Raw genomic sequence first — 576716 nt, 5'->3', positions numbered from 1 at the left:
TGGAATTAGAAGGGAAGAGTTCAGCAACATATTTTTAAGAAACACCGCAACACTATAAAAATAGTGTATTAACACCATTTTTCAGGAACTAAAAAATAAAAGGAAGATATAAAAGTGAAAACTATATTCACCAGAAAAATGTTACCTACACATTCATCCATTCTGAAGCACCAGAGGTAGGATAGAGAATATTTCTGTGAGAGCCATGGATACTCAGAAAGAAAAAAAAAATCAATCAAAGCTCCCAGAGGAAACAGTGACTTTATTTTTATTGTATTTTAGGGTGAGAGAAAGATTAAATGTCATCTGCTTTAAAAATTAACAAAAGGGAGCACAAAAATACTATCAACACAAGATTTTATATTTTATTTACAATAAAACTATCTCTCTCTTGAATCTGCAATGAATACAGAAAATAAGCTAAGTGAATTCAGGCCTTGCTGACTGCACAGCCCATGGACTCTCCAATCTACCAGACTGCCTGTTACAGAATCAAAAGAATGTCCCTCCTTAGAATACAGCCCCTGAAAAGGAAGAAGTAAAATAAAGATTTCCAGCAGAATATTATGCTCCAGTCAGTGAACTTTCTGCTTCCCCTAACACACCATGCTCTGTAAATATGGTGTGATGAACTGAATTTTCCCAAGGCCACAACAGTATCTGTAGGACTTCTATGGGTCAATCAGAAGAAGCCATCAACGGGCATCTGAGCAGTTAGGTTGAGCGTCCAACTCTTGATTTCATCTCAGGTCATGATCCCAGAGTCATGGGATTGAGCCCCATGTTGGGCTCCATCCTGAGCAAGGAGCCTGCTTGTAATTCTCTTTCTCCCTCTGTCCCTCTCTCCCATTCATTCATTCATTCATTCATTCTCTCTCTCTCTCAAATAAAAAAATAAATAATAATAAAATAATAAAAATTAAAAAACAAAAAAGAAGACATTTAAAAAAAAAAAGCTGCACTGCAGTCTCTCCCGTGGGTCTTTGGAATCCTCACTCCCTGGATGTCCCCTTTTTGGACGCTCTCTTAGGAGCCCAGGCACCATTCTGTGAGAGGCCAAAGCCACATGGGGAAGCCACATGTAGGCCCTCTTGTCAACAGTCCTTCTGAGTCCAATCACTGAGTCATCCCAGACACAATAGAAGAAGCCTCCAGATGATTCCAGCCCTGGCTCTCAAGCTAAATGAGTCTTCCTGGAGGAAAACCCAGACACTGCAGGAACAAAAATATTCCCTCCCCATGATGTTCTATCCCCATTTCTGACCAACAGATTCTGTGACCATAAAAAAAAAGAAAGAAAGAAAAAAAGAGACTTTTGTTTTGCACCACTTATTTTGGCAGTTTGCTATGTGGCAAAAGATAACCAAAATGTATGCACTGGGTAGATACTGTACCCTCTTCACTGCCTAGCTGCCTCCTACTCCTGTTTTTAGGTCTTATTTCCCCCTACCATTTTCTCTAGGAAACATCCCACTATTCCCTCACCTACCTATACAGAGAACATGTCACACCGTATCTTAAGTACCTGTTCATCAGTTGGCCTCTCCCGTTACCCTGGGGTTCTCGGAGGGTTGAATGGTATTTGCCTACTACTATTTTCCCAGAGTCTAGTATAGTGTATGATACCAAATAGCTATGCCTGGATCGATACGTGGCTCCCGCTCTACAACCAGGGCACTGAAGAGGGCACATAGCAGTCATACAATTATGCTAAGAGAGCTAAGTGAGCTGCAAAGACTACATATTTAAGAGCCTGATCCTTCTTTCCATACCTGGGAAGATGTTAGGATATATTTTTCAAAACTCAAGAAGGATAGAAATAATAGGCCACATATAGCACTACTAATATAAAATAAATATGATTAACATGCTAATGGCATTAATGGGAAAAAGCAGACAACATGCAAGAACTGATGAGTAATATAAGCAGAGAGATGGACATTGTAATCAAGAGCCAAAAGGAAATGCTAGAAATCAAAACCACTATACATGAAATGAAAAATGTCTTTAATGGGTTCATCAGTAGAGTGGACACAACCAAGCAAAGAATTAGTAGGCTTGAAGATTTGTCAAAAGAAACTTCCAAAACCGAAATGCAGAGGGGGAAAAAAAAGACTAGAAAAATGGGGCAGAATATTCAAGAGCTGAGGGCCAGTTATATTACACTTTGGATATAGTAACAGCATCCGCATCCATCACCTGTACTTGTCAAGAAGTTAATCACAGATGATCAATCCAATACTTATAAGCATATTCACCCATGTAAAAGGCCTATATTATTACACATATGCACAGAAATCTGAGATGTTGATAAAAACCTCAGTATTTTGAGTAATAAAAATAGCATGTCTGGCATATATACTTCCACGAGGAAAAACATTTTCTGAGGATGGTTTTGTAATTTATAATTACAAATTTTATTTCAGTTATCACTAAACTGGTGTCACTTTAGGAGAATGAACTTGAGGTGGATTTTCAATGGATAATATACTTAAGAGAGCTCAGGGAGTCTTCTAGAATGGTATCATCCAACAGAAATATAACATGAGTCACATGTGCTTATAAGTTTTATAGTAACTTCATTACAAATCTTGTAAAAAGAAACTAAATGTGAAACTGTATTTTACTTAATACAATATATCAAAAATATTACCATGGTTAAAAATTATCAATATCAAAAAATATTAGAAATATTTTACATTTTTCCTTCCATACTCAGCTTCAAAATCCCATGTCTCAACTGCTCAATAGCTACATGTAGCTAGAGTTACCATCATGGGTAGCATACTTACAGGACCTTAAATATAAATTATGGTTTCCAGACCAGAAATACCAGAATAACCTGGGAACTTTTTTAACATTCAGACTCTTGGGTCTTACCCAGACTTACTGAGTCAGAATCTGCATTTTAACAGGATCCACCCCAGGTGATTCATGAACATTGTAACTTGAGAAGTGCTGGTTTAATATGAATGGGCCTTCAGGAGAAATTAGAGAAAAACAGAAGAGCGACAGAATAGTGCAAATTTAATGTGCTCTAATATGCTCCCAGGTGATGTTGATGCTGCCGGTCCTTTGGCCACATTTTTAACAGCAAAGCCCTATAGGGTTTAGTCCAGAAGTATCCAATGAGTACTTTCTATTTTCCCAGCATTATGTCAAATAAAAATGCACTACATTCAATCTAGTCCCAGAGCAACTTATGTCTACTTGGAAAGACAAGACCATTGCAGATGAAAACACTAGAAAGCAATAAAAGGCAGTATTAGTAAAACAACAAAATACTGAATCAGACAACGAATGCTATGAGATATCAGGGATATGAACAGTTTGAGTATGGGTCTAAGTTATGAGACCATGAAGCATCTCTAGTTACCAAGGAGGAGTTTAAGCTGGGCTGTGAAGGCTGAATAGCTGCCTTTAAAGTAAAGCTAATGGGGGGAAACGAGGAGTCTGGATTCTGCTTACTCTATGCAATGATTCTTGATTATTCACTGTTTTTTTTTTTTTTTACGTGACCTCTAAGTTTTTTGACCATACACGCTTATCAGGAAAAACATTAACACACACCCTAAGATGATGTCTATTTATTTATATAAACTATGTACATATACTAAGCCAATCAATAAATTAAATATTTATAAAAATTAATTTCCTTATCTTTTAGAATAAAAGTATACATACACATTCCAGTATCATCTCGCTTTTAACAGATTTGGAAGCCACTGGTCTAAGCTAGCATTTTTGTTTTCAGTGTGATTCAATAAGCAGAGTGGGGGGAAAAATGCCAGGAGACTGCGGGGTCATCCCAACTGGACCTTGGAGTGGTAGGTCTCACCAGTAGAAAAAGTTCAGCCCATCACAAGAGGGTTAGCTGTAACAGAGTGGGGCAGGCCTCAGTGGAGATTTGGTAAGTGCTCTTACTCTGACAAACCCTTTCATTATTCTTCAGGTCACAGCCTAAATGTTCCTCAAAGAGGCCTTCTCAGACCTCACAATGTAACTGATGGTCTGTTGCTGAACTCATTCAGCCCATCATGTTCTCTTCCTACAGAATATTCCTTATAACTTGTAACTCTTAGTTTATTTGGGGGACTATGCCTTTCACAGCTGTCTTCCCTCACTGTAAGTTCTGTGAGGGCAGGCATTTCTTCATCACGATGAGCAATGAGCCCTGGGTCTGACACAGCAGGTGCTCAATGTATTTTTGGAGATGGAAAGACAAAGGAAATTAAATATGGCCATTGTGGTCCTTTTAGGTCATCCATATGCTAAAATCTTCTATTATGTGAAGATACCGCTCTTCTGTCTCTAAGCACAAGAGTCAGAAATGACTGGACCTTGTCCACTGGAGCTCAGATGGGGACTACTTTACCACACTGCTGTATGGACTGCAAGGGTGATAGGACACACAATGCAAAAATTCCTCACATTTTTATCTCCATTTTGGTCCATTCTTAATCATGACCCTTTTCAGTAATGTTTTTCCAGTATGTCAGGAAGATATATATTATTTGGGCCTGTGATCCATATTGGGCTTAATGGGGAAATGTCAGAAACTGTCAAAATCACAACTCTTGGCTGAGGTTGAGGGAGTCCAATCAAGCAACATACGGTCAACAGCAGAGGATACGTTCTCTACTTGCTCTGGGTTTTTATCTGGTTATTTATAAAATTGATGCAGTTGTCCATAGGTTATTTGATTCAGTTTAAGCAGTGCATATGAGCTGAAATTTCTATTTGCTGTTTGTGTAAAAACAAAACATGTCCTGATTTTAAAAACTGATTGTATCTGACATGAACAAGATGCCAACAGCCAAGATCTGCAGTCACTACTACACTCAACATTTGATTATATTCTTTTCCATCCACATCTTTCAATACTGTATACACTTGCCTTTGATGTCATTATTTAACCACTCTTACTCAATATTACAGTCAGGTTGGTTTGCTTAGCTCACTTTAGGGAGCACTATCTCACCTGTGCTACTTAAGCACAAGTTTGCATCTTGTGGCCATGTGACTGTGTGTTTTAATAAATGCATTTAGTATAGCCTCATTTTGATGGGGAAGTTTCATAAATATGCAATAATTGATCCTGGCCCAGCTGTCTTTCATCAATTTCATTATTTTCTTCAATAGATTCTATGCATGTATCATTTTGTCATTTCTCAATTGAGAGAGTGCTCACAAGTTGCCAGAAGCAGCAAAAGTTCCCATTTATAGAATACCTTTTCACCGTATTGATATTTTTCATCTTTCATAATCTTTCTGGAAGATGTTTCTGAGGGATTTCTCAGAAGATGGATGCATCAGTTTCTGTGACTGATGACAGTCCGACTTCACAAGTAGCCTTTTTGAGAAGTTACTAAGACTTGACACATTAACATCTCATAAATATACTATGTTCCAATTCTAAAACATGGATTTCCTTTCCACCATCCAGAGACTGAGCAATGCCCGTGCTCCTTTGTGGTCATGCCTAAGAAAGGTAAAGGGGAGCCACTTTTGCACAGACAAAACCTCATGCTTTTTATGTAGATACTTTATGTACATACCCCACTTCTCTCTTGCAGCCTCCAAGAAAACATGTAAGACCTTTGATAGTGGAGAAAAATCTTTAAACCTCTCTCTTATGTCTAATAATTTCATTATTCTTACTGGAACGATGTACCAGCCAGTAAAGACAGCTTGTGGAACTCGGCTCATGGGTAAATGTTCAGTCTCATGCTGTTTTAACAACATTGGCTCCATCATCAGTGCAAATAGCAACAGTGGAAAGAATCTGAGGAGTGAGATATTTATTTGGAATTTCAGCTGCGATTATGTTTTCCCAGGCACTGCAGTGAAGGTGCACTTTCTGGGAGATGAGGCAGCTGCACAGTGCTACCGAGTCCCCTGGGAGGGCTTGCTCAATATTTGCTGCTAATGATTATGATGTAAGTCCATGAGGCAGCCGTCAGTTAACAAACCCCGTGAGTCTAAATCAGCCCTGATTTAACTTGCCCTTCAAGTAAAGGTTAAGACATGGAGAAACTCAAAATACACATTTTGTAGAAGAAATACACTGCAGGTTTTGAATGAATGCACAAGCCAAATGTACCCTTTTTAAAGGAGGGTATTCTATTTTTCCACTATTTCTTTCCAACTACGTTTTCTCTCTCTGAGCAAAAAATCTCTCCCCCCGCCCTTTCCTCCCTCTCTCTCCACACACACACACACACACACACACACACACACACACACACCTTAGTATAATCATACACAAATAAGGAAATTCCAGAGTATAATGCAACAGTCATCATCACAAAAGAGATAGTATATGTAATATTTCCTGAAGTTGGGCTCACAAATTTCCAACATTTTCAAGATGGGTTAGTGCTTCTTCTATGAATCACTTGCCCTTCTTTTCCTCTTTTCCTATTTATTGTACCACTGGTTTACTCACTACAGAAGACCTCACATTATGAACACTGTCTTCTAGGGCTAGACTTACAAATGTCTCAACCCTAGTTGCACATTAGAATCACCTGGGGAGCTATTAAAATTCACCATGCCCAGATTGCACCCTAAGCTGATGAAATAAGAACCTGGGAGTTATGGGACCCAAGGTCAGGATTGCCAGAGCTCCTGCAGTGACTCCACTAGGTAGCCAAGGGTGAAAAACGATGATCTATACAAACAAATGGTTTCATCAGTTAATACACAGTTCTGAGTTAAAAATCTAAACTCCAGGGGAGGGGCCAAGATGGTGGAGTAGCATGGAACTTCTTTTGTGTCTCTCATTCCTGAAATGAGTTTGATCAACACTGAACCATCTTGCACACCTGGAAAACTGATTTGAGGATTAACACAACAATCTGCACAACTTGAACAACAGAACTCGACAGGTATGTGGCATGCAGAGGTGAACTGGGGGAGAGAGTGGCCACAGAGGGCAGGGAGCTGTTTTTGCTGTGGAGCAAGGACAGAGATGGGGTAGGGGGAAGTACAGGAAAAGCACACCCCCCCAACTGAAAGCAGCTGGAGAGAAAGATAAAGAGTGGACTGAACAAAAAATGGAGAAAGGAGAAAGAGACTGCAAGGACTGAACAAAAAAGGGAGAAAGAATAATGGAGAGGGTTTAAATTTGATTAAGACTCTATAAACAGGGGAGCACAGAGTCTGAAACCCCACAGTTCCATACCTGGAAGAGCTCTGGTGGGAAGGGAGAATCCCCAGGAGCAGATATCAAGGTCTGAGGGGTCCTTAGGCCACATGGGGAGAGGCAGTTTCCCTGCTGGGAGGAGGCTATGTGGCCTCCCGACAGGCAAAGGTCCTAGCAGACCCCAGAGAACAACCACATTCGCTGGTGCAGGAACAAGTATGTTAAGGGTGAAGCCTGGTGCCAGATGTGTGTTGTGATTTACCATAATCCCTGAAACGCTGCTGCACATGATCACACGAACTTTCTCTGGGGCAGGCTGACACCCCACCACAGTCTCCGGGCATCCTCAGCAGCATGGTCTCCCAAATATTCCTGGGGGCGGACCAGCTCCAGGCCATCGCTCACAAAACCCTCCCCCAGAGTATCTGAACGGATCAAAGCTCCTTAGAAGTAAAGAGTTTGGAAAAACAGCCCCATCAGAGATAAAACTCAGTAGGGAGGTACCCCCTGGCAGGCTGATGTCTTGGTCACAGAGAGTATAGAAGCGGGGAGTGGATGGAAGCCAGAGACAAAGGAGGGGTGCTTGAATGCCCATGGGTGACAACACAGAGTTCTGATACTAGACACACGGTAGCTGGGAGATGCCATGTTAACCCATCCCGTGCATCCGCATACACGCCTCCATGCACAACAATCCACCACAGTAAACAAAGCAGTGCCATCTAGTGGAGAACAGAGCCGCTACACCAAGCCCCGCCCAACTGGGCCAACTCACTCTAGAGGAATACAAGTCTCTCCACCTGTTTAGTTTACAGACTATAAAGTGCTTCATACTTTGACTTTTAGGGGAAACTGGATGTAATTTCACTTGTATTTCATTCTATTCACTGGTCCATCTATTCAATTTTTTTCTTATTCTTGAATACAGAAAGAGAAAATTTTTTTTTTATTTTCCATTTTTATAAAAAAGATCTTTCTTCAATTTTTCTACTATATTTTATACACTTTTGGAAATTTTTTTAAAATATTAATTTACTTTCATTTCATTTTATGCTATTTTATTGTATTCATTTTTTAATTTTCAAACGTTTTCCTTTTTTTGTTTTGTTTTCTTCTCATTCTCTTTTTTCTCTATTCTATCAAGCTTCTTTCAACAAGCAGACCAAAACATAACTAAAAGCTAGCATCCTTTATTTCATTTTTTGTGTTGTTTTTTAATTTTTTAACTTTTATTTTATTTTATTTTATTAATTCTTTTTCTTCCTTCAAAATGATGAAAGGAAGGAATTCACCCCAAAAGAAAAAAACAGGAAGAAATGGCATCCAGGGACTTAACACAGACACAAGCAAGATGTCTTAACCAGAATTTAGAATCACAATAATAAGAGTACTAGCTGGGGTTGAAAAAAAAGCATAGAATCCCTTTCTACAGGTAAAAGAAATAAAATCCAGTCAGGGCAAAATTAAAAATGTTACAACTGAGCTGCAATCTCAAATGGATGCCACAGCAGCAAGAATGGATAAAGCAGAGCAGTGAATCAGCAATACAGAGGACAAACATCTAGAGAATAATGCGGCAGAAAAAACATGGAGACTAAGGCAAAAGAGCATGATATAAGAAATAGAGAATGCAGTGACTCACTAAAAAGGAATAATACACAAATCATAGGAGTCCCAGAAGATGAAGAGAGAGACAAACAGGTAGAAGAGTTATGTCAGCATATCAGAGCAGAAAACTTTCCTAACCTCGGGAAAGACACAGACATCAAAATCCAAGAAGCACAGAGAACTTCCCAGAGATTCCCAGAGAATCCCAGTAGATTCAACAAAAACCGACCATCAACAAGGCATATCACAGTCAAATTCACAAAACACTCGGGCAAGGAAAGAATATGAAAGAACCAAGGGAAAAAAGTCCTGAACCTACAAGGAAAGACAGATCAGGTTCACAGCAGACCTATCCACAGAAACTTGGCAGGCCAGAAAGGAGTGGCAGGATATATTCAATGTGCTGAATCAGAAAAACATGCAGCCAAGAATTCTTTCTCCAGCAAGACTGTCATTCAAAATAGAAGGAGAGATCAAAAGTGTCCCAGGCAAACAAAAACTAAAGGAGTTTGTGACCACTAAACCAGCCCTGGAAGAAATTTTAAGGGGGACTCTTTGAGGGGAGAAAAGAAGAAACAAAACAAAACAAAACAAGAACAAAAGCAACAAAGACTAGAAAGGACCAGAGAACATCACCAGAAACTCCAACTCTACAGGCAATGCAATGGCAACAAATTCATACTTTTCAGTACTCACTCTAAATGTCAATGGACTCAATGCTCCAATCAAAAGACATAGGATAACAGAATGGATAAGAAAACAAGATCCATATATATGCTGTTTACAAGAGACCCATTGAAGAACTAAAGATACCTTGAGAATGAAATTAGGGGATAGAGAACCACCTATCATGCTAATGGTCGCCAAAAGAAAGCCAGAGAAGCCAAACTTATACCAGAAAATCTGGTTTTTAAAATAGAGACTGTAACAAGAGATGAAGAAAGGCATTATATCATAATCAAGGGGTCTCTCCACCAAGAAGATCTAACAATTGTAAATATTTATGCCTCAAACATGGTAACACCCAAATATATAAATCAATTAATCACAAACATACATAAATTCATTGATAATAATACCATAATAGTAGGGGCCTTCAACACCCCACTTATAGCAATGGACAGATCATCTCAACAGAAAATCAACAAGGAAACAATGGCTTTGAATGACACACTGGACCAGATAGACTTAACAGATATATTCAGAACATTTCATCCTAAAGCAGAATATACATTCTTCTCTAGTACACATGGAACATTCTCCAGAATAGACCACATACTGGGACACAAATAAGCCCTCAATATGTACAAAAAGATCAAGATCATACTGTGCATATTTTCAGGTCACAACGCCATGAAACTCAAAGTCAACCACAAGAAAAAATTTGGAAAGACAACAAATACTTGGAGACTAAAGAACATCCTACTAAAGAACGAATTAACTAACCAAGAAGTTAAAGAGGAAATTAAAAATTACATGGAAGCCAATGAAAATGATAACACCAAAGCCCAAAACCTCTGGGATGCAGCAAAGGCGGTCATAAGAGGGAAGTATATAGCAATTCAAGCCTTCTTAAAGAAGGAAGAAAGGTCTCAGATACACAACCTAACCTTACACTTTAAAGAACTGGAAAAACAACAGCAAATAAAACCCCAAACCAGCAGAAGATAGGAAATAATAAAGATTAAAGAAGAAATCAATGCAATTGAAACCAAAAAAACAATAGAAGAGATGAATGAAACCAAGAGCTGGTGCTTTGAAAGAATATAATTGATAAGCCCCTAGCCAGTTTGATCAAAAAGGAAAGGATCCAAATAAATAAAATCAAGAATGAAAGAAGAGAGATCACAATCAACACTGCAGAAATACAAACAATAATAAGAGAATATTATGAGCAATTATATGCCAATAAAATGGGCAATCTGGAAGAAATGGACAAATTTCTAGAAACATATGCACTACCAAAACTGAAACAGAAAGAAATAGAAAATCTGAACAGACCCACAACCAGTAAAGAAATCAAATTAGTAATAAAAAAATCTCCCAACAAACTAGAGTCCAGGGCCAGATGACTTTCCAGGGGACTTCTACCAAACATTTAAAGAATTAGCACCTATTCTTTTGAACCTGTTGCAAAAAATAGAAATGAAAGGAAATCTTCCAACCTCTTTCAATGAAGCCAGCATTTCCTTGATTCCAAAACCAGACAAAGATCCCACTAAAAAGAAGAACTACAGACCAATTTTCTTGATGAACATGGATGCAAAAATCTTCAACAAGAAACTAGCAAATTGGATCCAACAATACATTAAAATAATTATTCACCATGATCAAGTGGGATTTGTACCTGGCATGCATGGCTGGTTCAATATCCACAGAACAATCAATGTGATGCATCACATCAATAAAAGAAAGGACAAGAACCACATGATCCTCTAAGTAGATGAAGACAAAGCAACTGACAAAATATAGCATTCTTTCTTGACAAAAATCCTCAAGAATGTTGGGACAGAAGTATCATACCTCAAGATCATAAAAACCATATATGAAAGACCCACAGCTAGGCACCTGGGTGGCTCAGTTGGTTAAGTGTCTGACTTCAGCCCAGGTCATGATCTCATAGTGAGTTCAAGACCCACATCAGGCTCTGTGCTGAAAGCTCAGAGCCTGGAGCATGCCTTGGATTCTGTGTCTTCCTCCCTCTGCCCCTATCCTGCCCATGCTCTCTCAGTCTCTCAAAAATAAATAAACGTTAAAAAAATTTAAAAAAAAGACCCACTGCTAATATCATCCTCAATGGGGAAAAACTAAGAGCTTTCCCCCACGGTCAGGAACACAAGAGGAATGTCCACTTTCACCACTGCTATTCAATATACTATTGGAAGTCCTAGCCTCAGCAGACAACACAAAGAAATAAAAGGCATCCAAATCAGCAAAGAGGAAGTCAAACATTCACTCTCCTCAGACATGATACTCTGTATGGAAAACCCATCATCAAAAAACTGCTAGAACTGATCCATGAATTCATCGAAGTCTCAGGATATAAAATCAATGCACATAAATCAGTTGCATTCCTATACATCAATAATGAAGCAACAGAAAGACAAATCAAGGAACCGATCCCATTTACAATTGCACCAAAAACCATAAAATACCTAGGAATAAACATAACCAAAGAGGTGAAAAATCTATACAATGAAAACTATAAAAAGCTTATGAAAGAAATGGAAGAAGACACAAAAAATGGAAAAATATTCCATGCTCCTGGATTGCAAGAACAAACATTGTTAACAAGTCACTACTACCCAAAGCAATATACATATTCAATGCAATCCCTATCAAAGTAATACCAGCATTCTTCACAAAGCTAGAACAAACAATCCTAAAATTTGTATGGAACCGGAAAAGACCCCGAATAGCCAAAGCAATCCTGAAAAAGAAAACCAAAGCTGGAGGCATCATAATCCAAGACTTCAAGATGTATTATAAAGCAGTAATCATCAAGACAGTATGGTACTGGCTCAAAAACAGACACTCAGATCAATGGAACAGAAGAGAGAACCCGGAAATGAACCCAAAAACATACAGCCAACTAATCTTTGACAAAGCAGGAGAGACTATCCAGAGGAATAAAGACAGTCCCTTCAGCAAGTAGTGCTGGAAAAACTGGACAGCGACATGCAGAAAAATTAACCTGAACCACTTTCTTACACCATACATAAAAATAAACTCAAAAGGGATGAAAGACCTAAACGTAAGACAGGAAGCCATCAAAATCCTCAAGAAGAAATCAGGCAAAAACCTCTGACCTTGGCTGCAGCAACTTCTTACTCAACCCATCTCCAGAGGCAAGGGAAACAAAAGCAAAAATGAATTATTGGGACCTCATCAAAATAAAAATCTTCTGCACAGAAAAGGAAACAATCAGCAAAAGTAAAAGGCAACCAATGGAATGGGAGTAGATATTTGCAAATGACATATCAAATAAAGGGTTAGTATCCAAAATCTATAAAGAACTTATTAAACTTAACACCAAAAAACAAATCATCCAGTGAAGAAATGGGAAAAGACATGAATAAACACTTCGCCAAAGAAGACATCCAGATGGCCAACCAACACATGAAAAAATGCTCAACATCACATCATCAGAGAAATACAAATCCAAACCACAATGAGATAGCACATCACACCTGTCAGAATGGCTAAAATGAACAACTCAGGAAACAATAGATGTTGGTGAGGATGCAGGAAAATGGGAACACTCTTGCACTGCTGGTGGGAATGCAAACTGGTACAGCCGCTCTGGAAAACAGTATGGAGGTTCCTCAAGAAATTAAAAATAGAACTACCCTATCACCCAGCAATTGCACTACTAGGTATTTATCCAAGGTGTGCTGTTTCAAAGGGGAACATGCACCCCCAACGTTTATAGCAGCAATATTAACAATAGCCCAAGTATGGAAAGATCCTAAATGTCCATCAACGGATGAAGAGATAAAGAAGTGGTGTGTATGTGTGTATGTATGTATGTATGTATGTGTGTATGTGTGTATGTATGTATGTATGTATGTGTGTACAGTGACACACACACACACATACAATGGAGTATTACGTGGCAATCAAAAACAATGAAATCTTGCCATGTGCAATGTGGATGGAACTAGGGGGTATTATACTAAGCAAAATTAGAGAAAGACAAATATACAACTTCACTCATATGAGGAAATTAATATACAAAACAGACGAATATAGGGAAGGAAAGCAAAAGTAATAAAAACAAGGAGGAGGACAAACCTAAGAGATTATTAAATAAAGAGAAGAAACAGGGTTGCTGGAGGGGTTGTGGGTGGGGGGAGGGGCTAAATCGGTAAGGGGCATTAGAGAGGACACTTGTTGGGATGTGCACTGGGTGTTATACATAGGGGATGAATCCCTGGAAACTACTCCTGAAATCATCATAGCAGTATATGCTAACGAACTTGGATGTAAATTTAAAAATAAAAAATAAACAAAAATCTAAGCTCTATAAAGCCATTAGGCAATTGACAATCATATAACCTGGAAAGATTTCACTAAGCAAAACTTAGTGAGGATGGAAAGAAATAGGACATGTTAATGTGACAGGCTTAGCAATTACTGCCTTCTCTGAGTAGCTCTTGAAGACAGTGTGTCATAGGCTTCCTGAGCTCTAATTCTGTCTCTCCATGTCCTAGTAGCTGCAAGACCTTAAGCATGTTACCTATGGTCTCAGAGCCTCAGGTTCCTCTTCCGTGAAATGGTGTTGGGACTACCAAAATCTACTTCATATCATGAAAATTAAGTGGACCAAGACAGCATCAGCAAACATCTTCTGAAAGTGGCCTAGAATTTTGTTTCTATAGCTCATAGAGTTGCTGTGCAAACACTCAGCTCTGCCGATGCAGCATAAAAAGGAGGCATACACATTAGGTAAATGAATGGGCAGAGCTGTGTTCCAACAATACATTATTCACAAAAATAGGTAATGGGCCAAATTTGGCCCGCAGGCTGTAGTTTGCCAGTGCCTGGACTAACACGTGCTATGTGGCTGGTAAGGAGGATGCTATTTTTGTTGTCGTTATTAGGAAGTATGGAATATAGGCCATCTCCCCAAGATCTCCACGTTTTACCATCCTCGCTCAGCTCCATCCAGGCCTCCTTTCTAGCTGACCAGACTCAAGCTGGTAGAATAGAGCCTCAACAGCTGCAGTTTCTAGAAAGGGAGAAGGCGGCAGGTCTCCTCTGTTTAGAAAGGTTTTCTCTTCTTATAGTCATCACGGTCACAGAGCCGAGAAAAAGGAAAACGAGGGTCAGAGAGCAAGGCCAGCACTTTACAGGAGCTCTCAGAGCAAACACCACAGACACCAAAGCCATTAAGGAAACTGTGAATTAAACCATGAGTCATAGGAGCTGCCGAAATCCCAGAGATGCAATAAATCATTCCTGTCAACTGTTCAGCACGAGTAATAAAAAAAAAAAATCAATCCACTTAGCTGGAAATGAATTTGAAAATCGTGCTTTAAACAGTAGTAATGCGTGAGCAAAATAAAGAGAGAAACAGTTCTGCTATTTCATTTTTCAAGGAAGGACAAAGGAGAAGGATACCAGGGGGTTAATTTCTTTTACATCAAGAGAGAAGGAATCAATGAAGAATGGCTGTGTGAGTCAGCAGTTAGAAGCAAAGCTGAATGTGGTGGTTCACTCCTTCCTGAGGATATTAAACTCGTCTTTTTTTTTTTCAGGCTGTATTTCACAGTCCAGATCCTTCCCAAGGCCTAAGCTCTTCCTTGGATACTTTCAACAAGTCCTTTATTAACTAATCGCTTTGTAATTGCCTCTGATGTGTCAGGCTTGTGCCCAGCACTGAGAATGCAGTGCCCAGGGAGCCTCTGTTCTTGCCTCTAAGGCCTCTCTTGCCCCTCTTTCAATTTGCTAATTCTGGTGCCCACATTCCTAACTTTTCCCCCAGCAAAAGTCCTAAGAACCAAATCCTATCTATTTTCTCACATGGCTTCAAAGACCCATGTCATTACTGGGTGTCATAGATTTCTTTGCTCATGTACTTTCATCTTTGACTTTTGCTTGCTTCGTGTAGCTGTTAAAGACACAGTGTGGGGGTGTCTTTCTCATTAAATCTTTTCTCACAAAACTCCTGGGTGTTTTCAGCATTTAAGAAGAAACTGAAAGCTATGGGGCTTGTTTAAATGTGTACAAAGGCTTGTGGGGAAAGGGAAAGGAAATGAGAACAACTTGTCAGAATTTAACCATAGTTACCACTTGCAAAGTCATAAAAATAAGGTGGGGACAGTTAAATGCCTGGACTGCATTGAAGGTCTTATTCAGGAGGGCATCTGTAGTAGGTACAAGGCACAGTGGTGTCCCCCCACGCCCACCCCCACAAAAGATGTCCATGTCCTAATGCCTGGAACCTGTGAATATGTTACTCTGCCATGTAATGACTACATGGCAAAAGAGATTTTGCAGGTGTGATGAAGTTCAAGGACCTAGATGGAACATTATCCTGGATCATCTGGGTGGGCCAATGTAATCACAACGATCCTCATAAAGCAAAGAGGAAGGCAGGAGAGTCAGAAAGAAAAAGATTTGAAGATGCAACACTACAGGCTTTGAAGATGGAAAGAGTAGCCATGAGGCGAGGAGAGCAGCCAGCCTCTAGAAGCTGAAAAAGGCACCGAGCACACTTTGTGGCAGAGCCCTCAGCAAGCAATGCAGCCCTGCCGACTCATTTCAGACTTCTAGTCGCCAGAACTGACAAATAATAAATTCGTGTTTAAGCCACTAAGATGGTGTGAATTGTTTACATCAGTGATCGGGAACTAATAGAGCACACCTGTACATGTACGTTGCTAACAGATGCGGGAAAGGGGGGGGGCGGTACCCATTAATGCAAGTGTGCTAATTTGCCACCCTAGTTGATTTGCTTATAGTCATGATAAGCAAAGCAGTTTATTTTTTTCATCCTCTGCATCTCTGTTCTAAATAAAATAAGACCATCACAGTGGTTTGTTGGGAATTTGAGGTTATTTTATGAGCACAGCATGTTTCTTATATCAGATTATTTGTTGCACTAATGATTGAAAAACAGGAAAATACAAAATAGCACATGGGGAGCTGGAGAAAATGTTCTCTAAGAGGAACAACTATGTATTTGTGGGTATGTGTGGGCATGAACGAAACTATTTTCTAGCCCATGAGAGCTTCAGGACTCATGGAAACACAGCAATAAATAATTTTAAAATAGTTTTATCTTAAAAATCAAGTGGCCCTGATTTACAAAGAATAAAATATATTGTGTTCACATATTCTCAGTTTTAGTGCATAGTCCTTTTTATATCTCCATTTAAAAGACCTTCATTTATGAATAAATCAGTGTTCCAAAATAGGGACATTTCACAGTAACATTTCTAATTGCTCAAGTAATCAGGGTCTCAGTGGGTTGCAGAACAGGATTCTGGTTCTGATCACTCTGAGCTCTCAGAACTGCGAGGTTATTATTTATCCTTAACCCTTCATAGACCCCTTCCCATGGCTAGGACACTGCTCCAAGCACTTCATAAATATTAACTTGTTTGATCCCCAAGAGCAACCTTTTGAGGTGAACGCTTATCATCCCCACTTTACAAACTAGGAGACTGACGCACAGAGAGGCTAACTTGCCCAAGGTTCTAGAGAATTTTAGCCTCCTGGAAATTACCATAAAGGGGACTTAAGGACTGTCAGCCAACTCCCAGGATACCCCAATAGCTCTCCAGCAGGAAGGCAAGGAACTGGCCCTGAAGAAGGGAGAGCAGAAGTCATGTGGATGATGACGTGACAAAGCTCTGACACATGCACAGCCATGGTGGTGCAGTCCCAGAGCCAATCGGTAGAAGGTGCTTGACAGAGGAAAACTACTGGGACAAACGAACTGTTGGTGGTTAAAAAAAAAAATCATCGTTTAGAATTTATATTATGTTCCTCGGACTGAAGAATCTTCCCACTAGAAGGGAAAATCTCCTTTCTCTTGGGGCTAAATTAGCTCAAGTTATCTTTGAGCTGAACACAAGTGTAGGCCATGGTGAGAGCAAAAGACCTCAGCACAGGCCAGATCACAAGTGGAAACTAGAGTGATCACCAAAGAGAAGGAGAAAGGATGTTGCTAAGAGAACATATCATCAAAGTTCTCATCACAAGCAACAAAACCAGTTTGTAACTATGTGTGGTGATAGAGGTTAGCTTATTGTGGTCATCACCTTGTAGTATATACACATAGTGAGTTATGTTGTAAGCTGTCAACTTATACAATATTGTATAATTGTATATATCTTCCTAAAACTTTGGAAGTTTTAGGAGACCCTCTTACATCTTCCTAAAACTGGGGAAGGGGGAAAGTTTTCTGGTCCAGTTTGATCCCCATGACATCATAAACACAAGTGCATCACATGGGTCCAGGGGAAAAATAAACCATGACAATTAACCTCAAAGCCAGCAGTCTTTCAATGGTTTTTTAATTCTAGAATAGTAAAAACATTAAAGTATTTCACCATTTTTAAAGTTGAAGCGTAATTATTTCCATGTAATATAGTAAGTCAAAGTGGCTCATAATAGCTTATAACCAATCACCATAACAAATGTGTTTTTCTCACTGGCATGTCAGTTACAGGCAATTAGGTCTTTTAAACTGCTTGTGATGCTAAAATTTCATCTTTGTTTGTCTCTAAGTATTTTAATATTCCATGCTCACCTCCATCATCGTTTAAAAAAGTGATTTTTTTCCTACTAAAGTTTTGTCCCCCATCACCTCAAAAAAGCAAACTAGAACCCAGAAAGTTTCATCAATCAGAACTCTGAATTAGAGTTCCACAAACTATGAATAAGAAACAAACATACTGAAAATTGAAACAAGGAAACATTTGGTTTATTTAAGAATAAGTACCCAAACATATGTGTCTAAATTTCCTGAGTTTTCAAGTCTTGGCCCAAAATATCTTGGGGAAAGCAGATATACCCAAGAGGTTTCTTGGCATACATATTTCTGAGTTGTAAATACTAGGAGAATAACATTCCTCTAAATAATTTTGGTATATTCGGTGTTAAGAACAACATTTCGAACGGAATCTGACTCCATCAAAAGTTAGTGTTCAACTATAATTTTAATCAAATTATATAACAACTACTAATTTTGACAGCTTGTTTATTTATATTTATTCTGACACAAAGTAGAAGAGAGACATGGGGGTGGTGTCTCATGGGCATTAGAATACTAGGAAGCCTGGTGGGGATGCAGGCACCCTGACAACCTGCGGCAGGGCTGTGACCCGGAAGACAGCCTGCAGCAGAAAGCAAAGACTCTGCTAGGCCATGCCACAGAAGACCACAGATTCATGTGTGTGCATACAGCGGTCTTTCCGCGGGTCCCACTTACTAGAGCAGAGCTGATAAAATGGTCTCTTTTGCGACTTCTTCCCCTACGGCCACTGTCCATAAACTTATAAAATCACTGAATTTAACAGCTCAAGTCACATTACTCTTTGGGTAAGAAACTAGCAGACAAGGCATGAATTTTGTGGGTGACATAAAACCCGGCCCCACCCATGCAGAGGACAGAAAGTCTTGACTTTGAAGAGATCACTGGACAAAAGGGAGATGTCTGCAGAAAGCTGTTTACTGAGGCAGTGTTTATAAGAAACAAAAAATGCAAGCAAAATACCCATAAAAGAGGGAACTGTTTACGCATAGTGCACCCGTACAATGGACTACTGGGTGGTCATTAAAAGCCACGCTATGGATCTGTATTTGTTGTGAAACAGTATCCGTGAAATAGAGATGAATGAGAGGGAGCAATCGTAAAATCACATGCACAGGGTGGTCCTATTTAAGTAAAATTGAACACATATAATGCATTTCTATATATGTGCAAAGAGACCTCACAGGATCCAAAATGGTAACTCTGGTTACCTGAGGATGTAATTCCCAGTGATCATTACTTCCCTATTTTCACGTCTACAATGAGCATGTAAGCTTTCTATAAAAATAATAAAGCTGGAGTACTATAGTTTCAACAAACCAAGCAGATCAATATGGATGTATTTTAAAAAGACAGTGCCAAGAATTAAAGAAACTGAATAAAATATACAAGAAAATAGCAAATATATAAAATAAAAATAGAGGGATATAATACAAGATATTTTACAAGAGCATACTTGAATAACAAGATACGTATGAACCATTTTTCAACAATTAGTTGCCCCTGGTGGGGTGCAGGGGAGAAGGGAATGAGGGAGTGGAATGGGGGAAAATGAATAAACTGATAAATGAACTGCCTAAATCAGTGATAATAACTTACCCTGTACTATTACTCAATCCCCTATTACCGAGGTCCCCAAAATGTAAACAAAAATGTTAAAACATGAAACATTTCAATATATAAACATTCACCTACATAAAAATTGATACTTTATTAGCTATTTTCCAAGAAACTAAGGTATATCGATTTTAGAACCATTTAGACCTGCAGACAAATGGTCTTGGACATAAAACTTAACCTCACTAAGGTTTTGTGTATCTATAAAATAGATTTGTTTATCTGAAAAATAAGGAAAATAGTACTTATCTTTCTGAGGTGTTAAGATTTGTGGTAATGTTCTCAAAAATAATCATTACGATTCACATTTCAGCTCTGGCATTTAAAGAACTTAGAACTCAAGGGGCGCCTGGGTGGCTAAGTTGGTTAAGCGGCTGACCTCAGCTCAGGTCATGATCTCGCAGTTTGTGATTTTAAGCCCCGCGTTGGGCTGTGTGCTGACAGCTCAGAGCCTGGAACCTGCTTCGGATTCTGTGTCTCCCTCTCTCTCTGCCCCTTCCCTGCTCATGCTCTGTCTCTCTCTATCTCTCAAAAATGAATAAATGTTAAAAAAATTTTTTTTTAATAAATAAAGAGCTTAGAACTCTCATCCTTACAACAAGAAAAGGCTGGACAAACTAAAAACCAGTAAGTTGTCTGAGGCTGATCAGAGAAGCAAGTTTTCAAAGAAAATCACCACTCTGAAACCTGGAGAGACAGGCAAATCGAGAGTCATGGCCACAACCTGCTTATCTGAAACAGAAGCCACTGGAGCCATAAACCAGTTGGAACATCTAGATATTGTTCAAGTGTGGACTAGGCCAAGATTGACAAACTCCTGAAAACTACCATCTTAGGAGGGTCTCCATATTTTCATGGGATTTATCTCCAGAGTCCCCACTGGGTTCTCATGGTCAAGAGCCCAGAACGATCCCCTTACAACCCAAGTAGGGAGAGCAGTAGAGCAATCTTGGTAAACCATGTCCAGAGTCTTCGCCATAATAGAGGCCTAGTCTTCGGAAGCAAAAATTTTACCAGAGCCTTGTCCCAGAGATCATCTCACTAGAGAACCATCTAACATTCCTACCTCACCTAATTGGGAGAGGGGAAAGCAATACAAGAAGAAATATATGTGATGATCACAGGTCAGAGTCCCATCCACTAGAAGACCAGATTTAAGTGAAGATTATAGAATGCTTCACCTCCTCCACACCTCAGCACCCCACCAGCAGGACTCCAGTAGACTAGCAGATTACAGCTCAAAGACCTGAAAGACACAGATCCTTGCTGAGGAGGAGTCCTTAGGGAAGTTCAAAGTCAAAAGGAGAGACAAAACCCAAGACACCAGAGGAATCTGAAGCCTCTGATGCCTAGAGCTACAACAAACATAAAACAAAGCCCAACTCCTAGACTGATGAACACAAACCCTCACACTTAGACGCGTTTTTACCTTAGTTCCTATTACCCAACACAACAAATCTAACTTTTGAATTAAAAAAATACAAGCCATGCCAGAAAGCAAGAAAAACAGTCTGAAGAGACAAAATAAGCATCAGAACCAGATCAGGTGTGACACAAATGTTGGACTTACACAGCAGGGTACTTAGAATAACTCTAATGATGGTAAGAACTCTAAAGAAAAGAATAGACAACATGCAAGAAGAGAAGACTAATAGATTTGGAAAGAGAATGGGAAATGCTGAAAATCAAAACCACTGCAACAGAAATGAAGAAGTCCTTCAATGGACTCAGGAGCAGACTCAGTATCACTGGGGTATCTGTGAGCTTGAAGAGAAGTCATTACAAATTTCCCAAATTGAAATGCAAAGAGAAAATTGAAAAAAAAAACAGAATAAAACATCCAAGAAACGGGGATGATTTCCAAAGATAAAACATGTGTATAATTAGAATACCAAAAGGAAAAGAGAACAGAAGAAATTTTTGAAATAATAATGGCTGAGAACTATCTAAAATTAATGGTAACAACAAACCACATCCAAGGAACTCAGAGAATGCCAAGCAAGATAAATACCAAATATATGCATATATTTGGTATAAATACCAAAACGTGTGCACGTGCGCACACGCGCACACGCGCACACACACACCACTAGGCATATAATATTCCAACTGCAGAAACCCAAAGACAAAGAGAAAATCCACAAAGAATCCTAAGAATAAAAAAACATTTACCTATAGAAGAACAAAAATATAAACTATATCTGACTTATCAGAAACCATGCTAAGAAGAGGATAAAGTGAAATATTTAAATAGTTGAGAGAAAACAAACACCAACCTGGTATCGCTATCAAGCAAAATTATCCTTCAAATATGAAGGACAAATAAAGTCTTTCTTGATAGCAAGATAATTCATCACTAGCAGACCTCTACTGCAAGAACAGTTACATAATTTTCCTTTTGCCTAAAGAAAATCTTTTAAGTTAGAAGCTTATCTCTACATAAAGAAATGGAGAGAGTATCAGCAAAGAAATAAGTGAAGCAAAAGGAAAATATTTTATTTTTCTTTTACTTCATTGATCTATAACCTAACTGTTCAAAGTAATAGTAATAACGTATTGTGTCATTATACCATATGGACAAACAATGTCCTAAGGGACAGGATGGAGGAACTGGGAGTGCACTGTCATCAGGTACTCACATTACACAGGAAATGCAATAGTGTTATTTAAAGTTGGACATGTATTAGTCTAAAATGTACATTTTAGGGGCGCCTGGGTGGCGCAATCGGTTAAGCGTCTGACTTCAGCCAGGTCACGATCTCGCAGTCCGGGAGTTCGAGCCCCGCATCAGGCTCTGGGCTGATGACTCAGAGCCTGGAGCCTGTTTCCGATTCTGTGTCTCCCTCTCTCTCTGCCCCTCCCCCGTTCATGCTCTGTCTCTCTCTGTCGCAAAAATAAATAAACGTTGAATAAAATAAAATAAAATAAAATGTACATTGTAAACTTTAGCACAACCAAGGCAAAGCTTTTTTAAACAAGTATAATTGCTACACTAAAAGAAGAGAAAAGGTTGTATGTATAACATAAAACACTCAACTAAAACCAGAGAAAGCGAGGGCGCCTGGGTGGCTCAGTCGGATAAACATCTGACTTCCACTCAGGTCATGATCTCACAGTTTGTGAGCTCAAGCCTCACTTTGGGTGAGCTCAAGCCCCACTTCTCTCTCTCTCTCCCTTTCTCTCTGCCCCTGGCTCACTTGCACCCTTTCTCAAAACAAACAAACAAACAAAAACAGAGAAGGCAGAAAAAGAAGCCTCTGGTAATAAGCAAAAAAGTTATAAATGTAGTTGATACAAACCCACATGTACTAATAACTACTTTAAATATGAATGATCTCAACACAGCCATTAAAAGAAAGCAATTGTCATACTGCCCACCAAACAAGACCCAATTATATATTGTCTACAAGAAAACTACTAAAGAGGGGCACCTGGGTGGCTCAGTTGGTTCAGTGTCTGACTTCAGCTCAGGTCATGATCTCACGGTTCATGGGTTCAAGCCCCACATCGGGCTCTGTGATGACAGCTCAGAGCCTGAAGCCTGCTTCAGATTCTGTGTCTCCCTCTCTCTCTGTCTCTCTCACTTTCACTGTCTCTGTATCTCAAAAATGAATATTAAAAAAAAAAACACTGGGGCGCCTGGGTGGCGCAGTCGGTTAAGCGTCCGACTTCAGCCAGGTCACGATCTCGCGGTCCGTGAGTTCGAGCCCCGCGTCAGGCTCTCGGCTGATGGCTCAGAGCCTGGAGCCTGTTTCCGATTCTGTGTCTCCCTCTCTATCTGCCCCTCCCCCGTTCATGCTCTGTCTCTCTCTGTCCCAAAAATAAATAAACGTTGAAAAAAAAAATTAAAAAAAAAAAAACACTAATGAAAAAAAGACTCTTGATAGGTTTCAAGTAAAGGGATAGAGAAAGATATGCTACTGCTCATCAAAAAAACAGTTCACTGGAGTAGCTTTATTAATTTCAGACCAAGCAGATTTTAGAACAAGGAAAAATATCAGAGATAAAAAGAGGCACTACATACTAATAAAGGCATCAATCCCCTAAGAAGATATAACATTTCTAAACATGTATGTACCCAAAAATAAAACATCAAAATCCAGGAGGCAAAAATGATGGAACTGAAAGAATAAAATGAGAAATCCACTACTATAGCTGGGGACTCCAGCCCCACCTACCCCAATAATTGCCAGATCAAGCAGGCAGGAAATCAGTTGACCTGAATAGTACTGTCCATCAACATAATCTAATTCACATCTGTGGAAAACTCCATCCAACAGCAGAACACACTTTCTTCTCAAGTTTGCATGCAATGTTCACCAAGGTAAACCACGTTCTGGGCCACAAAATATACCCTACCAAATTTAAAAGAAAACTCACACAAAGTATGTTCTCAGACCACAGTGAAATTAAACTAGAAATATGTGACTGAGGGGCACCTGGGTGGCACAGTCGGTTAAGCGTCTGACTTCAGCCAGGTCACGATCTCGCGGTCCGTGAGTTCGAGCCCCGCGTCAGGCTCTGGGCTGATGACTCAGAGCCTGGAGCCTGTTTCCGATTCTGTGTCTCCCTCTCTCTCTGCCCCTCCCCCGTTCATGCTCTGTCTCTCTCTGTCCCAAAAATAAATAAACGTTGAAAAAAAAATTTTTTTTTTAAAAAGAAATATGTGACTGAAATACACCTGGAAAAATCCCCACATATTTACAACCAAGTTCTAAATACTATGTAAGTTACAGTAGAATTTCAAGAGAAATTTCAAAATATTTTGAACTAAATAAAAATGCAAATACAACTTAGGAAAATTTATGAGATGGGGGCGCCTGGGTGGCGCAGTCGGTTAAGCGTCCGACTTCAGCCAGGTCACGATCTCGCGGTCCGTGAGTTCAAGCCCCGCGTCAGGCTCTGGGCTGATGACTCAGAGCCTGGAGCCTGTTTCCGATTCTGTGTCTCCCTCTCTCTCTGCCCCTCCCCCGTTCATGCTCTGTCTCTCTCTGTCCCAAAAATAAATAAACGTTGAAAAAAAAAATTAAAAAAAAAATTTATGAGATGTAGCAAAATCAATGTTTAGAAGGAAATTTATAGCATTTAATGCATGTATCAGAAAAGAGATTTAAAAAATCATTACCTAAACTCCTAACTTAGGAAACTAGAGAAGTAAGAACAATTTAAGCTTACAGCAGAAGAATAGAAACTAGAGCAGAAATCAATGAAACAGAAAACAAGAATAGAAAAAAAAACAATAAAACCAAAAATTGATTTTTTGTCTTAGAAAAAAAAAAGTGAGCAAGATTGATAAACTCCTAGCCAAGCTAACCAAGAAAAAAGAAAGAAGACACAACTTACCCATATTGGGAATGAAAGGGAGGTCATCTCTACTATTCCATGGACATAAAAGGATAATATAGTAATACTGTGAACAACTCGATGTCCACAAGTCTGATGATTTAGAGGAAATGGACCAATTCCTTGAGACATACAAACTACCAAAACCCATTCGAGGAGAAGTAGATATAGGGCTATTGAAATTATTAAAGAAAGTGAATAACTAAAATAACCTTGCAAAAAAGAAATCACCAGGTTCAAATTATGTCACTGGTAAATTCTACCCAACACTTAAGGAAGAAGTGTTATCCATACTTCCCAATCTCTCCCAGAAGGCAGAGGGAACACTTCTTCATTCTATGAGGTCATCATTTTCCTAATACCAAAACAAGATGACAAAACAAAAAAGAAAACCGCAGACCAGTATCTCTCATGAACATACATGTGAAAATCCTCAAGAAAATATTGGAAAATCCAAAAAAAACTATCCACTTCAATCAAATGGGATTTATTCCAGGTGTGCAAGGCTGGTTCAATATTCAAAAAAATCAATCAATGTAATCCACCACGTGGGCCTAGAGCACCTCTTGGGAAAACAAAAACGAAAACTCCTGATCAAGATGGAGGTATGTGAAAGGGATGCAAGAGCCAACGAAAAGATGTGGAACAATCTGAACAACAAAACAAAGTTGTATTAGATTATAACCTGCAGTGTAATACACAGAGCTACGAATCTACACTGATAAAAACAAATGAGTGAATAAATGGGGAATAATAAAGAAATCTCCCAAGAAGAAAAGTTCTAACTGATTTATGTAGATACTCTGCCCTTAAGGAAGTGGAGCATAAATTCATGTTTTAAGTATGTGTTATGCCTAGTGATTTTCTTCCCAAGAGGACAGTGTGGAAAGGGAGTGGGGAAAAAAAGAGTAATGACAGTGGAGAAACCTGACAAACGCTACCTCAGCCAGGTGATCAAGGCCAACATCAACAGTAGGAAGTCACATTCATAGTATGGACCCACAATACAATGTGATGAGAATGGCACTTCACCTCTGTAATCTTCCTTCCAAAAAAACAGATTCTCCAATATAATCATGAGGAAAACATCACACAAACACCCAATGAGGGACATTCTCCAAAAATCTGACCGGTAAACCTCAAAACTGCCAAGGTCATCAAAAATAAAGGAAGTCTGACAAACTGTGACAACCTAGAGGTGCCTAAGGAGACATGAAGACTAAATGCAATGTAGTATCCTGGAAAGGATCTCAGAACAGAAAATGGACATTAGGGAAAAACTGAGGAAATTTGAATAAATTACAGAGTTTAGTTTACAATCATCTATCAATACTGGTTTATTAATTGACAAATGTACCATATTATTAATGTAAGAGGTCAGTGGGTGACACTGGACACGAGGTATGTGAGAGCTCTCTGTACTATCTTTGCAGTAATTCTGTAAATCTAAAACTGCTCTAAAATAGAAACTTTACCTTTAAAATGATCATTAGTAGGTTAAAATTAATAAAGCGTGCCAAAATATTTTTCAGGGTAATCGACACAGGCAGTAGGATATCTCCTCATCTCCCAGTATAATGTCCAGGTCACAAATACATTTGTCCAACTGAGCAATTTGTCCATCAGCCACACATCAATAGGCGACAACTGGCAAAGCAGCGTCTATTTCTAAGAGAGTAAGTCAACTTGTAGACACCCCAGACTAGCTGCATCACCACACCTTCACACCCACGTGCTGAAGATGTAGTCACTAGATTGACAGATGATCCAATGAGCATTATCTGGCTTTGAAAAATTGACCAAGAAAAAAGGCAAAACCTGACTATTTTGTTCTACCTTTGAATTGTACTGCTTGGGGCCAGCCACTTTCCAACCCAGGTTCAGTTAGCACCGTTCTTCCTTTCCTCTCCATGGCGGATCCTTAGAGGCTGTGTAATGGTTAAAAGGCAGGCCCAAGTCAGGAAGAGAGAGGAGAAGCTTCAGGAGAGGGAAAATCCAGGAACTGAAGCCAAACCTCTAAATAATTGACTTGCTATAGAGGCTCCATTGTCTTTCTCTTATCTTCTTCTGACTTTTAAGTGAGAATCCTATTCTTCATCACAAATTTCTTTCAGTCTTGCCTTATGGCTTTATAGATGACTGGCACTTCTAAATTGTGAGAATGGTTTACCTTTCTGGCTGAACAGTCTCAAAAATCATTTTATTAGGGAAGAAAACAGGGCTAACAGCTCAGTGAATTCTCTCTTGGCAGCACGTCTTTTTATTTCAGAATTTCATCGTGACTTGTTTCCCTTGTCCCTCTGCCACCATCTAGTCTAACATCCTAACAACAGGCTATAACTTGTAATTTGGATTTTCAAAGCTGTATTTTTCAGACATGTTCTTTCTGTCCAAATTCAAGACACTATTTCAATGTCAGATGGAGGGACAATGAGAGAAAACATGTGCATGTACACACACATGCTTACACATGCACGCGCGCGCACACACACACACACATCCGACCTTCAGGTCAAAGCTTTGCCTGAATTTCTAGCTCCAATATTTTCTGGTTTGTGCTTTCCTCTGTTTCTGAGCATCTAGCTTCCTGGGTTATAAAGGAAGTTTGGGGGCTTAGTTATATTTATTATTCAGTGACCTTAAATAGAATTCCAACCATTATATTTTCGAATCAATACTGAACATTCTGCTTCCTAAAATACAGAGATCTTTGCAAATAAAAGCATTCTGACCTTCAAGAACATTTAATTTAAGCACACAAGCATCTTGTATTATTGCTGGAGTCTTTATATTCTCAACTTTATTCATGCGTTCTGCGCTCCATGCCAATCACGATTAAGTTAGTGAAACTTACTGTGCTCAGTGTCTTCCAATATGAGGCAGAATTGTTTACATCTCTCTATCCAGGTGCTTCTTCCTACAAACATTCCCACGTCTTAAATAGAAATACTGTTTACCAATACCTCCAAGGGAAATTTCATCTATCTTTTTAGTTGTTGAAATTTTAGAACTCTAAGTGATTAAAAATTAATTAGCCCAACACTTCATTTTATATGAACATAATCTTTAATTTGTAAGAACACTATAGTAGCCTTATTACCAAATACATGCTATAGTATAAAGTATCTTACATTTTAGGTTAGTGCCTCTGCTAAAAAAATTAGATACAGGAGGCAAAAGAGTTGACAAGATTCCTACTAAGCATGAACTTATACTCTTTTTAATGTATGAGTATTATGTGCCAACACATGGCAATTAGCAAAGTAAACAACTGTGCCATTATAGTAATTAAACTCCTTAAGTTAGCTGTTCTTTTAAGTTTATTTATTTTGAGAGAGAGAGAGAGAGAGAGAGAGAGAGAGAGAGAGAGATTGAGTGGGGGAGGGGCAGAGAAAGGGGGAAAGAGAGAATCCCAAGAAGGCTCCACAATGTCAACAGAGAGCCAGATGTGGGGCTTGAACTCATCAAGTGTGAGATCCTGACCTGAGCTGAAATCAAGAGTCAGATGTTTAACCAACTGCGCCACCTACACACCCCTTATGTTAGCTGTTCTACTATCAAGTTTTACCTTGATTTTCAATGGGTGTTAGTGATTAGAATGCAAAACTATTCGACTGTCACCAATACACTTCAATTTATACCCCTCAAGTTTCACACACCATACAGTTTCCGTATACACCTGAATATATGTACATATTTTTATCTTACCTTGATCCAAAGAAGACTTCGAGCCATTTACAAGAATTCCTGTAATGTAGCAAAATAAGAACCCATCAAAGACAAGAAAAATATGAGCCAAAGGACACACATCATCACTAATAGTCACTACTAGGAAGCCACAAATAAGGTTGGGACACAGTAGCATTTACGTCAAAGATAAACCAACAATTTGGGTCTAAGTTTGCCAACTACCAATAGGAAAATGGATGCAATTTCAAGTTTCACAGAATCTACAAGGAAAAAATAAGCCAGTTGCTCAAGGAAAGCACTACTGCTGAGACCAGAGAACGAAGTATCTCCCAATTCTGTCTCAGAAATGTTACAGTTTAATTGTTTAATTGTGGTGATAAAAATATTTTTATGAGTGCAAAAGTGCAAAATTTCCGAGGGATAAGATTTTTTTTTTAATTATACTACATGCTAGGATTCTATTAGGTTGCCTATATTAATCAATTTGGGTACTCAGTTCTCTGAATTATCAACTGATACATTTTAGATTCTCTAGCAATGGTATCTGACCAAGGGTGGTATGGCTTTAAAAGTATGGGAGGGTGGGGGGCCTGGGTGGCTCAGTCGGTTAACAGACTGATGACTGATGTCAGCTCAGGTCATGATCTCACGTCTCCTGAGTTCGAGCCCCACATCGGGCTCTGTGCAGATAGCTCAGAGCCTGGAGCCTGTGTCTCCCTCTCTTTCTGCCCCTGCCCCACTCACATTCTGTTTGTCTGTCTGTCTCTCTCAAAAATAAATATTTTTAAAAATATTTAAATAAAAAAAATTTTGTTAAAAACTATGGGAGGGCAATTGTTAGCTGTTATAATGATGGGAGGTGGGCACTGCTGGCATTTAGTGAGCAAGGTCTGGGATTTTAGCATACTATGATGCATAGGAAAATATAAAGAATCCTAATGTACCAAATGACAATTGCAGCCTCATTGGGAATTACTGAGAGAAATGGATGGATTGTATATCTTTCAAATAATCCTTCTACTGATTTCATTTCTCTCAGACAAGCTATTAAAAGGTATCACATGGCAATGAACTTAAAATGTGGGACGCCTGGCTGGCTCATTCAGTAGAGCATGCAACTCTTCACCTCAGGGTCATAAGTTCAAGCCCCACATTGCATGTGGAACCTACTTTAAAAAAAAGTTAAAAAATTATACTCCATGGCAAGCACTCAAAACACGTTTTTTGGGCTATTAACCCTGACCATGGCATGAGGCTTAACTTAAATAACAGATTTCCTATGGAAGGCAATTTATCTGTAAAGAAAATAAGACAATAAAAACAAAACAAAATTAAGATTTATCTTTCCTCCTACTCTAGCCACAACTCAATAGCTAAGAATAGCCATCATGTTGTCTGTCCATAATATATACATATTGCATAGATAATTCCATATGTACATGTGGTTGATACATGAATAATAATAGTTCGTTCCAATTCCTGGGTAAACCTACAACCTTTTTTTTTTTCATGCATGGGTTTCTTCATTATTTTGACACCACAACCTGGTGTAATGACTCTGACCTAACCCTTCAAACCATCCAGGGCTTTGTTCATAAAATGTCCCTTCATTTCTAAGTCCTCCACATGAGAGTACTCTCATTATTTCTAATTTTAGTAGTAGTAGTAGTATTACTGGCTATTAAAACTGATATTTACTACCATTCTCCAAACATTTCATCTTCAATCTTGCATCTCTATCACACAATAGGATATTATTTTGATGAATAAACCACTATGTTGTTCATCCTAAGAATTTTTGTTACCTAATTATCACTCCCCACCCACATCCAGTAAAAACGTACCATCGACACTGAGGCTTTGGGGAGATGTGACACAGCCAAAGGCACACAACACAGTCAGATTTTTGGTTTTGAAACGCATGACAGAGACATTGTCTTGGAATCCAAAGTGTATGATAAGCAAGAGCTAGGAATTTTGGAAATCAATAGACCAATGTTGAAGAACCAAGATATAAAGTTTATGTCTTAATCATAAGAGAATGGAAGAAAGGCAAGACTATTCATTCCAATGGCAAGACAAGGGTTTCCCAGGCAAAGGAGAGAGAGCAAGAGAAAGACATTGCCCAGGAATAAGGTTGGTTGGAAGAGAAGAGGGGACTAGACTTCAGGTACCACAAAGGAAGGTGCTGAGCCAGGAATATCATGGCCTGTGCTCAAGTCAGAATATTGCCAGAACGAGGCAGCTATAAGGAAGCTCAGCTGGCCCCAAAACAATCTAACAAAGCACAGGGAAATCCCTCACTTCACTCCTGAACAAAGGAGCTACAATTATCCAGCTTGTCACCAAGCAGCAAGGGTCTCCCATTAATAGCAGCCTGTCCATCATCAATTGACAGCCTAGTAAGAATGACATAATGCCTGTATCACAAGAATTTTAGTTTGGACCCATCCATGTGGACAACTGTTGCATTAAGAGCTTGGTTTAATTATAAGACCTTCCTAACAGAGAGCAGGGCTTTGGGCAACCAGAGGGAAAACATCAATGATATGGGGATGAGAACCCATAACACTTTGTGTTTTCATGAAATTATACAAATCCAGCCTGAGATCAGTATGTCAAGCCTCACGTGACAACATCCCACAGCTTTTCTGCTGCTATCTATGCTCTACAAAACTTGTCTGAGTACATATTACCTTAATGTCAGTGAGTACAAGACCAGAATATCTGAACATCTTTAAAAATACAGTTTAAGACATACAAATGGAGTTGTTCTGTTGAAGTAGGGCCTGGGGCTTCAGAGCCCTTGCTATATGGCCTCTCTCTTACCACTTGCACCATCCACCACCAGCTCAGGTAGTGAGGATGATCCTTGCCATCCTTCTAGAAAAACAATTTGCAAAGTACTCCAGAATTTTCTTGTAAGGATTTGATCTGGTTTATTAACATGCAATGATGATGCTTTCTACATATAAGAAATATAAACATTTCTGACTGCATCGGAATCACCTGCGAAGTATTTGTGTTTGTATTTATTGTCCCTACTTTGGAGACTGTGACCCATAGATCTGATATGGCCCAGAAATCCCTGTTTTCACAAGCTTCCCAGGTGACATAGACACTCAGGCACGTTTTCAACCCATTGAAATGAAGTTCACAAGCGGTGCTGTTAAAATCTTTCAAAGCCTCCAAATGGTACCAACACTTCATTAACCTACTCTAGGATGGGTTGGCTTAATGCTTCATCAGACAAATTCCCCCCAAGTGACTACTTAGCCTTTTTGTGACTTATTTGGAAGCCAAGTTTTCCATTACTCAAGTAGCAGACGTGATTTCATGTCATCCCCCACCTGTATTTTCAAAGTGACTTTATGATGTGTTTATGTTATTTTTCATTTTATTCTGTAGGCCAGATTCATGTATTTTACACTGAAATAAAAGGCTTTTTGCTATATAAATCCCTATATAATCAGTGTTCCCTGCACTTCTGTTAGAGTGACTATGAGTGCAAAAGTTTGTAAATGAAATAATGCTGATGAGCTTTTCTGAAGGTTCTCTTTAATATATATATTTTTTCAAAGAGGTTATGGTTTGAAGCAGGCTTTGAAGTAAATGAGCCCATTAATCAGGCACTAAAACGCTGCTACAGCAGTTTAAAACTATATCAATGAAAGTGTATTCTGGAAACCTTTTGCCAAAACTGTCCAGCTTGACTGATTGTTTTGATTTTACATAGATCTTTTGTTCCCATAGTGCTGCTATGTTCCTGAATATGGGCAATATTTAACATTTATGTGGCAGAAGTGGGAAAAATAACACATCCACAAACACCCAGTCATTATATGAATGGGTCATATGGTAAACCAAGCATTCCACAATGAGAGGATATATGCATTTTGTCTGCAAAGACCTCAGCCACAATAGCAAAGCAAGTGAGTATCATCTTTGGCCCCTGCTTTTGGTTCTCGTATCACCCCACCAAACTTTTCCTGCCCCGTGGCTCACGACTACCCATCCCAACGGAGCCAATCTCCTGAGCACAGCAACTTCACCTTCTAGAAGCTTTGTCTAACCACCTTACCAAAGATAGCAAACCCCTGCTGTAGCACTGTAGCACTGTCTACACCGGACAACCGGTTCTATTTTCCTCCTAGTGGTTATCACCTTTTGTTTATTGTTGGTCTCCTCCAATGGAATGGAAAATTAGAGAGCAGGACCCTGTCTGTCTTGTCCTCACATTATAGCCAGAGCCAAGGTCAGCACATCATAGGCATTCAAGAAATATTTGTTGGACTTAATAGAAGCCGCCCAATGTGCTGAAAATCGATTTGCCAGACATCTGGTTCTCCAAATGGCCAAACAGAACTTGATCTGCTGCTTGAAATTTTGATGAAAAAAATTCTGAAAATGCTAAAAGAGGAGTAAAAGAGAAAATGGCACTCCAGAGATCCAAAAGAATTCACTATCTACTGGAAAAAAATCCCACTTGAACTTCTGAAATGTATAACAAAGGAAATCACAATTTTCTGATTATCAGATGTATTTGCAGTAATATCAAACCACCGTATCAGTCTTCATTTGCAACAAGTTGCATATTCCTTAAAATCCTATGAAGAAAAACTGACAACCAGTCAAATAAAACTTCACAGAATTCTCTCAAAGTTGTTAAGTCCATCCCATTTATTGTTAAATGCAGTGAGCTTTTGATTCAATAGGAGGAAGTATGTTTTTTTGGTAAATTGGGCTAATTGGTCACTTGAAAAATATTGCTACTCAACAAATCAACTATTCGGGCTATTCAATTTAGTTACTTAGCTACAATCTTACTTTCAACCTTGAACTTTGTTCTTCCTACCTCACAGATGAACCCGAGGTCCCCTCTCTCGTCCAAGGATAACTAGGCAACAAGTGACAGGGCCTGCCTTCATATTCCAGTCTTTCAAAATCTGGAGTCTGAGCCTTGGACACTAAATTGTACTGCCTACCAAGAACACCCTCAGCAGTCTAGAATTTATTATATAAGGTTTTGACATCTCTAGAATGCTTCTGTAAGTTCTAGATATGTACTAACTTGTGATGTGTAGAAGGCAGGAATTTGAATCAAGAATGCTGAGTGAGCAGGAAAAGCAGGCTGACCAAGTATCTGACTGCTTACAAGGTTATTATTGTCTGTTCAAGACTGCTCAAGCAGGAACTCCCATGAGAAGTCTGAACTTTACTGAGAAAAGTACATGCTACAGATGAAAGGTATTTACAGATCTGGGATAGGTGAAAATCTCACCATGTATGTTCAGTATCTAGTGAAAGTCAACTTCAAGGTCCTCATGGATGGAAATAGAATATGCTTTGTAATGGTGACCTTGGGTATACATGAATTTTCCACACTGGCTCATACTGGCCTCTATTTTTCTTAGCAGTATGGTAAACAAGGCCATTAGCTACAATAATGAGGAGAGTGCTGTGTCCCGCATGAGAGGACTCTGAGACAGTCAAACATTATTCCTCCACATTTGTCACATACTAGACATTTATTTCCACCAAGCTTTTAAAATATTCAAGTATCTCCTGGGATTCTTAATCTTCCTAGAGGTTATTTTTGTGTTCTGGCTTTTTAAAAATATATATTATATATACCAATTCCATTTTCTCTCATTTCATAAATTGAAACAGGAGCCCCAAATCTTTAAATGATTTTCTCAAGGTCACTTAGTTTGTCACTGTTTGAGTTATGGATGTGAAACCCTCTTAATTTTCCCAGGCCATAGTTGTCTGAAAAATGCTCAAACCACTGATAATATAGACAATGGAATGATTTTTCCTCTGAATGAAATCTTATGTAACCTCACTATGTGTAACTGATCAACACTGCCTTTTATTCATGTAAGATTATAAAATTCTTTGATGAGCATTATGTGCAGCCTATACTTACGACATCAATCAAAAAGAAAAAGGAGATTTTTGAAAATTTTTGAAATTGGGGATTATGGGTGCCAACAAATAAGTCTCAGCAGCCAAGTTTTTTTTCATTGTATTACACAGCACTGAGAAAATCCTGACTCACTTGGAAAAGTAATTGCAAGTAACGGTTTTTAATAACTCCCCTTGCAGCTTCAGAATGCTCTTGAATCCAGTGTTGCTCTCAAACCAAACTCTTGAAAAGGCTTTAAAAAAAACCATGCTTGGAACATAGTTTGGGAACTGCTACAATTAAACTGTGCTCTTTTTTCATCTTTTATGCCTTCCTGCCAATTACTTCATTCGGTTCAATACAAGAAGTCATCATCGACAAACTAAATGTTGATGGAGGATGTTTCTAAGAAAAGAAAGAAAGGGAGAGAAGGAGTCTGGTGGAGGATGGAAAAGAGGAAAGGGAAAGCAAAAAGAGTTTAGTTTCTGCTCTCATGCAATGGATTGAAAATTAATTCAGCAAGTAGGCAGTTTGCCAAATGTCCAATTAATCAAATTAACTGATTTATAAAAAATATGTTTCTTCTGACTCTATGGTTCAGAGCCTTTTTTATTGACTGTCATGCTTTTAACAGCCTTTTGAAGACTTTTACTAAATTTGATTTGAGTAGTTTTCATTTTGCCTTCAAAGCAGCATTTTAAGCCAAGTGCACTGGACTTTGCTCGGTCAACCTACAACTTGACAACAGGGAGGGAGGCCTCAAGCCTGCAAAAATCCCTCCTGGGCTGCCCACCTCAGAGAAGGGTTGCTAATGGGCAGCGTGAAAGGAGAGTGCATAAAGGGCAGGTGGAAAATGAGGAGAGGCACAGAACATAAGAAGCATGAGGACTGAGTGCCAGAGCGAGTGAAGAACAAAAGGGAGAGGAGTGCCTGGTGGCTCAATCAGTTGAGCGTCTACTCTTGATTTTGGCTCAGGTTGTGATCCCAAGGTCATGGAATCAAGCCCCATGTCAGGCTCCATGCTCAGAGTGGAGCCTGCTTAGGATTCTCTCTGCCCTTCTGCCCCTCTGCCCCACTTGTGCACTCTCTCTCTCTCGCTCATTTAAAAAATAAATAAACATTTTTTTAAAAGAACAAAAAAGAACAAAAGGGAGAGACACAGAAAAGTCAAAAACAAGGAGGGTAGGCAGAATTCAAAGGCCCCAGAACCCAGGCAACTCCTGGCTCTTCATTGCCATCCTTGCCAATTCCTCCAGTATGAATGGATGTAAAGTTACTAGCAAATCAGGTTTGGGAACCAGGTAAATTTGCTTACTATGTGTAACTGATGAGCGTTTCTAAAATTCTTAGAGTGGGGTGCCTGGTTGGTTCAATCGGTTAAGTGTCCGACTTCAGCTCAGGTCATGAGCTCACGGCCTTTGAGTTTGAGGCCCACGTCAGGCTCTGTGCTGACTGCTCAGAGCCTGGAGCCTGCTTCACATTCTGTGTCTCCCTGTCTCTCTGCCCCTCCCCTGCTCATGCTCTGTCTCTGTCTCAAAAATAAATAACATTAAAAAGAAATTAAAATTCTTAGAGAAAAGTAAATGTATCATCAAATCCCAAAACACAAAGTATACACAACAGGAAATGAGCAAATTAGGCCTGTAATGAGACAGCAACTTTTGCAACAATTCAACTCAAGTCAGACCTTGGACTCAAACCCAGAACTTCTGATCCTTAAGACTAGGGTCTTCCTAGTGTTTTTTTTTTTAAATATTTATATGAGAGAGGGGGGGGGAGGGGGAGGGGGAGGGGGAGGGGGAGGGGGAGGGAGAGGGAGAGGGAGAGGGAGAGGGAGAGGGAGAGGGAGAGGGAGAGGGAGAGGGAGAGGGAGAGAGAGAGAGAGAGAGAGAGAGAACGAGAGCAGGGGAGGGGCAGAGAGAAAGGGAGAGAGAGAAAGAAGGCCAAGCAGGCTCTGCACTTTAAGTGCAGAGCCCGACGCAGGACTCAGTCTCACAAATTTGTGAGATCATGACCTGAGCAGATATCAAGAGTCAGAAGCTTAGCCAACTGCACTACCCAGCCACCCCTCCTATTTTATATAGGCTTTTAAGGTGAATATTGCCTGTCTGGACATTTACCTTCATTTGCTTTTAGAGATTTCTCCCCAAAATAATACCGAAGTAAAGTAGAACAAAATTAGTCACCCAAGTTAATTGTTATTCCTAAGTGACTAAATAAATAGGCTGGAGCTTAAACCAGTCCAAAAGACATTACCTTTTATAAAACTGAAGTCTTTCTTATAGATAAATTTAGTCATCAAGTTTTTGGACACTTTTGTTGAAACATGCCTAATTTTTAGAGGTTTAGTGGTGGTTATGCCTTTTCCTATTCTTTGAAGATTTCCTGCAAATGAGACATGCAGCCATTTTCTAAAAATGATAAATTGGCCTGTTCAAAGTAGCTCAGAATCCTATTCCTCATGTCTGTTTCTCCTCTCACACTGTATCACTTCCTGGAAGTATTAATAGTTGCATTTCATTTTCCTATATAAATATTTAAGGACTGTAATTCTGCCCAGTTGACACTGCAGTGCCTATGCACGGCGATGTTTCATTATCTGCTCCTCGTATCAACATAATCTTGTCAAACTTTGTTTCCAATAAATAGGGCAGGTTGTATTTGGAATATTTTAATAACCGAGCACACTCATATTGCTTTCAATCACGGCCTGCTTACAAATCCCCAGCTAAGAGGTGCAGTTACATGGAACAATAACCCGTAAGCAGTGTGCCAATATATTTTCATTAGTCAATGACACCCAGCTGCAGAGAGAAATTAGGCAGTGTCCTTTAAAACTCATCGTTCCCTTGTGGCAGAACCACAGCAGGCCGGATTGGCTTCACCAAACCTTCCTGCCATTGTTCAGCAAACACTCCAGCTGGGTTGTGCTCATCATAAACCTTAAGTCTGCAATTTTTCAATTCCGTATTAGGCTCAGATTCCAAGCCTATTGTTCTGACGTTATTGGGAAAGCAGACAAGGAGAATGTCATGGAGTAGCTATTGTTTAAAGCACTTCTTCTCACCCTATTATAATGGGTCATTTGGAAAAATAATTCATCTATGGAAACTTTGGAAACAATGATTTGTTCTGGATTTTTCCCTATTCTTTTAATTCTTTAACAAGACTCCAACAGGGAAGTCATTCTGCAGACTTTTCAGATCAAAGTAGCCCGAGTGGGGAGGCTGGAAAAGCAACACACAGTTCAGATGGAAGCAAATCCTTAATTTCAGCCTTTGGTTTACCACCAGTTTATCTTTTGCCCTTTCATCAATCATCTTAAAAGCCAAGACATTGAAACCAGGTTTTTCCACAGAACCCAGGTTGCCATATGGATTGGTAGAAATGCAGCATTCCGGTTGTCACGTCTTTTTTGTTTGTTTGTTTACCTTTCAGCACCCTATTCATGGCCTCTTCCTACCCTCTACCTACCCCTCATATTTGCACCAAGGGAAGGAGACAGTGATGGCTAAAATTGTACCCCCATGGATGCTACCATGTAGAATGTAAACTCCATGCAAATGGCAAGCCTAGCTTCCAAGGACAGAGGCTATTCTTAGGCAAGGTTTTTAGTGACTACATACAGGCTTCAAACCAGCCACAAATAATTCCCCAAACTTTCTGAGGATTTCTCTGGGATGATGAGGTCAGTACTTGCTGCTGGGTTCACAGCTTCTCTGGCAGTGTTTTCTCAGCCCCAACTGCACATGAGAACATCCGATTTTTTCCCAATACTGATGCCTGGGTCTCTCCTCCAGAAATTCTGATCTAATTGCTCTGGGGTGAAATTTTAATGCTCCCCAGATGACTTTAATGACTGGCCAAGGTTGAGAAACACTGCTCAGAGGCATTTGTGAAAATGGGAACTAAACACAGCAAAGTCCTATTCCCTTAATTACTTATCTATTTTTAGACAATACTTTGACCAACTGTACAGGACTCAGAATTCTCAGCCAAGAAATGAGAAAATGGGCTGCACTCCTGTCCAGGGTTCACATCACCCTGAAGTCTCACCACTGAGGTATTTTCCAGCCTGGGTCACACCAGGTCGATCAAACTCAAATAGCTACAAGGACTGTGAAAATGATGTGGGCAATGTGCAGGGGGTGAAAAACAGCACAGAATAGTGACAGTCAATTCCAGCCAGTTGCTGCCCTGCAAGAATGCCAGCCCCATGCAGCCAAAGATCTCAAGTTTTTTTTAGAGAAAAGACAAGTCCAAATTTCAATGTGAGATCTCTCAATTTGAGAACACTGACTCACATTTGAAAATATTTAATGGGGATACGGGCACCCGCCTGGCTCAGTCTGAAGAGCATGTGCCTCTTGATTTTGGGTTTGTCAGTTTGAGCTCCACATTGGGTGTGGAGATTACAAGAAAAAAAAAGAAATAAAAAAAATAAAAACAATTCTTAAAAAATATTCAGGGGGCATAAACAAAACACACCAATATTGGCCTTGGGTCCTGGCCAGTGGGTACATAGTTTACAAATCTGTAAGGCAAAACACAGATGAACAGGTCTATCCTATTCTGTCTGAATATCATTAATAGAAGCATAAGAAGTTAGATAAGTACAGCTAAAAAACCTAAAAGAAATCATCCAGTTCAATCTAGTCATTTAAAAAAACATATATGGAGGGGAAAAGTAAAGAAACTTGAGCCTTACGAGGTAATGTGAACTTACTCACGAATCCACCAACAATTGCCTGGATTCCAGCTCTTGGACCAGGGTCTGTGTTGACATCAAACTGAACCAGGCTTTAGTCTTAACTGAGGACATTTATACACTGAAATGGCAAAAGTCACAGTTTAGAAAACCATAGCAATGACAAGTAAACTGAAGAGCCCATATAATTTGTGTGGTGGGACTTAAATGCCCATAATATTCAAAAAATATTAGAGGAGATACTTTCAGACAGGGGTTCATGCTGCGTGTAGAGGAAAAACCCACCCCGATACATAAAAAGTATTGAACTCCTGCTGTGAACCACATGTTGGGCAAAGAGCTGTGGGTGAAAACAGACATGGGTCCACGAGTTTACAGTCCAAAGGAAAAAAAACTAATCAGATTTGTCTCACTCTGCTTAAAATCCTTCAATGGCTTTTCCGAGCCTTAGCATAAATCCAACTAAATAAAAATTTACTGAGATAAGTTAGGTAAACAGAGAGATAAAGAGAATGGGGGGGCACAATTGTGGTTACAGATGTTCCTCACTTAATGAAAGAGATATTCTCTCCTGAAATGTTTACTTTATGAGCAAACTATGGATTCCACTGAACCACACAAAATTAGCAACATTTTGCCATTTATTAAGTAAAAAAAAATAGTAATGTCCTGTGATTCAACCTAATACATAGAAGCCTAGCTTGTCAGTCATTATCATTTAGTCCTCTCTGGAGAATTCTTCACTGTTACCCCTTCTCCTCCTCATTCAGTGGTCACTGCTCTTCCAGTTCCTTTCCTGGCCCTTCTCTCCCATGACTCTCACTGTTGATTTCCCAAGACCTAGTTTCCACTTATCCTCCCTAAGCATTTGCTTATAGTTTACTTAAAACTATTTCTAGACAATGCCCAAAGTTACATCTCTAACCAAAACGTCCTTTCTAACCGCTAGTCTTATACATCACACGTTAACTCAGTATTTCAACTTGGAGAGCCAGGCATCCCAACTCTATCGTGTTCCAGATGAAGACCTTGGTCTTCTCTGAAATCTGCCCCTTGTTTCTTCTCCCTTGCAGTAAATGCTACTTCTAGCCACCAAGTTGGAGTTATCCTCAACACCTCCCATACTTGGACCAAGTCATGACAGTTCTCAATATGGGATACTTCTCAACCATATTGGCTTCATTCCGTCTCTAATGTGTCCACCACAACGGAGACACTTCTGGCTGGAAAGCTTTAACAGCTCCCGCATAGCTCCCCTCCCATGTTTCGGCATGATTCTCCACATTACAAAATGTACTGACTGAGGAATGAATGAATGAATGAATGAGAGGATGCAACAAATAGTTGAGGGCCTAGTGTGAGCCACACAGTGTGGTATGTACTGGAAATGTAATACTGGAACATAAATACTGATGACACTTAGATGAAACAAATACAAGATGATGAAATGAAATGGATTCAAGTCACTCAATTTCTGTCAGATTGAAATCTTAGAAAGGAGCTTTCAAACACTGGATCTGAAGTCAAAAGCTTTGAGCGCATGTCCTGGGTCTGTGAAAGTCTGTCATGAGTTGTGTCATTGGTAAAGTAAGGGGTGAACTGCATTATCACCAGGGCTCCACATTAAAGATTATCTGCTGCAAGCTTCTGTCTTACTGATGAGACAACCAAGGCCCAGAATAGTTCGATTCATTTACAAAAGTACAATAAATAGCTCTTCGGCTGGGTAAACCCTTTCTCTAACACTATATGGACACTACTGGCCTTTGGAACTGGGTGGGTTGTTTGGGACTGAGGGGACAAAGACAAGCATATTTAGCCAAGATAGGAATTTAAAATGTATGCGCCTGGGTGGCTGAGTCGGTTAAGCATCTGACTTCAGCTCAGGTTCCATGAGTTCAAGCCCCACATCAGGCTCTGTGCTGTCAGCGTGGAGTCTGCTTCGGGTCCTCTGTCTCCCTCTGTCGGCCCTTCCCTGGCTCACGTGTGGGCACATGCACGCTCTCTCTCAGAAGTAAACATTAAAAAATAATAAAATTGATAGGTAGGCAGAAAATAAAAGTGAAGAACCTAGGATGCTGAGTTATACCAAGTTTTAAAAGATGTTTTATAAAGATGTGAACATTTTGTTCAGCAAAGGGACGCATGGTTTATAAAATCATTTCCCTGATTTATTAATTCTGAACCTTCCAATGTCGCAGTACTTTCATTACGAAACTGGTTCAGTAAACTAAAGAAGGAACAAAAGTGTCCATCTCCCCAGGAGACAGTAAAGCAGGTGCTGCATGTCGGTCCTAGACAATCTCCTGACATGAATACCTCCGACCAAACAATGTGTTCTAATTCAAATCAAGCTTATTAAACTTAAATAACAGAGGAATATACCTTAGGGGGAAAAATAGCTCGTGGAGATTGCTAAGATTCAGAGTAAATGAGCCACTTCCCTAGAGACCTTGAAAATTAAAGTTTGCAAGTCTGGACAAGAGGGACAATATGGCAAGTGGCTCAGTGGACATGTTCATTTAATTTCTGGGCTAAGAGTGGGAGTATTGCCCAGGTGCCTCAGAAGGTAGTAACGAAGAGAGCCAAATTTTTTTTTAACAACACTGTGTGGCACTTTCACCATAACTACACATGGAGCTAGTTAGTGAAAAAAATTAAAAGCAATGAAGTCAACAACAGAAGCTGTAGAAAACATTCATTTACATAGTTTAATTGGCATCAACTTATGAAAATTTTAATTTCATCCTTTTTCATAATTAAGCTATGTAGAATCCATCAGAGAACATAAATATGAGCCACCTTATTCAGCACACAAGGGATAAAACTGAACAGAAATATTTTAAAAAGAAATCTGAGTGAAGATGAAGGTTTAACTGTTATAAAGTCTTATCTAAAGTATATTTGAAATCTAAATGAGATAGCTGATAACAGTTCTTCCATCTTTGAAAAAATCATGAAGAACACAAAAGTATCTTTGAGGGAAATAACGAACCTGGATACAAAAGAGTCATTTTTTAAAAAGCTTTTAAAATTCAATTTCTCTCACCTACCATGTTCGCTTGTCTTTTTGAAGTCCATCTATAGCTCTCTGGTCTTCCCATGCCCAATCTAATTCCCACCACTTAAAAATAAGGAAAAGCCCCAACTTCATTCAATTTGAAGTTCAGGATTTTTTTTAATTTTCAAGTTACCAAAACTCAAGAAAATAATAATAATGCCAAAGCTGGTGAAAGTGCAGGGAAGCCAAACTCCTGTGCATTATTGGAAAGAACGGTAGAAATGTGGTCACACATCCAAAAGCTTAAAGGAATGCGTAATTCTTCCATTTAGTTGTCCCATTTCTTGGAATTTATGCAATGAGATACCAGAAAATGAGAGAAAACAACTCTTTGTTCATAAAGATGTTTACTTCCATGTTATTTTCAAAGAAAAATGGAAATTATTGGTATGTCCAACATTAGGGGAGTTGAAGTTATGGTATATCAACACTTGCCATTTTTTTTTCAACGTTTATTTATTTTTGGGACAGAGAGAGACAGAGCATGAACGGGGGAGGGGCAGAGAGAGAGGGAGACACAGAATCGGAAACAGGCTCCAGGCTCTGAGCCATCAGCCCAGAGCCTGACGCGGGGCTCGAACTCACAGACCGCGAGATCGTGACCTGGCTGAAGTCGGACGCTTAACCGACTGCGCCACCAGGCGCCCCTCAACACTTGCCATTTTAATAATTTCTTCTCCCTATCCCTTTTAGGCTTTAAAAATTTCACATGCTGTATTACATCTGTAATGCTATTTATATTTTACGATGCTGCGTTTGTTTTTTGTTGCTGAATTGTTTTACCTTTTGTCTCTTCAGCAAAGTCTTGGTTCTGGTTGATAGTGAAGAAAATTTTGTAAAGCAACCCAAGTTAACAATGGAACTATGACTGTGGATACTGTCACCAAAGGCAAGGGAAGGGAGACTTTTTTTTTTTTTGAGAAAATTGACCAGTGTCCTTTGAAGACTGGGGTGTCTCAAAGACTGCTGAGCTCTTAACCAGAACTGTCAAGTGCTATTTCTAATGTCAGAAGAAAGAGGTTCTTGTATTTATCACATACTACCAAGAAGTAGTAGAGAATTAGAGCAGCGTTGAACTTAGAGTGTTTCAAAAGAAAAAAAATCCTTAGGTATACCAAGCTGAGTGAACAAACAGGTGCTATAGACACAGGAACATGGATAGATTTGTGAAAGCACCTTAAGAATGCTTCAGACTGCCAGGCCAGTTAGAGACAGACATTCCAGCCAGGGGAAATCATCATATTCAAAGGCACAGAGGTGTGAAAAGGCACGGTGCTTGGTTGTGCTAGAGGGTAAAGGGAAAATGGAAAATGAGAGATGAGGCATGAAAGAGGGTAAGGAGCAGATCACGGAAGGTCTTTTGTGCCACGTTGAGGAGCTAGAGATGAAGAGCCACCAGTGATTTTTCAGTCACAAGAGAGACAAGATCAGATGTGCTACTTAGAAATCTATCAGTGAGGGGCACCTGGGTGGCTCAGTCACTTAAGCATCCGACTCTTGATTTCGGCTCCGGTCATGATCTCATGGTTCGTGGGACTGAGCCCCACATTGCGATCTACACTAACAACTGGGAGCCTGCCTTAAGATTCTCTCTCTCTCTCTCTCTCTCTCTCTCTCTCTCTGCTTCTCCCCCACTTGTGCTCTCTTTCTCTCTCAAAATAAATAAACATTTAAAAAGAAATAAATCTATCAGGGAGGAGAAAAGTAAAACTGGAAGCAGAGAAACCAGATAAAGGTTGTTTGAATAGTCCTTGAAAGATATGGTAAGGCTTATTGTAGATCAGATGCATTTTCAGGGCTAGAATATACATAAAGCTAGATTCAGAAGAAGATTTAGTGTGCAAAATCCAGTGGGTAATAAAACCAAGAAAAAAATACACATTCGTGTTTCTAACCAAAAAGGACCAGGAATTAAAGAGCAATGGCCATGGCAATAAGAAATTTGTTAGCATTTGAAAACATGAAACCTTCCTCCATTTGTCTACTGTGGTGCTTAAAACATTTGTCCCTCAATTCTTTGATCCTTCTTCAGAAAGATGGAGTCTTGGTTCCCCACTCCACGAATTTGGCCAGTCTTGCCAACTCTAACAAATAAAATGCAGCAGAGATATCTGAGATTAGAACAAAAAAGGCAATACAGCTTCTATCTCTTTCCCCAGGGATGCGCTCTCTTGAAATCCAGCCACCACACTGCAAGGAAGGCCCGGCTATGTGGAGAGACCACCGTTCCAGTCATGTGTTCTAACTATAGCTCAGCTGAGGTCCCATTGGACAACAAGCTTTAACCTTAAAACATGTGAGTGAAGAAGCCTGTGAGTTGACTCCAACCTCATCTACTACAAATGGATAAAAAACCCCAAACCAGAACTTCTCAGCTGATCTGTCAGCCCCAGAACCATGAAATGTAAGATAAAATATAATAAAATGATTTAAGCCACAAATTTTGGGGTTTATCTGTCATGTATCAGGAGAAAACCAGGATATATCCCCTATATGTTTCTTTTAAAATTTTAAAGGCCCCTGGACCTGTCTTTAGGGACAGGATAGAATGTAGGGAATTGGGCAGTTCTGAACCTCTCCTTATTAACTAAAAATCTCGAAGGCACAGAATGTCAATAGGAGCTTCCAAAAGATCTTAACACTAGAAAAGCTAAGACCTTAGTAATAGAAAGACACAAAGAACTTGCTTATCAATTTTCAAGTAACGCAAAGGAAGTAGGAATAACTAACGCCTTAGAGACTAACTTAGAATTCAATAGCAACCTGATCTTGGTTTAACAGAACAGATAATATGGTAGAAAATACTCCTGGTACAGACTACTTAAAAGGGCTGGCAAATAAAATATATACCTATAGGATTAGTTGCATTATATTCTTTTTTTAAAAATGTGAAATTTATTGTCAAATTGGTTTCCATACAACACCCAGTGTTCATCCCAACAGGTGCCCTCCTCAATGCCCATCACCCCCCCTCCCCTCCCTCCCACTCCCTATCAACCTTCAGTTTATTCTCAGTTTTTAAGAGTCTCTTATGGTTTGCCTCCTTTCCTCTCTGTTTGTAACTTTTTTCCCCTTCCCCTCCCCCACGGTCTTCTGTTAAGTTTCTCAGGATCCACATAAGAGTGAAAACATACGGTATCTGTCTTTCTCTGTATGACTTATTTCACTTTTGTTGCTACAAAAGGCCAGATTTCATTCTTTCTCATTGCCACGTAGTATTCCACTGTGTATATTAACCACAATTTCTTTATCCATTCGTCAGTTGATGGACATTTAGGCTCTTTCCATAATTTGGCTATTGTTGAAAGTGCTGCTATAAACACTGGGGTACAAGTGCCCCTATGCATCAGCACTCCTGTATCCCTTGGGTAAATTCCTAGCAGTGCTATTGAAAATAGATGTACCCTATGACCCAGCAGTTGCATTATATTCTGATAGAGGGTACCTAAATAGGTTGCTAGCTGCATGTATTCAGGGGATGGATGAATGAGCTGGCAAAAAAAGTGAACCAAGCCTTCAGGGGCCAAAAAGAAGCAAAAGGACGAATCTAAAGAGGACAAAATGCTAATGCCAGCAGCTGCCCTGAGGTTGTCTGCAGTCTGGGCTGCTTAGAGGTGTGGGTTTTACAGGAACAAAGATCGGGCCCAAGTAGAGAGCAGAGTTGGATAGGAGATTCCTTTAAAAGGCCTAGTCCCTCAGGAGCTGTACTCATTATCGAAAGGGGGGGGGGGGAATCCAGCTTACAGAGAATTGCGGTGAGGTCATGTGCCCTTCTTACTCTTTTCTTTGGTGCTGGGCATGGCAGGGTCTCTTCTGAGAACCTGGAAGTGTAAGCTAGTACTCAAGCAAAATTGGGTCTCGAAATCACCCAACTGCTAAGAACTGCGGGTGCCTGCAGGGTCTTATGTCCTTGGAGCAGCTCTCTACCTTCTTACCACAGCCCTCAAGGGAGGGGACCGCCCTCTCCGACCTAGCCTCCGAGCTCAGTCCAGAGAAAGACCCACAAGCCTGGATCATGTTAGAAATTGGTTCTTTCTCCATTTTTTCTGTTCCCCCGTCCGTGGTCCAGGGAGGTTTTTCTCTTGTCCAAATACAATCCTACACTTCCACAGCCTTTATTTCTCCTCCTTTGTCTCTCCACAGAAGGGGACCCCTGCCCTCCATGCCTGCGCCGCCAGTTTTCTCTCTCCCAGGTCGCAATCACGCACCTATGGCCCACCAAGTTGTCCCTGTGGGTCCCTGGAGATGTTTCTCTCACTCTGTAGCCTGGATTCCTGGAATTCAAGCCTTCTGGCCTCAATACTGCTGTGTTTGAAAGACAAGGAAACTTCGGGTCCCCCTACTTCTCTGCCATGTTGACTCCTCCCTCTGAATGAAATTTTTAAATGCAGAATTAAAATACAACTTTGTCATTTTAAGTCTCAAAGAACAAAAGCAATGCAAATGGTTTTTGGCCAATATTCTTGAGTTTTAAAGTAACTTTTTCAAAATTTGTATGCTTTCTTTATACATACATACAATATATATATATATTATCCATCAGAATCCCATAGGAAACTTTCTTTTAAATGTTTCATTTTGAGAGAGAGAGAGAGAGAGTGAGAGAGAGAGAGAGAGAGAGAGGGAAACAAGTGGGGGAGGGGTAGAGAGAGAGAGAGGGAAACACAGAATCTGAAGCAGGCTCCAGGCTGCAAGCTGTCAGCACAGAGCCCGACGCAGGGCTTGAACTCATGAACCGTGAGATCATGACCTGAGCCGAAGTTGAACGCCTAAACCCACTGAGCCACCCAGGCACCCCAAAAACTTTCTGACAATAAACTTTGAAGTGTGACAACCACAAGAGCAAGACAATTTCTCATGGAGAAGAACAGTCTTACCTGGAGAACTAAACATCAGTTGAAAAGGTTCTGGAGACTGAGTCGGATGCCTTTACATAAAGCAAAAAGAAAGCATTCTGTATATATAACTCCTTCTATCTGCCTTTCACCCAAACTCCTATTTTGCTTTGTTTTCTGGCAACGCTATCTCCTGCTTTGCCTTTTTGAAATTTGCCCCTTGTAAGAGAGTAGATTGACGTTAGCACGGTGGGTGGGGCCCATGCTTGTTTGCATATTAGAATCCCCTGGAGAGGTTTTGCAACGTCAATGATCAGGCCAGAGGTCAGGCCAATTAAATTAGAATCCACAGAAGTGGGAACCAGACATGAGTATTCATTTTTAAAGTTCTCCAAGTGATTCCAGTGTTCAGACAATGTTGAGAACTACTCTATTAGCAAACACCAGTAGTTCCCAAACTTTAGGCTGCATCAGAATCACCTAGCAGCTTTCTTAAAGAGATTGCTGGGCTCCACCTGCAGAAGTTTCTGACTCCGAAGGTCTGGAGTAGGGCTGAGAATTTGCATTTCTAACAAGTTTGCGTGCGATACTGATGACCACAGTGCGAGAACCACGGGAGTGTCCCAATGTGTGTACTTTCGTCCATTTGGTTCTCAAATAGGGAGGCTTTAGGATAAAAACTGAGCTGCTTGGCGATGTTTTCGTTGTGAGGTGGATTGCCACACATACATCAAGTCAATTAATAAAAAATGGTTCCTTTCCTTGAGTTTCCATCCCCTACTTTTAAATAGGGTAAAATACTTCTTAATATTCCAGGCAGTCTCAGCCTAGAGCTCACTTATAACATATTATTATTATAGCCAAAGGAGATCCAGAAGCCTTTCCAAGGTTCCAACCACCCTGATAGAAACAGATTAGGAAAAAAAACAAGTCAAATCCACAACCCACATCACCACCTTTTTAGGGGGAAGAAAAAAAAAAATATATATATATATATTCACTTTCTTTTTATAATATTTATAACGAAAAGCACAAAACCAAGTTTTTTAAAAGTTAATCTTGCCATTGTCAGTCAAGCCAGGACTCTGGGGTTGGAGCTGGACAAATCTACAATACTCCCAGGAAAATCTCCTTCTCTGCCCGTCTCCCAGAGTATTTGGGAATGCCGTCTAAGGGAAAACTCAAGGTGCATCTGCTTTTCCCATCTGTCTCAAAGCTTGAGAGTCTTTTAGTGTTTTGGAGGTTTCATTGTTGAAGAACAGTGGGAACAAAAAAATTAAGTTACTCCTACTAAATTTGTACATTCAATCTCAGCAACCTGGCCACATCCTTGAATCTATCTTCTTAAGCATCTCTGGCCTCAAGTTTCAGGTTCATGCAATTTCCCCCGTTTTGACAATCTGCAGGCTGTTTCAATATCAAACCCAATGATTAGAGTGCCAAGACCATTATTTTCTTTAAATTCAAAGGGAAGACTTCCCTTTTTTTTTCACCTTTAAAGTTAGCATTTGCTGCCACATTCTCGGTGTCTTCATTGCCTTTCACAGTCTTCTTTCAAGTTGGGAGTGAGAAGCTAATGAAATTCAGGAAGAACAACACAAATGCAATCTCATCCCTGAGGAAAAATGCAGTTCTTCATTTTGCGTAAGATTGAAAACCTCAACCCAGTTTCCTTGAAAATGTGCTTCCAGACCATCTTCATCATCACCCTCATTATATTGTGGATAAAATGAGAAAATATGTGTGAATTACCTGAAAGAGCTCAGAGCGCTGCACAAGTAGAAGGGTTGTGGTTATTACTTTACCCAGACACAAGCTGCTGCTCAGGCATGGGATTCTCTTCCACAGTGATCCGAGGGTTGGCAAGTCTGGTCCGAGAGCAGCAACTAGTAACTGACCTGGCCCTTGCTTTGATACTACATAGAATTGAGGGGAGCCATTTGGAGACTTAAAACTAAGTACTGTTGCATGGTCTTTAGGCTGTCAAACCAGAACTGATGGGATGTTGATCTCATATCCACCTGGGCTGAGCAAGGGGAATTTTTTAACTTAAGGCCTAATCCTAGCTGGCCTCACATTATAATAAACTTCCAAGGCAGGGGGGATCTAATTCAATGCTTTTAATTTACACGTGGGCCAAAGAAATCTAGAGTGTAAATTAACTTTCCCAGGGTTTCACAATGACCCAGGACCTAGCAGGAACTCTGTAACAGTCCTGAGGCAGCTTCATATGTAGAATCACCCTGTGTTTAGCTAAAATATACTGATCACAGGCCCAATGATTAGATTGATTCTTTTAACACAATATTTATGGACGTACATAGGAAGCTGGTCTGCACATTGAAGATTTTGTTGACATATCTTTTGAAAAACAGTCTACAAAGTATTTCCATCTGTAGTAAAGTAGTCCTCATACCCATTAATAATTCACAACTCAGCTCAGCAAATGGAGCAGAGAATAAACCTGATCATTAGTGGAAACTAGTACTGTCAGCACTAATAAAGGTAATTAACATCAAAGTCTAAGTTTTTCGCTTATCGAGTAATTTGCAAAGGATAAGTTTATGAGGAAATTAACCAGCCATCCCATAATTCTGTACTTTCGTTCCATTGTTTTAAACATCTTAATTGCCAGGAAAACTTAACCACGCGCAATGAAAAAAAGAGGTTAGGAACTCAGGGAGTATGGTTCATGATTTTCCACAGCTTACTTTTTTCATTATAATACATTTTCCATTTTTAATTAAATGAATAAAATAGCTGTGTTGCCTGTGAGATTATATACAATTGCCAAATAAAGCTGCAGACATCTCTCTCCTTAATGTGCTTAGAGAAGACTATGCTGCCTTTTAAATAGACACATTTTCTTCACTTATCTTGTTTTGAATTTGTACAGGCTTATAAAATCACAACAGATGTTTCCTATGGGTACTGGGTACCAAATAAATTATACATCAGTTTCCCGTTGGTTTTCTTTCTGAGCAATCATCAAATTCTTTTGAGCTCAAAATTGGGTAAGACAAAATCAACTCTATTTTCTATCTTCTCTATACTCCTAGAATGAAGGCCAATCCAATGACAGTAACCTGGGCATTCATAATTTAAAAAAAAATTAAGGAAAAAACTGACTACATGCCCATTTCCCATTGCATCAAATCTTCGACACTGATACACCAATACCCCAACAAGCATTTACTTTGTAATTAGCACTACGAAGGCTAGAGAATAATGATGTATGGTCTCTAAATTCAGGAGACTACCACTGAAAGTAACCAAGTTAAACACAAGAGAAATGTATTAAAAGGAACAGTGGAGTTCCTCTCGGGAGTAAGGAAAACAATTCCAAGAGGTAGGGAATTAGTTATAAACAAGATGACCACTCAAGTTTCCTTAAGTCCTATGAATGAGATTTTATCCAACTAACCGCTGTGGGAATTTGAAATATCAGACAAAAAAAATACCAATTTTCCACAGTGATACATGAGCTACAAGAGAGGTTTTGAAAGAGGTTCTGCTATGCCCATGCATCATTAAAATCTTCTGGTATAACGATCACACTTGGATAGAAGGAAGTGAGAAGGAGCCAAAAGTGAAGCCAAAAATGACTCTTCAGGAGGTCTGCTAATGATGATGCAAAGAAAGGAGTCTCAGGAACGACTGGTTGGTGTGAGCTTTACCACAGGGGTGGTTTCCCAGTGACAGTGAAAGTGCGATGGCAAGGCCACCTCTAGGTCCTGGGCCTCAGAGTAGTTATAATGAACAGCACCTGCATAGCTGTAGTTTCAAGGAGGAGAAAGGGTGACTGTGTAAGGAATTTCAAGGAGGAGAAAGGGAGAAAGGGTGATTGAGGGAAAGTAGGGGATGCATCTTGGTGAGTGAGAAGCAGAGTTTCTGGAGATACAACTACGAGGCTACCAAATGCCCCTCCTCTGCAATTAGTAACTACCCAAGCCTAGAAATGTGTTTCCCAATTTATAAACAGGTGAGGTTATTCCACAAACACAAGCTGAGAGTTGAAAACTTGCCTCAAATATGTCTTTATTAATTCTAGAGGCTTCAGTGTTTACCATGTAGACCATATCTCCAAAATTGTTCACATCTTAGCCCAAGGAACACATACCCTTATTACTTTTCCACTTCACTGTTTGGGCGGATCCCCTCCCCAAATCTTAAGAGCCATCATCATTGTCATTCATTACTAAAAAGATGGTGATGATGTGAGAGCCTAGAAATCATCATTGTCGGCCTGACCCAGGTTTTGTAGGCATGGCTACAGCCTGTCTCTATCACTTGTGAAATTACTTGTCACTACTCAGTGCAATGTGTAAATTGTGGCAGCTGCACTTGGAGCAAAGACTCTCTTGCTGCTCATCATGAAAATTGTTTGTTCTGAAGCGTGTTCTGCAAGGCAGGTCTTTTCTAAAAGTGGCCCATTATTTCTTGAATTTTAACCATTTTGTTCTAACTTGTCAAAGGAGTAATAGGCCAAGTGTGGGTGTGTACAGAGATGACGACAACCCGGCCCCCTTCCCGTGTCCTTCCGTGCCCTCTCTAGCTCATGAACTGAGCTAACGGCCCAGATGGAAGCTTCTCCTAGGTTCCGACACATACCCAGGTTTGGGATCTACTGGCCCAGACATAATAGCTGAGCTTCTGTGCTGCCACTGGGGTTTCCTTGACCATCAACCATACCTGAGATATTACATCTTTCCCACCAAGCCCAACCCAGGACAATAGGTAAGCACACCTGTAACCTGATCCACAGCTTCCCCGCCATCACTCTAATTCTCCTAGTGATCCAGTCTGCTTCAGTTGCCTGCCTTAGGTCACCCTCGCAACATCTGCCAGTCGAGAGCAGAAGACCCAGGCCAGGGAAAATACAGCATCTGCACCTGAGAGTGAATGCCTTCTTAAATGGTGCAGCCTGAGCACCTCCCTTGCTTTACCCTAGCCCTGGCCCTGAGAAAACCCATCCTGATCTACAGCCCATTTGGCAGGACCTGGACATCCTGTGTATTGTTAGTGGTTGCTGTGTAACCACCTCCCAAATTCAGTGGCTTAATATACCAACTGTTCGTTTATGATTGTGGAGATTGGCAGCTTTGGCGGGGCTCAGTTGGCCAGTTCTTCTGGTCTCAGCTGGGCTCCCTAACGGAACCTTGCTCAGCTGTAGGCGAGCCCTAGCTCTACTTAAGGGGGTGGCTGGCTATTACTAGACTGCCTGCAAATGGCTCCACTAAGTCTCTCATCCTCCAACCAAGGCTCCCATGGGAGGGAAGTAAGGCTCCTAGATAGACACAACAGAAGTGTACAAAACATTTTGATGCCTAGGCTCAGAGATAATACACAGTTGTTTCTGCTGCATTCTACTGACCAAACAGAATTATGAGGCCAGAACAGATTAAAGTGTGAAAAATTAGGTTTACCTCTTGAAGAAAAGAGCTCCAGAGTCACGTTACAGAAGGCCTAGATACAAAAATTGCAGCCATTTTAGTCATCGCTGACCAGGCCTCTTCCCCAGGACTAGCCCCTGTTTCAAACTCTCAGCCCAATGAGTAATTGTTCCACTGCACGTGGACAGATATCTAATCAATTGGATAACAGCCAACCATTTGCCAAGTTTTCAACCACCATCTGGATTCTCAAATACCATTGAATTCATTGACATCAAAACGTTTAGAAGCCAGACTGGGATTATAACATTCCTTTGTTCTTAGACTGCTATAACCTCTACAAGAGGCCAACCTTCACATCGATTTCAGTTCTACCCTCCCTGCCCCAACCCTGTCCTGCTTTCTCTTTTTCATGGAACATCTCCTTTCTCTGAAGGACCCTGGTACCAAGAAAACCACAAAGCCTTACACCCCAGTCTGCCTGAATGACAACAGCTGTGAACATTTCTTATTATCAAAATCAGTGGTTCTCAGACAATAGTCTCTTCGATGAATGATGCTGGGACAACTGGGAATCTACATGCAAAAGGTGAAGTTGGACTCCTATGTCATATAAAAAAAAACCAACTCAAAATGGACCAAAGGCCTAAATGTAAGAGCTAAAACTATACAACTCTCAGAAGAAAACTTAGGGTTAAATCTTCGTGACCTTTTTCCTGGGATCCAAGCCTGAGCCTCAAGATGACTCGTGTGTCTGCTTTCTCTTTTGTCTTTTTACCATCACAATGAGAATAACAAACCTAGTTTGACCCACTGATGCCAATAGGAAGGTGAGAGACACATAGAGCAAAATCAAATTGCCCAAGCTAGACCCAGCCTAGGTTAGCCAGTCTGTAGTCAACCCCCACAACTGGGAGCCAAATACTCGCTTTTCCTTTGCTGATATTTTCTGGTTGGTTATTATACAGCATCACTGTGGCCATAGTTAACTGATAAACCACCCCAGACCCATCTCACCAGAGTTAACTGTTGTATGGCCAACAGTACCTTCAGATATGCCAGGCTGGGGAGAGCCCTTGCAGTCAGCTTCTTCAAGCTAAGTGTCCTGCTGATTTTCAGGTAAAGCCATATGTGAGCTCCATCCTAGAATCCATGGATGCCCAAGAAGGAAGACAAACATTCCTCCTTGCCAGCTGATTAAGTACACGATGCTGCTAACTGCATCATATTCAAAACCTCATGACTCCTAACACGTTCCACAGAAGCAGCAGATGTCATCTTGACAGGATTTCTTTGTTTTCTCAATAGATGCTACAAGAGCTGCCCATGCTCTCTAGAGCAGGCAATTTATCAAGAGATCAAGATTATTCACTGTGTTTCATTAATACATTTTATGCAGTCATACTGATTTCAAACAAAGGTGTCTTCTATCTAATTGTTTTTGCCTCTGATCTGACGGGAGCATTATTTTAGAACAATTGTATCAATCCAAAAGTTATCTTGAGTATAAAATGTAAAGAGACCACACAAAGTGCTTCTACCTATAATGAAGTGTCAAAAACTTCCTAAATCTGACACTTCGAAATTGAAAATAACGTTTTACCTTCCCCCCCCCGTAATATCGTTTTTCTTTTTAAACAGGAAGACATTAGATGCCACAGAATTCTCAGAAGAATTGAGTAAAATCAGCTGCAAATCAGCCCAATCTTTTTAAGCAGGCAAGTGGCATGTTCATACGTTACCAGTATGACCATCTCTGAATTGCCTTCACCCTTCCATTTCTACCAACAAAAGCCCCTCCCTCTTTGTGAAAGCACTTTCATTTTGTGAAACCTTCACTGTGAACCACTGAATGCCACAAATAGAGGTATAGGTTGGTGGAAAGTCTCAAAGACAAGTTTGAATCATGAACATTATTGCAGTCAATAGAATGAACCTCCCAGGCTTCCATCTACTGGGGGCCTGGCCGGCAGCTGCTGCACTCTGAAAGCCATTGCTGCAGATATGTGGGGCCACATCTCTAACGGGCTGCTCCCAGCCAATGACTGAGCCTGGCAGGGGTAGCAAATGAGGTAGGCTGACTCCTAGGAGACAGGGAATACTTCAGATGGCCAATGTGGGCTGGAGGACACTCTGACATCTTTGCCAAACCTTTACTTGACTGCACCTCAGTCTAGGACATGTCTACCCAACCTCCTGCTCTCTGCTTCACTCTGGGTCACACATGCTGTGGTCTGATGGCTCTCCTAGCCCTGCTTAGCGCCCTCCCCATTTTCTGTCACAGGAGTGTGTCTTCATAAAAGCCTTGTACATTTAACTCTGTCTTGACATCTTCTTCTTATAGGACTGGAGACCAACATATACATATGCCTGTCCTATCTTTCAGGCCAACTGCTCAGAGGAGAATGGTCTCTCTGCTCTGAAGAAAAACTACTCTCAAGCAAACCCAATGAATTTTCTGGCCTGCCTGTGTTTATTATAATTGTTCCTTATAATTGACTATAACAATAAAAGAACCTGTCTCCTGGTCATTATTATAATAATCAAGATAGATACATACATATAGTCATCCCATTTACTTACCGTATTTATTTTTTTTTAATTTTTTAATTTATTTTTGAGACAGAGAGAGACAGAGAATGAGCAGGGGAGGGGCAGAGAGAGAGGGAGACACAGAATCCAAAGATGGCTCCAGGCTCTGAGCTGTCAGCACAGAGCCTGACATGTGGCTCGAACTCACAGACTGTGAGATCATGACCTGAACTGAAGTCAGACACTCAACCGACTGAGCCACCCAGGCGCCCCTACTTACCGTGTTTAAACAAGACCTAAGGGGGCGACTGGGTGGCGCAGTCGGTTAAGCGTCCGACTTCAGCCAGGTCACGATCTCGCGGCCCGTGAGTTCGAGCCCCGCGTCAGGCTCTGGGTTGATGGCTCGGAGCCTGGAGCCTGTTTCCCATTCTGTGTCTCCCTCTCTCTGCCCCTCCCCCGTTCATGCTCTGTCTCTCTCTGTCCCAAAAATAAATAAACGAAAAAAAAATTAAAAAAAAAATAAATAAACAAGACCTAAGACTCACTAAGTAGGATTAAATAACTTCTTTACTTCAATGTCTCTTTGGTACAGACTATTTCCTGGAGGATGGGTCCTTCAGCTGGTGGAAATGAGTGGGTGAGGGCAATTCAAGGGTAAATATCTGAATAGGTTGGTAACACTCAGTCATGCCACACCCCAAGTTCAAAACTTTATACTCTCCTCACTTCCAGACCACAAAGTCCAAATTCTGACATGAGAACCAATGTCCTTCATAACTGGTCCCAATTTACCTTCCTAGTCCCTCCCTCATCTCCTGTCACTTTCCAATGCTATCCCAAATAATTAAAATGACATTTGAGGAGTGAGAGCTCCTTCTCTGCTCGATCAAAGTAGTGATGAGATGTAGGGGGGCAGAGGGAGGATAGCATTGATTAGCTGGAAAGGATAAGGAAAGTAGAGTTAGGATCTGAATATGGCCCAACATCTCTGTATTCTCACTCTGCCTTTTTCATTAAGGCAGCTGATCATTTCAACAGTTTTTTTTTTCCTGACAAAAATAAAAGTTTCCCTGGCTATTGGTCTCCATGTTGACAAATACCCGTTCTGCAAATCATCTTTACTTAGCAACTCACAGTGCAGCATTTTTATCACAGTCCATAGGAGAGTGACTAAAATATGCTAATACTGATTTACCTAAGCAAGTTCAGGAACACTAAATGAAAACTCTTGGTGGGGCCTTATCTGGGACCCTGTCCTAGCCCTAAAACCTTATCTGGGATGACATGTGCAAGCCTATCAGGATTTGGTCTACATAAGACTCTTACTTCTCTGTTGGAATGAAATATTCCATGGCTCCCCATTTTCTGATGTCATCACTATCTCTATCCTAAATTTTCAAAGCCATGTTCTTTTTTCTTAATTTTTAAATGTTTATTTATTTTTGAGAGAGAGAGCGAGAGAGAGAGAGAGAGCGCGCATGAGCACGGGAGGGACAGAGAGAGAAGGAGACACAGAATCTGAAGCAGGCTCCAGGCTCTGAGCTGTCAGCAGGGCTGACAGCCCTGCTGTCCTAGGGCTCGAACCCAGGAACCTTGACATCATGACCTGAGCAGAAGTCTGACGCTTAACCGACTGAGCCACCCAGGTGCCCCTCAAAGCCATGTTCTATTCTGTGCCTCAGTGATAGACTCTTCCTGGCTCTTGTCCAGTTGGTCCTGATTCCTCCCTGGTTCTTGGTCTGTACTATATTTGCCACTCGATCTGTGATTGTTCACCCCTCAGTGTCTAGCACACAGGGTACCATGGCTCCATTCCACTCACAGGGCCCCAGATCAGGGTGTGAAATAGACAAGAACTAGGCAAGACTGGAAGGAGATTGGAACAAAGGATGTGGTATTACTCCTGGGCCATTTTTCAGCACCATCTCATTCCTTCCACAGAACATTATTTAGCAAACCAAGAGTATCTCCTGCATCTGTAAGTCTCAAACTCCAGCCAGGTCATCTGTGAATGAAGCCTCAACAGAGAGTGTGGGCCTAGAAAGATCAAAGATAAAAACAGATTTTAGAGAAGTGTTTCTTCACTAGAGCCTTTACTCAAGAATTATATTTCCCCAGAAGGCAGTCCATTGAAAAAAACGGTTCCATAAATCATTAAGAGGGGCTGTATAAAAGAAACTTTATTTCCATAATCAAATAAGTCTGGAAAACTATGGCTGAAACAAGGTTAATAATTTTCTTCACTACAGGACTTCTCAGGGCTTTTATTGCACTTATAGGAATTATGATCAGCAAGACGTAAATACAGCATAAAGCGGTTCTCAAACTTATTTGGCCATGGAAGCCATGTTTTGTTTTGTTTTGTTTTGTTTTGTTTTGTTTTGTTTTTTTCAGTGCAGACCCACTGATGTCTTGTATAGCCTAGTTTTTAGAGGACCAAGGTTTGGGAAACAATAATGAAAAATAATATCTCTCAGTCACAGATTACATAGGGGAGTAAAAATGATGAAAGATCCTTTCTGAAAAGCCTGTTCCTCCCCTACCCAAAGTGACCCATGCATTCCTTACCCCACATGGGAAATTGTTATTACTCTGGGTTTCCATGCTTTGGCAATTCAGTTTGGCTAGACTGACCTTGAGAAAGTTACAAACGCATCTCAGGCATGGTACCTTCATTTATGACAACTGGCCATAAAGATATATCTTCCCACTCTAGTTCCCAAAGCTATAAGAATTAATGGAGCCTTTCGTAAGGAGCTATGTGAATTCCTTGGAGAAAGTCTCTATGTAAATACAAGGTCTTGTCATCTTAAATGCTGTGGATTTATGCCCTGGACTACATAGTGACAGCCATGCAAGAGAGAGTGCTCCATTATTTTTCAAAGCCACAGAAGTCTGACCAACACATTAGCCTTTCAGCCATCTTCATTTATAAATACTACCCTCCCAAACACATGAAATTCATATTTCTTCCTCTGTGAACTGATAAGATGTGACAGCAATGTACCCATGAAAGCCAAAACTCTTTAGTATGTGTTAGTATTTCTAAGGGATAGAAAAGGGAAAGACTTGCAATGTGGGATGCATGTATATTATAACACTTTCACAATAGAGGGAAGGGCCAACAAGGATAGGATGAATTGAGTTCTTCATTATTTATGTAAATTGACCTTTGAGATCTAATGCTTAAGTGTTTAATCACAGGAAAGGAAAATTGAAGTGAGATTTCAAATTAACTTGGCATAAAGATATATTAAGTACATCAATGAGTAAAAAATGCTTTGGTGATGTGCAAGTGTGGTATTTGAAACACTGGTTCAAATCGACTCAGATAATTTTTACTGCAGACCAGTTGTGTTTTTTAAAAATAGCAGCAATAAAGATAGAAAACACATGATGTTGACTGACGAATGTAAACTTGGCCAATGTTATGTTGGTCGTAGGTGATCACGAGCTAAATAGACACGGAATGTCTGGCTCGGAGAAAACAGCTGGTTACATTCACGTTACAATTTTTCCGGGACTCTTGTGCTTTGTACCTAATTTATTCTTGTGTCTTACCCGCCCCAGGGGATTCTTTGTTAGAGCTGAGTTCCTTTTCGATTTAAATGTATCCTTCCCATCTTGAGATCTGCCATCTCTATCACCACAATCTTTCCTCTCTGCCCAAAAGGCTTTTTATCTCCTAACCTATAATTTTCCTTTTGCTCCCACTATGTCTCAAGAAAAGTTTCTCAATCCTTAGGAGATAAAATGGCAAGTGAGAAGTTTTTTAAAAAGCTCTCACTGTCCCTTCAATTTTTCTTAGAAACACCCACCCAGTTTAGACTCCACAGAGCTCTGGGACTCTGCCTTGTCACTTCTATAAGTACCCAAAGTATTGATCTTAATCTAAAATTCCAAATTGCCCCTTCAGAAGAAATGGCAGCTTAAAGCATTCATTCTATTGCTCTTGATTCTCTGAAATTCCCCCATTAAATAGTTGCATAATCTACAAGAACTGTGATATGATGCAGGTGGACATGAATGGTGCTTAGGAAAATGTTAAATTTAATAAATTTCCTGCTGCCATTCACTAACCAAAATTAGCTATTTTACGTGGCAAAAAAAAAAATCCTCTTGTGTTGTCACTTGATTCAGTGACTGATGTAGAAACGTCCCATCTATTGCTCTAGGAAATTAAGCCTAGTCCTTTCATTATTTTAATATCAATTCCTTATGTAGACATGTAGACATAGAGATCTTCTCAATAACTGGGATGAGACAAGAGTTCCATAAGATCTATAAAAGCCACTGGCCTTCCCAAAGTACACAGAAAGAAAAAAATCTGCTTTAATGTTTCATTAATGTTTTGGATTTCCTACCATCTTTTGTGATAGTCATTCATTCATTCATTCATTCAATAAATATCTATTGAACATCTACTAGGTACTGCTGCTGGCACCATGCTGACCATGGCTTGCAGTATGGACAGCCAAACCATACAGAATGAATCAGGGATTATAAGGTCCTGACTGTTGTCCCCAAATAGTGCCCTAAGCAGTTTTACTTGTTAGAATATATAGAGCCATACAAGTAGGCTGTATACACACACACACACACACACACACACACACTCAGGCACATACAAATTTGAATTTGAATTACCTTAGAGCAAGGTATGCACTCCCTAGTTTAGCCACAGACCCTATTCTTTCTACTGTACCATATCTAACAAGATTAGGCTATTTATGTAATCTCTTTTCCCCATAAACATTCAAATACACAACCTGTAGTTCATTAACAATGGCAAAGTGGTGTGATACTAGCAGAGCAGATGCAGAGGCAGAGCTCTCTGGGAACATCCAGAAGGAAGCCAGTCACTTGGCACAAAAAAATCAAAGGAGACCACTGAAAGAAAGTGATGTGTTTATCCCCATTATCAATCTATACACCATGTTTCTGTGCAGTGAAACTCTATTTATTCCAAAATAGTATATATATATTGTTTTGACCTTAATTTCCGAGTGAAACTTATGCTATCTCTTTAAACTTTCACATCAGAGTTCTATTACTGACTCCCACTTGTCATATAGGGACTTAAAAGGAGAATTGCTCCCATGCTTATAATGAAAAAACAACCAACTTCAAACCTATGACCTTTTTTTGACCCTGTCAGAGAGGTGAAGTCACAGAACAAGCAAATGTCAGTGGTAAAAATGCAGGGCAACCAGAGCTTTCATACATGGCTGGTGGGAGTGCAAAATGGTAGAGCCACTTTGGAAGATGGCTTGACAGCTTCTAAGAAAGTTACACATATACCTACCAAATGTAATAGCGGTCACACCCCTAGATATCTACCTGAGAAAGATGACAACTTCTGTTCACACAAAAACCTGTACCAGGATGTTTATAGCAGCTTTATGCACAGTCACCAAAATGTGAAATAACTCAGATGAGCTTCAACTGGTGAATGGATAAACGAACTGCGGTATGTTTATACACTGGAATACTACTACAATAAAAAGGAATGAACTATTGATCCACACAGCAACATGGATTAATCTTAAATGCATTTTGCTAAGTGAAAGAAGCCAGAGCCCAAAGGCTACAAGTTGCACGATTCCACTTATATGATATTCCGGAAAAGACAAAACTACAGAAATGGAAAACAGAGTCATGGTTGCCGGGAGTTGAGAGGTGGAGGAGAGGTGACTTTAAAGGGGCAGTCAAAAGGAAATTTTTGGAGTGACAGGACTGTTTCTTAGGGGACCTTGGTGGTAGATACACGACTCTATGCATTTGTTAAAACCCATGGAACTATATGCTACAAAGAGTGAATTTTACTATATGTGACTTAAAAAAAAACTTCATCTAAGATGGGGGAGGTGGGGAGACACAATGCAGACAATGACAAACCAAACTGTCTCACGGATGAATCACATCATAGGTGCTAAGGGAAAAAAGAAGAGCTGACCTAAATCACTTGGGAAAACATTGTTTTGACTGGATACAGCAACACCAAAGGCAAAAGTAGCAGAATACAAACACTATACTCTAATTGGTCAGTTTGTTACTCACAGGGTTCTGAGTGAGCAGTTCTGAAGCCATGTGTATTCTGGAGTGAAGTAAATAAATTTTAGATAATAAGAGCCCATTCTCACTGTGAGAACAAGAAATTACAAATAAACACAGAGAAGGACTAGAATCAATCTTGTGGTTTTATTGAGACTGGAGTCAGAAAGATCAATATGGACTCATGATTTTTTGAAAATATTTATATACAGATAAATAGAACTAGAAATAAACACAGATGGGTGTATATGTATGACACCCAGTAGCAATGGTTGCATCTAAGCACCTAAATCTTGGTTTCTAAATACCATTCTCCAATAAAAGGAACCAGGACTCGTTGAATAACTGACTGATTCCAGGACTTTGGCAAGGAAAATACAAGATGAACGTGGGGCATGTTTTGGTGCCAGAAAGTAAAGAAGTGCTCAAAAATAATTACAAATAAGAAAAGGGTGAGAGCATGTTGAAAGTGCATAGGAGCCAACCTGAAAGAGCTCCTAATGGCCAGAGTTGGACCACTTGAGAAACAAAATAAATAGGGATAGTATTAGAATATAAACCGAAGGATGTATAAACATCCATGAGTCCATGCTGATATAAATAACTAATTGGATAAATAAAGGGGAGATAGTAATTCAGGGGAGAAGGGACAGCTCTCCTATAGAGAAGAATTCTAATTATGTAAAACAGAAGGAATGAGGAAAATAGAAAATAACCATTAGAACACCACAGTAGTCACTGCTACAGCCAAGACCCATCAATGGATGCTAACATTTGTTTGTAAAAGTTTGAGTAGAAACAAGATATATGCTTAGTCTCAAAGGATCTCTCCAAAATATTTAGTAATTACAAAGAGGAAAATAGTAAACTCATAGTCAAGAATACCATAGAAACCACTTGGCAGATTAGCCAAATGTTCAAGATTAACATCACCAGTAATACCTAGGAACATCATGTACCCTCTCATATGATGTACTGTAAAGGGCACATCACTTTTGTGTTATTCTTCCCAAGAATGCATAACTCTAATGTAATCATGAGAAAACATCAGGCAAACCCAAACTGGAGGACCTCTACAAAATGACTGACCAGTACTCTTCAAAAGTATCAAGGTCATGAAAGACAACTAAGCACTGTGAAATGTCGCAGATTGGAGAAGACTGAGGAGACACAACTAAACGCAGCATTGAATCATGGGTTATATCTTGGAAGAGAAAAAGGATATTAGGGGGGGAAATTGGTGAAATCCAAATTATTTCTGTAGTTTAGTTAATAATATTGTGCCAAGGCTAACTTCTTAGTTTTTATCCCTGAGTGAAGGGTATTTGGGAACTCTGCACTAATTTTACAATTTGTCTGTAAGCCTATAATTATTTCAAAACACAGTTAAAAACAACAATAGAAAAAATCAGAGGTGTGATTCTTAAGCTTCTGTGACTATCTTTTCCAACAATAGCCCCACTTGCTCTTCTAGACCTTTGCCACTCTCCTGTTACGAGGTGCAGTCTTTCCCCCCTCCCCTAAAACCTGGGCAGGACTTGTGACAACTTCAGTGAATAGAAGAGGCACTTCATGGGGCACCTGTGTGGCTCACTTGGTTAAGCATCCAACTTTGGCTCAGGTCATGATCGCGTGGTTCATGTGTTCAAACCCCATGTCGGGCTCTGTGATGACTGCTCAGAGCCTGGAGTCTGTTTCAGATTCCGTGTCTCCCTCTCTCTCTCTGCCCCTTGCCTGCTCTCTCTCTCTCTCTCTCTCGCTCTCTCAAAAGTAAATAAGCATTAAAAAATTATAAAAATAAAAAGACTAGGCACTTCCTGACTTCTTTATCTGAGTAATAAAAGGTGACGCAACTTCTACCTGTCTCTCTCTCCCTTGGAAATAAGGCACAATTTTGTGAGGAAGCGCGACCATATGAAGACTTCACATGGAGATGTGTCAACCAAAAGCCCCAGCTAATAGCTAACCCAACAGCCGGACCCATGAGTACACCTCCAGATAATTCTAGCCCACAGCCTTCAAGCCGTCTCATCAGTCACTGAGTGGAGCAGTAATAGGTATCCCACTGGACACTGCCCAAACTGCAGATGCGTGAGCATAATTGTTGTTATTACTGTTTTAAGCTACTACGGCTTAGGGTGATTCCCTAGACAGCAAAAGATAACTGGAAGAGCTGCCCTAAACTGATATGAGTAATTGCTACTGGAAGATACTGGATTATATTGACTCCATCCCTTAAAACAAAGCTTGACTTACAGTGGTAAAAAGAGAACTCAAAAGTGGTATGAGTTCGATAGGTTTCTGTGGGGGGTTTTTTCTGCCATTTTGTTTCTACAGTGATTTATTTTCCAACACAGTATTCCTTTCTGAAGGAGATCAACATGACATAGTTATTAGGGTATATCTCTTTTCTAACTTTCTACTTTAATTCCAGTTAGTTAACGCACCATGTTATATAAGTTTCAGGTGTACAATATAGTGATTCAACACTTCCATACATCACTATTGGGATATACCTTAAGGGTATATTAGGCTTGTATTTTGCTAGGCCTCATTTGAAGCACATCCATATTAATGTCTACCTGTTCACTTTTAGAACTAAGTCATCCTATTTGTCAGTGAATAAGAAGCAATGTGATTAGTGTCCCCATTTCTCCCTTCTGTGCTCTGTACTTACCCTTTAAGTTTAAACCTATAATCTGGTTGATATAGATTCTTGCCTTCTAAACAGAGATGGAACCACACAAATAACTATCCTTTAGTTGAAGAGGGATGTTTTAATGGTCTTTAATTGGATTTTGCTTAAATTTGTCAACTTGCACACTAAAACTCATGCTTTAAGTAGAAAAGCAAGTCACATCAACTTATCAGAATATGCTGATATCAAAGATACTAAATAACAGGTCAATAATCATCTTAGGAATATTAAGAACCTCTTTTACTTATATAAACTCCTAACTCTTAATTTTCATAATCAAGCTAAATTACTACCTTGATCTTAAAGAAACTGCAAAATAAATTGTACCATCATTGAGATACTAACATAGAGAAATAAAGCAGGGAATTATCAATGCTTATTTTTCTTCTTGATATAATTAAGGAACAGACTAATATTCTAGAAATGTACATTACAAAATTATTTTGTTCTTATCTATTAGATTAAAGTGAAGCATGTTTCAACATAACCTCTTTGAAGTCACTGTTACCATCTGAGCTCATGTCAATCCCTGCTTCTTTCTACTTTGAAAGCAAGGGAAACATCATCAAAAGACACTGAGTTTTCAGTCAGAAACATCTGAGTTTGAATCCTGGTTCTCTGTCAACCTCCTGGTTATGTCAGTGGTTCTCAAACTTTTAACATGCATCAAAATCACCTGAAGGGCTTGCTAAACCACAAATTATTAGGGCCCAGCCCAAAGGTTTCTGATTGACTAGGTGCAGGACTGGACCTGAAATTTGTATTTCTTTTAAGTTTTCAAATGATGCTGAGTTGTACACGTTTGAGCAAATTACTCCTTGTTTTGAGCCTGAGATTGTATGGCTGAAGAAACTGGGAAGTTTCTACCTACACTATAAATATTCATTTCCTTTTCCCTGTATCACTCAACACCCATGAAACAGGTTTAAGAGCCCTTTCACAATTCTGAAACCCAAGCATTTCAGAACACAGAACTTCTGGGTTTTTTTCTCTTAAATTTGGTTCAAATTCATTTGACAACAAAGGTATTCTATTAACAATCTTCATTTCTTACATACTGTTTTATTTTCAGATATTTCATTATATGTATAATTTAGTTATTGGGTGCTGTGACCCTACGCCACTAGAGTTGTATTCTATAGGCTACGACCATAGTACCTTTCTAGAAAGAGGGACAATGTCTGAATTGTGAAGTCCTGGCTCTGAAAGTTTTGGATAAGGAAGTGGGGATCTGTGTTTAGCACTTCAACATATTTATATATTTTCCTTGACTTATTTGACTTCTCATCTTTCTCAACCTGATTATAAACCCCTCAAGAGCAGAATTTTGCCTTATGTGGCCACACCCACATCACCTAGTATAAATGAATGTGAAGTATATGCTAAATAAATAACACTGGTTTGAATTTCTTGACCCTAGTAAGATTCAACTAAAAGAGTGACATGATTCCATAGTGCGAGATTAGGGAAAGAAAGACAAATCAAAAACATTACAAGACTCTCAAAATTGCAATTCTGACTATAATCCCCATAATCTCAAATGACTCTAATAAGAAGAAAATGTAACAATGACATTCCTGCTCCTCTTTGTACTTGTCACACATTATATCTGAAACTGGACCTCATTTCCTCTCACTTTATTAAGATCCTGTGACCTACTTCCATATTTCTATCTGACCTCTCTTTTCTGGTGACTCCTTTCTGTAAGCTTTTATGTACGCTCAAACCTTTTTGTGTCTTAAAAAGTTAAAGAGCCTTTTCAGTAAATAATGTGAGAATAATTGGACATCCATAGAAAAAAAACAAAAAACATAAACCTCTACCTAAACCTCACACCCCATACAAAAAATTAACTCAAAATGGGTCATGGATTTAATTGTAAAACATAAAACTATGAAACATTTGGAAAGTTCATAGGATAAAATCTTTGGGCCCTAAGGCCAGGTGAAGAGGTTTTAGCACTGACACCAAAAGCACGATCCATCAAAAGAAAAAGTGATAAATTGGATGTCACTGAAATTAAAATTTTTTGCTGTGTGAAAAACATTGTGAAAAGGATGAAAAGACAAGCTACAGACTAAGGTAAAATATTTGCAAGCCTTATTCCCGTAATTGGGGCCAGAAACTATAACACAAAAAGAACTCTTAAAACTCAACAGTAAAAAAAAAAAAAAATCTAACTAGAGAATGGGCAAAAGACTTAAATAAAATTTCACCAGAAAGGATATATAAATGGCAACTAATCACATGAAAAGGTCATTAGTCTTTAAGGGAATGAAAATTAAAACCACAGTGACATATTATTACATGCCTATCAGAATGGCTAAAACAAAAATTAGTGAAAGCACCAAATGCTGGTGAAGATATGGAGAAGCTGAATCATTCATACAATGATGATGGGAATGTAAAACGGTATAGTCACTCTGGAAAACAGTTTGGCAGTTTCTTAGAAAACTGAACTTTATTTGTCAGAGGGAAAAACTGGAAAAAATCTAGATTCCCTTTAGTAGGTGAATGATTAGACAAACTGTGGTACATCCACACCATGGAATATTCAGCAATAAAAAGGAAGGGACTATCAATACACAGAATAACTTGGGTGAATCTCCAGGGAACTTTCCTGGGTGGAAATGCCAATCCCAAAGTGTTATATACTTTACAATTCCATTTATATAACATTTTTTAAATGATGAAATTATAGAAATGGGGAACAGATTAGTGGTTGCTGGGGGTCAAGTTCCGGGTGGCAGAAAGGTGAATGCAGTTATAAAACAGCAACATGAGGGATCCTTGTGATGATGGAAATGCTCTGTATTTTGACTATGGTGGTAGGTACACAAACCTACATGTGTGACAAAATTGTACAGAACTAAACATAAACAAGTACAAGTAAAACTGGAAAAATTTGAATAAGCTCAGTGGATTGCGTCAGTGTCACTATCTTGGTTGTGATAATATAGTATTGCAGATGTTACCATTGAGAGGAAAATGGGCAAAAGGCAAATGTATCTCCCTGCCTTATTTCTTACAATTACATGTGAATCTACAATTATCCCAAAATAAAGTTTAATTTTTAAAAAATGAAAAAAAAGATAAAATCCCTCAACCCCACCTGATTCTGTTTCTACCAACCTATATCTCTTCCTTTTATCAGCAAAATTTCTTTAAGAATGGTTCAGACTCTGCTTTTACTTCATGACCTTCCAATCACCACTCAACTAATTCAGTGTGTCTTTGAACCCCAATACTCAACTGAGATGGCTAGTGCCAAGCTGATCGACCATTTCCTGGTCACTAATTCTAGGGCACACTTCTCAATACTTATTCTGACTGACCTGTAGCAGCATTTGACTTGGTTAAATGCCTCTGCTCCTTCTAGGTCTCTCACCTTGCCTTCCATGATACCCTAGTCTTCTGCTTTTCCTCTTACCTCTCTCATAACTCCTTCTGAGATCCTTTTGCACATTTTTCTTCTTTCTTAAATGTTAATTACCTTCATGTTCTTTCTGCCCCAAACCCTCTTTCCTTCTCCCTTTACTCATTCTCACTGATCGTCATCTGTATGCCAATAAATCCCAAGTCTAAATCTCCAGGCCAAATCTTTGGAGCCATTATTATAACTTTGGAGCTATTATTATAACTGCCTGCTACTGTTCTTCCAGAATTCATTCAAATCAACACGTCCAAAACTGAACTGTGACCACTCTTTCACTAACCATTGATATCTGCTCCTTTTCCTATCTTCCCTTTTGAGGTTACCCAAGCCCAAATCCTAGAAGTTATCATCACCTAGTCCGGTGGTTCTCGGCTGAAGGTGATTTTTTTCCTCTGCCCCAAAGGACATTTGGCAATGTCTGGAGGCATTTTTGGTTCTCAGAACTTGGGGATGGGGAACTACATGTTATTGGCATCTCATGGGCAGAGGTCGGGGATGCTGCTAAACATCTTACAATGCACAGGACAGGTCCCCACAGTAAAAATGGCCCAGCCAAGTGTGCTATGTCAACAGTGCCAAGGTTGAAAAAGACAGAAGTAATCCCTCCCCCTGATCACCCATGTCCAATAATTGCCCATCTCTTGAATCCTAAACATCTCTTTAATCCATCCAGTGATCTCCAGTCCTATTACCATCACTCCAGGGCTGGCCACCATCATTTCTTACCAAGATTACTAATAGTCTCCTACCTCACCCCCCTACCCATTCTCAGTCTTATCCATTCTCCTCCCTGTTATCAAAATGAGCCTTTGAAAATTCTCATCTAATCTTATCTCTCCCACAGATAAAATCTTTCAGGGTCTTCCCACTGTATTGCTCTTAGAATAAAGCCCAGACGTGGACAATTTTCAAAGGAAATGCAAATGGCAAGTACATATACAAAAGAGTTCAGTTTTTCTAGAAATCAACAATGTGCAAATTTGAGTAAGATTTTTTTTCCCAAACAAATCTGGGGTAAATTTGGAAAAACAAGTGACTTTTTATACTGATGATGAAAAAATAAATTGACACAAACTTTTTCTAGGAAATAGTTTGGAAATATATGTCGAGAGCTTTGACTAAGGTCATACCCTCCTACCCAGTAATACAATTTCTGCAAATTTATTCTAACAAAATAATGAGGGATATATTAAAAGATGTATCTAGAACAAAGTCTACTGCTGTATCATTTATAATTTACAAACTAGTGGAAATAGGTAATTAATAATATAAGAATAAATAAACCATACATGTATATGTATACATGCACACTGACACACATACACATACATATATATATATATATATATGTATATACACACACCATGGAATACCATGCATATATTTAAAAGCATCTTCCCAAAGAATATTCATTGATAGGAAAATGCTCTAAGATGATTTTAAGTGAGTAGATTATATTATAACATTTTATACAGTATAACCCCAATGCAATATATATGCATTAAAACATTATAAGGACATGCACTAATAAGTAAAATAAGTCAGGCAGAGAAAGGCAAATACCATATGATTTCACTTATTTGTCAAATCTAAAAACAAAACAAAAACAAAAACAAAAACGAATAAACAAATAAAAAGCAGAAATAGACCCATAAATATAGAGAACACACTGATGGTTGCTGGGGGGGTGGGCAAAATGGGTGAAGGAGAATGGGACGTAGAGGCTTCCAGTTGTGGAATGACTAAGTCATAGGGATAAAAAGTACATCATAGACAATATAGTCAATGGTATTGTAATAGTGCCGTATGGTGACAGACGGTAGCTATACTTGTGGTGAGCACAGTATAATTTATAGACTTGTTGAATCACTATGTTATACACCTGAACCTAATGTAGTATTGTGTGTAAACTATAGTCCAATTTTAAAAAAAGAACATGCACTAAAATGTTAATAGTGTTTATTTTGGAGTAGTAATAATTATAATTTTCTTTTCTATTCTTTCCTGTATTGTCCAATTATGACAACAGGCCAATGTAATGTGTGAAATATAAACTGCTAAAATTATTGCTGTATGAACTACGTGCAAATGCACACATATATGTGTTCAAGGGATAAAGAGAAGACGAAAGAGAGAGAAAGCATATAATTCACAGAGGAACAAAGGTGTTGTGTCTTGAGGTGTAATATCCATGCAAAGGTGACAGATTTCATTTGTGATCCAGGAAACAAAAGTGAGGTTGGCAAGCAGGATAAGGACAGTCAACAAGGTCCACTGACAGAGGTTCACAAAGATGCTGCAAGGGCCCGAGCTCTCATCTAGAAGGCAAGCTTTTAAGAAAACTGGATACCAGACACCTGGATCATCAGTGGACCAGGACGGCAAGCTTGTCCATCCAGGTTTGCCTCATTGGTCGGTACATATGTAAGGATTTTTACACCCCATGCTAGTCAAGGTCACCCCCCTTTTAACAATCCCTCTAATCCTGCACCCCTACACCAAGAAAAGTCCCCTTGAATCTGAGAGCCCAAATAAAGGAAAAAGCAATATTTTTCACATGCAGGAACAGTGGCACAAACTAATTAACATTCTCATCAGAGCTGGTCCATTCGGTTTCACATGCCGGTGCTTAAGCTGTTCCACAGGACCTTCCCTCCAGATATGTGAAGTGCATCAGTGGGTTTTCAAATTACCACTTATTGAAATGTGAAACTCTTCTTTTTCTTAATTTTTTCCCAGTAGTATCTATTGACCTTCACAGCTGGATAATACACATGTGCTTGCCAGGACAAAAAAAAAAAAAAAACTAGAGAGTGGAGCCATGAAAAGAGAGTGAGAGAGAGACATGGAGAAAAGGGGGCTGGGAGAAGAAGGACATACAGAAAAGATTAGGATTTTCTATAAGAAATTGCCAGTATTCTCATTGCTTAATGTACAAAAATGGTAATTTCATATGGTTCATGTTTTTATAAGAAAAGAAAAAAAAAGAAAGAAACAAAGAGGGAAAAGAAAGGCATTATGCATAAGAGTGGCCTGCATGTATATGGGTCCTACATCTCCACAATGCTAATTCTGATCATTCACTTTTGGAGATTAAAAACAAAAAATAAGCGGCCATTGTGTACCAGGTCACGATTGAGAGACCCACATGAATGGAAGGAAGGCCTTAAAAAGAACCACATCAAAATGAATGGCTAGCAGGTCAAATGCTAGACCCATGGCTTCTGGTTGCCATTCTCCTTTTAGGTTGTTGACTTGATAGACTGTTGATTGCCTGCTTTCTTGGAGACTGTGCTAAAATCAGTCACTGAGACAGGGAGCATTCATTCTTAGTGCAAAAGGCCTGAGTCTCCCCTGTGGGATGAGTCAGAGTGCCCAGGTGCCCACAGACTGAGAAAAGCACACACTTCCGTCTCTGTTTATTTCTTGCTTTCACGGGTGAAGCTAGACTGCTTTCTGATTTTGTCACTTGACAACGTGGCTTTTGCCAGTGTCAGGTCTCTCCCCTCAGGGAGAGGGAAAAGAGAAAGGGAAGTGACGGTAACTTCTTTTCTGCCTTCTTCCTCCAAATGCATATTTTTGGACACTCCACTTTGTTAGTTACAAACTGTATCCCTTCCAGGACCTCAGCATGAGGAACACAGTGTCATCACCAGGGAGAATAAACTGGCCAGTGGTTCTCACCTCCGGCTGATTATTGCACTTACCTGGAATAGAGCTAAGTTGGATGCTCATCTTTTTTCAGACTCCTATAGCTCATGACTTTTCTCCTTACATGCATGTTCACTTGGGGAAATTTTATGTAAAAAGGAGATAGTAACTGGAGCCTTATTTCTCCATCCATTTATCCATCCATCCACTTACTATTTGCACATCTAGTATTGCTTGAGAGTCTACCAGGCCAGGCAGGCACTGTTGTCAATGCTGAGGCTACAGCAGTGAATGGACAATCAAGACCCCGCTCTCATAGAAGTTACACTTTGCTGGGGGTGGTGCACACAGAAAAACCAAACAGCTACTCTAGATATAACATGCCAGGTGGGGATAAGTGACACAGGGAGAGGTGAAGCAGGGAAAGGAGAAAAGGGAGCATTGTAGGCAGAAGTTAGAAAGCCATTTTTGAGCGGATGGTCAATGATGGCCTCTGTGAAGATGAGACATTTGGGCAGAGAGCTGAAGGAAGCAAGGGAACAGGGCTAGCCAAGTGGTTACCTCGGGGGGAGGAGCCCACATGGCCATGGAACAGCAAGTGCAAAGGCCGCGGGGTAAAGATGCCCATGAAAATCAGAGACTAAGTACCTGTCTAGCGGACCTGACTGTCCTCAAAACTTTGACATTTGTTTTATGGGCTTCTGGGGAGTTTGTAAAGCTTACTTGGTTACTGCAATTCTATTCACTCCTTTTCTCCCTACCTGAATATAAAAAACAATCAACTAAGGTCAAATAACTATGCAGTTTGTTTGCACAAAAGAGAGGAAGTTGTGCTTTACATCTATTTCCAAAAGGAAAGCAGAATATGGCCCATGGCTGGGGAAGCACTGTGCTTCTTGGGGAATGGAGTAGCAAGCAAGATAATGTAGATTTTACTTTGGGAATGACTAAGGGTTTAGGAAAGAGGAAAAGGAGAGCTGAGTCCAAAGCTTGGTCCAAAAAACACAGGTGGATAAACAGAGACAGTAACCAGGACATGTGGCTAGTTCCACAGATGGAGGGTCAGCATCCCTGGAAGATTATTCACACTTGGGTGAGAATCAAAACCCAGTGGAGATACTATTAAAATGAGGGGGGTGCTCAAGGCCTGTGAACTGTCTTCATTAAAACATACAGACACTTGTCCAAGGTGGATCAATGAGCAGGCACCGTGGAGGTCCTTGGAGAGCTAGATAAAAAGCAGGCATCAAGAAAAGGGCTCTCATTAAGAGGTCTCCTATGAGGGGATGCCAAAAGGTGCCAGGAGAGCTGAAGAAAGCTAGTTCTAGCCCTTTGAAAACTCAAAACAGGAGCAAAGCCTGACCTCTCCCTGGTACGTTATCCATGTTTGCAGATATGGCCTTTACATCTTCAAAGCCCCAAGCAAACTCTGTCACCTTATGGCCCGGAGATGTCACCAAAAAGAGCCATGATTTTGTTTGTTTTCTTTTTTTAGTAGCAGATTCTCTCTGAGATTCACACATTGTCCAAAGGCTTCTGACTTTCTGGGACTGTTTGAGCAAAAAAAAAAAAAAAAAAAAAAAAAAAAAAGCCTAACTATTCAAATGTCTGGGTCAGTGGCTCTTAAGCTTACATCTACAGAAAGATGCCCTGGGAGTTTGATAAAATGTCAGCGTTGGGCCCCACCCTGCAGAGCTGGTAAGTTAGGTCTAGGAGAGGGGCCCCAGAATATGCATGTGTACACACATCCAATGCCATTCTGAGGCTAGGAGATCAAAGGACTTTGCTTGGAAAACCGTTGGCCTACCCCTTTCTCTTCTACCAAAATATCCTTTTCCTCACTGATAAAATGTGGTTGTTTGGGGAGAGGTGAGAAAGAGAAACAAGACATGGAAATTTCCCAAAGTGCCCTCAAATTGTCTCTGATTTTGACTCCTGATTGCAGAAAGTTTGTGTTTATGCTCTTCTCCATTCCCACATTCAGACACTTCTTGACCCAGTACATAGCAGGCTACATGGCATTAAGATAAGGAGACATGACCAGTCTGCCTACCCAAAGTTGCTGTTCCTAACGACCTGCCTAGGGATGCATTTCCTTCATCAAGTCATGGCACTCCCCCTAAGAGGACAGGAAGGTGCATCGGCCATACCTTGTAGCTGGCACTCTGCAGAGAGCAGCAGACAGTGCAATCCAGAAAAAAAAAAAATTGGGAAGCACATTGCTGTCCCTACTTTAATGAGATGAATAAATCTGGTTCCTGTCCTTACCTAGGCAGTTAACTTGTATTTCTTTTATTTGACCAAGGGAAGCGAGTAGAAGGAGAAGAAAGTTGGGCATTGGGACCCCTTTCACAGCCTCCTGAGTAACTGTGAGACCTCAGCGAAGTCACCTCTCTTCCTTTCCTCTGAAGAATTAGAAGGTGGTTTGAAAAACTTCTGAAGGCCCTTCCTGCTCCCAGTAGCCAAGACTCCATGAACCAAAGAGGGGTCATGGATAGTTTTCACCATGGAGATTAAAACGAAGCATGCCCTGGGGTGCCTGGGTGGCTCAGTCAGTTAGGCATGGGCTTCGGCTCATGTCATGATCTCATGGTTCATGAGTTTGAGCCCCACATGGGGCTGTCTGCTGTCAGCATAGAGCCCACTTCAGATCCTCTGTCCCCTTCTCTCTCTCTGCCCCTCCTCTCTCTCTCTCTCTCTCTCTCTCTCTCTCAAAAATAAATAAACATTAAAAAAAAAAACAAGAATGCCATTCTCTCCAGGCAGTGGGGAAACATGGTAATTGGGGTCATGGGACACGAATAACAAGATTAGGGTGTGAGGACCTATAGTATCAGGAGATAGGCCAGAGAAAGAAGGGAGAAGAATGAGCAGACCAAGGTTTTTCAACCTCAGCACTGTGGACATTCTGGCCCCAATAATTCTTTGTTGTGGGCTGTCCTGTGCACCTTAGGGTATTTAGCAGCATCCCTGGCCTCTATCCACTAGATGCCAGTAGTATCCCTCCTCTCCCACCCCCATTGTGACAATTAAAACTGTCTCCAAGGCATTCTCGAATGTCCCCTTGACAGCAAAATTGCCCCTGGATGACAACCACTAGTTTAAATGAAACTGAACATTATGGCTTTCTCCAGCTTTATCCTCTTAATAATTATTCCACACACTCAGGATTTTCACCACTGTACCCTAAAACTATCATTGCCTGGGTATTTGTCTTGTCAACAATATAAATCTGAAAGGTAAAGACCACCCCCTCCCAGTTCCAGCCTGTAGCATATTAAGATATATATATAAATAAAGGGAAATGCCAGGGCGTGAAGGGGCAAAACCCACCGAAGGAATAGAAATGGAGGATAAGAAAAGGCAGAAGACAGGGCAGAACTTGGGATTACTGAGAGTCAGTCTGAGTTGAAGGAATGATGGACCCTTGAGGGTGAAGAGAGAGACCAAGGGTGAGAGGGAAAGAAATTGGAACCTACAAAAGAATGAGGAAACTTGCAAAGCTAGAGACTGGCCATAAGGTTGTGTGTGTGTGTGTGTGTGTATGTGTGTGTGTGTGCATGTGCGTGTGTGTTAAGCAGGTTTCTCAGGGAGGAGGCAGAGAAGTCTATAGGAACGCAGAGTCACCATATTCTGGGGGGAAAGAGACTGGACGGAAACAAGAACTAATACCTGGACACAGGAGTGAAGAGAACCGGGGGCTGGAACCAGAGGAAAGGAAAGCATGGGCAGGGGTGAACCCGGAGCACAGAACAGCAGCAGGCAGTGCTGGCTATGGAAACGGAGACGGCACAGCCACTCAGCCACCGCCATGCCCACTGACCCCTCAGGTAATGTCCACTGACCATACGCTGAGAGTCTACTAAGTGCCAGGCAGCGTGTTAGCCACTGGAGGTATGAAGTAGCCTTGGCCCTGCCCTTGAGAAGGTTAAGTCTATCTGGTCAAGATCATGAAAGGTAAAACAGTCCATGATTGCCCCTCTGGGAGGAAACGCTCTGAGACTCTCAGTTCATGTTCCTCAGAGGATGAAACAGCATAATCGGGAAAGAAAAGCAGCTCCCAGCACACTCCTACCACCTTCAGTTGGCTTGAAAACAGCAATAGGGATAAAAGTCTCATATAAGGTTCCAGAAAACCTCCAGCCACCCCTCCCCTAGAAGAATGAAGCTCTGATTTACAGCACTGATTTTCAGGGAGACCCTCTTACTGTCAAGTCAGCTGAATTTCTGTGAATTTTAGATGCCCAAGGGTTGGGTTGCTGTTTTGAATCAGTTCCTCTTGCCAAGGGATATAAGAAAGGGCTCCCAAAGGAAGCCTGCAAAACCAGCTCATTACTGTGCAATCCATTCCTCCGCCACCTCGCAGAAGATTCAGGCGGAAAAGCTTTGTTGCCACCGTCTGATAACAGAGGTGGTGGCCTGCATACTAACCAGAAAGTCGCAGAGAAGGAAATGTTTTTTGAGAAAATGTGTCTCTTCTTCAGGTAGGAAAACAACAAGACAAAAAAAACAAACAGGTCTCCATTCACAAATCTTAAGGGGGCAAAACTGCCAGTGTCTTGGGAAGCACTGGGAAGGTTAGGTCTGGGGAATCTGGTTTTGCATGCTCACATAACAGTGCAGTTGATTTGCTCAAATGAGCACAAACAAAGGAATAAATTTGTTTGAAAGGGCAGGCTTCATTATACCCTAATTAATGTAAATCTCGCCCACAGAGAGGAACCAAAATAAATGGCTATCACAATTAAAGTTTAGGGGTTTTGTTTTGTTTGGGGGGGGGTGTGCATTTCGGGAGTGCCTAAAAAGGATTCAGATTTGATGAAGTTTCAAAAATGGGTTTTTGAAGAATGGGTTTTGAATGGGTTTACAATTTTTCAGAAGAACGAGCTACCTAAAACAGTCGGTGGTTGCCCCTAATCCAGGTGGGCAGAATCCTTAATCTCCCAGAAAGGAATATACCATGTCCCCACAAGGGGATATTGGAAAACAAAGAGACCAGTGGTAAGTACCAGAGCTCCTACAAATGTTAAAGCAAAAGGCCTAAAACAGTGAGGGGGAAGAAAATGAAGTCATTAAGGCACTGTCATTTGAAATAATCAGACCAGCAGAGCTGAAAGACCAAAGCTGAATTTAGAGCTCACCAGGCAAGGGGAAATCATATCATGCCAAAGTGAGTTCAGTGAGTCTCCCCAAGACTCCCCAAGAAGAAGGACTGGATAGGGTCGAGAGAGGGATTTTTGTCAAATAAGACAGGAGTCTGAAAGGCCTTATTTGATTGGTTAAGAGGGTGATTATAAACTCTCTTTGGGGACTGGCCATTGCCTGCTTTATGTCAGAAGAGCCCAGGCAGTCTTCTCCAAGTGGTCTAAGGTGTGTCTGATTTAGGGTCATGCAGCAGTCACCCAAATAATAAAATCCCAAGCAATGGCTAGAAATTTCCAAGTTGTACTTTTCAAGTTGCCTCATGATCAAACACAGAGCGTCAGTAAGGCAAGTTCCGTGAATACATACAGTTTGTTGACTGACAGAGCAATTAATGCCACGCTTGCTTCCATCTGTGACATAACCACGCTGCCTGGTGGGGGAGCCAAACGTGCACAGATCTCAGATGAGGAAGAATCAGCAAGTGCAGAAGCCCAAGAACTGAACTTGAGCCTGGTGTGTGTGTGTCAAACAGCAAGAAGGCCAGTGTGGCTAGATCAACATGAGGGAGGAGGAGACAGTCCAGATCAGCCCAGGACATGGTAGGTGGGGCAGAGACCTGTGCTCCAAATGTGATGGAATCCACTGAAGAATTTTGAGCAGGGAAGTGACACGACCTGATTTACAATTTTTAAAAGGTAACCCTGTCTGATGTGTGAAGAACATTCTCTAGGCAGGTAAAAGTGGAAGCAGAAAACCCAGCGTGGAGGCTTATTATGGCAGTCAAGGAAATGATGGGGGCTCAGACTAGGGGGGAATAAGGCATAGGGATCATATCTGTGGTCTGTTTGGAAGGTGGAGCTGATAAGATCTGATGAGGGATACAAGACAGAAAGAAAGAAGGAAATTAACATAATTTCTGGATTTCAAACTTGGACATGTTAAGTTGGAGGTGCTGATGAGGCATTCAAGTGTGTATGTGTGTGTGGAGAGACAGAGACAGAGAGAGACAGCGACAGCTGGACACATGAATTTGGAGCATGAATGGAAGATAGAGGTATAGCTTGAGATTATTAGTATACAGATGTTACATAAAGTCATGGGACTGGCTGAAGCCATTTAGAAGGTAAGCAGGTGAAGGGAGCAGGGGGCAGGAGAGGGGAGGAAAAGAGAAGAGGACAGGAAAAAGCAGAGGCCTGAGCCACCACAATACGTAGAGATCACCCTGTGGTGGCTTGTTTACACGGAAAATCTTTCAGCATATTTCTAGGTTGTTGGTAGAGTGGAGAGAACGTATTACACACAAGGAAAGGGGAATAAGTGAAGGAACAAATTGCTCAGGTAGTTGAGAGGGGATGGAGGTACACAAGGGGAAGAGGCTGACCCTAGAGAGGCATGGGAACAGACTCTCAGTGGTGACAGGAGGGACAGAACTGTGAGGTCACAGGTGCCTACAAACACGTTGGCTGAGTTAGTGGTGGTAGGATGAGGCAGTCTGTTTCTGGAGACTTCTATTTTCTCAATGAATTAAGAAACAAGGTCACTGAGAAGCACATTTGAGAGGGAGCAGTACTGCAGTTTCTGAGGACAGAGGAGTAGATCTGAGGGAGTTGTCTCAAAGACTGGGAGAGCAACGTGACCAGGGAAATACCACAGGGTGGAGTGAGGTGAGAACTACAGTCATCAATCTGAAGTGAGGCGGGTAGCAGGGCTGTGTGTTTTTCCCCAGGGACGTTCAGCACCTCAGAGGTAAAATGGGCAGAGATCTGAGTTTGCCCTGGGTCAGGAGGATCAAGTAACTTAGAAGACAGAGGTCTGAGTAGATCTTGGATGTCAAAGTTGCAGGAGAGTAATCACCACGGTAGTTGTGGAGGGGGAGAGGGGGGTGGGAGAGAGCTGCAGGCTAAAATCCTCATCACAGGAGGAAAGGTGACTGGGAGGTCAGCAGATGCAACAAAAGATCAGCAGTGGAATCAAAGGCCAGTAAGATGGTGGCAGGTGCTCCAAAGGGGCTTTAGTTTTGGAGGTGGGGGAGGAGCAAGAAAGCCACAATCCCAGCAGACCCAGAAATAAGATGGGTGAGGGAGGGGAGCTGCAGGCAAAGAAGTCTGATCAGTGGTTCTCAACTGGGGCCGTTTGCTCCACACCCGAACCCCTGATGGATATTGAGCCAAGTCTGGAGACATTTTTGGTTGTCACAACCAGGGGCAGGGGGAGTGCTAATGGCTTCTAGTGAGAGGTCAGAGCTCCTAAACATCCCACAGGGCACAGGACAGCCCCACGACAAAGAATGTTCTGGCCCAAAGTGTCAATAGTGCAGAGGCTGTGACATTGAGTTAGATCAAGAAAGTAAAGGGAAGGGGGTTCTGCAGCAGGCAAAGTGGAAAGGCTTGAGGAGTGAAGCAGCCTTGGGAACTTAGGTGGAAGTAGGAGATAAACAAAGACTTAAGGAGAAAAGGGCTGGGTAGTCAGAGGGACCAGGAAAGACTGGCTACTCAGTGGTGACTGGGGGGTGTCCAGAACCATGGGTTTGGTTCGGAGGAGGAGAAAGAAAAGCTGTTCTATGTACATCCTTCTTTGGAAAGTTGTGGATGGAGGTGAGAAGGGCAGGCCAGAGGTGGAGGGAGTGGGTCCCGGTGTACTGGCCAAGGGCTTCTCTTCTGTCCTGCTGGCAGTCCCCTGGCAACCCAGGAACAGGCGCTCTTAACAGGAGCTTAACCTAAATTTCAAATCTAATCCATGAAAGGAAGACAGAGATTTATTGTACAGTATCAAGATAGATGTCTATAAATGGGCAAAAACTCAGTCATAAAATCCTGTATTAAAATGTCACATTTTGAAAATGATGGCAACTGAATATGTGTGGTGTGATGAAAAAATTTGTAAAGTGTTACTGTGCCAGATGAATGTCCTTAAATGTGTCATTTACATTTTGACAGTTTCAAATGCTCCCTTTTTATTCCCTCCTTTGTGCTAGGACACTGCAAATTCAGGGGAACTTGTGGCTCTTGATGTTGAAAGACAGCCCTTTCTATTTCCATGGAGTCACCAAGTTGAAGAACAAGCGACAGATTTCCTAGAATGTTTTTTTCCCAAAACGGATGAATGATTTCACAGAGATTTTTTTTTAATAAAAATAATGTTAATGAAAAACCACTCTGTGCCAAGAATTGTGACCCAAAGGAATACATTACAGCATTGCCAACTATTTCATTACAGTCCATGTTTAATTCTCTTGAGACAAATCAAAAGGCCTAACAGTTTAAGATGATTATTCCAATTCAGTTGTAATGGTTTAAACTTCACAAGGATTTTACAACTTGCCCATGAAGGCCATTTCGCATTTTAAGATGCACCACTTCAAATTAAAAATCCATCCATGGGGCGCCTGGGTGGCGCAGTCGGTTAAGCGTCCGACTTCAGCCAGGTCACGATCTCGCGGTCCGTGAGTTCGAGCCCCACGTCGGGCTCTGGGCTGATGGCTCAGAGCCTGGAGCCTGTATCCGATTCTGTGTCTCCCTCTCTCTCTGCCCCTCCCCCGTTCATGCTCTGTCTCTCTCTGTCCCGAAAATAAATAAACGTTGAAAAAAAAATTAAAAAAAAATCCATCCATAATTTAAACCATTGGAAAGGATTTCAACATCAGGTAGTCAAGAGCCAAAACACCGTTGACAGCCCTAGATTATTTTATCTCCAGTACCAACGTATTAAATCGCACATCGTAAATCCAGATTGCCCAGAGATATCTTCATGATGAGCAAATGACCAAATGGTATTACTATAGCTGTCTGCCTGTCTGAAAACTGCATCCTGGTGATTTTTAAGCAGTCCTCTCAGCTTCCTTCTGTCCCACCTTGTCAGCACCTAGTTAGCCTTGGTCTCAAGGGGAACTGAGTTGTACCATGTGGATAGATCCACACAAATTCAGCAATACTACTGTGAAAACATCCTACCACTGATAATGAATGGAAGGGAGACAGTTGAAATCTCACTTTAAAATATCATTTAAGTGTCAGTAAGTGGTTTGGCTCTGTGTGAATGACAGTGGATCTGTAAAAAACTGTTTCTGAATAAGTCTATTATGGAGGTTGTTCATAAATTCTGGTGTAAGGTAACCTCTTGCTAGGACTGCCCCCCAAAACAGTATCGGCTGTAAGTGAAGTCGTATCCAATGCCACTGCTTCCACCCAGTACGTAAATCCAGATGGAAAGAGATGGAGGTAGGCGAGTTAAAAGAAATAAAGCCATTTATTCCTTTAGAGAGGGAAAAAGGAAAGGGTGTGGGAGGGAATGAGAAAATCACTTTCTCCATCTACCACACCTCACTTAAGATTTGTTTCCCTTCCATTCTATTTTTCTACCCTGTGCAAACAGAAACAAGAAGGACTGAAGGGGCAGGGGGGTGGCAGGGAGAGGGAGACAGAGGGGAGGGGGGAGCAGAGAGAGAGGGAGGTGCAGGAGAAAGGAAGGGATCCAGAGAGGAGATGCTGTGTCATTCTCTCCCCTCCCGCCCCCGCAGGGCTCTTTCCCTAGCAGCCTATGAAGACTGAGGCCGAGAGACAGAGAGAGAGACAGAGAGACAGACAGAGAGAGAGAGAGAGAGAGAGAGAGAAGCGTCCTGTTGTGAATGAAGAAGCTAAGAGGACTTTAAATCAAAGCAAAGTCACAGAGCAATAAAGGCAGGAGGAGCTCGGTGAGTTCAGCACCACAGTAAGCAGATAAGAAAAAGGAGCCAAAGGTTTCCCTTTCTAACGATACTGAAGTTAAGGGAGAGGAAGAAAGAGCATTATCCTAGTTATCACAAGGTGAACAAAGAAAATTTTAACTTTGGCTGGCTAACTTCACAAGCTGCAATCAGTTTTTTAAATGTTGTACCTTTTAAAATAGAGGTTTAATAAAGAGATGTGCATTTCATAATTATAGTGTAGAAAATGCGGTTATTCATTTGCGGGGGGCGGGGCGCAGGTTTAGCCATAAATCACTATCTGAGCTTCAGGAAAACTGTTGTCCCAGCCACATGGAAACTTGAAGGAGGCATTGACACTCACTTGGCACTCAAATGTAAATATTCGTTGAAAGGATCAATAAATGAATTACTAAAAGGTAAAGTGAGTCATATTAAAAAGCTTAAGAGTTTATTTGGACAAAAATCCATTCAAATAAGGCAGCATCTAACCTAGCAGAGAGAAAGGATCTCTGAGGAGCTGTATAAAAGAAAAGGCCTTTATAGGCAGAAGAGAGTCAAAAGAAGGAAATTATACTAGGTAAAAAACCAGGCTGATTTTTGCAAAGTCACTTTCCTTTAGGGGATGGCAGGACACTATCGGGCAGATTACCTAACTAGTGCTGACCAGGCGACTTCTGATTCACTGGTTTGAGATTCCATTTCTGGGAAAGATGAAATTGTAATTAAGTTAAAATCTCAGTTGGATGATGTAGTGCTTAGCATAAGCAACTCCATTTTGGGCCTGCTGTCTTGTTTTCAACAAAATGAATGGATGTGTGCAGAAATGAATGAATGAATATGAGCAAGCTAGTCACAGAATCCCTAAATTCTCAAGGAAAGTGCATTAAGACTGAGAAAGCAAACTGGTGAAGAGAAAACAAAAGTTAAAAACTAACAGAAAATGCCTCCTCCTGTGGTCAAGAGCATCACTCAGCTTTTAATGACAGAGTTTGTGCATATTTTTATTGAACTAAACACAGGCAGTTGACAGCTGAATTCGCCATGTTTTCCCCTCACCACTTTGTTTCCTCAGAAATCTGCTAAGCAAGAATTAAATGCCCAAATGTATGCAGTGTGGAATTTCCAATGTTAAACGACAATGAACAACCTCTGTGGCACAGTATGATAGACATTTCCTCCCAGGAAAGCTTTCCAGGAGGTAAAACTTGCATCCCATTTGGGGTGCTTAAGATGGAGTGATTTGCCCTCCATTAAACATGTTGTGCAGTTAATCCTCTCAAAAGTGTGTTCGTGAGCCAACCGAAGAGCTCTGCGCGTTAAGAGATTTGGTCAATGGCCGTGCTTTAACGACCATTAGATCACCAGGCAGCGCAGTTCTGTTACCTGCAGTTTCCCACCAACCCCCACCTGAAAGGCCCTGCTTTCATTACGTAGGCACTGGAAGATGGGCTGGGGAGTCAAGCCAAGAGGAGAGAGAGTGAATCAGAAGTACATCAGAGTCTTAAAAATTGGCAAGCCCACTTTCTAAGTAGAAACGTCCCTCAGCAGAGGCCATCTGTCTCATATTCCATGTTGAATCTTTTACCTCTTCTTTTAAGCGACAAAATATGGCACAGCAGGAACTTGCTACCCAAAGGACATGTCTTCAAGAGTAAGTTAATGGCTCTATCTAAAAAGCACTGAAAGTGTTGGCTATGACTCTGGGGAGCAAGCAGGCTTGGCCTTACCATACTCTTCCAGCCTGACCTAGCACTGCCCTCACCACATGGATGCCCCCCCCCCACTCTGCTATAAAATATTCAGGCTCATCTCGGTCTCCTCTGACATCATTTTGTATGTTTTTTTAGTTTTGGTCAAAAAGTCAAAGATCTTGAGTCAAGTGGCTTCTGGATTTGAACCCAACCCTCTCACTTTCTGGCAATGTAATTTTGGAAGAAATAACTTGAGCCTCTCTATGGCTCAGTTTCTTCATCTGCAAAATGGGATAAGACTAGTACCTCTTTCATGGGGTTGTTGTGAGACATGGGATAATGCATGTAAAATGTTTAGCAGAGAGGAGGACACTCACTGGGTGTTCACCATTACTAACAGCAGCTATCTATTATTATAATTATAGCTGTTGTATGGGGTTGTCAAACCTTAGACATAGTGGAGGTTATAAGAGCATTAAAAATAATGACTTCCCATTAAAATCCACTGTTATTATGGTTTGCTTTGGTTTTTAGCACTCATCCTCCAGGTCCCACCACTATAAATTGTTACTGAATTGATCTGGGTGGGACCTGGGAATTAGGATGCTTTATAAGGGGCGCCTGGGTGGCTCAGTCAGTTAAGTGTCTGACTCTTGATTTCAGCTCAGATCATGATCTCACAGTTCATGAGCTCGAGCCCTGCATTGGGCTCTGCACTGGAAGTATAGAGCCTGCTTGGGATACTCTCTCTCCTCTCTCTCTGCCCCTTCCCCACTTTCATGTGCACACACTCTCTCTCCCTCCCCCTCAAAATAAGTAAACTTAAAAAAAAAGGATGCTTTTTAAGCTTTCCCAGTGATCCCAATGTGTAGCCAGAGTTTAAAATGGCTGATGTACCATAATCCCCCTCTTGACTGAGGTTCGAAAAACTCAACTGACCTCCTCAAGGTCACATGGCTATTTGGTATTGTCAAAGAGAAAACAGAGCTGGACAGTAATTAAAGGAGTAAAAACAGATTTTTATTCAGGACTACTGCTGTAGGGGAAAGAGACCTCAGTAGAGAGCCAGGCTCAGCTCTGAATACAGCATGGGTCAGTGGAAATTTATAGTCAGGGAGCAGGGTGGGAGTTACTGGAGACAAAATTACTTAGAGGAAACATCAGAGGTAAGGAGGGTTTGGGCTCAACCAACCTAACAGGATTCTGTGAAGACAGGCCAGGGTGATCAGGCATCGCCTGGGGGATAGTGGGGGATGACAAACCTGATGAGATATCAAGGGGGATCAGATTATGGAAGATGGGGCACTCTTGCTAAACTGACTTAGCAGGGCTTTTGCTAATAGTGGATTTTACAAGGAAGTGCCCAGATGGGCCCAGGAGAAGATTTAGGAGCCTGCCTAAAGTTCGGCCAAGCAAAAAAATCTTTGTCAGCATGTCTAAGCCTCAACCCCAATTTCGGTATTCCTGCCCCTTGTTAATAACCCTAAAGTGTTTCCTCAGTAAAGTTCTACCTGACAAGACTTTACTTATCTTCTAAAGTGTGTATTTTTCACATACAAGGAGGCTTTAGAAGAGAAGACAAATGCCCAGTCCTTCGTTGGTAGGTAGCCCCTAAGGGGAAGCACAGTCCTTGGTCTAGAGAATCTAAGAGTTTAGGGATCTAGAACCCAAAGAGAATTTGGGGGCTCTGGCCAGTGAAGCACAGGTGCTTTGGCTGTTTCCACCAAAGGCATGTGTGACCAGGGACAGTTCTGCTGTGGGCTTCCCTACCTGTTGGTCACCGCACAGAGTTAGGGAACGGACAGGAAACAGAGCCTGTTTGATAGGCTGTGGCTATGCCTAGTTTTCTTTCTCTTCATTATGGATTACAGAGGTCTATGTAAGAAATCTACAACTTGAAACAGTAGAAATTCAGTTACACAGCAGCCTCACCCCAGCTCAGGCCCAATCTGGCCTCCAGGTCCTGACTATGCTGCCCTACTCTCCACAATGCTCTCTCTTCTCCTCCTTTCTCTCTCTGCAAAGTTCTAACCATTAACTGAGGTCTGCCTTTGTCTGAACTAGCTCCACCTTCAAACATCTCTCTTCACACAGAGTTGATATCACACAGTCAATATTGAATCTGATGTAGAAGCTCAATTATGAGCTCCTAAGGCCAAGGAATTGGAGGAACATTGTTCTGTATCTAATACGACACTAGAATATAGCTGAGCATATATCAGATTCTTGATAAACAACTCTGGTTTGGTTTATTTGAGGCCTATTACTTCTTACATGGGTGGTCATGGGTAGGACAGTGAAGGAAAAAACATTATGGATAAGCTAGGGCTAAAAAACTGAATAAGCAGATAAACATAAGAATATCCTGAGGAGGAACTAACATAACAAGGAGGAAGCAAACATGTAAAGAATCAAAACCTCTACTCCAGAGAGTGAAAGTGGGCCTCCTAGAGACAAGCATGGAATGGAAGATGATTCTTTAAAAGCCTTGTTCTCAATTCCACAGAAAATTTACAAGGAGACTAGAAAAAATGCTTTCTTTTCTTTTAAATCTGGAGGGAAAGTTTGTGCACCTTCCATAATAGTCTGGATTATTGTTCAGCAAATATTCTTTCTGCTCCTGTCCTCACTGTGGTATAAGCAAGGCCTTAAATGTGCCTGTGTAATTAGACTTGGCTCTCTCCTCCAAAATTTATTCACGAGAAAACCACGGTAGACAGTGTTCCTTCAGTCTGGGGATCCATAAAATGATACACTGAGCATACCTGAACCCAGCCTAAAACTTGGAGCCAAGTCCAGCCAACCTGAAGGTTGAAGAACAGCCACACAGCCTGAACCACTTAAACCACAATCAACTTACATATAGACCTGTGAAGAGGAGAGTACATACTTGTTATAAGCCACTGAGTTTGGGGGATGTTTGTTATGCAGCATTACTGTGGCAGCAGCTGGTTAATACAGCTTACACAGTCTGAAGGGAAACATTAGGTTGAATGTATTGAAAAGTAATAACCGGGATAAATTCATTATCTGAGTCTCACACACCTGGTTTTATAGCTTGTGTGACTCATGGCCCTCTAAGTTTGATCCAGCTAGAAACAAAAGGACTATGAGAGAGAAAATATTCCCCTGCTCACACAAGCATCTTCTGTAATAGTGGCTCCAGAAATTCCACATAAAAGGACTTTTGGAGACAGAGATGCAATAAGCTGGAGAGGGTGGGAGCAGATGCAGAGTGCTTAAATCTCTATTTGCATAACACTTAATTGAGAAATGTCAACTGCCCTCCAAGTCAAAGATGGGAAGCGGCCATGGACTATTAGGAGGGAGATCTGAGAAAGTCCTTATGCTATCTTTTGGTTTCATGTTTTTCCCTCCATATAAACCCATGGAGGGAGGGAAGGTAAGCATTCAGAGGTTTGAACAAGACTCGTCTGATCCTAGAACAAGGTGTTAAACAAATAATATTCTATTTTGGGGTTTGAAAAAAGCTGAGGGTGCCTGAGTGGCTCAGTCGATTAAGTGTCCGACTTCGGCTCAGGCCATAATCTCACAGTTCATGAGTTTGAGCCCTGCATCGAGCTCTGTGCTGACAGCTCAGAGCCTTCTTGGGATTCTTTCTCTCTCTGACTCGCTCTGCCTCTTCTCTACATACACTCTCAATCTCTCAAAATAAATAAGTAAACTTAAAAAAAAAAGAAAAGAAAAAAGCTAAAATTCATAGGCACAGCAAGAGGGAAAGAAAAAGAGAAGGTAAAGATAATAAGTTCAAGAATTCAGGACCTTAACATCTCTGCTCAATAATATGCCACGGTCTCTTTCAATACACACACATAAACACACACATACACACACACATACATACGTATTTTTTCAAAAATACACTCATGTGACTGAACATTTGTATATGTACATATATTTACATATATGTTAATATATTTGCATATATGTATAGAGTGAAAACTCTCCTTTCCCACTGTCTCACCTAGGTCTAGTTCCCTACCCCTCTAAAACCCCCAAGTAATTACTTTTGTTAATTTCTCAAGTGTATTTCTGGAATTTCTTTAGGCAAAGAGAAATACAACATTATAATTTTCACATTTTTAACACAAAAGAAAGCATACTATACCCATTGCTCTATACTTTTTTTTTAACTTCTTAATATATCCTGGAGACCTTTCCATTTTGGGATACAGAGAATTTCCTCACTCATTCTTTTCTTTTATAGCCACATAATATTCTATTCCTTGATTGTTACTGTTACAAGTTCTAATAAGACTGTGCTATTGCTTGAATTATTTCAAGTTTTATATTTCTTACAGATAAATGGTTTATCACTACATTTATTATAAATGGGATAATAATTATTCAAACTGAAAATGTGGTAATTGCAGGATGAGTTTTACAGTGTCTGAAAACAATCTCTGAGATGTCGGGAAAGTTAATAAAAAGTTTTTAAAGAATCTCCAAGATTTCTTGGCAGAAAATAGGAATTTGGAGTAAGAAACTTCTCTGGAAGAACCATCATTACAGAACAGAAAAGTGGATCCATGTTAACGAAATACTGACAAGTTGAACAGAAAAGTGGACCCATGTTAACGAAATACTGATAAGTTGAGAGCTAAGAGATCTTGTCCTTAGGTGTTCATGTTTTAAATCTTCACCTGGGGGCAAACTAAACTTTGCAAAATAAAGTCCTGCCTTTTGTTTTCTATTAGAATTCTGGGAATTGAACTACTGTTTCCACTTGTCTTTGGGGGCCATGTTTTCTCTTGTTTCTATTCTCTCCCAGGGCACCATATGGGTTTCAATTTAATAGCTGTTCAAACTTTCACTGTTATAAAATCAAATTCTTTGCTTTTCAAATACCTGGAGTTTTAAAAATCTTGGGGCGCCTGGGTGGCTCAGTCAGTTAAGTGTCCGACTTCAGCTCAGGTCAAGATATCACGGTTCATGGGTTCAACCCCACATCGGGCTCTGTGCAGCCTGGAGCCTGCTTCAGATTCTATGTCTCCCTTTCTCTCTGTCCCTTCCCTGCTCGCACTGTCTCTCTCTCTCAATCTCTCTCTCCCTCTCTCTCAATCTCTCTCAAAAAAAAAAAACCATTAAAAAATTTAAAAAATCTTCTATAGGGGCACTTGGGTGGCTCAGTCAGTTGAGAATCTGACTTTGGCTCAGGTTACCATCTCATGATTCGTGAGTTTGAGCCCCACATCTGGCTCACTGCTGTCAGTGCAGAGCCTGCTTCAGATCCTCTGTCCCCCTCTCTCTGGCCCTCCCCAACTTGCAGTCTTGCAAAAAATAAAAACAAAAACTTATATAGAGGTCTTCTTCCTTCTTCTGACTAAATCCTAAGCTTAATTTGGTCCTAAATAAATTATATGCATCATGATAGGTGTTTTAGTTATCAACTGCTGCATAACAAACTTCCCCAAAACGTAGTGGCTCAATACAAAACTTTTATTTTCCTCATGACTTTTTAGGAATTCAGGAAAGGCTTGGGAGGGCAGTTCATCTCTGATCCACATGATATCTATAAGAGAGGAGGGCTGGAGGCTCCCTTCCAAGACCTCTTTAGTCACATGTCTGGAGCTTCATGGTATCTGTCTGTCTGTCTCTCTCTTTTCACATATATTCCCCCAAGGCTTCCCATGTGGCCTGTGCTTCTCACAGCATGGCAGTCTAGGGGTTGACCAGACTTCTTATTTGGCAGCTCAAGGCTCTAAGGATGTTCCAAGGGACAGGATGTGGAACTTGCCAGTCTCATCTACCCTAAGCCCAGAAACTACCACAGAATCATTTCCATGGTACTCTTTTGGTCAAATCAGTCACAGAGTATGTCTATATTCAAGGAAAGGGGACATAGAGCTCACCTCTTGACAGAAAAAACATCAAATAATTTGTAAACATATTTAACCTGTCATAGTTGGGTTAACTATGGCATTCCATTTCCTAAAAATTTGCCACCTTTTAAAGTTTCACTCAGGAATAAAAAATCTTCCAAATACTGTATGATCTCATTTATCTATGGAATCTAAAAATTTCCAGGTCACAGAAGCAGAGATCGGAATGGCACTTGCCAGGGGCTCAGGGATAGGGGAAACAGGGAGATGTTGCTTAAAGGCTACACACTTCTTGTTATTAGATAAGTAAGGTCTGGAGATGTAATGTACAGCATGGTGGCTATAATTAACAATATTGTATTGGATACTTGAAATTTGTCAAGAAAGTAGATCTTAAGTGTTCTCCCACACACACACACACACACACACACACACACACACAGTAACTATATGAGGTGATGGATGTGTTAATTAGCTCGATTGTGGTAATTATTTAACAATGTACAGGTATATCAAATTAGCACACTGTACACCTTAATTATATGCAATTGTCAACTATAAAAAGAGAATATATTACAAATTAAATTTTTTTTAATTTTTAAAGGAAATTAATTCTTCATCACACTCCTTTGAATTGGGAGATAATTTTGTTAATTTGTATCTCTATACACTAAAAAAAAGTACAAACCAGCATAGTCTTGCAAAGGATGAAGCAGATCTGCCCCTGTCACATGACAATGTCCTCCCCTTGGGCGTCTCAAAATAAAATCCTCATATAACATTCCAACAGCTCAGACAGGGGAAAAATTATAACCATTTGGAATATGAAGCAGTATGACATGTGAACTCATCTTAAGAAGTTATGAAACCCAAATGGTAGTTGTCTAGTTCTACTTCTACTGGGATAGTATGACAGTGTGCTTAGAAACACGGGTTCCGGAGGTGGACCACCTGAGTATGAGTTCAAGCTCTGTCATTTTCTTCATGTGTGACTTTAGGAAGGCTAGAAAGCTTCTCCATGCCCAGTGTCCTATCTATAAATGTGTGTGTGTGCATATATATGCAATAGGGATATGATGGGAATTTAAACAGAAAGATAGTGCGTGTAAAAATCTTAGCGTGTGGCATATTTTAAGGGTTTCATTTAGTTGAAGCTAAGGTCAGGAAAAAGGGAAACCACAAGTCCCCTATCCTCCCCTTATCCCATAGAGAAACAGGCTGAGACTTGGATGTTCTGCTGGTCATGTAGCATAGGTTTGCGTCCCCCTCAAGCAATCTTCTCAAGTGGGGATGAATTGCCCCTCAGGGTCATTTAGCAGAGTCTGGAGACAGTTTCGACTGTTAACACCATCAGGGTACATTTAGTGGGTAGACACCAGAGATGCTGCCAAACATCCCACAATGGACAGGTCATCCCCCAAAAAGAAAACATACTTGGGTCCATAATGTCATTAGTGCTGAGGCTGAGAAACCCTGTGCCAGAGGGACTCTCCCAATATGATCATCACTCTACAAGTAGGTTCAGAATTTCAACAGATCTGCTCTGCTACCCTTGCATTCTGCAGCAGGATGGGCTTTGCTTTGGGGGATAATATCAGAAGGTGACAAAATGCCCAAGATAAGGCTCTCATGCAATGGCTTGCACACGGCTGGTTTATTTTGTAATGGGGTCCCTAGGAACAGAAACAGGGGCACAGGGAAGAGTGGAATGGGAAGGATGGAAAGTCAATCTAAGGGCACATTATTAAGCTGTCACCACTGTGAACAGCTGGAGCTTCAATGTTTCTGGAGATCGCCTGGGGAGCCATGTAGAATGCATTTCAGAATTGACTGCCCTAGGGACGAATATCTATCTATTGACTGCCATTCCCTAGCGGTCAAGGATTTCTTATGGGGGTTAACTTCTTTCAGGTTTGTACGGACCCTCAGAACACAGAGGCTGCAGGGAAGCCTGGGGTCAGCTCGTTAGTGTAGTTAAGGTGTTATCAGGCTCCCTCTGCATATAGCTGGTTGCTACCACAGGATATATATGGGCCAAGAGGATATGAGGCTGGGCACAAGATATGTCCGCTACACTCAGTTTAGTGATTTATTTTGCTGTCGGGGGCGGGGGGGGGGGGACATATGTTAAACCCTCCCTACTGCCCACCCTTCAGCTTTACAGGAACAATCAAGCCTCTGGCTATTTTTCTAGACAAGGGTGAGGTGCTAGCCTGGAGGGAGCCTGATTTCCTTTTCCAGTAATGTTCCATTTCTATCTATACTGATTTTTTTTCCCCCAAACTGCTCCTAGGTGGTATGCTTAGAATGACCCAGCTGCCCAGAGAGCATCCTGGGGGAAGGCCTTTCTCTCCATCCTCTGTCCTCAAGGGGAAGGGCTTTCAGACTCTTGAGGGAAGAAGGTGGGCTGCTTCGGCCCCCTGATATCATCCTTTGACACCCAGGATTCTGCTCTCACAGTGGATCTACCACTCTAGGATTTCCAAATGACCAGCTGTTCCCAGCCCTAGTGATCTTGAGATGAACAATAAAGCCACTGGACCATTGGCCATTCCTAGGCTGAGTGACCTGGGCTGCCTTCTCAAGGGCTGTGGGGACTCAGGATCACCATGGTCATCCAGCAGCCTTCCGTCGTCCCAAACGACCCTGTTCCCCAGCCCTCTAGATACCTTGTCTGTACGCCCAGGGGGATACCCTCTACTTCCAGAATGGCCCACTGAATCCCTTCCTCCTGGACACCAGAAATTCTTCACCTGACGTTCCAGGTGGGTCTATTTGTGGTTATTGCCTCTGGTGTTAAAAGACTCAGAACAGAGGCACCTGGGTGGCTCAGTTGGAGAGGCACCCAGAGCAAGGGCATGGGTTTGCATTCCAGGAAAAAGACTCTGGCCCTTTCACACTCAATCTTAGGGCAAATATAAGGGAAAGTGGCCATGTCAGAAAAGCCACAAGCACACTCCTTGGCACCAAGCTGTCTAGATTTGGATCTCAGCTGTTTGCAGAAGTTGCCTAGGAACACCAACAGGCAGGAATCTAGAGGCCCTACAGGCCTATAGTCCGGGGAGCGCGGACTATAGAAGCCACAGCCACTTTTGTCCAGATATGAGAGCTACTAGTTCCACAGACAGCTAAGTCTGGGAACAGCCACTGTCTCTGGAAGGAATGAGGCAGACTGGGCTGAATCAAAAATTACATTTAAAGAGCGCCTGGGGGGGCGCCTGGGTGGCGCAGTCGGTTAAGCGTCCGACTTCAGCCAGGTCACGATCTCGCGGTCCGTGAGTTCGAGCCCCGCGTCAGGCTCTGGGCTGATGGCTCAGAGCCTAGAGCCTATTTCCGATTCTGTGTCTCCCTCTCTCTCTGCCCCTCCCCCGTTCATGCTCTGTCTCTCTCTGTCCCAAAAATAAATAAACGTTGAAAATATTTCTAAAAAAATAAATAAATAAAAAATAAAGAGCGCCTGGGTGACTCGGTCCGTTGAGTGTCCTACTTCAGTTCAGATCATGATCTCGCAGTTCATGGGTTCAAGCCCCGCGTCGGGCTCTGTGCTGACAGCTCAGAGCCTAGAACCTGCTTCGGATTCTGTGTCTCCCTCTATCTCTGCCCCTCCTCTGCCCGCGCTCTGTCTCTATCTCTCAAAAATAAATACTTTTTAAAAACTTTTTAACAAAAAATTTAATAATGTCACATTCTGTCAGCAATCTGTCTCTCTCCCCCCCATTTCTGAAAAATGTAGTGGCTGATTTCATATATTATATGGCCTGTTTCCATATTTATGCAAATCATATAACTAAGAAACAGATAAGTTGGCTTTTTATTTGGTTGCCACTTAGTTACCTTCATTATTTAGGGACTGTTAAAGCCCATTTGCTTATTAATACATGAGACAACATGATCAGATCTATCTTTTAGAAAATAATTTTACGAGCGAGGACCAAGAAAGGATTAGCAAGTAAATGTTAGGTGCCCAGATACTGCCACTGGGAGGAAGAAGAGCCCCAGCCCAGCCAGGTCACTGACCATGCCACGAGAGCAAGCCAGCTGGGTCACTGTTGTACAATCCAGCTGCTTGCATCCCAGAACCTGTGCAAAATACAAATGCCTTAGCAATGTCCCTGTGAACTATCTCAGCTAGCAGTTCTAACTGTATTGCTAGCAATGCCCTCACATGCATGTGCACCATTAGTTTCTCCTCCTTACAACATTTTCCTTGCTCTGCATATATACACCAACTAGAAACGTCAGCTAAGCTGATTACACAAAGGAATGTGACTCTAAGTAGACAGATTGCCCAAGCAACTAGCCATGTGACCATCCAATCCGTTGAAAAATAACAAAAATCCAAAATAAATAGATTCACCATCGCTGCACTAAAATTCCAAAGCAGTAGATGTACTTGATTGCTAAAATATGACCTAGAAGAGTCGGAAGGGGCTAATGTGGACTTTTAATATCAGGCTGGGAAACAGTGGAGTTATAGTGACAAGCAAAACATTGCCTCTGTCCAGATTGTCTCTCTAGCTACTACTGTGTCCCTTAATTTTCTGCCCAGATGACAGCATGCCCCCTAATGTTGCTTTGCCACTTTCATTCTTCCCTATCAGCTACAGCAATCTCCACCCAAAAGAAAGTAAAAATGAGTGCGTGGTAAGGAAAACACAAACAAAGCTTCATCGGTCCAGACATGTGCCATCATCAGCTCTGACAGCAGCCTTAGCAAAGGAGCAGTGAATGTTTTCCTTCAGTTCTTTAAAAAGAGAGAGAAAAAGAAAGATAAAATTAGAATGCATATTGGGGAAATTTCCTCAAATAAAGGAGGTGGTAAAAAAATAGGGCCCCTGTGTTTGAACACAATTGATTTCCAGTGTGCTCATAACACAGACAAAATAAACAGGAGGAAGTGCAAGCAAACAAAACCGCAAATGTCATTTGGTCCTGAGGGGTGCAGCGCCCGAACAGCACAGGGAGAGAACCAGTAATCGCATTCTCCTCAGCCTGTGGTTAACAAATCAGACAGCAGCACAGGGCTCTCTAGGTAGAGCGGTGGTCTAAAAATAACCACCTCGCCTCCTTATGTAACCCGGAGGCAATCTCATTCAGTTCCTAAATTTAGAGCCCTCGGCAAAGGCCAGTCTGATGGGGAGGTGGCTGGTGGTGCCAGTTAGCAGAATGACTCACAGAGCTCAGCTAATAACAATTACATTTATCTCTCTCTGGAATAATATAGGAAGGGATACAGGTACGGGAAGCATGTTTAAGAGCCGCAAATAAGATAAATAAGCTCTGTTACTGCAATCAGGGAGGGAGAGGATGACTCAAATTACCTTGTAATAGAAACAAAAATCATATTATGTTTATCTGGTAGTCTTAGGAGGAGGATTTCTGAGAGCATCCACTTGAAGTCAGGGCTTGGAGACTGTTTACATGTGGGGGTCAGCAACCAGGTGTGTGGTGACAATTTCTCAAGCAAAAACAAGATTTATTGACTTTGAAGTTTTCCATTAAATAGACACATGCTCTCCTTCTCTGACCTTCTTCATTGTTCATCTCCTTTTATCAGTTCTAACAGCAAGTTTACAAAGAGAACTACACATGTGCGCACGCACACACACACACACACACACACACACACACACACACATTACAAAAGCATTTCTTCCTCTTAATATACTAGGATGGTTAAGTAGTAAAATCAGCTTTGTTTCTCATCTCTCATCACACTTTATTATCTTCTCTGGTAAACCTTCCATTTATCTGCATGCACACCACCAGAAAATTCTAATGGCCAGAACTATCTTGCAGTGATGTTCCACAATAATAAAAGCTCACAATGGTGGCTGGAGTGTTAGAATATTCTGAAGTATCTTTTGAATTATGATAGACATTTTTTTCTGGTTCGAAGGAAATACACTAAGATTCTTTGAGAAGTGTTTATCTGTAGATGAATGACAGGAATTTTCCATGGGCTTCAGGGACTCAAAATCTGGGTTTGAGTCCAGGCCCGTGGGCTATTCACTTTGGGAGAATTCATTTAAACTTTTCCAAGCCTCAAAAATCCTCACCTGTAAAATGGGGCTAATAATAATATCTTAGTAAAGTGCTGTAAGCATCAAATGCTCTCCATAAAATTATTCAGGTTTGATTCTTACGCTCTAAGGTTAGGTAGGAATATAAAATTTATCAGCATAACACTTTCAATAACTATTCTAGAGAAATATAAATGTATTGTACTTAAGTTATGCATTTTAACAGTAACAAAATTGGAAACATATCCACAATGGAAAAAAAACAGTTATCAGATTCATAACTTACAATTTTATGTACACATCCATTCCCAAAGCTAATTATTTATTCAAATATGTGCATCTTCCCTAAGTACAGTCTGTAGGGAAATGAGATGCTGGAAAAGAAGGCAACATGATAGTAACAGCTAACACTTAGACTGTCCTTACATTACACCAAACGCTTGTTCTGTACTGTTCGAAGTACTTTTAAGTATCAACCCATTTAATCCTCCTAACAACTCTCTGAGTGGGCACTATGATTGTCTCCGTTTACAGAGCAGGAAACTGAGGCACCAAGAGGTTAACAAAGCACTTTTTCAAGGTATCTCCCCATCAGAGCAGCAGCTGAGGGACTCAAACTCAGAGGGTGCCCCCCTCAAATCTGGGAGTTAACCACTACACCGCACTTCCTGGACCCAGAATCTTCTTCTCCCTACAGTGAGGATGCAGCTTGCTGACCCTGAGTTTGATTTGGGATCTAGCCTTCCAGGTGCTTGTGAGAATTTCCTTTTAATGGTATACTTGCACTGCCTGTGGAAGTTCTTCTGGAAGGCTCGCATTAGCCAATTATGCAACACGTGGCCACAGCACAAAATGAAGCTCTCCTAGGCCAGCCAGACGAAGCCTTGTCTGAGAATCAAAACTATCTAAAGATGCTCTGCTGCGTTCCCTGTGGCTGCTCTCCTTTCTGCACCTGCAGCCCGCTGCTTCCAGGGAGGATTCCCATCCTTGACTACACAAGTCAGGAATTCACCGTGTGGGGTGTGGATTCGCAGTGTGGTGAGTGGAGGCCTTCCAACCATTCCAGAGCTGATGAGCTCATCACAGCAAAGTTGGCCTGCATTCTGCAAGAGTGTTTCTGCCTCCATGACATCTAAAATTCACCAGGAAGCGACAGTGTGATGACAGTGCTAAAAACACGAGATAACAAAACCAATCTGGGGACCCAGTTCTCATCCCTGTCACTAACTAGAGGCTGCAACTTGATTCAATCATTTAATCTCAGAGTTCCTGTGTCACTGTCCGTAAACCATGCTCACTGGGGAAGATGAACTCTGAAGCCTTTTATGTAAAATTCCATCAATCTAAAGATAGATTTGACTTAAAGCAACATAAGAGTAGAAATATACACATAAGAAAAATTATCCATAGATGATTGTAATGGACTTTCTGGTTGAGTCTGAGGGGACCGTTCACCTCTAGGACCACAGCCTCTTGGAGTTTCTTGCCCAAGAGAAACCTCAAAAAAAGGCTTGGACCCTGCAGATGAATAGGACCCTCAAACCTAAGCAGAAAGTCCATTACGATCATTTCCTACTTTCAGGTGGGTCCACCAACGCAACAAAGAACATCAGCAAAGTGTTAGCTGGCCCCAGCATACAGTACTCTGTCAACTATCCCCTCTAAAGTTCTAGTCAGAGCCACAGAAGCCACCCATTGAGCGAGCCAGACATGGAGAATTTGGAGAGCGGTAACACTTGAGAGACAAATGCAATGGAGACGTAACTTCAGAAGCACCAAAGACATTGCTCTGGTCCCTAAATTCACAAGAAATAATTTATGAGGGAAGTACAAACACACACACACACACACACACACACACACACACACACACACACACACACACACCCCACAGAATATAGTCTCAATTCTCTTGTCTGTAATTACCTAACTAATTCAATCACACAGAAAATGGGAAATTACAAGGCGAAAAAAACCTCTGGGCAACTGAAATAGATGGTGCCACGTTCACGTGCAAAGCTCATACACTTGACTCATAGAGAAAAGCCTCAGCTCCTCACTCAGATTTATGTGTGCTAACTTTACATGCTGTTCTGACAAACTCAGTTACTTGATTGCCATATTTAAAAAAAAAAAAGAAGAATTGCTCTAAGTTTGAAGAGGAGATTAGTAAAAACAAACACACTGACTAGGGTAATAGGGAGGGTAAAGACACAGCAACTTAAAAAGGGAAACCCAAGTAGTATTCAGTAATGGCAGCCCATTTAAAGTAATCAAAACCCCTTGATTGCATCAGTAGGGCCTCAAGACTCAGCACAACTGTTGCTACTCATGATGATACTAAATCATCCAAAACATTTAGGACATGTTCAGAATTTTCAAGTGAAGGAATCAGAAAAGATAGAAATACATTATTACACATCTTTATCAAACAATTAAATGTTGACATACATATAAATTTCTTTAACTGGACCATATTATTTCCTTATAATGTCAGTGTATTTATTGGTGATTATTTTTTTTAATTTGAGTGAGAGAGAGAGTGGGGGAGAGGGGCAGACAGGAAAGAGAGAGAATCCCAAGTAGGCTGCATACTCAACCTGGAGCCCGATGTGGGGCGCAATCCCATGACCCTGCGATCATGACCTCAGCTGAAGTCAAGAGTCGGACGCTTAACTGACTGAGCCACCCAGGACCCCTACTGGTGATTATCTTGAACAATCTTTGCAATACAGCACACTAAGAACTCGAAGCAATGGCATGTGCATGAAGACAGTTGGAGAAAACACAGAAATAGTGTTTAGGATTTGCCCTCCAGGTGAGGTTAAAGGAAAGGCTGAATGTGATGAAGAATATCACAGACGATGAGACAGGAGAGGGAAGAGCATCTACAATAGGAGACAAATTAGCACATTAGATACAAACACCCTGAAGTAATGATAACATTATCCAAGCTCCAAAATCCTTTTTTTAAAAATGTTTTTAGAGAGCACATGTGAGAGGGAGAGCGGCAGAAAGAGAGGAAGAGAGAGAGTCCCCAGCAGGTTCCACACTGTCAGCTCAAACTCCTAATAAAAATCCTTATCATATGGGAAAAGATGCTATCTCTGAAATTTAAACCCCTGGACCTGTTTGCTTATGGAGTTTTGAGACTGAAGCACTTATACCTAGGTTTTAAAGCGATGTTCAAAGTCTCTGGAAGACAACAATCTTCCAGTTCCATGTGATTTCAGTGTGAAAAAATCCCACGTGGGGGGCTTGCTGCTGTACCAGCACCTTTAAAGGTATGTGAGCAAATGGAACAGCCCGAAGAGTTTTGGGGTGTAGAACTTGGCTGAGTGAATCTTTTTACTTTACACTTCAAGCTGGATGTGAAGCACTAAGCAATATGGTGCTTGTTTTGTGCCACCAGGGCCAGGAAGCTCAACAAATCCTAATATATATACACATTTAGCTGAGTCCACAGTATAAATGCTCTTTATTTCCTCCTAGAGGCGCAGAATATTGATTTGACTGTTATCCCTGGGCAGAGAGACAGAATTAAGATTTCATCTATTTTTCTTTGTACAGAAATCCTTTCCATCCAATGGGGCATGGAGGAATGACCTATACAAACAGGAACTGGTATGTTTATCTTTCTTTCTCAGCTATTTGTATTTTCCCATGTATGTGTGTGTATATACCACAGCTTCCCCCATGACTACACTGAACTGAGAGAGGGGGAATAAGGTGATGGCAAATCCCCTTACAGAAATCCCTACTGTCAAACAGCATCTCTTACTGAGTCATTTACTCCTCTAACTGCCTGGAAAATGGCCTCTTCCAGTGAACTAAATGGCATCTCAAGTTGCTTGAGAAATCTAATGCACCTCCTTCTACCAGGCAATCTGTTCTATTTTCATATGTAGCATTAGTCCTATTATCCTTAATTCCACACCCACACAGGCTGTTACCAAGGCAACAACATCCTCAGATCACGACTGGTCAAGCCAAAGATTCCATCCATCTTTGTGAATCAAATGGGTGGCTAATCTGATCAAATATACCAAAATTAACTTCCAAGCAGTTACAAAAGGAAATTCATAGAAATGGCTAGAATCTCAGAGGTCAAAAGGAAGGTTGATGTGTATAGGGAGGTGTTAGGCAATTGTCAAGGCATAAGGAGAAGGTTTCCACAGAACAGCTTAATCTCCCCAATTATAGTAACAACTGAGAAGATACCAGGGCTTTGGGGGATTACTTTTCTGCTCCTTAGAGGAAAATGTATGATATTGTATCAGTTGAGGATCTCCCAGAAGCAGACCCTGAGTCAAAGATTTGGGTTCGAGTCTTTTACTTGGGAGGGGATCCTAAGCGGACAGAAAAGGGAAAAAAGCCAACAATGCATTAATGATCTGGTTATTGCTGTAGGCAGTTGGGGCTGTCAAAGAACAAAAAAAAAATTCACCCAAGTAAATATGAAGATCTAATTGACTTTACTAAGGGATTCATGAATCGGGAAGCATCCCATCTAGCAAGGAGAGAGATGATCTGAGGAGTGGTGCAAACTGGGAGGTTTTTCTAAGCAGGAGTATGGGACAAGGAAGTAATTAGCAAAAAGAAAAGAAAGGATTGTTTCAGGCCAGGCCATCTTCATTTTGTGGGGAAGGGAACCAGCAGGATTTTTACAGAGCAGAAGACCTCACTGATCAGGAAATTTTAGGTTGATTGTGAAAAAGTCACATTCCTGGGAGAGGTGGAAACTAATTACACCTTGGTTTGCTACTGTGGGAGTAAATGACTCCATTTTGGGCTTGCTGTTTCTTTTTGTACAGGACACAGTCCCATTGGAGACCCTCTAGAAAGAGTCTGGAACACAACAACACAACTCAGAATTGCCTGACAGCAAGGAAGATGAGGTATTTATCCACCTGCCCGCCGGGCCTTCTTGCTTCAAGTTGCTTCCATTCACAAACTCAGTCATTTTGCTAACTTCTCTGTGCTTCATTTTACTCCTATGTAAAATGTGGATAATACGGACACCTACCCTGGGATTGCTGTAGGAGTTCAATGAGATGATCTTTATAATATGGGTATATAATGCCTACCACACCCTAAGCGCTCACTGAATGGGAGCTTGCAGGGAGAGGGAGGCTGGAGTGGGTTTGTAGACTGAGGGCATGGAAGCAGTGGAAAGTGAGATATTTAATGATAAAGTTGGGAAACAACATCCTAGAGACAGAGAAAGAGAATGGAATTGGGAATTCTGTTGGAAATTCTGATAATGATTTATACTGTTGTATTATAATTAGTTGTTTACAGGTCTAGGTTACCCATTAGACCAAGTCCTCCATGAACCCATACTTGTTGAGCTCAACCTATGTGTCAGGCCTTGCTATAGGCACTAAAGTAGTGAATTAAACAAAGTGCTGCCCTCATAGGGCTTATAATAGGGTGGGGGGACATGGGCATAAAGACGTAAAGAAATAAATAAAAGGAAAGTACTCATGAAAGCAGAAAAAAAGAAAATTAGGATGATGTGGAAACAAAGGCAAAAGAAAAACTTAAATTTCCTTACAACTTCCAGCCCACTGACAGGCAGAGTGACCTTCCTCTAGAAACTCAACTGCCTTGATGTTGTTGATACTTTGCTAAGGGCACAAGGCAATCCTAGATTAACATTATCCCAACGTCCAGGATCCTGTAAGTCTACTTTAACATATAAAAATTCCTTTGGAAACTTCTTTTATCTCCACCCCCCAAGATACAGGTTGATAATCATCCTCCAAGCATATGGCCCCCTGATATTCATCTAAAGGGTCTCATGACTGAGTTTTTACTGAACAGTAGTAAGTGACCTTTACCTAACAGCAGCTAGCCCCTCAAGGTTCTAGAAACCTTGTTTCCAAAATACCTTAGAGATTTACACTCTCCCTAATCCCCTCCAGACCTGAAGGTATATAATCAGTCACTCCTCACAACTCCAGTGCAGCTCGTTTTGCCCACAGGTCCTATCCCCATGCTTTAATAAAACCTTCTTTTTGCATCAAGGATGTCTCAAGCGTTCTTGGCTGTCATCTTCGGACCCCAACACTCCAAACCACATCAAAGACACCAGGGTGGAGGGTAAGGATGATCAGTGAAAGCTTTCATGACAAACTGACATTTGAGTGATGTAGGCAGGCAAGGTCTAAGGACCGGGAGAGGGGGTATCACAGGACTAGGTAAGAGCATCCTTGGCTTCACGCAGGATGGAAATTAAACATGAGCCAACAGGAAGTGAAAGCAGAATAGACTGAAGATATAGAGAGAGATACAGACAGAGCATCTGAGAGACTCAAAAAAAGAAAGAGCATGAGTCTCATTTTCACCTGGGGCCAGGGGTTTTTATTGGTGATTGTGGTCTGGTATAGTGTCCTCCTAGGCATCCAGGAACTGGTCAGAACAAGGACAGGGTCCAAGTGTCCTCCCTAAGTCACTCATCCCGATGTGAGACTGATCTGGCTGCAACATCTGTCGCCCCAGTGATTGCCAGGGTTGATTCGGTTGATCTGGCTGGTTAGGCGGGTGTCCCCTTCCTCCTTCACCACTCCATATGTGTCCCTCCCAAAGCTGCATGCTCAGTCAAAGAGGATGACCTTCCCAGATAGAGGAAGACCATTCTTTGGTCAAGGGTATACAAGTACCTGTGTTCCCATGCTAGAACCTCCAAACAAACTCTCAAGGTCCATAAGTCACTCCTTCCCTGAAGTCAGGGGTCTTGACATCAAGATATTTGGAGCCCGCGGTCTTGGAGACCTCCAGTCACTCCTTAGATGTTACCTATTGTGCTGGAAGTCTCCAAAGATATCATTATCATTTTGTCCCTTACAAGGAGGACATATGTTGTTTGCATTACAAGGCATGTGTAGAGTGGGGTGGGGGTGCAGGTCCTAGTAAGAATAGAAGCCAGGAAAGGAGCAAAAGAAAGAAAAAGGCTGTTTTCTTTCATGGGGTCCCTTCAGTTTCCCTGTCTCCTGAGCAGAGCCCTAATCAAAGTGGAGGAAGGGGTCATGTGGGTATCCTGAAAAGAACATTCCAGGCAGATGGGATAGCAAAAATAAAAGCCTCAAGGCAGTGGAGCATTGCTGAAGGGTATGAGGAAGATTGTGGCAGCCAGTGGGGTGGCCACTGGGCTGGAGTGGAGAAAGCAAGGCGGGAGATGTCTGAGCTTATAAGGTCAAAGATGTGGCAGATGCATGAGGTCAGGTAAGGTAGAGGGTCTCAAACTCTAATGTACAACATAATCACATGGGATGCTTTGAAAAATTCCAAATTCCAGGCCATCAGCATAAACAAGTGTAATCAGAACTAGGGGTGGGACCCAGGCATCAGATCCCCAGGAGATGGGTGTGTAGCAAAATAGAAAAACCACTGATCTAGGTCTTTAAAGGCAGTTTTAAGAATTCTGGCTTTTACTCTGAGAAGGGAAGCTGTTGAGGGTTTTCAGCAGAGAAGGGACATGATTTGTAAATTTTGAAAGGCTCACCTTGGCTCATGCATGTAGAACAGAGATAGGAGTGACAAAGCTAAACGAGTTAGGAGACAAAACACTATCGTATTGACTTTCTGTATCCCCAGTGCCTAGGACAACTGTAGACATAAAATTAATATACCAAAGACATTTCCTCTACCTGAAACCTCTTTCTCTAGATATGTGTATGCTTTATCACATAGTTCCTTCATAGAGCTGCCAAATAAAATTCAAGATGTCTGGTTAAATTTTAATTGTGGATAAACAATGAATAATTTGCAGTATATCGTGAGACACACTTATACTAAAAAAAATCAGTTGCTTATCAGATATTCAAATTTAACTAGACACCCTATATTTTTATTTGCTAAATCTGGCGGCCCTACCTTTAGGACTTACTCAATGGAGGCTTTCCCTGACTTGCAAACATAAAAATGAAGCACTCTCCCTCCAGGATTCTCTAGATCTTTTGCCCGACTTTATTTATTTTCAAGCTCTGATAACTATCTGCCATCATACACATTGATTTCTTTCTCGCTTGTCTCGGCCACTAGACTGTGTGCTACAAGGGAGCAGGAATTCTGTTATCTCCACTGTGGTATCCACAGAACCTGGAACAGTGTCTGGCATATACTAGATACTCAACAGATGCTCATGGAAGGAAAGAGAAAGGTTTGGAGAAAGGAAGAGAAGGAGCAAGCATGGGAGGGAGGGGGAAATGAATACATGTGGGAGAAAGGAAGAAAAGAGCGGGTGATACTATGGATAAGTTTTCTGGAGGAGAAAAGGGAGTTTAAAAAGCTCAATTCTGGATTTTTTTTCTCCCTCAGAGCACAGAAGTTGAGGATATCTGCTAAAAGTAGGGAAGGCAGAGCTGAGCAGAAAATTCAATAAGAGAAACAAATGTTTGGAAAGTCACAGTGGGGAATCACATAAATAAGAGAAAGGATAAGAACCATAGGATCATTTCAATAGAAGAAGAAAAAGCATCTGACAAAGTACAACTTCCATTTGTGATAAAAAAAAAACCTCAACAAAGGGAGTTTAGAGGGAACATACCTTAACATAAATAAAGGCCATATATGAAAAACCCACAGCTAACATCATCCTCAATGAGGAAAAACTGACAGCCTTTCCTCTAAGGTCAGGAAGAAGACAAGGATGTCCACTCACCATTTTTATTTGACATGGTACTGGAAGTCCTAGCCACAGCAATCAGAAAACAAAAAGAAATAAAAGGCATCCAAATAAGTAAGGAAGAAGCAAAATCTCCCTATTTGCAGATGACATGATACTCTACTTAGAAAACACGAAAAATTCCACCAAAAAACTGCTAAAACCGCAGAACCTGGGTGACTCAGTTGGTTAAGGATCCCACTCTTGGTTTCAGCTCAGGTCATGATCTCACGGTTCATGAGACCAAGCCCTGCATGGGGCTCTGTGCTGACACCTGTGAGCCTGCTTGGAATTCTCTCTCTCCTTCTCGCTCTCTTCCCCTCCCCCACTCACTCACATGCTCTCTCTCAAAATAAATAAGTAAACGTAAAAAAACTGCTATAACTGATGAAAAAATTCAGCAAGGTCGCAGGCTACAAAATCAATGTATAGAAATCTGTTGCATTTCTATACACTAATAATGAAGCAGCAGAAAGAGAAATTAAGAAAACAATCCCATTTGCAATTGCACCAAAAATAATTGGATACTTGGAATAAACTTAACTGAAGAGGTGAAAGACCTGTACTCTAAAAACTATAAAACACTTGGCACAAGAACAGACACTCAGATCAATGGAACAGAGTAAAGAACCCAGAAATGGACCCAGCAAGGTATGGCCAACTAATCTTTGACAAAGCAGGAAAAAATATCCAATGGAATAAAGACAGTCTCTTCAGCAAGTGGTGCTGGGAACACGGGACAGCAACATGCAGAAGAATGAATCTGGACCACTTTCTTACACCACACACAAAAATAAACTCGAAATGGATGAAAGACCTCAATGTACAGCAGGAAGCCATCAAAATCCTCGAGGAGAAAACAGGCAAAAACCTCTTTGATCTTGCCCGCAGCAAGTTCTTAATCAACACGTCTCTGGAGGCAAGGGAAATGAAAGCAAAAATGAACTACTGGGACCTCATCAAAATAAAAAGCTTCTGCACAGCGAAGGAAACCATCAGCAAAACTAAAAGGCAACTGACGGAATGGGAGAAGATATTTGCAAATGACATATCAGATAAAGGGTTAGTATCCAAAATCTACAAAGAACTTCTCAAACTCAACACCCAAAAAACAAATAATCCAGTGAAGAAATGGGCGAAAGACATGAATAGACACTTCTCCAAGGAAGACATCCAGATGGCCAACCGACACATGAAAAAATGCTCAACATCACTCATCATCAGGGAAATACAAATCAAAACCACAATGAGATACCACCTCCCACCTGTCAGAATGGCTAACATGAACAACTCAGGCAACAACAGATGTTGGTGAGGATGCGGAGAAAGAGGATCTCTGTTGCACTGTTGGTGGCAATGCAAGCTGGTGCAGCCACCCTGGAAAACAGTATGGAGGTTCCTCAAAAAACTAAAAATAGAACTACCCTATGACCCAGCAATTGCACTACTAGGCATTTATCCACGGGATACAGGTGTGCTGTTTCCAAGGGACACATGCACCCCCATGTTTACAGCAGCACTATCCACAATAGCCAAAGTATGGAAAGAGCCCAGATGTCTATCGATGGATGAATGGATAAAGAAGATGTGGTATATATATACAATGGAGTATTACTCGGCAATCAAAAAGAATGAAATCTTGCCATTTGCGACTATGTGGATGGAACTGGAGGGTATTATGGTAAGTGAAATTAGCCAGAGAAAGACAAAAATCATATGATTTCACTCATATGAGGACTTTAAGAGACAAAACAGATGAACCTAAGGGAAGGGAAACAAAAATAATATAAAAACAGTGAGGGGGACAAAACAGAAGAGACTCATAAATATGGAGAACAAACTGAGGATTACTGGAAGGGTTGTGGGAGGGGGGATGGGATAAATGGGTAAGGGGCATTAAGGAATCTACTCCTGAAATCACTGTTGCACTATATGCTAACTAGTTTGGATGTCAATTTTTTAAAAATTCAAAATAAAATTTAAAAAAATTGAAGAAACTGGAAAAAATATTATTTCTTTTTTAATAAACTAAGAAGACAAAAAATAAAAAAATAAAAATAAATAAAAACTATAAAACACTGATGAAAGAAATTGAAGGTGACAGAAATAAATGGAAAGACATTCCATGCTTGTGGATTAGAAGAACATATATTGGTAACATGTCTATACTACCCAAAGCAATCTACACATTTAATGCAATCCCAACAAAAATATCACCAGCATTTTTCACAGAGCTAGAACAAGCAATCCTAAAATTGGTATGGAACCACAAAAGACCCCAAATAAGCAAAGCAATCTTGCAAAATAAAAAGCAAAGCTGGAAGCATCACCATTCCAGACTTCAAGCTATATTACGAAGCTGGAGTAACCAAAACAGTACGGTAGTGGCACAAAAACAGACACATAGATCAATGGAACTGAATAGAACACCCAGAAATAAATCCACAATTATAGGGTCAGTTAATCTTTGACAAAGCAGGAAAGAATACCCAATGGAAAAAGGACAGTGTCTTCAACTAATGGTGTTGGGAAACTGGACAGCAACATTCAAAATAATGAACCTGGGCCACTTTCTTACAACATACACAAAAATAAACTCAAAATGGATGAAAGACCTAAATGTGTGATTTGAAACCATAAAATCCTTGAGAACATAGGCAGTAACCTCTTTGACATCAGGCATACCAAGTTCTTTCTAGATATGTCTCCAGAGGCAAGGGAAACAAAAGCAAAAATAAACTATTTGGACTACATCAAGATCAAAAGCTACTCAACACCCAAAAAACAATAATCTAGTGAAAAAAATGAGCAAAAGACATGAACAGACATTTCACCAAAGACATACAAATGGCCAACAGACACATGAAAAGATGTTCAACATCACTTACCATCAGGGAAATGCAAATCAAAAGTATAATGAGACATCACCTCACACCTGTCAGAATGGCTAAAATCAACAACACAAGCAACAACAGTTGTTGTGAGGATGTGTAGAAAAATGAACACTCACACACTATTGGTGGGAATGCAAACTGGTGCAGCCACTGTGGAAAATAGTATGGAGGTTCCTCAAAAAAGTTAAAAATAGAACTATCTTATGACCCAGCAATTACACTACTGGGTATTTACACAAAGAATACAAGAACACTATTTCAAATGTATATATGCACCCTAATGTTTATAACAGTGTTAATTACAGAAGCCAAAATATGAGGGCAGCCCAAATATCGATTGATAGTTGAATGGATAAAGAAGATGTGGTATACATATACAATGGAATATTATTCAGCCATTAAAAAAAGAACTAAATCTTGCCATTTGCAACAACACAGGTGGAGCTCCAGAGTATAATGGTAAGTAAAATAAGTCAGTCTGAGAAAGACAAAATGCCATATGATGTCACTCACATATGGAATTTAAGAAACAAAACAGATGAGCAAAGGGGGAAAAAGAGAGTGAGAGACAAATCAAGAAACAGACTCTACTAACTCTCAAGAACAAACTGATGGTTACAAGAGGGGAAGTGGGGGTATGGATGGATGAAATAGGTGATGGGGATTCAGGAGTGTATTTCTCATGATGAGCACCGGGTAATATATGGAAGTGATAAATCACTAAATTGTACACCTGAAACTAATATAACAGTATATGTTAACCAACTGGAATTTAAATAAAAACTTTAGGGGCACCTGGGTGGCTCAGTCAGTTGAGCGTCTGACTTTGGCTCAGGTCATGATCTCATGGTTCATGAGTTTGGGCCTTGCATTGGGCTCTGTGGTGACAGCTCAGAGCTTGGAGCCTGCTTCAGATTCTGTGTCTCCTTCTCTCACTGTGCCTCCCCCTCCCATTCTTTCTCTTTCTCTCTTTCTCTAATAAAATAAAATAAAATAAAATAAACACTAAAAATTTTTTTAAATAAAAACTTTTTTAAAAAGTTACAGTGGGGAAATGAGGAAGTGCGTACACAGCAGAAAACGTACAGAATTTATTCGAGTTAGGAGGCCCTACCAGTGGTTGACAAGCATAATTTGTAATGAGGCTCATCTAGGTAGGTTTGCAATTCCCTCCAATGGGGCTCAGAGGCTTAGGATTAGGAATAAAAACCCCATAAAGCAGTTTGGGCAAAGGGCTGAGCTTTGAGACAACCGAATGATTTAAGAATCCAGAAAATTCATTCATGACATAAAATAACCTAAGATTCAGGCCAGGTTAGGAAATGAGATAGAGGATCTTGGGGGAACTTACTAGACTTATACCTGAGGAAGGGACTGAAAACACAACCTTGGTGTAGGGATATGTAAAGTTAGGATATTGGAGTCAGAAAGAGTTTGAGAGTGTAAATCACTGAAAGAGATAAAGTGGTACCAAAAAGATTACTTGTCCAGTAGCCTCTGAAGCTGGACTATTGGAGTTTGAATCCCAACCATACCACTTATTAACTGTGTAATTTTGAACAAGTTATTTAATATGTCTGTGCCTCAGTTCTGTCATCTATAAAATGGGGCTGACAGTCATACTTACCTCATAAATTATGTCATGGTAATTGAATTAATACATATAAAGTACTTAGAATAGTCCATAGTAGGTAGTTAGTAAGTGTTAGCTATGATAACTATGGGTGTGGGTTTTTACCATTTTAACAGAGATGAAAGTGATTGTAAGACAGGAGGCCCACAGTGAGACGAATAGATCAGATGTGCCAAATCAGTTTCATCTTCAAAAAACTGCAAAAATAACCCCAAGAAAAAACTAAAGGAAAGAAAAAGTAGAAATAAAACAGACATATGGACAACAAATTTCAAAACATCATAAGTGAACTGATCAATTCAAGACTTAGTTCTTTGAATAAGAAGTATTGGTGAGGATGTGGAGAAGAGAGAATCCTTGTGCACTGTTGGTGGGGATGTAAACCGGTGCGAACACTGTGGAAAACACTGGGGAGGTTCCTCAAAAAATTAAAAATAGAACTAACATATGATCCAGCAATATCACTTTTGGGGTATATGTATGAAGGAAATGAAATGAGCATTTCACAGAATCTGTATCCCAAGTTCATTGCAGCATTATTCACAATAGCCAAGACATGGAAACAACCTAAGCATCCACTTAAAGATGAACAGATTTAAAAATGATACACACACACACACACAGAGAGAGAGAGAGAGAGAGAGAGAAATCCAAAGAAGGAAATGTGTCTTTTGTGACAACAGGGATAAACCTTGAGGGCACTATGCTAAGTGAACTAAGTCAGACGAAGACAAAGACTACATGATTTCACTTACAGAGTCTAAAAAAGCTGAATTCATAGAAATAGAGAGTAGACTTATGGTTGCCAGGAGGTCATGGAGGAATGGGGAGATATTGGACAAAGGGTACAAATCCAGTTACAAGATGAATAGGTTCTGGGGATCAGATGTACAGCAAGCTGATTATCATTAACAATACTGTCTTATACATATGAAAGCTACTGAGAGTAGATCTTAAATGTTCCCACCAAAAAAGCCCACAAAAGAGGTAATTATGTGAGGTGATGGATGTTTTAACTAACCTTATTGTGGCAAACATTTCACAATGTATGTGTATATCAAATCATGCTGTACACCCTAAACTTACACAGTGTTATATATCAACAATATCTCAAGAATGGAAAAAAGATTTGGTTCTTAGGAAAATAAGCATATCTATTTTTTAAAAGTAAAAGAAAATTAAAAGTAATGCAGGGCATAAAGACCAAGATATTCATATTTTCATCATTACAAACACAGATAAGCCATTAAAAGCTGGGATATTACCTTTTCTTCTTTGTATCTGTTGTGTATTACACTAGTGTTTCATCAAACATTTATTGGATAAATGAGTAAATGAATGAGTAAATGGAAGGGACATTTACATTCCTTAACCTTGCTTTTTTAGAAATTTGAATGGTCTTTCAGGTACAACAGAACAATTGACAGCAGATCAAATTTTTGTCAAGAAACACTAGAAAAAACAATTTTTTTCACAAGAGGAAGAAATGAGAGCAAAGAGAGAGAGAGAGAGATCAGAGGGAAAGAAGAAGGAAGGAGAGAAAGTCTGTTTGGAAGCATCAGGGAGCTGCTAAAGCAAACAAAAGCTAAGAGGGGGGGATTTATCCAAAGGACACAAAAATGCTGATTCGAAGGGGCACACGTACCCCAATATCTGTAACAGTGCTATCAACAACAGCCAAGTTATCAGAAAAGCCCTAATGTCCATCAACTGACGAATGGATAAGGAAGATGTGGTATATATATACGATAGAAAATTGCTCGGCGATGAAAAAGAATGAAATCTTGCCATTTGCAACAATGTGGATGGAACTAGAGAGTATTGTACTAAGGTAAATAAGTCAGTCAGAGAAGGATATATATCATATGATTTCACTCATAGGTGGAATTTAAGAAACGAAACAGATAAACATAGGGGAAGGGAAGGAAAAATAAGAAAAACAGAGAGGGAGGCAAACTGTAGGAGACTCTTAAATACAGAGAACAAACTGAAGATTGATGGGGGATGGGTTAAATGGGTGATGGGCATTAAGGAGGGCACTTTTCGGGATGAGCACTCTTATATATGTAAGAGAATCACTGGATTCTACTTCTGAAGCCAAGGCTACATTGTACATTAACTAACTTGAGAATAATAAATAAAATAAATATTTAAAAAGTTGGGGGAGAAGTGGCAGAGAAGTGACCTGTATTCTGCACATGCTTTTTCCTGAGGGCACCAAGTGATTCTAGCCATGAAGCAATAGGCTGAGAATATAGGCTTTTCCCAGAGAGATGATGCTACTAAGAGGCAGGGAAACAATCAGAGCTTTGATGGCCTAGGATTCTAGTGAAAGGAAGGAGCAGAGATCTGAGTCTTGCACTGGACCAGTTTTCCCCTCAAAACATTTGCTGAATTCTGAAGCTGCACAAGACAGGAGGCAGGATGCTAAGCAGAAGGCCTCTAAAGAGCAGACAGTTGTACTTAGCAGTTTTTCCATGCTGAGGAGACAGGGAGCTTGGGCTCAAGCTCAGTAGAGGAGCCTCCCAGAATCCCTTAGGCTCTCACTTGGAACCTTTTGAGGGCAATACCCCAGCAGCATGAAGCAAATAATTGGTAGACAGACACTTGGGAAAATTCAACTGAACCTTGAATCTGTTTCCCTGATTAAACTGAGGAAACAGCTCCCTCCATCCTTCTAGAAGAGGAGAATATGAAACCTCTCTCAAGAAAAATGGCATCATCCAGCCCCTCTAAAACTGTTTATATATGATGTCTGATATTTAATCAAATAACTACCAGAAGCAAAGATGCCCAAAACCAAGAACAAAACGGATATTATTCATAGACCCCCCCAGATGATCCAGATTTTAGAAGTAGCCAGAATTTTAAAATGCCTAAGATCAATATCTTCAATAAAAAAGAGTAGAAAATAGAGAATAAATGAAAAGATGGGAAATATCATCAGAGAAATAGTATCTGTAAAAAAGGATCAAATAGAATTCTAGAACTGAAAAATACAACATTTGAAATTAAGAACTAAACAGTTATGTTTAGCAAGAGGTAAGACATAATAAAAAATATGACTCCTAAATCAAAAGACAATAAAAAATATATATACAGACCGAATCACAGAGAGAAGAATGGGGGAAAAGCAAAATATCTAAAACACAGTTGCAGAGAAAAGGAAAGGTACTATGTGGCAGAAATGATATGTGGAAAGATAGCAGTGTGAAGATTTTGTCAGGAGATGAAAAGCACCAACCCATAAATTCAAGAACTTAGTATACTCCAGGCAAGATGAACGCAAAGAAAACTAAAGCTAGGCATCGAATAGTAAAACTTGTAAACATCAAAAATTAAGAGAGAACTTTAAAAGCAGCCGTAAAAAGATACATGAAGGAAAAAGTAAAACAATAAGATCTAAGGTTGGCTTCTCTGGAGAAGTGCTAGAACCCAGAAGGCAATGGAAATGACAACTTGAAACTGCTGAAAGCAAATAACTGCCAACCTTGAATTCTATATGCGGTAAAATACTCCTCAAAAATGTTAAATGAAATAAACATGCCTTCCGGCAAAAATGGAGAGAGTTCATCACCAGCAGGCCTGTAATACAAAAACTAAAAACGGTTTTTCAGGAAGGAAGAAAATAATCTCAGAGGGAAACAGGGAAATACAGGAAGGAATGAGGAACAAAAATATGGTAAACATAAAGTAAATCTAAATGAGTGCTGGATATATAAAATATTTTTCAAAAATGTCTTGTGTTTAAAGTCTACATATAATTAAATTGCAGGACAACATCACAAAGGCAGAAAGGGAAGAAATAAAGTTCAACTCTACTAAGATCTAGCATTGTCAGGGAAGTAAGAAAGTAAAAGCTTATATTAAAATAATAAATTAAGGAAGCATGCTATAGTCTCTAGGGTAACCATTAAATGAATAGTAAAAAGATATGCAACTAACAAGTTAACCGAAGGGGGACAATGACTAAAAATAAAATACTCATTATCCAAAGAAAGGTAAGAAAGGAGAGAAAAAAGAACACAAAACAGGTCGATTAGAAAACACATAGTAATATGGAAGAATATAAACTCAAATATATCAGTAATTACATTAAATGTAATTTGTCTTAGTGGATTAAAAAATCAAATCCCAAGGATATAATGCCTATAAGAGAAACATCTTGAAGGTAAAAATACAAAAATGTTGAAATAAAATTATGTGAAAAAGAGAACATTGGGATGGGTGGGAGACTCAGTCATTTAAGCATCTGACTCTTGATTTTGGCTCAGGTCATGATCTCACAGTTTGTGAATTCGAGCCCCGAGTTGGACTCTGCGCTGACACTGTGGAGCCTGCTTGGGATTCTCTCTCTCTCTCTCTCTCTCTCTCTCTCTCTCTCCCTCCCTCCCTCCCTCTCTCCTCTCCTCTCTCCTCTCCTCTCTCCTCTCTCTCTCTTTCTCAAAATAAATAAACTACAAAAAAGATAATATCATGCAAACAGTAACCAAGAGAAAGTTTGTATGACTATGCTAATATCAGAGAAAGTCCTATAGAGAACAAACTAATGGTTACCAGAGGGGAGGTTGGTGAGGGGATGAAAAAGGTGTTGGGGGTCATCATGATGAACACTGAGCAATGCACAGAAGTGTTGAGCCACTATATTGTACACCTGAAACTAATATAACAGTGTATGTTAATTATACTGGAATTAAACTTTTAAATAAATTATAACCTAAAAACAAAAGAAACAAAAAGTCAATTTTAAGGCAAAAAATAACATTTGAGATTAAGAAAGGTATTTTGTAACAATAAAGTGGTCAGTATACCAAGAAGATATTACAAGTGAATAACTATAAATTTAAAAATTTTTTTCTAATGTTTATTTATTTTTGAGAGGGGGGCGGGGCAGAAAGACAGGGAGACACAGAATCTGAAGCAGGCTCCAGGCTCCAAGCTGTCAGCACAGAGCCCGACGCGGGGTTCGAACTCACAGACTATGAGATCATGACCTGAGCTGAAGTCAGACGCTTAACTGACTGAGCCACCCAGATGCCCCAAGTCAACGGCTATAAAAACCCAATAAAACAGCTTAAAATGTGTAAAGGGGTGCCTGGGTGGCTCAGTCGGTTAAGTGTCTGACTTCGGCTCAGGTCATGATCTCGCAGTTTGTATTCTGTGTCTCCCTCACTCTCTGCCCCTCCCCTGCTCACACTCTGTCTCACTCTGTCTCTCAAAAATAAATAAATATAATTAAAAATTTTTTTAAACAAAATGTGGAAAGTAAGAACTGACCAAACAAAAGTAGATAGACTCATAGTCACATTAAGAGGTTTAAATTTAATCAGCCATTTACGTAGTATAAAAATTAGACTTTCAAAAGTAGTATTTTACTTTATTTTTTATGTATTTTATTTTTTAATGTTTATTTCTGAGAGAGAGAGTGTGTGTGTGTGCAAGTTGGGGAGGGGCAGAGAAAGCAGGGGACAGAGGCTCCAAAGCAGGCTCTGTGCTGACAGAGCCCCACGTGGAGCTCAAACTCATGAAACGTGAGATATGACTTGAGCCAAAGTTGGACACTTAACTGACTGAGCCACTCCAGCACCCCAGTAATATTGTACTTTAAAGCATTTTCCCAATCTATTCTTTTTCTTTTACTCCACTTATGTATCACTCATACTCTGTCCTTTTTAATAGTTGTATGTCAAATGCTACAATTTTAACCTGAAAAATTAAATAATATAAATATATTTAAGTGTCAGGGTAAACACAGAAAAAAAATGATGCAATCAAATCAAATGGTAGAGTGGGATAAGAAAGAAGGGTAGTAATTTTATCATTTCTCAAAATAAAAGACCAGTACTTACTAAAAAAAAAAAAAAATAGAGAAAGCATTATATGGAGTTATAATTATAAGACCCATCACCATATCAAATATATGAATACTTTTAATTATCAGATTAGACTCACAAAAAAAAAACAAGAAACAAGACTAGCCAAACAAAAATGGGCATTTTTAAGATATAAAACCGAGCAACTATAATAAACAAACAAACAAAAGACGAGTGGACTTCTGCTTCTGCTAATGACAGATTAGGTAACTGTGATGTACTTACTCTCCCACTAAGAACCACTGGAAAAGCATGATAAAATATATATTTTTTCATGTGCCTGAAGGCCTCACAATGTTAACAGAATACAGAAGTATGACCTGGACGAGATCCAGGGGAGAATGGATACCCTGAGATACGAATCCTCTCTTTAGAGTCTCTACTCCTCAAAGTACTGCATAATCCTGGAACGGACAGCTGAAAGGCTGAGAGATAATTCAGTCAACATGGTGGAGCTAAAGGAACAGACACTGGGGTCTGGGAGTCACCAAGAAAGCCAGGGGTGGGGAACTCTGGTCAACCTTCCTCACTTTGGATCCGCTCTCCAAAGATCTGCACCCTGAAATTACCATGAACTCAAAGTACACAGATGAACCCATGAGCTGCAGGCCATCTGCTAATCCTCCCAGTCCCTGAAATTGGACAGAGGTGATCAAGAATGCTAGTGCCTCTGGGCATCCGGCAGAAGCAAATGGGAATCCTCTCTGGAAGAAAAGAGCATCATCTGGGGCCGCAAATTATTTCTACGAACAATTTTTCAAATATAATGTCCAACGTGCAAACAAAAGCAGACAGGCTGGAGACATGACGAGCTGAATTAAGACCAGCAGGGGAAAAAAAAAAAAAGGAAATAGAACAACAAGGGAGGATACTGGAGTTACCAGACAAATGCTTTAAAATAAATGTGCTCACCGAATTCAAAGAGGTAAAAAGCAATTTTGAGAACTGCAGCAGGGAAATGGAAACTATACAAAACAATCAAAGTCCTCCTAGCACCAAAAATCTACGTGTCAAGTGAAAATCTTAAAATCTACAACAGAAGTGGATATTTTTTGTAGCATTAGCATGTGAAATTATAGATTCATTTATTTAACAGACATATACCGAGCTAGTTTTCTGTATAAGCCATGATTAGATACTGAGAGAGATGGGCAGATAAAGCACTGATACTCTGCTATCAAGGACTTTATAGCTGATGGCCATATTTACCTCACATATTATTCCTAAAAAAAAAAAAAAAAAAAAAAAAAGCACTGATTGGTGATGCCCTGAGGTTCTCTCTAGGTTGTTTTTTAAAGGCGAAGAAAAAGGAATATGTTTTGATGTTCAAATGGCCCAATCCTAAATCTGTTCTGTAGGGACGTTGCTAAAGATGAATAAATGGGAAGCCACCATTACTGTGTGATGTGTACAACGGTTGGTCACCTGAATCTAAAACGTCAAGACAGGAGCCACAGTCATTCACACCCTGGAGCACAATGGCTCCAGTCTATGTATTACTATCACAGACAACTCCAGGTCAGCACCATTCTTCAGCTCACATAAGAAGCACAAGAAACTTGGTCCCATCTATATTTGAAACTGTATTGATTTGGGGGCTGTTGAAAGCAATGTATTTCTTTTCAATTTCTTTAAAACAGAAATCTGCCAGGGCCTCCTGGAGAAAATAACCTATTCTCATTGCTGAGAGGACGCTTGAATTAAAGCATAACTTACTTAACTTCCATGATAAATATCTCTCATAGCAACTATGGCCTTGAAAAGTTTCCATTTGGAGCTTAGGAGGGAACAAAGTTATTTCTTAGAAGCATGAACTCCTCTGAGGCAGATTCGTGAAGAAAGGGGATGAAAGCTGGTCTGTTAAAAGAAAACATACTCTATGAATCCCCTTTATTAAAGGACTGTAGGAATGTGGAATATCAATGTCCTCTTATTTCCCTCTCCCAACCTATGTTCTTATATAGCAGGTGGTCCAAGGGGATGACTCAGGTAACCTTGCCCAGGTGGTCAGGCAGGTGTTTTGTGTGTGATTAGAGATGCATCACACTTCCTGAGTGAACCCATAACCACAGCTCCAAAATTCGGTAATTATACTCATCTGGGTGATCATTGTTCTAATAACACATGCAAAGTTAGGCCAAAAAGTTATCCAAGATGAGGACAAAACAAGGTATTCTCCTAAAATAAAAGACATATGAGGCAAAGAATTTGGGGCTCTGTGCCTAGACTGGGCCATGTGATTTTCTCTCAACTTCTCTTCCTTTAGTTAAACAGTCACAGTTCTTGCTATCTCCAACTCACTTAAACTGAAGATCTTGTTCTGGCCAACTTCAGTGACTAAGGATGCTGTTTGCCAGCTCTTCACATTTTCATGTAAGGTGGTGGTGACTAGAAATGTTAGGTGGCTCATACCTAGTACACACTGTCCTCCTTAACTATATCTCAGGGGAGCCTTCAATTCAGGATTTATAAAGATTTAAAAAATTAAGTATTGAAGGGTGTCTGGGTGGCTCAATTGGTTAAGCGTCTGACTCTTGATTTTGGCTCAGGTCATGATCTCAGTTTGTGGGATCAAGCCCCGTGCTGGGGTCTGAGGATACCCTGCTTGGGATTCTCTCTCTCTTTCTCTCTCTCTCCCTCTCTCTCTCTCTCTATGTCTCTCCCTCTCCCTATTTGCCACTCCTGCTCTCTCTCTCTCCCTCTCCCTCTCTGCTACTCCTCCTGCTCACACACACTCTCTCTCAAAATAAATACACTTAAAAAAATTAAGTACTGAATTCATAGTAGAGGATAAACTCAGCTTGATTAATAGTTAATTTAATCATATTCTAAAAACAAAGCAACTATAGATAGAGGGCATGCATAGTCACAGAAAGGTTCAAAACAATTCTGATTTAACTACCAATCCTTTCTCACTAGGAAGTGCATAAAAGTGTTGATTAAGGGTAATTAACCATAGCAAGCCTCTTCCAGTTGCAGTTCATTTTCTCTCTTATGTTACTGGTACATTGTCCACAAATACATTCCTGTACTGCCCAGCGCTGGTCCAAACTGGTCCATGTTGGACTGGGCCTGCCTTTATATCAGAGGTGATTCATACTGCATTCAAAAAGTATTCTCAGTTTCCAAATGGTAGCTTATCAAAGTTCAATATTTCAAATTCACAGCCTTCATCAAATGCATTTCTTCTGCTCCATTTCCATCATTATTTTCTAGTGCACAGATCTGTACGAATGACAGACATGAAGGTTATAACTATCCTGCAGTATAAATGGGTTCTATAATACATTCTGCCAAATATCTACAAGGTAAAAGCCTCCTACAATGTGTCTGCTGGAGTTCCAAACACCTTTCCATCTTCAGGCAGGAAATGAAAACATTATCATTTAAAGGTTGCCTGCAAGAGTTTCCCCATTACTCAGAACACTCTTCTTTTTAAAATTTTTTTAATGTTTATTTATTTTTAAGAGAGAGAGGGAACATGAGCGGGGGAGGGGCAGAGAGAGAGGGAGACACAGAATCCGAAGCAGGCTCCAGGCTCTGAGCTGTCAGCACAGAGGCTAATGCAGGGCTCTAACCCAAGAACTGCAAGATCATGACCTGAGATGAAGTTGGATGCTTAACCGACTGACACCTAGGTGCCCCCCCTTTTTTTTAAGTTGATTTATTTATGTTGAGAGAGAGAGGGAGAGAGAGAGAGAATGAGAACAAGTGGGGGGGGGCAGAGGAAGAGGGAGAGAGAGAATCACAAGCCGGCTCTGCACTGTCACACTGTCAGCGGAAAGCCTGATGTGGGGCTTGAGCACATGAACTATGAGATCATGAACTGAGCCGAAATCAAGAGTCGGAAGCTTAACCGACTGAGCCACCCAGGCAGCCCCAGAACACTCTTATCTGTAATGTTGTTCTTTGTTTCCCCCTCTCAGATAGCTCCCTGGAGGAAGCGGCTAAAGTGAAGGGCTGTTAAGATATAGGTGTTTAAAAGTTTTGTGTCTCCTACACTTCTTTATTTAAGTAACTGAAGAGGTAAACACTTCTCTTTGGAAACTGGGGACCCAAGCTTCCCATATGGATGAGACTCTGGAAGCCAGGGTTGGGTGCAAAAGTAAGATAGGGATCACTTTCAACTGGGAAGCATGGAACTGGAGCTGACGACATATTCCTGGGTGAGGTGGATCGGAGAACACACAGACAATTCAAGAGAGCCACTGGACCCATGCCAGACAGAGAAGGGAAAACTAACCCAGTGACAAGGCAGCCACTGACCACAATGCTTCAGATGTTTGGTTCAGAAGACAGATAAGACACAGACGTGGACAAAAACCTGGGTCTCTTGAATACAAGGAACTCTTTTAAAAACACTTCTGGTCTTTGCTGTCAATGAAAAGGGATACCAAGAATAAAAAACTTGGTAAGTTTGATGTAAAACCAGGCTCTTGAGAAAAATTTTAAAAAGCATTCACCTGCTCCTTCTCCAAAGATATATTATTTAATAACACATTACTTCTTTTTTAAATATTTAAAGCATATTTGTTCTGGTTTAATATACAGGCATACTTATTTTTATAGATCTCATGGTCTCTAGTTGCCACCTGGGACATTTTTTTGGGTAACTTTGAGTGAAGCTCAGATTTTACATTCACAACTATAAATCCTTGGGGTGGGGGTCCTTCTTAATAAAATTTTCTAAATCAACACAAAAGTTTCAAACCATTTTCTTCACAAGAATTTACAATGTGAAAAGGGAATCCTAGATCTATCCAAAGAGCTCACCCATTAAGGTAAAAGGCAATATCAATTTTATTTATGTCCCTCAAAGTCAAAAATAAATGTCATGGTAAGTAGAATAATGCCTCTACACCCAAAAGGACACAGATCCTTAAATGGAAAACAGGGAGGCAGAAGATCAGGACCAGAAAGATGGCATCGTGAGAAAGATTCAGCCAGCCATTGCTATCTTTGAAGATGGATGAAGAGATCACAAGTTGAGGAATGCAAGAAGCTTCTAGAATCTAGAAAAAGTGAGGGAATGGATTCTCCCTTACAACTTCCAGAAGGAACTCAGACCTGCCAACACTGATTTTAGCCAAGTGAGACCCACTTCAGACTTGTGACCTCCAAAGCTGTAAGATAATACATTTTCTTGTCGTAAGCCACTAAATCTGTTAATTCCTTACAGCAGCAAGTTAATACAAGTGTTGAAATGCTTTGGGGCATTTTTGACTTCCTCGCTTCTACCAGCCTCTAAAAAAAAGTGGGCATGGAGGACAGTATTTGTGCAATATTCGTGCCTCGTCTTCCAAATAATTCTCATGTTTCTTAGCATGCCAATATGGCTGACCAATCTTCCCCTATCATCAAATATTAAATGATTGCCCCCAACACAATTACTGCATTCCACCTCCAGAGTTCTTGATTGGTGGTAGGGTCAGGGGGAGGCCTAAGAATGCATTTCTAACAAACTCCCAGGTGAAACTGATCCTGCTGGTTAAGGGACCACACTTTGAGAGCCACTAGTCTAGTGGAATAGAAAGGCATTTAAACAAACAATTAAAATATAGTGTGATAACTGGCATGATGTAAACATACAAATGGTACAGTGATCACAGTGCAGAGGCATCAAAATTATGCATTTGGTTGCAGCAAGTTTTGGAAAGAAGTGCTGTTTCTACTGACACTTGAAAAGTGTACTAAAAACAAAAGAAAGAGAGAAATGGGAAAAAACACAAGGAAAGGAATATCTGGAGGAGGAAAACCTGTATGAAAAGAGATACAAAGAAGGAAACAGGTATTTTTTTTAGGAGGACACTGAAAATATATGACTAAAGAAAAGGATGATCATGGGCAAGTGGTGAGAAACGAGGCCAGAGAGGGAGAGGGAGAGACAGGCCTGGTATAGGGGCCTTTCTGTGGTCAGCAAAGGAATCTGACGTTATCCCAAATGCTAGAGCTGTGCGTCAATGTCTGTAAACAGACTCACACATTACAGGGCTTACTTGGCAGCCTTGGTGGAGGAGTGAGGCTGGTGTTGAGAGCAGAAGCCAGGGAAGAGTTAAGGGGGTCTCTCCCAGCAGTCCGCAGGGAAGCAGTGAACGCCTGCACTGCGGTGAGGGTGGAGCCTACAGAGCCTGGTTACCAATTAAATATGGGCAGTGAGGGATGAGTGTGCAGGACTAAAGAATGACCACCAGGGTTCTGGCTGGTGCATCTGGCTGCTACATGACGTTGGCTCTTGGTTTCCCCAAGAGAGGAAACGCTAGGGGAGCAATCCACCAGCTGCGAGGTGATGATGGAGTAATGCATTCATGGGGGTTGAGGGGCCTGGATTGGAGCCAAGGGCAGCGGGCCACATGACGATTGTGTACAACTATGAACTGCTAGTACACCAAAGCACAAAATGAAATTTAATGTTCAAATCAAATAAAAATGTTTACTTATAGACTTTTAAAAATAACAAATGTGGTTTTATTGTCACCAGATACTTTTCATAGAACAGTGTGCCATCTCCTACTCCCTGGCTTAATGTGTGGCCAGCCTCTTTGAGAGTCAATGACACCAGCAAAGAAGACAGAAGATAGGAAAGGATGTACTAGTGATTCATTTGTGATAAAATACACTGAATGGTAATTATGCTGACTGAGGTAGGTGCTGTTTCTCAGAGCACTTGTTTTGGAGGCTACTACTTGGCTCTAATCCCCTGTAAATACACACAGGCTGTGGATATGTTCTATCTTTGCCCTAAAGAAGCAACCAGGTATACTGATTGCAATGAAACATAGGCAAAGTGTGGGGTAAATTATTGTTTTCAATTTTAAGTGACCATATAGATATTGCATTAAGAACCTAAATAATTTATGTATATTGAGCCCTAAACAAAACACAGCAAATGCTCTTCTATGTTAAAAGACAAACCATGCAGTTTTAAAGATAAGAATTAAAAGTTTGATGGCTCCGTCGGTTAACCGTCTGACTCTTGATTTTGGCTCAGATCATGATCTCACGGTCACTGCTTGGGATTCGTTCTCTCCCTCTCCCTCTGCACTGCCCCCACTCACACTCTTTCTCTCTCTCTCAAAAAAAAAAGGTTAAATAATTATTAATAAAAGGCAAAGATTGTAGAAAAGGTCCATACTGGAAAGTTGGAAACTTTTTTACCAAGTGTCATATATACATATAGAAATATATACAAAAAAATCACCTATAGAATTACAGATTATTTTAATTTTATTTACCTTTTCCTAATATTGCATAGTTAATAATAAGCATGTTTTGCTTTTATAAATGAAAACACAACAATTATTTTAAAGCTATTTTCCCTAATAAAAGATAAAAGTATTGTGAATTGTATTTTTAAGTATATTCTAAACTGAAAACCTAAGATTATGCAATATCTGTCCCTAAAACAGATGTTTGCCCAACTGCTCCTCGCTGTTAAAATGCAGCCAAGTGGTATCCAAAGTGATGCCATTCTTGGTGACAGACATCTGGGCTTACACAGAGCTGAGGGGCTAATAGCTTACTCAGATGTAATTGAAACATTAACAGAAAGAGGTGGGAAGGCTGGAACTAAGCAGAGAAAAGAAAGTTTGGAGACATCAGCTTAGAAATCTATTTCAGATTATTGAGAACCATGAAAAGATGAGATTAAAAGGAAGGTTGTCCTTCAAGGTAGCCATGCTAACTTGAGCCTCCTTAGATGCAAAGATAAAGAATATGTACCATACTGGCCATAGCTCAATATTCTCCTGAATGCAGATCTGTCAATCATAAAGCATAGATATAAATCTTTAAGGTAAGAATAGGCTTCCATAGACAGCTTGGCTATTGCACAAACGGTTCCCAGAAACTTAGGAGATCCCAAGATACCAATTCAGAAGAGAAAATCTGGAACGAGGGTTTATGCTGATAAGCTTAAGACTTTACATACAGTCGTAAGTAATTTGATCACCAAGACTCTAGGAAACACCAGGCCTATATGTAATGTCTGCTTAAGCTAAATCCTCCACAGTTTGTTCAAGGTTATTGTGTAGTTTATTGAAGGTTAATAATCATTTGTATAACTTGGATATTAATGAGAAAACTGAAAAATTAGTATGTGAAGGGGACAAAACCTGAAGAAAATATTTAGTGTATTAAACCATTCCAAAGATGAATGCTTTCCACGTCCTAACATCAAGTATTTGTAATTCATGTTTTAAAAATACCTTACATTAGGGGCAGCTGGGTGCTCAGTTGGTTAAGTGACCCACTTTGGCTCAGGTCATGATCTCATGGTTCATGAGTTTGAGCTCCGGATCAGGCTGTGTGCTGACAGTGCAGAGCCTGCTTGGAATTTCTCTCTCTCTCTCTCTCTCTCTCTCTCTCTCTCTCTCTCTCTCTCTCTCTCTCTCTCTCCCCCACCCCTCACCTCATGCTTGTGCTCTCTCTCTCTCTCTCAAAATAAATAAACTTAAATTTTTTAATTAAAAAAATAAATATAAAGACTTTAGAGCAAATTTTAATTGTAAAACTGAAAAGTGTGTAATTAATTCTCTGATGAAAGAGGGAAAGTGAGGGCAAAAATGACGCATATCAGTTAGCTATTGCTGTGTAACACACCATCCCAAAACTCAGTGACTTAAAACACTAAGCATTTCTATTATTGCTCATAAAACTACAGGTAGTCTGGGTGGTTCTTCTGGTCTCAGATGAGCTCCTGCATAGGTGTGCAGTCTGGTGTGAGCTGGGTTGGTAGCTCTGCTAATTGTGGCTGGGCACTCACATGTTTTGAGTTTGGCTGACTTTAGGCTTGTCTAAGACGGCTTTGGATGAGAAAAAAATGAGCTCTCCTCAATGTGTTCTCTCACCTACCACCAAGGTAGACCAGATTTGTTCTAATGGTGGTAGGGCTCTGAGAGACAGTAGAAGGACACGAGGCCACCAGACTCAGAACTGGAACACTGACACTTCCACAACATTCTTTTGGCCAAAGCAAATCACGAGACTAGCCCGTGTTCAAGGGGGTGAGAAAATAGACTCTACTTCTTCGTAAGGGGAATGGTGAAGGCACACTGAAGGGGTGTAGATTTAGGAAGGAGTGAAGAATTGAAGCCAATGTGGCCATCAGTCTATCACATGCATAGACCAAATAGAATGTCCAAATCAACTATTAAGGGAAAAGTTAAACCACAGTGAGTGATGGCCAATGAAGCAAGCAGTCAAAAGAGCTCTGTACGCCCACTTTGTACCAAGCAAATATGAATTTTATCTGTATCACGTTTTTACCTAGGTCTGATCTTGAAAGATGCTTAAAACATAACTGAGTTCTCCATATTGGAAATGAAATATATCTATTGACTATTTTGTCAAAGAAAAAGGGTATTATTTTATTTAGCATCATGTTATTGGAACTGTAATGAGGTGTGCCAAATTCTGACACCTTGCAGAATGATTTCAGATAATAAAACTGTGCCAAGAAAATTCCAATGCCTGATACATTTTTTTTCTGAATTATCCATTTAATCACCTACTTCTTCCCCTTCCTTAGTTTTCGTACACCCAATCTAAGCAGATTGCATTTCCCATGTGGGGTTCCTGAGACACGTGAAAATCAAGAATAGTTGGATCCAGAGTAATAATAAAGAGTATTTTTAACCAACACTATGTCATGGGCACTAATTGATCAGAACATAGCCCAGCACTGCATTTTGCTATGCTGTGAGTCCAACCACCACCTCCACACTTAGAAGAAGGGATGAAAGATGCCTCCCCTTTCTTCTCCCAGGAGAGGGTCACTTTGATGAGACCACTGAAAGAGCTAAATATGTGTTCTTGGAGCATTAGCGACACTCTGGACTGATGTCTGAGAAATCTAAGTTGAAGTAGACAAGCTAATTTCTCTGACAACTGAGTAAGAGGGAGCTGGCAACTCTGGGAATGGCGGACACAGCCAGAGTTTACTGGGGAAAAGTGAGTATGTTTCTTGTGGGCCAGATAGTGCCACTCACTAAAGGCAGCCACTATGGAGGTGATCTTGGGCCCCAGTACCAGAGAGCCACCTGGAGGGATAAACACAGCTGAAAGCTGTAGGTATTGCCAGATTCTCAGAGGCCAAAGAAGAAAGAAATAAAGAACTAACTAGAAGAGAGATAGATACATTCATCTTCCTCAAGGGAACTACCAGGAGAGGTCTGGAGCAATGGAAGCAATTCAACCACAAAATCAACCACAAAAATGCCCAGAAAAGACAGAATCAATTCTTAAAACCTGTGGTCAGGCCCAGAAAACACTAACTCAGTTTCCTATAGTATCAGTCAAGTAAGACCTTTCCTAGTCTCTCGCCTATCCTCCTCTGATCCCTTGCACTTGAACTCTGGAGGGCAAAGATGTCCACTTAAGGAAGCAGAGGAGAAAAAATTTTAAAAAAGACAAATGCAGGCAAGACAGGAAGTTGACCACAACGTTCTCCCCTAATTGCTAGTTTTCCACTAGCCTCAGCTGGAAAAGTGGAAAAGGCCTCACCCTTAAATCAATTCCAAAGTTTGACCATCACATTTGACTGGACATTTTTATTACTAATCTGAAGGCTTTCTATCATCTAAGAGTGTAGAGATAGTCTGAGATGGCCCCATCTTTCACTGGAGGCAGAATAAAATATAATAAAAAAAAAAAAAGAAGAAGAAACAGCAGGAAACAAAAATTGTTCCGTAACTACTTATCAATCTTCATCGGTCTTTGATGGATGAGTACAAAGACCCCACTCTCTTAGAAATGACATTCTCATGGAACAAACAAATAAGAAAGCAATTAGTTATATAATAACAAGTAGTTCTAGTGCCTGGAAGAATAAAGTAGCGTTAGGAGATACAGAGGGATGGTGGGAGGTGGTGCTGTTTTGCACAAAGTAGCAAGGAAGGCATGTGAACCGACCTGAAGTGACTGAATTTATTAGGCAGCTGCTCTCAAGTCACCTTGAACACTTACTAAACGAACATTACTAAACCCATCCACCCTGCGAACCTACTGAATCAGAATCTTGTGGGAATAAGGCAAAGGCCGCTATTTTCAGCTGACTCTCCAAGAGGCTCTCTCATGCTGTCAGCATCAGGAATCACCGCCCTATATTACACAGTGGCTATTTTATGAGCACCCACAAAAGAACTTTTGCTCAGCATCAGATTTATGTTCTCTGTGAAACGTGCATGTTTTTATCCTGGTTCTTTGCTTTAACCACATTTCATCCATTGTTAATGACGTGCAGGATTTTCTGGTTCCAATATTTTTGGTTCCAAATTTAACTTGGGCTTAACTTTACTATGTATTCTACCTTCATTTTCTCTTTCCCTGATTTTTTAGATACTCAATTTTTCAGTATTTATGCATCCATTTTGTTCTTTTTAAGAATTAAATTGCTACCTAAGCAGTTTTCAGAATAATGTAATGCACTATACGAACACTTCATTCAAACTTATGTCCATTATAGCTTCAAAGCCTTCTCTAACATAAGGCAGAATTCACATTATTGTTTTCCTTTAAGGAAAGAAACATTGGGGTACCTGGCTGGCTCAGTGGAGCATGTGACTCTTGATCTCAGGGTCATGAGTTCAAGCCTCACGTTGGGCATACAGCCTACTTAAAAAAAAAAAAAAACTGGGGGGCGGGGGATGTGCACCTGGGTAGCTCAGTCAGTTGTGCATCTGACTCTTGATTTTAGTTCAGATGATGATCTCACAGTTCGTGAGTTCGAGCCCCACATCAGGCTCTGCACTGACAGCACAGAGCCTGCTTAGGATTCTCTTGCTCTCTTGCTCTCTGCCCCTCCTCTGCTTGTGTGCTCACTCATACTCTCTCTCTCTCTCTCTCTCTCTCTCTCTCTCTCTCTCAAAATAAATAAACAAACTTGAAAAAAATTATGAAAATATTATTTAAATTTTAAAATTAACAAATTAAAAAGAAACACTAACAGTAATTTTCTTATCCTTCTACCCACCACAGACATTCTAAAAATAACTGGATGAGTTCACACCTAATGCCATTTAAAAATTGTGTCTGCTCTAACACATTCATCTGATCTATTCTGCTGCATAACATGTATTTCCTAAACCTAACTGAAAATAAATCATTTAAAAAAATTTTTTTTTTCAACGTTTATTTATTTTTGGGACAGAGAGAGACAGAGCATGAACGGGGGAGGGGCAGAGAGAGAGGGAGACACAGAATCGGAAACAGGCTCCAGGCTCCGAGCCATCAGCCCAGAGCCTGACGCGGGGCTCGAACTCACAGACCGCGAGATCGTGACCTGGCTGAAGTCGGACGCTTAACCGACTGCGCCACCCAGGCGCCCCTAAATCATTTTTTAAAAGTCAACCTCTTCTAGGATGTGAAATTTTGTCATGATACTGATGTTTCATCCAATACATCACCTAAGTGGTTTCATATCACATTCAACCCTAGTGAATTACGATAAAAGCGGGAAAGCTCTTCACTGGTAGTTAAGAAGGATTTAAGTGAATTTGGCTATTTTCTGATTACAAGAAACAAAGAATGGGATTGTATCTGAACAGTACCGTTTTGACAGTTCTGGAACTCAGGCAAAAAAAGGGAAGCATGTTTGTAGCAGTCTAAGCACCTACAATAATATGATAGAAGCATTTACCACCACCATTTCACACTATTGCACTCTGTGCTTCTAATAACAAGGTTTTCTCACTAGAAATATTGCATTAACACTGGACTCTCAAATTGCTAGGTGTGAAACATCACTGTAGAAAAAAGTCTATTAGTTATTTTAGGCTAGTCAAGGTTAAAATGGCCATTTATATGATTTCTTACTTGAGCTCTAAGCTCAGATATGTGTTTGCATCTGATCAGCCAAAATAAGAATTTGCTTTGCCTATATCCAACAGAATAAAATGATAAATTAGCAATCAGTTTATCCTTTGCCAGAAAGAAATATGTTCTAAACCTATATAGTATAAACTATCTAATAAATTATATTCAAATACTGCACATTGCATGTTTATATTCTATACCACTTAAGGGAGGAAAACCCACAAATGTTTATTCAAATGATATATAATAATATCTTAAAAATGTCAATGCATACATATGAATTCTATATGAAGGGTAAGTGTTTACCTTGGTAGGAACTTAACACGTCCCTGTGATGCAAAAAAAAATGACTTGAAAGTGAAATTCATGCAACTTAGTTATGACTTTTTTCCAGTACAAAGTCAGCTGGCAGTCTTCCCTGTTTATTTCACGCTATAATGTTCCAAAGTTTAGAATTCCTTACCAAGAAAAGAAACAGGAAAGAATTAATAGGGGGGTTTTAAGCTCAAGTTAAAAGAAAACACTTATTCCATAATAAAGTCAAGCAAATATGAGTTTGTGACTCTAAGAATACCTATCAATACATTATTCAAATTCCTCCATGGCTCTTAAATTGTCAAAACCCAATAAACAAACAAACAAACAAAAAAACATACAAAAAGGCCCAAACTCTCCCATGAAATAGAGAATTATAATAAAATCTATTCATTCCTAAATATTTAGTTAAGAGTGGCACACACTTCACCTAAATAACACCACTTAAATAGTGCTATAAGGGTGCCTGGATGGCTCAGTCAGTTATGTATCTGATTCTTGATTTTCGCTCAGGTCATGATCTCACGGTTTGTGAGTTTGAGCCCCGTGTTGGGCTCTGCACTGATAGCGGAGAGCCTGCTTGGGATAGTCTGTCTCCCCCTCTCTCTCTGCCCTTCCCTGGCACTCCCTCTTTCTCAAAATAAATAAATAAGCATTTTTTTTAAATAGCAAAATAAAGAGTGCTATAATATAATGTTACTTAAGAGTAATAAGCGTGATGCATTGCGTGATTCCGACCATTCTGAGAAAAAGTATTAACAAGTAACAGCATCCCCACCAGCTTGGAGCCTACAGAGTCAATTACTTTGGCCATATCTTTCCAAATGATTTAGTAATGCCTTTTAACATTGCAAACATAAATCTATCATAGTACTGCAATTCCAATGTATTTTGGTGCTTCTGGGGCTGCCTATAAATGAAAAGGCATCCATGTGAAATGCCTTATATTATACCCCAAAATTTCAGTGCCTAAAATGTGAAATAATTCTCTACCATTTAGCAGTCTGTCTTATATATATTCTAAGATTTGTACTTATAGGGATTTTACTGCTCTTTGGGAAATTAGTGGTAAAACATGGTTTTAAAAATAAAACAGTATGCAACTGTGCTTAAATTCACATAACTATAGCATTTTAAAAACTGTATTGAAGTTCAATCCTTTTACACAGGTTAACAAAATATATCACAAAAAAAATCTAAACAAAAACAGTACTTTTAGAAGGAGAACAATGCAAATTTATTTCAGGAACTCTTGTTACAAAAGATCACCTCTGGGTCGATTTATAACACTAAGGGAATAAAGTTGTTAAAATACAGCTATGCTCAACTGAGTCATTTATCCATACCACAACATAGGACTTGAAATAAATCCTAAAGTCAAGGTTTAAAACCATTTTTAGAGACAAGATCCTAGGTGTCTTGTTTTGGTTTGTTTTTTGGTGAGCTCTATGCCCAGTGTGGGGCTTGAATTTAGGACCCCAAGATCAAGAGTCACACGCTCTACCCACTGAGCCAGCTAGGTGCCCCCTAACTGTATTTTTAAGAGGTAATTTTTCCTTCCCAAAACAAAGTTTGATTTTAAGGTTAACTGTAAGGTTTTTTTTTTTTTTATCACGTCTTGCGTTGAAAATACTATTATCATTGTTAATGTGATCTATGTCTTTTTGTCTGATCTGAATGATGTGATCCAGGAAATGGGGTTAGGGAAGGTGGACCTTGCATGGATCAAGGAGGTAAAAATCCCTATGATATAGCCCATACACCAGGATTTGTCCCATCTGGTTGTGTAAATGGAGGGCTCAGAGTGTCTTGTTCTTCAGTGAACTGGGGTAAAGAGTTAGGATTATTATGGTTAAAAGGGAATTCAGTTACAGGTGGGCCACTGTTTCAGAAAGAGGAGATCCTGGAAGAGGAGAATTCATGTAAGGTAGGACCTGAGCAACAATATATCCAGGGGAAGAAGTTAACGGTGATAGATCAGAAGTCATGAGTGGGGGTGGCATTTGACTACAAACCAAGTGAGGAGTACCGGAATCCTGGACAGAATAGGACACTGGCTGGCATAGTGCTGGAGATGGGGGTGGGGCGATTGCTCTGTAGGCGTCATCTGATAAGGGTGCCATTCCACTGGTTGACTTTGATATTCAGGATGATGATAAGTAGGTGCTGAGGCTCAGTGATGGTTCTTTAGCACAAGAATTTAAGCCATCCTTAATAGGGACAATTATTAAATTGCTGTGTTCTCTTATTCAAATACTAACTTTAAAAAAATGCTTATTTAGAGAGACAGAGTGAATGAGCATAGAGGAAAGACAGAGAAAAAGGGAGAGAGAATCCCAAGCAGGCTCTGTGCTATCAGTACAGAGCCCGATGTGGGGCTTGAATTCACGAGCCAGTGAGATCATGATCTGAGCCAAAGTCAGATGCTTAACCGACTGAGCCATCCAGGCGCCCCAGAAATTCTAACATTTTCTTGGTGGACTGAAGGAAGTAGAGGTGGCTACAACTCTGTGGAAGGAGCACGAAGATTGTCCTGTGGCTGATAATCGTGCTTGTGGGGCCCAAGCTGCACAGGAGGTGGTGACATCATGGTGTGCTGTTATGATGGAATATGGCTGTATGGTCCTTGTCTGGCAGCATCTCATAGATTTCAGTGGTTGGTGAAACAATACAACGATGAACTTTTTCAAGTGGAGCTAAGCTTTTTTTTTTCTTTGTTTCCTTTTTTAGCTTTCCTATGGTGGTGGTTGATAGGAGTTTGTAAGTCTTTTCAGACAAATATGTTTTCTGGCATTCTTGGCCAGTGCTACACATGAAGAAAGAACCTCGTATATGGTCCCCAACGAACAGCACAGGAATACTACAGCCTGGATGCATCTTATCTTCATTTTTCATATAAATTAGCTGTTATAGCAAAAAGCATATTTACGTGGAATCATTCACCTATAGATTTTAAGAGGCAAATCACATTTGTTACTGAAATGAACTGATGAATCCTCCTTTTCACCTATGATGTTCATCTTAGAGTCCTGCCAAAGGCATTTGGGAATTTTTTTCTTTACTCCCAACAGCTGCCCTCCTTTACAGTCACAGCATCCTTCTTTGTTATATTCAAATTCTTCACCAACAGGCAGCCCATTCTTAGTCCTTGGAATTTGAGACACAAATTTGGCTTTGCTCATGTGCTTGGAAATGAGCTTTAAAGGAATTTGTCTGTGAACATCAAGGCCACCTGCTGATCCAGAACTCTCAATGCCTGGTAACCCATTATCAGTGTCAGCAGACTCCATGTTCAGCTCAAATTGTACCTGGAAGTGGAAGTCAAGAGCCCAGGAGGTGGAAGTGAAATCACATCCCTCCTCCACACCACGCAGCTTCAACCTCCAGGGTCTTCCTTCTTCTCTCCCCTGCCCTATCTCACCACTCTGGTGAAGGATTCAGGCATAGTTTGGACAGGGGCAGAAAGAGCTTTAGTTGAGTTGTTGAGGTTGCTAAGCCTATTCTTCAGGAGCCACAAGAGAAAGTGGACTTTAACTATGGGAAAAGACTTATGGGAATGGGGAGGGGGGCACAGTAGTAACCCAAAGAATACGCTTCTGGTAGACCCCATAGACTGTTGCCATCTGGACTGCCTTATTTATTTTTATCCTAATGCATTTTTGTAAACTGCCTTAAATCCCTTGATGGTGTCTATGTGTGTGTATATACATATACACATGCACACTTTTAATATTTTGTCAAGACACAATGAATTTAAAATCATCTTTGTCTGGAGGAAGGGAGCACTGTATTTATCTTATCAAGGAGGCGTTGTGTAGAAATAGTCAACACGGTCATTTCACATGCTAGACATTTCCCGTTCTTGCCTAAAAAATTATTATGCGTGGGGTGGCTGGGTGGCTCAGTAGATTAAGCATCCGACTTTCGGCTCAGGTTGTGATCTCAAGGTTCGAGAGTTCGAGCCCCTCATGGAGCTCTGCACTGACAGCATGGAGCCTGCTTGGGATCCTATCTCTCTCCCTCTCTCTGTCTCTCCCCTGCTCACACTCTCTCTCTCTCGAAATAAATAAATAAATAACTTCATAAAGATGATTGTGAGTATGTAGGCCAGATTTCCACAGGTCTCACCTTCCTGCAGGTATAATCTGGATGACAAAATGAATAACAAACCATTTACTTGGCTCCACCTCTACCCATAAATGTGGCTCCTCTACAGCTCAGGGAGTCTCTCCTGAATGTGCAAACATTCAGACTTTTGGCTTTGCCAGCTATCAAGTCTCCCCCCAAAAAACACCAAAAACAACCCAATAGTGATCAAAGTTTTTTTAGACTTACTGCAGTATTGGAGAACACTACCTTAACAGAGTCTAAATAGTGTCTCCAAAGGAGGATAGCAGGGTGTGATATTAGGGACTGGGCTGGGTAGTTACAAGATGAACTGGGCAGATTTTATAATATGACAGCAATAGATTAGTAAGCACAGGGAGGTGTGAACATTGAAGCAACTACTTATAAGAACTATGCTATTCTTGTTGAGTAAACTATTTTAGTTGGCTCATAGTTTTAACTTCCAGGAGAAAGCACCTCCTGGAACAAATAGCTAAATTAGCTTATTCTCAGAATTGTTTAACATAGGAACAGAAAACTAGCCCCAGTCCCATCATTGTTTAACATAGGGACAGGTTTTTACACTGGTTTCAGTACTCAGCCACCATTTTGCTTTTCTCTGGCTCTGGTTTGCTGGGGTGTTGATTCTTGGCTACACCAATGGTGAAAACATAACAATGCCCAGATAGCCACCAAAGGAACCAGTGCCCACCAATGCCTAAAGTCACTGCTTCCCTGGCAAAGAAACAATACTCACTGAATGCGCTGCTAAGTCCAAGAAGATAAATGGACTTCCTTGCCCTCTTTTCTTTCGCTCTATTATGTGGGCTACCAAGCACTTCAGACCTACTCTCCCTGAAGTTTTAAAGAGATTATTCAGAAACCATCATTTTTACTTGGTCTTAATTACTGTCCCCCCCCCACCCCCAGGCAAGGACTCAGACTGTAAAAGCAAGCTCATGTTAGCTGGTTTAAATTGGAATATACGGTGCCACTTGCCCCTCACACTTTCCCCTAAATCTTGAACTTTTTCAGTGTTCCAGCAATGATATCCTCTCTTAGGATTCATTCACTCCCGGGAGGCAATGTCATCCTTCATGCCAATAACTTCCTTATGGGCCTACCTCATGGAATCTCCAAACACATCTAACTTGCCTAAGCACGAAGATGAATGCATGTTATTCTACCAAACCAGGCCTGCTGTTACCTGTTGATTTAAATTTTAGATAAATTGAGGGGTGCCTGGGTGGTTCAGTCAGTTAAGTGTCCTGCTCTTAATTTTAGCTCAGGTTATGATCTCACAGTTTGTGGGTTCCAGCCCCATGTTGGGCTCTATACTCACAGCATGGAGCCTGCTTGGGATTCTCTCTCTCTTTCTGCCCCTCCCCTGCTCATGCTCTCTCTCTTTCAAAAAAAATAAACTTGTAAAAAATGCAAAAAAATTTTTTAGATAATTTGAAATTTTTTGGTTTAAAACGATGTATTTTTTAATGAGTCAAAGTATGGATGTTCTGCCCCTATTATAAACAGTGAACCAGAATTCTGAGCAAAAACTAAAACTTACAGCATTAAGACATATGCACACACACGTTCCTGTTTTATACGTATAATTACTTGCTTGCCAGCTCTTTATGAGGATTCAGGTTTTTTTTTAATTTTTTAGTGATGTGCACATAATTCAAATATCGTGGCTAAAAAAAGAAAAAATTCTGTCAAACATAAATTCCATAACTTATTTTCTCTTCTTTCTTGGAACCAATGTTTCTCCGTCTAAACGGAGACATTTCTCATATGACAGAATTTTGTCCTCACACACAACCCTGAATGAAAAAAAAAAAAACCAGCCCTCTTTCCTACTTGGCTAAATTTGCTTTTGTTGTTCATTAGGTCGACCTCAAATTATTTTAGAAATAAATTCTAACTTCAGGGACGTCTGGGTGGCTAAGTCTGTTAAGCATCCAACTTTGGCTGAGGTCGTGATATTGCGGTTCCTTGGTTTGAGCCCCGCATTGGGCTCTGTGCTGACAGCTGACAGCCTGGAACCTCCTTCTGATTCTCCCTCTCTCTCTGTCCGTCCTTTGCTTGCACTCTCTCTCCCTCCCTCTCTCTCTCAAAATAAGTAAGTAAATAAATGTTAAAAAAAAAAAAGGAAGAAACTCTAAGTTAAGCCCTTGAGTCATGAAAGCATGCTTTACCAGAGACAGGCCATGTTAACTTCTGGTCTAGACACTCCACACCCAGAGCTGTTCTGGTTTGGCACTTCCAACAGCTCTGCTTTGAGTGTTTGCTTGTTTATAGCTGAGAAACCTGACCTGAAAGGCCTTAATAAATATTATTTGGTGAAACTGTTGATAAGATAAAGGGTATTGAGCTTCAACTTACGCCCATCAGATTTAAGAAGCTATCTTGCTGCACTTGAAAAGGTACCTTTACAAACTGATCCTTATTTAGTGCCTTTAAACAAAAAGTTAAATGGGCTTCCATTCAGCAGCCTCCTTTAGGGCATAGAGACTCTGTCTTCAATCTCTTTAAAGTTGCTAGACTCACATTCGATTGACAAAAGAGAAATTCAGTGTCTGTGAGCCTATAATGGTGATTGGATATAAAAAGGTTTTGGGTTTGGAGATTTAAAAGAAATTGGACCTTTTAAAATTGTCTTGATTCATGGAGGCCTCTTAGAATTCAGCTGCCTCAAAAGAAATCTAAATGAGGTTGACAATGAAGAATTATGGACTGTGCAACGAAAGACTATCAATGCACACAATTAATGCTAGGAAACAGGTTGAGACATCTCTGTGTAAGCCACATGCCATCTGGCCCAAAAGCCGTCATTCTACCAGAGTGACACCAAAGGTCGACAGGAGCAGGAGCCGTATGTCCCGCTGCCAGGCTCCTGGATTTTATTTTCGTTTAAGGGAATCTGATCTGTCATTCCTGTGGCTCCTGTGGGCTTTAAATTCACATAATCAACATATCACTGCCAGAGACTTAGTAACAGCTGAGGCAGTTTAAAGGTGAGTGGAGAATAATTGTGCTCCCAAGCCAGATGCCGTCAGTTCTGCAAAGAAATAAAAAGTCCATCTCAGGTTCCAAAAAGGCAAATTGCCCTATGTGCAAAAGACCTCAGCTCCCTCCCAAATGTGCTAGTAGCTATCTTTCACATGCTGGAGGGGAGAGAGGGGGCTGGCCCTCTGCAAAAGTTTAGAGCAGTGGTTCTCAAAATGTGGTCCACAGACCTCTAGGGAGGTCCAGGGTCCTTTCTGAGGGGCCATGAGGTCAAAACTATTTCCATAATACTAAGATGTTATTTGCCTCTTTTACCATTTGACATTGGCGATGACGGTGCAAAAAGCAATGGTGGATAAAATTGCGGGCATCTTAGCATGAAGCAAGGCAATGCCACCAAACTGTACTAGTAATCACTGTAGTTTTTACTGTCACTCGGTAAAAAAGGAAAGGCCAGTTTCACTTGAGCATCCTTGATTAAGTTCTAAAAATTATTAATTTTATTAAATCTCAATTCTTGAGCACGTCTTTTTCATATTTTGTGCAACAAAATGGAAAGCACATATGACGCACTTCTGTGTGCGCAAGTATAATGGCGCCCCAAGGAAACGTATTCAGGCCATCATATGAGTTAGAAGGTGAAATACCTGGGGTTTTTGTGGAACACTGTTTTCACCTGAAAAAACAATTGGCAAACTATGGCTATTCCAACTTGGGTATTTGGTAGATGTTCTCTCAAAAATGAACAAAGTTAGCCTATAACTTCAAGAAAAACAACTGATCATTTGTTGCCAATTATAAAATTCAATCTTTTGCAAATTTTTCAATGCTTATTTTTGAGAGAGAGAGAGAGAGAGATAGAGCAAGCCAGAGTGGGGGAGAGGCAGAGAGACAGGGAGATAAAGAATCCAAAGCAGGCTCCAGACTCTGTGCTGTCAGCATACAGCCCGACACGGGGCTCAAACTCACGGACCGCAAGATCATGACCTGAGCAGAAGTCAGACGCTCAACCGACTGAGCCACCCAGGTGCTCCCAAATTCAACTGTTCAAATGAAAACTAGAATTTTTTAAATCCTTTAACTGCCACCATGATCCTGACAGCTTCCCAGCACTAAAGACTTACCTGATGAGATCAATGGTGATTAATACTGAACTTAATTTTTTGAAGTTGTATAGTGAAATGTGTCAAAATTTGAAGCTCTGCATAACTCAGTGAACCAATATTTTCCAAATGACCAATGGCTGATGTTCCAAAATCATGCCTGATTAAAAAACCCATTTAAAAATCAAAACAGTAGCAGATTTCAATGTAATATAGTATGAAAATGCATTGATATATTTCAGATTCCTTATTGCAACTAACCCTTAAGAAATTAACACTTGTTCTGGAGTTTCATTTTAATTTCAAAGAATAATATCCACAATTAACTGAAAGGCTATTCTAATATTCCTCCCCTCTCCAACACTGTATCTGTATGAGCCTGGATTTTCTTCCTGTATTTCACCAAACCAAATATCACAAAAGACTGAATGCAGAAGGAGGTATGAAAATCCAGCTGTCCATTAAAGAGATTTGCAAAAATTTAAAACAATGCCACTCTCGTTGTTAACGTTTTTTCTTTGGAAAAATATATTTTTCATAAAAATGTGCTATTTATGTTTATGTGTAATGGTTTATTATTTTAAAATGAAATCATAAATGAGCATTTTAAAGTTTCTCCATAGATACAAAAGCTGTTTATGGTCCTCAGTAATATTGAAGAGAATCCTAAGAGTAAAACATTTGAGAACTGCTCTTGGCGATCTGTCATGCCTTCTCACCCACCCTTTCTGAGACATGGCCTTCCCTCCCCACATTCACTGCCCTAACTTCTGTCCCCTCTGAACCAAACTGCACGAAGGCCTCCAGAATGTCTCCGTCTTCAAAATTAGCTTATAGAAACATGGGAAAAGTAAAGAAACATAGAGATAACTTACATGCCAAGCACGCTATCATGCACCTAATATATGGCATGTACTTAACCCTCACAACAGCCCTAAGAGATGACAGTAATAATGATATGTCTCAATAATGGGGCAGCAGGACACAGGGGGAGCCACCATTATTTCAAGGGTCAGCAAAATCACAAGCTCACTAAGAATGATCTGTAGACCAAGTACACAAAAACACCATCTTACAAATATCACGCTATCAACTTTCAAATACATGTAGGCATTGCATACTTAAATGAAACTTCATTGTAAAGCATTCTCAAACTCATAAAAGCGTCTGGGAGTTAAGGTGTTTTTTGTTTTTGTTTTTGTTTTTAATTTCAATCAGTGAATCATGACACACATGCAGGAGATAAAAATTGTTGAAAATGAACAGGAAAACAAAGAGGTCCTCATCTTTGAAAAACATTGACAATAACCTCACTGGAGCTTTGTAATCACACTGAATGTGCAGCAAATTCAGTACCTTCAGGACAATGCTGAACTATTTAGAGCAGTGTCCTTATCACTAAAGGCCTACTTTTTGCCATCAAAATATTTAAAACTCTAGACAAGGAATGTAATACACAGATAGTAAAGCCAACACCCCAGTACAGTATAGCACAGCATTGGATGAAGGGGGGTAAATAACAAAAATTCGACCAAATAAATTTAAAAAATCTAAATGGCTTTACCAATTGATAAATGAATCTTGCAGCATCCCATCTAGCAAGCAGGGGGAGCTCCAAAGGGCTACAGAAAAGGAAAGGTTTTTAAAGGTAGAGAGGGAGTGGGGGAAAAAAATTATTAGCAAAGCATCCATGGTTTTAGGCAAGTCTCCCTCAAGGGGAAATGAAGGGGTGTCTGTCAGTAAAGTTCCTAGTGCTGACCAGGAAATTCCCATGCTGACTGGTTAAAGGTTACATTCCTGGGGAGTTCAATCTACAGTTAGGTTAGGTATTAAGGCTGGCTTTACGGCCATGGGGCCTTAACTTAAGTAATGCCATGTGGGGCCTCTGGTTTTCTTTTTCACTAGAGTAATGGGCAAAAAAAAAAAAAAATTCTAGCCAAGAGGATCTTGGATGGACTAAGACTGGACCTGCATCTTTAAAGATAGAATTTAAATGGGCTGAGAGGAATGTAACTGGCCTTCCAAGTCAAGGGAACAGAATGGACAAAGACAGATGTGGAGAGTCCATGTGTTCAAGGGCAAGATGCTCAACTCAATAGAGAACTCATATAAGGAAGCAGTGGGAAAGGTAGTTTGGGAAAACTGGGAGAGGAACCAGAGAGTCTTATTAGGAAGCAAGTTACAGTTCAGGACGGAGATTGTTCAAGTCAGAGTGGGGAAACAGAAGGCAAAAAGAATGAGCACGAGGGAGACACTGAAAGGTCACAGTTTGGGGACTAATTTAATGAGAGCAGGCAATGGAGAGAAGGGAGAGAAAGGACTTGAAGTTTTCAAGTCCGAAGACTACCACATGGTCCAATTAGGGAGGAAACATTTAGCCAGAAGCACATATGCTTACTCAACATCCTTCTACGTTTGGTCCTGGTCCACCAAGGGGTCTGAGGCCTACTTTTAGTGACATGGAAGAATTCTGTCTTAGTCTGAAAAGGTAATGAGAATAGTATCCTGAACTCACTACTGATCAATTCATCAGCTATTTGGGAGATGCCTGCTCATCCCCAGGCCACGACAGTAAGAGGAATTGATTTTAAAGGCTGTAGCTGCACACTCATTACCCAGGCCCACGTCCAGGCTGCTGCTGCCTTCACTAAGCAATTCTGCTGGATTCTCTCTCGACTTCTGGACCATCAAGACCCTTGGACTTGGCTTTTTTTTTTTTTTTTTTGAGGATGATACCTGAGATTGGGGGCCTTGGTTTTTGTACTGACATCTTGGCTTTCTGGCCAATGACTCAATTGTACTTGGCTTTACTCCACAGCTATGCATAAGGGGCAGCTGCCTCAACTGCCTCTGCTGCTTTCCCAGACCCTGCCGAACCTTACATTTCCCCCATCGATTGGAGAGCAGGATCGGCTGGGGTTTTCACACAGCAATAGGTCCAGTTCTGAAAAGTGTCTGGCAAGAGTTAAAAGGAAGAGGATCATAGAAATGACAAGGAGAATGACAAGGAACGAGCCCAGGATGAGCCTTTTCAGTCTGGAGAAGGGGAAGGAAGGTGGCATGATGAAGAGATAATCGCCTTCAGGTACAGAAAGGGCTCTGCTGGAGAGAGGAAGCCTGGCTGTCCTCCCATCTGGCCAAGGACAGACCAAGGTCTTAGTTACAGCATGAGGGATTTACAGAAGGTAAAAGAATTTCTCAGACAAACGCGGAAATGGGTTTCAGAGGGGTTTTGTGTAATCGCCTTCGCAGGAGATGGCTAAGAACAGCATAGCTCCTCTGGCAGCTGGAAGGTGGACAAGCAGAAGGTGAACTTGGGCCTTTTCTTATTGTCCCTTTCATAACCCGCCCCCCTTCTTTTACTGTCAGAATAGAAATTTCCACACTCCATTCAGGGCCCCATGGAAAAGCTCTGAAACTTTCTCAAGAGCAAAGGCTCTTGGACAATTCCTGATGTTTTTAGAATAAAATCAGCTAGTAAAGCTGTCGCCCCAGTGGTCACCAGAGCACCACAGTGGTGCTAATTCCAAGAGCGATAGTGGCAATTTCTGACTAAACGATATCCTAGGCACAGCAAAAATTGTTTCTTTAACTGAAGGACTGCATGGCTGGGTTTTAATTAGAATGGATTAATACAGTGTTCCCATGTATAAAAACCAAAATTGAAAGGAGGGAAGTGCAATGAGGTAATTAAAGTAAGGAAAATAGCATCCAGATCCTACCCCACCCAAACATCACCATTAGAAAGAGAGGTAAAAGTAAATTCAGATTTATGTTACTCTTTCTATACCTAGATAATCTCTGCATCTAAAATCTCAAGGGTATCACCTACTTGTATAAGTTGTTAGTGTGTGTGTATATGTGTGTATGTATGTGTATTTATATATGTGTGTATATTTATTCATACCTTTTTTGCTCCTAATCATACTAACACATGCGTGGATTGTTTTTACAATAGTACACGACAGTGTACGTAGATACCACAAGTTTTCTATTTCCAGAACAGCATTATCAGAGGGCTTCTCAGGAAAATTACCTTTTCCCCCCTGAAGTGACTCATTTGGCCAAACCAAGAAGTTTGCACGCTAGTGCAGATGACTTCCAGGATCCTCCGCTGAAAACACACAAAATGTGTCTCTGAGAGTTCATTCCAAGAAGCAAAGGGAAGTAGTTGATAAGCTTTCTCTTATTTATCACAGCAGTGTCCTCTGACTTATGCAACTGTAGAGAGGGATTAAGGGGGAAAAGAAAGACAGGAAGAAGGCTAGATGTGTTTCACAATTTATCAAATTAAAGGTTCTACCATATTTTTTTACTAAAAAAATAAAGCGCCATGGCCACATGTAGGTTCCAAGCCCATCTATTACCTAATCCAGTCAGAAGAATTCTGTCTCCTCAATAGCTCTCATACCTGCCCCCACCTCTCCATCCCGTGCCACCAGTGTGTCCTATCTCCTACGGGTTACTACAGTGGTCTCTTAACTGGTGCCCCAGGTTTCAGTCCTCTCCCTCTCCAACTGTTCTCCACACCATCACCAGCTTCCTCTTCATTAAACAGAAATTAGGGGTGCCTGGGTGATTCAGTCGGTTGAGCGTCCGACTTCGGCTCAGGTCATGATCTCACAGTTCGTGAGTTTGAGCCCCGCGTCGGGCTCTGTGCAGACAGCTCGGAGCCTGGAGCCTGCTTCGGATCCTGTGTCTCCCTCTCTCTCTCTCTCTCTCTCTGCCCCTCCCCAGCTTGCACTCTGTCTCTCCCTCTCTCAAGGATAAATAAACATTAAAAAAAATTTTTTAAACAAAAACAGAACAGAAATCCAATTGTGTCACTGGTCTGATTTAAATTGTTAAGTGGCTTTGAAATGCCTATCAGATCAAGTCCCAACTCAGCAGCATAACCCTCCAAGGCCCTTCTCCATTTGGCCTCTGCCAAGCTATTTTGTTTATCACTAACCCTTCCTTGGCCACTCTTCAAGCTCCAGCTTTAGCAAGCCATTTCCAGCCCCTCCCAATGGGTTCTATTCTTCCGCACATCTTCATGCTTTCCAGCAGCCTGGCCTTTCTGCCTGGAACTCTCTGTTCTTTGCTTGCTATCTCCAATGGGTGCTACAAAAAAATCAAGTACAGTTTTATCTCTTGCAAGAAGGATTCCCAGAAAGACCCCATACTTGGTCTAGTGGCTTACCTGTGTTCCTATAGCAAATGCACAGTTACCCAAGAATAACAACAAAGCAAGAGCTCAAAAACCGGGCAAAGATTTTTGAAGGAGTTTGATATTTTTTCCCTCAAAAAACATAAAAGTAGTTATCGTGGGGAAAAACTCAGAACTTGTGTGGACTTTCCTGTATTTTATTTATGTTTTTAAATTTTATAGTGAAATATTCACATATAAAAGTACACAAATCATTAACATAAATAGCATCCAGATAAAGAAACCTAATATTACCAGTACCTCAAAAGCCTCCCTTCTGGGAACTTCTAGTCACTAACCCTCAAAGGGCAACCATTCCCTTGACTTCTAATAGCACAGACTAGTTTTACATACTTCTATGTTTCATATAAATGGAATCATGAAGTATGCTTTCTTTTGTGTTTGGTTTCTTTTGTTCAATATTATGTTTCTGATAAATACTTGATAAATATTTGTTGTTTGTTTATTCTTGTTATTGGACACTAATATTTTTTTAAGAGTTGAAAAATAACTTTATGTTCAAAAGAAAGTCAGTGTTTTGTCCATATTATCAATTTAGACTAACGGGTCATTTCAGTATTTTCTTTTTTTTTTTTTTTTGATTTAACTTTTTTTTATTATTTTTAAAAATTTACATCCAAATTAGTATATAGTGAAACAATGATTTCAGTAGATTCCTTAATGCCCCTTACCCATTTAGCCCATCCCCCTTCCCACAACCCCTCCAGCAACCCTCAGTTTGTTCTCCATATTTATGAGTCTCTTTTGTTTTGTCCCCCTCGCTGTTTTTATTTTTGTTTCCCTTCCCTTATGTTCATCTGTTTTGTCTCTTAAAGTCCTCATATGAGTGAAATCATATGATTTTTGTCTTTCTCTCACTAATTTCACTCAGCATAAGACCCTCCAGTTCCATCCATGTAGTTGCAAATGGCAAGATTTCATTCTTTTTGATGGCCGAGTAACACTCCACTGTATATATATATATATATATATATACACCACATCTTCTTTATCCTTTCATCCATCGATGGACATTTGGGCTCTTTCCATACTTTGGCTATTGTTGATAATGCTGTTATAAACATGGGGGTGCATGGTTAGTGGACACTAACATTCGATTATTTACTTCCTATACTGTTGATGGGCATCTGGATAGCTTCCAGTTTGGGATTATTACAAATACTTCTATGAACATTTTTCTACATGCCTTTTGGTGAACATATGTGTGCATTTCTATTGCATATACATTAGGTTGAGCAGTATGAAACTGCCAATATTTGACCATTTTCCACCTACTAAGATGGCAACTTAATACGTAGAGGTGGAGTGGCTGAGTCACAGGATATATGTCTATTTAGCCTTAGAAGATTTTGCCTAATAGTTTCCCAAAGTGGCCATGTCAATTTATAATCATACCAGCAGTATATGAGAGTTCTGCCTGTCTAAATCCTTGTTATTTTAGCCATCCTACAGAGAGGACTATATAAATGAATCACAATGTGGTTTTAATTTGCATTTCCTTAATGACTAGTGAAGTTAAGCACCTTTTCATATATCTGTTAACAATTTGGATATCCTCCTTCATGAACAAGTTCACATCATCCACACAATTTCCTATTGAGTTGTCTGCCTTACTCATTTCTTATTATTATTTTGATTTCACAGCTGAGGGCATTATAATTATTTCACTGCTTAGCTCTATAAATAGTTTTATCCCGTCCGGTTCCCAAAGAACTCTATGTTCACCTCTATTCTATGATATACTACGCTGTTGAAATTGTTATTTGCCTATCTACTTTTCCTTGTGAATTAAGTAATTTTTTAAATTGTTAAATAATCGGGAGATAAAACTCTTATTCATCATTTTATTCCCAGCTCTAGAATAGTATCTAGCAATTGGTTCAATAAATATTTATTCAGCTAACTAATATGCATTTAACATTGTATTCTTCCTAAATTTGTGTTAACTTTTTTTATATTCCTTTGTATAAAGTTCATCCCAGCAAGGCAAACTGTATGAGGTACAATATTCTGCCTGTCTCCACTACTACTTAAATAAACAACTACAAATAATAAGCAATAAAACCTCATATAATTGAAAAGAAAAAATCAAGATCTTAATAGCCTAATGGGCAAAGGGTATTGGGTAATTGACATGTGGGTAATTTACATCAAGGGAAGTAAAAACCAAGAAGCTAATTAGTAAAATTAACCATTCACACTTTTATAAATTTGATAGATGTAAAATATTAGTATAGTTGAAATTAATAATACCTAGAGCTGATCACATTTTACTAAATGGGGCACCTTCTTATATTATTCTTCTTTATGCTTGATAATAATTATAGTTGTTGGCTTACCCATCTACCTCCTCCAATATACCAGAATTTTCTTATGGGCAGGACCCATTTCTGATCCAGTTCTGTTGTAAAATGGTGTATGTACCTTCATACACACAACCTTGTTAGCAAGCAATTTGATCAAGCAAATTCACTCTTAAGTATTAGTTCTAAGGAAAAATCAAGAAGAAAGAAAAAAAACTACACATTATTTATCCCTATAGTATTTACAATAGTTAAAAATGAAATCAATAATACATTTCTAACAATAAAGAAATGACTGAATAAAATATGCCACAGGAACTCTAAATATTATGCTGCCATTAAAATGGAAGATTATGAAGCACCATGGATGTATGCCAATACTATTCAATGAAAAATCACGCATAATCATTATGCTCTGACTAGAATTATACCATATAATTATGCATGGATCCAGGGAGCAACATGGAAAAAGACCCATAAAAAGAAATCATTGGAAATTTTAAGGTACCAAAATTATGAAGGATTTTTTTTTGCTTAAATTTTGTTATTAATGGTGTGGTCACTGCTTCCCCGGCAACTCTCCTGGACATGGCCACCACGCTGCCTCCCGGATGACTGTAACAGCCTCCTAACGGTCTTCCTCCTTCTTCCCTTGTTCATGGACAGTCCATTCTCGACACAGCCAGAAGGACCCTGGAAGTTACGACTCAGATCTTGTCACTTTTCTGCTTAAAAGCCTCCATTGGCTTCCCATCTTGCACAGAGTGAAAACAAGACTTCCTACAATGGCCCACATGATCATCACCAATCTGAACGCCAGTTTTTATTCTGGCATCATCCTGTTCTACACTTTTCCTCTCCTCCCTCTGCTCCAGCCACACTAAACCTCTTTCTTCTTCCTCAACATCTAAGGGATGCTCCTGCCTGCATAGCGGTAAGTTTTATTTTATGCAGAAGCTAATCCTACTTTCTCATATTTAATAAAACAAGCAACATGAACATTGAGTATTTTCTATTTCTCCTAAAAACGTGTAACTTAGTCTCCAGAGAATTCATTTGAGACGAAAGGAATGTATCTCTATCCACCTTCCAAAGTTGCCTAGGAATATGTCTAGGAGAAAGCTAGAGTGCGTTTGTCACAAATGCTCCAGAGAAAATTTTTACTTGTCAATAAGAGCAAGAAAGAAAGAAAGGAAAAGGAGGGGGCAGGGGTGGAGAGGGGGAGGGGGGAAAAGGAAGGGAAGGAAACTGGCAAGTGCAGTTAGATCCAGGGTGGTGTAAGCTCGGTGAGGTGATGGAAGGTAAGGTGAGGGGCCCTAATTGTGGTAAGGTCACATGAAAGACATTTCAGGAAAAGCAGTAAAGGCCCTGAAACTGAGAAGGTAGGAGAAAGCTTAGAAAAGTTGAGAAATGGAAAGAAGACCAGTGTAACTAGGGATAAAGCAACAGAGACAATGGAGAAATGGAGAGCCAGGTCATGCAGGGCCTTTAGGTCAGCACGAGTTGTTTGCATTCTATTGTAAATGCTATGCAGAGATCAATGGAGAGTTTTACAACATAGGAACAACAATGCTGTTATGATAGTATTGTTTGTGAAGTCTGTGGTTAAGGTCACCAAAGCCCTGAATTAATCACAATGCAATATGACAGCGAGGACTGTGCCTCACGTGTGGTTGGTAATACTCAAATGATAGTTTGTCTTTCTTATTCTACAGCAAATATTATTTTGTATGTACCACCAATGCACCTGGGTGACAGAGCACCTTCATTATAGCTAGTACTTGTAGAGTAGTTTTTTAATTTTTTTTTCAATGTTTATTTATTTTGGGGACAGAGAGAGACAGAGCATGAACGGGGGAGGGGCAGAGAGAGAGGGAGACACAGAATCAGAAACAGGCTCCAGGCTCTGAGCCATCAGCCCAGAGCCGGACGCGGGGCTCGAACTCACGGACCGCAAGATCGTGACCTGGCTGAAGTCGGACGCTGAACCGACTGCGCCACCCAGGCGCCCCTGTAGAGTAGTTTTAATATGCTCAATGCTTTAAAGTGATTTTGATTCAATGCTTACAATAAAAGCGAGGCACTCAGCTTTCGGTTCCTAAAGAACCATTTATGCTTAACAAGGCTCTTGATTGATTTCTTCCCAACAAGCTATGTGCATTAACTCCAACTGGTCTGCACTGAGCCTGTATGTGTGTGCAAATGAGAGTTGAAATGTGAATCTCCAGGGACTGAGCTTGGCCCTCATTGATAAGTTAAAAATTTCCTCTGGAGCATTTGTGACAATGTACTAGATGTACTCCTAGACGTACTCCTAGGCAACTTTGGAAGGTGGACAGAGATACATTCCTTTCATCTCAAATGAATTCTCCATAGACTAAGTCATACGTCTTTAGGAGAAATGGAAAATATCCAATGTTCATGATGCTTGTTTTATTAAAATAACTATGAGAAAATAGGATTGGCTTCCACATAAAACAAAACCTCCCAATATTTAGCAGTTCAAAGGAAGTTTTAGACTCTTTAGTTATCAATATTTCTGGGTAAAGGCAATAATTCAGCATAGAACTCCATATATAGCAACATTTCTTCCAAAATAAATTTTTGTTATATTTTCCTATTAGAAAACAAAATGTAGACTTCCAGTTACTCGGGTATCAATCTACCCTTCCTCTGACAAAAAGGACCCTAAAAATATAAAAAACGTATAAGCCCACATGGGCAAAAAAAAAAAAAAGACCCTCTACTAAAAGCAACCTAAGGAAGCCTATTGAATACCACAGGCCTCAAGCCTTGGAAACCCCAAATAACAGCAAATGTCAGTATCCATGATAGTGTCAAAAACAGGGTGAAAGTCTGTAGCTGAAGTCACACGCCCTCAACTACCCACAGTCAGGGTCACAAAGGTTTTGTTCTCTGGAGATAGCGACCAGTGGACATTCTGGTTTTGTAAGACTGAACAGACAGGGCCCAGGCAGTCACAGGACTGAACACAGGTCAATTTAGGGGAAGTCTACCAACTGAAATGAGGGGATATCTCAGCCCAGAAATCCAGGGCTTCAGGTCATCAAAGCTAGATGTCTGCCTAAGGGAGTACTTGGGGATAAAATTGGATTCAAATCTGGCCTTGCTGCTTGCTAGCTGAATACAATCATGACTAAGTCATTAACTTCTCAGTTCCCTTACCTATAAAATGGGGATAGTAGGTATCGGAATGATTGCAATGATCAGTAAATAAAAATAAATAGGGGTGTGTGCGTGGCTCAGTCAGTTAAGTGTCCGACTCTTGGTTTCAGCTCAGGGCACAATCTCACAGTTTGTGGGTTTGAGCCCCACATAGGGCTCCATACTGACAGCTTGGAGCCTGCTTGGGATTCTTTCTCTCTCCATCTCTTTCTGTCCCTCCCCCACTAGCCCTCGGTCTCTCTCAAAATAAATAAACAAAAAAAATTTTTTTAAAGACAATGAAGATAAATAAAGCATTTAGTGCATGCCTGGCACATGGTACATGCTCAGTGAATGGCAGCTAGCATTATCAGTGAAGAGCAGATTGTAGAGAGCTTTCTGGAGGACTCCAGATGGAACTACTGTCAAGTACAAATACCCGTAAAGTGACTCCTTCCTTCATGTTATTTTCTAACAGATGACTCTGGAACATAATCTGCATTCTTCAGTACGTCACAAGACAAAATCATGTTTGTGAACACTGTTCCATATGCCCGGACAGCATCAGAGAATGCACCTGGAAGTCAGATAAAACTGACTGCATTCCTGGCTCCTCTAATTGCTAATGTGGTCTTGGTGAGTAATGCAAGTATTCCTCACCTGTGAAGTAGAAACAGTAACAAGTCTTCGCAAGAGGGTCATGAGGATTGGCTGTGATGCACCTCAGACGCTACCAGAGTGCCTAGGAGAGGGTGAGTCTCAAGAAATAGAAGCCATTTTCATCACAATCGTTATGAGGCCAAAAAAAAAAAATCACTTATAAATGTCAGTTGAAAATCTGGTCAATTTTAGGGGCACCTGGGTGGCTCAGTCGGTTAAGCATCCAACTTCAGCTCAGGTCATGATCTCACGGTTCATGGGTTCGAGCCCCACATTGGGCTCCGTGCTGACAGCTTGGAGCCTGGAACCTGTTTCGAAATCTGTGTCTCCCTCTCTCTCTGCCCCTCCACCACTCACATTCTGTCTGTGAAAAATAAACAAACATTTTAAAAAATCTGGTCAATTGTAAAATAAATTTGCTCTGGGCTTATTTTTCATTCATCAATGTCAAAGGGGTGGGAGGGCTGTGTGACAATAACCAAGCTACTGATACCACTGACTTCTAAATCAATTTGGAAATTGACAGCATATGCCTAAATGGTAAACTACACGTGTGTTCTTGCATAGTACATCTGCAGACATTTCAGCCCAACTGCCAGCATAAATGATACTTAATATTTTAGGTAGCTTTTACACCGGGGATTTAAACTTAATCGTTTAGTTCTTCTTCCTCCATAAAATGGAGTCTCAAGCCAGAATTAATTCAGACAGTACTTCTGTGGCTTGTACCTGGACGCTCATCTTTGTTTCTTGGACTCAGAGCATCAATTTATCTTTCAAGTGGAGAAAACAAAAACAAGAATATGATGAGTAATTTCTTATCTCATAATGGAGAAGTTAAAAACAATTTTCATATCAATTCTCTAAAAATACTAAAAGATATAGCACAATATTTCATAGGATATTTTATTTACTGTCTCAATGAGACATATTTTAAAAGGTTAGAACATATTGTATATGTACGGCATAGCCACAGAACCTTATATTCAGTTATCTGCCTAATTGAGGCAATTAACAAAACAAAATACACATTCAAATGAAACATGTATCTAAACCATTTAGAAATCATTAAAATTATAGATCAGGTTCTCTTTCACTGATCACAAATTATGGTAATGCTTTTGTGGTACTCATTTCCGAGCTCACTTTGGTGTGTTTATTAAAGCCCAGTATTGTCAGATCACAGGGAGTACCTCCTTTTCATGTGGCTATCTCCAATTCTAAAGGGGATTAAATTATCCAATTAAGCTGTTAATTAAAAAGACTCCTACAGAATAAACTGCAGGCTACCAATGGCATTTTAAAATTGTCATTGTGTTTGCCCCAAAGCACTTTCCCCAAATTCAGAAGACCTCAAAGTTACTGTCCCATATTTCACTTTAGAAGATGTGGCTGGGATTGACAGCTGATAGCCAAACCCACTTCCTCTCCTTTCTGGACACGCAGCTAGACTATATGTCCCAGACTCCCCTGCAGTTAGGTTTGCCACATGACTGAGCTCTAGCCAATGGAATATGAGCAGAAGTGACACAGATAATTTCTGAACCAGACCAAACCTTCCAGTCAATATCTTCCATGGCCTCTTCTCCTCCACCAGCTTCTTGTAAGATCAACATGCATTCAATCATGGTGAAAATGGCTGAATCGCAACATGGAAGGAACCCAAGTCCCTAAATCACCAACTGGAAGAGAGAGGTTCAATGACCATCAACACCTATTCTGTATGAAACGAAAACAGGAAATCAACTTAAATTGGCTTAAGCTATTAAGATAATCTGTTTCAACAGCAAGTGTGATCTTAATTAGAAAAAGAACTGGGGGCACCTGGGTGGCTCAATTGGTGGAGGGTCCGACTTCGGCTCAGGTCATGATCTCGCAGTTCGTGGGTTCGAGCCCCGCATCAGACTCCGTGCTGACTGCTTGCTCAGAGCCTGGAACCTGCTTCAGATTCTGTGTCTCCTTCTCTGTGTGCCCCTCCCCCGCTCACGCTTTGTCTCACTCTGTTTCTCAAAAATAAATAAATGTAAAAAAATTTTTTTTTTTAAGAAAAAGAACTGAACTTGAGGGACACGCAAATAACTTAAACCTAATTGGTAACATTTGCCTCCCTCAAGTTTTGATCAGGTCCACTTATATATCTAACAAATGAATCACACTCAATACTTGTTAGGGATCTTATAAAATCTATCATACAGACCATAGCACAAAAAATTCTAGACTCTTTGCCTCCATTCCCCTAAAGCCTCTCCTTCCTGTCCATGCTCCAGAGATAACTCATAAACTGTCACTTCTATGCATCTTTCCTTCCGCCACTACCCTATACACAAGAATTCTTATTTGGAGGGTCAGCTCAGAAACTAGTGTAAACTCTCTAAAAGGGGCACTAACAGGCCATGCTCAGCCACTTATTACCCACCAGCTCTGTATCCTGTCTGCTCTCTCCTGTACATAGTCCCTATGGCACACCTACTACAAACCAGTACTTTTCTTAGAACCTATCGGTGCCAGAAAGATGATTAAAATTATCAACAGGGGGCTCTATTTGCACTGCCAACATAACCTCAAATATGCACCGATAGAGAAGTTAGTCTGAATTCTATGATATGCCTCTGGATTTGTCTCGACTCAGGAAAAGCAGACAGGCTTGCATTGTCCAAAGGCCGCCAGGGGCTATAAAATCCCAGGCATTGCCAGTTCTCTGGCGTGCACGGGGCGAAGAGGCTCCAGTAGCATGAGGGTAGTTATCGTGGAGAGCTACAGCCACTTAGAAAAAAAGCAGACTGAAGGTGACGTTAGGGTGCCCAGGAAAAGGCAGCTGCTGGGATTTGGGCAGAGAGAGCACGGACAGCATCCACCAGAGGAGAGTTGAGCAATTCCTTCTCTGTGCACCAAACCAGAACCTAATGTCCTTGAATATCACCACACTTGTCACAAAGCAGGGTGATTCTAACAGTGTACACACCTGTCTCCCATGTAAGACCAGACTGTTCAGCGAGGCCAGGGACAGCATATCATCTGCCCAAATACAGCTAGTTGTGTGATGTAAACAAAACCGGTGTTCACTTATGGTGTGTTGAATGAGTGACAGGTGACAGCACATACAGACTCTGGTCTGATGGCATCATCACTTTAGTAAGATCGGCCCTATCATGGTTGATCATTCCCTCAGAAGCCTCTCCTTTCCTCAATGGAAATATTATTGCATAAGCAATAAACCACATCTGCTGGCTTATACTCTAAAAGAAAATACAACGATCACCTCGTAAATCTCTCAGTGTCTACAAAGTTACTGCATTCAAATCCCACTTTCCTAGACCAAGAAACGTAGTCTACTAGAGCACTTTGCATACTTCTGGGGCAAATAGTATTGTCTAAAACACAACTGAGTATGTTAACAGATACAATAGATTATAAGTTTTTTAAAAAAATAGAGGAAACAGAAAATCTTCAACTTTTTATTGTCCTTAAAATGATCGTTCACATTGTTTTACAAGTCAGAGAAGAAAATACAATGACCATTTAGATATAAAATGCATAATCCAAGAATACCTTCCTTCAAACCAGCGGGGGCACTGCCACTGGTGAGGAAAATGTTGCTGCATGAAACAATCATGTATTCTTCATTAGCTTAATAGGCAATTGAAACATTATGTTAGAAATATCAAGGAAGAAGCCCCATCAAATGCTAAGCGACTGCACAAATACTGAGAGAATAAATGTATTTAGAAATGGGGTCATCTAAGGGATGAAGGTTAATGCAGAGGTCAGCTGCCCAAAGAACAAAGACTCTGCCTTTCCCGATCCTGGGATACTTGACAAGCAATTTCAAACCTCTCTCCACTTCTCTGGCACGAGCATAACCTGTGCAGCAAGCCGGCATTCCTCGTTGCTTCTTAGCGATGCTCCAGGGCTAAATAAGATAAAATTTATGTGCTATGCTTTAAGCTCCATTGAGGAAAGGCACTGAATAAACTTCAGGATAATTTACGAATCCGAGCTTGCATTAGTCATGTCCAAGTCTGTCTCATAAAAGGAAAAAATGGAAATAGGAGGCCAATGCTGTATGGTTGGTGAAAAGCTCAACAAACTTTAGGCAATGGTGATAAGCTCAAATAATACCACTTTATTTATACAAAATCCTCGACTATTCCGGGAGAATTTCCCAAAACTCCTTCCAACACGCAGACAATAGTTCACTGGTAGAACATCTGGTATATGAATCAGGAAAGTCTGTTATGGCAGTCCTAGTATGTGATCCAATATCTAATTTCCTTTTAATTTACCATAATTATTTTTGTAAAACTTGATGGCTCGGCTCCAATGGATATGCTTAGCAAGGATTGCCCAAATCCTGTCTTCTCTTCCTAATCACATTCTGAGGCCAACTTCTCCCTACTTTTTTTTTTTTTTTACCTTTCTTTCCAGTTGGGTTTTCCCTTCTTCCCTCTAGCACTTAATCAGTGTCTGCTTCCTTTAGCAACCTGTATTGAAGAGAAGTAACAAGAGTATAATCGAAAATTTAAACTTGAGCATGTATGTGGAAATCCAATCCTACGAGAAAACTGTTGTAGCTTGTAGCGATGACTTGGTACTCCTGCTTTGGGTTTATCTTGTTTTAATAATGGCTCTCGTATCTACAACTTTCAGTATAACTGAGTTACAGCACATAAAGTTAATCAGGACAAAGTAGCCACATCATTTAGAAACTATAGGGCCCAAACCGATCACTAACTAGTCTTCTTCAACTGACAACTGACTGCATGATTCCCACCTCCAAAGTCATAATTCTAGTCACTTTCTCTGACCTGCAGGAATGTGTTTATTGGGAGTTTAAAAAGAGAAATCTAGAAGGAAAATGCTATTCATACCAGCATAACAAACCTCGGTGGCTTCTAAATGTCCAAGGAGGGGGATAAAACAAGGAGTATCTTGTATGTCTAAAGCAAATCAGAATGGCTCCTCCAGAGAAAACGCCTGTACACTTCCAGCACCCCTAACCTAACAGCACTTGTTTTTAAAAATAAGTCACATTAAGGTCACATTAAGCCTTGGTTAAGAGGAGGAAAAAGCAGCTGCCCTTCCAAAGTTTATTCATTTAGAGAGGAACAAATCAAGGGGAAAATCACTGTCCTCTGACTAACAACACAGGTAATTGTTTTCCTCATGGTGGTGCCCCTGCATTTTTGTCCCTTTGGAAGTTCCCATGTTTACAAAAGGACATGGCACACACGTACATTTAAAATTAAAAAAAAAAGAAGGAAAACAAATCACAGGGATGCAAAATGGTCTCCCACGGTTAGTCTGAGTTTGTCATTCTCTTCTGAGATTTTTCCTTGTGGCCTACTTAACACCAAACCACATACACAATGAATAATGTAAAGGGAGGATGGCTATTTTAAGAAACTGGAAATGCCAGGTAACCATTGTAAGGCCATTAAGATTTTCCCCTACACACGCTAAAAAGACATGGAGGGGTTCACCCGAAAGGATAAAGTTCTGAGGCTCAAAAACCCAGCACTGCTCTTCCTTACAGACTCTTTAGAAGACTTGGACAGAAAAAATTATCTTCCTTTGGACATGTGAGGAATTTTTAAATCAATCAATAGAGTTTAAAATGTCTCCAATCAAGAAATTTTTCAAAACGCTTTTTTCAAAGAGAGGTCATGTTAACTGAGCCAAAAGAGAAGTGGTATCTGGTCGCCTGCACTAAAGGGGGAATGGAAGCCATACATTCTTACTGGAGAATTAGAAAATCATTTTCTCAGTGCCTGCTCATTTCAGAAACAGAAGAATGCACATACATGAGGGTAACAAGATAAACAGGAATTGGACTGAAGAAGTGCCCAGCACACAGACATAATCACTGAGGTTTGGGCAGAATAGATCCAATTTTGGAGATTTCATCTCCTAGTGACTAGGAGTTTTGACTTCTTCTGGGCCTTAAAAACACATCCATTTTTCTTTTTTCTATTTGAGAAACTGAAATCCTTTCTCAAGTAGCCTTTTCGCCAGCTCTGTTCATGCCGAGTTGAACAGGGCAATCAGCTACATCAGACAGAAGCTGTGAGAGGCATTTGCAACCCAACAGACCTCAAAGATGAAGGCAAAAATTTCATCAAAAATTGTAAAATGAAGCTCCAACATATTTCTAACCTAACTACCATAGTTAATAAATGCTATGAATGCTAATACATAAAATCTAGTACTGCATTCTACAGAGCAGTAAGACCGACCAGGTATCCAGGATCATGTCCTCATCATGGGTTACAAAATGCATAGACTGAATTTCTTTTCTGGATACATTCTACTTAGGCTCTCTGCAAACCTGTAGATTAAAATAGTGTGTACCACTTAGCTGTTTACACTAAAATGGACAAAAGCAACAATTCAGCAGGTAATATTTTAACAAAAGTAGCCTAGGGATTTATTTTATTTTATTTTTTGGTTTGGTTTTCTAAAGAAACATACTTGGTTCACTTCTTCTATTCCCTTTTTTTAAACCCTACAATTTGAATACTGTTCACATCCAAGCAACACCCAAATAATGAAGATGCATTAAAAATAGGAGTCTTCAGGGGAACAGAGGCCGAAAGCGGTGGCGATGAGTGTTCGGTGTGGCCCCTCCTGGCGCTATACGGCTCCCAGGATGGCCTACACCAGTGGCCTGGCTACCAGAGTCGGCAGGAGTCCACGCCTCTGTTCATCGTGGAATTGGATGGACAGTTAAAGGCTTTCTGGAATTCTTCAAAGTTGCTAATTGCACCATTGACCCTGGAAAAGATATGTCACACAGTCCATGTTATTCACTTCTTCCATATCAGTAGGTTCTGGATACAACTGCAGCAGCCATACTGCTCTCAGAGATATTGCATTCATCTCAGCTGTTTATGGGAGAGACAAATGAAGCCCCAAATGGAGAAGTAAAATTCCAAAGAAATTAACAGAGCTGAGGCTAGAACCAGCACCTCCTGAATGCCAGGCACATGCTCTTACGAATCTTCCCAATACCCTCAAATTTCTATAAACTGTAGGGTTTGCAATTCCTATAAATTGTATATACATACAACTGTATAGCCCTATAAATTTATAGACTCCTAGAAATTTAAGGATGTACCAGAAATACTTAGCTTTTCTATTTTTTCCCACTTTTTATGGAAGGTATAACTGATACAAAGTAAAATGTAAAGCTTATCAATTTTGTTCACGTATATATACCCATGTTACTACCACCCAGAGTATTTCCAGCACCTAGAAGGCTCCACTGTGTGCCCTACAAGTAGAACCTCCAAGGAAAAACTACTAGTCTGACCTCTATCACCACAGATTCATTTTGCTTGTTTTTGAACTTCATATGAATGGAATCACACAATATGCACTCTTTTGTTCCTGACTTCTTTCACTCAATATTATGTCTGCAAGATTCATCCATGTTCTTACTATCTATAAACTATCTTTAAAGACTTCATTCAATCTACAAAAAATGCTTTCCTTAATTCCTATTATGTTTGAAGGTTCATATTTACCTAGAATCTGGTCGAGGTAACAAACTAATGAATGGTGTCTACCTGTTATTGATGAGTAATGTCTTACTGAAGTTAGTTCCAAAATCTGGTGTTCTTGCAAGTTCTCTGACTGCAGTAAAGACTGTGGATTCCTACTCAGCACTTTCATTTTAACTGCCTTACCGCAGAGGTATTTCCATTGTGTGATTTCTGCTATACTCAAAATCTATAGTTACCGCAGACATCACTAACAAGCCAGCAAAAACTGCCCCCTCATCTATTTCTTACTCAACTTCATGGTCAAAGGGTTGACTAGAGACTCAGCTTTCTCAGTTATTAACTATTTCTTCCCTAATGACTTTGTTACCTATGGGCATTTGAATGAATATATTGGCCTGTATCCAAACTTCTTGTTTTAGCTGGGATGTATGGGTAGGAATGCATATTTCATAGTGTGATTCACCCTGGGCAAATGTTAAAAAGAGAATTTAGCTGATAATTAGTAAGTATACTCTGCAAATTATCAGCTAAAATCCAACGTTACCAGCAACTAGTTACTAAAAGGAAATTAGTTTCTACAATCTTATCTGTTAAGTAATTAATCTACTGTGTGGCTTCCTTTGTACCATTCGCCAGTGGGAGAATATTTTAGTCCATTAGAGAGTGTCAGCATTTTTGACAGTTTAGCCCAGTGGGGGAGAATTTCTAATACAGTGATTAGATTTTTATGCTACTGGGTAATTTATAGTCAATTCCTGAAACATTTCTAAAGCAAACTTTTAGGAATAAGATTTTTAAATACAGGAGAAATTTTAGGCAATTTTCCTGCACTGTGCTGATGGAGTCACTTAAACATCAAGCAAAGATATCCAGATATATGACATGTTCTAGGCAAAGACTCAATAAAAATTATTATGGTTTCTTGGATTTCCCATTATAATTCTCTGACCCCAACTACAGAAAAGCTCCCTCAAACTGTGCAAGAAACCTAGCACAGGGTAAGTATACTAACTTTAATTTTATTTTTTCTTATTATTTTTTGTACATTCTGACAAGTAAGATTGTAATTCATAATCCTCTTCCCTTCACGTGAAGTAATTGTTTTCAAAAAATGATTCAAACTAAAAGCCAAAATGTAGAGCTTTGACTTTAGATATGAATTCTAATAGCTAAATACCACCATACATCCTCTTTTGTGTTCAGAGCTATTAAGAAAGTGGGCATTCATTCATGTCTGCCGGTTGACTGCATGAAAGAACAAGAGGCATTACATAGGATATCCTAGGACACAAAATAAACCAGAGCTCTACGTGTTTTAAGGCACATAAACTCTCATCCTTGCCTAAGGAGAAAGACATTTTCTGGCCCAGACAAAAAAAAGTAGGGGGCTGGATAAGTCAAATATTCCAGTTTACTGAGCACCCATGGTGCTTTTGGCACCCGTGGATTGGTACCTTTCAAAACCTGGAAGATAACAAATGGGAATTAATACTAAAGCTATGAATTGGATTCTAAATTATCTTTGGAGTCTTGTACTATCTCACAGATCTCGATACAGCACTAGACTAGAGGTATGAGTAAATGCCTACTACAGAAATTTTTTTTGAAAGTATTCTGACTAAACTAGCTTCCTATTAATGAAAGAAAAGATGCTCGGTTCTGTTTGGCCAGATATTCCTGTCTGCAAAATGGAGATATCGCTGTTCACAATAAGGGCTTTTGTTCAGATCTCCTATGTGGTACAGCACTGGGATGGCTGAGTTGGGGAGGAGGTGGGAGACGCACAGTTAAAAATTAGGACCACTGATTTGCCCATTTACCTAAACTGAGGGGGACTGTGAGCACCAATTTGGACTTGTTCTCGGGCAGCTTCTGGTCTGTAGGAATTGCACCTCACCTAAAAGAGAAGAGAATCCCAGTAATTATGTTTCCATTCTGATTACACATTGCCTACCACCTTAACTGCTCCAAATTATACTGAAGAGTAATTTTAGACTCAGTGGATGACAAACAGTTTTAGTAGATCAGATAAAACCTTCATCAAGAGTAACATCCATTATTCTAATCCCCAGAGTAGAAGGTTTGATTCTTGTGCATAACTCCACAACTTGAGTAAATTAGGAAGGTTTCTAGACAAATCTCTTTAATGTTTATTTATCTTTTTTTTTGATAGAGCACAAGCAGGAGTGGGACAGAGAGAGGGGGGACAGAGGATCCGAAGCGGGCTCCATGCTGATAGCAGCGCGCCCGATGGGGGCTCGAACTCACGAACTGCGAGATCATGACCTGAGCCGAAATCAAGAGTCAGACACTTAACCAACTGAGCCACTCAGGCGCCCCTCTAGACAAATTTCTTAAATCAAGAGAATAGTGTATAAGCCTAGAAATCAACCAATGTATTAACTCAAATAATATAATGCTTGGAATAGCCCTTATCAAATTCCACCATACTCATTCGAACAGGAAAAAAAAATCAATCAATCATTCCTTATTGAGTATGGTCATGAGAAGTTAGTATTTTGCACCCTAAGTGCGTTGCTTGCCTTACCCCTAGTCAGGGCCTCAGATAGGAGGATATTTCTCCATGGACTTTGAAGTTAGGCAAAGCTAATGTGACTTGCTCTGACCAACCACATGCAAGCAGAGGTGACAGATGTCACATCCTTGTGGAAGCTTTAAAAACCCAGTGCAAGTTTTTAAGAGTCTTAAGAATAATTTAAGATGCTGCATTAAGATCCAGTGGACATTTCCTCATCTCTCTTTCCTACCCCGATGCTGAACATGTGAGCATGTGTTGAGATAAAGATTCCAAAACCCTGGTCCTTGAGTAATAACTAGGAGCAGAGTCCCACTTTGAACCCCCACTTTCACATGGGACGTGGAGCAGGAACACAAAAGAAAGTGTCTTTGTACTGTTTGTTCCTGCACCATAACCTACTTAATCCTGACTTGAAGTTTGTCTGGAAACATGATATAGCCTTGAAGTATGAAAAGAACTAGGAGACATGAAATGATGCAGGGAATTCTAAGTGCGGGAGAAAATGGAAGCAAAGACATATTTGAGAGAAAAGAAAAAGCGAGACATTGAGCAGGGATAATGTGTGGTGGATAACGGGCAGCAGTGGGAGGCCAGCAGGGAGAGAGGATGGTGCCGGATTTCTGAAGTCTTGAGCAACAGGCCAAGGGTTTAAACTGTATTTAAACACTGTGAGCAGGAAAATGACAAAATCATATTTGTAAAAGAATTATCTGGCAGGGGTGCATAGCAGGAGGAGGAAATTAGAGACTAGTTCCAAGAGTATTTATGGGCCTCAGGAAGGTTCCCAATGAGTGGCCACTAAGTAAGTAGAAACAGGAATGAAGAAAAGTAGAAAGATAAAGAGAATGTCTAAGAAAAGAATTAACAGGTCACAGAAAGTACAAGGATACAGGAAGCAGGAAAGGTGATACGATGCTATTGCTTTTGATGAAGATAAACCATCTGAACATGACTGTGAAGATGCTTTTGTAATGTGATTCCTTAATTTCCTCAGAAGTTAGTTGAGATGAAGTTGTTTCTGGCATTCTCTATTACCTCATTTTTTCTTGTTCTGTTTCTTCTTATATTCTTACATTATTATACAGCATTGTTATACTATTGTCTTTGCTTCATAAATCATTTAAGAGGCTTCTGAAAACACATTACGGTTGTTACTGTTTTCCAAGTATCTTCTCAGGAGGGAAAATAACTTTACTCCCTATAAGCAGACTTATTCCAATGTGCAAAGGCTGAAAATCTCCTCCTTCTGTCAGTAGGAATACCTCCAAGATAGTAACATAAAGTAGCTTTCCATTTTTCCCTAAATCTCTTTAGTTTAAAATAAATCAGGGGCGCCTGGGTGGCGCAGTCGGTTGGGCATCCAACTTCAGCCAGGTCACGATCTCGCGGTCCGTGAGTTCGAGCCCCACGTCAGGCTCTGGGCTGATGGCTCAGAGCCTGGAGCCTGTTTCCGATTCTGTGTCTCCCTCTCTCTCTGCCCCTCCCCCGTTCATGCCCTGTCTCTCTCTGTCCCCCAAAAAATAAATAAACGTTGAAAAAAAATTTTTTAAATAAATCAGATATGCTTTGGAATTTTATTTGAAGACATCTCAAAATTATGAAGATAATATTGCTACCAGTTGGTTTGCCTTACATCCAAAAAGATATTGTGGACTAGGATGTAACTAAGATGGACTTTAAGTAAGTAAGAACCAATGGACACTGTACTGTGTCCTCGAGATCAAAGGTCAGCAAACTTTTTTCTGTAAAAGGGCAGACATTAAATGGTTTAGGCCTTGGAGACCATAAGGTCTCTGCTTCAACTACTCAGTTTGGCCACAGTAACACAAAACCAGCCACCCACAACACATAAAGGAAAGAGCATGGCTGTTTTCTAATAAAACAGTTTTTACAAAAATGGACAGCAGGCCATAACTGGCCCATGGGTCCAAATTTGCCAACCCCTGCTCTAGAAATCTCTAACTACATTGTGTGTGCTTATTTGAGATATCTGACCCAGCACTGACCCCAAAGAAGTCTCTTTAATGGAACTGCTACTTAGTCTTACCTTTTATAAACAATTCACCTAAAAATGTCAAGCATCTTCAACATACCCAGCATCTTTGCTGGGTGCTATGGAGATACATAAGAAATGTAAGGACCCAGGGGTGCCTGGGTGGCTCAGTCGCTTAAGTGTCTGACTTTGGCTCAGGTCATGATCTCCAGTTCGTGGGTTCAAGCCCTGCGTCAGGCTCTGTGCTGACAGCCTGGAGCCTGCTTTGGATTCTGTGTCTCCCTCTCTGCCCCTGCCCCACTCATGCTCTGTCTCTCTCTCAAAAAAAGGTTTTTTTTCAAAGAAATATAAGGATCCAGAAGATTAGCTATGGATATAAAACTAAAAGTCTTCAACAGTTTGAGAACAATTAAGGACTCAACTGCATAGTAATGAAGGGAATGTAATGTAAAGGAGTTGGAGATTCAAAAAAGAGAGAGAGAGAGTACTGGAGTCCTAGGGAAGTCTGTGGAAAATTTGGAGGAGGTGGAACTCGACGTGGATCCTGAACAATAAAGATGAGACTGAATAATCTCAGGGGGAGGAGTATGAAGAGGGTCACATCATAGAAGGAAAATCAAAAGCAAAGCCACACAGTCAGTAATTGGCATAACAGTGTGGGTTGGAAGTGAGGACACCTGCCTGGCTAAGGGTGAGTCTAGGAGAGTTGCAGGAACTCAGAACTGGTTGGGTACAGTTGAGTAAGACTGAACAGAACTATGAAAGCCAGCTGGACGTGTTTGGCTTTGATTTGGCAGGCACTTGGGAGCCACTGCAGTTCCTTCAGCAGGTCTGTAATGAAATCAAAGTAGTATTCCAGGGTCATGTAAGACAGACAGTGGTGGAAAGATGCCAAAGTTGGAAAAACATGCCATAACGCTGTTGGGATAATCCAGAGTCGAAGAGATCAAGGCTTACTCTACAGATGTTGAGACAGGCTAATAGGGAAAAAGAGGTTCAATCTGAAGAGGAGTTAAAACGATGAAACATCCAGCTTTGGGGACCCATGTCATAAAAACGAGGATAGACAAATCAAGTAAGACCAAAGAATCTACATTTTCTAACCAGGAAGACCCAGAGACTTGGGGTGTATTGACAGCAATGGGAAAACTAAAAAGGAAAGTCATTTTAGTGACTCCAGTTTTACCAATGTCATGTCGATAAATGATTACTTAGTGTTGTCATGTCAGCTTTAAGAAACAAAAGATCCTGTGGGCACCTAGGTGGCTTAGTCAGTTGAGCATCTGACTTTGGCTCAGTTCATGATCTCACGGTTCGTGAATTCAAGCCCCACATCAGGTTTGTGGCTGTCACAGTGCAAAGCCCACTTTAGATCATCTGCCTCCCTCTCTCTCTGCCCCTCCCCAACTCTCTGTCTTAAAAATAAATTAGCATTAAAAAAAGAAATAAAAGATCCCAGAAAGGTGAGAATCCTTTAGCCAGAGTCAGCCAAAGAAGCTGAGAAAATCAAAAAGGAAGAAAAGCCATAGAAGGAAAATCAAAGCAGCTGTGGAATGAATCAGCTTACTGAGGAGCCAATGCAAAGAGTGAAGAAAAGAAGGTTGTGCTGTTAACAACTTTGGTCTAGTTTTGAGCATACAGATCTACATTGCCCACTGTGAAGCCATGCATCAGAACCTTCATCAACCCATCTCTTCTTTGAAAATGAGGCCTACACACTTGTGACATAAGCTTCTATTGTTGTTTTCAGCTCTAGCAGCCTCCACGTACTCTTCTGACTCTTGCGACCAAGGGAACACAGCCTTGTGGGTCCCCCACAGGTTGAGAGAGGTGGGATACTGTCAGCCCATGAGGCAAAGGAACAGGAGAAACAGAGCAGAGGGCAGGGCCATGAAAGCCAATCACCAGAAAAGGTTATAGGAAGTAGTGCATACTTTAAGAAGTCAGGATATATTAAAGAAATGATAAGTGGTTACCACAGGGCTGGTAACCCACTTGATAAACAATACCAAAATACCCTGACTCAATCAGTTGATTAATTATGTCCCCCAGAATATTAAGAAGATGAAATTTGTCCCGGAAATAAGCAGCAAGATAAAATTTCAGCTCAAATCAAAGTTATGCCATTCAACTTTCGTTCCAAACCTTTCACCATGGGAGCAAGCCAAAGTCTCACATTTCACCTCTGATGCCCCTTCCTTGGCCTACTCACATGAGCATAGCTAAGGAAGAAGAGCTGGTTGTTGGTGAATGTGATGCCTGGTAGTAGAGGCTCCTCAAGTCCCTGCCTCTTGTCATTTATCCATTTCCGGTAAGCCTGGAGAGAGAAGTAGAATGGATGATCCTCTGCAATGGTGGCTCTTCTCTTGTTTCATCCAGTGCAGAGATACTCAATATATCCTCCACCATGTGCAAAATGCATCCTGTAAAGTTTTCCTTTAACAACACCAACCTCTGGAAATGCAAATCAATGTCGTATTGCTTAACAGTGAGGCAGGTTCACCTGCTAAAAGACCTGATACTCAACAGATACAGAGAAGCTGGGCCAAAGCATTCACACGTTAAATACCTCCCCCCCCCCAACAAAAAGCTATTCTTTCTCTAACACAATGGCAAGGACTTTGGAAATAAATGTTGGGGTCAACATATTGGGGCCAAATTTTTATTTTTCCAAGTAAAAGGGAAAACTATCATCTGCAATCACCATCACTTTATAAAATATATTTTAATTAGAATACAGGAAGGATGTAACCTGAGAATAACAGCCTGGTCTTTACATTAAATGCATTTACCTTTATGAAAATCTTTCCACATCATCCTTAATGTTTCTTATTTAAGCAAAGACCAGTGGATGATGAAAACCTTACTATGGACTGTTACTGGCCAACTATATGAGAACCACTAGCCTCTGGCCATCATTTAGAAGCTTGGTATTTTAAGAGAAAATTGCAAGATGGGCTATAGAGACCGGGTACTCAAGGAAAACTCATATGAACAAAGCCCTGAGGAGATTTCTGGAACATGCTTTGATATTATTATGAACGCATTTGCTGAAAACCATCCTTTAAATACATGATTCTTCACAACAAATATTATTCTTTAGGGTGACTCTATATCCCATAAAGAAAGAAAAAAAGAAATGCAGCTCTATCCATATAATAGAGTATGACAGAGTCAATGTGGAAATATAATTCTATTTACAGAAATTACAGAAATCTAACTCCTCAAGAATATGTCTGGAGTGTAAATTGAGGTGCACCCACATGGCGTTCCATAGTTTCATTTTAAAAATCACAGCAAATATGTTGCAGTGCATACCCTAAAAGCTTCCCGCAGACCTCCATTATCAGCAATATTTTCTCCCAGGGTCCTCTTCCCCTTCACCTAACAAAAAGAAAAAAAAAGAGTGTTTCACAGCCAACTATCATTCAGCAGAAGGCATAAATACGATAGCAAGAAAAAGTGCCATATTTTCCAGAGAAAATTACATTCAATAAATCATAGGGTAGTCATAATATATTGTGAGATGGCAAACGAACTCCAGCAAGGTGCTCCTGAATACACTAATTTCTATTTATTATGCTACGCATTTCTTTCTCCCCCACCTCCATATCTTACCAATTTAGCCAGCTCCAATAAAATGTTAACAATACTCTGAGTGACTCGGGTTTAATGGAGAAAAAGTTGAAATGTCAATACACAAATGACTTTCTTTGATTCATATAATTTGAGTCTTTTCCGTGTGCTTCTGTTTCCAAAAATTTACCATCCACAAAGGAACAAAACTTCAAAACCAACCATCACCATTTTCCCTTCAGCAACTTCCATGAAAAATTAAAAGGAGGGTAGTTCTCATGGGGGACAAAAATCAAACAGAAGTAGCACATTCCACAAGGTCAAGGTTTGCAATATGTATGATAAGCAGCCAAGCACGGGGAAGAAATTCCTCCAAACATTTGAAGATTGTTTCTTAAATCCCTAAATAGGCTAAGATAAAAAAACATTCCAAACCAATACAGCCCACAAGCCAGAATCTAATCTGCCGCTCATTTTTGTACAGGCTGTGAGGTAAAACTGGATTTTACATTTCTCAGTGCATAGGGGAAAAAAATCCAAAGAAGGGGAATATTTTGTGGCATATGAAAATTAGATGAAATTCAAATTCAGTGTCCTTCATTCAGGTTTTATGGGAACACAGCCATGCCCATCTGTGTCCATAAGGTCTGGGGCACTCCCCTTGCTACAATGGCCTAGTTAAGTAGTTGCAAAAGAGACCTATGGCCCACAAAACCTAAATCACTTACTGCCTGGCCCTCTGCAGACCAAGGTTGTCAATCCCTGCCTAAGAGGCAGAATAATGCCCCCTCTCCCCTACCAAAGACGTCTATGTCCTAAATTCCTGGAGCCTGTGAAAATGTTATCTTTTGTGGCAAAAGGAAATTGTAAAATATGATTAAGTAAAGGATCTGGAGAATTAGCCTGCATTATCCAGGTGGGTCTAATGTAACTACAAGGGTCCATATGGATAGAGGAAACGGGAGGAGTGATGCAATGTGAGATGTGACCAGCTACTTCTGGTTTAGAAGAAAGGCACCATGAGTGAAGGAATGTGGCCAGCCTCTAAAAGCAAGACACACCAAGGAAACAGACTCTCCCCCAGAGCAGCTATAAAGGAAAACAGCTCTGGGGCGCCTGGGTGGCGCAGTCGGTTAAGCGTCCGACTTCAGCCAGGTCACGATCTCGCGGTCTGTGAGTTCGAGCCCCGTGTCAGGCTCTGGGCTGATGGCTCAGAGCCTGGAGCCTGTTTCCGATTCTGTGTCTCCCTCTCTCTCTGCCCCTCCCCCGTTCATGCTCTGTCTCTCTCTGTCCCAAAAATAAAAATAAACGTTCAAAAAAAAAATTAAAAAAAAAAAGAAAGGAAAATAGCTCTGTGTCACCCTGATTTCAGCTCACAGAGACCTGAGCGGGACATCAAGGACTGCAAAATAGTGTTTGTGTCGTTTCAAGCCATTAAGTTTGTGGTGATGTGTGATAGCAGCAACAGGAAATGAATACACCCTGCTCTAAACTTTAAAGCCATGGGTCCTACCCATTCTTTACTTTTCGGCTAGCCCAAGCACCCAGGTATCAAGCAATACCAATGGATAAAAACCAATCTTCGGAGAGCATTAATTTCCGTAATCACCCAGGACTCTCCTAGCTTCAGTCCTCTAAGTTCCCACTCTGGCTTCACATATATTCTTCTTTGACAACAATCTTATAAATTAAGTGCTGTTACCACCATCCTTGTTTAACAAATAAGGAAAGAACAGAATGTGTAGCAGATGCCTACAGATGTCGTTGTTGCAGATGTCGTTGGTGTCACACTAGATCCCCTTTTCCATCAGGACTGTACACCCATTCCTACAACTGCTACCAGCTCAGAAAGATTAAGCTTAGCTTAGGGGACTCACCACACCTGAAGATTCCTGGGAGGGGATACCCCAACTCTCAGTAACTGACTGATGAGCAGTTAGAACTGCCTAGCCCTCTAGCCCCTGGCTGAACAATTCCTATGGTGTGATTCATGCTCCAGAACCTGGATCAGGCTGAGGCTAAACTCATGAAACCAACAGATTTTCCTTACCCTCGTACAGGTCTCTCCTGAAAATACTTCCTAAATAAATCCCTTACCTAAGAAACCCCTTCTTGGGCTTTGTTTCTGGAGCACCTAACCTAAAACAGAGTGATTAAATCAACTGCCCACATTTCACGGGGATTCAAACCCAAAAAGTCTGTGTCTAGAGTTTTTGCCTCCTAACATGCTACCTTCTCAAATCTCAACTGCTCTTGACTCCAGTGCATCTGCTTATACCCACTCATGCCCATATTTAATTTCCTTCGTTGTTTCTCTAAGCTTTATCAAAATTGGAGGTTTGAGGAGTGGCCTCACCCCTCTGGCTCCTCCCCCTCACTCTAGACCACCTCCTTAGACCATATGGCACTAGGTTTGCCTCTCACCAGCTGGGAATAGTCTGCTTCTGTGGCACTCCCCTGGAGCACTCCCCAGTTCACTGCAATGGACTCAGGCATGGAAGACCAGCATCCATAAATGGAGCCAGAAAATAAACTGTGGCCCTTTATACTCACAAAGGAAGCCACCCCTCTCCTCTGGGATAGAGATTGAAGCTGTTTTCTGACAGTTGAGCGGATTTTTCCAGGGCAGGCATCCCCTTTCTATCGTCCTTGTGACAAAGGTACACATTTGCCAGAATTCAGTTTCAGTGTCTGACATTTTAGCCCAAAAGGATGCTGTGGAATAGTCTCCCTCCCAACACACTAGCTAGGAATAAAATGAGCTTAGAATGTGAGAACCACAGCATGATATGGTGAAAAGAATGTGGATCTCAGACTCACTCTAATCTAGACTCTACTGTGGTTTTTCATCTCTTTGAGCCTCAGTTTTCTTATATGTAAAATAAGCTAGCAATATGTACACCTCTCAGGACCAGTATGAGGATTACATTTGTTTTGGCTGGTTGAAAAGTCTACCACCATGCCTGCATATAACAATCATCACGAAATATACATTCCCTTCCTCTAAGAAAACTGTTCTTCTATTGGTTTTTGTTGTTGTTGTTGTTGTTGTTGTTGTTGTTTTCAGTCCCACAAACTTTGGCTTTGTTTTTCTGTAGGATGGGGCACCTATGAGTATGTGACAAAGTATTAGTAATAGTAACAACAATTTACTGAGCACTTACTGCACGTCAGCCATCATGCTGGTGCTTTACATAACGGCAGGCATTTAATTCTTACAACAAATGAATGAGTTCAGGAACAGTGACCCATTTCACAGATGAAGACACTGAGAATAAGGAACATTAAGCAACTTTACCAAGTTCAAAAAACTTGTAACTGGTTGAATCAAGATTTGAACCTGTAGCTGACTCTAGAACCCCTCCCTCCCCTACACTTTTCTTGAAGCAACATATATTGTAGATGGATTTTCACAATGTGATAACTCCTGAATTGAATACTGATAAACAGAAGCACCCATTTTATATTTTCTCATGACAGAGTTGTAGATATTAAAATACACCCACACACATACACACCCACACACCCACACACCCACACACACACACACACACACACAGAAGTGGCTTTCCAGAACAATGATGAAAGAGCTACAGAAACTATTCAAGAATACAGCCTCTGGTTTCTCTGCCTGGATAAAGAGCAGTGTTCCTTGTGCTGAATATGGTTGAAGAAGTAGAGGACCAATCAGTTCTGTGTGGTCTCTTGTTCCTGTTTAGGTGTTGTACCCTTAACTATACGAATTAGGGGCATACAGGGTGCACATGTGTGTTTTAGAGTGAGGGCTTCCTGCAGATCCATACCCTACCAACAATTCTTCACTATTGGCCTCTTACGGTCAAATACAATGTGAGAAATCTGTTTCTCATAATTATGAAAGCAGGGGTAGAAAACGCAATAAAAAAAACTACAAAGAAAAATTCATATAGGGAGCAGAAATGAAAACCTGATCAAACCAGCAAAATAAGGAAAAGGAAAAAGAATTAAAAATAATATACAGGAGATAAACTACAAAGAGAAAACTATAAAACTCTGTTTGAAAATGTAAAATAAGAACCAGACAGAAAGACATACCATGTTCTTGAACAAGAAGACTGTATAATAAACATGTCAATTCCATACAGTAACTGTGATTTAACTTAGAATCCCAATGGGATTTTCTTTGGGGCACAGAGTAACCTGTGGGTAACATGATCTTGGACCAACTACAGAAGTATATTTGCCTGAGAATGGGCAACCACGTAAAAGAAGAACAGTGAGGGAGAGTTTATATTGACACATACCAGAACAATCCTTATAACAATGGTAATAAGGGCTTGGTAAAGAAATCAACAAATAGACCAGCAGAGTAGAACACATAATCCCAAAATTGATGTCAATATATATAAGATTCTAAAATTTGACAAATAATCAATTCATTGAGAAAAAAAAGTCTTTTAATCAGTGATGGTGGATCAATGGACTATCAGAAGAAAAGTAATCACTCATATTAAATTCCATAAAAAAATAAGTTTTACATGCATCAAGATTTAAATGTAAAATAACACAACAACAAAAATTTTCCCCAAAAGCTGGGAAACTATATATATGACATACAGTGGAAATACAGAAACTATTTTTTAAGAGAAATAGGTATCTTTGGCTATATAGAAATGTTTCATTTTTGTAGGTCAAAGATGCCATATATAAAATCCAATGGATGAGTAATATACTTGGGGGAAAACACTGTAATGTCGATGATAAAATTTTAACATCTGTAATATTTTTTAAAAGTTCTCATATATTGACAAGAAAATAACTGAATAGAGAAATGCTCTTTCGTATATCACTGGTGAGAATATGAAATAACATAAGTTGTTGGTGACAGTAGGAACCTATTTTATATGGACAAAAAGAACATGAACCTAATGACAGTGTTTATTACACCAGCATTTACTGTGGGGAAAGAATTGGAGACAAAGCATAACCTCTCTCAACCAGAGGTTAGTTGAGTACGTTAGACACACTCACAATGTGGACTTCTGGACAGTCACTGAAAACCATGAACTAAAGGGGTGCGTGTATGCATGTCTGTCTCTACATGAGCATGGGAAACAGTGTACCAGGGTGATTAAGATGTATTACAGGTAGGCAAGCTAAGAGTGATGACAGGGAAAGGGGAAGGGGACGGACATGAAGACAAGAAAGGAGCAGAATCTGACGCACACAAGCAGCATGTATAAAGTCGCATTCTTGTCTTCATGGAAATTTATGTATGTATACCTAAGAAAAAAAGCAGCATTTTAAAAGTACGTTTCTTTTGTTCAAACGTCTGTAATTAACATCTCTTAACCAATTAAGAGTCATTTAATTCAAATTAGTGAGATTTCAACGAATTAAACTAAAGTAGTAGTTTGGAAGGAAAATGTTTTAAATGATATGGAATATAGATTTATAAGAGTTGTACTGTTTGTGTTTGCAACAAGACTTTCTATATTTGTCTGAATCTAGGAAAACAAACTAATGTTTAGGCCTGTAATTCTCAAACTCAAGCTTGAATCAGAGTCAGCAGAGGATTTGTGAAAAGACAGCCAGCCAGACTGACTATCAGCATTCCATTCCCTCCAGGATTCTGGGTCAATAGGTCTGTCATAAGACTCAAGAATTTGCATTTCTAACAAGTTCCAAGGAGAGGCTGAGGCTGTTGTTTTGGAAACCACACACCAAGAACCAATGGGCTAAAGGAAGCTAATGTCCAAAAGAGAAAAAATGAGATGCTCCACAAGATGCTCCTTCACCACAGTTGTACTTACATTTAAGCCAGCTTTCCGCCAATAATAGTTGCTATATTGGTTAACCATGCACTTTGTTTTTTCTTTAAACTTTTCTTCTGAGTCAGTAGACCACCAAGGATCCAGGTTTCCATTTTTATCATATTTTCTACCTAGCAGAAAGGAAAATTAAAAGATATTTGTACTACCTGTGTTCTCCTCTAGGATTTTTATGGTTTCACATCTCACATTTAGGTCTTTAATCCATTCTGACGTTATTTCTGTGTATGGTGTAAGCAAGTGGTCCAGTTTTATTTTTGTTTTCCCTGCACATAGATGCCCAGATTTCCCAAAACCATTTGTCGAAAAGATTGCCTTTTTCCCCACTGGATATTCTTTCCTGCTTTGTCAAAGATTAACTGACTATATAATTGTGGGTTCATTTCTGGGGTCTCTATTGTGTTCCATTGATCTATGTGTCTATTTTTGTGCCAGTACCATACTGTTTTGATGGCTACAGCTTTGTAATATAACTTCGGAAGTCTGGAATTATGATGCTTCCCGCTTAGCTTTTCTTGTTCAAAACTGCTTTGGCTATTCAGAGTCTTTTGTGATTCCATACAAGTTTTAGGATTGTTTGTTCTAGCTCTGTGAAAAAATGCTGTTGGTATTTTCACAGGGATTACATCATTTTCCCAAAGAAGACAGACATCCAGATGGCCAAAAGACGCATGAAAAGATAACTCCACATAGTTCCACATAACTTATCATCAGTGAAATGCACACCAAAACTATAATGAGATCATCTCACACTTGTCATAATGGCTAAAATCAACAAGACAGGAGACAACAGGTATTGGCAAGGATGTAGAGAAAGGGGAACCCTCTTAGACTGTTGGTGGGAATGGAAACTGGTGCAGTCAGTGGAAAACAGTATGGAAGTTCCTCACAAAGTTAAAAATAGAACTATCTTATGATTCAACAATTGCACTACTAGGTATCTACCCAAAGAATACAAAAATACTAATTCAAAGGGCCACATGCACCCGAATGTTTACAGCAGCATTATCTACAATAGCCAAATTATGGAAACAGCCCAATTGTCCACTGATGGATGAATGGCTGAAGACAGACAGACAGACAGATAAAGATATAGACACAATACACATACACACAGTGGAATCTTATTCGGCCATAAAAAAAAGAATGAAATCTTGCCATTTGCAATGACATGGATAGAGCTAGAGATTATAATGCTAAGTGAAATAAGTCAGCCAGAGAAAGACAAATACTTGTCTGTGGAATTTAAGAAACAAAGCAAACGATCATAAGGAAATAAAAGAGAGAGAGAAGCAAACACCAAGACGAATCTTAACTACAGAGAACAAACTGATGGTTGCCAGAGGGGAGATAGGTGGGGCAGGGGTGAAATAGGTGATAGGGATTAAGAAGGGCACTTGTCTTGATGAGCACCTGGTGATGTACACCTGAAACTATACTATAATGTATGTTAACTAACTGGAATTTAAATAAAAAGAAAAAACGATATTTGTACTATTTATGGAAACTAATTTCTCCATTTCCCCTTTCCCTCAATTCAATAGGCCTTGAGAAAGCAGTCCCAGTAGCACGGAGCACTCCTGGGAGCAGCTCCTACCTTCTCTCCAGTGTCACAGGTTAATTGTAGAAAGGGGGGAAGGAGAAAGAGGAAGTTCTTCCTAAGTAAAAAGAACATTTTAAAAATAAGATTCATCAACTTATGGTATGCACATTCTGAACCAATCTTGAATTCTTTGTTTTCATCTGATGTGACCCAAACTGTTCTCTGGATTATGAAACAAAATGGCTTCATTCAGAAAGTCCATGAAGGGAGATGGAGCACCAGAACCAGTGAAATTCCAAACAGTCCATGGGAACAGTCTAATGAGTCATTCACACTGGGAGACCGTAGCCCCTGACTCAACCCTGTAGGAATGTGTTTCCTCCAAGTTGCTAGGAGCCAAGACACACATAAAACCTCTGTTATGAATCATTCCACAGCCATCAGTGTGCATTGAAGGCCCATCTGCCCTGCTTGGACAAGGAAGGTTGCTCTAAAAAGAGAACTTGGAACAAGAATGGAAATCTCCAAAACATAATGGAAAAAAAGATCAGTTATACATGCTTTTTTGCCATAGGCTCACTCTTCATTTTCTCTACACCCTTCAAAAGAAGTCTGAGTGTATCTAGACTGTCTTCATACTCAAGATTACTATTGGTTTGAATTTAATTATGCAAAGAACTCTTCAGTGGGCTTACAAGAAAGTCCTAGAAGCAAAGGTGTTAATTGGAATAATCCAAGGCTCTTCAGCAGGAGTGGATGCCATTACCACCAACCCCTGGAAGGGCACGGAGTCGTTGTCTTCCACACACTATCCAACCAATCATTAAACAGTTACAGGGCATGTAGTTAACTATGTGACTCTCTGTTCTAAGTACTGGTTACAGACTGAAATTGGCATCATTAGATTATGTCCTTGGAGAATGACTTCAGAAGGCCTCCAAAAGATTCACAGCGAGAACTGTACTTAAATTTCCCAGGAAGAAAGGCCCAGAACCAAGAGATCACTTCTGGGTTATGTTTCTTAGCTAAGACACTCCTCTTAGATAAACCAATCATGGAAAGACAGAAAGTGTAGCTCCAGAAATTGAGAGGAGCACAAGGTAGCTATATTTTAACAGGGAGGGGAGAGGCCAGGGGAACCAAAACCCTAGATGATTCAGGAAGGGTTGGTGGGAGCACAGGAAGAATTGCCCAGAAGGAGAACCAGGCTTTCCGGTCAGCATCCAGGAAAGGATGGTGGAGACACCATAGACATGGAAGAAAAAGGTCCTTTCTATACAATGTTGCCTTGTGCCAGTTGGCTCCTTGCATCTGCCTGTCACTGTGCAGATGTGGATACGATTATCATTTGCTACTAATTCATAAATTTCAGAGGTTTCATGTGGCTTTCCAATAATGCTCAAAGGTAAAGGAGAAAGGAGTGCCAATTACAAATGATGACAACCTACAAGGGGCAATAATTTCTTTAGTTTATGCATATTCTGCTCTTGTGCTTAAATCTCATCAGGATACACAGCATATTCTATATTTTGCATTATTAGGAAAGCATAGCCTTTTTAAAAAAATCTAAAGATATGCCAGCATAGAGAAAAACACAGCTTAAGCATTGCATAATCCTTGAAATCGTATAAAGGAATCAGGCAGCCAAGCTCTGGAGTCCTAACTGGCTGAATCCTAACTTGGCAGCATGTATAATCATCTTCAGAGCAGAGCTCACACCTCCAGGGAGAGCATCTCAAGATGGTGAATAAAAAAGTGACAGAGGGGAGAGGCTATGAAGCAATTCCTGTAACTATCATGGCAGCTACAGCAATCCTGATCTAAATGCAAAGATAATTTCAGTGAAATTACAAGGTCTTTTTTTTTTCATGCTATTCCATCACCAACGGGAACAATTATTTATTTATGGCAAGCTATCACAGCAAGGCATGGGGGAAATTTTTCAATCAGCACTCACACTGCTTTGGATAATCTTCAATCTATGGTGATGACACTATGCAAAGATAATAGCAACAATTAACATCTGTATCATCAACATTATCATAAAAGCAGCCGCTTATACAATGAATCAGTACTTACCATTATTATCAAATCCATGTGTAAATTCATGTCCAACAATTACTCCTATAGCTCCATAACTCAGAGATCTATGGTATAAATATATAATTTGGAGAAAATTAGAAGCATGAACCTCAGAGCATAATCGTTTGATTTTTTTTTTTTAATTTTTTTTTCAACGTTTATTTATTTTTGGGACAGAGAGAGACAGAGCATGAATGGGGGAGGGGCAGAGAGAGAGAGGGAGACACAGAATCGGAAACAGGCTCCAGGCTCTGAGCCATCAGCCCAGAGCCTGATGCAGGGCTCGAACTCCCGGACCGCGAGATCGTGACCTGGCTGTAGTCGGAGGCCCAACCGACTGCGCCACCCCGGCGCCCCTCGTTTGATTTTTCTTAATGAAAAGCCAAGATAATCTGTTTTCTAGTAACTGCAACTTATAACCACACCCTCAAAATTGTAAAAAAAAAAAAAAAAAAGAAAAAATCTAAACACACCCTTCTCATTGAAATGGACAAAGAAAATCAATTGTAATACTGCCACAATGACCATGTATGAAATTAGGGATGCAAAAGAGATGGCTTCTAAAGTCCCTTCTAGCCCTAAGGTTTCTATGATTCTGTATTGGCTCTAGCCACTTTATATTTATAAACATGAAAAGCAGCAGCAGGGTTTGAGAAGACCCTGTCTGTAAACATACCATTTATTTTTTATCTGAGAACTGTTGAAAAATCACTATAGAGTTAGAAGTTAAATTGTTTCCCAAATGCAATCATAAAAAAGGAACAGAGCAGAGATTGAAAGAGATCACTGCTTTCAAAGGTAGTCACATTCCCTTGCTTCTGTGAAAGACAAGCTTATGAGTGAATGGCAAAGATCATGAAGACTTAACCAGATTTGGAAATTGCAGAATCATAAGCCAACAGTTGTTGTTTCGTGGTGCTGTTAGGTAGCAGTAGAGAACTGAAACAATATATTAATGATATATGAAGAAATCCATAAGGAGGCTTCTGGATGTGTGTGTGTGTGTGTGTGTGTGTGTGTGTACACACATGCCCTCCCCTCCCCTCCCCTCCCCTCCCCTCCCTCCAGGATTCTGGGTCAACAGGTCTGTCATAAGACTCAAAAATTTGCATTTCTAACAAGTTCTAAGGAGAGGCTGAGGTGCGTGCGCATGTGCGTGTGTGTGTGTGTGTGTGTGTGTGTGTGTGTGTCTGGGACCTCTCTCAACTCTAAGTTTCATGAAGGCCAAACCCTTATCAGTTTGATCCACTACTCAATTCTCTGTACCTAGTATACAGTAAAAAAGTAACAATCATTTAATCGGTTAATTAACTTTACCATTTCATGCAAGTGATAGGTCTACAGGTAATTTAGTTATTTACCACGTGGATGAGGATTAAAGACAACTTAAAATCCTTGTTACGAGAATTCTTTCTGAGATTTGCAATTATGCTGGAAATATTTTGCAGTTGCCTCCTGACATGCAACATCAAAGTCATCCAGCAAATGGAAAGGACCCGTAAGTGGAAAGAATGAGAATATTTGAAGCAACATGTTATTACAGGACATTATGATCCTTAACATGTTAATTGTTTGTCTCAACTATAACCAAAGAAGTGCTTTAAGATTTCATTTTTCCCCTTGGTGGCAATTCTTTCCTTTGTTATTTCTTTCCTGCAAGGTAATTTGCATTTGAACAAAAACGCTTCCTACTGTTTTTACATCATTGCAAACCTTCATTAAAGAAGTAAGAGTAAAATTATGCATTTCAATCATGGAGCTATCATGGCAGTGTGGGACAAACTTGTAATTTTACATTGTGCTAGTTTCTGCAGCAGTAGCTGTCACTATGCAGGCCTGTGACATTTCGTTTTTTCATACCTCTCAGCCCTGACAACAGGACTCAGTCCTCTACCACCCTTGGTCAATGCTGTTGACCAGAGGAATTTCAGCGATGAACAATGGAAGCTTACAGGAACTGCTCTACAATAAACGTCCCTTAAGAAGGGCTGCTCCAAAGAGCTTCCTCTTTGCAAGGGGTAATAGAGAACTCAGAAAATGACTGAATTATTCCAAGTTCCAATACTCAGTCACATAATCGTGATCCTTTGGACAGGAGACAAGAAAAGGTAATTCTCTATGACTGAGCCTTACAATGATCATATTTCATAATGCTCAGTTCACATCTTCCATTTTATCAACGGCCATAATTATCAACGGCCATATGACATAATTAGCATGTCATAAAAATAAATAAGTAAACTCACATGCTTTTTGAAATGTGACTGGCTGGCCAGAAACAAGAAGACTGCTGCAGAGAAAACTCCAGCCTTCCAAAAATGAAATGGCAAAGATGACAATTTTTGCACCTACTCAGTTGCTCTTCTGTTCTTACTGCCCCATGGGTTTAACACATGCACTGGATTTTGCTGTCAAGAAGAGGACAGCCAGACTTCTGTCCGGAGCAACCATGATCTCATGCTGTCAACAAGGAAGGGCCACTTTGCCTGAATCAGAGGCAAGGGCCTACCTAGTCCACAGTCCCATTCCAAAAGTCACAGGACTTCTCTTTGGGCATTTCCAATAAGCAGGGGCTCATGAGGGGGACCGTTCCCTCAGGAGGTTCTAAATAAAACAGCTCTCCTTAACACTGAACTGGAATCTTTCCTACAGCTGCTATCTATTGGTCTAGTAGAGTCTCTAGCTGAATACCCTCTGTCCCCCTGAGTACAGCAAGTTGTCTACCACCTTCACTCTCCTTCAGTAATGTAAAGACACTTACAAGGTTCCCCCTCCAGTGTCCTCAAGTTCTTTCAATTGCTTTTCTTTAGTCAGGGATTCTAGATGAGCATTTCCCAAAACATAGGGAAAGGGGGAGTGTAGGAACCGCTGGATTAAACACATTTCAATAGGTTTCCTTCTTGTGGAACTTCTTTGAAATTTTTATGCTGCTGAGTATTGTAATTCTCCAAAACAAAAGGGAGGATGACCGACCTCTATTACTGCATTGTGGAACACACACTTTGGGATGTTGTCTTGGGCTACTGATAGTCCTGATTCATTCCTCTAAAAACACTTTAGCTTGTTGATATCCCCATAATTAGAGCCAACATTCAGGCAAGGACTAAGCTGACCAGTGTGAACACAAAGGATGCCCATTGGCTGAATCTGGAGGCTATCCATCCAAAACAGATGTATGGAAAGCCATCTCAGTGGACTGCGATTCCCATGTCTCCAGCATCTCGATCTTTCCAATGCCAAATACCCAAAAGATGCTTAATAATTACTCACGGAGCAGATATAGTAATACAGGGTGGAAGGCTTCAGTGAGGACATAGATTCTTTAGGATAAAAAATACAAATCTCTCTCCCATCCAAATACCAAATATGGCTCAGCATAAGGTTGAGCTAACAGACACTAATATTATTTCCCAGGTTCCTAAGAGTTTGACTTTTATATCAGAAAACCATGCTCACAGACCCAATAAACAAATTCACTTCATCAGTAACTTCAAAACCTAACCAGATGATTTCCAAGTCTCCAGGTACCTAACAATAATAAGAGAAGTGCACTCAAATTGCTAATGATAAGCAGAATCAAAGAATTTGAGCACATTTTTAGTTTGAAGAGAATTTAGACAATATTTAGCCTAGATATTTATTTTTATAGAAATATCTGCAAATTTTTAATCTTAATAATAGGGAAAATTGATTCCAAATATCTAAACACCAATAAAAACTATGCAGCTGAGGACTGGGATGATATTAATGGACTTGGCTAATACAAACCAAGAATTTTCATTTATCCTAACGCAGTGCTTCCCTACAGTAGTCTTTATTGAAGCCTGCTCCTGTCTCCTCACCACTCGCCAGTTTTGAGCACACAATCCAAAAGCTTCCAACTGCCAACACCTGAAACTACTTGCCTAAGGACTTTTTCTGGCTACTAGGGCCCTCTGGGCCTAGACTGGGCAATGCCAGAGAGTTATTACAGCTGTTGGCAGCCCTCAAATCAGTGAGGGAAGGGGAGTTGATAAATGCCCCAGCTCCCTTGCCCCTGCAGTAGGATTACACTGAAGCAAGTTCTACAGGTCCTTGCCAGGGCTGAGCCCCAGCTGGTCACAGTGGTAACTGGCTTTGTAACACATGTGTGGTAGGTAGAACAATGGCCCCCAAAAGAAGTCCACAGGCTAACCCCCAGAAGTCATGAATATGTTATTATGTAGCAAAGGGGAATTAAGGTTGCTAATCAGCTGAGTGAAAAATATGTAGAGTGTCCTAGATTATGTGGGAGCAGCCAATATAATCACAAGGGTCCTTCAAAGTAGAGGAGAAGGCAGAAGAGGAGAGTCTGAAGGAGATGTGAATATGAATCAACGGTCACAGAAATGCAACTGTGCTAGTTTGGAAGACAGAGGAAGGGGCCATGAGCCAAGGAATGTGGGCTGACTCTAAAAGCTAGAAAAGGCAAGAAAAAAGATTCTTCTCTAGAGCTTCCAGAAAGGAATACAGCCCTGCCAACACCTGTTGTTTAGCCCAGTGAGACCGGGGTTGGACTTCTGACCTACAGAACTATAAGCCAGTAAGTTTGGGAAAAATATGGCAGCCACAGTAAACTCCTAAAACATTCATTATTGGCTTCCTTCCCACCCTGTCTCACTTCTCCACACCTCCGCCACTGTTTCCTGGTGTCACCTCCCATAACAACTCCTTGAACTCAAATCCTTGTCACAGGACCTGCTTTTGAGGAAGCACAAATCAAAACATTGCTACCATATTTCTCTTATTTTTATATGTATGTGATCCCCTATGTTTTTAACCTACAAATAATATTTAAATTGTCATTTATTCAAACCAAGACAGAAAACACTAAATGTCTACAATCAAGACTAAATTTTCTGTGTATTAAACCACCAGAACAAAGAAAGGCACATAATAAAAGTGGTAATATTACCAACAATGAATATTATCAGACTTCTCACTATATGTAAATTGTGAATTACCATCTGTTGATCTTAATGACCTTCAATATCTCTAACTTCAGAGAGTATCAGTTTTTGGCCTATTGTATAACTACCAAGGTTTTATTTTTAAAGACAAATTTGATAATCTTTACTTGTTCAAAAACTTCAATATTTTCTATTGCTCATTAATGATGGCTCCTTACCTGGCACTTAGAGCTTTCCAATATAAAACATCAACCTTCTTTTGTAGATGCCCTTTCCACTATTTCCCTTTGTATACTAATTGGACCAACCAAACAAAATCTTTGCTTTCTATAGGTACTTTTCTTTTCTCACATTATTTCTTCCATTTCTTCCATGGTTTTAGACCCATCACCATCAACTCAAATCCCAACAATCCTTTGAGGTCCACATATTTGTCCTATAAGTCAATGCATGAGTGAATAAATGCACAAAGGTTAAAGTCCCCTGTGTGGACTCTGCCTTTGCTGTCCAGTCACACACCCTGGTAAAAAGAATCAGGAAAAAAAATTCCAAAAGTGAGGAAAGTATGACTGACCCACACCAGGTTCCATGCTCTCCTATTGCTGAACAACCACTGGCATTGGTTTTTGTTTTTGTGACTTTATATTCTACCCTCAGCCAAAGCAGCATGTTCCTCCTTACTTGTCAATAACTGTTTTTTTCATTAATTTACCTACCGAGGATATTCTGTTCCCCAAAAAAAAGGCTTCTGCAGCTCTCCTGCTGGAAATCCTGGGAGAAAGACAGACAAAATTTTAAGAGATATAGAGATTGATTTGACGATGAGTACTTGGTTCAAGCTTCAGCCTGGAAGTCTCAAAGGCCCATCTGAAAAGTACTCCTCATGAAGCTGGGAGCACTCAAGAGATTCACTGTTTCTAAAATGATATGAATTCAACAGAGTTTGAAACAAGTGCATCACAATAGTTTCAAGGAAACTACTTTGCATGAATACGCTATTGGCATTGTCCACCCTGCCGTGAACTGGGTTCCTCCATAGCATGTGCAGGAGGCTTCTGGCAGTCCAGCAGCTTCCCCTGATACAGGAAGGGCCAGCTACATGGACACTCAACCTGTGGGCCCCATTTGCACACAGCATTCTTGAGGATTCCCAGGAGCACAGAACTCCAGTAGACCCACAATGTGGGGGGATTCCGTGAGACTCAAAGTGAGTACAAGGTAAGCATAATACATCCAGGACTGAGTAGATGGGAGCTCTGACAGCCCCAAGAGGGCTCTTTCTATTGGAACCAGGATTTGCTTTGATCACTAAAAAAAAGGCAGTAGCACTCTAAGAAACATGAATGACCAGGGAACTCTATCAGATCCTTTCTTACTTTTGTTACTTCCCTGTATTAACCAATCACATACACTGAAAATGACATACAAGGAAAGGGAAAGACAGGGCGACCCATAGTGTCTTTTCCTTTTTTAGTCCTTCCTTGCTCATGAGTAAACTGAAGGTGGAGAGTGTTAGGAGAATCTATGTGTATTAAGAAATGACATAAAAACAGGTGGGATCAGTTTTGTGCAGCATTTCCATTGTTATGGCAAGAACAGAATACCTATGCATGTATAAGCTGCAAAATAGAAACTGCGTAATTTTAGTGATCCCACATCCAAGTTAAAAGCTCTTATATTTTCATTTAAAATGGGCATTGCACAATATAAAGGTGAACAGTAAAAATATGCTGATGACTTAAAACGTTTATTTTTCTTACAACTTACAATGGCATTGAATAGCAAATAAACCAGGGAAAGTCTAGAGAAAAAGAAGCCACAGAATGCAGGATAAAGCTTCATACTTGAGCACCCTTAATGGCACTCTTTTCCAGCTTTCTGAACAGGGGCCCCCATATTTTCAATTTGCAGTGGGTCGTACAAGCCACGCATCTGGCTTTGTGCAGATGAGTGTGAGAAATGCCTTGCTTTGCGATTCCAACTCTCCACTAAATTTATCACCGTGGGCTGATGCTATGAGCTGCACCTGTAAGTCGTAACTATCGGAAATGCAAAGAATAGTAACAAAAGACACACACACACACACACACACACACACACGGAAGGAGGGGGAGGGGGGGAGAGGGAGAGAGAAGAGAGAGAGAGAGAGAGAGAGAGAGAGAGAGAGAGAGATGGAGAGGGAGAGCGCTCTGCCTTCTGCAATGTCCTTGGCTGTTGCAGAGCCACTGCTTTCGACCCCCTTTGAGACCGAAAGCTCTTTTATGAGTTAAAATGTTTTCAGGGCACCTGGGTGGCTCAGCCGGTTAAGCATTTATTTGAGTCTTGATTTCTGATCAGGTCATGAGCTCATGGTTCATGGGATTGAGCCCCGTGTCAGACTCTGTGCTGACAGTATGGAGCCTGCTTGGGATTCTCTTTGTCTCTCCCTCTCTTTCTGCCCCTCTCCCACACATGCTCTCTCTCAAACAAACATTAAAAAAATAAATAAATACAATGTTTTCTCTTCACTCTCTCCCTCTCAACATTCTGTCTACCTCCCCATCATGAAAGGACACTACAAAAAGTGAGGGCAAGAAAACAAGTTCTTAATTCACAAGTGAAATGTTAACCTCATTATAATTGTTATTATAAATGTTAACTATTCTTTCTATTTTCTTAACATCAGTTTGAGATTTCAAGGTCCAAAAACCTCACTGCCAAACAGAGATGGATCCAGCTAGCAGTTCTCCCTCTTCCTGCAGCTTTCATATAAAGGAAAATGCATCTGACTTTGAAGGGGTGACATCATATTAATCTTCCTAATTTTTACATTTCCTTAAATTTCTTTTTGCATCTTTACATGAATATCCCACCCTCTTTTCTGGTGATTACTTTCAGTAAGTCATTCTGAGTTGGAGATATATATGCAAATATATATTACATATATATGCAAATCACAGTGTTCATTTGAAAGTCTCGTCTCCCACTGTAAATCATCAAAAAGCAATGATGGGGTGCCTGGGTGGCTCAGTCTGTTGGGTGTCCGACTTAGCCTCAGGTCATGATCTCACAGCTCGTGAGTTAGAGCCCTGCGTCAGGCTCTGTGCTGACAGCTCGGAGCCTGGAGCCTGCTTGGATTCTGTGTCTTCCTCCCCGCCCCAGCTCCTTCTGGCCCTCCCCTGCTCACGCTTTCTCTCTCTTGCTCTTTCTCTCAAAAATAAATAAACATTCAAAAAAAATTTTTTAAAGCAATGATATCTCCTAATAGGAACAATGATCATAAACCAATGTGATCTAATTAGGAAACCATTATGACTTTCCTGCCTGGTACTGTGCCCAGCTGGAAGCAATTCTGTCCACTGCCAACCTCTTCACAGGAAGACATCTGACATGTGACACCTGCGTGCACCTCCATTTCTGCGGCTTTTGCTGCGAGGGGCCCAAGACCAGCAGGCCACGGCCATCACGCTCCTCTGAGCAGATGTCCGCTCGGCTTGTCGGGGCCAGGGGACCCTATGCTGACCAACAGGAGAATCTAATGCCCTCAGGGCTGCTTCACTGAAGTGAACGGATTAACAGTGGAAGCTACAGTTTTGGAGGTGTCGACTGGCTCCAGTGAAAGATCAAAGCCGCACAGAGCGAACTCATATCTTACGAGGTGGGAAGTTGTAGTTAGCAAAGGTAAAAGTAAAAAATAATTAAACAGAAAGAAAATGCTTTTCTCTTCTCTCCCTTTTTAATAGGCTTTTGTTTTTTGTTTCTTTTGCAAATCCATTTTATTTCCTTTTTTCCCCATCTCAGCACCACTTCACTACCTGTTTTACACTTTCAAAGCTCCTTTTTTCTATCAGCATATTTACGGGAGGCACTTCTCATAATGTCCATGTGTGTGTATGTACATATACATATGCCTACACACGTATCACGACCAGACACATTATGCATACATACAAACATATATAGATATACCTATGAGAGGAGAGAGAGAGGGAGAAGAAGGAAAAAGACGTGTAACTAGCAGATCGGCAAAAACCAAAAAGTGTGATAACAGGTAATCCTGGCCAGGGTGTGGGATGCATGTTGGTGTGAGAGCCAACTGTTGCAAGCATTTTGATGAGCAGTTTAGTCATCTCCTAAGGCTGTAAATGCCATTTTCAAAAATATGAGTGACTACATGCTGACATTGGAAAAAGTATCTAAAAGATATTATTAAATGAAAAAAATAGTAAGTGGAAAACCAGCATTTGGTTGTGTGTGTGGCCCTTCTATGTGAAAGATATACATATATTTATATATAGTTCATAACACTTACACTGAAAAGGCAAATTTGATCCAAGGTCATTGATATATTGGGACAAAACACTGGGGGGTAACTCCAATTTCACGTTTGCTTATGCGCAATCTCGTGCTCAAGAAATGCTAAGTGAAAGCAGAAAAACTCATCAAATGAACCAAACCACACAGGAATACACAAAACGCACACATCTCAACCTGGACCGGTTACCGCGGTTCACCGCGTGTGTTAGAAGCCACAGCCACCCACACCTGGTGTTAAAATTTCCCTTCCAACTTCACATCACCCTCCTTCACACACTGCGAAGCCCTCCAGCACCCGCTTCCACAAGCAAACTTCAGGTCTTTTCGGGGGAAAATGCCGTATGTGCTGTAGTTTTATGTATTTGCTCAACATGTTTAAGACTGTGCTATCCTTTTTTTTCTTCCAAATTTTTATTTGAATTCTAGTCTGTGCTATCATTTTTATTAGGATCCTGGCTTTTGTTTTCCTGTGTCACCGATAATGTTTTATTTTTATTTTGTAATTTAATTTTTACAGACAGAACGCGTGCGAGCGGGTGAGAGAGGAAGAGGGAGAGAAAGAATCTTCAGCACACTGCATGCTCAGCGCAGAGCCCAACATGAGGCTCGATCCCATAATCCTGGGATCATGACCTGAGCAGAAATCCAGAGTTGGACGCTCAACTGACTGAGCCACCCAGGTGACCCACCGACAACGTTTTTGATTGTTGTGTCCCTAACCCCACTTCTCCCATAAGCCTGTGGCTTTTATTGCACAATCTTGCATAACACAGCAATGCTTAGGAACACACAGGTCACATTATAGAACTAATGTATATGTACATGTACGCATCTATGTGTATATGGACACATATACATTCCTGCCAGTGGTTCTCAAGTTTCATCATGCATCAGGATCACCTAGATGAAATAGGTGGCTTATTGAAAGAGATGGCTGGGACCCACCCTCAGAGTTTCAGAGTTAGTAGGCCTGGAGAGGAGGCTAAGAATTTGCATCTTTACCAAGTTCTCCTGTGATGCCAAAGCTGCTGGTCTGGGAGGCACACTTTAACAACCATTGCCCAAGCACTGGCTCATGTGCACTTTGCGGTCATGGCTAAATATGTTCACTGCTGTGTTGCTGTAACTGAGAAAAGTGTGCAACAAGCTAAATGTCCAACAGGAGAAAAACGGCTTCAATATGGCATAACCATATTATGGAATGCTTTGAAGCAAATGAAAATAAAGAGGTAGGTCTTAGTATTCTAGCATGGAAAAAATCTCCAAGACATGTTGTTGGAAGAAAGCAAGGCACAGATACAAATATATAAATATAATTTCAATTTTTTAAATAAGTGCCATATTAAAATGCACAGAAAAGGTCTATGAAATATATATGATCACATAGTGGCTGCTTCTTGACGGTAACTAGGACTTGGGGTGGTGCGTGGTTAAGGGAGTTTTGGACATGAACGTAATGTTTTAAATATTAACTAGTCAGAGAGGCGCGGCAAGATGGCGGCTTAGGAGGACGCTGGGCTCACCGCACGTCCTGCTGATCACTTAGATTCCATCTACACCTGCCTAAATAACCCAGAAAACCGCCAGAGGATTAGCAGAACAGAGTCGCCGGAGCCAAACGCAGACGAGAGGCCCACGGAAGAGGGTAGGAAGGGCGGCGAGGCGGTGCGCGCTCCACGGACTGGCGGGAGGGAGCCGGGGCGGAGGGGCGGCTCGCCGGCCAAGCAGAGCCCCCGAGTCGGGCTTGCAAAAGCGGAGGGGCCGGGCGGACTGTGTTCCGACAGCAAGCGCGACTTAGTGTCTGGGAGGTCAGAAATTAACAGCTCTGCTCGGAAAGCGGGAAGGCTGGAGGACAAAGGGAGGGAGAGCTGCTGAGCCCACTGACAACAGAGCTCAGTTTGGTGGGGAACAAAGGCGCTCGCCAGCGCCATCTCCCCCGCCCATCCCCCAGCCGAAATCCCAAAGGGAACCTGTTCCTGCCAGGGAACTTGCTCGCTCCGCGCAAACACCCAACTCCGGCAGCGGATCTGACTCCCTCCCGCTGCCACAGGGCCCCTCCTGAAGTGGATCACCTAAGGAGAAGCGATCTAAGCCTGCCCCTCCTGCCCCCGAGCACCTTGCCTACCCACCCCAGCTAATACGCCAGATCCCCAGCATCACAAGCCTGGCAGGGTGCAAGTAGCCCAGACGAGCCACACCACCCCACAGTGAATCCCGCCCCTAGGAGAGGGGAAGAGAAGGCACACACCAGTCTGACTGTGGCCCCAGCGGTGGGCTGGGGGCAGACATCAGGTCTGACTGCGGCCCCGCCCACCAACTCCAGGTATACACCACAGCACAGGGGAAGTGCCCTGCAGGTCCTCACCACGCCAGGGACTATCCAAAATGACCAAGCGGAAGAACTCCCCTCAGAAGAATCTCCAGGAAATAACAACAGCTAATGAGCTGATCAAAAAGGATTTAAATAATATAACAGAAAGTGAATTTAGAATAATAGTCATAAAATTAATTGCTGGGCTTGAAAACAGTATACAGGACAGCAGAGAATCTCTTGCTACAGAGATCAAGGGACTAAGGAACAGTCACGAGGAGCTGAAAAACGCTTTAAACGAAATGCATAACAAAATGGAAACCACCACAGCTCGGCTTGAAGAGGCAGAGGAGAGAATAGGTGAACTAGAAGATAAAGTTATGGAAAAAGAGGAAGCTGAGAAAAAGAGAGATAAAAAAATCCAGGAGTATGAGGGGAAAATTAGAGAATTAAGTGATACACTAAAAAGAAATAATATACGCATAATTGGTATCCCAGAGGAGGAAGAGAGAGGGAAAGGTGCTGAAGGGGTACTTGAAGAAATCATAGCTGAGAACTTCCCTGAACTGGGGAAGGAAAAAGGCATTGAAATCCAAGAGGCACAGAGAACTCCCTTCAGACGTAACTTGAATCGATCTTCTGCACGACATATCATAGTGAAACTCGCAAAATACAAGGATAAAGAGAAAATTCTGAAAGCAGCAAGGGGAAAACGTGCCCTCACATATAAAGGGAGACCTATAAGACTCGTGACTGATCTCTCTTTTGAAACTTGGCAGGCCAGAAAGAATTGGCACGAGATTTTCAGGGTGCTAGACAGAAAAAATATGCAGCCGAGAATCCTTTATCCAGCAAGTCTGTCATTTAGAATAGAAGGAGAGATAAAGGTCTTCCCAAACAAACAAAAACTGAAGGAATTTGTCACCACTAAACCAGCCCTACAAGAGATCCTAAGGTGGACCCTGTGAGACAAAGTCCCAGAGACATCACTATAAGCATAAAACATACAGACATCACAATGACTCTAAACCCGTATCTTTCTATAACAACACTGAATGTAAATGGATTAAATGCGCCAACCAAAAGACATAGGGTATCAGAATGGATAAAAAAACAAGACCCATCTATTTGCTGTCTACAAGAGACTCATTTTAGACCTGAGGACACCTTTAGATTGAGAGTGAGGGGATGGAGAACTATTTATCATGCGACTGGAAGCCAAAAGAAAGCTGGAGTAGCCATACTTATATCAGACAAACTAGACTTTAAATTAAAGGCTGTAACAAGAGATGAAGAAGGACATTATGTAATAGTTACAGGGTCTATCCATCAGGAAGAGCTAACAATTATCAATGTCTATGCACCGAATACCGGAGCCCCCAAATATATAAAACAATTACTCATAAACATAAGCAACCTTATTGATAAGAATGTGGTAATTGCAGGGGACTTTAATACACCACTTACAGAAATGGATAGATCATCTAGACACACGGTCAATAAAGAAACAAGGGCCCTGAATGAGACATTGGATGAGATGGACTTGACAGATATATTTAGAACTCTGCATCCCAAAGCAACAGAATATACTTTCTTCTCGAGTGCACATGGAACATTCTCCAAGATAGATCATATACTGGGTCACAAAACAGCCCTTCATAAGTTTACAAGAATTGAAATTATACCATGCTTACTTTCAGACCACAATGCCATGAAGCTTGAAATCAACCACAGGAAAAAGTCTGGAAAACCTCCAAAAGCATGGAGGTTAAAGAACACCCTACTAACGAATGAGTGGGTCAACCAGGCAATTAGAGAAGAAATTAAAAAGTATATGGAAACAAACGAAAATGAAAATACAACAATCCAAACGCTTTGGGACGCAGCAAAGGCAGTCCTGAGAGGAAAATACATTGCAATCCAGGCCTATCTCAAGAAACAAGAAAAATCCCAAATACAAAATCTAACAGCACACCTAAAGGAACTAGAAGCAGAACAGCAAAGGCAGCCTAAGCCCAGCAGAAGAAGAGAAATAATAAAGATCAGAGCAGAAATAAACAATATAGAAACTAAAAAAACTGTAGAGCAGATCAACGAAACCAAGAGTTGGTTTTTTGAAAAAATAAACAAAATTGACAAACCTCTAGCCAGGCTTCTCAAAAAGAAAAGGGAGATGACCCAAATAGATAAAATCATGAATGAAAATGGAATTATTACAACCAATCCCTCAGAGATACAAACAATTATCAGGGAATACTATGAAAACTTATATGCCAACAAATTGGACAACCTGGAAGAAATGGACGAATTCCTGAACACCCACACGCTTCCAAAACTCAATCAGGAGGAAATAGAAAGCTTGAACAGACCCATAACCAGCGAAGAAATTGAATCGGTTATCAAAAATCTCCCAACAAATAAGAGTCCAGGACCAGATGGCTTCCCAGGGGAGTTCTACCAGACGTTTAAAGCAGAGATAATACCTATCCTTCTCAAGCTATTCCAAGAAATAGAAAGGGAAGGAAAACTTCCAGACTCATTCTATGAAGCCAGTATTACTTTGATTCCTAAACCAGACAGAGACCCAGTAAAAAAAGAGAACTACAGGCCAATATCCCTGATGAATATGGATGCAAAAATTCTCAATAAGATACTAGCAAATCGAATTCAACGGCATATAAAAAGAATTATTCACCATGATCAAGTGGGATTCATTCCTGGGATGCAGGGCTGGTTCAACATTCGCAAATCAATCAACGTGATACATCACATTAACAAAAAAAGAGAGAAGAACCATATGATCCTGTCAGTCGATGCAGAAAAGGCCTTCGACAAAATCCAGCACCCTTTCTTAATAAATATTAACTAGTCAAAGGTAATCAACTCGTGTAATGAAAATTAACTTTTAGAAATAAACGTGTGCATATTATAGAAAATTCTTCTAAAGGTTAGACAAAATCTATTTACAGTTAACTAAGCTTATGCAGTAGTAATTTGGCTCTTGCATTTGTCAACACCAGCAAATTTTATTCCTATTTCAAGCAAAAATACAAATTGTGGTTATGTAATTCAAAAGACTAAAATTCTGACAAAACTTCGCACTCTCTTTGAAAATCAATTGATCATAAATGTAAAGGTTATTTCTGGACTCTCAGTTCTATTCCTATTTTATTCTTTTGGGGACTATTATAGATTGAATTGATTTCTTAACATCATTTCTGGTTTACTCATTGATACTGTATAGAAATATAATAGATTTTTGTATGAAGATCTTGTATCTTACCGAATTACTGAACACATTTAATAGTCCTAATTTTTTAATGTATTCCTTTGTATTTCTATTCATAAGATCATATCATCAGCACATAGAGATCATGTAATTCCTTTCTTGCAAGTATAGATAACTTTTATTTCATTTTCTTGCTCACTGTAGCCTTTTAAAAATGAAAATGTTCTTAAAATATAAAAAAAATAAACTCTGACAAAAGAAAATATTCCTATCTATATGTTGTAATCACCTCATTATTTGCTAGAAAAAAATTCTCTCTTTCAAACCTGTACCTAGGAAAACCACTAAATCCTGCTTTTGGTTTCTTACTTGGGTCAAACCTTTCTTTTTTGCTCGAGTGTCTCATAACTCTCACATCAGAAAATACTAACCTCGAGTGCTTCTGTTTAGAACTGCACTGCCAAAGAACTCATCACTTTCAGTGGGCAATTAACCCCAGCAGGAGCAACTAATTGACCTTTAAAGTCATAAAGTTATATTTTAACTGTATTTATAGCTTTCCAAGAAAACTTAAATGCCTCGACATATTTGGGTTTTGATGTCCATTTTATTACTGGAAAACTGCACTAATTAGGTTCTTTAGTAGAGACAAATAAAGAGAAGAAAACAAAAGAAGCCCATTATCTCATAGCTCAGACCCAAGAAAACAAATACATACTTAGAGATAGCAAATTCACATTGTATGAAGAGATATGAACAAAATTAATAATCTCCCTTTCTTCCCACTTCTCTCTCCCCATCCTGGAACTTTCTTTCCACTACTATCTACATAGCTTGCTTCAGATATTTACTCAAATGACACTTTCTCATCAAGGACTTCCCTAGTGCTTTTTAAAGGAGAGAGGTGTTATCCTATCTGCTTTCTTGCTTTACCTCTCCCCGTAATACCATCAGCTGTGATACTGTACATTTTACTTACTCTGCATAAATTATGGTGTTTTTCCCGAACCACAATGCATGCTCCGTAACAAAAGAGATTTTTATTTCCACTATTCTTTCACTCCAGAGCCAGAACAACACCTGCCATGTGATAAGCTCTCAGTAACTATCTATTGAGTGAATGGAATCTGCACCTTGTGGAACGTGAAGGTCTAACTGGAGTTAATTAAGCATTACCTATGATTATGAGTATATACTGTGAGCCAAAGTCTAAAACATTACATGCTAACTATTAGTACCACCAGTGTGCTACTTCTTGAAGTTTCTATACTCAATACCAGAGCAAAGGCATGTTCCATTATTCAAGTTCTGTTTTTCATTTTCCTTCTGGATTAAGGACTTTGCTGGTTCCTTCCTCTTGCATTTATGGCAGAAATAGCATAGTTGGTCAGCACTTTTCTTCCCCCAACAAACTCTCAACCAGAATGCAGATTTTAACAAGATGAAAAGCCCTGCCCAGCTCCCTGCAAGTTCCATCACCCCTATGTACTCTTAGCCCTCCCTACTGCCAAGGAATAAAGGAAAACATTCTCCCTTTTTATGGCTGTGTCATGTGCTGAAAAGAGAAATCAGACAAAACACTGGTTTAGATCAGAGTCCTTCAGTCCTGACAATACTGAATGAATATATTCTCTTTTCCCTATATTATCTGCATGCTTTTATGTATTGCCATGTTAAGTTCCATGTTCATAAAAGCATATGATTCAAGACAGTAACCATATAGCCAATTTTTTGAAAGCATTACTTTCCAAAGTTTTCTGTTATGTTTAAGTTTGGGGGATTTTTTTATATCAACACTTACAAATGGTGATTATTTTAAGACAACTGTCATCAGACTCACATCTTTTCCTATTGTTTCCATGTTTGGTCAGATTTAACAAAATAGAAGGCCTCCAACTTTCTCTTGCCAGACTTCAAAGCTCAGATGGACTGCTTCTTCCTTTCCTCTTTAGCAAACTTTTGTAAATACACTTATACAATGCAAAGCAACTCAAATTCAACTAAATTTGGGAGTACATTCTTGAATTCAATCTCTCTTTTGACCCTTTTGAAGGATTAGCGAATTATTGGTGAATTTGTACAGCTAGGATCCCTCCAGCAGCCTCCGGGGCAGAAATGGCACATCCAGGGCCAAATGATGAAGTTCAGTTGAGAAAAGGGTGACTCGGGGGGCTGAATCCTAAAGGAGAATCCCGTGCGCTGGAGAACATGCAGGCCAAAGTACATACTGGCTGGTTTAACTCAATCCATTTCCATATTGGCTGTTGCTGGTTTCTCCAGCGATGTACTTGGATTTTCCACTGAGTGTGTCTGTGTCTGCTTTCTTTTCACTATGGGTGTCTGTGATACTTTTGCTAAGGGGCTGGCTACATCAATACAATGTATTATATTATTAGTTTTGTGAAATAATAGGATGTTTAGTTTTGGCATGGATTTACTGATGTATTAACATGACTTTAATCCATGCTATGGCAGTTATTTTCAAGTCTTAAGTGTATGCTTATATTACTGAACTAATCCTCATATTTCCAAACTTAGTGCTGATCTTAGCAACATTATACTTCTTGGTGAGATTGACTTGTAGTTACTTCTGCTCACTTGATTATTTTACTTATTCTATGCAAAAGCTCCTACTTCTACCACTAAATGAACATATCTTATAACCCTAATTTTAGAGGTGTTAATATATTTAAATACCATCATAAAAACTACCGGGTTATGATGATGCAATTTCTATACATAGTCATGGACCACTGACATTTACTAAGCACCTACAATGTTCAAAGCCACAAAAGTAAGCTCTGACCATACAAATGTCCTCAAAAAACCTACTACCTAGTGAAGGAAAAGGGATATAACCAAAAAAAAATTCTATTTTGCGACATCTAAAAAGGCAAACTGATACCAAACCAAAGCTCTTTGAAAGTGTATGTTTAAATGAAAATATGTTCTAAATTCAGTAAGGATGCATAGAAGTGTTTTGGGGAGAGGGGGGTAACTATACACATGTGTACATTAATGAGTAAAAGATACAGCTTGTGAAATCACTTGAGGTTTGAGGTAGGAATGGTTTAGGAGAATGGCACTCAACATGTGGTCATGGTCCAGCAGCATCAGCCTCACCTGGACAGGACGCTTGTCAGAGATACAAATTATTGGGCCTGACCCCAGACCTGTCGAATCAGGAACTCCGGGAGCGGGGTCCAGAGTTTTCAGCAGGTCCCCCAGGTTATTCTGGTGCATGCTGGTTGATACGTACTCATTTAGGTCAGGATAAGAATTCACATCTGCAACTGTACATGAGAATCCCTTGGAGAGCTTGTAAAAAATATACCCTTGCCAAACCTCCACCCCACAGCCATCAAGCCACAGTCTCAGATGGAGACCTGCACATGAGTATGTTTTTAAAAGCACCTCAGGTAATTCTAATATACCAAGAAATTCAGAACTCTCGACTTGGGAAAAATAAAGCACTGCCTGTATTTAACTTAAATGATATATATCTATAAATAAGCCCTTCTGCCTCATTCTCCTCTCTTCACTGTTTCTCAATACTGTGCATGTAACATACAACTAGATACTTTTCTCATAATTTTGTAGACTACACTTTCATAAGTAAAACTTTACATGACTAACAAATTATCATTGCACAAAGGACAAAAATAGTTTTAATTGCAACTGCTTTGGAAATCTGGAATGAATGCCCACTCTAAGAGGGAATGAGTGTTCTATCTATCTTATTCAGGATTAGTTCTCATAATCAGATAAGCTGGACACCATTCTCCTAGAATCTAGGGGACCATCAGTTGGGACATGGAAATTACTGCAATTACAAAGCACTTCTGGTTATATTTTGTGCTGTAAAGGGATTTCATTGTCATCACTGCTAAGATTAATAGTGGCTTTTTTTTTCAATTTGGCATCTTGCAATAGTTTGGTGAATGCCAACCTTCCCCTTTCCAGAAAGTATCAAGTGCTAACAGCTGTGACTCATGTCAAGGGATTCAGCAAGATGCCTTAGCCATCTGCTGGCTTCCTACAGGTAACCTCCCGCCATCTTATCTATCAGCCTAGAACTGACAAGCAGAAAGCTTCTAAAATCTGTCCTCCATCTTGAAATTTCCTCTTCTGGTGCTTCTATTCTTTATCTGCCATAATTACCTTTAGGCTGCAACAAAGAGAACCTCCTCTCTTTTAGCAGGGTGACCAACCATCCCTGTTTGCCCAGGTCTGAGGGAGCTCCTGGCATCTGGAACTTTCAGTGATAAAATTGGGACAGTCCCAGGCAAGCAGGACAAGTTAGTCCCCCTACCTTTACTCAACCAAATTGACCTCTTTTGCATTTGCTGCATTTTTTTATAGCTCAGTAGATCTCAAACTGCAGCATCTAGCAGAGATTTGATGGTTAAAATCTTAAAATATAAATTGCTAGTCCCACAACCCAGAGTTTGATTCCACAGGTCAGAGGTGGGACCAGTTGATGCTCATGTATCACAAGTGATGCTGAGGCTGATGATCCAGGGACAACACTTTTGGAACCACTGCTATAGTTCAGTGGGCAGAGAAAACACAAATCTCCTCCCACTATGAAGCTCACTATCTCATATTCTACTATTATTCCAACAGGTCATTTCACACACACAATTGCTGTCCTAGGTATTCAAAACTGACACTAAAGGCAGTGATGTTTAGCCCAGGCCTGGAAATAACAGCAGGTTCTCAGAAAATACTTGTCTGGGTTCATTGATCCATATCTGGGTTTACGATAATAGTCTTAAGAATGAAAATATGACTGAGGCACCTGGGTGGCTGAGTCAGTGAGGCATCTGACTTCAGCTCAGGTCATGATCTCACAGTTTGTGGGTTCAAGCCCCACATCCAGCTCTGTGCTGACAGCTCGGAGCCTGGAGCCTGCTTCAGATTCTGTGTCTCCCTCTCTCTGACCCTCCCCTACTTGTGCGTGCTCTCTTTATTTCTCTCTCTCAAAAATAAATAAACATTAAAGAAAAGAATTAACACATGACTAACATTTTCCCTTAGGTTAATTCGACAAAAAAAAAAGTTTCATCTCCTCCAACAGCATCTTGACAATGAATAACTCAGTAAAAGAAAACCATCTCATCTACTGTTAATGGAAATATAAATTGGTACCACTTTTCTCAAGAGAAGTCAGGTAAGCTATATTTAAAAACCCTTATACTGGACGTACCATTTGACTCAGTAATTCCTCCACATCTAGGAATTTACCCTAGAGAAAAAAACTCAGATTTGCACAAAAACAGAGACCCAAAACTTATCAGAGTTTTTTTTTAAATAGAGAAACAAACAGCCCACGTGTCTATTAGTAGATAACTAAAGAAATCAAGGTGTTTTCATTTGGTGGAATACTATGTATGATGACTTAAAATTACAAGGAGTAAATGGGGAAAAAATCATGTTACAATGTTCAGTGAAGGAAAAGCAGTATTTGATGAGTACATATTTAGTTTCAATTTTGAAATGTGTAGATAAATGTAAGTTTGAGAGGTATTCAACAAAATCTTTAAAGGGTGAAACAAACTTTAAAACTTCTTACCTTAAAAACATGCAAGAGAGACAAGAAAGGATCAGAGAAAATCTTCAGAAACAACCGCAAAACAATAAAATGGCAATAAATACATATCTATCAATAATTACTTTGAATGTAAATGGACTACATGCTCCAATTAAAGGACATAAGGTGATGGAATGGATAAAAAAGCAAGACCCACCTATGTGATACCTACAAAACTCATTTCAGACCTAAAGACACATGTGCATTGAAAATGAAGGGATGGAAAAGCTTCAATCATGCAAATGCAAGTGAAAAGACAGCCAGGGTAGCAATACTTATATCAGACAGAATAGAGTTTAAAACAAAGACTGTAACAAGAGACAAAAAAAAAAGGATACTATCTAATAATAAAGGGGACAATCCAATAAGAAGATATAACTATTCTAAATATGCACCAAACGTAGGAGCACCCAAATACCTAAAACAGTTACTAACATAAAGGAACTAACCGATAATAATACAATAATAGTAGGGAACTTTAACACCCCACTTACAACAATGGACAGATCATCTAAACAGAAAATCAACAAGGAAACGATGACTTTGAATGACACGCTGCACCAGATGGAATTAACAGATATGCTCAAAACATTCCATCCTGAAACAGCATACTCTTTTAAAGTGCACATGGGGGGCGCCTGGGTGGCGCAGTCGGTTAAGCGTCCGACTTCAGCCAGGTCATGATCTCGCGGTCCGTGAGTTCGAGCCCCGCGTCAGGCTCTGGGCTGATGGCTCAGAGCCTGGAGCCTGTTTCCGATTCTGTGTCTCCCTCTCTCTCTGCCCCTCCCCCGTTCATGCTCTGTCTCTCTCTGTCCCAAAAATAAATAAACGTTGAAAAAACAAACAAACAAAAAATTTAAAGTGCACATGGTACATTCTCCAGAAGAGATCACATATTAGCCCACAAAACCAGCCTCACCAAATTCAAGAAGAACCAAGTCATACCATGCCTCTTTTCTGATCACAAATACATGGAGTTTTAACAATATGCTACTAAACAATGAATGGGTCAACCAGGCAATCAAATAAGAAAATTTTAAAAATACATAGCAACAAATGAAAATGAAAACACAAAGGTCCAAAATCTTTGGGATGCAGCAAAAGAGGTTCTAAGAGGGAACTATGTGGTAATACAGGCTGACCTCAAGAAGCAAGGAAAATCTCAAATAAACAACCTAACCTTACACCTAAAATAACTCAAAAAACAACAAAAGACAAAACCTAAAACCAGCAGAAGGAGGGAAATAATATAGATCAGAGCAGAAATAAATGACATAGAAACTAAAAAAAAAAAAAAAAGAATAGATCAATGTAACCAGGAGCTGGTTCTTTGAAAAAAAAAATCAATAAAACTGATAAATGTCTAGCCACACTTATCAAGAAAGAGAAAGGATTCAAATAAATAAAATCACAAATGAGAGAGGAGAGATCATAACCAATACCACAGACATACAATCATGAGAGAATATTATGAAAAACTCTATGCCAACAAATTGGACAATCTAGAAAAAATGGATAAATTCTTAGAAACATATAAACTACCAAAACCGTAACAGGAAGAAATATAAAATTTGGACAGACCAATAACCAGCAAACAAATTGAATCCGTAATAATAATAATAATAATAATAATCTCCCAATGAACAAAAGCCCAAAACCAGATGGCTTCACAGGTGAGTTTTACCAAACATTTAAAGAAGAATTAATACCTATTCTTCCCAAACTATTCCAGAAATTACAAGTGGAAGGAAAACTTCCAAATTCATTCTATAAGGCCAGCATTATCCTGATACCAAAACCAGCTGATGAGCCAATATCCCTAAATCAAAGACCTAAATGTGAGACCTGAAACCATAAAAATCCTAGAGAACACAGGCAGTAACCTCTTTGACACTGGCCATAGTAACTTCTTTCTAGATCAGTCTCCTGAGGGAAGGGAAACAAAAGCAAAAATAGAAAACAGTGTGGAGGTTCCTCAGAAAATTAAAAATAGTTCTACCCTATGACCCAGCAATAGCACTGCTAGGAATTTACCCAAGGGATACAGGAGTACTGATGCATAGGGGCACTTGTACCCCAATGTTTATAGCAGCACTCTCAACAATAGCCAAATTATGGAAAGAGCCTAAATGTCCATCAACTGATGAATGGATAAAGAAATTGTGGTTTATATACACAATGGAGAACTACAGGGCAATGAGAAAGAACGAAATATGGCCCTTTGTAGCAACGTGGATGGAACTGGAGAGTGTGATGCTAAGTGAAATAAGCCATACAGAGAAAGACAGATACCATATGGTTTCACTCTTATGTGGATCCTGAGAAACTGAACAGGAACCCATGGGGGAGGGGAAGGAAAAAAAAAAGAGGTTAGAGTGGGAGAGAGCCAAAGCATAAGAGACTCTTAAAAACTGAGAACAAACTGAGGGTTGATGGGGGGTGGGAGGGAGGGGAGGGGGGGTGATGGGTATTGAGGAGGGCACCTTTTGGGATGAGCGCTGGGTGTTGTATGGAAACCATTTTGACAATAAATTTCACATATTGAAAAAAAAAGCAAAAATAAACTATTGGGACTACATCAAAATAAAAATCTGCGCAGAAAAGGAAACTAAAAGACAACCTACAGAATAGGAGAAGATATGTATAAGTGACATATCTAACAAAGGGTTAATATCCAGAATATATAAAGAACTTATACAACTCAACACCCAAAAAACAAATAATCCAATTAAAAATGGGCAGAAGGAATGTATAGACACTTCTCCAAAGAAGACATACACATGGCCAACAGACACATGAAAAGATGCTCAACATCACTCTTTATCAGGGAAATGCAAATCAAAACTACAATGAGGTATTACCTTACGCCTGTCAGAATGATTAAAATCAAAAGCACCAGAAATAATATGTGTTAGGGAAGATGTGGAGAAAAACAAACACTTTTACACTGTTGGTAGGAATGCAAACTGGTACAACCACTGCAGAAAACAGTATGGAATTTCCTCAAAAAGTTAAAAATAGAAGTACCTTACAATCCAGCAATCGCACTCCTGGGTATTTACCCAAAGAACACAAGAACACTAATTCAAAGGGATACATGCATCCTGGTGTTTATAGCAGCATTATTTATAATAGCCAAGATATGGAAGGAGCTCAAGTGTCTACTGAATGATGAAGAAGACACACACACACACACACACACACACACACACACACACACACACACACTGGAATAGAATATTATTCAGCCATAAGAAGGAATAAAATCTTATCATTTGCAATGACATGGATAGAGCTTGAGAGTATAATGCTTAGGGAAATAAGTCAGTTAGAGAAAGACAAATGCCATATGATTTCACTCATATTTGGAATTTAAAAAAACAAACAAGCAAAGGGAAAAAATAGCAGAAGAGAGAAGCAAAGCAATAAACATACTCTGAACTATAGAGAACAAACTGATGGTTTCTGGGGGCAGAGGCCTGTGGGGAGGGTGAAACAGGTGATGGGCATTAAGGAGGGCACTTGTTATGAGCACCAGGTGATGTATGGAGGTGTCCAATCACTATACTGCAAATCTGAAAGGAATAGAACACTGTATTTTAACTGGAATTAAAATTAAAACTTTAAAAAAAGAATACTTTTTGCTGGAAAATTTTTTTTAGCTTAGCTAAAAATTCTCTAGATTTCCTACAATAAATGTTAACTACTTTCGTAATAAGGGTGAAAGATTTACTGACTATTTCAAAGGAGGACCAGTGAGGTTGTGACCATGTACATAAACGAGTGAGCTTTCTCCCTGACTCCCTGTCTCCCATCACCGTGGCTTTCTGCCAGCTTCCTGATGCTCACTTCACTCTGGCTCACATCCAGGTTACTCCCAGTGAGTGTCCCACTCACACCCCACCTCTTTAATCAGACTGACTGTGATAATCGTCCCATGCTTTCTGCTACCAGCCCTGCAGCGAAGCTGCACAGCCCTGTGTCTGGAAACAGCATTTGTCCTGCCCCACGAGTATGTTTTCAGAAGCTCCCTGCAGGTGTCAAATGTATGTCCCTCCAGGCATTGGTCCCCTGGGAGTCACCACAGTAATGGGAAGGCCATGAGATGGCAGGGCTTCCCAGCTGAGGGCACCTCTGTCCTCCAGTGGCAGTGCCCAGAATGTCATTGTTAGTTGCCTCCTTGGTCAGGCCTCAGAGTCAGGGTGCAGGGGGGATGGGGCAGAGACGGACTGTATTAAGAACTCCAGAGTCCTTGACTAGAGCAGGACAAGAGCGTCTTAAAATAATTCTAACAGGTATCCCACAACCTTGCTAAGTGCATCATCTTGCAATTTTGCAACCTATTCTAAGTTTGTTTATGACAACTTCAGCTCCTTTAACAAAACTTTTTAAATCCCTTAGTCCATCTTATGAAGTAAAACCTTTTGGACAGTACATCTAAATATTCTTTTTAAGGTAGCTTACGGCATCTCTCAAGTAACACCTGTTCCACTCTACCCAAATCCAAGGATGCGTGGAGATTATGGGCACAGCCAAAGGGCCTGCAGAGAGCAGCTGTGTTCCAGCTGCCAATCATAACCTGCTGGTCCATGCCTCAGCCCCTTGGGACGTGGCATCAGCAGGATCTGGGAACCATCCGACCTTCTGACCCCCAACTCCTATGGGTACCCACATCTTGTAGTGTCTTATTCCCATACCAAATGGAAACAATCTCCCCACCACATGAGTGAGGGTATGACATAACGATGATATATACTCTAACACATATTATGCTCTTCACCTTTTCAGAGTGCACTCACGTGTATCATTTCACGTAATTCTCACTTTCTGATGCAGTAATGAATAGCATAGGATGAAGATTAAAAACATGAAAGCAGAGAAGCTGGGTTATACTCCCAACTCTGCAATATTCTAGTTGTGTGGTCTCGGGGAAGTTACTTAGCCTGTCTGACCCTCAATTTCCTCTTCTATAAAATGGACCCACAATACCAAGTGTATAGAGCTACCGTGAAGATTAGAGATATGTTCAAGTATCTGTTGCAATGCTTGGCATATTAACAGCTCTTGGTGAAGAAGGGCTGCAGAGAACAGTTATCTCCATTTTATGTGCTCCGTTTCAAGCCTCAGTGGAAAAGTTAGAAAACTGCCACCTGTATTACCACTGCACAGTTATTTGAAAGCAATCTTTCCGGATTTAATTTATCTGCTCCCTACTCCCTCGGATCACTGCCACTGCCTAAATTAAGACTCTCCCCCATCCCGCTCTTGAACTGTCTGCCAAAATCCTAACTGGTCTGAGCGACCTCAGTCTTCTCCCTGTCCAAGGGATGCCTTGAGCTTTAAGACTAAGAAAGCAGAACTTAAATTTCTTGCCTCTCAAAGAGAACTGTCCTAGCTCCCTGTAGCCTGCTTGTCAATATGGCTTCCAAGGCCCTCATCTACTTGTTCCACATGCCATCTTCCATGATTCCTTCTCCTGCACAAGCAGCCTGTGCCCCAGCACGTGTGCCCATCTCACCACTCTAGGGATTTTACTTGCCAGCCTCTGCTATCTGTCGCCTTTGCACCAGCAGCTTTCCTTCCTGCATGGCCCAACCTCCTTATTTGCCTAGAAAATGTCTTTGTCCTTTCGATGCTGACCCAAACATCACTGTCACTATGAAGCGCATCTCTGCTCCCCAGATTAGTTACCCTTCCTCCATGGCTCTCACGATGCATGGCACACCTTTCTGTTGCACACTCATGATGTCATATAAATGACTGGTCACATTTCTGTCTCTCCCAACTCCTCAAAAGCAAGGACTCTTAATGGCTATGACTTATTGAATACCCACTGAAAACCAGTCTTTCATTTGCTGTATATATATTATCTCCTTTAATCTTCATGACAACTCTATAGGAAAGTCACTACTATTACCTCTACTTTGAGATAATTAAACTGAGGCATAAAGATATTAGGTAATTTACTCAAGGTTCCAAGTTATTAGTGGCCCAGCCAGGATTCAAAATCAAAGCCCACTCTCTTAACTACTACAGTATACTATAGTATACAACCTAGCACCAAACTCAGTATCTATCAAGTTGTAACATCTCTATTGGTTATCTCTTGCTCTGTAACAAAGTATTCCAAAACATAATGGCTCCAAAGAGTAAACATTTAATATCTCACACTTTCTCTGACTCAAGAATTCAGAAACATCTTCTATGGGTGGTCTGTCTCAGGGTCTCTCACAAGGTTGCTCTCGAGATGCCAGCCTGGGCTGCTGTCATCAGAAAGCTTGGCTGGACTGAAGAATCTGCTTCCAAGATGGTGTGCTCACGTGGTACTGGTTATGGGCAGAAAGCCTCAGGTCCTTCACAAGTGGACCTCTCTACCAGCTTCTTGAGTGCCCTCATGACATCCGTGCTGACTTCCTCCCAGAGTGATCAATCCAAGAAAGCAAAGCAGAGGCCACAATGTCTTTTATGACCTAGCCTCAGAAGTCATACTCCATCATTTCCACAGTATCCCATTAGCTACAGGGGTCAGCTTTATTCATTGTTGGAGGGGACCACACAGCGGCGTGAACATTGAGAAGTAATCAGAATTATTGGGGGATCCATAAATACTAAGTGACAAAGTAGAAAAAAGTATGAAGAATTACCATGAGTGTCAGAATCTCTTATAGATAATGAGAAATTTGGATTAGGTAACCACTGCAGTTTCCTCCCTCTTACCTCCAAAACCATGAAAGACTATTCCCAAATTGTCCCCAAATAGAGTGTCAAATGGATGCAGGAATTTAATTTCATTAAATTCCACTAGAGGCCACAGGTGAGTGAGTATTTGCTAACGTGGCTTCTACTTTATGGTTTTAGGCAGAGTCAAAAAAGTATGAGAAATTCTCTCAGTTTGAAACATCATCATTTCCTTAACAGCAAAACAAATCTATGTTTGATTTCAGGACTAATACTATAGTTTGATGACAGCCTAAGCCCAGCCTCTGGTCAAAGGCTTATCTTATTTAGCAGAATATCTGTGATTAAACTCAGGTAACCAATCTCTTGTGTATTACAACAAAGGTAATAATATCATTGATCTTAGTCCTTAGTCCTTGCTTGTTTTCAAGTCAACATGTTATTTGTTTAAACTAATTCTTTAATATGATTTAAGACATATGAAGATAAAAACTAACATTGAAATGAAGCATTTTAAAGACACACATTGATACTGAGCACACAAAATTCATTTTATTCTAAAGTTCAGTCCATGGTAGTAGAAATGGAAGCCAAATGTGACCTTTATGCCCTACCACCCTCTTGCTCCTGGTACTACCACCTGATCAGACCCAAAGCAGTTTGTAATCTGGGTCAGAACACTCTTCAAGGCCTCTTGGAGCCCATCCGTTTACCGTGCTCCACACAAGGGGCTGGAAGACTATGGCCCATGTAAATAGTTTTACTAAAAACACAGCCATGATCATTTGTTTATGAATTGTCTGTGGCTGCAATGGCAAAGTTGTGAATGGACAACAGAGACCAGACGGCTTGCTAAGGCAAAAGTATTTGCTACTTGGCCCTTTACAGAACAAGTGTACCAATCCCTGATCCACATCTCTGGAGGTTGGCCTGATGTAAGTTATTACAAGCCCAAAAAGTGGATGCATGCTATATGCTGTTATAAACAATTTTACGGAGGGGGGGGGAATAGGAGTGTTATTGTTTATGTATTATACACATATAGTAAAAGCATGAATCTTAACAGAACACGATGAGATTTTATACAACTATCACCTGTGCAACCCCCTCATAAATAAAGAAAATGTGTCCTGTGCCCCCTTATAGTCAGTACCCCCAACAAAGGGAGCCATTATTTTAACTGCCATCACTTAGATTCATTCACCTAGCCCTGAACTTTCTATGACTGGAGCCATGCAGTGTTTCGCTAAGCATTAAGTCAGTGGCATGCTTACATAAGGTAGAAGGGGGTTTATTCTTCATTGTTGTATAATATTCAATTATAGGACTGTACCACAATTTATTTACCTATCTATTCAAGGACAATAGGTTCTTTCAAGGTTTTTGTTCTTATGAACATTCAATGTTCATGTGTTTTGGTGGGCATAAGGATTGACTTACTTTATGAAGAGTGGAACTTCTGGGCAATAGGAGATATCAACAAACTGCCAAACACTTTTCCAACTTGGTTGTACTTTTTTTTAATACATAAAAATACTGTCCTAATTTTTAATTCCTTGAAAGCAAAGGTAAAAAATACCCCTCCCCCCCCCCCAAATTCTCACATTCTGCTGTTCACCCTGTGACGGACTAGCTAGCTATCCTAGGGATTACGGGCAAACTCCAACCTCGACAACGCGCTGGCACTTTTCAAATCCATCTTGTTAAGTCATCACCGAAGACTGTGAGACTAGGTAACCTCAACGTATGGCCTAAGGGGACAAGAGGGGTCAGGAAGGAAAAATGTCTTGGCCAGGGTCATACAACTAAATCAGTGGCACTCAAGGTCCTTACTGTTTTCCTATAAAAAGCAGGAAGACCAGTTTTGTCGTTATCACAAAGCTAGGAAAACATAAGCGGAGGCAACAATAACCTCAGCTCCTTGGTTTCCCCTCTAACCACCTTATCAGTTCAAATATAATTAAATTCTGCCACGGCTCCACTGTATAACTCCTCACAGAGTAGACTTAAATCATTACTGTCACACTACACTCTGTGCCCAAAGACACTGCTACCCAGCTTGACAATGGTAGAAAAATAAGAAGTACAACCACACTGCAAAATTCTAACATTGAAATATGGCCACAAACCATAAAGTTTTGGACAAAGGCATGAATTTGCAAACAAAAAGCAAAAATAATACAAACAAAAAAACCTATAGGCTTTTGTGTTGTCTACTCAAATCTCTACTGCATGCAGAACTGGACTTAAGTGGCATAAATCAGAAAACGGTAATGGGAACTGAATGAAATTCTCATAAATCACGTTACTAAGTATAGTTACATCTTAGATGTGAAACCCAATTAAACAGATGGCCACATGCTGTCAGAATCAGCCCCTAATCAATAAAGATGTTCATTTCAGAAAATCACCTCAATTTTTCACTTCTTCACTGAAGGAACAAGAAGGCAGTTGGGGGTAAGGGGAACTCCCAGGAAACCCAGTGGGGAATGTCTAAGAAGGAACTCCACCTGTCTTAATTTGTAGTCCAAAAAGTCAGAAAGAAGAGAGAAAGAGAAAAAGTCACCCAAAGGACTCCTTGTCATCTTGCCTGGTAATGTAATTTACAATGAGAGCAAGCACTGGTCATTAGGAAAATAGAAACAGCTTGAATCTCTTAATTAAAACACTGCTTCAAATTGTTCATTTCAAACCCCTGTGTTCATAAGCTTTCCAGAAACCACTGGGTTACCCTGAAAGGGCTGCTTCTTCAGTAAACCTGTGATAGGATCACCTCTTCCCAGACAAGAAAAAGGCTGAGCAGGGGTGAATCCCAGAGGCAAAATATTATTAGGCACATTGAAATCCCCAAAGGAGCCGTTAAGCATTCACTGACACTGTTAAGTGAGTGTGGGAACACGGGTGAAGCATCCATCTCAATGCCACTATTGGTGAAAACTAAGTCTACCAATGCCAATAGGCGATGAAAATGAGAGTTGATGAAAATACATCTGTACTCTGTAACATGCTGTTTGGCACCCATTTGATGTTATCTGGTAAAGTTAAGTATTTGCATAACCTGTAGGCCAGTAATTCTACTCTTAGTATATACCCAAAACATCAGGGGACAAGCAGAGGAGTATACAGACTGGCAACACTGTCCATAATGACAAAAACCTGGAGTGGGAAAACACGTAGGTCTGTCAACAAAGTCTGTAGTCTAGGTAAATAATCTGATGTACAGTCATGCAATGGAATATTATACAGCAGGGAAAATGAAAAACTCACTGCCACATGCTACAAGGATGAATCCTAAAAACATGTTGATTTAGGGGTGCCTGGTTGGCTTAGTTGGCCAGGCGTCCGACTCTTGATTTTGGCTCAGGTCATGATCTCAGGGTTGTGAGATAGAGACCCGCATAGGCCTGCGCGTGGAGCCTGCTTGGAATCCTCTCTCTCCCTCTCTCTCTGCTCTCCCCTCCTCATGCTTGCTTGCTCTCACGCTCTCTCTAAAAAAATAAAAATTTTTAAAAAACAAAGTGGCTTTAAATTGCATGCAGTATACCATTTTTATTATGCTATAAAAATAAGCAAAAATAAGTATCAACAAATGGTTTAAAATTTATTTTGAGAAAAAGACAACAATAAGCACAAAAAGCAGAAAACTAGTTACCTCTATAGTGAGCAAGATGAATGGGATGGGGAGAAGCATGGACAGATGTAATGATATGGAGAATGTTCTAGTTCTTGGGGGGTGGTAGGTTCATAGGAATATAATGTATATGTTTTAATATGTTACATATATTCTTTGGCATGTACCAAATATTACACAGAACACTTTCTTTTAAAATGGGTAATCTAGTCCAACTCCAGTTTCTGGATCCAGTCCAACCCCGACGGGTCAGGTTTCTACATTGGAGCCAGCCAGACTCCCGCCAGTTTCTGGACCCCGTCCGGAAGAAGAAATGCTCAAGTCAAGTCTGAAAACTCCTAACAGAAAAGCTGGGATCCAGGCTAAGCGAGGGACTCATCCACTTGCTCTAGAAACAGAGAGAATGCAGGAGCTCAAGGAGCTCGGCAGGCATTTGCTTCAGTTAATGAAAAACAAGTTAAGGAGCACTATGACGCCAGGATCCAGTGGCAAATCCACATGATCGCTTCATGGCCAAAGCTAAACACTCTGAGCGATGAAACAGAAAATGATAGCATTGGATAAGAATCCACATAATAAAATAAATATCCATGAGTTCATAAGGCTATAAAAAATATGTGATTGCACAGATAGATGCCCGTGAAAGGACGGTCCCTTCTTTACAATAGAATTCACATTAATACGAATGGAAGGGATGAAATTGAAATTGAGCAATGAGAAAACAGCACAGGGATGCTTGCTGCATACAAGTTTTATTAATGGAGGCTAAAATCAGTGAACGAACAACTGGAGACAAACAGGATAGATAGAGTCTCAGAGATATAGTTCCCAAGATATTTGCCAACTACACTGGCAGGGAGGATAGCAACTTTACAGTGGAACAACCCAGCAGAAATCATCTTCTCCAAGTGAACAAGGGTAGCCTCACATCACCAGCAATAAGACACATAAATAGCACAAACCCGGTGATATGAGGCACCAAGGAGGATACGACACCACTTCTGTGACATTCATGCCCCAAATGCATTCACCTCAGTCCTATTGCGTGAAAACAATAGACAGACACAAACTGAGGGACCTTCCACAAAATGACTGACCAGTACTCTTCAAAGGTGTCAAAGTCATGAAGGACAAAGAGAGACTAAAGAACTATCAAACTCTGTAGGAGACTAAGAAGAAATAATGACTAAATGTAACATGGGATCTTGATAGGATTCTGGATCAGAAAAAGAACTTGAGTGGCCAAACTAGTGATATTTCAGTAAGGCCTTAAGTTTAGTTAATGGTGGTATAGCAATGTTCATGTTCTGGTTCTGATTGTTGCATTATAGTTATGTAAGATGGTAACGCTGAGGGAAGTTAGCTAAAGGATACATGGAAACTCTGTGTTCTGGTTTTGTAACTTTTTAGTAATTGTAAAAGTATCTCAAAGTAAAAAGTGTGTTTTTTTTAAAAAAATGGACAATCTAAAGAATTTTCTATTGCCCAATAGGTTATTCCAACTGTTATTATAATTTATATATAATTCATATCATAAGTAGTAATCATTAATATCTCAAAAATCTTAAGTTCCCATGTAACATATGCAGCTTAATTCTCAATTTGGAGCTATATCAAAACATCAAGGTGCACATGTTAACTATATATACTTTTCGTTGATTATACCTCAATAAAGCTGGGGGACAAAAGTAAGCAATGATTTCACGATAACAATGAGTATTTCTATAGTAAGGAGTGACATTCAAAGTATTAAATATATTCAACAACCGATTTTGTTATACAAATTAGTGCAGAAATCAAATATTACCACCATCTGCTTGTTTTACTTCTGTTTATTAAGCTCTCACACCAGTCCTTCAGAAACTGACATTCCCAAAGGTGACCACACGAGGGCGACTCTCATCAGCTGTGCCTGCCCAGAGTGGGCAGCCACAGCTCCAGAGCTGTCCTCTCTGGCTAGTGAGTCCTGCGGGTACGAGGGTGAGCAGAGAGGATCTACAGAGGGCAGGTAGGATGCCTCATTGAGAAGTTGGCACTCAAGCAAAGATTTGAAGGAAATGGGAGCATGAACCATGCAGATCACTTGGGGAATTTTCCCAGGCCAAAAGAGCCTCTACTATAAATGCTAGGAGAGAACAGAGTCCCGCGCTCTAGGAACAGGAAGGAGGCCAGTACAGCTGGAACAGAGGGGAGATAAGGCAGCAGTAAGAGGTCTGAGGGCCATCACAACTAATTTGGCTTTTATCCTGAGTGAGATGGGAAAGCGATAAGGGGTGCTGAGCAGAGGAGGGACCTGAGATGATTGTAAAACATCTTAAAATGGCTGCAATATTCTATTTAGAAAAGGCTGAAGGGGGATAAGGACAGAAGTGGGCAGGCCAGTGAGGAAGCTACGTCTCGCGGGGAGGAGGTGGGCCCGTGGCCAAGGGTGGCAAGCATTTGTAAGTTCCATCGCCCACATTCAACAAAGCACACGGAGATGCACTTAAAAGCATGAAATTAGATGTTATCACCACACGAGGGAGTGAAGACAAAGACCAGAGGAGGTGCAGAAGGGATGAGAAACCAGCAAGGGCTGAAGCAGGAGCAGCCTCCCCTCCCCACAACAGGTCACTGCCGCCCTGCATTCAGATGTTTGTCATTCTCATGAATGTCTTCCTACTTTCACTACAAAAGGATGTACCTCTAGACAACACATAGGAATGTTTTTGCATGCTTTTCAACTTTTTTATATGGTATCACACTTGATAGCATTTCCCCAGTTGTTTTCCCCCCACAACCAATACTTGTGAACTTTATCCATGTGAATGCATGTTGCTCTAGATCACTCATTATTCACTGCTGTCTGGCATTCCTGTGTGTGAACAGGCCACATTGGGGTCATTTTCCCACAGACGGACACATAGGTTATTTCACTATTTCTGCTATGATAAACAACACCGGTACGAGTACTCTCACACAGCCTCCTCCTGTGAGACTTCTCTAGGGCAGTGGTTCTCAAACTGTGTCAGAGTCACCTGGAAGCCTTAATACAACAGATTTCTGAGCCCCGTGTCCAGAGTTTGTAAATGACAGGTCTAAGGTGGGGCACAAGAACTTGCATTTCTTTTTTTTATCATTTTTATTTATGCATTTGTTAATTTACATGCAAGTTAGTTAGCATAGAGTACAACAACGATTTTAGGAGCAGATTCCAGTGATTGATCCCCTATGTATAAAACCCAGTGCTCATCCCAACAAGTGTCTTCCTTAATGCCCCTTACACATTTAGTCCATCCCCCTCCCAAAACCCCTCCAGCAACCCTCTGTTTGTTCTCTGTATTTAAGAGTCAAGAATTTGCATTTCTAACCAGTTGCTCCATGATGCCATTGCTATCCCTCCCAAGATCACACTTGGAGAAACAAAGCACCAGGGCACATGCCAGGAGGGCAGTGATGGTCACAGACATGCATGGACATCTTCAGCCTTTCTAGGTATTGCCAAATTGCTCTGCAAAGTGGGTGAAGCAATTTACACTTCCACCAGTAATAAGTATGTGTCCCTGCTGCCAACACTTGGTACCGTCAGATTTTTTAATCTGACCTTTAGTCATTTTGTAAACTTATCATGGCATTTTTACCTACACAGTATGTGTAAATAAAAGCCACTTAAGACTTTATATCCTAGGGTCAATTAGAACATTTCCAAGCATTTCTATAGACAGGCCCCTCAGGTTCTATCATCTGCCCAGCTACCTGCTTGCTTTCCCCATCAATCCTAGAAATAAACAAAAATGGTGCAAAGTCATTAAGAACATTATGAAAGACGACTACAGTTTTCTTTTCATGGCCAACTGCCCTGTAGTGTTATTTATCGTAGTTCTGTCCTCTTGGGGTTTTTGTTTGTTTTCATTTCGTTTTGTTTTTACTTAATTAGGTGAAGGGAGTGAAGCAAATCGGGCATATGGATACAGAAACTTAAACTTCCTTCACCCACATACCTGATCACTTTTGGAGGTAAATAAAGAAATCACAGTCAGGGAAAAGATCCTTCCATTTTGTACCACATTAACAAGGAGACAAGAAGCCAGTACTCACGAATCTGGTTGGTGGATGCACTGTAGAAGGCATTGACGGTTGTGGGATTCGTAAACCACCTGTAGAAAGAGAAGCAAATACCACCAAGAAATCATCATTATCCAGGCAGGAGGGCAACAAGAATGAACACAATGTGGCAAGATTTATTAGCAAATAACCAGCGAGCAATGGGGAAATAGGGCACATGGGGAAATTACCACCTCAGTTTAGGGTTATTGCTCTGTTCAATGAGCAGCCTCATCATAAACTGAACATGGTTCAGTGAGAATATATTAACATGCCTGCTTATTCACTAGTACTAACTTAACAGAAAAAGTCAGCACCAGTGCTTCTGAAATAGCTTTAATGAGAAATTCTAGAATCTAAAGGGCTCTCCCCATAGATGGAAACAGCAAGAAGCTGATGTTTGGCAGGCCTAGTTCAATGGATCCATGGGACAGCTAACTTTCTATGCTGCATCACTTCTGACCTGTCCATTCGAGGTTTGGCATTGATGACAACACAGAAATCCATGTAAAGAGAGATGGATAAAGTATAACTATGCCACCCAGAGGTTCTCCCTGCTCCAGTGGACAGTTTACAGATGTAAGCATCCAAAGAGCTAATGAGTCATCCTGCCTCTTTTACTAAGTAGCCAGATTGTGTTGGAATAGTTGCCCACCTTCCTGGGGTTTGGTTTCAGCTATAAAATTAAGATACTGCATTAAGAGGCACACCTGAGTGGCTCAGTCAGTTAAGCGTCAAACTCTTGATTTCAGCTCAAGTCATGATCTCATGGCCTGTGAGTTTGAGCCCCACATCGGACTCTGCACTGACAGTGCAGAGCCTGCTTGGGAATCTTGCTCTCCCTCTCTCTCTGCCCTCTCCTGCTCTCTCTCTCACTCTCTCTCTCAAAAAACAAATAAACTTAAAAAAAATTTTTTTTAAAGATCCTGCATTAAGCAATCAGGGGAGTACCTTCCAGCTATAAAGAGTCTACATTCCAGGGGCACCTGGGTGGCTCAGTCAGTTAAGTATCTGACTTCTGCTCGGATCATGATCTCACGGTTGGTGAGTTCAGGACCCAAGTCAGGCTCTGGGCTGACAGCTCAGAGCCTGGAACATGCTTTGGATTCTGTGTGTCTGTCTTCTGTCTGTCTGTCTCTCTCTCAAAAATAATTTTTAAAAAAGAGTCTACATTCCACTTTAAATGCATGGACTACTTAGCTCAGGGCTTCGCAAAATTTTTTTCTGTAAACAGATGGTAGACAATTAGGCATTTTGTAGCCAAAGAGGCAAAAATCAAAGATGTTATGTAGGTACTTCTTTCGTAAGAGAAAGGGTTCCACAAAATTTTATTGATAAAGTTAAAAATAGAACAAGTGAATACAATTTTTTATAAGACAGCCTGTTAATGAGAAGAATGGAATTCTTTAGAGGCAAAATAACATTTTGCTTAATTGGGATTCAGAGTTAGTGCTTCATATCATTAGATCGACTACAAACATTTATCTGTAAAAATCACTCTTTGCTCATGGGCCCCACAAAAACAGGCATCAGGCAAGATTTAGCCCACAAGCTGCATTGTGCTGACCCCTGATTTAGAGGCCTGTGAGTTTCTGCCCTTTATGATAAAAACCAAGCAATCTGTCTTAAACTAAATTGCTCAAAATAAACTCATATAGATCCCTTTTCAAAACAATCATTTTACTGATTTATATATAACAGAAGAATTATGGCAAGCTAATAATTTAAGTCAGACTAATATGAAACTGGTAGGAAATCCAAGGGTTGATTCTAGTTGATCGGCCCACACCTTCTCCCTATAAAGAAGTCCACAGGAATTGCGGCAAGATGGCGGCTTAGGAGGACGCTGGGCTCACCGCACGTCCTGCTGATCACTTAGATTCCATCTACACCTGCCTAAATAACCCAGAAAACCGCCAGAGGATTAGCAGAACAGAGTCGCCGGAGCCAAACGCAGACGAGAGGCCCACGGAAGAAGGTAGGAAGGGCGGCGAGGCGGTGCGCGCTCCACGGACTGGCGGGAGGGAGCCGGGGCGGAGGGGCGGCTCGCCGGCCAAGCAGAGCCCCCGAGTCGGGCTTGCAAAAGCGGAGGGGCCGGGCGGACTGTGATCCGACAGCAAGCGCGACTTAGCGTCTGGGAGGTCAGAAATTAACAGCTCTGCTCGGAAAGCGGGAAGGCTGGAGGACAAAGGGAGGGAGAGCTGCTGAGCCCCCTGACAACAGAGCTCAGTTTGGTGGGGAACAAAGGCGCTCGCCAGCGCCATCTCCCCCGCCCATCCCCCAGCCCAAATCCCAAAGAGAACCAGTTCCTACCAGGGAACTGGCTCGCTCTGTGCAAACACCCAACTCTGCGCTTCGGCGGAGCCAAACCTCCGGCAGCGGATCTGACTCCCTCCCGCTGCCACAGGGCCCCTGCTGAAGTGAATCACCTAAGGAGAAGCGATCTAACCCTACCCCTCCTGCCCCCGTGCACCTTGCCTACCCACCCCAGCTAATACGCCAGATCCCCAGCATCACAAGCCTGGCAGGGTGCAAGTAGCCCAGATGAGCCACACCACCCCACAGTGAATCCCTCCCCCTAGGAGAGGGGTAAGAGAAGGCACACACCAGTCTGACTGTGGCCCCAGCGGTGGGCTGGGGGCAGACATCAGGTCTGACTGCGGCCCCGCCCACCAACTCCAGTTATACACCACAGCACAGGGGAAGTGCCCTGCAGGTCCTCACCATGCCAGGGACTATCCAAAATGACCAAGCGGAAGAACTCCCCTCAGAAGAATCTCCAGGAAATAACAACAGCTAATGAGCTGATCAAAAAGGATTTAAATAATATAACAGTGAATTTAGAATAATAGTCATAAAATTAATTGCTGGGCTTGAAAACAGTATACAGGACAGCAGAGAATCTCTTGCTACAGAGATCAAGGGACTAAGGAACAGTCATGAGGAGCTGAAAAACGCTTTAAACGAAATGCATAACAAAATGGAAACCACCACAGCTCGGCTTGAAGAGGCAGAGGAGAGAATAGGTGAACTAGAAGATAAAGTTATGGAAAAAGAGGAAGCTGAGAAAAAGAGAGATAAAAAAATCCAGGAGTATGAGGGGAAAATTAGAGAACTAAGTGATACACTAAAAAGAAATAATATACGCATAATTGGTATCCCAGAGGAGGAAGAGAGAGGGAAAGGTGCTGAAGGGGTACTTGAAGAAATCATAGCTGAGAACTTCCCTGAACTGGGGAAGGAAAAAGGCATTGAAATCCAAGAGGCACAGAGAACTCCCTTCAGACGTAACTTGAATCGATCTTCTGCACGACATATCATAGTGAATCTGGCAAAATACAAGGATAAAGAGAAAATTCTGAAAGCAGCAAGGGGTAAACGTGCCCTCACATATAAAGGAGACCTATAAGACTCGTGACTGATCTCTCTTTTGAAACTTGGCAGGCCAGAAAGAATTGGCACGAGATTTTCAGGGTGCTAGACAGAAAAAATATGCAGCCGAGAATCCTTTATCCAGCAAGTCTGTCATTTAGAATAGAAGGAGAGATAAAGGTCTTCCCAAACAAACAAAAACTGAAGGAATTTGTCACCACTAAACCAGCCCTACAAGAGATCCTAAGGGGGACCCTGTGAGACAAAGTCCCAGAGACATCACTACAAGCATAAAACATACAGACATCACAATGACTCTAAACCTGTATCTTTCTATAATAACACTGAATGTAAATGGATTAAATGCACCAACCAAAAGACATAGGGTATCAGAATGGATAAAAAAACAAGACCCATCTATTTGCTGTCTACAAGAGACTCATTTTAGACCTGAGGACACCTTTAGATTGAGAGTGAGGGGATGGAGAACTATTTATCATGCGACTGGAAGCCAAAAGAAAGCTGGAGTAGCCATACTTATATCAGACAAACTAGACTTTAAAGGCTGTAACAAGAGATGAAGAAGGACATTATATAATAGTTACAGGGTCTATCCATCAGGAAGAGCTAACAATTATAAATGTCTATGCGCCGAATACAGGAGCCCCCAAATATATAAAACAATTACTCATAAACATAAGCAACCTTATTGATAAGAATGTGGTAATTGCAGGGGACTTTAACACCCCACTTACAGAAATGGATAGATCATCTAGACACACGGTCAATAAAGAAACAAGGGCCCTGAATGAGACATTGGATCAGATGGACTTGACAGATATATTTAGAACTCTGCATCCCAAAGCAACAGAATATACTTTCTTCTCGAGTGCACATGGAACATTCTCCAAGATAGATCATATACTGGGTCACAAAACAGCCCTTCATAAGTTTACAAGAATTGAAATTATACCATGCTTACTTTCAGACCACAATGCCATGAAGCTTGAAATCAACCACAGGAAAAAGTCTGGAAAACCTCCAAAAGCATGGAGGTTAAAGAACACCCTACTAACGAATGAGTGGGTCAACCAGGCAATTAGAGAAGAAATTAAAAAATATATGGAAACAAACGAAAATGAAAATACAACAATCCAAACGCTTTGGGATGCAGCAAAGGCAGTCCTGAGAGGAAAATACATTGCAATCCAGGCCTATCTCAAGAAACAAGAAAAATCCCAAATACAAAATCTAACAGCACACCTAAAGGAACTAGAAGCAGAACAGCAAAGGCAGCCTAAGCCCAGCAGAAGAAGAGAAATAATAAAGATCAGAGCAGAAATAAACAATATAGAAACTAAAAAAACTGTAGAGCAGATCAACGAAACCAAGAGTTGGTTTTTTGAAAAAATAAACAAAATTGACAAACCTCTAGCCAGGCTTCTCAAAAAGAAAAGGGAGATGACCCAAATAGATAAAATCATGAATGAAAATGGAATTATTACAACCAATCCCTCAGAGATACAAACAATTATCAGGGAATACTATGAAAACTTATATGCCAACAAATTGGACAACCTGGAAGAAATGGACGAATTCCTGAACACCCACACGCTTCCAAAACTCAATCAGGAGGAAATAGAAAGCTTGAACAGACCCATAACCAGCGAAGAAATTGAATCGGTTATCAAAAATCTCCCAACAAATAAGAGTCCAGGACCAGATGGCTTCCCAGGGGAGTTCTACCAGACGTTTAAAGCAGAGATAATACCTATCCTTCTCAAGCTATTCCAAGAAATAGAAAGGGAAGGAAAACTTCCAGACTCATTCTATGAAGCCAGTATTACTTTGATTCCTAAACCAGACAGAGACCCAGTAAAAAAAGAGAACTACAGGCCAATATCCCTGATGAATATGGATGCAAAAATTCTCAATAAGATACTAGCAAATCGAATTCAACGGCATATAAAAAGAATTATTCACCATGATCAAGTGGGATTCATTCCTGGGATGCAGGGCTGGTTCAACATTCGCAAATCAATCAACGTGATACATCACATTAACAAAAAAAGAGAGAAGAACCATATGATCCTGTCAATCGATGCAGAAAAGGCCTTCGACAAAATCCAGCACCCTTTCTTAATAAAAACCCTTGAGAAAGTCGGGATAGAAGGAACATACTTAAAGATCATAAAAGCCATTTATGAAAAGCCCACAGCTAACATCATCCTCAACGGGGAAAAACTGAAAGCTTTTTCCCTGAGATCAGGAACACGACAAGGATGCCCACTCTCACCGCTGCTGTTTAACATAGTGCTGGAAGTTCTAGCATCAGCAATCAGACAACAAAAGGAAATCAAAGGCATCAAAATTGGCAAAGATGAAGTCAAGCTTTCGCTTTTTGCAGATGACATGATATTATACATGGAAAATCCGATAGACTCCACCAAAAGTCTGCTAGAACTGATACAGGAATTCAGCAAAGTTGCAGGATACAAAATCAATGTACAGAAATCAGTTGCATTCTTATACACTAACAATGAAGCAACAGAAAGACAAATAAAGAAACTGATCCCATTCACAATTGCACCAAGAAGCATAAAATACCTAGGAATAAATCTAACCAAAGATGTAAAGGATCTGTATGCTGAAAACTATAGAAAGCTTCTGAAGGAAATTGAAGAAGATTTAAAGAAATGGAAAGACATTCCCTGCTCATGGATTGGAAAAATAAATATTGTCAAAATGTCAATACTACCCAAAGCTATCTACACATTCAATGCAATCCCAATCAAAATTGCACCAGCATTCTTCTCGAAACTAGAACAAGCAATCCTAAAATTCATATGGAACCACAAAAGGCCCCGAATAGCCAAAGGAATTTTGAAGAAGACCAAAGCAGGAGGCATCACAATCCCAGACTTTAGCCTCTACTACAAAGCTGTCATCATCAAGACAGCATGGTATTGGCACCAAAACAGACACATAGACCAATGGAATAGAATAGAAACCCCAGAACTAGACCCACAAACGTATGGCCAACTCATCTTTGACAAAGCAGGAAAGAACATCCAATGGAAAAAAGACAGCCTCTTTAACAAATGGTGCTGGGAGAACTGGACAGCAACATGCAGAAGGTTGAAACTAGACCACTTTCTCACACCATTCACAAAAATAAACTCAAAATGGATAAAGGACCTAAATGTGAGACAGGAAACCATCAAAACCTTAGAGGAGAAAGCAGGAAAAGACCTCTCTGACCTCAGCCGTAGCAATCTCTTACTCGACACATCCCCAAAGGCAAGGGAATTAAAAGCAAAAGTGAATTACTGGGACCTTATGAAGATACAAAGCTTCTGCACAGCAAAGGAAACAACCAACAAAACTAAAAGGCAACCAACGGAATGGGAAAAGATATTCGCAAATGACATATCGGACAAAGGGCTAGTATCCAAAATCTATAAAGAGCTCACCAAACTCCACACCCGAAAAACAAATAACCCAGTGAAGAAATGGGCAGAAAACATGAATAGACACTTCTCTAAAGAAGACATCCGGATGGCCAACAGGCACATGAAAAGATGTTCAGCATCGCTCCTTATCAGGGAAATACAAATCAAAACCACACTCAGGTATCACCTCACGCCAGTCAGAGTGGCCAAAATGAACAAATCAGGAGACTATAGATGCTGGAGAGGATGTGGAGAAACGGGAACCCTCTTGCACTGTTGGTGGGAATGCAAATTGGTGCAGCCGCTCTGGAAAGCAGTGTGGAGGTTCCTCAGAAAATTAAAAATAGACCTACCCTATGACCCAGCAATAGCACTGCTAGGAATTTATCCAAGGGATACAGGAGCACTGATGCATAGGGCCACTTGTACCCCAATGTTCATAGCAGCACTCTCAACAATAGCCAAATTATGGAAAGAGCCTAAATGTCCATTAACTGATGAATGGATAAAGAAATTGTGGTTTATATACACAATGGAATATTACATGGCAATGAGAAAAAATGAAATATGGCCTTTTGTAGCAACGTGGATGGAACTGGAGAGTGTGATGCTAAGTGAAATAAGCCATACAGAGAAAGACAGATACCATATGGTCTCACTCTTATGTGGATCCTGAGAAACTTAACAGGAACCCATGGGGGAGGGGAAGGAAAAAAAAAAAAAGAGGTTAGAATGGGAGAGAGCCAAAGCATAAGAGACTGTTAAAAACTGAGAACAAACTGAGGGTTGATGGGGGGTGGGAGGGAGGAGAGGGTGGGTGGTGGGTATTGAGGAGGGCACCTTTTGGGATGAGCACTGGGTGTTGTATGGAAACCAATTTGTCAATAAATTTCAGAAAAAAAAAAACTCTTCAGAAACAAACAAAAAAAGCTATCTCATAGCTTCCTATTTCTCCGAATAAAAGTAAAAATCTTAGAAAAAAAAAAAAAAAAAAAGAAGTCCACAAATACATCATTCTATTATCATTAGAAGTAACAGTGGCCGTAGGAAACTTTCACTGAGCGCTCACAATGCCCTAGGCACTTCCTATTCGTAGTCTTCCCCATAGCAACTGTAGGAATCACTAGCCTATCTCACAGATGAGGACAATGAGACTTAAGAAGCATTATGTACTTGTGCAAGGTCTGCTGTGACTTCAAACCGGTTCTCTTAAGTGTTACAGTATACCGGAGACGTTACTGGAAATCAAGAGAGTGCCTCCTCTAGTCAAAACTGAAACATGTACTCCTTTCCATAAAATGTGTACTCTTTTCCTTCAGAGTTAGGATTAGTATTTCAATAAGCCCCAATGTTTAGCAAACAAACTTACTGGCTGGTCTACCTTCTTGAGGAAACAAGTGGAGGGGAAAACACTTTCATCATTCTAAGGTCACTACCTGAGGTAGGTGGAATTATGTTCAGGTCCTAATCCCTGGATCCTGTGAAGAGGTTACATTACATGCCAAAAAGGACACTGCAAATACAATTAAGGTTAAGGAGCTTAAAACATGGATGGTCTCCTGGATATCCAGGTGAGCCCAATCTAATCACTAGTCCTTAAAAGTAGAGAACCTTCTGTGTCTGGAGTCCCAGAGATGGCGGGGAGGAAGTCAGATTCCAAGAGTTAAAAGGATTCCACATGCCGTTGCTGGCTCTGAGATGTAAGGACCATGGTGCAAGGATCAGAGAGAAGCCTTTAGAAGGGAACAGTGGCTCCCAAATGACAGCCAGCAAGGAAGTAGGGATGTCAGTTCTGAAACTGGCAGGTAGTGAATCTGCCAACAACTCAATAAGCTTGTAACAAAATTCTTCCCAGAGCCTCCAGCTATGAGCCCAGCCAGCTGACAACTTGATTCCAGTCTTATGAAACCTAGATCTCAGAAACCAGCCAAGGCATCCTGTACTTCTGACCTACAGAACTGTGAGATAATACATTTGTGTTATTTTGAGTTGCTAACGTTGGGTAGTTTGTTACAGCAGCAACAGAAAATTAACACATTACCATACAAAGAACCCAGCATTGGTATGTCTGAAGATTGAGTCAAGTCCTAAATGACAATGGACTGAAGCGTAATAGGTACAAAAGATGATTTATATCCCTAGAGCTCATCCCTTCTCTCCCCTGCCTTCAGCAAAGAATGAACTTGCAAAATGTGAGGATAAGGGCCATGCAGGAAAAATGATTCTAACTGCTGATGAACAAAGGTGGACAAAACAAAGAGATCAAACAATCAGACAGGGCCTGATGGGGCCTCTGAAGCTTCAGCAAGAGTACCTACAACCTCTTATTTCAGGCCCACGATTTCACCTTTCCTGAACTCCCAGAGCTGGTGCTGTCTGTAAAGTATGTTTGGAGCCTTGATTGTACCCAGAGCTGATATTTAGTGGCTGCACCAGTAGATCTTACCACTTGTGGGCGCTACTGCTGCTTCTTATTGGTCACTGCCCATGCCAAACCAGCCATTAAATATTCTGTATATCTCCCTGATTATATCCAAGTGTATTATATATTTAGTTTTACCATTCTCTAGTATAAGGCTACCTATTCTGATTTTAACATGTGTTTGCAATTTTTTTTGCGCTCCTCCCATTAAAGAAGTGGAGTCTACATTCCTCTCCTCTGGATTATGGGCTGGCCTTGGTGACTTGGTTTTAAAACATAAAATGCAATGGAAATGACACCACGGGACTGCCTATGCCAGGCAATTAAGGGCAATACAACCTCCCCCTAGTGTGCACACAGGGTTCCTTCCTCCTCTCTTTCTCAGGAACCTGCTCTTTGGAGTTTCTTGCTCAATCAGCACGCTATAAAGAAGCCCAGTATGCAAAGCCAGAGGCAGCCAACAGCCATCATCAGCCACTAGACATGAAAGAAGACCCCTCCCCCATGACTCCAGCTCCAGCCACTCTCTGACTGCAATTACATGAAAGCTCATAAACAACAAGCACCCCGCTGAGCCTAGTGGAGTGGTTTGTTAGACTGCAGGAGATAGATAACTGAAACACTGACAAGTGTTGTCCGTAGATGAAGTTGTAACCAATGGGTTGACTTTTCTCATGAAAATGTTTTGTCTGCCCATCACAACGGTTTTTAAAAGGACTGAACTGGAACTCCTTGAAATGAGGTGTACAATGACTAGTTCTCCACGGTCCCCACCGCCCCCCATCAGTTTACATTTGTCTACATCACCATCTGTTAACTGATTGGGCCCTGAAAGCATATGTGTTAACACAACTTGTCTCCCAACAAGATGTTAAGCTCTTTATGGGCTAAGACCATTGTCCCAGTGGCATGTGCTGATCAGAAGATCATTACATCTATTGAAATGAATTTATTGCTATATATACATCTACTTGAATAAACGAAAACTGTCATTCAAGTGCTTTAAATTCTTCTTACCATGACTTTAGGGTGTTCCTGCTGACTGTGTTTGGGGAAGGATTTAGTGGACAAGGTGGGAAGAGGTCTCGTATAAATTTCAAAAGAAAAATATATGGGGATGAAATTATACTGGACAATGGAATACACAAAAGGAGTGTAATAATGAAACACAGTTGTTTAAAGACAAGGACATTGGTACTCTGATTTTTTGATCCATATAAAATAGATATACATCAGGCTAAAGTTCTACATTTTACCTATCAGCTCTTAAAGATAGTCAAAGGAATAGGGAATGGTCAAACCATAGAATATTTATTACTTTATTTCTAATATCCTGTAGATTATATCCTTCCCATTCCATGCTATAGAGAATGCTTTTACAAACAAAAATTCTGGGAAAAATCATAATTTGTATAGACATTTGATCTATTTTTACCTATTTTTTGAAAAGATAGAGAAAGAAATTCCAGACATGTCTGGTCACAGCAGAGTGAGAGTGAGTTAATAGGGAAGCTGACTTAAAGCCATTTCTGTCAAAGAAAGGGGATCCTAAGGGAAAAAATTACTTTTGACTCAAGCCAAGCAGTAGAGTAAATCCTCTATTTTTAAGTGAGCTGATGAAGTAACAATTCTGAGAACCAACCCCTCAATATGTACCTTCAGGGATGACCACCCAATTAACTCCATTCTTGCTGACATTTCCCATCGCGTTAGAAACTTCTTAATGCACATTAGTTCGGCTAAAATGGATTCCATGAGAATGAAAGATAAAGGGTATTTATCTCCTATACCCACAAAGAAGCAAAATGTTATTTCAGGGCTTTGTGGAAATATAATCGTGATGTGCTATTCAAAGTAAACTAGTGTAGTGGAGCTACTCCAGAATCACTCCCACTAGATTAACTCATCAATTTTCAAAACTAAAAGATGTCGATTAAAGCCAGTGGGTGTCATGAAGCTAAAATTCCCTACAATGCCTGAAAAGGAGCAGCCCAAAATTTCTTCTAAAAAATGGACTATCCTATCCCTTTACCACACAAAGAGGACCTTCAATTTCTTAATGTTACTTTCCCTGAAATAGACACATAGTTTGAGGAAGCAAGAATTAGTACTATTGCATGGATTTTCATTCGTGCATAACTTTTCCAGAAACATTAACCAATTTAATGTCCTTGTGAAAGAGGTATTTGTTTTTTGCTGATGGAGAAGAAAACTACACAGAATCATGCGGTTTGCCTAAGCCCACAAAGTCAGCCAACATTTTTCCAAGGCATGAATGAAATATGAAAAATAGACAAGGCCCTTCGAATCTGAAAGTCCATCAGTATTTTAGGATGATGGTAAAAAGGACACATTTAGGAGGTTTTCAATTAGCAGCACAGGCCTTGTCACACACACAAAAGCATAATGACATTTTGAAACTGAATTAACTTGACAGTATCCCTAATATGGAGAAGCACAAACGCCAAAAATTCAGGAAAATACTGGTGACAAAAATATCTTGAATTATCCACAAACTGCAAGAAGAGTCTGAACCGATCTGAAGTAGATCTGAAAGAGCAGGATGATTCACACAGATCTGTGACTACCATACTACATGGAGATGCTCATCCGGATACTGGAAAACATTTGCTGAGGTTGTCAGATTCAAGGAGCTATCTCTAGAACCCTAAATCTAAAATTTCGTTTTTCTTTTACATCTAAAATTTCAATTGACTGATTGAGGTTAGGAATGAAGCAGGAGAGACGGGCTGAGAGACACTGTGATGAGAGGAGAGAACCAAGGACACTGGAGCACATGGCTTGAAAGCAGTTGCCTGTCATTTCCAAAGAAGTCTGAAAACCTTCTAACCTATGTTCTTTTGACTGGAGTCAGGGATGGGTAGAGCAATGGTTCAGCTTTAGGCCTACTCCTTAAAGTGAGCACTTTGAACTAACTTTGTGGGTGGATGCTGTAGGAAGGCCAGAAGGGCAGAGGGCAGAGATAGGTAGATTGGGAGCCATGGGTAAGAGGGACAGCTAGTATTCACAGCTTAAGCCAAGGGCTGGTACAGAGCCTCAAGTTTCTACAGTCTAGAAAAGAGCAGGGAGTTGAAAGGGAGAGTAACAAGAGACCCAGAGAGCATAAAAAGAGCCAGTCAAATATCCAGAGACCAGAATATCAGCCAAGGTTAAAAAGTAGGCCATAAAAAAAAAAAGTGGGCCATGGAAACCAGGCTTCCAGCTATGATGATATGAAATAGTCAGCAAATTCCTTCCACAAAAATCAAGTATAAAACTGGACACAATGGCCAACAAACAACCATTTTAGGGCTCTGGGAATTGATCATCAAATCCAAACAACAAACTGAAAAATGTTTAATTATGAAAAAGTGCTAGAGCTTGGAAGTAAGTAGAACAGGAGTCTGTGGCCTTCTTGCCAGGGACTGCTCCTGCCCTTCCCAGCATGGTCAGTGAGAACTCTGTTCTATCAGGACAGGTAGGGCGGCTGGCAAATCAGCAGCTTTGTTGCCACAGGGGGTGGACTCAGTTGGAGGTGGAGGTGAAAACCTGCAGCTTTGTCAGCTAAAAGTGGCAAACTTGGTAGAAAACAAATGAAAGGATGCCCACGGCTCTGCCAGCCTGAAGTTACAGTTCCCATTGGGAAGACTGACAGGCGAGCCAGGAATTTTTTTAATATTTATTTATTTATTTTGAGAGAGAGAGAGAAAGAGAGAGAGAGTGAACACTTGAGGGGGGAGGGGCACAGAGAGAGGGAGAGAGAGAATCCCAAGCAGGCTCTGCACTGTCAGCACAGAGGCCGACACAGGGCTCGATCTAACAGACCATGAGATCATGACCTGAGCCAAAATCAAGAGTCAGATGCTTAACCAACTAACCCACCCAGGCAACCCCAAGCCAGAAATTTAAAAGGGAGATCTTAGAAATAAAATAGTCATAGAAGGGTGAGGTAAGATCTCCGCATACCCCTGGCGGCCTGGGACCCTAGACACACATACAGGAAAGATTCAAGCGAGCCCAGTGGAAAGTGAACTCCAAGGCTAACTGAGAAATATACTCCCAGCCCATACACAGATCAACTGGTAGAGGACAGAAGCCCTCCCTATTCCAGGTGTTTGAGCACAAGGTCTACCCCAATCCCTGGCAGAGCTCTAAGCTGTGCAGGCACAGGGACAACCTCTAGGAAATGAGGCTCAAAAATAAACATAAGAATTTAAAAGATGAGAAGAGACCTCCATGGCCGCCTACTATATAAGGAGATAGATTCTGCAATCTAAGTCCAGGAAAGTTATCTTTTTTTAAGCCTCAGGAAAATTAATCAGAATCCATAGTTGTTACAATGTAGTATCCAAAATGTCATTTTCAACGACAAAAAAATTATGCTATACAAAGAGAGAAAAGTGTTAAAAAAAATGCAGTCAATAAAAACTGAGCAAGGCCAGATGTTGGGTTTAGCAGACTTGAAAGCAGCCATTACAAATTAGCCTACAGAATTAAATTATATTCAAAGAATTAATGATAAATATAACAGTGACTGAACAAACAGAAAATCACAACAAAGAGAAACTAAAAAACAACCAAATGGCAATTCTGAAACTGCAAAGTACAATCACCAAAATGAAAAATTTGTTACATGAGTCAAAAGCAAATTTGAAAATGCAGAAGGAACAATCCATGAATTTGAAGACAGATCAACAGAAATTATGCAGTCTGCAGCACAGGGAGAAAAACAATGGAGAAGTGGGCACCAGCAGAACAGTATCTAAAGTACCAGCAGGCAGAACCAACAGTAATCTAAACCTTACAGGGAACACTGTGTCAAGTGTATTTCAATTAAAAAAAGTGATCTAAACCTCAAGTGAAGATTTCTTAATTGTAAGCCTCTTATTTGATAAGTGAGGATAATAAATAGTACGTACACCTCACAGAAATGACAAGAGGTTAAATTAATTCTAACATGTAAAACACTTCCTGGCACATTGTCAACATAATAATGGTTAGATGCCATCATTAGCATCATACACATGTTGCTAGGGAAGGAAATCATGGCTGGCCTTGGCCCCAAAAGTTCCTAGGGAAACTGCCTACCTATAGGGAAAGTTCCTACAGGCAGCTGGGAGGAAGGGGAATAAATTATAACTGCTATTGGAGAAAAATTATACAGCCATCAGTTCTGTGACACTTACTGCTTCAACAAAATCTTCTAGTTACTTCATAAGTATACAATTACTTCTACATTTGTACCTATAGTTTGTAAGTATTTGTTCTTTTTTAAGATCTTCAAAAGTTTCTGCCTGAGTGTGAAATTCTAGAGCAATTTGTTTTCAATATACATATATTTATAAGTACATCTAGAAATGATTCACACGTTTGTACCCTAATAAGCATTCCTGCAGTATGTTTTGATGCCATAATTAGAATTAAGAACTGATTCATATAATATCACAAATAAGACTTATCAACACCTAACACAGATTTTGCCAAACCAAGGTAACTGGACAGCCAGCTACTCTGACTAGAGGAAATTACAAAATTTGACCTAAAGGGTCTTCACTTCCCACCACATATTTATCTCTTTCACCTTCTTTTATTTTTTAATTTTTTTTTACTCACTCTGTTTTTGGAACCGCTTTTCTCAGCCAGAAGAAATCAGACTGTGCTAAATACTTGCGGGTTTGCAGGACATTGCCAAAGTAGTCAGATTCTGAAAACTTGATCTGAATAAAACAAACCACAACCATCATTGTTCAAAGTGCAGATAAAAGAGGGCTCTGCCAACGGAGAGGCTGCATTCCTCACATCACCTCCACCAGTTAGCCCAGTATCCACAAAGCCATGAAATTTCATCTCAGTGATTTTCCTTTCAAATAAAAAGCCCCAAAATCAATACAATGGTTTCTGGATCACAGTAAAAAACAAGAGAAGCTGCAATAATTTATGATGCGTTTCACTTGCTTTATAATTGAAAAATCTACTTTAACCTTTACAGAACCTATTATCCTAGGTTTGAAATTTCTTGGCTCACCTGAGTCCTTCATCTTTTCTAAAATGGGTACGTTATTTACTTGTAACATAGGTTCTTCTAATAATATTCAGTTTAGTCAGCTAAAAAAACTTCATTTAGCTTATACATGATGATTTAGTCAAATGTTAAAATCCAATTTACTGTAATCAGCATTTGTTCATGAAGGGAAAAAAAAATCAAAGTGATTCAGGGACTTATTTCCCATCCTGAGCACAATGGAGCCACTAAGATAATTCCATTATTAACAGATATTTGTCTATTACCACACAAAAAAATTCTCTGGTCACCAAAAACTAATGACATTATAGAGGCAAATCCTAGATTCAGCTTACATAGAAAAACAGGAAGCTGATGTCTCACAACAATTTGTACATTACAATTGGGAAACAGACATCAAGGATTCTTGAGTTCCTTATCTTTTTTTGGAAGGAGAATGGCAAACAATTTCAATTCTATAGCCACTCTCTACAAAACTAGCAGTACTTAACCTAAATATTATTAAATAATATCTGTATAACAGTAAAAGCAATGGTTTGTAGTAACATCTAATACTTTGGTTTTAAAATGTATTAGTGGGGTGGGGCACTTGGGTGGCTCAGTCGTTTGAGCATCCAACTCTTGGTTTCAGCTCAGGTCACTATCTTGTGGTTCATGAGTTCAAGCCCTGCATTGGGCTCTGTGCCGACAGTGCGAAGCCGGATTAATATTCTTTCCCCCCTCTCTGCCCCTACCCTGCTTGCTCTCTCTCTCTCTCTCTCTAAAAATAAATAAATAAACTTTTAATTAATTAATTAAATATATTACTGGGACAAATAAGAAAAATACATGTTTGAATAAGCAAATAACCAACAGTAATCAAATTCTTACCGGCTATATTTTTTGTGTATTTAAACCATATGATTTTAAAAGCAAAAATTAAAATACAGCAAACTCAAGTATATGAAACCCACAGGCATTACATTATAAATATACACACATGCACACACAACTTGATGGTTATAGATTTGACAGTCACCTATTCGTTGGCCAATGTCTGGCTCTCTTCCCTAACATACAATAGATACTCATTATGTCTGTAGAGTATCTCTGTTAATGATTCATCTTGACCTTTCCATGGGTCAGGCCAAAATATAAAGGAAGGAGCAAAACAACTGAAGGCACAGGGAGAAATGCAGGAATGAAAGTATCAATTCCTGGCACCTTTGCTGTTCTACTTGACCAACCAATTATAAAGATACGACTTTAAGCTGTCCCTCCATCAAGCCTCTTAGTGAAGTGGCTGATAAACTGCGGTGCAGTCACATAATGGAAAGCAACATGGCACTTTTATTTAAAAAAGTGGCATGTATGCATGAACATGAAATAATCTCAAAAGCGATGCTGAGTGAATAAGGCAAGCTGGATGTATGAACTAATTTAAAGTTTTAAAACATGTAAACCAATACTATATGTTGCTTATGGATACATACCTATGTAGCAAAAGCATAAAGAAATGCATGGGAGTGATAAACACTGAAATCCAGATAGAGTTTATATCTAGGGAAGAGGTAGGTAAGAAGAAAGGGCATCATTAGGTCAAGGTGGATTACAGAAAGAATTTCCATGGTATCTATTTTATTCATTTCAAATGTATATGTGCATTACAAAGCTAATGTAGCCATGTTTAATATTTATTAAAGCTGATGTGTTCAAAATTTGATTTTACATACTTTTCCAATGTTTGAGATGCTTCAAAACAAAATCTTATAATTGTTTGTATTTAAAAATAGAAGAAATTTATACTCAAAGTCTCAGAAGACACAGAGTAAACTCCCTGTTTTAGGAGGCAACCTTAACTAACAATCCTAATGCATTCCTGAGTCATATAGTTAAAAGATGTGTCTGCTGTTCAACCCTTAGCCTTTTTTAGCTTTTGTTCCCAAGACAGCTCTGCCAGAACTTTCAGAATGTGATTGTAACTGATGAAAAATTCAGATACATTCTTGGGTTTCTCAACACTTTCTGGCAAATTCTCTCAAAGGAATTTCGTTCAAAAATAGTAACTTTTCAGTAATATCTGTGGGATCGGTTGTTACTTTTAGAAGAGTTTGCTAATCATGATACTTTCCTGTTCCATTAAAAAAAAAAAGCCTTAATATTCAGGTTGTTCTATAGACATTAAACAGAAAACCATCCAAAAATTTCCTTAAAAAGAACAGGCCGAAGTCTAAAAATACTTTTAAATAAATAAGGTCCTACCACTGCCATAAAAATAATCATAGGCAGGGGCGCCTGGGTGGCACAGTCGGTTAAGCGTCCGACTTCAGCCAGGTCACGATCTCGCGGTCCGGGAGTTCGAGCCCCGCATCGGGCTCTGGGCTGATGGCTCAGAGCCTGGAGCCTGTTTCCGATTCTGTGTCTCCCTCTCTCTCTGCCCCTCCCCCGTTCATGCTCTGTCTCTCTCTGTCCCAAAAATAAATAAACGTTGAAAAAAAATTTTAAAAAAAATAATCATAGGGAACAAAACTCAGAGGCAAGTAACTACAATTTGTCCATGGCTTATGTATATTTAGAAGGACAATTTTAAAATAGTATTAATTATTAAACAGAATTTTGTGATTTCTTACCCTAGTTTAATCACTCTAGTCCATTTATTTAATGGAAAACACAGGTAACGGGACAAAATTTTACTTTTCTCTGTGACACAAGTTAAGTGTTTGGGGAGACAGAAGGGCCAGCATGTTATTCCCAAATGATGGATGGGAAAAGAGCTGAAGAGATTATGGAACTTGGCAAGGCCACATGGTTCAAATCATTAGGCTCCTACTTCAATGTTACTTTCATTGGTCTCAATAAGAATGCTGGTGATTCAACAGAAACAGTACAGGGAAGGAGGAGGGGACTGTAAGAACTAAAGGTGGGAGGAGAAGCAGTGAGTAAATACATTATGACAGTTTACTTATCATACAGCTGTGAAAATAATGCTAGTTAAGGCTCTGGAAGACCAGGACAAGAGAATAAGTCATGGTAAAGGTCAGTATACAAAATTATTTGTAAGCATCAATTTCAGCAATACAAAACTAGAAAGAAAACAATACACTGAAACAGAAGTACGCATTATTATGTGCCAGTACCAATATCATGGGTGCTTTTTCATTCCTTTTCTCTATTTCCCAAATTTTCTACCATGTGATAATACTTTGATAATTTCAAATATTTCAGGAGGCCCTTCAATGAAAGGGAAAAAAAAAAACTATGAAACCCAGCAACCACTGGGAAATTTTCACTTGCAGAGATAGCAGCAACAACAATGAATGCACATAAACATTGTAAAGCCACCTATACTCTTCAAAAATAATGTTTAAACTCTGAAAGGGACACTAATTGTTTCAAAAGCCTCTTGTCCTGTTACTGGTGAAAACATAGGTCAAGCTGATAATGATTTTCAACCAATTACATCTGACTTTTCAACTGAGTGATCTTTGGGAAACTATTTGGGGCTCTCATGTCATTTCCTAGGAACAGCCATCCAGATCCGAAAATTCAGGGGAATGTGAATTTCTCTTCTTGGAAATCCTATCCTGGATGCCAAGCATCAAGTATCACAGACTTAAGGGATAAAGAGATAAAGCTATTACCACACCTCAAGGGTGAGGAACATGTAGGAAGGGCAGAACAAGGAAATGTGATCAGCTTCCCTGTAGGATAAGTACATGTTGATAAGACACTACACAAGCCAATAGGATGTACAGATTCTACAACACTTAAGTTAAATCCATGTAAAGATACTCAGATATATCCAAGTGTCTATAAGAAAGGTTTTATGCTAGGCATCCATAGAATTTTCTAAAACCTTAACGAAATTCAGATTCATACTTACATTTTCCCTTAGTTATGGCACAGTAATATGCAAGATTGCTGCATTTAGATGGCTTTGTCCATAAGTGTTATGTGTGTATACATACGTACATACATACATAGAGATAATGTTCAAAATGTTGAACTTACATATATGGTATACTGTGGATGATGGAGTTCCCAAAAGCAGCCACATATGGGTGACTCTCAGGATCGCCAGCTAGCACATCAGCCAGGAACCACATGGAACCAGATACCCTGTAGCCTCCACTGGGGGAAAGAGGAGGTCATGGCCTGCTCTTGCCAGAGGAATACTCAAGATGGAGGCCAGTGTGTGGGAGTTAAGGAAGGCTAGCTGGAAGGTTAGCAGACACCAGGGCACTGCCCTCCAGTGGCAATTCTTGGTTCTTCAGGGCCATGGTGGCCAGAGGTAACTTGCAAGAACTCAGGACAATGTTTTGTTTCTTTACCTACTGTATAGAATTATTTACACCCTGTTTTTCTGGAGCATGTCACCTAAATATCACCTCACTCTTGCATAGCAGCAGTAGCACTCTCTGTCACTGACAAACACACATGCTCCACTGGCTAGAGAAAACCAAGACCCACCCCCAGAGAATATTGTGTGGGTTCACACATCTGTATATCTCTATATGTGTGTTTATATGTTTATGTATGTATGTGTTTATCACTCACCAGAAAACCTGATCTCCTCTGAAAAAATTACCTAGATCCAATTCTCCTAAGTAAATAGAGGCCAGCTGGGACTCTGACTTTAGCCCTTACTCTAATTCTCCATTGGCTTTCACAAGAATGAGTGAAACGCCTAGTGGGGCCGACTATTTACCTACTGTGTCTCAGCTTATTCTGTTCTATAATGCTGGGGCTGGGAATCTGAAAACTCTATTTCCCAGGCCCAAGTGCTAGTTGGCTTCCTGCCAATAGGAGGCACTGGGGGAAATCAGCAGGTGGCAGGAGGTGAAAAGCTGCTGTGTTTGTTCTCTTTCATTCTCTCTCCTGTTTCTTATGATGATGCTGGAAGAATCTTCAGCCCCTCTTCCTATTAATTCCCCTCACTCTGAAATGCCTAGTGTGGTTGTGGCTTTCCTGGCTAATAGGCTAATGCGCCAACCCTTCCACAACTGACGCCAACTTGCTCTTGAGTCTGTTTTCATCAAGGATAAATGAAAGAACACTTTGTGAGGCTAATTTGAAAATGGACCTACACCTACATGTTCAAGCTAACTAGTAGGTTTTCCCGCATGCTACTCGGGATTCACACAAAGGGCATCTCCTGCTCTTTGCAAAGACTAAATTACAAGCGGTGTTCAGAAATACTTTGCTGGGTATCTCAGTTTACCTTGTCAACTCACAGAGGGAAAAATTTTTTTCCTCTAATTCTTTACATTTGCCTCTAAGTTCTTTTCCATTTGCTCTTACCTCCACATGAGCCCAACTTCAGACTTCAACCTTTCTCCTTGACCTTCATCGGATCCATTACCTAATCTCTATGCTCTTTCCTTTTGCCTTTCTGCCTGATGAATCGTATCTTTGCTTGCGTCAAATGAAGTAAGCTGTTTTTCATTTCCAACAGCCTCTCAACACTCGGAGCTTGTATTACCAAAAATTTCTCACAGGCCCTAGAGTAGCCCTTACCTACATGTTTCCCAGACCTGAAAACACAGCCTCACTGTACGCCAGCTATTACCTCGGTGACACTATTACTATCACATCTAGCATCCTTTACCTAGTTTCAGGTTGGGGGTTATTCATTTCTTCTATCCATTTCTGAACACAGACGTATTTTTATTTCACTATCTGGATGTTTTCTCACTGCCCATTTTTTAAACTGTTAGCATCTCTTGAGTTCAACTGTGTCTACTCCGGCAATGAGTCAGACGAAAGCCGTTTCTTGACAAAAGCGCTTAACATCTTGGTGTCTAATGGCTTCAGTTCAGACCCTAGAGAAACAAGGAAACATACCGAACAGTGCATCCTGTCTGGCATCTGGATTCAGTGCAAGCACTCACTGCATTCGGTGAGTACTTACATTTTGGGCACTCACCTTAGACAACAGCAGAGTGCCAACAAAAGTTGATCAACTCAATATGGACAGTGGGCCCTTGATGCTATCTTATTTGCTTAAAGCTTGAGACTGTTCCATCTGTATAGCCTTTTAAATCAATTTGAGGCACCTGGATACCACACGAGTCAATTCATAATGAATTTTCCACACCAAAATAACCTATCATAACTACATATTAAAGATGTCCTAACTAACACTTATATTGTGCTTACTGTGTGCCAGGGTAGGTTTTAAATATTCTAAATATGTTAACTTACCTGATCTTCACAGCAGCCGTGTAAGGGAGGGATTATTACTGTCATCGCCATTTTAATATGAGCAATCTGAGGCACAGAGAGGTTATATAAGCTACCCTAGGCCACACAGCTAGTAAATGGCAGACCAGGGATTTAACTCCAGGCACTTTGATTCCAGGGCCTGCGTTCCTAACCACTACACCAAAATGCCTCTCACACCGTCTCATCTACATCTTTGACTTGGAATAGTTGCCAGTCTCACTCAGGCTCTCTTCCTAAGGAGTTTTGTGCCCTGGTGATGCTCTTCTCAGCAGTGACAGTTCTCATTCTGACCCACAAAGTAATAGCTACCCCTCACAGGGAACCTACTTATGCAGCAGAACATTATGCAAGGTGCTTTTGCATTTGTATACTTGTCCTTGGAATGTGAGTTCCACTTGCCTTTCCCCACTCCCAGAGGCGGCTCCAAGGACACGGCCTTGAGATAGTGATGAGGTGTTGAGAACACTTACACAGTATACATGACTGAACCTAGTTATAGCCTCTATATAAACTTTTAAGATTTGGCGAGCAGGTGCAGGGATGCACTCGTCTTGCTGCCCTAGTATGTAAGCCCCTTGGCTTATTAAACTACCACCTACCAACCTGGAGTGGCCTGCCTCTTCCTTCACTCCCCACCCGCTGAGCATGGGGCCTGGTTTCAGATTACCCCAGGAAGCTTCTGAGAAGCTTGCAAACCCACAGCCAATAACCAAAGGGAAGCTAACCAAAGCTGCACAAGATCAAACAACTAATAAGTAGAAAAGGCAGAATCACTCCAAGGCCTGTGCTCTTAACCCCTAGACAATATGACACCCCCCCCCATATTCTTCCCCCTTCCCAACCAGCTCTGGGAAGGAGATCCCATTGATTCTTCAAACCCACAACTCTTCCTCCAGTGCAGGTGCCTGACCAGGACCTTGCAGAGCTTTCTGGGCCCAGATGTCAGTCCAGGCTCGGATTCCCCGTAGAACACTGAAGAAATCACTGAACATCTTTGAGGCTCTACGTCCTTTTCTGCAAAATGGGGATAAACACCATCTACTTCATAGGATCACTGTGGAGCTTAAAATATAATGTACAGGAATGTGTCAGGTGGAGCAATATTTTTAATTATCATAGTAATAGTGAGACCATTCAGCATCAAAACAATGTATAAGACGGGCTGAAGCATATGTATTTTCCTGCATAGCAACTGGATCAATATGCTTTGGATGGCCACATCTTGGAGCCCAATGGGGAAACTTTATCATTAAAGCTTTCTCTCACTTCTGAATAAGCTTATAAAAGTCTGATGTTCATCTACAAAGCTAGGACTTCTTCTAGATATGTGACTTGTCAAACTACAATTTCAGGAAAGACCTGTACCTCAGAACCTTACTTATTTAACAAACTAAAAAACTGCTTTTTCAAGAAAATCTAGTAAGTGGTAAAAATAGGGGGTTTTGTGAGGAAGGAAAGTTCTTTATCAGAACTATATATAGGAAAGGAAGTAACACTGGTTGTGATTAGAAAGCCCTGTGGTGAATATATCTACTGGAAAATACATGTCCCAAAATATCAGAAAATAAAAGAATTATTACTATTCCTCCATCAATAGCTTACTTCAAATATACAGTCCAACTCACAATAAATTATGGAGTCATATGTATGTGCACTTAATCTGCCAAAACACTCATGAAGTTTAATGAAGTTAACTCCCAGCAGGCAGATTTATTAGTCGTCATTTAATAGGAGTGAAGCACATAAAGAATGTTTAACAACAAACATCATGCATTTTACATTAGAACATGCCCACTAATTGTAAAATACTCAATTTGCTTAATTCTTTCCTTTATGATAAAATTAGACCGAATCCAGGTCCATTTGCTTTATGGTACCCACTCAGCTATGCATTCTTTCTGACACTTCCTTTAATTTGAATCTGCTCTAAATCTTGTGATACTCCTGGCATATTAAGGCTCATATCTAGCCAAGGAATGAATCAAAAGTTGGTGCTTTCTGGCACTACCCGGTTTAAGTGCTTGGGACTTGGGTTAGTTGAAAGGCACAAGGCCAGTAAAACTTGCCAAAAAAACAAAAACACAGTATATTTAGCACTTACTGCTTTGAGGTCTTCATTAACATAAGTATCATTCATTATAAACTCAGGATAGCCAACTTTTGCCAAAACAGCTCTTGCCTATAAAAATGAAAGAAAAAAATGATGTCAGAGTCTCAGCACTCAAATCATTAATAATCACACAACGTAGGAATGCAACTTTCATCTGAAAACTCTCTTTACTGAGTATCTACTACACTATATACAACCCACTGTGAAATGCAGAAAAAAAAATCTACTTTTTTTTAATTCAGTCCCTACCCTCAATACATTAACAGTACAGTGAATGTAACAAACAAATATATAGTAAGAATAAAATACAGGTTTTAAAACAAAGAAAATATTGTTATCAAAGTCCAGAGCAGAGACTAATTCCTCATGGGAAAAAGGTTTAATGTAGGTGACCAAACTGATCCTTAGAGAATGGTTGGGACTTCAAAATGCAGAAGTGAGATGAAGAACATTCCAGGAGAGCAAACAAAAGGGGCAAAGACAGGGCCCAGGAAAGAAGATCATGGCACAGAGAGGGGGGCGTAGCTTGCTGTAGCTGGACTATAAAGTACTAGGAGGGGAGAGCAGTAACCAATGCAGGAAAACTGGTTTGGGCCAGTTCACAGGGATTCCTGAATGCCATGCGAAGAGTCTGTATTTTATTTTATAGACAGGAGAGGACAGGGGCGCCTAGGTGGCTCAGTTGGTGAGGTGTCCGACTTTGGCTCAGTTCACAATCTCACGGTTTGTGAGTTCGAGCCCTACGTCAGGGAGCCTGTTTGGGATTCTCTCTCTCCCTCTCTCTCTCTGCCCCTCCCCTGCTCACGCTCTGTCTCTCTTTCTCTCTCAAAAGTAAATAAAACATTTTTTTTAAAAAGTCAATAGATAAGAGAGAACTAAATATTTTTAGCAGGAGTCAAACAAGAGGAATCACCCTTCAGCAAGATTACCATGCAACACTGAGAATGATGCTGGCCAGAATGCCAGAAAGATTGGAGGTAGAGGGTCCAAACTAACGTAAGATGCGTCACAACCATCCCTTTGATAGACATACTAGTTACTCCCTGTGTTCTGCAGCATAAAGAGAATGAATAGAGGAAAAATCACCTTGGGCCCATACAAGGAACTTGCATATTAGGGACTGGCAAACCATGGGCCAAATCTAGTGTCCCCTCTCTTCCCCACCCCACCTCCATCTGTTTTTATAAAGTTTTATTGGAACACAACCACACCCGCTCATTTACACATATCTGTGGCTGCTTTTGCACTACGGAGGCAGAGTTGAGTAGCTGGAACAGAAACTCTGTGGCCCACAAAACCTCAAACATTTACTATCCAGCCCTTTGTAGAAAAGGTTTGCCAACTCTTGCTCTAGAGAAACTTTACAATCCCATGTGAAAATATGTCTCTCTCCTCTCCCCAGATTCTAGATTTCATAAAAACCAAAGAGTGGCTTACTCAAAGAGAAATTAGGGATTTACCCAGATCTCCCTGGGATCCCTTTTATTGCTTCTCCACATCCCTCCCCATATCTAATGTTCTTTTTCTTTTTGTGGCCAGCACATCAGATCTTAGAAGGCCTGCCCTAGGGCTACTGGAGCCCCTGGCCTGTACTCAAACAGTTCTTTCCTGGGAGTTCATCTACCTTCGGATCCTATCCCCACCCCCCACCTACCCCAGCAGCCTTCAGCCAATGCCTGGCTGTAGCAGGAGTAGGAAAGCCCCGCTATTTTGCCTCAATTTGGGACAAACTGTGAGGTCTAATTTGCACTCCAAAGTTCCCCTGAACAATCAGGCTGTTTGAGACTTCCCCTAAAATCACACCCTTGGCTGTCTCTCACCCTTCTCTGGCTGGCTTCCCCTATTCCTTTGCTGGTTTCTCTTGGGAGCACTTGCAGAATAAATCCTAAATCACTTGCACCCAAATCCTCATCTCCAGCTTTGTCTCCAGAAGACCCAACACTAGACACCAGGCAACCCCAAACACACTGGTTTTATTTGAGCACAGCAAAACCAGTGACCTTTGCATATTGCTCTTGCTAATGAGTTTTTTACCTTTAGTCCCTTTCAATTTTCCTCACTCAAGAAATAAACAGAATAACATAATACATTTTCCTTATCTTCCTTGAGATAATTCAAATATTAAATATCAGTAGAAACTTGAAACTCAAAGACTCAGAAAGGATTTTACAAGTGCCATAAGACACAGTCATAATGGATTTTGTCATTCCAGCCTCAAATATAGCACAGATCAAATTCCGCCTTCAAAAACCTGTGAGTTACACTGAAAGCCTGATGTGATCTAGAGAACAGATAACTAGAGGTTACAACTCTCCCCCAACGCCACACAATGCCTCCTATGCCCATAAATTCCCTTGTTTCAAGACTGTTGTAGTAGTGTTTCCCTCATTGCATTTAAGTCCTCGTTGCATTTTATGAGCTCGCCACTAGTCACTTGCGTAACATAGAGCAAATAAAGAGCTCCAGATAGTTTCCCCAAAAGTGAAGAGATATATAAGCTGGGTCATCCACAATCATTTTCTGAACACTGGTCTTCCTGGAGCATGCTGATGAATTATGCATTGTTTTTCAAACCTCGCGTTCTGGGACCCCCACTGCACTATGGAGCTTCACAGAATATATTACCTTCTACACTGTACATGCAGGTCATTGAATCCTTTTTTTATTATTTATTTAGCAATACCAAGACTTGAAGATGCCAGAAGAGAGCTACAAAGAATCTGTAATTCATCTCCCAAGGACATATACATAGAATAAGATAATAAGACTAGTAGCAACATTGCCAACAGCTGAACAGAGTGCTCTTCTTTCCAAAATGTGCCCTTTGTGTATGCCTCCATTCAAACTCCAATGGTCCCTCTGTCAGACAGTTTGTTGTCAGTTCCACATCATCCCACCCCGCCCCATTCTACATTCTTCTCCGAGAAGCTTCAGAAGTCCCTCTCCAGAAATCCCATGGGGCGTGGCTCCACGTTAGAATCTGTCAATGAGAACAACTTATAGGACATTGCAAAGGTAGAAGGAGACAATATTTATTCACTTCATTGGGAGCTATGGGCAGACACAGAGCCATCTGCGCATGGCAGAGGGAGCGCTGTGCCAGCAGCTTCCAGGCAGTCTCCTGAGAAGACCCCTTCTGTGTGAGGGCAGCAGTTCACTGAGAGATTGTGGCCTTTGCTCTCCAGCCTTCCCAACAGTTGCAGAAGCCTCCAATTCCCTGTATTGTACATCTTCTTCCTTGATACACTTTGAAGGGCATTCATGTTCCCGCATGAACTCTGATACACACTTTAAGGCAAACAGTGATTACATCACCTTTTTACTTTTCATGAATGAGATAAATGAATACCAACAGCTTGATGACTTGCTCAAGAGCAAAGTATGGTGAGACAGGCCTGAAATTAGTTACCCCATGGGTTGGTGACACAGACAAGAAGGAAAGGCAAGTCCCAATGCAAATACTGAGAGAATGGTGGTATAAATAGGTAACAGACTGCATATTATGTTCGACAAGGAATATTTCCTAGGCTGATTGTGACTGATCAAAAACTCCAGAGTTTTCTGTAACCACTGCATGCATTTGCATTCCTTATTCAGACAAAGTTCTGGAAAGGGACTGCTGCATGTGACAACCAAACGTCCTTCCTCAATGGAGTAGGCTCAAGCCACTGCTGATCTTCACCACCTCTGTGACCTTGTGCAAAGTTCTTACTTTTCAGAAGCAGGTATTTCCTGTTGTCTACTGAATATCCATTCTACTTTCCTTCTCTTAGTATCAGACTCCAATTCTGTTCAGGATGACAAAAGAACAAACAAAAAAATAGCTGTATCACCTAGCTTCCTTTGCAGCTAGAATTGGCTATGGAATGAGATTCTGGCTAATGGCTGTGTTCCACTTCCAGGAGTCCATTTTTAAAAAAGACAGATTTGGCTGGTTTGTGTTTTCTTCCTTTGGTCCAGGGTTTCTAGATCTCAGCTCTATTGACATTTTTGAGCCAGATAATTATTGTGGAAGGTGTCCAGTAGACTGTAGGATGTTTAGCAGTGTTGTCAGCTTCTTCTATGCACTAGATGCCAGTATAAACACCCAACCCCAAGTCTGGACAACCGAAATTATCTCCGGTTATTTCCAAAAATTCCCTAGGGGAAAAACTGCCCTGAAGTGAGAACCACTGCTTTAGCTTTTCCTCTTCTTTCCTATAATGCCAATTCAATGCCAGAAGTAGAGCAGCCATCTTGTAATCACAAGGCATGAAATGTGAAGAAGATCTACATGCTAAAGATGCTGGAATGACGGGTTGATGGCATCTGGAGCCCAGCATATCAGCCCTGAACTTCCTACCTTTCTCCTCCATGACATAAGGAAAGTAAACCCCTTATTTGTTTAAGGCATGGTATACCATGTTTTCCATTAGCTGCAGCTGAATGTAACCCTAATATGCTCTCCTTTTCCTCAGATGCAGTCTGAGAAAAATATAGGGCCTACTTCAGAGGGTTGTCTGCAAGGATTCAGAATGACACATCCTGTAAAGCACTTTTTTATGCCTTGGTCCTGAGTAGACGATGAATAAATGCTAACTGCAGGTTACAAACAGAAAGTAGAAACGTGACTTCTTCCAGGGATTTAGAGTAATTGTTGTGTGCTTATTTAGAGGGTCCTTCAGGTAAGGCCAGACCAGATCACACTCTTAACCAAATGCCTGAACGCCCCTGAGGAAGACTGTCACTCTCTTTAATCAGAGGTCCAGTTTCAGAGAGCCATGCAAAGTGGGGAGAGAGAAAGGCTGGTGAAGCAAGCCAGTAGTCAACGCGGAGACAGATGTGCCCGTGAGATTCTTGGAGCATGGTGGAAGATTTTCCAAGCAAAGCCAAACTCTATGCATGAGCCAGGAGAACCCAGACTATTCACACTTCCAAAAAAGTCTGGGGACTCCTTTGAGGGCCACTGTTCACACACCTTAGAAAATGGACACAAGCAACACTATGAAAGCTAATTCTAGAAAAGATCAAAGAAAAAGGTTGCCTTTCGTATTTGCCATACTGGTTTCTGCCTCCCTCTCCTTTCTGTCTCCTGTATCCATTCCTCCCAACATCTAGCAGGTCCTGGGGGTGTTCATACCACTTGCTCCCTGACCATACCCAAACTGGCCTCTCCTTGGCAATGCACTGGCTCCAAAGTCATCTCCCCTTCCCTCACCATCCATCAAAACTGTTATTCCCTTAAGGCAGCTAATCCATTAGCTGTCACTGAGGCCTCAAACTAATGTTTAATAAAATGTGAGTGACTAATAGCAATCTAATGTATTAACCCTGAAGAAAGATCTGTATTTAAAACAGTACTTCATTAACCAAAGGGATAAATCCAATTATAAAGGAGGCTTTTATAGCTAAGAGAACCTTCTTTCTGCTACTACTCAAATTAAGCCAATGGCCTATTCCATGTAATCACCATTGTGTTCCCCACATGCAACACAATGGCAGGCACACAAGTGATAGACGCACACACAATAAATGTTGATTCATATAATGAGTAATTTGGTTGATAAACCACTCTGACCAATGTCAACAACAGTATCAGAAAATATGAAAGGTTACAGTCTGCCACATGACATTTAAGGCTGCTAATATCAAGGCACATTTCCATATTAACTGATCTTACCATAGGAGGAAAAAAGTAGGGGAAAAAGAGACTTTGTCAGAACCAAGGGAACTTTCTGGAAAATGGAGCAATGTTTAAAATCCATTGGAATTGATTCCTGAGGACAACCAAAACTGTCTTAATATAAGCTATTCCAATCAATCAACAAATAACTTATTGATAAAGTACTCTAAGGCCAGGATTTTCCTTGGCTAACGAAACATAAAAATATATAAATGATCCATGGTCTCACTGTATTTGTATAATGGAACTGAGGAAAAATATTCTATGACAACTTGCCATTACTGCTACTACAAAGTAACAGCACTGACTTAATTTTCTGAACCTGTCAGTTTCTCATGTGTAAAATTGGGTAATTTTACTTCTAATACAAATACAGTAAAACAGAGAGTTGAAAAGAAGTATTTGAATAATAAAGGAGCTGGGAAAAGAAAAGTTGAATCACCTAGATCAAGGGCGAGCAAACTTTTTCCGTAAATGATCAGATAGTAAATATTCTCAGTTTTGCCAGCCATATGGTCTTTATTGCAACTACTCCACTCTGCTATTGTACCTAGGAAAGCAGCTGTAGATGACACACAGATGAACGGCTGTGTCTGTGTTCCACTAAAATTTGAATCTCATATAACTTTTATGTATCATGATATATTCTTATTTTGATTTCTTTAAACCATTTGAAAATGTTAAATCCATTCTTAACTTGTAGACCATACAGAAATAAGCAGCATGCCAAGCACAGCTCAAGAGCCGTAGTTTGCTGGGCTGACATAGACAATTCAATAAGAGTGGAATGTTCATCAAGTCGCCTCAATTGGTGGCACGGGGCCTAGTACACAGTAAGTGCTCAACAATGCCCGCCCAAGTGATTCACACTGAACAGTGCTGCGGGCGGGGGGGGGGGGGGGGGGGGGGGGGGGAGGGGGGGCAGGGGTATGTGCATCTGCATGCATTTTTAGCTACTTTTTATTTTGTTTTGCTCTTTGCTATTACTAACATGTACATACGACAAATCTTAATTGCTTAGGAGTTTATTCCTTGCCCTAAAGTCTTAGGGCTAGAGCTCTAAAAAATTACAATTAATCCTGTGGAGACAACAAAGAGTTCATAAAGTGAGGATTATTCCATTGAGAGAGAGAGAATAACTATCACAGATGAACTCAGAAAAACAATGAACATCAGAAATTTAAAACACAATGTGATTTAAACACATAAGTCACCCCTCCTTCCCAGAATTTTCCACAAGGTACACTACAACGTGACAGTGCTGGTGGGAAAAACAGAAACAAACGTAATTCTGCTTTACTTGGCTGTGACAATGAAACACTGTCTAATTTTGACACAGATGACCAAACTGATTTAAAACTGGTCAGGAGGGGTGCTTTACTCCTGAATTTTCAAAGCCACTTGGTATTAAGCTGATTGGCAGAAAGCAAGATGGAAAGCTCATTTGTTTTAATCCCCACCGACTTGGCTGTTTTGGAGAGTCAGGTAAATTCTCAAACATCTTGCATGTATTACATCAAAGGGATCACTTTAATCACTTAATTAAACAGCTTTGTGTTTCTGCTTCCTAGTTAAGTCTCTTAGCACATTTTTTTTCTTTTTTATAAATTTAACCAACTTTAAAAAAAAGGAACACGATGATCAATTGCCCTTTTACAAACAATTTATAGCACGATTTTTTTAAGCTTGCAATGGCTTTGAAAGCTTCAGTCAGGGGGCACCTGGGTGGCTCAGTTGGCTGAGTGTCTGACTTCGGCCCAGGTCATGATCTCACGGTTCATGGTTCGAGCCCCGCGTCGGGCTCTGTGCTGACACCTTGGAGCCTGGATCCTGCTTTGGATTCTGTGTCTCCCTCTCTCTCTCTGCCCCTAACGCACTTGCATTCTGTCTCTGTATCTCTCAAAAATAAATAAACATTCAAAAAAAAAAAAAAAGAAAGCTTCAGTCAGGCTTAACCACACTGAGGCCTCATTCTCTCTGATGAGTTCTGTAATAACGATTAAACATCAATCAAAATTCTGAGCTTTAAGCATCCAAAAGTTCAGGAGACCGTACATGAAATTACACTATCCTTCAAAACAATGGCAGTTTTCATAATACCAAACAAATGATGGACTAGTGTAGATGCCTTGGCGGAAGATATTATCCTAAACAGAGCTGACGGTATTGATGAAAATTAGCCTGGGGAACAGGCTTTAATATCCTCTGGGGCTATCTGGATCCCACAAATAATAACAATGCATTTATCTGAAAAATCAAATTTTATCTTCTCAGTAAGAATGGCACTGATTTATTAGGAGTCTTCGAAAACTTTAATTCTGCAAATTGCTTTTGGGTGTGGTTCACAGGCTCATGCATCATGCTGGGGTGGAAGATAAGTTCAGCGCCCCCCTAAATCAGAGGGCTTTATAGGCGCAAGTCACAGCTGTGATTTTACAAGAGCTGGAAGCCAGGAAGGCTCAGATTTTGGCTCTTCCATCCTAAACCCTGCCTGAGTCATGTCCCAGTGGAGCAGACAATACCCATTTCTCGTGAAACACAGACAACATTCTAGGAAGTATTCCACATCGCAAACCAGCTCCATCCATCCCTCCTCTTGTTTTGAAAACTCCAACTCCATGTGTCTTGGAGGTGGGCAGTTTTTCCAGTCTGAAAAAGGAAAACTACACACGCACGGGTAAGCTATAGTGTAGCCAAACTGGTGCTGAACATTTCCCGGATGTCTTTGTGATGGTCCCCTCACTTGGATGAGTACTGCACCCAACAGAGTTAAACAAACAAAAATTTGGATGTTCTTAGTAAATAAATGGAGCAGGTAACAGTGATAGAGTTAAGAATCCAAAACTATCCAAGGATTAATCCATAAAATAACATATCCCCCTGAGGGTAGATAGGGGCAATATTACCTTAAAAACAGAGGGAAGTCTCATACACTCCCTTTAAAACTGAACAGGAAGAGTGACAAGATCATACAATTTTTTAAAAAATCAGTGTCTTTTTATTACTTTCAATCACATATAGTCAATTGCTAACAAACTTTTTGCAAACACACAACAGCTGCTAAACCTTCTCAAATGAATATCCTAAGCTTCAATTAGCTAAATCCATTTGTCCAGACATAGCCAAGATGAGAAAAGCCCAAGAGCTGGAACAGTCCTATATTGTACTCAGGCTTTTATATGGGCCAAAGTCACAAAAATTTTTTCTGTCACCCACACAGGGCTCTACATCAGGTCAGCGACTACAGCCCACAGGCCAAAACCAGTCCACCACCTGTTTTTGTAAATGGTTTTACAGGAATCTGCTGAAGGGGTGCACAATATGCCACCATGGCCTAAGAATTCTTTTGAACTGGAGGTATTTGAGAATCAATAGATGCAGGAATAGGCTTTCTCTACACTCCCCTTATTTGCTTAAAAGCAGAGCCTTCCAGAAGAATTCCACTCTCATGGAAGCTTCAAGGGAGGCTTTCTATGCCAGAGGAAATGACTCCTATAACCAGAGATGAGATTGCATAAACAGACCTCACTAAAACAAACTGTACTTTCTATTAGTTTCCCCCATATATTGCTCAATCATTTCCCACCATTTACTGCCACTTGAAATCCTAACCCATTCCCATTAAGATGGTATTTAAGCCCCAAATCTTCAATGGGGTTCTCTGAGCTACATTTGCTGTGGGTTCCCATCTACTTAAGGGAATAAACTTTGTCCTTTTTCTTGCTAATCTGTCTTTGGCAGTTTAACTCACAGGCCCCAAACACTGGACCTCAAAGGGTAGAGGAAAACTTTTTCCTCTCCAACAATAGCCAAGCTTATTTGTCTAGTGGCCTATGTCCATTCTCAAGCTCCAGCTGCCAAGCTGAGTAACCACAAAAGAGACCACAGGGCCTATAAAATATTTACTACTTGGGTCCTTGTAGAAGTAGTTTGCCAACACCTCTTCACAATAAAAGCTTCACAGATTTTTCAAAACTAATAGTAAAGATAGCAAGGGGAAGATAAGGGTCAAAGGTTAAGTTTTTGAACAGTTTCATCAAGATATAAACACGTGACTCAACATAAGGTTTCATGTTTTGTTGAGGTAACCACCTGAATTTTAAAACAGGGACAGCATAAAAATATTAACCAGAAGCAGGAATTAATACCATGGAAAAATCAATGTGCTTCTGGGGGGGAAGAAAAACTGCATGGAAATTATTAAAAATCACTTTCAAATGTCAAAATTCAAAGGGCTTAGAAACACACAAGCAACATCCAGTCCCTAACACGTAATATTTCTCAGGTAAATTTAGTCAGCTATTTAATCCTCCTTCAATTATTAAGTTACTTATTTAAATGGAAACCAAGTTGGAGATTAACTTTAAGAAACATATCCTACTCTCTCATCAACACTGCAAATGAGTGGGTCTTGTGGTCATTCTTTTTTTTTTTTAATGTTTGTTTATTTTTGAGAGAGAGAATGAAGGGGGAGGTGCAGAGAGAGGCAGGGACAGAGGATATGAAGCAGGATCTGTGCTGACAGCAGAGAGCCCGATGCGGGGCTTGAATCCCCGAACTGTGAAGTGATGCCCTGAGCCAAAGTCGGATGCTTAACCGACTGAGCCACCAGGTGCCCCTGTGGTCATTCTTTCCATTAAGGTTTACCTGTGACATAAACAATTCTTTACTAGCCTAAAAAACTTCACCTCCCTCCCTCATAATGTGGGGGCAAATAGCATATGAGATAACCTTGCTGAATGATTAAACGAGGCCAATGTGAATTGTCACATAGTTTTTCTACAAGAGAGGGATGCCACACAACCAACGCCCATACCTACAGCTCACAACTTTGACACCATAGCCCTCTAGTTCAGGGCTTCTCAAAGCTTTACTTTTAGACTGGCAGTGGCAGCAGCACTTGAGAGCTTGTTAAGAATGCAAAAATTCACAGACCCACCTCAGACCTACTAAGGCAGAACGTCTCAGGACTCCGCTCCAGTAACCCGCATTATAACAAACCTTACTGTGAGGCAGGGTTTCTCAACCTTGGCACTAATGACATTTGGGCCAAATGATTCTCATCTGTGGGGGTCTGTCCTGCACACTGTGGGATGTTTAGCAGAATCCCTGGTCTCAAGCTACTAGATGCCAGTAACTCTCCCCTTCCCCACGTCACAGTTGTGACCAAAACTGTCTCCAGACCTTGCCAAATGTTCCCCAGGGGTACAATGTCACTCAGTGTTAAGAAGCAGTATGGTAAGGGATTCTCCTGCATGCTCAACTTTGGGCTAGATTGCTAGATGCTCTATGTTGTGATACTTGCCAAGGCTTCTAGAATCACTTCTGAGACGCCTGCCATGGTGGTGTCCATCCATAAGACAAGGGTTCATCCCCCCTTCATTATTGCTTAGGCATCCCACTGGTCACCACCACTCTTACACCAACAGGAGTACTTTATGAAGAAAGCACCAGGCTCTCTTCCAACAATTTCTGACTGTTCACTGGGCATCTGCAGTTCAATCCAGTGGCCAGTGCCACCTAAATCCCAGGATGACAAGGGCAAAGAATTGATCAACCATTGGAAAATACTTTACAATGACAAGTCATAATACAAATGTACCCCAAGATCTCAGAGATGTTTAGATTAAAAGTTCTAGTAACTTTTCTCTCAGTAACATGGCAAATCTATTTTAAGTACTTTGAAGCATCTAAAAAGCCATGTTAATACAATTACAGTTCACTGAAAAATTAGCATGCAATCCAGTTTGAAAGCTAAAATCAGTCATAACAGGGTAATATTCCATTTAATTATAAAGATTAATTCAACCTTCATTCATTTGTGCATGTGTTTGGTCTTTTCATTTTTCAAGTAACACCCGAGATTCAAATACCATCTGGTAGAGCTGCCACATGAGCGTCAGTAGCATCTATTAGAGTTGCAGATTTCACTTCAAAGTACGAATGATAAAAGGACAAGGGGAAGGAAAGAAAACAGAGGTGGAAGCAAGAGACTCAATTAAAAATGAGGTGTTCCATCGACCTGATGGGACTATAGCCCTAAATCTCCGTTGTCCCGTGCCATGCCACCTGCACAAATGGTCCCAAATCACAAGTCCTGCTATCCCTATTTTATTTTCTGCAACAGCCAGGCGAAGATGCAATCAGTGTTGCAAATAACAGTACCAAATCAAACTATGACATCCTCTGTGTTTTTCAAAATGTATGCTACAATTTCCTTAAAATTTGGCCAAAGTCATATGGTGATTAAAACTGACCACTTTCTTCATAACATCCATTCAATATTCAGCCTTTTTTTGAAAGACTAATAATCGCCAAACAAGTGCTGCATATTGGAAAACGTCTTTATAAATTTTTATTAAGCTATAACATACACAAAGTACACATACGTTAAGTGTACAAATCAAAAACATTTTAAATGCACATGCAGGCCCCTTAGTAGATCCAAGACAAGATTTAAAACAATTTTAAGTATCCAGAAGTCTCCTTTTGTGCCCTGCCAATCAATAATCCCTCTACACCCAAGATAACCATCATTCTCACCTCTATCTCCACAAATTAGTTTTGCTTGTTTTTATTTAATTAATTTATTTTAAGTAGGCTCCATGCCCAACGTGGGGACTGAACTCACAAACCTGAGATCAAGAATCACATCCTCTACTGACTGAGCCAGCCAGATGCCCCTGGTTTTGCCTGTTCTTAAACTTCAAAAAAAAAAAGTGTGTATTCTTGGTGTCTGGCTTCTTTCACTCAACAGTACATCTGTGAAATTCATCCATGTTGTCGTGTATGGCAGGAGCTGAGATACAGAGTTTAATAAATTGCATTCCTGTCCTCAAGGAGCTCACAGTTGATCATATATGGAGAACAAAATGCAAAAGGAAGGAAGGAAGGAAAGGAGGGAGAGAGGGAGAAAGAGTGGGAGGGGATAAGGGAAAGGAAAGGGAAAGGAAAGGGAAAGGGGAGAGGGAAGGGAAAATACTACAAGAATATAGAAGATGGGATGGGAACAGATGGGAAGAGAAGCACCTTGTGAAAAGGTCGTCTTCAAAGAGGAGATCCCAGAGCCAAAATGAATTAGTAACAATAGAAATAACATTTTAAATAATAACAAACACAATGCTCTTTGTTGAATCCCAACTATGAACCAGGTACTAGGCTAAATGCTTCATTTCTTCATCAGATATAAATTCTACCTCAACAGGTAGGTACAGAGCCTTCCCATGTCACAGCTCAGGGAGCTGAGACTCAGAAAGGGTATATAACTCTCCCCATGTCCTGAAGACATTTAAGGGCCAAAAGTAGCCTCTTAGCCCAGATTCATTTAGCCTTAACCTGACTTCAAAAGCCCATATTTTCACCATCTTTTGAGGATGAAAAATAATATTCTATTATGTAAATATTATTCATTTTTATGAATCCAAATGAACTAAATAATGTGTAATGTACGGACCACCTCTGCACCAGTAACTGTATTCAATATGCCCAGACAAATAACTTTTTCAGCTGTAAGAACGACAAGATGCATGTAGACAGAGTTTTAAGTATACCTTTGAGAAGCTTCTGGGGCACCTGGATGGCTCAGTAGGTTAAGCACGCAACTCTTGGTTTTGGCTCAGGTCATAATCTCACAGTTCATGAGATCGAGCCCTGTGTTAGGTTCTGCGCTGACAGCATGGATCCTGCTTGGGACTGACTCTCTCTCTCTCTCTCTCTCTCTCTCTCTCTCTCTCTCTCTCTCTGTCTCTCTCTCCCCCTCTCTCTCAATAAGTAAGTAAATAAATAAATAAATATTAAAAGAAAAGAAGTCATTTCCATCCCTGGACACGTGGGTGGCCCAGTCGGTTAAGTGTCCAACTCTTGATTTCGGCTCAGATCATGATCTCACCATCATGAGATTGAGCCCAGCATCGGGCTCCATGCTGAGCATGGAGCCTGCTTGGAATTTTCTGTTCCTCCCCACCCCCGGCTTGTGTATGTGTGCACATGTGCTCTCTTTCTCTCTCAAAAACTGGAATGAATGAATGAATGAAAAGAAAGGAGAGAGAGAGAGAGAGAGAGAGAGAGAGAGAGAGAGAGAGAGAGAGAAAGAGAGAAAGAGAGAAAGAGAGAAAGAAAGAAAGAAAGAAAGAAAGAAAGAAAGAAAGAAAGAAAGAAAGAAAGAAAGGAAGGAAGGAAGGAAGGAAGGAGTTACCTTCCCTCCCTAAAAATCATAGCATTGAGCTTTTGGTTCTGGACACCAATGTAACTAAATTTTCACAGGCAGACCAAGAGTTTGCCAAGGGGGGAGGTCAAAACATAAAAAGAAAGGCAAGAAAGTATTTCCAGTCTAGAAATATCAGAGCATCTATTTTTCAGACCAACCAAGGTAATGAGGTAAATAAGACTCCACCAATAGAATGAAAGTTGTAGGGAGTGGGTCCCCAGGGAGAGATTATCAATCTCAAGGAGATCCACTGGCAAAAACCACCCTGAGAAAAAGAGTCTAGCATGAGCATCCCTGACCCAAGATTTCTGGCCCTTGTCCTCCCATTTCAAAAGACAAATAATATCTCTCCCTTAAGGATTTAAGTACGGTCATAACGACAAATGAGAAGCAGTTTCAATTTTGAACCAATTAAACTTAAAACTTTCCTAAAGCTCAACCCTAACTAGCTTTGGGATTAGAAATACAAATATGCACAAGCCACAGATCAAGAACGTTTGAATCCTACCCCAGAAGACCTTGAGAAGGAACACGGGCCTTCTGAGCAAAGAGTCCTTGGTTCCAAAATTGGGTCCCCCAAAACTCACAATTTGGTCCTGCATCATCTGTTCTTGAGGATATATCATCAGCAACATGTAACTTTCTGCTGCCAGAATAGCCAGACCTATGAGGGTGACATATGTCAATGTGAACTGCTTGGGCCCAGGTCCCCTGTTGCTCTCCAGAGTACCAGTGGCCATCCCTTCAAACTAAAAGCTCCAGAGGTAAGTGGTGGAAGAAAGAAAAAGGAAATGCGACCCAAATCCACCATAGTTGCTTTGCCACCACAGTTCAGCCCTGGTTATTTATTCTACGATGCCCATGGGTCACATTTTGGAACAAGTCTTAGCTCTGTTTTGATCTACCTCTGAAAAGGCAGTCTAGGGAAGGAAATCAGAAAGGCCACCTATACTCAAGGAAAAGCAATGAGCCACAGCCAAGGGACAATGTGCATTGCTTGTAAACAGCAGCCTAAATGTCATCATCAATTATTCATCATTCAACAAAGCAAATGAGTAATCTCTTATAAAACTACTTAATTCTTACTCAAGATTTGGCCCAACAAGAGAGAAAAGCAGCAAGGTGTTGGTCAAAAACTTGAGACTATGAAAGCTCTAGATCAAGTCGGCAAGCCATGGCCTGCAGGCCAAATTCCAGCTGCTGCATGTTTTTATAAATAAAGATTTATACACACAGCCATATGCATTTGTTCACATATTGTCTGTGGCTGCATTCATGCTACAAGAGTAGACTTGACATGGCCTGCAAAGCCCAAAATATTTACTATCTGTTCTTCTACATGAAAAGTTTTCCAACTCCAACTCTATACTTTCAGTACTCAAAGTGTGGTCCATGATCCGAGCACATCGGCCTCACCTGGGAGTTTATTAGAAATGCAGAATCTCAGGCTCCACTCCAAACTTACTAAAAATCTGCATTGTAACAAGGTCCCTAGGAGACTGTTGTCAACATTCTAGTCTGAGCAGTACTACTCTAATAGGGCTCTGCTTCTCAAACTTGACTGCCTCATTATTATAATAGCCAAGATGTGGGAACAACCTAAGTGTCCAACAATGAATGAATAGATAAAGAAGTTGCGGTATGGCACAAAAACAGACACATAGACCAATGGAATAGAATAGAAACCCCAGAACTAGACCCACAAACGTATGGCCAACTCATCTTTGACAAAGCAGGAAAGAATATCCAATGGAAAAAAGACAGTCTCTTTAACAAATGGTGCTGGGAAACCTGGACAGCAACATGCAGAAGAATGAAACTAGACCACCTTCTTACACCATTCACAAAAGTTAACTCAAAATGGATAAAGGACTTGAATGTGAGACAGGAAACCATCAAAAGCCTAGAGGAGAAAGCAGGAAAAGACCTCTCTGACCTCAGCCGCAGCAATTTCTTACTTGACACATCCCCGAAGGCAAGGGAATTAAAAGCAAAAATGAACTACTGGGACCTCATGAAGATAAAAAGCTTCTACACAGCAAAGGAAACAATCAACAAAACTAAAAGGCAACCTACGGAATGGGAAAAGATATTTGCAAATGACATGTCAGACAAAGGGCTAGTATCCAAAATCTATGAAGAGCTCACCAAACTCCACACCCGAAAAACAAATAACCCAGTGAAGAAATGGGCAGAAAACATGAATAGACACTTCTCTAAAGAAGACATCCAGATGGCCAACAGGCACATGAAAAGATGCTCAACGTCGCTCCTCATCAGGGAAATACAAATCCAAACCACACTCAGATATCACCTCACGCCAGTCAGAGTGGCCAAAATGAACACATCAGGAGACTATAGTTGCTGGAGAGGATGTGGAGAAACGGGAACCCTCTTGCACTGTTGGTGGGAATGCTAACTGGTGCAGCCACTCTGGAAAACAGTGTGGAGGTTCCTCAGAAAATTAAAAATAGACCTACCCTATGACCCAGCAGTAGCACTGCTAGGAATTTACCCAAGGGATACAGGAGTACTGATGCATAGGGGCACTTGTACCCCAATGTTTATAGCAGCACTCTCAACAATAGCCAAATTGTGGAAAAAACCTAAATGTCCATCAACTGATGAATGGATGAAGAAATTGTGGTTTATATACACAATGGAGTACTACAGGGCAATGAGAAAGAATGAAATGTGGCCCTTTGTAGCAACGTGGACGGAACTGGAGAGTGTGATGCTAAGTGAAATAAGCCATACAGAGAAAGACAGACACCATATGTTTTCACTCTTATGTGGATCCTGAGAAACTTAACAGAAACCCATGGGGGAGGGGAAGGAAAAAAAAAGAAAAAAAAAGAGGTCAGAGTGGGAGAGAGCCAAAGCATAAGAGACTCTTAAAAACTGAGAACAAACTGAGGGTTGATGGGGGGTGGGAGGGAGGGGAGGGTGGGTGATGGGTATTGAGGAGGGCACCTGTTGGGATGAGCACTGGGTGTTGTATAGAAACTAATTTGACAATAAATTTCATATATTGAAAAAAAATTAAAATAGGTGAAATAAATTTGATACATAGATAACAAGTATCAAAACTAATTGGTAGGTACGTGTATGTTTATTATGTTATTCCTTATACTTAACCATGCTTTGCCATTATCATAAAAAATTAAAATACTTAACAATGGGATAAAACAATAAAAAAAGACTATTTAAATTTGTAAATATTTTTAAAGTAATTTTTTAAAAACTTCATTTTCATGCTTCTCCAAATCCACTGCCAAACTACAAAATTGAAAGTGAGTTTGCATATAGAATTATTTTAGATGTCTTCTCTACACTTAGTAGTAATGCAATGTCACAGGGCATTTTAACACAATGTATTAAATGTTTGAATTTTAAAATTACAAAAAAAACCACAACTTTTATTCACATTGTGGTGGGGTGCATGATGGAGTATACCCTGTCATAATAGTCTACCATTGTTTCCCTGGAACAGGAGGCTTTGGCAAAAAAAATAATGATGATAGAATACTTCAGAAGAGCTAAATTATACTAGATTCTACTGATTTATTTTAATGCTTGCTTTTCTTTTTTTCTAGCTAGATACATTATGTTTATAACATATTTCCAGATAATGGTTATTTTGAAAGGAAGAAAATTTAATTATATTAAATGCCTTTTTTAAAAAGTAATACTCAATGTAATGTACACAAAGTGGTTTCAGATAAAAGTTTATTTTTAAAACTGTATTAATATCTTAACACAGTACCTGCCAATAAATACTGATGTCAATAAATACTTTGTGCTTAAGAAAAAAAAAAAAAGAAGTTGTGGTATACATATATACATGGGAATATTATTCAGCCATAAAAAGGAATAAATCCTGTCATTTTCAACAGCATGGATGGACCTTGAGGGCATTATGCTAAGTGATGTTAAGTCAGACAGGGAAAGACAAGTATTGTATCATCTCACTTATATATGTGGGATTGAAAAAACTAAAACAACAACCAAAAAAAAAAAAACCCCACCCAAACCCATAGAAAAAGAGATCAGATTTATAGTTACCAGAAACAGGGGGTGGGGGATGAGTAAGTAGAGATACAAACTTCCAGTTAGAAGATAAATGAGTACTAGATATGTCATGTAAAACATGATGACTGTAGCTAACACTATTATATGATTTACAAGAAAACTGTTAACAGAATAAATCCTAACAGCCCTCATGGCAAGCAAAAATTTGTTTCTTTTGTTTCTTTGTTCTTACTTTTACTTATGTGAGATCATTGATGCTAACTAAACTTATTGTGGTAATCACTTCCTAGTATGTGTAAGTCAAACCATGATGCTATACACCTTCAATATATACAGTGATGTATGTTAATTATAGCTAATAAAACTGTGGAAAAAAACCTTGATGGCTGCATGTTGCATTCACCTGGGGAGTTGCTTTCGCACTACTGATGGCCTGGGTCTGAGGCAACTCCAGGCTGGAAAGTTTGCAGGAATTTCCAACTCCTCACAAGGTCACTCCACACAGCTCTCACTGCCATTAGATCCCGAAGGGGTATGCTCAAATAAGCAAGGGAGGAGGTAGAGAGGAGGAGGAGGAGAGGAAGAGACTTTCTCCTCTTCTACCCTGTCATATTTCCCCTTTCAAAAATACTCTCTCTGCTGCACAATTTTGAATATTTTTTAATGGAAATCAGAAATTGCTTAGAACCAATTATAGGACCTCATTAGAACATGACTTATTACAGATCTATAAAAATTGCTTTGCCAAACTGTAGCTTGCATTTTCAAAAGCCCAGAAGATCTAGACAAATTTTTCTATAAACTTGTAAATTCATTTTTATAACTAAACATCACAATTAAGCAAAGGCTCTTTTCTGTGGCCCTAAAGGACATAACTCCAGCATCATCCTCAACTCAACTCTGCTCTGGGACAGGTCCATTTGGCTCCTGAGTTTAAACCTTACAAACTCCTGGGAGGAAACTCTTATTATCCTCCTGCATGGTGACTGTGAGTGCTGGAAACACCAGAATGGACCAAAGGCAGAAGATCTGCCCCCTTTACCTTAGGTCACCAAGGACACATGATGAAGCATGGCCCTTGTCAACACTGAGTCTTTGCTTATGGAATATAGGAAGTCAGTATAGAATGTGTCTATACTGAAAATTAACTGTATTTTCCAAGGAACTCAAATGTAAAACAGAAAAAAAAAAACCTGTCTATTAGGATGGGGTTGGGTTCCTTGTGATTTATTTCAACTCTGGCCTCCAAAACCTAGTAGGAATTTCTCACAGCAGGAAGGAAGGTCTCACAGACTGAGGCAGAGTCCTTTCCCTATCACAGCTCAATAATTAGATTACTCAAATAATTATTTGAGTCAATATATATACTGGCCTTGAGCTAAGAAAAAGAAATCAGTCAGTAATAAGAAACAACCCAACCAAACAAACAGGAAAATAGCAAAAAATAATAATAATGACACTCAGTCATCAGGGTGAAAGAGAGGCTAAAAACAGTTCAAAATTCTTTAATGTAAACAATGAAAAACTGAACAGAGACAAGAGAGTCAAAAGATCCTGACTGCAGGTAGGTAGTTTCCAAACATAGCTACCAACAATAGCTCTTGTCTGTGTATGCTCACGCTGCTCCTGAAGCCAAGAGGTGAAGTCTTTCTCCTGCCCTTGAATAAGGACTGGGCTTGTCCCCAGCTGTGACCAAGAGAATGTTGCAAAAGAAACCTAGGGCTTCTGAGCCCAGACCTTAGAAATACTGGCAAATTTGGCTTCCTCCTCTTGGAACCCTTACCTTTCCTTTAAGAGTATATACCATGCCACCCTGCTGGAGAAAGAAGCCATAGGAGGAACATTGTGGTACCAGACATGAGTGAAGAAGCCACCTCAGATGTCCAGCCATGTCCAACACATGAAAGCAACTGCATGAGAGACTCCAGGTGAGGCCAGTAGAAGAGCCATCCAGCTTAGCTCCAGCCAACCCACAGAATCATGAGAAATAATCATAAGGTATCTTCCACTTTGAGCTGGGAATTTTGGAGTGGGTGCTACAAAGCAATAGATAACCCAAACGCAGAGCAATGCAGTAGGTGAGGCATTCTACCTGCAAGAAGAAAATTAACACTTGTTCTCTTCCCTCTGGCAATTGACTGATCCAGACCCAAAAAGAACAGCAAATGACTCCAAAATCCTCTGAAGAATCAATCCTTCCATAAATTCCTTTTTCAGAAAAAAGGAATTGTTTTCATTTGAATCACCAAGAATGATGGGTATTAAGGAGGGCACTTGTGATGAGCACTGGTTATTATAGGTAAGTGATGAATCCCTAAATTCTACACCTGAAACCAATTTTACCACGTATGTTAACTAACTAGAATTTAAATACAAACTTGATTGAAACTCTTTTTCTCCTTCCCTTCCCACAGGGTCTTCTGTTAAGTTTCTCAAATTCCACATATGAGTGAAAACATATGATGTCTATCTCTGACTGACTTACTTCACTTAGCATAATACCCTCCAGTTCCATCCACGTTGTTGCAAATGCCAAGATTTCATTCTTTCCCATTGCCAATTAGTATTCCATCATATATATAAAACACATCTTCTTTATTCACTTATCAGTTGATGGACATTTGGGCTCTTTCCATACTTTGGCTACTGACAGTCCTGCTGTATGTAAGTGATGCATCATGGGAAGCTACTCCCAAAACCAAGAGCACACTATATTCGCTTTATGTTAGCTAACTTGACAATAAACTATAGTTTTAAAAAAAAATTTAAAAAATAAATTTTTGTGAAAACTGAAAAAATACAAACTTGAAAAGAAAAAAATCAAAATAAAATTTATGTGGTAAAGTTGTCAGAATCCAAATACTATCCAAATACCATCCAAATACTTCAGTCATGCCATTTTTTCCTAGCACTGCTTCCCTGGACTTTTCCAACCCCAAATCTTTACCTTTTTTCCCAAGTATCATTCACCTTCTTTCTCTTGGTGCTGGGTTGTTTCTCTGGCTCATAAGTGAGATTCTGTCACAAGTGGATTTGCTGTCACACCCTTAGACTGCCTCTACCCGGCCATGCTAGGGTCTAGAAAATGACAACTCAGAACACTGGGTTAAATACAATTTCTTTCTCTTCACCCATTTTCCACTATCTGCCTGTCCAGTCCTTGGGTTATTAATGGAACTGACATTCCTGTACAACTGACTGAGCAGGACCAGCAGCCAGATAAGAAGGGAGCCGCTGACAGCAGCAGACGCAACCCCAGAGATAGCAGATACACAGATGCGTCGAGGCTATTAGTTTCATCTTGGGCTGGAGAGAAGCATCACAAAATGTACACAGAGAACTTGAACATTCCTAATGAACTCGTTTTCCCTTTCAGTTAAAAATCAATATATCAAAACAGATTCTTTTTCACTAAGTTGTATACCTGAAGCTAATGTAATATTGTATGTCAAATAGACTTCAAAATAATAATGTAAAAAAAAAGTTTTTAGAGTGATTCTTTTTATATCAAATCAAAATAAACATATATTTCTAAGTGAATTCCTAACATACTCAATTTGAATTTGGACCAAAAAAGAATAAACTCAGGCATTAAATTTCCCCCACTCATCCCAAGAATAAAAGTAACAAATAGTCCCCATGATATTTAAAATGCAGCTCTGGTATGCTTTGGGCCGCTGGAATTTCATTTGGAGGCTATCATGGCATTTTCCCAAATGCTTTCAAAGTCCTACAACCAACCCATCCCTCAACCTAAAATAATACCCAATAAACTCTTAAAAACTAAACACTTTTACAGTACCATATTCAAACTATTACAGGTGGCTGACATTGTTAACATTTTTAAATACTTACTATTCCAACTTTTATCTTTTAATATAGTTCCATTGTTCCACATTGTTCAAATTAGTTCTATTCCTTGAGACTAGCATAATTTTTTTTTCACATATGTCATGGTCAAACACTAGTTATACACTTATTTATATCCTTGATGAACAACACTGGGACAACACTAAAAACATTTTCGAAAACCATACAGTAAGTATTACATGCACGTGCCCGCAGAAATGAGCTAGTGCTCCTTACAAATGAACATTTACATCCACTTCTAACTCAGATTTCTGCACACTTATTACTACAACTCTGTACTTCAAGTTGCTAAGGAGTCTCTCTTCCACCAAGACAAAAAAAAAACAATATATTGCTCATTGGTGGGAGAACTAATTAACGCACTAATTTATAATTGTTCAAAACAGTTTGTGATTAAGCAGAGCTCGAGCATTAAAGACGTTATCTTGTCACACCAGGAAATAAAGACACTGTTAGTGGGGCGCCTGGGTGGCACAGTCAGTTAAGCGTCCGACTTCAGCCAGGTCATGATCTCGCGGTCCGTGAGTTCGAGCCCCGCGTCAGGCTCTGGGCTGATGGCTCGGAGCCTGGAGCCTGTTTCCGATTCTGTGTCTCCCTCTCTCTGACCCTCCCCCGTTCATGCTCTGTCTCTCTCTGTCCCAAAAATAAATAAACGTTGAAAAAAAAATTAAAAAAAAATTTTTAAAAATAAAAAAAAATAATAAAAATTTAAAAAAAAAAAGACACTGTTAGAAACAACTAGAGTCCGTCAAAAATTCCCTAAAGGAAAGCAATTGTTGGCCACTGGGGGAAAATTTGTGCTTAAAAAAAAAAAAAGAAATAAAGAAAGAAAAAGAAAGAAAAAATGATTGTAATGAATTTAAACAAATCAAGTACATAAAATTCCCTGAGCTTATGATGATACTTAAATAAAACTGCTTTGGACTTCCCTGGAAGATGGCAGAGCAGGAGGAGCCTTAACTTACCTTATCCCATTGATAGAACTAGGTAACAACCACATCAGTGTAAATAACCCAGAAAATGGCCCAAAGACTAGCAGAACAGACTCTCCACAGCTAAATGTAAAGAGGCCACAATGCAAGGAGAAGAAGGATGGACACTCAGTGGGGAACTAAACAGACACACAGGACTGTCTGTGGGGGGTAAGGAGAATGCCACACAGAGAAGGCAGAGAAACATACCTTCACACCAGAAATCTCAGGTAAGGAGAACCCACATGGGGAAGATGAATCCCCAAAATATCTGGCTTTGAAAACCAGAAAGGCATAATCTTGTGAGTTCTTACAATCAGTATGGCTTACCACCCAGAACTTTATTTTTTTATATAATTTTTTAACATTTATTTATTTTTGAGACAGAGAGAGACAGAGCATGAGTGGGGGGAGGGTCAGAGAGAGAGGGAAACACAGAATCGGAAGCAGGCTCTAGGCTCTGAGCCATCAGCCCAGAGCCCGACATGGGGCTCGAACTCGTGAACCATGAGATCATGACCTGAGCCAAAGTCGGACACTTAACCGACTGAGCCACCCAGGCGCCCCACCACCCAGAACTTCAAAAATTAATGGGCTCAGCTCTGGGAGAGCCAGGAGGGTGAGAGGAAACTGAGCTCCCACCCTTAAAGATACAGCACAACAAACAGTCCATGGAGATACAATATAGAAGCAACAGTTTGAGGGGCGCCTAGGTGGCTCAGTCAGTTGGGGCTCTGACTTCAGCTCAGGTCATGATCTCATGGTTTATGAGTTCAAGCCCCATGTCAGCTCTGTGCTGACAGCTCAGAGCCTATAGCCTTCTTCAGATTCTGTGTCTCCCTCTCTCTCTGACTCTCTCCCACTTGTGGTCTGTCTGTCTCTCTCTCAAAAATAAACAAACATTAAAAAAAAGAAGCAACAATATAAAAACACATGAGGTATATGGGAAGGAGATTAGTTTACTAATCTCAGAGCAAATGCTAGGGATACAAGGATCATTGGAAGACTTTTCAGGAACAAAGAAGCTGTCAAGTGCCATTTCCCTCCTTCACTCTGCAGTCTAGACACACAGTAACCTGAGGGAACCAGCAGAGAGCGAGCAAGTGCTATCTAACTTGCTAACAGTGCACCCAGCCTCCTCATTCCCCTGCAGACATGCCCCCTCCAGCCAGGTCTCAGCTACAGGTTTCCTCCCACAGCAGACCTGCTCACAAACTTTACTAACAGCATGTGTCCCATCCCCACATTCGCCTGAGGATGGACCCTATCCAACATGCCCTTAGACACAGCCCATCCAAAGAGATGTCACAAGCCTGGCACTGTGCGAACAGCTCCAACAGAGACCACTACCACTCCAAAGTGACTCCTGCCCCACGGAAAGGGGAAGATAACCACACACACCCGTCTAACTGCAGCCCCAGCAGTGGGCTGGGAGCAGACATCTGGTTTGACTGCAGGCCCCTCCCACCAATGAAAGCTTCTCAGAGGACAACACAGGCAAAGTACCCTGAAATTCAGTGCTACTGCATCCTGGCAAATGCCTGGTCTGACTCAATGCAGCCCAAGGCAGGTGGAGACTGGTCCACTAACAACACAGGGACCAAACCTGCCCACAACAGGCAAAGAGAACCATTGAGGGCAATTGGACTGCAGACAAACACGGCTCAACTACAACAGTAGGGTGCATACAACACACATACGAGATACCCCCAAAAAGCCAAGCTCTGGCAAACAGGGGACATTGCACTTCAGCCACCACAGGACCTCTTCTTCATAAGGCCACTACCTTCAAGAACAGGAGACATAAGTGACTTTCCTAGAACATAGAAATAGACACAGAGAGTTAGACAAAATGAGGAGACAGAGAAGTATGTCCCAAATGAAAGAACAGGACAAAATCACAGCAAGAAAGCTAAGTTAAGCAGAGAAAAATAATACACCTGGTAGAGAATTAAAGTAATGGTCATAAAGATACTGTACTTGCAAAAAGAGTGGAGAACCTCACTGAGACTCTCAACAAAGAGACAGAAAACATAAAAAAGAACCAATGAGAGATGAAGAACTCAGTAACTGAAAATAAAAATACACTAGATGGAATAAATAGTAGACTAGAGGAAGTAGAACAACATATCAGTGACCTGGAAGACAGAGTAACCCAAAGCAATCAAGCTGAACAGGAGAGAGAAAAAAATAAAAAATAAATTAAAAGAGACTTAGGGAACTCACCAATCCCATGAAATGTAACAATGTTCACATTAGTAGGGATCCCAGAAGGAGAAGAGAGAGAAAAGGGGGCAAAAAATTTATTTGAAGAAATAATAGCTGAAACCTTGCCTAATCTGGGGAAGGAAACAGATATCCAGATCCAGGAGGCACAGAGAGCCACCAACAAAATCAACCCAAGGAGGTCCATACCAAGACACATAATTAAAAGGGCAAAAAGTAGTGATAAAGAGAGAATTTTAAAAGCAGCAAGAGAAAAGAAGACAGTTACATACAAGCAAAATACCATAAGGCTATCAGCAGGTCAGAAGGGAGTGGCATGATATATTCAAAGTAGTGAAAGAAAAAACCTACAGTGAAAATTACTCTATCCAGCAAGACTAACATTAAAAATATAAGGAGAGATAAAAGAGCTCCCCTGATAAGCAAAAGTTAAAGGAATTCATTACCATTAAACCAGCTCTACAAGAAATGTTAAAGGGGACTCTATGAGTGGAAAGCAAAACCTTGAGTAAGAAAAGTAGGAAACACAAAAGCAGTAAAATTAATTATACCTATAAAATCAGTCAAAATATTCATAAAACAGAAGGATGTAAGTATAACACCATATACCTAAAATGTGAGGAAGGAGTAAAAAATGGGTTTAAATTTAAGTTATCATCAACTTAATAGAGACTACTATATGCAGAAGATGCTACATACAAACCTAATGGTAACCATATATCAAAAAACCCTAATAAGCATGCAAAAAATAAAGAGAAAGGAATGCAAGTATATCACTAAAGAAAGCCTGCAAACTGATAGAAGAGACCAAGAGAAGAAAGAAACAGAGAAGAACTACAAAAACAACCATAAAACAAGTAACAAAATGGCAATAAATACATACATATCAATAATTACTTTCAATGCAAATAGACTAAATGCTCCAATCAAAAGATACAGGGTGATGCAATGGATAAAAAAGGAAGACCCATCTATATGCTGCCTACAAGAGACTCATTTCAGACCTAAGGACACATGCAGATTGGAAGTAAAGGGATGGAAAAACATTTATCGTGCAAATGGAAGTGAAAAGAAAGTTGGGGTAGCAATAATATCAGACACAATAGACTTTAAAATGAAGACTGTAACAAGAGACAAAAAAGGACACTATATAATCATAAAGGGAACAATCCAACAAAAAGATATAACAATTGTAAATATGTATGCACCCAACATGAAAGAACCCAAATACATACAACAGCTAATAACAAACATAAAGGAAGTAATTGACAGTAATACAATAATAGTAGGAAACTTTAATAGCCTATTTACATCAATGGAAAAATCATCCAAACAGAAAATCAACAAGGAAACAGTGGCTTTGAAGGACACATTGGGCCAGATGGATCTAAAAGATATATTCAGAACATCCCATCCCAAATCAGTAGAATACACATTCTTTCCAAGTGCACAAGGAACATTCTTCAGAATAGATCACATGTTAAGCCACAAAACAAGTCTCAACACATTAAAAAAGACTGAAGTCATGCCATGCATCTTTCTCAACCACAACACTTTGAAATTAGAAATAAATCACAAGGAAAAATCTGGAAAGAACACTAATATATGGAGGTTAAATAACATGCTACTAAGAACATGTTACTAAACAATTAATGAGTAAACCAAAAATCAAAGAGGAAATAAAAAAATGCATGGAGACAAATGAAAATGAAAACACAATTGTACAAAATCTTAGGAATGCAGCAAAGGCTGTTCTAAGAGGGAAGTTTATATCAACAGGCCTATCTCAAGAAACAAAAAAAATCTCAAATCAACAACCTAACCTTACACCTAAAGTTAAGCTAGAAAAATGACAGACAAAATCCAAAACTAGTAGAAGGAAGAAAATAATAAAGATTAGAGCAGAAATGAATGAAATAGCAAAATAAAAGAATGAAAGAAATGAAATAGAAACTCAAAAATAACAGATCAACAAAACCAGGAGCTGTTTCTTTGGAAAGATCAACAAAAACCTGATATACATTTAGCCAGACTCATCAAAAGATGGAGGAGGGAAAGAGAGAGAGAGATGGAGACAGGGATGGAGGGGGGAGAGACAACTCAAAATTAGAAAGGAAAGAGGGGAAATAACAACCAACACCACAGAAATACAAAGGATTTTAAGAGAATGTTATGAAAAATTGATGCCAATAAATTGGGCAACCTAAAAGACATGGGTAAATTCCTAGAAACCTATAACTTCCAAAACTGAATCAGGAAGAAACAAAAATTTGAACACACCAATTACCAGCAATAAAATTAAAGCAGTAAGCAAAAATCTCCCAACAAAGAAAATTCCAGCACCAGAGAGCTTCACAAGTGAATTCTACCCAACATTTAAAGATTTCATACCTATTCTTCTCAAACTATTCCAAACAACAGAAGAGGAAGAAAAGCTTCCAAATTCATTCTATGAGGTCAGCATTATCCTGATACCAAAAACACTACAAAAAAAAGAGAACTGTATACAGGCCATTATCTCTGATGAACATAAATGCAAAAATCCTTAACAAAATATTAGCAAGCTGAACCCAACAATACATTTAAAAAAATCATTCACCATGATCAGGTGGGATTTATTCCTGGAATGCAAGGGTGGTTCAATATTTACAAATCAATCAACATGACTTATCACATCAACCAGGGAAAGGATAAAAACCAGAGGTTCATTTCAAAAGATGCAGAAAAAGCATGTGACAAAGTACAACATCCATTCATCATTTAAAAAAACCCTCATCAAAGTAGGTTTAGAGGGGGCCACCTAGGCAGCTCAGTTGGTTAAGCGTCCAACTCTTGATTTTGGCTCAGGTCATGATGTCACAGTTTGTGAGTTCAAGCCCTGGTGTCAGACTCTGTACTGACAGGGTGGAGCCTGCTTGGGATTTCCTCTCTCCTTCTCTCTCTGACCCTCTCCAACTTGAGTGCATGCACGTGCACCCTGGTGCACTGCTGGTAGGAATGCAAAGTGGTACAGTTACTGTGGAAAACAGTATGGCGGTCCCTCAAAAACTTCAAAAGAGAATCACTATAGGCAGCATCCATTAATTCCACTACTGGGTATTTACCCAAAGAATACAAAAACATTAATTCAAAAAGATATATGCACCCCTATGTTTATTGCCTTATTATTCTCAATAGCCAAATTCTGGAAACAGCCCGAGTATCCATCAGTAGGTGAATGAATAAAGAGGAAGTCTCACACACACACACACACACACACACACACACACACAACCGGACTATTAGCCATAAAAAAGAATGAGATTGCAATTTACCATAAGGATGGATCTAGAGAGCATAATGCTTGTGAAATACATCAGAGAAAGACAAATACCATATGATTTGACTCATATGTGGAATTTAAGAAACAAAACAAAGAAAAAAAAAGACAAACCAAAAAAAGAGACTCTTAACTAGAGAGAACAGACTGGTGGTTACCAGAGGGGAGGTGGGGTGGGGATGGGTGAAATAGGTGAAGGGGATTAAGAGTTCACTTATGGTGATGAGTACTGAGTAATGTCTAGAACTGTGGAGTCACTATAATGTACACCCAAAACACTGTATGTTAACTATACTGGTATTAAGAAAAAAAACTGCTTTGGCACCTTTGGAGGTATTAAGAGGCCAACTCATGGTATAAATTAATAATGACAGGTGACAGACACTAATGCCACCTTTCAGCAGTTTCTGTCAGTATAAACTATGTATCATCATATTCAAGTTGTTTGTTGATAAGAGGAAATCTTTTTTATAGAACAATTCCAGTTAATAAATGCAGACAGAATGACAAAACTTGAAAATCACTAGTTGCAACACCCAATGAACTCATGTACCTATGCGGTATTATCAATGACCGTGAAAATAATTAGGCCAGTGTTTTTCAACCCTGGCTGCACATTTACATCTCCTGAGGAACTTTAAAAAAATGCTGATGCCCCAGGGAGTCTGGATGCCATTGGCCCAGGGTGCCAACTAAGCATCAGGATTTTCTTAAAAGCTTCCTAGGTGAGCTTAAGACACAGTGGAGAAAGAGGATCACCACCTGAGGTGAAAGGTTGAGGGGTAAGTTAAAATGGACCCCAAGACCTCTGATCAACCTCTGCCCTGAGATGGGGGAAGTCCATCATCACAAGCCTCCTGCGAGGCCACAATAGGAAGCACACAGTGCTGACCACCGAGTCTTCTTGCCAGACAAAAATTGAATCTGAATCTCATCAAGCCTCTCGATTCAATTAACAGGAAATGTAAAGGACAGAAAAACACTAGGATATACTCATCCAAATCAAGATTGTTGAAAACTCTACCAGGCAAACAACACAAGTTTTTCAAGAGATAACATTCACAGATAAAGCAGGAGTGGGAGCTCTTAAAAGTTTTGAAGGCTTAAAAGATGGACCTATAACTGCAATATGTACACTCTGGATACTGATTTGAACCAACTGCTTAAAAAAAAGGAACAGACATGTTTTGGATAATTACAGCATAATACACACAGGCTACTAATTAATGAGGTATTGTTAGTGTTGTTGGGTATGTTCACGGTACTGTGCTTAGTTAAAAAAATACTTATCTGTTGGAGATACATAATAAAATGTTTATAGTAAAATGATGTTGGGAATTAGCTTTTGAATTCTCGAGCATAAAAACAGGTTGGGTGGAGAGTACATGACATCAGAATGGCAAACAAAGCTCACTGGTGAGGCTGGGTGAGGAGGACCTGGGGGTCTAGTAGGTACACTTTTACACATTTAAAAATTTCTGCAATAAAACATTTAAAATTTTTGAACAGAGTAGAAGTCAATAAAGGTCCACGTTGTACCTCCACCCCCAAAGAAAATTTAATTGACATCAGTTTCTCTCTCTTTCAATTTTAGGAGACTATAATGGCACATCGCATTATTTGGTGAGGAGGAAATAAGAGGAAACTATGCTTACTTAATCCTACCAAACACTCTGTGAAATGGTAGTTTACTTGTTCTAATTTCATGGGTGAAGAAAGGGAGGTCCCCCAAAAGATGTCTTTCTTTCCTATGTGTTTGGTGGAGCCATGAGCCTTATAAAGGTCTGCCCAGTAGCCACAGAAGGGAATGCCAGATGATGTTAGGTTCTGAGCTTACAAGAATCAACCAGCCAGCCACAGTTCTTCCCTTACAGTGGTCATGTCAACTCAGTAATCTAGATTTTGAGATAGAGCTTTTCAGTTATGAATAAACACTATGATGCTATTCCTGAAGTTCAGAGAAGACAGGGAAGATGTCACTATCAGAAATGCTAAAAAAAAAAAAAAAAAAAAAACGTTATTCTGCTATTCTCTTTCCAAGACTATAAATGAGGAAATGGATTAAGAAGGATGAAAGGATACATGTTACAACATGAACCTATAAACATTTTGTTGAGTGAAACAGGCTATACATCAAAGTTCTCATATTATAGGATTCCATGTACATGAAATATGCAGAATAGGTGAATCCATACAGAGAAAGCAGACTCGTGGCTGCCTGGGGTTGGGAGAAGGCAAGAATGAGGAGTGACCACTAATGGATATGAAGTTTCCTTTGGGGGTAATGGAAATGTTTTGGACTGGACAGAGGTGATTGTTCTACCACATTGTGAAAGTACTAAAAGCCACTGAATTGTAACTTTAAAATAGTTAATTTCATGTCATATGAATCTTACCTCAATTTTAAAAAAATAAGGAAAAAAGTATGAGAGGCTAGGGGAGGAAAGAGCTATGAAACAGAAATGATAAAGATTTAAAAGTTGTTTGGAAGATACACTCAACAGGATTTGAGTGCTTCCAGTTGGCTGGGAGGGAAGATTTTGGGAGTCTGAACAGCTGGCTGTAGCCCATGGAATGATGTAATCTGCACTGAGGATAACATGGGACCTTAGAAAGAATGGGAGGCCAGTGAATGTTCAATATCATCAGATTTCTACTTTTTTTAAATAACAAGAGTAAATCAAGGTATATCCTAAATACAGTGTAACTGGGTTACATCAAGGCATTGCTGAATACCTCATGATCTCTGAGCAGACAAAATGGAGAAATTGGAGGATGGCTTCATGGAGTTGTTCAAAGTAGAAAAACTGGAATAAAAATCTACTCATAAGTGAATTACTTAGCACCTAACAAAAGACCTACCACAGAGCAGATTCTCCATAAATCTGCCTAATAGATCAATCTGGAAGGAGTCTCCAAAGGATAAGCATATAGACCAATTCCAGCTCCATTTTGTAAGCATGCTCATTAATAGCCCAGAAAACCAATCAAATAAAACAGCAGATTTATCAGATTACGAATGATTTAGAGGTGGAGACAGCAGTTGAAACACTCAGTTACAGACTTGAGATTTTTAACGGTTTTTTAGAATCCCATTCTAAGGAATTAGTTCTGAATGCAGGGAAAGCTTTATTTATGCACAAAATTGTTTATTATAATATCATTAACAGCACAACCTAAGTACTCCACTAGGGAGAACTGTTTAAGTAATTTCCTGTATAACCAGTGGAAAAAAAATATGCAGTAATAGTGAAAATTCTCTTATAAAGACTGGATGATGGAACTAGCAACAATTTTTTTCTTTCTACTTTTATACTTTACTTTCAAGATTTTCTTCAATGAGCACAGTTTTTTGTAACAAAAATAAATATACAGAAGATCCAGAAATATATATATTTTTAAAAGCTGAGCCATGAACCAAAGGTAAATGGATTTAAATAAGAATAAACGTGCAGTTCTGGGATGAGGGGCTTAAAAAAAAAATCCAAGTTTAGGGCTGGAGCAACAGGGCTTAACAATAGTTCCTGGGGGATTAAAAAAAAAAAAAGACCTAGATATTAACTGACCGTAAATTCGTTATGAGCCAACAGTGATATGGCTGAGGGGAAAAGAAAGCCATAATCTAAACTTTGGATTTTTTAATGTAATTTGTATGCAAAACAAATGCAGTAATAATATTCCCAATGTGCTGTGTGAGTTGGACTATATCTAGAATATTGTGTTGAGCTTTGAACTGGAGCTTTAAGAAAAGATGTTGAAACCTGGACAGCAGCCAGCAGGCTGAAGCATCACAACCACAACCCAGAGCAGTGATTCCCACACTGACTGCATCAGAATCACCTGGAGGGCTTATTAAAATGCAGATTCCGTTTTTGTTTTGTTTTGGTTTTTTTTTTTTTTTGCAAGATGGCGGCTTAGGAGGACGCTGGGCTCACCGCACGTCCTGCTGATCACTTAGATTCCATCTACACCTGCCTAAATAACCCAGAAAACCGCCAGAGGATTAGCAGAACAGAGTCGCCGGAGCCAAACGCAGACAAGAGGCCCACGGAAGAGGGTAGGAAGGGCGGCGAGACGGTGCGCGCTCCACGGACTGGCGGGAGGGAGCCGGGGCGGAGGGGCGGCTCGCCGGCCAAGCAGAGCCCCCGAGTCTGGCTTGCAAAAGCGGAGGGGCCTGACGGACTGTGTTCCCACAACAAGCGCGACTTAGCGTCTGGGAGGTCATAAGTTAACAGCTCTGCTCGGAAAGCGGGAAGGCTGGAGGACAAAGGGAGGGAGAGCTGCTGAGCCCCCTGACAACAGAGCTCAGTTTGGTGGGGAACAAAGGCGCTCGCCAGCGCCATCTCCCCCGCCCATCCCCCAGCCCAAATCCCAAAGAGAACCAGTTCCTACCAGGGAACTGGCTCGCTCTGTGCAAACACCCAACTCTGCGCTTCGGCGGAGCCAAACCTCCGGCAGCGGATCTGACTCCCTCCCGCTGCCACAGGGCCCCTGCTGAAGTGAGTCACCTAAGGAGAAGCGATCTAACCCTACCCCTCCTGCCCCCGTGCACCTTGCCTACCCACCCCAGCTAATACGCCAGATCCCCAGCATCACAAGCCTGGCAGGGTGCAAGTAGCCCAGATGAGCCACACCACCCCACAGTGAATCCCTCCCCCTAGGAGAGGGGTAGAGAAGGCACACACCAGTCTGACTGTGGCCCCAGCGGTGGGCTGGGGGCAGACATCAGGTCTGACTGCGGCCCCACCCACCAACTCCAGTTCTACACCACAGCACAGGGGAAGTGCCCTGCAGGTCATCACCACGCCAGGGACTATCCAAAATGACCAAGTGGAAGAATTCCCCTCAGAAGAATCTCCAGGAAATAACAACAGCTAATGAGCTGATCAAAAAGGATTTAAATAATATAACAGAAAGTGAATTTAGAATAATAGTCATAAAATTAATTGCTGGGCTTGAAAACAGTATACAGGACAGCAGAGAATCTCTTGCTACAGAGATCAAGGGACTAAGGAACAGTCATGAGGAGCTGAAAAACGCTTTAAACGAAATGCATAACAAAATGGAAACCACCACAGCTCGGCTTGAAGAGGCAGAGGAGAGAATAGGTGAACTAGAAGATAAAGTTATGGAAAAAGAGGAAGCTGAGAAAAAGAGAGATAAAAAAATCCAGGAGTATGAGGGGAAACTTAGAGAACTAAGTGATACACTAAAAAGAAATAATATACGCATAATTGGTATCCCAGAGGAGGAAGAGAGAGGGAAAGGTGCTGAAGGGGTACTTGAAGAAATCATAGCTGAGAACTTCCCTGAACTGGGGAAGGAAAAAGGCATTGAAATCCAAGAGGCACAGAGAACTCCCTTCAGACGTAACTTGAATCGATCTTCTGCACGACATATCATAGTGAATCTGGCAAAATACAAGGATAAAGAGAAAATTCTGAAAGCAGCAAAGGGTAAACGTGCCCTCACATATAAAGGGAGACCTATAAGACTCGTGACTGATCTCTCTTGTGAAACTTGGCAGGCCAGAAAGAATTGGCACGAGATTTTCAGGGTGCTAGACAGAAAAAATATGCAGCCGAGAATCCTTTATCCAGCAAGTCTGTCATTTAGAATAGAAGGAGAGATAAAGGTCTTCCCAAACAAACAAAAACTGAAGGAATTTGTCACCACTAAACCAGCCCTACAAGAGATCCTAAGGGGGACCCTGTGAGACAAAGTCCCAGAGACATCACTACAAGCATAAAACATACAGACATCACAATGACTCTAAACCTGTATCTTTCTATAATAACACTGAATGTAAATGGATTAAATGCACCAACCAAAAGACATAGGGTATCAGAATGGATAAAAAAACAAGACCCATCTATTTGCTGTCTACAAGAGACTCATTTTAGACCTGAGGACACCTTTAGATTGAGAGGGGATGGAGAACTATTTATCATGCGACTGGAAGCCAAAAGAAAGCTGGAGTAGCCATACTTATATCAGACAAACTAGACTTTAAAGGCTGTAACAAGAGATGAAGAAGGACATTATATAATAGTTACAGGGTCTATCCATCAGGAAGAGCTAACAATTATAAATGTCTATGCGCCGAATACAGGAGCCCCCAAATATATAAAACAATTACTCATAAACATAAGCAACCTTATTGATAAGAATGTGGTAATTGCAGGGGACTTTAACACCCCACTTACAGAAATGGATAGATCATCTAGACACACGGTCAATAAAGAAACAAGGGCCCTGAATGAGACATTGGATGAGATGGACTTGACAGATATATTTAGAACTCTGCATCCCAAAGCAACAGAATATACTTTCTTCTCGAGTGCACATGGAACATTCTCCAAGATAGATCATATACTGGGTCACAAAACAGCCCTTCATAAGTTTACAAGAATTGAAATTATACCATGCTTACTTTCAGACCACAATGCCATGAAGCTTGAAATCAACCACAGGAAAAAGTCTGGAAAACCTCCAAAAGCATGGAGGTTAAAGAACACCCTACTAACGAATGAGTGGGTCAACCAGGCAATTAGAGAAGAAATTAAAAAGTATATGGAAACAAACGAAAATGAAAATACAACAATCCAAACGCTTTGGGACGCAGCAAAGGCAGTCCTGAGAGGAAAATACATTGCAATCCAGGCCTATCTCAAGAAACAAGAAAAATCCCAAATACAAAATCTAACAGCACACCTAAAGGAACTAGAAGCAGAACAGCAAAGGCAGCCTAAGCCCAGCAGAAGAAGAGAAATAATAAAGATCAGAGCAGAAATAAACAATATAGAAACTAAAAAAACTGTAGAGCAGATCAACGAAACCAAGAGTTGGTTTTTTGAAAAAATAAACAAAATTGACAAACCTCTAGCCAGGCTTCTCAAAAAGAAAAGGGAGATGACCCAAATAGATAAAATCATGAATGAAAATGGAATTATTACAACCAATCCCTCAGAGATACAAACAATTATCAGGGAATACTATGAAAACTTATATGCCAACAAATTGGACAACCTGGAAGAAATGGACGAATTCCTGAACACCCACACGCTTCCAAAACTCAATCAGGAGGAAATAGAAAGCTTGAACAGACCCATAACCAGCGAAGAAATTGAATCGGTTATCAAAAATCTCCCAACAAATAAGAGTCCAGGACCAGATGGCTTCCCAGGGGAGTTCTACCAGACGTTTAAAGCAGAGATAATACCTATCCTTCTCAAGCTATTCCAAGAAATAGAAAGGGAAGGAAAACTTCCAGACTCATTCTATGAAGCCAGTATTACTTTGATTCCTAAACCAGACAGAGACCCAGTAAAAAAAGAGAACTACAGGCCAATATCCCTGATGAATATGGATGCAAAAATTCTCAATAAGATTCTAGCAAATCGAATTCAACGGCATATAAAAAGAATTATTCACCATGATCAAGTGGGATTCATTCCTGGGATGCAGGGCTGGTTCAACATTCGCAAATCAATCAACGTGATACATCACATTAACAAAAAAAGAGAGAAGAACCATATGATCCTGTCAATCGATGCAGAAAAGGCCTTTGACAAAATCCAGCACCCTTTCTTAATAAAAACCCTTGAGAAAGTCGGGATAGAAGGAACATACTTAAAGATCATAAAAGCCATTTATGAAAAGCCCACAGCTAACATCATCCTCAACGGGGAAAAACTGAAAGCTTTTTCCCTGAGATCAGGAACACGACAAGGATGCCCACTCTCACCGCTGCTGTTTAACATAGTGCTGGAAGTTCTAGCATCAGCAATCAGACAACAAAAGGAAATCAAAGGCATCAAAATTGGCAAAGATGAAGTCAAGCTTTCGCTTTTTGCAGATGACATGATATTATACATGGAAAATCCGACAGACTCCACCAAAAGTCTGCTAGAACTGATACATGAATTCAGCAAAGTTGCAGGATACAAAATCAATGTACAGAAATCAGTTGCATTCTTATACACTAACAATGAAGCAACAGAAAGACAAATAAAGAAACTGATCCCATTCACAATTGCACCAAGAAGCATAAAATACCTAGGAATAAATCTAACCAAAGATGTAAAGGATCTGTATGCTGAAAACTATAGAAAGCTTCTGAAGGAAATTGAAGAAGATTTAAAGAAATGGAAAGACATTCCCTGCTCATGGATTGGAAAAATAAATATTGTCAAAATGTCAATACTACCCAAAGCTATCTACACATTCAATGCAATCCCAATCAAAATTGCACCAGCATTCTTCTCGAAACTAGAACAAGCAATCCTAAAATTCATATGGAACCACAAAAGGCCCCGAATAGCCAAAGGAATTTTGAAGAAGACCAAAGCAGGAGGCATCACAATCCCAGACTTTAGCCTCTACTACAAAGCTGTCATCATCAAGACAGCATGGTATTGGCACCAAAACAGACACATAGACCAATGGAATAGAATAGAAACCCCAGAACTAGACCCACAAACGTATGGCCAACTCATCTTTGACAAAGCAGGAAAGAACATCCAATGGAAAAAAGACAGCCTCTTTAACAAATGGTGCTGGGAGAACTGGACAGCAACATGCAGAAGGTTGAAACTAGACCACTTTCTCACACCATTCACAAAAATAAACTCAAAATGGATAAAGGACCTAAATGTGAGACAGGAAACCATCAAAACCTTAGAGGAGAAAGCAGGAAAAGACCTCTCTGACCTCAGCCGGAGCAATCTCTTACTCGACACATCCCCAAAGGCAAGGGAATTAAAAGCAAAAGTGAATTACTGGGACCTTATGAAGATAAAAAGCTTCTGCACAGCAAAGGAAACAACCAACAAAACTAAAAGGCAACCAACGGAATGGGAAAAGATATTCGCAAATGACATATCGGACAAAGGGCTAGTATCCAAAATCTATGAAGAGCTCACCAAACTCCACACCCGAAAAACAAATAACCCAGTGAAGAAATGGGCAGAAAACATGAATAGACACTTCTCTAAAGAAGACATCCGGATGGCCAACAGGCACATGAAAAGATGTTCAGCGTCGCTCCTTATCAGGGAAATACAAATCAAAACCACACTCAGGTATCACCTCACGCCAGTCAGAGTGGCCAAAATGAACAAATCAGGAGACTATAGATGCTGGAGAGGATGTGGAGAAACGGGAACCCTCTTGCACTGTTGGTGGGAATGCAAATTGGTGCAGCCGCTCTGGAAAGCAGTGTGGAGGTTCCTCAGAAAATTAAAAATAGACCTACCCTATGACCCAGCAATAGCACTGCTAGGAATTTATCCAAGGGATACAGGAGTACTGATGCATAGGGCCACTTGTACCCCAATGTTCATAGCAGCACTCTCAACAATAGCCAAATTATGGAAAGAGCCTAAATGTCCATCAACTGATGAATGGATAAAGAAATTGTGGTTTATATACACAATGGAATATTACGTGGCAATGAGAAAAAATGAAATATGGCCTTTTGTAGCAACGTGGATGGAACTGGAGAGTGTGATGCTAAGTGCAATAAGCCATACAGAGAAAGACAGATACCATATGGTTTCACTCTTATGTGGATCCTGAGAAACTTAACAGGAACCCATGGGGGAGGGAAAGGAAAAAAAAAAAAAGAGGTTAGAATGGGAGAGAGCCAAAGCATAAGAGACTGTTAAAAACTGAGAACAAACTGAGGGTTGATGGGGGGTGGGAGGGAGGAGAGGGTGGGTGATGGGTATTGAGGAGGGCACCTTTTGGGATGAGCACTAGGTGTTGTATGGAAACCAATTTGTCAATAAATTTCATTTAAAAAAATGCAGATTCCTGGGTCCCCTCCCAGAGTTTCGGATTCTTGAGCTCTGGAGTAGGACTACAAATCTACATTTCTAGCTCCTTTCTAGGTGATGCCAATGCTGCTGGTCTGAGTACCACACATGAAGACCCACTGGCATGGTGGATAAAAGCCCAGAGCAGACTGCCAAGGATGGAGGCCTAGCTCTTCTGCCTACTGGCAGTACGGCCTTGGGGGAGCCTGCACGCTTCAACTTCCTCATGTGGAAAACAGGAAAATTTGACCTTGCCTCATACAAGAATTATGGCACTAGAGTAGTTAATATTTGTAAAGCATTTAGAACTTCCAGCCTGGCATATAATGTTTTTTAATTTATTAGGAACACTAAAGACATTTCATGTGAAAAAGAAACACATTAAACATCTTCGAATATTAGAAGGGCTTTTACATGGAAGACTTATTCTGCATACTTCCTGGGGACAGACATGGAGTCAAGGTTAGAAGTGACAGAGAAGGAGTGTATGGATCTCGATCAAGAAGGGCTTTTCAGCAGACATAACAGCAGTGCAGCAGAGAGCCTAGCTGGGTTCTGATACTCATGAGGGCACTCCCTTCCCTTGTGAGAAACGTGAGAAAGGATTCCTGTAAGGGGGATAACAGCCGCTTAATAAATGTTAACTAGTTCTAGTAACACAGCCTTGGTGTAAGAAATTTTCACCTATAATCACCAATCACCCAAGAACAACAGAATCACTGAGAACTTGTCAGAAATGCAAATTCCTGGGGCCCCAACTCAAAGCTTCCTACTCAGAAGCTCTGGGAGTGGGGCCTGACAATCTGTGTTTTAACAAACCCTCCAGATGATGCTGATGCACCTCAAGTGCGAGAACCAATCACCTACAGCATCAACCAAAATAATGCCTCCATGAAGTTCCAGAACACCAAAACTCAATTAAGCTCACATGAATAAGGTATCAGGTATATGCCTCTGATAAATATATGCATCCAACTCCTACTTACACCAAATATCTGCTTGTGTTTAAAGTATATAAACCAATGGTTACCAGAGGGGAGGTGGGGGCAGATGGGTGAAATAGGTGAAGGGGATTCAGAGTACGCTTATCCTAATGAGCACTGAGCAACACACAGAATTGCTGAAACACGATACTGTACACCTGAAACTAATATAACACTGCATGTTAACTATATGGGAACTAAAATTACAAAATGTAATAAAAATAAAATAATAATAGTAGTAGTAGTAGTAATAATAATAATAATAATAATAATAATAATATGTATCACAAAGATAATGCTGGATTTATAATAATAATAATATGTATCACAAAGATAATGCTGGATTTGTTCAAAACCAGAAAATCCGAGGGGCATCTGGGTGGCTCAGTCGGTTAAGCGTCCCAACTCTTGGTTTCTGCTCAGGTCATGCTCTCACGGTTTGTGAGTTTGAGCCCCACATCTGGCTCTGTGCTGGCAACATGGAGCCTGCTTGGGATTCTCTCTCTGTCCCTCTGTGTCTCTGCCCCTCCCTCAAAAATAAATAAATAAAAACTTAAAAAATTTTAAACAAAGAAAAAGAAAGCAGAAAATCTGAAACCCACAAAGAAAAGCAATGTACTGCCCCATCACCCTCTCAGCAGGGGCTGTTCACTATGACTTGCCCTGTGGGGGGTGCGGTAAGGAGAAGGGCAGTACTCTGACGTGGTGCATCAGGACACGTAAGGTAGGAGAGGTACCTCAGAGACTGTGGCCTCTGTCACCGACCTTCCTAACAAAGGAAACCACAATGACCCAGATACACACAAGGAACCTCACTTCCCACTGCTCTCTCCTCACCAGCCAGTGCAGCCAAAGCCTCTCCTCTCCCACGGGACAGCAGCTTAGAACAAACAGCTGAATGCAGGTGGAGAGACTTTCTCAGGATCCAGGCCCCCTTCTAAGTACTTTAAGTACATGAGCATGTCATAAACAAATCTCTGAGGTTGATACTAATCTTCCCATTTTAGAGATGTAAAAACTGAGGGTCAGAGAGGGTAAGTAACTTCCAAAGGGCCATACAGCTAATAAGGGGCAGACACTGGCTGAGAGCCTAGGCAGTCTTTCTCCACAGTCTAGAGGCTTAACCTCTATACTGTACTTCCCGTTGAGGCCAGTGAGAAGAGATACAAGTATGAAAGCTACTACCTTGGCCAACATGTGCAATGTGAGACAGAGAAACATGGAGGCAGAGAGATGTAGTCAGAGAGAGCCAGCGAGCTCAAGATGGCAGTACATGTGAGCCAGGGATCTACAGGAAGTGGGGAGGGATGCTGAAATAGGTTTATATGCTGTGTGTACCCAGGGGAGCAGTCGAGTAGAGCCAAGAACCGCACATTCTCAAGCACATGCAAACAGTCTTGAATTTGGAACAGGGAAGGTCAGGAGACAGTTTGACAAAAGCACTTCCCTATCTTCTTTTCCATGGAACAATTTAAAACGAAAATGTGAAATGAAGCAAGAGTGAAGGTACCAAAGCAAAGTGAGCTGTGTGCAGAGCTGTTGAGACCTACAAGGAAAAGCCACCAGAGACCTTACCCACAGGCTACAAGCACACAGGCAGAGATGAGAAGGGAGACAGAGAGAGGGCAGTGCCTGAGTAAAGGGCCCCCACAGGGGGTTTGGGCTCCTTAGAATCTTCCTCCCCTACAGTGATAGCCAGGAACACTTTGTTTCTCCATTGCATTAACTAAAATTTCTCCCATTTGCTCAGCACCCATGTTCCTGCTATCCTCTTCCAGAAGAGTGAAAGCCCCAAGTAAAGGAAACCACTAATCATCTTTGAACCTGCAGCTACTACTCCAGCACATGACACATCATGGGTTCTGAAACTGTTTGTGGAATTGAATTTGCTGAAGTGCTGCTCGCATGGAAATGCAGTGAAGTGCATTCAGGAAGGACAGAAAGAGCACATACCCCAGGGGCTACGCCCTAGTTGGGGGCCCCCAAGAGCAGACCCTGACGCAAGGACTGGAGTACAAGCAGTTCATCTTGCAAGTGAAAGAAACATTAAACACCAGGAAGGGACTGGGGAAGTGAGCAGAGCAAGGCAGGCTGTCAGTAAAAGTTCTTGAGCCAGTTGCCCATGTGAGCAAGCCGAGCTTACCCCATTGGGGGAACTCTGGAAGCCCATGTTGAACACATACTTGAGGGAGGAGCGGGCTGCACCACATACACAGCAACTCCCATCAGTCATTGGGTGTGCTCCTTCCCCAGACCACTGGACCCTCTCTGTATGAGTGGCACGGCAGGTTCCAATAGTAAGAGAAAGTTCTTGGGGAAAGTGCAGGTGCCTGCAGCTGGAGGTCAGACAGATGTGCAATGAAATGGTAATGGCACAGCACTGGGCCTCCCACCACCACCCCAGGGCTCAGCAGGTGTGAGGTGACCCAGGAATTTGCATCTCTAATGACCTCTCCCCTCTCTACCAGGAAGGACAAAGGTGAATCACCAAAGACAACTATCAGCCTGGAGATAACACCAGAGTAATCCAGGCAACAAACTTCACTAACTATCCTGTATTCACTAACTACTATTTGTTTCCCATATATTTACCTTCCCACAATCTGCTGCCCTTGGAAGTCTAAAACCTCTTTCCTTTTTCATTTCTCTGCAAATTTAGTGTTCTTTGTTAAAGATGCTACCTATGTAAGCCAGGGCTCTAAGCCACCTCTATGAGTTATTCATTATTCTGAGTTCCTCTAAGGTATGTATGAGATACACATGTTAATAAACTTCAGTTTGATTGTCTTTTGTTAATCTATCCTTTGTTACAGGGGGCCCAGTCAAGTAGTTAGAAGGGTAGAAGGAAAGACCATTTTTCCTCCCCAACAGAGACAAAGCCAAAGAGGTGAGATACACTTTTGTTTGGCCCTCTGTAGGAAAACTCTTCTTACTTGCTCAAAGCCTGTGCCTGGGAGTCACATGCCAGCAATGGGGCCATGTAGTATACTTCCAGGAACCCTCTGCACCTACTATGGCCAAGGTTAAGGCCACTCACAGCATCCTAAGGAGACTGCCTTCCTAGGTGTTCCATCTAGGTCTTTTTCTTGATGGGTGGCCAGGCAAACACAGGTCCCAGGAGCAAAGAGCACAAACAAGTATCTCAGAAAGGATCCAGCCTTTGGATACAGAATTCAAACTAGGTGGGGACCAGCTGAAGTGAGGAAGCTGCTCCTCCTGATCTGACACAGACCTTGCCAGCAGAAGCCCTGCTCCTGCCACTAGAGCAGCCAAAGGCAGTGCTGCATCCCTTCCTGCCAGGCCTCAGAATCGCTATGTAGTGACCTTGAGATCTTCATACTCTGTTCTGAAAAGGCAAATCTTCCAGAAGACACCCCCCAACATAATTTGTATCACCTTACTTACACTCATTCCACATCTATGATAACTGAAAAAATAACAGGCTTCCTGTCCTTTGCTGCTAGTTTACAGTTAAAGCATATGCTTGCAGGAAACAGAATCCTGAAGAAAAATTGGTGCTTATTTCATGATGTTAAATTTCCAGTTGAAACCTACATTGTCAGTTTCACAACACTAAACCACTCATGACCCCTTAAGAGATGAGAAGGGAAAGGCAGGGAGACTGAGATAACAAATTTACCTTTCACAGGGGCAGAAGCACCCTCGTTTATCTTTTACAGTGATCACCCCTAGTGAAGAACACGACAAAGTCACATCCCCACACTTCCATTTGGAAACCAGGGTCAATTCCACACAACTCAAGGTGTTAGGCCTCAACCCACTGCAGGTATCTAGGCCCTCCCCATTCAGGAGGCCAGGTACTAGGGAATGCTTAGGTCAACACCCAATATAGGAGGTGCTGCCATTTGCTGCGGTCCAGAGCTTCATGGTGAGAGAAAGAAAAGCCTCTCCCACTTGCAAATCAGAACATTCTTCCAGCTTTCCCAATGGGTTGCCAAGTGACTCAGCATTGGCCCAGTGTGGGCACTATTATTGATGAGAAATCTTCCGCCTGGGTGATATACTGCATACAACACATGCCCAAAGAACAGTGCCAAGTCATACCAGGAAGAGCAGGCAAATTATTCACCTCCACTTTGAACGCAGGCGAATCCCGTCTTAATGCAGAGGCTATCCAATATCAGAAAGACAAAGCCCTAAAATCTTCAGAGATTTCCATCTAAGATTCAAGGAATTAGTAGGCAGAACCTCTCCTTTCTTGTTGACTATTAAAAGGCAATCAAATTGAGGACAGCAGAGGAAAAGGGCAAGGAAAAAAATAATTTTTCAAAAACAACCCCAGAGCAGAAAGCTGCATAAATGCCTTCGGCTTCCTAAAATGTTGTCTTTGTGAGTCTATGAGCTCCTCCCAGAGGTCATTTCCAAAACTGCATGTTCATTTAATTTAGCAAAAGAAAATCTGCATCTTCTGGGGTCCAGGGCCTGACATGTTTTGGAGAACTGCTGAAAATTCTTGGAAAACATTCCCTCTTTATTGCCTTTTATTAAAGGAACATCCCTGAACTCTGAAATGACATACTCAGGGAGCCTGGTGAGATCCAGGAGGAAAATTCTCTTTGATATTTCTACCTGTCAAGGAACTAGTTGAGTTCCTGGCAGGTTGAACTCAGCTCAAAGAAAGCAGAGTGTTCAAAGAGTACTTTTAGAAGAAAAAATGACAGCTCTCATAGAAATAAAATAGAAGACTGGAGAGCAACTCAGGGGCAAACAAGAACATGCTAATACTAGAAGAATTGAGAATAATGTGCCTTCAAGAAGGACCCATGGGCCATTTGCCTAGAAGACCCAACTATAAGGTGCCTACTGCTTTATGCAACTCAGAAAATCTCCCCCTGAGGCAACCAGTCATACTTCCCAAAGAAGTCACTGCGGTCCCCAGAACATTCCTCTGGTATCTATCCATTCATAACACACACTCATCCCTCATAACTCCACCCTGCCCTCCATACAGGTGACCCTGGGTCCATGAAGGGTCAGGCTAGGATCAAGAGTCCCCAGTGCTCTGAGTTCTCAACTGCCCAGTGCAAGACAAATTGTGTTCCAGATATCACAAGCTGGCCCAGAAAATGAAGCCTTCAAAAAACAACAATATGTTGGTGCCAAAAGTTTCATCTACCATCTGGAAAACTTCTCATCAACAGCCCGCATGCTCCTGCCTTCATCAGCTTGTGCCTTACATGACTTAAGACAGCTTTGACAGATTCTCAAAGGGAAAAAATCCAACCTAACCTTTGTCTTCTTCCAACACCTGCCACCCTCGGCCACCCAAGTTGTTTCTTCACTGTAAACACTGAACAGCCTTTTCACGTCTATGGACAAAAATATCTATGGCAATGTTTATCCATTTCAGGAGTAGTAAACCTCTAGAAAACACCCTTGCTAAACCTCTGCACATTCTCATTTCAATAAGGCTAAGCATTCCACGAACGCTACCCTCTTTGGGTTTGTTTGTTTAATAGGCTTTATTTTTTTAGAGCAGGCTTAGGTTCACAGTAAAACTGAAAAGAAAACACAGAGATTTCCAAAGAAACCCAACCCCGACACATGCATAGCCTCTCCCATTAACAATATTCCCCAAAAAACTGGGACTTCTGTTACAATCAATGAACCTGCACTGATACATCATTACCACCCAGAATCCATAGGCTCTGTTAGGATTCACTCCTGGTGTTGCCCTTCCTATGGGTGTGGACAAATGTATGACAACATGTATCCACCATTATAGTATCATATGGAGTAGTTTCACTGCCCTATCTTCTCCCTCTGTTTTGTGACCATAGGGCAAAAATATCTGTTCTCGCATGACTCAGAATGTCTCTCAGCCATGTTACCCAGGCCTGTCTAGCACTAAAAATCACCAGGGAGACTGGCTAAAACCACAAATGTTCAAACTGCACCCTCAATCCACTAAATCAAACCTTTCAGGGGAGGGGCCCAGAAAGCTAAAGAGCATTTAGGCATCCCAGGGGATTACTGTCATTAGCAAAGTTTCAAAATACATCTATAAAAAAGAAGTGCTCCTAGTTCAGAGTCTCTCAGACACAGAGAAGCATCCATTAAGAATGTAGCAAGGGGGCGCCTGGGTGGCGCAGTCAGTTAAGCGTCCGACTTCAACAAGGTCACGATCTCGCGGTCCGGGAGTTCGAGCCCCGCGTCGGGCTCTGGGCTGATGGCTCAGAGCCTGGAGCCTGTTTCCGATTCTGTGTCTCCCTCTCTCTCTGCCCCTCCCCCGTTCATGCTCTGTCTCTCTCTGTCCCAAAAATAAATAAACGTTGAAAAAAAATTAAAAAAAAAAAGAATGTAGCAAGTATTCCCTACCCACCTGAGCTCCAGCTCCATCCCAACACCTAGAATTGAAGATGAGTCTGATTATTTGTTTTTTTCAGCAGCATGGCTGCTAATACATCTCTCAATTATTCCTTTCTCTTGTTGCACAAGGCCCACTGAATGTCCACTTCTATTAAACATTTTTGTATTCCGACACAATGCTCTACCAGCGGTCTGCAGTTTATAAGCATGCTATTTGGATCATCAGAGCAAAGTGATGGGTTAGGAAGTAGACCTGCTTGGTTACAGGGAAAGATTTTCCAGAGGACATTTGCACACACTGTGCACAGAGCAGAAGGACACACAGCCAGTATGGGTTTTTCTTCTTTGTGCCTTGAGGGCTCTTCTGCCAGCTGCTCCCCATGGTTCCCCATTGCTCTGCACTCTGCCACAGCCAATGATGGTTTGTGGCAAAATTCGCTAGGCAGCAGGCCATGTGGCTCTTAGAAATAGCAATTAAGAGAGAAGGCAAGGCTGCATTACAAGGTGTTTGAAATGCAGTTTGAGAAAAGAAAAAGGCATATCTTATTTTCTCTTACCCCCTAGTGATGAAATCTATGTATTCATCCCAAAACAGACACCTAACTCTGGGGTCATTCAGAGTCAAGAGCTCAGTCAATATAAAAAACCAAGTACAGAAGAGGTGCCTAGGTGGCTCAGTCAGATAAGCATCTAAGTTCAGCCCAGGTCATGATCCTGCGCTCTGAGTTCGAGCCTCCCGTCGGGTTCTATGCTGACAGCTCAGAGCCTGGACCCTGCTTCGGATTCTATCTCCCTCTCTTTCTAACCTTCCCCCATTCACACCCACTTTCTCTCTCTCTCTCAAAAATAAATGAATATTTCACTGAGGAGGGCACTTGTTGGGATGAGATTGGGTGTTGTATATAAGGGATGAACCATGGGAATCTACCCCAAAACCAAGAGCACATTGTATACACTGTATGTTAGCCAATTTGACAATAAATTATATTTAGAAAATAATTTAAAAAATAAAATTACAGTGTAAGCAAAAATAAAAATAATAAAATAGATAAATGAACATTAAAAATTTTTTTAATCAAGTACACAATACTGAGCATAAAAATCCATTAAATCAAAAGTCATATTTTTTTTATCAAAAGAATCCTTACCTTTTCTTTGGCTTTCCTTTTTGTCCCTGCATCCATCCACTCATTTTCTTTCTCCAGCATGTCAATAAAGGCCCAGCGAACACCCTCAATCAATTCCTCCATCTATAAGGAAATACCCAAAGAGACAGGTCAAAACTAAGAAGTTACAAACAAGGTTTTCTTTTAATGTTTATTCATTTTTGAGAGAGACAGAACATGAGCAGGGGAGGGGCAGAGAGAGAGGGAGACACAGAATCCAGAGCAGGCTTCAGGCTCTGAGCTGTCAGCACACAGCCTAACGTGGGACTGGAACCCTTGAACAGTGAGATCATGACCTAAGCCGAAGTTGGACACTTAAGCAACTGAGCCACCTAGGTGCCCTCAAACAAGGTTTTCTGAGCCATGAGAAATAGTTCAGGGCCATACATGCTGGGAAAGAGGTTCCTTTCAGCTTGACTCCAAATTCTGGCAACATTTCTTTCTCCAGGAAAATGCCTTTTTCCCCCCCAACTAGAAGATAAAGAAACATTCCTTTGCAGAGGACAATTTGATGATCCAGTTGTAAAATGATTATATGGGGAAAGGAATTCACCAAAGGTCACTAATAACTGACCTCCCTATACCTAAAATTAAGCTATCCTTATCAAGGTGGCAACTAATTTCAATAGTTAATAAGGATTTGAGAAAGACAAGCAAAGGCATGGACTGTATATTTCAGGTGGGTATTGCAGAAAAAAAGTGAGCAAACAGCTGAAAGAGATACTGTAAACAGGGAAACGGGGATGAAGAGCCAGCACCCCAAGGCACACTTCCCCAGTATAAATCAGACTTATGTCAGGACCCTAGTTCTTCCCAAATTTAATGCCAGTGGTCAAACCAAATGCTTGGCTGTTCTCTATAATCCTCCTACTCTCTTCTCTATTCCCGTGCAGCTTAGAAAAGTCTTAGGTTATTTCAAATATAAAATGGTAGGTCTAAAAGGGGCTGCTACATAAAAGCAGTCTTCTGAAAAACCTATTCTAAAATGTTTCAACAGTGGAACCACATACCCACACTGATGGTGTGTTTGACCTGGCTTTTCTTCCTATGTTCATGGGTCAGCAGGGAGAACTAGGGAAAGGAAAATTCTCACACTTGCCTTCAGAGGCCCACACAGAGTGGTCTGGGGAGGCCTTGCCTGTTTATGGATACAAACCCCGCAAAATTCCATTCTCTTGCAGAGATGCTTTGATTTTCTTGATAGGATATTCAAGAAAGGATCAATACTAGGTTTGGCACCAGAATTAAAATTTTTATTTGAGATTATGGGGTTGTAAATCCATTTTTAGCATTAATGTTAGAAGGAAAGTTTAGATGTTTCCTTGGTTCTATAATGAATTGTTGGCACAAAGCTCAAAATAATTTTTTTTTCTGTTTAATAAGTTTTCAGCTATGTTTTCAGTTCAATAACAGTTGTAGGGAACCAGAACTGTAAATCAGTAGGCTGGGTTCCATCGTATGTAAATAAGAACAAACAGCAGATGGAAGGGGGTGGGGGGGAATTTCACAGCTATTTCTTACCAACTTAGTAAAAACATTAAGGGAAATCTCAACTTGGGATTGGGGCATGACTAAAAACACGAAATAACAGGAGAGCTGAGGCCCTTTAAAATCATAAAATCAATGGTTCTCAACCTTGTCTACACACTGAGATCTCTGGGGGGAGCTTTAAACAATGCTGAGGGTGAGAAGTCAGGATGCTAATGTCACTGTTCCAGTGTGCAGCCTAGGTTGAGAGTTCCAAAAGCCCCCCAAATGATGGTAATTTACAGCCAGCATGGAGACCCACTGGTCTAGGGGAAGCCACTCATTTTATGGATAAAGAAAATAAGAGTCAAGAGAGTCCATGATCTGATCCAGCTCTTATAGCTAAGGAGGTTCAGAGCCAAGACGCAACCACAGAGCTAAATGACAGCTGTGAGCTCAGAACTTCTAGGAGCAACAGAGGTGTGCCTCATAAATGAGAGGAAAATGCCAGGGAAGTAAAAGTTAACCAACAGAGAGATGCAGAAGTCACTATTTTAAACAGAAAGTCCACACAAGGAGGATGTTAAAATGACAAGTAAATCTCCAGCGACTGGATTTTTCGCCTGTGCAGTCACCAGCACCCGTAAGTCTTTACGACCCCATCACATAACAATGCACATCAACCTTCCCATCATCTTCACATAAAAGAAGAAATAATATCTTCCCAAATTAACTAAGGAGGGGGAAATCAGAGTGGGGACAAGTGGGTAAATTGAGAAACACTCAGTGACCAAATTAATGGAACCGGGTGATTAACTTTATGTGGGGAGGTGAGCAAGGGGGCAGAGTCAGATTACTTCCCAGGCTTCAGGCAAGGGCAACTAGGTGAATGTTGCTGCCATTTTATAAGTCTGGGGATGCTGGAAAAGAAAGAGGGCTGGAGACAAAAGCCACACTTCAGGAGGATAAAAGGTGCATGGGAAGTAGAGACAGCAAGTCTGAACAACTCAATCAAGGAGTTTGTCTACTATCAGGGAGCAAGAATTCCTGACCACTTCAAGGGTCCTTCTAGCTGGACTAAGAATCAAACTGACATGAGACAGCTTAAAAGGAGAAAATCAAATTTAATAGTGTATGTACAGGGAATCCCCAAAGATGTGGAAATTCCAAAGACAGGCAAGATGAGGTACATACATGTCATCCTGACTCCCATCCTGTCAGGGAAAGAGTCCCAATTAAGATTCTTCTGTGTGGTTAAGGGAGAGACAAAAATTTCATATTTCAAATTTCCTTCATATAAAAATTATCTCTGATAATAACCCTTATTCAGGGAAAGACTCCCAATTAAGATTCTTCTGTGTGGTTAAGGGAGAGACAAAAATTTCTCTGGAGCCTATAGGGTCTCAAATGCCTTCAGCTCAAAATAATTTTCATACCAAAGTAACCCACCTTGGGGCAGTCTGCCCTTGGCCTCTACACTGAGACAGACAGAAAGCAAAGATAAGGCAGAGGTGGATGTGGGGTTAAGAGAGGAGTCTGAAGGTCTGGGGCTTGGGTTGTATGCATATGTTTGTTGCTACTGCTACTGCTTCTGTTGCAGTTGCTGACCATGTGAGAGATTTAAGTGTGTTTAAATGTCAATGGAAATGCAACAATAAGAACACAACCAAACTGACTTTAAAATGAAATGAAGACAGGGGCGCCTGGGTGGCACAGTTGGTTAAGCGTCCGACTTCAGCCAGGTCACGATCTCGCGGTCCGTGAGTTCGAGCCCTGCATCAGGCTCTGGGCTGATGGCTCAGAGCCTGGAGCCTGTTTCTGATTCTGTGTCTCCTTCTCTCTCTGCCCCTCCCCCGTTCATGCTCTGTCTCTCTCTGACCCAAAAATAAATAAACGTTGAAAAAAAATTAAAAAAAAATGAGATGAAGACATTAACAGACACCTCCCTAAAGAAGATATACACATATGACACCTGGGTGGCTCCATCGGTTGGGTGTCCAACTCTTGATTTTGGCTCAGGTTTATGGGATCAAGCCCTGCATCAGGCTCCACCCTGACAACATGGATCCTGCTTGGGATTCTCTCTCTCCCTCTACCCTTTCCCTCATTCTCAGACTCTCTCTCTCTCTCCCCCCCCCTTAAAATAATTAAACATTAAAAAAGGAAGATAGGGCTCCCTGGGTGGCTCAGTCAGTTGGGCACCGGACTTCAGCTCAGGTCATGATCTCCCGGTTCATGAGTTCAAGCCCCACATCGGGCTCTCTGCTGACAGCGCAGGGCCTGGAGCCTGTTTTGGATTCTGTGTCTCCTTCTCTCTGTCCCTCCCTCAAAAATAAACATTAATGGGGTTGAAAACAGACTAGAATCACTTTCCATAGAGATAAAGGAAGTTAAAGCTACTGAGAATGAAATAAAAAATGCTATAACTGAGCTGCAATCTCGAATGTATGCCAAAGTGGATGGATGAGGCAGAGCAGAGAATGAGTGCTATTGGGGACAAATTTATGGAAAAAAATGAAGCAAAAAAAAAAAACAGGGAGACTAAGGCAAAAGAGCATGATTTAAGAATTAGAGAAATCAGTGACTCATTAAAAAGGAACAACATCAGAATCATAGGGGTTCCAGAAGATGAAGAGAGAGAAAAAGGGGTAGAAGGGTTATGTGAGCAAATCATAGCGGAAAACTTTCCTAACCTGGAGAAAGACAAAGACATCAAAATCCAAGAAGCACAGAGGACTCCCATTAGATTCAACAAAAATAGACCATCAACAAGGCATATATCATAGTCAGATTCACAAAATACTCAGGCAAGGAAAGAATCGTGAAAACAGCATGGGAAAAAAAAGTCCTCAACCAACAAGTTAAGACAGATCAGGTTTGCAGCAGACCTATCCACAGAAACTTGGCAAGCCAGAAAGGAATGGCAGGATGTATTCAATGTACTGAATTGGAAAAATATGCAGCCAAGAAGTCTTTATCCAACAAGGCTGTCATTCAAAATACAAGGAGAAATTTAAAGTTTCCCAAACAAAAATTAAAGAACTTTGTGACCACTACACCAGCCCTGAAAGAAATTTCAAGGGGGACTCTCTGAGAGGAGAAAGGATGAAGAAAAAAAAAAGACCAAAAGCAATGAAGACTAGAAAGGACAAGGGAATATCACCAGAAACTCCAACTCTACAAGCAACATAATGGCAATAAATTCCTATCTTTCAGTACTCACTCTAAATGTCAATGGACTAAATGCTCCAATCAAAAGACACAGGGTAACAGAATAGATAAGAAAACAAGATCCATCTATATACTGTTTACGAGACACCCACTTTAGACCTAAAGACACATTCAGATTGAAAGTAAAGGGATGGAGAACCATGTGCCATTCTAATGGTCAACAAAAGAAAGCCAGAGAAGCCATACTTATATCAGACAATCTAGATTTTAAAATAAAGACTGTAACGAGATGAAGAAGGGCATTATATCATAATTAAGGGGTCTATCAACCAAGACCTAAAAATTGTAAACATTTATGCTCCAAATGCACCCAAATATACAAATCAATTAATCACAAACATAAAGAAACTCATTGATAATAATGCCATAATAGGAGGGGACTTCAACACCCCACTTACAACAACGGACAGATCATCTAAACAGAGAATCAACAAGGAAACAAGGGCTTTGAATGACACAATGGACTGGATAGACTCAACAGATATATTCAGAATATTTCATCCTAAAGCAGTGGAATATACATTCTTCTCCAGTACACATGGAACATTCTCCAGAATAGATCACACACTGGGACACAAATCAGCCTCAACAAGTACAAAAAGATCAAGATCATACCATGAATATTTTCAGACCACAATGCTATGAAACTTAAAATCAACCACAAGAAAAAATTTGGAAAGGTAACAAATACTTGGAGACTAAAGAACATCCTAAAAAGAATGAATGGGCTTACCAAGAAGTTAAAGAGGAAATTAAAAAGTACATGGAAGCCAATGGAAATGGTAACACCACAGCCCAAAACCTCTGGGACGCAGCAACGGCAGTCATAAGAGGAAAGGAAATAGCAATCCAGGCCTTCCTAAAGAAGGAAGAAAGGTCTCAGATACACAACCTAACCTTACACCTTAAAGAGCTGGAAAAAGAACAGCAACTAAAACCCAAAACCAGCAGAAGACAGGAAATAATAAAGATTAGAGCAGAAATCAACGCTATCAAAACCAAAACAAAACAAAACAGTAGAACAAATCAATGAAACCAGAAGCTGGTTCTCTGAAAGAGTTAACAAAATTGATAAACCACTAGCCAGTTTTGTCAAAAAGAAAAAGGAAAGGACCCAAATAAATAAAATCAAGAATGAAAGAGGAGAAGGGCACCTGGGTGGCTCAGTCGGTTGAGTGCCCGACTTTGGCTCAGGTCATGATCTCACTGTTCGTGAGTTCGAGCCCTGCATCAGGCTATGTGCTGATGCCTTTGAGTCTGGAGCCTGCTTCAGATTCTATGTCTCCCTCCCTCTCTGCCCCTCTGCCGCTGACACTCTGACTCTCTCTCTCTCTCAAAAATAAACAAACATTAAAAAAAAAGTTAAAAAAAAGAATTAAATAGGAGAGATCACAACCAACACAGCATAAATAAAAACAATAAGAGAATATTATGAGCAATTATATGCCAATAAAATGGGCAATCTGGAAGAAATGGACAAATTCCTAGAAACATATACCCTACCAAAACTGAAACAGGAAGAAATAGAAAATTTGAACAGACCCATAACCAGTAAGGAAATCGAATTAGTAATCAAAAACCTGCCAAAAAAACAAGAGTCCAGGGCCAGATGGCTTCCAGGGGAATTCTACCAAACATTTAAGGAAGAGTTAACACCTATTCTCTTGAAGCTGTTCCAAAAATTAGAAAAGGAAGGAAAACTTCCAAACTCTTTCTATGAAGCCAGCATTACCTTGATTCTAAATCCAAAGACCCCACTAAAAAGGAAAACTATAAAAAAAAAAATAAAAAAATAAAAAATAAATAAATAAAAAGGAAAACTATAGACCAATTATCCTGATGAACATGGATGCAAAACTCCTCAACAAGATATTAGCCAACCAGATCCAACAATACATTAAAAAAATTATTGAACATGACCAAGTGGGATTTGCACCTGGGATGCAGGGATGGTTCAATATCCACAAAACAATCAATGTGATTCATCATATCAATAAAACAAAAGACAAGAACCACATGATCCTCTCAATAGATGCAGAGAAAGCATTTGACAAAATAAAGCATCCTTTCTTGATAAAAACCCTCAAGAGGGGCACCTGGGTGGCGCAGTCGGTTAAGCGTCCGACTTCAGCCAGGTCACGATCTCACAGTCTGTGAGTTCGAGCCCCGTGTCAGGCTCTGGGCTGATGGCTCGGAGCCTGGAGCCTGTTTCCGATTCTGTGTCTCCCTCTCTCTCTGCCCCTCCCCCGTTCATGCTCTGTCTCTCTCTGTCCCAAAAATAAATAAAAATGTTGAAAAAAAAATTTTTTTAAACCCTCAAGAAAGTAGGAATAGAAGGATAATACCTTGAGATCATAAAAGCCATATATGAAAGACCCAATGCTAATACCACCTTCAAGGGGGAAAAACTAAGAGCTTTCCTCCCAATGTCAGGAACAAGACAGGTATGTCCACTCTCACCACTGTTATTCAACATAGTATTGGAAGTCTTAGCCTCAGCAATCAGACAGCAAAAAGAAATAAAAGGCATCCAAATTGGCCAGGAGGAGGTCAAACTTTCACTCTTCACAGATGACATGATACTGTATATGGAAAATGCAAAAGGTTCCACCAAAAAAAACTGCTAGAAGTGATCCATGAATTCAGCAAAGTTGCAGGATATAAAATCAATACACAGAAATCAGTTGCATTCCTACACACCAACAATGAAGCAACAGAGAGAAATCAAGGAATTGATTCCATTTAAAGTAGCACCAAAAATCATAAAATACCTAGGAATAAATTTAACCAAAGAGGTGAAAAATCTATACACTGAAAATTATAGAAAGCTTATGAAAGAAACTGAAGAAAACACACACTAAAAAATGGAAAAAGATTCCATGCTCCTGGATAGGAAGAACAAATATTGTTAAAATGTCGATACTACCCTAAGCAATCTACATATTCAATGCAATCCCTATCAAAATAACACCAGCATTCTTCACAGAGCTAGAACAAACAATCCTAAAATTTGTATGGAACCAGAGAAGACCCAAATAGCCAAAGCAATCTTAAAAAGAAAACCAAAGCAGGAGGCATCACAATCCCGGACTTCAAGCTGTATTCCAAAGCTGTAATCATCAAGACAGGATGGTACTGGCACAAAAACAGACACTCAGATCAATGGAACAGAATAGAGAACCCAGAAATGGGCCCACAAACATATGGCCAACTAATCTTTGACAAAGCAGGAAAGAACATCCATTGGAATAAAGGCAGTCTCTTCAGCAAATGATGCTGGGAAAACTGGACAGCAACATGCAGAAGAATGAACCTGGACCACTTTCTTACAGCATACACAAAATAAACTCAAAATGGATGAAAGACCTCAATGTAAGACAGGAAGCCATCAAAATCCTCAAGGAGACAGCATGCAAAAAACTCTGTGATCTTGGCCACAGCAACTTCTTACTCAATACATCTCCAGAGGCAAGGGAAACCAAAGCAAAAATGAACTATTGGGACCTTTTAACAATAAAAAGCTCCTGCACAGCCAAGGAAACAATCAGCAAAACTAAAAGGCTACCAAGAGAATGGGAGAAGATATTTGCAAATGAAATCAATAAAGGGTTAGTATCCAAAGTCTATAAAGAACTTAGCAAACTCAACACCCAAAAAAACAAATAATCCAGTGAAGAAATGGGCAAACGTCATGAATAGACACTTCTCCAAAGGAGACATCCAGATGGCCAACTGAAACATGAAAAAATGCACAACATCACTCACCATCAGGGAAATACAAATCAAAACCACACTGAGATACCACCTTACACCTGTTAGGCTAACATGAACAACTTAGGCAACAACAGATGTTGGTGAGGATGCAGTGAAAGAGGATCTGTTTTGCATTGTTGGTGCCAATGCACACTGGTGCAGCCACTCTGGAAAACAGTGTGGAGGTTCCTCAAAAAATTAAAAATAGAACTACCCTACCACCCAGCAATTGCACTATTAAGTATTTATCCAATAGATACAGGTATACTGTTTTGAAGGGACACGTGCATCCCAATGTTCATAGCAAAACTATCAACAATAGCCAAAGTATGGAAAGAGCCCAAATGTCCACCAATGGATGAATGGATTAAGAAGACGTGGTATATGTATACAATGGAGTGTTACTCGGCAATTAAAAAGAATGAAATCTTGCCACCTGCAACTACGTGGATGGAACTAGAGGGTATTATGCTAAGTGAAATTGGTCAGAGAAAGACAAATATGATAGGACTTCACTTGTACGAGGACTTTAAGATACACAACAGATGAACATAAGGGAAGGAAAGCAAAAAATAATATAAAAACAGGGAAGGGGACAAAACATAAGAGACTTAAATTTGGAGAACAAACAGAGGGTTATGGGATGGGGGATGAGCTAAGTGGGTAAATGGCATTATTCCTAAACACCCACACACTTCCAAAATTCAAACAAGAGGAAATAGAAAGCTTGAACAGACCCATAACCAGCGAAGAAATTGAATCAGTTATCAAAAATCTCCCAACAAATAAGAGTCCAGGACCAGATGGCTTCCCTGGGGAATTCTACCAGACATTTAAAGCAGAGATAATACCTATCCTTCTCAAGCTATTCCAAAAAATAGAAAGGGAAGGAAAACTTCCAGCCTCATTCTATGAAGCCAGTATTACTTTGATTCCTAAACCAGACAGAGACCCAGTAAAAAAAGAGAACTACAGGCCAATATCCCTGATGAATATGGATGCAAAAATTCTCAATAAGACACTAGCAAATTGAATTCAACAGCATATAAAAAGAATTATTCACCATGATCAAGTGGGATTCATTCCTGGGATGCAGGGCTGGTTCAACATGCACAAATCAATCAATGTGATACATCACATTAATTAAAGAAAAGATAAGAGGAGGAGGGCAAGATGGCGGCTTAGGAGGACGCTGGGCTCACCGCACGTCCTGCTGATCACTTAGATTCCATCTACACCTGCCTAAATAACCCAGAAAACCGCCAGAGGATTAGCAGAACAGAGTCGCCGGAGCCAAACCCAGACGAGAGGCCCACGGAAGAGGGGCCCCTCCTGAAGTGGATCACCTAAGGAGAAGCGATCTAAGCCTGCCCCTCCTGCCCCCGAGCACCTTGCCTACCCACCCCAGCTAATACGCCAGATCCCCAGCATCACAAGCCTGGCAGGGTGCAAGTAGCCCAGACGAGCCACACCACCCCACAGTGAATCCCGCCCCTAGGAGAGGGGAAGAGAAGGCACACACCAGTCTGACTGTGGCCCCAGCGGTGGGCTGGGGGCAGACATCAGGTCTGACTGCGGCCCCGCCCACCAACTCCAGGTATACACCACAGCACAGGGGAAGTGCCCTGCAGGTCCTCACCACGCCAGGGACTATCCAAAATGACCAAGCGGAAGAACTCCCCTCAGAAGAATCTCCAGGAAATAACAACAGCTAATGAGCTGATCAAAAAGGATTTAAATAATATAACAGAAAGTGAATTTAGAATAATAGTCATAAAATTAATCGCTGGGCTTGAAAACAGTATACAGGACAGCAGAGAATCTCTTGCTACAGAGATCAAGGGACTAAGGAACAGTCACGAGGAGCTGAAAAACGCTTTAAACGAAATGCATAACAAAATGGAAACCACCACAGCTCGGCTTGAAGAGGCAGAGGAGAGAATAGGTGAACTAGAAGATAAAGTTATGGAAAAAGAGGAAGCTGAGAAAAAGAGAGATAAAAAAATCCAGGAGTATGAGGGGAAAATTAGAGAATTAAGTGATACACTAAAAAGAAATAATATACGCATAATTGGTATCCCAGAGGAGGAAGAGAGAGGGAAAGGTGCTGAAGGGGTACTTGAAGAAATCATAGCTGAGAACTTCCCTGAACTGGGGAAGGAAAAAGGCATTGAAATCCAAGAGGCACAGAGAACTCCCTTCAGACGTAACTTGAATCGATCTTCTGCACGACATATCATAGTGAAACTGGCAAAATACAAGGATAAAGAGAAAATTCTGAAAGCAGCAAGGGGTAAACGTGCCCTCACATATAAAGGGAGACCTATAAGACTCGTGACTGATCTCTCTTTTGAAACTTGGCAGGCCAGAAAGAATTGGCAAGAGATTTTCAGGGTGCTAGACAGAAAAAATATGCAGCCAAGAATCCTTTATCCAGCAAGTCTGTCATTTAGAATAGAAGGAGAGATAAAGGTCTTCCCAAACAAACAAAAACTGAAGGAATTTGTCACCACTAAACCAGCCCTACAAGAGATCCTAAGGGGGACCCTGTGAGACAAAGTCCCAGAGACATCACTATAAGCATAAAACATACAGACATCACAATGACTCTAAACCCGTATCTTTCTATAATAACACTGAATGTAAATGGATTAAATGCGCCAACCAAAAGACATAGGGTATCAGAATGGATAAAAAAACAAGACCCATCTATTTGCTGTCTACAAGAGACTCATTTTAGACCTGAGGACACCTTTAGATTGAGAGTGAGGGGATGGAGAACTATTTATCATGCGACTGGAAGCCAAAAGAAAGCTGGAGTAGCCATACTTATATCAGACAAACTAGACTTTAAATTAAAGGCTGTAACAAGAGATGAAGAAGGACATTATATAATAGTTACAGGGTCTATCCATCAGGAAGAGCTAACAATTATCAATGTCTATGCACCGAATACCGGAGCCCCCAAATATATAAAACAATTACTCATAAACATAAGCAACCTTATTGATAAGAATGTGGTAATTGCAGGGGACTTTAATACACCACTTACAGAAATGGATAGATCATCTAGACACACGGTCAATAAAGAAACAAGGGCCCTGAATGAGACATTGGATGAGATGGACTTGACAGATATATTTAGAACTCTGCATCCCAAAGCAACAGAATATACTTTCTTCTCGAGTGCACATGGAACATTCTCCAAGATAGATCATATACTGGGTCACAAAACAGCCCTTCATAAGTTTACAAGAATTGAAATTATACCATGCTTACTTTCAGACCACAATGCCATGAAGCTTGAAATCAACCACAGGAAAAAGTCTGGAAAACCTCCAAAAGCATGGAGGTTAAAGAACACCCTACTAACGAATGAGTGGGTCAACCAGGCAATTAGAGAAGAAATTAAAAAATATATGGAAACAAACGAAAATGAAAATACAACAATCCAAACGCTTTGGGACGCAGCAAAGGCAGTCCTGAGAGGAAAATACATTGCAATCCAGGCCTATCTCAAGAAACAAGAAAAATCCCAAATACAAAATCTAACAGCACACCTAAAGGAACTAGAAGCAGAACAGCAAAGGCAGCCTAAGCCCAGCAGAAGAAGAGAAATAATAAAGATCAGAGCAGAAATAAACAATATAGAAACTAAAAAAACTGTAGAGCAGATCAACGAAACCAAGAGTTGGTTTTTTGAAAAAATAAACAAAATTGACAAACCTCTAGCCAGGCTTCTCAAAAAGAAAAGGGAGATGACCCAAATAGATAAAATCATGAATGAAAATGGAATTATTACAACCAATCCCTCAGAGATACAAACAATTATCAGGGAATACTATGAAAACTTATATGCCAACAAATTGGACAACCTGGAAGAAATGGACGAATTCCTGAACACCCACACGCTTCCAAAACTCAATCAGGAGGAAATAGAAAGCTTGAACAGACCCATAACCAGCGAAGAAATTGAATCGGTTATCAAAAATCTCCCAACAAATAAGAGTCCAGGACCAGATGGCTTCCCAGGGGAGTTCTACCAGACGTTTAAAGCAGAGATAATACCTATCCTTCTCAAGCTATTCCAAGAAATAGAAAGGGAAGGAAAACTTCCAGACTCATTCTATGAAGCCAGTATTACTTTGATTCCTAAACCAGACAGAGACCCAGTAAAAAAAGAGAACTACAGGCCAATATCCCTGATGAATATGGATGCAAAAATTCTCAATAAGATACTAGCAAATCGAATTCAACGGCATATAAAAAGAATTATTCACCATGATCAAGTGGGATTCATTCCTGGGATGCAGGGCTGGTTCAACATTCGCAAATCAATCAACGTGATACATCACATTAACAAAAAAAAAGAGAAGAACCATATGATCCTGTCAATCGATGCAGAAAAGGCCTTCGACAAAATCCAGCACCCTTTCTTAATAAAAACCCTTGAGAAAGTCGGGATAGAAGGAACATACTTAAAGATCATAAAAGCCATTTATGAAAAGCCCACAGCTAACATCATCCTCAACGGGGAAAAACTGAAAGCTTTTTCCCTGAGATCAGGAACACGACAAGGATGCCCACTCTCACCGCTGCTGTTTAACATAGTGCTGGAAGTTCTAGCATCAGCAATCAGACAACAAAAGGAAATCAAAGGCATCAAAATTGGCAAAGATGAAGTCAAGCTTTCGCTTTTTGCAGATGACATGATATTATACATGGAAAATCCGATAGACTCCACCAAAAGTCTGCTAGAACTGATACAGGAATTCAGCAAAGTTGCAGGATACAAAATCAATGTACAGAAATCAGTTGCATTCTTATACACTAACAATGAAGCAACAGAAAGACAAATAAAGAAACTGATCCCATTCACAATTGCACCAAGAAGCATAAAATACCTAGGAATAAATCTAACCAAAGATGTAAAGGATCTGTATGCTGAAAACTATAGAAAGCTTCTGAAGGAAATTGAAGAAGATTTAAAGAAATGGAAAGACATTCCCTGCTCATGGATTGGAAAAATAAATATTGTCAAAATGTCAATACTACCCAAAGCTATCTACACATTCAATGCAATCCCAATCAAAATTGCACCAGCATTCTTCTCGAAACTAGAACAAGCAATCCTAAAATTCATATGGAACCACAAAAGGCCCCGAATAGCCAAAGGAATTTTGAAGAAGAAGACCAAAGCAGGAGGCATCACAATCCCAGACTTTAGCCTCTACTACAAAGCTGTCATCATCAAGACAGCATGGTATTGGCACCAAAACAGACACATAGACCAATGGAATAGAATAGAAACCCCAGAACTAGACCCACAAACGTATGGCCAACTCATCTTTGACAAAGCAGGAAAGAACATCCAATGGAAAAAAGACAGCCTCTTTAACAAATGGTGCTGGGAGAACTGGACAGCAACATGCAGAAGGTTGAAACTAGACCACTTTCTCACACCATTCACAAAAATAAACTCAAAATGGATAAAGGACCTAAATGTGAGACAGGAAACCATCAAAACCTTAGAGGAGAAAGCAGGAAAAGACCTCTCTGACCTCAGCCGTAGCAATCTCTTACTCGACACATCCCCAAAGGCAAGGGAATTAAAAGCAAAAGTGAATTACTGGGACCTTATGAAGATAAAAAGCTTCTGCACAGCAAAGGAAACAACCAACAAAACTAAAAGGCAACCAACGGAATGGGAAAAGATATTCGCAAATGACATATCGGACAAAGGGCTAGTATCCAAAATCTATAAAGAGCTCACCAAACTCCACACCCGAAAAACAAATAACCCAGTGAAGAAATGGGCAGAAAACATGAATAGACACTTCTCTAAAGAAGACATCCGGATGGCCAACAGGCACATGAAAAGATGTTCAGCGTCGCTCCTTATCAGGGAAATACAAATCAAAACCACACTCAGGTATCACCTCACGCCAGTCAGAGTGGCCAAAATGAACAAATCAGGAGACTATAGATGCTGGAGAGGATGTGGAGAAACGGGAACCCTCTTGCACTGTTGGTGGGAATGCAAATTGGTGCAGCCGCTCTGGAAAGCAGTGTGGAGGTTCCTCAGAAAATTAAAAATAGACCTACCCTATGACCCAGCAATAGCACTGCTAGGAATTTATCCAAGGGATACAGGAGCACTGATGCATAGGGCCACTTGTACACCAATGTTCATAGCAGCACTCTCAACAATAGCCAAATTATGGAAAGAGCCTAAATGTCCATCAACTGATGAATGGATAAAGAAATTGTGGTTTATATACACAATGGAATATTACATGGCAATGAGAAAAAATGAAATATGGCCTTTTGTAGCAACGTGGATGGAACTGGAGAGTGTGATGCTAAGTGAAATAAGCCATACAGAGAAAGACAGATACCATATGGTCTCACTCTTATGTGGATCCTGAGAAACCTGAGAAACAGGAACCCATGGGGGAGGGGAAGGAAAAAAAAAAAAAAAAGAGGTTAGAATGGGAGAGAGCCAAAGCATAAGAGACTGTTAAAAACTGAGAACAAACTGAGGGTTGATGGGGGGTGGGAGGGAGGAGAGGGTGGGTGATGGGTATTGGGGAGGGCACCTTTTGGGATGAGCACTGGGTGTTGTATGGAAACCAATTTGTCAATAAATTTCAGGAAAAAAAAAAAAAAAAGAAAAGATAAGAACCATATGATCCTGTCAATCGATGCAGAAAAAGCATTTGACAAAATTCAGCATCCTTTCTTAATAAAAACCCTCGAGAAAGTCGGGATAGAAGGAACATACTTAAACATAATAAAAGCCATTTATGAAAAGCCCACAGCTAACATCATCCTCAATGGGGAAAACTGAGAGCTTTCCCCCTGAGAATAGGAACACAACAGAGATGTCCACTCTCACCTCTGTTGTTTAACATAGTGTTGGAAGTGCTAGCATCAGCAATCAGACAACAAAAGGAAATCAAAGGCATCAAAATTGGCAAAGATGAAGTCAAGCTTTCACTTTTTGCAGATGACATGATATTATACATGGAAAATCCCAGAGACTCCACCAAAAGTCTGCTAGAACTGATACATGAATTCAGCAAAGTTGCAGGATACAAAATCAATGTACAGAAATCAGTTGCATTCTTATACACTAATAATGAAGCAACAGAAAGACAAATAAAGAAATGGATCCCATTCACAATTGCACCAAGAAGCATAAAATACCTAGGAATAAACCTAACCAAGATGTAAGAGATCTGTATGCTGAAAACAATAGAAAGCTTATGAAGGAAATTGAAGAAGATTTAAAGAAATGTAAAAACATTCTGTGCTCATGGGTTGGAAGAATAAATATTGCTAAAATGTCAATACTACCCAAAGCTATCTACACATTCAATGCAATCCCAATCAAAATTGCACCAGCATTCTTCTCGAAGCTAGAACAAACAATCCTAAAATTCATGTGGAACCACAAAAGGCCCCGAATAGCCAAAGTGATTTTGAAGAAGAAGACCAAAGCAGGAGGCATCACAATCCCAGACTTTAGCCTCTACTCCAAAGCTGTCATCATCAAGACAGCATGGTATTGGCACAAAAACAGACACATAGACCAATGGAATAGAATAGAAACCCCAGAACTAGACCCACAAATGTATGGCCAACTCATCTTTGACAAAGCAGGAAAGAATATCCAATGGAAAAAAGACAGTCTCTTTAACAAATGGTGCTGGGAAACCTGGACAGCAACATGCAGAAGAATGAAACTAGACCACCTTCTTACACCATTCACAAAAGTTAACTCAAAATGGATAAAGGACTTGAATGTGAGACAGGAAACCATCAAAAGCCTAGAGGAGAAAGCAGGAAAAGACCTCTCTGACCTCAGCCGCAGCAATTTCTTACTTGACACATCCCCGAAGGCAAGGGAATTAAAAGCAAAAATGAACTACTGGGACCTCATGAAGATAAAAAGCTTCTACACAGCAAAGGAAACAATCAACAAAACTAAAATGCAACCTACGGAATGGGAAAAGATATTTGCAAATGACATGTCAGACAAAGGGCTAGTATCCAAAATCTATGAAGAGCTCACCAAACTCCACACCCGAAAAACAAATAACCCAGTGAAGAAATGGGCAGAAAACATGAATAGACACTTCTCTAAAGAAGACATCCAGATGGCCAACAGGCACATGAAAAGATGCTCAACGTCGCTCCTCATCAGGGAAATACAAATCCAAACCACACTCAGATATCACCTCACGCCAGTCAGAGTGGCCAAAATGAACACATCAGGAGACTATAGTTGCTGGAGAGGATGTGGAGAAACGGGAACCCTCTTGCACTGTTGGTGGGAATGCTAACTGGTGCAGCCACTCTGGAAAACAGTGTGGAGGTTCCTCAGAAAATTAAAAATAGACCTACCCTATGACCCAGCAGTAGCACTGCTAGGAATTTACCCAAGGGATACAGGAGTACTGATGCATAGGGGCACTTGTACCCCAATGTTTATAGCAGCACTCTCAACAATAGCCAAATTGTGGAAAAAGAGCCTAAATGTCCATCAACTGATGAATGGATAAAGAAATTGTGGTTTATATACACAATGCAGTACTACGTGGCAATGAGAAAGAATGAAATATGGCCCTTTGTAGCAACGTGGATGGAACTGGAGAGTGTGATGCTAAGTGAAATAAGCCATACAGAGAAAGATACCATATGTTTTCACTCTTATGTGGATCCTGAGAAACTTAACAGAAACCCATGGGGGAGGGGAAGGAAAAGAAAGAAAAAAAAGAGGTTAGAGTGGGAGAGAGCCAAAGCATAAGAGATTCTTAAAAACTGAGAACTGAGGGTTGATGGGAGGTGGGAGGGAGGGGAGGGTAGGTGATGGGCATTGAAGAGGGCATCTTTTGGGATGAGCACTGGGTGTTGTATAGAAACTAATTTGACAATAAATTTCATATATAAAAAAAAGAAATCTACTCCTGAAATCATTGTTGCACTATATGCTAATTAACTTGGATATAAATTAAAAAATAAATGATAAAAATAATAAAAACTAAAACTGAATTAAAACAAAACAAAAATTAAATAAACATTAAATTTTTTTAAATAAATAAATAAGGAAGAGATATACATGACAAGCATATGAAAAGATGCTTCCTGTCATATGTTCTTAGAAAAATGCAAACTGAAACAACAGTGAGATACTACTACCTACCTATTAGAAGAGCCAAAATCCACAACACTAACACCACTAAATGCTGGTGAGTCTGTGGAGCAACAGGAACTCTCATTCACTGCTGGTGGGAATGCAAAATGGTAGAGCCATTTTGGAAAATTCCAAAAATGGAAAACAGATTCTTACAAAACTAAACATACTCTTACCATAGGATCCACAACCATGATCTCTAGTATTTACCCAAAAGTTAGGAACTTATACCAACAAAAAAACATGCACAAAGATGTTTATGGAAACTTTATTAACTTTATTCATAATTTCCAAATCTCAGACACAACCAAGATATGCTTCAGTAGGTGACTGGAAAAACAAACTGTGGTCCATCCAGACAATGGAATATTATTCAGCAATGAAAAGAAATGAGCTATCAAGCCATGAGAAGACATGAAAGAGCCTTAAGTACATATTACTATGTGAATGAAGCCAATCTGAAAAGGCTACATACTGTATTGTTTCCAACAATATTACATTGTGGAAAAGGCAAAACTATGGAGACAGAAAAAAAGATCAGTGGTTGCCAGGGGTGTAGGGAGAGCAATAAACAGTGAGAGTACAGAGGATTTTTAAGGCAGTGAAAACACTCTGCGTGATATTATGATGATGGATACAGGTCATTAAAGTTTTTTCAAAACCAGAGAATGGGTAACACCAAGAGTGAACCCTGAGGTAAACTATGGACTTTAGGTGATATGTCAATGTAGGTTCGCTGTTGGCTTAAAAAAAAAAAAAAGTACCATTCTGGGGAGGAGTGTTGATAATGGAGGAGATTCTGTGGGGGGGGGGCAGGAGGGTATATGAGAAATGTCTGTATCTTTCTCTCAATTTTGCTGTAATCCTAAACCTGCTGTAAAACAATTGTCTTTTTAAAAATTAAAAATATATGTACTGACAAAAAGGATCCAGTGAAGAAGAAGAGGTTGAAAATATAGGAGAGAAAAAAGACATGAATATCCCTGAGAGGGCAAAGGGGGACAGGATCCTGAGAATATATGGAAGGATTCACCTTCAACATGAGGCAGGATTGTGACAGAAGAATAAAATGATGGACAAGAATGCAGAAGAATCTTTAAAGCAGATGATGGAAGGCTGAGAGTCTTTGTATAAAGGTGTGCGTTTTCTCCATGAAGAGCAAGATCTTCTAAAAGGGAGGTTTCTCTTAGAGAGAGAGAGAGAGAGAGAGAGAGAGAGAGAGAGAGAAAGGAAGGAAGGAAGGAAGGAAGGAAGGAAGGAAGGAAGGAAGGAAGGAAGGAAGGAAGGAAGAAAGAAAGAGAAAAGAAAAAACAATTCAATTTCTTCACACAGGGCTATTTGTATCCCAGCAGTGTGAACATGTTGGTAGGAAGAGAGGTATTTAGAGATGAGAACGAAGAGGGCAATGACAGGTTTCCTCCCAGTACCCCAGCCAACAAGTGGTGATAACAGAAAGCACCTAAAGAATCCATAAAAAGCTGAACGTGCCCAAGGAAAATACTTGGAGTAAGGAGTATGAAAACTTGTCTGCTTTCATTACAATTTAGAATAAGTTAATCAAATAGAACAAAGAAAGTAAGCACTACCCAAGCCAGAGAGATCTTTAGCAAATCTGTATTTTGGAATTTTTGGACGTCTATGGTGATTCTTCAGATCATTTTGCCCCTATTCTCTTCGGGGGACATTTTATAATGTACCTACTATTAAAATAAAGCTGAGTGCATCCAGATCCTGCTCTCTAAGCACCTTGGTTTTGTAGGCTCCTCCCTTGCCGTCCCTAAGCATTATAATGGTTCTCAAAGTCTCTTACGTTCTAAGCATTTCTCATAGATGCTTAAAGCTCTTGGTCTCAACCCTGTTGACTGACATTCTAAATGGAAAGCTTTTTTTTTTTTTTTTTTTTTTTTTTTTAGTTTATTTTCCGAGAGAGACCGAGAGATCAGGGGAGGGCAGAGAGAGATGGAGAGAGAATCCAAGAAGGCTGTGTGCTGAGAGCACAGAGCCCAATGCAGAGCTTGAACCCACGAACCGTGAGATTACAGCCTGAGCAGAAACCATGAGGTAGATGCCAAACTGACTAAGCCATTCAGGTACCCTCAAAATGGAAATCTTTTAAGATGTATACGGACAGAAGGCAGGCTGCCCCAAAATGTGCCACTTTAGCATACTGATTATTTAAAATCAAAGGTATTTAAGAGACAGCCTATGCAAGAAGGACACTCAGACCTTCCACCATCCACCTGAAAGCAAGAAAGAAATCTCCCATGTCAAAGGTACCACCCTTGTATCAGGAGGTAAGGAGACATCCTTTTACCAGAGATGGGAAATTTTGAGCCAAGAAGGCTGTATAAACAACCCTGCTTACTTTTTATTAATTTACTCCCACAGCCCAAATTCTGTCTAGAACTCCTTACTAATTGAAGCTCCTAAAGTTAAGTTTTCCTTGTCCTGTCAACTCCTCACAGATTTACTGTCTCTTTGTCTAAAAAGAATAAAACTTGCCTGCTCATTTTGTTAGGTCCCAATTTCATTAGAGGGTCTTGGTGCACACGTAATAAAACTGTGCTTTGTTCTCCTATTAATCTGTCTCATGTAAATGTAATTCTTAGTCCAGCTAGAAGACCGTGAAGGACAGATAAAGAACTTTTCCTTCCCATTCGAAACAAAAAGATTTCTGCCTATTTCCACAATGCAGATTGACAAACAGTTGACCCATGGCATTTCCTTCCTCTGCTTCCTTTCCTTTTCTCCCCTATCTCCTCCCCCTGCCACTTCTGTCTTTCCTAAATCCCTACCTTGATAACTCAGTCTCTCTACTGCCCTCTCACAGATGTCAAAACCCAAGCCATCACTTCCCTCTTTGCTTTCCTAGTCTTCTCTGGTGCCAACTCCCTCCATGGCGCCACTGTAGGTTCTGTTTTTTCCTTTTTTGCAGACTTTGCAGACTTATTGTGCAACATTTCCTGTGAAACAGTGCGGAGCCACCCCAGCAGACTTCACGAACAAGTGAAATCTTTTATGGTGATTAATGTCAGTGGTTGTCATGTCAATGCAAATAATAGAAATAATGAGCTTAGCATGTTGGAACTAAGAAATCACTGAACACTTCTGATTTTCATCTTCAGACTGTTCTATAGCATCACATAATAACATCCCCTTCACTTAAGTTCATGTTCCCTGAGACACAAAAGTCTGCTGTAATCTCAAAAAAAGAGAAATAGTATTTCTTCACTAAACCTTGACCTCATGCCCCCCAGTGGCCAACATATAACATTAATAGAAGTCACTTAAGGTGGAAGTACTAAGTTGAAGTTTTCCATAGAAAATATTTTTTTAGAGACAAAAATAAAAACACAACATAGAAAAATAAACTCAAGTGTTATGCTAAAATCTGCCACCTTCAGAATAAAGGCCCTCCAGGCTAAGCAGCATTTTCCTAAGCATCTATTTAGTTCAGATCTATGGATCCACACTGAAAATACAGTTCATTCAGCTGGTCTTTGGGCAGTTGTTAGTTCTTTTCCTCAACCAGTGTTATTTACAAGTGGTTCCCCTTTTCAGTCTTTGCACTCCAGGATTTTGCCCACAGTGTTCTTTCTGTATCAGACACTGGGGAGTTACACGTGCATATACATGCACCTGCTACCCTTCTGTGCAAGGTTTTTTTTGTTTTGTTTTGTTTTGTTTTGTTTTTTTAACAAGAGTCTCCTACCTGGGTAAACTTTTAAGTTGTCTCACCTACTCATCTTTGAACCTCTCCTTGCCATTTCCCCCATCACACAGACACAAGAACTTTGTTTTATATAAATGAGTCAAGACTGTTCTAGTAATGCACTTGAAGGAGCATATATGTCAATACTGCTCTGAGGAGTCAGTTCATCCCGTTGTCAGTGTAGTTTCCTTCAAAGCTGTGTCTCTAGCAATAAAGAAATCCTAGATGGCCAACTCCAATCCTACTTCGTACCCATGAACCCACAAAATTTAAACTCACACATTCACTCCCTTCTCAGAGTTCCTGTTAGGCTTATGATCACAACAATACAGGGTGTGTTATTTGCCATTTACATAGATTTGGTCTCCACAACAAAATCTGTTAAGTTTTGAAAACAGGAATTACAGTTTAGATCAAATGTGACGAAGGATATGTAAGTGCAGGGACCACTGGTAGACCTCCCCAAATGGGTCACTTTAGCATAACATTATTTTGAGTCAAAAACAATAAAAATCCAACAGATCCAGGAACAGTTCTTTACCTCCCCATCTACTGCATGCTTATACCAAGAAGACAGATATTCACAGAGACTCCTCTTTCCTAAGAAATCTGTCTGCATAATAGGGCAACCTAAGTTTTCCAAACATCTTCTCTTACCTTCATGTTAAATAAATAGTCTCTGTCCCCTTTAGGTTCTCAGATCCCTACCCCTCTCCTTAACTCATATAAACCTCATGTTGCCTCATTGTCTTTGGAATTTCCTAGCTGTGACAATTCCCCATATGTACAAAACTAAAATTGATTTTCTCTTGTTAATCTGTCTCATGTCAAGTGGATTCTTAGTCCAGCTAGAAGCACCATGAAGGGGAAAGGAAATTCTTCCTCCCCAATGGTTGGTGTAGTCAGCAGGATACCAGCTCACTGGACACTGCTCAGCCCAAGACAATGCTGTAGTTGAGAGACCTTGGGACATCTGACAAACAGCTGGAAGAAGGTAAGATTTCTTACATGTCAGTCTCCCGGAATCTCCTTTTGTGGTGTCTTATGGAGTGAGAGTGGGGAGAGGCCTTTTTCTCTTTCTAAATTTAGACTAGCAGGAGAAAATAATTGTGGAACTAGTTTCTTGGGCTTAGCAACTCATTGGTTACATTTGGTAGAGTACTCTTTGGTTTCTGATCCATTTCCTCCCAGATACAGTCTTCGTTTTCCTTCGTGTCTTTTATGTCATTTTTCATACAAACTTTGTTGTGGGTCAATGTGCACATAAGGTAAAGGCTGTTGCTAAGGAACATCTTGGAAGCCAAAGCCATAAAATTGGTGGGCACTTAAAAGCTGTGCACTTAAAAGCACAAAAAACAGGTGGAGCACTTAAAAGCTGTTAGAGCACTCATCACCACTCAAAGCCTTCTGTACTAGGGTACAGAATGGGTTCGATTGACACTAGGTCACCTGTCAACCTCAAGAAAACTTCTGGGCAACAAGGTACACTGTAAAACAACACACCTCCAGAACCCCACAGCACATCCTTCACAGGTATTATTAGTGTGGCTCCAAGAGACCCAAGGCTTAGCTAAAGCTGTTAATGTGCATATAAGACGAACTCTGCTGTGGATTATGATTTTTCCTTTTGTCATATTCTGTGTCCTAAGAGCTTGGTTTTGTGACCAGTGAGAATACTCTCTTTGGTCTCCAACATTCAGAGGGTATGCTTACCAGGGTGCAGCTTGGTGGCCAAAGAGACCATAAATCTGAGTCTCTCTCTCTGTCCAGCTGTGCCAGCTCTGAAGGAAGTTTGTCATGACAGGTTCTATCCCAGAGGAATCTTTGTTGCCTTAACTTTCATTGCTTGTCAGTGCTGGAAAGTCCCATCCCAGTAGCACCTGCCTGGTGTCACAGATGAGTGGGTCTGTGACTGGAGACATCTCATGATTTCATGAGGACAGGAAACACTGTTTTTAATACACCATCCTTATGATCTGTGCAAGGCAGGCTTTTGCTTTCTTGGACTAATTTTGGAAGTAAACTTTTGGATCATAGGGACTGCCCTCTTTGGATGCCTCTTAAGTCTTCATTAAGCCATTCGAAAGCTTATTGGTTTGAGTTGCTTTTCACAGATTTTACTCACCAATGGCCAGATGATGAATCCTTTAAATTTTTATTTTATTTTATTTTTAGAGAGAAAGAGAGAGCATGTGTTCAAGCAGGAGAGAGGGGCAGAGGGAGAGAAAGAGAGAGAATCCCAAGCAGGCTCTACACTCAGCAAAGAGCCTGATGCAGGGCTCAACCCTATGACCATAAGATCATGACCTGAATTGAAATCAAGAGTCAGATGTTCAACCAAGTGAGCCACCCAGGTGCCCCTTTGGCTATATTTAATAGAAAAATATGCTTTATTGAAAGCTCTCAATTCTCTTATTAGAATAACAGCTAGCCTTAGGGACTCCCTTGACAAAATGAAAGAACAGAAATCAGGAAATTTCCACATCCCTTCATCAAGATAAAAAGCTTCTGTACAGTGAGGGAAATAACCAACAAAATTAAAAGGCAGCCTATGGAATGGGAGAAGATATTTGCAAACATTATCTGATAAAGGGTTAATATCCAACATCTGTAAAGAACTTATCAAACTCAACACCCAAAAAACAAACAACCCAGTGAAGAAATGGGCAGAAGACATCAAGATGACTAACAAACATATTAAAAGATGCCCAGCATCACTCATCATCAGGGAAATGCAAATCAAAACCAGGATGAGATACCACCTTGTACCTGTCAGAACAGCTAAAATTAACAACACAGGAAAGAACAGATGTTGGTGAGGATGCAAAGCAAGGGGAACACTTTTGCACTGTTGGTGGAAATGCGAACTGATACAGCCACTCTGGAAAACAATATGGAGGTCCCTGAAAAAGTTAAAAATACAACTACCCTATGATCCAGCAATCATACTACTAAGGTATTTACCCAAAGGATACAAAAATACTGACTCAAAGGGACACATGCACCCCGATGTTTATATCAGCACTATCAACAATAGCCAAACTATGGAGACACCCCAGAAGTCCATCGACTGATGAAGGGATAAAGATGTGGTGTACACACACACACACACACACACACACACTGGAGTATTACTCAGCCATCAAAAAGAATGAAATCTTGGCATTTCCAATGACATGGATGGAGCTAGAATATATTATGCTAAGCAAAATAGGTTAGTCAGAGAAAGACAAATACTGTATGATTTCACTCATATGTGCAGTTTAAGAAACACAACATAAACATAGGGGAAGGAGGTAAAAAATAGAGATGGAAGAAAACCGTAAGAAACTCTTACCTACAGAGAACAAACTGAAGGTTGCTGGAAGGGAGGTAGGCAGGGATGGGCTAAATGGGTGATGGGTATTAAGGAGGGCAGTTGCTGTGATGAGCACTGGATGTTATATGTAAGTGATGAGTCACTAAACTCTATTCCTAAAACCAATATTGCACTATATGCTAATTGACTAGAATTTAAATAAAAGCTTAAAAAATTAATGGAAAAAAATAAGTAAATAAAAATAAAAATCCACATCCATACTAAGTTCCCCTTTTTAAAATCTAGCCTCATCTGCCTGTTGTAACTTCCCTTTTCCTGCAAGATTTATAGGGCTCTAGGTTCAAAGTATACAGATTGCTCATGTAAATGCTAAAAGCCAGAAAGAGTTGAACAAAAGCACCCGAGACTGGCAATAAGGCTTCCTTTACTCCCACCTTCCAGGGCTCTGTAATCACGCTCTGCCAGCTTCAGCCATTTCTATGCAGTGTCCTCTGCAGGTGTATCCTAGACCCCCCACCACTGAAGAGTTCGTGTCCCTGGATGGCAGCAGAGCTTTTAAATCATAAAGTCATTTTACCTCTACTTTCAGAAGATCCTACCAAATTTAGAGGGGAATTAGAAAGATCAAGGACTAGGGGTGCCTGGGTGGCTCAGTTGGTTAAATGTCCGACTTCAGCTCAGGTCATGACCTCACTGTTCAAGGATTTGAGCCCTGCGTCAGACTCTGCTGACAGCTTAGAGCCTGGAGACTGTTTCAGATTATGTCTCCCTCTCTCTCTCTGCCCCTCCCCTGCTCATGCATGTGTTTTCTCTCTCTCTCTCTCTCTCTCTCTCTCTCTCTCTCTCAAAAATAAATAAATATTTTTTTAAAATTTTTTAAAAGAAAGATTAAGGACTATTCACAACCCCCTTCACAGAGTAAACAGGACCAACTTTCATCCACCCCTCCTACAAATGACTTGTAAAAGGCCAATATTCATGGGCCAAGGTTGAATTGTGTACCTAGAAAAAAGGCTTTTGTTAAAATGCTTTGTAGAGACTTGACAAAGACATAAATCTTTTGATTCCCATTTTAGTTAAAAATTTCCCTGATATAAAAAAGCAAACTTAGTTTTTAAAAATGGGAAGTCCCTTGATTTTCAGACTGTGATCTAATTCTTTGAAGGATTAAAAACAACTGTGTGTCTGTCTTATGAATCTCTACAAAACCAGAAATGCAACTCTAGAAACCAGTTAAAGAAGCTCACCTGTCTTTACCACTCCCCAAACCTCACCTACTCCTCTCAAAATGTTTGTAGATATTATAAAAGATCAGGATATTGGAACAAAATTGTCCTGTACTCTTTTTTTGAAGGGCAAAAGTAGAGAGAAGTGGACAAGTGGAGAGAAAAAATTTGCATTCTTTCTTTGTCCCTTGCAATTATAAAAGTTATCATGTCTTTGAAATGTAAATGAAGCTCAGAGTTGACTGAAACCAAAGAAAAAATAAGAAGGGGGGATGCCTTTTTAAAATACAAACTTCTCAAAGAGTTCTTGTGCCCAGACTCTAGCACCCCTGATTACAGGCAGATATGCTCCAAATCTCCACCCTGGAGAAAACTTTCTGTGTATCTTTATGATGTAAATTTTCTACCTCCATCATCTAAACATTTGTAAGAGACATTCCCCAAAATACAAACTTTAGGGAGAAGTTTTTCATTAGAAAAAAAAAAGAGAGAGAAGGAGATAATTGGAAACTGGGTCTTTAATGTCCTTTCCACAAATATCAGTAAAAACAAAAACTACAAGATTTTTATTTTCATCTTGTCTGTTTTTGTGTGTCCATATATGTTCTAAATGTGAGATAGTATCTCCGCCTCCAGATAGTTTTGCTAAAATTAACTTGTAAAAGAGCCCTATGTAGATGGTTTGAAGGCCAGTGCTTATAAGGTTGGGCATTGGAAACTCAGCAAGATAGAAACTAACACAAATGTTTTTCAAGTTCATTTGCTCTGGGAAAATATTTGGTATTAAAGCTAATTTAAGGTTGTTGGTTTAATTAAAATGGATATGTTTTGAGAGTTTAGAGCAGCATTAAATATAAAACTTATTCTGCCTGTGTTTAAACAAGTTCATGTTTCTCTTACAAAATTAATGGTTGACTTTGGGGCACCCAGGTGGCTCAGTCGGTTAAGTGTCTGACTCTTGGTTTTAGCTCAGGTCATGATCTCACAGTTTTATGAGTTCAAAGGAACCCCTGCATCAGGCTCCGCCCTGACAGTGGAGTGCCTGCTTGAGATTCTCTCCCTAGCTCTCTGCCCCTTCCCCACTCGTGCTGCCTCTGTCTCTCTCAAAATAAATAAACTTAAAAGAAATAATGGTTCACTTTGTCTAATGCCTCATTAGAGGGTAATCTAAACATAACTGTTAAGAATAAGTAAATAATTGATGTAAATAAGACAAAATGGTTTGTAGGTAAACTTTTTAATAGCTTCCAAAAGCTACCAAAAGCTGAACTTTAAAGTTTTGGTAAGTTTAACGCTAAGTTAAATTCATTTAACATCTAGATCATTTTCAAATAAGATAAAATAATGAAACATTAAGTACTAAATCTAGGTTTATCTACTTTTGTCTTATGATAGGGAAACTAAAGATGAATTTGGGTCTGTCAGTAAACATGTTTTGTGCTTTATTGAAAAACTGTACTACGAAGCAGCACGTTTCTAGAAATTCTAAAATTCACTCATAAATTTGTCAATCTAAAGAATACTGGTATACCAAACAGTTCACAATTGCTTACTACTTAGTTTTCACTAGAAATTAAGGTTTCTAAGAGTGAAGAATATTTAATAAACAGTGGCATCTGGGTGGCTCAATTGGTTAAGCATCCAACTCTTGATTTCAGCTCAGGTCATGATCTCACAGTTCATGGGTTCGAGCTCCACATTGGGGCTGTGCAGTGCAGAGCCTGCTTAGGATTTTCTCTCTTTGCCCCTCCCCTGTGTGCACTTGCTCTCTCTCTCTCTAAATAAACATTTAAAAAAATTAAAAAAAATTTTTTTACATTTGTTTATTTTTGAGAAACAGAGTGAGACAAAGCGTGAGTGGGGGAGGGGCAGAGAGAGGAGACACAGAATCTAAAGCAGGCAGAGCCTGAAGCGGGGCTCAAACCTACAAACTGTGAGATCATGACCTGAGCCGAAGTCAGACGCTCAACCGACTGAGCTATCCAGGCGCCCCTAAAAAGTTTTTTTAAAGAATTATAATAAACATAATTATGACTACTAGAAATAATAAGGGAAACAACTCTGTATGCAAGGGAAGTAAGATGTGTGTTTTTGTTAAGAAGTAGTATAAGGAATAGAAATACTTTTTTGTTGAGGGAAAGAAAATAATTTTGTCCTAAAGAGAGTCTAGTTACTTACAGAGGAAAAAACAGGACAAAATCTGAATGTATAGAAGAAAATTGTAAAGGTTTATGGAAAAAAATATTTGTAAAGAAATTTTATGTGTGGCTAGTATTGGCTAAGATTAGCATAAATTTAAGTAAGTAAAGGGGTTTTAATATCAAAAATAAACTGGTGCAAAATTAATATTTTGTCTTCTCTTTGTTAAAAGGACAAAAATTTCTTGAGCTACTGGTCCGCTCCTAAGAAGAAACTATAAACATAACTTTTTCTTTACCTTTAAAGTTTTTTGCCTAGAGAACTAGGATTCTGTGTTTTGTCAAAATAATTACTTATGTTTATCAAGTCTTCAATTACTTCAGAAAATTGAGTCTTAATATTTAAAGAGCTAAATTTTGCTCACAACTCTGTAACATTCTGCATTTGCCTTTCTAATCTTTTTATTGTCACTTTGGTTAAATGGGTAATTATATATTGTTTCATAATAATTTGTGATCCTATTTAATTAAATGTACATATATTTTAGTATCTTTGACATGTTTTCCAAAACCAAATTCTAAAATAAAGTCTTCTGGCTGCAATGTGAGGTGTTACAAAGGGCCCAGAGAACGTTTCAAAGATTTTGTGAGACATTAAACTAATTAAGCTTATTTGGTATGTTAAATTACATGGGAAGCATTGTCAAACAAGTAGTACTAAACCCTCTTAGGTTATATTTGTGTAAATATGTTATTAAAATAAGTGCTCGTGGCACCTGGGTGGCTCAGGCAATTAAGCGTCCGACTCTTCATTTCACCTCAGGTCATGATCTCACAGTTTGTGAGTTTGAGTCCCACACTGGGCTCCACACTGACAGCATGGAGCCTGCTTCGGATCCTCTGTCTCCCCCTCTCTCCCTCTGGCCCTTCAGCACTCTCTTTCTCTCTCCCAAGATAAGGGGAAAAAGAAACTTTTAACAAAATAAATAAATAAAATAAGTGTTCTAAAAATTTTATGAGACTCCTAGAAATCCAATGTCCTGGTATGTTATTATCTTAAAGTGTTGTGTGTCACAGAAATAACCAAATTTCCCTGTCAACTGCACTGTAATGAACTTTAATCAGACCTTGTCATTTACAGTTACTGTTCTATTCTGAGGCTACTGCAAATGTGCTTCATCTTCACTGAGACTCATGAAAAGAACTCTGAGGACAAGTTTCTGATAACCTTAAGATCATAAAACTCAACTACATAAAAATTTCCAGAACTAATGGACAAACTGGATTTAAGCAGAACAGGAATTAATAACATGAGACTGAATGAACTGAAGACAACTGTAATTTTTATGACTCTCTGTTTAAAACATTGCTGACTTTTAAAATAATGCTTTAGTTTTCCAGATTTAAGGAAACTTTTCTCTTAAGCTAACTGACTTACAGCAGTTTGATGAAATACACCTTAGTGAACAACTGAAACGTTTATTTTTTTTCTCCCTACCTGATCCTTCCAGATTCAGAAACTCAGTGAGTATTCCTATATTTTCATGACAACATATTTTTTGCACAAGTTCAATAAGAATCTGTTCACCTTTTGACATGACACAATTGAAAACACTGGTTATATTACCAAGGCTTTGACTGGAACATCATATTTGAGACAGACATGTGTAAGACTCAGATATGACCAGACAGCTTTAAGGAACTAAGGTTGACTTTATGAAACCAGTAAAGCCCCTTAGAAATGTTAGCCTGATACCTTGCTTACTCTGTGAATAAAGAAGATAACTTTCTGGCAGGAACAAAAACCTCAAAATATGTGAGGGACCTGGAGAAGAGAATAGAATTAACTCAAATCCATCCGAACTGCAGGAGAAGTCTGATGGCAAATATTTGGCTTGGCTTCTGGCCTCAAAATTCTGTTCAAAGTTCAATCTAGAGATTCCTTACAAAAAGTTCCAACAAAGCAGATTAAATAAAGAAAAAAGAAAAAAAGCCTTGGCCATCCCTGGTGTCTGACTAATTCCCAGGGCTGAGCAAATGGACCAGATTTCCAGAGCCATGAAGACAACAGCTAACATCCCAAAATATGGACGCATTTTCTCCTCCTCCTTCACTGGCTGAGCAGCTGTCAAGAACAAAGGCTGCATCTTCTGATACCTGGCAAACAAATACAGTATTGCCTCGAGAACTGATTGCTTCTCTAAGGTGCCCACAAGTATGTTTGGGGAGAAGCTTCCAGATCAAGTCAAGGAACAGCTTTCCTTCTATGAAACTAGAGAGACTGCACAAAACAATCCAGATGCCAGGAAGGAGGCAAAAGTTCAGGCAGAAAAAGTGCTTGCTGAGATTTCTAGGAAGCTGTACAAACAGAAGAAAAAAGGCTTGAAGAAGAAAGGAAACTGCTAGCTGCAAGCGGCCTCCTGTCTTTGGAATACAGCAGTAGACCTCCCCTGACGAGTGTGAGGAGACAAGTGAAAGGCCCAAAAGAAGGAAAAAGCAAAAGCCCCAGGAAGTTCCTCACAAGAGGAAGGGAAAACCCATCTGTCTCTGTTTCTTTCTCTAAACCCAAGAACAAGATTTCTTTTTCCAAGGAGAAGCTGGTTAGTGGTGACTTCAAAGAGAAGGCTGGTAGTGGAAGTCTTCCAAAGAGGAAGAAATCATTCCCCACAGAGCAACCAGTTAGAGAGGTTCCTGCAGAGGCAGGAAGCACGAGTGTCCCCAAGAAAAAGCAGAAATTTTCTTCCAAGGAGGAGCTGCCCAGCAGTGGACCCAATGAGGCTGCTGGTAGTAAGAGCAGCTGCTCCAAGAAGTTCCAGAAGCTATCCCAGGAATATCAGAATGCACATTTCCATGGTGGAAACATAATCCAGGGTGATATTTCCTAACCCAACCAATCATTTATATCCCAGTAAAACAAATTCAGAAGAAAAAAGACTAATACAAAAATTAAAATTAAGAAGTCTTATGGTCAACTGTTATTCTTGCTATGCTTAAGTAAATGATCAGGCCAAGGTTTTTTGAAACTAAGCTTTTCACAAACAAATGAGTATTAAGTAGGCTATCTTTGGTTAAAAAAAATGAAGATGATTATAGACAAAATATGTTTCACTAAGACATTTGAATAAATATTAAAGTCTAATACTGTTCATTATAAACTCAACTAGATCCAGATTCCTTCTAGTTTCCTCCAATGCCTGGCTACAACTCTCCAAATTAATGTTTTCAATTTTTCTCCCATCTTTCTGAGTTGGATTCATCTGAGAACTAAAACTACCCTTTATTCTAAAACCCTGAAAACTAAACATGAACAGCTTGATGTAAACTTCAGAGAAATCTCCAAAATAGCTTACATATAGGCTAACTTCACACCTGTTGCTCTGCAGGCCTTTCAAAAAGATCACATGCAACATTCAAACTACAAACTAGGAAAATCAGACTACCACTGCCTGTTCTCATTCTATCTAAAGATGCTTAATCTTGACATCTAGAAATCCTGAGACCCAAAGTGGTTTATAATTTGACCCAATCATTAACCATGGTCTTTCTTTTGTTTCCATACAAATGTCTCTTATTTAATACCTGATTGCCTGAACCATGGGCCTAACTCTGAGAACACACCTGTGTCACCACCTCCTAAAATGAGTTTAACTTAACTGACCTACTGTCAGGACTAAGAGACTGGTGCAACACGATGGAAGAACCTACCAACTCAACTTTTAATGTGTGAAACTTAAAGGAAGTTTCAGAGGAGGAAACTGTAGGGTCAAGGGCAGTACACTCCAAGATGGCTCACTTTGGCAGGAACATTATTTTGAGTGAAAAGCAATCAAAACCCAGCAGATTCAGGAAAAGTTCTTGATCTCCCCCTCAACTGCCTGCTTGTACCAAGAAGACAGCTATTCACAGAGAATGTATTCTTACATTCCCCTTCATGTAAGAAACGTACCCACATAATAGGGCAAGCTTTGTTTTCCAAACATCTCTCACTTTCTTGCAAATGGTCTTTCTCCCCTTTGTATCCTCAGACCCTTAACCCACTCCTGAGCTCATAAAAGCCTTATGTTGCTTGACAGTCTTGGGAATTTCATGGCTGTGTAGATTCCCCATACTTATGAAATTAAATTTGGTTTATTATTATTACTCTGTCTCATGTCAATTTGATTCCTTATTCTGGCTGAAAGGACCTTGAAGGGCAGAGGAAATTCTTGCTCCCTGACAACTGAAACATGTTCTGCAAATTTTATATTGTTGGTTTTATGATTTCATAGCTCATGTGGTATGATCTTTCACATAGGACTTCGTATCTCCTAAAACATACAGCAGATGCTCAATAAATCCATGTTTATCTATGCTTTTCTAGCCCTCTGGTGGTGTCTAGCAAAGAAATGAAATTGAATCTGAAATGGAATCAGCTGTATTTCTTTCATATATGCTGATGAAGGACAGTTATTGTAGCAGTTATTCCAAAAACAGGCTAAAGGAAATCAAATGACTTGGTAAGTTAGCTGGATTCATTCTGAGAGGGATGATACCAACATGGTACAGGACAGATGGCTAACAGTGGTTTAAAATATATATATTGTATATCTGGTAGAAGAAAGGTAAAGAAGAAAAAGAAAAAAATCTTCAAGGTTGATTGTGTGCATTAATCTTAAAACAATGTAATTTTAAGAAAATTCATAAAGCACAAAGGCAAATAGGCTTTCTGCTTTAATATATTTAGAAATTTTAAGTAGTATCTTAACAAGATAGATTCAAAAGTCTCAGTGTCCCTACTGGTACAGAGTGGGACAAGTTTCCTTAAGTTGTTATCAGTTGATGAGTGACTGTGAAAAATGGAAACCGTTATCAAAAATTTATGTGGTTAACCCTGAAGAAATAGGTTGCAGTGTGAGGGAAGCTTCTAAACCTTTTCTTTCTGGTAATTGTCACTTTACTAAAAACAGACACATTATATAAATCAATGTACTAACATGTATTAATATTCATTATTTATACTGTAACTGGGTATTAAAATGAGTTTGAATTGGCTCCTGATAAAAATATAATAATGGCATGAAAATAAGAAGGGACCCATACTGAGTTGAGAGAAGTGGTCAAGCCAGAAAAACTAAGGATAGTTAGAAAATGCTGAGGTTTCTGGCTGACAAGCAAGCTAATAAAATAAATCACACCAGTTCGTTGGGATTAACAAACTTGTGTAGCTATTAAATATGTTGCCAAAAGAAAAAAAGAATATCATGTTATGTGGGCCACAGACATGCTATAAAGCATGTTGGTCGGTGGTGCAAGAGTGTAGCATGAGCTTTTATCAAAAACCTTGAGACTGGGGTGGAGGTAATAAGGAGTAAGATCTTATTTACTAGATATGAACAGTTACTCTGTGTTCAAATTTTCTAACTTGTCTTTTCCTGTTTCCTCCTTTCCTGCTCTAAGAGGGAATGAAGCAGAGACCAGAATAATATTTAGAAGCCAATCAGTCTCATAATGGTTTAGACTTTGGCTGTGGGTAAACTTTCCCCCGGCAAGTAACTGCCTGGTCACCCCCAAAATTCAGCTCTGTTGGAGAGCGTAAATGTTTTTTTTCAGTGAATGAATTTTTAGCACAGGGTCTTCTCAGTCCAAAGGTCTGATCAGATCTGCCTGACAAGACTGTGGCCGAAAATGTGTGGCCAAGGCAATAGTGTCCAACGTTACCCAGGACCAACAAAAAAGGTGGGCCAAATGTGTCGTGATTGTGGCAACACACTCAAAGACAGAGGCAAGAGTAGTGTCCACACTTACTTCAAAAGAATTCCCTATCAGCTATCTAAATTACTTGTTTTGGGGCGCCTGGGTGGCTCAGTCGGTTAAGCGTCCGACTTCGGCTCAGGTCATGATCTCGCGGTCCGTGAGTTTGAGCTCCGCGTTGGGCTCTGTTCTGACTGCTCAGAGCCTGGAGCCTGTTTCCGATTCTGTGTCTCCCTCTCTCTCTGCCCCTTCCCTGTTCATGCTCTGTCTCTCTCTGTCTCAAAAATAAATAAACGTTTAAAAAATAAAAATATATATATTTTTAAAAATAAATAAATAAATAAATAAATAAATAAATAAATAAATAAATAAATTACTTGTTTTGCTGGATGTCATTTTGCCAAAGGTTGCTTAAAAAAGAGCTGTCAGGATGGGGGTCTGATGATGACCTTTGTTGTAACAAGATTTAGCCCACAGAGAGTTGTGAAACCTGGATCTGTTCTAGGAATTATATTTGGCTCCTTGAGTAGCTTCATGAGACTCTCCTATGAGCCAGATTTAGCATTAAATTATAGAGCAGGTTCTAGAATGTGGCCAGATAGGTACGAGTATGAAAAGGATCTTTATCCCAACGGAAAGCTACTATAGTGAGCATGTATGCAGGACCAGGAGTAGCAATAACCCCAGGTACCTCCCTCATTCCCACTCTCTCAAAGAGAAATGAGAAAGAGGAGATTTTATTGCAGGAGAGCTGCCACAGTCCAGGCCAGGACTTTGATGGCATAAACTCCTTCATTAGGATTAACCTCAAGCTTGACACATGGTAATAACAGTAGCTAACATTCACTGGGCACTTGCTATGCACCAGGCATTGTGCTACGCCTTCTATGTGGACCACCTCACTCGGTCCTCACCACAGACCTGAAGTACTATTTGTATCCCTATCTGTGATTCACTGTAATGATGGCTTTAATTCTACACCCCTTCCTCTGTCCACGCCCTTTGCTGTATGACTCTGCACTTCCTCTCACTACAAGTGCAGGCCTGATATCCCCACTCTGTCAATCCAGACCAGCCCCGTGGTGTGGTGTGGCCAACAGAATGCAGACCTGACCTCATGCCAGTTCTGAGCCTGGGCCTCAGGAGGCCTCATGTGTCTCTGCTTGCTCACTTGCACTTCTGCCTCTGTTGTGAGAACACGCCCAGACTAGCCAGCTGAAGGAAGTCCAACAGCTGGAGCAGAGCCGAACCATCTTGATCAGCTCTGCCAAAGCCAGCCTAGACCAGCCAAACCGCAGACATTTGAGAAGCCCAGCCAAAGTAACCAGAGCTGCCCAGGGGACCACCAACTGACTCCAGATGTATCAGCAATAACTGCCCACTGGTGAAGGCCACTGAGGTTTTGTGATTGATCATTACACAGCATTACTATAGCAGCAGAAACTGGTATACCATTTATAAACAGGAAGATGCAGGCACAGAGACATTAATGAACTAACTTGCCCAAATGGATAGAAGTACAGCTGGCCTATGAGATGCTAATGCCACTTTGCAAAAAATGGGCAGAAAATGTAACTTCTATAGAAGGTCAATATTTTGTAACTACATTAAAAGGGCTTTTAAAACTCCTATCATTTTGGGTTGCCTTAATTCAGACAGGTCTTCGGCAAAGAACCAAAGAAACTGATCTTGACGTTATAGCTGATACCACTGACCAGACAAAAAGAGACAGGGATATGGTAGCCAGAGAGAATAGCCTTGCTTTACATGACTTGTACGGAAGGGAACTTGATCTATACAATGGCTGCCCAGTAGCAGCAACCACAAGGAAGGAAGAACCCCTCAGGATACGGGCATCACTATAATGCAGGACACTGACTTTCATGTGACTTCTGCCACCAACATTAGAGTTACATCTCATTTACTCAACCACTGAGAGAAATGGTGAGCAGGGGAATTGGAGAACATCAGTATTAATGGCAGTACATCAATTCAATTATCTTGGCTCACTAATGAGGTGAACTCCTAGTGTATGGAAGTTGCAAGTTCAAACTCCACCACGGCAATTGGACCCATGTGAGTACTTAAGTCTTTGGCGCCAGCTGCCATAGGATGGGATGGGAGGAGAAACCTGTTTGGGGGATAAGAATTACTACGGGAATTGGTCATACAGAACAGCCCAGAAAATTGGAAGATACTGTAGGTCATCTATGGCATTACTTGGGGACATGAACGCTGTCTTTACTAGAAAGGGAAAAAGAAATAAGCTACTAGAACACAGGAGAAATTAGTGAATTGTTTTACACAGTAAAGTCTTAATTCTTCACTTAATAAGGTCTAAATCTGAAGTGTAATAAAAGATTTGTTCCTCTTTAACTAGATTAACCTTCTGCATACAGAATGTTTTAGGGTATAAGAAGAGACTTGTGACTTTAGCTTTGATTTGAGAATTGACCAAGGCTCTTTTCCTGACCAAACTTCAGACAGGTTCCTCTAAGCCCTCTTCTTGACTAGGTCTTGACCTTGGCCCCATCCTGTCCTTGCCAAGCCTGCACAGCCCAGTTTCAGCAAGAATCCTGGTCAATTTAGAGAGAATCCCCCACCCTTGATATCAGAGCCCCCTCCATTTCTGATCAAATTCCCCATCCTCTACCCTTGATATCTGATCACACTGGTCTGCCTTCAGCAAAAGTCCCCTTACTTCTGATGTTTCATCTTAGTAATTTTCCATTCACTGACTCCCTGGTTCAGTTTGTTGGATGTAAATCCCCATGTGTCTTTGCTCTATTCAGAGTTGAGCCTAATCTCTCCCACTTCTGTGATAGTTTTAGCATTTTTTACAATAGTACTGAATAAAATCTTCCTTACCATTTTAACAAGTATCAGAATAATTTTTTTTTCTTTAACAGTGTTCACTCTGTAACAAAAATATAGGGGTGCCTGGGTGGCTCACAACATGATTTCACAGTTCATGAGTTCAAACCCCACATCAGGCTCTCTGCTGTCATCACAGAGCCTGCTTTGGATCCTCTGTCCCCCGCTTTCTCTGCCCCTCCCTCACTTTCTCTCTCTCAAAAATAATAAACATAAAACAAAACAAAAACATATAAAATATGTGATACCAGCAAAAAAAAAAAACCATGCCTATTGGTAGAAGTGAGATACATGAATAAAGATAAGTAGATTTTGGGGACACAGTGTCTATAATGAATAAAATGATATGGTTTATTTTTTATTTTTTTTAATATTTATTTAATTTTGAGACAGCACAAGCAGGAGAGGGGGGACAGAGGATCCAAAGCAGGCTCTGTGCTGACAGCAGGGAGCCCGATGTGGGGCTTGAACTGATGAACTGTAAAATCATGATCTGAGCTGAAGTCAGATGCTCAACCCACTGAGTCACCCAGGTGGCCAAAATGATATGGTTTAACACAGAAGAACAACACAGCCAAAATGTTCAAATGGGAAACCAACTTCACCAAATTTTCTAGAAAATACAGTTAAAGCTGAAATATTTTTTTTGCATTAATACTTAATAGAAAATTGTTCTTTGATGTACATGTTCACATTTTTGTCTTGGTAACTAAAGAATTATGAACATTTTTTAAAAGCCTTTTTTGATGAGAAATCTTACAGAGCTTTGGGTCACCATTCCAGACATCAGGGATCACTCCTCAGAATGATATACATAGAAAATACTGGAGGGGCGCCTGGGTGGCTCAGTCCGTTAAACATCCGACTTCAGCTCAGGTCATGATTTCGTGGTCCGTGAGTTCGAGCCCCATGTCGAGCTCTGTGCTGACAGCTCAGAGCCTGGACCCTGTTTCAGATTCTGTGTCTCCCTCTCTCTCTGACCCTCCCCCGTTCATGCTCTGTCTCTGTCTCAAAAATAAATTAAAAAAAAAAACATTAAAAAAAGAAAACACTGGAAATTGAGCTCAGTGTATAGACTGGGCCAAAGATATACCTAGAAAAGTTGCTCTGAGATGAAATCTGTGATAGCATCTGAATTAGCCTGTTTCTTATTGTTTTCCTCTTCTGAAAACTGTGTGAACATAAAAATGCAATGTCAACTGGTTGGACTTAAATTAAGCTTTCACTATATTTGTCTTCAAAATATTGAAATATTGGGAGGGGGCACCTGTGTGGTTCAGTTTGTTAAGTGTCCGACTTCAGCTCAGGTCATGATCTCATGGTTTGTGGGTTCAAGTCCCACATCATGCTCTGTGTTGACAGCTCAGAACCTGGAGCCTGCTTCAGATTCTGTGTTCTCTCTCTCTCTCTCCCCCTCCCCTGCTTGCATTATATCTCTGTCTCTCAAAAATGAATAAACATAAAAAAATTTGTTTAAATTTAAAAAAATATTGAAATAATAGGAGCAAATCTATTTCAATTGTTTCCTATCTCTAAAACACTAAGAAATAAACAGGTGCCTTTTATTTTTATAAGACCTTAATATCATAATAAGTAATTTCCTGATAAGGGTGTATTAATTATTAAACAAGCCACTTAGAAGTCTCCTCATTATGACTGGTTTCCTCATTCTAGACAAGACATAAAATTGGTGCAGATTCAAGTGATTTTTCAGAGAGAAGCAGGGGAATAAAGCACTAGTTTAAAGCTACACTGTCTAGGCATGAACCCCACCTAAAACATTTGTTAGCTGTATGACACTGAGGTTAAACTCTTTGAGCCTCAGTTTCCTCCTTTGGAAAATGGGGGGCAGTAATAGTGGTTATGGGACCATTATGTGGATTAAATGAGTTTATGTATTAAAAGCACTTAGAAGAGTACGAGATATCCAGTTAAACCTCAATAAAAGTTAGCTACTTTATTATTATTGCCAGTTTCTTAAAGCATAAAAACCCTTACCAGTGCAATCACAATAGGCCCATGGTGACCATTCCTTCTCTTCCTGGCTATCGTTGGAATCTATACCTACCCTTCATGGATGGGGATATCCACCTGGGGCCTTTACTGATATATTTCAGGTCTGAATCATCATTAATAATAAAAAAAGGAAGGGGCACGTGGCTGGCTCAGTCAATAAAGAGTGTGACTCTTGATCTCAGGGTCATGAGTTTGAGCCCTACTTTCGGAGTAGAGATTATTTTAAAAATAATAGTAATAATAAAAATAATAAGGAAATGGAAAAGCAAAATATCAAGTGATACTTTAGAAATACTTCACACACACACACACACACACCCTTAATCTCCTGTCATTTATTTTTTTTAATGTTTTTATTTATTTTTGAGAGAGACAGAGAAAGAAAGCATAAGCAGGGGAGGGGCAGAGAGAGAGGTAACACACTCTATTTATAGTGACAATACATCATGAATTCTTTCAGGAGTCCCACTTCATATCCTGTGTATAACTTTCCATAAAAGCAACCTGTTAAATGTTTAGTTAACATGCAGTATTTTTAATTAAACATGGTCTTCTAAATAAGATTAAAGAAACAAGGTCGGTAATAGACAAGGTCCCGATATTTGGTTCTGCAGACTAAGGAGAGAGAATGCAAACATAAAAGGCACAAAATGATATCCCCAGGACATATTTCATTTTGCCTCCAAAGTACTTACAAAGATTTTAAATGTGGGAGATTTCACATAAGAATCTCTTTTTCTGGGCACCTGGGTAACTCAGGGGGTTAAGCATATGTCTCTTGATTTCAGCTCAGGTCATGATCTCACAGTTCATGAGATCGAGACCCTTATCAGGCTATGCACTGACAGCACAGAGCATGCTTGGGATTCTCTCTCTGCTCCACCCCTAGTCACACAATCTCTCTCTCTCTCAAAATAAAAACACTTAAAAGAATCCTTATTTCTGACTTCTCTCAAAAAACAAAAACAAAGTTTAAAAAAAAAAAAGCCACACACACAAACCAGAAACCTAGCAAGGCAGGCATCTTTCATGAAAATAGCCTGAGCTGAATCCTGGATAGCACATTCTTTCCTATTCACCACTACTGTGTCCCAGACACCAAGGTCCAGAGGCAATTACTACTTATCATTAGACTTACCCTGGCTTTTGCTGACACCTAGCCAGCTTTACTCCTATATGTTATTTAATGTTACTCACTGCCTATGTTTAAGCTTGGAACCCCTGGCTTTCAGCCTGACCAAGTCCTTTGCAACTTCAAGGCACCGAATGCCTTTAACTTATAGACTCCACTCCACCCAGTCTATGCGCCAGTGAGAACCAAGATTCCCAGGTGCTAACCTCAGAGCAGCATCTGGAATTTATCTCCTCCTCTAAGATCATATACCAGGGAACCTGAAACATCCTCACCAAATAGCAGCTTGACTCCAACTCAAAACCCTGGTTCCCAAGCCACGAATCCTGGTATTGCTCGAGTCCATCCCCTCTGATATTAGAGGCATGCATGAAACCCAGTTGGTCAGGGACCAATGACCCCGCCCTCCCAAACCTGGCTCTAAGCACACTCTCACCCAAGGACTAAGCCCCATCACATGGAACTCAAGGGATCCCTCTTCAATTCTTTAAATAGGCACTGTCCAATATGGTAACTACATGTCCAACACGGTAGCCACAAGTGGCCAATGAACATTTGAAATGTGGCTAGTCTGAAGTGAGATGTGCTGTAAGTATAAAATACACGTGCGATTTCAAAGACTTTTAGGGGTGCCTGGGTGGCTCAGTCAGTTAAGCGTCTGACTGGCTCAGGTCATGATCTCACAGTTCATGAGCTCGAGCCCCACGGTGGGCTCTTTGCTGATGGCTCAGAGCCTGGAGTCTGCTTCAGATTCTGTGTCTCCCTCTCTCTGCCCCTCATCCACTCCCGCTCTGTCTCTGTCTCTCAGTCAAAAATAAATAGACATTTAAAAATATATAACATTTATACTTATTACCTGTTGAAATAACATTTTGGATATACTTGGTTGAACAAAATATATTATTATAACTAATTCCATTTGTTTCCTTTTACTTTTTTAATGAGGCTGCTAGAAAATGTAAAATCACATATGTGGCTCATATTCAAGTTCTTTTGGCTGGTGCCACTTTAGGTAACAAAGACAACCACTGTCCAAAGAGTTCTGCAACTTCCTATTCTTACTCAACTGGCCTGTCCCACAGCTAGTCCCATATGAGTTAAGGCCCCATCCCACTCTCTGAAAGGCACGAGATTCTTCCAAATGCCCTCTTTGGGTACTTTTGCACTGAACAATTCTCCTTTTTGTACATGCTATTCTTCCCATTTCTAATTAAAATGGTGAAACTCCCATAGTTATGTGTGAGTGAATTAGTCTGAATGTGTATGTGTGTGCCTGTGTGAACATGCACCCTTGCATATGGGAAATGGAAAAGAAATAGCAACTTGGAATTGTGTGTTTTCCCCAGTGAAGAGAACATTGGTTGGCGGTGGGGGAACGGGCTTTCTCCTCTACAAAGAAAACCTCAAAGTGAACTGCTCAGGTCATTGGGCCAATCCCACCATTAAGAGGCTATAGAAACAGATACTGAGAAGTAGGAAGTCCCTTGGAGGAACCTAGGTACCAGTTTTCAAAGGAAAACTAATCAGTTAAAGGGGAAAAAAACAAACAAACAAGAAGCCTGGAGGCCCCCACACAGGGTTTGACAAAGTCCATTTCAAACAATGTAAACAAGGAAATTTTCAATGATTTGAAAAACTGAAGCAGTTACTTGCATTAATGCAACAGGCTTAGGTAAACAAAGTACTGCAGTCTGAGTCACCAGCAGACCCTGCTCACATTAATCACCAGGAACGAGAGTCTGGTGGTAACTACCTAAGAAAATAAATGATACAAAGGTCTTGTTACTCCAAGTGTGGTCCCTGGACCAGCAACATCAGCGCGACTTGGGAGCTTGTTATGCAAGTTCTTAGGTCCTAACCCAGACCTAAGGTAAAAAGATCCTTGGTAAAATGCCATGAGATTTTGCATTTTTACAAGATCCTCATTTGATTGGTGTACACATTATAGTCTGACAAGTACCTGAAATGTAACCTTCTGAATGTATTCATATGCTTAGCGATCTTTTTTGTAAATCAAACAATGGCAGCCTTCCTTCTGAGTTAGAGTCTCTGGAATTTGTCCCACTGGGGATCTTTCTGGGTTGTTGTTGTTTTTTCTTTTTTTCTCCTTTGGGCTGTAGTTAATAACACAGAATGTTTTTCAAGTAAATCAGTGGTTCCAGGTGGTTCTTGGATGAGAGCCCTGTAACAACGCTATAAAAAGCCAGGTATTTCTCTTATAAGTTTCCAACTTAAGTAGTCCCTGAGGCAAATCGCTCAGCTTAAGGGAGGCAAACAATTTATGTAAAATAGATGAGTATCTGCATTACTATCCCACCACTTCCATGTCCCGTGTATATCAAAATAAGGGGGAAAAGGGCCAAAATCCACTTTATTTTAGAATATTGCACCCTGACACATGAAAAGGGGAGTGTCATACCAAAACTGAGAAAAACAAATTAATCCACATACCTTTCATATTACTTAAAACACTTCTACTGCCAAAAAAAAATACACAAAAACAAAAAAAAAAACCTTCGTTATGCCTTGTTTTTATATCCTTCCCAGAGCTTATAATGTTACCTCTGTGAATATCTGATAAATTCTCAATCCATTTACTCTAAGCAAGGAGTGAAAGAAAACACACAATGGGAATATTGAGTATTTTGAAATAAGACATTAATTCTCCAGTGGAATTATTTGCAAGGAAACTTGCAGGTTCAAATATAGTCTCAAACTTGGCAGAAAATTCCTCCAAAGTATCAAAAAAACAGCCATAATCCTGGTAAATATACTTAGATTTATGGTATTCCAAGGCAAACTTCAGGAAATACATAGTTATGTATCGTACGGGCCAAGGGCAAACAGCCCGAAGATGGGCCACTTTGGCAAGATTATTTTGAGTCAAAAGCAATCAAAACCTAGCAGATTCAGAAAAGCTCTTTACCTTACCCCTCAGCTGCCCACATTTACATTGGAAAGGGGAGCCTGTACCTGGAAGACAGTTAGTAACAAAGACTCCTCAGTACCTGAGTAATCTATTTGTACAGCAGGGCCACCTTTGTTTTCCAAACATGTCCCTGTCCTGAGCTCAGGAGGTCCTAGAAGCCTCATCTTGCTGGTCTCTAAAATGTCATGTCTGTGTGGATTCTCATATAAAACTAAACGTGGATTTCTCCTGTTAATCTGTCTCATGTCAATTTGATTCTTGGTCCACCTAAAAGGACCTTGAAGGGCAGAGGAAATTCTTCCTCCCCAACCGTATCAACACATAATACCACACAGTTGGAACTATATAGCAGCACATAATACCAACCATTTGAATTGTCATGACTTAACCGGCTTTATGCGTTTGCCTTTAAAATCAGTGTTTGTGGACCTCCTGCATCCAAGTTGCTCATGTATTCGTATCTGAATGACTACAACAGATTGTTATTAGTGAAGGGGAGCAAAATATACCACCCCAAAATACACCTCTTTGGCATACTGTTTATTTTGGTCTGATTATTTTTGAGAAGGTGCAGACACGGGAATCTCTCAAAACAGAGTAGAAGTTATTCTTTTGTGAGAGAAATTAACATTTATGAGGGAAATCTCCAATGTAAGGGCATCTTCCTCCCTGTACCAGCAAGAGGAGGATGACTCTATCTCTAGAAACTTTGATCAATGGAGAAAGCATGGACTTAAATCTGCAGAATAACCTTCCATGTGTTTACTGTGCTTTTCCAGGTAACCTACCCAAACCAGCCTGCCCACCCCTGTCCCCACATCTTCTCATCTTTTTCCTTAGCTGGGGATGGTAATTAAAGCCATGGCTTGAGCCATTTCTAGGAGTTCCTCAGTTTTCCTGGGTCTCTTCCTTGTAATTAAGAGATATGCACATTATTAAACTTGTTTTTCTCTTGTTAATCTTTTATCACAGTGGGGTCTCAAGAATCTAGAGGGGTGGAGGGAAATTCTTTTTCCTCCCCTACACCAGTTAATTGTGCCTTGGTATTTTGCTTCATGACATTTGTAAACCATAATGCATCACAAAGAAAATGCACACCCCCCCAAAAAAAAAACCCACCGTGGCTAAATCTAAATTTCTAATTCAAAATATACCCTCTCCTCCAGTGCAGCTGAAACAAATGAAGAAGAACACACCGCAAAGGTGAGGATTCTTTAAATTCATAACCTCCAGCTGCATCTAGACCCTTACTGCCTCTGGGCAACCATATTTCCTCAGTTTACTCACTTTCCTGCTCCCCTGGACAATTATTTCGTGTCTTTTCCTCTCTCCTCCAACTATAAATCCCAACCTCTGTCCTCAAGTCAAGACTCATACCCTACTGCTTCACTGACATCTCCAATTGGAAGTCTGGTAACACCTCAAGTTCAACATGGTCACAACTAACTCCCTGATCTCTCCCAAACCCAAACCTGGTTTCCCACAGCATTCTTCTTCTCGGTTAAGAGCAACCCCATGCTTCCACTGAATAAGACTCAAAGCTCTCACTCTTGGATTCCTTAATGAATCTGTCAGCAAATTGTGTTGGTTCTACTTCAGAATATATTCAGAATCTAATCTCTTTCCACAACTGCCACTGCTACCACCTGGCTCAAGCTACCATCATCTCTCACCTGGTCCCTCCAATAGTCTTCTAGCTAGTCTGCTGACTTCTGTCCTTGACTCCCTAGTCTCTTCTCAACACAAAAGGAGTCAACATAAGTCAGGTTACATTAGGCCTCTGCTCAAATGCCTGCATTGGCTCCCCACTGCACTCAGGATTAAAGTCCACAGTGGTCCACAGGTCTTACAAAATGCTAGCATCCTCTTACTACTGCTCTGCCTGCGGCACCTACTTCTTACCCTCACTCACTCCGCTCCAGCCCCCTGGCTCTCCCTGCTATTCCTTGAGCCTTCCAGGCACAACCCAGCCATAGGACTTTTGTTTAATTTTTTTAATGTGTATTTATTTTTGAGAGAGACAGAAAGAGAGAGAGAGAGAGCACACAAGACAGAGGGAGACACAGAATCTGAAAAGCAGGCTCCAGGCTCTGAGCTATCAGCACAGAGCCCAATGTGGGGCTTAAACCCATGAACCATGAGATCATGACCTGAGCTGAAGTTGGACTCTTAACTGACCGAGCCACCTAGGCACCTCCCAGCCATAGGAATTTTGCCTTAGCTAATCCTTCCACCTACCACACTAAAACAGATAGATACCACATCTAAGTCTCACATTCTACAAATTTTTGCCAAATGTCATCCTCACAGTGAGGCTTTTTGTGACCACCCTATTTAATCCTACAACCACCCCCCCCAACACAACCTCACCTTACAGCTCTCCCAATTCCTCTCTACTCTGATTTCCTTTTTTCTTTTTTCTAGGGTTTACCCATCTTGCAACACATTTGTCTGTCCCCCCACTGATCAGACTCAATGATGTCAGGGATCTCTGATCTGTTCTCTGCTGTATCCCAAGTCCCTTAAAACAGTGCCTGGCATATAATAGGTATTCAACAAGTATCTGTTGAGTAGGTGAATGAAACTAAATCTCATGTTTTATTAGCAGAAAGATCTGGTTGGGCCATTATGCAATTACAGCAACTACAAATCACCACAGATCACAGGTACAGGAAAGCTCATTACACTCCTCATTCCTTTTTTGTATATGCTTAGGAATTTCTGAAATAAATGGATTTCTTCTTAAGTTAATGAAAAAATAGACACAGAGTGTCATCTCTGAAATAAATGTCAACGTTGTGAAGCTTCCAGAAAACAGCATAAGTAGAAAAAAAAAACCCTGCATTTTATTTCTATTTCTAAACCATTTAATAGTTGTTAAATATACTGCAAATCACTTCACCTCTGGGTCTCCAGCTTACTCATCTCTATAACAAAGAAGCCTGATTAGGAAACCTTTACCTTTTGTAATTACACTAGTCTAGTATCTAATCATAAAATTGTCTAGGCTGTCTCTGTTCCTAAGCATTGATTTTACACATTTAACTTCCCCAGGAGAAATTCAGATTCTAGGTGACATGATTTCATGCTTGTTTTCTCACTTCTAAATTTTCTTAATTTCCACGGCTATATTCTAGGTTTGAGTTTTTAGTTAATATTGTACTGTAGGAATTCCTCTTTGAAGCCAAACTATTATTATCTTTCTAGATCCATCACCAAGAGCTAGAAGGCTGACACCAGCCTGCTGACCACATCCATATGAGATCTGGTGGACTGCCACTGTTTTTACCAGTTGGGGGGGGCAGCACTTACCATTTCCTTCTTATCTTCCTTGAAGTGTACATCCACAAACATTTTTCCAACAACATAAGGGAGGGCACTTTCGATAAAGTTTACACATTTGTCCCACTGAGGCAACAAAGTCGTGGTCCCCTGAATTACCTGTGGGAAATAATTGATCCAGATTGGGGTTTGCTTGGATAAAACCTTTTGCTGAACAAAATTCAAACAACATGAAGAAAACAGTCTACAACACAATGCACACCCCAACCCACATACGTGCATCAGATGGTAGGGCCAATGGTGAAATGACATGAAGAAATAAATTCTGCTTGTCTCTAGTTATATTTAAAAGTGAATGAAAATATTTTGACGGTGAAAATAATATATTTATCCCTTCCTTTCAATTTTCCCCTTAAATGAAGGATTAGGACAATGGTATAGCTTTTTTATCCAAGTGTCTAGGTAGTCTTTAACACCTACTGATAACTGAAGTTCTGCTAGGAAAGGTCTAATATCAACCAGTGATCAAAGTTCCTGCCCAGTGAGGGCCTTCCCCCCCCCCCCCACTCTGGGCAGTACACTTACAAGTCCATTGAGAACAGGGCCCACTGTGAACAACACAAAAGGCATATTTACATTGTGTCATAGCAAAGGACACACCCAGAACCAAGTGAAAAACAGATGTAAATGCTTTTTCCATCTGTCCCAATTAAGCCATTACAAGAAAACATTTACAAACAAGTAAGGAGGTTCCAAAGCAGAACTTGGAAAGTTCAAAGGTTTACTCTTGGTGATGAAAGTAAAGAAATAAATATTGTTTAAATTGTCTTTGGAGATTCGAAGTTCAGTGCTGGAAATGCAAACTGAAGGCAAGGAGCAAGGAAGGGAGGCGCTGAGCATGGTGGGGGCACCTTTTCTTTTTTTCTAATTTTTATTTAATTTATTTTTTAAATTTACATCCAAGTTAGTTAGTATATAGTGCAAGGAGCCTCCTAAACAATGTTCCAGCCAGACTGCTGGTGCAGAGCAGACAGGGTTAACACTAGAATTCATCTACTCCTCCCCTTTCTTCTGGCAACACAGCTCCTCTCACAGGTAAGCAATGAATCTATTTTGAAAATCTCTAGAGAAAGAGATCCTACAACTATCTTTGGCAATTCAAGGTCATATTTAGCACTTTACACTCAAGAAACATCCCTAATCATACCTAACCTCAGATTTTCACACACTACTTCTTACACCATTCTCTCTCATTCTTTTCACAGTACAGTTCCAAAGCAGCTGGGTACTATCTTCTATGTGATCCACAGGAGTTAAACACACACACACACACACACACACACACACACACACACACACGTTTATATATAAATATAAAATCTACTTCTTTTGTAGCTTAACCCTTTGATATGACCTCAAAATATAGTTGGTTTATGCTGTTCGGTACAAAGGTCAATAATCTAGTGACTTTGAGGGCCAAAATGTATCCAAAACAATTGTGTTATTGCTTAGTAGTAATGACCCACCAAAAATTCCTGTACTCACTTCTAATAACCAAAACGTCTGTGAAATGAAATCACTGCTTATAAAATTTGTCATTCACTTCTAATTGAGAGAACAATAAATTTAAAATACTTTTTATAAGTCACAAGCTATTTAAAATGCAAAAAAAAAAGACAGCCACAAAATCATTAGTCCTCTATTAATTGGAAAATTACACAAAAGCTTCTGACACAAAAACAAAGTAACACCTATGTAAGTGAAGAGGAAAACAAGAGAGGGAAAGAAGCAAAGATCAAAGAACCAGGTCAGGAGGAGAGAGGAAAAGTGTTTCAGGCAGTTGAGCCAGGTCTCTGAGGAAATTTAGGTCTCTTTGGCCTAGCAGAATTAGGATAAAATCAAAGACTGAACGAAAGTCAAGATAAAGTTAAAGACCAAAACCTATCCCTGAAGATGAAACTTCACCATCTAATATGTTTATCATGTATATTTTGAATATTCAGAATACCGAAAATGAAAAATAGTTACAAACAGATCAACAGATCACTAAGATATATTAATATTGTAATTAAAGTGACCCAGTTAAAAACATCGGGAAAAATGGGAATAAGTTGATAAGAGCGAGTGGAAACAATACGATGGTCTCTAAGAGACTCTTAAACACAGAGAACAAACTGAGGGTTGCTAGCAGGGTGTTGGGGGAAGGGATGGGCTAAATGGGCAATTAATGAGGGCACTTGCTGAGATGAGCACTGGGTGTTATATGTAAGTGATGATGAGTCATTAAATTCTATTCCTGAAATTACTATTACATTATATGTTAACTAACTTGGAATTAAATTAAAAAAAAAAGAAACAGTAAGATTGTCCCAAATATTGCCGCAAATATCTTTACATGGCCTCATCAAAGTACAGCTTGAGTGTGCTTTACAGTAAGTACATAAGGTTTAACTTAATAAAAAGAAATAAAGCAAAAAGAGAAAAAAGTAGAACTTGGGCTGCAAAACTCCCTCTGTCCCATCCCTAAAAATGATTTTTATTGGATTAGTTAATACACGACTGTTCTGGCATGTATAAGTTATCCAATGATAATCTTCTTCAAACTTACCCGCGAGAATTCAAGCCACCTATACTGAAAGCGCCTGCTAAGGTTTGGAATTCTGGAGTAAACCATCCTCCACACCAAATAGTTGGCAATGGTCCTGTTAACAGAGAGAAATGCACATTTATTATAATTAGGCTGATATCGGATACTCTGTAGAACACCTTAGGGAAAACTGTTGGCAAAGCTCCATGGAGGGACCTCTTGCTCATACAAAACTATAGAACTTGTACTTGATAAGTGACATAAGATGATACAATGTCAAAAAGCTCAATCCAAATTGGCCAGCTTTTCACCACTTAATACAGAGAGATGAAATGAAGATTTCAGCCCGAAGCCTCACCATGAACATTTTGCTTTCCCTCTCAGGGCACAGAATCCACTGCTGCCTAATCCTTCAGGTCTAGAAACTGTTCATACCCCGGAATTATTAGGTGACTTGATAAAATGCAGATGAATTCTTACTTTTGGAAACAAACAGAAATACATTGGCTAAAACCACTTATCTAGACTCGCACCCTGGTTGCATACTTACATGAGCTTGAGCTTGTCACTTAACCTTGATCATTTTATCCTTTCTCGTCATACAAGGAGGGTGATCCCTATCTTATAGGGTTACTGTGAGGTTAAAATAAATAACAAAATCCTGGATAAAGAGTAAATTCCATACTGTTTGTCGTCATTCTCTTCCAAACATATAAACAATTCATGTAGTGCCTGTAACAGATATTTCTAAAAATCCATTACATTTTGTTCAGTGTCGCCTTTTTCTCTAAGCAAAAGATGCCCTGACCTCAGAAGGATACGTGATCTGAGTTAATTTCTAACTCAATAGTGATGATGAATTTTTAACGACCCATCCCCTCCTAGCTGTGCCATTACCATGGTGACTAATAACACACATTCCTGGGATGGCTCTTGGGTCACACAGCCATGTAAGAGCCATGTGACACGATGATGATATCTGGCCCATTAAAAACAACCCACACTCTCATTTGCATGGCGCTCTAACCCGGTGGATGCGCATTCTCAGCAATTAAATATATTTCACCATATATACCTAGTACATAGTTATTGTAATACTATAAAAATGGTTATTTTCAGGGTGCCCGGGTGGCTCAGTCAGTTAAGTGGCTGAATTTGACTCAGGTCATGATCTCATGGTTCCTGAGTTTGAGCCCCATATTGGTCTCTCTACTGTCAGCACGGAGCCCACTTCAGATCCTCTGTCCCCTTCTCTCTCTGCCCCTCCCCTGGTCACTCGCTCGCTCTCTCAAAAATAAACATTTAAAAAATAGTTATTTTAATTTACATAGAGATATACTAATGGAATAACATATTAAGAATGTTTTTAACAAATACAGAAATAGGAGTTTCAAAAGATAAAATGAATAGATATTTTCAAAAGTCATTAATTAATCCTTCAAATGCTATTAGTTAATTCTTCAAGACACATTATCGACATAGATTAGGCTAATACAATAACGTGGATAGAAAGCCACACTTCATATGGCTGTCTTGACTATTTCAAAACATTTTGAACAAATATATGAGCTCTCTCTCCCTCTCTCTCAAAATAAATAAATAAACATTAAAAAAAGATTCAGCTTTGTGAGAGGAACAGGGATGGAGCTGTGCCTAAAGACTAGAAGGTACAGGACTGTGAGGCAGGATTATGAACTCCGGATGGGCTAAATAATTAGGAATTGCTTGTGTATTGGAGAAAATGGTGAGCAGGGTCATCACTCGCAGAGACAGGCACAAAGTCTGGCCACAGAGAAGACAAGGCAGGCAGCAGTCAGGGCCCAGTGTCTCGAGTGTCAAAGGAGGCGAGCCTGACTGACCCCAACGCCAGGTCTCCACGTTTCCCCTAGGCACAAGAGCTGTGCTGGATCCGCAGGTGAAGAGTAGAAGGAGGTCTGTGGCCAGCAGATACGCTTACATGAGTTCAGAAGGTACTCCCTTCATGGGACAACGATGAGTGAGATTCAGTGGGGAGGTTGTTGAGATAGGCCTGACGGTGGTTGCTGAAGAAGCAGTGCGGTGCAAGTATGCTGGGGTTTGAGAAGCATGGGCACTGCCACTATAGGAGAGGTGTTCTTGAGCCTATCTTACATATAAAGAAACTTGAGGCCTAGAACCATTAAGTAACTCCTCATGACCACATAGTCAGTGCATCTCCAACTTGGTACGAACACTTGAGGGGTTCAAAAAGTCCACATAAATGCTAGGCCACTTTAGACCAATGAAGTCAGGACCTCTGTATAGGGTGGGATCCACCATAAATAATGTTTTTAAGTTTCCCCCAGCTGAGTCCAATGTGCAAACAAGGTGGAGAACCAGTATAATAAGCAATGGAGGCCAGACCATATAGAGGTGTGTCTACCTCGAAAGCCTGTGTGCTTTTCCCGTGCTACACAGTGATAAATTAATGCCTCTAATTCAACAAAGATTTCCTGGCCAGTCAAAAGACCCCAAATGCTTTGCAGAAATCTGTGGGTGCGAAAAAGGAACAGCGTGTGAGGCCTTCATGGGCAAGGCATTACTAAGACGACAGTGTAACAAGACCTCCGTGAGCTGGAAGATGGAGTGCAGGGAAGCTCACACAGCAAGACAATGGTGCTGATGAGCTGCTCCAGTGCTTTATAAATATACCGATGGAGTGCTAGAAGCGCAGCTTTCCAGTGCTAATATTACCACGCCAGAAACAGATCTGACCGTAATGACTGAATCACTGCCACCTAATGCTCACATATATCAAAAAACAAAACAAAAATCAGATTCAGCAACAGTCCTTCAAAATAATACATAATATCTTTTTTTTTTTTCAAAAAGCATTTGCAGCAGCATGGTAATTTCCCCAAATGGCAATAAATAAAACAGAGGAAAGTAAAACATCTCGGGAGAGATCCCGCCATTGAGAGCGCAACATGAAATAATTTCCCAAAGCCTCTGACTGGGAAGACATTTTTGAAGAAGCTTTTGCTGTCCTTTGTCAATTAGTGACAGCTTACATTTGTTTGCATTTAAGAGAGCATTAAGTGCCTTTTTTGATCCTCATGACAATGCTAGGGGATGGTTATTATCCTCATTATCAAACAAAGAAAACAGAGTTCAAGGGACTAGCAATTACGTGGCAAATCCAGAACTAACATTTGCTCTTCAGGTCCTCTAAGTCAAACTACCTGAGGTAAGCCAAACAGGTTCTTCTCAAAGCTTCTCAAAGCCAAAGAGATCTTCCCAAATCCTAGAGGCTGCTCAAAGGTACACTTAAGGCAGTGGTTCCAAAGTGTGCCCCCAGACCAGCAGCTACAGCATCACCTGAGAACTTGATAGAAAATCCCTAGGCCTCACTTCAGATCTAATCAATCAGAGCTATGGGATGGGACCTAGCAGTCTATTTTAACAAGCCCTTCAGGGAGTGCTGATGCTTGTCAGGCTTGAGAACCACTGGTCTAGGAAAACTCTATCTCCTCATCTTTCTGCAAACACAGCTAAACTAGGACTTTCTAAATCCCAGATCAGTGCTTCTTAAACTTTCATGTGTATATGAATCCCCTGGGGATCTTACTAAATTGCAGCAGGTCTGGAGTGGAGCCTGATTTCTGCATTTCTAACAAACTCTCAGTCCAGGCCCATATTGGTCTCCATGGGTCATACTTTGAGCAACAAGGCCCTAGATCACCCTCAGCAGCGCTGAGCCCTGTAAGAGGTCCACATAACAACACATTTTCCAGGTCAGCCTCTACGACCCTATGTTCATTAAAAATCATCTCACTGTACACCGTGCTTGCTTTATATTAAACTAATACTGAAGACAGGAAAGATCACAGAGGCTTGGCAAAATCTCCAAGGGTTTGCTTTAGGCCAGCCTGCTTAAAAAACAAAACAAAACAAAACAAAGCACTGATGCAGATGATCTCTAGGAGACCAGGTCTTGCCAGGAAGACCCCGAGAAAAATCTCTATAAACCCATCCTTCCTCGGCCTCTCCCCTCCTTCCATTTTGCTCCTCAGACCAAATTAGATGGTTGATTGTCTGAGGTAGCCGCAGGTCTGGAGTCGGGAGAGATCTGATGGGAGGACAGAAGGGGAGGGACATCTGCAGCACCTCTCAACCAGTGACATACTAGTAAATGTTTCACAACTGGCTTTCCAAGAGGGGGGAAAAAAAAAAAAACACTTGCTTTGTAGAATTTGCCGATTTCAATGGTGTGAATATTCCCACCAGAGTTGATTTCAAACTGTTCACATGAGATCACTCAACAGTGAGCTAGGAAGAGACGGGCATAACTTGAGGGACCTAGCACATCACAGCATCTTCACCCTTTCCACCTTGACCACCAACTCCTTTTCACTACAGACAGCCTCCATCTTGTGCCTCCAAATGGCCCTGCCCTGGCCACCGACTCCCTGAACTGCAAGGGCCAATGCAGCCTCTGGCACCACCTCTGGGAGATGCCATTGCTCTAGTTTTGCACCATGCACCATCATTTGCCAGGGAGCAAGTGCCACTGCCCCCACAGCCATTGGGTCAGAAGGAAAACCCTAATACCACGAGGCTGTCAGGGGGCATGCTGTAAGAGGGAAAGCAGCAGTCGAGCAATGACCAGCCGATACCAACCCAGGATGGCCTTTAACCAGGAAATGCCAGGGGAACTATCTCCAAAACTAGCAGTGAAATGTCTGAAAAGGGTCTCTTTTCCATACAGGGACATGTATGTAAGAGACAGGATGTAGAAATGAGGGTGGCCCAGTTTAGAATCTCAGCTCTACCTCTGCATCAAGGTATGGGCTGCAGAAATCCCTTTCCCTCAGCTTCTTCATCTGTAAAGTGGGAACAAGACTTGTTTTTTTTTTTTTTTTAAGATCAAAGATAACTATTTGGGTGCCTGGGTGGCTCAGTTGGTTAAGCGTCTGACTTCGGCTAAGAACATGATCTCACGGATTGTGGGTTCGAGCCCTACGTAGGGATTTGTGTTGACAGCTCAGATCCTGGAGCCTGCTTCGGATTCTGTGTCTCCCTCTCTCTCTGTTCTTCCCCCACTGACGCGCTCGCTCTCTCTCTCTCTCTCTCTCTCTCTCTCAAAAACAAATAAAACATTAAAAAAAAAGATCAAAGGTAACTATTAATCATAATGGTGGTTAACATGAATAAGTCTTCAAAGGTAGTGACATGATGGGGAAAGATAGGGTAAAATAGCTAGAGAGGGAAAGGTTAGGACTTGAGATCTCTGAATGTAGAAAAAAAATATATATTTTAAAACAGTGCTGGGAACGTCTGACCATGAGAAAAACTCCTTCAGGACTGACCATGAGAAAAGCTCCCTCAGATCTAAAGTTTTTCTTAAAATTGTAACAAACACTACCTACTCCCCTGTCATGTTTCGCACAGAAATGAACAACTCAGCACCTACAGTTATCAGGCCAACAAAGAAAAAAAGTGGGGAGGGACGGACCAAAACCCTATAAAATAAAGTCCTTTGCCCATAGTCAGGGGTCCTCACTTTCAAATGCCCCCTCTCCGGAAAGAGAGCTTTTGTGCTATTCTTACTTTTGCTATTCTGGCTTTTTAATAAACTTTTGCCTGCTGCTAATTTTATTTGGTGTCCACCTCTTCATTCTCTGAAGCAGCTACACAGTAAACCCTGGGTACTGAGGTAAAAATCCTGCAATGGTAAGAGTCTCCCCCCCCCAAAAAAAAACAAACCACTAACTGAAAGACTTTCCTGGGGTTCTCTTTGAAATACGGATTCCAGGGGCGCCTGGGTGGCGCAGTCGGTTAAGCGTCCGACTTCAGCCAGGTCACGATCTCGCGGTCCGTGAGTTCGAGCCCCGCGTCAGGCTCTGGGCTGATGGCTTGGAGCCTGGAGCCTGTTTCCGATTCTGTGTCTCCCTCTCTCTCTGCCCCTCCCCCGTTCATGCTCTGTCTCTCTCTGTCCCAAAAATAAATAAAAACGTTGAAAAAAAATTAAAAAAAAATGAAATACGGATTCTGGGGACTTGCCTCAGAACTACTGCACCAGCCCCTGTGGAGGAGGGGCCTCGGGAAAGAGGCCCAAAGAGGCCCTTTTCTCAAGGGCCCAAGTGACAAGGTGATGCTGCCAGCATTGCTGGTCTAGGGAGCACACCTTGAATAGCCAGTCTCCACCCCACACAGACACTTACCTAGCTCTAGACTCAACTTTCACTTGGAAAATTTTCATAGGATCACTGCTTATCTCTAAGTGGCAGAATTTTCAGTAGATTTATTATCTCTTCTCTCCCTTTTCTGTATACTTTCCTCAATGAACACATATTCCCTCTATCATGAGAAAATATCATCTTAAAAGGAAAAGCAGCTCTTCCAAAGTGTTGAAGTGTTCCCACAAGTAGGGATGGATGCTGAAGTTTATTTCTAGGATTTCTGCAGGTGTCTTTTCTTTTTTAACATAAGTCCCGGCAAGATAGCCTTGTCTGAGTCCAAATAAGAAAATATGATTTTTAATTATGGCCTGGCAATTAGCCTAGTAAACTGCCTTTGAAAATGACTTGACCATTCTGTGCTTCATTTTCTGTAGTCAAATCTGAATGGCTTCATCAAGATGTACAATTCTCTTTCACGGGCGATTTCAGGATTTCCTTGTTTTGTAGTGCTGAAGTAGCAAAGCAACAAATTCTAAAACATGCTTTAAAATAAGGAAAACCAGACAGTTCCTGAAGTTGTTTCATCCGTCCAATTTTTCCACGACTGTCAGAGTACTCTTATTCAGCACAGGGGCTTCAGTAATATTGCAACAAAGGGGCTTAAAGGCTAAACAGAAACCAGGAAAAGAAAAAGGCAGCAAAGGACAAAGAATGAACTGGAAAAAAAAAGATATTCATACAGAAAGCTCAGAAAATAATATATATAACTAGTTCCCAAAACTAGGGAACAATTTAGGTTTTCAGACAGAAAATATGGAGAAAGATGAGAAATAAGGAGCAAAAACATTGTGTATTTGCTGCTATCACAGCAAGTAAATTACATCAGATGATCATTTTGGCCAATTTGTCACCAAGGGCACCACGATTTTCCCTAAGACTCTTTTGATGTAACTTTCTTTAACAACAGTTATACCAAAGATATTCGAGGAAAGGCTTTATAATGTAAAAAGAAAAACAAAAGTCACAATAAAATGCAAAAGAAAGCTCTTACTTCTTCCGCTCAGAGCCTAATATCCTAAACAAATCCTTAAAGTACTGCGGGACACGGACAACCACGTTCTCTGAAGGGTCAATGTCTTTCAGACCTGGGTAGAGTCTAGAATCGATGACCTTCTTGATGTAGCCCAGCCAGTCAAACTGAGGAGAGAGAGAAAAACATCGACTGAGGGAGCACCTGTTGGGCAGCAACCAAGGAGAAAGGCAAATATAGTTGGCTGAACATAGTCCATCGCTTGTAATGGATTTGTGACCAAAGTTAGAGATGTAACTGCTCAAATCTACAAAAGAAATGACTGATCACTGCCACCCAGACCTACTGCCTGAATCATAGATTCCACACGTGCTCTGTACCATCTGCCCAGACAGCACACCCCCTCACACGGTGACAGGCACAGTCACTCACTTCCTGGCCCCTCCGGCACCCTCCCTCTCTCCTTAGCTCTCCCTCCTTCATTCTCTACCCCCACCTGGACTCCTTCCTCCCATTCCTTTCCCCACACACTCCATCCTTGTGCTTACCCTCACCCCTGCCCCCTGCCCCCATTCACTCATGTCCACACACAGATGCCCCACATACTACTGGCCTCCCCTCTGGTACAGCCTTTCTTACACAGGGAAAAATAGGCAGCAACAACAAGTAACATGTGTCCCCTCTTCAGAGCATCACTAACTTGGTGTTTTTAACCGGCTACCCCAAAAGTCATTTCTTGTCTTTTTCTTTTTTTCCTCCCTTTCCTGTATCCACTATTGAAATGGAAAACCAGTTAGTCACTTGTGGCCTCCCCTGTAGGCAAGGGATGGCCATGGTTCCCAATCTTACTCAAGAAATAAAGGGAAGATATGTGGGAATATCCTGGAAAAGCTTCGTGGTTGTTTTTTTTTTTTTTTTTTCCTGCTAAAAGAGACAGACATGGCTATCCTGGCCCTTCCCCTTTCTTCCTGACCTGATGGCAGGTGTGAAACGTGGGGCTGTGGCAGTCACCTCGCAGCCATGAGTCATCACACAGAAAGTCAAGAAGCCAACAGACTTAGGAGAGTGGAGTGGAAAGAATAAAACGTTGGTCTTTGACAACACTGTTAGCCAGCAAGAGCAATACCAACAGCCACCTACGTTTAGACTTTTGTCATGTAAGAAAATGGGCTTTAAGTTTTTAAGCCACTCCTGGGAAGGTTTTCTGTTTCCTACAAAAGAAAGCATCCTGAGGCACAAAGGATATCGTATGTGGTGAGTGACAAATAGGATGATAACCAATAAGAGTGGTAGGTTTCACAAGGCAAAAGTTTACACACACATGATGCAAAGTCACTCGTAAAATGACCAGTTAAGATAAAATTTCCTAGATCATTTTCACCAACCTGAGGAATCATAGCACTCAGCTGGGAAATGTTCATTTTGTTATACATGGCCTCACTGGTTCGGTTTTCATGTGGAATCATTATCTGTTGGAAAGAGGCTTTGGTTATTTTTTCAAACAAACCATTTCTTGATGCATGACTACTTTCTACATGTGCCAAAACATCTGCCTAGTATCATAAAGGTTTTCAAGATTTCGGTGCAGTGCTGAACTTGGGAGACAGGGGGGGGGGGGTGGGTACACATCACTTTAGGCAAAATTAGCATTACAATAATAAAAAGAAACTTTCCTGTCCTGTTCAGTGTGAAACACTGTCCTCACCATAAAAACAACTTCCCAAATCCTTTCCTCACTTGTAATGTGGTTGGACAAAAATCTATTACTGGCTCAGGTTTGATAGCCAAAGTGAGATTAGGCAACTAAGACACACATCCAGCTTCACCTGTGGTATCCAGATAATGATCCGAATAGCTCGTGAACCACAGACCATCCCTTCATCCCTCGGAGCCTATTTTCACTAAAGAGCACTGGACTATCAGGATACCACTGCCATCTGTGATCATTCTGTGGACAGCTCATTATCTCCCCTCTCCTCTTTCCTCTGCTTTCTCTGGCCTTGAGATTCCCCTGTCACCACTGCTCGGGGAATGAGTTCAGTTACCACTCAAATACATATTTCTAAGTCTACATGTCCGGCCTTGATTCTTCACACACTTTCTACTCCCAATACTCAGGCCCTTGGCCACTGTGCCAGTACCAAATCTAAGCTTCTAGCCTCTGCTGTGATGAATCTAAGAAGAGCAGCAATGATTATCTTCCTCAAGGGCCACCTTAATCACTTCCATGGACAGGAAGTAGCTCCCCATAGCCCTAAACCACGTCATGCTTTTGCCATAAGGCCCTCCATCATCTGACTCCCTTGCATTAAACTTGTCACCTCCTACCTCACGTCTCATGCAGGACTCTCCTGCCCTGGCACCCCCATCCACCATCACCACTCCCATAGTTTGAACTATGATTCAAAACTTTGCCCAACATTCATTTTCTCTGTCAAACGTTCCCAATTAAACTCTACTTCACTCTAATTACAAGGGCCACTCCATCAACAAGACCTCCTTTTGTACACACTTCTTTCTAGCTGGTACTGGTTAAATGAACACTTGCATGGCTAGATTGATACGGACTTTTTGTGCTTGGCTAGGTTGTCCTGTCTCCCCAGATTCAGAAGTTTCCCTAGTACTATGTGTCCCACTAATTTTGAATGACCTAGGCGTGTACAAGATGGGAGGTGAGAGTTACTGGCTGGCCAAAAATCCATGCACCATAGATTTTTCAAGACAAAATCACACAGGGCTGAGTGATCGACATCGGCCCCCTCTTTTCTAAATGCTTCAGTGCCCTCAGCTTCTCCCTCCTCACCCTCCACAGGAGAGACTTCATGAATCTTACAAACACCTTCCTGGATCTGTCTGAATCGTCGTTGCCTCAGAGAATGTCTCTCCTCCCTCTCTACTAGGGCTCACAGCCCCAGACTGAAGCCCTTTGGCCTCAGAGCTGTTTTCAGCTCTCTGCCAACTACTTCCCCCCACCCCGTGGACTTGTCACTTCATTTAGCCTCTCAACAATTCCCAGTCTTGCCTCAACCCAGCTGTTTTTAGTTCCCGTTTTGGTCCAAATCCCTGGCTCAGGGCAAGGTCTTCTCCCCCTATATCAGAGGTGCAGTCCAAATTAGAGCTCTGGGTCTCCTATTTGCCTGGGAAGGGAATCCAGATGGCCTCTAGACATGACTTAGAGGCCCAGTCTTTGACTCCACAACATCTGCAGCCATCTTCACACACTCTTCAAAGGTAACTGCAGGAATGAACTTTTTGTTCTGCAAGTAGGAGTTTGGAGAGAGGTAACAAGTACATCACTTCAGCTGAGAGAAAAGAAATCCTCCTGACCCTTATCAATTATCCCTACTCAATACCTGAACACCATACCACCACTTTGCCTAACACCAAACCAAGCAGCACTTGGACTCACATGCAACTCCATATTTTTACCAACTTCTATTATAAAAGACTATACTCCATATGCAAGATCTTCTTGATAAAAGTATCATTTTTTTTGTCCACTACAAGGTATCCCCACAAGCAGATTTTACATTTGCTACCTCTGGTCCTGAGAACACATAGGGATTTAATACTTTGCTTCTTCTACAAAAGAAGTTATATTCTTTTTTTTTAATTCTTTTTTTAACATTTATTTTTATTTTTGAGAGACAGAGAGAGACAGAGCATGAGTGGGGGAGGGCCAGAGAGAAAGGGAGACACAGAATCTGAAGCAGGCTCTAGACTCTGAGCTGTCAGCACACAGCCCGACACGGAGCTCGAACTCACGGACCGCGAGATCATGACCTGAGCCCAAGTCTGATGCCCAACAGACTGAGCCACCCAAGTGCCCCGAAAAGAAGTTATATTCTGAACAAAGCTAACCACTGAGGATTTCTCATTGTTCTCCCTCCAGTTTGTTCCTAGGTCTCTACCCTGAATGTGAAAGAACTTAAAGTAACTTACACAGAACATAGCATTTACATGTGGCAAGAGAAGAATAAAAAACAGGATTAGGTACAAGGTAGCACCAGGAAAGCAGCTAAAAAATGCTTAGCAGCATGCCCTATACACTTTCTACATCAAATTATGTATCAAATACCTAGTTTGGGTACACAGACTTCCCAAAGCCCCAATCTTAGGTCAGACTGATCCTGAGTGGGAATGATATAAAGAAGAGACTAGATTTAAAAAGTCAGTTAAGTGTCCAACTTTGGCTCAGGTCATCATGTCGTGCTTCATGGGTTCGAGTCCTGGGTTGGGCTGTGTGCTGACAGCTCAGAGCCTGGAGCCTGTCTCGGATTCTATGTCTCCCTCTATCTTTGCCCATCCCCCATTCATATTCATTCATTCATTCATTCTCTCTCTCTCTCTCTCTCTCTAACATAAATAAAAAACTTTAAAAAAATAAGCTTCCCTCAAGCCAAATCCATACAGATTTATTAACCAACTATTCTTCTATAGGAACCACACAGAGTTTTTTTTTAGGAAAACAGAGAGGATCTCCTTGGTGCTATTCTTTGGCCACAGCTGAGCAGCATCTGGACTTTGGGCTTCAAGCAGGGAGACAGAAGGAGTGAAGAGCTCTTCTCTATGTCATGGTTCTTCCTGTTACTTCCCAGAAGGGATGCTATTAGTTATACCTTGGACCCAAAGGACAATGCCACAGAATGCTATTTTTATATTTATTTTCACTCGTGATATACTTCTTTTAAAATAAGGGGGAAAATAAGAAAGAGATTTCACATTAAGACTTACCTCAGCTATCTTAATTTCCAGTCTAAGCACTGACTTCATGTCATGCTCCGCTCGGGAGCTATTAGCTCCCAAAAGCACAGCAGTATCCACCATGAACTTGTAAAGGGCATCCCGATACTACAAGAGATAAAGAAGCAAGTGACCATGACAAGAGCCTATTCAAAAGTATGTTTCAGGGACACGGAAAGACAGAAACAGCAGGTGGAAATAAATGTTCTTCATTTTCACTCTGTACTCAAAGTATAGTATAGGCATTCGGCAATACCAACCACCCACCTACCACTTTGAGAGAAAGAAGAGTACAGCTACTTGTGTACTGTTTCCATGAGAGACAGAGATGTCCAGCCACCAAGGGTCAAGAGAACTAGTTTTCTGGCAACCAGTGATATTATGGATACATGAAACATCTCCAAATGAGCCCAGAATAGAAAGCTAAAGGTCAGACTCCTCTTTCCAAGCAAGTGAGGCTTTAATAAAATAATGGGAAAGAACCGTTGCTAAAAGCAGGAGGCGTGATCCATGAAGACTAGTGGAAACTGTGATTTATTCTCTTTTGGCTCAATTTACCCACCTTCACATTAAGAAATTAAAGACCTGTGATTGCAGCCCTGTCCTTTAAATTTTGTATGGATTTTACAAAGTTTTCCTCACTGCTCAGGGAACAAAAAAGAGAAGAGAGGAATGATAAAGAGAAACCCAGCAAACAGCATATACCCAGTTTCCTCCTTGCATGTTCATATACCCATTTTCAGGCTATTCACAGGTCATTGGAGAGGGACCCTACTCTGTGGGAACTGTGGAAGTTTGTTGAGGGTCATCTCTCCTTTCAGATATATTTGTGAGAACTAAAAACCCCACATAATAAATTATCTCATAGTTCTGTTATGGGACTAAGATTTCTTCCTAACAGACACTTATGACCTTGAGACCAATATAGTGCTTGCATATAGCAGGGCCTTAACAAATATTTGTTAATCAGTAAGCAAGTTTTGCAAATAGTCTTAATTAGAAACAATGTTTTGTAATTCCCAGTTCAACTTAAGAAATTATTTAGTCAATCAATACATGTATAAAAGGTCTTGCTAGGCATTCGGTGCTTATGGGGGGTACAGATGAAAAATTACATAATGCTGAGTCTGGGTTCTCAATGTGTGATCCAGGGAGGGAGATAAACATGTAATTATTAACTGTAACATTAGAGAGACAAAAATAAGTTCTTTAACAAAGCTGCTAAGGGTTTGCAAACTCAAGAACTGAAGAAGAATTCCAGCCTGGAAAAACCGGCACAGCGCACTTGAAGGAGACAGATTCAGGAGCAGTGAAGAGTCCTCCTGTGTGTTGAGTAAGATGCCTTTGTTGGGGGAAAAGTAAAAGTATATCAGACAGCAAAAGTGCTTTGGGATCATGTCATGAAGAGACCTTGAAATCCCTCTAAGGAACTCAGAGCCTAGCGCATGAGCAGAAGCATGCTGGGAGCTGTATTTTGAGAAGGGGTCTTGTCCAGTGGTGCTAAGGAGGCAATGAAATGAATAGGAGGAGGTAACAGTTAAAAGGCTACTTATTGTAGTCAAGTCGAGAGTTAACAAGGATCTGACCTAAGGCACTAAAAATAGAAAGGAGGGACCAGAGATTAAACAGAGATTTTTAAGTGTCTGACTCTTGGTTTGGGCTCAGGTCATGATCTCGCAGTTTGTGAGTTTGAGCCCCCCATCAGGCTCTGTGCTGACAGCATGGGCCTGCTTGGGATTCTCTCTCTCTTCCTCTCTTTCTGCCCCTTCCCCGTGAGTGCTGTCTCTCTCAAAAAACAAACAAAAACCGTAACAAAACACAACAAAAAGCAACCTTCTTTGATAAGTGTCCTCACAAAGAAAGTTAGTTGCTGAAGATCTTACCTAGCTTCCTGCCCTTCATTCAGAACCTTCCGGTTACAGGATTTAGTATCAGCAAAGATGCAAGGACTTCCATTGTGAGCCAACACTTCTAAGTTCCTACATTCTTAGGCTGGCCCAGAAACCAGTGAACTCCCTAGTCAAGGGTCCCCTGGATCTGAGAGTCCTTTGGAAGTTCAACCAAGTTTCCAAAGTGAATTGAAAGTGTCAGGAGTGACGCAGCGCTACTCCAATCTCCAAGAACCTACCAGGTTTCCAAGCCAACCCAAGAAGTCTATAGGAACTGATCCCATCTAGTTCTCATTAACCTTACATTAACCTGTGGCACCTGTTAGGAAAACAGATTCCTGGGCCCCACTTCAAGTCTCCTAAATCAGACTCTTCTGGGCTGCAGCCCAGGAATCAACATTCAACAGGAAGTTCCCAGATGATTCTTAAGCCATACAATTTGAGAACCACTGGTTAACTATGTCAACACAGTTAACACCCCACCACCACCACTACCACTTTACTTCTGCAATGTAGAGTGAGCTCTCTACAGTTCTGACTGCAAGCTCATTTCTTGGTTACTTCATTCAGGGGTGCTGTATCCCCAGCCTGATCAACAGGACACTGAGCCTTGATGCCCAGACTTCCAAAAGACAGGGAATGCCATTTGTTTGCCTGAATAAAACACCTCTGTTTCCTGCACTGGGAATATGGTCATCCAATAGTCACATTGCTCATGGCCAGTAAAGAGTCAGGGATTTTACAACAATTTATGAACCCAACAACAGTCTGACAAGGTGCAGAGTTCAACATGGGTAAAACTTACAGACTTGGCTTCTGTGCTATTATCGAGGTAATCTTCCCTCACAGCTAGGGAGAGAGTTGCTTGGTCCAGCTGTTGAGACAAAAGAGAAAGCATTCTGTTTGTAATGTAAATTCTTACAAACCCTTTTAATAAGAGTCATGAGATCTGCATTCCAGTCATAGTGTGAGTCTCTGTCACCATTACACAAATAGTTGAATGCACTCAGAGCTACATGCAAACAGGTACTTCAGCAATGACAGAAATTATAAAATGTCAGAGACCTGCCCTTGCTCCATGGTTTCTAATCCTTTTGAGGTTCTATCAATACTGAATAGCATCAAGGCTTTCTGAGTTGAAATAGGTCTTGGAAATGATTTGGTTTTCCCCCTTCTTGTGGATAAACATAAGCCAGAGAAACAAGGTGACTTTCCCAAGGTAACATGGCTGGGCAGGGCTCAGAGAAGCATCAGTGTCTTCTGTCACCAGATCTAGTACTTTTCTGGTATTTTACAAAATGCCAATCTGGAAAGGGCCAATTGACCACATTTTCTACCTCCATACCCCTGAAATACTATGCTGCACTGATTTTTTTTTATGTTTATTTCAGAAAGAGAGTGCACTCAAGCCAGGGAGGGACAGAGAGAGAGGGAGAGAGAAAATCCCAATCAGGCTCCCCGCTGCCAGTGCAGAGCTCAATGTGGGGCTGAATCCTACCAAGAATGAGATCACAACCTGAGCCCAGATCAAGAGTTGGACGGACACTTAACTGACTGAGCCACCCAGGCACCCAGATTTTTTTTAATGTTTGTTTTTGAGAAAGAGAGAGAGACAGAGCATGAGCGGGGGAGGGGCAGAGACAGAAAGGGAGACAAAGAATTGGAAGCAGGCTCCAGGCTCCCGGCTGTCAGCACAGAGCCCGATGCGGGACTCAAACTTACTAACCGCAAGATCATGACCTGAGCTGAAGTCAGATGATCAACCGACTGAGCCACCTATGCACCCCCCAGATTTTTTTTATTTTAAAGGAATCAAATGATAATTTTGTTTTGAGATATCTTTGCAAAATTTAGAACTCTCTCTGGAAAGTTTAGGATAGATGATAAAAATACAAATAATAATCAGACAACTTAACAACCAGAGTTATTATGGAAAAGTAGAGCATAATTTCTTGAATTAAACACCTTCAGCACCTTAAAGGCAATCAAAAGGGACAGACAGCATTTTCAAAGAATGTGCTACAACAAGTGGACATCCATTTGTAAAGCAAAAAAATCAACCTTGTTCCATACCTCACATCTTAAAAACTAACTCAAAATGGATCATAGACTTAAATGCAAACCCCAAAACTATAAAACTTCTAGAAGATAACATAGGGGCAAATCTTTGTGACTTAGGGTTAAACAAAGAGTTATTAGACATGACAACTAAAATCACGATCCACAGAAGAAAAAGTAAGTTGGACTGCATCAACATTAAAAAATTTTGCTCTGTTAAAGACACCGTCAGGAGAATAAAAAGACGAGCTACCGTCAGAGACAAAATATTTGAAAATCACATATGTGAAAGAGGACTTGTATATAAAGAGCCCTCAAAATGTAACAGTAAGAAAAAAAAACAATTTAAAAGCAAGCAAAAGATCTGAACAGACAATTCACCAAAGAACGAATGAAGATGGAAAGTAACTGCATGAGAAGATGCTCAACATCACTACTAATTAGGAAAATGTAAGTAATAAACAGTAAAACATCACTATACATCATTAGAATGGCAAAAACAAAAGAGCCCACAAACAACCTGCTAATGTAAAAACTGTCCAGGATGGGGGAAAACTGGATCACTCACACAATGCTGGTGGGAATGCAAAATGCAGAGCCACTTTAGAAACCAGTTCGATAGTTTCTTATAAAGTTAAGCAGACACTTATTTATGACCCTGCAACCTCACTCCTAGGTACGTTCCCAAGAGAAATAAAAACTTCTGCTCACACAAAAACCTGCATGCAACTCTGTTCATAATTGCCCTAAACTGTAAACAACCCAAATGTTCTTCAACTGGTGAATGGATAAAGGGTGATACACAAGAAAACACTACTCAGCCATACAAGGGAATGAACTACTGACACATGCAACAACACAGGCAACTTTTAATCACATTCTGAAAAAGGCAAAACTACAGGAACAGAGAAGAGGGTGTAAGGATGGGGAAAACGGTTGACTACAGATGGGCACCATGAGGTAATTTTGTTGGGGGTGATGGAACTGTTCTGTTTTCTGACCATGGTGGTGATTACATGAATATGCGTTTGCCAAAATTTATAGACATGTGCATCACAGATAGTTAATTTCACTGTATATAAATTTAAAAATAAATATTTTTTAAGTTCCAGAACCTCCTCTCAATCTATGGCTATTCTTTCTTGAGTTTTAGCAACTACCTAAAGACTGAATAAAATAAATCCCAACAGCAGATTTTCTAATTTATATAATTCACACAGAAAAAAATTAAGCCAAATTAAGAAGATAGAAAATCTAAATAACAAACCAAAAATTAGTAGCATCTGAATAAAAACTGGATCCTACAGGCACATATCATTAGTTTATATTACTGTACACTGTTTTTATCTATCGATTCTAGTTGTTCTTCATTTTTCTACAATCTCAAATATTTTCTTTTTTTAATACATAAAATCTGCAGAGGATCATAGTTTTCCATAAAAATCTCCTTCATATGCAACAAATTCTACAAAGGCCAAGTTAAGAGTTAGTGATGTTATGAAAAATTCAAGGAAAAACATTGCTCTTATTTCAAGGGGGAAAAAAAGAGGTTTTCATAACATCCATCTTGTCTGCATGTATTACTAAAATCCTCAAATTGCTGTGTTCAATCTTCTTGTCTAATTGGCCCCAAACAACCAAGTCATAAGCCAGACTGGCTTCATCCTACTGAAATTCCCAATCTACCACCATTTCTTCCAAAAATTAAGTGAGCCAGGATCGTGAAACACAATATTATGATTAAGATGCTTTGGCTTTCAATTAGATCTGGACAAGGTGGAGCAGTCTTTTGAGCTTCAGTCACATAGGAAAGGAAACTCAGGAAATGATATCAAGAAAGCCAAAGCTTCCCTCTGATGAAATGAAGTTAAATCTGCTTATTATAAAAGTTTAGATGATTCAATTAAAGTTACTGGACATTTTTTAAACGTTCAAACTGTTATAGTTTCTAGGGAACGTTTCCAATACACCAAACAGTTTAAGGTCTGTCAACTAAATCACTTTAGAAGCATATGAACTCTTGAGGCAAAAGACTTTCTCAAGAGACCAACATCAGGACACTGTGTTATTGGAGGTTTGTTAATCTTTGCATTTACAAATGATCTGAATAGCCCAAGTAGAAAATAAAATACGTGTTTTGGAAATCCGATATATTGAACTGAAGGATGAACTTTGTTTCTCCAACTGCAACAAACCTCAGTTTAGGAAAGAAAGCAGTAACACAAAAAGAAACATCTGACAGATTATGATTTAGGATAAAGAAAATACAAAGCAAATAGAAAAACTTCATTTCCAAGAGGGTCTCTCCTTGTCATCCTTACAGATTTTGCTAAAAGTCAGACAAAAGCAGGCCACTGACTAATGACGACTTTAAGTCACTATTTCAGTAACAAATACTGAGACAACCATGGTCTTCCAAACATTCTTTCAGGAGCATACATATTCAAGCCTTTTATTGGCCTTTAAATCCTCATTCTTATTCTCTCCGTATGTAAAATAAACCCAAACACATGTAGCAAGGTATGTTTTGGAGCTTTGACTTCTGTTGTTTCCTATATTTTTGTATTTCCTTTCTCCCATTTCAGGCTGTGATAAATCCTGTGCCATCTCGCCATGGGGGAGCTTTACAGAGGACCACTCTGGATTGGAGCACACCCAACTGTCCGTCCTTGGCATGGGGATACTTCTGCCCACTGGAAACGTGCTTTCTTTCTTCACCCAAAGATATTGCCACAGTGCTGTGCCTTCCCAAAACGAGCCCTTTTTCTTAGCCCCATGGGTTTATGGTATTAGAAAAGCTAAAAACATTGACAAATATAGTATGTGATGGTAAAAGAACTCTAAGTACATCGAGAGAGGAGACTTTGAGGTAAGAGACTTCTCCCAGAGCAAAGAGATCTCCTAGGCAGCCAGAGAAGTCCAAGCTGGTCATGAGCAGAGCGGGCAGTCACTGCCCCTAAAAAATTGTAGGATCGCAGAATGGGAGGCCCAGGGCTCTGGCAGCACAGCAGCACACTGGAAGGGCCCATGTGGGCTGAGATAATGGGTTTGTTCTCAGAACCAGGTACCTGATGAGTGGAGGATCTCCTACTGGCCCAGGAAAAGGCTAAGAAATGGGGCAACCAGAAGGTTGGAGAAATGCCCAGACTGGTTCTGTTTCCCACTACAAGGTGGCATGGGAGCTCAGTCAGAGATGAGACCAATGGAAATTGTCTATTTCTTGCATACGTGAACTCGAGATCTGAGAGGTAGGCTGGGTACCAAAAATGAAGAGAGCCAAGTGGTTCTCCAAATGGTTCTGACCAGCTGTCTCGTCACGCTGTAAGAGAAGGATACCTCTTGTCATGTGCTACTGTGTGTCAGTATCTATCTTGTGAACTCTCACATAATTCACCTCATTTAAACATCACAGTGACAGTGAAAAGTACGTTCTATTTCACCTGTCAATACTCATGGGGAAAATGAGACTCAGGTGAAGCAGTGTGCACACAGATATTCACTGAGTAAATCACAAAGCCAAACCATGAACTTCAATCTCTTTAACCACAAAGCCTATACTTTTTTCCACTACCCTAGTGGTTTTCAAACTATGTTCCACAAAACGTAAAAGATGCTCCAGTGGAGGGGGTGGGCAGTGCACCTGGGTGGCTCAATTGGTTAAGCATCTGACTTTGGCTCAGGTCATGATCTCAGAGTTCATGGCTTTGAGCCCCACATCGGGTTCTGCACTGACAGTGTGGAGCCTGCTTGGGATTCTCTCTCTCTCTCTCTCTCTCTCTCTCTCTCTCTCTCTCTCTCTGCTCCTCCCCTGCTTGCACTTTCTCTCTCTCTGAAAAATAAACAAACTTTAAGGGACGCCTGAGTGGCTCAGTCAGTTAAGCATCTGACACTAGGTTTCTGCTCAGGTCATGATCTCACAGTTTCATGAGTTCGAGCTCCACACTGGGCTCTGCACTGGCAGCATGGAGGCTGCTTCAGATCCTCTCTCCCTTGCTCTCTGACCCTCCCCCACTCACACGGTCTCTGTTTCTCTCAAATAAATAAAATTTTTTTAAAAAGTGCTCCAGAGGCTCCAAATATTTAATCAAATGTTTTATAGTTTTAACTATTTCTAATAAAATCAACACTTGGAAATTCTACAACACTGGCAGCTACCAATACACTAATTTTTGTTGTCAGGTTCATTGGGTTTTAGGCAGATCTCAGAAGAGAGCTTCTTCTACCATATCTAGACACAAGCTTGAACTTCTTTTAACGGTGTCACAATTACAGAGACTGCAGCTCTATTTTGTTAATTCAAGTGTGTGACTATTCACATAAAATGGTACAAACAGGGACACAACTAAAGCAAACGAATGCTGCGTTCAAATACCAAGCCATGGTCAAACACATCAGTTTGGAACAAGTTACCATCTTGGCAAAAGAGAGCAGTAGTGAAGTCCATGAGTGCCTACTCATATCTGGAGACTAGTCTATTCATTGACAGTCCAGTGTTTCCAAGATCCATTTAATTGAATATTAAGTATGCAAGGCAAGCTGTTAAAAATTGGTTACCATGTTCCTCTATTCTCCATGTTTCTTGTAAGCTGGTATTAAAACTAGAGGCCTGATTAGATCCAAGTTCATTTTTTTTCTTTTCCTTTGGCAAGACATCATGGGTGATGGTGTATGCTTCCCAGTGCCCAGTATCGGAAGGCATACAAAATCTGGTTGCCCCACTTTTAGCAAGGCTACTGTTGATGTTTGCGTTCATTTGATGTCAGTGTGATCTACCATGAATTCCCCCATCAACCACTGACCTAATGGTTCTAAGCTGCTATTGATGATAGCTGCCTTGATCCTTTATTCTCATTAGAAATGTTTTAAAACAGTAACTTTCTAATTTTATTCTTTCTCCTGCATTTTAAAGCTGTGATTCTCCTATAAACAATAATTTTCCCTCATCAACTATTAGTTTACCCTGAAATCGGTCAGATCTACAATGCTGATGAAAATTGACACATCAACCAAATGCACATGAGATTCCTATTTGGAACCTGACTCAAAGACCAACTGTTTAATTTTTTTAAAGGACATGTTTGAGACATTTCAGGAAAACTGAAAATTAACTAGTTGTTAGATGTTAATTATGGAATCATGATTACTTTGTGATAATAGTCCTTCCATTCTATAAATACTGATTTACCAGTGCAATGATATTAATTTTGGATTTGCTATAAAATGCTCCAGCCTCCCCCACAAAAGAAAAGGTTAGGATAAAACAAGAAGAGCCAAAAGCTGCCAGTTGTTGAAGCTGGGTTGATGAGTACATGGGGGTTTGTTATACTATTCTTTTTATTTTTGTATTATTTTCCATAGTAAAATGCTTAAGGAAATAAATTCTTAGACTAGGTCCAGAAACTGGTGAAAAATGAAATGGTTACCATTTGTAATTACTTTTATGTGTGTGAGTCAACATCTTCTATCACCCAACAGAGTGCAGAAATTTAAGTTTGAAAGTCTCCATCTAACTTCAAAATACTTAAGGTATTTGAAAGGATATCATAACAGTTCTGCAATGAAGAATGACAGCCTTAAAACCCGGTTTGTTTGTTTTTTAAGCAAGGAATCTATTAGCATAACACAGGTCAACTGGACCATTATGTAACATCGTTTCGCCTTGAGTCTTGCATAGCACATCTTATCCAGACAGCATTAGCATGTGTGTCGGTGCCATGTTCCTGTTCCTTCACCCAGCACGGAAGTACAGACATCTCTGGAACTAAGAATTTCCTCCTGAGTAGATGGGAATTCTGCCAGTGACTAGAGATTTACTGAGACTTCCATTGTCTAAACTATAGCTGGGCAGACCACAGCGTGCTGGCCAGCCTGTCACACAACCACACCCATTCATGTATGTAGTGTCTATGGCTGCTTTCCCAGATGCAACAGCAGAACTGAGTAGGTGAGACAGAGACCATATGGCCCACAGAACCTAAAATATTTACTATCTGGTCCTTCACAGGAAAAAAAAAATGCCAGCCCCTTGGTATAATAAAAACAAAACTGTAGGGCATAGATTTTTTAAAGCTGACTTGCAACAAAAGAGGGTAATATACTCTAAAATTTTTATACTTCTACAATTTGATCATCATTATATCACCAATATTTTCTGGTTTGACAAAGGACAGAACTGGGAGGAAAATAATCAGTGATTCAGTAAAATTTTCATAATTAGTCCAAGTAGTTGTGGAAGTAAAACATTTAACCGGATCAAAACACAAAACAATTTAAGAAATGTTATTTGAATCCTTGCCAAGCTGTTTTACTGATGAGTCTTTGTTGGTAGTTTTCAGACAGTCCCAATTTTACCAATATAATAATGTACCTCAAGGTATGTCTGCATGCCCCATTCCTTCATGGGAGAAATGCTTACTCTCCTAACAGAAAATGCAAACAAATACTTAGAACAAGTTTTTCTTCCTTTTTAAATGAGGGAAGGGAGAATCAGGATGAACTTGAGAATGAAATTTTAGATGTGCCTGCAAGAATATGTTAGGGAAAGGTGAACAAAGGCTCGTGGTATGTGTTCTCCTTTGTCAAGGGAAGGATGAGGTGAGGGGAGGAGCAGAGTTCACAAAGTCTTTGCAGCCTGCTCCCCACTGGAATTTAGGGGCCCCACACATGCTGAGAGTAGAGATTTGAGGGCCAGATCAGAGATGACTTGAAACTCATCCACAAGCTTCCTGAAAGGCAGACAAAACTGATTTGTTCCTCATTTACACTCCACAAATCTGGGATGAAGGGGAATATTATAGATCCTAATGATTAACAGAATTGTTATCTGATCATTTCAGTAAGGTGCTAGGATTCTCATTCCCTGGAAACACACCCCAAAAGGCTAACCATGAACTGAACAAACAGGATGAACAAGTGCTCACTATACCTTCAAGATATGTTCGTTGGATGCCTTGTCATCAGGGGACACATACAGTCGGATGAACACAGAATTGCTGTACTGACCACGAAATGTTGCAAGGGTATGCAAAAGACTGAACTTTCTCTCTGACCACACTCCCTCAGGGCCAATATTAGACTCGAGCACAGGCCAGCGGAAAGGTGAGTGCCGCAGGATGTGGAGCAATGGTTTGGCATCTGCTCTTTCGATCGCTTCTGAAAGGGAACAGATATGAAAGAAGAGTTAGAATCGCAAACAGGATCACCAAACTAAAAGGCAAGTGTATCTTCTCAAGAGAAAATTCCCGTAAGGTCCCAACTTAGCATTTCAGCTGTTCGAGGGAGGTGTGGTAGACTGAGCACGGCCACAGAGACAGAACTACCTCTGATTCACACTTCAGTGTGACTGCCTAAACTTGGGGTTCTTGCCAGGAGAGCAGACTAGGAACCTGCTGAAATTCCTGACAATAAAAGATGGGCTCACTACAGCCCAATGAGCGATATTAGGCTGAGAATATTTTGGAAAACTACGGAACCACCCTAGGTAAAGGAAACTGCTTGGTAAAACCAACCCCTCCCCACTATGCATGAATTAATGCCTCAAGGCTCCTTTGTCATCTTTTACTGCCCTCTTCTACCTCACCAAATAATATCTCAAATCCTAAACAAGTTAACACTTCCCACTGGCACTGGTTTCTCCCTGCAGTGGTCTTGAGAAAGCACACCAGATAAAATGACAAGTGTCACCTTAACGCCAATCAGACCCAAGATGCCAACACAGGCCTAACACACCCACCTAAGATGCCTGTTAGACTGATGGAAAAGCAGAAGGGGCCCAGCCCACCTGGGAATCTGGATTTTCTTGGGCCCCTGTAAGGTTCTATGGGATATAGCAACACTCCCAAATACCCTCTCTCCCAGGCTCCTTCTCAGACCAGACCTGGCCTCTGGATTCTTATTTCTGCACCACATACAATGGGGTCTGCCCTTCTGACCCTACCCAAGTTTCTCATGGAGTACTTGATACCTAAAGAATCCAAGCCATAGAAATAAAATTATTTTCCTATTTTCTCCATCAAGCTACCAACAGAACATTAAGAACGGGAGAGTCAAAATCCAGTCTCTGAAAATTGTTCCTTTCCTCAAACAACACTTTTAAACATTAATCGAATTCTTAGTAGTTCTCTTTTTCCTTAAATAATATCTTTAAACATTAAGAGAGTCTGTGAAGAAGAGGGTGGTAAATATTTTATTGTCTTTATTACTTACTCTCATTCATGCAAGATGAATAAAGGATTTTGGCTTTCTGTATGGCTTCGGTGTCCCGCCTTCTACTGATAGATTTCTCCAAAAGTGCTAGGAAGGTGGAGAAAGGATTCGTTAGTATCCACCCACACATGGTGCCAAGTTAGAGGTCATCTGATAACCACAGTCCCAGCCTCCAGAAAATTAAATGTAAAGGCAGACAGCCCTGCAAAAGACACATCTATAAAAGATACACAGATGGAAGAACCGAGTCCAAGTTGCTTGAGGTTCAAATAAAAAATAAAATTTAACATTCTCTTTTCCAAGGTTCTCCTAATTCACAGAATCCAAAAGTTCAATTTCTAACTGAAACTGGACCTGCTGCAGGGGTTAATGTTTTCTGCTACCTACACAAAAGGAAACAGAATTCATTTATTCAAGAACTAAAAATAACTGAATTCTGTTCCTTGTTTCTGCACCGAGTAATATTCTCAAAGGAGGCAATTTCATCAGAGTCGGGTTTCTTAAGATTTCTCCATAGCCCAGCCTCTCAGGGAGGTCACCTGGAAGAAATTTCCCATTAGAAGTTTTATTCAATGTTGCATAAACATGCTGTGGACATGAAAGAAGTTGTTTAGACAGGAAATGGAGAGGCGAGATTGGAAAGCCTACCCAAATTGCCTGAAAACTTGTCCATTTATACATGCAAAGTCCTGGCCATTTAAATGAGGTCATGTGTATAAAATGGTTGCCAGCATAGACCTGAGCCCACCCAAAAAATGATTTGCTATTTATAAAATCAGTGATGCTTTTTTCTGAAGGTGAAAAATGACAGCTGTCACTATTAAATAGAGGAAGAAAGCCAAGACTCAAAAAAAAACTACCCTCTTCCCCAAAACACACCTTGGATGCATTTGAGAGTATTAATTTTCCTACATGAAGCCAAGACGAAGAATCCCCATGCAGCACTGTGTTACTGCCTACATCAAGCATCAAACTGCCGTTGTCAAGGCATTTGGAGTTTATTTCTGAAACATCTTAGCAGCCTCCAAATGCTCCCATAACAGATGCTCCCAAAGTACTCTGAATAGCTTCAAGACACAATGTAGAGTGCTCATCAAATTAACAAACAATTACGTATTACCTGAAGAGGAATCTTTACTTCTAAACTAGAAGTTCTACCTTTCTGAGGGCACCTGGGTGGCTCAGTCGGTTGAGTGTCTGACTTCAGCTCAGGTTGTGATTTGATGGTTTGTAGGTTCGAGCCCCACATTGGGCTCTGTGCTCACAGCTCAGAGCCTGGAGCCTGCTTGGGATTCGGTGTCTCCCTCTCTATCTCTCTCTCTCTCTCTCTCTCTCTCTCTCTCTGCTCCTCCCCTACATGTTCACGTGCTCTCTCTCAAAAATAATTAAACAATAAAAAAAGAAGTTCTACCTTTATGGGGAAAAAATGCAATCCAGAGCTCCTGTCCAGTTTTTTTTGAGCACCTGTACGTCAAACAAGTCCACATTAATTACATGGATTCAAATAAAATACATTGAGTTGGATGTGGGCATTTTCAATTATTTCAACTTGTGTCATGTTTCTTTCTTGTGTGTTATCATAGCAATAAAGCAGGATACCTAGCCCCAAGGATAAAGAAGAGAGATTTATTTTTTTAATAAACATAAAGCTCTAAAACCATATCCACATATCTTTCTATTCAAATCAGATCATGTGCCTTTCCATGGTATTACTTCCACAGTCATTGGACTGTTAGGGAGACACATTTGAAAGTAACTAATCCAAATTCCATTTAAGGACATGATGTTATTCCGATGCTATAAACACTCCACAGATTGCAAACAAGAATGCCCTTAGGACCAAAAACAAGCCACGGGAGCAAAATAATTCAAAGCATTAAACATATGCCTGAGTGTGCACCCAAGGCAGTCTGTGTATCACAAGAAGGGAGAAAGAGGACATGTAACGCTAAGTAGGGCATTCCCAAAACCCTAACTAGGCACAAATATCAATAATATGTTCAGGCATATCCCAGAGATACTGTGGGTTCAGTCTCAGACTATTGCAATAAACTGAATATTGCAATAAAGCAAGTCAAATTAATTTTTTGGCTTCCCAGTGCATATAAAAGTTATGTTTATACTATACTGTAGTCTATTAAGCATGCAATAGCATTACGGTTTTTTTTGGAGAGAGAGAGAGAACGTCAGCAGGCGAGAGAGGCTAGGGGAGAGAAGGGAGGGAAGACAGGGGAAGGGAGAGAGAGAATCTTAAGCAGTCTCCACCATCAGCACAGAGCCAATGTGGGGCTCAATCCCATGAGTCTGGGATCCTGACCTGAGCCAAAATCAAGAGTCAGACACTCAACCAACTGAGCCACCCAGGCACTTCAACAATAGCATTATGTCTTTAAAAAAGAATGTAATACCTTAATTAAAAATACTTGCTTGCTACAAAATGCTAACCATCATGTGAGCTTTTAACAAGTTATAATTTTTTTGCTGGTGGAGGCCCCTGCCTCCATGTTGAGGGCTGCTGACAGATCAGGGTGGTGGCTGCTGACGGCTAGGGTGGCTGTGGTAATTTCTTAAAATAAGACAACAATTAAGTATGCCACCTAGATTGACACTTCCTTTCAGGAATGATTTCTCTGAGGCATATGATGCTGTTTGATGGCATTTTATCCACAGGAGAACTTCTTCCAAAACTAGAGTCAATCCTCTCAAATCCTGCTGCTGCTCCATCAACTAAGTTAATGTAATATTCTAAATCCTTGGTTGTCATTTCAATGATCTTCACAGTGTCTTTGCCAGGAGTAGATTCCATCACAAGAAACCACTTTCTCTGCTCATTCATAAGAAAGAACTCCCCAACTATTCAAGTTTGATCATGAGATGGCAGCAATTCAGTCACACCTTCAGGCTCCACTTTCTCTTCTACTTCTCTTGTGATTTCCACCACATTAGAAATTACTTCCTCCCCTGAAATCTTGAATCCCTTCAAAGTCACCCATGATGGTTGAAATCAGCTTCTTTTCAGACTCCTGTGAATGTCGACATTTTGACCTCTTCCCATCAGTCATGAATGTTCTTAATGTCATCTAGAATGGTGAATCCTTTCCAGGAGGTTTTCTTTTTTTTTTTTTTTTTTTTAATTTTTTTTTTCAACGTTTATTTATTTTTGGGACAGAGAGAGACAGAGCATGAACGGGGGAGGGGCAGAGAGAGAGGGAGACACAGAATCGGAAACAGGCTCCAGGCTCCGAGCCATCAGCCCAGAGCCTGATGCGGGGCTCGAACTCCCGGACCGCGAGATCGTGACCTGGCTGAAGTCGGACGCTCAACTGACTGCGCCACCCAGGCGCCCCTCCAGGAGGTTTTCTATTTACTGTTCCCAGATCCATCACAGGGATCACTTTCTACGGCGGCTATAGCCTTATGAAACTTACTTCTTAAATGATAAGACTTAAAAGTCACAATGACTCCTTGATCCATGGGCTGCAGAGTGGATGTCGTGTTAGGAGACATGAAAACAACACTAATCTCACTGTATATCTCCATCAGAGTTCTTGGGTAAACAGGTACACTGTCAATGAGCAGTCATATTTTTTCTAAGCTATAGGTCTCAACAGTGGGTTTAAAATACTCACTAAGCTATGTTGTGAACAGATGTGCTGTCATCTAGGCTTTGCTGTTCTATTTAGAGAGCACAGGCAGAGTAGATTTAGCATAATCCTTAAGGGCCTTAGGATTTTCAGAAAGGCAAATGAGCAATGGCTTCTACTTAGTCACCAGCTACATTAGCCCCTAAGAAGAGAGTCACAGCCTATCCTTTGAAGCTTTGAAGCCAGGTATTGACTTGTCCTCTCTAGCTATGCAAGTCCAGGATGGCGTCTTCTTCCAAATAAGGCTATTCCATCTACATTGAAAATGTGTTTAGTGCAGTCATCTTCATGAGTTATCTTAGCTACATCTTCTGGATAACTTGGATATCTGGATAATGCAGCTTCACCTTGTTTTACGGAACAATGTTTTATAGGTTCTTTCCTCAAATCTCATGAACCAACCTCTGCTAGTTTCCAACTTTTCTCCAGCAGCTTCCTCGCCTCTCAGTCTTCATAGAATTGAAGGGAGTTAGGTCCTCACTCTGCATTAGGCTTTGGCTTAGGGTGCCTATATTGTGGCTGGTTTGATTTTCTATCAAACTTTCTCCATATCAGTAATAAGGCTGTTTGACCTTCTTATCATTTGTGTGTTCACTGGAGGAACACTTATCATTTCCTTCAGGAATGTATCCTCTGCATTCACAACTTGGCTACTTGTTTCGTGCAAGAGGCCTAGCTTTCAACACACTTTCCTAAGTTTAATCATTTCTAGCTTTTGATTGAAAGTGAGAGACATAGGATTCTTCCTTTCATTTGAACACTTAACAGGCCACTATAGAGTTATTAACTGGCCTTATTTCAATATTGCTTGTCTTGGAATAAGGAGGCCTGAGGAGACGGAACAAGATGGGCAGACAGCCAATTAGCGGAGCAACCAGAACACATACAACATTTATCAATTAAGTTTGCCATCTTATATGGTTTGTGATGCCCCCAAACAATTACAATGATAACATCAAAGCTCAATGGCCACAGATACCATAACAAATCTAAGAGTAATGAATAGGTTTGAAATATTTCAAGAATTACCAAAATGTGATGCAAAGACTCAAAGGAAGCAAATGCCGTTGGAAAAATGGCACCAAAGAGACTTGCTTGATGAAGGTTTGTGGCAACCCTGCAAGTTTTTTAAAAACGCAAGCTCTGCCCAGCCCAACAAAGGAACTGTTATAAAGTGAGGTATGCCTGTACGTGTTAAAATTCTGATTTCTGTACCAGAATATGGCTTTTAAATACTTTTTAAGTTTGTTTACTTTAAGAGTGAACAAGCATGCGTGTGCATGAGGGGCAGAGAGAGAGAATCCCAAGCAGGCTCCACACTGTCCATGCAGAGCCCGATGCAGGGTTTGATCTCACAACCATGAGATCATGACCTAAGCTGAAATCAAGAGTCGGCCACTGAACTGACTGAGCCACCCAGTCGCCCCCAGAATGTGGCTTTTAAAACACATGTAGCTATCACGGGTTACCTGTCACACACCTTCCCTTCTCCTCTCCACCTCACGCCCAAGCAGGCAGGAGAGCAATGATATTAAGACAATAGCATGGCAATCAGTTGGCAGCATTCATCTTATGTATCTCTGTATTTGAATTAGTGGTAAGAGGAATAAAGTCTAGCCTGGAGAGTCATTAATGAGCAGAAAACAAAGCCTGCCTACCAATGGCACTTACTCAGGTTATTAAAATGTCCCTAAAGCACTGAGAAGGACTCATGGGTCACCCATACAAGGGCATTCCATCATAACTGAAGTTGTTTCTCAAATGATTTCTCAATCCTCACCCCCTTGCATGCATCCTTAACCATGTGATGACAGAAAAGTGAAACTCCAGTTCATAAAAACCTACAGTGCAACACACCTCAGACTTTAAAGCTGGTTTCAAAGCGCTTCTGATCAAATTTGAACATAACACACATTACGTATCTTTTCCTCTCATTAATCTTAATCAAGTAAAATTGTTTTTTCAAAAAAAGACAAATAGACATGTCAAGTGGGTGGGCTTTCAAATCACACCAAAGTGGTTTCTGGTTTCAGCTTGCTGCTTCTTTCTAGCTGGAACCGGGCAAGTTATTTAATCTAAGCCTCAGTTTCTTCAACTGCAAATTTGAAAGATAATAGTGCCTACCTCCCAGGAGTGTGGTGAAGATCAAACATTTTAATGCAAAGAAACTCCCAATATCAAAGGGCAGACACCTACATGATCAACCAATGGTGGCTTAAACAAGATTACAGGCCAAGTCAGCCATTTACAAAACTGTAATAAAGCTTGTTTCTTGTGCTTTTCCATAAATGTGTTTTCCTCCTCCCTTCTTAGGATAATGGTAGCCAAAGGCCACATGCTATAATGCAAGACACTGCCGCTCCATGTGCAGGACTGTTTTACAAACTGTAGCAGCCCTAGCCACCTCGCAGAGCCCCACATTCCATGCTTGCTTTGCTTCCACAGTAGAGGCAATGCTCCATGATGAGGGATATTCCACAGTGTTAACCCATAAAAATATTTTGCTCACATTCCTCTTAAACAAGGCATTTTTCTGATATATACATTTCTAATGAAACTATAACATACATACAAGAAAACTACACTGATCATAATTTGAAGGATTTTCACACAGTAAACACACCCTTCTAACCAATTTAACAACCAGAGCCCCAGAAGTCCCTTGGGCTCCCTTCCAGTCACTACTTCTGATCAAGACAACAAATATCCTCTTTGGGGAAGTGCTTACTCAAGTCTATGACCCTGCTTTTATTGGGTAATCTATCTTTTACCGATTTGTAGAATTTCTTCATATATTCTACACCAAGTCCTTTGTTGAATATTTGTATTGAAAAATCTCCCAATTAGCTTTGTTTTTCTTTATTTTTATTTTTTAGTTGAGAGAGAGAGAGAGAGCAAGTAGGGGAGAGGGGCAGAGAGAGATAGCATCACAAGCAGGCTCCACGTTCAGTGCAGACCCCGACACAGGGCTCGATTCCATGACTCTGGGATCATGATGGGAGCTGAAATCAAGAGTTGGACGCTCAACCAACTGAGCCACCCAAGCACTCCAATCAGTCTTCATTTTCTTAATGGCATCATGTAATGAAGGAAAATGCTTTCTTTTAATACAGTCCAAGTTCCCTATTTTTTCTGTGTACGGTTAGTGTATTTTGTGTCTCACTTAAGAAACCTTTGCCTGCCCCAAGATCATGACAATATTCTATGCCTTTTTAAGAATCCTTATTGTTTCGGGGCGCCTGGGTGGCGCAGTCGGTTAAGCGTCCGACTTCAGCCAGGTCACGATCTCGCAGTCCGTGAGTTCGAGCCCCGCGTCAGGCTCTGGGCTGATGGCTCAGAGCCTGGAGCCTGTTTCCGATTCTGTGTCTCCCTCTCTCTCTGCCCCTCCCCCGTTCATGCTCTGTCTCTCTCTGTCCCAAAAATAAATAAATGTTGAAAAAAAAATTAAAAAAAAAAAAAGAATCCTTATTGTTTCATGTTTAGATCTACAGTCCATGTAGCACTGGTTTCTGCCCACGGTGTGAACAGGCATGCCTTTGTAACACAAGCCTGGCTTCACAAGGGACAACTAAAGGGAGAATTTTAATGAGGAAGCTATTTTTGGTCATAGGGCCCCAAGTATTGTCACATACAAAGTAATATCAGTGCATAAAATTAGCATTAACAGTGGCTATTCTCCATTAAATTGAGTAGTCTCTGTGGGGCAGGGGCTGTGTCACATTCATCCTGGAGCACCCAGGACCTACTGCTTGGCATGGTTGGTGCTCAGTCCACATTTGCAAAGTTGAATTTCCAAAAAGGTTAATTAAGTCTGAGAGTTGTTCATCCAACAGAAAAGGAACTGTGAGAAGTTGGACTTTATTTATTATTGCTGGGTATAATCAGCAATGTCCTGATTACACGAACATCTATAATCTCCTTTTCTCACATCCCAGCGTCTGTACCATACAATGCAATCCAAGATTTCATTCATCGGTTTTCATGAACACGAGTTTTTAGGGTGCCTAAGTTTCATCATACCAATGGTCTCAGCTTAATCATACATTTCCACTTCCCTGGGCTTCCATCTGGGGGAAAATACTTGGTTGGCATTCAACTTCCTTTAAGCTAACAAGTTGACACAGGACGACCAATTCTACTCATTCAACTCACTTCTCCTGCTGAGACAAGGCCTTTATTGAGGGCTCTGGAACTGGGAAAGAGAATTCTCCACAAAGGACAAGACTCCTGAAGACCTGGTAAGTCAAGAGCTCAAAACAGTCGCATGCAGCCCAGGCCAGTCATTTGAAGTTTCTGCAATATTTAGGACCTTTCACCTAATATCATTTTCAAAAATTTCATATGCACAAATTTTTAGGCCTATGAGCAAATACCTACCAAGAACCTCAGTGCTGAGCTGATGCCGTTTGAATGAGATGGCTCAAGAGCACTGGAACTCTGTCAAAACATGCTCCTTTGTGTTCTTTCTCCCAACCCTGCAATCCGTCTATGTGTCTAGCTACTTGCTAAGAGAGCAAAGCTGTCTGCCTGATTTGCTTAAAAGCAAACAGTAACTGCATTCTCAATCTTCATGTTACATGCCATCCATGTGAATTCTCAATCTCATGATTGATTACACCAACATTTCTCACTTAGAAATCAGGGGGAGTATCGTCTTAATTCTAGTTAAAGAAAAAATAGGAAAAGTCAAAACTTTGAAAGGTCAAATCCACACTTAAGGAAAGGTATGCCCTTCCACACTTAGGTAACAACCAGAAAGCTCTTTAGAAACGTATGTATTTTTAAACCTATCATATCATGGCCTGGTTTCCCGTTTGGTGGTACTTAAAAACCACCTTAGGATGGTCCATAGTTGAATGTCGCCTCTAATCTTACTATTTTTAGTCCCTGTTGATTTTCCAGGCTACAGACTTCAATTTGGCTTCCAGGCTCCTCAGTTTATTGACCGTACTGAGAAATTTCATTTTTCTAACCCACACTGCATGGGCATTCAGCTCTTATGCAGGTGGACCTGGAGAGTCTAAATCGACTTGCAAAGCCCATTGTTACTCTCGTTAAAAAATAAAATTCAAGTTGACAAAGTCATGGTCTGTGGATCCCATAACCCTCATGTTTGCACACGAGCAGTGCGACACTCTACCTGGCAGTTCCTCCGCCCACAGCCACTCAAGCATGGGATTACCTGAGTCTTTCTGACACACTGCAAAGACAGTAAGAACTGATATTTCTCATTCTTCAGGGAAACTCCCATCTAAACATAGGGAGAGAAGCTGTCAGAATCCTTTTCTCCGTTCATTTTTTATGATCATCTTATAAATTATAATTGTTGGCTGGTGTCCGCTTAAGAAGAAGAGGCACGGATTACTTGAGGGGCACTAAAACCCTCTAAACTCATCCATCTGAATCAGGGCTTACCAAACAACATAAAAATACTCCCCATTTAATACAAAAGACCTCTTTGTCCATAATGAAATCAATTCAGACATTACAAAAGTCTAATAGAAGGTAACTCTTTTATTATGTTCACTTGTAAGTGAATTTATGAGGAGTACACTTAGCAGGGTTGTACTTCAAGATAATTTAAAATAAATTTTAACATTACTCTTTGACAGCACAGAATTACAATGTATCTGCCAATATGATATTTTAACTCATAAAAATAGCTTTCCTATTTAGATCATTTGTACCTTAGCAGATAATTCAATGTAAGGCCTGTGTGAATTTAAAGTCACTAAAATCCATCTTCAGTTTTTTTTCCCATAGTAAAAACCCTAATTATATATTTTGTCCTACCTATTTCTACCATCTTAACATTAGAAGGAAAAGGCCATGTATGGTTATATAACCCCTCCAGGGGTCCTTCCCGAGCAGTCCTGAGACATCCAAGGACCCAGTGGTGACAGCATTCATTTATTAAGCACCAGCTCTGTGCTAGGTGTATTGTATACAACCTCAATTAATCTCCCACCAACCCTCAGAAGCATGTATCACTGATCCCATTCTGCTTGTAACAAGACCCTAAGAACCTGTCCAAGGAAACTCAGGCAGGAAAGGTTAGAGCTTTGATCTGGGCTTAGGTCTCTAACTCCTGCTCACTCAACCATCAGGTGCCCAGTAAAACTCCACACGTTGCTTTTGTGTGTGAGAACAAGGCCTCCAAGCGTGTAATCCAGAGGCAGCAATGCCCTCATAGAATGAACAGATCTCTTGACCTTGACCGGAAGAAAGGCCTTCCCTGGTTACATCGAGACATGTTTTTGCAGTGGTGGACTGACTCTGGGCTGAGCCATCTACCCACTTTGCCCTGTGACCACATCTGTGAGCAAGGAGACGCACTCCTGAGGTACCTACCCAGGGGTGGGAGGCCTGGTGAGGTTAGGGCAGGACAAAATTAGCTGGTCCCTAAGGTGTGACTTCATATTATGCCCTAGTCTAAACCAGTAGTGTCCAAACTTGAACCTGCATCAGAATCACTGGAAGGGCTTATTAAAACACCAAGTGCTGGGTCTTCCTCCAGATTAATATAGCCTAGGTCTGGGGTATGGCCCAAAAATTTGCATTTCTAACAAATTTTCAGGTTATGCCCATGTTACAGGTTGAGGGAACACGCTTTAAAAAGCAATAGCGCTTACCAGCCCTCCTTTACTTACCCCAACTTTACTGAGGTATAGTTGACAATTATCACCAGCCCTTCTTAATGTCTGTGATCCCAGAAAACATCACCAGCCCACAGGCCCTCCTCCTCCATTCCCCATCCTACCCAAAGTCACTGCTGATTCCCTCACTCCACAACTCCATCTTAATTAAGCGTCAACATTCTTCAAGGACAGTACTACTCTGTTTTGTTCCAGAGACACTCTCCTCATATTGGCCCATTTAGGTCCAACTTAGTTTCTCAGTTCTGCAAAGTCCAGCTTTAAAAGTTCCTTTCTAAAAGGTGAAATGCAACAGGGGTTTGAGGTGAGGGTTGATTCACTGGTTCAAGAGAAAAAAAAAAAAAACAAACTACACAATGCCAGGAAAACTTTCAAAGTGGAAAAAATACAGGACATCTATTTTTAACTGTCATTTATACCACACCCTATGGCAAAAAAGAGTGGGATAAATACCGCGTCCCTTAAATCCTGAAAAATCTGAGCCCCAGACTTCACAACTCCTCCCTCATCTGTGAAAGTGGCATCAAAAACACTGTAAACATAGCTTTCAAAAGCCACTTCCCAACCAAGCCCTGTCTTCACTCCCACCTTCCATGAGGAGGTAAGAGTAGCAGAGGCTCTATTCCTGGCCATTCAAACTACAGTGTGTGGTCAAGAAAAACCATCCTCCTTAGATGGCATTTCTAACAGTGAGGGATTAGGAACCAGGCTCTCTTCCCCGCTCTGTCCCAAAGAAGGGAAGCAACAACACCTTGGGCACAAGACAAAGGGGCAGAAGGGCTGGCAGGAAGACAGAAAACTTCCACGCCCACCAGCTGCTGCCGCGTGGCTTCTGCAGCAGATTCTGCTGGGGGACTGGAGGTGCTTGGCAAAGTACATTTCCAAGTTCAAAGAAACCAGGGGCTACAGAGAAGACACAAGGGCCCTTCACGCTGACCTGAGGAGAACACAGAGAAAATAATCCCCAATGATGCTTGGAGTTTTCTGTAACAAGGAAGACATCTCTACCTTCACCTGGATCCCAAGCTAGACAAGAGGACAGCATGATGGGGCCTTCTGAACTGGTCTCCTTACATCCACTCCTTCCTCCAGTATCATTCTCCACATGCAGCCAGTGTGCTCTGGCAAAACCCATCACACCCCTCAACATGACATTTACAAATGGCTCCCCGGGCCCGACGACAGAGGGGAAAATCTTTACACAGGCTAAGAGGCCCACATGCTCTGGCCCCTCCTTTCTCTCCAGTCCTGTCTTTTGTCCCTTTTTCCCTTCCAGCTCTGAGCTCCAATCACACTGGGCTTCTTGGGTTTCCTCAAAGGCACCAGCTGGAAAAGGCTCTGCTCATGCAGCTCTTTCCGCCTGGGTTAAAATTGGAGACATTTGAAATGTTAGACCCATAATCTGTGGGGGACAAATTATATGGCTGGATTGGTTTGGGCAAGTCACATAATTTCCCTGACCTTCGCTTCCTCGGATGTAGGGCAAAGACAGAAATAAACAATGATGGCCAACAGCACCAAATTAGAGTGAGGAACCAAAGAGAAAACAAATGATAGGCTAACAGAATAAAATTAGTAACAAGAATAGTTTGGGCCTTGGGGAAGTGAACTTACGAATTCAGAATAGACAGCAGGTAGTAGAAGTGGTTCCATTTGGAACTTCATCTAAGTGACCACCATAGGAAGCAAACTTGAGAGCATACTGGCATACATCCGTGTGGGTTTCTCTCAGAAATATCAGTGCCCACACCCATCTAAACTACTGATGAAAATCAAATCCCCTTCTAGTTTTCTAAATTAAAAGGTCCATACGTGTTTTAAAAATACCTCTCACTGTATAAATATGAACACCAGTAAGCCTTTCCAAACAAACATTTCTTATTTGTGACAAGCTATTCTCCAACCAGCATATAATTAATTTTCCTGTTATGGGTAGTGCCTTTTTACATGGAATGTTCCCTTGACACTTTAAAGCAAATAGTCCATCATTACTAATTCATTAAGCATTCACAGAGATGCTATTAATCACAATGAACTAATGTAGTATTAATGGTTAGGTTATTAATCTGCAATTACATGCAGATTTCCTAATAAATTCAAGTTGCCCAAGTTTTTTGAGGAGGAAGGCAAGGGAAAACAAAATGAACATATCTTTCAGAAAACAAACTAAGGGAAAGAAATTGCTCTCCTTGAATCATGAAACAGTACATACAAACACCCTGTATGTACAACAAATCTTTGTATTTACCCAATATAATGACATTTGTACTATATAGGTTTTCATCAAAATGATAGTATGAATGGAGGAAAAACAAAACCACCCATGCACTCTGGAGATGTACTGAATTTCTTCAGTCGCGTGCTGTGTCCTTAGACACAGTAAAGCCTGGCTACTCAACACGTGGTCCCCAGACCCGCAGTGTGGCCAACACCTGAGAACTTCTCAGAAATGCAAACTCTTGGGTCCCTTCTCAGACCTACGCAATCAGAATCTTCACTTTTAAAAAAAATTCCCAGGTGATTTATGTTCACACTAAAGGCTGGGAAGAATAGTGTTAAGGTCCAGCTTTGTAGCTGCACACGAGAGGGGAAGAAGGAAGTGGTGTACATGAAGACCGAGGAGTGCAGACGAGGGAACAGCATGCCAATGTCACTGAGTGTTGTTAATTGTTTTTAAACCTTTTTTAGTGTTTATTTTTGAGAGAGACAGAAGGAGAGAGCGAGAGACAGAGAGAGACAGAGCATGGGGGAGAGGCAGAGAGGGAGGTAAATAGAATCGGAAGCAGACTCCAGGCTCTGAGCTGTCAGCACAGAGCCTGATGCGGGGCCCCAACCCCACAGACCACGAGATCATGACCTGAGCCGAAGTCAGGCACCTGACTGACTGAGCTACCCAGATGCTCCTCACTGAATATTGTTGAAAGTACATAAACAAGGTGGATGTGACAAGCAGTTGGGGAGCCTGGATTATCGGAAATATAATTTATATGCCATATTTCACCAGTTCTCAGAAGCACACTTTTTTCACATCTTAGCATGTCTGAAATGGGAATCCATCTTACAACTGTCAGCTAAGCACAGTCATGATGTAGTTGCCATCGCCCGGCCGTGTGGGAACTTGATCTCGGAGCTCTTAGGGTAGGTATCTCAAACGAATTGGTTGCATGGCCGGTAAACTGCCACTTAAAAAGCCTTCAGAAAGATTTCCATATGATTCGGGCATGAAATAAAAACTGACTGCGTATCCCAATAGGCAATCTTAGAGGAAAACAGCTGAGACAATTGGGGAGCACTTTTTTCAGAAACGCTGAATCACTGCTGCTATTAATGGAAAGAAGACAATGTTTTGTGAGAAAACAAAGCACTGAGGACTTGAAATCAAAAGGACTGTGAAGAAGTTTTAGCACTACTCTAACCAGTCTCTTCTGCCTGCATTTTTCTTTTTAATTAACGCAAAAGAGTAATATGATAAAAATTAATGTCTAAAAGAACTCTTTCAAGCAAGTAAAAATTTCAGGTGAAAAGGAGACATTGTGTGATGGCTTAGTCTTTGTTGACATGAAGCAAAGATGCATCTTACAATTGAAAGTATTTTTATTTACTGAAATATGGTATTAATATAGTTAAGGCTATGTAAGCCTCAGCAGTGTTTGTGTGCTGTCTTGCTAAATTTTAAGTCAAATAAATGTAAGAAAATTGCATATAACTATAGCATTACCGCTACAGAATACCCAGAATTTTTTTTTATTTAAACACTTATTTATTTTTGGGAGAGAGCGAGAAGCAGGGAGGGGCAGAAAGAGAGGGGAGACAGAGGCTCCCCTCTGTCAGCACAGAGCCTGATGTGGGGCTCAAACTCATGAACAATGAGATCATGACTTGAGCCAAAATCAGGAACCAGATGCTTAACCGATTGAGCCACCCCGGTGCCCCAGACCCAGCATTTTTCATCATGAAAAATAATAAAGATGTCCAGAAATTTAGGATTGTGTGGATTTAAATAAAAAAGGGCAATATAAAAAATTTTTCCAAAAGACTCCAAAAGCATTTGAAGGACAAGTGAAGCTCTGAGCGAGTTGAGGCATTTTAATTCCTCAGTATTGGGTGTCACACACACATCTCGGGTTTGGCCGAGCGCGCAGGCAGACACGAGGCCTCTGGCAAGAGCAGTTCCATACGCGTCCTGCCACACCGTGGGCCGTGCAGCCTTCAGACCTCAGCAGGAGCCACAATTGCCTGCTTTCCTCACCCAGCACTTCCCACAGGTTCCCCACCAGACATTTTTCATTCTGGCAATGACCTGCAGCTTGCAAACCCTAACTTCCTCTGCTCCACAGTTCAGAGGTTCCAGGCCGACACCAACATGTCTGACTTCAATTAAAATAAAGGAACTTTATGTCTTAATTTATTTGCACTGGTGTGTATCCAGACCAGTGAGTACATCAAGGGAAAAAAGAAATCCCTTTTCTTTTCTCACATTATCCTGGGACTTGGCCAAAAGGTTAGGAAATGTAAATTGAGAGAAATTAATAAATTAGGGCATTGCCTGGCATTCTTTAATGTCACCTAGCAAAGCATGCTGCCAGAGCAGTAGTTTTGAATGGGTCTCAGTTCAGAAAACTCACAGAACTTTCTCCAATGGACAGTGCCTACAGTTCTCGACTCAGTTGGTCTGGTTATCACCCTTGAGAAGGTTCTCAAACTTGGATCCATAATAAAATCACCTGGTGGAAGGGAGTAGTTAAAAATCCAGAAGGCCAGGGGCACCTGAGTGGCTCAGCCGATTGAGAGACTGACTCTTGATTTCAGCTCAGGTCATAATCTCACAGTTCATGAGTTCAAACCCCCATGTCGGGCTCTGTGCTGACAGCAAGGAGCCTGCTGTGGAGTCTCTCTCTCCCTCTCTCTTAAAATAAACAAACAAACTTGAAAAATCCAGAAGGCCAGGCTATACCCCAGACCAATTACATCAAAACCCCTAAGGAGGGGATCCAAGGATCTGTTTTTAGGCCCCCTTGTGATCTTGGTGTGCAGCAATCAGTGAGAAACACTTCTCTAGAGCAGCACTATCCACTACAGAAGCTGGTATTAAGCACTTGAAATGTGGCTGGTCTATGTGGAGATGTGTTTCAAGTATAGGAAGCATACCAAATTCCAAAGACTTAGGAACAGAAGAATGTCACATGACTTGCGAATAATTCTTTGGTTATGTGGGTTTAGATAGAATCATGTAATTTCACCTGTTTCCTTTTTCCTTTTTAAGGCAGCTGTTTAAAAATGTAAAATTGGGGCTGGGGGGCACCTGGGTGGTTCAGTCGGTTAAACGTCCAACTTCGGCTCAGGTCATGATCTCACGGTTTGTGGGTTCGAACCGCGCGTCAGGCTCTGTGCTGACAGCTCAGAGTCTAAAACCTGCTTCAGATTCTGTGTCTCATTCCCTCTGCCCCTCCCCACTCTGTCTCTGTCTCTCTCTCAAAAATAAATAAACATTTTTAAAAAATGTAAATTCGGGGCACCTGGGTGGCTCAGTTGGTTAAGCGCCTAACTCTTTATGTGGGCTCAGGTCATGATCTCATGGTTCATGAGATCAAACCCCGCATCGGGCTCTGCTTTGACAGTGTGGAGCCTGCTTGGGATGCTCTCTCTCCTCTCTCTCTGCCCCTCCCCTGCTTGCTCTCTCTCTTTCAAAAATAAATAACATTTAAAAATGTAAAATTACATGTGACTTGGATTTGTGATTCACATTACATTTCTTTTGGACAGTATTGACTTTATAGGTCACCAGCTATATATATGTAACCTCTCCAAGCCTCAGCTTTCACAACTGTAAGATGGGACAATACCACCTTCTTAGTTTTCAAGCTGTTTATCAGGCACTAAGAGTCAAACCATCTGAATTCTAATCCCAGCTCCACTGCTTATCAGCTATGTGATCTTGGGCTGGTTAATGGTACTGCTCAGTGCCTTTGTTTCCTCTTTTGCAAAACGCAAGTAAATCTCTCAGCTTACAGACCTGGTGGCAGTTCAGTTTAGAGAGTTCAACTAAGGGTATTATTAAACAAAGTCATCTCTATAAAGTGCCTGGCCTACTAGGCCCTTCTCAGTGTGAGATTCCTATGAATTTTTTTTGAATGGTTAAAGGCTCACTTTATAGCCATGCATAGAAATTGTGCCCATTAGTAGTATACTAGGAGAGAAATGGGGATTTTGCCACATCTTAAAGATGCTCAACCCATCCACACCATCAAGCTGCATTTGAAATATTCTCAGAATTGAAGGTGAGAGTACAGCTAAAGCCATCTCATCAGGGAGACTGGAAATGAGAGGCTGAAATTTTCCACTCAGTATGGCCATGTATTTTTGTATGCAAGCAACTTTTTAATTTTTCTGGTGCCTAAGTTTTGCCACTGACTAATTAGGAGTCTAGTAAAGGTATGTGACCCATTTCTTTAACACACGGGTTTCAAGGCCCAGACTGAGTCATCTGCTTCTGCTGTGCAATCTGGATGACCCCTGGAAGTTCCTACACAATCCCATATTCTCAGCTCCATTCCCATTGCAGCTTGTGGCAACCAACAGCAAGCACACGTGGGAACTTGGAGAAGCTTCAGGAATCATTACCACCACAGCTCACGTGGGTATACCTCGGAACTGTTACCACCAAAACAGCTAGGATTTTTCTTCCCTTTCCAAACAGTCAGCGTCTTTCAGGAAGTAGCTTTTCAAAAATATGCAACCCTTCTGAACAACTGCCAAACAAAATACACTTACACCAACCATGCAAAACAGGGCCTGGGTGTGGGCAAGCTGAGAAGTGTCACTGTAGGTGTACAGAGGCCTTTCTCAGGATGCACATATCCTGTGTCATCAGTCAGGCCAAAGAACTTATACTTAGTCCAAAGAACCTAAATTTAGTCGACAATCTCCTCAAGTAAAATGTCTCTTTCTTCCTACAACATTCAAGCTAACTAGCAGGAAACTTCATAATGTGTAAATTCATATTTACACAACACAAATGCCCCTCATCTGCTTCCCCACTACTTTTTCCAGTCGGTATTTGCAGGCACAGCATTTCCAAGCTGTAGCTCCACTTCTCATGAACCTTAGCATTTCCTGCTGCAAGTCAAAAATCTCACAAATGAATTTCAACATGTTCATCGGCCCATCTCATTCCTGTCACCTCTCCCCAAGACATGTTCGTGCCTTCCTCCCAACCAAGCCCAGTTACATGGATCCTGTCTTTTCCTAGGAACTTCATTCACAGCACCTCCCAATCTCAAGTTCCCCTCTACATCTACCTTTCCCAGTTCGACCAAGAGTAAGCGTCTTCAAGATCAGCTAACAAGCAAGGTCTTTCAAACCATACGTATTGTGTACTTGGAATGAAGATTCTACTTTGTGTATTACTGTCTTCAATCATTTGCATTGCTTGTAAGTATTTTTAACTACACCACACCAAAAGCTGTACCATCTCTAGCTGGGTGCCAACCTTTAACTCTCCGCTTTTGTAATAGGCACATGACAGCTCTTAATAATCTCATCTATAAAATATTTATTCCATGGCATAGGTAACTGCATAAAGCCCAAATTGTAATCAGCTCAAGGTATGGCATTGACACAAATCTCTGGTTTCATCTAATATCCTTATAAACATATGAACTGTTGGTAATGTGCTCATTACCTGGGGATTCAAGACAGTAGACTGTTCAGAGATTTGGGTATGAATGGACCTATGGGGTTACATTAATAGCCAACTCTGCTTTAAACACCTAGAATTAGGATGCATCAAAAGGCTGAAGTTCAGTGAAACTCTACTTTCTCGAGGCCTGCCCAGCAACGTTTACCCAGACAGGGGTTCTTAATCATTTTTGTGCCACACATCTCCTGGGCAGACTCTTAAAACCTAAAGACCATTCACAAAATAATGTTTCTGAGTGCCTAAGAAACACAGGTTTCCAACAGAAACCAGTTATTCTGCAACACGGTTAACAAAACATTTGATTTACTATTTGACATCACAATATATGTGCTACTTCATTAACTCATTTAATAGTAAGATCTAGCATTGGGTCTAAGAACCACTATGACTGTGAAGTGGTGATGTATGTAGATAATATTCCAAGATACTTGCAACATCTATATTAATACAGAAAAATAAAGATTTCCATTGGGAACAGTATCACACCCAATAACACACAGTTCATAATTAAAGAAAATGCTGAAGTTCCATTAGAGGTTACTGAAAATAAAGCTGCATTTTTTCCCCTTCAAGTCCTTGGAAATCTTTTGACAGCCTTCTGTCATAAAGAATCCCCTAGGGAGAAGGCACCTTGGTGGCTCAGTCAGTTAAGCCTCTGACTTCCCAGCTCAGGTCACGATCTTGGAGTTTGTGGGTTCGACCACTGTGTCATGCTCTGTGCAGACAGCTCAGAGCTTGGAGTCTGCTTCAGATTCTGTGTCTCCCTCTCTCTCTCTGCCCCTCTCACACTCACACTCTGTCTCTTTCTCTCTCTCAAAAATAAGCATACATTAAAAAAAAAAAAAGAATCCCCTAAGGAGGGGGGGAAGAAAAAAGAAAGGCAAAGTGGTGTAAATGACAAAAAGTGGCATCTGAAGAGGATCTAGAACAGCCTAACATGACACTTTTCCTCATTTTCGCCCCTTTTCTCTTTCTTTTCCTGCAAGTGGGATTTACAGCTCCCATTTCCCCAATCAATGTGTTGACGAACCAAATAGATTATCGAGACCTTCCAGGTCTGAGGTCATGACCAAGGTGTGGCAATAAAAGCTGGGAACACACACAAATGTCCTAACCTATTGTTTCCACCTCCAGGCTTGCTTCTTTTAAGATCAACTGTGTTATTTACGGGCATGTTGAGACTTCCAGAAAAAATTACATCACACTATTTTACTTTAATGATGCTGGTAAAGTTTTCTTATGAAATTTATAATTTTTATTGGCTAGGAATCTAACATTTCTCAAGCACCTACTAAGTGCCAAGTGCTTTCAAAATGGTAATTTAATGCTCATGAAATTAACAACAGCAGATGTTATTTATTGAACTCTGTGTGGAAGACTGTTGATGCACTTCATTGAATTAATCCAACAGGATCACCAGATAAGAAACTAAGCCTCAGAGGAATGTGGTTTGCCAGCAGTCAGGGAGCCAGGAAGTGGCAGAATCCCAAATGCTTTCCAGAGCCCAACCGTAAAAGACATCCCGGGAGTTTTCCTTTTCTTTACTGTAACTTACACAGAATCACACTACCAGGGAGTCTGGGAGCCTCAGGAAGGTCTCTAGCCTGTCTCAGGGTCCATTCCTCTGTCCTGCCTTCCTGATGCCTCGAACACGAATGAAGAGCAACTGACAATTACCCTTCCCCTCCACCAGGGGCAAGTTCTGTTTGGATCTCATGCCAGATCTTGTGGAACAACATGCTGCGCCTCAGGCACAGATGGAGGGGAAGAAACAAAAGAAAGCCACCCCTCTCCACTGAGTCAGCCAGCCACTCACAGAGGGCACAGTCTTTCTCTCCACTCTTTAACAAGTATTAGTGAAGACCAACTACATGCCAGGCACTGTGCTGGGTCACAGTGAAGCCCAAAATGGCACCCTAGTTAAGAAAAACAAGCAAACAAGTACACAAAGAAGGTAATTCAAATGGTTCTTAGTACCACAAAGAACACTAATAGGGTAACAGAATAGAAAGGGACTGGAGATGAGAGTAGAGAACTATTTTTAGTAAAGGTGTTCTCTGACCTTTCTCTACTGCTTAACTCTACCACTGACAGAAACTGGAATTCATTCCCAGATAGCTCACCTTTCTAATAGCCTATTCAGGGTTCTAGAACAGGACTGATAGAAACATTATCTGAGCCAGGTGCCTGACTGGCTCAGTGGGTTGACTGTCTGACTCCTGATTTTGGCTCAGGTCATGATTCCAGGGTTGTGGGATCAATCCCTGTGTCAAGCTCTGGGCTGAGCATGGAGCCAGCTTGGGATATTCTCTCTCTCTCTCTCTCTCTCTCTCTCTCTCTCTCCCTCTCTCTCTCCCTCTGCCTCTCTCTCGCTTGCACATGCTCTCTGAAATCAAAAAATAAAGAAACATTATCTGAGCCATATATATCACTGTTAATTTCCTTGTACATTTAAAAATAAGAAAAATGAAACAAGTGAGGTCATTTAACAATATGTTTTAACCAAATAGATCTTAAAATACTATCATTTCAATATGTAATTGAGGAAATAAATCATCAATTTCTTGGTGAGATATTTTACATGTTTCTTAAATGAAGTCTTTGAAATTTGGTGTGTATTTTATATTTATACCACATCTCAATTCCAGTTAGCCATACTTCAAGTACTCAAAAGCCACATGTGGCTAGTGGCTACCGTATTGAACAGTGCAGCTCTAGACTCTTGATTACAGTACCTGTTGAAACATTTTGTGATGTGTAGATTTTTAACTTCCATAAGGGTAGTCTTGGGGACCTTATTAATCTCTGCACTTCTGTATCCTCCTATGTCTAACACAATGGCTCTTGTTGGATAGGAATGAGGAAGTATAAATTCTCATTGCTACTGGCAAGGATCTTATGAGCAAACAGACTTACAATCACGAGACGGGGTGCCTAGATGGCTCAGTTGACTGGGCATTTGAGTCTTGATTTTGGCTCAGGTCTTGATCCCAGGGTCATAGGATCAAGAACTGCATTGGGCTCCATGCTGAGCCTGGAGCCTACTTACGATTATCTCTTTCTCACTCTGCCCCTCTCCCCTGCTCAAACTTTCTAAAATTAAAAAAAAAATTAAGTTAAAAAAAGAAAGAAAGAATCATGAGACGGTGAAAATAAAAGTAGAGAGAAATAAAGAAACATGACCCTTAATGTCATGGTTCAGCTGCTGGATCAACCCTTACCTGAAATCCACATTATCACCAGACATTTTGGTTACATGAACCAGAAAATTTCTCTTTTTTTAAGCCAGTTGGAGTTGGGGGTTCTATTACTTGTGACTGAAGGCAAGTGGTGCCCAAAAAAAGTAAATGCCTAATCAATAGTCTTACATTCACAGATTCATTAATACAGTCAAAATGTTGTGCATTTCAATACATTTGAAACGAGTGTATTTCCCTCAAATAAAAGAGCATAAAACTCAGGATGAATGTAATGAACCCAACTTATTTGTAATATTAATCACTATGACAGAAGAGCTACCTGAAGGCCAAAAGGGAAAAGATGAGATCTTAAAAATGAGTGCTTGGAGCAGAAAAGAGTCAAAAAGACAAGGACATGCACTGGGAGTAGAAAAGGACGCACAAGAAGAAAGCCTAAAATGCTGTCAGAACTACTGGAACACAAGCTTTTACACTTGATGGCCATTCTCATGGCCTCTGCACTTCCTTCAGCTATTTAGGAAAACATATTCTAGAGTTACATATACATTTTTCAGAGAGGCTTCAGGAAGAAATGCATTTGTATATTCAAAGTGAATGTTTACTAGCAGGAAATTGCTGAACTTTTTAAATTTGACAACTTCTTTCTCCTTCCCCACGCTATACACACCCAAGTTCAAATGGTGTACTCAGATTAGGAAAAATGCTTTACTTTTCAAGTAAAGTCATTTCATTTCACATTCTGAATGTCTTCTGTACAGGCCCAAATCTTCATACAGCACCCCTCTGTGTATGCAGGACTTATGATGACATAGGTATAATCTGGCAATTTGCTAATTCCTGTGTGGCTACATAAAAAAGAGCCGCCATGGTCACAAAAATAGGAATCTTCTGTGAGTGGGCACCCCCCACCCTAAATCCCATCTATAGAGCAGGTTCACTGAGATTTACTGGGGCTGAGTTTCACTGGGAATAAGCAGCCCAGCAAAAGGGCTGGTTGCTTCCTAGCACTTCCCCACCGTATCCCCATGTTTTTTTCTAGTCTGACATCATGTGTTTCAAAGAACTTAATGTCAAAGCTCAGTTTGATACATCATATTATGTTCATGGTGGGAGGAAAATGGCACAATTCATTGTCTTCAATTGTCTGAGCTTCTTAACTATCAAATGACTTTACAGGTGCTCAAGTTTTCAGCTTTCTATTATCTTTAGAAGATGATTTGGCTAGGATCATTACAGCAAAAACACGATTGGGGGGGTATTTAATTATGAGAACCACTTGAATCTCAGGCAGCAGATATTTACAAATAAATAACCCATCTATGAATCACAATCATCTTTCTCTGCTCGTTAATGCATAGACCCTACTTCATCTTATTGTTCTGCTGATGCTGTCTTGCTGGAACATAATAATATACTGCATTTCTTTACAAAATAGTGGCAAAGATTGCTATTCCATAATAGAGATGAGCTGGCTCTACCTTGAGTCATCTGTCTTCTGTTTGACACAAGTGTTCTATCTCACTTATTGCCTCATGTTTCATAAGCGCTCATTTGCAAAATTTTCATCTGCTCGTTCATAAGCAACACATTGCTGTGTCATCTTCATGGTCACATGAAGACAAATTTGGGAAGTTTTGTAGGAAGGAAATTTTGAGACATCCAAACACATGACTATATTCAGCCTTAAAAAAAAAAAAAAAAAAACCCTGCTTCTTGGAGAGAATACGAAATAATTTTATCTTCCAAGTAGAAATCTGAGTCTTATATACCATTTAAAGAAAAAATTCACGGAGCCAGGTTGCTGACTTCAATAGAGGGCAATTTTTCATCAGCCAGGTCTGTCAAATCCATTTTATTTCACAAATTGGACAGCCGTATCTGTGTGTTCTCTATCAGCCGTAAGAAAATGGTATTCTTTTGATTGGTGGTATTGGGTTTTATTTTTGGATGTTCTCTCTTTTTATCAAGGGTGAGGAAAATATCTAGACAGTATTCAATATTTTTGAAAGCACATGATATTTACAAATGATAAGACCAGAATAAAGCGTAAAGCATTTGGAAGACACTACTTCATGAGCCTTAGAACTAGCTGTGAGACAAAAATAGAAGCAGAGAGTACAAACATTTACTGAGGACCTGCTATATGCCAGGAACTTGACTGGGATGAAGTGTAATTTATACGGGTCACCTCCTCTAGTCCTCACAAACCCTATGAAAAAGATTCTCTTATCTCCATTTGCAAGGTAAGAAAACTGAGCTAGGTGAATTATGTAATCGGCCACAGGTGACACGGAGGAGAAATGAAAAGTAACTAGGATTCAAATCCAGCTCTGCAGCTTCAATGCTCATGCTGAGGGGCTTACAGTGAGGACAAAAATCTGGAAATAATCCAAACGGAAACACCGGAATTGACTGAATCAATTACAGTATATCCGTATAAAGCAGTCATGGCAAAGGATGGTAAAGATCTCTTTTTATGGACATGAAAAGATGTTAACATGTCCAATAAAAGGAAATTATAAAAACAATCTACGATCTCTTTTCACATATACATATAACTTTGTATGTATATTTGCATTTAAAAAGTTATCGGTGGTGGGATTTTACATAGGTTCTTCTTTTCGACTAATTTTTATTTTGTTGTTCTTATTATTCAAATATAATTGGTATACAATGTTACCTTAGTTTCAGGTGTACGACATAGTGATTCAACAATTCTGTACATTACTGGGTGCTCACCATGATAAGTGTAGTCACCATACAACGTTATTACAATATTATTGACTGTATTCCCTATGCTGTGTTTTTCAATTCTGCAACTTATTTTACAACTGGAAGTTTGTACCTTTCATCTATTCTGCCTTTCCCCTCCTGCCCCTCCGCTCTGGCAACCACCCATTTATTCTCAGTATATAGGAATCTGTTTTGGGGATTTGTTCATTTGGTCTTCAGATTCCACATGTAAGTGAAATCCTATGTTATTTATTTCTTGTTATTCACTTATAGTTGGTATACGATGAGCTTGTATTACCTGGACAGTTGGATGGATGGGTAGACAGACTGTGAGATACATAGATACATACAGTATACAAAGGGACACAGAATTTAAAGATCAGAGGTTTAAAAAAGCAAGACTTGTCAGCACATCTGACATTTGAAAAGTTCCATTTAAACACTTTAATAATATGTAATCATCTGCAACATACTTGCAAAATCACAAAAATATCTATAAATCTGTTTCTACTTTTATAGGTATAGTCTCACTATTATGTATAGGTGTACAGTTAGAGACAAAGAGATAATATACATATTGACAGAATGAAAGAATAATAATAATGCTAATGTAGCAAAATGGTAACTACCAAAGAATCTGCATAAAGGGTATATGGAAGTTCTTATGCCATGCTTTCAACTTTTATCTTAGTTTGAATTACTTCAAAATTAAAAAGTGTAAAGAAGATGTATTTTATATATAAAACACATACATCTGGTACAAGATGATACTAATTTTTAAAGAGACCCTAATTGACTATTTGCACTCCTTCTTGGCACTTAAAGCAAGAGCCCCAATGGTCAATTTTTGAGTTCATTCTTTACAGTGCTTGTCACAGAGTAAGTTGGGATTTATCTGGTTGGGTCTTTAACAGAGCAGAGAAATATATGGGAAGCCTCCCATTTCATTTCAAAAGGCCAGCACGATTTTGATGAGAATGTGACAAACCTAGCACACAAAAGTCGCAGACCAATCTGAATCATAAATATAGACACGAGTGTATGAAACGAAATAGCAGCCTATTCAACTTCAGCAATGTCTTAAAAGAAAAATAATAAACCATTCATAGGTAATATTTATTACAAGATTCTAAGGTTAATTCAGTGTAAGAAAATCTAGAGAGGTTAAAGAGATACTCCATCTGATTCTCTCCATAAATAGTGAAGACACCTTTTTCTTGAACAATGCCTTCTTGCAAACTAAGAGTAACAGAACACAATAAAGAATACCTATTCAAAACAAAGAAAAATATAATTGGGGGTTGGACGGGGGAATACTGAGGGCATTAGCCACCAAACGAGGAATAAGAAAACTATACCCATTATCACTGCTATTATTCAACTCTGTTCTGGAGGCTCTAGCCAATACAGTAAAAGGAATGGGAGAGACAGAAAGTATAATTATTTCTTAAGTTTATGATTACCTACCTAAAAAATTCCAAAGAAGCCACCAAAAAGCTATTAATTAATAAGCCCATTCTAATGAGGTCCCATATGGATATATCAAAGCTTTACAACAGGCATCAGGAGTTGGCAAACTTTTTCCATAACGGTCAGAGAGTAAATATTTTAGGGCTGCAGGTCACATGGTCATATGGTCTCTGTACCAACTATTCAATTCTGCCGCTGTAGTGCAAAAACAGCCTTTGACAACACATAAGTGAATGGAGATACTGTCTCCTAATGAAATTTTATTTATAAAAATAGGCAGTGGACTGGATTTGGCCCACAGGCCATAGTTTGCTGACCTCTACTTCCTACCTCAAAAAACAAACAAACAAACATAAAACAGTTGATGGAAAGGAGTTACCATTTAAAGCAGGAAGCAAATATATAAAGACCTAGAAATAACTTTCTAAGGGCAACTTGGCTGTATGCAAAAATTAAACTGTGAATACTCTTTCAACACAAATATCCATGTGTATTCGAAATGGAATTGTTACTATAGTGTTATGTATGTTTACTATAGTGTTAAAGCACGTGACACAGTAGTATTCATAATATTAGCTAAGTTTTTATTTAATTTATTTTTAAATATAACTTATTGTCACCTTGGCTAATATATGGTGTATACAATGTGCTCTTGGTTTCAGGGGTAGATTCCTGAGATTCATCGCTTACATACAATACCCAGTGCTCATCCAATAAGTGCCTCCTCAATGCCCAAAATCCATTTTCCCCTCTTCCCCGCCACCACCCCCCCCCATCAACCCTCAGTTTGTTCTCCATATGTAAGAGTCTCTTACAGTTTGCCTCCCTCCCTCTCTGTTTGAAACCATTCTTCCCCTTTCCCCGATGGTCTTTTGTTAAGTTTCTCAAGTTCCATATATGAGTGAAAACATATGACATCTGTCTTTCTCTGACTTATTTCATTTATTAGCTAAGTTTTTTTAAATATGAAATTTATTGTCAAATTGGTTTCCATATAACACCCAGTGCTCATCCCAAAAGGTGCCCTCCTCAATACCCATCACCCACCCTCCCCTCCCTCCTACCCCCCATCAACCCTCAGTTTGTTCTCAGTTTTTAAGAGTCTCTTATGTTTTGGCTTCCTTCCTCTCTAACCTTTTTTTTTTTTTCCTTCCCCTCCCCCATGGTCTTCTGTTAAGTTTCTCAGGATCCATTAGCTAAGTTTTTAAATAGATGGGTGTGTACATGAGGTTTTGCATATATACCCACAAGTGGAAAAGAAAGAATCTGGAAAGATGTATACCCAATTACTTCATTAGTCATCATTTCTAGGGGTGGATTTATGAGCAACTTTCTTACTTTTTGCTTTTAATTTTTGTTCCTTTTTCTTTTCCCAGAAGAGCTTAGAAGTCAAATTCTTCATTTTTAAAAGAAGCAAGCTAACAAAAAACCCTTGTGCCACTCTCAACAATTTAGTCTTATTTATATGAATGTTCAAGGATCTCATATACAGTATCCTCCTAAAAAAGCATATCAGTACTGAATTTAATTTTTACATTAAGACATCCCCAGGAAGTGCTTTAAATTATTGTAACTGCTTCATGCCCTGAAGATAGAAATCTTCTGGCTCTAATTAACATATAAGGATCATCTACGGCAAATCTTATCTTTTTCTTATCTTTCACTGTCATTTCTGCGTGCATGATTGTATGTGTGTCTATGCACACACCTGTGCACACATCTCTCTGTCTAGGAGGAAAAGCCAAAGAAAGGAAACAGGAAATAGGCAAGAATGGTAGGTGAAGGACCAACGTAAGTTAATATTATACAGGAAAGTAAGTAAATTCATTTCTCAAGGTGTTATTTATCATTCTGTACTACAGGAACCTCACCTGTTGGGTTAGGGGATAAGTGACATTCTTGAAAATTCTCTTTTATTCTAGTTTATGAAAAGATAAAGCCCGCCTTAAAAATTTAAGTGTATATGATTTATACTTAGTTGTGAAACTTAAGCACATTTTTCCTTACTACTGACAACAGGTATCTAATTATTGTACCAATAGTGACGTGTTAAAATGTATATATAAATTGATACATTTCATTTTCATGTACTTAAAATATTGGGGAAATGGAGATCAAGTAGAAAGAAAAATGATGATTCTTATAACGTCTCAGAAATTCTAGGTCTTATATGGCATAACTCACAGTTATCAAGAGAGGAAAAAAACATACCTATCTTTGTCTTCTCAAAACAATTACCTTATCTACCCTTGAAATCTCCCTACTTCCATCCCAAAGTGCCTTTCTCCAATAGTTCAGAATAAAAAAATAGATCTAATATGAAGAGAAGTACCTCTAGTAAAAGACTTTTCCAATTTTTGAAGTGTGTGTATGCATGCACACATAGCTATGTGTATGCACACATATGTGAGTATGTGTGTGTGAACCTGTTGTTGCTACAGAGGCCATGGGAGAAAAAGTCCCCCCAGAGCCAACTCAGAAGTTAATAGGAACAATATGGCCAACACAAGGTCATCCAGAGTTCTCAAAAGACAATGAGGTGTTAAGTACATCTTGTAGCCATGAAAATCCAGGACGCAAATGAGCAAGTGAAGTTTGCTCCGAACACAAGAGACAAATAAGTATATTGATATAAAATAACTTTCATTAACCATTCCTTTGCTCCCAGTCTCCATGAAATGCTATTTACCCTTCAGCAGAACTTACTATTACCAAATGCAAATGTAATGAAGCCTGTGCGAAGGCTTGTGTATGAGGTGTGGGAGGATGAAATCCTACTATTTTCCTTTCAATATTTTGTTTTTAAAAACCCTGGAAATGAATTTAGTTAAAAAGTAAGCAGGCATGCCTCAAATCCAAAACTGTGTTTTTCTTGTCAAGTACTGCTCTCTAAAAAGTACATCACCAAACCCCAGTAGAAACTTACCCTTCAACTTGAGGTCAACGTTATGTCTCAGCCAAGGGTAAACCCCATAGCTTGGCATATCTTCAGGAATTGGATTATTCTGTATCCAGCCATCACAAGCGAACCGGAAGAAATTATCACAAGGGTCCACAGAGAGATTTACCTTACTCAAGATAGCAGCAGCTATTTAAAAAGAAAATCATAGGATTAATGACAAGCACTGAACACTATGTACTATTCTCTTCCAAATTAAACAACAATTTCACATGAACCAGCTTCCAAGCCTTGGCTTTTACTTTTCCTCTCAAATGACTCCCCAAATCAACTTCACAATATGAAATTACCATAATCAGATTGAGTAGGTAAAAGCTTGGTGGTATTTATGGTTTTTGCAGCACTGCCCCTAACATCTGTGGGCCATGGGACATGAATACAAACGGAGCCTTTGGTATACTGTCTGCAAAGATGTGTGCAACATTTCCTTCCATCCCTCTCCTCTTTTTGCAGCGTGATTTTGTGACTCATTCCATCAAGTGATAGGATCTACTTCCCCTGTCAGGAATCTAGGTTGGCCTTGTGACTTACTGTGATCACCAGAATATAGCAGAGTGACTGTTTTTGAGTTTCAAAGCTAGGCCTTAAAAGGGCCTTGTACCTTCCATGTTAATTCCCTTTGAATGGAGCCCTATGACAAAGCCTCCTAAAGGAGGTGAGGCCACACAGAAACTAACCAAATCAGCAGAAGCCATCAGGAACCTTCCAGGCCAGATGACCCTCCAGCTGAATACAGCTGTATGAACGAGCGTAGGCAACAGCAACAGAGAAACTCCCAATGAACCCACGGAAGCATAAGAAATAGTAAATCACTCATGTTTCAGGACGCTAAGGTTTGGGGGTAGTTTGTTCCACAGTGAAGGCTAAGTGAAACAGAGGCCCACAGGTCATATCTAAATCTCTAAAAGATATATTTACAATATACCTTCATAAAGACTTGGAAAGCCAGGTATGCATTCTTGAGCCCCTGGATATACAATGTAGCTCTCAGAGGAATGAACTCCTGGAAGAGATCCCCATGGGCCCTGCAGGGAGGCTCAGGGCCGTTTAGCAGGGAATTCTGGGTTATAAAAGGATATGACTGCTGACTTGGCCCTGGATTCAGGGAGAGGCACGGCCAGAGGAATGCAAAGTGGGGCAGTGTAAATGAGGGCAGGGCCCTTCTTGCCCAGGAAACAGGACAGAACTGAGTATTTGTGTTAACAGAAAGACACAATAGACTGATTTACCATTTCTTCCTCTTTCATAAGCCCACACACAATTACACGTGAAACATAGTCAATAAATAGGAAGTATGTGCATACTTAAATATGTATCCATGAGCTTTAAAAAAATCTTTCGTTAAAACATGAGAAGGTTCCAAAACTCCTAATACAGAACTCCAACTCTCTTCTGTCACACAGCTGCTGGCTACCACTCTAACACAAAGATATGCACTGATTTAAAACACAAAGTGGCCAATATTTCAATGACATTGGAAAGATGACATTCTGGGTAATTTTCATACTTTAATTAATGGCAGAATATATTTATTTGAACTAATAAAACCCAATGAGTTTTCAGCTAAATAAGAAGGAATTGCCCAAAAAAAGAATAATCTGCATAAATTCATATATGCCAATTATCAGTTTGCTACATGTGTCCTCCAGGTTTAAATCTAAGGCTAGAGCAGCAATTTGTCAACACATCTCCAGAGGTAAGGGAAACAAAAACAAAAATGAACTACTGGGACCTCATCAAGATAAAAAGCTTTTGCACAGCCAAGGAAACAATCAGCAAAACTAAAAGGCCACTGACAGAATGGGAGGAGATATTTGCAAATGGCATATCAGATAAAGAGTTAGTATCCAAAATCTATAAAGAACTTAGCAAACTCCACACCCAAAAAACAAAAACTCCAGTGAAGAAATGGGCAAAAGACATGAATAGACACTTCTCCAAAGAAGACATCCAGATGACTAACAGACACATGAAAAAGCTCAACATCACTCATCAGCAGGGAAATACAAATCAAAACCACAGTGAGAATACCACCTCCCACCTCTCAGAATGGCTAACATGAACAACTCAGGCAACAACAGATGGTGGCGAGGATGCGGAGAAAGAGGATCTCTTTTGCATTGTTGGTGGGAATGCAAACTGGTGCAGCCACTCTGGAAAACAGTATGGAGGTTCCTCAAAAAATTAAAAATGGAACTACCCTACCACCCAGCAATACCACTGCTAGGAATTTACCCAAGGGATACAGGAGTACTGATACATAGGGGCACTTGTACCCCAGTGTTTATAGCAGCACTATCAACAATAGCCAAAGTATGGAAAGGGCCCAAATGTCCATCAATAGATGAATGGATAAAGAAGATGTGGTATATATATACTATGGAGTGTTACTCAGAAATCAAAAAGAATGAAATCTTGCCATTTGCAACTACGTGGATGGAACTAAAGGGTATTATGCTAAGCGAAATTAGTCACAGAAAGACAAATATCATGACTTCACTCATGAGGACTTAAAGATACAAAACAGATGAACATAAGGGAAGGGAAGGAAAACTAATATAAAAACAGGGAGGGAGAACAAACAGAGGGTTACTGGAGGGGTATGGCAGGGGGGATGGGATAAATGGGTAAAGGGCATTAAGCAATCTACTCCTGAAATCATCACTTCCCTATATGCTAACTTGGATGTCAATTAAAAAATAATTTAAAAATTAAACAAAAAAAACCCTAAGGCTAGATATTTCTCTGGCCTAGACTTGCCATAATTTTCAACAGCTTTTTGTCCTCAATTAAGTGAATGATATACTAATGTCCTAGTTTCTGTAGGACTTCAAAATCCCCAGCACTTCACCCCTTCCCCCCAAAAAAAGACAAAGAAAAAAACTGGTTTAGAAGTTTGATAAATTTAAAACTGGTTTAATATTTTCATCTTCCAGAATTAATTCAGTGGTCTCCAATTACATTTTTACTTACTGCTACTACTTTATCATTAATAAATATGCAAATAAGCTAGAACATACAAGATCTTTATTTCAGTTTGTATTCATGATGATTCTGGCTGTATAGCCGCAGAATAAATCTGCTACATGACACCCCAGTGACATCGATTATACAAGTTTCAGTGCCACACAATATTTATAGTCACACACAAGAACCTTCACAAACATTTTTATTCACATAAGCACACTGCTTTCTGGCCACCTTCCCAAACCTCCCTCTGCCCCCAGCCTCAAACATATTCTCTCCCATCTTCTCAGTATTCGTGCAGGTAGCTACCAAAACTGCAGTATCCACTCTGACCTCAGCCCCTGACCTAAGGTGGGGGAATACATCACTCACACAGAATTTGGAAGTCAGCCCACTGAGTAGGAAAACTCTAGTTTCAACCTCCTAATCCATCATTCAGAATTCACAGCTGGGCACAGGGCTGTGCTTTCTGCAGGACAACTGAGACTTCAGGGGGACCACAGTTGTCAAGAAACCACAACTCCTTTTCCCCTGCTCAGTTCCATGGAGAAAACCCAAGCAGTCTTGTTTTAATAAAAGAAACATGATGATCAAAGAAAGCTGTGAAAGGCCAGGCTATGTGTTCTCTTTAGTTATTGCATATAAGGCAAATGACTATGTGGTCTCTTACTAGTGTTTATGTAGAGGTGGAAGCATCACACCCCACATACCAGCCTGAGTTTTCAAGTTTAATCAAGGCTTAAAAGAGAAGGTGGTGGTGGTAATAATGAAATCCTTAATAATGAGCATTTCCTCTGTGCCAGGAACAGACCTTTTCAGTACAGCATCATCTGGAGCCAGACTACCTGGGATTAAATGCCAGCAACATCAGGGGCACCTGGGTGGCTCAGTCGGTTGAGCGACCGACTTTGGCTCAGGTCATGATCTCACAGTCTGTGAGTTCAAGCCCCAGGTAGGGCTCTGTGCTGACAGTTCAGGGCCTGGAGCCTGCTTCTGATTCTGTGTCTCCCTCTCTCTCTCTGCCCCTCCCCCACTCATGCTCTCTGTCTCAGAACTAAACATTAAAAAAAATTTTTTAATAAATAAATAAATGCCAGCAACATCATGCACGAGCTATGTAACATGGGGTGCCTGGGTGGCTCAGCTGGTTAAGCATCTGACTCTTCATTTCCACTCAGGTTGTAATCTCACAGTTTATGGGATCAAGACCCACATTGTGCTCTGTGATCAGTGTGGAGCCTGCTTGGGACTCTTTCTCCCTCTCTATCCACCCCTCATCCACATGTGCTCGCTGCCTCCTTCTCAAAAAATAAATAAACGTTAAAAAAAAAAAAAAAGACTATGTAACCTTGGGCAGGTTACTTAACCTCTCAGTTTCCTCATCTGTAAAAAGGGATGACTGCCACAGGATCTTCATCAGAATTAAATGAGTAAATACCCATTAAGTGTTTAGAGCAGTGTCAAGCATACTGCCAAATAAATACAGTTGCCAAATAAAATACAAAATGCCTAGTGAAATTTGAATTTCAGATCAATGACCGCATTTATACTTTAGGTACGTACCAAGTATCCCAGGGGACATGTACCAAAAAAAATAGCAGTTGTTATCTATCTGCAATGCAAATTTAACTGAGCATCCTGATTGTACATATGTAGCTAAAGCTGGCAACCATACATATAATTTTTTGCTATTACCATTCCCTATTTATCTGAAACTATTGAGGTAAGATAGGTTTCAGAGATCATAGATTTTCAGATTTTCCAAAACTAATACAGTGCATATAACCACAGATAATTTACTACCCCCAGCAATATTCTGGAGTGGCACTCCTGAATCAAGCACATTAATAATTCCACAAGAAATACATGCATATTTTCCAAAATGGGATAAACAACACCCACAACAGCCTGACATGAATTAAGATCTACTTTTGCCATCCCAAGAACTGAGATCAGGTCCAGTCTTGCAAACTGACAGTTAAAATGTTCTCTGGGTCTGGGGTTAAGAATTACATATTGTGGACCCGGATTACTTCTACCACTGCCGCCATTGTTTTTCTTCTATTCTCACAACTAGTATTCTAAGTAAAAACCAGTATTCCCATTTCACAGAGGGTGAACAAGAGGCTTAGGATGTGTATGTAATTAGCCCAAGATCATGTGGCTTTTAAGTGGCCACATCATGCTTCAAACTCAAGTCAGCCTGTCTGCCCTTATCCATGATTAATATGCCCTTTCCTTGACATCTTTCTCCACCTCTTACTTTGAAAGCGGGACTAGGAGAAGAGGATATGGAGAAGAGGAGGAAAAGAGAACTAAAGACAGCAGATATCTCAGAAGGGGGTGGCACCCGTTCAGAAAAGGTCCAGAAGGTGATCAGTCACTTTTGTCTTCCATCGTGCAGAGCTCACACACGTGGCACCACCCCCCACCCCCCAGACACACACCCACGCAGGCCCCCTCACTTGCCCTTGTTCACAGGCAGCCCCTCCTCCATTGCCCACACACGTGCAAGCACGCACCCGCGCGGGCCCCCTCCCTCACCCACGCACGCACGCACCCCCACACAGGTCCCGCCCACGCACGCACCCACTAGGGCACCTCCCCCGCCCTTGCCCATACACTTGGGCCCCAAACCTTCCCACCTTTTCTCATTTGAGAACTTCCTTGGGCCCCATTTATTCAGTGTATACTTAACAGCTGTTTTGCAGGCCCCTAAGCACAGTGAAGCTCATGTTACACTGAAAAGGATGTATCCTTGGTGAGGCTTTCGTCACAGAAACAGAAAAATCAATAATTTTTTCAATATTAGAAAGCCATTCACCAAAGTGAAAATTAAAAACAGAACAGCCTGGCAAAACACACTAGCTGGCAGGAGGCGACATTATCAAATGTCATTCTGTAAGTTTTCCTCTTGCATTATTACGATGTGTAAATAGAGATAAAACACATGCAGTAAGTGGCTGTCCATACAAAAAGTTGCCTAAACTCAAAATGAAAAGTTTTTAGTTCAAAAATTTCATTCTCACACATCTGCAAGGACTATACCACAGCAAAAGCACAAGGTGACATGAAGACTAAAATCTGATTTCTGACAGCCCCACCTGGTGCCCCACTCTACTCTAGGTCATCTTCTCTCCGCTGGGAAACTCTAGGTTAGCTGCTCAAGGTGGAAACAGGAAAGGGCGTGGGAATTCCCAAATCGTTCTTGCCATTCCTGGGATGAGATCAGGAAGCTGAAACAATTGTCTAGTCACCTCACACTAGTAGGTCTATAGTATCATGAAAAAAGAGCAAGACAGGACCAAGGCCAAAGAGTTTCATGGCACGGCCTTAGGGCACCAAAGCAATGATGGAGAGCAAACAGACATGAAGCCAGCCTGCTAATTCAGGAGGTGACCCTGGGCAAGTTATTTAGCTTCTGGAAGCCTCCATATCCTCATCTCTAGTTGGGCCTGGTGATAGCACTGACATCACCAGGTTCTAATGAAGATTTTATGACATGGCACCTGTAGGTCTCTTAACACAATGCCTGGTTAAAAGATATATATCGATCGATCAAGAATAGGACAAAAAAAATAACATAATTGTCTAATCCATTACCTTTGTATAAGGCCGCTGAATCTAAAAGCTCTTTCACCTGAATCTTCTCCATCTCAATCACTGCCACCTCTAAAAATTTAAGCATTACCTTGATTCTCTGCCTTTTCTCACAACGCACATCAAATCCTTTCACAGCCCTCTGGCGCCTAAACCCTGTACACTGTGCCCTTCCATCTCAGAATTCAAGACAGCCTCACCTCTCCTCTGGCTTACTGAAATAAGCTCCTGCCTGACGACCTTCTTCCATCTTGCTCCCTATGGTCTCTTCACCACCCAGAGAGACTCCGCTGAGATCTTTTTAAATGCTAATAAGATCATGTCTCTTCCTCAAAACCTTCCGGAGGCTTTTGAGTACACTTAGGACAACCCCACAATCACCAGCACCTGGGTTCCCCACTGACCCTCATCACCTGCCCTCTTCCCCTTCACCCAGTAAGCTCTTTCCTCGATCTTCCCACAGCACGTCCCTTCTCATCATTCAGGGTCACTTCAGCATTACTTTCTCAGACTTTTCAGTCTAGCCATCCTGTCACTTGCTATCACAGTGTCCTACTTTAATATTTTGATTTTCTGCATAACATTACCACCAGTCGGTATTTTTCTTGCACAGTGATCACCTCGTGTGTATTGATGGTCTTTCTTCCCCTACCTGGTCATTCACCTTCACTGCTACCTCAGGGCCTGACTTGCAGTAAATATTTGGCAAATTAATTCATTAATCTCTTAAGAACAAGAGGAAGTGGAAGGGCCATGTACTTAATTCCTCCTTATGACTTTCCCCTTGGAAAATAAATTAGTGTTCCTGCCACTTAAAGAACGGGGTGGGGAGGGTGGGAGGCTGGACTCTGGGCCCTGCAAATCTAGACCCTAACCCTCTTCCCTACAGACGGAATATAATAGCTGTGGCAAAACTGAGGCAACTTGAAACCCTCATATTCACTGTGGAGCTCCCACTGATACATGGCCCAGTCACCTCAAGAAAAGCTTGACTCGCCAGGCCCTGAAGTGATTCCGCGTGACTGCGACTGCAGAAGCACAGATTTACAGAGGGTTCCTGCTCGGAGGCTGACAGGTCAGACCCACTGACCAAATGATTCAGAGAGACTGCTTATGGTAAATAGGGACATAGATCGAGCTGAGGCCCAAGGAATGCCGATGGTCTCTCTGTTCGGGTCCTAAGAAAGGCCATCGGGCCTTCTAAAGCCCTTCCCGATTTCCATACAATGACTTGGAACACCGCACAGCTGTTTTTCCGCCAAGAAAACGAAAACAGGAAACCTGTGCTCCACAACTTCACACTGAGACTCGAAAGTAAACTTTCAATTTCATCAAACTTGCATTTCGTACATGGTAAACCTCAAGCAAACAGAATACTAAAAATACCACCTGTTTTCTCTTCCTCTCCCCAAGGTACCATAATTATATCTTGACACAGGAGGGAGAACTGACTTACCAGCTTCGATGCATTCCGGCTTCAGGCAGTACTCCTGTTTGGCTTGGAGACTTAAGAAACCTTGACTCACTGAAAAAACAGACCAAAATAAAGAAATGACTGGCTGGTAGCAGAGCACCATCAGGTAACCCACAGTCAGGCACATATGCTAGACACGTGATGTCAGTTCATCCTTCTGAGCATTGACACAGAATTGAAACTTCCACTTGGCTCAGGGCCAGACTCTGGTCACAAGCTAGGTAACCTTGGTGAGCCTCTTGGCTGCTCTGAAATTCGGTTCTCTGGAATATAAGATGAGGGGGTACAATTAGACCAGTGCTTCTCAGAGTGGGGTGTCCAGGCATCCACTGCCCTCCCCCCCCAGCTCTTTAGAAAGGCAAATTACTGAGCCCCACCTCTGACCTGAATCAGAAACTGTGGGGGTGGGGCCCAGCCATTTGCATTTTTGCAAGCCCCCCAGGTGATTGTGATGCAGGCTCAGGTGTGAGGGCCTCTGGGCTAGCTGATCTCTAAAGTCTCCTTCGTCTCCAATTATCCGTGACTTAAGTCTCAGAATTTCACTCTTTTTGTTTACAACTACATTCTCATTTTAGATGGGGAAAAAAGTGAAACTTACCAACCATACCATTGGGAGCAAATCCAGAGTGGAAGAAGAAAATTAGCATTTCAAGTTCTGAATCTTTTGTGAACTATCCATAGATCTGTGAAGGGGTTGGGGGAGTACACTGGATATTATTCAGCCATCTAGCTCAGCATAGCTATTGGACAGAGGCAGCATGTGGGCCAAGCTTCCGACTACTTCCACCAGAACAAAACAAAACCAAAACCCTGCGAGATGGAATTAGCTTTTCACCAATAGCTTAATTTCACCCATCTGGCTGGCAATATTATCTAAATGGATGTCTGCAGAAAGACAGAAGGGTGCCCTGTTTGTCAACTCCAGGCAGCACCTGGGCATTAGCAGATGTGGGTTTAGATTTCAAAAATATTCTTGGTAGCCAAGGAAGTTAAGGGGGTTCATTACTGCTGTACTCTGTGAGCAGAAATAAGGAATCATTTGGAGATGTGACCGTGGGGAGATGGATGGTGGGGGGTGAACGGTAGTCAAGGCTTTCTGTGGCATTGTCCACTGAGAAGCAGGATCAGAAAGCATAGCGGTACTGATATTTCTGCTAGAAATGGAAGACTTGTACATCTGTTGTCAGTGTGACGATTTGTATTCTTTATTAACCCACACTGTAAGAGGAACCTGCTTTTTCTTTGTTCTTTGCCGCCATCCTCCAAACAGCCTTTTTACTGGTGATACAATACAGATACAAGAAAACTGCCTATGGAACATCTCGGGCCTATTTTTAAGAAGTATCTTAGCATAACGGTGTGTTTTGATTTCTTTAAAGAGCAAAGAAAAGTTAGATAAAAATATAAATGTGCACCATAAACATTAGTATGGAATATTTTCTTAGGACTGGGTGAGGGAACCATGGGGGACGTTTTCCCTTCAGTCTACTTCTACATGTTTACCAAATGTTCTTTGATGAGCCTGTGTTATTTTTTACAATGAGAAAATAAGTCTTATTATAAGCAACATTGTTATGATTACGAACAGTACCACCTTGATACTAGCCTTATCTTATTTGTTTAAAAAAAGCTAATGAAATGCTGTACTTAAAGAGTTACCACTTTCATGGAAAAGAATTCTTGACCCAAACCCTCTAAGGAAGCAGAACTAGGTATCTTTATCTGAATATGAGTAAAAGGGAGGTTTAAATTAAATTAATTGAGATGCAGACAGACCTCACCCCTCGAGGAAGAGCATTATATCCATGCAGGGTTGAGATCCCACAAATAAATAAGGATCAACAAACCCAGATAATGTGAGGGTGCAGGTGAGAGACATCAGGACAACAAGGAAAACATTTTTAATATAAAACATGATAGTGTTACTTTTTACTGGTTAGGTGCTTTAAAAAACAAATTTAAGAACAGTTTGGTTTCTCATTTTAGATTTTTCTGTAACCAGTGGAAATGACCTCAGAATGCAGTGGAGTCATCCACATATCGGCAGCATGAGAAGAACCATAAAGCGGGGGCTCAGCATACTATGGCCCATGGGGCCAAGTCCAGTCTCCTGCCAGTTTCTGTACAGCCTGTGAGCTAAAAATGATTTTTATGTGTTTTAATGGTTGGAAAAAAACACAAGAAGAATATTTCATAAAATGATCTGAAATTCAAATTTCAATGTTCAGAAATCAAATTATATCAGAACACAGTCACGCGCATTTGTGTACACATTTGTCCGCGGTCGCTTTCTTGCCACGACAGGGTCAAGTAGCAGCAACAGAGACTGTATGGCCCAGAAAGCTGAAAACATTTATTATCTGACCCTTTCCAGAAAAAGTTTGCCCACCATTGCATTTGAGAAAGAGACTGTGGGGATGAAGAGGTGAGGGAGGAGGAAAAGAAAGGACACTTTAAAATAAACTGATTATTGGCATATGGTTATACCTGTCGTTTTAAATTCTATTGCTGTAGCTTCTCTGAGACCACCCCAAGGCCAGTGGCAGTCGCTCTTACTGTGGAAGGACTAAGATTTAGGGAAGAGATTAGCCCAGAACCTAAAATACAAAGAGGGATGCTAGAAATTGCAGGCCTGTGCCTGAAATCAGACAGAAAAAATATCAACCAGCAAGCACCTTGAGAATAAGAGGACTTAACCAGAATATTATCACACAGAGCATTGCTTTTCAGGTCCCTAGATATTTTTAGACGAGGACTTCACTAGGTGCAGGGTGGAGGTGGCTGGCAGAGCCTGGGGGACTAGGCAGTAAAGGGTCTGGCTGAAGGAAGGCTGAAACAGTGCAGAGATGTTTGACAAAAGCTACTAAAGAATGTGCATTTATCTTAAAGCAAATATCCCCAAATGTATACATCCAAATGGACGTGGTCAGCTAAAGCAATGCTTCTCAAACTTTAATTTGCAAATGAATCGCCTGGAGATCTTATGAAAACACAGATTCTGAATTAGTGGGTCTTGGGCTGAAGCGCAGGCTCCCAAATGGTGCTGATGCTGCTGGTCCATGGACCGCACTGAGTAGTGAGGGTGTCGGGAGGCCACACCTTTATTCTCTAACATCATTCAGACTGCTCTTAGAAATCTGCAGTAAGAGCCAGGTTACTGGGCACACTGCAAAGTTATTTTTTTTCTGCTTTATGCAGGCCTCCTTACCCATAATAGCATTGCCTGGCTTCATGAACTTTACTATGCTCTAAAACCTTTAGAGCTGTTTCCAAAGAATCATCTCCTGTTAAAGAACAAAGATTTGCTGCCATGGAGAATATTCCAACTAATATGGAACAGCCTCAGAATGTAATCATAATGGTGGAATTTCAAAATGCTCAAGCAATAGTAACATCGTTAAAAAGAGCACATATTTTTCAATAAGCAATCATCATTGGGATTTTTGAGTGTAGGAGTGTTCGCAAAACACAAATAGTCTAACTTTGCACTCACTTCCCACATCCTATGTAGTCCCTTGGCATGCCTGTATCATTTTTCCTCCTGTTTGTACTTCAGGGTAGGACACATCTAAATCCCAAGTGCCGAGAAATCTCAGAAAAGTGTTTGAGAGCCACAAATTCAGTTGCAGGAGTAGGAGGTTAGCTGTATATTGAAAGCAATAAACCTATCTAATTTCCTAAATCTTCAGCCACAGAAAACATGGAAAGGTGGTTGACTGCTTTTAGCAGAGTTTTCAACCACACAATCCTAACTCTTTTAAAGTTTAATCACTGATTTCCCTTGCCAAAACAAACATGGCCTCCTGAAACCTATACAAGCCAAAGAATGTTTCCAGGCTTGCTGTATTTCAGACTGCACCTAAACTCTCCTAAATATAGGGCTTGTTCCTATATACCTTTCAAGCTAATGAAATAGTATGGGCTGTATGACAAAAACACAAAGGATAATAATCAAGGGCTCAAAATGCCTACAATTTTAGAACACCTGTGTCCCCTTTCCAAGACATTTCATTCTTATTCATAGGAATGTGCTTTTCATCACATATGCTCTCTGGGTACATCATTCTCACCAAGAGTCATTACAATAATTGAAAACCTCTGTTTTCCTTCATATTAATTTTTAAATCTACTAGAAAGGCAGAGTTAACATTTCATCCCACCAGAGTCACTGGATTAGAAAGACACTGAAGAATATCATCAAGGCTCATGTTTAAAGACTGCTTTGTATTTTTTTTTTTTTTAGTTAAATTTCATGATTCGTTCAGGCAAACATTAACAAAAATCAAAGGGGCAAAAAATTCCAGCATGGTTTTGATCACAATGTAAAAGTCTCTCCTCACAAAATAAATGAAAGTATCTGACTATGAAATCACAAACATTCATTCTGCTAAATGTAAAATGTAATGCGTAAAGAAAATGTTTGCCCAGTACGACCGAATCCTCCAGCCACCGGAAGCCACTTTATACCCATTTCACATTATGGACTACATGCCTCGAGCTTGGGCGTATTTATTCATTCCGCGTCCTAAAGAAAAGGCCCCTTTCGCACTTGCATATTTAATAGAAACTAAGGCCACACCACCTACTAACACGTGCAAGCGGCCCCCCACCCCCCCGCCTGCATCCTGACAAGGTTTGCCAGGATAAAGCACAAGGACACTTAACTGCACTCGCCCTGTTCCCTGGCCTCACCGCCCCACTTACCTAGAAAGAGGATCGTGCCCAGCACCAGAGTGCCACCAATGAACACAACCAGGGCGATTCGAGTACCTCTGTTGGCTGTTTTTCCAGACTCCGTGCTGCTCCCCATTTCTGCTTCCATCAGGAGGGACGTAGAGAACACGCGAAGAGAAAGTCACTTTTTGTGGTTTGGTGGCTGGTCTCAAGAACCTGTGAGACGTTGACATCCAAGGTTCTCTTGCTCTTCTACTAAAAGACAGCTTTAAAAAATCCCGTCAGAAAATCTTCCCTCGCCACCCTTTCTCAAATATTTCTTCACAAATGAAATAAAAGAAACCCAAAATATTGGTTGCCTTGGCTTTCCCCCTGACCAGACAAAACAAACAGTGGTTGCTTTATCTTGGGGCTCTCCCCCCAGCAAAGTCCCTCTCAACCGATTGTTTGGCAGGCTCTTCTCTCAGGCGTTCTGAGTGTACATGTTTTACTATGCTGCTGAACAGATGTTTTAGCTATTTAAATGTATAGTCACTTGGGGAGGAAAAAACAATTGTCTTTATCAAAACTGGATTCTCATCAAACTCTTCTAAACCATGATAAGTTAGGTGGCAAGGATTCTCCGGACCCACTTTAAGGTCTCAATGAATCACGTAATTCTTTTGCAATAATCATTCTGCTCGCCTGAATTGTCTCCATCAAAGATACTGTTTCTGTGTGCAAGTCCCTTTTTAAAGCCCTCTAAGAGTTCCTGGGATATCCTGGAGCATTTTATTTTAGGAACTTTGTGTATGACGGCATGTGCCAAAAATCAGAGTCACAGTCCAGTGCAGTGCAAAGTAGCAATTAAGACAACCTACGGAGGCTGATGGTTTTGACTGGAATTTTTTTTAAGGAAAAGGAAAAAGCATTTCCTCTCTGTGGTGCTAGGAATTGTACAGAACACGGGTAAGTGATCGAATTCGGCTTATTAGCAACCACAGAAGAGATGGTAAAAGATTTTTTCTTCCCTGCATGTTTTGATGGAAAGTACCCCCAGGTATTTTGTCCTCCAGTCCCACGGAGGGAGCCATTGGTTCATAGTTTTGTGTTTACATAAAATGCCCATTTCAGCAGATTCTGCAGGATAAAATCAAAGGCAATTTGTCTCTCTGGAAAGACTGAGTTAATGACTGGGTCTTTGATTTCTTTAATTATGCTAACAATTTAAATTATGACAATCTGCTTTCTTCATGGGGAAGGGCAACTGAGATCCCAATGCTATTGAAATGATACCGATTTTATTATCCAGTGATACAAATATCATTAATTCTCAACACAATTATTACTTATCTGCTTTTGTTTCACTATAGGTCACAGTGGGGGTGGGGGTGGGGGTGGAAGCTCAGTCTGAAAACCAGTAGAGCACAGTTCTCATGCAAAACTTGTGCCCATGGCCTTGTGTGTCACACCAGAGCTAGCAGACGCTGGTGAGCCCAGTATAACATGGCCACGTGTTCATGGTCCTATCCGGCTGGTCTTGGTCAGGTCTTAGATCCTTAGCATGGGATTCTTCTGAGGTTTATTCCAAAGCACATCCTACCTTACTTTCTGCTCATTTCATGTTGCTCCAAAGCCAGAAAAGCATAAGCGTTTGTCCAAATTATGACATCACAGTATATTGTAGATATTATGTGCTCATTAGCTGTTGATGTTATTTTGTTGCTGTTACACCATACACATCTTAGCAGGCCTTTGGCTCCTAGGATGGGATTCTCAGAAGAGTTTTTGGACTTGACTCCATAGTACTTCTTAAGACTGTGAGCTCCATGAAGTCAGGAATCATGTCCACCAAGTTCAATGCTACAGCCCCAGCACCTACAGCCCATGGCCCATAGCAGTGAAGGGAGAAATAAGAACAAGAAAAATCAGGCAAGTTAGCTCCAGACATTCACTCTTAAAAAGCAGCTTCAGGAAACTCAGATGTTAGTGTCTGGGGGTCTCTCAGGCTCCCAATTCCTTCTAAATGCTCAAATGATAAGGATACATCACCTAGGTGTAGCACTTTCATATCCCATTTTAACTTCATGGTAAATTTACGTGCTTGATGGCAAAGGTATTTTTTTTTTATCTCTGGTTTGCAAATGACAACACTGAGACCCAAGGACCAGCCTCAAGCAGCATAGCAAACTCAGGAAAGGGAAAGCTGGGGAGAGAGGATCACTGCCATACACTGTTTGTCTGCTTGACAGAGGTCCCTGTGCACGTGGGAGAGGCCATACACACAAACGTGACACCAGGACCCACCTCTTCCAGCTTTCCTTTCTTCTCTAAGTCTCCTCACACCTTCTGGGTCCAGACTAGCATGCAGTGGTGGCTGCTGGTTGCCGGCTGGGGTAGGCTTCACCCACCTTGGAATGGTGATTTCCCCAGAGGTGAGGGCAATGGGGACTTACCCTGATCTACACCTATCCATCACTTAACCACATGAAATCATTCCTGAACTCTCAATTGCAAAGTGAAAAGCCATTAAACCAAAAAATACTTCCATTAATTGTAATAGGAAAACTATGATGCAGTCCATCCCAAACTAAGATATGCAAATGCAGGAAGAAAATGTATTAACTCAACAATGAAAACAAGCCTATAAAAGTAATCACTTTTGTGGTGTTGAAAATAAATACAGTTTGTTCATGTAATGCAAGAAATGAAGTTTTATTTTACTCAACAAAGGAATAAGGAAGACTTGAGAGTGGGTGAGGATTGGTAGGAGAAATGGTGCCAGTGAATCACCCATTAGAAGGTGCAGTCTTCATTCTGTGCCATTTTCTGCATTAATTTTCTACCTTTTGGGAGAGGTCAATTATCTTTCACTCAAACTACATTGAAAAACACATTTGTAGCAGACGGGGTGCCTGGCTGGCTCAGTCAGTGGAGCTTGCTACTCATGATCTCAGGGTTGTGGGTTCAAGCCCCACATTGGGTATAGAAATTACTTTTTAAAAAATCTTAAAGAGAAAAGAAAAAAGTTGTAGCTCAGAAAAAAATTATGGCAAAATAAAGAAATTCAAAGTACAGAGAAATATAATGAGTGCTTACAAGAGACAAAAGCAAGGGTTTGCAATCTAGGGCACATGGGCCAAATCAGGCCCATTGCCTATTTTTGTAAATAAAGTTTTATTGAAATAAAGTCACCCCCATTCAGTTACATACTGTCTACGATGGCTTTCATGCTACAAGGTTAGAGTTGAGTCACTCTGCAACACAGATATGACCCATGAAGCTTATTTACTCTCTGGCCCTTTACGGAAACCATGGACTAAAGAGCAATAGAAGATACTACCTACGTGGCACACATACAGAAAGCAGAATGTTCACTCGCACTCAGCCGGCTTCTCAAAACCGTTCCATTTGATGTTCTCTGAATACAAGCTGTCGTGTTAGGGAAATTGGTCAATGTGTCTTTGTCTAAAACTGTATTAAAACTATGGCATATTACTTAGTGTGTTTTGGGGTAGAGTGTCATACTGGGATAAAAAAGGAGGATGTCAAAAAATTTTATAATCTCTCAAGAGCTGTGAAAATTAGTTACCTGAAAAGTCACTCTGCAGGAAAGTCCGCTTAATAATCTGGTGTGCACCCACTCAATTGTTTCAATTAAGAACCTTCAGGATCGGGGCACCTGGGTGGCTCAGTCAGTTGAGCGTCATGTGTCTGACCCCTGATTTCAGCTCAGGTCATGATCCCAGGGTCATGGGTTCCAGCCCTGTGTTGAGTATACAGCCTGCTTAAGATTCTCTCTCTCTCCCTCTGACCCTCTCCTCCACTCACACAAGTTGTCTCTCTAAAATAAATACATACATACATAAATACATAAATCTAAAAAAATATTTTTAAAAGAACATCCAGGACTATCTGGAGCTTTAACTAGAATCGGTCAATGGAATCAGCAGAAATTTCTTGAGCATTTCTCGGGTGCCTGGCCCCGTACAAGGCCCTGTGAGGGAAGACAAAGAAGCCATGCCAGAGATTCCAGACTGGCAAACTGGGCTCAGTCACAAAAATATGTAAAACCCTTGGCAACTTAGTCACAGAACACTAAAGGCCAACAAGTGTCCAGGGAAGTAGAAATCCCTGAAGGCCAGATTTGTTGGGGAGACTTCCAGGGGGACCCGCAAGAACAGACAGCTTGAGGGGAAAGAAAGGCTTCCAGACAGGCCAAAGCCCGCCCCAACATGGGACTTGCCTGGGCATTTACATCTCTCCCCGCCGGACTCACAGGTAAGATCATTTATCCAGAAGTAAGTGAAGCCCACAACCTGTGCCCTGCCTCAGTGGCCGGGAGGACAACTGAAGCTGAGTCTTTATGCTAGACGAGCGCATCTGCTCGTTACTTGGCTGTGCGGGGTCTTCTGTTTCAGGCAGTAAAATCCCATGTGAGCTGCAATTTCAGTGAGGAAGAAGGAAATTCAAAACCTGAAAAATGTATTCATCCATCCCCTGGAAGGAGGAGGGAGAGAGGGAGGGAAGAAAGAGAAAGAAGAGCTAAATGCCGAAAACTCGAGAGCTGAGGGCTGTGGCGGAGCTCTGTTACTTGTTGGCAGGTCCTTCAGACTAGGGAGGGTTCCAGTCCCAGGCCTTCCACCAAAGAGACTCATTACTTACATTATCTCTGATCTTTTTCAACATCTTTCTTAGCTAGGTGTTCTGTCTCCTTTTACAGATGAGGAAACTGAAGTTCGGAGCTATTGATTTGCCCAAGGTCACACAGCAGGTATTTGTCTCAAGGCCTGAGAGGTTTCAAATTCCAACCTCTTTTCTTTCTGCCCTGTTACTTGATAAATTTGCTTATCTACCTCAAGTAATTAGTGAAGGTGGGTGTAGCATGTCAAAATGACTCTTGAGACCTAGAAAAAGCGATAAACTATGCCTCCTGTAATTCTCTTGTTGAAAAGACTAATTATCAGCTCTTATTTCCTTAACAGGAACAGAAGTCATCATTAAATATGAGGAAAACCTTTGTTCAGTTGGGCAACAAGAATAGCAATGCACAAAATATCTCCTGATTTGCTGATGCTCATAAGTGAACACTAGGACAGGTATATAAATATGAAAGGCTTTCTATCCGTGTATTGTACTGTTCACTTCTGAGCCTAAAGGGGGATTTCATTTCTTTTTCTCTTTTGATTTTATAACACTTTTTTTAACGTTTATTCATTCTTGAGAGACAGAGCATAAGTGGGGGAGAGGCAGAGAGAGGGGAAGACACAGAATCACAATCAGGCTCCAGGCTCTGAGCGGTCAGCACAGAGCCTGATGCGGGTCTGAAACTTGAACTGCGAGATCATGACCTGAGCCGAACTCAGATGCTTAACAAACTGAGTCACCCAGGCGCCCCTGGGGGGATTTTTATTTCTTGATTTTCTCACACCCTTGGCCATACAGCTTCTTCAGTGCACATTCACGTCATGTGTATTATCCCCAGTCCTTACAGCAGTCTTATGGTATAGGAATCTTCTCTGTTTTACACTCAAGGACAGGGAAGCTGTCAGAGGATAGGTAATATTCCCAAGGTCACATGGTGGGCAAATTGTCAGTGCCCAGTGGGAACTCAAATCTGTCGAACTCTTGTTTGGAAATGTACCCAGGATTTGTTTTTAACAGGTATAGTAAGATGACAGACACAGAGAAAGGCTTTGAAAGAACAGTTTATTACTTGCAGTTTTTGAGAGGAAGGGGCATGCCATGTCACACAGGGCCACATGGGGAAGCACTGGGGTTGGTCAGGTGGCAGAAGGAGCAAGGGGAAAGTATGCACAAAAGCCTTTTATTGTGGTTTTCAAAAAAAGAAATGGGCAGGCAGGTTAAGCAGCTGAGGCAGGCTTAGGAAGGTAGAATTTGAATAATGAATAATGTCAGCAGGTGGTGGTCTATAGGAGGGGTCTCTAGTTGTCAAGCACCTGGCCTTGGTGTGATTTAGGTTCTGGGTGGATGATGTCCTGGACTGCAGGAGCCTGAGAAAAGGAGGCAGGTGAGGGGATGGATGCAGAATTGGTTGGTTTGCATTTCTTTTTTTTTTTTTCTTCCTCTCTCTCTCTCTCTCTCTCTCTCTTTTTCTTAAATGGGGGAGGGGCAGAGAGAGAGGAGAGAGAGAGAATCCCAAGCAGGCTCCTCACTGCCAGCGTGGAGCCCGATGAGGGACTCGAAACCATGAACCGCAAGATCATGACCTCAGCCAAAACCGAGTCTGCCGCTCACCTGCTCACCCGCTCACCTAAACCACCCAGGTGCCCCGGGTTGGTTTGCATTTCAAAGGCACGCTACAAGGCATTTACTATCTCTAGGAATTAGCTAATCTGGGAGGCCCTCCCTGCGGGTCCACTAGGCCCAAAGATGTCAAAGACTCACAAAGTATAGAAAATTAAAGACATGAGTAACACAGCTCCAAAACCCTTCAGACCTTTCCCAAAACATTCTACTGCATAGCATTCTACTGAAATGTAATAACTGTTCATCCAAGTAGTGTTTCCATGCTACATCCTCAAAGTGATCAGATCCACCCTGACCTCTTGGTTAGACTACTAGGATACAGAAGTTTGTATGCCTTTGATTAATTACAGCCAATGGTTCAAGGATGGCTTACTCGGATGTTTAATGAAAGCAAGAATCTCCTGGAAGCCTGGTTTAAACACAGATGAGTGGGCTCTATCCCTCGAGTGTGTTTCAGTAGCTCTTGGATGGTCTGAAATGTGTATTTCTTTTTTTTTTTTTAAGTTTATTTATTTTGAGAGGAGGGGAAGGGCAGAGAGAGAGAGAGAGGGAGAGAGAGAATCCCAAGCAGACTCCACACTGTCAGCGCAGAGCCCAATGTGGGGCTTGAACTCACAAACCATGAGATCATGAGCTGAGCTGAAATCGAGTCAGACACTTAACCAACTGAGCCATCCAGGTGCCCCTGAAATATGTAACAAGCTTCCAGGTGATGCTAATGCCGTCGGACTTAGGACCACATTTTGAGGACCGCCGGCTTAGAAACACCATTGAATCTTTCAGTAAGGCAAACTGAAGAACTAACAAAACTAAACATTAAACTTATGTAGCGAACCCAGGGATGACATTCAAAATATTTAACAAGATTTAAATAATTAAAGAGCCAACCTGTTATGAGTTGGTTAAAATAACATTTGTTAACTAGAACACAGGGTGCTAGATTGTGAGCCATGGTTCAACAAATGACTGCAGAAGAAATTGAAATGGAGAAGTTTCTTACCTGCCCAGCATGGAGGTCGTGGAGGACGTGCTCGGCAATGCCTCAGAGCAGGACATGGGGAGGTCAAGGCAGAGCACACAGAGAAAGAGGCAGGACCTGGGCACATGCCTTCATTAGGCCCTGTGGGTGGAGCGCTTTGGGGTTCCCAGGCCAAGGCCAAATTGGTCACTTCAAACTAAAAAGGGCAGAATTGCGATAAGCCTCGAGGAGGTTTATCTAAGGGGCACCCTGAGGGGCGAGGGCGACTGTTCCTCGATAAGGGCTGCTGGGGAAATCCGATCAGGAACTTACATGTGTCTGTGATCCTGTGGGCTGTTATCCAGGGCATGTGCTTGCGTGAGGGGTGAGGGTCAACTGAAGGTCCCCACGGGCTGCTTGGCCAAACAAAATGGATGTCTAGGCAACAGCACCATGGGGTAGCTTAGCTAAACACTCCAACAGGCACTACTTCTTAGCTGCTGGATCTGCAGGGGCCCAGGGGAGGGGCTGGGGTGGATGAGGCTGCCAGGAGGGCCTGGAGCCATTGCCAAGTAAGGACGCATTTCAATAGTTAACAACAGCTACAGCCACACCAGCGGGAGCCAACTGAATTGCGATCCTGAGTCAAATTTCAAATGAACTTATGATGGTGCTTTAAGGCCCTTCAGCAGCAGCTGTCAGCCTGTGGGAAAATGTCCAAGTGTGTCACATGGAACTCCTGCGTGACTGAACCCTCACAATCCTCCAGTCATTCTAAACCCCTTCAAGTTCGCAGACACACCCAACTTCATCCAGCCTTTGTGCTCTCAGAAAAAAGATTTTTGCCTGGAAAACCATTTCCTGAGAAACTCAGATTCGTCTTTTAAGACTTAGTTCAGACTCCTTTGGAAAGCGTCCTAAACCCCTGTTCTTATCCAGGTCATGGAGTGACCTGTCACATCACTTGGATTGTATGATGATGAGATCTCTATAGGGATCCACCCCATTAGACTACAGGCAAGCATGGGGCAGGCGTTTACCATAAGGCATCAGTTTTAAGAGGGACTTTTTTTCAAGCCTTAACATCTCTAGAAGTAGAGTGTACCTCTTATTTACACAGCATTTTTCTCTCTTAATGGTATATAGTATGGTAGTACATCTTACAATCAATTGTATCTTACATTCAACGAAATAAGCTTTTTTTTCCTTCCCTGGACCTACATCTCTTTGGGCAATACTGAGCATGTAGGATATGCTTTGGCTCTCAGCTTCATTCTGACCTTCTAGCATGTTCAATGTCAAGGCCACAGACAACATCTTCCGGGCTCCCTTGCCATCTGAGTTCTGGATTCTGTCAGTGGAAGGCATTCTTGGGCAGGAGGCAGGTAAAAGTCTGCTCCAGATTTTGCCAGCTGTTCCTGCTCCTACCGGTTGGCTCCAGCAGTCAACAGCGGGCTCCTGCAACAGCGGGGGCAGAGGCGACAGCAGCAGAGGCATAGGGCCACCGGTGCCCACAGACTCCAGAAGCATCAGCAGGACTGTGGCTCCTGGAGTCCCAGTCAGGCAGCAGCCGCAGGGGCAAGTGTTTCTGTGGACTCCGGGTCCACACATTTCCTCCTTTGCTAGCAATAGCAGCTTTCTGAAGTTACAGAACTCTGAGTGCCATCGTCCCCTCTTTGCTCCTTCTGCCAATTGGTTCTGATACCTTTAGAACCAATTCTCTGCATTAAACAAACCCTCTTTATGGGGCACCTGGGTGGCCCAATGGGTTGAGCATCTGACTTCGGCTCAGGTCATGATCTCGCAGCTCATGAGTTTGAGCCTCACATCGGGCTCTGTGAGGACTGCTTCGGATTCTGTGTCTCCCTCTCTCTGCCCCTCCCCTGCTCACACTCTGTCTCTGTCTCTGTCTCTCTCTCTCTCTTTCTCTAAAATAAATAAACATTAAAAAATGCAAATACACCCTCTTTAAGATAGGCAGAGTGGTTTCTGCTTTCCTGACCGAACACTGACAGCCATGGTGCCCTTCCCTGTCCTTCTGTAACTGCCAGCAGTGCCATTCAGGTTGATGCCGATCTCCATGCTCCTGGGCAGCACAGCACAGTGGTGACAGTGGTTAAGTGCATGGCATCCATGAGTGAACTTCCTGGGCTAGATTCCTAGCATTCGCTGCTACCTACTTCTATGTGACCTTGAGAAAATTGCCCAATCTCTCAGGTTCTCAGTTTTGTCATCGGACAAAAGGGGATAACAATAATCTTCGTCTTCTAGCGTTATCATAAGATGAGGTTCTTAAAAAGGTGCCTGAAGAAATGTCAGGCATCATTATTATTGTGCCTTTTAACAGTTCAGATGTTTTGTCACACGCCTAAATATACCTGTGGATGCTTCCTGGTGTTTGTTTGTTTTTAATTCTTATTCAGGGCTATCTATGCCAATGGGAAGTATTCAGTGCAGATCGACTGGAGGAGGGAAGGAGGAAGGGAGGGGGGAAGGGGAACAGAGGAGAGGACAGGAGAGAGGAAGAGAAGAAGGCAAAGGCCCTGAGAGCTCAGGGCAGCAGCTCCTTTCCAAGAGGCATAGAATTATTTCAGTATTTTAAGAAGCAGCAGAGCCATCCAGTTGCTTACCAGCAGAACACCAGGCTGGCTCCCTTCCTCATCCATGATCTTAAAGTCACACCACCTCCTACTCTTCCCCAACACAAGATGCACAGATTAATTCTGCCAAAGGCATTGCAATGGTTTTCTCTTTCCTTGGAAGGTACGTCAAAGTGGTGCCTGTCCTTCATATCTGGAATATATACAGAATGTGTACAAAGCGGTAAGAAAAGACAGATCACCCAATAGAAAAAGTGAACCAAAGATTTTGAAGAGACACTTCAAAAAGAGGTTCTCCAAGTGACCAATAAACATTAGAAAAGCAGCTCAACTTCATTAGCCCTTAAGGAAATGCAAATTAGAACCACAACAGTGTCCCCTCTTCTCTGGTTCTTTCTCTTGCTCTTCACCACAGACCCTGGTCATCCTCCAATTCTAGTTGGTTGTGTTCCTATTGGCTGTAAAAATAGCCAAGTGTGAACACACACCTGTCTGTTTTCTCCTGTCTTTGAGCCACTTGAAGGCTTCCTCATGGTCCGGACATCTTTACACCCCTGGGACTTTCCAGAGAAGGCACTTAACATTACAGGATGAATGCAACTGGAATCTCAGAGATGACTGAAAAGCTAGCCTGAACAGGCTGGGTTCAGAATGTGACTTTGCAGCTGGGATGAAAAGAAAGGAATAGAGAGTAGCGATAATGAACCTTTTCTCTGAAGTTACTAGACATCATCAAGGACAAGAGGGAAATTATTTCTTGTTCATGTCTCATCTGCCGTAATAACTCACCATTGTATTCCTTAATGTCAAGTGTTCTCTGAGTGCACTGAACCTGGTTTTTATCAAATGAAGACCTATTCCTTTTCTCTAGAACTTTCTGCCAATCAAATACTCAGTGGGGGAAAAAAAGGATGCATGCCCATTACATAGGGCATCTTCTACAAATGGAGGAAGGGAACTAAGATAAGATTTTCAAATATCAACTGATTATTTTCAGTTTCTTATTTGTTTGTTTCTTTTAGAGAGAGAGAGCCTGTATGCATGAGAGCAAGGGAGGGGGCAGGGAGAGAGAGAGAGAGAGAGAGAGAGAGAGAGAGAATCTTAAGCAGTCTCCATGCTCAGTGCGGAGACCCATGCAGGCCTCAATCCCACCACCCTGGGATCATGACCTGAGCCAAAATCAAGTCAGATGCTCCCCCAGGCACCCCTATTTTCAGTTTCATAAAGCATGTGAAAATTTTTGACTCTACAAAGAGCTTGTTTGACACAATATAATATTTGCCATTATTCTTCCAAACATAGCTTTTATGAGTACTCACTCACTGTCCATATTTTTAAACATTTTTTATGCAGTTCCTCAGGCTCATTCCTACACTGTGGGATCTGAGATCAGGGCGCAAATGCATCCATACACCATTTAAAGCTGTAAATCAGGCTACAAACCATTAAATACATCCTCTCCTAACGTGTAAGTATCTTGCTTCTACACCTGGAAGGCCAGGTTCCAATTCAGAATTCTCAAACTCTGTGCAGTTCAATGCAAAAACATGTTGGCAGGCCAGGGCCCTCAGCCTACCACCTTTTCTCTGCTCATACCCCCAGCAGCAGCAGCACCTCGCCCACCTGCCAGAGCCCAGGAGGAGTCTTCCATCAGAAAGATGGGATGAAAACTGAGAAAGAGACCCCCATGGGCCCTGGAAGTGTGCTCTGAGTGGTTTGGGCAGGAAATTTCAAGTCTCGGGGATACAAACTGTGTTCTAGAAGGGGACACAGGCACACCCCTTGGCACGGCAGACAGCTCACCCAGTGGTGAGGGGCACAGCTATTAGGACAGCCTCAGTGAAAGGCGTCGTGAAACCAGGACCCAGGGCGGGGGTCCTCTTGCCCAGTTCTCAGGGCAAAACTGTAGCCCTTATCACACAGCTTACACTTTACATCATTTCACATCCAACCTACTCAAATAGATTTAACCTACAAGAATTTTTTTATGTTTTATTTTTTATTTAAGTTTACTTATTTATTTTGAGAGAGAGAGAGTGAACAGGGGAGGGGCAGAGAGAGGGAGAGAGAATTCCAAGCAGGCTCTGCACTGTTGTGACAGAGACAGATGTGGGGCTTAATCCCACGAACCGTGAGATTGTGACCTGAGCTGAAATCAAGACTTGGATGCTCAGCCTCCCTAGGCACCCCTGCAAGAGTTTGTTTGTTTGTTTGTTTGTTTGTTTTAAGAGAAATCTAGATGTCAGGTGTTGGGAATGAGCTACCCCCTGCACCCAAGGGACTGCACAGCTGAAACAAAAAGGAAAAGATCTATGAGGCATTCTTAAATAAAGTAATTTATGCAAGTTCATTTGTTGAAGGAGCATTGTTGTTCAACATGTCCAATTGCAGGAATGTTTTATTGTGCTGGTATTATATAAAATTTATCAGGTGATATATGAATTTCAAAAAAACCTAATACATTATCCAAAAAGGAAAGATCATTTGTCTTCCCTTGGAGGTGATAAATACTGCATTAAACAGACTGCCTCACTGATATTCTTAGCCATGAATTCCATTTGGAGTTTACTGCTCATCTTAAAGGCTTAGCATTATTTAACTGTAATAACCCCCAATCATAACCACTCAGACAATCGATCCCATTTAATCACTGAGGTTTCTGTAATGTGGAAAAGGCCGGATTATTTTTGTTTGAAGTGAGCATAGCAAGTCTCACAGTATGGTATAATTAAGAACTGTTTACTTTTTCTTAAATTCAGCACCCTCACCCCCACCTCAAAGGCTAGACATTAAAGTACTAAATATAATGATCTTGGAAAACCAAATTGCTATGTTCCTGGCAGTCCTTCCCTGGTTTCCCTTAAACATTTCTATCTGAAATGAGGATGAATAAAAAAAGAAAAAAAAAGAAACCTGGAAAATATACAGCTATCCCTTCACTGTATCTTCCACCTAACCATCAGAGTTTCCGTTCAAGGACTGAAAAACAGTCCCTCCCTCCTTCCTCTGTCCCTTTTTGGCTATTTTAGATTGTTACCCACATTGTTTCAAACGTCCATGGGGCACACCATGCAGGATCAGGAGACCCCAGCCCGCTATTTTATGTCTGTGAGTTAGTCTCCCCAGGTAGACTGGAGGATGTCTCTGAGGGCCTTAGTCATCTTGATATGTTCAGTATCCCCACCAGGGCCTGACACGTTAGTACCCTTAGTGTTATTGAACAAACAAATGATTATCTTTTTGCCCTCACAGGCTTTATAGTGTTGAGTTATTTGGGCATAAAGAATGTCAGAATCAGTTCCCTGTGTAAGCAAATTAAGTCAGTGTGCTACCACTACAAGGTTTAGAATCTAAGAGTGAGAAATTGTAGCTATAACATCCTGGATGATTCCATTCAAATCCCACTGGCTAGAGTATGACAGAGAACTCCCAGAACAATGACAAGACTGACAAGGCATGCCCTTGTGAAATCTTTTCTAAGATACACTTCATTTTAATTACATTTTATAATCACCAGGAGACTAGGTTTGGCTAGGCTTTGAGTAATTATACAACATTGCACTTAATACAAGGTTGTTTTTTAGAGGTGAAATTAAAGACATCAGATTCTGGAAATACTTAGAAGGGAATCGTTCTGCATGGGGTTGGAATAGGGGAGCAATACAATATGGCAGCTGATGTTGTTGTTCTTTTAAATGTGTTTTTAACACTGTGAGCTGCCTCTTATCACTTTGGGGAATGGATGAGTTATAGAGTATGAAGAGAGACAGATAACCACATGGATTTCACTGCTTAGCTAAGCACAATTTTGTGGTCTTCAAAAAACTAAGTAATGTTTCTTTTTTAAGGTGGTACATGGGCCCCGGCTTAACACATTTACTAGCACTTGAATTGTTCCCCAGATAGAGCTCTTTTTTTTTGGTCGATTTCACATGCTGAACTGCTTTGTCCACAAACTTAATAAACTTAGATATAACTACCACATTTGATTAAGTATTTTATGCACAGCATCTTCAGTAATTTGTTATAATGCAGTTGTATAGCCTATGATAACTGATCCTACACAACTTAGGTGTTAATTTAAATGTTTACATTTAATGTGTTTTTCAAAAGTTTATTTATTGTGAGAGAGAGCACGGGAGAGGGGACAAGAGAGAGGGAAAAAGAGAATCACAATCAGGCTTTGTGCTAACAGAACAGCTCAGGCTCAGGCTCATTAAATTTAGCCACCCTAAATTTAATGTTTAAAAATAAATTGGGGCACCTGGGTGGCTCAGTCAGTTAGGCGTCCGACTCTTAATTTCGGCTCAGGTCATGATCTCATGGTTGTGGGATCAAGCCCCATGTCCGGTTCTGCGCTAAATGTGGAGCCTGTTTAAAATTCTCTCCCTCTCTCTCCCTCTGTCCCTCTCCCCTGCTTGCGCTTGCTCTCTCAAAAAATAAAAATAAATTAAAAAAAAATTAAAATAAATAAATTATATAGTGGGCCATCAGAAAAAAATAATTTCATCTAGCCTGGGATCAGCATCTTTTCCTTTTTGTAATATTCTAGAATAAAATACAATCCATTGGCATTCTGTGGCCATCTGTATATCTTTTTTTAAGTACATTTTTGGCACAGCCCCGTCAAATATCACTTTCTCAAAGTCCAAAAAAGCTGCTGAGCTCAGAAACAGGCCCATGAATAAATGAATAACTTAATGTAGGACAACAAAGGCATTTCAAACCATTGGTGAATGAATGGACAATTTAATCAAGGGTATCGGGACAAGTGGTGATCACAATGGAACAAAATACCCTCACACCTCACAGCATACCAAAAAGAAAATAAAAAAAAACCCATAAAGACCTTTCCTTGCTCCTACAAAAAAAAAAAAAAGTTGCCAGGTAAGTGAAAGAATTAATTATAAAAAGCAAAAGTTCAAAACATGGCAGATTGTGTGTGTGTGTGTGTGTGTGTGTGTGTATGACGAGGCTAGGGAAACGTTTTTAAAACAAGACCAATAAACACAAGCCATAAGGGAAACAGACTGACAAATAGATCTTAATCTCACGGTTTGTGAGTTCGAGTGGGTTCTGCAATGACAGTGTAGAGCCTGCTTGGGATTCTCTCTTTCTCCCTCTCTCTGTCCCTCTCCTCTCTCTAACTAATAAACAAACAAACTTAAAAAATCATTTAAAAAATAAAAAACTCATGTGCATCAAAAAATACCATGAATAAGTAAAAAGATAAAGCATGGCCAACGCTAGTCTTCTGATGATTACAAAATGTAATTTTAAAAAAAGGTGCAACTTAGAAATATTTCTCAAGGGTAGACTGGGAATAGATACTCCTAACAATATAAGCAACACAGAATTAGGGCACCTGGGTGGCTCAGTCAGTTAAGCATCTGACTTCGGGTCATGATCTCATGGCTCATGAGTTCGAGCACCGTTTCAGGCTCTGTGCTGACAACTCAGAGCCTGGAGCCTGCTTCGGATTCTGTGTCTCCCTCTCTCTCTGCCCCTCCCCCACTCACGCTCTGTCTCTCTCTCTCTCTCTCTCTCTCTGTGTCTCTTTCTCAAAAATAAATAAACATAAGCAACACAGGATTATTATCCTCAACATGTAAACACAATAGATCAACAAGAAAATAAAAGTCCAAAGGACAGAAGATAGGCATTTTTCCAAAGAGGAACACTGGCTAGCCAATTAACTTATAAAAATGTGCTCAACCTCATTAGTCATCAGGTAAATGAAAATTTAAACCATTACCATTTCACACTTCTAGGCCAACAAAAATTTTTAAATCTAACAATACTAGATGTTGAAAATGGAGCAACTTCAATTCTGGTGTCCTGTCATAAATGTGTAAATTGGTACTTGATCTAAATTTCCACTTTGGAAAGCAATTTGGCAACATCTAATAAAGTCGAAGCCTGAAGAAGCAACCATGTGAGAAGGTACTGGAAGAGATGTTTGTTTTTAAATGAGTCTACCATGAGGTGCCATTTCTAAAAGAATTGTAAATTTAAAGGCCAGAAACCAAGGTGGGGGGGGGAGCAGATAGTTAAAGGAGACTTGTAGGTCTCCTCTGATAAATGTGGCCAAGTACCTTTCTAACTTCTGATGATTTTGTCTATTAGCCCCTCACATGCAGCATTGTTTTAAAGGAGTTCTTTGGCACATAACAGAAACCCACAATAATGTATTTTCCAACCTCTCCATTGCTTTCTTCCTAGTAACATTATTGTAGCATTCTGATTCTTCCATGAGGATGTTGACATTAGTCCTCCAAATTTTGATGGCCTGTGGATTTCAGCCGGGTTAAATGCATTTGTTCCATGAAAGAGAAAGCTGGTCATCTCATTTTGGGTTGTTCATTTCTTCCTATGTCAGTGTCAAAATGAAACATAAATTAGTCACTACTCTTACTGTTAAGCTGAATCGCTTGCTAAGTCTTTTGTACATTACTGGGTGTTTCATACCCAAGCTACCAGATATGGTATCTCTTTGATGATTTACATTCCACAGACTCTTAGATCACTTATATTTTCATTCTTTTTACTGGGTACTGTGTCCTGCTAAACTGTGGGGACGTGAAGCTCTTTAGGGCATGGTCCCTACTCTCCAAAAGTTTATATAATAACACAAATATCAAATCTTAACCAATCTGAACACACAAATAGAACATCACCCAAACCTGCCTTACAGAAGTCCTTCCAGGACATATCAAAAATGCCTAACCTCTTTACTGCCCCATTTAATTATCAGTTAATATAGCCAGTTACCCTGAAGATGTCTGGAGAAATTAGAGAGAAAAAAAAATGAGCATTTGGGAGAATTATAGTGGGTTTTAAAGATTAAGTAAAACCAAAGCTGAATAACTGTTCTTGGCAAATACAAAGACTGACAAGGGCATGGCACTTAATATTCCTTAAGATTCCACCACGTGGTTTCTTTTAAAGGCAGCAGTGGCCCAAAATATTTGACAGTTTGGCTGCAGTGCTATACATTCTGCTTTTGCATAACTCATTTTTGAAACTTGATTCTTGCTGGTAAATAATAAAAGCTAACATTTGAGCCCTTACTCTGTGCCAGGCACCAGTCCAAGCCTCACAATGATCCAGAGGGAAGTTGCTATGGATTGAATGCTTATGTCCCTTCAAGTTCATATACCGAAATCCTAACCCCCACGGTGCCTGGGTGGCTCAGTCAGCTAAGCATCCAACTTCGGCTGAGGTCATGATCTTGCGGTTTGTGACTTCCAGCCCTGTCCATGTCAGGCTGTCTGCTGTCAGCACAGAGCCTACTTTGGATCCTCTGTCGTCCTCTCTCTCTGTACCTCCCCCTCTTTCTCTCTCTCTTTCAAATTAAAAAAAATAGATATAGATACATATGTACGTATTTATAAGAAATCCTATCCCCCAATGTGACAGTATTAGGAGAGGGGGCACGTGGGAGGTGACTAGGTCATAGAGGGCAGCCCTCATGAACAGGATTAGTACTCTTACAAAAGGGACCACAGAGAGCTCCTTGACACTCCCACTATATGGACACAGAGAGAAGAGGGCCATCTATGAACCAGGAAGCTGGCTATCACCAGACACTGAATCCGCCAGGCACCTTGATTGTGGACTTCCCCACCTTCGGTACTGTAAGAAATAAACTTCTGTTTATAAGCCACCCAGTCTATGGTATTCCGTTCTAGAAACTTGAATGGGCTAAGACAGAGTTGCCATTATTGTTCCTATTTTACAGATGCCCAAAAGAGGGCCATCATCCCAGAGGCAGGAGTCGGCAGAGGCAGGATTTGAAGCCAGCAGTCTGGGCCCAGAGCCTATGCTCTGCACCTTCCCATTCTGCATCCCACAAATAAACAGCATTTGCAGGAGTCAGCATTCCTTGTCCTGAATGTAGTATCACTACTATGTATTAGCACTATTGACTTTTACGTCTGGAAATTCATAATGGTTTCTCAAACCAGTCTTGATGCTATTACTAAAAGCAAGGAGTGGAGTGAAGGAACAATGCTGCCTTGATTTCCATGTGCAAGAAACAATACAGTCTGGTGTTTCAGGCTCCCTAATTACCGAGAATATGTTTGCCAAACGGCACCTTTCCTCAGTTTTCTGAATGATGTCCCATCCGGGAAGTGACAGACGTTGGCATCTCATACCAAAGTAGTAGATCTTTAAATTCACAGTACTGTGTTACCTTGCGAGGCACATGTTCGTGTTTTGCTTTATTTCCTTAAAGATTTTACCAGCTGTTCGCTAACAAGAGGTCATCTGTTGACTGCTTCATTCAAAGTGCAATACAGGCTTTTAAGGTTCAGTCTTCACATATGTCAGTCAAGATGGACAGTCTGTGCTGCTCCCTCTGAAAAACACATTTTCCTATTTCCTTAAACACCATGAGTTTTGACCAGGGGCATCAAGCACCCCTTGGATTTCACATTCAATTCTGAAGTCAAATGCCGTCTGTTGAATTACAGTTCTCACTTCCTCACTCCCCAGTCGTCCACATCATGGCTATGGCTTCATGCTGCTGGATTGCACTTCCTTACCTCTCAGACTTGGGCTTGGCTACACACTGTGATTTGACCAACCGGACAGCGACAGACATGAAACAGAGGCTAGACAAGTACCTGCATCATCATGCTTACCCTCCTGTCTTTCACCATAAGAACATGTCTCAGGTAACTAGTGGTGTGAGGAGAGTGAGAGCCATGTGGAGCCGACCCTGATGGAACACACACCTTTGAGCAAAGCCCAGCAGAGCCCTGTCTGGATCAGCTGAACCCCAGCCAACCCACAGGTGAGCGAGAGAGAAACCAACGCTCGTTGTTGCTCTAAGCTATTGAAATTTGAAGTTTGCTCGCAGGCAGTCTTACTGCAGTAACAGCTAATACATAAGAAGCCCTCCTCTTTTGCCATCTCATTATTTTGAAGAGCACCTGGGATCAATGTAATGGAGTACCACAAGCTGGCTGGCTTAAACAACAGAAATGTATTGTCTCACAGTTCTGGAAACTGTAACTCTGAGATCAAGGCGTCGGCAGGGTTGGCTCCTTCTGAGGGCTGAGGGAGAATCTGTTCCAGGACTTTCTCCTTAGGCATTCCTTGGCTTGTAGAATAATGTTCTCCTGCCTCCACAATGTACATGTTTCTGGGTCCAAATGTGCCCTTTTGTAAGGACACCAGTCATATCAGATGAGGGCCCACCCTAAAGACTTCCTCTTAACTTGGTGATCTGCAAGGACCCTATTTACAAACAAGATCACATTCACAAATACTGGAGGTTGGGACTTGAACATCTTTTACAGGGGACACAATTACACAATTCAACCACAACACCATCCCAGATGCCTTTCTGGTGGGGGAGAATAAGACTGCAAGGGCCTGATGGGCTTTGATTAAGGAAAATCTAAGAGTTAATCTTTTTGCATAGCTGCAGTTGGGATAAACAGGTTTTGCTGTCTTCTTCTAAACATTTGGTGTTTTGTAATCTATTTGCATAAATCACCTCCATCCTACCCATCCCTTAACTAAAATTTGTGTGTTCTGTTTATAGCCTTCACCTTACTAAGCCTTACCCTCACTCCAGTGGGCTTTCACCTCCTGCAGTTCTCACAGTGCGCCCTATTGCTCTGTGCTGGTGTTTTGTGCTTATTTTTCTTTGCTGCTTAAGAGGCTGCCCACAAGTTTTCTTCCTCTGCACAATACCCTGAACAGACCCCAAACATGGTCTTCTATGGCCTCCTACACAGTGGCTGCTGTGGCCAAAGGGGCTAATAAGTGCTACTGAAAGCTGTTAGTATATCAGAACTGAATCATGTAACCTCTAATCCTCCCCCTGATCATTCTTTGCATCTTGAATAAACCTGCAAAAGACCCAGTGTCAAATTGAAATGTGTTCTGGTTGTACTCTCCACAGAAATAAACAAACTCAACCTAAACCCATCAAATCAAAGCACAATCCAGGCTTCGGTAAGTTGCAGGTTTGGCTGAATAAGAAGTATAATCCTTTATCCTTGTGTTTAGAACCTTCTAGCTGTCAGGGCGATGTCTGCACACTGAACAGGGCCTCCATATCCTTTCAGAATCATGAAGAGGACTTGAAAACGGACACTATTCATTGCTTCAAAGTCTCCACTAAATGGCCTCCATCCATTGCTGACTTTTCACATGCTGGGGGTATAAATGCCTTTTGATTTGGGGAGTACTGGGAGCTTAAAAGTGAACCCCAAATAATGGTTTATCTAATTGCCTTTTTAACAAAATCCATGAGAACATTTCTAACCCTTGGAAATCAGATGAAAGTCACTTTAACAATTACTATGGCAATGTCTATTGCTTTTGGGGCTGCCTGTAACAAGTTGATATTCAAAACATTTTGATTCAGCAGTGGGCCATGCCAACAGCTTTCTGCATTTTTCCTACAATGTCACCCATCTGATTTTCCATTCACCAGCACTCTAGCTCAGTACTACTTAGAACACGGTCCACACACCGGTAGCATGGACTTCAGCGGGTTGGACTGTGAGAACTGCAGAGTCCTGGGCCCTGCCCCAGACCTAGGGAATCAGACTGTCTTTGAAGGAAATAAAATCAGGTAATCCTCATGCACACTCAAGTTGGGAAGCACTGCCCTCATTTTTCTCTTCCTACTTCTAAATAGCAAGACAGCCACTGTTCCAGCTGAACCTTTTAAAGTCCTCAGCCAGTTTTCCTGTAAAACTAATTAAATAGCTTTTTAATGTTATCCTATTTTCAAATCTAAAATATTACAATACAGGGCTCTTTGCCTTCAGTCAAGAGGAGGCTTCAGGCCGGTTTCACTCTCCATTCCTTCCTCCTGCCACATACACAGGGAAAGAAAAAAAAAAAAACACCTCTTCACATCCTGCAGCCTCTTAACAGAAACTCAGAAACAAACATCTCACAGCAAAGAAACAGTGGGGTCTTCAAAGCAAGATCTTCTTTGTCCGAGGCCTTTTGCCTCTAAGCCAGCAGGACCCCCAAGAACCTGAGTGTGGATGGACACCGAACTGCCACGACATCCTCTTCCTCCTCCTGGCATCTCTATTTACTTCCACCGCAGCCTTCACGGTCTCCTGTGGGGCCCCCGACAGGTACCGTGTAGTGACAGGCAGAAAGCCTCAAAAACAATTTCGCCATTAGAATGTCTGCCTCACGAACACTGCCTTTTATCGTCTCCTGTACTAACTAGATCGTAAAAGCAGCAGATGCTTCTATGGATCCTTTGACCATTATTCCTCTTAGGTTTTTCATTCTTTGTCCAAAAATCTTGCTGTCATGTCCATCAGGCAGACAGGAGACCAATTGTGCCAGGAGCACCACTTGCTTGTTTTAAGATTTTATTTTATTTTACTTGAAGTAATCTCTACACCAAAATTGGGACTTGCACCCAAACCCCCGAGATCAAGAGCTGCACACTCCACTGACTGAGCCAGCCAGGTGCCCTATTGTTTTTTCTTAATGTTAAATATTTTACTTGGAAGGAATCTCAAACTTAAAGTTGCAATAAGAACTTGAGTAAATTTAATACCAATACTTGTATCGAAACTACCGTTCATATTCCAGTTTGTCAACTGAAGCAATATGGGATGCACTGTAGCGCCAGGGATCACATTTCATTGCCACATTTCTTTAGCATCCTTCAATTTGGAAACCTCTTTCACAGCCTTGTGCGTTTTTTGACATTAATGTTTTTAAAGAACTAGGGTCTTTTTAAAACAATGTTCTCGGGGCGCCTGGGTGGCGCAGTCGGTTAAGCGTCCGACTTCAGCCAGGTCACGATCTCGCAGTCCGTGAGTTCGAGCCCCGCATCGGGCTCTGGGCTGATGGCTCAGAGCCTGGAGCCTGTTTCCGATTCTGTGTCTCCCTCTCTCTCTGCCCCTCCGCCGTTCATGCTCTGTCTCTCTCTGTCCCAAAAATAAATAAACGTTGAAAAAAAAAATTAAAAAAAATAAAACAATGTTCTCCCTTTGGGTCTAATGCTTCCCTGTGATTAGATTCAGATATGCACTTAGCCAGACACAGGACTGCACAGGCGGAGAGGGGCCCTTCTCAGAGTACTGGAGGCATGTGTGTCCACCTGCTCCTTACTGGGGATTTTGATCACCTCAGCAAGGTGCCGTTCAGCTTTTCCACTATAAAGTTGTTTTCTCTAGCAATGCGTGGGAGGCTGAAGAAAGCCCACCGATGGATGTCCACACCCTAATCCCAAGAACTTCGTTACCTTGTAATGCCTTTGCAGCTGTGGTAGAGATCTTGAATGGAGGAGGTGGTGGATTATTGGGTAGTATTATATAATCCCAAAGGGGCCTTATCACAGGAACGCAGGAAGAGAAAGACAATGTGAAAACAGCAGCAGAGAGACTTGAAGAGGTTAATGGACTGCTGGCTTTGAGACTGGAGGAAAGGAACAGACACTAAAGCATGCAGATGGCCTCTACAAGCTAGAAAAAGAGAAAATGGATTCTCCCCCTAAAGTTTCCAGAAGCAACCCACCCTGCCCACAAGGTGATTTGATTTGAGCCCTAGTTTCAGGGGCACCTGGGTGGCTCAGCTGGTTAAGCATCGGACTCTTGATTTTGGCTCAGGCCATGATTTCATGGCTCGTGAGATCAAGCCCCGTGTCCGGCTCTGTAGCATGGAGCCTGCTTGGGATTCTCTCTCCCTCTCTCTCTCTGCCCATCCCCAACTTGCACACATGCTCTCTTGCACACATTAAAAAGAAAAAGACCGCAGGGGGCGTCTGGGTGGCTGAGTCAGCTAAGCGTCTGACTTCAGCTCAAGTCATGATCTCATGGTCTGTGAGTTCAAACCCCGCATCAGGCTCTGTGCTGACGGCTCAGAGCCTGGAGCTTGCTTCAGATTCTGTGTCTCCCTCTCTCTCTGCCCTTCCCCCACTTGCACACTGTCTCTCTCTCTCAAAAATAAATAAATGCTAAAAAAAAATTCAAAAAAAAAAAGAAAAAGACTAGTTTCAGACTTTTGATCTCCAGAACTGTAAGATGATAAATGTGTCACCTTAAAAGGAACTTAGTTTGCTGTAATCTGTTGGAGCTACAATAGGAAACTTATACACAGCTCATAAGCAATCTCTGGGAGACTTTATAGCCATGTAAACAGGCTTCTTGTCAAATTTTCCCCAAGATTTTACATCAGAGGGTGATGCTCACCTGATTCTGCCTTCCATGTGAGGATGACAAAATGCTAATTTTTCAACTCCAGCACTCACAACACTTAGTTGGCACTCAGGATTCTAAGCACCTTATCTGTTTGTATATGCGTTCCCACTTACTCATGTGTTTTCCATATACCTTCATGACTTCCAATGTTTTCCACTGGTTTATAATTCATCACCATACTTAACTACTTTAGTGCACAAACCCTTCCAGATTTATCCAGTGGAAGCCAAGGGCCTGGCTCAAGTCTTGTGGCCTTGCTGCCTGGTCTCCAGAGACTGGCACTGAAACCCAAGCCATGGGCCCAAAGTGGAGGCCTGGTGCAAGAATTCCACCCAGTAGGTGAGGAGTCACCAAGGATGGAGTCATTGAAGAGTGATGAAATTGACAGTGGACGGCAAACAGGAAAAAAAAAAGGTGGGGGGAAAACTCACAGAAACGGCTAACACCAAAATGGCCACAGATTCTCAGTTCGTCCCAGTTTTACGGTCTGAATGCTGTACACCTTCCTGAGTTTCTGCTCTTCTTCAGCCCTTCAGGGCACCGAGAAGGAACCCAAAAGACACAAGCCCTAGAGAAATACCCCTTTCACCAACACAGCACTTTCACCCATATCGGGACTGTACTCTTGCTCCTTCGATCCGCGAAGATGCAAGGACTTCTCCCTTTATCTCCGCTTTTCTTCTTGAACATACCCAACTCTGTATAATTTCTTTACACTAGCCTATTTCCTCCATGCCCCACATGGAAAATGGAATTCTAAGCATTCCCTTTTATGGTGCACTTTAACCTCTTAATACCTACTACATGTGCAAAGTGTTCAATATGACCAATGGGCACCAGGTTGTGGTGGCTGGAGCTTACGTTCTAGCCATCTGTCAACCACACTTGAGCCTCAGATCTTGCTTCTCTGCCCACATACTTCAGTTAAAGACCTCCAGCTCTTCTTACACGGCAGTCAAAAACCATCCTGCAGTGTATTCCTTCTCACCAGGACACACTCTCTCTTCAGACACTAAACAGTAAACGTATGTGGACAATACATAATGAAGAATATTTAATATGATGAGAAAGAAAGAGAAACACGGAGTGTGAAGGGCCCATGCAATGAGTGCACAGGCTATGTTGACAGAAGCTCCCCCTTAGCACCGGAAGGACAGGAAGTTTCAGGTTATCAAATTTAACTCCCACAACTGAACACAGGCAAAGGCAGAGTTATCTAGAAAGTAGAGGACGCGGAACATAGCCCAAGGAGCATTTCTGTCGCTCTGCAATGAACTCAGAGCTGTCAGAATCACTTAGTGAGAACCTAAATACCAACATAATCATCAACCTATCAGGAACAATACTAAGTTAACACCAGAGGCAAAGCCCTCATCTGTAAGAGACCGGCCCCTTTCCTGTCTTTACAATCCTGGGTTTTCATCTCTAGGCAATGGGGGGAGACAGCCCTCCAGGCTTCCCTCTTTGGTATCAGAGGGCATCTGTTAAAACAGACCTCTCTTGATTAGTCTGATTTCCCAGGCAGAGCCCCTGATTTATTCTGCTATACTCCTGAGCAAAGTGGCACTGACAGGGCCTGCTCCCTAATACTACATCATAAAGAAACTGCTCGCTGAAAATGACCACACGTCATTGGCTGCTGCCTGGTGGCTGGCGTCTGTATTAGTGAGCCGGCCAGGATGTCTCCAAGACCCCCAGATACCGGAGATAAGCATGCCTGTCCAGTCACATTTATCATCTGATTTCCCAGGGAAATCCCATCCAAGGGTATTCAAATCGCTTTCCAAAAACACTGGGCTATTTCTTGCCCATGTTATATTTCTTATTTTTGAAATAATGAGTAAAGCACAAATCAGTGGAATAAGTGCACCAGGTAATTGAGATTTTAAACGGTTCTGGCTGAGAAGAACTGATCTGCCAGCATTGATTTGAGGTTCTGACAGCAGGATGAGGGGACCCAGCTACCCTTCCCCACCACCTAAATACAATCAAACAATGAAGGAAAAACTGTAGGACAGAGAGGTTCGTAAACTGGGGCCTGTGGACAGAACTATGTGTCCCTAAACTTGAACGGGAAAACATTTCTATCTTTATTTTCACTAACCTCTAACTGAAATTTAGCACTTCCCTTAAGTACCAATGTAGGTGACAAGCCATATTAGTACTGGTAGTACCTAGGACTTTGTCAACCAGAGAAATCAGATGCATTCTTAACCACATTTCAGTTGCTGCAGATAATTATGTTCATTACTACTCCAAAATCCTGGTGTCTGATCCACCACTACATTCACCTATGTAACAAGTAATTAAAGCACAAATGTTAAGTCATAAATTTTTAAAAGACAGTATCACTTGTTTCCTTATAATCATATCTACTTTACATATTAAAAACCAGGTTTCTGAGGAAGGGTTCACAGGTTTAATCAAGCTGCCAAATGAGTCCAAGGTACAAAAAAAGGGTTAAGAACCACTGTCGCAGGCTCAGAACGCTGGAACGTAGATTCAAATTGTGACTAGCTATGGGACCCTCTGGGACACACTGAAAATTATGATTGCTGCCTACTCAGTGATACTGACACTGAATTCACAAAGTTATTTTAAAACTGAACAAGATAGGGGCGCCTGGGTGGCCGAGTTGGTTAAGCGTCTGACTCTTGGTTTCGGCTCAGGTCATGATCTCACGGTGCATGGGTCAAGCCCCGCTAGCAGGGCAGAGCCTGCTTGGGACCCTTTCTCCTTCTCTGCCCCTCCCCCACTCGCTCTGGCACTCTCAAAAATAAAACTTAAAAAGTGGGCAAGATAATGTAAATAAAAGTGGTGTATTAGCCCAAAGCATAGCAATACAAAAGATTATTTAGCACAAAGACACTTAGCAACAGGAAACAGAAAGGGGTTAAGTGTCTCTTCACGACCACACATAGCAGCTCCTATCAAATAATGCTGTCCAACTAGCCTCTAGAACAGTGCCACTCAAAGTGCTATTCCAAACTAGGGAAGAAGCACAGCTACAGTGTAAATCAGCATACAGCTTCCTTCACTGAGGTCTTGCTTGGAACAAGACGTTCAGCTGAATTAAACAAAATACTCAAAAAACAAAGAACTGGTTGAAGGACCGCGCTTTGAGTAGCACTGCTCTCAAGTCCCCAACACAGGCCAATGATGTGGAACATCACACACACCCTTCACCCTAACCCAGGAGCCATGGGAACAGAACAAAATCCATCAATCTTAGACCACTGGAGCTTACCATAGTTAATGCAAGCAAGGAGGTGACGATTCAACTGTGCAGCAAATGGAAGGCACGTTTTTATTTTGACATCAGTACTGCTCACACCCAGGAAAAACACTGTTAACCCAGCCTTCCTTCAGCCATTAATCAAGTGTTTTAAATTCTCAATCACATTTTTAGGAGAAAGCACCATTTTTTAAAATAAACCAGGGGCACCTGGGTGGCTCAGTCGGTTAAGCCTCTGACTCTTGGTTTCACATAGTCAGAATCTCACCATTTGTGGGATAAACCCGCGTCAGGCTCTAAACAGACAGCATGGAGCCTGCTTGGGATTGTCTCTCCCCCTCTCCTTGCCCCTCTCCCCACTCACTCTCTTTCTCATTCTCAATATAAACAGTAAAAATAAAATAAACCAATTCTTGATATCTGCTAATGTGTTGAATGGAATTTAGATTACACAGCCAATATTGGTCTTTAATTAAAAAGTGGCTGTACGATACAACAGTATTCTTTTAGATTATCTATAGATTATATAAAACACAACAGCCATTAACATAAAATAACTTAATATTGTATAGTATTTCCTTAAAATGCAGCTAAAGTACAGGTTGTTTTTGGCTATCAGAGATCAGTTTGCATGCTTCATTTTAAACAATTACAAAGATGTTCAAAAACAGGCATCATCCTTTCTCCAATACAAAGAAACGAGCAGGGTCAGAATCTACCATTATCACCCCAAGTAAAAATCTCCTTTCCTTCCTCCCACCCCACACCCTTTACTCTCTCGTGAATGTATCTCTGACGTCTGCCACAGCCTGGTCCGGGTCAGTTCTAACTCTCAGCTCTCGGTGGTACATGTGTGTCATCAGGCTCATCACGGGGTTTAGCCTCTGCACAAAGCTAGCCTTCAAGTATAAAATTATGCTGACTTATTAGTAACACTACATCCAGATAGCAGATAGACTTGGTTTCTTTCCTATAATGGGAAAAAATCCAATCTGTTAAGCCAAAATGGTGTTCTAACAGTAATAATACCACCATTTTTAATCTCACACAGTACACAAGTACAAAGCCTTTGCAAAACATTACAGAAGAATTTGAGGGAGTAGGTAGGACTCTGTCTACCAATGCTTTTTATAAAAGCTCAATGCACAAGAAAAATATTTGCTGAAAGCCAGTCTAGTTCCAACATGACAAACTCTCCCTTTATTCCATTATTGTTTCTTCTCCGTGCCAATCCAATCAAAAAGAAAAGTAGGCATGCACTCATTTTTTAAAGAATATCTGTTAGAGGGGTGCCTGGCGGCGACTCTTGATCTCGGGATTGTGAGTTCAAGCCCCACGTTGGGCATAGAGATTACTTAAAAATAAAATCCTAAAAAAATAAAATCAAAACAACAAAACTATTAAAAAAAAAAGAGTATCTGTCAGAGAAACCTATCTTGGGAGGAAGAATGTTCCGGGTTGACACTAATTTTCTCAAAACACACACTGAATATTTCAATTTTTAATGCTTTCCTCACTGCAAATTCACCATAAATGAACGCAGTGCCTTGATAAAACATAAAGCTGTTACAAAAAGAACAGAATAACCACTGATGTCTAATAATCCAAGTCAGTGTACCTTCACCTTTGATGTGGATTCTTATCCACAAATACACTTTACAAGCTGTTAGCTGCCTGCACTTCCTGAGTTTATGCCGCTCTTATTGCAGGCCTCTACAAACTCTCATCTATCTGTATATCTAAAATCCTTCTTAAAAAGTTTTACAGCAGCAATCCAAAATGCTCTGTGTTTCCACATCTAATACACCAATAAGAATGGGAATAGAAACAAGCTTCTGACTTTCAACTTTCCAGTAAGACCAAATCTTTTCCTATCCTCAGGTCAATTTTATAATGAAGAACTGGTGAATGTAATAAGTTGTGTATCATTTACCACGGGGGTAAATGAAGTCATTACTACTGTTCAAAAAGGCCCTAAGGCCATCCTGTTATAAAGAGATAAATGGCACTGAGTGATAGAAAAGAACGAAAAAAGATCAGGAGACACCTTTGTTCTGTGAGATCAGCAGTGAGAAAGTGGGGACCTGGCTGAAATAAAACGACAAACACATGAAATTTCTCATTTATAATTTTAATTGAAGCATTGCTATTCATTTTTTCTTAACTCTTTCTTATAAGCACCAAATTTTAATAACTAAGTCAATTTTCTGGGAAAAAAACACCATCAAGAACTTCCCTCCAGAACAAAAACAATGATGTTCATTCCTCCAAACAACCAAATTTGAAGTCTACCAAAACAAAAATAAAAAGCCCACACACACAAAAGAAAGTAACAAAAATCACATTCTAGGGGTTCAGTGCATTTAGCAGCCTTCGCTGTGCTGTCTAATCATCCTTCAGCTGACTTTCAAAAAAAATAACACCCTAGTTCATCAAAATATACATTTTCCATTTGCTTTTTTTAAATTAAGAATAATAATTAAAAAGAAAAGAAAACTTGAAGGAATTCACAATCAATTGCCTGACTCCTTTCGATGTCATGTACAGCATATGAAGGTCAGGAAGGCTATTTGCAGCACACACGATTGGGGACAACGGTCTTCAAGGGTTAGCTTTCTTCCAAACAGTGTAAAATACCCACCTGGACAGGGAGTCAAGGAATAAGTGCAGATAATTCAAGGAAGAACAGACAGCATTTAAAATTTGTTTGCTGGCCTACAAACTGGAAGGTGGATGCAAGTTTCAAGGCTTAAAGCATTGCAGTGATGAGCATTAGGTCCTCTTAACAAGGCCACTTTAACAGCCTGCATACCTACCACCTGTGACTGGGTCGCCAGTGGGGAGGAGCGGGGAGCAAATGGGGGCAAGGCTAAAGGCATACAAATACTCCCTCAGGTATGCTACTGCTTTCCGAGGTCTTTCAGACTTCTTAGGGAATTAACATGACAAGGAAGGGTGGGAAGGTGAGAGGCTGGGGGGTGGAGGAGGAAGAGAGGGGTGGGAAAAAGAGAGGGAGGGAGAAAGAGAAGGAAAAACAGGTAGAAGGATGGAGTGGAGCCAGAGGGCAGAAGCCTTTTCTCCAAATGTTATCAACTGGATTTCTACCAAAAAAATGCTCCAGAAGGAAAGCCTGATGAAGGTGGACAGTTGGTTAGGGGAGAGTTATCAGAGATCTCCACAGAAAAAAAGTGGCTGCCCAGCATATACAGAGAGCTTCTTCCAGGGGGATCTAGGGGTTTTCTAAGGCCCGTGTCTGTCAGAGGCTGCCAGGGTTTGCGGACAAGGACCTCACTGCAGGCCAGTGGCAGTCACAGGATCTCTCTAGACAGCAATGAAGACAGCTGTTACAGAAAACTAGACTTGGCCACCTCAGATAAGGAAGCTTTTATCTGGAGACTAGAAGTCTGCCTTTTAGGAGGAAACACATTTTAAATTTCCAGTGACAATGCTCCTATTCTGCCTTTTCTCTGGGTACTTTTATTTCTCTGGACTAACTTTACTAAGTGGAACTAATGAAGAACACCAACATTGGTTTCTACTGCAAATCAGAATCAAGTGAAGTGTAGAAACTAATATCAAAGTAGGATGATTTTAATATAAAAAATAGAATGAGGGGCGACTGGGTGGCTCAGCTGGTTAAGCATCCGACTCTTCATTTCGGCGCAGATGATGATCTCATGGTTTGTGGGCTCCCTGCTGACAAGCGTGGAGCCTGCTTGGGATTCTTTCCCCTCTCTGCTCCTCCCCACCCTGTGCATGCACTCTTGCTCTCAAAATAAATAAACTTAAAAAAAAAATAGAATTAGCATGTTTACTCTTTTTGCCCGCTACAGCTCAGGTGGTATTTTAGACGAGGGCTTCTGAAGCTTTATGTGCACAGCAATCTCCTGGTAGACCAGTCCAGGCAGGTAACCAGACCTCAAGCCAGCCTCTGCCAGCCTCTGCTGGAGCAGGAGGCCAGGGTGGGGCTTGAGGATCTTCATGCTAACCGGTTCCCAGGGGATGCTGCAGTTCTAGGGACAGCCTTTGAGAACCAGTGCTGCTTAATCAGTAGAACCACCTGGGGAGTTGTGGGAGGCCACACCCCAGAATCTGAGAGTGATCCAGGAATCAGTAGTTATTTTAAAGCTTCAGGGAATTCCAATGTGCAGCCGCATCTGAAGACCATGGCCTTAGATAGTATAGAGCTAATTCCATTTATTATTGGGATTTAAAATGTTGAACTGGCATGGGATTTACTTGGGTATTCTGATCTAACAACATAATGTCATGTTATGTCGAAGGATACAATTCCAAGTATGAAGGAACACAGACGATCTCCTTTGAGAATTCCACAGGACAATACAGGCGCCCAAGCTGTTCTTCATAGAGCGACAAGGCTTCTGTCAAATTGACACAGTTACCCTAAATCAAAGACAGGAAAGCAAACAATGGGATTCTTGAGTCTTACTGAAAGCCCCCCCACTCATTTGAAGGTCTCTAATAAATGAAAACAATTTTAGCTTTAGATGAAAGTTCTCCTCTTCGAAAATGAGAGAAGGCTTCTGTGCTATGACACACTGCATTCAATTCTACTTATAGATCCATTAATTAGCTCATTATCCTTCTACCTCATTTACCAAGCCATTTCACATTCAGAGAATGAAGCTACAGAAAGCAGTGAGACCAATTTCTCATTAGTAACACAGTCACTGTATCAACACCATGCAATTAGCAAAGATTCATACACATGAGCCATTCAAAATGTTTTCCCACTGGTCACCACTATGTTGAGAATGAAACATCAGAAAGATAATGCTCTTCGTTTCCAGAATGGCTTAAAACTATGACCTTCATAAGAATCTAAGACGTTGCCAAAGAACTATGTTCATACCTCTAAGCTTTCCCCCAAATATGTGATTTTCAGGCCTAAGAAAACAAAAGTTTACTCATAATATGTATACTAAGTAAGGATATCCCACAGTTCCACTCCTTATCAAGCATCCTCCCTTGACTTCATTGTTCTAATTTTTCTCCCTTTCTTGCCACCACCTTTTCAGTCTCCCCAGCAGTTAGGAGTGGTCAGTGAGATGTAGTTAACTCTGCTGGGGGCTACCAGGAAAGTTTATGCTTCTGGACAATCAAGGATAAACAGAGTGACCCGTCTCTTCAACTTACTTCCAGCCTATGACCTAGAAGTGACATTTGAAGCTGCAGCAGCCACTCTGTGACCATGAAGAAAAAAAGGATGAATCAGATGCTGGCCAAGAACAGAGCAGAGCTACTGAAAGGATCTGCCTAGTTCTATAGCAGTGCCTTTTTTTTGTTTTTAAGTAATCTCCACACCCAATATGGGGCTTGAACTCACTCACAACTCAAGAGTTACATGCCGCCCCGCCCCGCCACCCCCTCCCACCCCCCCACCCCCGCTTACTCAGTCCAGGAACCCCTAGAGCAGTGCTTCTTAATCTTTAATGTGCATATGAATCACACGTGATTTTCATTCATTAGGTCTGGGTTAGGTTTTATCATTTTAGCTCAAGTTTCCTAATTGTGGCTTTTCATAATGGGTACTTAATACCACCTATTTCCTTTTAACCTCTAAAATTCTTTACAAACTAAAGACTACTGAATGCATGTGGTGATTCCATTTCTTAAGAACTTCACTATCAATTTGCCTTAGAATAGCCAAGTACAATGTAAAATGAAAATTATTCACAAATTAAAATTATTTGTGAGCGATACTCACAAATGAAGGCATTCAGTGATGTAAGCATCACAAATGAAATGCATTTCGAAACCAACCAACTAGCCACAGGCAAGTGGGCAAAAGAACTATTCTGAGAGCCGGCCTTGGCGGTTTTCACTTAGCACGTTCGTTTAGCATGACGTCGTCCTTCAGTGTCAGCCTGTTTAGTAACCCATCATCTAGGGTCCTGTAGTGGGATTTGGCCAAAGTGCCCTTCACCAGCATATAATTTGGTTTCAACATTAAGTTCACCATGAGAGTATATAAACACCACACATGTAATTTAAGATTCACAAATAGAAAACAATGCTGGATGTTTTTAGAACATATCACCACTGGGGAAGCTATAGAATGGAAATGCCACCTAGGTGCACAGTTCAATGGTTTTTCTTGCCATCTTAAAATTGACACCAGACTCTCTTTACTGAAGGCATGTGGGAGGATCTCCTTACTGAGAATGTGGTAAGGAGATAGGAAAGTTTCAATTTGTTCTTCCCCAGCATTGTCAAAAAGCAGTTAAAAAAAGGAAAAAAAACCTCACCACAAATGGAGACCTACCCCAAAAAAGTAATGTGATACATTTTACTTTCCTGTGTATTTAAATGGAAATACATTTTTTTCTTGTCTTAAGAAAGACATATCGGTTTTTTCAGTGCCACCGTAACAGTGCGCATGAACATCCAGGTGGTTGCTCTCAAGAGCAGCAACAATGCCGAAGAGAGAGGCAGACACCAGGTACTTATTAGGCCATGCTCCAAAGTCATCGTTGGGTTTCTAGCTGGGAGATGAAGCATGGTTACATTGGCAAATCTGAAACCATTGATGTCACAGAGCTGGGAAAATTGTTGTGACCTCACGGGCAGGTTAAACAAGTATAGAATGACCAGCCCCAGATCTGGTGTACAACGAAAAGATCTAGAAAAATGCTAGAATAATCTGCTCCCGTCCTACCAGTTCGGTTTCATAGTACTGACAACCTCAGTTGGCATCGTGGAGCAGGAGGAAACAAGATGAAAATCCACAAGAGGGAAAATCCTGGGATTCTTTTTCTAGCCATGTAATGCATACGTGCAAATCCAATGCCTCGATGAAAAAAAGGAAGGCTGGATGGACAAAGGACAGACATTGGAGATGCAGAACAAAAACCCAATAGCAGAGAATTAAATACCTATTAAGGATGAGAAGGGAACTGGGGCACCTGGGTGGAACAGTTGGTTGAGCATCTGACTTCGGCCCAGGTCATGATCCCACGCTTTGTGGGTGTGAGCCTGCATCAGGCTCTGTGCTGACAGCTCAGAGCCTGGGGCCTGCTTCGGATTCTGTGTCTCCCTCTCTCTTTCTGCCCCTCCCCCACTCTGTCTCCCCAAAATAAACAAACATTAAAAAAAAAAATTTTTTAAGTTTGACAAGGGAATAATTGGGGGGAGGTGGGCATCCTAAGAGGTAAATCCCTATTCAGTAGTTTGGTTCTAGGAAGTTTTCCTTGGCCCATGTTAGGTGTGAGTAGGTGACACTGCTTTTTTACTCTAGATTTCTATATTGTTTTTATCTTTTAAATTTAACAGTATGTATGATTTTTGTAACGTAAAAAAAAAAAACAAAAATGCAAGTCCGGAAGAATATATCCTTAATAACATCATTCTCAGCAAGTTCAAACGCAAGCTGAACAATATAATGACAGGAAATTACACATATGTGAAACATCTATAAAGAAAAGTACAGGGGGGCACCTGGCTGGCTCAGTCAGTAAAGCATGTGACTCTTGCTCTCGGGGTTGTGAGTTCAAACCCCACTTGGGCACTGAGTTTACTTAAGAAAAAAAAGTACAAGAATAAAAAAGAATAACACTAAAGATGGGTTACCTTCTAAAAGGTGGACAGGAGTTTAGGGAGTAATGTAGACGTGTCGAGGGTACCAGTTATGTCCACTTCTCAAGGAGGGGGTACTATTTTGCATAATAACTTACATGAATGACACATACATAAGTTTGTATGTATCAAAGAACCTCTAGAGTTTTTTTGTTACTTTTTTTTTTTTTTAAAGGGGAGTGGGGAAGAGAAGGGAAGGAGGTCGAGTCCCTGGTCTTGAAAACAAATATTCCCTGGATTGAAATTCCCCTGGCCCACCAGAGCCAGCTCAGTTCCCACCCACTCCATTTCCACAGCTTTCCCCAGCTCTGTGGCACTAACTAGGCTGCCTTCATGCAGCCACGGTGATTACTAATGACATCATGAATTTGCTACTGTGATGCAATTTCAGGCAGGACATTTAGTCTGCCTGAGGTCCGCTAAGAGGTCAAACAACATTTTCATTCCATCTTTATGTTTCAGTTCTAAGCTACATGCTGAGGTAAAGGGGGTAGGCGTGAATCAAGAGTATCTCCTGAGCATTATCACATGGCAGTTTCAAAAAAGGTACTACAGGGACGTCTGGGAGGCTCAGTCAGTTAAGCGTCCAACTCTTGATTTTGGCTCAGGTTATGATCTCCCGGTTCATGAATTCAAACCCTGTGTCTGGCTCTGCACTGACAGGTCAGAGCCTATAGCCTGCTTCGGATTCTGTGTCTCCCTCTCTCTCTCTGCCCCTCCCCATTCATGCTCTGTCTCTTTCTCTCTCAAAAGTAAAATTAACATTAAAAAAAATTAGAGACTCAAGTCTAGAATGTGTTAAAAACAAATCATTTCTAGGGGCGCCTGGGTGGCGCAGTCGGTTAAATGTCCGACTTCAGCCAGGTCACGATCTCGCGGTCCGTGAGTTCGAGCCCCGCGTCGGGCTCTGGGCTGATGGCTCAGAGCCTGGAGCCTGTTTCCGATTCTGTGTCTCCCTCTCTCTCTCTGCCCCTCCCCCGTTCATGCTCTGTCTCTCTCTGTCCCAAAAATAAATAAACGTTGAAAAAAAAAATTTAAAAAAAAATCATTTCTAAACATCAGGCAAAAAAATTCCATTCATATACAGTTGTCTCTTTCCCTCGAAGCTTCTCAATACTTTCACCAAGTTCAAGGTCTTACATGCAAGGGAAAGAAAAGGAAAACAGGATGGGCTGAAGACTAATTCAAGGTGTCCCTTAGAGTTTCCAAGTTGTATTCACCATTATTAATCTCAGATCCCAACAAGTGCCCAGAGCCTGCATTAAAATGCCTCTTTGGGAGAATAAAGTTAAGTCCTCTCTACTAGTTTTTGACATTTAAATATGCTATTGCTTTTTAAAGGGGTGGGGGAGGGCTCCTGAAAACACTTAAGAATTACAGGGACCAGAGTGCAATACTGCCTAGGTAAGTGCTTATTTTCTGCTTATGAATTAAGGGACTGGTGTACCAAGTAAAGAGACTCGATCAGCATTTAGCACCTTTTGTGGTCATTTTCAGAATTTTCTTCAGGACTTTAGCAGGGTGTGTATACACACACACACACACACACACACACACACACATAACAAGATATATGTATATGTATATATATATTATATATATATTACATAACAAGAGATACAAATTTTAAACTTTCTTTTAAATTTAAGAATCCCCTAGAGAATGGGAAAAAAACAATTTGCTTCCATCTGGTGGCAGGAACTCATACTACAGTCAAAGCAGTTTATTAAGCTTTATGTTGATAAACTGGCTTTCCAATGAAGAATCTCCTAGAGGATAAGGGGAGAGAAATTAAAAAACAAAGAAACAAACAAAAAACAAATAAAATCACAATCTGTATCTCCATCTGGTGGCAGGAGTTCATACTACAGCCACAGCCCAAGGTTGATAAATTAGGACAGTGGGCAATAAAAGGACATAAGAGAACTCATTAATTCTGGAGAGGACAGGTCAGCTATTTACAAACTTGTTGTCTGAAAGAACATAATACAGTTATGATGTTCTATCCTTAACAAATATAAATTTCAGTAATATGCATGCAAATTTCAAAATATAAAAATTCTTATCGAGCGTTCTGGGGAAAAAGAGTTAAGTGTATACCTGTGTAAAATACTTCCCATCCGGTTTCAGTACTTTCATCGAGAGGTCAAGAATCAGTCTGAGAAACTCCCATGTAGAATCTGGATAATAAAAAAAATTAATTATATAAATATGGGTTTACATGCATCAGAAACATCTAATGTCAAATATTCGCATTAATATTCAAAAATACCAACAAAAGAAAGTAGCCAAGAGCTTGAGACTCCATATTCAAAATCTTATTTGTAAAAATGTACTGTCTTTTTGGGGTGTCTTGCACACACGTGCATATACTCAACGTCAAAAGCAAACATCCTTGGGGCGCCTGGGTGGTCAGTCGGTTGGGCCGCCGACTTCAGCTCAGGTCATGATCTCGCGGTCCGTGAGTTCGAGCCCCGCGTCGGGCTCTGTGCTGACAGCTCAGAGCCTGGAGCCTGTTTCAGATTCTGTGTCTCCCTCTCTCTGACCCTCCCCTGTTCATGCTCTGTCTCTCTCTGTCTCAAAAAAAATAAATAAACGTTAAAAATTAAAAAAAAAAAAAAAAAAAAAAAAAAAAAAAAAAAAGCAAATGTCCTTGTGCTTAGCACTGCTCTCACAGTACCAATAAAGATTAGACAGAAAGGCAGTGGATGAAATCTAAAAGACAACAGGTTTAAGAGGGAAGTTGCAACATCCCAAGAGAGAAACAGCAAGGGTCATCAGGTGGGGACCCAGTCTGCAAACTCAGCAGGAAGACAAGGTTATAGAAAAACAGTAACACTGACATGCCAAACCAGCAGTGATTTACAGCATGTGGTTTGAGAAGGGGAATAGTCACTGGTGTTGCTTAGAAAGGTCACCAGTTTGTCCAAGTACAGGTTAAAAATCATATAATGTAGGGGAGCCGGGGTGGCTCAGTTGGTTAAGCACCGACTTTTGATTTCGGCTCAGTTTATGATCTCACAGTTTTGTGAGTAAGAGCCATGTGTCCGGCTCTGCGCTGACAGTTCAAAGCCTACTTGGGATTCTCTCTCTCTGCCCTTCTGCTCACACTGTTTCTTTCTCAAATAATTTTTTTTTAAATCACATAATTTAAGTAAATTACCAAACAAGCTAATTTCTCAATAATGTGATTGAGTCATTTTATTTAATGTTTCTCTCCAATGACTGAGTAAATGTGCTTATTTAGTGACAGAACAGGATTTGACCAAAGCCAAATTCAGCCATCTTTCCACTGTACACTGCAGTTTAACTACCTTGAAAAAATGAAGGAACTTACCATGTAGACAATCTCTAAGAGCCTTTCATTCTCACGAAGTGCCAAGAAAAACATTTTCATGAACATTGTCTTGGTCAGAAAACAAAAAACAGAATCTACCTTCTTCTGGAGATGTGGAGATTGGAACAGCTGTCAAATCATTAATCACATAATCAAACTCTCTCCCTTCTTTGGCGTACCTCTTCAGTACTGGAATACAGTCTTCTATTAGAACCTTCCAAAGAGAAAAGGAATAGATGTATGTAAGCCAACTCATGTGGAAGCAGTTAAGCCCTTGTAGAGGAGGGAGGAAAATGCAAGCCGTTGCTGAGATCCACGAACGAGGATGAACAAGGAATGACTTCCATCCATGCCTATAAGAGCTACAATTCAGTGCCTACTATATGCTTTAGTATGCCTTCTCATTTAATCTAAGCAACAATCTACAGGTACTATTAATGACCCCTAGTTTATAAGTGGAAAACAAAGTTAACAGAGGTTACACAGTGCTTGCTTTGCTAGCACACAAACTAAAATTGGAACGATACAGAGAAGATTAGCATGGCCCCTGTGCAAGGATGACACACAAATACTTCCGGAAGAGAGAGAAAGAAAGAAGAGATGGGTACCATATCTTGCCCAAAGGTACCCAAAATAAGAAACGGAGCCAGGGCACCTGGGTGGCTCAGTCGATTAAGCATCGGATTCGATTTTGGCTCACATCATGATCTCATGGTTCGTGAGATTGAGTCCCAAGTCGGGCTCTGTGCTAACAGTGTGGGCCCTGCTTGGGATTCTCTTTCTCTCACCTCTCTCTGCCCCTACCCTACTCATGTGTGCGCTCTCAAAATAAATAAACTTAAAAAAAAAAATACAGTATATAATACCTATAACATACAAAATGTGAGAGAGGGAGGGAGGGAGGGAGAGAGAGAGAGAGGGAGAGGGACAGAGGGAGAGGGAGGAGGAGAGAGGGAGAGGGGGAGAGAGAGAGAGAGCGAGAGAGCGCACGCACACACGCGCACAAGTGTGGGAGGGGCAGAGAGAGGGGGGACAGAGGATCTGAAGCGGCCTCTGTGTGCACATCAGAGAGCCCAATGTGGGGCTAGAATTCGTGAACCATGAGCCAAAGGCAGACGCTTAACCGACTGAGCCACCCAGGCACCCCCCCCTACTATTTACGTTCTTGATAAGGTCTCTGGTCAAGGACATGTTATGAGTAGTTAAGTTTTGGGGGAGTCTAAAGTTAGAGGCAGATTTTTTACTATAGGGGAGGGTTGGGGGGGTCAGCACCCCTAACCCCCATGTTCCTCATGTTGCTCAAGGGTCAACTGTACAGGAAGTTTGGGGTTTGCCTTCTCTTTGAAGTACTATAGGTACATGCTGGGGATGTGTAGGCTGCGGGCAACATCTTGAACAGGAGTTACTCTCCTTGTCTTTTATTTTTCTAGTTACAAAATACACACTACAAATTCATGTAAATCAGAAGTCAAGTTTGCCACAATTCCCTGAACAACCTATTCCAGAATTTTTCCTATGAATGTTCTTATACAAATCCTCAGTCACAATTTTATAGTCCTGTTGTTTTGTAACTTGCTTCACTTAATACACCATCTAAGTGCAACCATATAAAGACATAGAAAACACTAATCAATCCTATTTGATATGCTGTTTTTTCCTATGCTCATATACACTTTTACTAACACAAAAACACAAATGCTTGTCCCATTTTATAAAACTAGGATCAGAAAGAATGCAAGCAAGCAAGCTAGGATCACACACATGCTGAACTTGAAAATTTTCATCTAACACCATTCCAGGTAATGGTATTTTTAAAAATTGTATCATTCCACTAAAAATATGCTACTCAACCTCCGTGTATAGATGCCTGTCTGTAGGCTAGACACTCAAACATTGGGTTGCTGAGACAAAAGGCATGTACATTTTAGTTTTTAGTTTTGATGGCCATTCACACTCCAACTAGCAATAATTGCGAGCATCTGTTTCCCTGGCATCCTCCCCAGCACTGTATATTGTCCCTCTTCTATTATGTCAGGTCCCTTCCCTTGCTCATGTTTCCACATGTACTTGCGGAGTCACTAACAGGGGTGAACATTTTGTTATAAGTTTACAGGATAGGGGTGCCTGGGTGGCTCAGTCAATTAAGCATCCGACTTCAGCTCAGGTCATGATCTCACGGTTCGTGGGTTCAGGCCCAAGCAGGGCTCCGTGCTCCCAGCTTGGAGCCTGGAGCCTGCTTCTGATTCTGTGTCTCCCTCTCTCTGCCCCTCCCCTACTTGTGTGTTCACGCTCTCGCTCTCTCTCAAAAATAAACATAAAAAAAATGTATAGGATATTTGATTTTCATTTCCTGAGATTGACCAGTTCATATCCTTTACATTTTTCTATTTAGTCATCCTGGTTTTTAAGTTTTAAGTTGTAGGGAGGGGCTCTCTGTATTATTAAAGGGATTAAATACCTGTCACTTTTGTTACTAGTTTTTTGGCTTTATGGTATTATGTTGTTACAGTTTCTGGGTTTCTTGTCTTTCTTTAAAAGGTTTCCCAACTTCAAGATTAAATATGCTAAATTTCCCCTAAATGTATTAAGTTTATGTATCTAGACCTTAAGCCATCTGAGATTAATTTTTCTATGGCTTCTGAGGTTATGTTAACTTTGTTCTCATGTAAATGAGAACAGCCCATTGTGCTGGCACCACTTATGAAATCAACTAAATCTCCTTTTCCCAAGCAAACTTGAAATATACCTTAGGTCATGTATTAGCTGTGTGTGTACAAATACACACTCAGACATGTTCAAAGTCTCTGTGCCATTCCTCTTATCTGTCGATTCCTGTGTCAACATCATACTTCCTATTTGATTACGCTTTAACAAACAACAGCGCAAATCTCCCTTCACTATGATTATTTAAAATTGTTTTTCTTGGCTATTCTTAGGTATGTATTGTTACAAATGAACTTGAAACCATTTGGTCTAATTCTAAAAACCTCCTTGGGATTCTGATTGGTATTAGTTGTAATAGGAAGTTACAGACACTGTTCCAGTATTCTCATTCTAGAAATATAACATGTCTCTCCATATGTTCCAACTTCAGTTAGTCTTTCAGTAAGACCTTGACCTAATTCTTATCAGTCCCACAATACCATTCTTATTTAAATATACTCCTAGGTATTTAACGATGGGTCATTATTCCTAAATGTGAAACCTGAAACCATAAAAAATCCTAGAAGAGAACACATGCAGTAATATCTCTAACACTGGCCATAGCAACATTTTTCTAAATATGTCTCCGGAAGCAACAGAAACAAAAGCAAAAATAAACTATTGGGACTACGTCAAAATAAAAAGCTTCTGCACAACTATCAACAAAACTAAAAGACAAACTATGGAATGGGAGAAGATATTTGCAAATGACATATCTGATAAAGGGTCAGGATGAAATAAAGAACTTACACAACTCAACATCCAAAATATAAATAATCCAATTTAAAAATGAGCAGAATACATGAACAGACATTCTTCCAAAGACAGCCAGATGGCCAACAGACACATGAAAAGATGCACATTATCAGGCAAATGCAAATCAAAGCCACAATGAGGTATCACCTCACACTTATCAGAATGGCTAAAGTCAAAAACACAGGAAACAACAGGTGTTGGTGAGGATGCGGAGAAAAAGGAACACTCATGCGCTGTTGATGGGAATGCAAACTGGTGCAGTCACTATGGAAAACAGCATGGAGGTTCCCCAAAAAGTTAAAAATGGAACTACCTTATGATCCAGCAATTGCACTACCAGGTATTTACCCAAAGAATACAAGAACATTAATTCAAAGGGATACATGCACACCAATGTTTATGGCTACATTATTCACAGTAACTGAGATACAGAAGCAGCCCAAGTGTCAATCAATTAAAGAAGAGGTGGCCTGTGCACACACACAATGGAATATTACTCAGCCATAAAAAAGAATAAATCCTTGCAATTTGTAATGACATAGACAGAGCTCGAGTATAATGCTAAGCGAAATAACTCAGTATAAGATAGACAAATACCATATGATTTCACTCATAAGTGGAATTTAAGAAACAAAACAAATGAACAATTAAAAAAGAAAGAAACCAAAAAACAGACTCTTAACTATGGAGAACAAACCAATGGTTACCAGAGGGGAGGTGGATGAACTAGGTGAAGGGGATTAAGAGCACATATATCATGCTGAGCACTGAGAAGTATATAGAATTGTTGAATCACTATATGGTACACCTGAAACTAATATAACAATCTGTAAACTACACTGGTACTAAAATTAAAAGCTTAGGGGCACCTGGGTGGCTTAGTCAGTTAAGCAGCTGACTTCAGCTCAGGTCATGATCTCATGGTTCGTGGGTTCAAGCCCCACATCGGGCTCTGTGCTGGCAGCTTGGAGCCTGGATCCTGCTTCTGATTCTGTGTCTCCTTCCCTCTTTGCACCCCCCCACCCCACACACACTCTGTCTCTGTCTCTCAAAAATAAATAAAAATGTAAAAAAAAAAAAAAAAGTTAAAAGCTTTAAAAAAACCTCAATTGGCCATCATTTTGAATAGGATCTCCAACCCATTCTCCACCTCCAATTTCTATTCAAACTGTTTTGCATTTAACAAAGCTAAAAAAATTTTTTTAGACTGTCTCTGTCCAATCACTGCACCAAATTCTCATGAACTCAACTAGTTTTCTAGGTGAGTTTCCTAGATTTTCTAAGCATTCGTATCATCTGCAAATGATTCTATATTTTTACTGTTTTCATTTTTCTACCTTACTACATTAGCTAATGCCTCAAAAGTGAATAAAGGTAATAAGCATTTTCACCTTATTTCTAATTTTAATGGAAATGCCTTATGTATTTTGATATTTTATAGAACATTTAAGTTTCTCTTTTTCAAATTTTTTAATTATTTATTTATTATTCGTGGGCAGGGGGAGAGAACACGCAAGCAAGGGAGAGGGCTAGAGGAAGAGAGAGAGAGAGAAAGAGAGAGAATAGCTCAAGCAGGCTCTGTGCTCAGTTCAGGTCATGATCTCATGGCTCGTGAGTTCAAGCGGTTTGAGTTCAAGCCTGGCTTGTGAGTTCAAGCCTGGTGTCAAGTTCTGTGCTGACAGCTCAGAGCTCGAAGCCTGCTTCGGATTCTGTGTCTCCTCCCTCTCTCTCTCTTTCCCTCCCCTGCTGGTGCTCTGTGTCTCTCTCTCTCTTTCAAAACTAAATAAACATTAATAAAAAAATTAAAAGTCAGATGCTTTACTGAGCCACCCAGACACCCCAAGCAAATACATTTGAACAGAATCTTGAATGTGTATCTCCAGATTTATAAACAATTTAGATGAGTGCTTTAATTTGTTGATATGTAAATTACTTACCCCTCCCTACCCCATCTTCCCTAATGTGTTTGCATCCAATTTTGATTTCATGGTACATGTGTGTTAATTTTTTAAGCCGAGGCAAGAATTCTATCTATATTAAAATGTAGTTGTGATGGTTTTGTGAGCAAAGGGAGAAAAAGATACATACATATTTCACATCTACTATTTTGAGAGTTTAAAAAGGGAGAGGGGAGGGGCGCCTGGGTGGCGCAGTCGGTTAAGCGTCCGACTTCAGCCAGGTCATGATCTCGCGGTCTGTGGGTTCGAGCCCCGCGTCGGGCTCTGGGCTGATGGCTCAGAGCCTGGAGCCTGTTTCCGATTCTGTGTCTCCCTCTCTCTCTGCCCCTCCCCTGTTCATGCTCTGTCTCTCTCTGTCCCAAAAATAAATAAACGTTGAAAAAAAAAATTAAAAAAAAAAAAAAAAAAAGGAAGAGGGGATTAGGTTCTTCAGAGCATGACAGATGTGTTTCACACAAAGCTAAAAGTTACCATTGTTGGCAAATAATGTTTGCATTGTTAGCCAGACTTGGCTAAGGTGTTTTAACCTGTAATCCTCACACCTGTGCCAAGTGGGTATTATTTCAATTTTACGGGTGGAGATTAAACTTAGAGAGTTCAAAGGACATTTATACAATGTTATAGGGTAACTTTAGAAGGGTGATTCAGATTCTTGTCTCCCTGGCTCTTTTTTCTAACTTCCTTATATGGATTCAGAAAAACAATTTAAGCATAAACAGAACCACAAACGCAAACCTGCAGTAATGTTGAGTTGTAGATTGTTGTAATTAGAGGCTGGATATATGTGGGACAGTTTACTAATGTCCTTGGAAAACAACTCTTGACTTGCAAGTCTGTCTGAAAATAGAGCACCAAAGGCAGGTAGTGACATTGACATTTAGACATTCTAGGGAATGGTAAAAATAGTATTTTATTTTGAAATGGTTTGGCTTTTGAGGAAGGTGGGTGTCTGAATGCATCCCCCCCCCTCCACTTTGCTGGATTAGAACAACCATTAAGGGGAACCTGGAAAATTCTGAGGTTGAGAGTTTTCTAGGTGTGTTCAAGGGGTTGAGGGTTCCTAGTCTGGGGGTAGCAACAGGCAAGCCCCTTAGCCATTAAAATATTACTATTAAAAAACACCAGGTCTTTGCAAATGAGTATCATTTGAAAAACAGATACTCTGCTGACCATTCAAAATGTACCCGATAAACTGTAATGACTGGTTAACTTGCAAGCACAGTACAATTTAGGAAACTAATTTACTTAGCAAGAAGCAAATGTTTAAATACACATATAAATCACACAAAGAGGTCTGAAGAGTAGCAGAACACGTCACCTCAAAATATGCCACTTTCATATATTGATTATATTGAGTGGTAGGCACTTGAAAAACCGCAAATGCAGAGAAGCTTTCTTTAAACTCCGCCTTCATCTGCCTAAAAGATGGAGCCTCTGAAAGAAACTCAATTGTCAGAGATCCCCTCTCTGGGGGATTCAACCAGAGAAGGTTGACCCTTATCACGGAACACCAAACTTTGTCACAAACATCAAACCTGTCCCATCTGTTCTTCCAAGGGCCCTTTATCTTTACTAACAGTCACTCTAAGACACCTACGACCCCCTTCCCTATTCAGATGATATTTAAGTCTAAATCCTAAAGCTACCTCTGAATTACTCAGTTATCTCTAGGTCTCTCCCATGCATACACGAACTATATATGTTAATGAACTTGTCCTTCTCTTGTTAAGCTGTCTTTCATTATAGGAATCTCAGCCAAGAACCAGAAGGGCAGGGGGTAAGAGCGCTGACAATACAGAGTCTGTCCATCTCTGGCCCTCCACCTTGTTCATGCTTGCTCAGTGACCTCTCACGGAGCTATGTGTTCCAGCACCTTGGAGATTAATATACATACCTTCAAAATGCCTATCAAGGCCAGGATAGGTTTGGCTTCCCATGAATCTGTTAGAGATAACATAGTCTTTCCCCCTTCCTGATGCACAGGTGGTGCCATAAAATATAATTAAAGGTTAGTTGTCAAGTAGGTGCACCCAAACCCTCTGATCTCACTACAGTGCCCCTCCTGCATATCCTCTCACTCTATAAATCTGTGGATTACAGTCTGGACTTTGCAGAGAATAACTATACAGCTGCCACGGGTCATCCTCTGCCCCATCCCACCTGTCAGCAAGTATCTCTGAATAAAACTCTGTGTAACCTGTATGGAGTGGTCTACTTTGTTTTCTGGTCACAAAGTGCCTTCTCAGTTTGGGGGGATATTTTACTCTCCTTCCTCCACATTCTAGAGAGAAAATTTTTCCTTCCCTACAAGGTGATCTATTTATTTCTTAACCAATGATACTTAAAGCTGTTTTAGGAAGGCACAATTCAAGTCAATAACGTATCAGTTGACTTAAAAATGTTATCCGGAAAATATAATTACCTGATAGCAGTCTCCTTTAAGATTGTCTAAGACGTCGCCACATGTTTTTCGCATGTATTTCTTACATCCATCAATCACCATTTGGTCAATGTTCAAACAGGTCAAGGAGAAATTCATCCTGAATTTAGATCAAAGAATTCTGAAACAGTAACACTATTGTTTTGAGAGCGAGAGGGTGCCAGTGAGCAAGGGACAGAGAAAGAATCCCACAAGAGGCGGGTGAGGGTAGAGGGGGGAGAAGCGGGGTTCACTGGATGTGGGCCTCAAACTCATGAACCATGAGATCATGACCTGAGCCGAAGTCAGATGCTTAACGACTGAGCCACCCAGGTGCCCTGAAACAGTAACACCTTAAAGAAAAGGTACAGGGCAGCTGGCTGGCTCAACCAACGGAACAAGTGACTCTTGATCACAGGGTTATAAGTTCAAACCGCAAGCTGGATGGAGATTACTTAAAAATAAAATCTTTAGGGGCACCTGGGTAGCTCAGTAGGTTGAGCGTCGGACTTAGGCTCAGGTCACGAACTTGCCATTCGTGAGTTTGAGCCCTGCGGTGGGTTCTGTGCTGACAAATCAGAGCCTGGAGCCTGCTTTGGATTCTGTGTCTCCCTCTCTCTCTCTGTTACTTCCCCACTCACACTCTCTCTCAAAAATAAATATTTTTTTAATTAAAAAAATAAAAAAATAGAATCTTTAAAAAAATAAAGAAAAGGTAAGACAATTATTTTATAACACTAATGGGTTTCATATTTACCCCAAAAAAAACCCATGAATGAGATAATGATTTCATTTTTGTACCAAGGTCATTCAAAAGGGACTGAATTTTCTTTTCTCCTCATGAAGCCCTTCCAGGAAGTGCTAAGCAGTAGATGCTGGACCAAGATTGTTTTCTCTTTATTTTGCAACTAGAGCCATCTCTGCTGCTTTGTTCGTAACCACATGAAAAGGCTACTAGGACTAAATTGAAATGTTCGTTCAAGACAGTATTTATAACACATTTGCCTCATAACATTAACTGGAGCCTTAAGACAAAAAAGGAGGAAGAAAGCAAAAGAAGTCAACTGAACTTCATCTCTAAGTAAAGGATATCTCTACCATAGTGACCATCTTTGGTTTCAGTTTGACTATTTCACATAATATGCCCCCATCTCCGCCCCCTAGAATCAGCACGTCTTTGCCACTGTAGTCTTCTTTTCCACTGCCCATGATGGCCTGGGTGTACGCCAAATCACTCTCCGCCAGATCTAGGGAGGAAAAACACAGGTCCAAAATGGTGACTCTACCCAAAGCCATACCATGACCTGACTCACCATACTGGAAAGTGCTGGAATCTAGCCTAAAATACAAATTTAAAAAATTGTTGATCTTTAAAAACTGTCAACAATGTGCAGAGATACTTTTATTTTTTCTGGACTGTGGATTTTTCATCAACGCTACCCACTGACACCTAATACATTACATACAGATTACACACACATATACCTTGAAGAAAACTCAGTCTTACAAATGTTCTGATATGCCAATTAAAAGCAATTACATCTTTCATTACATGAAGTATAACATCTAAGAGTTGTTCCAAATATGAGAGGGAGAAAGCAAACCAGGGTTTAGAGGAAACAAGATTGACCAGGAGTTGCTAATTACTGTCACTCAATGGTGAACATACATGGGTTCATCATACTATTTTGTACACTTGGGTTTGAAATTTTCCATAACAAAAAGATTTCCTAAAAAATAAGCAATCATATTTTCTTTACAGAAGTATTATCCGAATACTCAACACTAAGAAAACTAAAAAAAAGGAACATCAAGACCAAGTTTTCATGGCTCTGCCATAAAACATGAAAGCCCAGACAATTCACAGGTTAATGTGACATAAACATTCCTATCAAAAAACAAAAAAACAAAAAAAAAACAGCACTGCCAAGGACAAAGTAGGACAAATCCACAATGGTGTATTTGTGAGGAAAACATTGTCACTTTGCTATGCAACTGGGGTAGGGATGGAATGAATACTTACTAACATCCCCACTAAGGATGAGAATGTTTCCAAATTGCTTTGAGTGTAGAATTTTAATGTTCTGATAAGGTGAATCTTCATCATACACCACTTCATCTATGTCATACTCAACCAGGCGACCATCAGCAGTGGGCCAGTATCTGTCGATGGCCCCTCCTCGAACTATGGGTGGTAACCTGGAAAAAAGGAAAAAGGAATGAGCCTTACAGGAACTGCTTACGGGCTGCTTATGGTGACACTGCCTTAAAAGCGAATCTTTTGGGGCGCCTGGGTGGCTCAGTTGGTTAAGCGTCCGACTTTAGCTCAGGTCATGATCTCGCGGTGAGTGCGAGCCCCTGCTTCACATTCTGTGTCTCCCCCTCCCTGCCCCTCCCATGAGCATGCTTTGTCTTTGTCTCTCAGTAATAAACAAATGTTAAAAAAAATTTTTTTTTTTTTTTTAGGGTGAATCTGGAGGAGCACCTGGCTGGCTCAGTGGAGCATGCAACTCTGATCTCAGGGGTGATCCACAGGAGTATAAGCCTCACATTGTGGGTAGAGACTACCTTAAAAATAAAAGTGGGGACACCTGGGTAGCTCAGTCAGTTGAGCATCCAACTTCAGCTCAGGTCATGATCTCATGGTTCATGAGTTTGAGCCCCACATCAGGCTCTGGGCTGACAGTGCAGAGCCTGCCTAGGATTTTCTTTCTCCTTCTCTCTCTCTCACAAAATAAATAAACAAAAAAAAAATTTTTTTAAGTGAACCTGGAAGCATGAGTGTACAAAAAGCAAGCCATAATGACCTCATGGCCAATTCCTGAGTAGTATATAAATCTAAAGCTTGGTCTTTCAGCTATATACAAACATGGCCCCTACCAAATCTAAACAACTGTGGTACATTAAGAGTTTACTTTTTAAATAAACCTTTCTGGCATAATTTAATTTTCCCTTAAAAAAAAGTTGGGAGAAAATGGCAACCTCAGACATCATACTTCATACCCCAAATACTTCAGCAAAAATCAAAACTGCCTACACAACCACACTGCCATTACCAAATTCATATAAGCGCACATGGAAGCAATACTATCATCCAGTACACAATCCATATTTAAATATCCCCACAATCGTCTCAATCATGTCATTGATAGCTATTCTGCTTTTGAATGAAGAATCATACACTATATTTTGTTTTCCTTTTTTGACCCTCATTTCATCTAGTATAGTTTTTCCTCTCATGTGTTTCACAACCCTGACCTCTCAGTCCAGACCAGTGTTCTGCAGAAAATCCCTCATGAAGGTTTGCCTGAAGATCTCTTCATCAAAGTCAGGTTGGCATGTATTTACACAGGCATCACATCAGGGGCAGAAGATGTGTGCTTCCTATCGTTAGAGATGTAAGTGTGACCACTTGGTTCAAATAGATGGCACCAGATCTCTTCATTTGCAATAGTACCTTTTTCCCTTTGAAATTACTAAGCAAGCTATGGGGTAGTCCTCTGAAATTGGGTGAAGGTCCTGATCTCCCAATAAACCTCCAGTAGTGGCTTTGGCATCTAGAAAATTCTTGGCCAAACCAGTTATTATTACTACAAGGACTGCAAACTGATGATTTTCCCATTCCATTCCATTTTGTAAAAGTTCAGTATTGTAGACAAGGTGAATGTACTAGAAACTACCAGCAGAGGACACTAAATGACAATGAAAACAAGACCCAGAAAAGGAGCTTGGCAAATCTAACAGGAACACAAAATGAAAACTGACTACACGTATAACACAACTATGTGCAAGTCATATGTTCTCAGATACAGTGGTTTCAACCATAAAACAGCTTAGCAATAAAACAGCTGTATACTGGCATCTGCTACCTCTGACTTGCTCTGATGACTCTCTTTGTTCCCCTCACTCACCTATTTCCAGGAATACAATCTGAACCTGTCTTAATGAAGCTTCCTCTGAGCAAACACTAACAACTATAAAAAACATAGAGATTTACACAAAGCAAATTTCCATAAACTCTCATTTAATCCTAACAACTCCTGATTTAACCACTTGATCTTTTAAGTGAATAAGTGCAGCTGTTGTAATTACTAGCAGACAAGAGGTTTGTCTTGTAAAATGTGGTGCCCCAAACAGGGTAATATTTCCCACTCCCTCTCTCCAGAACAGGCAAACAGGACTTGGAGGTAGCCTCTTCCACCCTGGCTGAGGGTTGGTGGGTGGAAGGAGGTGGGGAGGTAAACCACCTGTGACATTAGATGATGGTGACAAATATCAAGTCATGGGTTTTCAAGGGAGTAAATCCACCCCTGGTTGACCACCAGCCAGCTATCGACAATTACTGAACTATGCACAAACCTGCTGAAAATACATGCCCGTTCTCAACTGTGTCACTAGTGCCTTGGCTAAAGAGCTCTTCCCTTGATTTCAACACAATGGTTCTGTTTTTCTTTTTTTTTAGGATTTTATTTCTGGGGCACCTGGGTGGCTCAGTCAAGTTAAGTGTCCGACTCTTGATCTCAGGTCAGTCATGATCTCGCGGTTCTTGAGTCTGAGCCCCACATCGGGCTCTGTGCTGATGGCACGGAGCCTGCTTGGAGTTCTCTAATTGTCTCTGTCCCTCCTTCATTTGTGCGCTCTCTCTCAAAATACATACACTTTTTAAAAAACCTTATCTTTAAGTAATCTCTACACCCAATGTGGGGCTCGAACTCACAACCCCGAGATCAGAAGCTGCAATGCTCCACCGACTCTGGTTATGATCTCACAATTCAGGAGATCGAGCTCCACATTGGGCTCTGTACTGACAACATGGAGCCTGCTTGGGATTCTCTCTCTCTCTGCCTCTGCATCCCTCTCTCAAAATAAATAAATATATTTTTTTAAAGAATCCATAAAGTTTATTTATTTTGAGAGAAAGAGCGCGAGCACAAGTGGGGAAGGGACAGAGAGAAAGAATCCCAAACAGGCTCTGAACCATCAATGCAGAGCCCGATTCAGGTTCGAACTCATGAACCGTGAGATCATAACCTGAGCCGAAATCAAGAGTCAGATGCTTAACCAACTGAGCTACCCGTGCACCCCAACACATTGGTTTTTAAAGCCTGGCAAAGAAACAGGAGATATTCCGGAGCCCCACACAACTCTGGTTTCAACTGTCACTGCTGAACATTAAAAATGGATCCTAGAGAGAAAGTCAGGTAAAGTATGTCCTGGGCCTCAGGTACACTGGGTATGTCCCTCCACTCCTCAACAAAACTTGAATGATGTGAGTTTGTTTTCCTGTTCCTTTTCTTTTGAAAAACAATATGAAAATAAATTCTCTAATACATCCCATAGCTTCTTAGTTGAAAATTCAGATTTAAGTCATCAGCCACAGGGGAACAATAATTTCAGATGTTACTGAGTTACCTGTTAATGACTGAATTTCTTTTTTTTTTTTTAATTTTTTTTTTAACATTTATTGATTTTTTTGAGACAGAGAGAGACAGAGCATGAACAGGAAAGGGTCAGAGAGAGAAGGAGACACAGAATCCGAAACAGGCTCCAGGCTCTGAGCTGTCAGCACAGAGCCCGACGCGGGGCTTGAACCCACGAACCGTGAGATCATGACCTGAGCCAAAGTCGGACGCTTAACCGACTGAGCCACCCAGGCGCCCCAATGACTGAATTTCTAACCATGTCATTCCTCAAAGAGAAAAGTGGCACCATCCTTGTCCTTTTGAGGCCAATAACAAAAAGCCTACCACCAAATATTCCCAATAACTTCTCGACCCCTCCACCCTGGTTTCATGAAAAGATTTAACAGCAGCAACAAGCAAAAGCAAAGTCTGTATTGTGAATTGAAAATATGAAGCTTAACTCCACTCTCAAAACTCCTCTACCAAAAAGAATCAGACTTGTCATGAATGCCGAAAACCACAAACGCATTCCATCTATTTACTCACTCCTAAAAACAACCCCAATAAAAGACCAATAAAAATCAGAGGCATTTTGATGTTGGCAAATTCATTATCATGGAGTTAACACATTTTACAACACAGTGGGAACCTGCTGAATGCAAGCTGGTGCAGATATGAAAATGGTGCAAGCAGGGAAAGATGGAAAATCCACAAGTGTGAGGGTGTGAACATATTTTTAAGGATAGGAAAGAGGGAAATACAGCTGCAGATGCATACACTGAACTTAGGCGGGATACACAAATCTAGGTACTCTGGCAGATTTCAACAAAGTGGGCAACTTGTGGACTGTTACACTCGTTTACTGGCAGTTCCCTGCTTTCTACCTTACCAGAGATCAAACAACTTTCTGGTTAAGCTTACATCAGCCCTGGAGCTTTCCTATGGGCTGAGGAACTCAGCATGCTGAGCAATTCAGTCCTTACACATCCTCGGTCTTGCCAAAATGAATTCCCTCTTCTAGAAAGTGCTGTCAACTAGGGAAATCTGTATTCTGGTCGCTTCCATCAGTGGTGGTGCAACCTTGGTGCAGTGTGTTTGCTGTTGTGAGTAATGGGCCAGCCTCCTACTCCTGGGGCCTGATAAGGAGCCACCCAGACAGGGAAGAGCAAACTGCTGAGAATTACCTGCTGGACATCCATGATTCACTTAATTCCCAGGACCCACCCGAGACTCTGTCCAACAAACGTCAAAACTGTTATTTCTATCAAAGCTCTTTTAACAATTGACATCACGGACAAATACCTCTACACTGTTCAAGAGAACTTTTGGTAGGGACAGAAACGTTCCTTATCTGTGCTGTGCACTATGATAGTCACTAGCCATTAGCTACTAACAGGAGACTAGTGAGAGGAAAGGAATGGAACTATTTTTATTAAGTTTAAACAGCCAAAAACTGTCTTCATTACCATTTGAAAAGAACCGACCTGTGGCTGCTCAAAGTGGGTGGCCTCTCAATTCTTCCTATCTTGCAGTTACCTTACTTGAAAGCTGTGAGACAAATTTTCTGTCACCTCATCTTGTCCTGAATCTTAGAACTGAATTCCACTTGAGAGCGCAGAGTTCTGAGCAGAGAGAGCGTGTTTTCACTTTACTGGACCAGGTTGGGAAGTTTTCTAACTCCCCTGTGACTGAGATGGAAGCCCCATCAGCTCTCTGCTTTATACAGTTCCAGCTCCTGAGACTCACTCCCTGTCTCCTTTCTACCTTGTCTTGTTTGGGTGTGATGCACCCGTTAGCTCAGGCTATCATGTTGCCAAAAGCAGCCCGTACTCGGGGACAACACGACCATTCCGATGATCTTACCCGACATTCAGGAGTGAACTTACCGCTTCACCCGCCCAGTACTGTCCTGACTCAATTCTTTCATTCTTTCTTCTACTTTGTTCAGAAGCTACAATTAAAAGAAAAGAAGTCAATGGGCTTACAGAACAGGCTAAGAGGTACACCGAAGTTATAGACCAGGAGGCTGAGGCCGTGGTGATAGACCTGTGCTTTTACTCCTGTCCTCCCCCATCCCTTCAGCAGCCTCCAGACCTGGCCCAGTTCCACACACCACACCAACCAGGCCTCAAGGTGCTGACCCAACCTCAGTCTAAGTCACCAGTGAAATAACGGGGAAGGGGAGAACAGAAGGGTAAGGCACATAGAACATCCTGCTTAAAGGTGTACGTTCCATCCAGTGGCAACAAGTAAAATTACTCAGTATTCAAGCAGTCAAGGGAATGATGACAAGCCAGGTTCCTAACAATAACTGAGGAACAACTATTTTTCTTCTAAAATCATTGATATGGAGGGAGGAAAGTTTAAAGTTAACTGGGTTGTCAGCAATTAAGTAAAATAACTTTGCCATTAAAATAGACATTTAATAATCCTCAAATACTTATAATTACATCGAAGTAAATAAAAAGTCAATAAAAGTGAAAAACCAACACTGTCAACTTCTTGGCCTTGTGAATCACCATCATAACTCTGAAGGTCCAATAACACCAGTCCATGTGGGTAAATTCTCAAATTGGCAAAACTACAAAGGAAAGTATAATTGTAAGGTTAGGAATTGTATCATGGCATTCCCAAGAAAAAGACACCAACCCACCCAATTAAAAGGAAAGACCATTGCTTTTTTTCCCCCTAAATTACATAGTTAACCCTTTTGGTTTCTTAGGAGAGCCTCTTCTTGGGGGTGAGGGAGCCACCTATCAGGGAAGATTTAGATGGAGTCACCACATGCTAACGTTTTCACATAACAGGTTCTTGGGCCCAGAAAGTGATTCAGTAGCAAGTTCTGTGAACCTGATGATTTTTTTTTTTCCAAAGTAAATTCTACCCCCAAAGTGGGACTCAAACACACGATCCTGAAATCAAGAGTCGCATGCTCTACCATCTGAGCCAGCCAGAAGCCCCTGTGAACCTGCTTTTTAAGAAGGTTCCCTGGCACATGATTGGGCCAGGTTTAGTAACCATGGCCTTAAGATGAAGGGAGGGTAGGAAAGGGCAAGTGGGTCCTCCCAATTAACCCTCAGAGAGTTCAAACCAGAGCCTTGTTTTTCTGACTGCAAGCAGGTGGTGGTTAAACTGACTTAGTTGCGGACTGGCACACCCCAGCCCTATACTGCAAACCAGATCCAGCCCGCAAGCTGTTTTGCAAAGCCTGCAGATTAAGAATGGTTTTTACATTTTTTAAAGAGTTGTTTAAAAAAGAGAGAGAGAATGTGACAGACACTTAAGTGGCTTCTTACAAAAAAGCTTTCTGACCCCTAATTTGGTGAATCTGCACATTTTTCTTAAAATGTCAGAGTGTATCACACCTAATAGAAGTTAATTATTTGGAAAAACTTCTGTTTCAATCATACACGTGTATCTGTACTGCATAGACACAGAGAAATATGTACAGGGTTATGACATAAAATTACTTCCTAGCATAAGCTGTGGTTAAAGAAACATTTGAAACACACTAAATTAGAAGAATTCTGTTCAGAGAATACCGGTAGTGTGCTTAGATTAAAAAAATAAACACAGGGGCACCTGGGTGGCGCAGTCGGTTAAGCGTCCGACTTCAGCCAGGTCACGATCTCGCGGTCCGGGAGTTCGAGCCCCGCGTCGGGCTCTGGGCTGACAGCTCAGAGCCTGGAGCCTGTTTCCGATTCTGTGTCTCCCTCTCTCTCTCTGCCCCTCCCCCATTCATGCTCTGTCTCTCTCTGTCCCAAAAATAAATAAAACGTTGAAAAAATTTAAAAAAATAAATAAACACTACTAGTTAATTTTACCTTCAGCCCCCAAATCAAGTTCAGGCCCAGGAAAGCACAAATCAATTACATCTGAATGTAGCTAATCATCTTTCCTTGCCCCTCCACCACCAGCAGCACAAAGGACAGGGGCTGGGGATGGGGGAAGGGTAGAAAAACATCACTTTTAACCACCTGATTGATTCTAGCTGAGTCCTCTGCCAGAGAACTGCAGAAACACAGGAACACAGACAATGCGGGAAGTTAAGGTCTAGTAACAAACTCAACCATTAAAAACAGAAAGAAATAGAGAGGAAAATTTGTGGGGCGGGGGCCCCCGCGGGGTGGAAAACATGTAAAAAGGTGGATGAGGATCAAGACCTCAGCATCACAATGTGGCCATTAGCCAGAAGTCAAGCCAGAAGCGGGTGCTGTCCCCCTGAGCCTGGTGGCCTGCCAACCACCCCCCACCACCACCACCAATCCATGCCTGGGCGGGAGAAGTGAGGTTTCAGGACAGGAACCACAGGGATGAGTCCCAGTTGACCAAGCAAAAGAAGAGGGAGACCAATGTGGAAAATAAGTTTTTAAACAAAGCAAGTTGGGGAGCCTTGGTGGCTCAGATGGTTAGGCATCTGACCAGCTCAGGTCATAATCTCAAGGTTTGTGAGTTCCAGCCCCACACAGGGCTTTCTGCTATCAGCACAGCCTGCTTCACACCCTCTGTCTCCCTCTCTCTATGCCCCTCCCCTGCTTGCACGCTCTCTAAGTAAAAACATTTAAAATAACCATGTTAATTTTCATTTTTTCTGCTTTCAGAAGCAAACAGCTCTTGTCACTCAAAATTCCCTTCCAGGAAGAATTCTAGACTCCCTAGACAACGGGAATTGGTGTATATGGTACAAGATTCAAGAAATGAGGTACAGAAGTAGGCAGGGCCTGGCTGCAAAGGCAGTTAGGAGACTGTTACGAGATTCAAGGCTTCACCTAAAGTGGAAAAGGAGCCTCCTGGGGCGGCAGGGTGACATGGCTCAATTTGCTGTGGTTCCCAAAGGATGGCCCGTACCCAGGACAGCAAGAGACCATGGCAGGAAGGTGGAGAAAAGAGGCCAGGACAGAGAGGGACTGAATGCAAACCTGCAGGAGCTGGAAGGATCAAGGACAGCTGCAAACCTCTACTTCCAGGAAACGTGCTGTTAACTGGGTCAGAGCATGGACCAGGGGAGGCAGGAGAGTTTGGTGGTGATGTTGATTTGGGGTCAAATCAACATCTTCCTTGAGGAAAAAATTATTTTAGATACATTTGAGGTATCTGCTAAACACATACATGGAGATTTGCTACATAGTTAAAAATACATATCTGGGCTTGGGGAGAGAGGAGCTGGGAAGTCTTTGAGAGGCATCAAGAGAGGGAAGTCCATTACCCCCATGGGGTGGACCATGTTGACTTATACAGAGAATAATGAAAGGGCGGGGCGGGGGGCATGCTAAGAAGTTTCCCTCATCTTCCAGCATTGCCTTCTGAACCTCTGTAAGAGCATGGGGGTGGTTATTTTTTCTTTTAATAGAAAAACAAGTGAGAGAACATGGGACATTAATGAAACCATGTGGAATTCTAGTACTTTGTACCTTGGGGGAATGGAATTAAAGTCACTGAAAATACCCAGGAGTTCACATTTTAAAATTAAGAGGGCAGGGGCACCTGGGTGGCTCAGTTGGTTAAGTGTCCGACTTTGGCTCAGGTCATGATCTCACAGTTCATAGGTTCGAGCCCCGCATCCGACTCTGTGCTGACAGCTCAGAGCCTGGAGCCTACTTCAGATTCTGTGTCTCCCTCTCTCTCTGACCCTGCCCCGCTTGTGCTCTGTCTCTCTCTCTCTCAAAAATAAATAATAAACATTAAAAAAAATTTAATGTTTTAAATTAATAGTGCAAATCACTAAGAATCTTACTAGTTTCCACGCTAAACCAGACAAGATAGAATACAAACCTAGACTTAGGAGAGCACAAAGAGCTCAACACACTGGCAGCTTCTTATCGGTCAGTTCTTAATTTAGGTTTCCTTTCCAACTCCCAGAACATATTGGCTTTCATCTACATACTGATTATGTAAAGTCTAGATAGTCTATAAAGTCTTAAGGAAAAAAAATCTTGAAATCTTGGATCTCCTCATCTTCCTGTCAACCTTCTTGCAGACATTCTCATCCTGCATTTGACCATGGTCTGCATTAATTAATAACTTATAACCGTGCTAATCGCAGTGGGATTCACAGTGGGGTCAGCTGACCAGCACCACCAGCACTCCCTGGGAGCTTGCTGGAAATGCTATTTAGGGTGCTGCCCCAGAGCAGTATACTGCATCAGAAATTCTTGGAGTGGGGCCCAGGAATCTTTTAACCAAGTCTGAATCATGGCCTACCAGTTCACAGTGCTTATGCTGCCCAGGGGGGTTCTGGGTCCTGGCCACACAGCAGAATCATCTAGGCAGGGGAGTTTGGAAAAATACTGATGCCCAGTGGCCTCAATCTCTGGGAGAATGACTGGGGTAATGGCATCTTGTGAAAGCGCTCCCAGACGAGTCTACTGTGCAGTTAGGGCTGAGAAGCACTGAAGTCTGGCTCCCTCCTACAAGGTGTCACAGGAGGAAATAAAAATATCTGGACACCACCCCACCACTGCCCTTTGCCCCCACCCTTCACACCCCACCCCCAACTGAAGTACTCAGATCTGAAGAGCAGCACTCAAAGACACCTCACCTGCCGTTTTTGTTTATGTAGGTCGCTAAATAACCATGGTCTTGCCAGGTGTGCACCGACTCCGTCATCCCTTGCTCCTGGAAAATGGACTGGAGGCCTTTTAGAATGGTCTCACCATCAGCTAGAGAACAAGGGAGAGAAGGCAAGGAGGTCAGGATGAAGTACATTCCAGAGGAAAGCCAATGAGGCAGTTTGACGACCGAACTTTCTGAGAAAACCTGAACAAAGAGTTGCCAGTGTCACCTATCCCTTTTGTCATGAGCTGTGTAAACGTTCAACTCCATGAGGAGACACTACACAGATTACCAGGTAACACAATAAAGACACCAAAAAAAACCCACAAAATAATTGTGCTGAGGATGCAGACATGTATTCAGCCAACTAGAGATGGCACAACAAAATATTTAGCCTAAACCAGAAATCAAAGATATGCAAATAAAGGAGCTTCTACTTTAGGGTAAATTAATGAGCATATACAGTGCTAGAAAGGGGATTCCATCCTCTGTTGATGGGTATTATAAATGACTTCAAAACTTTTGGTTCTATGTTCCAGATGTCTCACAGTAAGGATGGGTTGCTATTATAATTTGAAAAACATAAATCAAACAGGGCCACTCAGTAACTTATTTCTATATGGTAGAAAATGAACAACTCCATATGGGACAAGCTGCTATGCAGTGTGAACCCCTCCTTGGCCAGAAGCCACTCTTCCCCCTCCCTCCCACCCACCTCCAAAATGGAGCTCAATCAAGGTTACAGAAATTGCATTAATCTCTGAAGATTCACTTGAAGCCAGAATCTTCAAGAATATCCAACATTATGAGACTGAGAGGAAAGGCAAAATGCCATTTTTTCTCTTCTAGTTCTATATGCTAAGCAGTCATTTTCTGAGAAGGGTTAAGATAAAAAACCGAGATGAGACTAAAGGAATTACTCTGTACTGGCCCATGAGCCCTGCACAGGCTGGTGCTTTTTCCACATAAAATAGCGGAGGCGGCAAAGCGTCAAAATGAAAAGCGGGTCTGTGACCTGAACCAAGGCAAAAGAAAAAACAGAAAGATTCACAGCTGACCACAGTGTGGTTTCACAAGAAAATTACACTAGAATTCCTTCCATAAACTAACTAGTGCCAAAACCTGGACTAGAAGTTAGTATTTTTTTCACTCTACATAGAATGTATCTCCAGTGATGTCTGGAACTATGTTCTAAAGACCTTCCAGAGCATAGTAAATGAAGACCACAAATGGGGTCAGAGGCCAAATTGGATAGCAGATATGTCTTATTCTGGCTGGCACAGACTTTTTTTAAAAATGTAAGTCAGTTGCCCCTTAAAAACCTGATTTCACCTGCCCCCCCCCCCTGCAGTGGGTGGAATGGTGCCCCCCCCCCAAAGGATATGTCCACATACTAACCTCCAGAACCTGAAAATGTGACCTGATTTGGAAAAAGGGTTTTGCAGATGTAATTATAGATCTAGAGAGGAGATCATCTTGGATTATCCAGGTGGGCCCTAAATCCAATGACAAGTGCCCTTATGACAGAAAAGGAGACACAGGAGTAGGTGACAGAAAGACAAAAGTAGAGACTGAATTGATAACAGCCACAGGCTGAGAACACGGAAGAGCCATGAGAAGCAGGAAGAGGTAAGCAAGGACTCTCCCCTAGAACCTTTAGAAGGGACCACAGCCTTGCCAGCAATTGTTTTGGATTTCTGGCCTCCAAAACTGGGAGAGAATAGGTTTCCGTTGTTTTAAGCCATCCAATTTGTAGCACTTTGTTACGGCAGCTCCAGAGGACTAATACACCCACCAAAATTCCTATTTTTAACATCACTTAACAAACAATAGTGGGGCACCTGGGTGGCTCTGTCAGTTAAGACTCTAACTTCTGCTCAGGTCATGATCTTGCGGTTGAGGAGTTTGAGTCCCGCGTCAGGCTCTCTGCTGTCAGCACAGAGACCACTTCGGATCCTCTGTCCACCCCTCTCTGCCCCTCTTCTGCTCATCCTCTCTCTCTCTCAAAAGAAATAAACTTTAAAAAACAGCAAATAGCATAGCAAAAATGGCAGTGAAGGCATCATTTTTTAATCTTCCAAATCCCCAGAGACAGAGATATTAGGATAGCACAACTAAAACTCACAGACAACATTTAAAATAAAACTAGATGAGTGTGCACCCCCAAGCGCCCAAACAGGAGCAGGTAGAGACAAGCAAGTCACAACCTAGAGGCCTGTGTGGTACCAGCAATGGTGAGAGGAAGTAAGAAAGCAAAGGGACTTCAAATTGCTCATAAAAACACCAGCTGGGGTTCATGCACAAGGAAGGGCTCTCCTCCTTTGAGAAGGCAGCACCCAGAAGGGACACAGTGAGAGAGAGCAGGGTACACAGTGAGAGAGAGCAGGATAGTTTATGGAGCCAGATAATGTCAGGGTGGCCAATCCCTATGACGAGCAAATGAAGGGAGGCTGCTTCTAGGGAAAAGCCCCCCATCAGGGAAAGACTACTGGAGCAGAATGCACACCACACCCACAGCATAAGCATCAACGAACGAGTGGTGACCTTATGTCTCATTAGTCTAGCTCATTCCCACAGAACTATGCCTTTGGGAAACTCATTTGGCAGAAAATAGCTGGCTTCGCTATTCTGAAATTGGTTTCAGGAAATTAAAAGGGGGAAGCCTGAATTTTATCTGCTGAATTATATTCGGTTTTAAGACCGAAATCCACCCCCTAAAAAAATTCTGATTTCAAACTTCATAAAAAAGAACTGACCTTGTTCAGTGTGTTTGTCAGTGAAGCCTGGTGGGGTCAAGCCACCATGGAAGTGACTGAGCTGCAGGGCGGGAAAGACAAGTATGCCCAGTGTGCCCGAGTCCCACATACCCCAAGCAGTACTTGCCCTGAATAGGAAAACCACTATGTCATTATTCAATCCCTCCTCGGCTAGAACAGATGTTTTCTGTTTCGAAAGTGTATAAAACAAATCATCACTCCTGGTAAATGGCCTCAAGACTGGGTCCTGCTGGCACATTAGAAAACAGAACACAAATCCCTCATGCCGGTGAAGGGGACAATCTAGACAGGGCCACCCTATCACTGGCCAGGCTGTACAGTGAATGAAGACCTCAGCTCCAAGGCTGAGCCAGGGCAAAATCTATCCCTTGGGCCAAGGAAAGGGGGATCTTTGATACACCTAAAACCCTTGTCTGCTGGCCAAACCCAGCATGGTGACCATCCCCCTTTTCTAACTGGCACTGGCAGAAAGGCACTGAGGGGGCTAATGGAGGCCCCCCATCCAGCCAGGTTTCAAACAGAAGAAAAACACATTATGAAAGAAACCCAATTGAGAGTGTTACTTGTTTCTGTACTGTGGGCTTGCCCCTCAATTCAACACAAATATGCCAGGTCTGAATGTTCTTCCTGGCTGTCGCCACCGCCTGGTCCCTTGTGGGCAAAGAACATGCCAGCCCTGCCAAGGATACAGGGACTGTACTTTTCTGCACTATCCTCCTGCTCTCTCCTCTCTTGTCATCCACATCACTCACAGTCCTTGGAGAAGACTGAGAAAGGGGAGCCAGAGCTGAACCAACTGCCCAGCAACTCTTTCCCAGAACCAAGGTTTTCAAATGAAAACAAAGCCATGAGGTGCCAGGGTGGCTTAGGCAGTTGGGTGTCCAACTCTTGATTTCGGTTCAGGTCATGATCCCATGGGATCGAGCGCCAAGGTGGGCCCCATACTAAGCAGGGAGCCTGCTTAAGATTCTCTCTCCTTCCCTTTGCCCCTGTCCCCTGCTTGCTCTCTCTCCCTCGCACTCTAAATTTTTTTAATTACAAAATAAATGAATAAAATAAAATGAAGCCAAAGACCTGAGCTCTGCTAGGTTTAATGATGTGAGCTTGGTCATCTTAACCTCAGGTGTTCAATAAATGTTTTGCGGGGAAATGAATTTATTTCAGTTAGCTAAATTAATCATCCATATTGCTATATCTTTGCAGAGTTTCCAGAACTTCTAAATCAGTGATTTTCAATCCTAGCAGTGCATTATCATCACCTGGAGAGTTTTAAAAACCGGTATGTCACATCCTAGACCAATCAAATAAAAGTCTGGGGGTGGCACTCAGGCATCAGTATTTTTCAAAGCTCCCTGGGAAATTCCAATGCACAGCTATGGTTGAGAACCACTGATCTAAACCACTAGATAACAAGAATGAACAAGAAATCCCCGCTATTTCCAAACTAATTACACTCGAGTCACAAAAAGGTTACAGAAAATGTTGAACAAAGTCGGACAAAAACCCAAACTCCTTACTAACTATAGCCACAGGTAGCCTAGGACATGCCCCAGAAAATGCTCTGCAGTTATTATCCAATTTCAACCTTTCATACCCATCTAGTAAGAAACATGTAACACAACCGAACAAAATATATTTGGCTATATCAGGGCTCCTCAATTGGTGATGACAACATATGGTGTGAAGGACTGTCTTGTGCCTCACAGGACCTTGGCAATCCCAGTCATACACACGACATGTGGGTAGTACCCCCCTTTGTTAAAAAAAAAAAAAAATTTAAGGGGGCGCCTGGGTGGCTCAGTCAGTTGAGTGACCAACTCTTGATTTTGGCTCAGGGAGGGCACTCTCTGTGTGATTGAGCCCCGCATCAGGCTCTGTGCTGACAGTGTGGTGCCTGCTTGGGATTCTGTCTCCCTCTCTTTCTGCCCCTCCTGTGTGCATGCATGCTCTCTCTCCCTCTCTCTGTCAAAAATAAACAAATAAACAAACTTTAAAAAGTAAAAAACAGGGACGCCTAGACGGCTCAGTTGGTTAAGCAACCGACTCTTGATTTTGGCTCAGGTCATAATCTCACGGTTTGTGTGATAGAGCCCCACATAGGGGTCTGTGCTGACAGCAGAGCCTGCTTGGGATTCTCTCTCCCTCTCTCTCTGCCTCTCCCCTGCTTACGTGCTCGCTCATGTGCTCGCTCTCTCTCAAAATAAATACTTTAAAAAATAAATTAAAAAAAAATTTTTTAAAGACTCCACACCATCATTGCCCAGGGGCAGAAGTGGAGTGGGCAATACAATCCCTTGAGAACTACTAGTAAAACTGAGCCTGGGGTCAGAGCATATCCAAATTTGGGAACACGAAGACTGCAATGTCATAAATGCCTACAAACCAGAGAATTTGAAAGTAGATTCAAATGCTAAGAGATATAATCACACAGCTTTCAAGTAGGCATGGTAATCCAAACTAGGCTAATAAAATGTCGTTTGGCAGAAGTTCTTAAAAAAACTCTGGCCAGGCAAGAATGATGTGCAACTAGTATACCACTCAGCCTTCCAAAGTGCTCAGCAACACAAGGACCTGTCCCAGGGCAAAATATGTCATTTGTCAACTAGACAACTCAATGCCCCCGTTTCCAGACCACTGCCCACTTTGAGTTTATTCAACAATAACTTTAAAAGAAATCAACTTAGAGGTCTGATCCAAATTACATACACCACTATCAAAAGAAAGGAAGGGAAGAGAGAAAGGAAGGGAAGAGGGGGGTGAGGGGAGAAGAGCAGGGAATGAAGGCCCACATTTCATCTTCCTGCCTCATTTTCTCCCAGAGATTCACTGCTGGAGAGCTCTGACTGTGAGTATCAGCTCCAGATGGCTGAATCCCAAATGCATATATCCAGCTGGAAGATACCTCCTGCCTAAATGCTCACCACACTGTCCCAGTCAAGTCTGAAAATGGGCTTGGACTTCTCTACTCCACCCCCCACTAGATGTTAATACCCTTGCCACTTAAAATCCCCCATGAAGCTCCCCTTGAAACTTTTCCCACAAATCCCCCACCACAGCCTCTCTGCCCATCCAAGCTCACTGGCCAGGCACCCCTCACATACCTCACTTCCTCAACCATAAGATGCGGACACCACTTTGCAGGTTTCCTGCAGGGAACCTGACACCAGTGTTCATTCCCTCCATCCCTCCTGGTCTAGTACTGCCATTTAATCATTGCTCCACTAGGTGGGCAGCCCCAGTCACAGAAGTTCAGATCAGCTGCACCCACCCAGCTTACAAGCCCAAAACAATGAGTAAGGGATTCATGCTGAGTAAAAACGTAAGATACCCACCACCCTGGCATAAAGAGGGGAAAACATGCTTCAGTCATACATATTCCCACTTCTTTCTTCCATTTTAAGTAATGGTCAAGATACTGTAACCTCCTTAACAAGATGAATTCCAGCAGAAGATGCCCTGAGGGGAGAAGCAATTGTCACCCAGAAAAAAAACTCTGCAGGTTCTCTCTGCACCTGCAGACCCAACTTTGCATCTTTAAGTCCTTTCAACTTCAGAAACTTAAGAAAACTCAGGACATAGGGTGTGTGTCAGTCACCTCCTGTGCAGGGCCATCAGCCTGCCCGGCCATGGGCCAGAGCCCCAGTGGCCACCTCTGCAAAGTCAGGGGTTTGGAATGAGCGAATTCGCTCACATTCAAGCAGCAACTGGCTAGTGAAATTAGGAGACAAATTTCTATTCTTGCCAAACATATCTTTAATTATGAAGGCTGGAAATTCCACACGTCCCCATCAAGCCTCCGTCCCCCATTTCTTTGCTTCCTAGCTCTCCCTCACAATGGCTCAAGCTACTTCATAGCCAAGGGGTTGATTACTCCCATCATCGCACCATACCCAAGTGGTGGAGCCGAACGTCCGGCCTCCTTCCAGTTCGCGCCTACTGCACAGACCCTGGTACCTCCAGAGCCCCGTGCCTTACTCCACTTGACTCTCTGATCCCACTGGGTCTGTCTCCCCATCCCACTTCCCCTTTATGCTCAGGTCAGGGGCCACCCCGATCCCCCTCCTTTCTGAGAGCCGTACTCCCCTAATGGGCAGTGGCAACAGAGAAGTCAGCAGCTCACAGCAAGGAGAAGCATCAACGTAGGCATCCTTTACCCAAAACCTGAGAATCTGATGTCAGAGAAGCTAAGAGCCAGTTTTGCGTTGTGCAGTTTTCCTTCACACAAAACCAGCTTTCAGGTCACCTTGATAGGCTCCTAAACCTAAAGTGGAAGAAAAGGCAAACTGCATTCTAACACACTCTGAAGTCATTCAGGTATCTGCTTTAAAAATCCACTCAGGGGCGCCTGGATGGCTCAATCGTATAAGCATCTCTTGGTTTCAGCTCAGGTCATGATCTCACGGTTTCTGAGTTCAAGCCCCACGTCGGACCAGACAGCACTGAGCTAGCTTGGGATTCTCTCTCTCTCTGTCCCTCCCCAGCTCCTGCTCTATCAAAATAAATAAATAAATAAATTTTGAAAAAAATAAAAGTCATTTATTAAATAAAATAAAAATCCACTCAGATGTCCTAATCTCAACAATGGTGGTAGTTACGTGACTGTATGCATTGGTCAAAACTCAGAACTATACATAAAATTTACTCAACATGAATTATATCAAGTTTAAAAAAATCATGGGGCACCTGGGTGGCTCAGGCGGTTAAACATCCGACTTCGGCTCAGGTCATGATCTTGGGGTTTGTGAGTTCAAGCCCCGCGTCAGTCTCTGTGCTGACAAGCTCAGCAGAGCCTGGAGCTGGCATGGGATTCTGTGTGTCTCCCTCTCTCTCTGCCCCTCCCCTGCTCATGCTCTGTCTCTCTCCCTTTCAAAAATAAATAAACATTAAAAAAAACTCCATTCCAGGGGCATCTGGGGTGGCTCAGTTATGCATCTGGACTCTTGCTGATCTCAGCTCAGGTCTTGATCTCAGGGTTGGGAGTTCAAGCCCTAAATTGGGCCCCAAGCTGAGCGTGAACCTACTTTATAAAAAAAAAAAATCTAGGGGCGCCTGGGTGGCGCAGTCGGTTAAGCGTCCGACTTCAGCCAGGTCACGATCTCGCAGTCCGTGAGTTCGAGCCCCGCGTCGGGCTCTGGGCTGATGGCTCAGAGCCTGGAGCCTGTTTCCGATTCTGTGTCTCCCTCTCTCTCTCTGCCCCTCCCCCGTTCATGCACTGTCTCTCTCTGTCCCCAAAATAAATAAACGTTGAAAAAAAAAATTAAAAAAAAAAATCTATTCCAGAGTTACCACCACCATTGGCATAACCACTCTGAGAATAACAAAATAGCACAGCATTCCTCATGGGCTCCCTCTCACCCAAGTGCATGCTCACAAGTATTTAAGGGTGTGAGAATATCTTTGAACTCACTTGGGATATGCTACATGTAATCACAAACATCAGTGTTGACAGGCAGCAAGCCCAGATTACTGAAATCAAGTGATATAGAGAGAAAACCTTCACATTTCACAAGAGCTCAACACTTAATCCAAACCAAGTTCCAGGCTCTGAGCTGTCAGCACAGAGACCAACACAGGGCTCAAACCCATGAACTACAAGGTCATGACCTGAGCTCAAGTCGGTTGCTTAACCGACTGAGTCATCCAGGCACCCCCACTTTTTTTTTATTTTTAAATTTTAACAAAGGGTCTTGTGCATCAGGAGACTTCTCAGACATTCAGAAGCCTAATAAATTTCCAAGGATTAAAGTGAAGGTCAAGCATGTGGTTCCTTGGGCTATCTTACGGCTTGGTCTTCTAGTCCCACATCCAGTTCTTTTTACAACAGCTGCAAGATGATTAATCTGACACAAAACCCAAGATGACAGCAATGTTCAGAGCAGCATGTTTCATAATAATGAAAAAGTGGAAACATCCCAATTGTCCATCAAGCTATATAAATGGATAAACAAAACGTGGTATATCCATACCATGAACTATTATTCAGCCATAAAGGAATGCAATATTGATATACGCTACAACATGGATGACATGATGCTAAGTGAAAGAAATCAGTCACAAAGGACCACATATTGAAGGAGTCCATTTATATGACATAGCCAGAAAAGGTATATACCTACACATTAAAAGCAAATGAGCGCATGCTAGAGGCTGGGAGGAACAAGAGGCTAGGAGGAATAGGGATGATGGCTAAGGGCTACACATTTCTTTCTGGGGTGATGAAAATGTTCTAAAATGTGGGGATGGTCACACAAAACAATGTGCTGAAAACTACTGAAATGAATATTTTAAATGGGGGAACAGTATGGCAAGAGAGTCATCTCAATAAACCTGTCCCAAAAAATACAAACACACAAGCTGCACTTCCAGATTCTCAGGTACTGTGAAGTAGTCAAGGCAACAGAAAGTTCCAGAAGTCGACTGTTCCCCTACAACCAACCATAAATAAGCCAGGCCTTAGGCACAGGTTAAAGGGGCTCCAAGGGGCAGTCTCCTCTACCCATCCACCCGACCCATTAACGAATAACAAGTATCTGAGCAGCTGGTGTGTGCAGGCACTGTCCCAGGCAGCGGACATGGCTTTCATGCCACGAACACACACCTGCGGCCAGTCTCAGTGCCTCAGTTCAATCACTCAGTGCCTCAGTTCCATGCTATGTGTGGCATGGCCACTATAGTTAATAACAGTGCATCATGTATTTGAAAGTGGCTGGGAAGAGTGGATCTTAAAAGTTCTCATCACAAGGGAAAAACCTGTAATTATATATGGTGATGAATCTTAACTAGACTTCCTGTGGTGATCTTCACAAGACAATACAAATATCAAATCATTATGTTGTACACCTAAATCTAATACTTAACATCAATTACACATCAATAAAAAAAAATGCTTAGGGCACCTGGGTGGCTCAGGTGGTTGAGCATAGGACTTAGGCTCAGGTCACGACCTCACGAGAGGTCGAGCCGCACATCAGCCTGTCAGCGCAGATCCTCTGTCTCCCTCTTTCTGCCCCTCTCCTGCTTGCGCTCTCCCAAAAATAAATTAATATTTTAAAAATTCTTTTGGGGCGCCTGGGTGGCGCAGTCGGTTAAGCGTCCGACTTCAGCCAGGTCACGATCTCGCGGTCCGGGAGTTCGAGCCCCGCGTCGGGCTCTGGGCTGACAGCTCAGAGCCTGGAGCCTGTTTCCAATTCTGTGTCTCCCTCTCTCTCTCTCTCTCTGCCCCTCCCCCGTTCATGCTCTGTCTCTCTGTGTCTCAAAATAAATAAATGTTAAAAAAAGGAAAAAAAAAAAAAAAAAAAAGGAAAAAAAATTCTTTTAAATTTAAAAATCATAGCAGTGATATATAGGGCCACAAAACACAGAAAGGGACAAATGACAAACAATTTGGGGGGTTATTTTCCGAGCAGTTTCTGATGTTCACAGAGAACCAAACCAAGGAAAAGTTAGCTACAGAAAGAAAGAAAAAAAAGTACTGACATTAGACTGACAACCATACAACACAACACAGAAATGACACCCAAGCTCTTTTCACACAAATGTGCATTAAGAAACCCACATGTGGGGCGCCTGGGTGGCGCAGTCGGTTAAGCGTCCGACTTCAGCCAGGTCATGATCTCCCGGTCCGGGAGTTCGAGCCCCGCGTCGGGCTCTGGGCTGATGGCTCAGAGCCTGGAGCCTGTTTCCGATTCTGTGTCTCCCTCTCTCTCTGCCCCTCCTCCGTTCATGCTCTGTCTCTCTCTGTCCCAAAAATAAATAAACGTTGAAAAAAAAATTTTTTTAAAAATAAAAAATAAAAAAAAGAAACCCACATGAGGCTGTTTACAGTACCGGCCACAACTACTATTTCTTAAAACTCACATTACAGTACACTAGGCATACTGTAAATATGTTGCTAATTATTTCATTGCCCTGCCTTCCCTTCCCAGCTTCAAGAGAGCAAGAAAGCAAGAGAACAGTTCAAGAGGCATTTCCCGTCACCCCCAACACTTACTGGAAAGAGGCAAGAGCCTCATTCTACGTCTCTCCATGAGCCTTATGAACTAATCTCCTTATGAAATTAAAGAAGGGTTCATAAAAATATAATTTATGAGACACAATCCTAACCCCTCTTTATTCTGGAACCCAATACTGTACCCTCTTCTTCCTGGTACACCCGTTTCCCCCACAAGGAGTCTTCAAATCAGCCACAACCCACAAGCCTCAGTGAGCACAGAGAGGGAAGCACCCCCAGAGAGTGCCCACATTCTGACCTAGCCCACATGGGAGGCTAACCAAGAGTTATCAAGTAAGGCACAGAAAGGGGAGATTATGCAAAAGCCTGGCTTTCACATGGGGAGAATGGAACAATTTGTGGTCATGAGATGCTGGACATCTGGCCACCTGACCTCTCCCAGAAGGCATCATTTGAGCAACACAAGGCATGCCCCAGACTGCACAGGTCCAAGGTCCATGTTTTCAAAGAGGAAGTAGTCAACTCGGGGTAGAGCTGTGGAAGAGAGAAGACCACCAAGGCAGAGGACACAAAGAGGCCAGGACCACAAAAAGCCCTCTCTGGGGGCCACACTCAACCCAACGGTTAGAAGCCCCCAAAATGAGATGAAACCAGACCCAGCTGCAGCATAAAACGGATGAGCAAGGTGGCAAGAGGGGACTTGTAGAGTCTGAGGTTAGAGGACAGGAGAAGATTTAACCTAAGGCGCCTGGACCAAGAAAAATAACCAGCCCTCACCTTCAGTTCACAACTGCCATCCACAGTCCACTGGGAGGAGTGGAAAGGTCCCAGTGGCCACCTGCCACCACCCCTTCATCCCACAAAGCAGAGAGATGAAAACGGGTTACAAGCTGGCCCAAGGTCAGACAGCAATGCTTTCCTTCAGCTCCACCCAGAAGGAAAACCAGATTTCTTCCCCAAAGTACTAACTGTGGGATTGCCGATTCTACTATCCAGGAACACTTAGCCAGTACCAGGAATATCCAGCTCTCTTCCCGCTAACTTTAGGTGGGCAGAGTGTCTTATCAACCATTTATATTTCCTTTTAATTTTTTTAATGTTTATTTATATTTGAGACAGAGAGAGAGAGAGCACTAGGAGGGGAAGAAGGGGCAGAGAGAGAGGGAGACACAGAATGTGAAGCAGGCTCCAGGCTCTGAGCTGTCAGCACAGAGGCTAACGCGGGGCTCAAACCCACGGACCCTCAGATCATGACCTGAGCCGAAGTCAGCCACTTAACTGACTGAGCCACCCAGGCTCCCCTGAATCTTAATTTTTAATAGGGGAGTAGATTCCATTATATTTATCATGATCATTAACACTTTTATTATAAATGTCATATTTTTATGCTATTTTTAATGTTGCCTTATATTTTTAATTTGTTTTATGAATTTTAAATTTGTTTTTCCCTTTTGAGTGTTTGCTTTTATCTTCTTCATTTCTTTGGAAGCCATATATACTCCTTTTGATACTGGTAAGTGTGACTTTTCAGTTTGAGATCATGACCTGAGGCAAAGTCAGACACTCATCCGACTGAGCCACCTAGGCGCCCCCCCAGTTATATTTCTACAAACAATTCTAGGGCTTATGCCCAAGCTTCCATGCCAGACTGCAAATCAACAATGAACAGTATTTCTAGAGATAAAGCAGTTTGGAGTTCATGTTATCAAAAGAATTACATTTATATCAAAGCTGCCCCTGAGGCAACCCCAGGACCGTCTCTTCCTCCGGCACCTTCTCTTCCTCTGGCTTTGGCCAGGGCACACTCAGCAAAGTCAACATTCAGGATGGCACCCTCCAGAATGAACCTCCAAGATTACTCAGCACCCAGGAGGTGCTGGAACCATAAATGCCACAGAGATAAAGACAAAGGACACAAGTCAAAAACTCCCTGGACAACGAGAGGGGTGTGTACTATGATGGATTCCAGATGACAGAAAGGCCATGGCGGGGGGGGGGGGGGGGGGGGGGGGGGGGGGGGGGTTTGCTGGGAATCAGTGCTTGAATATTTTTCCAGATGGCTCTAAAGCAAGCCACTGGACTTAGATGGTCTAAAGACATGGGCGGGCAAACTTGTTCCATAACGGGCCACACAGTAAAGATTTCAGGCTTTGCAGGCCAAATCAGGGCTGTGTCAGTCACCAGGAAGCCAAACAAAGGATGCCAGAAGAGCAAGATGTGGCTCAAGGGCCGAACTTTGTTGACCCCTAGTCTAAGGTCTTTTCCAGCTCTAAATTCCTAACCAACAGGCATAGGGACACTCAGCTGTAATTCTACAACCTGAATTTCCAGAAGTGACGTTCTTAGAATTTGAGACTAGAATAATATGAATACTTCCTCCATTCAAGTTGGCAACTTATTAAATGGGGGGGGGGGAATAACAGCTAATAACCTATATAACTAGGACCCCTGCTTTTTAAGGAATACATAGAAGTAACATTAGCAGCTAACAGAGAAGCTGCACTGGAGAATGACAATATTTAAGAGTAGCAGTCAAAGGGGCACCTGGGTGGCTCAGTTGGTTAAGTGACTGACTTCGGCTCAGGTCATGATCTCACAGTTCCTGAGTTCGTGCCCCTAGACAGCTCAGAGCCTGGAGCCTGCTTGGGATTCTGTGACTCCCTCTCTCTCTGCCCCTCCCCCACTCACACTGACTCTCTCTCTCTCTCTCTCAAAAATAAGTATTAAAAAATACTTTTTTAAAAAAGAGTACTAGTCAGCATTTTAAAGTCACAAATTGCTAATCTATGCTCCCACTTCAAGAACATAGAAAAAGAGAAAAATAAACCCTAAGTAAACAGGAGATAAAGATAACAGCAGAAATCAATGAAATTAAAGACAAAAACTACAGAGAAAAAAAATCAATGAAGTGAAAAGTCATTTCTTTATCAAGATCACTAAAAATGAAAAACTCTAGGCAAGATTGACAAGAGAAAAAAAGGAGCAAAGATAACAGATTGCCAATTATTAGGAACAGAACAAGAGATATCAATACAGACCCGCAGACACCAAAAGAATAAAGGAATCCCACAAACTCTACACACATAAATTTAGCAACTTAAAAGGAAATGGGCCAATTCCTAAAAAAACAAACTACCATAACTCACCAATGTGAAATAATCTGAATAGCTCTATAACTATCAAAGAAATTGAATCTGTAATTGGAAAACTCCAAAATAGAAATCTTGAGGGCCAGATGATTTCACTGGAGAGTTCCAAACATTTAAAGAGTAATACCAATTCTATACAAAATCTCGTACAGAATACGGATAAGGAATGCTTAACTTATGAAACTATGATCCTAATACCAAACCACACAAAGACAATCCACAAAGATACCAAACAAATATCCCTCATGAATATATAAACACGAAAATCCTTCACAAATTATTAACAAATAAGAATTCAGCAATAAATAAAAATTATGTACCATGAACAAGCGGGATTTATTCCAGGTTTGCAAGGCTGGTTCAATATTAAAACAAAACAAAAATCAATGTGATCCACCATATATAATAAGACGCTAAAGAAAAATCACATTATTAATTGATGCAGACAAAGTATCTGACAAAATCCAACATCCATTCAAAATAAAAACACACACACAGGGGCGCCTGGGTGGCTCAGTCGGTTAAGCGTCCGACTTCTGCTCAGGTCACGATCTCACAGTTCGTGAGTTCGAGCCCCGCGTCGGGCTCTGTGCTGACAGCTCGGAGCCTGGAGCCTGGAGCCTGCTTCCGCTTCTGTGTCTCCCTCTCTCTCTGCCCCTTCCCTGCTCATGCTGTGTCTCTCTCTATCTCAAAAATAAATGAACATTAAAAAAAAAAAAAGAAAATGATACATCAAAAACACACACACAAAAAGGCAGTAACAGAGGGGAACTTCCACAACTTGGCAAAGAGTGTAAAAAACCTAAAGCTAGCATTGTACTTAATGGCAAGACTGAATGCTATTAATGCCAGCTTAGTAAGGCACAGAGAGGTCAAGAACTTGCCTGAGGTCACACAGCTAGTAAGTTACAGATCCAGGATTCAAATTCAGTGAGTTTTGAGTCCAAAATCCAGTGCTTTTAATCACAACATCGTGTTGTCTTTCCTCAATTATAGTTGTGACAAGAATAAGTAATTTGTTCCATATAGCAAATCATCAACAGTGGTTATCTACTTCTAATAGTATTCTAGATCTGGGTTCCCCTCTTTATATTTCCCTACATATCTTGCACATAGGCTAAAATGAGCAAAGAATTTTCAAAACAAAAAAATTATGTAAAAAGACAAACACATAAACCATTACGTGAACAGCTCCTGCAGTTTCTTCAAGTAAAGCCAGATCCTTTATCAAAGAAAAAAACACAAGAGCTCTATTAACAATTTAATATTCACAAAATGCTTAAAAAGTTATGGAGATGTAATGCACAGCATGGTAACTCTAGTTAACACTGCATTATATAGTTGAAAGTTGCTGCGGGCAGATCTTGAAAGTTCTCATCACAAAAAAATTTGTTAACTATGTATGGTAATGGATGTTACCTAGACCTATGGTCTTGATCATTTCACAATGCATAAATATAAAATCAAAACATTGTACATATGAAACTAATATCATACATCAATAATTAAAAAAAGCATTCCACCCTGTACCAAGTTTCAGATACTTATATATTCACCTCTAGAAATTAAGAATGTCCATTAGCATATCAGTTGTGCAGTTTTTTGTTTTTTTTTTTTTTTTTGAGAGAAAGAGAGCAGATGGGGCAGAGAGACAGAAACGAGTGAGAATCCCAGAAAGTAAGAATCCCAAGCAGGCTCCATGCTGTCAGCACAGAGCCCAATGCGCGGCTGGATCCCATGCAGAGCCCAATGCACGGCTGGATCCCAAGAACCGTGAGATCATGACCTGAGCAGAAGCGTGAGCTGGTGAGCTGTGTGAGCTGACAGGTCTTAAACACAACAATGTCTTTGGCGCCTGGGTGGCTCAGTTAAGCGACAGACTTCAGCTCAGGTCATGATCTCTCAGTTTGTGGGTTCCAGCCCTGCACTGGGCTCTGTGCTGACAGCTCAGAGCCTGGAGCATGTTTCGGATTCTGTGTCTCCCTCTCTCTCTGTCCCTCCCCTACCCACACTCTGTGTCTCTCTGTCTCTCTCCCTCTCAAAAATAAATAAATATTAGATACAACAGGTCCTAGAAATTTTTCAGGATTCTCACTGGAGAAATGTCCATTCTAAGGAAATGGAGTCATGCAATACAAACACATGTCATATCTTAAAACTCAAGAGTGTTCCTTAAAAATTCTGCTTTAACTTAAAGAGCTCCTTTAAATAAAGACCAACCTTCAAATCACATGCCAATGCTTTACTTCCTGCCTCTTCTTTTGCCAGCAGAACTTGCTTCTCTTTCAGTAAGTTAAATTCACAGGTCTTTATAACTGAACATCTTTATCCACTGGCACAATTTCAAAGTACTCAGTATTGCAATTAGTGTTAGGTGTTTTATGTATCATTTGACACTCTTCCAAACATTTTATTGGACATCCCACCCAACAACACAGTGTGTGGGATTTTGGTATCATTAGCGCCTTCAAGCAGAGGGAGAAATTAAGGTGCATGTGAAACTAACCCAGAGGGTCTTCTGGAACATGCTACCAGTTCTTCCCAGCTCCTTTTGGGTGTACTGCTTGGCATATAAATGCAATTGATCGCAAGCATGGCCACTAGTTCAGTGGCTCCTTCCAGAGCTCAGATGACAGTATCAGTTTAATGAAATCCAGGCCCACCACAATTTAGGGCCCCCGAGTTGTTTTTCCTGGGGTCTGGAGAAGTGCCTAGTTGTAAGGGTTTCAAAGAGCATTTGTGCCATGGTTTACATACTCGGTTTAAAGATTCAATTGAGGAGGTTTCCCGACTCTTCAAAAAGAACTGAGCCTGTAAGTAAACTACCATGAAATGGTGGTTGGAGTGGCAGCACACACCAGCAGGCTTGGGTTACAAGTGCAGTGAGATGGCGGATTAAAACGCTTGGAATGTGTGGGACTCCAGATACTAAACTCAGAAACAGCTTCACTGAACACGTTTTTAAACAGATGCCCAGCCACAATCCAGGAACTTTCTAACCAATCCTTACCTGCCAAGGATTAGTATGACCGCGTTGGTCTCAACTCAAACGACAAAGCCCATAATTCCAAATCCTACCCAGGTACGGAGCCTGACACCAAAAGCTCTAACTTTTCAAAGCTATGAGACCACAGCACTTTGTTCCGTCCATCTCCCAACAAAGTACCAAAGTCCTGTGTGACCATTCAAATACAGCCCATTTCATTATATTTAGATGCAAAGATTTCCAAGCTGCTAACTCATGCACTGCAAAACCTTCCATTATGTTTAGACGAATTTCTTATGCTCATTTAATATATTTTAGAGAAAGTGAGAAGCAGGAACAGGGAAGAGCAGGGGAGAGGGGTAAAGGAAGAGAGAGATCCCAAGCAGGCTCCACACTCAGCACAGGGCCCAACACAGGGCTCGATCCCACAACCCTGTGACCATGACCTGAGCTGAATCCAGAGTCGGACATTCAACCAACTGAGCTACCCAGGTGCCCCTAAATATCAATTAACGTAAATATCAATTAATATCTTAAGTTTTTTTCAGTTTCCAATCTGGGAAGTTAAAAAGAACATTCTATTTTTATTTGCTTCTCTCCTTGTTGGGTTGAACACCATCATGTATACTTCTATGCCACTTGTATGGTTTTTTTTTTGTTTTTGTTTTAAATTTTTTTTTTCAACGTTTATTTATTTTGGGGACAGAGAGAGACAGAGCATGAACGGGGGAGGGGCAGAGAGAGAGGGAGACACAGAATCGGAAGCAGGCTCCAGGCTCTGAGCCATCAGCCCAGAGCCTGACGCGGGGCTCGAACTCACGGACCGCGAGATCGTGACCTGGCTGAAGTCGGACGCTTAACCGACTGCGCCACCCAGGCGCCCCGTCACTTGTATGTTTTTTTCTATATTACCCAAATATGATTTTATTTAACGGTATACTAGTGTCTAGTCATAAGACCTTTGGTTTGTTGTTTGTTAAAAATATTAAGTTTTTGCCATACATGATGCATACATTTTCTATCTTAATTTTAGCCAACTTAAAATCAGCTTTCCCCCTTCAAAAAAACACAAAGTGTCCACTGTTGGTTACTAAGTTGGAAAATGCTATCCTTAACAAATGTCACACGCAGGACTTCAGAGTACTTGAAAATGCACCTCTCATTAGGTGGAGTGGAGATTGTTCCTAATGCCTGGATTATGGAGTCAATTTCTTAAACAGGTGTTATCCCTTCCACAGCACTTAAAATTATGATAGAGAACCACCAAATAACTAGATGAGGCTTCTTGAGATAAAGCACAAAGTAATTTTAACATACACTACCTCTACAGGTTAAAAAAAAATGGGTGTAACTTTGGAACTACACTCTAAAAAGATTCATTATGGTTTATACAATTTTTTAATGGCAAGCTCACAAAACTAATTCCCAGCAATGTGCAATTACTCAGCCTGGAGTCAAATACAGCTTCATTAGTGCAATTAAGAATCTTTGCAGAGTTGGGGTAAAAAGAGTTTAAAAAAAACAAAGAGTGTGCCAAAGGAAGAGAGATTCCAGAGACCTCCCCCAAACAGTCCATAAAACATTTGCAAACAACATTCAAGTTGAAAGAATACCTAAGGGACAAAAAATACCTCACCCAGAGCTGTTCAATTCCTAGTGTGGGTGCCTCCCAGCTACTTGGAAGCACAGGGAGCATGAGACTCAAATGGGTGTTGGGGGAGGGAGAACTGAGTAGAAATGGAGAACTGAGGGATGATACGGAGTTCCGCCTTTAGCCACAAGGAGATGAGGACACACTGGAGGCTTTTTAAATGAGAAACGGGACAAGGAATCTGTTGAGTTTCTGGCGATCAAGCCCGTCCCCAAAATGGAGACAAACTGGGAGAATGTGGCCAAGAAGTGTAGCTGGGAAAATGGCTGAGCAAGGAATTGGGTGTAGCAGGTAGAATGCACAGGATTTAACTGGCTGATTGGTGCCTGAGATTGGGGGATGCCCCAGGTTCCTGATACAAGAGTTTTTTGTTTTAATGAGGATCCTATTATAGTGGTTCTTGTACGTAATTAGCATCAGAATTAGTGGAAGGAAGCTGGCTAAAAATGCAAATTCCAGAAACTCCCCCCAGCCCAGACCATGATTTGGCCAATCTAGAAAAGGACCCAAGCAGGCACTCCCCTCTTCCCAGTCATCAGCCCTCAAGGCTTCATTGTTAAAGCCGGTGTTGAGGGGGCGGGGGTGTTGTTATCACAATGGTAGATAAAGTGTGATAGGATAAGAGGAATGATAATGCTGAGACAAAGGGGAAAGTTTTCTCCTCTTGAACAATAAATAGTAGCAATCAAAACTGGATTTTTTGGGGTTTCAACCACACAAAGACGATATGCTTCTACCTGAAAGCAACTTAACAAATACAAGGAAAGAGTGGGAGCTCCAAGAATGGATGGAAGGTTCAGGAAATCAAGGAGCGAAGATCACCAGAAGCCAATGGGCTCAGCTGCGTAGGAAATGCTGGCCAAGCCCTCTGCTCTGAACCAACCCCAGGGCAAACCTTGGAGGAAGGTAACACCCTCCCTCCCTCTAGAACTACTCATGTGTGTATAATGGAGACTTCCAAAAAGAACCAGATCAGTCACCTGGATTACAGCAATGACCTAGCTAAAAATTTACTTCGGGGATTCTCTACCCCAGCACCACTGATGTCTTGGGGTGTCAATGTTGGGGGCGGGAGGGATGCTGTCCAGTGCATCGTAGGGTGTTGAGCATGCGTCCCTGGCCTCCCCACTCACGATAACCAAATATGACCCCAGATACTGCCAAATGCCCCCAGGAAAGCACGGGGGTGGGGGGAGACAGGGTTGGGAATCACAGCCTCAAACTAAGAGGCTTCGCAGTTGTGGAATTAACAAAGGCCTTGGAATCAAATAGACAAAGCTTTCAATCCCAGCTACCACATTTATAAGGTGAAAAACTTCAATGGGCCTATTTATTCATCTTTAAAATGGGGATAACAGGACCTACCACAGGGTTGTAGCGAGGATTAAGTAAAATAACGTGTAATGCGCTTAGGGCAATGCTTAGCCCAGGAGGCAACTAATAAATACTGGCTTTTATGTTTTCAAAGGGTGTCTGTCTTGAAGAGGAACCAGGGATATCTGCTTACAGCTCTGGCCTTGAGTGGAAACCTACTCTGCCTAAAAGAAACTACACAGAAAAGACAGTCTCCTTTCTCTCCAGCTTGTAGGGGCTCTGAACCAGGGAGCTTTTGGACTCCCCAGGGGCCAGTAGATAAAATTCAGGGGGTCTGTTAACTTAGATGAGAAAAAAATATGCATCCTCATTTACACTAGTTGAAATTGAGCATTTTCTTCAATTATGCTTGTAAAACCACCTATCAACTATACTGGGCTATTGTCACCAATAAAATCATTACAGCTTTTTCTTACATCACAGTTGAAATACCGACTTTCTCAGCTCTACCTCGAAATTATGGAAGTTATTAGGCCTGATGCCAGATACTGTTATTTAGTATGCTGCTGAAGAAGCATATATTACTATGCTACATATGTGGGATTTTTTTATTTTGAAAATTGTATTTTAAAGTAATTAGGTTACTTTATGCATTTACAATTCTTACTGAGGGGGTGCCTGGCTGGCTCAGAAAGGCATGAGACTCTTCATCTCAGCGTCATGAGTTCGAGCCCCACGATGGGTGTAGAGGGGGCTTAAAGAAATAAACCTTAAAAAAAATATATAGCAAATTCTTACTCTGAGAAGAGCTCCACAGTCTTCCCTGATGAAGGTCAAAGGCACAAAAGAAGAACCCCTACCCTAAACCTTTTTGGCCAAGCCTATAATCCCCAAGCGGCCTTCTGTTCTTAATTTACTAAACAACATCTTTGTTATAAAACTAATTTCTGAATTGGATTAACACAAGTCACTTTTGGTCCCTATATAGAGACCAGCGGTCCAAACATGAACATAACAGCATCAGACAGGTTTCTTTACTCAGGACCCATAATGTGTGCCTTGTTTTCCCCTAGGGTACTTGAACTAGCTTTCAATCTTTACCATAACATCAATCGGGTCCATTTAACACTTACTAAACATCTAGGATGTACCAGAATTGTGTCCAGGATACAGACATTGGGGCCTGCCTTCAAAGACACTCCCAGCTCAGGGGAAGAAATGAGGCATGGAACTGCTAGACCTGAGGGCTGACCAGCCAGCTAGAAGACTGTTGGCTCTAACGGGGCAGGCAGAGGCCATGTGTACCACACTCACCTCTGTGTACCAAGGTAGGGGTTCTTATTTTGTGCCTTTGACCCTCATCAGGGAAGAGGGTGGAGCTCTTCTCAGACGCTTCCTAGCATCTATGACTAGGAACAAAAACCATGTGTCCTCCGCCAGCCCAGAGATGCTTAAACCATACAAACATGGGACATGTTGGTTCTTGTTCGCCTCAGCTGAGAAATCATAAAATATTTTCTGGGTTCAAGAGTCCAATACTTTACTGACAAGATGACCAAAGATAAAGTTTTGTTTTTAGCAAAAATTAAAATTTCCTGAGTTATGTCATCAGCCACAACACTAAAGAGGCACCACCAGGCCCAACCTATAATTGTCCTTAGTGGCCCAGTGGCTGCTGGGTACCAGCTGGCTTGCACTCTTAAGTTATATGAAATCGCAATGTAATAACTAAGTGGTTCAAGTTTAATTCCATTAAAATCAAAAATCACATCATGGAACTCAAGCATTAGGAAGGATTACTGACAAATGGGAAAAAGAACATGAATCCAGGCTCCACAGGCATTTGACTCACCCCTGAGTCACATCCAGTACTCACCATGCCAAGACTAACGCCTTTTGACTCATTATCAATTAAAATAAATGTTTTTGGCGACGTCACACACAGGTGGTAGATTTCTCACCTAGTGCCCCTAAATGAAAAGTAGAACGGGGGTGCCTGGGTGCCTTAGTTGGTTAAGTGGCCAACTCTTGATTTCAGCTCAGGTCATGATCTCACCATTTTTGAGTTCGAGCCTGGCATCAGGCTCTGCACTGACAGGGTGGAACATGCTTGGGATTTTCTCTGTCTCCTTCTCTCTCTGCCCCTCCCCAGTTTGCGCTCTCTCTTTCTAAAAAATAAATAAACATAAATTATGAAAATAAGAACTTATAAGATCCTACTCTAGCCAAATCCCCTTATTTTCCACGTGTATACACCTACAGGCAACAAGGGTGACAGGTCTCCCTCCAAATCAAGTGATGGGGGAATACAATAAGAATCAGAGTTTTCTTACTCCCAGAACACTTTTGTAGGGACTCAAGAACTAACAAAGATGCATACATACACACCTCCCTCTTTAGTAGTATTTCTTCCTAGAATTTTCTTCAGCTTGCCAACAAAATTTTTTCATCTTTGGGGTGCCTAGGTGGCTCAGTCATTTTTAGTGTCTGACTCTTGATTTCGGCTCAGATCATGATCTCAAGAACCATGAGTTTGAGTCCTGCATCGGGCCCCGAGGCTGACAGCCAGAGCCTGCTTGAGATTCTCTCTCCCTCTCTCTGTCCCTACCCAATTCGCATGCGCACACATGAGCTCTCTCTCAAAATAAACAAATAAACTTAAAAAAAAAAAAACACAAAACTTTCTCAACTTTAAGACCAACAGATTGAGAATTAAGGATAATTGGCTAGGATTTTTTTTTTCTTTAATTAGATGCCACTTACACACCTTGCCAGCTCAGAACCTTCCAGTTTCTCCAGCTCCCTTCTAAACTGTGATAAGGGCCTATGTTCTAGGTCTATGGTTCTCTCCCTCTCTAGCCAGTATCAACCCCAAGTGTTAAAGTTCTCTTGCTTGGGGCGCCTGGCTGGCTCAGTCAGTAGAACACGTGACTCTTAATCTCAGGGTCATGAGTTCAAACCCCATGTTGGGTGTGGAGCCTACATAAAAAAAATAATAAATTTCTCTTTCATTTTCTTCATAGGGTGAAGGTTTCCCCCCACTTTCACAACGGAACACAGATGCCCATTGTAAGCCATCATTTCAACATAGAACACTTGAATGAAGCTGAAAGCTGTTTAAGGCTTCAGGCAAGGACACAGATGGAGAGAATGCCATAATCTTCCAGCCTCCTCCTGAGATTACCGTTCTTAAAGCCTAGAAAAACCATGCTCAGTAAGTACAGGTGAGTGTTCACAAATGCTTACTACCAAGGACACTTCCTAGACTCACCTCTTAGCAACTGGATGACCCTGAACCACCATTTCTTCCTCAGGCCTCAAGCTCATACATCACCTCTAAACTGAGTATGCAAGAACCTTCAGTAACCACTAATCCCTAAAATTGGCAGGTCAATCACTCAACAAAACCTTAGCTATCTCATACCCCACACTAGCTGCAGGTCCCAATCACCATTTTATCTCCTGATTCTCTCATTTGTATCCCTTCTCTATACCCTCAACTAAGAAATGCGGGAACTAAAAAATGCTTTGTTTTCTCCAAGTCACTTCCCAACCACCCGAATACACTGACATTACTTAACAACCTTGTATGTTTTGCAGCAACTGCCTTAACATTAAGCTCTATAAAGTGTGCACCGTCCTCCCCCACTTTTTTTTTCTTAACCACCGGGAAGGGAATACTCGGAAAGGCTGAGACCTAAGGCCAAATTCACATGCAGAGTGAATCAAGAAAGATGCAAACCTAGGTCTTGCTTCTAACCCTGAAAGGTTTTTTTGTTTTTTGTTTTTTAATTAAATCTTTGCCTTTGGAAAGCCTTTAAACTTGGGGGAGAGAAACGCAAAGTGAGTATTCAAAATTTCAAGGAAAGAGAAAGTGAGAAAGTCAAGGTTTTAAGTGGGAGCCGAAAAGGTTGCTCCATCCAATTTGAGGAAAACGGTGAAAAGGCGAGATACGGATGAGACGCTACAAATGGAATGTACGGGAAGCGCTGATTCAAGTCTGCAGCGCCTAAAGGTTTAAAAGCCACCAGAAAAAAGGCTGGCAGTCCTACCCCTCCCCCCCTCAACACACACGAGAAGCACCTAGAGAAACCATGCAAAATACCCTTCCCCTTCCTAATTCCTACACACAGCTCCAACTTTCCAGCTCTCTGTTGTGGCCGGCTCTGTGTTCCAAGCCTCCTCGATTGGGGGAGTTATAATTCCCGCGCCCAGATCTCGCCGCCCGCCCCCCCAGCAAGAATCATCGTTTCCCCTCCCGTCCCCCCACCCCGCCCCGTCTCTTTCCGCGGGACCCGTCTCCTACGCAGTCTGCTAAAGAATTCTGCAAGCGCCGCACGGCTCCCACGAGGGGACCCCGCGCCCCGGGGTGCAGGGAATTTACCCGCCTCCGAGAACAGGAAAAGGTCACGCGGGCGGCCCCGCGCGGCGCACGCCCCCCCCCCGCCCCTACACCGCCACCCCAACGGGGGCCCGCGGACGTGGGGGGTGTTCCTCCCGAGCCACGCTGTGCAAAGGGGACCCTCGCAGCGGCGACCACGCCCGCGTGGGGCGCGGGTGGGCGACCCGGGCCTCGAAGGGCGGCGGCGCCGCCGCCGGCGGAGGGGTGCGGGGAAGGGGCCCCTCCGGGACCCACGCTGCAGCGGGGACCGAGCGCGGTGCGACCAGGAGCGCGGCCTCCGCCGGGTCGCCGGTCCACGCGGCCCCTCAGCGCGCTCGGCGCGGCAGCGGGAGAGACGCCGGGGCCGCGCGGGCCATCCGCATTGTTCGGCCCGCGGCGCGCGCCCCGCCTGGTCCCCGCTGGCCCCGGCCCGGCGGGGGCGGCCGCGCCGGGGCCGGGCAGGTGGCGGCCGCGCGCCCTCACCTTTGGCGCCGAGCATGAAGTCGAGCGTGCTGTGCCGTGCTGCTGCCATAGTGAGGCGAGGCCCTGTGCCATGCCTGGGGGAGGCGGCCACGGGAGACTGGGGGGCCGTGCGGCGTGTCAGGCTGCGGCCGGCGGGGAGTGCGCCGCGCCCGGGAGGCCGAGGGTAGGAGGTGGGAGGGACCGCCGGGAGCGATCCGGGGCGCGGGGGCGGGGTCGGGCCCGCCTCCGGGAGGGAGGAAGCGAGGGCGCCCGCAGCCCCGAACTTAGAGCGCAGGGTGTGGGGCCTCGCTAATGTAATGGTGGAAACGTGGGCGCCGTGCTCCCCGGCGTGCGTCACCAATGGCCGCTCCGGAGCCGAAGATCGGGCGGGCGCTCCCGCCATCCGTTAGGTCACCTTAGGTTTGAACAGCGCAGCACGACTTCCGGGGGGCCCACCCCCTACACTTCCCCCAGACCATCCCCCAAGCCAGGGCCCCTCTTATTTCCTGGCCAAGTCCAGAAAATCAAGCGCTAGTATCCACCCTGTAGTCTAAAAGTACTGCCGCTTTTTCCTTAACTCTTCGAATATTACAGTTAAACCCATTAGAATTATTGCCATTATTATTAGCAAGGGTCGGTTTGCATTTCAGAACCAAAGAGAAATCTCTTGGGTATTTAAGTTACCTGCGTTTGCATGAAAAATGGGAATGGTGGAGAAGCAAGTCGGAGGATAAGGCTGTTAATGTTGATTTAATTACAGATTTCAGAGTTGCTCCACCATTTCGGATGCCTCTGTTCGAGGCAGTGAACCTTTCCGTTGTGGGCTTGTCTTTGAGTTGGGGCTTATGGCTGGTGTTCAACACGATGTGGCAAAGGAGAGAACATCAATTTCTGCGCACTGAAGCCCTCCTTTATTCCACTGACAGTATTACTAGGCAGATGACTCCATCATCCCATCAGTCTTCTGTGAGTCTCTGGGCGTCCGGAAGCTCCACAGGAATTGCTGTAAAAGCAGGACAAAGTTTAAATCAGTGAACTCATGTACCCCCGTAAAAGCAGGAAGAACCTAGGTATTAAACTCCCCTCTCCTGCAAGCAGTCCCTAGTGGCTATTTTCCTGAGTCCTTCACCTTTCTACAAGGAACTGGGCAGTGTCTTCATAAGTGATCTTTACAAACTATCCCATTAAGAACTAGATTTCCTTTTTACCACTTGCATTTACCTTTTCCCACCCACAGCCACCTGTTTGCTGCTCTGCGTGTTTTCCTTTCTTCTGGGATCCCAGGTTCTCAATTTCACGAGCTATTCTGTTGTCTCACCCTTCAGTCTCTACAGCTTAGTCTGCAGTTCCTGCTTTCATCCTGGGATATTCTCCAGTTCTTGCCACTCCTCTGGAGTCAGGTCAGGGGGATACAGTTGTCCCTTGTCACACTGCAGGAACAGTAGGACTCCAAAGGTCTCAAGTGGGCCGCTTGCCAGTCAGTGGCAGGGTGGGCCTCTAGGGCATGTAACCTATGTGTTGGCACAGGGCCTCATGCTCAGAAGGGCCCTGCACTTGGTTTCTCTGCTCTCACTTTCTTGAAATTCTTAGTAATTTTGAACAAGGGGCCCCGTGTTTTCCTTTTGCACTGAGCCTGCAAATTATGTAGCCAGTCCTGCTCAGCAGCTTGTGTCCTGTGGTGCAGGCAGCAGTGGCCAGTGTAAGTGCCTCACCTTGCTTGTGCAAGGTGTGAAATAGAAATGAAATTCCTTGAGTTGCTTTGCCATTAGCTCATCAGATAGCTGTAACAAACGTGGAGTTTAACAACAATGCTTCACGACGTTAGCGCAACATCAGAGATAAATGGGCCTTGAAATGGAGCCGTTTTGTTGAGGTAATTTTAAGAGTTATTGTAAAGATGCTCACAATGTAGTGTATTACCTACCAATGACAGAATCCTGGCAAGATTATTAAAGGTAGGTCATGAACAGGAACCAAGGTCTTGAGGCCTCTTTAAACGTCTCCAACTGGGCTGTGAGTACCTATTTGGATTCTGGAATGTGTTCTCATTGTCTGGGTTTTATAAGCTAGGCCCCTGGCTTGGAGGCCAGGATAAATCCTGCTACAGGATGAATAATCACTTTGTTTGTGGGAATTGTTTGTGTTACAATTGACCAATGTATCCTGTGCAGCTTTTGTCACACCAGATAATTCAGCAACATATCCTGCAACAGAAAAGCAGGAGAAATTTACCAAACTATTGTCTGCACCCTTTTTTTTTATGTTTATTTATTCATTTTTGAGGGAGAGACAGACTTCGCACATACACGAGTGGGGGAGGGGCAGAGAGATAGGGTAAGAGAGAATCCCAAGCAGGCTCCAAGCCACCAGCGCAGAGCCCCACGAATTCACAGAGCTCCAACTCGCCAACCGTGAGACCATGACCTGAGCTGAAATCAAGAGTCAGATGCTTAACCGACTAAGCCACCCAAGCCCCCCACTGCCTACACTCTTGAAACAACCTCCTAATCAAAATCTTGGCGATGGTGAAAATGTGGATATCAGGGATTCATATCCTCTGGCCTGACCTTGTCTGCTCTTGGCTGAAAGTGAAGTCTGACACAGAAAAGCAGCCCCTGCCATATGGGAACTGGCCCGGGCCATCTTCCGATGAACATAAATAATTCCTCAGAACACCAACATCAGACAAGGCCACTCTGTGACTAGGATGGGACAAGACAAAAACAAGACCACTCTGTAATCCTGTCCGAACACGGAGAACAAGTGAACCTTGTCCAAACCACAACAGTCTCCACACATCCCTGAATCCTGGCCAATAGGAGCGACTGCTGCTCCTTTACCCATCACAGCCTTTCTCTGGTCTTCCCTGCTTCTCAGGAAGATGCATGAAGACCCCCTACCGTGGAAATCCCTCACTTCCAGCCAGCATCCAATCCAGAGATCACCTGGCTTCCTTAAACACTCCCCTAAAGCCCCTCCCACAGGCCCAGTCCTACTCGGGGTCCTGTCCAACGCAGCTCCCCGTGATGCACGCTGTCCGTCGCTGCCAGGAGAGGAGAACCGCTTGTTCCGCTCCAGGTGTGTTCCTGTGGGCGAGAGATGGCTGGAGGGTAGTAACAATAGTGACAATAACATGAATGAAGTCTGTACTTAGAGTGAAAAATGCGTAGGTGATCCTCTTAACAAAACGCTACTTGTGTTAGGTATTACTCTTACCCAAAACTCACCTTCACATGAGTCCACCTGCTTCTTCGTAGTCAGGCCAACTTGGACGTCTGCAGCAGAGCTTTTATAAACTTGGAGTCACACTGCTCAGCAACAGTAACTACCTAGAGGGAAAAAGGAAGTCAAAAATAGAAAAAGACTCCGGGTGCCTGGGTGGCTCAGTCGGTTGAGTGTCCAACTCTTGATTTCGGCTCAGGTCATGATCCCAGGGTCATGGGATCAAGCCCCCTGTCAGGCTCCATGATGAGCATGCTGAGCATGGAGTGGAGCCTGCCTGGGATTCCCTCCTCTCTCCCTTTGCCCCCTCCCCTAGTTTTGCACACACACACTGTCTCTCTCTCTCTCTCTTTCTCTGTGGAAAAAAAAAGTTAAAAAAGAAAATGGAAAAAGGCTCTCCAGTGAAGAGGGGAAGGTGGTGACCGTGGCAGGGAAACAGAGTGCTAACTGGAAACCTCCCAGGCTGTAAGAACCCAGAGGCCACCGAGCCTTCCTTGTGAAGGGAGGTGGGGGGTGGGGTGGGGTGGGTACCAGCAGCCCTTAGCAGCTGCACCTGCCATCAAAGCCACTAGCCTTTTGTTTAACTGTTTTATTTTTTCTGTTTTCAGCAGTTCACTTGGGACCCATGGAGACACTCTGCCTCCCTGCCCCCTGTGTGCAGCTGTGGTGAAATCACTTCCTCTCTTAAAAAAACAAAACAAAACTCTGGCCTTAGCTCTTAGGGTTGAAATGGCTGTCAGAAAGCCGTATCACTCCCCCACCATTTTTCAGATAAATGTGGGCCTGGCCCAGTAAGTTAAACGTGATGTGAATTTCTGATTAAAAAGTATGTAACTGAGACTGGCTTGGAATCTTTGACACAGCGATTCTCAACTTTGCCTGCATACTGGCATCACCTCAGGATGAGGTTAAAACTGGCTGCTGCCCGGAACCTGACAGAGGTGCCACCCAAACATGGGGATTGCTAAAGAAAAACAAAGCAGATTCCAACACAAAACTGAGTGTGCCACTGCAAAACCAAAAAGCAGTGTGAACCACAATACATACAGCTACACACCCACAAGGATAGTTCTGATATAAATAAATACATTATGAAAGCCAGAAAGTAACAGGCGTCAGCAAGGCCATGGAGAAATTGCAGGTGGAAATGTGAAATGGTGTGGCCACTCTGTAAAACAGTTTGGCGAGTCCTTAAAAACTTAAACGTACAGTTACCATACGATCCAGCAATTCTACTCTTGGGTACGTACCCAAACAAATAAAAAACAAGTGTTCAAACAAAAATTTGTACACAATTGTATTTACAGTTGCCAAAAGGTAGAAACAACCAAATTCCCAGTGATAAATGAGCACAGATAAACAAAATATCATTCAGTCATAGAAAGGAATGAAGGACTGACATAAGCTACAACATAAATGAACTTCAAAAACATCATGTTAAGTGCAAGATGCCAGACAAAAGGACAAATAGTGTATGATACCACTTGAAATGTCCAGGACAAGCAACTCCATAGAGATAGAAATGAGGTTAATGGTTGTGGGGGGAGGGGACAATGGGTACGGGGTTTCTTTGGGGGTGATGACAATGTCTTGTGTCTTGGAATTAGATACAGCTGGTTGTTGCCCAACATTGTACCTGCACTAAGTGCCAGTGAGTTTTTCACTGTAAAATAGCTAATTCTGTTATATAAATTTTATCTCAATTGAAAAATAGAAAAAAAGACTTGTAGCTAAACCAAGTTTGTAAAGTAAAGCTATATGGAAATTTTTTTAAGTTTTTTTTTTTAATGTTTACTTATTTTTGAGAGGGAGAAAGAGCCTGCAAGTAGGGAAGGGGCAGAGAGAGAGGGGGACAGAGGATCCCAAGCAGGCTGTGTGTTGAGAGCAGACAGCCCAATGCGGGGCTCGAACTCAGGAACCATGAGATCATGACCCAAACCGAAGTCAGAAGTCTAACCGACTGAACCACCCAGGTGCCCCTAAGTTTTTTTTTTTGTTTTTTTTGTTTTTTTTAAGTAGGGGCTTGAATTCATGATCCTGAGATCAAGAGTCACTAACTTTTCTGACTGAGCCAGCCAAGCAGCCCTGCTATATAGAAATTTTTAAGTGAACTTCATTACCTCAAGCAAATTTCAAGCAAATGGCAGATGGGATGGAGTTTAAGTGAGATATTCACAAAAATGAGCAAAATTGAAGGCTGCTGGGAAACTAGCCTCATGGTTGTGGTTTTCCCAGAGAAGAGCATTCTTCAGTCTCAAATGCTTTCTTAATCCTTACAATAGCCCTAAGGAGCAGGTGTAATTATCCCTATTCTACAAACTGGTTAACTGAGGTACAAGGAAGTTTGATGGCTAGAAAATGGTAAAGCCAAGACTAGAAGCCAGACAGGTGGCTCTCTAGTCTGGCTGTTCACCCCTTCATGGTACCACCTCTGATAACCCTGCCTGTGTCTCAACATGTCTGCACTTTCTTACAGCTCCGGAAAGCCAAGATGTATGAGTCCACCTGCCTCCCACCAGCAGGTGCCCCTCCCCATCGGGGTGTGTATGAAATTGGAGAGGGTGTCCTGCCTCCCTCCTCTCTGGAGCTACTGCCTATCTCCAGCAAACAATTCCTGGGGTGAATTCCTAACCCACCTCTTACTAGCTATGTGACAGTGAACAGGTTCATCAAGTTCTCTGGGCCTGCTTCCCCACCTCTGTAAAATGTAAAATGGAGCTAATAATAGTACCCACTTCATAGAGCTGTTGTGAAAATTAACTGAGTAAATACATGACAAGCACAGAGGGTAACATCTGACATGTGACAAGCATTCAGTAAATGGTAGGTAGAGACGGTGATGAAGATGTTGATATCATTATTAAGGCACACCTTACTCTCAGCACCATGCTCATTCAGGACACCTCTTTTCACCAGTGCTTGGCATGTTGCCTGGCACACAGTAGGCCTTCAATATCTGTGTCTTTGAAATAAACTGAGGACTAGAACATTATGCTTGACACCCCAAAGGACCCCAAGCAAAGAGCAGGTTCTCTGGGTTCAGAGGTTGGGGAGGGAGATGAGGATGACAGGCAGCCCGTGCGATTTCCCCACTCTGTTCCTCATCGTTTGACCCAAAGTCCCACCCCCAGAGTGCCAGGCAGTCCACAGCCTATTCAGAAGCCCTGAGAAGTTTGTTGGTAGAACTCTGGATAATTATTTAAGACAAGTAAATAACAAAACAGGTTTTCCTCAAGACAGTCATAATCCTCATTTTTGTCCCTGCTGACCCTTTTAGACCTAGCATGCAGGACACAAAGACATGGAGAGTCAGTTCCTGCTATTACCCTGCAGCCGCTGTGTTTACTCCTGCAGACTCACAGTGCCCTGAGATGTGTCTGAACACCCCCAGAGTATTCCCCCAGCTTGACAAAGTCTGACTTAGAAGGAAAACTGACAACCTGAGTCTCTGTCACACAACCCGAGAAGATACACCAGGCCAGCCTTTTTCAAAAATGTTTACTTATTTAATTTGAGTGAGAGTGCGCATGAGCGAGGGAGGGACAGAGAGAGGAAGAGAGAGAATCCCAAGCTGGCTCCATGCTCAGCACGGAGCCCGACGTGGGGATCCCACAACCACAAGATCACAACCTGAGCAGATATCAAGAGTCAGAAGCTTAACACACTGGCACCTCGGGCCTTTTAAGAGAACTTACACTTGACACAAAGCCCCTACATGAAATGCTGTCCAACCCACTCCATTTCCTCCTCTCCTCTCACTTCCAGCAAAGAATGACACATTAGGGGGAGGGAAGACTTATTTATTGCAATGCATTACCTAAGCGCCTATGCCCAAATAATGACATAATTAAAAGTGTTACCAAAGAAAATAATGGAGTGTAGTTGGGTCCAAAAGTAACGCCTGGCTTTTTGTCTGAATGCAGCATTTAAGTACAGCTGTACTTGAAGATGCGGCTAAATTCTCAACTCTCAGTGCTAGTTAAATGTGTATTTTTCTGTAAGAATGATTCCTTACTTCCTCAGTCTCTAGAGACAGTTCATAGAATGATTAGTATCAGGGGTTTTGTCAGCCAGCCTGGATCCTAATCTTGATTCTTCCATTTGCTGGCCGGTGACCTTTGGCAAATGATCTCATCTCTCCGTGTCTGTTTCTTCATCTGTGAAGGGAGTATCCCTCTTTCACACAATTGTCCTGAGGATTAAGTGAATTAATGGAGGTACAGCACTTAGATCAGTGCCTAGTGTGTAAAAAGCCCCATAGAAGGATTAATTACGAATTACTAATGAGTTAAGACTAATGTCTAACTCGTAGTTTCCTTTGCCCCAGTCCACATGGTGAGTACATGGGTGCTTACAGAGCAACTCCCATTTCAGTTGCCATTTCTTTACAGCAGGGCTAAAAGATTTCCAAAGACCGCAAAGGGTCCATTTATCTTAAAATGTATTTGATACAGCTCAACACTCAGAGGTAGTCCCCGAAGCTGATTGCACTGGAATTGGAGTGGAGCTGCCATTTTGCCGCATGGCAACGCTTTGCCCTTTTACCTATCGGTCCCCTGGGTCTTTGTCCTTACCTGAAACACCTCCTATGACCAGTTGAAAGGCCCACACGTGATCATTCAAGGCTCAGATCAATGTCAGCCACAGCCCACTCACTTGCTCAGCTGTGTTCCCACAGCGTGGCAGTCAGCTCTTGTACTTGACCTCTGTTTCTCTCCAACCAACACTCCTTCCTTATGTGGACTAAAATCCAGTAAATTTGAATGACCAGCCATGGTCAGGTGCTTGTTAGTGAACCAGGGACCAGGGACCTGGATGCTGGTACCCCAGTTTCCAATTCAGGGCTCTTTTCTTTAAATCATATTGCTCTTATGTCCAACTTCCACTATTGAATACTGTCCACTATGGGCCAAAGTATTTGTAAAGTATGTCATTTCTAATCCTTCTAATCCAGCAAAATTTATTCCCCGTTTAAAGACATAGACACTGGGGCCATGTGACCTGCTCAAGGCCACATGCCAGTCTGTGGCAGAGTGAGGTTTGGAATGTGGGTCAGTCTGACTGTAAAATAAAGAGAATTTCTTTTTCTTTTCTTTTTTTTTTTTTGAGTTTGTTTATTTAGTTTGACAGAGAGGCAGGGAAGGGCAGAGAGAAAGGGAGAGAGAAGGAATCCCAAGCAGCCTCTGCACTGTCAGCACAGAGCCTGATGTGGGGCTTGAGCTCCTGAACTGTGAGATCATGACCTGAGCCAAAACCGAGAGTCGGACCCTTAACCGACTGAGCCACCCAGGTGCCGCAAGTCAGGAGAATTTCTAGTCTATCATGTTGCCGCTCAGTACTGGAAATGAGAGCAGATAAAAATCACTGAGTGGTTCATTTAAAATATACTCATTCTACATGCAGACAATTGTTGTTTTAAGGAAAGGGTAGAAGAAAAAGAGATCACATTTTGGCATGCAAAGGCAAAACAATAAATATTCTTTTACCAGTTCCTGAATCCCATTGCAGCTTCTTCAAAGCAAGTGAATTTATGCATGTTGACACAGCTCGGATTTTAAAATCTTCTTTGGCTCCATTTTCAGCTTCTTCCCCTTGACACAACCAGTCCCATGACCGCCCTTCTGTCAGGCTCTGAGAATCTGCCTAAAGTTGTTATATAGCAGTTACTCTTAAGATGTGCATTGTAGATGATAATTCACTCCTCCCCACTAAGTCATACGTTTCTTCTGGTTTTATATGTATTGCCTGGCATATCACCATGTTAATCATAAAAGTCTAACACTCTAAGGATATATTGATGTTACTATTTTCCAAATATGTTCATTGTGTCAGGAAGGTTTTTTTAGTCTTAACTTGCATATTCTCAAAATTAATTACAAATATACAGTTTTCTCGTTTTTGTCTGAAATAGATTTGGTTTCAATCTAAGTATACCAGTTGACATTAAAACCCCACAAGTGAACATTAACACATTTTTTAAAAAAAATTTTAACATTTATTCACTCTTGAGAGACAGAAACAGACCATGAGCGGGGGAGGGACAGAGAGCGAGGGAGACATAGAATCTGAAGCAGGCTTCAGGCTCTGAGCTGTCAGCACAGAGCCCAACGCGGGGCTCGAACTCATAGACCGTGAGAGCATGACCTGAACCGAAGTCAGACGCTTAACCCACTGAGTCACCCAGGCGCCCCTAACACATATTATTTTAAACATGCTTCCTTAAAAAACAAAAACAAAAACAAAAACACACCAGTTTATTGCATTTTGGTTATTTGCAATTAATCAAAAATATAAACTTCATATTATTACGCCTGTGCAAAACAGAAAATCATACTGCAATGTAAGATACCTGCCAAATGAGAAGAATAAAGCTAAAAGAACGTTCTGCTGTTGTTACAAAGTAAAGGTAAGATTGTTGACTGGGTCAACCTGACCTCACGTGCCTCCTGCTGCGGTATACGGAGAAGGACCCAACATCCTTTCTGAGGTCTTCTTGCCAAAAATGCACAACCTTCCTCTAATCATGATGAAACATCAGGCCAATTCAAACTAAGGGACCTTCCACAAAGTGAATTGCCCATGTTCTTCAAAAAATGTCAAGGTCAAGAAATACAAAGAAAAGCTGAGGAACTGAACTGTTCCAGATGAAAAGAAACTAAGAATATATAACAACTAAATCGCAATGTGTGATTCTGGATTGGATCCTGGAGCAGGAAAGAAAAATAGCCATAGGAGACATTATTGGAACAATTGACAAAAGTGGAACGAGGACTGTGGAAATAGCTTTGTAGCAATGTTCAATTTCCTGACTTTGATCAGTGCACTGCGGTTGCGTAACAGAACGTCCTTGTTCTTAGGAATTACACCCTGAAGCCTTTTGGGTAAAGGGGCATAATGTCTCTGACTAACTCTTGGTTTGGAAAAAAAATTACATATGCATGTATAGATATGTGTATGCATATATATATGCAGAGAAAGAGAGAGACAATAAAGCAAATGGGATAAAGTATCCATGATGGTTGAAACTGGGTAAAGATAAACAAGAACTCCTTGTACTCTTTCTGCAACTTTTCTGTTAAAATTATTATCAAAATAAGGTTATCAAATGGTGACTGCACAGAAAACAGAATGTTAAAAAGAAGAAGGACAAAAACCTCACGCTCCTGAGGCATATATGACACAGCAGTGTCTAAGACATGCTTGAATCTCTTGGCAACAGGCAGGCTTTACTTAAGGGAAACAGTCTGCCTTTTCAAGTGCAGCGGTGAGGAAAACAGGAAGGTCTCCTTTTTGATACTTTCAGCCCATTGCTCACAGATTTAATCAAAATCCCCAATAGGTCCGTGCCCTATCCAGCCACTCTACCAGGCCTCCAGGTCCTAGCTCACCTTCACTGCCAACTTTGACACCAGTATGACCTCAGCTCAAAGCCTACCTCATCCTGGGAGGAGTTGGGCTTCTGGGTGGAAGATTTCAGCCAATGCCCTGTGTCAGTTCCTTGATCTCAGCTTCAGTAATTGTGGATACCTGGAGCAGGGCAGGAGAGGAGGCAGCGTCACATACAGGTCATGGGCCACTCAGAATATGTGTGCTGTGCCCATTCTCTGACCACATCAGGACCTTGGATGTGAGTCCCTGGACCACCCTATCTCCTCCTCACTCTCTCACTCACCTCCTTTCCATTCTCTCTCTGTGGTTGGTCCTCTCACTGTCAAGTCCTCAAGTCCTAGTCCTCTGTCCCTGCACACTCGAAACCCTGGATCAATCCAGCTTCTTTCCTCTGCCTGTCCTTCCCACCTGTTGCTCAGGATGAGGACAGCCTCACATTGGTGATGAATGGTATACAAACACACACGTATGTGTAAGCATGTACATGCGTATGTGTGTGTATTTTTTTTCCCCCAACATGCCTGGGATTTCACTACATTCAGCAATCTTTGTTCACTTTTTCTGGTTCTTTTACTACTTCATCTTTCTTTGTTATTTTACATCTTTCAAAACGTTTTCCTGTGTCTGCCAGGACATCACTGTCTTTGGGTTTCTGCTACTTCTTTGACTTCAAAACTACATCTTTCCAAGCTAAATAAATTCATTAATTTGTGTCAACTCGGTATTAGTTTCAAAGGGGTATTGTGCTATTTGAAAACCAATGCTGAATTTATCAATATAAATGAGCATTCTTCAAAATTTTTCTTAGTTTTTATAGCCAATTTACAAAACCCTATTATAATTAAAATCTTCTGCATATTGATTCATGTTAGAATAATGTAGGAAATTATTATTGGCTTGAATCATGAAAAGTGTCAATTTTAACAAAAATTCTTCTGTCTGGTTAAATCCCAAATAAGCTTTTCCTTTCCTTGGAGCTTCAAATTTATCTGTTCATATGCAGTGTAATATCTATGGGAAAACATGTAAATCATATCGCCATTTTTTATTAATGAATATTTAGCAAGCATTCCTTTTGTTTCAAGAAAATCTAGACTTGCAGTCAACAGCACAGTAAAAGTTTTAAAACTCTCTGTGGCTCAACCAATGAGCACTGGCAACAAACACAAGATCATTAAAATCATTGTCTACTTCTTTCAACAGTTCCAAAACCACTGGTGAGGAGTCAAAGCATTTACACGTATATGTTGAACAGTTTTAACAACTGCATCCATGATGCTTTTCATACAGTTTGTTTCATAGAACTGAGCAATTTACAACTGGTTTTCTTTTATGCACAAAAAATCCAAACCATTGTCAAGCTGACCAAAGTTACAAGTTCAGAACTTGTTAAAACAATTTTCACTGAATGTTCAATTTTGAATGCAGGCAACTAATTTTATTGATTCTTTCTAGACTATTCTCATCAAATTCGCTCTGTATTTGCCAAAAATGTCCTGTATTACTGTCCATTTTATTATCTTTATTCAGTTTTTACACAACAAAACAACAAACCGCTTTTCTGTTTTGTTCTCCAGCAAATTACATGACACTTAAAACATACTGTCTTCTAATTTCTTTGTGCTTTTTAAAGTTTATTTATTCTGAGAGAGAGAAAGAGAGACAGAGAACACAAGTGGGGGAAGAGCAGAGAGAATGGGAGAGAGAGGATCGCAAGCAGGCTCCATGCCATCAGTGCAAAGCCCGACTCAGGGCTTGATCCCATGAACCGTGAGATGGTGGCTTGAGCCAAAATCAAGAGTTGGATGCTTTACTGACTGAGCCACCCAGGTGCCCCTAATCTCTTTCTTTTTTCCTTCTTCTGGCACATTACTAGTATCTACATCTCTACTCAATTCTCCCTCAGTGATATGCCTTCATTTTAAACTTAAAAATTAGTCCATACTTCTTATTTTAAAAATAGTTTAATTCCATCATAGTTTAAAGCATAAATATTTCAGTGTAGTTACCAATTATGATTCATGAATGTATCCGTGTAAGTGGTACATTCTGTATAAAAGGTTCAAGTAAACACCTTTCAATGTTATATTAGTACATAGGAAGTTACTGAATTATTAAATTTACTCAATCTTCTGATCCTAACTAGAGTGATAATGTGTTTATGTGTAATACTGGAGATGACTCACCTACTAAAGCCAGGAAGTACAGTGCAGCGATATCTATGAGTTGCAACAGTTTAAGGGAAATGTCATCCTACTGAAAGAATAGAATTGAATGGGCTTTTGGCGACTGTGAGGTTCGCAAGATTCCTGCTGAGCCAAGAACGTAGATCACCTTCTACTCCACTTTGACTTTTCCCCGAAACCTTTGAATAAAATGGTTTGATCCCCCCCCAAAAAAGAATAGAATGGAACGGAATGGAAAAATAGTTTACACTATTTCAATTTTAAAATAAAATTTAGGGGCACCTGGGTGGCTCAGTTCGTTAAGTGTCCAACTCTTTATTTCCACTCAGGTCATGATCTCTTGGATTGTGAGATCGAGCCCCACATGGGGCTCTGCATTGACAGTGCAGAGCCCGCTTGGGATTCTGTGCCTCTCTTTCTGTCTCAAAGTAAATAAATAATTTCTAAATTTAATTAATTTAAAATTAATTAATTTAAAATTAAAATTAATCTAAAATTAAAAAATTTAATTTCTAAAAAATTATAAAAAAATAAAATAAAATTTAAAACATTTCCTGAACACATGGTAAGAAAAGCTGAAAAACAGCCTAGTTATTCTGGAGAAGACCCCAAACATTTAAGAATGGGTAATATTTCTGAAAATGGGTGTGAAGGTAAAAAAAAAAAAAAACAGAAGGAACAAATGAATATCCATTTAAGGAATATATAGAGCCCCCAAAACCTTCCTTGTCTCAGCTAGATAGAAGGCTTCCATGTCTATTCTCACCCCAGCAGAAGTTTGGGGTTTATTCTCTGGAGAGGTCCCTGAACTATAGGATGCCAGGCATACACCCTAACCCTAGCCCTAACCCTAGCCCTAACCCCTAACCCCTAATCCCTAACCCTAATCCTAACCCTCTGGAGAGGTCTCTGTACTACAGGATACCAGGCACAGACCCTCACCCTGGCACATACCCTAACCCTAACCCTAGATCTGAGGGGGCAAAAAAGAGAGAGAGAGAGAGAAGATGTGGTATATATATTCAATGGAATATTACTCAGCCATAAAAAAGAGTGAAGGGGCACCTGGATGGCTCAGTCGGTTTAGCGTGGAACTCTTGATTGTGGCTCAGGTCATGATCTTACGGTTGTGGTGGGATCGGGTTCCGTGTCATGCTCTGTGCTGTGCGTGGAGTCTGCTTGGTTTCTCTCTGCCCCGTCCCCTCTCCCTCCCTCTCTCTCTCAATAAATAAACATTTAAAAAATATCTGTAAAAAAAAAAAAGAATGAAATCTTGCCATTTGCAACACCATGGATAGAGCTAGAGAGAGAATATAATTCTAAGTGAAATATGTCAGTCAGAGAAAGACAAATACCATATGATTTCACTGATATATGGAATTTAAGAAACAAACAAGGAAAGGGAAAAAAAAAAGAGAGGCAAACCAAGAAACCGACTCTTAACTATAGAGAACAAACTGATGGTTACCAGAGGGGAGGTGGTGGGGGATGGGTGAAATAAGTGGTGAGGACTAAGGAGTGGCCTTGTCATCATGAGCACCAAGTGTTGTGTGGAAATGTTGAATCACTATATTGTACACCTAAAACTAATATTACACTGGATGTTATCTAACCAGAATTTAAATAAAAACTTAAAAATTTAATTTAATTTAATTTAATTTAAAAAATTAAAACAGTATGGAGGTTCTTCAAAAAATTAAAAATAGAGGGGCACCTGGGTGGCTCAGTTCGTTAAGCATCCGACTTCGGCTCAGGTCATGATGGCATGGTCCATGGGATTGAGCCCCATGTCAGGCTCTGTGCTGACAGCTTGGAGCTTTGAGCCTGCTTCAGATTCTGTGTCTCCCTCTCTCTCTGACCCTTCCCCACTCATGCTCTCTGTCTCAAAAATTAAAAAAAATAAAATTAAAAATTAAAAAAAATTAAAAATAGAGTTACTACATGATCCAGTAATTCCATTACTGAATATTTATCCAAAGAAACTGAAAAAACAAATTTGAAAAGATATATGCACTCTTATTTATTACAGAATTATTTATAATAGCCAAGATAGGGAAGCAACCCAAGCATCTATCAATTGATGAATGGATAAAGATGTGGCATATATACAATGAAATAGTACTCAGTCATAAAAAAGAATGATATCTTGCCATATGTAACACCATGGATTTATCTAGAGGGTATAATTCTAAGTGAAATAAGTCAATAAGAAAAAAGCATATAATTTCACTCATATGTGAAATTTAAGAAACAAAACAAATGAACAAAGAGAAAAAGGGACTAACCAAAACCAAAACCAACAAACAAAAAAAACCCCCAGAGTGTTAACTCTAGAAAAGAAATTGATGGTACCAGAGGGGAGGTGAGTGGAGGGATGAATGACATAAAGGGGACTAAGATGGGACACCTGGGTGGCTCAGTCAGGTAAGTGTCCAACTTTGGCTCAGGTCATGATCTCATGGTTTGTGATACAAGCCCTGCATCAGGCTGTATGCTGACAGCTCAGAGCCTGGAGCCTGCTTCAGATTCTGTGTCTCCCTCTCTCTCTTTCCTCCTCCTCTCACACTCTGTCTCACTCTCTCTGTCAAAAATAAATAAACATTAAAAAAATTAAAAATCAAAGGGGACTAAGAGTACACTTATCATGATGATCACTGAGAATGTATAGAACTGTTGAATCATATTGTACACCTATAACTAATATAACACTGTATGTTAATTATACTTGAACAAAAATCAATCAATCAATCATTTATGGTGAGAGGCACATGCACGATAAAAAAAAAAAAAACAAAAAAAAAAACCACTCAGGTTGTCAGTTGCACTAGCCCTTCAAGTGCACAGCAGCCACATACGGCTAGTGGCTACTATGTTGAATAGTGTAGCTCTAGAGAAATGGAACTTTAATTTACTAATTACTATTGATAGGGCCCAGATTCCATGAAATTACATATATACATGTTAACTTGTAGAAAAGATGGATTAGACTGTGCATGATTTTTTCTGTCTAGCAGAACTGTAAATGATTTCCCCTGGTAAAAATGACAATACTAATAGTTGCATTTGTATCTAACTTTGTAGCTTAGTCGGCAATTTTATTCCAACATTCTCTCTTTCCATATAGTGCTTCCCTTAACTTTGAAATCATAGGAGAATATTTGTTGATGCAAAAACATATTCACAGAGTATTGTTAAGTGAGAAAAAGCAGGTCACAAAAGAGAATATACAGGTTGGTTCTATTTTTGTGTATTTTAAAATGTATATGTTCTAGAAAAATCAGCATATAAACAAAGATGTTTACCATTATGTATGGGTGGACTTATGCATGATTTGTAAATACTTTTCTTTTTTGACTTTAATTTTTGACTTTTTTGGGGGGCAGTTATTTTATTTTATTTTATTTTATTTTATTTTATTTTATTTTATTTTATTTTTTTGGATCTCTACACTCATCATGGGGCATGAATTTATAACCCTGAGATCAAGAGTTGTATGTTCCACTGATCAAGCTAACCAGGCACTCTGTCTTAATTTTTTTTCTGTCTTCATTTTTAAATTTTATTCTTTTTTATTTTGAGAGAGAGAGAGAGCATGTGTGGGGGAGAGGGGCAGAGAGAGAGAGAGAATCTTAAGCACACTCCACCTCATGTGGAGCCCGACTTATGGCTCGATCCCATGACCCTGGGATTATGACCTGAGCAGAAAACAAGAGTTGGATGTTCAACCAACTGAGCCACCCCGGTGCCCCTCCAACTGTGTTTATTTTTATTTTATTTATTTATTTATTAAATGTTTATTTATGTTTGAGAGACAGAGAGAGAGAGAGAGAGACAGAGCACGAGCGGGGGAGGGATAGAGAGAGGAGGAGACACAGAATCTGAAGCGGCCTCCAGGCTCTGAACTATCAACACAGACCCCAACACGGGGCTCGGACCCACGAACCGTGAGATCATGACCTGAGTCGAAGTCCGTCACTTAACCAACTGAGCCATCCAGGTGCTTCTCCAACTGTCTTCATTTTTAAAACTACAATTTACACTAAGAAAAATCTCATAAAAGCATTTTACAATTTTAACTCAGGTTAACTGCAGGAGGCCTTTTCTCACCCCTCTCTTCCCTGTTCCTATAAAAGTGCACTACTCTGAAACAGTTTAGCAACACTGGTTACCCCAGGTACTTGTCAGCTAATTCAGGTAATCCTTTTAAAAAATGATGATGGGGGCGCCTGGGTGGCTCAGTCGGTTAAGGGGCCGACTTCGGCTCAGGTCATGATCTCGTGGTCCGTGAGTTCGAGCCCCGCATCAGGCTCTGGGCTGACAGCTCAGAGCCTGGAGCCTGTTTCAGATTCTGTGTCTCCCTCTCTCTCTGACCCTCCCCCATTCATGCTCTGTCTCTCTCTCTCTGTCTCAAAAATAAATAAAACGTTAAAAAAATTAAAAAAAATAACAATAAAAAATGATGATGGTGATGACGTTGATAAATATGTATACAAGACTGTGGTGTCTTTCACCTGTCTTTTCTAGAATTGTGATATGTTCTTTGTGCTGCTTGCTGAGATGCTGTGGTTTTTTTTTTTTTTGCACTTCCCCGTGAATAATACTTCGATGCGTCTAAACTGTGAATACATGGACAATGTATTATAATAAATACATTATAAATACAACAACAAACCCAGTGCATATTTCTATCAGTGTCTGCCCCCTCCCAAGTTTTATAATTCACTGTTTAGGTTTCTTTCCGTCTAGCCTGTGAGCCCTTGAAGGAGGGGCTGTATTTTATTAACCTTTGTGATTCAACGCCTACAGTAATTCCTGGCATCTAACAGGACAGTGGGCAGGCTATAAATCTATAAGGTATGAATGAAAGAATGAGAATCCCCATGTATTCACTTATGCGTGTATGCACACACTCAACCCCTACTAAGTGCCATCCTAGGCGCCAGAGATATAGCCGTAAACATTTGTGTTTTTAAAATTTTTTAAAGTGTATTTATTTTGAAAGAAAGAGAAACAGTGCATACACAAGCAGGGGAGGGGCAGAGAAAGAGAGAGAGAGAGAGAGAGAGAGAGAGAGAGAGAGAGAGAGAGAGAGAATCCCAAACAGGCTCCATGCCATCAGTGCAGAGCCCAATGTAGGGCTCATAAACCGTGAGATCATGACCTGAGCCGAAATCAAGAGTCAGATGCTTAACTGACTGAGCCACCCAGGTGTCCCTAGCCATGAATGTTTGTAAGCTTGGAATATAAAAGGACTGTGATTTGGGGCGCCTGGGTGGCGCAGTCGGTTGAGCGTCCGACTTCAGCCAGGTCACGATCTCGCGGTCCGGGAGTTCGAGCCCCGCGTCAGGCTCTGGGCTGATGGCTCAGAGCCTGGAGCCTGTTTCCGATTCTGTGTCTCCCTCTCTCTCTGCCCCTCCCCCGTTCATGCTCTGTCTCTCTCTGTCCCAAAAAATAAATAAACGTTGAAAAAAAAATTAAAAAAAAAAAAAAAAAGGACTGTGATTTAATTGCTTGAATATGATCAGACGATATATTTAAAAGCAGAAATCAAAAGACTTAACCAAGAAAGCAACATGAACAGACTAGTTTTACATGGTGGGACCTTTGTCCTAACTAGGAAACAACTGTGTTACTCTGAAAGTGATAAGCAGTGTCCTTAATAGACTTCTTTCTCAGTGGGCTTCCGATCCGAGCTCCTTATGAAAAGCCTAAAATAAAAAGACTGCTCTTTGCTTCTTTTCTTTCTCCAAATCTCATGATTTGGGATCAGAATCACAAGTTGGAAAACCTACAGTTTGTAGCATTCTGTTTCAAGCACAGACTCTGTTGAACTACAAATAGAATTAAGTGTTTTCATCACAGCTGGGTTTCCACCTTCTCTGCAAGCTGTGGAGTCCACCTGCTGGGTAATCAGTCAATAGGTGCTAGCTTTCTCTCTGTATTCCTATGGTATTAAGGAAGGCATTTCCACAGAGAAAAATGTAACTTTGAAGTAGGGTCCCTTGATTGTAGTTATGGTGGTCTTAAGTTCATGTATCAAGACTTACTAAAGAAAAAAGATAAGACACCCCACAGATTAGTGAATAATTATAATGAAGTGATTTGGTACATGAGACCTTAACCAAATGATCCAACTTTTCATTAATGATAATGGGGCAAACTGACATCAAGTGTCTCATGATATGGTGCCATGGTTGCTGGTTATCCATTGCTGAATTTAGTGGCTTAAAATAACAATTTAGGGGATCTTAAAATTGAATACAACAAATAAACAGAAGCACTTTTCAAATGCATAACATAGTCACATTGGGGAAGGAGGCATTAATCAAAGTAATTTTGATACCCAGAATTTGGACCACAAGCTCTCAAGGCTAAAGGGAAAATGAACTCTTAACAAATATTGAACTCTAGTAAGAGCTTTTTTAGCATAGGCATGAGATCACAATTCTGAAACTACTGTCTATGCATTCTAGGATTGACTGAATAAGTCAATATATTGTGAATGATGAGATCCAGATTTTCATTGTTGGAGAAGGTAGTTACAATTATGGAACTGCTGTGTTGGATTGGAACCAGAAGTATCAGTTTTAATACATAGAGACAGCTAGATATAGAAATGGTATAGATATGTGTGAATGTTATGTATGTATTCAATACACATGTGTTATATATGCATACATATGTATATGTACATACATGTATCTATTTCCCAGCTCTGTCTGCTGAGAGGGTCTAGAAGTAATCAAATCCCAACAAAATTAAACATACCCAGAAACCAGATCTTGGTTTCTAAATAACATTCTCCACTAAAAAGAACCTGGGATCCTTGGAGAAATGGCTGATTTTAGGACTGGAGCAAGGAAAATAACAGGATAAGCCTGGATCATCTTGTGCCAAAAAGTAAGGAAGTGCTCAAGACATGGTGGGGACATGTTAAAAGGTCACAGAAGCCAGTTTGAAAAACTCTGGAACAATTTGAGCATAAATGTAAATAACACTAAGGGTTATAATTTATTTTTTAGTGTTTTTTTTAAGTTTTATTTTTTAGAGAGAGAGAAAGATCTCTTGCGCAAGTGGGGGAGGGGCAGAGACAGAGAATCCCAGGCAGGCTCTGCACTGTCAGTGCAGAGTCTGATGCGGGGCTCAAACCCATGAACCGAGCCGTGAGACCACGAACTGAGCCATAGTTGGATGCTTAACCGACTGAGGCACCCAGGTGCCCCAAGGGTTATAATTTATTGAATAAAGTAAGAATCTACGAGTACACATTTAAATGAATGAACAACAACAAACCCAAGCAAATAAATAAGAGGAGAAAATCTTCCCTACTATAGCAAGCCAAATAATAAATGTAAAGGAATGATGGAAATATAAAAATCACAATTTGGCCATTTGGCCACTGTTATAATAATAACTGATGTAGGCAATAAGTCCTGGGGTGCCTGGCTGGTTCAGTGGGTAGAGCACATGACTATTGATCTTGAGGTTGTAGTGTGAGCCCCAGGTTGGGTGTAGAGATTACTTAAAGGTAAAATCTTAAAAAAAAAAATCCTCAGTGAGTCCTAAAACCAGCAGGAGAAAGTTTGGATAGTAACAGGATATTTACTGAGTATCAAGGTATCTCTTTAAACAAAATTTATTAATTAGAAAGGTGAAAGCAGTAACTTTACTCACTGGCAGATACCAGCCTGAACCAGCCTCACGGGCCTCACGGGCATGCCAGCCCGAAATGCATGCTCTGAATCTAACCATGAGGAACATGAGACAAACTGCAAGTGAAGGCCATCTGCAAAATAACTGTCCTGAGCTTTTTGAAAAATGTCAGGGTCATGAAATACAAAGACTCAGAAAGTGTTCCAGATTTAAAAAGTCTAAAGAGGCAAGATAACTGAAGGCAACTGCATATCTTGGAATTTTAGAGGCTTTGTTTTCTGCTATAAAAGACATTATTAGGACAGTTGATGAAATCTTAATCCAGTATAGAGATTAGGCTATAGCATTGTATAAATGTTAATTGTTTTTTAAACTGTATATGGTTACATAAGAGAATTTCTTATTTTTATGAAATACAGACTGAAATATTTAAGGATAAAGGAGCATCATAGTACTGCTAACTCTTAGTTCAGAAAACAACTATGGGAATGCAGACTGGTGCAGCCACTCTGGAAAACAGTATGGAGGTTCCTCAAAAAATTAAAAATAGAATGACCCTACGACCCAGCAATTGCACTACTAGGCATACTCCAAGGGATACAGGTGTGCTGTTTTGAAGGGGCACATGCACCCCCATGTTTATAGCAACACTATTAACAATAGCCAAAGTATGGAAAGAGCCCAAATGTCCATCAATAGATGAATGGATAAAAAAGATGTGGTATAGGGGTGCCTGGGTGGCTCAGTCGGTTGAGCTTCTGACTTTGGCTTGGGTCATGATCTCATGGTCTGTGAGTTCGAGCCCCACATTGGGTTCTGTGCTGACAGCTCAGAGCCTGGAGCCTGCTTCACATTCTGTGTCTCCTTCTCTCTCTGACCCTCCCCCCGTTCATGCTCTGTCTCTCTCTGTCTCAAAAATAAATAAACACTAAAAAAAATTAAAAATAAATACAAATAAAAAAAGAAGATGTGGTATATACACATAATGGAGTGTTACTCAGCAATCAAAAAGAATGAAATCTTGCCATTTGCAACTATGTGGATGGAACTAGAAGGTATTAAACTAAGCGAAATTAGTCAGAGAAAGACAAATATCATATGACTTCACTCATATGAGGACTTTAAGAGACAAAACAGATGAACATAAGGGAAGGGAAGCAAAAATAATATAAAAACAGGGAGGGGGACAAAACAGAAGAGACTCTTAAATATGGAGAACAAACTGAGGGTTATTGGAGGGGTTGTGGGAGGGGGGATGGGCTCAATGGGTAAGAGGCATTAAGGAATCTACTCCTGAAATCATTGTTGCACTATATGCTAACTAACTTGGATGTAAATTTAAAAAATAAATAAAAATTTAAAAAAAAAGAAACAACTAGGGGAAAAAAAAAGAAACAACGAGGGAGGGAGAGAGATACCGATAGAGTAGATCAATGATAGAGACTAAAAGAGGAATAAAGCAGATATAGCAAAGTATTAACATTTGGTGACTCTAGACTTTTTGGAATTTATTGTACTACTCCTGCAACTTTTCTGTAAGCTTAAAATTATGTCAATAAATTATATATATATATATACATATATATATGTGTGTGTGTGTGTGTGTGTATTATTTCTTGATTATATATAGAGAAAGACAGAGATATAAAACTACCTCTTGTGTGAATTGACTGGGCTCAGTTCAGGAATTCTTGTTTAGGGTCTCATATGGAAGAGTCACTACATGGTCCTTTATTGTATACTGAGTTGGGAGAAAAATAGCTATAAAGGACATTTGAAGGACAACTGGGGAAATGTGAATGTGATCTATATACTAGATAATATTGTTGCATTGTTAAGTTTCTTGGATATGATAATATTGTGACTTTGGAGCAAAATATCCCTACTCTCAAGAGATACAGGCTAAAATGTTATATTCCAGGGGTGGCTGGCTGGCTCAGTTGGTGGAGCATGCAACTCTTGATCTTGGAGTTGTGAGTTCGAGCCCCACATTGGATGTTAGAGATTACTTAAAAATAAAAAAATCTTAAAAAAAAATAAATGAAATCAAATATTATATTTCAGGATAAAATATAATGTTTCCCTGTGCTCCTGGTTGGCTCAGTCAGTTAAGCACCTGACTCTTGATTTGGGCTCAGGTCGTGATCTCACAGTTCATGGGTTCGAGCCCTGCATTGGGTTCTGAGCTGACAGTGTGGAGTCTGCTTGGAATTTTCTCTCTCCCTTTCTCTCTGCCCCTCTCCTGCTTGCTTTCTCTCAATCTCAAAATAAATAAATAAACTTAAAAAATTTTTAAAAATAACATCTACAAATTATTTTCAAGTAATTTAGCAAAAATAATATGAATAAACTTAAATACACACATGTGGGGGTATTGGGAAAGAAAGAATGTGGTAAAATAATTGTCAACCTTGGTGAGTGGTATAGGGCATTTATTTTACTATTTCAAATTTTTCTGTAGATAAAAAACTTCTCAAAATAAAGAGAGATACAAATAAAACAAAAGCATATCTTGAAAACATTTGCCCCATTACTGTACTTATTTATGTGATCCATACATATCTCATAGAATGTCAGAATTCATCCAGTCCAATGTTTATCAAGCTATGAGCTGCAATTTAATCTTTGGTCATAAATAGCAGGTCACTGGCCAGGATTTCTTTGAATGGAATGGAATGTCATAGAAAAAAAAGTTATCAGTGGGCCTCATCACTTACTAAGAGAAGTCAGTTTCGGGGCACCTGGGTGATTCCACTGGTTAAGAGTCCAAATCTTGATTTCAGCTCATGTCTTGATCTCGGGGTCAAGAGCTCAAGCCCCACATTGGGCTCCGTGTGGAGCATACTTAAAAAAAAGAGGAAGAAGAAGAAGGAGAAGGAGAAGGAGAAGAAGAGGTAGAAAAATAAAAAAAAGAGAGAGGTCAGTTTGGGGAAACTTTTCTTTGAATCACATATATGCGTATGCATGCATGTGTGTGCTAATGAAAAAAGGTATTTCTTACTGTTGGTGGTACTCAAAAATGATTTGAAAGACACAGCTGCTCAGGATCTTGGGATAACAACAGTTCACTTCAAGGCTAGGTATTTTGTTCTTTATCAGGGCATTTTTAAATATCATTTTAAATATTTAATATTTTAAATATTTAATATTTTAAATATTATCTTTTTAAATATTATTATTATTATTATTGTTGTTGTTGTTCAAATGTCCAAAATTTCAGAGATACAATTAAATGAGCCTATGTGTAGCACATGAATAGCACAAGAATTAAAGAATTACATATTACATACTCAAGAAGCAGATACTAGTACATTTAATAATCTAATACATGATAAAGGAGGCATTATAAATCAATGGTAGAGACATGAATTCAATAAGTTGTTTGGGCACATTTAGTCAATTCTTTGGTTTAAAAAATATTTTACAGCTTTACTCCACACCCTACAAAATGTATTTTTTAAAAATAACCAGAATACAGCTCAGATGAATTTGCATCCCAAACCTATAGTCACATTATTCCTTTTTCTATATTGAGATATAATTGACATATGACATTATATTAGTTTCAGGCCTACAACATAATGATTTGATATTTGTATATATCATTTATCTACTCATTGGCATTTATTCAAAAATTAATTGTGTCATATTTCTTGTTCTTAGTATGGTGGCAGCATAATTCATTGAGATACTAAGTTGAAAATCGTTCTTATAACCCCCCTTCCCCAAGGGCCTTTGCACCAAGCAGGCCTTAGGGACCAGGAACACTGAGCAGAAAGCAGAAATGGTCTTTGTGGCAACATGGATGGACCTAGAGGGTATTATGTTAAGTGAAGTAAGTCAGACAGACAAAGACAAATACCATATGATTTAGCTTATTTGTGGAATATAAGGAACAAAATAAATGAACAAAGAAAACAAACAAACCCCATAATACTCTTAAATACAGAGAACAAACTAGTGGTTGCCAGAGGGGAGGTGGGTGGAGGGAGATGGCAAAATAGATGAAGGGGATTAAGAGGTACAAATTTGCAGTTATAAAACAAGTCACAAAGGTGAAAAGCATAGCATAGGGAATATAGTTAATAATATTGTAATAACACTGTTTGGTGATAGATGGTGACCACACTTATTATGGCAAGCACTGAATAACGTATAAAAATGTTGAATCAGGGGCACTTGGGTGGCGCAGTTAAGTGTCCAACTCTTGATTTTAGCTCAGGTCATGATCCCAGGGTCATGGGATCGAGCCCTCTGTCTGGCTCCACACTGAGTGTGGAACCTGCTTAAGATTCTCTCTCTTCCCCTCTGCCTCTCTCCCCTGCTCCCTCCCCCTGCTCTCTCTCTCTCTCTCTCTCTTTCTCTCTCTCTCATACATACATATATATATATATACATACACGTACATATGTATGTATATACACAGAATTGTTGAATCAATATGCTGTATGCATGAGACTAATGTAACATTATATGTTAATTATACTTCAATTTTTAAAAAAGCTGAAATGGTTTAAGGACAACTTTTCCAAGTGTTTTTTTTTTAACTCCAAGTTCCTTAAGGGAAGTGTGCTGATTTGAGAGAGGCCAACTGCATAGACTCCATCAACGGTTTTCTTTGAATTAATTTTATTTGAACTCATTTTACATATTGCAGATAAAAGTGAATCTTTAAAGATTCACTTTAAAGATTACCTTTAAAGTGAAGAGATTGGACTAACCCAGGAGTTCTCAACCTGGGGTTTAGCAGATCAGTGAATCTGAGAGAAAAACATTTCCTCTTCATTTTCAGTGATTTCTAACAAAAGTGTCTCCTTCAACTACAAATGTAAGTATCAAACCACAGTCCTGTTAGCAGGTCCTGTGACGTGTCACCAATAGAAATCACAAATACATTTATATCACATGACTGCTGCAGATATCAAAATATTGTTTATGCTCATTGCTACTTCAAAATCATGGTAGTTATCGGACTGCTGTTAGATCTTGTATTTAGTACATTAAATGAAGAAGTACATATAGCAGTATTCCTATGTCTGATGTTTTATGCATTCAAAAACATTATTATGGGGTTCCTGGCTGGCTCAGTCGGTGGAGCATGTGACTCTTGATCTCGGGTTGTAAGTTCGAGTCCCACAATGGATGTAGAGATTACTTAGAAATAAAATCTTTTTTTATTTTTTTAAAAAAGCATTATTCTAGAAGCCAGATTGAAAGGGCCCCTGGGTCAAAAAAGTAGTTAGAGCCTCTGAACTGGATACTCTGGTTTTGAATGTTCACATTGGTATGTACACATGATCTCTATCTGTCCCTCTGGGAAAATGGCCCATAACTTAGATAAATATCTCTGTGACAAGGTTACACTGACATTTTCATCATTCCATATCTCATACCAAATGCAACCTAGTCCACAAGACAAAATGCCTAAGACTTTAAACTCAACCTTCCACGCAAACCTTTCTATTCAATTATTCTCTAACACTTTCACAGCAAAGTGTAGGAAAACAGCATCAGAAATGGAACCAGAAACCTATGTCTTCTAGTTCTGCTGCCTGATCCTGGGAAAGTCATGTAACTTCTCTAAACTTCGTCTATAAACACATTAAGATAATCTGCATCCCTGCCTCCTACTCTGCTCTGGTAGCTGCTGTCGGGGCTCTGTGGACTGCCCTTGGCTTTCATTAAAGGTATTTATATTTGTAAAATAAATAAATAAAAAGGGCACCTGGGTAGCTCAGTCAGTTGAGTGTTCAACTCTTGATTTTGGCTCATGTGTTGATCCTGGGGTCCTGGGATTGAGCTTCACATCAGGCTCTGCACTGAGCATGGAGCCTGCTTGAGATTCTCTCTCTCTCTCTCTCTCTCTCTCTCTCTTTTTCAACCTTTGCCCCTCTCCCCTGTGCTCTCTCTTAAATAAATAAATAAATAAATAAATAAATACTAAACACATTAAAATAATCTGTAAAATCTAGAAGCTCCTTTTCCAGTTGTAAAATTCTGTACTTCTGAAGTTGTGTATTTTTCTGCTAGGTGTGTTCTTTGGGATTCAGTTCTTAGTAATCTAAAGTCTACTTGTTTGTTTGTTTATTTATTTATTTATTTAGAGAGAGACAGAGTGAGCATATGGTGGGGGGGTTGCAGAGACAGAAAGAGAGAAAGAGAATTGCAAGCAGGCTTTGCGCTGTCAGTGAGGAGCCCAATGTGGGGCTCAAACTCATGAACTGTGAGATCATGATCTGAGCCCAAATCAAGAGTCAGACGCTTAACTGACTGAGCCACCCAGGTGCCCCCCACTTTTTTTTTTTACAGTTTATTTACTTATTTTGAGAGAGTTCTTAGTATTCTATCTTTAATTAATTCATTAACTTCAGTTATTGAGATGGGAATAACTAAGTAACTAAGCCAGAGGATCCTGGAAAAATTTTCCAATGAGTCATACTTAAGCTAGGTTTTGAAGGCTGAGTATGAGTCCATTAAGTAAGGACAGGACAAGAACACTCCAGGTAGAGAGGACACTGACAAGGCCCAGTGTGCTCAGACCCAGCATATTAAGGGGCTTGATAGGGGTTTGAAAGGGGACCAGATCTGTACTGAGTCTGGGCTCCTTGGCTTATAAGAAAAGGGAGAAAGTGTACAAACAGGTTGAAGTGACATGGTCAAGTTTGTTTTGGATAAATAGCCCTAAGAGCAATGTGAAACATGAGAAAGACCAGTTAGAGGGGCACCTGTGTGGCTCAGTCGGTTAAGCATCCGATTCTTGATTTTGGCTCAGGTCATGATCCTGGGGTCACAAGATGGAGCCCTGCATTGGGCTCCAGCTGAGCCTGGAGCCTGTTTAAGACTCTCTCTCTCTCTCTCTCTCTCTCTCTCTCTCTCCCCCTCTGCCCCTCTCCCCTGCTTATGCTCTCACTCTCTCTCTCTCAAATTAAAAAACAAAGAAACACACACACACACACACAAAACTGAATTAAAGATCAGTTAGGAAGGAGGATACTGCAACATTTGAAGTGAGAGATAATGGAGACCCAAATCAAAACATTGGCAATGAGAATAGCAAAATGAATAAAAAGAATGGAAGTAGATTATCTCTATAAGAAACTGTGTGTGATGATGAAGGAGGAATCAAGGGTGAGCCTAGTTTCTAGTGAGGACAACTGAGTGCAGAGTGGTATTGAAGGGAGCAATTATTAACCAGAACAGGGAACACAAGAAGAAGAAAAGGCTCTCTGGGGAGGAAAGCTAAGATTTGTGATGTTGAGTTTGAGGAGCCTATTTGACCTCCAGAGAGAAAGTCTGGCCAGCCCTTGGAAATAAGGGCATGGAATTCTGGAGAAAGATATCTCTGGAGATATAGAATTATAAAAATCACAAGAGGTGGCTGAAGCCATTTAATCAGCTTCCCCACCACCACCAATAGTACCACCACCTGGTGGTCCCTCTGCAGTGCTGCACCTCACCAATCCCCTAGAGTCCTGACTCCTAAGCTTGCTATTAAGGCTCACAACAACAGCTTCCTCCTCACCCTCACCTCTCCCACTAACCTTTGTTACTCCATAACACATCTCTGTGTTAGTTAGGACATGGGCAAGATTGCTGTAGCAAAGGAACTCCAAAGTACAATAGCTATAGATTACAGGAGTTTCTTTCTTTCTTATATAACAGTTCAGGGCCTGTAGGGCAGCTCTGTTCCATAAAGATATATAGGAACATAGACTGATAGTGAGCTCTGCCATTCTCGGCATGCCTCTTAGGACCCAAGGGATTGTTCCAATCATTGTCATTTCCCAATTGGTGTGGGAAAAATCAGGGCAAGAAGCGTCATCTTTTTTGTTTATTTATTTTTTATTTTTTAAGTAATCTCTACCCCTAACATGGGGCTCGAACTCACAACCCTGAGAGTCGCATGCTCTAATGGCTGAACCAGCCAGGCACCCCAAGAAAACTTCATCTTTTAAAAAAAAAGTTGATTTATTTATTTATTTTGAGAGAGAGAGTGCACGCATGCATGGGAAGGGCAGAAGAGAGACACAGAATCCCAAGCAAGCTCGGCGCTTAGCTCAGAGCCCAACAGGGGGCTGAATCTAATGACCGCAGATTTTGACCACAAGGTCATGACCTGAGCTGGTAGCAAGAGTTGGAAGCTTAACCGACTGAGTCACCCAGGCACCCCAAAGCTCCATCTTTAATAAAGATAAATACACATTGGGGTGCCTGGGTGGCTCAGTTGGTTAAGCGCTCGACTTCGGCTCAGGTCATGATCTCACAGTTCATGGGTTTGAGCCCCACGTCTGGATCTGTGCTGACAGCTCAGAGCCTGGATCCTGCTTGGGATTCTGTGTCTCCCTCTCTCTATGGCACTCCACCACTCATGCTCTGTTTCCCTTTCTCTCAAAAATAAATAAACATTAAAAAATTTAAAAAAAAGATAAATACACATTATTTGAGCTCACTCACATCCCATTCAGCCAAACTCAGTCACATGACCACACACCTACCTTCAAGGGAGACTGAGAAATGTAGTATCTTGGTGGGCAGCCATGTGATGAGCTCACGCTCACAGGGGCTCTGTAACTAAAATGTAGAAAGGGATAATGGACACAGGGAACAATTAGCAAACTTTGACATTTCTAAAGCCCTGGCCATCTAAATAAATACCCATGCATACCTTTATTTACACACATAGAATACATTAATCTCTCCCCTCAGGAGACAACCCAAAGTGCAATCCAAGAGCACCTAGATACTTTTCCTGTCTTGTGTTCCATTTTCTTTCCTTCCTTGACTTCTTTTGGACTGATAATTTTATTCTTAATTTTTTTAATGTTTATTTATTTTTGAGGGAGAGAGAGAGCATGAGCAGGGGAGGAGCAAAGAGAAAGGGAGACACAGAATCCAAAGCGGGCTCCAGGCTCTGAGTTGTCAGCACAGACCCTGACGGGGGACTCGAACTCACAGGTCATGAGATCATGACCTAAGTCAAAGTCAGACGCTTAACTGACTGAGCCACCCAGGTGCCCATGGATTGGTAATTTTCATCATTCAATTTTAAAGTCTCTTTTAGTTTAGATATCCTCGACTTTTCTTCTATTCTTTTGGTGGTTATCCTAGTTATAGCATGTACCCTTCACTTATAAATATCTAATGCTAAGTGATATCTTTCCTCCCCTCTAAATGTGAGAAAATTAGAATATTTAACCCCCTCCTAAACTTTTATGCTATTATTGTCATGCATTTTAAATATCTATTTCCACAGGACATCATAATAAGTTTCATAGTCAATGTTCATTTAAACTTACCCATTATGGGGGCGCCTGGGTGGCGCAGTCGGTTAAGCGTCCGACTTCAGCCAGGTCACGATCTCGCGGTCCGTGAGTTTGAGCCCCGCGTCGGGCTCTGGGCTGATGGCTCGGAGCCTGGAGCCTGTTTCCAATTCTGTGTCTCCCTCTCTCTCTGCCCCTCCCCTGTTCATGCTCTGTCTCTCTCTGTCCCAAAAATAAATAAACGTTGAAAAAGAAATTAAAAAAAAAAAACTTACCCATTATGTTTTGCTGTTCATTTTTCCTAGTGGTTCTTGCTCATGGTTTTTTATCTCTTATTAAGACTTAGTTATCTTTGACTATGTGCTAGAAAGATTATTTGTAGAAAAAACTGATGCCAAGTTTGATGTTTCTTCTAGAGAGAATGGCCATTTGCTTTTTCCAGGATCACTTTAGTTCAAGTTCAAGATTTGAGATTTTCTTAGCAAGCCACTTCCAGTTCACCCTTACTCGTAGGGGACTGTGTGCATGTGGAACAGGGTGTGGTTTATCAGGTGTCCACCTTTGTCAGGTCCTGATCTGACTTTTGTCTCCCTAATCCCATAAGGTTGCCTAACAGCTCACCCTCTCAAATGTCTCTTCAGGATCAGCTAATGACCCTAAGGTAAACATGTTTGAAAATGGCTAGGCTCACCCCTCTGCATTTCCATTTTCTTCCAGATCTCATCCTAGTAATTTGTGAATGTTTTATTTTTATTTTATTTTTTATTTTTAAAAGTTTACATCCAAATTAGTTAGCATATAGTGCAACAATGATTTCAGGAGTAGATTCCTTAGTGCCCCTTACCCATTTAGCCCATCCCCCCCTCCCACAACCCCTCCAGTAACTCTGTTTGTTCTCCATATTTAAGAGTCTCTTATGTTTTTGTCCCCCTCCCTGTTTTTATATTATTTTTGCTTCCCTTCCCTTGTGTTCATCTTTTTGTCTCTTAAATTCCTCATATGGGTAAAGTCATATGATATTTGTCTTTCTCTAATTTCACTTAGCATAATATCCTCCAGTTCCATCCACGTAGTTGCAAATGGCAAGATTTCATTCTTTTTGATTGTTGAGTAATACTCCTTTTTATATATATACCACATCTTCTTTATCCATTCATCCATCGATGGACATTTGGGCTCTTTCCATACTTTGGCTATTGTGGATAGTGCTGCTATAAACATGGGGGTGCATGTGTCCCTTGGAAACAGCACACCTGTATCCCGTGGATAAATGCCTAGTAGTGCCATTGCTGGGTTGTAGGGTAGTTCTATTTTTAGTTTTTTGAGGAACCTCCATACTGTTTTCCAGAGTGGCTGCACCAGCTTGCATTCCCATTTTGTTAACTTTTTGATGCTTCTAAGAAGATTTTTAGTAAATTATGTTCAGCAGGAAGGGTGATCAGAATTAGCTAGTGTGCCATTACTGAAATTGGAAGTATTACTTCTTCAGAGTTCCTAGAACAACATTTCTCAAGATGGGGGTCCATGGACCAGGTACATCAAAATCACATTATGCTTCTTAAAAATTGGGATTGCAGGGCTGCCATCTCAACTTCATTCAGAACCGATGGCACCAAAACCCAGAAGTCTGCCCTTTTGGAAAGCTCTCAGGCTCTATTTATTAAGACTTAAGTTTGAGAAATCTTGCCCCAAAGCTCAGCACAACACTCTTAATAATAGGCATTCAAGGAATTTGACTTGATTTTTGTTTTAAGGTCATGTAGATCAGAAGAAAGCCAAATACATGACCCAGTCAGAATTTGGTTAATGCTTACATCTCCTATCTCCTCACCATTTGAAAAAATCCTCAAGACAGGATGATCCTAAGGAGGAACTCTCAAGAACCAAGACCCTATCTAGAGTCAAAGTTTAATCCTGTCACATTCACTTGTCTCAGGAGTAGCATTCATTTTGATCAGTCATGGATGGCAGGTACTTGAATGTGCTTGTTAGTCACTAAGGAAAGGTTTGGGAAAGAAGTTAAGGTTACCTTAAAGATATCTTGACCACCAAATCTACTGGTGAATCCATTTGTGAACTAGCCTCAAAAAAGAAACCCAAAAAACCCAACCTGTTTTTTTAAGGCTATTTTATAATTGGATATCAATTATAAATATTAAGATATCTCCCCCAATATTATTTGGCTAAATAAGAAGTTAACACCATGTTGGTCTTCAACATTATTTTGAAATTTTACTGGTCCAAAAAATCTGTAGATCTTGAAATCACTGACTTACAGCTCCTCAAGCCACTCCAGTTTCCAGTAATCAAGAAAGCCCTTGGCCTGCTTGTTAATGTTTCTGCAAATAGCAGGCAAATCTGCATTCCAAACTGTCAGGAACATGATTAATTATTTGGATTAGCCAACAAAATCCATGTTCTTGTGTTTGTGACACGCTTACTTAAATTTCTTAGCTTTGGTCATTCTTTTGAGTTACAATGTTTTTTGAAATGTTTGTCTTTGCTTTCCTGCAGGACAAAAAGGAAAAAAAAGAAAAAAAAAAAAAACCAAACCAACCAAACAAAACCCAATGCCGACCAGTTGCTGACAGACATTTAAAGATTTCTCATTGCTGCACCAACATGTGGTCTTAGGTTTCTTCAACCTTTAAAGGAAAAACTTTGAATGAGTTCTTGTGTTTTCCACAGCTGAATAACCTTAATATGGAAACGTACTCATGTTACACACCATAGACATCAATAGAAAGTTTCAGAAAATTTGAGCTTTTTAATCAGATGATCTAGTGCTCTACTCAGAAAATAAAATTCCATGGGGAAACTGCTACTCAGGATAGACTTTGTTCTTTTATAATCTTCATTTTCTTTCATTGCTCTGTAATCAAGAGGATACTTCAATAACCATCTGAATAGGGAGGATGGGATTAAAAATGAGCGGTTATGAACTTTTTAAAAACCAGATCTGTTTTGGAAACTACTAGCAGTTGGAGAGTGGTTTATATGTGAACTGTGCTAAAATCCTTAAAGGTAAGCCAACTCTGAATATGCATTACTGATGAAATCATGTTTGTCACTGTGGTAAACTAATAGGATAGCATATGTTAAGTGGGCTGTGGTAACTTATGTAACCTATCATTTAAAAATCATCACATGCCCTTATGGTTTCATTTAACCTGATTAATCTGCTTTGGTAATGGAATCATTTATACCCAATTAGATATATCTAGATTATGATGCTAAGGAAAGGGTAATTTGTGAGTAATAAGATATCTCTAAAATCTGTAGGTTGGGGGCAACATCACCATTTTAGGTTTTTACAGATACCTATTCATTTGTGTCTCTAAGGCCAAAAACTGGCCTTGCTTTAAGCCACATGTTTTATTTCTGTAGACTCTTTAGAAATCCATTCGTGGCTCTTTATTTCATCAGCTTCCACCATACTGAGTTTGTATCTATTAAGGTGGGTGGAGTGTATGCAACACTTGATAATGTGAAGAAAAATTACCCAACACTTGGAACAAAAGCAAAAGGATGACTGCTTGTCCTTTGAATGTTGGACTAAAGCTTTATTTCAAGGTCTTTATCTAACAGGCCCACTCAAGGATTATTTAGTTCTTCAGAGGAATGCACTGTTGCTTGATTAAAGCTCAGACAAGTTAACTTGTAGATTTTTGTCCAGGAGAGATGCAAAAGATTTCTGTGCAGAATTTCTGGTTTTATGGTCCTATTTTGCTTCTAATTTAGCAAACTTATTTTAGCATGCTTTCCCTTTTTGAACATATAAATCTCTGTCTTTCAAATTCTCCTTTGTCCCAGATTTATCATCCTCCTTCTTTCTTCATCCTATATTTTCATTACGGTCATGTTTTTCAAAGTTAAACTTTGTCTCTATGAAGAAAAAGAGATGAATCTCACCAGGCTTTCAAGAAAATGAATCTCCTTTCTTTAGTTCATGCAATTTCACCTCTCTGGGGAACATATTTTATAGGAATTATGTCAATGCATTTTGATTCCCCCCTTTAAATCCTATTTCTTGTTAGCCTTCTGATAGAGTCATCAAGCTTACTGTCCCAAGAAAGAAAGGACAGGCAGGTGCTGCTCATAACAGAGAGGCCATTCATCTGCTTTGAATTTCAAAGCTCATTTTCTTCACCTTTTTTTAGTAAGACAATGTACATAAAACCCAAGCTTTTTGGAGAAAGGGATTTCCAAATGACAAAGCCTTCCTTTTTAATACATAGGGCCTGAGTGTAGAATGGAAGGGAAACACTCCAGGCTGTAAAGAATGAAGGGAAAAGCAATTCTGGGTCAGTTATAGGGGAAAAGGGGGTAGAGTCTGGGAGGGAAGTCACAAGACACAACTGTCCCGATCTCCTCCCAAGTTAAAGTACTAGGGCAGAAAGTAGGTTAGCTAGGTTGCTGGGAAAGCAGAGGACAGAAGGGGTGAGGTCTGGATTGTGCTTTTCTTTGGGAGGATTAACATCTGCCCTTTGCCATTTTGAGGTCATGAAAGCCACACTCCCTCTCACACCTGGATGTCTTCTTGGAGAGGAGTTTAGGGAGGGGTAGAAATCTTAGAGGTTGAGTTCTTAACAGAGTTATCCAAGTAGAGACTGATCACCTACAAAAACATTTTAAATTATAGTATTGAATTGAGGTTAATAAATTGGACTTGGGGGGTGCCTGGGTGGCTCAGTCAGTTAAGCATCTGACTTTGGCTCAGGTCATGAGCCATTTGTGTGAGTTCGAGCCTCACGTTGAGCTCGCGTTGAGCTTAGAGCCTGGAGCCTGCTTCAGATTCTGTGCCTCCTCTCTCTACCCCTCCTATGCTCATGCTCTCTCTCCCTCTCAAAAATTAAAAAAAAACATTAAAAAATAATAAAAAATAAATTGAACTTGATCTTGTCCCTCCTCTCAGCTTCCACCTAGAATATGGAAGCTTGTTAAGTTAGATCAGAGCAGACTTAGATAAGAAAGCTACATTTTTTAGCCAAGCTAAGGATATTATGAGTAAATTTGAAAGGTTGTGTCAGGGAGGAAAAATTTCTTCTGCCCTTCAAGATCCTTCTAGCTGGACTAAGAATCAAATTGACACGAGACAGATTGATTTTTTTTTTTTTTTTTACATAAGGTCCACACCCAGTGTCGGGCTTGAACTCATGACCCCGAGATCAAGAGTCACATGCTACACTGACTGAGCCAGCCAGGTGCCCTGACATGAGACAGATTAACAGGAATAAATCAAATTTAACTCCATAGGTATGGGGGAATCCACAGACATGGAAATTCCAAAGATAGTCAAGCAACATGAGGCTATATGAGCTCAGGAGCAGGGTAGGGGTCTGAGGATACAAAGGGGGAGAAAAACTTATTAACAGAAAGGTGAGAGGAGTTTTGTTTTGCAAAAAAAACAAAGTTGTCTTATTATGTGGATAAGTTTCTTAGGTAGAGAGGAATCTCTGTAAATAGCTGTCTTTCTGGTATCAGCAGGCAGTTGAGGGGGGATAAAGAGTTTTTCCTTACCCTACTGGGTTTTGATTGCTTTTGACTCGAAATAATGTTCATGCCAGACTGGGCCATCTTGGAGCGTACTGTCCTTGGCCCCTGTAGTTCCCTCCTCTGACACTTCCCTTAAGCTTCACGTATAAAAGTTGAGCAGGTAGATCATTCTGTCTTGGTGGACCAGTCCTTGCAATAAGTCAGTTCAGTTAAACCCATTTCAGGAGACAGTGATGGAGCTGTGTCCTCAAAGTTGGGCCTATGGTTTAAGCAATCAGGTTTTAAATAAGAGGCATTTCTATGGAAACAAAAGAAAAAAAAATGGTTAATGATTGGATCAAATTATAAACCAGTTTGCGAGTTCTGAGGGTATCCAGTTGAGATTTCTAGATGTCAAGCTTGAATCATCTGTGGATAGAGTGACAGCAGGTGGTGGCAGTCTGATAGATTTTCTCGGTTTATAGTTCAAGTGTTTGTAGTGATCTTTTTTCATTTTTCTTTTTTTTTTTTAAAGAGGAGTTTATTTGACATTCTTTCTGTTAGAATTACATACTTCTGGAAACCTAATTTCTTTCTTTCTTTCTTTCTTTCTTTCTTTCTTTCTTTCTTTCTTCCTTCCTTTCTTTCTTTCTTTCTTTCTTTCTTTCTTTCTTTCTTTCTTTTTTTTTTTTTTAGGTAAGCTCTATACCCAATGTGGGACTTGAACTCACCACCTTGACATCAAGACTCCTGCGTTTCACTGACTGAGCCAGCCAGGTGGCCTGTGGTGATCCTTCTGAAAGGCCCACAGAGCAACAGGCATAAAGGTTGCCTGTATGGGAGCTACTGTGGAGATTTCTCTGAAGTTTACATTAAGTCGTTCCTATTTAGTTCGCAGGGCTTCAGGAGAAAGGATAGTCTTAGTTCTCAAATGTATCCAACTCAGAAAGATGGGAAAAGACTCAGAAATGTTACTTTGGAGAATGGTAGCCAGACATTGGAAGAAACTAGAAGAAATCAGGATCTGGTCTAGTTTATAAGAAACAGTATTAGAATCTAATATTTACTTGGTGTGTTATTGAAACATATTTTCTCTCTATAATCACCCTCATTCTACCAAAGATAGCCTAATTAATACTAATCTATTTGCTAAATAAGTCTAGTTTCAAAACACCTTGGCCTGATCATTTATATAAGTGCAGTGAGAAGATCAGTTGAAGGGCATCTTGGTGGCTCAGTCGGTTAAGCCTTTGACTCTTGATTTCGGCTCAGGTCATGATCTCATGGTTCATGGGATTGAGACCCATGTCGGGCTCTGTGCTGACTGTGCGGGGCCTGCTTGGGATTCTCTCTGCCTCTCTCTCTGCCCTTCCTCTGCACACAAGCTCACTCTCTCAAAATAAATAAATAACTTGTAAAAAAGTAAAATATAAGAACATTCGGGGCGACTGGCTGGCTCAGTCAGTGGAGCATGAGACTCTTGATCTCAGGGTTGTGAATTTGAGCCCTATGTTGGGTATAGAGATAACTTAAAAATAAAATCTTTAAATTTTTTTTTTAATCTTAAAAAATACATATAAGAACACTCAACTGACAGTTTCTGAATTCTGGAGGCATCAGGTAGGAACAAAAGATAAATGTTTCAATTTGTTCACAAAGGTATATTTTATCAAATTGCTATAAATCAGTAAGCTTAAGAGAAAAAATGTTTTTAAGTTTATTAATTTTGAGAGAGAGTGTTCACAAAAATGGGGGAGGGGCAGAAAGAGAGGGAGAGAGACAATCCCAAGCAGGCTCTGTGCTGTGAGTGCAGAACCAGAACCATGTGAGATCATGACCTGAGCTGAGATCAAGAGCCAACCAGTCAGTTTCTCACTCTATGAGAAAAAAAAAATTTTTTTAATTGGAAAAACAAAGCATTTTTTTAAAGAGTCAGCAACATTTTAAACAGAAAGTCATGGGGCTCCTGTGTGCCTCAGTTGGTTAAGCATTGACTTCGGCTCAGGTCATGATCTCACAGTTCATGAGTTCCAGGCTCACATTGGACTCTCTGCTGTCAGTGTAGAGCCTGCTTTGGAAACTCTGTCTCCCTCTCTCTGCTCCTTCTCTGGGTGCGTGTGCACGTTGGCGTGCTCTCTCTCTCTGTCTCAAAAATAAAACATTTCTTAAAAATTAAAAAAATAAACAGTCATAAAAATTACAATTACTTCCTCACTTCATTGAGTCTCATGTTATTAATTTTCATTCTGCTTAAATCCAGTTTTCCCTCTAGTTTTAGAAATTCTTAGTTCAGTTTAGGATCAGTTTAGGATCCTAAGGTTATCAGAAACCTATACTTTGAGGTTTTCTATGAATATCTTTAATATGAAACACATTTGCAACATCATCAGAGTAAAACAGTAACTGTAAATGACCAGACTTAAAAGTGGCCATGGTCAGAGATGTAATTAGAGTTCATTACAATGTAATTGACAAGAAAATTTGGTTATGGGGTCACCTGGGTGGCTCAGTTGGTTAAGCATCTGACTCTTGATCTCAGCGCAGGTCATAATCTCATGGATTGTGAGAATGAGCCCTGAGTCAGGCTTTGTGCTGACAGCACAGAGCCTGCTTGGGATTCTCTCCTTCCCTCTCTCTCTCTGCCCCTGCCCTGCTTGCTCTCTCTCACTCTCTCAAAAATAAATAAACATTAAAAAAAAAGGAAGAAAATTTGGTTATGTCTGTGATACACAACATTTCAAGTTGATAACATACCAGGACTTCAGATTTCTAGGAGTTTCATACAGTTTTTAGAATTATCCTAATAACATTTATACACAATAGCATCTACACAAATATAATCTTAAGAGGGTTTAGTATCACTTATTTGACAAGGCTTCTGATGTAATTTAACATACTAAATAAGCCTAATTTGTTTAATGTCTCATACAATCTTTGAAATGTTCCAGGAACTCTCTGAAACACCTTGGTGAGATTGGGGTCAAAAAACTTAATTTTAGACTGTGATTTTGGGAAGTATGCCAAAAAACTATTAAAAGGTTTGAAAATGTGATTAAGTAAAATCATAAAATATTATGAAACAATATTTATCCATTTAACCAAAGTGACAATAAAAGGTATTAAAGGCAAATACGGAAGGTTACATAGTAGTGAGCAAAATTTAGCTTTTTTAATATTAAGACTCAGGTTTTTTTTTAAGTAATCACAGACCCAATAAAAATAGGAAATTATTTTGACAAAACACAGAATCCTTGGGTTTTTTTAGGCAGATACCTTTAACGATAAAGAAAAACTTTTTATAATTTCTTATTAAGAGCAGATGAATAGGGATGCCTGGGTGGCTCATTCGCTTGGGTGTCCGACTTCGGCTGGGGTCATGATTTCACGGTTTGTGAGTTCAAGCCCCCAGTCAGACTCCATGCTGACAGTTTCGGGGCCTGGAGCCTGCTTCTGATTCTGTGTCTCCCTCTCTCTCTGCCCCTCCCCTGCTTGCACTCTCTTTCTCAAAAATAAACATTAAAAAAAAAAACAGATGAATAGTTCAAGAAAACTTTGTCCTTTTAACAAAAACACAATTTTAATATTTGATATTAAAATTCATTTACTTAAATTTATGTTAATCTTAGCCAGTACGGACTGCACATAAAATTCCTTTCAAAAGATTCTTTTTCAGTAAATCTTTTACAACTGTTTTTACATTCACATTTTGTCCTCAGTTTAAATAACTGGCCCCATTTTAGGACGAAATTATTTTCTTTCCCTCAACAAAAGTGTATTTCTATTTCTTATGCTACTTCTTACCAAAAACAAACATCTTATTTCCCAGCAAACAGAGTTGTTTCCCTGATTATTTCCAGTAGTCTTATTTACATTTATTAGAATTCAGAACTTTTAGAAACCTTAGTTTCTGGTGAAAACGAAGTAGTAACTGTGAACCATCAGTTATACGATTATTCTTTATATTAGCAAACTTATGAATACATTTCCTAATTTTTATACATGTGCTTTATTCATAGTACCGTATTTAAATAAAGCACAAACCAAGTTCACTAACAGACTCAATTTATCTTTAGTTTCTCTGCGATAAGACAAAAACAGATAAACTTATGTTTCATACTTGATGTTTTATTATTTTATCTTACTTCGAAGTGATTTAGGTAATCAATAAATTTAACCTAACTCATTATTTAACAGCAAAATTTTAAAGTTTCATGTTATCAAAGATTTTGAAGCTACTTAAAAGTTTACTTACCTTTTTACTTTATTTACATCTATTTAATTTACTTGTTTCTAACAATTATGTTTAGATTAGTCACAAAACTTTATGAGGCATTAGACAAAGTCAACCATGATTGTGGGTGTCTTTTTGGACAAATTTTGCAATAGAAATAATGAATTTATTTGACTTTCAGTGAACATAGGCAGACTAAAAGTTCTATATTTAATGCTAGTAACTCTAAAAACGTGTATTTTAATTTAACCAACAACCTTAAATTAGCTTTAATATTGAATATTTCCCCAGATCATGTGAACCTGAAAAACATTTGGGTTAGTTTCTGTCTTTCTGAGTTTTAAATGTCCAATCTTATAAGTGCTTACCTTCAAACCAACCACATAGAGCTTTTTTACAAGTTAATTTTGGCAAGACTATCGAGAGGTAGCGAAAATATTACACATTTACAACATATATGGACACACATATACAGACAAGATGCAATAAAAAATCTTATAGCTTGTTTTTACTAATCTTTGTGGAGAAAACATTAGGAGCTCAATTTCCAAATGCCACCATTTTTTTTTTCTGTTGAAAATTTTCTCCCCAGAAGTTGCATTTCAAAAAATGACTTACATCCTAGAAAGGATGAGAATTGAACATTTACATCACAAAGGCACAGAGTATCCAAGTTTTCTCCAAGGTTGAGATTTGGAACATATCTGCCTGTTATAAGAGCCACTAGAGTCTGGGCTGAAGAGGTCTATCAGCAGTTTGCCTTTCAAAAAGTCCTCTCCCTCCCCGATCCCACACTGACACACAGCCCTTTTTTTCCCCATTCTTGAGTAGGCACTGTTTACATTTTATTTTATTTTATTTTATTTTATTTTATTTATAATTCTTTAAAAATGTTTATTTTGGGGGGGGAGGGGCTGACAGGGGGGGCAGAGAGTCCGAAGCAGGCTCTGTGCTGACAGCAGAGAGCCTGATGTGGGGTTTGAACTCAAGAACTGTGAAATTATGACCTGAACTGAAGTCAGAAGCTTAACGGACTGAGCCATCCAGGTGCCCCTATTATTTTTTTATTTTTTAATTAAAAAAAAATCTGAAATGCTTCATCAATTTGTGTGTCATCTTTGCTCAAGGGCCATACTAATTCTTCTCTGTATCATTACAATTTTAGTACGTGTGCTGCCAAAGTGAGCACTCTGTTTACATTTCAAAGACATAAGATTTATTTTGATTTCAAGGGACAGAGAATCTAAAAAAATTTTTTTTTTCTCTTAGAATTTCAGTATAACTGTGATTTACAAATTTTCCTTTTTTCTCTTCAGTACAGGACAATTTTGTTCCAATATCCAGACCTTTTATAATATCTACAAACATTTTGAGAGGAATAGGTGAGGTTCAGGGAGTGGTAAAGATAGGTATGCTTTGACTTGTTTCTAGAGTTGCATTTCTGGTTTTGTAGAGATTTGTAAGACAGTTATTTCTAATTGTCTAAAGAACTAGATTGTATCCTGAATATCAAGGGACTGGCCTATCTTTTTAACTAAATTTCCTTCTTTATGTCAGGGAGATTTAAAAAAATTTTTTTAAGTTTATTTATATTGAGAGACAGAGACAGTTCAAGTTGGGGAGGGGCAGAGAGAGAGGGAGAGAATTCCAAGCAGGCTCCTTGCTGTGAGATCATGACCTGAGCCGAAATCAAGAGTCAGACACTTAACCGACTGAGTTACCAGGTGCCCCTATTTTTAAGTCTGATTTTTGTTATTTCATCTTATCAAGGGAGTCCTTAAGGCTTGCCACTATACTAATAAGACAGTTGAGAGCTCTCTATAAAGACTTTTTTTTAATATAGCCAATTTAAAGTATCCATCCTCCAGCCATTGATGAGCAGGATCTATTAACAGCAACTCAAACCAATAAGCCTTAATGGTTTAACCAGTGATGCAAGGCATCCAAAGAGGATATAGATTACACGGCCCCCATGATTCAAAAGTTTACTCCCAAAATTAGTCTAACAAAGCAAAGGCCTTCATTGCACAAGTGGTGAGGATGGTGTAGGGAAAATGGTGTCTCTAGTCCTCACAAAATGGTGAGATGCCTTTAGTCAAAGACTCCCTCATTTGTGACACAGGGCAGGTGCTACTGGAATGGAACTTTCCAACACTGACAAGCAACTAAGATTGATATAACAAAGGTTCCTCTGGGCTGGAACCTCTTATGACAAACTTCCCACAGTCGGTGGGGTGGAGGAGAGATATTTGGATCCCCAGTCTATTTGACTGATCCCCTGCAGAATTCTGGAAAGTGCACCCTCTGAATGGTGGAGACCAAAGAGAATATTCTCACTGGTCACAAAGTCAAGCTCTTGAAAGAGGACTTTGACTACTTCCATTTTGACCTCAAACTTTCTAACTGATTAAGTTCTTCTTTCTAGCTTATCTCTTAGACAGAAGATCCTGTGGGCAGAGCATCCCCTGATGGGAACCAAAACTAGCCCCTCTAGCAATAAAGACTGCCCCCGCCCCAGCAAGACCGCACCCATGACTGACTCCAAGACAGTAATAGACTTGACCTTCACTGCCCACCTACAGGTACCCACCCACCTTTGCCCCACATTTTCCTTATATAAACCTGGAAGTGTTTGTAGCACTTTGCAGACAGTCTGAGATGCTAGTCTGTTGTCTTCTGGGTGGTGGCCTCACTGAAGTACATTCCTTTCTTGTTCCACCAGCACTCATCTCTCTGCCTCTGGATCTTGTTTGGGACCCCTGAAGCCAGGTGCTCTTGCACCCCTTCACACCGGCTACATTCTTAGAACATAGAACAAGATGAAAGGACAAATCTCTTATGCGCACATAAACAGCCTTGGCTAGGCCTTGGGTCTCTTGGAGCCACAGCCACCCTAATAACTAGGAGGGATGTGTGGGGATTTTGTGTTGTTTTACAGTATATCTCATTGCATGGAAGTTTTCTTGAGATTTAGGGGTGACCTAGTGTCAATCTAACCCATTCTGTGACCAACTTTTCCTAACATGGGAGTCTTCTTGAGGCGGCGAGCACTCTAACACCTTTTAAGTGCTCGACCGGTGCCCACCAATTTTGCAGCTTTGGCTTCCAACATGTCCGTGAGCAACAGCCTTTACTTCATGTGTGCATTAAAGACACCAAATACACAGACAGAGGAAAACAAAGACCATCTCTGGGAGGAAATGGATCAGGAACCAAAGAGTACTCTACTAAATTTAACCAAAGAGTAACCTAGTCCAAGAAACTAGTTCCACAAGGATTTTCTCCTGCTAATCTAAATTAAGAAAGAGATAAAAAGACCTCTTACCACTCTGGCTCCATTTGCCTCCACACACAGACATTCCACGAGGCTGGAATTTCACCTGGTAAGAAATTTCACCTGCTGCCAGCTGAATGTCATTGTCCCAAGGATCTCTCAACTGCAGCAATGTCAGGTCAAGAGGTGTCCAACGAGTAGAAAGTATACTGCAAAATGTGCCAACCGTTGGGGAGAAAGAATTTCCTCTGCCCTTCAAGACCCTCTGGCTGTACTAAGAATCAAATTGACATGAGACAGATTAATAGGAGAAAATCAAATTTAATAGTGAACATATGGGGTATCCACATAGACATGACATTTGAGTTGTTTCCACTTTTTTACTAAAAAACCGTTAAGGTTGTTTATACTTTCTTGCTTAGTGATTAATTTCTTTATACCAATCATTCCCCTAGGATAATCTCTTAGAAGTGGAATTTCTGGGTAAATAGCTTTGATTACATGAGTTTACAGGATTTTGCTTGATTTCTTTCTTTCGTTCTTTCTTTCTTTCTTTCCTTCTTTCTTTCTTTTTTGGTGTCCCTGTGTGGGCTCAAATGATTTTTTTCTTATGCTATTATAATCATGCAGCGAACAATGTTTCATATCCTATTTTATTTTTTACTGAAAAAATATTGCCCCATGTTATCACATGTGTTCTGGAAAACAATTTTTAAGTTTATTTATTTTTTTAGTAATTTCTACACCCAACATGGGGCTCAAACCCATGACTGGAGATTGAGTCACATGCTCTTCTGAGCCAGCAGAGCACCCCAATTTTTCATATCTTTACGTGGACATAAAGCTGACATAAAGTTAGTCAATTTAATCTACCCATTCTACTATTCTGGTTGTGGTACAGTTAGGAGTTTCTAGTTTTTCACTGGGGTAAAACACACTTTCAGGAACATCTCGTGTAGAAAGCCTAGTGTGCATTTAGGATAATTACTTCAGGATAAATTCTCAGAAAAGGAATTACTGCCTCAAAGGCCATGGACATTTATGAGGTTAGTTGATAAATATTGCTAAATTGCCTTCCAAACTAGTTATATCAGTCTACATTATAATATGTGATATCTCATACAGGTTAGATATTAGAACAACCTGATGGATTGTGGAACAACTTTCCTTAGAGATCTTTAAAAAGAAAACAAATTTCCTTCTCTGTGTTCCAGATTAAATTTTCAAAGGCATACGAAATGTATGCCAACTCTCGATTAAAAAGAAAAGACGTTTGGGGCGCCTGGGTGGCGCAGTCGGTTAAGCGTCCGACTTCAGCCAGGTCATGATCTCGCGGTCCGTGAGTTCGAGCCCTGCGTCGGTCTCTGGGCTGATGGCTCAGAGCCTGGAGCCTGCTTCCGATTCTGTGTCTCCCTCTCTCTCTGCCCCTCCCCCGTTCATGCTCTCTCTCTGTCCCAAAAATAAATAAACGTTGAAAAAAAAAAAAGAAAAGACGTTTAAATTATGAATACCAAGAATGTTAACATGAACTAGGTGTTCTTGACATTCTCTATCATATCAGATCTTAGATTTGAATGGTCACTTTCTTTCCAAGTAAAATGTTTTCACATTGTACAAGAAAGGTAGGTTTCTAGTCTATGGACAGGGAAATACAGAAGCACAAAGAAAGTTTTCTAATTCATTCTCCTGTTGCTATATAATTTACACTAAACTCACATCTATAGATTCACGCCTTAGGAAGAACACTTTGCAATGTTAGTAAAGTTCAGGTTCACCTCCAGACAGATGAGATAAACAATTTTTTTTCTTTTTTTTTTTTTTTTTTTAGAGAGAGAATCTTTTTTTTTTTTTTTTTTTTTTTTTTAATTTTTTTTTTTCAACGTTTATTTATTTTTGGGACAGAGAGAGACAGAGCATGAATGGGGGAGGGGCAGAGAGAGGGAGACACAGAATCGGAAACAGGCTCCAGGCTCCGAGCCATCAGCCCAGAGCCTGACGCGGGGCTCGAACTCACGGACCGCGAGATCGTGACCTGGCTGAAGTCGGACGCTTAACCGACTGCGCCACCCAGGCGCCCCTAGAGAGAGAATCTTAAGCAGGCTCCATGCCCAGTACAGAGCCTGATGCTCAGGGCTTGATCTCATGTCCCGGAGAGCATGACCTGAGCCTTAATCAAGAGTTGGATGCTTAACCGCCTGAGCCACCCAGGCGCCCCAACAACAATTTTTATTTATTTATTTTATTTTATTTTATTTTATTTTATTATTAAAACAATTTTTTTAATGTTTATTTTTGAGAGAGCAAGAGGCAGAGTGCAAGTGGGGGAGGGGCAAAGAGAGAGGGAGACACGGAATTCGAAGCAGGCTCCAGGCTCTGAGGTGTCAGCACAGAACCCTATGTGGGGCTCGAATTCCCCAAGCTCAAGATCATGACCTGAGAGGAAGTTGGACGCTTAACCAACTGAGCCACCCAGGTGCCCCCACAATTATTTTTTAAAGATGGAGTTCCAGGAAGGAAGGCTCCATCTAAGTTCTATCTACTTGAAAGAAGATATTATAATATAAAAAGAAGGAATTTCTCATATAAAACAAATGATACAGGAGAGCCTGGCTGGCTCAGTCAGTGGAGCATCTGGGTCTTGATCTTAGGGTTGTGAGTTTGAGCCCCACGTTGGGTGTAGAGATTACTTTAAAAAAACACCCAGGGGCACCTGGGTGGCTCAGTTGGTTAAGCATCTGACTTCACCTCAGGTAATGATATCGTGGTTCATGAGTTTGAGCCCCACAGTGGGCTCTGTGCTGACAGCTCAGAGCCTGGAGCCCGCTTTGGATTCTGTGTCTCCCTCTCTTTCTGCCCCTACCCTGCTTGCTCCCTGTCTCCGTTTCTCTCTCAAAAATTAAATAAACATTAAAAAACTTAAAAACACACACACAGGGGCGCCTGGGTGGCGCAGTCGGTTAAGCGTCCGACTTCAGCCAGGTCACGATCTCGCAGTCCGGGAGTTCGAGCCCCGCGTCGGGCTCTGGGCTGATGGCTCAGAGCCTGGAGCCTGTTTCCGATTCTGTGTCTCCCTCTCTCTCTGCCCCTCCCCCGTTCATGCTCTGCCTCTCTCTGTCCCAAAAATAAATAAATGTTGGAAAAAAAATTAAAAAAAAAAAACACACACACACACAAAGAAACAAAAAATGCATACAAGCTTCAACCTATATTTTACAGTTTCTAAGAATCAAGGCTTCCCCTGAGAATCTCTTGAGATGACTTTAAAACAATAATAACCGATTCTTTCCTCTGCAGGGATTATGAAGAATGAGTTTGTGATACATTTTATTTAATATTTTGATTTTTACTTTTATTTATTTATTTTTAAAGTAAACTCTACCCCCAATGTGCGGCTTGAATTCAGGACCCCAAGATCAAGAGTCACATGGTCTACTGACTAAGCCAGCCAGGCACCCCTGTATTATATTTTAAACATCAAAGTGTTTGTTGTAGACCAGAGTTTTCCAACCCTATTGGCATTTTGGCTCAGGATCATTCTTTCTTTTGGGGAGCTGTCCTGTGCATTGTGGGATGTTTAGCAGCATCCTTGGCCTCTACCCGCCAGATGCCAGTGGCACCCTGCTCCCTCCCCAGTTGTGACAATCAAAAGTGTCTCCAGACTTTGTGAAATGTTCCCTAGGGGATACAATCTTCCTGATTGAGAACCACTAGTGTGGTACATAGGGTATATTTAATTCTATTTAACAAACTCTTTTATGTCCAGATGGATATCAGACAGAAAAGATGGACAGCTTGGACACTAACATCCTTTAATAGATATTTTCATATTAATTTCATTTGTTTAACTTGATCTAACACATTTTGGGAAAATTGTATGTCTTATCACAACAAATAAATGGAGAAGTAAAATGGACAATTGCTAAGTATAAAGTTTTCCAAATCTATAAATACAATGTGTGGGTTCCACATAAATTACGTAAATCTACGTAATGTAATTATCTGTGAATGACAATATTTTATCAGCAAATGGCCTTTTCTGTTTTACTAAGTGTAATATAAGTTCAGATATCTGAGTTTTCTAAGGCATTACAGAAACAATTTCAAAGCTGCTTTGTTTATAAATTCTATTTTCAATCTTGAAAATTTAAATGGCATTTCAAATAGGACAATTTAAAATTCTCATTACAGGTCTCCTGGGTGGCTCAGTCGGTTAAGCGTCCAACTTTGGCTCAGGTCGTGAGTTCGAGCTCTGCATTGGGCTCTGTGTTGACAACTCAGAGCCTAGAGCATGCTTCAAATTCTGTGTGTCCCTCTCTCGCTGCACCTCCCCCATTCATGCTCTATCTCTCTCTCAAAATAAACATTACAAATTTTTTAATAAAATTCTCATTACAATCAGAATGACACATTTGAATTAGATCCTTAAGAAAAATCTTGAATAATTAAGATTGGCAGTCATCTTTGCTCAAAAAACCTAAACCAATTATTTTTGAATGGTTTTCCAATAATTGTGTCAATAAATTTGGCTAAACCAAAAAATTTTCCTAACATACATTTTCACTGTTATAGTATGTCTTTTCTCAGACATTATGAACAACAAAACCTGAGACATCACCAGATCAACCCTCAGGGTTCTATGCTGGGAGCCTCCCTTTATTTTTATTTATTTATTTATTTATTTTAAATAAAAAAAATTTTTTTTTAACATTTTTATTTATTTTTGAGACAGGGAGAGACAGAGCATGAACAGGGGAGGGTCAGAGAGGGAGACACAGAATCTGAAACAGGCTCCAGGCTCTGAGCCATCAGCACAGAGCCCGACACGGGGCTTGAACTCACGGAGTGTGAGATCATGACCTGAGCCGAAGTCCACCGCTTAACCGACTGAGCCACCCAGGCGCCCCTAAATTTTTTTTTTAATATTTATTTTTGAGAGAGAGAGAGAGAGACAGAGCAGGAGCGGGGGAGGAGCAGAGAGAGAGGGAGACACAGAATCTGAAATAGGCTCCAGGCTCTGAGCTGTCAGCACAGCACCCGACACGGGGCTCGAACTTACAAACTGCGAGATCATGACCTGACCCCAAGCCGGACGCTCAACCTACTGAGCCACCCAGGCGCCCCTGGGAGCCTCCCTTTAACCCAATGTTATAAGGACTTTCTCATATGCTTATGTTCACTAACATGCCTTCTCAATATGTGAGGGAGAATTAGTAAATATTTGGTGTAAAATAGTTTCCTCTGAACTGTATTTAAAATCTTCCTGAATCAGTTAAGATGCTTTCTTTCATCTGTGAATAACAATACCCAACTAAGAGTGGCAGATATAACAGGAAGTTTTATTGTCTTACCTAACAAGTTTAGAGGTAGATGGTCATCCCGAGCTAAACAGTGCTGTCAGTGACCCAGGCTCTTTCCATTCCCATATGTTGCCGTTCTCAGCATGTTTGCTTTTCTCTACTGCTTAATGGCTGCAATATGGTCTCCACAGCTCCAATAGCCTATGAAATGACAGAAAGGAAGAGGTGTGAAAGAAAGCTCTATTTGAATATCTTGCTTTCATCAGGATGGAAAATCTTTCTAGAAGCATCTAGAGAGAGTGCTGCTGAAAGGCTGGCTGCAATATGGTGTCCACTGCTCAAATAGCCTATGAAATGACTGGAAGGAAGAGGTGTGAAAGAAAGCTCTACTTGAATATCTTGTTTTCATCAGGATGGAAAATCTTTCCAGAAGCATCTAGAGAGAGTGCTGCTGAAAGGCTCACTGACCAAACCTCAGCCACATGGCCAGCATTACCTGCAAAGAGGGTAGGAGAGGGAGTATCTGGCATTTTTAGTCTCTATTATAGAAGGCAGACCTTGCCGGTAGGTAAAAGAGAGGAATGGCTTTTTAGTAGGCCACCAAAAGTGTGTGCCAATTGATATTTTGGGAGAATGTTCCTCAGTCTCAAAACCTGTGATGTCTCATATGTGGATCCTGAGAAACTTACCAGAAGACCAGGGGGGAGGGGAAGGGGGAAAAAAGTTACAGAGAGGGAAGGAGGCAAACCATAAGAGACTCTTAAATACTGAGAACAAACTGAGGGTGGATGAGGGGTGGGGGAGAGGGGAAAGTGGGTGATGGGCATTGAGGATGGCACCTGTTGGGATGAGCACTGGGTGTTGTATGAAAACCAATTTGACAATAAATTATATATAAAAAAATAAAAACCTGTGATGTTATCAAAGTTCTACGAGCATTCTAGCTTTATTTTTTTTTTAAGTTTTATTTTTGAGAGAGAGCAAGCAAGTGTGCACGTGCGTGAGGGGCAGAGAGAGAAAGAGAGAGATGGAGAATCCCAAGCAGGCTCCATGCTGTCAGCGCAGAACCCATTGCCAGGCTTGAACTCACGAACTGTGAGATAATGACCTGAGCTAAAATCAAGTGCTGGAGGCTGAACCAACTGAGCCACCCAGAAGCCCCTTTGAGCATTCTAAATAGCTACCTCTTCTCTACATTTCCCATTTTGATTTGAGAATGAAAAATGAAAAAAAAGATTTAATAAACCCAATCCAGTATGACAAATATACTACATAAAACAACCACAAGTAGATTAAGGTTATAAGTATGTTGCCAAAATAAAAGCCTGCTTGATTTCCCTTTAGTAAGGGAGGTCCTTTAAAATTCCGTATGTTTCCTATTCTCCTCAGAGCTTGCATATTTGAAAAATGTGCTACTGGGGCTTTTGTAGACACACAGAGGGAAGTCATTTAGTATATTCAACAACTTTACTTTTCAGGTTGCCTCCAATTATTTTATGCCACCACTGTCCAAAGTGTGCTAGAGGTCCTGGCTCAGAAACACTTGGGTGAATCCTTCAGGTTGCCTCTCTTCTGGGAGAGCCCTTTCTTCAAGTAGAGTGAGGCTGGTTGAAGCATAGCCTTTCTTCCTTGGAGCAGCCAGCTTCTGCTTTTTGGACACACTCCTTGAACATTCTGCTTCAGGAGTGGGACTGGTGGCATGCGGTCCAGCAGCATCTCCTGTCAGATAAGATGAAGGTCTTTGAGTTTCTTGGGGCTGCTCCTGACCACATTACATTCTCTCTTGGGCTCTGAAGCCATGTTTGCCCTTGAAGTTCTGCCGCTCCAGAGGTGGAAGCATGGGTGTGCTAGTGAGAAGGGATTGCAAAGTCTTCCCCTTCTGAAAGTCACTAGTAGGTGGCAGAGGTAAAACCTGGACTCAAAATATTTCTTATTCCATTTCTCCTCGTTTTGTCCTTTAATGTTTATAGGAACTATGTAATAATTAGCATGACAAGTCAAATGCGACTTCACCCTTGGATAACATCAAGGATGGATGATCAATCATCCAAAGAGTTCATTCTTACCATAATGTGATGAGTCACTTTTATTTTTCTCAGGGGAGGAAAAAAAAACATTACGAAACTCTCACATCATAATACTAAAAGATTTCTTTCTTTTTTACTTTTATTTTTTAAATCTTTTTTTTAAACATTTTTATTTATTTTTGAGAGATAGAAAGAGGCAGAGCGCGAGTGGAGGAGGGGCAGAGAGAGAGGGAGACACAGAATCTGAAGCAGGGTCCAGGCTCTGAGCTGGCAGCACAGAGCTTGATGCAGGGCTCAAACTCACAAACCGTGAGATCATGACCTGAGCCGAAGTTGGATGCTTAACGGACTTAGCCACCCAGGCATCCCACCCCCTTCCTCTTTGAAAGAATATTGCATATATGATTTTTACAGTGAGCAGGGAGCTAACTGTACATGACAAAAACTCATGTTTCTGCCATCCTTCCTACCCAGGGAAACTTCTGGTGTTATATCTGGCCTTCCACTGCAATAATAGAACAATTATGCTCATCCATTTCCTTGTCTCCAGCAGCTGAGAGGAGGCATGAAATTGGGATGGACAATATAAGAGGAGGATCACTTTCTACTTTAGAATGGCCGGTAGCCGTCCAGTCAAGAGAGCTCAGTGACTACTGTTATGAACTAGGCACTATGAGGGTGGCCATGCCAAGAGTAAGCAGAGTTAGAGTCCTCAAGGAGTTTATAAACTGGGAAATGAAATAGGGCACATTAAATCACAGGTGAATGCCAGGAGCACAGATTTTTATAAAACTTGGGAAGAACATAGGCTACAATATAAATAAACCTTGAGGACATTAGCCTAAGTTAAATAAGACAGTCACAAAAGGACAAATATGATTCCACTTACATGAGGTACCTAGAATAGTCAAACTCCTAGAGACACAAAGTAAAATGATGGTTTGCAGGGGCTGGGGCACAGGGGGGAATGGGCATTACTGCTTAATGGGGATGGAGTTTCAGTTCTGCAAGATGAAGAGTTCTGGAGATGAACAGTACTGATAATGTGCACGACAATATGAATGTACTTAATGCTGTACAATTAAAATGGTTAAAATGGCAAATTTTATGTCATGTAAATTATGGTATATTTTACTATAATTAAAAAAAAACACTTGAAGAAAAATGTCAAATTACGGTAAAACAAAGAACGCAAGAGTTAGGACGAAAAGAACCTGGTTCTCATCCTTGCATTTTTACTGACTGACCCTAGCCAAGTCATTTAACGCCATTAAATGTCTTTAATCTATAAGACAAAGAGAATGATTGTAAGGTTATTGGGAGAACTGAAAGATGTAACGTATGAAAAAGCCACTTAGTTAAATGTATGGTGCAATACAAAGTAAGTTTTGTCATGGAGGTGATGAGGGAAGGTTTCATAAGGGCATTGTAATTTGAATTGGTCCTGGAAAGGGAAGGAACAGCATTTACTGTGTGATTGCTGTGTAATTATTTCAGTTAACATAGCATAGTTTTGAAGGTATTATTCTCAAAAAGAAATTGAGACATAGAGATATAATTTGCCTGAACCCAAAAAGCAGCTCTCTCTCTCAAGTTCCTTATTCCCATAGTTAAGTTGGAAAATAAAAAGTGTTGAAATTGGAAATAGAATAAAATAGAAAATGAAAAAGTAGAGATGATAATAAATGCAGAAGCTGCTTCTTTTTTAAAATATTTTTTTTTATTTTGAAACAATTTCAAGCAAGTTTCAGGAAGAGTACAAAGGAAAAAAAAAAAAAGAGTACAAATTACTCCCTGATGCCCTTTATCTAGATTCAACAATTCCCAATATTTTGCCATACTGGCTTTGCTATCTCTGTGAACCATCTGAGAGGAAGTTTAAAACATCATGCCACTTTATCAGAGAGAAAAAAAACTTTTCCTTCTACCCCCTTTTAAAAAATGTTTGTGTATCTATTTTGAAAGAGAGAATGTGCAAGGGGGAGAGAAAGGGAATCCCAAGCTGGCTTCGCACTGTAAGCACAGAGCCCAGGGCGGGGCTCAAACTCAAGAACCATGATTGTGACCTGAGCAGAAACCAAGAGATTGATGCTGAACCTCAAGAGGTTGATGCTTAACTGACTGAGCCACCCAGGCACCCCTCCTCCTACCCTCTAAGGTTAATGATTTGATGCCTGCAAATGAAACTGACAAAAGACAGATGAGCAAGAGAAAAAAGAGATTTACACATGCGCACAGGAGTTCACAAAGAATTGCGATTCAAGGTAGTTAGAATGTGGGGCTTATCTGCCATCAAATAGGGGATGAGTATGGACAGAGGGTCACTTCTGGCAGAATAAATGACTTCTTAGAAGGACAAGGAAGGGCACTTATGAAAAAACAAATGACTTTTTGGAGAGATGAATAGGCCCTCAGAAGAACTGGTGGAAGATGTGATAGTTTTGTGTCAGTCTGCTTGAGAAGATTAGGGGTACTTCTGAGGAGGAGGCTGATGACAATTGAATTCCTTTGGAAAGCTTTGCTTTTAGTCAGGTAAGGCATTTTAGGAACTCAAATGCCTTCAGCTCAAAATCATTTTTTAGGCCACAGTGCCTTATTCTGGACCCTTTCAAATTCTATACTTCAGCCCTGTGTTTCCTGAGAACTTAGGTAAACACAGAACATTCTCAAATCAGGAAATTCAATGCTATTATCCCAGAGCTGAGCACTCTGTACCTACCTGTTCAAGTGCCTCTGCCAGTATGTCTTACCTAGAAGTGAGGTTGGCTCCACTGTTCCTTGCAGCTATGTGAGGACTCCATCTTACTCCACAAAGATTTCTGGAAGTGTCTACTCTCTTCCAAGCACTGTTCTAGACACTTAGGATTCAAGATAACTGTATCTGCATCTGTGTTTCCTCTTTCCCCCTCTTAGAAAGGGCATCCCTCTTGCTGAAGACTACTTACTACTCTACTTGTGCTCTAGATGCCATCTCCTGATGGGTTCTTCCCATCAGCACCAAAAACATACCAGTGATTTTCCCACTGCTAAAACAATGACAACGATGCTTTCCTCTACATCCTTCACCAAGTCCCATGAGCTTTCTTCCCACACCTTTGAAATGAAACTTCTTGACTGCATTTTCTGCATTTGCAGTCTCTCCCTGCAGCCACTTCCCCCACCCCCCACCCCCCACTCCCACCCCCACCATTCCTCCACCCACTACAACCTGGCTCAGCTTTCCCTGATGCACTGGGGCTGCTCTCTCAAGATTGCCTATAAACTCCTGCTAAAGCCCAAGGACATTTGGCAGCCTCTCTCAGTAACATCTCATATTATTGACATGTTCTTGATATATTCTCTTCCCTTTTGTTTCTCTAATACCAAATTCTCCTTTGTGGTTTTCTTCCTAATTTTCTAAAGCTCATTTTTTCCTCTTCCTTGTACCTTTTTAAACCTAAATGCCGGTGTTCCTGAGAGCTCTATTCCAGCATACCTTCTTTTTCCTTTTCATTCTTCTATCTTCTCCCCAGACTATCCATTCCCATAGGTTGGATTACATATTTGGAGTGCATCAGCTCATACATGGTGTCTCCAACTAATTTCTACTGAGTTCCTGACAGTATCCAAGAATCCACTTGAAGTTCTCCCAGGCAGTCAAACTCAAAAGTTCCAAAGTGAACTGCTCCTTTTCTGCTGTTCCCTGGCTGTTAATGGCACTGCCATCATTTAATTGTCCAAGCCAGAAAGCTGAAGTCTTCTTGACTCCTTCCTGAACCTAAACTACACGAAACCATCAAATTCAGTGGATCCTATTTTTGAGTTTGTCCTCTTCTCTTTTTCAAACCTCTACTGCCAAGATCATCAGCACTTGCCTAAATGACGAAAATAGTCTCCTAACCAATTTCATTGCCACCAGACTTGCCTCCCACCAATCTATGCTTTATCCTCAGTCAAGGTGATCCACTGAAATGCAAATCTGATTATGGCCCTCTCTTGCTTGAAACTTTCAATGACTCCCCATTTGCAATTAGGCTAAAGTCCATAACATACTTCTAAGACCTGGCTTCTGATAACTTTCTTAGCTTAATCTCTTGCTACCCCATGCCTAAAACACTTAGTAGTGATTAGCATATATTTTATATTTATTGTTTTATTATTTTAATGTTAATTTATTTTTGAAAGAGAGAGACAGGGATAGAGTGTGAGAGGGGGAGGAGCAGGGAGAGAGGGAGACACAGAATCTGAAGCAGGCTCCAAGATGTGAGCTGTCAGCACAGAGCATGATGCGGGACTCGAACTCACAAACTGTGAGATCATGACCTGAGCCGAAGTCGGACGCTTAACCGACTGAGCCACCCAGGCGTCCCTATATTTATTTTAAAAACAAATGGTATTTTTCCTTACAAAATACAAAAAAGAAAAATTGTCTTGTTTATTGCTGTATCCCCAGAGCCCAGAATAGTGCCAAGAACACAGTAAGTGAGCAATAAATATTTCTTAAATGAATGAAAGAATATATGTATCAGTTCTAGTGACTACAGAATGGGGATAAGCAAGAAAAATGGAAACTTTCTAATTCAATAAGCATCTCTTAGAGTAGCATATTTACAAGAGTCATATTCTAAGATCTAGCAAATTTAAAAACCAACTACAGTGATCTCAGAAGAAAAACATTTTAAATGTGGAAAAAAGCACACTTGTTTAAATTTTACAAGAAACAAAATACAAATTCATAGTATCCTCATTACCTCTTATCTTCATGATTTTAAATTATGATTAATGCAGTGTTCCAAACTTAATCATTATATAATTAAAACAGACGAAGATAAGATACTTACTTTAAAATCAGGATGTCTATTCCAAAGGTAGTTTTTTTAGCCTTTAAAGACTAATATTAAATAACCTACAGAGAGAAAATTTTAAACTTGAACATCCAAGAAGCAAAAAAGTATTTTCATTAAGAAGTTGATTAAGAAGTTGATTATCTTTAGATAATGATATATATTAAGGATAATCTCCAGATGCTAATCTATACTGCTTAGGAATGAGAAACACTATTTCAATAAAAATAAAAACACCTTAGGGGAAAAAATGTTTTAAGGACTCTTTTCAACTAAAGTATGAGATATATTCTCAATTCCCTGTATTACTAAATTGAAAAAGTAAATAATAGTTGCATCCTATACACATAAGAATGATTTATCAAGTGAGAGATAATTTCACTTATTGTATCTTTTCTCTCCAAAAGATATAAATTTATGTCTCTTCCTCTTGGCATGAAATATCTCTTAAGATTGCCTGGGGCACCTGGGTGGCTCAGTCGGTAAAGCATCTGACTTCAGCTCAGGCCATGATCTCATGGCTCTTGAGTTTGAGCACCACATCGGGCTCTGTATTGAGCTTGGAGCCTGCTTTGGATTCTCTCTCTCTCTCCCTCTGCCTGTCTCCTGCTCGTTCTATCTCTCTAAAAAAAAAAATCTCCTAAGACTAACCATCTCCTTTGAGGGGGACCTGGGTGGCTCAGTGGGTTGAGCCTCCGATTTCGGCTCAGGTCATGATCTCATGGTTTGGTTCATGGGTTCAAGCCCCACACTGGGCTTGCTGCTGTCAGCGTGGAGCCCGCTTCAGATTCTCTGTCCCTCTCTGTCTCTGCCTCCTCCCGACTCATGCTCTCTCAAAAATAAACAAAACATTAAAAAGAAAAAAATCTCCTTTGAGATGGATGACTGGCTAAACATTTGGGGATAACAAAACACAAGGTTCTATCCCTATTCGGCACCAACATCAAGACAGAGTGCATGTAAATTAAAGATGACAATGTTTGAAAAACCAAAATCATAAAACTATCATAAAATATTTGTGAATATTTATAAAATCTTTAGAAGCATTTGAAAACATTTCACCAAAGGTGGAAAATATAAGGCAAAGCTTGAGAGATCATGATATATAAAAACATAAAAATAAACATTAGCATTAGACTTAAATGAGGTTGTTTTTCTTTTTTTTTTTTTAATTTTTTAATGTTTATTTATTTTTGAGAGATAGAGACAGAGCATGAGCAGGGAAGGGGCATAGAGAGAGGGAGACAGAATTGGAAGCAGGCTCCAGGGTCCAAGCTGTCAGCACAGAGCCTGATGTAAGGCTCGAACTCATGAACCATGAGATCATGACCTGAGCCATAGTCAGATGCTCAACTGACTAAGCTACCCAGACACCCCTTAAATGAGGTTTTTAATCAATTAATTAATTAATTTTGAGAGAGAGAGAGAGAGAGAGCGAGCATGCAAGTAGTGGAGGAGCAGAGAGAGAGGGAGAGAGAGAACTTCAAGCAGGCTCCACACTGTCAGCGTGGAGCCTGACGCGGGGCTCAAACTCACAAACTGCGAGATCACGACCTGAGCCAAAGTCAGAAGCTTAACTGACTGAGCCACCCAGGCGCCCCATTAAATGAGGTTTTAATTTATTCACATGTAAGAAATCAAATAGTAGAATGGAGCTTATGATGAAAAGCAGTAAGACAATAATCACTTCCATGAAAAATGGGCAAAAGATGGGGACAAACAAAAACAATACGATGACCAATAAATACATTTAAAAATGTTCAACCTTTTTTCTAATCAAAGAAATGCAAATTAAAATGAGATGCCATTTTCACATATCCAATTAAGAGGAAAAAATGTAAATGCAACAAGGCAGTATGTATATATAAAATGTTCACATTTGAAAGATACTAATTTTTCCTTTAAGATTTTCTTAAGAGTTTCTATAATTACCCAAAAAATCTTGGATATGCCAAAAGATTTAGTTATAAGGATATTCCTCACAGCTTTGTTTATAACATTGCAACATTGGAAATAATAGGGGTCGGTTAATTATGGCACATTCAGGGGTTCCTGGCTGGCTCAGTTGGTATAGCATGTGACTCTTTATCTCAGGGTTGTGAGTTCAAGCTCCAGGTTGGGTGTAGACCTTACTTAAAAAAAAAAAAAAAAGAAAAGAGAAAATTACGGCATAGTCAATGCTGCAATATTATATATCCATTTCAATGACACTAGAATATTAATAACATTGAAAAATGCTTACATCCAGTTTAAAAAGCAGTTTGCCAGTTAATGTATAATATAATCCTATTTTTTCAATTATAATTTACTTTCATTTAACATGTTTTATATAATAAATGTGTATCTTTTTAATCTTAGAGAATGCAAGCTGGGGAGGGGCAGAGAGAGAGGGAGGGAGACAGAGAATCTGAAGCAGGCTCTGCACTGTCAGCATCAAGTCCAACATAGGGCTCAAACCCATGAACTGTGAGATCACGACCTAACCCATAGTCAGATGCTCAAACGACTGAGCCACCCAGGTGCCCCTTTCTTTATTATTTTATTTTTTTAATTTTTATTAAAAATTTTTTTTTAATGTTTTTATTTATTTTTGAGACAGAGAGAGACAGAGCATGAGCAGGGGAGGGGCAGAGAGACAGGGAGACACAGAATCTGAAGCAGGCTCCAGGCTCTGAGCTGTCAGTACAGAGCCCAATGCGGGGCTTGAACTCACAGAGCATGAGATTATGACCTGAGCTGAAGTCAGATGCTTAACCGACTGAGCCACCCAGGCGCACCCTGCCTTTCTTTTTTTAGTAAGAAAATTATTTTTCTATAAAGGCCAAGGAAATCACATTAGCTCTCTCCTGCTCCAATTCTATACTCTCCAAGCAAACTCCCGATTACCAACTTGTTTCCCCCAGGTATTTCCATAACAGAAAAGGGGGTGCCCTGGAGTGGAGACATGGACAATCTGTAAATTGCAAAGTGCTACCTCCCGTTGTAGATTTCTGGTGATACATATTGCCTAGGAAAAAAGTTAGACGCCATTAAAGGATGGAAACAAATTGAAAGGGAAGAAAACAATAAATAGGAATAAAGTATTAAAGTCAGGAACCTGGAAAAGAAGCTGAGGTATGGTCTAATATGTTTGCAAAGCCTCAGAACAAATATGAGTCTGTAGTAATGAGAAGTAATAAGAAGGTGATGATCATTGCAGGAAAATACGGACAAAGGATGTGGATAAGAAAAATCTACAAAACAACACACATTAAAAAAGAAAGTTTAGCCTCTTTTCTAACTAATTAATGCAAAACAAAATGAACATTAAAAAAACAACTTATTCTGAAATGCAATATCCCAAACTATGCAGGGGGTAGTTTTTTATTGTCTGATGTAGTCCTCAAAGTCCATTCTACCTCAAATTCTCTCATAATGGCTTGTCATAGTGCCTCCTTCTCAGTTGAGATATTGTTTGGGTAAGATCAGATTTAAATGCCTAAGTTACTATCAATGAACATACCCACAAACGCAGGTTATTTTGGATAGTTTCAGTGAGCAAAATCTTTAGCCAACATCTTAAATATGATGAGTTTTGGTTTATTTTGATTGGAGGAAGAAATATTAAAAAGGGTCAAGTCTTGGAAGACACTCTGGACAACCAGAGCTAGCCTGAAGGCAGTGGAAGCCAAGAAGGCATACCAGAAGGAGGCAGGATCGAACACCAGTATGGATGGGGATATGAGGGCAAATTTATGTCATAATTCTGCATTCTGAAAATAAGTAAGTACGTAATATCTTGAGCATGCCAGGTACCATATTAAGAACTTCATGTAAACTTCTTTAACAATCTTATAGAAAATACTGTTAACAGCTATTTTATAAAATAGTTCATGCTGTATAGAAAAGTAAACCTGGATTTCCTACCTCACACCATATATTCTAAAATTTTTTTTAACATTTATTTATTATTGAGAGACAGAGAGACACAGAGCGTGAGCAGGGGAGGGGTAGAGAGAGGTAGAATCCGAAGCAGGCTCCAGGCTCTGAGCAATCAGCACAGAGCCCGACGCGGGGCTCGAACTCACAAACTGTGAGATCATGGCCTGAGCCGAAGCCAGTCACCCAACCAACTGAGCCACCCAGGTACCCCACACTATATATTCTAGAAATCAAAGATCTCATTGTGAAAGTATACTCTAAAGCAAATAGAAGAAACTGTATAGAATATTACTGTGACTTTGGGCAGGACAGCACTTTTTCAGTAATACCCACAAAACACAGATAATGAATCAAAAAATTAATATATTTGACTACATCAAACTAAAGATACTTGTTCAACAACAAAACCTTATAAATAAAATTTACAGGTGGCTGACAGACTGGGAAAAATTATTTGCAACATCTAACATGGCCAAGAGATGATATCTAGAACATGGGTTGTTCTGTAAACAGTTAGACAGTAAATATTTTAGGATTTCTGGGTGATATGGTCTTTGTTGCAACTGCTCAACTCTGCTGTTGTAGCATGAAAGCAGCCATATACAATATAAACATGAACGAATGTGGTTGTGTTCTAAGAAAACTTTATTTATAACATAGGTGGTAAGCAGGATTTGGCTTGTAGGCTGCAGTTTGTTGACCCCCTAATCTAGAATATACAAAAAATTCTTATGGATCAGCAAGAAAAATTTAGTAAACTCAATGGAAAACTAGGCAAAGGATATCAAGAAGCAATTGGCAAAATGAAAAATCTAAATGGCTAAACAAGTATATGGATGTGCAACTTTATTAATATGAGAAATACAAATTAAAAGGAAATGCCATTTTGCACCCAACACATTTGTGAGAACATGAAAGTCAGACAATTCAGGTGGAGGAAAGGGCATGGGGAAACATGGAATCCTCATGCCCTGCTGATGAATGTCAGTTCTAGAGAGACATTCTGCAGAGCAATCTAGAAGTGCTAAGTGAACTTAAGTATGTGTTTCCATAATCTGAATAAAGGAAAGCTCTTTGATAAAGGGCAGCAGGCACTTTCTAACAACACAAGAACATTTTCCTTATTTTGTGATTAGATACAACATAATTTTTCTCCTTTCACTACAAACAGATAAAAACACCATCATAGACTGTCACTAGTCTACAGACCAGCTATTATAAACTACTTTCTACCAATGTGTTTTAGACATGAAAAAAACCTTAATATTCTTAGCATCTAATTATTTTGCAGTTTAGAGCTTCACGTCTTTAAGAGAACTGGCTTTATGATACTGATGAATGGAGTGTAAAATTTACATAAATGTAAGATAAAGCAAGACTTCAATTTTGTAGGATAGACAGACAGTTACAGGGTTCTGCTCTTAGACCTTTCTGTGTTCTCCCTCCTCTCAGGTGTCAGGAGCATGTCAGTAGAAAACTGTGAGAAATGGTCAGTTAATAAGAATGGACAAGTATTGAATATCCATCAATCTTTAGCTAAATAAAACTATGATATAAGGATGTTTTCTCTCTTTTCAATGGAAAACTAAATTAGACAATATAACCTGCTTGGTAATTAGAATTGCAACTTCCTTTAGCCATTTTTTTCCTACCTCCACCCTGAGTACAATCTATTGTGGCATTAGGTTTTGAAATAGAGGCTTTCCTTTCATTGAATTCATTTGCCATAGCCTGATAAAATATACAATGGATTATTCAAATTATTATGGCCTAAACAGCAAAAGTAGCTTGCAAAAACACTGATTAAAATGGCTTATTGTCTCAAAGAAAATATATCCACATGCTTTACCTTTTTTTCTTTTTTAAAGTTTTTATTTTTAAGTAATCTCTGCACCCAACGTGGGGCTTGACCTCATGACCCACAACCCCGAGATCAAGAGTTACATCCTCCACCGACTAAGCCAGCCAGGTACCCCTCTACATGCTTTACCTTAAAAATAATTTGTGACTCAACTTTACTTCCAGTACTGAAAACCACTTCAGAGTTCAAAAAGCTGTGAAATAAATGAAACATTTTCTTTCTTCTCAGTCTTGTATCACATGTTCATTTGCTTAAAATGTTAGATTACACTAAAGCATATGTATACTATTGTTTGAGTAGTCATTAAAAGAAAAATAGTTTACAGTGAATTGTACACATTAAACAGGTGAATTTTATGGTATTTAATTGTATCTCAAGCTGCTAAAAAAAAGTGGTTTAGATAATCAGTCATCTAGTCTCGTGGCTCTTAATTATAATAGAATGAAATCAGAGGCAAAAAGGAGTGGAATGAGGCTAGCCAATCAAGAGTTGGGCTAAATTTCCATCCTATTGTATTTGGCCTTTAAGTAATCTCGAAAGAGAACATGTGCATGTGTGTGAGAGGGCAGTTAGAGAGAGAGAGAGAGAGAGAGAGAGAGAGGAGGGAAAGAGGGAAAGGGGAGACAGGGAGAGAGAGAGAGAAAGGAGGAGGGAGAGCCTGGCTCTGTGGACAAGGGAGGAAGTACTAGAGCAAAAGGTCAAGATCAATCAAATGTCAGAGTTGAAATACTTTTCCACGAATTCCTAAGAAACATACACTAACCTAGAGAAGACTTCTGTCAGACACTATTGAAAGGAAACATGATAGTCCTCTTTCTTCACCCATAAACAGGCCATTTCCAAAACAATAGAGAGAGCACAGGAATCTCATTTAAAAAAGCCTTCTTGGGGTGCCTGAGTGGCTCAGTTGGTTGAGCGTCCAACTTTGGCTCAGGTCAAGATCTCAGTTTGTGAGTTCAAGCCCTGTGTCGCGCTCTGTGCTGATAGCTCGGAGCCTGGAGCCTGCTTCAGATTCTGTCTCCTTCTCTCTCTGCCCCTCCCCACTTGTGTTCTGTCTCTCAAAAATAAATAAATGTAAAAAAAAAAAAGCCTTCTTTCTGTGGCCTGCAACAACTTTCATATACAGGTTGCTTGAGTGAAAACTGAAGGCTGCTTTTAGAATCAAGAATTTAAGAACAACAAAGATCATACTGTAATGTAAAGGGAACAATTTTGACAGAAAAGAATAGAAGTTTTTGAAAAAAGACAACACATAGATGATGGTAAAACATACAATGCTGGTACACATTTATTCTTTTATTGCTAAACATCAAAAGCCAGGAACCATGGTATCTTTAAGTTAAATACTAAGAATGAATTACAGCACAGTCGCAAGATCTGTAGGAAAAAATACCTGTGCACCATTAATTAGTATGTGGATGTTCAATAAATACCATAGGACAAACTGATGACTGAGAGCCATGTATCCATGAAGTGCTTGTTTGAAATTTGCTGTTAGAATAGATGACCATGACCTATAAGGGCGATTATCAAAATGTCAAGTTTAACTGCATGTCTTTTCAAACTGAGATGAAAAAATATATACCTTCTATACAGATTATAGGGGATTAAAAAAAACCTCTTGAAAATGTAAACAATGTAGTAGGAACACTGAAAATAAAGTTTTACTGTTGAACAACGTGACAACACAGACAACATTTTCTTCAAATCCTTAAAATAATTCATTTTTCTAATTGCTCTACAGAAATGAAAATGGATTATTTTCATAAAGATGATAATATCTTTATAGGACACAAAGACCTTCCAAGTTATTTTTTATGTTAACATATATATACAGTATTCAATAATACTATTTGTAGCTTAAATAGAAACATGCTTTTCTAATCCATAAATAACACTATTCATCATCCATTCAACCACATTTATTAAGTATTTATGATGTCTCATGCACTGTCCCAGGGATGCAAAGATGAGTATGACATGGTCCTTACTCCAGAAGTGCCCACAGTCAAGCTGGACACAGATAACATTTCCTTTCTTGCATGATAAGGTCATTTCTATACAAATGCGATGGATCTGCTCAATATCCTAATAAGGGTGGTTCCCAAATCCTGACCCTAGAGAGCAACAGACCACGATGTTCAAATTCTACAAGAAAATTAGTTTTTTTTTTCCCCAGAGAAAGAAGTTAAGGGGTAGGATTTCCTCTATTAAAATTTTTTTCTCAGTTTCAAAAAAACTGACCTGCACATATACAACATGTTGATTAGTAAATTGCTTAGTTTATGTAATCAAATTAATTATACAAGTATTTCATGGCATTTCCCAGGCTCTACTACCTAAACAGGTCTGAGCTCACTCTGCTAACAGTCTTTGGTCCCAAAGGACTATCTACCGAAGAACACAACAAAAGTTTTTCTTTCTGGGATAAACGAATAATGTGTACGGTTTTAATAGCGGTAATAACTGATGACCTCAAGTCATTAATAACATCTTAACATACTCCATATATAATTTCTATTTAAGAAGGCAGGCAAACTTGTAATATAGTCTAAAGAGTTTCTTAAAAATGATTAAAAAGTTTTAGTGCCTGAAGAGCAACTCAATGATGGGAAAAAGGTGAACACCATGGAATATCTCACTTAGTGAAGAAGTTGGGTACATGGGTGTTAATGTTCTTGAGTGCATGAGAGAAGCACTTATTTTTCATCAAAGAATTGCATGCTCATACACTTAGAAGACCAATAGCTTCACAGTGGCCTGTTGACTTTCTGGATCTTCCAGGGCTGCATCTCCAGTGCAAAAGACCTTGAACTACTCAGGGCACTTTTGGGCTCAAGAGTCAGTTCCCAGCCTCTGGCAAGTCCACATCTGTATTCCCGTGTAGCCATTCTCACTGTACTACCAAGTCTTCCGTGGACCCATAGAGGTAGCTTAGAGGAAAGATGGAAAACAAGGCCTGGGCATTTAATTACTTAATATAGAGAAACATGGAAGCTGCTGGTGAGGACAAAGTATGGTTGAGAGCTTAAGGTAGGTGCTTCTTGAAGACAGGAACCCAGGACCTAGGCCCCAGATAACCCCAGCAGCACAAGAGAAAATGTCTACCCTGGAAGGGTTTCAAGCTTCAAAGCTTTGTAGAGAATGGTAACCAGGACTGTAGCAGATCTGTCTTGTGATCTGTTAGAAGACCAGGCTCAGTTCTGAGGTTCAACTTTAACTTCCTCAGCTCACAGGCTGCAAGTGAAAGACACCTCTTTCAGCTTACTCTAAATGTTAAGGCTAGTGCTGCTTTATGAGGGCATGGGGACACATCAAAGAGACAATTCCTGTGGGGCAAAACATGCATCATGGTATTGTAGGCCCTACTTCCTACTTTTTTCACTTATTTGGCATCATTTGACAAAAATTTCTCCTTTCATGTCAGCAGATACTTTTATAGAATTTTATTAACTGCAATCAGACCTCAGTTGTCAGAGTACAAAATAATACACCATTAAATCTTAAAATTCTTTTCAAACAAGACAAAGGACAAGAGATACAGGCCAAGAAAATGCTCACCCTTCCACTTGGCCAGATTCTGGTCTTCTTCAAATCTGGATTCATGATGTTTTTTCAAAAAGTTTGCCCCAATTAATTCCACCTAATTCTGTTCTCCTTTACACTACTGCAACATGATCCGGAGTTGCACAAAATGGTTTAACATGAATTTTCACTTGTTTAGAAATTGTTCCACAAGCATCTGAAATTTGTTAAGTTCAATCTTTAAAATCAGAATGTAGTCAGAGACTATGCCTTTCATTTCTTCTGTTTATCCTCCATCCCAGAGTTTGGATATTCTGATACATGAGGATCTTAAAGTTGTTAGTTAAAATGTAATTTTAAGGAAACACTTTATATTTCATACCAAGGATCATTCTGCCAGATGAATGCAAATATTACCGTGCTGTAACCATCCAGAGTCCCAGGGTCACGTTGGCAGCCAAAAGTACACTGCCACCAAGCAAGATGAAAAATCCTATCAGATCTTTGACATCATTGTCTCCAATCACTGAGGTAAGGGTGGCATCTAGGAAAGAGTTTAAAATCCACTGACCATCCAAAGCAAAGCAGGGCACTGCATTAACAATAGCCAGAGCTCCTGAGAGGGAAATCAGGTACCTGGGTAAAATCAGTTAAGGATCCGACTATGAGGTCTGAAAAGAAACCACATTTCTGGTAGTCAGAAGAGAATGTTTTACTAGGGCTGGATTTGAGATTATAGCTGCTTTCTTTAAATCTCTGCCCACAAGTATAGGACATTCCTTCCTAGATCTCTACCATTTAAAATAAATTATTCATATTATTTCAAAGCTCAAAAATCTTGGCTAGAAAAATAAGGGCCAACCATTTGTAAACTAAGACAATCTATAACAAACTCCAAGGAAGACTGAGTCTTTGTAATACTTTAATGACACAACAAGAGAAAGGAATGTGGAAGCAATTACCAATAAAGGAAAATTACTTTTTGATCCCTACAAAGTATTACCTTATCTTAGGGAACATAAGGATTTTGGCCCCTTCAACTCTATTTTACTATTATCTATAACTAGTGTACACTATAAGTAGTATAAATATTAACTGTAACACAAATATAATTGTATTTTACTGCCATCTAAAAGCTTATATATGTCATAAATCTCTGAGACAAAGCTGCAATCTACAAGGTACTATCTTGATTGTACATATTTTTTACTAACTGTTCATTTGTTTTCCCTTTCATATTTTCGCAAATCATTGAGGAAGGAAATGAAAATGATTTAAAAGTGACAAAAATATGTATTGTGCACCTGAAACTGATATAATATCGTACGTTTACTATACTGGAATTAAAAAAATCCATTTTTAGTAATAAAATCTAGAAGGTAAAAAAGAAAAAACAATGACAAAAATAAAGAACCCTTCCAAAGTGTTCAAATTCTTCATAATAACAAATTTTAGAAAATGTCAAGTTTTATATTCCAACATAATATGCTAAAGAACACGTGAGATTTTGTCCTCTGAATTGCTATTTTAGTAGTGGAAACCAGTTTGATCTCCCTTATGCATTCTTCCACTTAGTCCAAGGTAACAGGTTCACAAGGGGCAGAGTTCATCACCTCACTGGCATTTTGAGCTTTCATTCTTTATAAACTTACTAAAAAAGGTCTTAGATCTGTAAATTCAACTCTCAAATTATATTCTGGGTTTCCTCCCTTCCATATCTTAACTTTTCTCCTTCCCTGAGCAATCTCTTTCCTCTGACTTCTTCCTTCCTATATACAATCTGATCTTTTTCAACTTTAAAGTCTCTTTTTCAGTTGTTAGCAATCAATGGACACTTGTAAGGTCTATGCATGCTCTATTCAAGGTAAGCCTAATCACGTTCCAAGTAACACCTTTTAAAAACATTCTTTACACCAGAAAGGATACTTGACAAATGTCTCCACAACCACAGGCAGATCTATGCTTAGAAAGTTGAAGCGTGGGATAAAACTGGTGATGCTCACTGAAAAAGAAAAACAAGGAATAATGAATATTGTTCATATAGAGAAGCAACAGCATTATAAATTTTTCCATGTGGTCAACAATTGGGCTAGTCTATTAAACTGGTTGAGAAAGCTCTTCCCAAACATAAGCAGGCAGCCTATATGCCCCACATATAAAAACAATTATTCTAGAACATCTAATAAATATAGTGGAATACAGAAATTCATATCTCAGTATGTACTTATATTTGGAGGTAAGAATAATATAAAACTGACTATATACCAAGCATGACTACCAAATAAAGAGACTGACTTAAAAACTATGGCAGAATTTATGAAGAGTCCTTATCCTTCAAAGAGGCATAACCTGAAAATCACATTTACTCTATTATGCCACTTAACTTCTTTCTGGTCTTGGTTTTCTCTTACTAAATCATTACTAAAACAAGGATTATGACTAGGGGAAATTTTTGGTCTCTTCCACTCTGTGCATTCCGTAATCCTGTTTTTGCTCAAAACATTTACAAACTTCTCTGTAATTAGGTAGAACATATAGTACATATTTCTGAATTACATAGTACATAGTTCTGAATTATTCTAAAAGGGAACTTCCTTTCCATTTGTTGAGGATATATTTAATATTTGCATTCTAGGGGTGCCTGGGTGGCTCAGTCAGTTGAGCATCTGACTTCGGCTCAGGTCATGATCTCACGGCACATGGGTTTGAGCCCCACGTCGGGCTCTGTGCTGACAGCTCAGAGCCTGGAACCTGCTTCCAATTCTATGTCCCCTCTCTGACTGTCTCTACCCTGCTCCTACTCTGTCTCTCTCTCTCAAAAAGAAATAAAACATTAAAAAAAATAATATTTGCATTCTAGAGTCACTTAGTGTCAAACTGATAAAGAAGAAGAATGACCCAGGTTACAGGCTATGACTATGAAACAATGAGACAGCCTTTTAAAGAGTAATATAAAACCCCCATGCCCATCAACTGATGAATGAATAAAGAAAATGTGATATGTCCATTAAACAGAGTATTATTTTGCCACAAGAAGGAATGACCTACTGAGACATGCTACAACATGGATGAACCTTGGAGACATTACGCTAAGTGAAAGAAGTCAGTCACAAAATATCCTACTTATATGAAATGTGCAGACTAGGCAAACTTATAGAAACAGAAAGTAGATTAGTGGTTGCCAAGGACTGGGGGTAGGGAGAAATGAGAAGTGACTGATAGTGAATACACTGTTTCTTTTTGGGGTGATGAAGATATTCTAGAACTAGACTGTGGTAATGGTTGCACAACTCTGAACATATTAAAAAACCTTCAATTGTATGCTTTAAAAGGCTCAAATATATGGCATGTGAATTATATTTCCACAAAACCATTATAAAAAAAGGAACTTAAAAAAAAATCTTGTACAACAAAATTAGACTATATGATCTTCAGCAATATGAAGAAGCTATCTATTTAGTCCCAATAATGTAGCCTCTGTTAAAACAATTATGCCAGCCCAGTTCTGAAAATTATATTCAAGGGCACCTGGGTACCTCAGTCAGTTAAGATATGACTTTGGCTCAGGTCATGATCTCATGGTTCATGAGTTTGAGCCCCACATTGGGCTCTGCACTGACAGCACGGAGCCTGCTTTGGATCCTCTGTCTCCTTCTCTCTCTGCCCCTCTCCAGCTTGCATGTGTACTTTTTTTCTCTCTCTCTCTTTCTCCCTGTCTCTCACTCTCTCTCAAAAATAAATAAACATTAGGGCACCTGGGAGGCTCAGGTGGTTGGGCATCCTACTCTTTATCATGGCTACAGTCATGATCTCATGGTTTGTGAGTTTGGGCCCCATGTGGGGCTCTATGCTGACAATGGGAAGCCTGCTTGGGATTCTCTCTCTGTCTCCCTCTCTCTCTGCCCCCCCCAACTCGCTCTCTCTCAAAAATAAAAAATAAACATAAAAAAACATGAAAATTATATTAATATAAAATTCATGTGTTATGCATAAATTATAGTCTTACCACTATAACTCCCGGCATTCTTTGGGGTATGTTGCTCTTGCCATAGTTTGGGGAACTGGGTAGGTTTAACAAACTCTCAGAGAACATCTGAGAGATCATCTATGTGACTTGGACATAAATGGTAGTGAAGAAAATAAGTCACTCTCCATAGGCAGACATGGGATTCAGTTACACCTTGTTTCATAAAATTCAGATTATTTTCCTAATGCCTAAATTTCATACAATACTGAAGAACAAGTTAAGACTTAAAAAGTAGTCAAATTTATAATAAATAAAATTAACCCAAGGATTTGTACTGAGTTTCTACCATGAAGAATATATGACATCTTAATGATTTTCTGAGGGTCTACCATAATAAGTACCCACCTGTGTAATGAAGATGCAGTGGATGGCCTACATACAACATATCAATTTGAGGAGGATGTTTCACTTTTATTAAGCGAGTATGAGTTTCCAAAGAAGGTATTATACAGAAACTGGAACTTGAACTTTTTTTACAATCTTTATTGGTTCTACAAACTTGTGTGGCTTCAACTGCTTTCCGGGCGGGTAGGCATGTATGCTATGAGTAAAATATTAATTAGTCAATACCCAAAATAATTTACTAACAAGAAAAACAGCAAGTTCCAGTGCTCAGTATCTTTCATGTTACAGAGCATATTAGGAACAAAGTTCATTTAAAAGAAATGCCATTTATGTGCACCTACTATAAATTAGATTCAAGTATTCTACTTCGGCCAAATAAGATATTATACCTATAAATTTTTAAAGATTCTCAGATGAAATGTGGCAAGTGAAATATAGAAATTTTAATAAAACGATATGAAACAAAAGAGAAAAGTGTTCATAGATTACATTTTAGTTCTATATGCTTATTTTATAAAAATTATATCAGACAAGCAAGATTGCTTCAGGGACAACTCACCAAACGTTTATTAAAGTTATTTCTGTAGGAAAAGCACACATCTGTGAGGCTGTGATTGTTACAACATTCAGTCGAACCATCTAGCCGTTTGTATGCTAAAGAGAAATAGTGAATTAGAATCTGTTATATAGAAGTACATATGTAATGAAAATTTTGCTTTCAAGACAAAAAGAGTAAGTAAAATGCATATGAATTTGGAAACAATTGTATGATTCTTAGTTCAGTCTGACAGGCTACTCACTGCAGTCATTTTATGTTACAAAAAGAGACATGATATTACAAAAAGACTTGTCCAGTTTGAAATCAAGAAGCAGCACTTACCGTAGATTTCTGTCTTCCTATAAACTTACCTATTAATAAAGCTAGAGTTCCAGGGTCTCAGTAAGTTTTGCAGTAACTCCAGCTAGTCAAGCACAAATATTTAATGAGCCACTATTAGCTGTCCTAATGCTACTGATCCAGTATTACTTGAGTTCAGCAGAGTGGGCAAGAGGATGCCTAAAAGACTCTCATCCCTAAAGACATCCCCATTAGATCAAATATCTATCCTGCCTCCTTGCTTACCTTACGGCTTTCCTCATAAAATCAGGGCAGCCCAATCTGACCCCAGAGATGTGCACATATTTGCCTGCATACCAATAATCCAGTTACCACTTTTGGAAGACAATGCAAACAGGGTAACTGTTTATTCTCATTATTCATTTATTTTTCAAAGGTTTTTGGTGTACTCCCTCACTTGTATCTGGGGCAGAATAAGAAAACTAAATCACTGATATAGGTGGAATAAAAATGATTCCATGTGTTTATTTTGGAAGGTTTCCTGCACTCAGCATATCAAACCTGTAAAGCATAAACTGATGTGTAGCAGGGACCAATTAAACTTAGAATCTTATATGTATGCTACCATAGATGTGCTAAGGAAGACAGATTGAAAAGCAGTTACCAGAGAACTACCAAAAAAAAGTACGTTTTCTAGTACCACAAAAAGCTTTTCTATTACAAGTGTGTCTTCAAGAGCACTGGCAGGAAAATGTTAGTTGATATGCAATATGATTGTACAAGGATTTTGTATTTTAGTCATCAGTCGTTGTTTGGTTTTCAAACAGTTTTTTTTTTTAAACTAGGTTATTTGAGGGAGACATCTTGTATTGGTTAGAGTGGATCCCCCCCAGCCACTGTGGCTCTCTCTCCTTGGTCTACATAAAATGAAGAACAAAACAGGTGAAACAAACTAACTGATAAATCAGTTTCTCTTCTGCATTGCTTGGCTGTGTGGGCAGTTTTGTTTTCTTTTTTCTTTCTCTGTTGTTTTCTTATAATTGAATAGGTATTTAAATTTTAAATGAGGATTTGTATTTGAAATATGAAGGCAAACTGTGAGTAGCAAATGGTACAGATAAACCTGTGCCTGTAATCAATAATCGGTCACTTTTTTTTTGTTTGTTTGTTTTTTCAACGTTTATTTATTTTTGGGACAGAGAGAGACAAAGCATGAACGGGGGAGGGGCAGAGAGAGAGGGAGACACAGAATCGGAAACAGGCTCCAGGCTCTGAGCCATCAGCCCAGAGCCTGACGCGGGGCTCGAACTCATTGGTCCGTGAGATCGTGACCTGGCTGAAGTCGGCCGCTTAACCGACTGCGCCACCCAGGCGCCCCAATAATCGGTCACTCTTAATAGTAAAGTATAAAGTACAAAGTTGTTTAGGATTTTTTTTTTTTTTACCAATCCAGGCTACAGTTTCAGGGTTGTCTCTGATCAGTTGCCAAGTCCCACCAATTTTTACCTCCTCATTATTTTTCTCCTATATATTTGCATTTGAGTGCAGGCTCTAACTTCTCACCTGACCCATTTGAAGAATCCTAAGAAGTCTTGTTTGCTTACCACCTATTAGCATACGCAAGCCTTTCCTACATACCAAATGCTTCAGATTCATCTTCCTGAGTAAAACAATGAGAATGTAACTCCTCTGATCAAAACTTTCCAAGGACTGCACTACTCCCAAATAACGTCTAAATTCCATAGCCTAAAACTGAAAGATAGCTGATTTTTTTTTCTCATCTTATCTCATACTATTATCTTGCTGAACCAAATTACTAGCAGTTCCCTAACTGCTTTCTAGGTTCTGGTGCCAAGGTTTATTTCCATTTTGGCCTCCTGAAATTAGACTCATTGTTGAGGCCCAACTCAAGGGGTGATGCTATGAAACCTGCTCTCATCTTCCCAGTGAAGATTGACCACCACCAACTCCCACAATTCCCACCAATTCCTGTCATTACCTACAATTAACCTTGTACTGCAATTAACCTTGTACTGTAATAACGTGGGCATGGTCTGCTTTTTTTTTTAGTTTAAATTCCAGTTAGTTAACATATAGTATAATATTACTTTTAGGTATACAATATCATGATTCAATACTTCTATGCATCACCCGGTGCTCATCACAGGTACACTCCTTAATCCCTATCAAATGCTCTGTGTCTTTGACTGGACTGTGAGCTCCTTGAGAAAAAAGTTTCTCAATCTTACATAAGGTAGATAACTCAGTATACATTGAATACATATATGACATTCTGTGCCACTTTCCTTTGTATTAGAAATCTAGAAAATTTACATCTGATACTTGATCACTAACTTTTCTTGGAGGAATATATACAATACAGAATTTAAAGTCAAGAATTTGATATCACTATTGATGCAGCATGTATGGAAACACAAATGCCAAAACAGGCCAAGCAGGTTTCAAATAAATGAAGTAGATAGTGTGTGGGGAAAAAAATAGGGAGTAGAGGGACTGCGATGAATTAGAAAATGTAGACCCTGCTTTATGGAATTAGCAGCCAGGCACTCAACTTGGGGGCTTGATTCCACGGACTGTTGATTTTATTCCAAGAGAAATCTGAAATCTGGACTTTGTGAAACCTCTTCAATTTTAAATATTGGCATCTAATTAATATAAAAAAATACCACATAAGCCAGACCAAATACATTTGCCAAGGCTGGATTTGGTCTCTGGGCTACCACCAATTTGCAACCTTTATGTTATGGCTTCTTCCTATGATGATTACTCTAAAACATAAATCCATGGCTGTGGCCATCCTCACAAGTGTAAATATCTCCCGACAAACAGAATTTTCCAATAAAGAGTTACATATTTTGTGGTCATTTGAGAGGTAAATTTGATATTTCTCTGTTTATCAATTAAAAAAAAGTTCTATGTTTAAAAAAACTTTTAGAATATTTTCTACTGGGTCACATTAAAGGACAAGTTGCTAAGTCAATTTCTGTAACTCGATTCTTAACCTGGGGATGCCACAGACAATTCTCATATTAGCGTATGTACCTTTTTTACTAAGCATGACAGGCCAATCCAATTCTACTTTTGAAGAAGCACTCAAGATTGTATTGAAAGGTCCCAGAGGCATTTGTAGGTTGAATGTAACTCTGAAAGATTAGACTTCTCCCTTAAATCTCAGTCTGGGAGACAATTAGGTAATTCAAGAACAGATCAGTTTCATAATTCTACCATAGGGAGAAGCTGCATATTCTGAATGAACCCTAAGATGGGTCCTAAGATAGTTGTAGAAATAGTTTAGCCTCCAAAGCATAGTCTAGAACAGAGGTTAATTTTTTAAAAGTAATCTCTGCACCCAATGTGGGGTTTGAACTTACAACCCTGAGATCAAGAGTCACATGCTCCAGTTGAGCCAGCCAGGTGCCCACCAGAGGTTAATTTCATTTTTTTATTTATTTAAAAAATGTTTATTTATTTTGAGAGAGCGAGAGAGGGAGAGAGTGTGCACGTGCACATAAGCAGGGGAGGGGCAGAGAGAGAGAGAAAGACAGAGAATCCCAAGCAGGCACTGTGCTGTCAGTGCAGAGCCTGACATGGGCCTCAATCTAAGGAATCACAAGATCATGACCTGAGCTAAAATCAAGAGTCAGACGTCTAATGAGCCGCTGAGGCGCCCTGAGGTTAGTTTTAGAAAAAGACTGGAACCTTCTTCAATGTATAGTTCACAGTCCCCACTACTTTCTCTATTACCAAAATGAACTGAATAATTTTCTTATCCTAGCTTATTAAATATATAAATGTAGTTAGAGCTCCAACACAGGGAGGCAAGCCTATTTATTTATTCTTTAAAAAAAATTTTTTTTTATATTTTTAAGAGACAGAGAGAGACAGAACACAAGTTGGGGAGGGGCAGATAAAGAGGGAGACACAGAATCAGAAGCAGGCTCCAGGCTCCAAGCTGCCAGCACAGAGCCCGACGCGGGGCTTGAACTCACTAACCACGAGATCATGACCTGAGCCAAAGTCCGATGCTAAACCAACTGAGCCACCCAGGCGCCCCTCCTCTTTATTTGTTCTTAGTTCTATAGAATTTATACCAGCATCACCTAATAAGTAGTTAAAAAAAATTATAAACACACACACATATACACACATTCTCTCTTCAATTTAGGATAGCAAAAAAACTTTGGATCATAACTTGATGTTCACAATGAAAAAACAGATACTTTTCCCCAAACAGTAGAGAAGATTAGGCATAAAAACAATCTGAGTACTCAAAATACATGGAAAGGATTCCTGGAAGTTTCCTTTTATTATCTTAAACTAGGTAGGGAAGGGTCTCTTCTCACTTCAGTTATAGCTACATATGTATAGATACATAAGACAGGAATACAATATTCCTGTTGCCAGGCAGTTACAGGGATATACCCTCGCCTCCTCTGAATAGGAATACAGGCTGTTCAATGGGGATGGCTGAGTCTGAGCTCAAAGCTTCTTTTTAGGGAGCAGTTGCTTTTAGTTTTCAATCTCATGCTCCTGGAAACCTAGTTCAAATGCTGGACTGTTGAGTACAGTCTTTCTTATTCGAGATAATGCTTTCAGGAAAGAAAAAAGGAATTTAGCTTTATGTGTATACGAAATGAAGGATTCCTCTCAAACTAAAGAAAGAGGATGCAAGCTACTTGTTAGGAAAATAGTCCCAAATAAAGACCCAGACTAGTTCTTTTCTGTAACTTTCAATTCCACTCAAATCACAAAGTGGCATATGGACACCCAGCAATTGTAAAAGTAGAGGCTTGACTATGAATGGGGGTAAAGTTTTGTTTTCTGTTCTGACCCAGAATGAGATCAGAGATCTATTTCAGGTGCAATGGGCTCCAAGTCCTGACCCAGTGTCTTTTTTGGGGGCTTCCTGGAAAGGCCATTCAATCTCCAAGGAGTGTATGGGACAAGCTCCTTAGGCTGGCCCCATGTACCAGGGGAAGAAGTGGAATTTAACCAGCCTTACCTCTGTCGGTGACATTTGTAGTTTAGTGAGTTAATGTTTAAAAATCAAAAAGGAAAGGATTAACAGAAGAAAAGCAGGTCTAAACAATTTCATATCATAGATTAACCACATTTTTTTCTAATTTGACAGAAATTTCTCAGAGCCTGGAGCCTGCTTTGGATTCTGTGTCTCCCCCCTCTCTGTCCCCCCCAACTCACACTCTGTCTCTGTCTCTCAAAAAATAAAACGTTAAAAAATCTAATTTGACAAAAATCTACTTGTTAATATCTTAAGGAGAACATCCAGTCTGCTTAATTATATCTTAAACAACTTGATAATACACCTATGAGAGGTAAGTGGCCAGAAACAATTGGTTGGGACAGCTTACATGCACTTCCAGGGTCAGATCTTTTTTCCAAGGTGGCTTTATTGTTTTTGCAGTGGTGTAAATTTCTAGAATTTTAATTATGTATACTAAAGTCCACTCCAAAATGAACATGAATCACTTTCGGATTATTGCCCACTTTGTATTACCATATTTAATTGTATCTTTTCCCTCTCTTTATAACTAAGGATAAAAAAATGTACCTAGATACATATAAAATACTATTAATCCATAGCTTTCTTTTCTTAAAAAAGTTTATTTATTGATTTGGAGAGAGAGAGAAGAGAGAGAGAGAGGGAGGGAGGGCAGAGAGAGAGGGAGAATCTCAAATAGGCTCCATGCTTTCAGTGCAGAGCCTGATGTGGGGCTTGATCCCACAAACAGTGAGATCATGACATGAGCCGAAATGAAGAGTCAGACGCTTAACCGAATGAGCCATCCAGGCACCATAATCCATAATTTTCTTTAAAATATCTACAGCCTCAGTGGTCAAGTCTGCCATTAAAATTAATTTAGTATATATTTTAATTTAATTTAAATTTACAGTCATTAAGATTCCTATAAACTGGCTAAATGTATTCACTCCATCTAAAAATGGTTAAATAGAGGTACAGGTTTATCAGACATAGTCAACAGTCATCATGTAAAATCAACATGTATCCTAATACAGTCACTCCTAAGGAGATGAAATAGATATTGAAGAATTACTTTGGGATTTATTTTTTTTATTAAGTAGAAAGAGTAATATCTGCTTTATGTTTTAACACAAATACCTCCCAAATACATAACAGTGAAATACTCAAAAAGCTGACAACGAAAGAGTTTCAGAAGGGCACCGGGGTGGCTCAGTTGGTTAAAGATCTGACTTCGGCTGAGGTCATGATCTCGTGCTTCGTGGGTTTGAGCCCTGTGTTGGGCTCTTTGCTGACAGCTTGGAGCCTAGAGACTAGTTTGGATTCTGTGTCTCCCTCTTTCTCTGCCCCTCCCCCTGTTTGCACTCTCTCTCTCTCAAAAATAATAAGTAAATGTTAAAAAAAAAAAAAGGAGGGGTGCCTGGGTGGCTCAGTCGGTTAAGCGGCCGACTTCGGCTCGGGTCATGATCTCGCGGTCCGTGAGTTCGAGACCCACGTCGGGCTCTGTGCTGACAGCTCAGAGCCTGGAGCCTGTTTCAGATTCTGTGTCTCCCTCTCTCTGACCCTCCCCTGTTCATGCTCTGTCTCTCCCTGTCTCAAAAATAAATAAAACATTTAAAAAAAATTAAAAAAAAAAAAGGAAAGAAAAGAGTTTCAGAGTATTTCCAGGAAAACTTTCATTTTCATTTTGTATGCCAGGAAAGGGGCAAAACCTTAAACATTTGAAATGCAGATGTCCTAAATAAAACAATAAAACAATTCTACTAGAGAGAACTTTGATTACTGGGTCAGTTTGGCTTTTGTAATTCAATACATATTACACCAAATTTAGAGAAATTGGAGGAAAATGATAAAGGACCTAAGAAGTGTGAAATAATGGATCATTTCTCTCAGAGAAGAACACATTACAGGTCATATACCAACCTTCCATCATCTGAAATGTTTGGGAAGATGCTAAGTGGCTCTTGAGAATAGTAAAAAGTATAAATATTTCAACCTTAAAGAATCAGGTTAGCCCACTGAACAATGTTAACATTACCACAAGGGAGAAGACTAGATATTGGGTGCCTCTTGACATGATGCAATAGGAAGTAGTGAGCGCCACCTATGAAGTATTTTCACCCCCTCAAAAAGCGGATCCTGAATTTAATCAAGTGTCTACACCTAATGAACATCTATAGAAAATCTGGAGGCTATCTGAACATGTTAATGACATCATAAGCATAACACAGAGCCAGACAAATCCAGAATATGGGCAGTTCAACAAAACAAGTGACAGTTTCTTAAATGAGATCTCAAAAAAAAAAAAAAAACCTAAAAAAGAAAAAAACACCAGGGGGAATTGTTCCAAGCTCAAAGACACTTAAAAGACATACCATCCAACTTGAAATCAACTATTAAAAAAAGCAGGTAAGGGGGTGCTTCAGTGGCTCAGTCAGTTAAGGATCCAACTCTTGATTTCAGCTCAGGTCATGGTCTCATGGTTTGCGAATTTGAGCCCCACGTTGGGCTCTGTACTGATAGAGCAGAGCCTGCTTGGGATTCTTCTCTCCTCACTCTCTGCCCCTCCCCTGTCTCTCAAAATAAATAAATAAATAAATATTTTTTAAAAATTAAAAAAAAAGTAGTTAGAGAAAAGTGAATACTGACTAGACATTAGGAATTAGTGCTAATTTTGTTAGGTGTGAATAATAGTACTGTGGTCATGTTTAAAAAGTCATCATGTACTAAAGACATGCTAAAGTTCATGGATGAAATGATATGATGCCTGAGATGTGCTTAAAAATACTCCCCTCAAAAGTGGGATAATTAGATATAAAAGCTGGAAAAATGTTGATAATTACGGAAGCTGGGAGAATGATGTATAAGGTTCCATTTATACTACTTTTCTTTTCTTTCCTAAGTTTTATTTAAGTAATCTCTACATCCAGTGTGGGCTCGAACTCACAACCCCGAGATCAAGAGTAGCATGTTCCTCCGACTGAGTCAGCCAGGCATCCCTCTACTACTTTCTTGACTTTTATGTATGTTTGAAAAGTTTTTACAGTAATAAAAGTTCTTAAAAATGGGTAATATATGAAAGATTATATTTGAAAAAAAATTTTTAAATCAATTCTTATTACTCTGCCACTGTTGTACATAGTACTTCAGTGAAGTTATTCCTGATTATTTATCATATTTCCTAACCCCAGTAGATGTGGACAAGCATTCCAGGGCATTTCTTGACCTAAAGATATAATCCGTGAATATAATTTTTGTTTTTAAACACTCAAAATAATCTGGGCCCCATGATTTTATATAAAGAGTTGGGAGGCTGATTTTTCAGAGCTGAAAGAACTCAAAATAAATTTGGGAGCATCTGAGAATAAACTTGCTTCACCTTGTCGCTTGCTACACAGAACAACAGATCTGACTTCAGAGGATATTTTCAGATACCAACATGACTTCCTCTGGATGCTTGCCACATAAAATAACTCTACCCCAAATAGCTTTGGATATGACACCATCCATATAGCATGGGAGTATTTAATTACTGGAATTTACTTAATTGGTTACGGTTGAGCTTGAATGCTGACTTAACACAAGTTCTTCTGAATGTGGAAAGAATTAGATACTAGAGTCTTGAAAGTCAAATATGATATTACGAAATTAGACATTGAACAATATATAAATATTAGTATCCAACTTACCAAGATACTAGTTTTGCCTATTATTACTTTACTGATTTATTTAAAAAAATTAGAACAAAATAAATCTATAGACATGGGCTAAGAATTGGTGAATGGCCAAGTACTGCTGCTTGAAGCATATTATTATTACTATTAATGTTATTATTATTTAAAAATATTATTAAAATATTATTATTTATTTTGGGAGAGAGAGAGAGTGAGCGAGCAGGGCAGGGGCAGAGAGAGAGGGAGAGAGAGGATCCCAAGCGGGCTCTGTGCTGACAAGCCCTATGAGGAGCTTGGACTCATAAACTGTGAGACCATAACCTGAAGTGAAACCAAGAGTTGGACACTTAACCGACTGAGCCACCCAGGCGCCCCTGAAACATGATATTATACTGAAGAAATATACACACCTCTAACTGGGAAGCTTAACTGCTGTAAAGTTGATGCACTAATACAGTAACCAATTTGGGGCTCATAGGCGATGGTATCTAGACATTCATTCCAATCTTGTACATTAGTAACAGGACAATCCTGTAGATGGGTGACAAGGTCTCCCACAAAAAGGCCTCTGGGTCCAATGGCAGGTGAGTCCTTGGGAAGAGGGTACAACCAAATCAGATAATATATGAAGACAAGCTATGATTTATCTGACCAAACAATTAAAGACTCTGATTTAATTAAATAGAATATTTTGGCTAATGCAGAAAATAATCCAGCTTTGAATCCAAGATGTACAGTCCTAGAACATTAACAAAATCAACCTAACAATTATAGTTACTTTTCCTACTTCTCTAATTGAATTTTTCACAACCGAAGAAACCCCACTTGCCAACTATGAAGATTAAAATGATAAAGTTTTTCCCAAACTGCTTATTAAAATTTTTTGTGAAAGTAGTCACCAGAATGCCTTCATTATCTTGTATATCCTCGGTGGATAAAATTGTAAGACAAGTCCTTATCTAAACACAGTCCCAAATATACAGACAATACCACAGCACAATGAATATGTGAATCAGTTGTTCACAAAGGTAATTTTCCTTTTCTGAAAGCCTGAACAGAAGACTTGATGTCATTGCAGTAATTATTGTTTAAGGGAGTGAAATACAGAGTTGAAGACATTTACTTAACTCCCATGAAATGTTCCAGCTGGCTAGCCTAGGTTTCAATCTTCTTACTTAGGAGTAAGGACATTTGTCTCAAAAGCGCAGTTATAAAAATAAACAGTAAAGGTAAATGATGCATTTGATCAACAAACTACAGGTAGAAAACCTTGATACTATCTTTGTAACTCAGAACAGAAACAAATTTAAGTATTTTTAAAAAGCCAATGTCTTCCACAAAACTTTCTGTTCAATTTAAAAGGATGACAGCAATTTCTTCAGGAAAAACTGAGCATTCTGTATATGAGAACTTGAATAAAAGTTCCTGACATCATAAAATGCTGTGTTACATCACAATCTGGTAAAAGGATGCCCCAAGTAATCCTCATTATTTACCTCAGCAACTTCAGTGATGAGCACCCCAACTCCAGTGTAGTAAAACGGCAAGAGAATTATAGGGAGGAGCACGAGAGCTAAAATACCTAGGAGTGCAAGGACGAAATTATGCCAGATACCTGAAAAGAGAAAAAAAAAAAAAAAGAGCTCAACCAAGGGCAGGAATGATCTAGGTATCTGGACTTCATAACAACTGGGCATTCTGATAAATTACTGAAGTAACCAGAAGAAGCCGCGAAGCAGACAGATCTACTTACTAGTACAGCAGACAGATGTTCAGTTAGAGGCCCCTTCCATTTCAGATAGTGAAATGTAAAATGAGCATGTTTATACCACATTAAGAAGACGACATACTAATATGACTTAACATTAAGAGAATCTATATTCTAATACACATATAAAACATAAATTGAATTTCTACTCACTTTATCCTCTTTTCAGAAAACATATACATTATTAATCAAAACATACTTGTGATCTTTGAAAAAAATTTCAGAGCTATTCAAATAAAAGTTAAGACTAAATAAAAAACATTCTTGCTGAGCTGGGTTATGGACGAATGGGTAAAGAAGATGTGGTTTATATATACAATGGAATACTACTTGGCAATGAGATAGAATGAAATCTGGCCATTTGCAGCAACGTGGATGGAACTGGAGGGTATTATAGTAAGTGAAATACGCCAGGCAGAGAAAGACAGATACCATATGTTTTCACTCATATGTGGGTCTTGAGAAACTTAACAGAAGACCATGGGGGAGGGGAAGTGGAAAAAAAGAAAGTTACAGAGAGGGAGGGAGGCAAACCATAAGAGACTCTTAAGGACTGAGAACAAACTAAGGGTAGATGGGGGTAGGGGAGAGGGGAAAGTGGGTGATGGGAATAGAGGAGGGCACCTGTTGGGATGAGCACTGGGTGTTGTATGGAAACCAATTTGACAATAAATTATATTAATAAAATAAAATAAAATGGAAAAAAATAAATTTCAACACACACACACATATATATGTTTATATATATAAAGGAAATCCAAATGGTACTCAGAAAAAGAGATTGTTTTAAGAATTAAACTATTAAGGAGAGTATTATTGATGAACTAGAGTATGTATCTTACACCATGTCACAGACTATAACCATCTCTATCATATATGCAGAAATGGTTAAGGTGAACCCAGTGGTGTGCTGGAGGCTGGTCCTGCCAGCTTGCCACAGCAGACTGTGTACATCTCTTCCTAATTCCTCCTTCAGGGACTATGGGTTGGTACCTTAAAATTGGCCATGGCAGGAGTAATTATACTACAGAAACCAGCAAATGCTACATATCAGAGCTCCTCACTCTCCCTTCCAGAGCCAGGGGTTAAACAATCACTAGCATAGCACTAGATATCCTCCTCCCCCATACCGATCCTTTCCTTCTTGTACCAGTTTTTCTCATGGGGCAGAGTGGGGGCTCTACTAGCACTCTGAACCTTGCAATTCTTATTTGTGCAAGTCTGTCCCTCACACCCCAGGATATTTAGCCTTTCTGGCTCCCACCCACTGAATGCCATTAGTACTCTCCCTTCACTGAGACAACCAAGGAATGCTCCCTGCCCCCCACACATTCCAAACATCTACAGGAGGGTGACAGCACCAGTGGTTGAGAGCCAATGTTTTATAGTGATAGAAATGTAACCTAAAGACATTTCCCAGACTTGCAGGAATCTGAGTTCGGCCATATGACTGCTTTGACTAACAGGATATGAGTGGAGGTGATGGGGATATCATTGTCCTTATGGCTGGAATGTAGCTAAGATAGAGACAAGCCTGAGTCTATGACACAAAAGCTGCATGTTGGGAATAGTGAGCTAACAAGACAGAAGAGCCTGAGTCCTCCAAATAACACAATTAACACTTCAGTGCTGAACTACTTACATTTGGAATGTTGTATGAGAGTTTAAGCCATTGTTATTTTTAATTACAGCAGATACCCAAGACAAGTTTCTTGTACCTTATTCATACTGTTAAGATGTTCTTTTCTTTTTTTTTTTTTTTTTGAGTGTTGTAAGTTGTTTTAATTCCAGAAATATCCAGGGCAACTCTAGTCCAGGACATTATGGGTAAACAATCTTTTCTGTTCTATACAGAGAGAGATCTTTTAAATACACCAATTGTATCAAAGTATCTACTGGAAACTGTATTTTGATTTTACATTTTTGAACTTTGGACTTTTTCCTTATTTGCATATTCTATTTATCCCATTTCTTACATCTAGTACTTTACTAATTTTCTTACATCCATTATTTTACTAGTTTATCAGAATGCCCAGTTCTTATAACCATTACAGAGTAATTCATTTTTGAAAACATATTGACTTATTTATAAGGTTCCCTACTAATGATAACATAGGCTGCTTTAACTTTTTCATACAATACTACAATAAACAGCTTTATTCATATTGTTATATATCTAATTAAGTATGCATCTGTGAGGGTATGGAAAATTCCATAGAAATGGAATTGCTGGGTCAAAAACAATGTGCATTAAAATTGACCTCCAATGAGTCTGCATTGATATTCTCATAACTGGCATGTTTCCCTACCCTGTAAATAACCCTAGATGCTAGGAATATGTTAGACTTTGTCATCTGCTAGGTGAAAAGTAAAATCTATTGTGATTTGAGTAAGCTTGTACATCTTTCATGTTTATTAAAAGGCTATTTGTATTTCTGTTGTCTGAGAACTATTTCTATCTATCGCATTTACATTTTTTTTTACTAATTTGTATGTATCATTATTGAATGTATATATTGAAAAATTTAGTCCTTTGTAAGAGTATTACAATTTTTCCCCCAGTTTGTATTTTGGCTTGGTTTATAGTTCTGCCTATGCAGACATTTTACATTTTGGTATGGTCAAATTGCTCCTTTGCATTAAGCCTTTCCCAGTTCAAAATTATAGAAGATACTCACCTAGGGTTTTCTTGTATTGCTTTCATAGCTTCATTTGAAAAAAAAAACAAAATTAAAAACTTGTTTTTGCCTAGTGGAATTTACTCTCTAGTGAAACTAACTTAGGGATACAGCTATAACCGCCCTCCTCCCCACTGCCCCACCAAGTAGCTGGTCCCAACACAATTTCACAAAATTATCCATCTTCCACCCCTCCCCCCACAACCCTAGCCTATTACATTTGCCACTGTTATGTTTATGTTAAATTCAGCTTTCTCCCAGATCTACCAGGATTGCCTAGATGCTTGCACTCTCACCATCACTCCCTTATCAGGATAATCCCACCACACAGTCATAGCACAGACCATGCTGTTTTCCCACCCAAACAACAGCGTGCTTTCTTGACTTTCTGAGCAGCCTCTTATCTCTGGTCAGGGACTTGTCAGGGACGCAGCTGGTATGAGATCACCCCTCTGGATTCCAGATTTGCCCATGATGGCTAAGTGGCAAGAAGGGTGGTACAACACGTTTCCTTTATTTAAACAACGTGTTGTCCATTAATGATTTGTTTATACGTATACCAAAGGAATATTTGTTCTTTTACTTTTTCTAGAACAGGAGTTTTTAACAGCACTATTGGCATTTTGAGCCAAATAATTCTATGTTGTGGGGAACATGTTGTTGTGCATTGTAGGATGTTTAGCAGCATCCCTAGCTTCTATTCACCTGATGCCACTAACAACCTGCCCATTTTCTCTATTTTCTAGCTATGGTGTTTACACAGACAAGTTTTTTTTCCATCTTTGGAACAGGTTATTTTATTTTTGCTTCTTTTATTACACAAGATGTTAAAAAGTGTTATCAAGTGTTAAAAGTCAATACATACAAAATACATTCTACAACTAAGTACCACTCTCTTAACTGAACATGCAAAGAAGTTATACTAAACACCACCTGCAGTATTTTGGGGAAATAAAATGACTAAAATAGATTGAATTTGACTATTAAGTCACATATAATATTCAATACTACATAAATCAATGCAGCTAAAAGATAGTTATGAAAAATGTTTTAACATCAAAGAATACAACCAAAATTAAGATAGCAAACAAAGCCTATTTAACTTTTTTTAAACAGGAAAATACTTCATGTAGGTTACTGTTCATTGTTTTAAAGAAAATCTATTCCAAGCAAAGTTATCAACCTTCAGAAAAACCATACAAAGAATTACTAAACATATTCCTAAAACTATAAATATGAACATTTGGAAAATACACAACTTTAAAAATTTGTGAGCAATAGGTGAACTTCGTATTTTAAAAAATGTGAAAAGAAGTCCCATTTTTAGAAGAGTTGTATAAAGAACCATCTTTTGATGTGAGGTTCATAAATTATCCTTGTTGGGACCAAACGTTACAAAACACCATGTTTTTCAAATAGTATTACAGAACAAGATATAGCACCCTAACAATGTTATATAAAGGTATATATATTAAATATATATATTTTACTTTTTACTTTTATTTTTACTGCTCTATCAAAACATGACCCTTATTTATACAGGAATCAATAAAAATATTATTTCCTACAAACAATACACAAAAGTGGCATATTCATTTTCAATCATGCTCCTGGAAGACACTTCCCAACTTTGAGAAGGGTCTTCCCTTCTTACTGGCTGTTTTTGTTTTTAGCATGCGTTAAGATATGAGATTTCAGGTTAGTTGACTGAGCAAACTTCTTATTACAACCATCAAAGGGGCACACGTAGGGCCTGTCTCCGGTATGGATTCGCACATGTGTACGCAAATTGAAATCCAGGGAAAAGCGTTTTCCGCAGCCTTCAAATGTGCACTGAAAGGGCTTCTCTCCAGTGTGCACCAGCTGATGTCGTTTTAGTTTGGAGCTCTCGACAAAAGCTTTGCCACATTCTGCACATACGTGGACTCTAGGACCGTGGATGTGCAGATGTTTTCGCAAAGCAGAGTTATCCTTGAACATCTTCTCGCAACCTTTATGAGGACAAGCTACTGTTCTTGGAGCATCTTCTTTTTTTTTGGCTTCATTTTAGTAAATTCTGCTAGTTGTTTAGGATCTGAGAGATCAATACCAGGTAGTCCTTCAGGAGGAAGCTTCTTCCCTGTCAGGTACTCTGAATAATCAGGAGCTGATTTCTCAATCTTCCCTGTCTCCTGGTCTCTTTGGTCATCTGGGGGCCACAGGGTGATGGAGAACTCATCCTCCAGGGTTTTGATCTGCACCTGCTTCTGCTCCCACTTCTTGCTGCCAAACTCAGAGCTGCTACTTCCCCCATGGGCCTCACTATCAGTGTAATTCTTCTTACCGCTCGCCTTCTTGCTTTGGCTGCTGCGCTTCCTGCTGTGGCTGACCGCTGACGACGACGCTGAAGCTGCCAAGGAAGCCAGGGTCTGCTGGAAATCGTCGTCTTCACCGAGCGGGATGACCACCTGGCCCTCGAAATTGTTGCTGGCCTGCAGATCGTCTGACTCGTAGTAGCCCACCACTTCCTCCTGCGTCTGCACCATGATTATGTCCTGGTCGTGGTCTCCTTGGCTCGAGTTGCTGGTAAACAGCGGCTGCAGCGCGATCAGAGGCGGCTGGTGGTGGCCTCCGTGGACCCAACTGCCGTGGATAATCTCGTACTCTGTCATGGTTTCCATCGACATAGTCTCCACAGGGACGGCCTCCACAGGCACGGCCTCCACGTGGATCTGGCGCAGCTCCGTAATATCTTTAAGTAACTCTGAATTTTCTGGGGGAATGTTGAGAGAGTCCCCTGAGGCCATGGCTCGGCAGCGGTTTTGGCTCCTGGAAGAGCAGGTGGCGACTGGAAGGCTGCGGATAAGGCTGCGAAAGAAAAAGGCAAGCCCCACAGAGCGACGGTTGCGGCGAAAGACGCGGAAGACGCGAAAGCGGTTGAGGACGCGAGGACGCCGAGAACGCGGAAGACCGCGAGGGCTTCTGGGTGCCACTGGCGCATGCGCTTCCCAGCGCCTCAGCAAGTGCGTGCTCACGTGCACACCCACGCACTCGTGGACGCTCCAGCCCTCACGCACACGTTCCCCCCCCCCCCAACGCCACGCTGTTGTTTGAATATTAATTCGGAAACCAGCTTCTTCCCTGAAGTTTTCTACATTTCCGTTGATTTTCATGTTTTCTTCCCCCCCCCAACCCACTGCAAGGCATACAACAATATCTAAAAAAAAAAAAAAAAAGCTTACTCCTTTATACTGTTTTTGTCTTTTTCTCTTACTGTACTGACCCACATTTAGAGACCATTTAACAGTACCAGTGTTAATTGATAATGGGATTGCTTGCCTTATCCTTTAATAGGAATACTTTCAAGTGTTAACCATTAAGAAGTATCCAGCTATTTTTAACCTTTACTAAGGATTTTTGCTTTTTAGCCATTAATGGATGATGAATTTTGTTACTCAGTCCGATACCTGCTGAGACAAGGACTTCTTTTTCCCCAATGGTAAATAATGTTTACCACCTTAAAATAGATTTCCTAATGTTGAACCATCCTTGTATTGTTTAGATACACCATAGGTAGAGTTTCTGGTACTTTCCAAGATGTTGTATCAGTGCTCTATTAGCTTAAAAAATTTTTTTTAAGTTTCCTTCTCCATGTGATCTGAAAAGTTTATACTAAATTGGAATTAAAAAAAAAAACCTTTTCCTTTAAGATTGGAAAGAATTACCCCTATGAAACTTTTGGGGGCATTCTTCATCAACTTTCTTATTTTCTCCCATTGTAATTAGTCTATTGAGATTTTTTTCTTTGTTCTCTGGAGTTTACGCCATTTATATTTAATAATCACCCAAGGTTTTGAAAGTTTTTTGCAGAGATGAATAAAGAACACTTTTTAAAATAGTTGTTTTAATTTTCTCTGTATCAGTTGTCATTCCCCAATCTGACTATAAATTCTATTGATGCTTTCTCCCAGTATAATCTTTTTTTCTTCAAAAAACCTCTTATATTTTTATTTTTTAATTTTCTTAATGTTTATTCATTTTTGAGAGGCAGAGAGAGAGATAGCGTGAGCAGGGGAGGGACAGAGAGAGGGGGAGACACAGAATCCAAAGCAGGCTCCAGGCTCCGAGCTGTCAGCACAGAGTCAGCCCCACGCGGGGCTCGAACCCACGAACCGGGAGATTATGACCGGAGCCGAAGTCAGACACTTAACCATCCAGGCGCCCCAAACCTCTTATATTTAAATTTTATTATTACTATTATTTATTATTTTCTACCTACATCTTTATTAATGACATCATCTCTTAACTTATTTTACAGTTCTTTTCTCACTTTTTCAGTTGAATGTTTAACATTTATTTTCATTTATTTCATAGTAACTACATAAGGGAGTGACTTTTCCTTTTAGCAAAACTTTACACATTATTTCATTATCACTTTTAAATATACTACAATTATGTAGTATAAATGTATGTATGTATGTAGTATAATTGTATAAAACAATTATGTTTTGAATTAAATTGGTCAATTTTTATGTTTCATGGTCACTTGAAAAGAAACTGTCATGGTATAGGGTTTGACATATCTATTGATTTTTAATTTACTAATTAGTTTTGATGATCTGACTTCTCATCTTACTGCCATGTGTTGAGAGATGAGATTAACTTCCTTTATTAAATTTGTTGGTTTTTTTTCTTGCACTTTTCCATTTTCGTTTTGATAGTTTGTTAGTTGATGCAGTAAGATTCACAATGATTACATTTTCATTGTGGATTACACTCCTTATGATTATTAAGTGACCCCCTATGTCTAACTAACTTAATGTAGTCATATTTTCTGTTCACATTTGCATGGTATATTCTGTTAATTTTACTTTCAACCTTTTAAAAATAATTTGTTGTTTTTACTGAAGAAACTGGAGTGTATAAATAATTTTGCTTTATTTTTTTCTTTTAATATTTACTTAAGTAATCTCTACATGCAATGTGGGGCTTGGCTGCATGACCCTGAGCTCAAGAGTCACATGCTCCTTAGACTGAGCCAGCCAGGTGCCCCTTGCTTTATTACTTTTGAGAATCTTATAAGCTGAATTTATCAACCAAAAAGTGAGATGTTTTCATTTGTGATGTGAATACTTTCCATAACAACACACAGATGAATAAAGAAATTTAAGTCTGTTACCTGCACAGAATATCCTTAGCTGCTGGACCGGTGATATAAGTTGCAAATGAGTGGTGAACAGATCAACAAATGCTCCAGGATAAATAATGAAGAGAAAAATCCCAAAGCCATTAAATCGAACTTGTTCCCTAAGAAATCAAATAAAAAAAAAGGAATTTACTACTAGTATTGCATTTTTCCAATTAATAATGTATTTAATCTTAAAACTTCCCACTATAATTTAAATTCTTGGTTAAAAAACAAGTGTCTCTAGACAGTCAAGGAAAATATACCCAAATATATGATATATATTTATCTCACAATTTTACAACAGCATACCAGTTTGGTTATCTGCGAAATTGCATTTTGTAAAATAAGGGTATTCTGAAATAGACTTAAAACTTCAAAACTTTTAGAAACCAGTATGCTGAACAAATAACTTGAAATTAGTCACATATAAAAAGAAATGGTTAATATTTCCATGAGGAACTAAATGAAAAACACTTCAACTGTTTACTCTGAATTATTTTCACAGAAGAGGGGCGCCTGGGTGGCGCAGTCGGTTAAGCGTCCGACTTCAGCCAGGTCACGATCTCGCGGTCCGTGAGTTCGAGCCCCGCGTCAGGCTCTGGGTTGATGGCTCAGAGCCTGGAGCCTGTTTCTGATTCTGTGTCTCCCTCTCTCTCTGCCCCTCCCCCGTTCATGCTCTGTCTCTCTCTGTCCCAAAAATAAATAAACGTTGAATTATTTTCAGAGAAGAACACAACAGAAAATATAATTCAAGTAAGGTATCTAAATATATTTATCTTGGCTAATATAAACAAAAGTGGAGGTTTATCTAAGTGTATTCCTATTGATGTTAAAATAAGTATACCTAAATATCCATAATGTTCAGATTGTCCTTAAGAGAACCATTTGTTATCAATTCAGTCTCTAAAAATGGAATTATACTTAACAGCCTCATAAGACCAAACAGCTACTCCAAAAAAACCATCCCCTAAATATACTGTGCTGTCATTTAGTACTATATATTTAAGATGACTGTAAAATTCGCTTTTACTTGATAGTTGGTTTTTATAAAAGATTACCCATACTATTTCACAAACATACTGTGAAGTATTAAACTGTTAATAACAATGATTTTGTATGTAAAACTCTAAAAGCTACAATGCTAAAAGTATGGAAGCAAAGATGAGAGATTAAAAAAGAAAAAGTAGCTGCCCACTTAAACCACTACATGTGGCAGTATATGCTTTGTCGAGATTGAGAGTTTATTAGCAGTCAACAGAGTCTTGTTCATAACAGGAAAGTAATAAGAAGTGATTACATCTTCTCCTATAAAACCTTTTATCTGGTCCACATACCCAGAGGATAAAACACATTCCCATCAGTATGTGTGTTCATCATGGCAGTAATTACCAGTAGGAGTGAAGGGGGAATTGTGCTCCCCTATCACAAATTTGTAAGTTTAGGAGCCTTTAAAATGCTCAGGCATAATTACAATATACATTTGAGTAGTCAAGACAAGAACAGGGCATGATACTTGAAGAAAGACCCAGGTCTCATCCTCTCTTGTCTTCTTTTACTTAGGTTTCTAGATAGGCTATGATATTTGTTAACAAATTCAGAGCTTTCAATGTTCCTGCTCTAGCCAGCAGAGGCTATTAGTGGAAGCAGGAAAGTATTTTGGCCAATAAGTCAAACAAAGTAATAAGAAGGCAGGTCGGTGGGCTCCAAGTGCAGTGGTTATCATTCTGACCTAATGATGAATAGAAAGATTAGGTTTCAGGGTTCGATTAAAATCTTGAAACACCATGAAGATATAACCATGCTGTCAAATGATTACAGTGTGCACATGGTTAATTGACTATATTCATCAATATATTAATCTTTATAAAAGAGTAGTTACCTCAAAATAATGTGGATTTGCACTAGGCAATATTCACAGAAAGAAAAAGTATCAAATGAAGCAGATTTTAGTAATAAACCCTACTAAGTAAAAAGCTTTTTTTTGCATTAGTAGAAAGAAAAATATCATTACCTAATAGCTGCTATCCCATGTCCAATTTCATGTACAACACCACTAATGAGAACTGCAGCGAAGAAATAGGTCAGTTGGTTGACAGGTAAATTGATACCAGGAACCTGTTCATAGACACAATGATAAATACACAGTTGGGGACCAAGAAACCATGATGTTCACTCTGTATTAAAGCTTAAACTTCCAGGCCAAAGGTTCTGTAAACTAAAAGTGATATGAGTATCAATAGTTCACTTCTCTACTTCTTTCACAATAGAAGTAAAAAATCAGCTTTTTGAACTAGGCAGTTTTTGAACTAAGCACAGCACTAATATAAAGAGAACAGGAAACACAAGGTTAAAAACGTTGAAACTTTGACTTCCTGGAGTCTTCACCGTGGGAAAGAATTAGGGAGCCTGGCTAAGTGCCAGGGAATGCGGAGTGACAGTGACAAGGAGTCAGCAACTGTTCTACCCTCAAAGGCTAGAAGCCTGATTTGGAAATTTTTGTTACAATCTTAATCCTGCCTCTGAATTGTTATTGCAAGGTTCCAGATACTTAAGTAATATAGGATATTCCTGCCCCTCATCAATGAGTTTTCATTTTAGTATTCTCAAGTAACATGAGTGCTGGTAATTAAGGGTACTGTAATAAAGTGCCTTATTGGCGTGGGAGCACTGTGCTGTCCATTTCTTGGATTCCAACAATTTGTGTAGTAGAGTGGTCAGAAAAAGAGTATCAAAATTATACGTATTATATTAAAACTGAAATTTAATGCAGAAAGTAAGTTGTCTGGAATAGACAGACATATTAAGGACCTATGAAGAAGTCGTCTTGCAATCACATGCTCCTAAGATGATGCATTTGTATGTATCACTGCATACACAAGGGAAGTTTGCTATTGTAAGAGCTGCATGGTAAAGTCTTATAGATACCCAAGAATCTTCTCATACGATAAATAATCACTCTTGAGTTATGTCATCTGTTAAGGAGTCTATAAATTAGGTTAAGTGGGGGCACACCAGGCATCATTTATATTATTCACATACTGAGCATCTATTTCTCACAGTCCAGGAGTTGGGACCCTAAAAGTATCCTTCTAGAGGAAATTCTTGCTCTTATTACTTTAATTACAAAATATGTTTAAAGCAGGAAAACTGGAAAACTCAAAAGAAAAACAGAAGACTATACTCCTGCTCCCCAAACACAAAACCAAAAACCATTCTCAATGTTTTAATGTATGTTCTTCTAGTCTTTTCACATACATGTATTTTTAAGAATTATATTTTTATTATAAACATGGTTTTGACATCTGCCCTCTCAATAGTATCACAAACATTTTTTCCATGAGTGTTTTCTGGTTCAACATTTTTTAATTTGTATTTAAAAAAAATTTTTTTTAATGTTTATTCTTGAGGGAGAGACAGAGTGAGTGGGGGAGGGGCAGAGAGGGAGGGAGACACAGAATCTGAAGCAGGCTCCAGGCTCTGAGCTGTCAGCACAGAACCCGATGCAACTCAAGAGCCGTGAGATCATGACCTGAGCTGAAGTTGGACACTTAACTGAGCCACTCAGGCGCCCCTATTTTTATTTTTTTTTAAATTTAAATCCAAGTTGGTTATCATATAGTGTAATAATGATTTCAGGAATAGAATTTAGTGATTCGTTGCTTACATGTAACACTCAGTGCTCATCCCAACAAGTGTCTTCCTTAATGCCCCTTGCCCATTTAGCCTATCCCCCCAGCCAACACTCCTCCAGCAACCCTCAGTTTGTTCTCTGTACTTAAGAGTCTCTTATGGTTTGTCTCCCTCTCTGTTTTTATATTATTTTTGCTTCCCTTCCCTGTGTTCATCTGTTTTGTACATTAAATTCCACACAAGTGAAATCATATATTTGTCTTTCTCTGACTTAATTTCGCTTAGCATAACACACTCTAGTTCCATCCATGTTGTTGCAAATGGAAAGATTTCATTCCTTTTGATTGCCAAGTAGTATTCCATTGTGTATATATATCACATCTTTTTTTATCCAGTCATCAGTCGATGGGCATTTGGGCTCTTTCCATACTTTGGCTATTATTGACAGTGCTGCTATAAACATTGGGGTGTATGTGCCCCTTCGAATCAGCACTCCTGTGTCCTCTGGATAAATATCTAGTAGTGCCAAGTGCTGGGCCATAGGTAGTTCTGTTTTTAATTTTTAAAAAAAAAATTTTTTTTTTCAACGTTTATTTATTTTTGGGACAGAGAGAGACAGAGCATGAACAGGGGAGGGGCAGAGAGAGAGGGAGACACAGAATCGGAAACAGGCTCCAGGCTCTGAGCCATCAGCCCAGAGCCCGACGCGGGGCTCGAACTCACAGACCGCGAGATCGTGACCTGGCTGAAGTCGGACGCTTAACCAACTGCGCCACCCAGGCGCCCCTGTTTTTAATTTTTTGAAGAACCTCCATACTGTTTTCCAGAGTGGCTGCACCAGTTTGCATTCCCACCAGCAGTGCGAAAGGGTTCAAAATGATTTTTAAGAACTGTACTGTATTCTATAAAATAGACTGTTGGGCATTTAATTGTTTTAAAGTTTAAAGTTTCTGCTCTTATACTGTAATAAACATATTTGGACACATATATCCAAATATTTTGGGGGTAAAAATTCTTAAGCATGGTTGGTTCAGGCTCAGGAGACAGGTCACTTCGGTTTGACATTTTGGATCCATCATTAACTAGCTAAGTGACCTCAAAGAAATTTGGATTATTCCTCCCAACAGTGCAATTTCCTCATTATTAAAATGGAAATAACCACATTTACATTTACATAAAAAGGTAATTTTGAGGATTAAATGAAATAATCCTTGTCCCATATTTAACATTATGCTTCAGGGCTCCTGGGTGGCTCAGGTGGTTGAGCATCTGACTCTTGATTTTAGCTCAGGTCATGGTCCCAGGGTTGTGGGATTGAGCCCTGTGTTGGGCTCAGTGCTGAGTGTGGAGCCTGCTTGAGATTCTCTAATTCTCTCTCTTCCTCTGCCCCTCTCCCCCCACTTGCACTCTATCTCTCTAAAAAAAAGAGAGTAACATATGCTTTCATTACACAAAATTTAAAGGACTTTGATACATATCAAACTGTTCTCCAAAAGTAGACCCTTTGTAGCCTTGAGCAAGCTTATTTATTCAAATCTGCAATTTTAGGAAAATAAAAAGTATTTCATTGTTTGATTTATATTTCTTTATTATTAAAGCTCAACGTTTCCCCTACTTCTGACCATTGATAGGTCTTTTGTGAGTAGCCTACTCATGACTTGTCTATTTTTTTCTCCTACAGTGTTTATTTTTTTCTTATTGCTCTGTAGGATCACTTCAAATATCAATTATCAGTCCTCTGTAATACATATCATAGATGTATTCCCAAGTTCTTTTGCCTTTTAATTTTTTCTTTTAGTTTTTTGATATATAAAAATTTTATGTAGTAAAATCTATCAATATTCATGGTTTCTGCCATTAGTTTTATGCTTATGTCTTCCTCATTCTGTGTTCATATAAGCAGAAACCTATTTTTTGTCTTTCAAGGTCTTTTATGACTTTGTTTCAATCTTAATTCAACTGGAATTTATTTTTGTGCATAGAAGAATTTTACTTTTAAGACTCCTTTAGTACCTGAAGAGAAGATTCAAACTATGTTGCTTGGATTGCTGTCTAAATTCATGAATTCCAAGCGTCCTTTCCCTAGTTATGAAACTAGTTTTCATAACCTTCACCTTTAATGTATACACAGCATTTCACTGAATGACAATCCCACAACTTAAGCAGCATTCCTCACTTATACACTGTGGTTATTTCCAATTCTTCATAATAAATAATGTTAGGATAAGAATTTGATGAATACTATTTTTTCCACATTTGGAAGTGTTTACTTAAAGCTAGAGTCCTAGATGGTGGTATACAAGTAAATGGTCAAAAGATATGGACATTTTTATGATGCTCATTATCTGAAGTTCTCTTTACTCAGACCCTACTAAGCCATTCTTTTTAAGAATATCAGGGTACCTTCTTCTACATACCTGCTCCATTTCCATGTTGTCAGGTGTCTGCCTGTTCAGATAAGTAGCTTCCTTTTCTCTGACCCCTCTCTAAATTTATGTACTTAAGATTAATTCTTAAAAAAATTTTTTTAATGCTTATTTTTGAGAGAGAGAGAGAGAGAGAGCAAGCACGTGCAAGCAAGGGAGGGGCAGAGGGAGAGGGAGACACAGAATCTGAAGCAGGCTCTAGACTCTGAGCTGTCAGCACAGAGCCTGACGCAGGGCTCGAACTCAGGGACTTCGAGATCATGATCTGAGCCATGCTTAACCAACTGAGCCACCCAGGAACCCCAAGGTTAATTCTTATAGATTTTCTCAATATCACAACATGTCCTGGTTATCTTAACTTTATTTCAAATAAATCAGTAGGCTTGATTCCATAGGACATTGGTTCCTTTGCTTTATTATCTTATGGATGTAATAATGAGATAAGGTAAGGATTTGAGTGAGTGATTATACTAACAGATGGTAGGTCTTATTTTCTGGCAACAGTATGTGACTGCCCATCTGTCTTGGCCATGATCACACAGGGTATTAGATGTACCAGAATTCTGATCTCTCAGTGACAGAGTGCCAGGTTTTTGGGAATTAATACTGAATAAGGCTATAGGTAATTATGATGTAAATAGAAAATATATTCTCTGAGCTACAAGAACTCATATCAAAGCCAGGAAATAGAACATTGGTTTTTTTTTCTTTTTTTAACGTTTATTATTTATTTTTGAGAGAGAAAGAACATACGTGGGACGGGACAGAGAGAGAGGGAGACATAGAATCTGAAGCAGGCTCCAGGTTCTGAGCTGTCAGTGCAGAGCCTGACACAGGGCTCGAACCCACGAACTGTGAAATCATGCCCTGAGCTGAAGTCAGACACTTAACCAAGTGAGCCACCCAGGCGCCCCAGGAGATAGAACATTCTTAGATATATACATAAACATGCACAGTGTACTACAGAGGGCAACTGACTTCTTCATGATTCCAAAGCAGGACTCCTAACAGAGTCAACATTTTTGTGAGCTCTATGAATGAACTGAGATGCAGAAAGAAGAAATAATTTCTTCTCTGAGCTACACTTTATCATTCTAATCCTAGGCAGACAGGCGAATGATCACATTTCTTCCCAACCTGCTTCTTTCTCTACTATCCTCTTCTTTGGCAAACAATAACCAATCATGTAGCCTGAGAGTCATCCTTAACTCTTCCCTCTTGTTCCAGCCTCACATTCACTTAAACACCAAGGCCTGAGAACTCCACTCTAAAAGACCCTTTGAATCTGCCTCCTTCCTTCTTCTTACCACCAATTTAGTTTAGATCTGTATCACTTCTACAGTGAATTATTCCAAAGTGCCCTCTAATATGCTCTTCCCATCTTCAGTGTAACCCTCCTTTGGTCCATTTTATACAGACCTGTTATCTACAAGTAAAAATCAAAACTACTTAGTAATCTCCACACCCAACACTGGCGTTGAACTCAAAACCCAAGATCAAGAGTCACATCTCTACCAACTGAGCTAGCTAGACACCCCCCAAAATCAAAACTCCTTAGGATGATCTTTCATAACCCAGGCCTTACCGGTATTTCCTATTTTATCTCCTGCATCATATACCTTCCACCATATACCTCCTAGACACAGGTCAAAGTTAGTTTATAGTTCCTTGAAGAATTAGTGGTCTTTCTTAAGGGAATAGAGCATGATGGCTCTGAGGTCAGTGGTGGGTGAGTGATGGACCCACTATTTATGAGCTGTGACCACAGGCAAGTGACTTAACATCTCTCTGCCTTGCTTTTCTTATCTGTGATGAGATACTTACCCATAGATTGTTAAAGAATAAAATAAAATGGGCACAAAAACCTCACATAGAAAACATGTATATTACCTAGGTTTTATTATTATTCTATTATTCTCCCCAATCCCCCACCTTTCCATATTATAAGGTTCCCTCTGTTATTGGGATGCTCAATTGCCATCTTTTCTTAGAGGCTTTGAGGACTCTCCTCACCCTTCCCTTGAAGCTCTCCTCTCCTCTCTTCCCAGTGCCAGGCACATCTCAGCATGCCTTTTCTCTGTTCTCACAGCACCTTGTACTCTGTCCAACTATAGCACAATCACAGCAGCTCTCCCTCTAGACTAAAACTTCCTGAGTGCTAGGATTGGATTTTGTTCCCCATATAAGCAGGACTCAGCATATGGCCAGTAGGCAGAATATACTTAGTAATTGTTGAGGAAATTAATCATCTCTTCTAAGGCCATACCTGGCAAATCCTTTCAACCTCTAAAAAAGAGCTATTACCATAAGAGAGATTCATTATCATTCTCTACTAATGACTTCTAAATATCCCCATAGTGACCCAGCCTACTAGAAACCACAAAAAATGAGTTAAAAAATATATTATTAGCTCTTAGTCTATTCCATTAATAAGAGCATGATTAAGAACATAACATCCACGACTCATGAAAATAAAAACTACACATGTGAAAAATTTGAAATAAAAGTCAATGGTAAAGCACCCTTCTAAACCTTGGAGACATGGATCAATACGGTATAGGTTTGTTTACACATGTGCTTTGAAATGAGAATTATTATAAATGGCTTACAGTCTAAGGAGTAAAACTCAGCACATTATTCTTCACATCAGGAAATCACAGTGACCATTCAAGGTCTTATATCTTTAATTAAAAGGATATTATTGGTTAGAGTCTGAAAGACATGAAGAGGAAAGGCAACACTTCGCATAGGGTTAAAATGCAATTTATTTATACATTATAGAGATCTTAAATCAGCATGCTTATTCTTTGATAGAAACAATCATTTAACACCTCAAGAAGATACTAAGTTAATTCAAATATCTGTGTAATTGTAGACAGTTTTCATGGTCCATTTGTTCTATTACTACTACTACCACCCCTACTACATATTCCAACAAATCTTTGCTACGTTCCTATTAATATTTTTGTTTAAGCAGGTAATTTGAGAAATCGTGAGACTTTTCATCTGTTTCCATATTTATAACATGGATAGGAGTTATGCTAGCCAGAAGAAATATCTTATATTCATGTTGCAATAAATTTAAAGCAAAAAGAAGGTACTTACCACAACTTGTAGCACTTGTTCATTGTGAAGTGAGGAGGAGGAGGAAGAAGAGGAGGAAGAGGAAGATGATGAAGAGGAAGAAGAGGAAGAAGAGGAAGAGGAAGAAGAGGAAGAGGAAGAAGAGGAAGAGGAATAAGAAGAGGGTGAGTCAGCCATCATTTGTGCCAAAGTCTGCATCAGCGTTTTCCCCAGGAGAAAAAAAGAGCTGAACATAGCAATTACGCCAAACACCATTCCAAAATTGAACCTGTCGGGAGGAAGCAAAATTGCATAAACATACACTTCCTCAAAATTCACGGGTTAGCAAATTTATTGACCAGCCACATTTCATAGCTTCAAAATAATGGCTAAAAATTTCAATAACTCTGCTTCATTTTCCTACCTGAACTTGAGATACATGACTGAAACACAGGCACTGGTCTCTTTTAAGCAGTTGTAGTAATTTACAACTCTCACATAACTGAAGAGGCTGAATATTGTTCCCAATAAAGTTTCTTTCCTCTCTTTTGTCCATTTACATAGAATTGTTTTGATCTTGTTCTCACATAATTATAAAAGCTCTTCTGACATTACAGACATCCATTTCTTTTTTATCTCCAATTCTTTTGTTTTCATTTTATTTTAGCTATTATTTTGTGATGAGCTTAAATATTAACATGGTAAAATTTAACAACAGTTTCCTTCTTCTACTGTTTTAATAATTACAATAATTACAAATTACCCTTCTATAGTTGGGAATAATCTATTACATTTCTTCACTTTTTGGTAAGTTGTGTTTTTCAACGAACTTGTCCATTTTGTCTACACTGTCAAATTTATAGGCATGGAGTTGTTCACAATCGTTTCATTTTGAAAAAATGTACATGGAATCTGCAGTCGTGTTCCCTTTTCTCAATTCTGATTTTTTAAAAATTGAAGTGCAATTAACATACACTGCTGCATTACTTTCAAGTGTACAACATATTGATCCTATACATTATTCAAGATTCATCACGTACAGTGTAGTCGACATACAATATTGTTACAGTATTATTGACTATATTCCCTGTGCTGTACTTTTTCATCTCTGTGACTTATTTTGTAACTGGAAGTTTGTATGTCTTAAACCCCTTTATTTATTTCACCCATACCCCTACCTACCTCCCCTCTGGTAACTACCAATTTGTTGTCTGTATTTAAGTCTCTGCATATTTTGTTTGGCTCTTCGTTGGTTTTGTTTTTTATATTCCGTACATAAATGGAATCATATGGTATTTTTCTTTCTCTTAGTTCGCTTAGAATAATACCTTCTAGTTCCATCCTTGTTGTTGCAAATGGCCAGATCTCATTCTTTTTTACGGTTAATATTCCACTATGTATATATACCACATCCTCTTTATCTATTCATCTATTGACGGACACTTGGGTTGCTTCTGTATCACAGCTATTGTAAATAATGCTGCAATAAGCATAGTGGTGTATATATCTTTTTGAATTAGTGTTTTTGTTTTCTTTGGGTAAATATCCATTAGTGGAATTACTAGATCATATGGTATTTCTTTTTTTTTTTTTAATTGAAGTACAGTTGACACACAATGAAGTATAGTTGACACACTATGTTTCAGTGTACAACATAGTGATTCAACAAGTTTATACATTATGCTATGTTCACCACAAGTGTAGCTACCAGCTGGTGGTATTTCAGTTGTTAATATTTTTGAGGAACCTCCATATTGTTTTCCACAGTGGTTTCACCAATTTATATTACCATCAATAATGCACGAGGGTTCCCTTTTCTCAGCATCCTCAATAACGCTTGTTACTTATCTTTTTGATACTAACCATTCAATTCTGATTTTTGTTACTTGTGTTTTCCTCTTCAGAATTATGGAAGGGGTTTATCAGTTTTATTAATCTTTTCAAAGAACCAACATTTGGCTTTGCTGATTTTCTTTACTGTATAGTTTTTATCTCTCTGATTTCTGCTCTTTATTGTTTCCTTCTATTTTGCTTGCTTTGATTTGCTATTGCATTTTCTGCTTTTTAATGACCTGTTTACATTTAGCTCTGTAACATGTGGTGCTAAAATTTTAGCAAAAAGGAATTTAGACAAAGGCCCTTTACACCCATACTAGAAATTCTGTCAACTACAAAATGTGTTGGTCCTTAGGGTGGCCCAGAGATCATTATAAACCTCCTAACAATAAACTATATGCTCCTTGATTAAAAAAAATAATAACTTAAAAGGAGTATACCTGGCATGGCCAGGGGACTCCAGAACCCTGCTGCTACAATCTGGCTGATCATTTTGCCTAGTGGTTTGTGCATATGCTTTACTGGCTGTGAAATATTTTAAATACCATTACCCAGGAGGACTATCAGAAAAGAAGTATAGGGGAAAGCCTGAAGACTTTTGGGTATCCTATGACTCCCAGGACCCTTGTTTCTATGTGTTATGATAGGGGACATAATTCTACAGAATTAATTTCATAATGGAAAATGTTCCAATTTTTTGGCATTTCTATTAGTGAATAACTTACACAGAAAAGTGCACAAGTGTCAAATGTACTGCTCACTGAATTTTTACGTGTGCACCCATGTACTACTATCCAGATAAGGTATAGAACCTTGATTTTTGATGTATGCAAAAGCACAATGATGTAATCCCATTTAAGTTTATAGAAAACCAGACGTTTTATACTGTCAATATTTTAAAACTCAGTAGATTGAAAATGATGGAAATAGTTCATTTGACAAGCATTTCTCATGATCACAATGATTACTTTAAACCAAAAAGAAAAATGAAGAATACCACTGGTAAAGCATCCTCGCTTTCCGCCGTCCCCAACTGTAAAAGGCACGATTGAAAACAGCAGTTTGCCACCTTATGTGAAATGGGGAGATGCTCAATCCATTGTTTTCCAACCAGTCTTCATAAGAATGCTTAAAATACACAGATGACTAGGAGAGAAAAAGTTCCACATCACTCAGTTTTGAAGAACATGTATGATGTTTAAGAAAATCAAAAAGAAGTCTTTTCTACAGGAAAGGAAGATACTGACTGCCCAAATACTTATAATTTTAAAGCTGTATGTTTCTTTTTCAGGATATTAAAGATCTCAGACTAGCTGGTCTGTTGAGGTTAGAGTCTGGCAAACTATGGCCTGTAGGCCAAATGTGGTCTACAGCCTGTTTTTTTTTTGTTTTGTTTTGTTGTTTTTTAGGTAATTTCTACGCCCGATGTGGGGCTCAAACTCACAGCCCCTGAAATCAAGAGTTGCATGTTCTATCAACTGAGCCAGCCAAGTGCCCCATACAGCCTGTTTCTTTGTATAGCCTATGGGCTAAGGATAGTTTTTATACTTTTAAGGGGTTAAAGACAACAAAAAAACAAGAATATGTATCAGAGAGCCTATGTGGCTCACAAAGGCTAAAATACTTATCATCTGGCCCTTTACAGAAAAAGTTTGTCAAAGTTAGAACAGCGCTGTCCAATAGACATATGTGAGCCACAAATGCAAGCCACATATGTAATTTTAAATTTTCTAGTAGCTGATTTAAAAAAGTAAATAGAAACAGATTAATTTAAACATACTTTTTAACTAAAAATATCTAAGATATTATCATTTCAATATGTAATCTATATAAAAAACCTATTTAAATACTTTACATTTCATTTACTTATTTGTACGTAAGTCTTTGAAAGCAGTGTGTTACAGCACATTTCAAATTTAGACCAGCCCCATTTCAAATGCTACATGACCACATGTAGTTAGTGGCTCCCACACTGGACAGCAGAGGTCTAGAAGCCTTGTTATCACAGAAAGAGATCTTGTGTTATAATCTAAAAAGACCTCCAACCAATCCAACTCAGAGGACAGGTTAGCTGCAATCAGTGCTTTCTATCCTCTTAGCAACCACTCTGAGACCTTAAGCTGCCTTTGATCATGTGGAAGTACAAAACTTTTATAAAACCAAATTGTTCTTAATAACTTACATTTTTCAGGGTTGATGGGATAGCTGCTTATACACACCCGAACAAGTTTTATCTTTAGGGAAGTTTGAACTCCTTGAGTAATGTAGGATTTTGGATGATATAAGGTTGTTTTATATACCCTGACAATGACCCCTTTTACCCCTCAGTTACAGTAAATACAGTTAAGTATTTTATCATATTGATGCCCATCCATCTGAGGAATTTGTTTGTAAGATATTTCAGTCCTATCACAATCATAAAAAATGACCTGACTGATACAGGTATCCGTTTGTCTTTGGATCTATAATGTCCTCTGTTTTCAGTCTTCAGGTGAAGTTTTTCAACCTGCTTGTTTTCTGAGACTTAGAAAAGTAGAGTGACACGCCCCTTCAGTAGATGTCTACTGAGGAAATCCTAGAAGAACCAAACATGGAACAGCAGATCAAGTTAGAAGCAGAGAAGCTGAAGGTACAGACTCCCAGAGCTTGAGGTCTCTCCATTGCCCAGACAGTGACTCTGAGTGAGAGTGAGGTCTTTTGCTCAAGGAATAGTACTCTGTTGGGGATCTAGGGGTTGTTACTGAAATTAAAGTAACCTCATCACCTCACACACTTGACCAGAGACTGGAGAGGTTTGAAAAGTTCTTCTTATTTTGGATTAAAATTTTTTTTAAGTTTATTTATTTTGAAAGAGAGAGAGAGCGAGCGAGCACAAAGGAGGGGCAGAGAGAGACGGAGAGAGAGAATCCCAAGCAGGCTCCACGCCGTCAGCACAGAGACTGATGCAGGGCTTGAACTCACAAACTGTGAGATCATGACCTGAGCTGAAACCAAGAGTCTGATGCTTAATTGACTGAGCCACCCAGATGCCCTTTATTTTTGATTTTTGTCACATATGCAACATGAGGAAATGATGTGGCTTTGTTTTTCCTAGACAATAAAATCACTGTTTAAGGAAGCAGTGGCCTGTACTGCTTATGATAGGCTAAACACTATGCCAAGTACCTGCAGAGGAAGCACCAAAGGATCTGGTAAAGATTCAGATTTTGATTCTGTAGGTCAGGGAGAGGACTGAGATTGTACATTTCTGAAGAGCTCCCTGACGACGCAAGAGCTGCTGGTTCTTGAATTTCAGGTGAAGTAGCAAACCTTTACGTGTGTGAGCTAACGTAATCCTTTCTACTATCTCAGAAGATCCTTACTTTTTGAAAATGAAGAAACCCAGGCACAGAGAGTAATTTGGCCAAGGCACAAAGGCTGGGAAGTGGCTGAACTCAGCCATTGTTCTAAAGACTCTATAATCTCCTCACTTTGCAAGTTTAAATGCAACAAAAAAGCACAAGTATCATTTCATTTTACTGTTACACGTAAAGCACACAATACTAAATTATAATATTCTATTTAAAACGGTATTCATAACATGAAGGTTTTATTAAACATTTGAGAACGGTATTGTGGAATAAACTCTGTATAATGACTTTACCTCCCCGCCCCACCTCCCCCATTCAATTCCAAAGGTTGCTAGAAGCATGTGGTCAGACAATTGTGCAGAATTTTTGCTACCCTTCCCAAGTAACTCGAGTGGACCGTACACCCAGGGCGTATGTGTGGGGTGGGTACAGGGTGCAGATTAGAAGTGGAGTAGTCAGAAACTAGCTATCTAAATCCTGTTACCTGATGATGCTACTTTGAAGTATGGTCCATAGACTAACAGCATTGGTAGCACATGGGAACTGGTTACAAACGCGGAATCACAGGCCCCGCCCCAAGCCTGATTAATCAGAATTCGAATTTAAACAGGAACCCTAGACGACTGTATGCACTTTAAAGTTTGAGACTACAGGTTTAAATTACAACTTGATTTAGATTCATTCCAGTACGAGAGTCTTTGGAGGGTCGTGGCCTTAAAGACAATGAGGGAAAACAATGCCTTTCCTAAGTGACTTTTTATTTTCCTCCCAGGTGCACTGCCGCGGGGTGTGGTATCGGCCCGGCCCCCCCCCCCCAAACCCACTACTGGCGCCTCCCGGGCAGGAGGCCCCGAAAGCGGCGGGGCCTGCACTGCCCCGCAATGCGACTGCGGTAGCTGTGCAGACCGCCATACCCCTGCCTGGGCCCCGTGGTGTTTTATTTACTCCACGAGGCCGGGGCGCCACGCGGAAAGGCGCACGTGGGTATCGGCCGCGCGGCTTCCAGCCCGGGAGGCGCGAGGCAGGGGAAGAGAAAAGGCCTCGGGCCTTGCGCCTCAGCCCTGGACACCGCGGGCTTCGGCTTTAGGCCCGAGGCCCTCACCTTCAGCACCAAGTCGGTCAGGTAGACGGCAGTCCAGCCGCCCACCACCACTACCACCAGCGACACCGGAATCATGGCAGTGGCGGAGCCAGCGTAGGGAAGGCGAGCCCCGGCGTCTTCCTCCCTGGGAGCTGCAACCAGCTGAAAGCTCGGCGCCTACAGCCCCAGCATCCGCGCAGGAACCAAGCTGCCACCGGTTCCTTTCGCGCGGTGGCGCCGTTTCCCTCCGGAAGCTTTCGAATAGCACACACAGACGGACTTGTACGCACCGGAAAAGGGTGCGGGGGCTTATTTTCATGGGACACTGGGGCGCTGAGGTCTGGGTGTTTGCTGGGCTCCTGTTGCCAGCCCTCTAGCGATTTCTTAGGCTTTGGCCCTCCCTGCTGTTGGCTATCTATACTCTCTGGTTCTGGCCTTGGGTTTGCCATTCCTTTTTTTTTTCCAAATGGAATAGGATTTATGACAAAATTATTAATAGATACAAAGGACATTTTATGATGATAAAAAGGTCAATCATTCAAGAATATCTAAGAATTATAAATGTATATTTACTTAACAAGCATGTGAGGCAGAAATCAACAGAACTGAAGAACAGACAATTCAAAAATAATATTTTGAGACATCAATACTTCATTTTTAACAATACAGCAATAATTAAAACCATAATTAGGAGATTAGGGAAATAGAAAACTTGAACAACACTGTAAACCAACTATATCTAATAGACATATTTAGATCACTATGTTCAACAACAGAATACACATTCTTTTTAAGTGCACATGAAACATTCTCTAAGATAGACAACATATTGAGCCATAAAATAATTCTCAATAATTTAAAGAGACTGAAGGAGTACAGAATATATTATCTGACCACAATCTAAATGTAGAAATCAATAATAGAAGAAAACTTGGGAAATCCACAAATATGTGGAAATTAAACAATACATTTTAAAATAACGGACTAAGAGAAAAATAATCACAAGGGAAAGTGGAAAATTTCTTGGGATAAAGGAAACAAATGCCATTCCTTTTAAGCTAGTGAGAGGTTGGGGTCATCTGAAGTAATAATCATCTTCACCTCTTAAACCCTGTCATAGGTATCCAGATTTAAGTTAATTGTGTTTCTTCTATTTTTAAAAATTGAAGTGTAATTTACATATAACTAAACCATAATGCAGGTCTCAACTGTCCATTTCTATTAGTTTTGATAACTGTATATGTCTGTCTATCCTAATCAACACAGAGAACGTTTTCATCTCAGAAATTTCCTTCCTGTCCCTTCCCAGTCAGTACTTGCCCCCTTACCCCTGTTCTAATTTATTTAAACTTTATGTAACTAGAGCCATACAATCAGTACACAATTTGGTGTTTGGCTTATTTAGCTCAACGTAGTATTTTTGAGATTCATCCATGTTGATTAGATTAGGTTCATTTAGCAACCCCTTCCATAATATAATTTGAGATTGGTGCTATGTTTTAAAATTGGAGCTCTGAATATTTGCACAGATTTTTATGCCTATCTATATATGATTATATATTGACCTAGAGTAGTGGTGCTGAGCCTTTGACTGTATAAAAGGATCATTGCAGGGCTTTTAAAATTTCGGATGCCTTTTTGCAGCCTAGACTAATTGAATCAATCTCAGAGTGGGACCCAAGGGTCAGTATTTTTTTTTTTTTTGAAGCTCCTTAGGTCATTCCACTGTGCAGGCAAGATTGAGAATCACTGAACTGGATGACTTCTAATGGGAAGGAAAACTCATAGAGTGTTTTTATGCATTCTCTCTTAATGTTCATGTCTTTGTAAGTTAACTTTTCTGGAAAAGCATCATTAGCAATAATAATACCAGTACTAATATCGAGAACATAATAGTATTTAATAACAAGTATCCCAAATAAAAATGGACCCTCAACAGCCCTCAAAGAAAAAAAAATGATAGTATAATACTAGAAAGCTGTATTACAGATATTGCTACTAATTTGTCTTATTTTTCTATCCTTTTCCTAAAGTTTTAATGATTTAACACCATGTCCTTCTAGCTTCAAGAGATCTTATGACTCAGTTTTACATTTCTTTGCATATATGTATGGATATGTGTTGTTACAAAATATTTCAACTTATGTTGGACATAACTGGGTGTAAGTTATGAAAGCTTATATTCAAGCACTCTGTGACCACACAGTTTTCCATGTACAGGTGCCCTGACAGTCTTAGTGCAGTTTTAGGTTTTGATA

At 40.6% G+C, this 576716-nt stretch overlaps 4 protein-coding genes, 1 long non-coding RNA gene, 1 other non-coding gene and 1 pseudogene across 7 annotated transcripts; 1 reads left to right on the top strand and 6 right to left on the bottom strand.

Annotated features, from left to right (window-relative positions):
• Positions 1–149520: 149520 nt before the first annotated feature.
• Positions 149521–395143, bottom strand: PHEX (phosphate regulating endopeptidase homolog X-linked). Its single transcript, XM_043570128.1, has 22 exons — positions 389804–395143; positions 385082–385150; positions 377026–377187; positions 348698–348784; positions 347418–347644; positions 339240–339308; positions 336537–336653; positions 333188–333271; positions 331824–331969; positions 324654–324747; positions 322076–322204; positions 276020–276121; positions 229446–229523; positions 220732–220835; positions 205867–205925; positions 176768–176822; positions 171121–171188; positions 167481–167611; positions 161431–161496; positions 160325–160429; positions 155401–155477; positions 149521–152849 (listed from the first exon to the last, which is right to left on the bottom strand). The coding sequence occupies exons 1-22, from the start codon at positions 389919–389921 to the stop codon at positions 152747–152749; spliced, it is 2250 nt and encodes a 749-aa protein (XP_043426063.1). The 5' UTR covers positions 389922–395143; the 3' UTR covers positions 149521–152746.
• Positions 395144–418132: 22989 nt separating this feature from the next.
• On the bottom strand, positions 418133–471829 carry SMS (spermine synthase). 2 transcript variants are annotated; one of them, XM_043570126.1, is made up of 11 exons: positions 471433–471829; positions 446727–446847; positions 442679–442769; positions 442075–442139; positions 436810–436985; positions 435879–436033; positions 434790–434879; positions 427050–427164; positions 425714–425793; positions 420306–420421; positions 418133–418658 (listed from the first exon to the last, which is right to left on the bottom strand). In XM_043570126.1, exons 1-11 carry the CDS (start codon positions 471812–471814, stop codon positions 418619–418621), a joined length of 1431 nt encoding a protein of 476 aa, XP_043426061.1. In that variant the 5' UTR covers positions 471815–471829; the 3' UTR covers positions 418133–418618. The 2 variants fall into 2 exon arrangements, with proteins under 2 accessions (XP_043426061.1, XP_043426062.1); XM_043570127.1 differs by lacking the exons at positions 418133–418658; positions 420306–420421 and adding an exon at positions 425301–425382.
• Positions 427436–427521, top strand: LOC122478078 (annotated as a pseudogene).
• An 8970-nt stretch (positions 471830–480799) lies between the features above and the next one.
• LOC122477247 lies at positions 480800–520125 on the bottom strand. Its single transcript, XR_006295663.1, has 5 exons — positions 519450–520125; positions 514153–514375; positions 506642–506876; positions 500357–500432; positions 480800–482160 (listed from the first exon to the last, which is right to left on the bottom strand). It is a non-coding gene; the product is annotated as an uncharacterized LOC122477247 (long non-coding RNA).
• Positions 511909–512016, bottom strand: LOC122478075. The gene has a single exon (XR_006295841.1). It is a non-coding gene; the product is annotated as a U6 spliceosomal RNA (small nuclear RNA).
• Positions 520126–533287: 13162 nt separating the features above from the next.
• Positions 533288–574741, bottom strand: MBTPS2 (membrane bound transcription factor peptidase, site 2). Its single transcript, XM_043570123.1, has 11 exons — positions 574480–574741; positions 571025–571173; positions 568234–568480; positions 561084–561187; positions 559064–559191; positions 550956–551074; positions 549870–550050; positions 540487–540581; positions 539928–540123; positions 537482–537557; positions 533288–536191 (listed from the first exon to the last, which is right to left on the bottom strand). Exons 1-11 carry the CDS (start codon positions 574552–574554, stop codon positions 535969–535971), a joined length of 1593 nt encoding a protein of 530 aa, XP_043426058.1. The 5' UTR covers positions 574555–574741; the 3' UTR covers positions 533288–535968.
• YY2 (YY2 transcription factor) lies at positions 552970–557942 on the bottom strand. The gene is given in 2 exon segments (XM_043570124.1): positions 552970–555935; positions 555938–557942. Coding segments are annotated over 2 exon segments (1500 nt in total). The 5' UTR covers positions 557058–557942; the 3' UTR covers positions 552970–555555.
• Positions 574742–576716: the final 1975 nt, after the last annotated feature.

The sequence above is a fragment of the Prionailurus bengalensis genome, chromosome X (assembly GCF_016509475.1).
Source record: "Prionailurus bengalensis isolate Pbe53 chromosome X, Fcat_Pben_1.1_paternal_pri, whole genome shotgun sequence".
Taxonomy (NCBI): Eukaryota; Metazoa; Chordata; class Mammalia; order Carnivora; family Felidae; genus Prionailurus; species Prionailurus bengalensis.
Note: the sequence above shows the minus strand (reverse complement) of the source record. Positions and strands in the feature narration are given on the sequence as shown.

Coding starts and splice junctions, on each gene's coding strand:
- MBTPS2 (XM_043570123.1), bottom strand. CDS start 574,554: ATGATTCCGGTGTCGCTGGTGGTAGTGGTGGTGGGCGGCTGGACTGCC. Junction 571,174..574,479: donor TGACCGACTTGGTGCTGAAG/GTGAGGGCCTCG, acceptor TTTCTCTCCTAG/TCATCTGTGTATTTTAAGCA. Junction 550,051..550,955: donor TCATCACTGAAGTTGCTGAG/GTAAATAATGAG, acceptor CCTCTTCCCAAG/GACTCACCTGCCATTGGACC.
- PHEX (XM_043570128.1), bottom strand. CDS start 389,921: ATGGAAGCAGAAATGGGGAGCAGCACGGAGTCTGGAAAAACAGCCAAC. Junction 333,272..336,536: donor TGGAAATTAAGATAGCTGAG/GTAAGTCTTAAT, acceptor TCTTTCCAACAG/ATAATGATTCCACATGAAAA. Junction 331,970..333,187: donor TGAGTGCTATGATTCCTCAG/GTTGGTGAAAAT, acceptor CTCTCTCCTCAG/TTTGACTGGCTGGGCTACAT.
- SMS (XM_043570126.1), bottom strand. CDS start 471,814: ATGGCGGGAGCGCCCGCCCGATCTTCGGCTCCGGAGCGGCCATTGGTG. Junction 442,770..446,726: donor TACATAAACAAAAACGGCAG/GTGAGGTGTCTT, acceptor TTTCCTTTGTAG/TTTTGCCAATTTGAGAATTT. Junction 436,034..436,809: donor CATCCTTAGTGGGGATGTTA/GTAAGTATTCAT, acceptor TTTCCTCCCTAG/ATCTGGCGGAGAGTGATTTG.